The 576,716-nt window shown below is 43.3% G+C and overlaps 5 protein-coding genes and 3 long non-coding RNA genes across 21 annotated transcripts; 3 read left to right on the top strand and 5 right to left on the bottom strand.

Annotated features, from left to right (window-relative positions):
* Window positions 1-636: 636 nt before the first annotated feature.
* LOC140689142 (uncharacterized) lies at window positions 637-3,953 on the bottom strand. Its single transcript, XR_012064016.1, has 3 exons — window positions 3,872-3,953; window positions 1,744-1,829; window positions 637-811 (listed from the first exon to the last, which is right to left on the bottom strand). It is a non-coding gene; the product is annotated as an uncharacterized lncRNA (long non-coding RNA).
* Window positions 3,954-154,518: 150,565 nt separating this feature from the next.
* On the bottom strand, window positions 154,519-160,585 carry TRIB1 (tribbles pseudokinase 1). Its single transcript, XM_072949700.1, has 3 exons — window positions 159,952-160,585; window positions 157,583-157,875; window positions 154,519-155,131 (listed from the first exon to the last, which is right to left on the bottom strand). The coding sequence occupies exons 1-3, from the start codon at window positions 160,309-160,311 to the stop codon at window positions 154,666-154,668; spliced, it is 1,119 nt and encodes a 372-aa protein (XP_072805801.1). The 5' UTR covers window positions 160,312-160,585; the 3' UTR covers window positions 154,519-154,665.
* Window positions 160,586-209,368: 48,783 nt separating this feature from the next.
* On the bottom strand, window positions 209,369-415,945 carry NSMCE2 (NSE2 (MMS21) homolog, SMC5-SMC6 complex SUMO ligase). Of its 2 annotated transcripts, XM_015242428.3 has the most exons (8): window positions 415,815-415,945; window positions 409,933-410,103; window positions 372,134-372,240; window positions 343,105-343,258; window positions 303,724-303,807; window positions 217,802-217,902; window positions 217,295-217,401; window positions 209,369-209,713 (listed from the first exon to the last, which is right to left on the bottom strand). In XM_015242428.3, the coding sequence occupies exons 2-8, from the start codon at window positions 410,087-410,089 to the stop codon at window positions 209,596-209,598; spliced, it is 828 nt and encodes a 275-aa protein (XP_015097914.1). In that variant the 5' UTR covers window positions 410,090-410,103; window positions 415,815-415,945; the 3' UTR covers window positions 209,369-209,595. The 2 variants fall into 2 exon arrangements, with proteins under 2 accessions (XP_015097914.1, XP_006208074.1); XM_006208012.4 differs by lacking the exon at window positions 303,724-303,807.
* A 41-nt stretch (window positions 415,946-415,986) lies between these two features.
* Window positions 415,987-460,742, top strand: WASHC5 (WASH complex subunit 5). Of its 3 annotated transcripts, XM_072949698.1 has the most exons (30): window positions 416,020-416,158; window positions 420,327-420,636; window positions 421,101-421,246; window positions 421,926-422,010; window positions 422,613-422,713; window positions 424,809-425,001; window positions 427,509-427,661; window positions 429,294-429,407; window positions 430,957-431,128; window positions 434,551-434,678; window positions 435,641-435,770; window positions 437,327-437,439; window positions 438,799-438,965; window positions 439,043-439,118; window positions 440,348-440,458; window positions 441,418-441,558; window positions 442,443-442,523; window positions 445,983-446,084; window positions 447,099-447,278; window positions 448,414-448,538; window positions 449,493-449,655; window positions 450,071-450,173; window positions 450,261-450,340; window positions 450,882-450,985; window positions 451,771-451,900; window positions 452,600-452,651; window positions 453,302-453,398; window positions 456,904-457,057; window positions 457,577-457,664; window positions 460,330-460,474. In XM_072949698.1, exons 2-30 carry the CDS (start codon window positions 420,451-420,453, stop codon window positions 460,335-460,337), a joined length of 3,483 nt encoding a protein of 1,160 aa, XP_072805799.1. In that variant the 5' UTR covers window positions 416,020-416,158; window positions 420,327-420,450; the 3' UTR covers window positions 460,338-460,474. The 3 variants fall into 3 exon arrangements, with proteins under 3 accessions (XP_006208075.1, XP_072805799.1, XP_072805800.1); XM_006208013.4 differs by lacking the exon at window positions 452,600-452,651 and having other exon boundaries at window positions 415,987-416,158; window positions 460,330-460,742; XM_072949699.1 differs by lacking the exon at window positions 416,020-416,158 and having other exon boundaries at window positions 420,324-420,636.
* Window positions 460,743-462,626: 1,884 nt separating this feature from the next.
* SQLE (squalene epoxidase) lies at window positions 462,627-484,445 on the bottom strand. Of its 2 annotated transcripts, none has more exons than XM_072949697.1 (11): window positions 484,386-484,445; window positions 480,246-480,498; window positions 473,594-473,774; window positions 472,365-472,461; window positions 471,308-471,424; window positions 471,056-471,227; window positions 469,639-469,734; window positions 466,206-466,348; window positions 465,698-465,794; window positions 463,926-464,013; window positions 462,627-463,149 (listed from the first exon to the last, which is right to left on the bottom strand). In XM_072949697.1, the coding sequence occupies exons 1-11, from the start codon at window positions 484,389-484,391 to the stop codon at window positions 462,957-462,959; spliced, it is 1,443 nt and encodes a 480-aa protein (XP_072805798.1). In that variant the 5' UTR covers window positions 484,392-484,445; the 3' UTR covers window positions 462,627-462,956. The 2 variants fall into 2 exon arrangements, with proteins under 2 accessions (XP_072805798.1, XP_072805797.1); XM_072949696.1 differs by lacking the exon at window positions 484,386-484,445 and adding an exon at window positions 483,300-484,038.
* Window positions 484,446-489,284: 4,839 nt separating this feature from the next.
* Window positions 489,285-514,383, bottom strand: ZNF572 (zinc finger protein 572). 8 transcript variants are annotated; one of them, XM_072949693.1, is made up of 4 exons: window positions 514,015-514,383; window positions 511,099-511,201; window positions 493,348-493,461; window positions 489,285-492,726 (listed from the first exon to the last, which is right to left on the bottom strand). In XM_072949693.1, exons 3-4 carry the CDS (start codon window positions 493,424-493,426, stop codon window positions 491,207-491,209), a joined length of 1,599 nt encoding a protein of 532 aa, XP_072805794.1. In that variant the 5' UTR covers window positions 493,427-493,461; window positions 511,099-511,201; window positions 514,015-514,383; the 3' UTR covers window positions 489,285-491,206. The 8 variants fall into 8 exon arrangements, 4 of the variants coding, with proteins under 4 accessions (XP_072805794.1, XP_072805793.1, XP_072805795.1 ...); XM_072949692.1 differs by lacking the exon at window positions 514,015-514,383 and adding an exon at window positions 512,061-513,995; XR_012064212.1 differs by lacking the exons at window positions 489,285-492,726; window positions 493,348-493,461 and adding exons at window positions 509,569-510,019; window positions 510,615-510,695.
* LOC140689307 (uncharacterized) lies at window positions 495,610-499,070 on the top strand. 2 transcript variants are annotated; one of them, XR_012064216.1, is made up of 2 exons: window positions 495,610-496,200; window positions 498,030-499,070. It is a non-coding gene; the product is annotated as an uncharacterized lncRNA (long non-coding RNA). The 2 variants fall into 2 exon arrangements; XR_012064217.1 differs by lacking the exon at window positions 495,610-496,200 and adding an exon at window positions 497,653-497,722.
* Window positions 514,384-553,457: 39,074 nt separating the features above from the next.
* Window positions 553,458-567,128, top strand: LOC140689306 (uncharacterized). 2 transcript variants are annotated; one of them, XR_012064215.1, is made up of 7 exons: window positions 553,458-557,488; window positions 558,346-558,517; window positions 559,201-559,240; window positions 559,764-559,978; window positions 560,700-560,751; window positions 563,614-563,750; window positions 566,650-567,128. It is a non-coding gene; the product is annotated as an uncharacterized lncRNA (long non-coding RNA). The 2 variants fall into 2 exon arrangements; XR_012064214.1 differs by having other exon boundaries at window positions 559,764-560,751.
* The last annotated feature ends 9,588 nt before the right edge of the window (window positions 567,129-576,716 follow it).

Below are 576,716 nucleotides of genomic sequence, written 5' to 3'. Positions count from 1 at the left end.
TCTCTTTCAAACAACCTTCTTCAGGCTTTAGACCACCTGAGACTCAACCCCAGCCCTGCATGTCCCCCACTCCTTTCCCAGCTCACGCTGTGACTTGGGCAAGTCACCCGACTTCTCTGCACCGCGATTTCTCGCCAATCACAATTATGGAAGCTGTTCTACCTGCCTCACAGGGTTGCTGTAAGACTCAAGCTCTTACAAACGCAGCACAGGGACTTAGGAGGCTGCATGCAGACGGGGTCTATAGAGAACAGCATGGAGGGTGAGGAGGTGGGGATCTGCCCTGCCCCCCATCCAGGCAGTGATGAGGGGGAAGGGGAGGAGGCTGCTGCCGGTGACGGAAATGTCAAGACAGCCACAGCCATGACAATGACCCTTATCACCCTAGAGTACAGATTCTGTACACAGGCTGAGCAGTGCCCAGGAAGACAAGGGCAAAACTCATAGACAGACCACCGTATCTCCTCTCCCTGGGAGCCCACCTTGGTTTAGGGCATAATCCCAGACAAGGAGACTCACATGATTTAATTTGTTTTCACAACTCCTTTCCAGCATTTTCTTTTTATTTACACTAAGGACAAGTGTTCCATGGATGATGTCAAAAAAAAAAATCAGATTAGAGTGGGTGGCGTCGACGGCCACTGATAACCAAGACTCCACACAATGATGTTGATGTCCTGCCCTTCTGCACAGGTGCTCAGCAAACTGGTGCAGATGGGATCTCGCATGTGCACCCGATACTTCCTCTGGACCCACGGGAAAAGTGAGGCACGCCTCCCTCAGGGATGCTCTCCCAAGATGTTGCAGCAATCTTTATGAGCCAGAGAGCGGAGGAGGGAGGAGGGAGGAGGGCAACTAATGTTTATTGAGTGTTAACCAGGTACTTTACTTAATCCTCACAATTATCCTATGCCATAAAAATCATTATCCCCATTTTATAGATGAGACAACTCAAGGTCTTAGAGATAAAATGACTTGTCCAAGATCACGTTGCTAATAAGCAGAGGAATGGGAGCTTGAGAAAGTCCTGGCTCAAAGCATTGTAAGCTAAGTGCTGTGGGAAATGCAGGTGTGAATATTCTAGAGTTAACACGCTCTTTAAGGAACTCCCAGTCCAGTGCAGGAGATGAACATTTGCGACTGACATAAAATATAAAGTGGAATACAATAAAAGGTAGCATACAAGTAATGGACTCCAGGTGCTCAGAGGAAGGAACAGTGAATTCTGACCCCAGGTCCAGATAGCATTTGAAGGGAACATGACAGATGGATAGAACCCCAGCAGGAGGAAAATGGGCAGAGCAGGGGAAGGAGGCAGGGGCAGTGGGGGGTGGAAGGGGGTAGGTGGCCTGGGAGTCTGAGAGGACCTCCCAGGTTGCCCAGACAGGAGGGTGGAGACCACACGACCTTCCTGCTTCTGGTCCCTTTTCTTCCAGGATAAGGTCCAGGCATCTGAACAAGGCTCACCAGGGCCTTCAGAAACTGGGCTTCTTCCCAAACCATGAATTGCCATGTGAGTCTCCCCAATTTTCTGCACCCTCTTTCATGTCAAAATCATCTTGATGGGACACATTTTCCACTCCCCCCACTCACCCCGGCTCTTTGTCAGGCTGCATCCTATTCATCCTTGAGTGCCCCGGGCATCATACCCTCGCCCCAGGCAGACTCAGACCCCCTCCGTTGGGCTCTTGTCCACCCTCCATCCCCCATGTTATGGCACTTATAGAACTTCACAGCACTCACCAGTGTACGTGTCTGTATCTCCCATGAGGCTGTGAGCTTCGTGAGAACAGAGGTCTTATTTTGGTCCCTAGGGTGTAACACAGCACCTGTCACACAGGAGGTGATAAGCCAATAAAGTAGAATGGCTGACTGAGTCCATGAACCAACCATGGGAAGAGGTGAAGAATGAGGAAAGAGGGGAAAGGTGGGGCCAGATTTTGAGCTCGAGCAAGGCTTTAAATGCCAAGTTAATTTGTTCCATTTTCATGGTGTGGCCCATAGGGAAGCACTGATGGATTTTAAGGAGAAATGCAACCCGTCGTGTGTATCAGGTTACAGTGTGGCGGACAGAGACAGAGCTCGGGGCTGGGGGCACGGAGAGTCTTTAGATGTTTGTGACGGTCCAGACAAGAAATGAGAAGGTGGACATACTCCTCACTTGAAGGAGCCTTTTAAAAACTGGGACCAGAGGGCACAGAGCACATCCAAGCTCTGGCTAAAGTGTCCTGGAGCTGTCCTTGAGGGTTGGCAGCCTTCCACGATGCCAGAACTGACTGCTGCGGACAGGTCTGGGGAGGGGTGAGAAATTGCTGTGTGCGCTTCAGAGCTCTTAAGAAACACTACATGAATAAGTGGATGCATTGGCAAGAGTTTCCCTGGGAAACCGCCTATTACATGACTAAGGCTCTGAGAAATCTCTGCTGATGGCCTGGCAGGACGTCCGCCAGCCGAATCTCTGGTTGAGAACCTCAGAGGGCTTCTGGAAGCATGTGGATTATGGGCTGTGGGAATCTCGGGTCATAAAACTTTCGCCCAGCTGCTCGAGTGCCTGGCCAGGCAATTAAGGGGGATTCTTTCAAGCAGATCAAAAGGCTCTGGGGAGGTGATCTCAGGAAGCTTCCTGCCCTCCCTGCGAGGAAGGCAGGAGTCAGGTCTCATTATCCTCATTTTACAGATGAGAAAAGTAGGTTCCCTGGTGACTAAGTCCCTTGCCTGAAGTCAAACAGCCAGCCGAGGGTGGAACCCAAAGTAAGCATCTCAATCACCTGACTCCCAGGACACCATTGCTCCAGAGCCTCCCGCTCCTGGGAAGTCTGGACCCACATGTGGAACGTCAGGGCAGGAAGTGGTCCACAGAGCAGGCGCTGCTCCAACCACTTAGCACACGTGGCACTTCGAAACCCAGGACCCCAACCTCACAGTAACAACTCAATTACCCTTTGGCCCACCTATATGCAAACCACTTTAGAGGGCATACTTGAGCTTGGTGGTCCCCTTACAGAACTTCTCAAGTTCATGAAGTCGTACCTGACTGCAGATCCCAGGTCTGCCCTTGCTGTTCCCAGGACCGAGGCAGGTTACTTAACCTGAGTCTCGCTCCCTGCACATATGAACTGGGGGCATTCCGAATACCTCTCCGACTGGGTTACTCTGAGGGGTCGGTGCGGTCAGACACGTAAAGAGCACAACCCAGCCCAGCATGTAGTAACTGCTCAATAAATGCGAGCAATTAGTAATAGCATGGCTCATAGGAGTGCTCTGAGTTCGAAAAGTAACTCTCCATTCTCTGTCTGTCCACAGCCTGGCTGTGGAGGAATTAAGTGTGAATTTTAGTATTTGACCAACTCCCTTCCTTCCAGGACAAGGCAGTTTTTTTTTTTTAACTCTTAATAATCTCAACTACTCACCATGTTTTAAATAAGGGGTGATTCATTACTCTTAATGCAAAGAATACCTGTTATAGCAAGAATACGCTCAGAGTCACAGAGATGCCTCTGGCTTGTCATGGCCTTAAAACCCCCTCCGGGGTCCTTCCTTGTACCTCTCTAGTTTTTCCATCGCTACCTGGACATCACCAAGTCCTGGGTCCAACTAATTAAAGGCAGCTAGCAAAGAGAGGCTAGAGGCTGGTATTCTGATGCAAGGTGGCATGGGTACCTGTGGTCACTGACGCCAAGAGCAATTCTGTTTGGGTCAGTTTTATGGTGTCCCCTGTCCTGGATGGCTGTCTCTCCAAATGAGCCCTAGTTATTCAATCCGCCTTAGGAGGCATGTCCTGTTGTAGGCTGTTAGTCTTTTGGGGTATTATGGATGCACTTCATACCGGCCAATGTCCTACCCCACCCCATCAGCCCATCCCATAGGTCACCTGCTGTTTGGTGACAGTTCCCAGACACTCCTCTTTCTCTGCACTTGGCCCTCTCTTGGGGCAGGCCAGGGAGCTAACACTTCCACAGGTGATCTGTAAGTAATACAGGACAAGAATTAGTAGGCAAATACCGCGGTCACCTCATCCCCCAGGGGCAATTTTGAGATAAGCTGATCCTGCCTCTCATAGGGTCCCTAGTACACTGGACCCAGGCGCCGACAGTGACAACTGGCTCACTCACACACCTTCAGTGACCCGGGTTCGCCTTCCCCTGGCTCCCTTCCCTGCGCCCTGAATGAAGCTTCCGCTGATCTCACTGCTGGCATCCAAGTCTCTGCCTGGGGTCTGCTTTGGGGGGAACCCAAAGACGAATTCTTCGATGGAAAGCAGCTGTTATACTAAAAGATCACAAATCATTTAACTATTTCCATTACTTCAGGCAGACATTGGCACTGAAATATGATATGGAGAAAATCTAAAAACAATAAAACCCCTGGTTACGATGTCTTTCTCCACAGATTCCTCTAACACCAACGCCAACTAACTCAAGGACAGGGCCTCACTCACCGGCCATACTCATTCCAACCATGAATACGAGCCTGGGTCCTTCCAGAGCCTGTGGCCAGCCTTGCTGAGTGCCCAAAAATAAATTAATTAGACTCTCCAGATCCAAGAGACAGCTGCTGTTCGGCTCACTCAATGCCAACTTCCTGTCATTCTCTTTCATCTTTTTTTCCCCACATCACAGACTTAAAAGGAAAAAAAAAATCAAGGCACTCTCTCATCCTTTTCCTCTACGATTTTCAGAAATCTCCTTGTAGCTGAGGAAAGGCATCTTCTAAGGACTTAATTCAGTTAGCGTCCTCCTCCTGGTCACATCCCTTATCTGCATCAAATAGATGCCCTTTACTCAATTCAGCAAGTGCAGCTAAGTTGTCTCTGACCGACCAATTTTCCACCATGACTTGTTTAAATTGATCTTGAGGGTTTTGTCCTTCTGAGGCTTTCAAAAATATTTGGAACCTAACAATCACGGTTGAACAAAATTACATTGTCAGGTTTGCGGTGCCTTGAAATGATAGATAATTAACACATCCTTACCAGTGTTTGTGCCCAATACTTTAGTGAACATCATCCCAAAGGAACAGTGTTGGGGCACTGTTCTAATGGGACAGGAGGAATAATGTGGAAAATAAAGGGACAGCTTGAGTGCAATGGCTCAGAAGTTTCTCAATACTCTTCTTTATACCTTGGAGCTTGGGCCAGAACCTGTATGCATAGAAGCTGAAACAGAAGAAAACAAAACTTGAAATTATTCCATTAACATCATCTTCTGTATTGAGAGGCAAGGTGGTCTCGCCTTGCAAACAGGATGTAAAAAGAGACAGGCGTTCTCCTTGGGTCAGCGGGGAAGACAGCGTGACCCTGGATGGAGACAGTGGGCCTGACACAGACACCAGCCTTGGCAGGAGCTTTCAAAGCTTGTCTGTAGACATCAGAGCAGAAAGCTGGGGCTGTGGAAGGAAGAGCAAACATGGTGTGGGAGCCAGAAGGACCGAGCTTCCCTGGACACATGGGCCACCCGCTGGGACTTCCGGAAATAACTGAGGTGAGATCCTTGGCAGGGACTCCCTGACAGTGGAGTAAGAGACCAGCACAATGTGAGCACGGGTGAACACAAATATTTATTAATGACAAAGTGATGGATGTGATGGGTGGGATGACTCTGATCCTTCTCAAAACCTGTGATCCTTGGGAACTTAGGAATAGAAAATAATTTTCTTCTCAAAGGTCCTGTAAGTGCCTCTAATACAGAGATCTACCTTGCCTTCTAGTGTCATGTTAAACACTAGACTGGGTGAAGAATACGAACGGAGAGAAAGACACAGTGGTCTTTCCTATGTAATGAGTTTAATACGAATAAGTTTAGGCTTCATCCTCTTGCCCTTGCCCTTTTGTTAGAGGCAGAAGCCTGGGTTTTCCACGCTACCCAGAGCAAACATCAGCCAGCCCCTCATCACACCACAGCCAGACCCCATTTCAAATTATTGGAAAGTACAACCTCACAGCCCTCCCAGGCTGAACCCACTCGTCAAGTTCTGAGTGAACAATCAAGCCAGAAAACGTGGGATGGAGAAAGCCTCAATGCATGCATGGACCACCTCCATGATGCTCTCTTACACCACAAAGTGCAGGAGTAACTCACTATACAGCAATAGATAACTAACACACCGTCGACTGATGGCTTATGCCCCCCACTTAAGAAAACACCATCCTGAATGACCAGCATTAAGTCACCATTCCAGTGGGGTAAGTGGGATAATGATGAAAAGTAAAGGGACAGAAAGCTAGATGAGACATCAAAAGCCTTGGGTTCTGGTTTTAGCTCTATATCAGCTGTGTGAGCTCAGTGAGATCATTTCCTCTTCTGTGAAGTGGAATTAATGATAAATGCCTTTCTCACGTCACACTGTTATTATGAGACTCAGATTACAGAACCCTGAGTGAAAGCTTTGTACTGTGTGAGGTTATACACCAAGTAAGGGGTTATAATCATCCACATTAGTACCGTCACCATCTTTATTGCTGGCTGTTATAAGGTAAAGCCAACAAAAGTTTGAATGTCTCTGTCAAAGTCCAACCAAGTGAACAGAAATGAAGCATTTGGACCAGGTGAAAATTAACATGGAAAATGGGTGACATGAGTGACGAAAGGTGGAGAGCCCACCAGGAAATCATGGAGCGACCTGGAGATTAACAATAGCAGGAGATCCCTTAGCTAGAGGGACGGGGGCAGCAGGATCATAGGAACCCAAGGCCTGGCGTCACCCTCAAAGAAGCTGGGACCATGGTAGGAGCCAGAGCCAAGGAAGAAATACAACCTCTGCCAGACACGTCTGAAAGCAGAGGGGAGGAGAAACACCCCGGTTTCTCCCTTCCTGATGCCCTTCAGCAGTGGTCCAGGGCCTCCCTGGACACAGAGGAGAGACAGACGGATCTGGAGCCCACAAGTCCTGGGCCGAAGAAGCTGTCTGTTTAGTGAGAAATGCGGACGTATGCCAGAAATGAAAGTAGCACAACAAAGAGGCTCAGAAGTCCTGAAGTCTCAGACTCCAAAGGAGCGTGGCAATCCATCCAGCCCAGCTCCTCATCCTACAGGCGAGGTCGCAAAGGGGAAAATGACATGACTTGCCCAAAATCAGCTGGGGAGGGGCAGCCTGGAAGCCAGGCATCAGAATTCCCAGCCCATAGCTTTTTTCACAGGGGCACTTCAACTTAACAAAGGGACATGTTCCAATAGTCGATTTCTAAGACAGTTGTTTGGACCTGAGAACTCATTTTCCCATAGAAGCAAGGTTATCTTGGCCAATTGTGGTCCCAGACTGATCACTTAGCCCACAACACGGAAAGCAAGGAACCTTCTGACTCCAAATCAATGTGAAACCAAGAGGCTGATCTGCATCTTTCTCCCAGGGCAGAATGGAAGAGAGTCTCTCCCCCATCTCCTTGCTCTGCCATTAAAGGGGTGCTGGGGGGTGCCTCCCCGTCTTCCTCACTCATCCTTCATCACTACCATCCTTCCCCACAGTGGTCATTCCTGCGGCTGCAGGACCAGCAGCAGAGTAAGGGCTCCTTAGTTCAGGAGCAGGTCTTTTTGTCCTTTACATCTTTGCATCCTGGGCATCCTTCCAGTAACTGGCCCAACGCAGTCCTGCGATTGTCACCATGCCCTCCCTGGAGGGGTCTGAATTAGTATCTTCAAAGTATAATCATTATTAATGAAATAATTTTATATTTGGAAAATGAAAAAAGTGCTTCTTGTTTTTTTCTACTATAAGTTAAACAAAATGAAATTGCACATACACAGACAAAATGCTCTTAGAGGTGATGAGAGTGAGGGGAAGTGCGGAGAGATGGGGTGCTGTTGCCTATGGGATGAACGCTCCATTCTCTGGGACGGCAGTGAGTTCATTTTCCCATGGTTTTGGCAAAGAAGTCCTTAAACGGCTGCAAGGGTGCCCACACTTGATCTGGTTTTAGACGTGCTACTGCAATCGGGGAGGTCCAATTTCAGCAATCCACCACCCCAAGAGAGACAAACTATCCATCCACCCCAAAATGAGAATGAGGGTAAATTTCCTGGGAACTGAAAACAAAACGCAACTTGGGAGCTAATGCAGAAATGGAAACCAAAATATACTGTCTGCTCTGCAGGTCAAAACGCAGAGACGTATTCCCTCAAAATTTGACCCTACCTCCCAGGCGAAGAGAACAGGAAATCAAAGTCTGTACAGCTCTGGCAGCCTTCACACTCCAGTGCCCTCTGCCATGAAGCTGCCTACCCTGCAGAGGTGGAAATGATTGCTCCCCACACCTCACCCCCTTGTCCCTGTCCCTCCTTCCCATCCCACTGGCTCAGGGCCACCATATACGGTCCCACAGGCAGCACACTACTCAAATCAGGAGGTTCTGCTTCCATCAGCTGTGGTGTGAATGGCGCCCCCTGGAGTTGTGCAGCACTTCTTTGGGAACATCTTGCTGATTACTGTGTCTTAAGACTGCCATCTCTAAGGCCACAGGCTTCTAGCTGAGTTATAGTCACTTTAGTGTCCCTGGCACCTAGCATAGTGCCTGGGGCAGGGTGGAACTTCAGTATAAACTCCTAGAGATTTCAGAAGCAATGAATTTGAGAAGAGTCAGCACCACACTTACACAGGAAGTAAGTAATTGTTTTAAATGGGAGCAACGTCCTAATTAGAGTACAGCTTCTTCTTGTACTAACCGTAGATACTTTAAAGAGTAAATAAAACATAGTGATTAAGATCTCTGGCTCTGAGGTCAGAAGGATCCGGGTCTGAATCCCCGCTCCACGACTACTGAACCACACTGGGCGCGTTCCCAAACCTCTGTAAGCCTCCGTTTCCTCATCTATGAGGACCCGCTGAGATAATGCCTTCAGCCTAGTGCCTGATGCACACTAACGTGCAGTATGTCTTCGTTGTAATGATGAAGTATGTTGTTACTGGCAATTAATCAATAATTAAACAGTGACCCTAAAAGGCAAATTTTCACTGTCAATATTTATATTCCACAAGAAGGAATATGCCCAAGGCATACTGAGTGCTCAGTGAATGCCTACCAAATGAGAGAGAGACAGCAAGAAAGAAGAGAGACAAAGGGACAGACTAAGAACGAAAGGGGAGAGGGAAAGAAGGAGGGTGAGTGGGAGGGAAGAGGGTACTGAACTGGGAGTCAGAAGAAATACAGCTTCAAATCTGATATCACTAACATGTGACTTTGAGTAAGTTCCTGTTCTTGTCTCAATTTGCTTTTTTTTTTTTTTTTAAAGATCATAGATCATTAGATGATGTCTCAGGTCCCTTCTCAGAATCCCCTCCAGCAGAGACCTCTCGCCCCTGATCGTTTTTGCAGTGTTCCCTCATATCCTGCAGATGGTGCTGCTGAGTCAAGAAGAAAACCTATTTTTCTGCAGCCTTTTTCCGAACGACCACAACTCGCTATTAACAGCAGACTGGGAATTAGGGAAATCAATTACTTGTTGCTGAAAATGCCTGGGGCAGTGAATGAATCATTCCGTTCCTTTCTTGCCTACTTGGCCTCTCCTGGTACCATGAAAGCATCAAGGGTGTGGGGAGGCAGCCGGCCCTGATTTTCAAGTCCAGTTCCACCACTTCCTGGCCAGTGACCTTGGGCAAAGGCATTTGCCCTCTTGGAGCCTCTCTAGCAGTCTTCCATATGAGGAAAATAACACGGACACCTCTGGAGCATTGGGGAAATTAATTAAATAGCTTTCGTCAACTGAAGAGCCCAGTGCCTGGCATATAGCAGGTATTCAAGAAATGTTAGTTTCCCTTTTCCCTTCCTCATTTTATTCACTAAGGACCATGGCTGGTGCTTGAAAAGAAATGAACAAGGTGCAGTGATAGTGATGAGGATGCGGGCTTTCCGAGGGGGATTCACTGAGGAGCGGATGCATCATCTGAGGCAGGAAGGATAAGAAGGAAAGACGTCCCAGGCAAAAGGGCCAGCTTGCGCAAAGGCACAGCCCGTTTCATCCAGCCCCCTCCCCCGTCCTTTACAAACTTAACCCTCAATCCAGTGGCTCTGTCCCCTGAGCCTGGAGTCCACTTTGTCCATGCCTCTAGGACAGCAGTCATCTGCCTGTGTTTTAAGTTTTATGTACCCAGTCATGTCCCTTCGAGGACCAGGAGTACATTTTATTCACCTCTGTCTCCCCAGAGCCTGGCACAACAAATGCCTTAATGGACAGGTGAAAGTACCATATTGGCATCATCCTGTCTCTTATCGGCTATCTCTATACAAAGGCATCCTGATCTTTAGCTGCCACTCATCTTTGCATACCTAGCCCTTGGTGCCTGATGGGTCCTTGATAAATGCTCACTTCTTTGAAATTGAGTTGCATTTTTATTTATTGAGCATCTGCTTTGTGCCAGGCACTAGAGATGCAAAGACACAGGGTTCACTGTAGAAGAGTAAGAGTAGAGGAGCAGGTATGCAGCCCCTGCACTGTTCACATCACATGACTGAGCGCTCCATGCATGCTCTTCCACTTAATGGGCACAAAGCCCTGTGAAGTAGGTACCCTGATTGGCACCATTTCACAGATGGGGAAAGTGAGGCTCAGGCTGGGAGACTTGTACATGGTGGCAGAGCCAGACAGAAAGGGTCTGGCACGAAAGGCCTTGCCATTCACCACTTTGTCAGGATCACACAGACATGTGAATACAAATCATTTAGACGTGTGCTGAGTGTGGGAGCGCTAAGGAAGACCACAGCCAGTGGGAAAGCTTTCCCAGGCGAGAGTCTATGTGAATTGGACCTCAAGGAATAGGAAGAGTTTTCCAGATGGATCACGGTGTCAGTGGGGAAGGTGCAGGAAAGAGGAAAAGGAAGGAACATTCCAGGCAGAGGAAAGAGGTCTGCAACCTGCAGGGCGGGTGGCGGTGGGGCAGCAACACAGGCCTGTCTGGGAGACACAGTCTGCTCCTCTGCTCCGGAAGGTCACGTGCTGAGTCTAGAGCAGGCCAGCTCAGGAAGAACACACAGGATGGGAGACTCTAGAAAAACATTTTCTAGAGATAAGCTTAGCAAATAGAAACTTTCACCCTGTTTAATAGCTGATCTTTGTGGCTTGCTTGCCTTTAGTCCGGGCCATCAAACATACAAAGACTCCAAACACTTATTCAACATTCACTGAGCACCTACCCGGTGCCAGGCACTCACAGAGAACACCCAGTCTGGGCTGCTAATGTCACATTGTGAGAGGCAGTGGGACAACTGAGGTCTGAATCTGTTTGGATTTGAATCTCAGCTCTAGTACGTCACCTTGCATGGGTTATTTCTGCCCTCTGTGCCTTGGTTTCCTCATGTGTTCAATGAGAATACAGATAAACAGCAATCACATAGGACTATTGTATTAAATGAGTTAATTTATGTGAAGGCTTAGAACACAGCCTAGCAGATAGTAAGCACTCAGTAGATGTTGGCTATGATACACGTGTGCTATTATTGAATACATACTCTTTATTGAACACCTACTAAGTGCCCCCGGCACTGGGCCAGAAGCAAAAGGTTTAGAGATATTTAAAGAGAAAACAGCAGGTCCAGGTCGCTTGTGCTAAATCCAATGATACCAAATCTGGATTTAAAGCCTGATCTAATTGCTGTTTCGACCTTCTCCAGAAATGTAATCTTAATCGGCCAGTCTGGAATTTTCCGGGCAGCACCCATGAGCTAATCTATCCCATGGGTCCTCTCCGTGTTCCCTCCAAAAGAAGAAGAGGCAACGTGCGTGATAAAGACCCTCGCTGGTCCCTTTCTCCAAAAGAAGACATTGGGGTCTGAAGCAGTCTTTTCTTTTGCAAATTCCTCTGGCCTATAAAAGCCTTCCATTGCGCCCAACCCCTTGGAGCACCTGTCTATTCACCGGATGGGACGTGCCTAATTCATGAGTCGCTAAATAAGGCCAATTAGATCTTCACTTTGTTTTTTGACAGAGATGAGCAAGACTGTGGCCCGTGTACTCCAGTAGGACAGAGTCTAGTAAGAGCGAGGCTTATGATGGAAGTGATTACAACTGAGAGAAATAGCACTATATTAATAACAACAACAACAATAATAATAATAATGAGATGTCATTTGTCGTGTGAAGCACTGTGTCAAGCTGTGTATTTATCCCCACAGAGCTTTAGGGAGACCCTAAAGCATCACTGTCTTAGGTTTCACTTGAGGAAACACAAGATTTATCAGCAACGGATGCAGCTGGTGTCTGAGCTCAGACCGGAGGCCCCACTGCTAAGTAGGATGTGCAGAGCTCTGGGGCACAAGAAAGAAGCAAGTTCCACTTTCTAGTGGGTGAGGGGGGAGGCCATGCAGAGGAGGTGACAACTGAGTTGTCCCTTAAAGGATGCTGAGAAAGAGAAGGGATTCCAGGCAGGGGGGAGGGCACATGACGCAGAGGCCTGGAGGTGGGAGCCGCGCACAGAACAGTGAGACGTCTTCGTGCCTGAAGCCCAGGGCTGGTGTGGGAGCTGCGTCTGGAAGGAGGCCTTGCCCACTGGGCTACAGAGTTCAGGCTCTTCCTGGGGAGGAGGTGGGGCGGTACACACTGCAGGTTTCTAATCAGGGGATGCTGAGGGAAAGTGAACAGCCTCCCTCCCCTCCTCTCCACTGCGCCAAGGCTGGATCTTCGGGCTTCTAATTAACGCACCCGTCAAGGAGCCAGTCCAGCCTCCATATGGCGCGTAAATAATTTACAGTGATGGAGCGTGTTTATGTGGGCCGGCAGCCAGCCGCCTCACTCCTTCAGCCTCAGCGCTTCCTCTCGCTCCGCTGGCCCTCAAGGTCCCCGGGGACCCACGGGGAGGAGTCAGGGGCCCGGGAGCACCCAAGGACTACCTCCTGCGCGGCACGTCCCGTGGGAGGCAGGGATCTCACGGTCCTTGAAGGCCGCCGAGCCCCGGGGCCCTGGTTCCCAGGAAATCGCGTCCACTTCCAACTCCGTGAAGGCCTGAAGGGTCCTTTCCTGGTCTCAGCGCATTTCTCGGAAACGAGTTGGGAAGGGCTGACGTGGCCCAGGGGCCAGGGCGGAGGGCTAGGCCCGGACCGGTGGGGAAGGCACGGGAAGCAGACTTCCTGCCTTAGCCTGGAGGGATGGGGTGGGGGGGCTTGGGGGGTCACTGCTCCGCAGTTTCCCTGCCCACGAATCAGACCCCAAGGAAATCGCAAGCCCATGTGCCATCTGTCCCTCCATGGCAAAAACTGGCAGTCTACCAAGTGCAGGAACTAAGTCGTACAGATGCGACTGGGATTTATAAGAAGAAATGTAGTTTTGGTCTTCATCCTAGTTCCCCACATGGAGTTCCTAAAACTCTTGGAATTTCCTAAGTGAAGAGTGCGATCAAGGTGTCTTGTTATTTAAGTGAGGTAACTTTTGGGAAAGCCCCTACTGCACCAAAGGATGAGGCCTGGTTGCCAGGGGAACCAGCCCCTGGTGATTAGAGGGTGGGAAATTTCAGCCCCACCCTCCAGCGTCCGGGGAGGGGAGGAGGGCTGGAGATTGAGTTCAACGGCCTAAGGCAATGATTTAATCAATCCTGCTGATGTAAGGAAAGCTCCATAAACATCCAAAAGGATGGGCCTGATGAGAGTTTCCAGGTCGATGAACCAGGACACATCCCCGTGCCATGGTGCTGGCCTCCAAACTCCACAAGGACAGAACCTCCTGCACTGGGGACCTCACCCTGTGTGTCTCTCCATCTGACTGTTGATCCTTTAATATCCTTTGTAATAAACGGGTAATCTAGTGAGCAAACTGATTTCCTGGGTTCTGTGAGCCACGCTGGCAAATTAATCAGACCCAAGGAGAGAGTCATGGGAACGTCGGATTCATTGCCAGTCAGTCAGAAGCACAGGTAGCAACCTGGGCTTGCAATAAACATCTGAAGTGGGGGCAGTCCTGTGGGACTGAGCCCTTAGCCTGTGAGATCTGGTGCTACCTCCCATAGCAGTAGACCGTGTCAGAATTTAGTTAAATTTTAGTTAAATCTCCCAGCTGGCGTCTCGGAGAATTGCTTAGTGATGCAGGAAAAAACACACATCGGAACTGGTGTCAGAATCACAGGGATAAAACCAAAATCATAACCAATTTTAAATGGTCCGATGATCTACACTGAAGTCACATTCAGCTACATTGTGACACCAAGATCTGTTCGATGTAAACTTGTATCTAAACCAAGTTGGTGAGATGTTGTGAATTCAGCTGGGTATGAAAGCTGAGGTAGAGTTCGGGATGAATAAAAAGAAGCCTTTTGCTCTAACCCAGGCAGAAGAGGAGATGGCTAAACTGGGTAACGATTGCTTCCAGTTAGGGTTAGTAAGAATGCTTCCAAAATTTACCTGGATGTTTGGATTTTATTAAATTCTTGCTGCAAACCTGAATTATCTTGTTAAATACACTAATTTGTAATATTGAGCAAAAGAAATATTTAGCGGTGGCTTCATCACACACACACACACAAATTCTCATTATTCACGGTTGTTATGTTTTATAAAATTGCCATGAACACTGATTTAGTTATTGCTGCACCACTGTTCCCAGGAAAAATAGAAGGTTAGGGTCCTTGGAGCCTCTGGTCACAACATTTTCATCAACCCATCAATATATAACCTTACTTTATATGTGTTTCTGTTTAAAGACAGTTTAATATATATTGTTGGTTCGTTCACATTGAACTCATGACCACCAACACTATAACCCATGCCTGAAAGAAGCTTAGCCAATACACCTAATTCCCCCATAAGGCACCTCTTGGCCTCTGTGTTTGGGGACACTAGACAGCGCTAAGGCACCATGCTTGGGGGCAGTTTTAAACAGCAAAATCACCCACGAACAACACAAAAATGCTCAAAAGATGGCACTAAATAGACCTCAAAAAGACCCATGTTTACAGTAAAGGAGCTGAGACATGAGGGCAGAGCACCGTTCAGGTGGGAACATGAGAGTTGGGTAAGTCGGATGTTTTCATTGCCCTGTATGTGTCCCTGAATGACTGTGAAAGAGCCACGAGTGTAGGTTTGGGGGTTACAAGCAAATATTAGCAAGTAAGCAAATCAACAAACACAGAATTCACAAATAACGAGGATCAACTGTGAGTGTGTTATACACACACACACACACACACACACACACACACATACATACATACTTGACTGTGGTCCCCAGGGATGCTGACCCATCAGGAGCCCCCTCCTCTGGTTTCCCCAGACCCTCCGGGCAGATGGAGAACAGCTGAAGCTGTGCTTGGCAGCTCCTGAAGGGCAGAACTAACATGCAAAGACCATTTACCCAAAGCTTTCTCTGTGGACTATTTAAAAAAGCCGCACTGCTCTCTACCCAGGAGTCATCCCCTAACACGTCCTCCCAGTTAGTGACAACTTCAGCCCAAAGGCTCACCCAGCATGCTCCGCCTCGGAGCCCTACCTGCCTCCCACATGGGCCGCTGACCACGCCCATCTCTGCATGTGCCCCACGTGCCTTGCGTGATGTCCTTGCCTAGAGGGCTAGACCCAGAGGACAGAAACCATGCCTGGTTTGTGTCTTTATGCCCAGCACCTGGTACAGCTCTCCGTGACCAGAAGTTGTTGAGGGTTTTGAATCACTGAACAGCAGAAATGACAAGGACATTCAAGATCATCCAGCCCCAGGATGCTCCAAGTGGGGACCATGACCAATCAGCCGTCCCACCAGGGAGCTTGCTAGCAATGCAGATACCCTGGTCCCTCCCCAGACCTTCAGAATCAGAATCTCGGGAGAAGGATCCAGCAATCTGTATTGTAACAATGTTCCAGAACATTCTTTTGCCTACTAGATTTTAGAAGCTCTGAGTCTGTTCGATTCCCTCCCACCCACCAACCCCCATGCCTTTAAAGACAGGAAGTAGAGACTCGGTAAAGGGCCAGATTTCCCCAAAGTCACACATTTGATTAAGGGCAGAGGCAGGCAGGGGCCCATCTCCTGGCTTTTGTCCCTGTGCTCTCCTGAGCATCCTGCAGTCAGAGGACAGCAGGTGCCCTCGCTGAAACCAGCCCTTCACAGTGTTTCTCTACAAAACAAGCATGGTTCTCATTCTGGTTCTTATTCATGGGCCTTCTCCTCCTCCTCCTCTCTCAACCCCCCTTCCCCTATCCCTCATCTTGAGGAAAGAGCTTAAACTCTCTGGGCACCTACTTCGTTTGTATGTCAAATGGGAACAACCTCGCCTCCCCTGGTCAGCTCAGGTCAATCCAGAGAACACGAGTTACCTCCAAGGAGATGCTTTGGTGATGACTGGAATGACGCAATTTAGGGGAAAGGCCTTGGGAAATTAAAACAGTCCACTCAGAGGGCAGGAGTTATCTTGAAACTCTTCCTCCATCAAAATGTCACCCTGATTCCCACCTCCAACCCTCCCTGCCCCCCCCACCCCCCTTCAGCTGTGACAACAGGATTTGTTTTTCTCTGCAGTGGGCTCTGGGTTATACATACAGGCAACTAGGTGAATGTTCTGTGAGGCCATTAGGGTTTCTCAGAATGAGTCATTTTTTTCAAAAATAACAAAACCTCTCGACATCACTTGATTTCAGCATTCTGGCCAGGCTCTTGTAACCTCTTTTGCAATTGCATTCCAAGCATGCCTGGCTTTTTTTCTCAGGCCTGATGGCAAGTCCCCCCTCCCAGCAGACTGATGGACAAAGAAGCCAAGCCCAGGGTCTGCCGGTCCTGATTCAGAGTATGTTTAGGTCTCAGGTGATGGGAGGGAACCGTCTGGAGGCTCTAGAGGGCGGTGGATGAGAGGGGCGCAGGATCAGAGAGGCTGCCCTGGCTTCCAGCCCGTGGTTACTCACCGGACTCTGACAAACCACCCTGCTATATCGCCTTCTCCGTCCTAATTAGGACTTGCTAAGGATCCAAAGAGTGATAACTCACTGTTGCTTAACATGTCACAGTTTCACAAAGCAGATTTCACTCCCATCACCTCACATGCAGATGAGAACTCTCGAAGCTCCTGGAGACGTGGAGAAGTTGGGTGTCTTGGCCAAGTTCTGATAGCTGATGGTGACGCACTGAACCAGGCACTTCGCAGTCGTGTCTTACTGGTGTGCTTTTCATCCATCAATGCCCATAGGTAGGTTGTTACTCTCCCCATTTTCTAGAGAAACTGAGGCTCAGAGACGTTAAGTAACTTTCCCAAAGCCCCACAGTGAGTGGCAGAGCTAGAACTGAAATCCAGGTGTGCCTGACTTCAAAGCCTGTGTCTTTTCCAAACTTCACATGCAAGTACTGCTCTCAAAACACTTTGAACATTATTCCACTGATACTTACTCGTGGTTTGAATTGACACTCTCCGCATGTTTGCCCTAGGAGCTCCTTAAAGCAAGAGGAGTGGTTTATTCCTCTCTGTACCCTCAGCACACAGCCCAGAAATTGACACAGACACACGCACCCATCACTGAATGAAATCCATGACGAACTCAACCTCTGGCCCTCAGAGAGCAGACCTGGGCACGTCCCCTGCACGCACCGCCTTTCCCCAACCAGAGGCCTGGGAACCTGCAGTTTCAGAGGAAGCCCCAGACCTAAACCTGCCTCCTGTACTTGCTAGCCTTGGTAAAGACACCTCGCCTCCCCAGCTCCCAGCTTTCTCATCTGTGCAAACATGTTGTTGGACTTGAGACACTCAGAGGGCCCTCTGGGCTCCCACAGGAGATGCTTCTGAAAGTGTTGATTTTTCTCAAGGGGACCAGGCCTCCCACATTTGTTGGTTGAATTAATATTTGTTTGCAAAAAGGGTGCAGCAGACCTCATTAACAGAGTACATAACATTGACCCAACAGTACACTCTGCATTTACTTTTGTCTCTACAAGATCCTTGCACAAAAGGGGAAGTGGAACCTCAGAAGACTTAGCTCTGTGGGATTAAAATCCTGTGTGAATGAAATACATGTACCTAGTATCACTATTGCGTTCGCTTCCGCTTTAAGACTCAGGCTAGATGTCACTTTCCTACCGCCCCCACCTTCTCCTGCCACCCCGTCACCAGGCTGGGTGAGATGACCCTCCACCATGCTTACGTCAGCACACACATCACTTTTGCATTAAAACTCCTGCCTATTTATCTCTCTCCCAGGAGGCCGGACGCCCGAGTTTGTCTGTTTCTTACTGCACCTTGTGCTCGATGGCTCTTTGCGTCTCCACGACTTAGCTAGAGTGCAGCCCAGAGCTAGCGCTTAAGAAACGTGTGATGACTGCACGACTTCCCCAGTCCCATGCTCCTGCAGAATGCTTCGTGTAGTGAGCTGGAAATTAAGTGGTGGTTCTCTCCTTGTGCCCATTTTAGAGACAAAGGCGCTCAGACTCAGAAAGTTGACTGACTTATCCAACACCACACAGCCAGGAAGGGGTAGTGCCCGCCCACGCTCTAATTACAAAATCACAGAGGATGAGATCTGGGGGAGCCTGGAAGGCTGTGCAAAGCTGAGCTCTTCACACCTGGTTTTAGCAAAGGAATCCTTTTTTCTTCTCTCCCTAATGAAATCTTAATCAAAATCACAATATAAAAAGTTTATGGGGGAGGGCCTGCCCTTGATAAAGAAAAAGTAGAAAAACTGAATATCCATCATTTCAGCCCCTCAACTGGCCCTTGGGAGGGGGGAGAGGGTTCATGAACACCACTGGAAAGCCACTGATCCAAACGGAACCCCGACGTTCAAGTTCTAACCCTGTGTTCCTTCAACTGTGGGGCCCCATTTCCCTGAGGTTGCCTTCCTCATTCAAAAACTCCCTTGTGGCCACCGTCATGTCAACTCCTGTGCTAAATGCTATCAAAGATGCCAAGTCTGTTGGCCCTGGGGTCCAAGGGTCCTCGTTGGTCCCCAGTCCTACCATTTCCTGATTGAGAACCTTGGGAAAGTCACTTAATCTCTCCATGAACCTTGGCTGCGTCACCTGTAAAGTGGCCCCAAGGCTTGGATTGAATCCGAGTCCGTTGCCTTATGTGTGTAAACACACTGAGCACGGATTCTGACACCTGCATGTGGTCTCGAAGTGTTGACGGTAGTCACGGCTCTCCAAGCTGCAGAGCAGAAACCACAGGAAGGACCTGAGATCACTTTTGCTAGGATGCCCACATTTTTAACAATCATGCCTCATCTCATGAGGGAGTGGGGTTTACATTAATAGTCATGTTTCTGGTAGACATTGATTTAAGAATGCAAAAGTGGTGGGGAGGGTATAGCTCAGTAGTAGAGTACGTGCCTAGCATGCCTGAGGTCCTGGGTTCAATTCCCAGCACCTCCACTAAACAAAAAATAAACTTAATATCCTTTGCTTCCTCTGCCAAAAAAAGAGTAGGGAAAGGGTATAGTAGAGTGTATGCCTAGTAGGCATGAAGTCCTGGGTTCAATCCCCAGTACGTCCACTTAAAAATAAAAAAATAAATAAAATAAATGCCTCCCCCTCCCAAAAAAAGAATTAAAAAGTGGGTTGACTTCATCTCAAATACCAAGTTAGCAATATTACAGATTGGAAACAGGTGTGGACCAGAACTGGGGCTCAGAAGGAGAAGAGGAGACAAGGAGATTCTAAGAAAGACGCCTCCGGGAGCGGCCTTTCCTCTCTGCCCCCTGTATCTGCGTCTCAATCTGAAAGGCGGCAGCTGGCTGGCAGTGGCTGGGTTCTGCTGGAGCCTCCGGGTTCCAACTTCGAAGCTGTTTGTTATTTTTAACAGTAATAATAGTAATCCTCTAACATGTGTCTCGTGGACCTGGTCCTTTCACCGCATTGCGTCACTGCCCTTGGAATCCTCGTGTCTTGTGGCAGAAGCAGGCTGGACAGAGGCCATCAGCCCTCTTTTACAGCTGAGGCCACTGAGTTGCTGGGGGTCACGGAGCACCGAGGGGGCAGCACTTGGACTGCAACCTGAGGGTCTTCACTCCAACTCCAGTCCGCCTTCTAAAGCCCTTTCCTTCCACTAACATTCAGTGATCATAAGGGGGTGGGGGAGGGGAAGACCAGTGCCCCTGGCCTCGCAGCCTCCCCTGGTCAGCCAAGAGGCTCCATCAGGCGGACAGCTCCCTGCATGACAGCATTGCCCAGGGCATCAGAACAGCCAGGCCCAGCCAGCAGCAACCTTGTAAACTCCTGGCCCTGTACTCTGGGGCCCTCGCCAGCACAGCCAGGTCTCTTGCCTTCTTTCTGTGGTTGGGTCACAGAAGGCAGGTTTCCCTGGGGCATCCACTGCCTCGCCCTTTCTCTCAGTCCTGGAGCCCATGGACAGACGAGGTTCAGAGGTCTCGGGGCCAGAATGGGAGGGTCCCGGTGCAGGGGTTTCAGAGAGGTGGAGGCTGCGGTTCAGCGGGACCTGGGGAGCTTGTGAAAATGCACGTGCCCACCATGCTTTTCTGCAGGTATGTCACAGCTGCTGGGTGAGCCGGGCAGGTGTATTTTCAGCCAGCTCTCCAGCTGACTTGCACTTGCTTCATCGACAAACCCAGAGCCAAAGAAGATAGTCCATTTTACAGAGAGGGAAACTGAGTCCCAGAGAGAAGTTTCTAGTCAGGGATGCCTGTGTATATGTTTCAGAGGAAATTGGGGCTCTGTGACCCTGTGGCTCAGAGCCAAAGACTCTCTTTCTGAGCCACACACCCCCTCACCAGTACGATGCCACTGTTAAGTCCCTCCCCGCTGACGATCTGCTTTTTTGAGGTATAACTCCAGCCTCAGTCTCCTAGAGCCAAATAAAGTCTCAGATGGAGGAGGCAGGGCCCCCAAAGGAACAATTCTTCAGAGTCCTTCCTTAAGAGAACAAAGCCAAGCTTTCACACCTACACCCTAAAGCCCAACTTAAGATCCCTCATGATTAAAACAGGCATAGAAGATAGAGGAGATTAAAATAAATGATGAGGGAAGACATGACACCAGCAACTGTGATGCAACTGTGAGAACCCAATCCTGTTCTCCGTTCCCGCTGGTTTCCAACGATGGGGTTCTGGGAAAGCTGACACTACCTCCCACCCCAGGAGTGGGACCTTGGCTAAGCCTACCATTGAAGTCCACCTACCTGCACACAGTGATAGGTCCAAGGGTAGGCATTGATCTAAACTGACTTGATGAATTTCAGGATGTGTGCTGAAAACAAAGGAGAGAAATCACTTTCTGTCTCTACCTGGACGCGTTACATAGACAAAGAAGTACATAACCAAGTTAGTGCTGCAAGTCATCTTGCAACCAGAAAGGGGGCCAGCTTTAAGGGAAATTAATATCCTAGAAGGCAGAGTGAAGAAATAGAGAAAAACCGGGTCTTCAGAGGCATCTTTGAGCTGCTGGGTCAAGCGTTGCCTGAAGCACACATTCTAGACTTTCTAATTACATAAGACAATAAATTCTCTTCATTGCATAAGTTAGCTTGAACTAGGTTTTACTACTTTTATCCAAAAAATGCCTAATACTGCCCCTCTAGCTCAGAAAGATGATGTAACAGTTCACGGTATGAAGCACCTTTGTAGGCGGTGTCCCAGCTGTGATGTCAGATAGGTAAGTGTTGTTAACCTTATTAAATCAGTGCAAAGTAGGAAAGAGACTTCACCTTCCCTCCCCTACTGCTCATAGCCATCCGCACTTGGTCCATTGCCACATGATGACAATTTGCTACAAACGTGTGTTGGTTTTCAAACTTGTCTATAAATTCTTTGAACAGATGGAGTCTCAAGAATGAAATAATGCCATTTTCAGCAACGTGGATGGACTCAGAGATTATCGTACTGAGTGAAGGAAGTCAGACAGAGAAAGACAAATATCACTTACATGCAGAATCTAAAACAAATAGTACAAATAAACTAATTTACAAAACAGAAACAGACTCACAGACATAGAAAACAAACTTATGATTACTAAAGGGGAAAGGTGCTGGGGAGGGATAAATTGGAGCTTGGGATTAGTGGATACAAACTTCTATATATAAAATAGATAAACAAGGTCCAACCATGTAGCGCAGGAAACTATATTCAATATCTTGTCATAACCTATAATGGAAAAGAATCTGAAAAATACATACATATGTATCACTGAATCACTTTGCTGTATACCTGAAACTAACACAACATTGTAAATTAACTATAGTTCAGTTTTAAAAAATGGAGTTTAATTTCCCTCCTCTTGAATGTGGTCCAGCCTTACTGGCTCGTTTCTAGTTAGCAAAATGAAGTCTCGTGACACTGTGTGACTTCTGAGGCTACACCATAAAAGGTGATACTGCTTCTCCCTGATGCTCTCCAGGACTGGCCCTTCTGGGACAGGTCACCATGTTGTAAGGAAACCCGCACCACATGAAGAGGCCGTGGGAGGTGTTCCAGCTGAGGTCCAGCCTACAGGCAGCAGCAACTCTAGACCTGTGAGCAAACAAGCCTTCAAATGATTCCTTGTCTTTGAGCTTCCATAGATGAGACTCAGTGGAGCAAAAGTGAGTGGTTCCCTGGCAAGTCCTGCCAAAATCACACACTCAGAAGCACAGTAAATGCTGTGTTATGCCGCTAAGCACTGGGGTCATTTGTTAGGCAACAATAAATAACCGGAACAAAGGGTTAAGCGTTAAAGTTAACGGTGCATGTGTGTGCTTTTTATCTCATTGATTTATTCCCCTTTACAACTTTGTGATGAAGTTTTTGTCAATGCTTCCATTTTAGAGATGAGAAAACTGAGATTCAGAGAGTTAAAGAGACCAGCCCAAGCCTCCCCAAGATAACACATTGCAAAAGGAGGAGTTAAATACATTCTTCTGAGACCTCTATCCTTTACAAAGGAAGAACTCCAGCAGGCATTTCCTTACCCGCCTCTAGGACTCAGGGAAATGAGACAGTGTAGCCTGAAGGCCAGTCTGCTTGACAGAGAACAAACATTTTTCAGGTCGCCTCCTCCAGCCTCCACAATGGTCATAGTTACTGTGCCCATCTGACTCTCCTCAAGCCAATTTTCACACAAGCTAGCAGATCTCTCCTCCTGTCCTTCAGTGGTTCCTTCCTCCCCCAGATACAACGGGACCTCCTTGGTGTGGCACCTGTAGCCTGACCTGGTCCTGCTCACTGCTTGCCCTCTGGGAGCACCACATGGGAACCACGCTGAGCAACCAACAGGTTCTCCAGATCCACTGCACTCTCTCTCATCTGCCATGGTGTCCGTGCCCCTCCTCTGCCTGGAAGGCAATTCCTCCCCCTCTCTGTCTGGCAGACTCACACACTTCCTGGAGACTCAGCTTAGTCATCTCTGCAGGAAGTGCTCCCTGAAATCCAGAGTTCATCAGATAGTCTTCCTCCTCATCCTCAGATCTCCCAGAGTCTGTGTGTGTGTGAGTGTGTGTGTGAGATGGAGGAATAAAGCATGCAGTGTTTGCAAGCGAGGACATAAATCCAAGCTTGGCCACTTGCTGGCTGTATGATCTTCCTAAACCTCAATTTCCCATCTGCAAAATGGGACTATAAACATTCCACATAGGGTCACTGGTAACATTGAATGAGATTATCTAATAAAATATTTGACCTACACGTTGAATACTCATTAAACTGTCATCTTTATTGTTGCTACTTATGGCAGTAAGTATTTACTGCTGTCTCTTCCCAACCAGACTCTGAGCCCCAGGAGGGCAGGGACAATTTTCTCTTGACTCAAAATTCTCACTGCCTGGGTCCTGGTAAGCACCCCATAAATACACAATACATAAATGAATAGGGTAAAATGGAATCAGGCTTAATGTTCAGATTAAAACAGCGACAGTAATTGGAGATTTCCTGATTTCAAGCTGTGGTCAAGGTTTTGGCCACTGGGGTGACTTGAGGCTTAGAACAACCAGCATCAAGTACAGGGGAATAAACATCACACCTGTTATCCCCCAGGGACGCTCCTACCTCTCAGCCTAATGAGCTTCCTGCCATCCTACAGTAATTCTTTCCTGTTACAACAATATCCAGAGAAAGTACTTTGATGGGCATCTTGTTCTATGAGTTCCATGGCAGTGCCCTCCCAGAGCTCTAGCCTCTGTGCACACAGAGCCTGGGGTGTCCCCCATCTCAGCAGAGTGGTATCCGCGGACGAAGGGCCAAGGAGGGACCTGAATGGGAAATTCGGTTATGGGATTTCTTGGGAAGCTGGAGGGATGAGAGGGAAGAGGGGACCTGAGGGAGCCAAGAGGACTCGTCTGATTATGAAGATGGGATGAACAGAGGAAAGAACAATGAGTGGAGGACAGAGAGGGAATCACGGGCGGAAGAGGGAAGAATTGAGATGAATCAAGAGCACGTTCCAAGTATGAACGTGTCCCCACCACAGTACAGGCTGCAGCAGAAAGTGGTGAGCTCCCCAGCCCTGGAAGCAGAGGCTGCCCGGTCCTCTCCAAACACTTTCAGGAGAAATTGACAGCAGGTGCTAAGCCTGTCCTGCGCCCTCCAGAGGCAGGACCTCATTTACTTCTTGCCGCAATGCACGTGCAGTCCTTTATGTATTATCTTGATGTTCCTGCCTCCTGCCTCCGCAGGAGTTTCAGCCTTCTCCTGCAGCTTCACCATTCCTGTCCAGTGTCTTCTTTGGCTGACAGCAGCATCTTCACAACCAGTCACTCTACCCTCAGTCCATCCATACCTTCTATTCATGCTCAGCCCCACCTCGGAGCAACCTGTGCAAAAGGCAAATCCAGCCGCATCTCTCACTGTCCTGCTAACACCCTCAATGGCTCCCCAGTGCCTTAAAATAAACTCTCAGCCTTCGTATAATAGACCAAAGTGGGTCCAGTAAGTCCTAAGGTGGAAATGGTCCTGCCTTCACTAGAGAGACTACAGCCTCTTCTTCCAACCTATGGCTGGAAAGAGGCCAATCAAGTCTTGTGGACCAAATATTTGTGTCCCCCCAGAGATCATATGTGGAAATCCTAATCCCCAGTGTGATGGCACTTGGAGATGGGGCCTTTGCTCTCTTGCCCTCTCTGCCATGTGAGGACACAGCCAGAAAGTGGCTGGGAACCAGGCAGCCCTTGACCAGACACCGAACCTGCTGGCACCTCCATCTTGGACTTCCCAGCCTCCAGACTGTGGGAAATAAAAGCTTCCTGTCTGAGCAGCCCGGCCTCTGCTGTTTTTGTTGTAGCAGCACAAACCGACGAAGACCCCCGGCATGCGTGCTTCGCCAGGAGCCACGAGGGTGAGCAACCAAACCCATCCCAGCCTCATGTCAGGAGAGTTCATGCTTGTCAAGTACTCTCTGCTCCTTGCCTTTCCAGCGTCCCTTGTAGTTAAGTGGGGTCAGGTCACTACTTCTGATCAATGGATTGTGAAGATAAGAATCAAGGATGTTAAGAACTGGAGTCTCTCCTCTGTCACGAGACCGTGTGTCCAGGAGATTTTTGTGTAATTGCGTAAAGCCACAAGGGTCTGGGGATTCATCTGTTATCACAGCAGAGCCCTACTCCATCCTAACTAATCCACACTCAAGAATATGAATGGAAGATACACACTGAGAACTGGACACAGAATGGCTCCATGTTAATGTCAAAGCTCTAGAGTAGGGACCAGTGAGCTTTTGCTACTAAGTGGAAGATGAGATAACTCAGTTACAGGAAGTGGGTTCAGTCCTGAGCAATTTTATGTTTTCCAAACACCTTCCAGCCTCCATGAGAACTGGCTGTCCTGAGGATCCTGTTCATTCTGTGATGCTGATTGTGGTATATTCCTGGTTCTTCAAGAAGCTTGGCCTGAATTCTGGAAGCTCCTTTATTCCCATGTATATCCTCACAATTACCCCATTAGTTGAAGTCACTTGAATGCCTCTGCAACGCAAAGAGGCTGCCAACACACCAGGCCTTTATGATCTGGCCCCTGCTGACTTTTCCAACCCTACTTCCTCCATATGCTTCTCAAGTTCCCCAGACCCCAGCCCTGAGCACCAGACACATTTGCCAAACTCATCCAGCCTTCTCATGCTTCTAAGTTTTGTGCTTCTTGATTTAGCCAGGAATGTCTTCCTACCGCTTCCTCCATTTAGTTAAAGTCTGTTCATCCTTCAAACTCCAGCTCAAAGCCAGCCCTTTCCTGAGGCTGCCAGTTTCTCCAGCTAGAATTAATCACTTCCTTTTCTTCACTTCCATAGTACTCAAACACTGAGATTTTTTTTTTCTACTTGTAAGACAGGTATAATAATAATTTTTACTTTACAGGGTGGCTGAGAGAGTCCAAGGAAACAATGTGTGGGAAACTCTTAGAAAAATGTAGGGACTCTGTCAACATGAATTTGAACTGTGACAGTTCTTCCCTTCGAGAGAGCATATTTCGTTCTGGCTGGTGTTATGGTTCGCTTTGTACTTTTCTCCCTTCCCTGTATCAGTTAGGGTGTTTTTGGTTATGTTCTGCCTACTTCAAGCACCCTCCCTATTTAAAAAAGAAGGCAAAGGAAATATACAGATTCTGTATCAGTTAAGAGGCACATTTAACTGCAAGCAACAGAACTCCCAAGCATAGTGGTTTAAAACAGTAAGGCGTTCGCAGCAATAGGTCCAAAGGGAAGTCGTTGCCTGATGTCACTGAGCAGGGCTGTTGTCTGTGCAGTTAACCTTTTCCTCATGCTCATAAGGTATCTGCCACAGCTGCAACCATCGTGTCCTTCCAACAACCCAGAAGGAGGAAGGGGGAGGGGGAGAGACCTCCCCAGGAGATGTACACTTGCATCTCATTGGCTAAGCCACAGGGCCACCCCTAACTGCAAGGAAGTCTGGGAAAATAAACTTGGAGCTTTTCACCTTCTAGAATGGGGAAAGCATAGCTTGAAGGGAGTTGGGATATGTGCTGAGTGAACCAGCCTATGTTATCCGCTTCATGGAAGCTTTTGGAAAGAAAGAAAAGCTGAACAGCCAGATGGCAGGAGCTAACACGTAGTTATCTTCAGGGTGCTGCTAATCGGATCACTCAGTTTTAGCCAGTGGAGGTTCTTGAGTCACAAGTTACCTTCCCAGAGTGATTTTCCCGTTTGAGGCAAACACCCATCCCTTGGCCAGAGGAGTGCAGGACCCTTGCCGGTCAAGCCTCCCAGGGTGGCATGCATTGAGGGAAAGGGAGACGCCAAAGGACAGCTAGAGAGCTGGGCAGATGAGAAACAAGAAAGGCCTCACATCTCCCTTATTGGGATGTGAGCTCTGCAGAGACAGAGTCCCTGACTTTCTCTTCTGCCAATCTGCCGCTCTACCCGGCAAAATGATGCGCTCCACCGATCCACTGTGACTTGAATGATTTTGTTCTTCAGCCGGGAGCCCAAGTTTGTTTTCTCCCCTTCATTTTGATCTGTGTCACTGTCATTTTCATCCTCATGAAAAGCATGGGTCTTGACCCAAGGATGGAATCCAGCTTCACTGGCCCTCTCTCTGCGGTTTTGGCCAAGAGATTTTACTCTCTATGTTTCAGTTTTCCTCTCTGCAAAATAGGAAGATTGAAACCAATCTCATGAGATTGTTACACGAATTTAACAATATAGTCATGTGAAGCACTTAGCAAGTGCCCGGCACATGGTAGTCACTCCAACATCAGTGGTCTATTATTATTCTTCGGTGGAAATTTTAAGCAATAAGAGCACAAGGAATAACTCCCTACATACAATTCTCCAGTCACTCCTGTTTGGATTCCTACAGATTGCAGGTTTGATATCTGAGGAGTGAGCAAAGTTCTAATCTTCCGAGTTCATCCTAAAAATAGTTGGCTCTTCTCTGCCCATTCTGTCAGCTCAGCAAGTCCCATCTAGGGAACTGGGAGATTGTGTAAGGCAATCTTTCTACACCAGAGTCAAATGTTCTTCTTTACCCGAGAGTAACTCACGGAAGATGCACATGAAGATAAATTGGACCAGTAATGCAGCGGGGGAGGGGCAGTGGTCTTCCCACCCAGGCTGGACTCTGGTATCTGGAGCCTCAAGGGAAAAAGCCAACTGGCAAATCCCAGAGAAAAGGGATATTTTTCTCGTGTTTGCTCATTCAGCCACTCAAATCATCTGGAAGATATTTACTGAAAGCTACCTGTTCAGAAAGTGGTGAGTGCAGAAGTATTTAGGTGTACCTGTCCCTAGAGTTCTCACGGCCAAGATACTTACTGAAATCTTGAAGCATTTAATAATAACAACAACAACAATCATTAATATGTACTGAGCAGTTATTAGGTGCCACCCCCAGTTCTAAAGCTTTCCATGCATCGTTTACTCTGAATCCTTATCTTAACCTCACGTGATGAGGGCTTTAACCCCATCTGCTGATGAAAACATTGAGGAAACAAGGGGTTAAATAACTTATCTGGGCTCTTCAGCAACTCTCTATCAGGAAAGCTTGGAATTGTTGCCTCAACGTGGGGGGCTTCCAACATATGAGTGGTCACCGGCTGTCACAGAAACAGCAAAGGAACATAAATCTTGTGCACTTTGTGGCTGGCACATTAATAACACCCCCTGGACTTTCTTAAGTCCTTCTCTAGGCTCCAACTGTTCCCTCCCTGAGAAGGTCTTTCCCACCTCCTTCTCTATGTAGCTACACCCTACTCATCTTTCAAAGCTCAAGTCCATTGCCACCTCTATCAAGAAAATTGTCCAGAATCCCCACCACCACCACATTACCTCGGGATGATCTCTCAAACCTCTGTGTTTGTCCATCTCTGTTGGCCCTTACATTCCAACAAAATTTATGACAGGCTGTATATCTGCCTTATTTGTCTATTAAGTGAATTTTCCTCCAAAGCAGAGACCATGTTTATTCAACTGTCTTGTCTCCAGGGCCTGGCATGTATGTGTGGATTGATGGGCACCAAACCCATAAACCTGGCTCTCAGCAAGCCCATGCAGGTACTTGGCAACCATGTTCAGGATGGAACTGAATCTGGAAATTGACAAAATGGGAAAACACAAGGAGAAACTATTGCATCCCAGAGTTAAAGCGTGGGGATGTCAGCTGATGCCACGAGCAAGAAGGGCCAACAAGTTAGATAACCAAGATTTTCCAAGATGTACCAATTAAACTGCCTTCTAACTTAATCAACTCTCAAGCAAGCTGCTGGATTCCCCAGTTGCCACTCAGAGTAGATGAAAAGCAGAAGTCATATCATTATTTTGTGCAACTTTGGGGGAAAACCACAGCTTCTACTCCTTTGGCTTCCACACCCTGTTCTGCCATTCTCTCCCCATTCAGCTTTTTCCTCCCATCCACACAAGAAAGTCCAAAGGTGCCTCACTTTAAAAATCTATTCCACAGAAATCTAGATTTACCAAGAGTATAAATCATTTAGGAGTAATGATCTGCTCTACCAGAAATCATTTACTTGAAAAAAAATTCTGTAAATGGCAAAGTACCAATATGGTGCACTGAAAGTGAACTTGAATTTTCAGAGACTCAATACATACATTTGTTTTTCCCTAAGCACATGCCAGGTGCACTGCAGGGTTAGCAGAATTGGTTGGCAAAGTGATGGTGAGATATTTGGGGGAAACTAGAATGGGGGAGGGCTACTATGAATCTGGAACTTGACTCTCCCCCCAAAATCTTCCAACCTGCAATGCCTCTAGAGTTGATTTTCACAAAATATGTGTCTTAAGCTGATCCACCGGAAGTAAAGAGTCTCCACGGTCAAATGAGTTTAACAGATGTGGCTGCTGGGTCCTGACTGAAAGCGTCTGATCACCATTTGGTTTTGCAAGACTCAGGAATCCAGAGGTAAAGCAACTTGTTTCACTTTAGCTCACCCTACTTTTATAAATTTATTTGGTTACAGAAACTTTTTATTATATAATTTCTAAGTCATTCCAGAGAATTTGTTTCAAGAGGAGGCTATCTTGAGAAAGACGGTAAAGTGAAGTGGGTCAGAGACTGGCGTCTGCGGCCAGACAGCCTGGGTTTATATCCCAGCAATGCCGCTCACTCTCTGTGTGACAGAAGCACACTACTCTACCCATGTTCTGCGCTTTCGTTTCCTCATCTGCAAAATGTAGATGATGAGAGGACCCACCTCCTCAGGCAGGGCGGATGTGAGAATTAAAAGCATTAATACACATAAATTTCCTGGAATGGATCCCACATATACAAAGTGCTCAATAAATACCAGCTGTAATTACAATTATTTAGAATGTCGGAGTCATATACCATTTAACAACATGAAAACACAGTATTAAACAAGTCAATATTCTTCCAGCCCAGCCCCAGATTTCTGGGAAACAGTAAAGTGTAACTAACATGACAATACTATAAAGATAGAGTTAAAGGCCAAGAATTGATGGGGCATAAGAAAGAGATAACCATCTCTAGGTGGTGATTCACGTTGACTGCCAAACAATGGAGGAGAGGCTGGAAGTGGTCCGAGGTTCTGGGTTAATAGCATGGCTTGTGGGGGACAACAGCTGAGGAAAGAGCTCAGTCACAACACATGTATGCTGTGTGACCTGAGGCAAGAAACCTAACCTCTCTGTACCTGGGAATTAGAACAGCTCAGACCTTTCAGGATTCTTGCAAGGATTAAATGAGAAATTAAATGAACAGTGTCTGGCTTCCGCAAGGAAAAGGTAGCCCTGACTATTCTCTTCTTAAAGTGGTGATGTCAATGTTTTTGCTCTTAGTTTTGTTTCATTTTTTTTTTCTCTTGGAAACATATAAATTCACAGGCTCAGAACTAAGGGGTACCTGACAGGTCATCCAGCGCAACATCTTTATTTTGCTGACAAGAGGTCAAGGCTCAGAAAGAGAAAGTCGTTTCCTCCAGGTCACATCACCAGTGAGAGGTAAAGGGAAGGAGGAATCTTCCTTCAGTGACACAGAAAAACTGGGTAACCTTTGCTGGACTGTGCAGGCTTCTGGAGAGGAAGTGAGTCTTTAGAGAGACGTGAGAATGGCAGGAGAGCAGAGGACAGCCATTGGGGAAAATGGTCCCAAATCTAAGGGTGTTCTTTTGAACCATTTCAGCAGGGCAGTGCAAGGTGCCTGACCATGGTCAATGAAAGGAAAACTGCGATTGGCTTCTGTCCACAACTGCACAGCCTTTGAAGAAGGTTTACAATCCACCTCCCACTTAATTTTATCCCCCTCTCAAACTCAGTTGGCTGGTGCTGTCATCCTTGTTTTTAACGATATTCGGAGAAGCTAAGAGACGTCCCAGAGTCAGTGTTTTTTGGACTTCAAGCCCCTGCTGCAGGAACCACGTCTGACCCTGAGCCAGCGCCCCTCTAGCGTGGGCTGGTAACTCTAACACTTGGATTTCACAGGCTTTAATTTCTTAGAGCCACTCATGTCTCCAGTTCCGTCTTCTCTGAGGAAGATTCTCAGACCAGCCCAGTCCACCAAGCCCTATTGGCTCCTCTGAATACCTCCACCTTGCTAGCCACACCCGGATGGACACCCGTCAGTCACAACCTGGCCCCGGAGGAGAAAGGCTCACCATCTCATCATTCAAATGATAACAATCTCTACCAGGTGCCAGGCTCCATCTGGGGACTTCCACACCCATAGAGGCCGAAGGGGCAGGAGACAAGTTACAGCCTAGGTTATAGGTTATGGGAAGGACAGTTTTCTCATTCACTTTCTGTGAGAATTACATATGTGAGTGATACAAATCCTCAGGGCAACCCTAAAAGGTAGATATCATTAGCCCCACTTTACAGATGAGGAAAGTGAAGCTCAGATAGAACAAAAATAATCTGATAAGCTCACAGGGCAGGTGGGGTGATGACGATGCTGTGGACTGTGAGAACAATAGCAGTCAGCACCTTGCCCGGACCTGGGGCTGATGATGTAACCCAGACTGCATGCCGGTGGATACAGTGGGGTGATTTCATTGTCGTCATAATGGTCCCTTTCTGGTTTCCTTCTTCCACGCTTGCCTCCCGTGTTCTCCACACAACAGCCAGAGGGAAACTTCCCTCTCCATTCCTTCTCTTTTCCTCCTCAAGCTTCCCGCTTCACTCAGCACAAAAACCCCAAAATCCAAAGATCTACCTGTTGCGCTGCCTCCTGACCCCGCCTCCGCCTCTCCCCTCCTCCTGTACTCACTCCACTCCAGCCACTCTTCCTGGAATACACCCAGCAGCCCGCCCGCCCCTCCAGGCATCTGCCCCTGCGGTCCCCTCTGCCAGGCGCACTCTCCCTGGTCCTTTTAAAGGGATCCCTCCCTCACCAGTGACACTCTCCATGACCACCCTTTAGAAAACAGCTCCCATACCCCACCTGTCATTTTTAATCTCCTTGGTCTGCTTATTTTTCATCTAAACATTCACCTGGTGAATTAGGACCATGCATCTCTTTGTTTACTGTCAATCTCTTCCCACTAGAATATAAGCTCCATGAGGCCAGGGCATGGCTGTTGCTCATGCTGTCTCCTCATTGCTTAGACCAGGACCAGGCACATAGTAGGTGCTCTATGCAGATCTGTTGCCTAACAGAATGAACTCTTAGGCTTCTCTGAGCATCGTGGGCAGAGGGAGGAAGGAAGCAAGGAATGTGGGGAGGAGAGGAAACGGGAAAGGAGGGAAGGGGAGGGAGGCTGAGCAGTTCTAAAGAAGGAGCCGTGGGCTGCTGCCAGCTGCCCGCGCTGCCCCTAGCAGGGCACAGCTGGGTACAGCTGCCGGTCTTCTCCCTTCTCCTCCCCAAAGTGGAGAGCACCCTGAAACCACCCAGACCTGAGCCCCGCCCCAGAGCAGGCAAGAGAACTGAAAGCCAAACCTAGAATCTTCCGCGGTGAAGCAAACCACAGGGAGTCTCTGGTTTGCTGATTCGCTGCTTTGTTTGTGCCCAACAGATGAAATAAAGGTGGGGGCCGGGAGTTCATCCCCAAGGAAAGGGAACCCAAGCCTAATGGAGCGTTAAGAATAACAGGAGCGGCAGGGACACCCATAAGGGTCTCAGCGGAAGACGGAATTTCCCACACGTGGTGCAAATGGAGAGCATTTAACGGAGGGACATTCACAGATGTGGGCTGGAGCCGAGGCTCCAGGGCTGGCAGCACTGTGAAGCCATGACACGCCCCAGAGGAGCGGAGGGAGGAGATGGCGGTACTGGAGGCTTCAAAGAGGGTGATGGGAACTGCTGTGGTGGAGGAACACAGATGCCGCCAAAGATGCAAACCTCTCTTTCTGCCCTCTGGTCTCCTGCCAGGGTCCTCCAGGAGACAGGAGGCAAGGGAGCTGGGGGATGCAGTTGGTAGGGTCAACCCCAGGGCACAGAACAGGGCAGGGGATGGATCTGGCGAGGTGACTGTTTAATAACCATTCAGAGTTTTCCCGCCGCCTGGTACAGAGCCCGGCACAGGCTAGATGTGAATAAATGCTTACCAGGCATCCCACAGCCCCATCTCCCTCTACAAACTGCTTTGACCTCGATACTCGGCACGAGAACCAACCAAAGGTGCTTGTCTTACCAATGCGTGCGTGCACACACACACACACACACCCCCTTATTGAGCTCTTACTATGTCCCAAGCATATTTTAAACCCTTTTCATTCATGGTATCATTTACTCCCTTTGCGGTGAGTTTGAGGGTCCCTATTTTTTCAGCTGGGAAAACTGAGGTTCAAAAAATTCATCGCTTTCCCAAGGTTACTCACCTGGTAAGGGGCAGAACCAGGGCTCCACCCCAAATGAGCCTAACTCAAAGGTCCCTACCTTTCAACCACCATGTTCTCCATCCCCGAGCCTAGCATGGGCCTGTCGGATGATGGACATTAAGGAATAGTAGCCAAAGGATCTCTCCCTACAGTCTCCACATGGGTGGGAGATTATGAGCCCAGTTCTGCACACCAGTTGTCTCCAACCCAACGTTAATAGTCGCAGGTGGAATTGCTCTTGGCTGATTTGAGACGGTCACCACAAGCCTGCATGAGGGCAAGGGGATGGGGCTCAGACCTTCCAATGTCCTAGGTCCCTCCAGCTCTGAAACAACCAGGGCAGAGCTTGCCTCCCTCCTCACGGCCTATAGATCAATCATTGAGGACCCCATCAATGTCAGACCAAGCTGACCAGCTGAAAGTTCCAACTCCCATGGTTAGAATTTGGGGGAGTTGTGGATGGGGGAAAAAAATGCTGGAGTTGTAGAAACCAACCTACTCAAAACTGAGAAAATGACCCCAGAAGTACACTGCTTTGATGGTGCAACTCTTGTTTGCCTACCATTTGACTTCTAGCAGGAAGTATTTTTAAAGGGTATTTTTCCCCCTTGCTGGTCAGTTCCTCATTGAGAAATTCTCTTTTGTGACACTTGGACATCTCAGCTCCCAAAGTGATGATGGGACTTTTTTTTTTTTAATTTCCACTTCCAGGTTTGGATTCACTTCTTCATTCATCTGGAAGAACAGAAAGGATTTCCCAATGCTTACCAAAGATTGCCTCTGAAGCACTGAAGACTGGCCTTGTCCCTACACCATGACTGTCACCTCTGGGGACCACACAGTACAGGATGGGATATCTCTGCCTCCTCTTCCTCTCCCCCATCCCCACTTCATGCTCTCAGCACAGTTTTTCAGCCCCCTCCATGTCCTCTCATACATTATGAAGCAACATGATAAAATCTCCTGTTAGGTTTAGTAAGGAATAGAACGTAACCCAACCGTGAAACCCTAGTGGACTTCAGAACTGAATGGGCTCATCATGATGCTGGAAACTTTCTTACTCCCTTCCTGGGGTCCAAGAAAACAGAAGTCATCACTCATTATGTTGGCCCATGGACAGGGTCCCTCCGATCACTTGCACTGTGTATTTACCCTATCACCCATCTGCCAGGCCCCTCAGTGCCTCAGTCTTTTCAATGCTGCAGGATATAAGTCCTGCTTATTCTGCTAGCGTCACCTTATTTTCCTTTACTCAATCTCTGTGCCAGGCAACACCAGGCTCCCATCATGCCTTGCTCACACAGGCTGTGCTGCTCCATCACGCTACCTTTGCTCATGCTGTTTCCTCTGCCTGGGATGCCTTTCTCCCTCCATCTTTCTCCAGCAAGCTTCTACTGTAGCTGGAAGTCTCAGCTCAGGCTCACCTGAGTGTCATTGCCTGAGCCCCAGCTAAGCCCCTCTATTTTCCTCTATCTCAGCATTCACCACCTTGGAAACATGTGCTCTCTGGTCTACCTCTCACAGTAGACTCTGCATCCCTGACTCCTTCCTGATTCCCAGAGCCCAGAACGGGGCCTGACATACAGTGCATGCTCAGAGGAACACTTTTGGGAATTTGGCTCAACACTCTTTGTTTGCCTTCATCCTCTAAATGGGCATGTGAATTGGTTCCGCCCCAGCCCAGAGAAACGGGAACTTAAAGATAAATACAAAGTGAGCAAATCCCCTGAGCCCACAGGCTCTTCCACCATTTGCGGTGGGTTGTGAAACAGAGAGTGAGCAGCCCAGAGTGGGGGCTCCAAGAACCTGGTGGTGGTGGGAGTCCCCAGGGTGAGATGCCTCCAGCAGGCAAGCAGGTGGTCCCACGCGGTTTAGGTTTCATGGGTCCAAAACCATCCATCCCACCAGAAATTCCAGCCATAAAGCAACTTGCCTTTAGCTGAAATCTCTCAGCCTGGTTAAAAAGGATGCCAAGTTCTTCTAAGTTGTCTTTATCTCTACAGCTTTCTTTATCATCATGAAGCAATATACCAGAACCTGTGTCAATCATCTCATTTAATTTCACAACAACACTCTGAGAGAGGTATTATTTCCTCCTTTTTATGGATGAAGACAAGAAGGTACAGAGAAATTAAGGTGCCCGAGATCACACATTTCAGAAATGGAAGAGCTGGAGTTCAAACCCAGATCTGCCTGGCCCCTCAGTGCTTCCTCTTACCCAAAATGTTAAAATGCCGACTTGAAAGGGGAAAAGTCCCTGAACAGGAACCAGGAGAACTGCCACGTGACTTTGGCCTGGTCACAATCATTCTGACCCTTGATTTCCTCATCATTTCCCTCTAAGCCCAAGGTTACATTTGACTCAAGACACATTTAGCATCACTTCCCTCTACAGAGCCTCTCCTCACCACTCCAAGTCATAGGCAATGGAGAACTAATCAATTCTTCCTTTGTGCTCCCACAAACCCCTGTGTCCCAGCACCTATGTATCAATGAGTTATCGCTGCATAACAAAGCTCTCCCAAACTCAATGGCTTCAAAGCAGCAGCGGGAACATTTTCTTAAAGGGCCAGATAGCAAATATTTTAGGCTTTGTAGACCACACAGTCTCTGTTGCAGTTACTCACTTTGCCTTTGTAACTCAAAAGAAACTAAACAGTGGGAGAGGGTATAGCTCAGTGGTAGAGTGTATGCTTAGCATATATAAGGTCCTGGGTTCAATCCCCAGTATCTCCTCTAAAAATAAATAAATAAGTAAATCTAATTACTTCCCCCCCAAAAAAAATTTAAAACATTTTTTAAGTACAAAAATTTAAAAAAAAATTTTGTAAAGAAACTGATACACAAATAAATGGACATGAATATATTCTAATAAAGCTTTATTTGCAAAAACAGACAGCTGACTGGCCCACAAGCCATCCTTTGCCAATCCCTGCTTTGAGCAATAAGTATTTATCGTTGCTCATGAGTCTATGAGTTGTTGAACCCATCAGCTCAACTGGGTTGGGCTCTGTTGCTCTTGGCTAAGCTCATCTGCGGCTGGCTGGCCAGATGCCTAAAGGTTAGTTGCTCTAAGACGTTTATTTGCATCCTTGGTAGTTGGCCTGCTATCAGTGAAGATGACAGAAATGACTGGGCTGTGTGTCTCTCATCATCAAGGCTAACCTGGGTTTTTTCTCCTGGAAACTCAGCAAGGTTCCTACAGATGGTGGAAGGACCCATGTCCAACTGAGACTTAGGCTCAAAACCAGTGCACCATCATTTCCAACACATTTTACTGACAAAGCACATCACAAGACCAGCCCAGATCCAAGGGGTAGGGAAATAGCCTCAGTCTCTTGAGTGGAGGAGCTAGGAAGTCATATCTCAAAATGTGTGGATAGGGCACAGGCCAAAGAATTGTGGCCATGTCTACAGTCATGCTACCATAGCGAGTTGCACTTGTGTGTATGGATATAATACATGTACACCTCCTTCTTTTTAGACTGTAAGACCTTTAAAGATGGGTTTCATCTTTGTGTCTCCAGTGTCTATCACAGTGCCTGGTGCAGTCAGTTTGCACCTCCTGAAAATAGAAAGTCCTCAGAACCACCCATCTCCATCTCCATCACCACCATCTCCACCCTGGTCCAAGGTACTGTCAGCGCTCGCCTGGCCCACTGCCATAGCCTCCTGACTGCTGAGATGGTGCTCAATATTTACTGGCTTTGGGAACCAGTTCACATGTGTTGGTGCAGGGGAAAAGCCTAGGGCGGGAGAACACCAAGTAGCTGGGAAGGGAGGTTGGAGGCATAACTAACTTTAAGAATTGGGCAGAAAGGAAGTCTGAGGATGCTGATGCCCTGGCCATGATTCTGCTCAGTGCAGCTCCTCACAAGATGCCTGGGGTCAAAGGCAGGAAGGGTCAAAGGCAGGAAGGGTCAAAGGCAGGAATGGTCGAGAACTTTGGTGCAGGAAACCAATACGGCAAGCCAGGAGCAATGTGAGTTTAGCATTGAAATCAACCCCCAGCTCTGCTTCTTTACTTTACAATAACTTAACTTCCCTGTGCCTCATTTCATCACTTGTACAATAAAAATAAAGAACTCCTTCTCATCATAAAACCCAAAACAAAAGCGTTCCTGTTAAAGGATGTTGTAATAAAGCTAACACTTATGGTGCACTGGAGTGTCTCTAAACCTTTTACCTGCTTCAGCTTATTCAGTCCCCACCACAATCTCATAAGGCAGGTCTTACTCTCGTCTCCATTTCACAGATGAGGAAGCAGAGGCTCAGACATGTGTAGTAACTTGTCCAAGGTCACACTGCTGGAAGGACACGGATCTGGGATTTGAGTTCTCACTTTTTTGTTCCAGAGCCTGTGCCTGTGGTCACTGGACACACTCAACAAACTCCTGGTGACCTTATTGTTAAGACTCTCAGCTTTTCCCAAGGTCAGGTATACCCTCCTCTGTCCTTCTGAAACTCGGCATTACCTGTCCATAAAATAGGTCTAATAATTGATGCCACCCTGGCAGGAATCATGAGGAATAACTGAGACCCACATGACAGACAGCACAGTGTAAGTTACCCAGCAATGCCCAAAATGAAGGGGCTACAGGACGGGGCAGTGGACAATGAATGACCCAAATCTTGATCAGGAGGTAGCTCCTGGAAGTCACCTTGGCGATACAAAGGTCAACTCAAGCTGAAACCCAAGAGGTTGCCATCTGCCCTTGAAGCAGACCCAGCCACCACTTTCTTGCTTGCTTCATGGCTTAAGGTTGGTTTCTTTCTTTTAAAAAAAAAAAAAAATGTTTGGCAAGAGATGTTGTCCTGAAAATTTTAAGTGGTTTGGTTTTCTTTTTCTTTCTTTCTTTCCTGTTTTTTTTTTTTTTTCCTTTGATTGCCTGTAACTTCAAACAATTATGTCATTTACCGGCTCCAGGAGGCCTCCTGCTGCGGGTCCCACACTGAGCTCCACTTTCTAAATTGTTGGCTGCTGCCACTCTGACCCTGAAACCACAGCTCTCCTTTGAGGTCGGGTCACATGGCATCTGAGGGCTCTGTAGCCTTTGACTGGCAGTGTGGGCTACCCGGAATTCTGATTTTTTATTTTAAATTCACCACTGTTATTAAATGCCCAGCGATGTGTTTTCCTCTCTTCTCAGTGTGTCTCCAAGGGTCTCAACATTAAGCTTCATGGGTCTTGACTTATTCTGGGAAAGGTGACAAACAAGGCTGGTCAAGATCTGCTCCACTTAGACATGTGTAGCATGTATAATGTTTGTTTTCTGCCCTTCTAGATTCCGGGAATCAAGATATTTTGTGTTAAGACAGTAATTTTGTAGAGGAGGCACATTAAACTCCAGCAGTCAGTTACACTGGAGTATGAATTGGCCTTTTAGCAGACCCGAAAGCAGTTGTCAGATAGAGAAAGTGGAGAAAATGAGACTTCTGGGAGTTATAGGCAGGACAAGATACCACAGAGGGTGTGAAATGGGTAGAACAGAGGATTGTCATGCACTGAAAATGAACTTGACCTCTGGCATGAATTTTCTTGGTGCTGGGACCACGCCAAAGCTTTACTCTGAGATGAGATTATCATTTAAGAAACCTTCATATTGTTTATGAGATTTATTCTTTATTTACTTTATTTAACAAATTTTATATTGTACAACTATCATCTATGTGTTAAAGGCTGTTCTAAGCTCATTTAATCTTCACAACTCACTACATGGTATTATTAGTATTCCCATCTTACAGATGTGGAAACTGAGGTACGGGAAAATTAAGACATTTACTAGACATTACATAGCCTGTAAGGGGCAAAGCCGAAGTTCAAATCCAGGCTGTCTGGCTCTAAAGTCCATGTGATTAAGTTCTATGCTGTAAAAGCAAAAGAACACAAAGCCATTCTCATAATTTTATGTTTTTTGGACAAGTAAATGAATAAACTCTTGTGATGAGTAAGTGATTTCAACACCCAACTTTAAAAGTGTTATCAACATTGTCAGAACCAGTTGTGATCAAAGGCTGGTGTATGAACTTGATGATGGCATTCATAAATTCACCTTTTTGATTCATTCAACAAGTATTACCAAGAATTCTCTATGTCTCAGTCGCGACACTGAGTGGACAATAATTAATGAGACAGTCACGGCCCTGCCTGCCTAGCGCTTACAGTCTGGACAGTCGGCCAGGTGACAAGGCAGGGGCAGACTGAACCAGAAGGCAGAAACAGCCTGTGCAAAGTCCCCGTGGTGATGGGGAGAGCCGCATCGTCAGGGAAACAGAAAGCTGAGCGAGGCTGTTGTGAGGAGTGTGGGAAGGTGAGCTGTTGGGAGCTCAAGGCGAACAGACAGCAGGGCTGGACACCAAGGGCCACGTGGACCTGATGCGAAATTAGGGTGTTCCCTGAGGTTGAAGAGGAGTGAACAGGGGAAGGCACCGAAGCCAGAGGGAGCCAGGTACACATCTGAGCAGGAGCAAACCTGGAAGTAGTGGTAACTTCCAATAACCATAGGGAGCAAAAGATACGTCTCTTCCCCTAAATGTGCCTCCAGACCTGTGGGTTGATAAAAGAGACTGAGCCTGATGACCTCAAATTAAATACTACAGTTTACGTCTGGGGTCCAGATCCACATCCCCTTGAAACAAAGCAGACTTGGCAGAGAAAACACACCCAGAAAAGAAATAATCCCCAGGGATGAGAGAAAACAAATTAAAGAGGCTTTAAGGTTACAGACCAAAAGAGATTTAATTCTGTTTAACTTTCATTTCCCCAGGCCTATCAGTACAGGACATAAATGATGACCAATGGGTACAGACAAATGGGGACATTGAAACAGAAATGAGGTGATGCTGGTGGCTTGTCCCATCCCCACCAGAGGTGCGCTGAAACCTCAGTCCCTCCTTTCACATGCAAGGAGGCTTTGAGCGGCTCCCATGCATAGGACAGTTCTCGCCTTAATCCAGTGATGTCCACCCACCTTCCCTTGGCCTCTTGCCTGTGCTTCTGATCGCTTCCCTAGTGGCTATCATCGAAGCCGATCGAAGGCCGATCTTCCTGCAGGTACTTCCCGAGCTCACGCCTCCTGACCTGCTTCCAAGCTCTCTCCTCCACACAGTAAGTCACCTGGTGTGAATCCCTTTGATGCGGCCCCAAGGCTGAGCAAATGTGCTGTCTTAGATCCTTGGATCCTCTCAGCCCAGCTCCGCCTCTCTCCGACTGTTATTTTGAGTGTTTGCCAGATGCCAGGCACTGGGAACACAGGGATGAATAAAACCCAGTCCCGGCCCTGGAGGAGAGACTAGCCTCGCGGTGGAGAGGAGGGCTCTGACATTGGTTTCTTCCATTTGGAGGTGACTTAAAGCCTGAAGCCCGGGCACTGGCACCAGTGGAATGGCACCAGGTGAAGGGCAGCGGGAAGGCATTCCAGGAAGACGGCACATGCCAGGTATGGCCTCAGCCTGGCCTGCCTGAGGGCAGATCTCCCCCTGTAGTGCCGGAGAGAGCCTTGGTACCTTGCTCTACCTTGAGTTGAGAGAGAGAACAATAATAAGAATGTTCTAGACCAGCTCTGTCCAATAGAACTTTCTGTGATGATGGAAGAGCTCTGTATCTGTGCTATCCCATATAGTAGCCACTAGTCACGTGTGGCAATTGTGCACTTGACATGTGGCTAGGGGAAAACAAACCATGGTTCCCATAGGGGAAGCGGGTGGTGGGGAGGGATAAACTAGGAGTTTGGGATTAACATATACACACTACTGTATATAAAATAGATAAACTATGAGGAACACTCAGGCTGTGGTTTCCAGAGCTTTCCAAGGTCTGCATTTTCCAGAGCCGAACCCAGCACTCAATTCATAACAGGCCTGCAAAAAGGCTGTGGAGATTTAGGGTCAGGTAGGCCACAAGTTCAAGTCCCAGCTCCACCACTCAGTGGCCTGGTGACCTTAGACAAGCTTGTTTTAACCTTTCTGAGCCTCAGTTTCCTCATCTGGAAAATTGGGGTAATAATATTTACTTTCCAGGGTTCTTATGAGGGTTAAATGTATCTGAAGCCCCTGATATTTTGTAGACTTTTAAAAGATAGTGGCTCTTATCGTTAAAATTATTTTTGATTAAGGCTACGAGCAGACCATGGCTCCTCACTCCTCTGTCCTTCCCACCAGGGCACTGAATCAAAGGAAGAAAACCAGAGGTGTGGAATGTGTGGCTGAGTGTTAGGAGACCTGGGGTCCCCTCCCAGCTTGATTATTTTCATAAAATTGGGTGTCATGTCCCCATTCTGCGTCCCAGGGTCCCCATTTGTAAAATGAGACTATTGGCCTTAGACTCGGTAATCTTACATCCAAATGCCTACAGGGACAGGGCAGGGAGTGAAAATGAGCCAAGGAAAGCTAATGTGGGGACGTCTAGCGTTCAGTTCCCGCTGACAGTCCCCACGTGGGAACGCCCGCCTACTGTTGCCGGATATTCTGATTTTTCACCAGAGGCTGGATGTGCCGTTTACAACATGGATGGACCTTGAGGGCATTATGCTGAGTGAAATAATTCAGACACAGAAAGACAAATCTCACTTATACATGGAATCTGAAAACAAACAAACCAAACCAAAAAGCGAAGCTCATACATTCAGAGAACAGAATAGGGGTTGCCAGAGGCTGGGAGTGAGGTGGGAGAAATGGGTGAAAGGAGTCAAAATGGATTTCTTGTTAAAAAAAAAGAAAGAAAGAAAGAAAGAAAAGAAAAGAAAATCTTGAATTAAAAGAAGATGGTAACTATTTGCATCTTTTAATGAACAAAACAGGTCTTCAAATCAAGGCTGGTCCAGTGGCTGTCATCTTGGTGCCCACAGGCCAGATAAACTCCCAGGGACTCTCAGCCCTGACAGGCAGCAGATCCGCTCCTTGGAGCCTCTGAGACACGGCCCCTCCATTCTCTGCTGCTCCCTTTGCCTGTTTCTGAGAAAATAACATCTTTCAGGTCCCCTTTTCGGTTCCTTCCTCCACATGCGTCACAGACCTACAAGGCCGCGGAGGGTGTCCCACTGAGGGCGTCCCGCGGAGGGCCGGGCATCCTGGAACCCCACAGCGATGCGTCCTGGCAAGTTCTCCTTGCATTTCCAGTCTATGACAATTGATTTCCTACACTGGCCTCACTCCCCACTGTGTGGAGCAGAAAAGGTTGATGAAATAATCATTTCAGCGCCAGCGTGGGAGAGCAGGTGTGAAAACCCAGGCTTAGCTGATAAGCAGGAGGGTATTAAGAGCCGTCCACATGCCAGGCGTTGTTCAAAGGATGCTGTAGGGGTCTAGCCTCCTTCATCTTCGTAGCACCTCTGTAAGGGAGGGGCTACTGCTGTCGTCACTTTACAGAGGAGAACGCCGAGTTTCCAAGAGGTTGAGTAATCAGCCGGGGGGTCACCCAGCTCGCACTGCTCATTCCCAGGTGGTCCGGCTCCAGGGCCCCAAGCTTATGTTCCCTCTGATGTTGAAATGCAGAGTCAACCCCTCCTAGCCCTTCGCAGGCTTCCTGGCCCAGTCAGGATGAAGCCCAGCCTCTGTGGATGGGCCTGTCAGATCCAGCCCAGTCCTGCCCTCTAGCATCGTATCTCACTTCCGTTGTGGAATCGCGTGTGCCTCTGTGCCTTTGCGCATGCTGATCCCTCTCCCTGAAATGCACTTCCCTCCATTCTCTGATAGGTGGGCACCATGGCTGACCCTTTGAAGCATATCTTCCATGAAGCCATCCTGGACAGTGGATTAGTCCCTTTCCAGGCCTGTGTCTTCATGGTGCGTATGTCTCATCACTGCAAGACTCCTGCTGGATGAGCCGTATGTTTGTCTCCTCATAGGATTAGGAGCTCCTTGAGCGCAGGTCTAGCCTTATTCATTTAGCTCTGACAACACAGCAAGTTCAACACATGTTGTCCAAGGTGACCTCCACCAGTCCCTCCCCTTGTCCTGCCTGAACTCCTTTCATGTTTAGTTTTGCCTGACCCCACAGGGACCCCAATGCCATGGCTGGGAGACGTGGCTGTTGAATCAGCCAATGGTGTCGCTCTGTACCAGTTTGCTAGGGCTTTTGCAACAAAGGACTACAGACTGGGTGGGCTAAGTGAGAGAAATTTTTATTTTCTCATACTCTGGGAGCAGGAAGTCCAAGATCAAGGTGTGAGCGGCAGATGGATTCCTTCTGAGGCCTCTCTTCTTGGCTTATAGATAATTGTCTCCCTCCAGCATCTTCACAAGGTCACTCTGTGTGTGTGTGTGTTTGTCCCATTCTCCTCTTCTTAAAAGGACACTAGTCAGGTTGGGTTAGAGCCCGTCCCAATGACTAAGCACCTCTTTAAAGACCCTGTCCCCAAGTGCAGTCACACTCTGAGGTCCTGGGGGTTAAGACGTCAGCACAGGAATTTAGGGAAGATACAAGTCGATCCGTTACACCCCAGTTCCGCTCCTTCCTCCTGCTCTCCTAGGTGACCTGTATGCGGCTGGGAAAGACGTTCATGAGCCTCCAGCTCAACACTGGCATTTGACAGATGGGGAAACTGAGGCCCATAGAGAAGAAGTGGCTTGCCACCCAAATCACTCAGCAAATCAAATCAAAGCTTCTGACAGTTGGTCCAGGGGTCTTCCTGTGACTCCCACATCCATTTAAAACACCCTCTTTGCTGTTCTGAGTGCCCACCCCTCACCAAGGCAGTCACCCAGGCCCAGCCTCGGAGCTCCCAGGAGGGAAAACTGATTGGAATCCCAAGCATTTGGCCTTCTCTTTCCAGTCAGTGCAGAGTGGCTGTAAAAGAACGAGCCTCTCACCAACCCATCTGCTCTGCTTCGCTTGGTGAAAGGCTTTCTGGGAGTTGAGAGCCACCCCCACCGCCCTGGGGGTCTGAGGAGCCGCCCCTGCATCCCCTGTCCCGTAGCCTCTTCAGGCCCGCAGAGCCCAGGGCAGGGCAGCTCAGTCTGTTAGTCCCGGCCTCTCGGGAGCCACCCTTGGTCTGTCCACACCATGAGAACTCAAAGCGCTCCCACAGTTCTCCATGCCTCCAAAACCAGTTCATCCCCCTCAGCCATCAATTTGCCGAGGAGAATGCTGAGTTTCCAAGAGGCTGAGTAACCTGCCTGGGGTCCCCCAGGTAGCACTGCTGAGACCCAGGTGGTCCGGCTCCAGCACCCAAGTTTAGAGTGACTGTCAGAGTCTTTTGCCGTTTTCTCAGCCTTGGCCCCTAATCTGGAGCACAAACCTTGGAGCCAAATTGCTTGAGTTCAAGTCTTTTCTCTAGCACTGTCTAGCTGTGTAACCTTAGAAGGGTGATAGTCTTTCTGTGCCTCAGTTTTATCATCTATAAAATGGGGACAACAGCAAAGCCATCTTTGTAGAATTATGTGTATTAAGTGGGTGGATATGTGTATAGCACATGGAGTGCCACCTAGAATACATTAAGCCCTATGTAAATATTTGTTAAATGCACACACACTTACGTATATACCCCCATCCCACCCCACACAACAACAGCAGGCCTTCCTAAGAACCCACAACGTACAAGGCACAGTTCTGGGCAGCAAAGGGCTTAAGGATGCAGGTGTCCTTGACACGGCCTTGAAGGGCAGGGAGATATTCTCGGGTGGGTGGGGCGGGGCTGAGTGTTGTAATTCAGGTAAAAGGAGGAGCGTGACAGAGTCGGGGTGGCTTTAGAGCCCGGGGGTGTTGGGCAAACTGTGGGAGTAGCTAAAGCCCCGAGCAGGAGGAGAGCTTGTAAGAGCCAAGGAGGAAGACAGGAGATCAAATCTTGGAGAAAAGGGAGGTTGCAGTGAGGGACCTCAGGGCTGTCAGTCAGCAGACACTGAGTTTCAACCACGTTCCTGCTCAGCACTTGGCCCGGGGTATAAAACAGCATTGGGTTATGGAGTCTCTGCTCTAGAAAGAAGACAGAGTCGAAGAAACTAATTGGCCAGCTTGCACGTGATGTAAATGAGGAATAAGACTTTGGACGGGGGGCAGCTCCAGCTGAACATGGGGGATCAGGGAGGGCTTTCCAGAAGATCGGACACATGAGCAGAACGGTGGAGGTCGCCAGGGCCTCGGCAGCGGGGGCGGGGGTGGGTAAGGAATGTTCCAGTCTGCGAGAAGGCACCAGAGCGTGAAACTGCTTATGGCTTGGCACGGCTGGAGCAAAGGGCACACAGGGGCCGAGAGGCGAGGGACGGGGCTTCGGGGGGAGCAAGTGACCCGAGCCCATGGGTCAGTGTAGAACAGGCGGCGGGGGGCAGTCGCACCATCACCTGGGAGTCGACGGAATCGGGGGTGAACTTGGCAGAGGGAAGGGCATAACCAGGTCTACATTTTAGAGAGAACCCTGCCAGATCCCCCAGCCCCAGAGCCTGAGTCAAGAAAATGCATGGAGGTGGTTTATTTGCAAGGTGACCCCAGGAAGCAGCAGTGAGCGAGCAAGGAGAGAGAGGGGTTTGGGGGAAAGAAAATAAGGGGTGTATTACTGAGCTGGTTATCTCTGTGGGGAGCAAAGACCAGTCTTGCCAGGGACCCTCAAAGACAATATGAAGACTGACTTCATATTGTCACCAACTTTGAGTCCCCACTGTTCGAGGGTAGCCTCCAGGAGGCATTAACTGCCTCCTCTCCCAAATCACTCTTCAGACTGTGCCTGGGCAGAGGCTGACTGGCCCTCTGTGGTTTTGAACAAGCCCTGTATGTTTGAAATAGGACGCTCACAGCACACGTGGATCTGTCCTCATAGCTGTGCTGAAATCAGGTGGTTCAAGGGAGGTGTGGGCGTGGGGCACAAAAGCACCTGGAACGATGCCCCCAGGGCACAAGGTGCATCAGGGAGAATTATGTTTTGCTGCAAATAACAGAAAAACAAAAAATAACAGTGGCTTAATTAAGTTAGACATTTCTTTCATCCTTGCATTGAGAAAGTCCAGAAATTGCGGTTTAGGGCTGATAAACCTCAGAAGGGCATTTTTCCAGGTGTGGAAGGCTGTTGTCTAAATGGCTCAAGGTAGCTGTTAGAGTTTCAGCCACCAGATCCACGCTCCAGGCAGCAGCACAGAGCCAGAAGAAAGACGTGCTTCCTCTCCACTTTAAAGAGACTTCCCGGTCCTCCTCTGTGACACTTCTGCTCCTAGCATCTTGGTCAGAACTCAGGCACAGGAGCATTCCCAGCTGCAAGAGAGGCTGGCACGTGCCTTTGAGATCACTGGCTGTGTGTCTAACTAAAAGTTGGGCTTCTTTAACTAAGAAGGGGGAGGGAACAGACCTTAAGAGGCGACTAGCAGCCCCTGCCACGAGGAAGGCAGATGGGAGTCAGGGAGCTAACTAGGAAGCAAACGTCATGATCTAGGGAGTGATTGGAGGGGCCTAAGCAAGGGAGAGGGTGGAGGGACGAAGGAGCGGCTGCATGTGTCAAATGTCTGTGTGTGGATTTGACAGGACTAGGTGAGGGACATGGACAGGGAAGGAGGGCCAGGAGTCAGGAATGCCATAGGTGGAGACAGAGAATACACAAGAGAATGAGTTTGAGGGAAGGCCAGGAGTTCCACGATGGACGTGCTGAGTTTGAGATGCTCGAAGGACAGCCAGAGCGGTCCAGTAAGCAGACAGCTGGGAGTTCAAGTGGTCAGGAGAGAAGTCTCTGCCCAAGAAAGCCACTTGGGGGCATCAGCCATTCGGCACAGGACAGTCCTCAGGTTGGAAGGGGTAGGGGACCCAGACAGAGAAGTAGGCCAACATCAGTGTGTACGGGGCACTGGAGGCTGACCTTTGTGCCATCCAATGGTGGGAGGAGAGTCAAGAGCATTTACGCTCTTGGCTGGCTCTGTCTCTCTGTTGAAGCAGCTAACAGGAAGTCCCCTCTCATAGCTACACCCTTTGGGTTTTGAAAACCACTCGGCCTTCAAGTCCAGTGCTGGTAATGGCTCTTTGAGATTATTCATCCTTGTGTGTTGCACTATTTCCTCATGGGTTCCCTTAATCCTCCCTTACTTTTGTAAACAATACCTTCATTAAGCTCTCCTTAATTACGGAGATGATAGAGATAGAAAAATAGATAATGAATAGGTAGGTAAGTAAGTAGATGGTAGATAGATAGATACATAGATACATAGATACATAGATAGATAGAAGAGAGAATAAATAAATGGGTGGGAGGATCAATGGATGGATGGATGGGTAGATAAGGTTGGATGGATGGATGGATAGTAGATAGGTAGCAGGGAAAGATTAGTTCACAAGAGAAATTGAGAAGGGACAGTGGTGGAAGCAGGAGGAGAGCCAGGAATCAAGGAGGAACTGAAACATGACCCCCACATTAGTTAAGAAGAAGGCTGTGACACATCTACTGGATTTGCCACAAGAAGGTCGCTGATGCCCTGGATGAGAGCAGTTCCACGCTGTGGGCGAAGCCAGATTGTAGTGGGTGGAGGTGGAGAAATGAGTGGAAGATGAGGAAGTGGAGACAACTGCTTTCTCCCTCATCTCCACCTACAAGTCCTGGCTCAAATGTCACCTCCTCCACAAACTTTCTCTGAGCTTCTCTTCTTCCTCTGTGCTCCCTGGTCATCCAGTCAGCTGTCGGACAAACCAGTGGCTGAGCTCCCAGGGCAGGGGTCCATGACTCTGGATACACTCAATGTCACAGAAGGAGCACTGGACCTAGGGTCTAGAAACATGGGCTCAAACCCTGAAAAATTGTCCAGCCCGCCTTTCCAGATTCCTGGAAAGGAGACACAGCCTGTCTGTCCTGGCCAGGAGAAGGCTCTGGGGCCTTGCCACTTGCCCATTGGCCCACACCATGGAATGTGCCTCCCAGCTGGTGAGCGTCCAGTTAAGAACCACAGTCTGCCTTGCCACCCCCCTCACCTGATTCCTTGGCCATGGAAACATGTAGGAGCATCCCATGGTCATGGACATCCCCCTTTCCCAGCATCTCCAGGACTGGTCCAGGCCAGAGTCAGCTTCTGTTACAAGATAACGCCCAAAGTGCTCCTCGGGGCTCAGTCAGGAGCCCAGCTACTCCTGACAGTCATCCTGGACTGTCACTACCTAGACCTGTCACTCGGGGTCAACTGTGACCACTTGAGCCAAGGTTCCATCACCAGCAAAAAGGACTATATATAGCCAGCCACAAAGCTGACCTTTACAAGGTACTTCCTGCCTGTGTTGGACACTGTTCTAGCCCAGTATTTGTATCAAGTCAATTAACCTCAGAACAACTCTACAAGATACATACTATTCCTTTCTCAGTTTATGAACTAGGAAACTAGAGAAGACCAGTCCCCAGGTGATTTGACATTGTCAGATCCAAATCTCTTCTCTTGGCAAAATCATGAGAGACTAAGGATGGAAGCAGAAGGCAATGACACTTTTGTTGCGCACCTTACACATGCCAGGAACACTGTCTCATCTGATCCTTCCAACAGATGCACGAGGGGGTGCATTTTATGAATGAGGCTTGCAGAGGGTAAGGCTGGCCCGGCAGGTGACTGACAAGGCACAGAGCTATGACTGAAACCCCGGCCACCTCTTTTGTACAGTCTGCTTGGTAATTCTCCACTCAGACGGGTGGGTAATGTTATCCCTACTACACAGATGAGAAAACTAAGGCCCAGGCAGGTTGGAAGGCCTTGGCCAAGGTTGCTGTGAGATCTGAGGGCTGCAGAGTGGGCCGCAGAGGAGGGGACGCCAGTGGAGAGCTGGGGTTTTAACCCAGATCTCTCATTTCGAAGCCTGTTGACACCAGGCGAGGAAGATAGAACTGAGAAGTGGCAGGCTTTTCTCTGCCCCTGTAATTGTGCCGTGGCCTTTGTGGCTTTTACACACTCCCACCCAAATTCTGCACTTTAGGCACCGGGATCCTCCTCATGCCAGCCTCAGTACCCAGCCGTGACGACGCAGAATAACACGGAAAGGTCAAGGCTGGGAACGTTTGGCACATGTAATGGGGCCATTTCCAGTCTGATTCTCTGAACTCCTCGCTCCCCATCCAGAAAGGGAGGAAGGCTGCCGTCCTCCCCTCATCTTCCCTGCTCCGCTCTGCCCTGGCAAAGCTACCCTCTGAGCTTGGCGGGTGTAGAAGAAGACAGAGAATGGCGCGGGTTCTTAGAAAGGTGATTCATTCACCTTTCACAGAAAAGAAGAAGACTGTCTTGTTTTCTGGACCCAAGGGGAGTTCGCCCTTGCACAATCCTGCCCTTTGAATCTCCTGGGTGATATCCAATCTGGAAATCTGTGCCTTTTGAGACTTCAAACCTGTCCACCCTCCCTGACTGGTAGCAATAACAATCACCCATTCAGGCCTGTCACCCTCGGTCCTGCTTGTAGAGAGACACTTCCAGCTCCTGATCCAGCTTCTGTGAACCATTCCCATCTCCCATCTGTAAGGACAGGAAGCCGGCACCCCGATGGCTTTGACATCCCCCAAACACCTCCCCACCTTCCCAAATACTGAGAATGGCCTTTTCCTGGGAAAGGGGAAGTGTCTGCCTCCCCTGGGGAAAGTTTCTGGAAAACCACTCCAGAGTTAATCTAAATAAACACAGAATGCTTTAAGAGAGTCATCTTGGTTGTTAAGTATAGCGGGAGGGGGACAGACAAACAAATAAACAAACAGATACGCAAGTCAGACAGAGACAGAGGCAAATTCTGGCACCACCAAATTACTTTCTGGCTTTGGGGACCCTTACTTCTCTGAGCCTCAGTTTTCTCATCTGTAAAATGGGGTTGGTTATCACAAATGTTGAAGATGACACAGTAGCGTCCCTTAGGGTTGTGTGAAAACTAAAGGAAACAGCAGGTATGAAAATACACAGCACCGTGTTCAAGCCCCATCCCCGTCCTCTGCTGTCACTTTCAGTTACGTAACCTACAGCCTCCCATGAGCCTGGCCTCAGGCCCAGCATCCCCAGTGTCCCATGACACCCACCTGGTCTCTGACCTGGGTCGGGCTTTCCAGTCTTCTATTGTTGGCCATTTACTTCTCCTGCTCTCATTGCTGGGACAAATGTCTTTTCTCCACTACATCAGATTCTTTTCCAGGATGAGTCTTGGAGAAAGGATGTCTCACTGCCAGTTCATGTCTTAAAGTCAGCAGGACCCGGGGAGGCCCTTTGGCCCATACAATGTCACATACAATGTGGGCAGCAGAACCCAGCCTGGGCTCCTTTTGCAGTGCTGACCCTTGACCTCTCTAGGGTCATCCCCTCCAAGGGCTGGAGCATGCCAAGCCCCTATTCGGAAAGAAGTCTCAAGTGACACCCTAGGCTGCACAAAATTCCCTTAAGGGTCTCTCAGATGCCAGCTGGAGCCATAAACAGTTATGAACTTTTATTTCCACCTCTAATTCTTCATACATTTGGGAAACATTAACAAAGGCCAAACAACATGGCTGATGGTCATGGGGTCTACAGGGCTCTTCTGCCCACCAGTCCTGGCCCTCAAGTGTCAAAACATGAAAGATGCTTGCTAAAAAAATCAGTACTTAGGACTTCACTCCTACAAGAGCAGCAGGATGAAGTTTAGAGAAGGTGGATAGCTTGCTGGGGTCACAGAGCTGGTGGGAGGCAGAGTCAGGGAGAACTTCCTCTCTCCATTTTATCTGCCTCCAAGGGCCACCCACCTGTGGTTACATTTTACCCATGAGCTTTTACTGTCTCTTCACTGGACTCTAGAAACCAGAGGAGCTGATGACTTTTGTACCACTTTATCATCAATCATGTGTCCCATTTGACAAACATCAAGACCCTTGAAGAACCAGAGGAACTGTTTTAAAAATCACACACCTTGGCCCCATCCACAGGCTCAGGATTTCCCAGGGTGGGTTCCAAGAATGTCTGTTCCTGAGAAGGGCGGTTCTGATGTGGGACCGGGGCTGGGAACCACCAAATCTAAAATTAATCATAGGAAGTAAATCCTGAGCACCTGCTAGGTGCCAAGCAGTGTCATCGCGGTTGACCTCACCACAACCTGGCGAAGTGGGCTTTCTTAGCTTCAGTTCATGATGAGGAGCGAGAGGGCTCCGAGAGGTCGAGGGATTTCCCGAACCACAGCTGGTAAGACGCAGGAACAAGCTTTGAATCTGGGTCTCCTTTCTGATCTCAAAGCCCAGGCTTGCCAGGGTCCCTCCATGTGTAGCCCTACTGTGTGAGAGCCTGGAGGATATGGGTCAGACTGGCGCCTGGTCTACAAGCTGCTGTCTGAATGGGGGTGGCTGACATATAAACAGTTCTTTCTCACTCAAAGCTACTGAGACGAAGGATAAACAGAGACTCCAAGGACTGGGAGAGCCTACTAGTGACACTGGGAAGGAACCAAGGAAAACTGCCTGGAAGAGGTGGCGGTTTGAGTTGGATCTTGGCTGATACCTTGGTTATTTCCATCTGTCACACAACGTGCTAAGCACAGTACTCGGTCCAGGTGATAGAAAAATAAACAGGCCCCAGTCCCTGCTCTCATCAGGCTGGGAGCCTAGCGTTCAGCCTTCTCCCATTTCCCCTGCAAGCCCTCTCTCCCCTCCTCCGTCCCCTTCTTCACAGCCCCCATTCCTCTGCTTCCTCCAATGCCTCTGCTTTCCTCGCCCTGCACTTCAGAGCACCCTTCCCGGTGAGCCCAGCCTCACTGGTCTTCCAGGAAATGGGGTGTTTCCAGGCCCAGAACCAGGGAGGGGAGAGGCCCGAGGGCCCCACCCAGTCTGGGGGAGTAGGAGGTGAGCCCCAGAGCCATGGAGTGAGTCACAGCACCCAGACCCCTGAGAAATGGGGATAATAAGACCCACTTCCCTGGGGAACTCAGGAGAAAGATGAGATAGGAAGAGAAAGTGCTTTGAGCTCCTCAGAAGAAAGAAACCATCAACAGATCCAGGGTGTTATTCCCACGGTCCCGGTCCCGTCAGTAGGTCATCCTTACCTGCCTCAGTAAGGGGCTCGCATCTACCTACCTGGGGAGTCAATCCCGTGTAGTTCTGCCACCCACACGCGATTGGAGTTTTAATACAATTTCATTTTTTATTGTTAACAGATAAGCACACGAAGCGTCCCAGAGTCCTTCCCCTTCGGGGAGCGGGAGCCTCCCCTCCCCCACACGGCCAGGATAGAGGCGCTGAGCCTCCCGGGAAACCCCAGCTCCCCAGCCCGGGGCCTTGCCGCAGCCCCTCACTCCACTGTCTGCATCGCCCTTCCTCTTGGCTCTCCATACCGGCCCTCGCTTCACGTGGCCACCCACGCCTGCCTTCCCTACCCTCCCACAAGGGGCAAGGAGATTTAGTCAGCTCCTACCGGGTGCCTGGCATCAGGGAAACAAAGATTAGTTAGACACGATCCTTGCCTTCAAGCAGATCAGATCAGTGCGCCTTGTAAGTGTTTCCTTCATTCACCCAACTAGCTGTGATCGCTGTGCCGGGTACTGGGCTGGGCGCCCAGCACTCCGAGCGACAAGCTGGGTACACACGTCCCCGCCCGCGGGAAACACACCTGGGAGAGGAGACTGGCCCCCCAGACAACCGGGAGTCCGTGCCAGTGTGCGCTGCAATAAGGCAATGCCCCCAAGTGCTGGGGCGACAGGACGGAAGGAAGAATTCAACCTGCCTTAGAGCCGGGCTGGCAGGAGCGTGTGGTTTACGCCCGAGGATGGCTCTCCAGAGTAAACAAGCCCGGGATGGGCCTCGGGGTGCTTTGGGAAGGAAGGGCATGGCAGGCCGTGCGAGCCATGTGTTGGGAAGAAAGAAATCCCTGCGCTCAGGGCACGGGGAGGAGCCCGGGATGGCTTGGGGAGGTTGGGGAGCTGGGAGGAGGGAGACATGAGGCTGGATGCAGACGAAGGGGGTACTGAAGGGCCTCTTACTCCATGACTGTGATAACGGGCAGAGGTGCCGGACCATCAGTGAGCCAGGCCAGGCGACATGGTTCCTTAGCAGTAACAGGAAACCTCTACTGAAGACACTGAGCTAGAAGAGCACCCAGGCTGCTCAGTAAGGAAAGAAGCAGGCTCAGAGGGGCCCTGCCTCTTGTTGCGAAGAGAAGTGGTTTGGTTGAGGACAGGAGTAGGGGAATTTAGGCAGAGGGAAGGGGGCTGCAGTTTCCTTGGGGTAAAGTGATGGGGTGTCTGGTGGGGAGCCGGATAAGGGCACAGGCCACTTGAAATGGGCTGTGGGAGGAAGGAGGTACAGTTGGTGAGTGGGGGGTGGGGAGCTGCAGGGAGCAGGGGGTCTCCCGGGAGAGCTATGGTCTCCTCCACGAGCACTGGGGCCAGCACAGAGCACAGCCATAAAAGAGCAGAGCTGGAAGCAACCTTGCAGAAAAGCTTCTGGTGAGTAGGACAACCCCCTCCTAAACAGCCCACCGCGCTGCCCCACCTTTACTCTAAGCCACGTGCTCTCCAGTTCAAGTCAATAGCATCTCTCGCTTAGACTGCTTTAGATGAAGTCCAAATCCTCATCACAACCCCGAAGGTTCTGTGTGGCCTATGTTTTGGCCATCCCCACCCCCTCCTCCTCACCTTCCCACCTTGCCTGGTTCCTTCACTCCTCCCCCATCCCTGGACTTCCTGCACTCTGGCCACACAGGACTTCAAGTGTCTTGCAAGGCTCTCTTTGTCCCTGGAATTCATGCTTGGGACACTTCTTGCCATTCCTCCCAAACTCCTATGTCCCATTTCCAGGCTGAGCCCTCGCATCCTTCAGACTTCGGCCCTCGCTGACCCTCTTCCTGCCCCCTAGCTGTCCAGCGCTCCTGTGACACTGGTGACGCTGGTGACACTGTGTTCTTTTCCAGCGTATGCTTTCCTCACTTGTCGTATTTGCTCATTCTCTGGCGACCGCACAACTCCGCGAACCGGACTTGTTCCCTGCTCTGCTCCCCAAGGCTGGAACAGTACCTGGCACGGAGCAGGGCTCTGTGAAGTAATTTTTGGGTGAATGAATGAGTAAACAAAAGACAGAAGGAGCAAACGAACGTATGTGGGAGCCCCACACTGTACTTTGGCTCATTCCCTTCCTCTCACCTGGACCAGCCTCCTCTCTTCTTACCCGTGAGCCGCCCTTAGTCCCACGTGCTCCGAGAAGACCTCCCTGGGCATCTGTAGCCCAAGGGGACACTCCTCTTAACGGGGCTGTAGGATGTGTTGTCTGAACGCAGCGATGCTTCAGTAAGTTCACTTCAGTAAGTCCGTGGACTGCACTCTGCTCTGTGTGTGTAAATCTCGCCTCCCCGGCTAGGAGAGAGCTCACCAGGGCCTGCCACTGAGTTACACAAAGATGAGCACCAGGTAAGGGAGGTGAAAGGCTCATGTGCCTAAAAGTGAGCTCAGACTCCAGAAGGCTTGACTCACTGGAAAGGGTGGTGAACATGACATCAGATAAATGGAGCCTGGCCTCCTTTCCTTCCCTGCACTGACTGAATACTCTCTATCCATAAGGGTCCAAGTTAGGTGATACAGGAGAGGGAAATCGTGCTTCAGCCCTGATCCCTATGTGCCAAGGGTTTATGGTCTAGTTACAACAGAAGACCTAATGGTAAGTAATCACCATGTAAGACCATCAGCTGAAGTGCCCAAGAGAACCCCACCTCCAAACTCCGTGTCTTCATCACTGAACAATCCCAAAGTCTGGCCCCACGCCCGTGAGGCACCTGGGAGCCGGGCTCCCTCTCCCTGGGCGGTGTTCTCTCGAGCAGAACCATCCCCACTGGGTCTCCTACTGCCGCCTTCTGTTTTCTCTTCTCCAGGGGGTGCGTGTGTCTATGGTCGTGGAGGTGGACATGTGTGCTGCAGTGGGTTTGTCCCAGACAAAGCGCACGTGGCTAAAACCATGTCTGGCTGTCTACGGAATACACCTAGGAATTGTTTTTTTATGAATATTTGAACTCAACAGTCTGTCTCTAGCAAACTCATCCAATTGGGCAACCTGGCCAAACGGCCAGTAAGAGGGCAAACGCTAGAGCCCGAGTCCAAAGGTTTCGGTCGGTCCTTGGAGTCCCTAAGCACACTTGCAAGATCCTTTAATGGGAAAGGCAAAGGTATTTTAGACACAGAGAGAGACCCCTGATACCACAGGAAAACAGATGAGTTGTGCAAGGTGGTTCTCTTGGCACACTTCAGGGACCGAGACATGGGAGTTGCCAGAGTTTCTCAAATTCTGCCACCCTCACCTTGCGCTGCCTGGATGATGAAATAGTCTGAAGAGTTTGAATTGCTTCCTCTGATGAGCTGAGCTAAAACCCAGCACCCCAGCCTCCCCACCGCCCCCTGGGGGATCACTAGGGACGACAGGTCAGACTCGCTCGGCCCCCACCAACACTTTACAGCCAAAAGTGCAGCTCCCCTCCCTCAGTGCCTCCAGCATCCGAATGAATTACTTCATCTATTTGCTGGCAAAGAAAATGCCAGGTAGAAGCAAAATGTTGAAACAGAAATGGAGGCATCCCACCCCGAGGTGTGATGAAACACTTGGAGGAGGCCATCCCAGCCACTTGGCACACACATGAGAGAGTAGGGGAGGTGGCTGCTGGGGCTGGGGACACCCACTGCAAGGTTTCGACTTGAACGTGAGCATGCAGCGGGGGGCAGTGAGGCCGAGGATGGGAGGGGAAGGAGGCTTCGAGGGGTTTGGGCAGCTGCACAGGGAAAAGACTAACCAAGGCAGGAACTGGCAAATAGACTCAGCTTTGATGGCCTGAGAGAGAGCCTTTCCTTTCTGGGTGAATATTCTAATCTGAGCCTTGTAGTCCTAATGATTCCCTACGACTTCATGGCTAGAAAAAAGCAGGAAGCCAGGTCTGGTTATAGGATGCGGAAGAAGAGGAGAAAAAGTAGAGAAAGAAGGGTAGAAGGGAAAGATAGAAGGAGGGAGAGAGGAAGAAAAGAAGGGGCAGAAGTGGAGGGAGGGAGGGAAACAAAAAGAATGAAATCTCTGAGATTGTACTGTAATATTACTGATCTGAAATAATCACAGATTCCTGTGATTCTAAAAGGAAAAATCCCTCCCAATGAATGAAGTGGTGTGCGTGAATGTATGTGCAAATACATACGTATCTGTGTTTGTGTGCTGGAATGGGGTATGTGTGTGTGTATGTGTGCTTTGCGCATGTGCACGTGTGTGTGTGAGCATGAGTGCATGCGTGTGTGTGCATTGCATGGTGTGTGAGGGTGTGTATGCAAGTGTATGCATGTGAGGGCAGATTGTGTGTGTGTGTGTGTGTGTATGCACATGTGTGTGCATATGTGTTTGCTTGTGTTTGTGAAGCATCCTGGAATGAAAACACCCATGGAATAAGTCTCAAAAAAGATGAGATCTCATCCTGATGGGCCACATAAGAGCTGTGTGACCTTGAGCAAGTCATGTCACCACTCTGGGCCTCAGTTTCCTCACACATTCTAATTCCTAGAGCCATGCCTAGTACATGATAACACTCAACAAATATTGACTACATGGATGGTTATTTAGGGATAGTGCTGCCTTCTTAGGATTGAAGAGATGACAAAATGAGAGAGTATATGCAGAATTACTCTCTTACTCTCTCGGTGCTTGGCACAGAACAGAAGCCCACTCATTCTCAGCCCTTCCCCGCCCCAACTTCAGTTTTTCACCCCGTGGTAGATGGAGGTTAACGAAGGAAATGATGCGTAGGGTCACATGCCTCCTGCAGCCCCCTTCCTTGGACTAAATACCACTGAACATCTTTTTGAGCCAATTTCCAGGGGCTTCTGAGTTCCCATTACGTTATATATTAGCCAGACCTCTTCTTCCTGCTCTCAGGCAAAGATCGACAGTAATTCATTTGCAAGAATTAAACGCAAGATTGAATTTTAACGACTTAGAAATCTGAGGTCAACTTTGCTTTCAGGGACCTTTAGGGGCAGGAAGCCTGGCGAGGGAGCTGGTACCCTGAGCTTTCATCTGGTGGTATACTTCTGGGTCACAATCCTGCAAGATCCGAGTTACTACCCACTTCCTGCAGTCGAAGGGACGAAAACTCGGAGAGGTCAAGTGACTGCTCCAAGGTCACATGACTCATTCCAGGGCACCAGCGCTGCCTCCAAGCCCAACGAGTGACATTCAGAAGCTTCAGGAAGGTAAACTCTCCTCACTCAGGCAGACAGAAATGAGTTCTCTTCAGTTCTGAACCCACAAACATCTCAAAATCTCTGACCAGTCAGCCCTGGTTGAGTACTGGCAGATAGAGCCGGGGCCATGTGGCAATCAGAAAACTAGTCAGGTGGGACTGGAACGGTGCCTCTGAGGTATTTCACAAACACGGGGAACAAACACATTTGGTGTTGCAATCCTGGCCACCCGGAGCTGCCGCGTTGGCTGTTTTTTTGAGAACGGACGGTGGATAAGGAGTTTGAGGGCTGGCAGGGCTGGGAGGCCTGGGTGGGCGGCCAGCTTGGAGGCGGCGTCAGCCCTAAGACACATGGCTCTTTCAGCCCCAAACCCCCCACAGTTCTAGCCAGATAGATTCACTCCTCCCAAAGTGACAAGAGCTACCCTAGACCCCTTAGCAAGGCACCCAGTGTCTCCCATGACCCAGAAAGAACCTTTGCTTACAAGTTTCCCCACTACTGCCTCTGACAGACTCTAGGACTGGGACTAACCAGCTTTCTGACTGGATCCCAAACACACCTTTTCCTTCATTGCCTCCATTCCCAGGAAATAGACCACCCTCTGCCCTCAAAGAACTATTCATCCCATAATCCTAGAAACAAAAGGTAATTAAGACCAAATCTCTCTTAGCATTTCACAACGCCCTCTGGGATAATTAGTGTAACTGGGATGGACTGCTCTATAAACTCAGAGCACAAATACGGCCACACTCCGCTGATCTTTCCAATTAATCTCTTAAGCACACATGTACACTAAAAGCAGAGAGTCCAGCATCTCCCTCTGGAGATTTCAGTCCTTCCCAACAAATTGTCCCAAAGCCCTGGGGACAGACCAAGTGAAAACAGAAAGGAGTCCTCGCGTTCACCTATCTTAGAGGAACTGGAGTCTGTCCGGTTTACAGCTGCCACAGATTCTCCCTGCCACGAATTCTCACCACTGGGTGGTGTCACCGTTTAAACTCACACCTACCCAATTTCTTGGATGCATGCAAATGTCAAAAACAACCGGCAGACCAGAGCCCCATGGAGAGCCCTGAAAGTATGATGCTTCTTTCTCATACTCAGCTAATGCCCAGGGTATAAGAAGACCGCAGGAATGGCAAGTGAGCCAGCACCCCTGACTTTTCATCTACTGGTCACATCACTTCCGGGTCACAATCCTGCAAGATCCGAATTAGAATCCCCTCCCTGCAGTTGAAGGGATGAAAACTCGGCGAGGTCAAGCCAAATCAGGACTCATTCTACTTCCCACCCCTCACAAATCCTCTTCTCCATGCCCCATGAGCACCGCAGGGAACACTCTCCCTCTATCAAATTTCCAGAAAAGGGAACATCTTTGTTTTTCCCTTCTCTTGAGAGCAGGAGGGGTCCCTGCTGTGTCTCCTCCCAGCTCGGGGAAGCTGGCCTCGTAGCCTTCCTTCTCCAGCCTGGACTGCTGTCACTGATGACACTGACAACTTCCTCACTCAAGAAAAGAGTAAAATTTTGCCCAATTTAAATTTCCAGCAGGGCCCCTCCTGTTAGGACACCTGCCAGATTTGCAGTGAATTTCAGGATCACAAAACTGTCCCCAGGTATAGCCAGAGGAGAGTCATTATTTTGGGGAAGGGCCTGCTGTCTACCGGTTACTTTGACATAGAAGATCCTGATTAATCCTTCCAAACACCAAGGGGGAAGCATTATAAGCTCCATTTTCCAGGGGAGGAAAAAAAGGCCCAGGGCTACTCAGCTCTAAGGTGCATAAACTCTCTCTCCTGCCCTGGAGAAGGCGCAGCGTGCGCCCCCACCCCCAGCAGTTTACTACAAATGAAGTCAAAGTAAGGGAAACAGCCCGAGCAGCTTGAAAGAGATGAAGGGATCACAAAAGGGCAGCCAGAAAGGTGTGTGAGGTCGAGGAGGGACTGCTGCCTTGGTGGAAGACAGGGAAGGAATGGGTTCATGTTGGCCCCTAGAACTCGGCCTAGCACCTAGAAGACACTCCTGTAACATATACATACATATAGTTACAAATGATATAATGACTATGTGCCCTGAACACGGCTTAAGCACCCGCTCTGTGCCCAGACCTGAGGTAGACCAGGAAAGCCTAAGGGCTGATTCCGGCACAAAACCTCATCTCTGAACTTACCGTTAAGGAGAAGACTCACTGTTCGATTAGTCTCATTCAACGTTGGAAGAAAAGCATGACTTCAAAAAACTAGAGAAACTGTGAGAAGAATGATTAGGAGAAGAAAATGCTAATTTCTGTCTGGAGAAGCTCTGGAAGGCTTCCTGGAGGAGGGAGCTTTTTAGCTGGGCCTTGGAAAGCACATAACAATAATAGCAACTATCATTCCCTACTGTTGACTACTTGTCATGTGCCAGGCACTAGATAAACCCTTTGTAGATAAAAAGATAAATCTAATATATATATATATATAGCCCCATTTAATTCTTCCAGTATCGCGTCTTTAATTCTGGAAGGCAGGAACTGTTGTTATTCCCATTATACCGGTGAAAACACTGAGATACAGTACCTAATGAAGAACCAGCAATGGTCAAAGCAGGGATTGAATCTCAGGTGTCTCCAGAACTTAATCTGCCTGGTCAAAGGTGAGGCTGGGACCGAGAGGGAGACAGAGGCAAAGCTCCTCCAGTGAGGAGACTCCTCTGGTGTCAACGTCCTACGTGGAAGTAGGAAGTGAGCCCATGAAGGGAGAGGAGGTGGTAAAGCCTATTTCTGTTTGAAAGGCTCAGTTTCCCTGCCCACCAGTGAACAGGAACAGCAGTGAATAGCAAACTCTGACAAATCAGATGAGACACTCGTCACTTGCAGAAGAACAATTAAAGAAAGAGACTGGGATTATTTGCTCCAAGTTTCCCTCGTATGACCATAGTAAGAGGGGAAATGGGACTACGGATGCACACTGTGGGCAAGGCATATACTAAGCTTTTGCAAGCATTAGCCCGTTTTAATTTTTATAGAAACACTCCAATAATTACAGATGGTACCCATTGATTGTAAATCACGTGCTAGGTATTGTTCTAGATGCTTCTCTATGTTTAAACTCATTGGATCCTTACAACTCTATACAATAAGTAGTATTGTTATTCCCACTTTACAGAAGAGAAAACAGGCACGGGGCAAGTAAGCATTTATCCCAAGTTAATACAGGTGATAAATGGAAGTACCAGGACATGAACCCAGGCAATCTGGCTCCAGAACTCAGGCTATTCACCACTATCCGTTCAGCCCTCTAAAGAAGGCATTATTACCCACATCAAATAAACAAGGAGGTAGAGGTCCAACAAGATGACATGACTTGTCCAGGAATGTAGGTGGCGAAACCAAAATTTGGACCCAATACGCACACTCTTAACCACTTGGCAAGAGCAGCCCCCATCCTGCCCCTGACCTGTGGTGTGCTGTGCACACGTCACTTCTCTCCATGCCTCCATTTCATCACCTGGAAAAGAAGAAGAAAGAATTTCATATTTTTCAAGAGCCCAGTCGGCTCAGACCTCCCAGGACAGGACAGGAAGTTTGAACATCCCAGAGTATCTCCTGAGTATGAAACCAGCTGTCTTCTGGCAGGGGAAGCCCAGCCCAGCCCTGAACAGCCACTCATTTGCATGAGGGTAATTCAGTCTTCTGTCACTGCGCCACGTCCTCCCCTGTGGTAGAGGCTTCAATATGGCCGCCAAAAGTTTCTCCTTTGTCTGAACATACATTCTGCTCCTCGCAGAAAGAGGTGGTGTCCATTTTCCTTCCCCTTGAATCTGGCCTGGCCTCATGGTTTGCTTTGCTCAAGTGAGTGTGGTTGGTAGTGACCTCCTGGGACTTCTGAGCCTGGTCTTAAGAGTTTGGCGAGCTCCACCTCCCGCTTCTTAGAAGCCAGCTGCTAGACCCACGGACAAGAGCTCCGCATCAGAGAGCTGAGTCATAACAAGGTAAGCACACCGGAAAGTGTGCTTGGATAATCTATATGCACCTTAAAGAAAAGCACCCAGTTTACACCCAGTAGAATTCATCCTTCATGAACAATTCGAAGTAAAACTAAACCAGACTTTCTGCCCAATTCAACTACCGTAAGTAAATTAGAGATTCATTTAACATCGAATGTATAGAAGATAGAAACATAAATCGGGTAGTATAAAGCGCCATAAGGGAATGATGAAATAAGTTACATACCTTGAAACCAGACGAGGTACTTACGAATAGCTTACTGGAAAAAAATCATCTATGTGGGAAAATAGCGAGAAGATTTATGAGTAGAGGTGACAAGTCTAACAAGGCTGGTGATGGTTGTTCAGAAAAGAATTTTATTTCAATTTTAAACATTAGTTAAAAACATAAATGTTAATATATCTTTGTTGTTATTTTGAAAGGTACAGGTTTATAGATACAGGATATAAGCATAAACAATACCATAGTTGGCCTAAAAGCAGCCACCAATTAAGAAAGTGTTCAAGGACAAAAACACATTCATCTCAATACCAATAGTAAAAAACAAAACAAAACAAAAACAAAAACAACAAAAAACTCATAATTTAATCCTGGACTAATATATTAATTAGTAAAAAAGCAATACTGTTCATATGGGTCACAAGAAATATTTCTCCTTGCATAAGCTTATATTAAAATGAATCACTTACTGATAGTTAAATGATAAAATAAACACTAACCAGTACTTAATTATTTATACAAGCAATTGTTAATCCAACACTGGGTATGCACTTAAGGAAAGATTTAAAAAAGGAAAAGGAACTTGGTCATCACAAATCCTGCCTGTTCACCAAGATTACCTCTAGCACTCCTAGTCTTAGAGGCATTGCCTGACCAGGGACGTGTTTAATGGCCATGGTATCCTGACCCTGCAAAGGTAACATAGTCATCAATAGATAAACAAGATTATACTGTACAGCACAGGGAAATATATACAAGATCTTATGGTAGCTCACAGAGAAAGGAATGTGACAATGAATATATATATGTTCATGTATAATTGAAAAATTGTGCTCTACACTGCAATTTGACACAACATTGTAAAATGATTATAAATCAATAGAAAATGTTAAAAAAATAAAATAATATAAAATAAGGAATTGGGAGTGTGGCCACACAAGGTTTTCACTGTCTCTTTTCTTTTCTATCAGTAAAACTGACTTTCCCATGAAGAGGTGGGAACAATATAAAATAAGAAGACCCTATGGTGCTTTGTGTATTTAATCTATAAAATAAATAACTGAATCTTAAGGGATAACCTGGCTTTTAATGGATTAACAATTTTGTTTGGGGTGGCCTCAGCGAATAAAACAAACTCCAAGTAATTAAAACATGTACCAGCTCTTCAAAATGCTTCATCACTTATTGACCCAAAACATTCATTAACAGAGCAAGGTACTCTAGGGATAACAGCTCAATTCTAATTTAGAGTTCATTTCAACGATAGTTTATAGCCTTGGAACTGTATCAGAATATCCCAATGTTGTGATTGCCGTAAGTGGTTTGTTAGATGATTAAAATGTTGTGAGATCTGAGTTCAGACTGGAGCAATCCCGACTGGTTTCTATCTGTTCTACATCTGTCCCAATATGAAAGGACAAGAGAATTAAGGCTGGCTTTATAAATCACCTTCAAACTAATTGTTGATATAATTCCAATTTAATTAATTTCTACATATCCTACTGGAGAACATGGTTTGTTAGGGTGTCAGAACCCAGTAATTGCATCAAACCTAACCTTTATTTCCAGAAGTTCAAGTCCTCCTCCTAGGATAAGATTTATAATCAACATTCTTTTTCTAATTATTCCAGTTTTATTCGCCGTATCATTTCTCGCATTAATTGAAGGGAAGTCCTAGGGTCTGGAAATTTAGAAAAGGCCAAACATTTATCAGCTCCCAGGGATCATTACAACCCATTGCTGATGCAGTCAAATAATTTATTAAAGACTCACTATGACCATTGACCTCATCAATTTACACACAGACACACAGACACACACACACACACACACACACATATATATTTGTACCAATGCTAGCCTTAACCATAACTTTCACATTATAAATTTCTCTTCCCAGACCTTATCCACTATACACAAATGTAAACCTAGGTGCACTATTTATATTGGCTATGTGAAGGCTAGCCATTTACTCCATTCTCTGATCTGGGAGCTTCTGATTCAAAATACGCACTAATCAGGGCTCTACGGGCAGTAGCAGACAGTCTGATATGAAGTAAACTAGCAATTATTGCTCTATCATTCCTTCTGATAAGTGGATCATTTAGATTATCAGTTATTACACAAGAAGAACTAATTTTCCCCTCCCAACTCCCAGCCAGAATTTGATTTAGCTCTACTCTAACAGAAATCAGTGGAGCCCCATTTGATGGAACAGAAGGAGAAACAAAACCTGTATCCAGCTTCAATGTAGAACATGTAGCAGGTCATTTTCTCTGTTCTTTACAGCAGATGATGTCAATATCTTTATAATAGATGTTTTCAAGTCCATACTATTTTTAGGATCATTTCAAAATCCCTAGATAACAAAATTATTATATACAGCCAAATTGCATACAGCCAGTGTTATCATTCAAACTTTTTAGGATTAGAGTTAGAGTCAGGGTCAGGGTTAAGAGTTAGGGTCAGGATCAGGGTCAGGGTCCTTCATTCATTCAACAGCTGGTGAGTGCCTACTACATGTCAGGGACTCTGGTGATCCACAGACAAAGTGCAGAGCCAAGCCCTCATCCATCTTATATTTTAAGGGGATTTCATTCCAATAGTCACAGAGGTACAAGTGAGCTCTGGGGGAGCATGAAGGAACTAAATGCTGTGATGGGAAGGGTAACCAGTTTTATCCCCATTTTGCAGATGAGGAATCTGTGATCCAGGAGAGCTCAGACTTACTCCAGTCATTATTAGCTATGTGACCTTGGGCAAGTCACTTAACATTTCTGCCCTTCACTTGCCTCATCTATAAAATGAATTATACCTATGTCGTGGTTTTTTATAAGATTAAATGAGTTAATACTTGTAAAGCACAAAAATAGTTCATGACACATATTTAAATACTGTTAATTTTGTTAAATGAATTTTAGAAACAAAACAAAATAAAATGACATGATTAGCCCAAGTTCACAGAACTGGGTTAAAGCTGGAGTTGACCCCTGATCCAGGGCTCTTGCTACACCCCTCTATTCTGCTGCTCAACTAAATTTTTGCTTCCATTTTCAGTGAGAGATTTAAATCATCTGTACATATGCATATCACAGAGAGACCATTGTGCATCCCGGAGTCAAAAGATTCAGCAGAAAAGACTGCCAAGGTTCAAATCTCAGGCTTCCCATAGATCACGTGCAGGGTGGAGATTCTTGAGATGACTCAGGTCGAGGTGAATTTACAAATACATGTGCCAGAAATCACGCTCACACCCCAGGTGTGTTGAGAAGGACTTGAAGGGTTAAAATGCATGATTCTGCAGTTAAAGTCAGCTTAGGACTGTGCATTCTCCAACTTCTATTGTCTGGTCATCCTAAGGTATACATACCTCCACGACCCTTGGAAACTCTGTCCATCCAAGATATAAAAACCCCAGGTTCTCTGAGCTGACATTGTTCTTCCATCAGGATGGGAAGCAAGGGCCATGGGAAGACTGTAGTCTCATTTGCAGCTTGGCTTCCATCCACGTACCAACAATGACACAACTGCCTCCTCCAACGAGCACCTTCTCCAATCTCCACTGAGATCTGTTGGATGAGGAGCCAGTTTCCATCACAGCTGCTCACAGGTGGCTGTGGGTGGGGGCGTGGATGGAGCTCTCTTCCACTCCAAGAACTGGGGAGATGGAGCTCATCTCTCCAGCCAGAAGCCCAGCCAAGTATAATAGGGCTGCTGCTAGGGGCTGTGAGGAAACCAGTGGGAAATAACCCAACAGTCAGGACTTTGAAAGCCACAGTTGTCAAGAAGCATGCTCATCTGCCCTGCTAATGGAATTGTCCCAAAAGGAAAGATTTAACTTGTTTTAGGAACTAGTCAGAGCCTGGCTTGGGCATGCTGCCTGTGTGTTACGAGAACAGTCTCTGGGAAATGTGAAACGGAGTTACTGCCAAGAAGATCGTAGCTCAGGAGCCTGAGATTCAGTGGCCCCTGGTATTCGGCTGGCCCCTCATTCCTCAAGAGCCCCCGACCACTACAAGAGCCTGACAAGCTGACCCATGGTTCTCAGTCACTCGGTGTGTATCAGGAGCTGGGGCGAGAGACGCAATATCATAGCCTCGTGCCTCGAGGACATCTTCCTCTGGGGCCCATGGATAATTTCAATACAATATGACGGATGCCACAATGTATGCTGATTCCTGGCACCCAGAGGAAGGAGTGACTTGTCCTGTCTGGGCAATCCCAGGATTCAGAAGAAGTGTACAGCGAACCAGGCCTTGAAGGATGAGCTCTGTTCAAATAGTGTTTGGGAGTGTTTCCTGGGTACCGGGCGGAATGCCTGCTGGCCAGGAAGAGTGAGCCAGATGTAGGGGGATTCAGCAGAGATCCTTTCCTATCTTCCCCACCAACCCCCAGTCTGCCTCCCTTTCATACACCAGCTTAAAAGTACTTCCCTGCAGGCATCATTTTCTGGTTTCAACCAAACCCTAACTCAACATCTCTTCTCAGCCCATGAACTTAAGAGCAGCCTCTTTGTGAACCAACAAATAGACATTTACAGAGGCTCAGAGAGTGGCGTAGGCTAGCTAAGAGACTCCCCAGCTTGTGCTGGGCTCCAGGAAGAGAACCACTCTTCTTGTCCTCAATTAGGTACCAAATGGAATGGTCGGATTTAGAAGTCCATAGAACATTAGGGATAAAATTAGGCATGAAGACAGAATTTATCCTCCTTGGGAACTCCAGCTGAAAGTACTCTTGGAGAAGGGAGGGTATAGCTCAGTGGCAGAATGCATGCTTAGCACGTGTGAGGTCCTGGGTTCAACTCCCAGTATCTCCATTAAGAAAAATCAATAAGCCTAATTACCCCCCCATTCAAAAAAATATTTTTAAAAGATAATTTATTAAAAAAGAAAAAAGAAAATGTTCTTGGGCTGTTTCAAGTGCAAGCCTGTGTTTGGACCCAGGGAAGCTGCAAGACCCTTAAGAAGAAAAGTTTGTGTTTTCTGTGTCTGGGTAGCCATCTTCTCCACCTTCATACTTAGCTTTTTAGTAGGGACACCAATAGTTTAAGTGCAGAATGTACTTGCTGTGGTCTGAATGTCTGTATCCCCGCTACCCAACGCGTATGTTGAGATTCTGAATTCCAAAGATGATAGTATTAGGAGGTGGGCCTTTTGCAGGTGCTTAGGTCATGAGGGTGGAGGAGCCTCATGAATGGGACTGGTCCTTTTATTAAAGGAAGATCCCTCGCCCCTTCTGCCATGTGAGGACAGAGCAAGAAGTCACCATCCTTGAACCAGGAAGTGAGCCTTCAACAGCCATCTCACCAAATATGCCAACACTGTGATCTTGGACTTCCCAGCCTCCAGACTGTGAGAAATAACTTGCCATTGTTGATTAACCACCCAATCTGTGGTGGTGTTTTTTTTTTATAGCATCCTAAACAGACTAACACAGTACTCGAAGAAGACTTCCTGCACAGGAAATGCAGACACTTCGACACAGATGAATCTATCCATGCCAATCTAGAAGGTTCCTCCTAGCTGGGGCCTAGGGAGGCACTTAAGGGATTGGGAACCAGAGGCTAGATATGTCATCCATCTGCAGAAGGCAGAAAGGCAGGACAGCAGGAAAGAAGGAAGATGGAAGGAAGGAAGGCTGGCTATTTTTTGAACGTCTACTGTGTGCCTGGCACCAGGTGAAATACATTACACTTATGATTAAGTATTGTTGCATTTAATTTCTGCTTGCAAACAGCCTGTGAGAAAGTTTTCATTGACTCTGCTTTACAGATAAGAAACTGAGGCTCAGAGAATTTAAGTAACTCACTGAAGGTCAAAGCCCTAGTAAACAGGGATTCCATCCAAAATCTGAAGACTTAGAAGCCAGTGCTTTTTCTAGATGGCCTGGCTAAAAATAACTGCCATTTATCAAGAACTCAGCAGTTGCCAAGTCCTGGTAAGGCCCCTTATAAATAGTGACACACGAAGTCACTGAGAAGATTCTCCTGGCAAAGTAGCCTGTTTCCAGGTGCTTCTGCACTGGAGGCAACAGCCAAGGTGACCACACCACTTAGCACCCAAACTGGAGCAGTTCTGAGTAGCAAGTAGGAGGGCACTGTCTCGTGTGGTCACCCTAGTGGAAGCCCACCTTCCAACCATTCCTCCATCCCCCTGAGCAGATATGTTTGAAGAGGCTTAAATCCAACTCTCCTGTATGATCCTTGAGTCCGAGTTAATCCGCCACAACGAGGGGCCATCTGGTCATTCCAGGGCTTCAGAGACAAAGACCACACATCAAGGAATGTAACAGAAATTAGAGCAATGGATTTTATTATTTAGCTTTTTCATAAAACACTGCCCCTATTCAAAGCACTATCATGTGCCTTGAGAGCACATTTTTCTTGCTTTCTTAAGGTTTAAAAATATCTTTTCTTTGGAGGACATGTTGATTAGGACAAATTGTAGTTTGATTTTTAATGCCTCCAATGGACAAAACTGAAGTTGACAACTTTATGACATTGGTTTGCTTGGTGTGATTTTCTTTCTTTTTTTTTTTTTTTTTTTACCATTTTTAAATGTACAGTTCAGTGGTATTAAGTATGTTCTCATTGTTCTGCAACCATCACCACCATCCATCTTTAGAATTTTCATCTCCCAAACTGAAATTCTATACCCATTTACTGGTAATTCCCCATCCCCCATTCCCCACCCCCCCATTCCCCCAGCCCCTGGCAACCTCTGTTCTAAAATCTGTCACTGTAAATTTGACTGCTCCAAGTACCTGAAATGAAATCATACAGAATTTGTCCTTTTGTATCTGACTTATTTCACTTAGCATAATTCCCTCAAGATTCATTCGTGTTATAGCATGCTGGAACATTTCCTTCTTTTTTAAGGCTAAATAGTATTCCATTGTATGTGTATATCACATTTCATTTTTTATTCATCTATCCATGGTATTTGGTTTAATTTGCAAGTCAGCATAATCCAAAGGCCTGGGAACCACTGATGCAGTCTGTACACATACTTGAGTGATGGACTCCTTGCTTCCTACCCTACCCGGGACTGCTTTTTGTGATTTATATTTAAGCCTGGACAACAGGAGGAGACCAACCAAACTGAGTTAGAACAATGAAGGATGATTTTCAGGCCTTGGCAGCCTCTGCACTTCAAGATTTGATCCCCATTTCTGTGGGTCTAGAAGCTCATTGCTCAGCTTAGCTGAGAATCATCAGACCCTACAAAAAGGGCTCCAACCACCTACATCCACAGCCACCTTCTTTGTTCATTCCCTCATTCACTGAGATGTACCCTTTGATCAAAAACTCAGGCCAAAAACTTTGAATTCCCTTCAATTCCTCTCTTTATCTCAGGTCCCATATCCAAACTATCAGCAAGCCTTGTTGTCAGCAACTTTAAAATAAAACTCAAATCCAGCTCCTTTTCATGCACCACCACCTCCCTAGTCCAAGCCACCATATTTTGTGCCTGGAATATGGCAACAGTATCCTAACTGGTCTCCCAATGTGAGCTCTTTCTCCTTACAATCCCCTCTTCTCCTGACAGCCAGACTGTCCTAAAATGTAAATGTGGTGATGAGATTCCCCTAAAATACAGCAGAAACTCACCCAGTTTAGCACAATAAAAGTAATGGATAAGGTCTTTTCAAAAGAAGATTTCTTAATGAATGGCTAAGCTAGTAAAATGGAAAAGGAATCCTTTAAAGATCGGAAACAACAAGAAAGCTTGAATCCAAAGGGATGAGCAAACAGCAGAGCTGATGTGTGTCCAGGGTCCAAGTGATACCCAGAGGCAAAGAGATGAGGTCTTAAGGGATCTTGTGTATTGCTGGGGCGTGGGCGGGAAACAGGAGACAAGACCTGGGGCCCTGGAGGTCAGACTGCAGATTCCCATACAAAGTCAGAACCCTCAAGACTGACAACCTCAGTAGATGAACAAGGGATAAAAATTCACCCAACAGAATGAAACTTGCTGGTCTAGCTTTGGCTCTGGGTGAAGTAGAAACAAAAATGATTCCCTTGAGAATTCCTAACTACAGCCCAAATTCACAGGGTTTGGGGCCATTACTTAAACTGTTATGTGGCCCAACACAGTGTAAGTAGACTCAGGTACCTACCAGAAACATACCACAAATATTCCCCAGAGGTGTATACTTTAGAGCTAAGCCTCAAAGAATTACCACAGATATTGTTCCAAGGAACATAAACTCACAATCAAGAATCAAAAACACACAAAACAAATCCTGGTAAGTGACAGTCAGCAGAATCAACAAATGATCAAGCAAATAAAGACTCAAGATGTTGGAATTAATAGATACAACATATAAAGCGATCATAGATAATGAAATAAAAGAGACACTTGAAAGCATGATAAAGGAATAAGAAACCAACCACGCATGTTTAGAAAAGAACCAAATGAAATGGCTAGAAATGGGAAAGCATGATACTTAAAATTATAAACCCAGTGGGTTGCTGAAACACTCTATTAACACACTTGAAGGGAACATTAGTGAAAAAAATCTAAAGAATTATCTACACTGCACTGCAGAGAGGAGAAAAAAAACATGGTGGATAGATAGAACAAGAGGGACTAACATATGTCTAATTGGGTGGTCAGCAGAAGATAGGAGAGAGAATAGAGGAGCAGTTGAATGGGAACATACCAATTCCCTGCTCAATGTCTGCAATCAGTTCCCTAACTCTAAGGGGAAATTTCAAAGTTCCTGTCATGGCCTACAAAGTCAAACATGATCTGGCTCCTAATGACTTCTCCATGCTGGTCATTTGTTCTGGAACACACCAAGCGTATTCCCACACCAGGGCTTCTTCTGGGAGCATTCTTCCCCCAGAACTCTGCATGCCTTACTTCCTTGCTTCATTCCAATGAAAGGCCACTCTTGACCACCCAGTCTAACACTGTCCATCCCCCGCTGCTTTATTTTACTTCTTAGCATGTGTGATTACCTAATATATTATACTTTTGTTTAATTGTATTGTTTTTCTCCTCACTGTTCTATTCGCTCAGTGAACATATTTGGATAGAAATAATAGATGAATGAAATGTATACATCCTGCTGTGTGTTTGGTGCTACAGGGAAACAGATGGGTGAGGCGGGGGCTCTGATTGCCTGTCATTATCCACCCCCTCTTTCTCCCTTAATAACACAATCCTGATTTTGTCCAGGAGGCAACAGAACCAGCTGGAAAGCTCTATTTCCCAGGTACTTTTGTAGAGAGATGTGACCATTTGGCTGGTGTGATATAAGCATTCTTAGTTGGGTGGTGTTTCCAGGAAGATTCCTAAAAATAATGATTGGACTGCATTGGGGGACCGTATAGATCTTTCTCCTTTCTCGTTCTTGCTGCCTGGAATGTGGAAGTCAACCTTGAGGATGGGAGTCAAGGATGGTAATCCTCATGGAACCTCCATGATGTCACACAGCTGTCATTCCAGGCCTGTCTTCTTAACCCAGACACATTTTAGCAGAGAGAAAAATAAACTCCTATCTTTTTTCAAACACTACATACTAAGGGTGCCTTTCAGTGATACCTTGAGTATGATTCAGTCGCTGACTTCAGGTGCTTATAACCAACTATGAGACTCAGGCATACCCACTGACACCAGGGCAATGGGCTGGCCAGGAATGCAGCAGGATCAAGTGTCTTGCCCAGCAGGGGCCTTGGTGGGCAGAGGGAGAGAACTGGCATCTCCCCAAGGAAGGATTGGGTCATCAGCTTGGCCTTTCATCCTCTCAAATTGTTGGGTTAGGCAAGGACTGGCAATGTGAGGGGTCAAACCACAGCAATTTCTTCTCCTTCTGGAGTGACCTAGTGGGGGAAATGTCACATATGCTCATCTGGCAGCACTGGTTAGTCAGAAGCATTAGCTCAGCATCCTCTCTGTGCCTAGCATTGTGTTAGGTGCCAAGTGGGGGAGACACAAGGAGGAGATGTGGCTCCTGTCCTCAGGAAGCTTACACTTACAGGTACTCATAAGCTCATGTCTGGGAAGAACCTTGGTGGGAATCTTGGTTTCCTGGCCTCAAGTTTCAAGAGGGACATTATCCAGGGTAACACTTCCTGCCTCTTTTCCCTACTAGTCTCACTCCTCATGAGAAGGGGAGCCACTTATCGGATATAAATTTGAGAGAAGAAACAGATAAGCCCTTCTGGGTTCTCTCTCTTTAAGATCCTCCTTAGGATCTGCCTGTAGGATCATGTCCATGTGGGAGAAGCCTGGGGATGTCCAGAGTTTCCATTGACTGGGTGCAGGGTGGGCAAGTCTGTCTGACTCTAGGGAGCAGCATTATGAAGCCCTTCCATCGGGATCACACATTTGTACCACATCCTGCAACCCAACTTCTGTCAGTAAAAAAGTTGATCTTTTTATTGCCATCTCTTTTTTGGTTCTGAATTCAGGAAGAGAAGGAATGAGTTATTTTTGGTCCCTCAGTATAATTCATGTTGAGAGCTGTTATGAACAACCTCCAAATCTCCATATCTTAACGTTAGAAAAGTTTTAGTTCTCATCCTACAAAGTCCAATGATGATGTTTCTGGTCAAGAGGCTCTGCCGTGAAAGGCTGACTCAGGAACCCAGTTTGCTTTCATATTGTGTCTCCACCACTATGTGGCTTCCAAGTCAACCAGGAATCTTCCAACCTTAAGAGATGGAAGGGCATGCTGTGGGATGTTTTATAGTGTGAATAGCCAGGCCTGGAAATGTCAGAGATCACCTCCACCTACACTCTGTTGAGTAAAGTAAGTTATGTGGCATCTCCTAGATGCAAAGGGGGCTGGAAGATGAGTCTTTTTCATGTGCTCGGGGAGGAGATGAGAACTGGATGGTGGTGAACTTCGGCAGTCTCTACCACACCCAACGTGGTCTTATTCCGTCATCAGGAAGATGGCAATTTTGAGACTCAAAGCCTGTAACTAAGTTGCCCAACGCACACAGCCATTTAGCAACAGAGCTAGGAAGACACTGGGGCCCACAGAAACTAGATAGTGTGTGTGGAGGGAGGAGGGGTAAAACCAAGGGCCTTGAACCTCAGGGAGGAGTGAGTTCCCTGTCACTGGAAGAAGGCAAACAGAGGCTGATCATTGGTGGAGTTATAGAGAATCAAGTTTTCCATCAGACAACTGGATTACATCAGCGATTCCCACACTTTTCATTCTCAAGGGCCCCTTTCATAATTTTTCCCTTTGGACTTCATGTTTTGAAAGATTTTGTCAAACAAACAAACTGCACTTATTGAGTAATAACAAATACATTTCCCCACTTCTTCTTAATCAAGGGTGCGTGGGTGCGTGCGTGCATGCATGGTATCTACAATTGGACACACTCACTTTGGCACCATGACTACCATGGTTTTGATCTGCTCATTGTATTCCAGAAATGCCTAAGATGTCATCAACCGCCCATCTAAGCATTTGACATCCTGCACTCATGATTTAATTCTAGCCAAAGAAAAGAAACTAAGAGTTTAGTTACGCCTATGTGGGGTAAACCAAAAATTTTTTTAAAGATTCTTCAAAAGTACTTTCAGACCCATAGTACTATTTCAGACTCTAGACAACGCACTTCCTTCTTCACTCCCACATCTCCCCCAACAGGTAGTATTGTGGTACATTTTTTTGGCCCACTGAGTAGGAATCTTCTCAAGGACATGGACCCTGTCTCTGTACCCCTGTTGCCTAGCCCGGTGCCAAGTAGTTGCTCAATAATTATCCATGAAAAATAAAACCTATGAATGAATGTGAAGAACTCCATTCCTAGCTGGAAGGTAAGGCTGGCAGACTAGAAGAAAACAGAGCCCTCTGAACTTGGCAATTACCATGCTCAGAAAGACAAAGTCAAAAAGCAAAGGTAGGGAGTCTCCTACCCACCCTCCAGAAAGAAGTCCTCGCTGTGTGCACCACGGGAGTGGAACTCCCAGAGCACAGCAATGCTTTCATTCCTCTTTGAACAGACAGAGGCTCTCCAGGTGCCTGGTACAGAGTAGACCCTTGAGAAGAGACCATGGGGTTTCTCTCTTCTTAAACCCCACCCTTCTTTCTGTGCCTCCTCCCTTCCTCTGTTCCCACCAGTGCTGACACCCTCAACCCCTTGCTTATATCCAGGCTTGGCACAAATTCTCAGGACAACCCTGCATATGGAATAATTCATTAAGGGCATGCTTGAAGTCACACAGTTCCTCTAAATCTCAGAAAACTCCTAAATTGGACTTAAAAATAGCTTTCTGGCAATGTGTCCCTGAATCTGTGTGAGAGATTTATCCCATAAGTTTGTTTTTTTAATACCCCATCTTGTCCCACCAAGACCCTGAATGAAGACTGGCATCAGCTGGTGGCTTCTCCCCAGCCTGGTGCTCACGTTCTTGGTAGCAGTGAGTGGTCCCTGACCACCCTGACCCCAGCTTCACCCCAGAGTCATTGAGACACACAGCAGCTGCCACAATCAGGAAGACCAGGACGACACAGCCATGACAGATGTCCTCCTGCTACCTGTTTCTGTCCTTCAGAAGTCTTATCCTGGTCTATAAACACATATAAACACAAACACGTGTGAATGACTTTTTAGTTTCTGTCTCCCCACTAGTCAGCAAGCAAGGACCTTGTCTGTTGCCACCACTGTATCCCCAGCACCTAGCACAGGGCCTGGGGCGCAGGAGTTGTTCAACATTAGTCATGAGTGGATGCACAAAGGATCACATGACTCTGCTCAGTTCATTAACAGATAATGTAGACCCCTGTCCCCTCTCTGCTTTCCTCCAGGGAACCCCATGCTGCCCGGGAATGAATATTCCAATGGACGTGAGGAATCCCAGGTTGGACAGTATACACACAGAAAAAGAAACTGAAAGAATATATACCAAATTATTAATAGATGTTGTCTCTGGAATGACAGGGCTATGAAGGATTCACTCTTTTTTAAATCATACGTTTCTCTAACAAATACTTTACAAGGAATGTGGGAAAAAGCAGAGAACAGCGATAATTAAATGTAATGTAATCACAGTGTGAATCACAAGAAAAAAGTAAACATTTTAATTGTTTAGTGGCACTGTCATAGTCAATTCAAAGATGTTTCGAAGAGTTTGTCTCCAGCCTTCTGACAGAGAAAACACAGTCACTGACTGTATAACTTGATCTTTTCTTAATTTAAAATTATGTGGTAGGCTGACTTCAGGCACTGCCCCAATCCTTGTATATGTGCTCTTTAGTAGCATTCTCCCAATAGCGTCTCTGGACTTGGCCCAGTGGCTTGGTTTTGTCAGTGAAAAAGTAGCAAACATGACAAAAATGAAGCTTGAAAAGCGCTTGCACAGGGGGCTCTTGGAGCCCCGACACCATGTGAGGAAGCTCAGGCTGCCCTGCTGAATGACGAGACGGTCGGTTCACTCCCACCACCAGCCAACAGCCACTCGACCGCCAGACACCTGCGGGGCCATCTGAGACCAGTCCCAGCCGACTGCAGACACGTGAGCCCCTGCAGCCAAGATCATCCAAGCCCAACCTAGACCAGAGAACCACCTGACAGAAACACAAGCTAACGAGACAGCTGTTACTTCAGGCCCCTAAGTGTTAGGGTGGTTTGTGGCTTGTCACGCAACAACAGATAACCAGCATGAATTATTTTAGTCACATGGCTCCCAAACAAAGCACTCAGCTGTATGTGATTTTTCAAACGAAAAATACAAAGTGTGCTGTACACCAAAAATTGACACACTGTAACTGACTATACTTCAGTGAAGAATAAAAATAAGTTAAAAAAAGTAAAAAGTGAAGATCCTGCATCAAAATCACCACCAACTACTTGCCAAGAGCCTTTTTTAAATAAAAGGATACAAAATTGAGGGCTGCCTTTTCTGAAGGACAACAAACACAAGAATATTATATTTTATATATTATGCAATATTACATAATATTATATTATATTCTTGGATATACCATTTAATCTATTATATAATATTTAATATAATAAGGGCCCTAGCTTTCTGATCACAAACACAGCTGAAGCTCACCCTGGCATAATATATGTTTGACTTCCTTTTGAGATGATACACGGTATTGTATTAAATGATTCATTAAATGTTTTGAAGCATTTACATATCTTTGCAATGAATTCACTTCTTTAAAATCACCCTGAACCTTTGCTTTTGGACGTTCCTGAAGCATGAAGAGGCACATCACCCCCCCACCACAAGAACACACCTCTGCCAGGTGGGTCTCATGTTCACACACATCACTTCATTTGTTTCTCATAGCATCCCTGAACAGAGGTCTGATTATTCCAACTGAGCAGAGGCAACAAGGCACAGAGAAGTTAAGTGACTTGCCTAAGGTTACACAGCTCATAGGGGCAGAGCTGAACCTCAGAGTCAGGTCTTCTGCATCCAGAGCTCTCATTTTTACCACATCACTGCACGTCCTCTGAGATACTTTTGAACTTGGTGAAGTTAGATAGTTTGCGCTGAGCATCTAATCATCAGATGATAATAGCTGTCCTTTGTACAGCACTTGCTGAGTGCCAGGTACTGCTCTGAGTGCTTTATGTATATGAACTCATTTTATTCTCACAAGCCTATGGGGTATGTTCTCTTATTATCCCTATTTTACTCATGAAGGAACTAAGGCATATAGAGATTAAGTGATGTGACCAAGATCACACAGCAAGTGAGTGACAGCGCCAGGAGTCACCTGGGAAAGATAGCTCCAAAATCGATACTCCTAAACCAACCAGCTGCGCTGCACCGCGACCTACCACCCTGGTTGGCCTGGGACTGAGAGGCTGCCAAGGATGCCAAACTTTCAGCACTGAAGCCAGGGGAGTCCCATGTAAACCAGGACAGCTGGACAGAGGTTACAAAAGCACAGACCTCAGGCCACATCTAGCCCCTTCTATTTGGACCACACAGTATGTTGAAATAAAATTGAGCCAACATTTAAAAATCAGAAGGCACGTGAAGAGCTGTATCTGGGGGAGATCAGGGTATACATTCAGGCACAGTGACAATAGCTGCTGGGCCCTGTTCCCATGGCAACAGCCCGCCTCCATCTTCCGCAGTCCCCACCACGCACACCAGGTGTCATGTGCCCTGACCCCGGTCTGTTAGGCTCATTTCTGTGCCTGCCCGGACTCTGCGTGCATTAACTGGAGAGTGGACCCGGCTTTGCAGAATCATCCTGTTGCACCAGAGTGGGGCTCCTATACCTCTGAATCACCTGGGCAGTTTCAAAGGTGCCCAGGACACACCTCAGCCCAATAGGATCAAACTTCAGTGAGCACATGACTCATCAGGAGATGAGGCAGGTTCTGATTCAGTGGGTCAGGGTGGGGTCCGAGGTTCTGCATTTCTAACAAGCTCCAAGGTGATGTTGATGCTGCATTTCCAGGGACCACACATTGAGAGGCAAGGGGCCAGAAGACAGTGCCTCATTAGCATGTGAGCCAACTGAGCCGGCTCGTCTGGACAGCTCCTGTCTCCTCAGAGACTCATCAACGTTCAGCAGCGAGGCCCAGAGAGGGGCAGTGGGCAGCCCCAGGTCACACAGAACAGCCCCAGCACCCAGACCTCTGCTGTTTCCACCACACATGCTTCCTTCCCTGACAGGTGACTTCACCTGCCCTCCCAAATCAGAGCATCTCCTAGCTCACTTTGTGACCATGGAGAAGCCAGCTCTGGTAGAACCTGCTTCTGGACAGGGGTGGGTGGCAGTCCTCTGTGGAAAGGGTTTCCAGGGCAGGAAAAGCATCCGATATGCATGAAACAGAGAGAGCAGAGGCTGATAAAGGGAGGAGTTGGGGGGGGGGCAACTGAGGGATGGAAGCTCGGGGGAGGGAGAGGGGGAGGGGAGGAGCACAGAAGAGTCTCCTCCCCTGCCCCGGATGAGAACACCCCATGGTGCCTGAGTCAGAAGGCCCGTGAGCTCAGCCCGGGGCTGCTGGGCTGGGAGGGTGAGTCAGAGGGTGTGTGGTAAAGTGAACTTCTCCCTGGCCAAATATGGGGCTGTGCTCTGCTCCGTCTTGCCATTCACTCTGCCAGAGGCCGAAGGCTGCGTCTGCCCCACATGGCAGCAGGGTCCCTGATGGAGAGAGGAAACTATTCCACACTCGCTGACCCCCCGCCTCCCTCCACCAGAGGGTGGAACTTTGCTTTGTACTCTCTGAGCACCTTGTCAGCTCCCCCGCTGCACATCTGCCCTCCCTGCACCACTATCTGAAACAAAATAGGGAAGTAATAATAACACATTTTGAAACTGTTTTTGTCATAACAGGGTCCGGGTCTGCTATCATACACCCACAGGACTGTTAGGCTCGGGGTAGGGGTAGGAAAGAGACCACATCTCGCTTTTCCTTATAAACTCTACCCCACCCCACCCCACCCCCAGTGTCACACACAAAGCCTGGAACAGAGCAGATGTGATTAACTATCTGTTAAATTAATTACTCTGTGTATTGTGTGTGTGTGAGATTCTCTGCCACTAGACTTTTAATTCCTCTTGTAAATAACTTCCATAGCGTGCCCTATGTGCTGGGCACTGCTGTGAAAATCTTCTCATGTTAGCTCACTTAATATGAGGATTAACTCATTTAATCCTCACAACAATTCGACAAGGAAAGTACTATGATGATCCTCATTTTACAGAAAAGGACCCTGAGGACCGGAGAGGTTAGGTAATTCACCCAAAGTCATACAGCCCAAAAGTTCTAGAATCAGGATTCTAACCTCAACAATGTGGCCTCAGATTTTGTGCTCTTAATGATACTTAATTCATTTCTGTTTCTCTGATGCCCAGCAGAGTGCCTGGCACATTGTACGTTGTAATAACTGTGTGTTGGCCAGACGAATGGAATGATTAATTATTGTGTGTGTGTATGTGTTTGTGTCTGCCACCAGACATTGAATTTGAAAATATTGGTCTTGCCATGCATTTAATAAATGATTGAAGAGGAAATACACCCAACAATCAATGTTCCCCATCGCCCACATGTCTGATGTGTGATCCAGGGTGCCTGGACAGCTACAGAGGTTTTCAGAGTTTATTCAGGTGTCCAGGAAGAAGCAGGCATGGCCGAGAGTCAGGGCCAGCTTCATGGCTGTGTGACCTGTACCACTGCACAGGGTCCCGTGCTCAGAAAGTTCCCCCAACTTGATTCAATGTTCTACTGCCGCCATCTTGAAATTCTTAGTCATTTTGAACAAGGGGGCCTCCAGCTTCTATTTCACACTGGGCACCGCAAATGATGCAGCCCATCCTGCCAAGAGTGAATAAAGTCCACGAAGATGCTTGAGGAGAGGAGAAGGAAAGAAAGGGGCTCCAAGAGAGAAGACTTGGCCGTGGCAAACATTCAGACGGTGGGTCCTAGGCTTAGCAATTCCAGCCCAGGTGTGGCTTCTGAAGGGGCATTTGCTATCTCATCACTCCTTCCCAAGAGCTGCCCCTGAGACACCCCTGGTGTCCAGATTCCAACAGCTTCAAACTGTCACCCAGGCCAGTTTCTACAGCCTACACCCATTTCAACCATGATGCTAACGATGCCTTCATGTGGTGGAGCTCAGACACCAGCTGAGCACTGGGCTCAGCTCTTCTCTTTAATTTGATGCTCACCACCACTGCTTTGTGAGTTGGGCTTAACCAACCCCATTTTAGGCACCTGAGGTTCCAGGTTCATCAGAGACAAGATCAAGTGCAAATAAATGATTCCAAGACCCTTCTTCTTACTCAGGGGCCCCCACTGCCCCTCCCTGTTTGAGGCAGGTCCACTTTCTCTCTGCCCAGAAAGCCCCCTCTTCTCTTCCCCAGTCCTGGATTCTCTCCTATCTCTCCTCCAGCCATACAGCTGGGAAGTGGGAGAATCAGGCTTCCAACCCAGGCACTTAGCCTCTGATTACAGCTCTTAACCGAGTTTGATACAGTTGCCCTCTTTGTTCAGGCCTAGCTCAGGTATCTCAACTGGCAGAAATGTGGGTCTGGAAGGAACTCCGGCCTCAGTTTCTTCATCCATAACAAGGGAGCAACAAATAGACCCACATCGCAGACTTGCCTGGATTAAACTTAAGGACAGATGTCAAAGTGCTTTTTAACAATCCACAGGCCTCAGCAGTTACTTCTGTGAATTACCAGTAGTGAAACTAAGGCTCGTTAAACCTGGTGCTAAAGGAACAAAGGTCATTTGTTCCCATCCACTTCGCCTCACTCAACCCAAGGCTGGCCACACCCTGGCCAGTCACCGGTCAGTAAAGAACTGAACAGGCTGCACACCTGTGAATCAGCAGGATTCCTTCTGCATTGTCTTTTAATTCTGATACTGCCTCTTCTTAGCTGTGTGACCTTGGGCAAATCACTTGACCTCTCTCTCGGTGTTGAGTTTCTCACCTACAAAGTGGGGCTGATTGAAAGCATGGTACAGCAGTGTGGTTGTAGGGGGACCGGCAGTGTCATCACGAAGTGATGGTTGGTATTATTCTAAGAAAAACTCTTCCACACAAGATTCCCTCCAAAGCAGCAAGTGCCTGATCGGTATCTTGTTGACTTGTGATGGTTAATTTTATGCATCAAGTTGACTGGCTGAGGGATGCCCAGAGAGCTGGTAAAACATTACTCTGGGTATGTCTGGGAGGGTGTCTCTCAAATTAGCGTTTGATTTGGTAGACAAAGAAGATCACCCCCAGCAAGGCAGGTGGGCATCCTGCAATCTGTTGAGAACCTGAATAAAACAAAACAGTGGAGGAAGGGTGACTTTGTTCTCTGCTTGAGCTGGGACATCCATCTTCTCCTGACCTTAGACATCAGTGTTCCTGGTTCTCGAGCCTTCAGACTTGACCATGACTTACACCATTAACTTCTCTTGTTCTCAAGCCTTTGAGTTTGAGTTTGAACTGGAACCACCAGCTATCCTGGGCTTCCAGCTTTCAGATGGCAGATTGTGGGACTTCCTGGCCATCATATCATGTGACCCAATCCCTTATAATTAATCTCTTCTATGTATCAATATATAGCCTAATGATTCTGTTTCTCTGGAGAACCCTGATTAAAACACTCTTAGAGCATCTTCCCTGGGTTTTCTCTTCCCACTGAAGACACACTACATCCTGGGAACAGGGGTGAGTACTCTACTGATAGGGCCTGACTAAGGCAACTTTCTAAACCTCTCAGTTTGCCCAAATCTTGATGAACCTGCAATGTTCCCAACAGCTCTTCCAATGTATTCCTCTCCCTTTGGCTCCCTTTCCCTTTAGACTGGCTGGTCTGCCCAGGGTGTAAGTGATGGGCTGATGCCTCCACTCCCGCCCCCACGAATCCTTCACTCACACAACCAAGGTGGAACTTTCTCTTCTGGTTTTTTAATCTTTGCAAAAGAAGGGGCAGATTCAGGGCATAACACTACTCTCTCTTTCAAGGATATCTTTCAAGAAAAAGAAAATTGTGCCCATTAGAAACACACATATTAGCTTCACACATGCTAACTCTGTGGTCTTAGGAAAGGTACATAATCTCTAAAGCACAGCTAACTGACAACAGTCAAAGTGTCTATCTGGTAGGGCTTTTGTGGGGATCAAATGAGATAATCCCTGCAGAGTCCAGTACAGTTCCTGGCCCATAGCAAATACCCAATAAATGTAACTTTTTTGTTGTTGCTGTAATATGAAATCAGTTCCAAACTGTGAAATTGTACATCACAGTTTCATTTGATCCACAACAGTATTCACCTAATTTTTCATCACCTAATTTTTTGGCAAATAAAAACTAGGAGCATATTGACACAAGTCAACTGATGATGACATTTCAACAGGCCTGGGTGCTGTCCTGCCTTTTTCCCCATCATGCCTTTTTTTTTTTTTCCTTTTTTTAAATTTCTGCCAGTACTCTGCCTCTCTGAACAAAATTTTTTAAAAATTAAAAAACTTATTCTCTATAGAACTCTTATTTTAGGAGTGATAAATTGTGGTTTCTTCCCTAATGCCTGTAACTATTTGAAAGCCCATATAATCATTCTTCACAAAACTTTGAAAACTTCACAAAGCTAAGAGCTTACACAGCAAGTCAAATGGTTGGACAGATGCTGGTAATTGTCAAACGGTGGCAAGTTTCATCCCCACAAATAAAGCATCAGGGGACCTCTGAGACCAATATAAAAGCAGAATACAGGGCTACTTCAGGTTGAGGTCCGGAACATGATTTAAAATTCATAACCTAAGAAACAGCTGCACTGTTTCAACCAAAAATGAGCCTTCAAATTACAGAAAGTTCAGGGTGAATTACAAAGTGTCAAGATTCTGGAAAACAGATTTTTGAAGGCTGGAGTTCAATAAGATTCTATTCCTCAAATTGATTGTGCAGCCCAGAAAATTTAGCAGTGGGAAAGGGGTCTTTTTATCTCTACTAGGGGAAAAACACTGAAATTTTTCAGAAAATATGAGAGAAATAATATTGCAGTTAAAGGGTTACTATTGCTTTGTGTGAAAACTTTTGGAGAAAATTATCACCTGTGTAGCCAAAATGAGTTGAAGAAAAGAGAACAGGCTTTTTAAAATTAATAGATTAAAACAGAGGTCAACAGTTATGACCCAGTGGTCAAAACTGGCCCTCCACCTACTTCTGTAAATAAAGTTTTATTGTCACACAGCTACACTCATTCATTTACATATTATCTCTGGTTGCCTTTGTGCTACAGTGGCAGTGGTGAGTACTTGTGACAGAGACTTTATGGGCCACCAAACCTAAAAATATTAACTCTGTCCTACTTCATAGAAAAACTTTGCCAATACCTAGTTTAAAACATCAGTCGATGTTCTCTGAAAAGCAAAACAGTATTTGGGAGTATATTTGACATCAGAGTGAACCATGAGAGAAAAGAAAAACTTCATTTGTTCATTCCATAAATATTTCATAAGTACCTACTGTGTGCCTAACTGTGCAAAAATAAAAATTGAAAAAAAGAAAACAAAAGTCTTTGCCCACAAAGAAGTCACCTGGGCTGAGGAGTTTTCTAGCTGATCACTGTCAAAGTGCACATATTTTTTAAATGAAAATCTTTCAAAGGACACTGAAGAATAAAATGTTTTAGGGTATTAGGAATGAAATCCCCCCTCTTTCCTCCAGTAACCATAAGATTGTTTACTCTATATTGTTTACTATATATACAAATAGATTGAAAAAAAACCAAATTTCTTCTGTATAGCACAGGGAACTATATTCAGTATCTTGTAATAACCTTTAATGAAAAATATATGAAAGCGAATATATGTATATGGATGCATAACTGGGACAGTGTGTTGTACACCAGAAAACGACACATTGTAACTGACTATACTTCAATTTAAAAAAAAAAAAAAGAATGAGATCAGCATTTCCTCAGCTTAGTGAATAATATGCGGTGAGCCTCCCGAAAGGGACTTGCAGGAAGACTTGTGGGCTTGTGCGGAGACGCCCCAGGAAGACCTCAAGGCCTAGTGTAAACAAAGAAAGGCTGTTAGGACTCATCAAGGTGGAAGGGAAAACTGGAACCAATTTACAGATGGTTGCAAAAAGGGATTTGCAGCATGGAGGTGATCTGAATAAAATTCTTGGCCAGGCCTATCACAGTGTTGCTAACAGGAGCAGAAAACTGAATGGATTTGCAGCAACGCTGATGAAAAGAGAGCCAAGCATTTCATACCCAAAAGGTTACCGGGAGGTTTGAGATGCAGTAGTAATACGTTTTGATTTGTGAGCGAGAAACTCAGGAAAGAACTCGGAAAAACTTTCAATGCTATCAATTTGTGCATCTGAGAAAAAGCTGAAGATTTTTCAAAGCACTTCCAGGCAGAGTGAAGGCACAGCCAGCAGGAAGCTGGGTTATTCTGTGAAAATATCTTTGGGCTATCCAATACGTAATATGTGTTCATTTGGGCTTAGCATCCTTTCAGAGATCACAGAATACAGGAAGTTGTATAAAGTGATTCTTAAAAGATCAACTGTCTGATAAATTGAGCAAGGTACTGAGATTAATGTCCAACTCTGAGTTTATCTTTTGTCTGAAATTCATCACATAAGAAAAATTTCAGGAATTCTTTCAAAGGGCTGCAAAATAAAATTATCTAGCCATAATCACTTCTTTTTTTCTTTCTTCATTATTTATCATCTGAGTAAAGTGATAAACATTTCAAAACTATTTAGGACCGAGAAGAAGAATCATACCAAAAAAATAGTCATGGAAGGTTTCATGGTTTAAAAATCATCCTTTCAATGAATACCAAAAAAAAAAAAAAATTCTGGAAGAAAAAAGATCTCAGGAATTTAAATAGTCTTTTTTCTTCCAGAAAACAATAGAACAGTGTTATTTATTACTAATAATTGTATTCTTAGCTACTTAATTTAAATCTACACTTTAAGAACATGAGCACAGAAAAGGAATTTTTGAGATTTTTTTATGTGTATATACATGAATATGTACATATATGGAACAAGGCAGTAAGTGAAACACCAGGCAAAATTTTTCAAGAATATACATGTACGTATGATGTACATATGGTCCCACAAGTTCATTTTCCTAAGCCTGATACAAAGTTTAAGTTCCCTTATGGCTACATCAGTATGACCAACATGGGTCATTCCACACGAACTTCACAAGGCTGCTACGGCATCTCGAACCATTGAACTTTGTTTCGATACCAATTGCCACGGCAAGCAGGGATGCGTATTCCCGTCCCAAGCATCGTGAAACATACTGTGAGGTGCAATAGCCCTTGACGGTTATTAAGAATGACTCAGTGACCAAACGAGTGGACTTTGAAGGAAGGCACCAGGGGTGTTTGGAGAAACTGACTATGCAAGAGGAGAGGCAGATGGCAGTTTATAGGTCCAATCTCACCTATCAGAATTACTCACCCTACTTGGTAGATTGTCGTGGCTGACATCCAAATCTGAACTCTGAAGTTTGAAGGCACGCTACCCTGATAACAATTGGACACTGTTCCTGGGAGAGGATGGCGACATAATAGAAATCGTTGTGTTGCTGTTAGGAGCATATTCCTGCCTGCTCAATGAAGTTTGGAAACCCTATTTGAAAGTTGTTGTTCTAAAATCTCTCACAAAGGGCCTCACTTGTTTCGTGAGCTTCCCCTCATAAGGAAATCTGCTGAAAACAAGTGTTAAGGAATCTGGGTCCTTCACAAACGTCTTATCAGGCTCCACCTTGGCTGGGATTATTACAAAACCCCATTTTATAGATGATGAAACTGAAGTTCAGAAAGGTGAAGTCAGTGCGTCCCAGGTTTCCTAAGGGAATGGCCTCAGTGGGTGCCTTTGTCACTCGGTGCGCAGGGATTTGTGCAAGGGATTGTTTATTTGCACAAAGGCAATCGGCCCTCTGAGTGGGCCCGTGTACGATGCTTTGTTTACAGGCTCTGGAGTTCTTGGGAACCCAGGGTAGCGCCAGGCCAAAAGAAGCCACTTCCAGCTCCTCTCATACCATGACCCCTGTCTAGATCCTCCTCCACCCTGGACTCTCCCCCGACCTCTCCTGCAGCTGTAACGGGTTCCTCACAGTTCCTTTAACAGTCTGTGTGTGCTCCCCATTACCAGCAACTCTTTCTAGCTCCATTCCACTGCCTACAACATTCTTCCAAGCTCTCTGCAGCCTGGTGGCCGCCACTCATCCTTTAGAGTCTCATTTCTTCCAGGAAGTCCTCCCTGCTCCCTCCCCACCAACTGAGAACCCCTCCTTTGCCCTCTTATAGCATCCTGTGCTACCCCTAGTCGCCCTGCCCTGAATAAGCAACTGATTCGGTTGTAAGAACATGAGACAGTCTAGCATGGTGGTTAAAGGCCTGGGCTCTGGAGCCAGTCTGCCTGGATTTCAATCTTACTAGCTCTGTGACCTTGAGCAAGTTTCTTAATCACTCTGTGCCTCCATCTCTCCCTCTGTGAAATAAGAGTAATACCATAACCTGCCTGTTGTGAAGATCCCAAGAGTTAGTACATATGAGGCACTTAAAACAATGCCTGGCACATAGCAAGTGTTCATTATTATATCATGACAGTAATCTACTGTTTTCTGGTCCATCCCATCACTAGGCTGAATTCTTGATTTTAGAGATGGTATCTTTTTTTATATATAGGGTTTTTTATTTTTTAGTGAAGTATGGTTGATTTACAAAGTTGTGTCAGTTTCAGGTGTACGGCAAAGTGATTCAGTTTATATATATATATGTATGTATATACATTCTCTTTCAGATTCTTTTCCATTATAGGTTATTACAGGATATTGAATATAGTTCCTTGTGCTATGTGGTAGGTCCTTATGAGATGGTATCTCAATTATCTCTTAGCACAGCCTCTGACAGATAGTAGGTGCTCAGTAAATCTTTGCAGAACAAACGAAGAGGCAGTAGAGGCCACAGCCTCTGTTGAACCCTCTGCCTGCAGGAGGCTTTGTCTAGTGCCCACCTTCGTTTCCATGGGCTCGGGGCCCACGTGGCTGAGCTGATCGGCTCAGAGGAGGCAGCGGTGATGCAGAGGAGGCTTGCCCATGCTCTTCCCAGGGCAGAGCTACTCCTCCAAGCACAGCTGCTCACCTCGTTGGTGTTGTGCAACTGCCGGCAATGCAGCTTTGCAATGACGACTCCTTGTCTGACTGGGGTGTTGACCTGTTTTCATGGAACTGAAATTCCCCCACTGGAAGGAAGGTCCCGGGGGCTCAGACTTAGCCAGCAGCCTCACTGGCTGCTCTCTGAGCAGCTACACCTCCCCTCACCCCAGCCTGGGCTGTGCCCCAAGGCCTGGAGCTGGCTGCGCCCTGCTCTCTGCCTGCCATGGGCCAGCTCTGCCTTCATCTCAGTGCTCAAATGCCACCCCCTCCACAGCTTTTCCAGACTATTCCTGAATAGAAACCATTCCTCACCACTCGGAACTCCCATAGTCCCCTACCTACCCTTATTTCTTCACCTCTTGGAGTCTCCATTTCATAACTACGAAAGAGGTAACAATGCCTACTTCAAAGGGAGGTTATGAAGATCAAATGACTCAAGCAAATGTTTCACATCATAATCATTCGCTCATTTACTACCTTGGACATTGGAAGTTTCTTGAAGCCAGGAAACCTCTGTTTCATTACTCTATGCCCCTTATTCTTAGCACCTGATTCATCTTAGGCATTCAATAAATGTTAGTGCAATGAATCAGTCAAAAAAACCAAACCAGAAATATAAACTATGGCAATGCAGCAATATCCTACAGTTGTAACAGAAAAGAATTGTCTCTGTGAGATTTTTTTCTTTTGCTCCTTTTCCTTTCTTTTTTCATTTCTCTTTTCTTTCTTTCATGGTCTTCTTTTCTTTTTTTCTTCTTTGTTTTTTGTTTTCAAATTAGAAATAGCCAAACCAAATCAACTATCCTTTTCTGGGAGGTGAATTCACGGCACATGATGTATTTGAAATATCATTAACTAGCCCGAGAACTTGGACTTGGGAGTACAAACACATACATTTCACTCACACCCTGGCAATAACTTTCAGAAAGAAGTGGGTGCTCGTAATTTTGCCCCACACACAATATGCACATTGACTACAATCGGCCACCTCATTCAGCCTCTTACTCCATCCAGGGCCCTTCCCTCCCAGACAGCCACATGTCACCACCTGTACCCAGTGTCACCAAAACTAAATGATTCGCCTACTCTTCTTGACAAACAAAATTCCCATTCCCTTCAGAACTCTCTAGACACCACTGGGGAAAGCCTAGAGAACTTCGTGTTGGAAGGTGGGAAGCAAGGACACTGCCTCATTTCTTATAAGGCCTGGGCACATGAAAGCAGGAGGACATGCCTACTTTTGAGACTCTGTCCTGCTCTCTCTCACTGATATTCCAAAGGGCTCATCACTTTCACTGGGTACCAGGCCCTACCCTTCTTTCCCTTGCCCGTGCCCTGGGCCCTGGAGGGAAAGCCCAGATTCCCTAGAAGGTGGTGGCTCCAGAAATTGCCCCATCGTCCTTATCAGACCTACTTGCCTGCCCGACCCAGACCTGTCCCTTGTACAGTCATCAGAAAGGCTCAGCCCAGGTGGTTGCAACTTGCTGAGGTGAAGTGAACTGACTTGCCTGGAAGCTGCTGGCGAGCCAGGACCAGCCGCCCAAGAAAACCCAGAGCAGGTCAGTTTGGCAGCAGGATGCTAAGGAGGACAGGGGAGGCCTGGGCTACCCCAGCCCACAGGAAGAATCCATGGCCAGCTCCAGGCAGGGGCCTCAGCCTCTGTTTCCCCTCTGTCCACCTCTGATCCTCACCCTGAAGCAACTGCTACAGTGGGCTGGTGGCTCAGACTGCACTGATTGGCAGATGGACATGCGCAGTGCCATGATGCATCTGTCTAAGCTGCTGGCGATTATGAAAGGTACCAACAGTTTATGGATCTCTAAGAAAGGAAAAAATGCTACCTACTTAATTATGCCACCGTGGATGTTTATTACTCAGAATGTATATTTCATACTGATTAAAAGCCTTTTTAGGATTTACTTAGAATGGGGTTTCACTATATAGCAATCTCACTCATGCACGAAAAGGAAAATATCCATAAATTGCTTACAGTGATCCTAAAAGTTTGTCACATCCAGAATCCACGTCCTCTGCATCACTTTTCGACTCAGAGTTGTCTCCGTCCATGGTTATCCCCACAATGCCATCCCCCTGTGCCTTCAGGAGCACAGGGAAGATCACAGGATGGTGCAGGTCTTCTTCAGAGACTGGTCTCTGGGGTGTTCTTCCAAGCTGCTGACATCATCCTGCAAGCTTTGAAGTGCAGGCGATGAAAACCACATTATGAATGCCTCCATCCCGAAATGACTGGTGGATGCTGCATCCCATTTTCAGCGGCGATAGGAAAGGATGTGCATTTAAATTGATAGAACATGGAATAATGATAGCAGCTAACAGGTGTCAGATAGCTGGAACATCCCAGAAACAGTGTTAAGCACGCACCTTACACGTGTTATCTTATTGCGCCTTCTCTCTGAGGTAGGAAATAGCATAAGCTAACCTTATACAGTGCTTACTGCATGCTGGACACTGTTCAAATTTCTTTTATCTATTTACTCATTTAATCCTCCCAGCATCCCTATAAGGTAAATACTATAATTATGTCTATTTTAAAGATGAAAATGGTGAGAATAAGTTACTTGCACAAGATTACACTGCAAATGCAACCTTTCTTAGCAGCCAGATTGCTCTTGGCAAAGGGCAAAATCTGAACATACGTTTCTCCCGTTTAACATTTTTCAATGGCTGTTTTTTTCCTCCCAACCCTCTCCTGTCACTGGGCCAGAAGTGGATTAAGTGTCCTTCTGACATCATTGGTTCTTCCAGGTCATTCTTTCTTCTTCCTCCTGAACTTGCTCCCTACCCTACACCCAGCCCTAAATTTTTCCCAGATCTGTCTCACTCCAAAACCTCCTGGCTGATAACCAACATGAATGAACATTCTGTGCCTCCATACATTAAATCATGTTAATGATTTACTGGATCTGTTTTTACTGGACTACCATGGGGCATAGGACTTCCAGAACTCAGATGCCACAGATATTTCTCAACACATACGACATGCCAGGTATGGGCTGGACTAGTCGGTTTCATGTATTGTGGCATTTAATCCTCACCACAACCCTATAAGGCTGATAGACACAGGGTGAAATCTAGAGAAGACATGGCCCCCGTGGGAATGAACGGCAGAGAGAGGCTTTTGACCTGTCTCCAGACTCCTAGTCCTGGGTGATCAGTAAGCACGTACTGAACACCTGTCCGTGAGCATTGTACCACGGATACAGGACAAAAAGCAGTTACAGTGTCCCCTTTGGCCTTACAGCACCGATGCTGGGAGATTCTCCCAGGTACCTGCTCTAAATTCCTTCTGCTGCAGCTCAGTCCCCTTCCCTACCTCACCCCCATCCTCAGATAAGTAAACAACAAACAGTTGCTGATGAGGTGGACACCACGCTCCTCCTCTTCTTGTGGCTTCTGTCTTCGGTTGCCACACAAGCCTGAGATAAGCCTCACAGAACAGGCTTCGTATCTCCCTGGGTGTTGCCTCGACCCTGCCGGTCCCTCCTCAGCCCCTGCCCAGGGTCAGGGAAGCCCAGGGCTCTGGGGGAGTCTTCTCTGAGGGGAAGGGATGAAGAAAGATAGAAAGCTGAACGCTGGGGGCTTCTCCCAGCTCATCACTTCTTGGGAGGAAGCAACAGCCGACACTCCGTGTGAAGATTGTTGCCTCTCCGAAGAGGGCCCCCCAGATTAGGAAATGGTCCTGGGCCGGATGTAGTACATGCCCTTGCCCTCCACAGCTCCTTGGAGGTGCCCGCTAGGTAGATGCCACAGCAGACTCTTCCTCAGTGGCTGATCAAAGAGGACAAGGACAGTAACAGCCTTTCTACGGAGCTCAGAGGTGGCAGGGTCCCCTGGAACACAGAACAGACCTAAGAAATGGTTAACGAGTAAATGATAAAAATGAATGAAAGTGAGAGTGAGTGAATGAGTAGATGAGTTAGATATCATTAAGTGAATCAATGAAGGGAGCAAGAAAATAAAAGAATGAATCAGAGTGAATGAAAGAATAAATTTCAGTGCCTGAATGAATAAATAAGAGGAAAGAGTAACAAAATGATTCAGTGAGCACACAATTGAACACAAGAAAAAATTAATGCATAAATGTGCGAATCAATTGAATGAATATATGAACAATGGGTGGATGGATGGATGGAGGAATCAATTAATGCATGGTGAATAAATTCACAGCTTCCTAGAGAAATACTAGGGAGCTAAATGATGGACTCTCTGAGACCAATAACAAGGGCTGTTTTAGTCCTTGCACCATCCTCAACCCCTTACAGTGATTTATACATGGTAAGAATTCTTACAGGTTTTGTTAATAAGCAGATGCATAAGTAGAGAGCTTCCTGCTTGCAATACATGGTACTAAAATCTGCACTTGGTGGAGTCCTTCAAATATCAAAGTTTCTAATGTAAGGAGAAGTTTGACTCTTGAGTTCAATGAATCTGGTCTTAAGTCCAACTCTGCCATTTCATAAGCTATGTGGTCCATCAAAGGCCCTTATACTCTTGGAACTTCAGTTTCCTCTCCTGTAATGTGGAGACCATCAGACCTACTTCATAGCGCTACAGCAGAGATTGAAGAAGAATATGGTTAGAAGCACCCAGAAAGTACCTGATGCTTAGAAAGCACTTGGTAATTGAAAATTTCCTTTCTCTCTCCCCCAAGAGCCTCTTCTTTCCCCGAAGCCCACCAAGTGCCCTTTGAGGCCCTGCCCTCTGTGAGCTCACAGTCTTTTAGGGCACAGGTACAAGTGGAAGGAACTTTGCTAGGAAGTGGAGTGATGAAAGTGTTTGGCTCAACTGTATGAAATCATAACAGTTCAGCTTCTTAGGACCTAAAAAAGGCAGCACCTTCACATGTTTCAACTACAGTAGCTGGAAATACACGGGGAACATGAAGAAAGGAGCAGAGGATTCATTCCAGGGAAGATCAAGGAAGCCTGAAAAAAAAATTGATGGGATTCAGATGGGTTGCTCTGTTAACTGAGGAACGCGGTGAGAAACAGATGAAACTTAACTGTTTTAAATAGAAAATGTATTTCCTGGAAGTATCGATATTGGGAAGCTCAAAGGATTGTTTGGGAGGCTGAAGAACCCAGCTCAGAAAACAGAAGGAAATATGACTGGTCATGTAGCCAGAGTCAGAGCCAAAATTATGCCACAGAATTAGACCATTATCTAAACTCTTTGGTAGCGTAGAAGACACCACCAGCCTGGACCCCAGCCGCCACTCCAGGTACCACTTCACCTGTTGCCATGGAGGAAATGAATGTCGCAAACTCCGCCACCACCAAAGAGGATTCTTCATCTTTCTGCTTCTTTGTGTCACTAATTCCAAACTTACAGCCTCTGGCAGATTTATCTAATGGCCAAGGGCAAGTCAAGCATCAGCAAAGGAGTCTGGGTATCTGAGTCACTGGCCTTTTCAGCTTCTGTAGAGGGAGGGGACTCTGCTTTCTGCCAAGCTTCATGAGGTAGGAAAATTTCCCAAACATAGCAAGGGCATTGAGTGGCTGAGCAGCTCCAAAACTGTACACAGTGAGCCGAATTTTGCAGTAATGAGCAACAAGCAGCCCATCCCAGCTGAGAGGACGACAAGGCTTGAGAATACCAGGGACGCCAGATGAGCAGAGAGAAACTGACATGCACAACACCCAGGAGGATGTGGTGACAAAGGATACCAAAATGGGAGTTTGGGGCTGATGGGTAGATTCTCGCGTGTCTTCCAGTGCATCTGTGCTTAATCAGTGGGCCAAGGAGAGCCACTGGAGTGTTTGGGGGAAGTACCATTATCATATAGCATCTGCTGAGATCTGGGGCAGGTGGAAAGGTGGAGTGGAGAAGACTCTAGAAGGAGAGAGATGAGTCAAGGGGCTGTAGACTGGACTCAGACACTGACCATAGGGATGAGGAAGGGCAATCTCGTTCATCAAAGGCTTGGAGAGGAATTACCTAAACCATGAGACCCTGGACCCTGGATCTTGGACAAAGGTGATGGGTTGATATATGGTCAGTGATTGAGGGCTTTCTTCTGATCTGAGTATCAGGCTTGGGGTCAAGGATTCACCAACCAAGGCTAGAGGTGTGAAGAACCAGGGAGAGGAGGAAGAAAGGGAGCTATGACTTGGTAAGTGGGACAGGTTTCTCACGGAAAAGAATGGCCGCAAGGTTAGTAGGAAAGACTTTCAAAGGTGAATCCCGTCTGTTCTTATTATTTTCAAGAAAATCAAAAGGAAAAACAAGAAGAAAAAGAGGTACTTAATTCTGCTGCCGTAACAAATTACCACAAGTGAAATGGCTTGCAACAACATAAATGTATTATCTTGCTGCTCTGGAGGTCAGAAATCTAAAATCAAGGTACCTGCAGGGGTGTGTTTCTTCCAGAGGCTCCAGGGGGAAAGCTTTGCCTTTTCCACCTTCTAGAGACCACCTGCATTTCTTGGCTTAGGGACCGTATCTCAGTCTTCCATGCCAGCAGTCACATCATTCCACCCTCTGCCTCCATCATCACACCTCCTCTGAGCCTGATGCTCCTGCCTCTCTCTTACAAAGACCCATGTGATGACGTTGGGTTTGCCTGGATAATTCAGGATCGTCTCCCAGTCTCAAGACCCTTGACTTTTGCCATGGAAGATAACATATTCATAGCTTTCAGGAATGAACTGGAAAGGATGTCCACTTTGGGCAGCATCTAAAGGTCCAAAGATGGACTCATTCTCTTGGAGCCAACCAGAGGGTATCTCATCTCCCACCTCTATATTCCCTCCTTCCCAGGCTCCTCCCACCACCCATGGGCTGGGATGTCTATGCTCACAAGAAAGGAAGATGGGTGTGAGCTGCAGAGTGCCGGGCCATCTTCTAAGCGCTTTACAGGCTCCAGTCATTGGATCCTCAGCCAAGCTAGACCAGCGAGGGCAATGATACCTCTGCTGTAATTGAGAAGAACTGAGGTCACGGGGATTGAGGCACCTGATAGGACTCAAAAAGCTAGGCAGTTAAGCCACCACATCCACCCTGAGTCTCTAAGAAGACGAACGAAATTGGATTTAGGGTGTAACAGAACTGCCTTTGGATACCCACTGTATTCACGAGCCAAATGGTCTTGGGCACGTTTCTTCAATAAACTCAATTTCCTTACGTGTAAAAGTGACATCAGGAATTCGAGCCCTGCCTGGCCAGTGTACGAGTCCTCGTGGAATTCGCACGGGAGAGCACCTGGCGCCTGGTCGACCTGCCCAGGAAATGACCATTTCTCTTCCCTTCCCCGAGGGGTCACCCTGGCACTTCCCCACCTCCCAGCCAGCAGCCTCGCTCATGCCGTGTTTGTTGACACCACATCCGGGCCCATGTGATGTTGTCACCCTATGTTACACCACCACACCTCACCAGTGACATAACCCCCCTCCACCCCCCTCCCCGCCCACCCCACGCTGGCGTAACCCAGGCTCTGCTGACACATCCTCGCTGAAATTCAAAACCAGATGCTGTGCGTGTGTGTTTGCTGGTTCCTCAGAGGGCACGGCCAAGTCCAACCCCCCTTTTCTCTTTGCTCTCTCTCTCTCTCTCCTGGCCTTGGAGACCAGGCCAGGAGCTGGGAGGGGACCCCCACGGCAGCAGAGCCAGACCCAGCCCAGCCGGCACGTCCCGTCGGTTCCCGAGGCTGGACGGCAAGAGCCACGGGTGCAGGAACGGGCGGCGCGAGGAGCCGGCCTGCCTGTTGGGACCCATTGCTCAGCGGGGTGAGCCAAAGGGGGCTGGTCAAAAAGAGAGAGGGAGAAAAGAGAGGGAGCAGCAGGCTGAGTTCCCAGAAAAGTCTCCACTTCCTCACCCATTCAAAAATCTTTTTTGAGCCCTGACTCTGCTGGGGTCATTAGCTGGAGACACTGTTATGCATAAGGTCGGCTCAGAGGTTCCAGCCTCCCAGAGCTGCGCGCTCTAACGGACGGCACAGACAACTGCCAAGCAAATCACAGCAGCACAAAACTAGACAGCTTCAGGCTGTGAAAAGTGCTTTGAGGGAAACAGGTGGGCTGGTGGAACAGTAACTGAGGCAGGGCAGAGGGGACTGAGTTAGCGAGGGGTTGAGGGAAGGCTTCTCGGAGGAGGTGACCATGAGCGGAGACCCAGAAGATAAGAAGGGACCCGCCATGGGAGGAGCTGGGATGGAATGTTCCGGGAGAGGGAGTCAGAAATGTAAAGGCCGTAAAATGGGGGGAGTCTGGTTCACCCAAAGACGAGGAGGGCCAGGGAGGGTGAGCCCATAGGATGAGGAGGAGGGCTGGTGTCCAGACACCAGATCACAAAGGCCAGGCCTCCCAGACCAGGGCAGTGGTTAGGACTGTATTCGAAGGGAGATTTTAACCCCCCCTGGAGGAATCTTCCCTTCCAGGTCCAGGGGACCTGGTTTTCAGGAGTGACCAACAGGACTGCCCTCATAGGCACCCAAACAGAACGCAGAGAACCTAGGAACAGCGCCTTCCACTCTGTCGGCAGGGGGACAGCCCCGAGATGGGAAAGGATGTGCCAAGATCACACTGTGTGGCTACTGCAGAGCAGCAACTAGAACGTGGGGCAGTGGAAATGAAAGAGGAGCCCAGAGTTTCAGGAGTTACCATGTGTGATTTCCTCTTACTTGTCACATCGACCCCATTCTTTTACAGATAAGAAAGGGAACATGGCCTCTGAGAGTCAACCAGGCGCTAACCCAGCCCTCGTGGATCAGTCCATTGAGAAACACTTAGACACACTTTTAAAAGTAGGTCAAGGAAACCATTTATAAATAGACATCACTATGCATACGCTTCCCGTAGTCAAACGTGCCTCTGAACACCATGGGAGCTGACCCAGGGCAGAAGGATTTTCTTTCGTGGATGGCTCGCTAGGCCTTGCTCCCTGAAGTACTGCGGGACTCAAACTGCCGCTGCATCAAGCTAGCTCGGAGGCGTTGTGAAAACACAGGCGTCTGGATCCATTACGCCAAGTTTCTGAGTCAGCCAGTCTGGGGTGGGGCCAGAGATTCTGCATTTCTAGCAAGTTCCCAAGTGATGCTGACGCCGCCGGCTTGGGGACCCCACTTTGAGAAGCACTGCTGCAGGGGCCGCGATGGCCTCTGCCCAGATCACCCTGTAAGACTAAGGCCCCTTGTTCACCCAGGAATTGTCCTTCCCAGGAATTGTTCTTAATCGAAGGGCACTGCCTCACTCGGAGTTATCTCTGCTTCCTGTGAGCAGCCCACTGCCGCTCAGAGCAGAAGTTCCGAGGCCTCAGTTTGGGACAACTCTGCGGGACCAGCTCAGCTTCACAGCTCCCCGTGGGACTGGCTGAGGCCTCCATTGCTAATGCCTCTGCATTCAACTTCCCCTCCACTAGCCCTATATCTTCATTCCCTGCAGATGTTGTTGCCAAAAGCATTCCCCATTGAACACCCTGAATTCAAATTTATAACCCAGAGCCTGTTTCCCAGTGTCTGACTTTAGAGAGTTGTTACCAGAAGTGGGTGGTCTAAGGTAGCAGAACAAATGGGATGTTGGAGCTGAATCACCCACTGGCCAGCTGGCTGACAATGAGAACGCCAGCACTGGGGACGGGTTAGGATAAGCAGAGGATGCTCAGCCCTTGGGGTGATGGAACGATGGAAACATGAAGCCTTTCACTGATGACAACCTGGGATGGCTTACCTGTGGAAGGAAATGAACAAGCGGATGTGATATCTCAGGCTTTTGACAATAAAACTGGGTGGCTCTTCAATATGACAAAAGCAGCATCATCTCTAGCAACATCTAAAGAGGATCTCATCTCTTGCTTTCCAGAAGGTAGAAAAGGCCGAGAATCAGGCCCAGGTCTTCATTATAAGGGCGACAGAGCACCAGAAAATTCTCAACCCTGGGAATTCTGATATGCCAAGGTCAGAGCTCTAATAAGAATGAAGTGAAGCCCTGGGACTTGAGATAGAGACACCAGCGTGGATGCACTCAAGAACTTTGAGGCCCCCAGGCCCTCCAGAACTGTCTAAGCCTGCAGAAGTGGTCCAGGACTCCTACAAAATACAGACTCCCTCTTAGCTTTAAAATGATGCAGAGACATCTCCCCTTCTCTGTGCTACAGGAAAGCATATGCCCCCAGCCCCGACTCAGTTAGACCCACCCCCCCACCTCACCTCTTCACTGCCAAACCCATATCTTAGGCCAAGTTATAACCTTATTCAGCCAGAAAATGCCAGATCTGCTAGGCTCCCCTGATAGGGATGGGAATGACAGGATCCGGAAACAATAGAGGCTGGATGGCTCGTAGCCATCGGAAGCAAGTTGGGTGCAAATATTGTAAGGAACAGCAAAGTCATAGGCAGCCGGGGCCTGACCCACAGACGGCCATGGAGATGGTTAACAGAACACGGCATCCCTGAAGGCAAGGCAGACAAGCTGGCAGTAAGGGAATTGCTCAATCTATGCAATCGGAATAAATTAAGAATCAGGATCTCTTGCCAAGTTTCCAGACCTGAGCCCATTTTCAGACATGGAATCCACTGACTGTAGGAAAGACCAGCCCCCCAGGAAGACGGGCCCTGGACGGCCACGTCAAAGTGACCTCCCGGGTTTTACTCGGAAAAGGAAAGCAGCCAGGAGTTTTGAGGACTGTTGGATACAAGGTCTGAATTGATAGGAAATATTATCTAGGCCCCTGTTAGAGTGAGAATGTCCAGGGGTCAGGTAAGAAGTAGAGTCCAGGTTCAGGCCTGTCATCCAGTGGTCATTTCATCAGTCCTGAAATGTGCAAGGGGAATGAACGTACTTGAGAGCTGGCAGAACTTCCATGTTGTTTCCTCGGCCTGTGAGGTAAGAACGATCTTTGTGAAGAAAGGCAGGTAGAAACTTCTGGAATGGGCCTCCACCCTCCCCCCACTAGCTAAGACAGTAAATCAAAATCAGTATTGCATCAGCGAGACATGAGCACCGCCCTTACAGATCTAAAGGATAGAGAGGTGGTAGCTCCCACCAGAGCTCCATTTAATTTGCCAATCTGGCCACTGAAAAAGTCCTAGAAGGGTCTAGCTGTCCACACTGATGTCAATACAAGCTAGGGTAGCTCTGATTGTAACTGCTGTGCAGGACCTCCACTGAGCAGGGTCACAGGGTGGGATGGACTGTGGCCACTGAGCTGAGCTGATGGATGTGTTTCTTTATGTCGCTCCCAGGAAGGGGGACCAGAAGCAGCTCACATTCATGTGAAGTGGACCACACTCTACACGGACAGTCTTCCCGCAGAGCTGTGTTGACTCTTCTGCGCTCTGTTGTAGCCTGGTTTGGACCATCCGCACATTCCATAGAATGGCGCCTTGGTCAACTACATTGACGGCTGCCTGTTCATCTGTAAGTGATGAGTAAGGAGTGGCAAGAACCTTAGGGGTCTCGATAAGACACAAGCAATCCAGAGGTTGGCCGATGAACCCCATGAAGATGCAGGGTCCTGCCACATCAGTTTTAATGGCTTCTGAAAAAGGCCAGGCTGTCCCCTCTGAAAGGAAGGGCAAATCATTTTTTCTGGCACCCCACACCACTAAGTCAAAAATACAGCACCTGGAAAGCCCCTTGCAGTTCTAGAGTTAGCGTATTCAGCTAATCATTCATGAGGATTTACTGTCTCCTAGAAAATAATTTTTCTATTTTTGTAAACCATTGGGTACATGAGTTTTATTTTTCAGAAAAAATTTTTTTGAAAAACGATGAGGCATGCACTAAACATATTTTTTCTTTATTGCGAGAGAGAGAACACTTCAGGAACTTGATTGCTTCTTCCTGACTCTGACTAATAGCAGGATGAGAGAGAGGTGGCAGAAAACATATGTTAATATTCATGTCTGGATCTGGCCACAAAACGGAAAGTATTGTACATTCTGTAAACAGATCTGGTGTGACGTGACATTCTGTCTGAGAGGACCATCAATTTAAAATGTAAAATTCAGAAATTGCATTCTGCTTTAGGAACTCCTTCTATTCTGAACATGTTCTGGAAAATGGATGTGGAATTGGCGTAATTCTACGACTGCTTTTGGGGTCAGATTATATCTTGATGAAAAAACAATGACATACTCTTTTCCCTTATCTCAAATAAAAGATTTTCTTTTGCATTGTTTTTCCTCTGGGAAATTTTTCAGTGGTACATTGTATCTCCCCATGAGTTGTATTTTTCACAAGGAAAATGTTGTGGTTAGAATTATGTTTGATGTTTCTGGACTACCCTTTTTATTATTTTCAGTACATCTTATTTTATATAGTTACCAGTACTAAAACACACAGACACATACACACACACACACACGTACACACACACACGGGATGCTCCAAACCCATTTCCAAGGAACACAGAAGACCACCAGCTTTGAATGGAGCCCAGAGCAGAGAGATGCTATGCAGCAGATTCTGGTTATGGTACAAACGGCCCCAGCACTTGAGCGTTAGCTCCTGGCAGACTCCGTGGTATTAGGTCAAATCCAAGTAGGAAAAGATGCTGCGTGGAGTTGATGGCAAACCTTAGTAGGAGAATCGCAGTGTATATCCTTGCAGCAGACCTGCACCAGTTGAAGGGGTATGCGAACCCCTAAGGTGCCATGGAACACATTTTGGAAATCACTGGCTAAGATGTTCTCAAGGGTCCCTCCAGCTCAGATGTTCTGTGGATCCTTCTTGCCTTGTTGTTACTCAAGCCCAGTCGACATGCTCTCATTTATTTGGGGGCCAGTTCTGCCTGTAACTTGCCCACATACCTGGCCAAAGGCCACTACTGCACTCACCCTGAAGTTCTGGCTCCAAACAGGCTGAGATCGCCAGGCAGGGGCATAGCCAAATGTTTCTAGTCGGAGTAAAAAGAACCGTGGCTCTTTTCCGTGACTCTGCCCTCTGCTTTGGCTGCAGAAGCCTACCTTGCCTTGGTTTGGAAAGCCCAGTCTTGTTCCTTCTTGCATGAGGCTATGGTGTGTCTGTGTGTGTGACTCGCAGACTGCCACACAGTCGCCTTGCCCTGAACCTTGTTTCTTCTGGAGGTGCAGGGTAGGGTGGGGAGGCTGAGGGAGAGACTCTGTCTCGGTCAGCCCTGGTGCTCTGGAGAAAGATCTTGTGTGAAGGTACCTTTCTGAGAAACAGCCAATGTCCCTTCACTTGCCAACAGAACCCAGCTGCAAGAGAGGGACCAGTGTAGGTCCATCACAGCTTCATTGTCTGGGAAATCCTCTCCCCTCCCTGGACCTCAATTTTCTCTTCTATAAAATTAAGGGTCTGGATCAGGTGACACCTAAGGAGACTTTGCCGGCTTTGTCGTTCTGTGACCCACAACTTGAAAATGCAAAGGGAAAACTGTCCTCTCCTCTCCTCCCTCATTTTGCGGCTCCTGTTACAACCACATGCCCTGCATCCAATTTTGGAAACCTGTCAATGTGTTTGTACTGCAAGAATGGAAATAAATGAATCAACACGTCCTAAAATAATGAGAGGCCTGGCCAGCTGAGCAGCCTCTCCGCGGGGGCAGCTGTGGGGATGCGGCCCAGACCCCAAGCAGCTCCGAGATGCATCCCTGCCACGCCTCATCCTGCTGTGTTGCACAGAGACGGCCGTCTGTACAGAACACACTCCGCAGCGGGCACTTCTGAACTCAGCCCAGTAGTTCCTGCTCTAGCCCCACTGGGAGACTGCAGAGGTGACAGCCTCGTCACAGGCTGGGTGGGGGCAGCCCGGAATGCCGGCTCACCAGGGTGGGGTGGAGCAGAGGGATCAGCCAGAAGGGGCAGGGGCTTGTCTGTCAGTGAGTTTACTTCCTCTGGAGAAGGAACTAGTCACAGTTTCGAGAGTAATTCCCAGTACATAGTAGGTGCTCAGTAAAATGTTATTTATTATCGGTGTGTTTGAGAAGTACAGCCTAGAGCAGTAGCTTTCAGATATTTTTGATCAAGAAATGTATTTTACATCATGCTTCAGAACATGTGTACACACACACACACACACGTATCCAGTGTGTATGTATGTATCCAAAACAAAAAGAAATCAGTCCCTCAGTCTTAGTGTAAGCCATGTAGCCCTGTCTTCTATTATATTCCCTTTTTAATCTAATCGTGATTCACTAAGTTGATTTCATAACCCACTAATAGTTAACAATCTCCTGTTTGAAAAATACAATCATAGAAATCGAATCTGTTGTCTGAATTCCTTTGCTGCTACTTCAGAGCTGGGTGCCCTTGGGCAAAGCACTAATATTTCTCAGCCTCTGATTCCCAGTCTGTAGCCTAGAGGTTTTAGTACCACCTCCTGGATATGAGGATGAAATGTATATAGGCCCCAAAGCCCCACACCAGGGCACAGTGAGCGTTCAGTAAATGGCAGGTGTCATCATCATGCCACATGAGGAACCAGGACCCCTCAGTTGGAGGGCTGAGCCTCTCCTGTCTAATTCTCTGATACCCTAATCCTCCCACCCACAACCTGACAATGACAGAGACCTCACTACCTTACAGAGCAGCCAGGGCAGCTGAGTCAGGTGCCGAGCCACGTGCTTCAGAAGAGACATCCACGAGTCGGCACTAATCCTGCCCTGGAGGAGCTTAGATTCCAGAGCTGAGTCACAGGTCCAGTTATTACACAGAGGGGTGGCGTCCTACGCAGAGTGAAGACGACAGGCCTGGAGGTTCAGATGTGAGCTGTTCTTTCCAAATGGGGAGGTCAGAGTGGCTTCTCAGGGCACGGTCCACGTTTACCTTGCCCCACAAGGGAACCCCAGACCTCGATACAGCTCTTGGCATATAAGAAATGCCTTATAAATATTTCTATATTAAGTCATTGAATGCATCAAAAAGAAGATGGCCTGAGGAGGGTCCAGACACGCAGGGATGGATGGAGGGAGGACATTCCAGGCAAAGAATTCCCAGAGGGGTCACTTTCAGGGAGATCCAGGATGGTGTTTCATTTAGTGAAATCTGAACTCGTCCCAGGGAAGCCAGACTCAACCAACTTACCACCCCCTTTATCCCCACAGCCCTGTATTGACCCAAGAAATCTGAAGAAGCAAAATAGGAGTCTAGATGTGGAACTTGGTTCTCAGTCCTGAAATCTCTCACAAACGGCCCTGGTGACCTGGGGCAAGTCACTTCCCCTCAGCCTCTCAAGTGAAGAGTGTTGGACAAGATGATCTCTCAGATCATTTCCAAGGCTATAAGCTCTTTTCCCTTTAAGCTTCTTTTTATTCTCTCTCCCTTCCAACTAGCCGGGGCAGCCCATTGTATGCAGCTGTGGTCATTTTCCTAAATATTTGGTCCATCAACATGGGCCACAGAGGAGTAGAAGGTGTTCTGGTTACCCTTGCTATGAAATAAATTTCCCTGATGCTCAGTGGTGTAAAAGAACCACCATTTTATTTTGCTCATGGTTTTGTAGGTTGAGAATCCAGCAATGGCTTGACTGAGCCGTTCTTGCTTGGGGTTTCTTTTGCAGTTGGAGTCCATGCTGCCTAGGGTTGCACTCATCTGAAGGTTTGGTGGGGTTGGACATATGAGGTCGGCTCCATCACATCCAGTCTCAGTCCAAGACGGCTGGTGGTCGAGGCTGGTTTTTGGCTAGGTCCTGAGACATGACTCTCCATCATGGCAGTCTCAGGGTGGGCAGAGTTTTACCTGTCAGCTGGCTTCCTCCAGAGCAAGTGACCTAAGAGAACCAGGCAGAAGCTCCATGGGATGTTATGACCTACCTTTGGAAGTCATGCAGCAAAATCTCTACTGCATTCTATTGCTTATAAGAAAGTCACTAAGGCCAGCTAAGATTCAAGATGCAAGGGAGGGAGAAGCATAAAGCTCACCACTCAATGGGATATGGTGTTAATGAATTTGTAGACTTGTCTTAAAATTGCCACACAAGGCATCAGCCTGGCTTTCAGCAGAATGCTGACATGCCATGTGTGACTTGACCTTCCTATTGACAGAAGACTAGATAAAGAAGTTGTAGTATGTGTGTGAGTGTGTGTATGTGTGTGTATAGACACACAGTGGAATACTACTCCATAAAAATGAATAAAATGCCATTTGCAGCAACATGGATGGACCTGGAGATCGTCATATTAAGTGAAGTAGGCCAGAAAGAGAAAGAAAAATACCATATGGTATCACTTATACGTGGAATCTAAAAAAAAAAAATGACACAAATGCACCATACAGAAACAGACACACAGACATAGAAAACAAATTTATGGTTACCAGGGGGGTAAAGGTGTGGAAGGGATAAATTGGGAGATTGAGATTTGCAGATTTTAACTATATATAAAATAGATAAACAACAGCAAAAACACACACACACACAAAACAAATAGAATGGATCACAATAAAATAAAGTGGAGTGCTTCATTCCTGGGTTTCAGTAACAAAAAAATTTAAAAATACAAAAACCATAAAGTGGAATGGAGTAGAACATAAAAGGGAAAAAATGGAATGGAGTGGGATGGGGTGGGGCAGGTAGTTCAAGATGAAAGGAAGCAGGAGAAAAAGTCAATTCAGAGCAGCAGATGGACTGGAACAGCGGCTTTTCAACCCTCAGTGCACACTGGAACCACCTGGGGAGCTTTTAAATCACACAATGCCTGGATCTCCCCATGGCCATTCAGACACAATCAGTCTGGCAGGGATCCCAAGCACCATTATTTTGTAAAGCTTTTTATGTGATTCAAATTTGCAGGCAGGGGTGGGAACCATTCTATTAGGACATTCTAGTTACAGAAATCAGGTTAACCTCAAGCCCAGCTGTAAGGCTTAGGCACCCAAGAGCTGCAAGCCAGAGCTTCAAACGCTATGAACAGCATGTCCATAAAGGAACATGTTCACCACTAGCAGCCACAGAAAACTTCTCGAGTTTTCAGCTGTTGCCCAATATTGCACGTTGTTCTGACAAATGTGTGAGTGGAAACCCTCATCTCAACCTCGGTGGCCTGATGCTGCCGTGGGGCCAGGCAGACTGCTGAAGTATCTCTAGGGTCTTCTCTGCACAGTGTGGACTGGACAATTCGCAAAGTGGTTCCCTCTTTGCAGAGAGATAAATGGGGTCACCCCGGAACTGCAGTCTCCTCCAAGGCAGACTCCCCTTCTTTGTCTTTCTCCTACCGGCTAGCTAATCGCAAAGTCTCCCTCTGCTTTGGACCAAACCCAGCAGAACTATAAAGCAGGCCCAAAGTCTGACTTCCACAGTCTTCCTAACTTCAGGTTTTTAAAAAAATTTTATTCGATTTATTTAAACTAAAAAAAAAAGTTTACCCATTTCTCCCACCGTCCACCTCTTGCGACTACCAATCTGTTCTCTGTGTCTGTGATCTTGGTTTGTTTTTGGTTTTGTTTCTTTGTTTTTTAGACACCACACGTAAGAGAGATCATATAGTATTTGTCTTTCTTTGTCTGACTTATTTCAATTATAATGCCTTCAAAGTCCACCCATGTAGTACAAATGGCAAAAATTTTCATCTTTTTTATGGCTGAGTGATATTCCATTATGTATATATATGTTTGTGTATGTACATCACATATTCTCTCTCCATTCATCCATCAATGGACATTTAGGTTGTTTTCATATCCTGGCTATGTACATAATGCTGCAATGGACGTGGGGTTGCATATATCTTTTCAAATTAGTATTTTAATTTTCTTCAGATAAATACCCAGAAGTGAAATTCTTGGATCATATGGTAGTTTCTATTTTTAGTTTTTTGAGGAGCCTCTATACTGTTTTCCATAGTGGTTACACCAATTTAAATCCCCACCAGCAGTGTACTAGGGTTCATTTTCTCTACATCCTCACTAACACTTATTTCTTGTCTTCTTGATGATAGCGATTCTAACAAACGTGAGGTGATACCTCATTGTGTTTCCCTGGCGATTAGTGATGTTGATCATCTTTCCATGTATCTATTGGCCATCTGTATGTCTTCTTTGGGAAAATGTCCTCTATCCATTTTTTTTTTTTTTACAGCTCTGGCTGCAGTAAATCTATGGTAATGTGCTATGATAATCACTTTATGTGAAAATAGCTGGCACTTATTGAGAACACATTGTGTACCGAGCATCCTTCTTTCAATTTTATATGTATTAGCTTATTTATCAACTCTGCGAGGAAGGTGCTATTTTATCATCCCCATTTAAAGATGAGGAAACTGGGGCACAGAACAGTTAAGTCACCTGCCAAAGGACACAGCCAATGAGTAGCAGAGCAAGGACTTAAACCCCAGGCTGTAGAGCTTGGGCTCTTAGCGTCTGTAAACTGCTACCTCATGCAACCCTCATGGGTTCTTAATGACAGTCTTGCCAGGAAGATAGAATTTCCTGATTTTACATATGAGAAAGCTGAGGCCTGGCTCTGTCTGGGCACGTGTTCCAAGTCGCCATATTGGAATTGGACCTCAAATTCAGTCCTGTCTAATTCCAAAGTCCGAGGGTCCCAATCACCACACAGCTCTGCCCCTCAGCTCACACTCCTCTGAGCTTGGGGGACCAGGGAGGGCCTCCCCATCTCCCTAACAGGAATGCTTTGAGCCTTCTCCTCATGGGAAAGAATTTCTCAGCTGGGCCACCTTGTCAGGGGGCGGTCTCTGGGGTCCTGGATTCACAGCCTTTGTGTTGCCATCAAGCAACCACCCTAGTCGCCCCTCCCCAGATTTTCTCCAGTCTTCAACCCCTCGGCAAGGGCCAGGGACTCGGGTCCATGATGGAGTGCCTCTAGGTTCCAGGTGGTGGGCTCCGGAGGGCGAGGGAGGCCCTTGAGTCGCTGAGGAAACCCCTGCCGTGGGTCCCTGCAGCCCCCGCTTCCAGGCCCCAGAGGCCGCTCCCATAGGCTGGGAAAGTGTAATTTGCACCCTGGTCCTCCTCCCACGGACCTGGGGTTCTGCTGCTGCTGATTCATTTTGAGAAGCTCCGCTTTCCACAGCCTCATGAGGAAGGATCGTCCTCCCTCCCCGAGCCATGTGTGTTTGCTATGATTCATCAGATCGTCTGCAATCTCCTCAAAAATAGCCCTTACGCAATCCAGGAGCCGCTGGGAGCCTCGGGGCCGGGGCTTCCCCTCTTAGTCACCCTCTGGGCCTCCGTTCACTTCCACGCAGCCACGGGAACACGGAGGGACAGGCACATGCCCAAAAGAGGAACCTGGGGAACCGGCAGGCGGGGTGAAGGCCGCCCCTCGTCGTTGGCAACTGCGATGAGGCAAGACCGCAGCTGTGCGGCTCCGTGGAAGTGAAACGTGCACCGTAAACAAAACCCCCGAGGCCGAGGGCGGCCGCGCTCTGGGCCCTCTGCTCCCGGGGCCTGCGGGTGGGAAGGAGGCCCCGGCCGCGGCCGACCCGCTCTCCCTGCAGAGCTGGCCGTCTGACGGCGAGGCGGGCTCCTGGCCGAGGCTGAAGCTGCTCTGAGCCCAAGGACACCAAGATGGACAGAACGGAGGGAGGTGTCCCCCTTGAGAGCTCCTCCTGCTGGACCCAAAGACCTCCCAGGACAAGGCTGTCCAGTTCCAGCTGCCCACAGAGTCACCTGGGGTGAGGGGTGAGGGGTGAGGGGAGCTGTAATAAACAGGGATGCTCAGGCCCCGTCTCCAGAGATTCTGACTCAGTTGACTGGGTGGGGCCTGGGCATTGGTGCTTTTTAAAAGCAGACGTTTCAGAGTCGAAAACTACTTGCCTAGTCCGAACCCTCACTTTGCATATGAGGAGACACTGGACTTGAACTTTCCCTTGGCCTAAAAAGCCCTCCATGATCTGGCCTCCTCATCGTCTCATTGACTCTCGGAATTCTCTGACTTTACCTCCTCCCTCTTCATTCTCTCTCTCCTCTCCCAATCTCCTCCCCTTCTCTTCCTCCCCCTCCCTCCCTTTCTCTCTCTTTTCTCTTGCCTCTTTCTCCCACCTCAGGGCCTTTGCACTGCCTGTTACCCCTACCTTTACCCCGCATCCCTCAGGATTCTAAGACAGAATCTGGGCCCCAGTGCCCCTCCATTTTCTCACTCCATCTTGCTTCATGGCTCAACCTGACTTTGTGTCTGTATTTGTTTATTGCCTCATCCTCCATTAGAATGTGGTCCCACACACATTACTGTATATAAAATAGATAAACAGTGAAGACCTACTGTATAGCACAGGGAACTATATTCCGTTTCTTGTAATAATACATAATGGAAAAGAATCTGAAAAGAAAATGTTTATAGGTATATGTGTAACTGAATCACTTTGCTGTACACCTGAAACTAACATTGTAAATCAACTACACATCAATAAAAATATTTTTTAAAAAAAGAATATGGTCCCAGAAGAGTGGGGGCTTCCTGCTGTACCCCCAGTACCAGCACAGTAACTGGAACACAGCAATTGCTTAATAAATATATTTGCTGAATGGATGGACAACCCAGTGCGGTGTTCACACTGACACAAACGCCCCTACCCACACCCACCAGACCAGTGCATTGCCTGCCAAGCCCAGGGTCACATGTTTCTCTTCAGGGACTAGCTCATGAATGCATACAAAGCAAGCTCAGAATCCAAACCATTTCTCTGTGCAAACAGTGTCTCCAAGGCTCGCCCATGGAGGGCCAAGAGCTGCTTTGTAACCAGCATACCAAGGTGACCACAAGTCAGAAAATAGTTGTCCCGGTCCAGAAGCCTCTTGGGACGTCCTTCAAATGATGCCCTCACTGATCAAATGGGTTCAGACTCTCCTGGGAAACTGGCCTTCACAATGGACTGGCCCTCACAATGGACTGGCCCCAAACTCTTGACAGCACCTACCATCTTGTTTTCAAGCAATCATAACTTGTGCATGTACAGCTGTTTATCAGTCACAAAATGATTTCACAAATATACTCAGTCCTTACAGCAAACCTGGCAGCTGACTGCTACTGCCCTTCATTTTACAGGTGAAGCCCCTGGATCCCAGAGAAATCAAGTCACTGGCCCAAGATCACACAGCAAAGCACAGCCATGATCACACTTGAAGCCAAGTCTTGGCAAAGGGCAGTCCTCTACTCAGGCCTCCACCCAGCCGCCAGTCCAGTGTGATTTATCACCCACCGTGATACCAAGCTTCATTCTGGATTAATTTTGGTTGCTGGCAGAACTCGCCCCTTCCTGAAAGTTGAAAGGTTCACCATGTTCAAAGAGACACAAAAGATCAGGCCTCAGCTTCTGAAAGTCAGTCCAGAGGAGGGATTGATGATGCTGAGAACTACGCCACCTGTTTCAGCTTGTGTCCCCAGAGCAGAGCCTCAGACAAGAACAAGGGGAAACGCAGTTTATTTAGGAGGTGGCCCCAAGGAGCCACAGTGAGAGGTGGCGGGGGATGAATCAGAAAAGGAGGAAAAGTCGTTACAGGATCGTGATGTCAAAGTTGTCCTTGTAGGCGCGGGAGCTAGAGTCTTCCGGCATCTCTGACCTCTGGGCTGCCTGCACAAGGCAGCAGAAAGTCAGAGTCACATGTCCAGCACCCGAGGTGGAAGGCTGTGAGCAAGAGTCAGAACTCACATGGAACCATCCGCTCACCCCAGGAGCAGCTAAAACCAGAGACAGTCTGCAGGGATGTGCTCAGGGCACAAAAGCCTCCCCAGTGACGTCATTGGAATAAGTCCACAGTCTCCCCTGGTGATGACTTTGAAAGTAGTCCAAGTGTATTTATTTGAAAGAAAAAGCTGGTCACGCCTCCCATCCGGCTCTGACCATCAGAGTCACGATTATGTACGTCAACAGTTTCTTGGCAACTGCCTGGACTAGCGGCTGGAGCAGGGCCCTCCACCACCCACAGCATCTCAGAGGGCTCCTGTGTCCCCTTTCTTTGGTCACCAGCCCCTGTCAGTCACTCTAAAGCTCTTCCAGCTACTGAGTCTTCCCAGGCTGGACCCCAGCTTCCATCTTCATCTGAGTTCTTTCCACAAGAGGTCCTCACCAAGCCCGCATGGCCCAGACCCTGTAAAGGTGATGCTCATGAGGCTTGGCCATTTTCCCTATCCTCCTATGGTGCAGATGGGGACACTTAGAAAGGTGACCAGCCCAAAGCCCTCTGCAAGTCAGAGACATCTGGTCCTGAGCCTCCTGTGCATAGACCCAGGACTAGCCACGTAATTTGCAGGGCCTCTTGAGCAAACATTATTAAGAATTTCAAGGATAGTGACAGCAGAATCAATTAAACCAAGGTCAGGGTTCCAGGGGTGCAGCATTCTGTATAATCAAACAAGTCACACATGCATAAAGCCAAACTTGTGTAGACCCCACCTCTCCCAAAGAAATCCCAAAGAGGTAGGGTGGGCTGTTTCCAAAACAATGGCTTTCCAGCTAAATGACCATGGGTTTGGAATCCCAACTTTGCTTGTCACCTGTTATGCAACTCACATGAATTGCTTCACCCTTCTGGCCTCAGTGTCCCCATCTGTAGAATAGGGATGAGATGTAAAGTAAGTGGCACTTGCAAGGCGCTGAGCAAATGGGAGTTCTTTGCCCTCCCTCCCTTCCTCTCTCTTCCATATTAGTTTCGTCCCTATCAAGTTAGAACCAGGATACGTATACCATCATCACCACCATCACCGTCTTAGCCTCAAAGTAACAGATGGAGAAACTTGGGGGACAGTGTCCCAACACTGCCACTTGGAGCCTGCGTCCATTGAGGAAGAGGGCCCTGGACCCTGTCCCCACTCCCAATCTCATTTGTCTCCACCCCCACACTAAGCTGAGCTGGAGCCACCAAGTCTGGCTTACCCCTTCCCTCCCCAAAGAAGAGCCAGATGTTCCCAGGGACTGCAATTCTTCTTTCTGACCCTCCTTTTCTCCAGAGGGAAGGAGAACAAAGGGAGGTTGCAGGAAGCCTCCACTGACTCACCATGGGTAGGTTGCAAATGATGGCCTCAGCGTCCCCATCTCTAAAATGGGGCTAATGATGCTTGCCATTCTCCTCAGCGACAGGCTGTTTGGAGAGCACTCACTGTGCTTTAGCTAATAATACGCTGCCATGTGAGGCCCTGGAGGGCCCTAGAGCTTTGGAAAAACACACGCTGATCCATCTTCAAAGCATCCCTGAGAAGTAAGTGGGAGGCAGGTCTCAGATGATGGGGAGGGAGAAAACTGAGGCATCCCAAGAGGCAAGCACCTTGTGGCAGAAAGAGGGATGGAACGAAGGCCTGGGGAGCCCAGAGGGGGAAGGTGGTGGAGGGTATTCAGCCTTAGGGGATACACACGCCAGGGTTCAGGTCTCCCCAGAAGTCTGCTGAGAATAGTTTAGACGGTCTTGGGCAAGCAAGCTTGGCAGGCTTCATCCTGAAATGGGGGTGACAGCACCCACTTCCTGGTGGTGAGAGGGGATGGAATCACGTGAGTGCAAATGCTCACACCTAGGACGAGCTCAGGAAATGTGCACCCTGGGCTGTCCTGCTCCCTCCCTAAGGAGTCAGAGTGTGATGTGTGAGGCTAAAGCCAATTTCCTGTCCACATCGGACATTTTTGGTGACAGTGTTGTGTTGAATCTCCTCCTCTTGGTAAAATTTTACATCACTGTTAGCCGTGTGTCACACCACTCTGGACTCAAATAATGTATGGTGATGGGTGACCAGCTTCCCATTGTCCAGCTGGGGACACCTGGTCCTGCTCTCCCTGCCCAGGGGAGATGTCAGGAGGGGTGGCAGGTAGGGAGAGCTGCCTTCCGTCATGAGCAAAGCCTGGCAGGAGGGACAGATGTCTATTAAGTGCCTCCTTGGTCCCCAGCCCTGTGTGAACACCCACCACGGCCTCTCAACACAACAGTCTAAGTAAGATGTCCCCACGGTTCACTTGAGAAAACAGTGGCTCACTACAAAACGGGAGGTTATGCGACTTGCCCAAGGTCACCTCGTGACCGAGGGGCAGAGCCAGGGTCCAAACCAAGGTCTTGGTGTCCCGCAAGCCCATTAAGATGTGTGGCCCCCGAGGCCAGAAACCCAGCACGCTGTAGCAGCAGGCTGACACACCCTCTTGCCCAATCTCTCAGCTTGAGGCTGAGGAAGCAGGCGCTCAGAGAAGTCAGGGAACAGTTTGGAGCAGCTGGATTCAAGCCGGGGACTATGCCTCAGGCCTTCTCCTCTGCCCCGCCTGCGGTGGCTCGGGAGGTGGGGTGTCCTGGGGCACTGACCACAGGCACACACTGGTCCTGCCTGGGGGACTGGGAATCCCCATGACTCTGAGCAACTCAGCCATCCAGCCAGCTAAGCACCTACTGGCTGCCAGGCCTTGGGGGCACAGACCAGCACAGCACCTGGCCATGCCCTCCGGGTGGGTGGGTGACAGTAGCCACGCAGCTGGGGCTGCAGAAGCTCAGGGTGCGACTTGCCCGAGGCCATGCTGTGCTTGGTGGCTGAAATGGGACAAGAACCCAGAGCAAGCCTTGTGTCTTTCCTCAACACAGCATACCATTGGCCAAGGAAAGGGGGGACTCCAGCAACTAAGAGAGGGAACAGACCACGACAGTGTCATTTATTGTCCAAAATGGGACACTGTTGAGAGTGAAAGGGGCTTCTATTAAAAATGACACTAGGACCACAGGCCTAACCTGGGGCACGTGGTCACATGACCCATGAGCCTGTGACGTGCCAGCCGCAGTAAGAGGGGCTTTCCCGGCGGCTGGATCGTCGTGTCAGCCCTGAAAGGTGCACGTTAGCAGTGCTACATCTCCATTGGACAGGTTCAGAAACTGAGGCTCAGCGGGGTAATAAAACCTGCTCAGAATCCCCGAGCTAACAGAGGGTGAGCGGAGAGAAGCTGGGTCCTGAGGGAGGAAAGGGAAAAGCAGGCCCACAGGCCACTGGTCGGGTCCCCTCGGCAGGGTCTGTGGAGGTTCCTGTCCACTGCAAGTGGGCAGTGCTCCTGGCAAGCGGGGAAATAGGAAATACGTTCAGTCCTCCCCACAGAGAAGGAGCCGGCGGGCCGCCTCTGTGGGATGGGGACGGGGCAGAGAAGGCATCTTGCGTAGCCAGGGCGCCCCTCATTCCCGGCATTTCAGGGGAGACTGTGTGTGGCTTGGCCTGGCTGCGTGGTGGCCTCTCTGGGAGGGAAGCCCTCGGCTTCCTTTTTTTCCCTAAGTAGGTTTGAAAGCAACTAGTCCCGGTCTGAGGGCCAGGAGGGCCCTGAGGGCAGCAGCAAATGGAAGGGCCCCAAACTGGATGGGACCAGAATAGCGACAGGGACGGCGAGGAGGTCTGAGGCCATTCTGGGCAGACCCGGCCGGACCCGGTCAGATCCCACCACGAGAAGCTGCATCAGCCCCTCCACCTGTGGGGCTGGGAGGGGACCGGGGCTCCCTCTCCAGTCCGTCCCTCGATTCTGGGGCCCTGGTGCCCTGCTCCCCTCCCTTCACCTCCCAGCCCTCTGCTTTCTAACAGGAAGTGCCTTCCTCTTTCTATGTTTCCCCCTTGGCCCGTACCCAGCTATCCCCAGCCCGGAGTCAGGGTGACTTTCAGGAAACTGTCATTGTGAAAAACCCGAACCACTCCCAATCAGCTGTCCTAACCACCTGGGGTGAGGTGCCCGAGGTCTGGGCAGGCAGGGCGGCCGAGCTGTCAGGAGGGCCCTGACTAACCCAGGGGCCCTCCTCCCCAGACCGCCACCCCTCCCCTCCACACACACACACACACACACACACACACACAACTGAGAGTTAAGTACCAATAACAGCTTCCATTTTTTTACCTGCTGAGCACCTAGGACATGCCAGGCATTTTATACATATCATAATTAACTGAGTTGCTGCTCTATTAAATAGACCTCACTTTGTAGAGGAGGGGTTGTGTGTGCACCCATTTTACAGATAGTAAAAATAAGGCTCAGAGACATGAGGTACCCAAGGCCACACAGCTAATACAAAAGCTAACAGGCTTTCCCAACCAAGAGGAGTGGTCAGGAGTGGCCCTAACAGGGGGGCTGGATCCAAGGGGCCCCAGGAGAAGGAAGAGCAAAGACACAGAGGCTGGAAACTCGGCAGGGCCTGTGACATTCAAAACGTATGTGTCTTCCATCCCATGACTCCAAAGCCCTGCCATCTGTTATTAAATAAATAAGGCCACCATGACGCATTCGTGTTAATCATGCTTTGGTAGACGTTTTCTGATGAATAAGAACCATAGCCCAAAGAAGAAAGCTCATGTGGCAGAAATTCAGTACCACGACAGGTGGATGGAAGGGCCATTTTGCTGCTCCTGAGATGGCCTGTATGGGGTGAAGCCCTGGTCAGGACTAATGCCTGGACCCTCTTGGCAATCTTGGTCCTTTGGACTTCTCCAAAGCCACTTCCAGGGCTGTGTGTCCAGCAGACGCAGTGGCCATCTCCTCTGAGTGGACCCCAGCCAGAGACAACTCTGTATTCTGAGACGGTCTCTCTGTTCATTGAAAAGAGAGAGAGACCATAAGAAGAAGTTCTCAAAATTCAACTGTGGTTACAATCAAAATAATCAAAGGCAAAACACATTGCCTCCAACTCCCCTTTGAAGCTATTTCACCAACTGAATTGCTTTCCTTTGACCAACTTTCCCAATCCTTGCATATTTACCTTGCGGGGGAGGCTGGTATCCCCCGTTCGTGGCAATGTCCACTCCACACATCCCCCTTGAACACCTCTCTGCCACACCCGGCTCACCTCCAGGACCAACAGCACCTTCAACACAGGTCCCAGCACGTGAGCTGAAATTCTCACAGTCACCCTCTGAAGAGGCCACTAGGCTCCCATTTTATAGATGAGAAAACTGAGGCTCGAAAAAGTTAAGGGACTTGCTCAAAGTTCACAACTGGCTAATGAAGAATCGGGCTAGTATTGAAGTCCAGGCTAGGCGGCCTCTGAGTCCAGGGCTCAGCCACCACCTGAGCAGCCCCTAGACGTTCGGTCTCATTAACCGTCAAAAATTATGGAGGCCCGCAGCACACTTCCATTTGTTGTGGGTTATATCTACTGCCATTTGCTCTATTAGAAATTAATTTTTTTCCAATTTTTAATCTTTATTAATTCACTTAAAGTAGCGATAGACCCATTTCACATTAACGTAATTATCTTTTTATGAAAAAAAACCCTATTTTCCAGAATAAAACAAAAATTAGTGAGAAGGGTGGCACTGTTTTACATGAGGCAAACCTCCTTAATGGTGGGGTTGTGAGAAGACAGCTGGGTTTCTGCCTCTGTACACTCAGTCTTGTGTACTCTGCAGTTTGGATTAAAGTAGATGAAGAAAATCCTAAAATTGCACAGACCACCCCCTGCAAGGGTTCCTGAAACAGACTTTGAGAATCACTGTAGTACATCACACGACCTCATTTCTGATGCTCCAAACCCAAGTCTCTAAAGGTGTACTTGTGCAAAGTCGACGTTTAATGTGTTTGTTGAGTGAATAAAGGAGCAAGTCCGAGGCAAAGCTGGGGGAGGTAAAGGACGAGTCTTCGGTCAACAAGCAGATTTAGGCTTCATCTGTGAGCTTCCACCATCGGGTCCCTGCCTTCCTGGGGTGGAGACAGTGCTACCGGCATCTGGTGGGCTGAGCCCGGGGACTCTGTCCGACATCCTGCCAGACACGGGACAGCCCCACACAGCCAAGCTTATCCAGCCCATAATGTGAACAATGCTGTGCAGTGAATAGAAGACACGCTCCAAGCTCAGAGGTGCTACGTTCAAATCCCTTTCCGGCCACTTTCTAATTCTGTAACTTGGGACAGAGGATGGGCTTTCCTTTTCTGTAAAATGAAGGGAATAAAGCGATCCTGCGAGATTGTTGGGAGGGTCCAGTGAGGGAGGGGGTGGCCTAAACTCGCCAAGTGAAGGCAGTGGTCTCCATTTCTGACTCAACCAAGCTAGTAGTAGCTACAGTGAGAGTAACCGTAAGCCTGGGATCCAGGTCTGCCACCAGCTGGCACTCTGCTGGCTGCCGGCTGAGTGGCATGGGTCTCTGCTTCTTCAGGAAGCTCACAGCCCAGCAGTCAGGTAAAAGTTCCCTGGCTGCAGCTATTTAATGTGAACTGGAACTGGAATGTTCGAAAATAAGAGGGTTTATGAGTAGAAAGGGTTGGTGGTTTTTTTCCTCTTTCTTTCCCCCCAAAAAAAGAAACCTTTAGTGTTATTTTTTATGTCATTTTTTCCACCAAAAGGAGAAAGAGGGGAGGGGGGGTGAATTCAACTTGTTTAAAAAAAAATGTAAATGATTGAATACGAACTCAAGTGCTCTTCATCACAGGCCTTAAGGGTGTTCTGGGCATAAATCTAAATTTCCTACACATCAAATCATTGACACTTGAAAAAGGCAGGTGCTGGATCTTTTGTAAAGTGAAGAACAGTCCTCTTTATTTGTCTGCTCTGAACATCTGCACTTTTATGTTGCGTACAGCTGGACCCACCTGCAGGAGCCAAGTTCCCTCTAAGTGCTGATGGGTAGCAGGTGTGTGTGGTGGGTGGGGGCAATCAGAGAAGGCTTCCTGGAGGAGGTGAGATTTGTGGCCCACTTGTGAAAGCAGCCATCAGTGGGGGAGGAGGGAAGGCTATCTGAGAGCCAGAATGATGCATGCAAAGGCTCAAGGACAAAAGCCCCAAATTGACCAGCCCTGGGGAAGCCTTGGAAAGATACTCCAAGCACCCCCCAACCCTGCCCTAGGGCTGCTTGGCCTCCAGAGCGCTCAGGTAGAAAAGCCACTGGGCCAGGTAGAAATGAGTCACAAAGGCTTTATCACCGCAGTGCCCTTCAGTCTCTTCCTGGCCTGCTGCTGGGAAGCTGGGAGCCCTCCTTCTCACACAGTCCCCTACGCCCACCCACACACAGCAGGAGGCCCCGGCCCTGCCTGATTCTCCACCCACCCCCACCCCGGCATGCCCCAGTCCCCCTACCCACCCCCAACTGGGGCGTCCTGGACAATGAACTTCCCCTCTGTGAGCCTCAGCCTCCTAGTGTTGAGAATGGGGTTGATGACATTTACCCTCTAGGGTCGTTGGACAGAACCATGAGGACAGTTCTAGACACCCTGCCTCGCACCCACTCCTTCTTAAGGAAAAGTGAGTTCAGCTCCCTACTCCCACACCCCCACACCTTCCAGCTGCCTCCTCCATGGACCTCTGTCCTAAAGGGCCAAATGCCACCCCGTACCCCACAAGCCCTTCTGAGAAATCCTGCCTGAAACACAAACAGGGAGGGACTAGAGACTTAAAGCTTGTACTAGATCAAGTTTCTGATCAAAATGGGGATGGGGGAGCGGACTTTGAACATCCCTCCCCTTCTGGCTGAACCCACCACCCCCAACACACATTCCCACAGATAATAACAAAAATCCCCTTGGCTAGGCACCGACTAAGCTCGGGGCCCTGGGCTGGGCGTTAACACATGGCAATGCCTGTGCCCCTCCAGGAAGAAGCAGACACACATGGAAACCAGAGCTCAGAGGTCAGTAGCTTGCCAAGAACTTCATGGCTAGCAGAGTTGGACTGCACGATCTGCCATCCAACTCCCTTCTTAGCTACCCTGCAACCCACCACCACGTGCATCTCAGGCTCCCATCTGGGGCAGCACTAGAGTTTGGCCGACCTACACCTCTCCCCACCTCCTTCTGCCGTGTCCTCCTCTAGTGGAAAGCTGGGAAAACCAAATAACCAACTTCCCCATCTCCCATGCAGTTAGGGGTTACCATATGGCACAGCCCCGAAGGGTGAAATGTAAGCAGAAGTTTGCTGGGAAGTGGGGAGGCATCTGGGAAAGTTTATGACTTTCCCCATAAAAAGTAAACAGCCCCAGCTGGTGTGATCGCCTGCTCCTTCCTCCTGCCTGGCCGATGGGCATGATGCCTGGAGGCACAGCCGCCCTCTCGCCACCCGAAAGCTGCGAGTCAACACACCGAGATGGCAGAACAGACAGATGGGAAAGCCTGGGTCTGGGTGTCATTGCTGAGTTTCTGCACCAGCTCTTGGCTACCCACCTTCAGACCTCTTGTTTGGTGAGAAAAATAATCTCTTCATTATTTAAGCTGTTAGGGGTTGAGTTGTCTGATATGTGTTGCCCGGTGCATTCTTAATACACTATTCAAATTGGAATCCTACACTCCAACCAAAACACATACCTACCCCTAAGCACCACCCGAGCACCATCCCCGAACACGATTGCCCCATACAATCAGTCACCCACATCCCGCATTGCACCAAACAACACCCCAGCACCTACTATATATGCACACACTTAAACCTCATGCTTTTCTCCACAGGGAGCTGAAGGGCTCATACTACCATCCACCCCCCTGATGCATCTCCCATCTCCCATGCCTCTACCATCATGCAGTTCCTTTGGGAAGAAAGCCGATTTTTCCAAAAGGCCAATGAGAGTCTAGTTATGTTTCTATTTTCTGAGTTAGGACAGATTTCTTTATCTACTCAAGATCACGCACCCCTCCCACAATGCAGAGAAATTCTCCTCTGCAGGAAAAACAAAAACAAAAAACAAAACAAACCTTTTGCCTTCTCTTTAAGAACTTTATTTCAAAACCCTGGACCATGTCGATCATTTGACAAACATGGTGTTGGGCAATGTCTCCAGGGGCCAAAAAAGACTCAGGGAACATCCCGCCGTCAGGGTGAGCAACGGGAGTTACAAAGGACTTTGAAGTGGCTGGGTGGCTCACTCACTGGGCTGGGGAACGGAGGAATGGGAGAAGGAGGGAGAGTCCAGGCACTCAGACACAGCGCCCTTCTCTCTAGGGCCACCACCCTGAAGATGGCAGGATATGCTGCCGCCCCTGAGGTGTGAGGCAGGAGGTTGGTGCCAGCCCCACCTGACCAGAGCGTCTGACCACTAGACACCCCACCCCTCCAGATCCAGATCCTGAGCTTCTACCCATTGACAGTGCAATTGTGTCACACCACCCACAGCTCTGCCTGCTAACAGAGAACTGGCCTGTGGGCACAGACCCAGGCCAGAAAGCCCCCAAGAAGGGGCTGGAGACCAGGACAGAACCAGGGCAGAATCCCAGTACCATCGCTTCCGACTGGCACAATCTTGGGCAAGTGACTAAGTTCCCTGTCTCAGTAGGAGCAAGGTGTACCCCTGTCTGACAGATTGGGAGCTGGAGACTCCAGGTTAAAAGGTCTTACCCAGTTATAATCTCCATCTATGGATTAAAGGTAGAAAAGGTGTATAAATTAAAGCTGACACCAGGATTCCTCTGAAGGAGAGAGCTGCTTTGTGGGGAGGGGGAAATTGTAAGCACCTTAATAGGTACTTGCGAGGCAGGGTGAGACTGGGAGGGGCTCCGAAGAAATTATCGGTACAAGGAAGGTGTTTTGCCTTAGAAATGGATAAGACTTGGACGTAAGCAGGGGAGAAGGGGTGCGAGGGAGAAGACGGGCTCCTCCCTGTGAGCCCCAGAATGTCTTCGGGAGCATCTCCTGAAGTTTCAAGGGCTTGAGGACTTGGCGTGTGCAGAGCAAAGAGATGGTCTAAGACTCACACTGGGGATGATGTAGTGCAGGACGGGGGCTCCACCTGGAAGTAACAGAAGTCGGGGGAGAGCTTTGTATTTCCATGTGCAGAGGGAACGTAAGGTTTGTGACCTGGAAGACCAAAAAGCAAGGAGGGCATGGTTGACCCTAAGGAAAGAAAACAGCGTGTGAAAATTGGAGAAATGGAGGCAGAATCCGAAGAGGCTGGGGAGATGGAGCTGGAGGTGCCTGGGTCGGGGCCATGAGGACCTCCTGACGGGGGCTGTCAAACTTCGCTTAACCACAGCCTGTGGTTGGAAATACTTGTTACACAGTGACCCAGAATTTACATGTAGAGAGTGACCTGTGCACACACACACACGCATGCACACACACACACACATACAGAAAAAATAGAGGCGATGGATTGGGGTTTGAGTGTGTCCCTGGTAATTTCACCTGGATCTTAAGGGGCAGGATGGCCCCCAGTGACATCTGGGACTCGTGGCCATAGCACAAAGCCCACACTCAGAATCGTCTGTCCCCCTCCCCTCCCTCAAACTCCATCAGAGGCGAGGTCTCTATGTTTGCCTTTGTAACTGTGTGTCAGGCATCTGTATCTGGGGGCCTGGGGGACCTAAGTCCATACGTCTCCCTTTCCATGCCTGTGTATCTGTGTGTCCCTATGTCAGTCGGTCAAAGTGCACCCCTGCAGGCCACGGGGAAAGAAACATACCTGCCTGTGTGAAGCTTTCCAGGATTCTTTCTTCATGTTTCCTGGATCCTCTGTGTCGTGGGTCTAAGAGAAGCCTGGGCAGAATTCTGGCTTCATTCTGGAATCAGAAAACCTCAGAGCTGGAAAAGACCTTAGAAATACCTTGGCCCGAGCACCTCCTTCTAGAAATGGGGGAAATTGAATGCACATTACAGGTGGGCAGAGAAGCTGTGAGGAAGGAGAAAGGGCACAGAGTCAGAAGTTCTAGAGTCGTGCCATCCCATACAGCAGCCACTAGTCTTAAGTGCCTGCTAAGTCCTAGAAATGCGATGACAAGTCCGAACTGAGACGTGCGTGAGCGTAAAATACACCATGGATTTCAAAGACATGAAGAAAAAAAAAGAATATGAAAAAAAGAAAGTAAGATGGCTCAATAATGCTTATATTGATTGCATTTTAAATGATTATGGATATACTGGGTTAAAATATATGACTAAAATTAATTTTACCTATTTATTCTTCAAATCAAAAATTTTTTTAATTTATTTTTTTAATGTAACTACTGGAATCCAATTATATATGCAGCTCCACTTCTGAGTCATTTTCTATTTATATTTTGCTTTATATTTCTGTGGGACACATGGACTTAGAATCTTGCACCAGACATTTAACTTCTCTGAGCCTCGATTTTCCCCCCCATAAAATGGGTGTCATCATGCCTGTCTCTTGAGGTTGTTATGAGGATTATTTGAGAGAGCATTTGAAAGTACTTTCAAATCACGAGAGCTATTCAGATGAGAGGGCGGGCAGTAATAGTGGTGGCAGTGATGGTTGCTACTCAGATTCTAGCCAAGAGGAAAGAATGAAGGGCTGAATAATTTGACTTTCAGGCAAACACACATAAGGCCAACCCTGGAGGGTAGGCAAGGATATGGACCCCTGATCACCATGGTTTCAGTGCTGGAGAGTGACCGCCCCACCCCAACCCCATCCCAACTCCGTAGATTTATTACCAAAACCAACCTTTTCAAAAGCCCAAACCACCATGTTCTTGCTCAGCAAGTGGCTTAGGAGCCAGACCACGTCATCCTTACCAGCCACACGTCCCAGCCACTCCTTCAGCCTCTCTGATTCAGGGGCTGTCTCCTTCCAGCATAGCATGAAGCCTTCTTCCCCAGGCCAGCCATCCTTAGGTGGGTGGCACTCCACATCTGAGTAATATTTCCCAATGATGCTTTTCTCTGCCTTTTGCCAGAGATCCAGGGCCCCAAAGGTTCCAAAAACAGGGAGATGGCCCCAAATTTGGCCTGGAGGGGATCAGCCCCTTCCTGAGACCATCACCCAGGGCCATCCCTGTTGCAATGGTGGTCTCGTAACAGCTGCTTACAAACCCGGTTAGGCAAGTTGCTTTTGCGTGATGGGGCTATCTTGAGTAAATAGCATCCTACGTCCCCTGCCGGTCACTTGCTCAAGACATTGCTGGACATTGCATTAGAGTCACTGACACACGGAGTTTTGAAAATGAAAACAGGCCCTCTGGCTTACGATCAGATAGCATTTAACTCATTCGTGATTGCGCCAGGGTTTCCCAAGGCTCCGGGGCCACAGAATGGATCTTGCCACAGTGCAAGGTTAGTGGGGACAGCTGGAGCCTCAGGCCACCTACACGATGAGGCTTCCAGGAGTGAACAGGCCAGCTGAGGTCTGCATCCCCTGGGGCCCAGGAGCCCCCACGTGGGCCTCTGGGGCTATTCAGCCAAACCTGAGATCCAGGTTCAACCCCTAGGGGGCTGGCATGGTGGGGTAAGTGTTGTTCCAGTCCATCAGTTTTGCCCCTTATTCTGGGGACCTTTCCTGATGACAGAGGTCTTGAGTTGGAAGGGGTAGATAAGATGTATTTCAGGTCATCTATTTGTATGTAATAAATCAAGTCAAAACATAGCAGCTTAAAACAATCGTGACTTTTCACAGATCTGCCGGTTGGCTTGACAGTTACTCTGCTGGTTTTGTCTAGGTCCATTGGACGGTCAGCTGGAGTCAAGGTCCAAGATGGCCTCATTCAGTTCTCCTCCATGTGGCCTCCCATCCTCCAACTGGCTGCCTGACACGGGGGTCTCAGGAGAGCACCCCAAGGGGTGAAGGTGAAAGCCACGAAGCATCTGAGCCGTGGTCTCCAGAATTCACTTCCACCACGTACTGTGGTCAAAGCAACTCACAAAACACAGGTCTGGTTCAAGGAATCCCAAAACAGAATCTGCTTCTTGATAGGAGTTGCTGAAAATTTATTTTTCAATCTACCGCAAGGTGAAGAAATACAAATGGCTCCCTGGAACTTTCCCCACCATTAGAAAATAATTTGGCAAAGTTTTATCTCCTAAATCAAAAATCCAAACTCCCAGGCTGACAAAGATCTTTTCTCGGACCCTTAGGCACGCGTACAAAGGTGAGATGGGCTCCCCCCGGGTCACGTTGAGGGCAGTGCTTCTCGGCCCTGGCTGAATACTGAAGTCCCTTGAGAGGCATTTCCAAGTCCCAGCCTCCTGGGCCCCACCGGGACCTGCTGAATGAGAACCGTGGTCAGGAGTGGGGCAGTGGGAAGATTAGGCCTGGGGATCTGCATTTTCGAAAGTTCTCCCAGTGATTCCGATCTCCAGTCTGGGCTAAGAACAGCTAAATGAGCTAACAAGCTCTAAGGGAAATAAGAGCATGGCAGGAAGTCTAGAAATATGGGATATGGGCCGCTCTTTTATAGACAGGTTTCTCTTTAATCCAACCGAACAGGTCACTGCTGGGGCTACCAGAGTCTAACACTGGAATCTGGAGTGAGCAAGACTCAGTCCCTGCTCCCAAATTATAGCTGACATTCACTGCGTGAATTCCCCTGCTCTGTAGACTTTCCGTGCCTTAACTCATTCACTCTCCACAGCTCCGTGGGGACTGTCACAAGCCCCAGTTGACAAACAGGAAAACTGAGGCTCAGAGCAGTCATGTGGTTTGAACCCAGTCACACAGCTGATAAAAAGAGTTGGAATTCAAACCCAGGCCCCCGTAACGTCTAGAACACCTGTCTCGTTCAGAGCACTCCATCCAGGTCCACTACATCAGGCCACAAGCCCACCGGGCAGAGAAAGGAAGGGGCCTGGAGTTAGGGGTCGCTGGCCCTTTTTAAACTAGTGGTTCGCAACTCGGTTTGCATATTAGAATCACCTGGGGAGCTCTGTCCTACCCTCAAAGATCGTATTCACTTGCTCTGGGTGGGGCCCAATCATGGAAGTTTTTTAAAAACTCCCCCGAGTGAATTCTAGTGCGCAGCCAGCACTGAGAACTTAGGCTGGGCGAGAATCCCCCACTCTCAGTAAGGAGGATGGCGGCCCCAGTACCAGCAACACCAGTGACCACCATATCCCACGGACTTCCCAGAAATCAAACAAGCTTAAGCTGAAGGGGGCCTTCCCAACCGACCCGACAGATGTTCCCAACAGAGGCTGTGCACCAGCAACAAGTGAGTAGCTTGGAAAAGATCCTCACGCTCCACCCAGATATTCTGAGTGAGTTGGTCTGGGACAGGGCGGAGCATCTGTGTCTCATTCCCGCTCCCCAAGTTAATTCTAATATGTACCCGATTTGGGAACTCCTGATCCACCCCTAGACAGTCAGTTAACGGAGGAAGAAGACAGGGCTCAGAGAGAATTAACTTGCCCACGGTCACACAGTGTGCTTGCTCTAGAGAGCGGGCTGGAGCCCCAGCTCCGGGCCAGTGCCATTTCTATGCTGTAGCCCATAGCGTTTGCAGAAGTATTTCACATGTGTTACCTAGTTGGTCTGTACCTTGCCACACTGTGTTGCTTCCTGCCACCATCCTCTCATTTCACAGAAAACGAAACCAGAGCCCAGAGAAGAAAAGTGACCAGCCCAAAGCCACACGATGGCAGAAACCAGGTAAGAACTCAGGTGTCCTGACTGCAAACAGGGACATGGCCGCACCTCCAGCTGCCCGCGGCCAGTCTCCTGACTAAGTTCCACCAGCACGTAGGGTTCCCCTGAGCCTCGGCACTATGCGCTGAGTTTGGACACCCCGTCACCACCAGCAGCGCCAGGACAGGCTGAGCAGGAATCCCCTGATGAAAGTTGCCAGATGCGCTGGAAGTTCTACTCAGTGATCATCCCTCACCCGCTACCCTGGATACGCTGAGCTTTCCTGTCGACGACACACGTCTGCATCTATTGTCTCCAAGGTGTATTTGTGACAATCTCTATTTTACCAAAGGGCAGACTGAAGCTCAGAGAGCTTTTGAGACTTTGCCCCAGAACCAAAGCTAGACCCAGAGCCAGATCTGTGGGCTCTGAGTCCAGTGCTCGGTCCACCTGCGGCCAGTCCCTGCGGCCTGGGCGTGGGACCTCCTGCTTTGTGCTTTGTGGAAGTGTTTCACACCCACCTGGACAGAAGGCCAGCAGAGCTTATAAACAGAGGTCAGGAAGTAGGGGAGGAGTGAGCAGGGCAGGTACAACGGCTTGACCACTTCTGGTTTCTGTTGCCAAAGACAGATGTTCCCTCAAGCGATGGGAGCAGAAAGCAGACCGCACGTGTGAGTTTAGGTGGAGCCCAGAGCAGCCAGGTGATTTCCACCTTTCTCCTCGCCTAATCATCTGAGGATGAGGGAGATCAAAGCCTGCTTTCTCCCTGCCCACACCGCCTGACAGTGGCCAGACACACGAAGTCGGCTCTCCAGGATGGCTCCGGATGGGTGGTAATTCATTCTACTTATAAACACATGTGACTCTACTCTACGTGCTCTGGAATTAACTCATTTCAATCCTCCAAACAGCTCGAGAACAAGACTGTAATCATCCTTACTTTTGAGATTAGGAAAGAAGGCAGAGAGAGGTTCACTGACCTGCCCAACAACACATAACTAGGAAGAGGAGGAGCCAGGATTTGAACCCCAGCAGCCCGGCTCAGGATGCAGCTTATGACTAACGATGGTTTACTGTGGAAGCTTAGCCTGGGCTTCTGGGCTGAGACAGTCTCTCCAGGAAGGTTTGAAGCTCAGTGCAAAGCGAGACTTCACACCTTCCTGGCTCTTCAATCTGGATGAAGATGGTGTGGCGACTAGTCATTTCCCGGGGGTGTCACAGTGCACACAAGTCCACATGGATGCCCATTTCAGGCCCCGGCCACTGCCCTCACTCTCCTTCTCACATGCACGGCTGGGATTCATCTGCACACAGCCCACACCAACTCCAGTGGTTGGTATGGTAATTCCCATTGTACAGGAAGGAACACTGAGGCTTGGGGAGGGCATAAGTGACTTGCTGAAAGCCACAAAGCTAATAAATGGAAGAACTTAGAGGTCAACCCTCAGCTTCTGCCCCTCACGTTATATGATTATTTCCAAGACCCCTCAGAAGGATATGGCAGGAACCGTGGTCACCAGTACAGGCACATGGTTCTCAGTTATAACAACAGGTAACATGAGTTGAACAGTAAGTATGTGCCACGAGTCCTCTAAGTGTATTAAGGCTGGCATCACCCGGGCTGTGGGCTTTACAGAGCGCTTAGATGTTTGCTGCCCTTGGAGGCAGTGGGACCCAAGGATCACCTGTCACTGCAGCTGGCAGTGCACTTGGCTGTGGCTGGAGGGTCTGATGGGGTCCAATACAGCCTTGAGATCCTGGGCCCTGCCCCCCATGTACCCTTTCCCAATCTCCATTTTGCAATCTGTCAGCCTGACCCAGTAAACATCCATGGCCTGAAGAGAACCCATCTTCCTGACCCTTTTTTATGTGTTTCACAAAAGAGTCCAGGGGCGTGGGGGAGGAGGGGCCCCAGTCATCAATCAGAAGGCCACTGGGTCCTGGCTGCCTGCCTGAGCACTGCCCACACTGACAAAGCATCCCGGCCAGTCCCAAACCCAGTGAAGGAAAAGGAATGACTGGAGAGGAAACTGGGCAGCAGTCTTAGGCATGTCTCATCTGAGATGCCTTTGAGGGACCTTAAGTGAATAACAATAACCAAAAAGCAAATAATTTCATTAAGAAACTTAAATAGACATCTTCCAAAGAAGTCAAACGAATGGTCAACAGGTACATGAAAATGTGCTCAACCTTATCAGGGAAATGCAAATCAAAGCCACAATGATATATGACCTCACACCTGTTAGAATAGCTGTTATGAAAAAGACAAGAGATAAAAGACGCTGGTGAGATGCGGAGGAAAAAGAAGCCTCATGCACTGACTGCGGGAATGTAAATTGGTGCAGCCAGTATGGAGAACAGTATGGAGGTTCCACAAGAAATTAAAAACAGAACTACCATACGATCCAGCAATTTCACTGCTGAGTATATTTCCAAAGGAAATGAAATTGTTATCTCAAAGAGGTATCTGCACTCTCATATCATTGCAGCATTATTTACAATAGACAAGATACAGAAACAACCTAAGTGTCCATCAATGGATGAATGAATGAAGATGTGGTGTATGCATTCAATAGAACATTATGAGCCATAAAAAAGGAAATCCTGACATTTGCTACATGGCTGAAACTTGAGGGCATTATGCCAAGTGAACAAGTCAGAGAAAGACAAATGCTGAATGATTTCACTTACACATGGAATCTAGGAAAACTGAAGTCATAGAACAGAATGATGGCTGCTGGGGCAGGCAGGTGGCAAAAATAGGTGAAGGTGATCAAAAGGTACAAACTTCCAGTTAGAATATGAATAAGTTCTGGGGAGCGAATGCACAGCATGGTGACTATAGTTAACAATACTGTATTTTACACTTGACTGTTGCTATGAGAATAGATCTTAAAAGTTTTTACAGTTAAAAAACGATAATTAAGGAGGTGAAGGATGTATTTACTAGCCATATTTTGGAAATCATTTCACATTATATGCATGTATCAAATCATCACTTTGTACATCTTAAACTTACACAATGTTACATGTCAATAATATCTCAGTAACGCTGGGGAAATTTTCCTCTTGTATGTGTGAGAGAGAGAGAGTGTGTATGTCCTGGAAGCCAAGGAAAGAAAACATCTCCAGACAGTGGATACAATCAGCTTCATCAAATGCTGCCAAGTGCTTTGACCCTGTGCCTCTTTTTCTGAGCAGTGTTGCTCCTGGGTCCATTCAAATAAGCTACTGAATTCCCTCAGTTCTAAGATTTGCTTTTTGTTTCCAAATCTAACACTGAGAAAATCAGGGTACCCCTTGCAATCAATATTTATCCCTACCACACACACCAACCTCACCAGTCAATCAATCAATCAATCAATCAAGGCTATTACTAGATCAATACAGCATCTTGGGGAGAATATGTTGTCATGACAACCAGGAGAGAAAGGCACCCAAAGAGGAGTAGAAAGAGACTCAGTGTTTATTAGGCATCTGCTGTGGACCAAGAATTGTGCTTGAAGCATTACATTTTGTCTCATCAAATAGCATGAGAGGGCAAGTTGCTACAAGGGAGAGAGAAACATTTCTCCAATTTCGTGTGATCGGAGGATCGGAGTCTTATTCCTGAAAAGCAATAAGCTCTCCGGCTTAAAAAGAGGAAAAGTCGAGGTCATATTGGTTTGCACATCTCTTATCCTCACTCCCATCCACCCAAAACACCACCGAACAAATGACAGCCTCACCAAATTCAGGGTTTTCTCAGAATTTGTAAAAAGCTTTTAATATGTATAAACACAGCAAGTGTTTCCCAAAATCATAGGTGTTCACACAAACCAGGGGACAAAGTTTTCAGATAGGTAAGATATACACCACTTGGTTTTCTGAGAGCTTCGCTGAAGACACTCTCCAAAGTTTTGGCTCATTTCTGCTTGACTAAGTCACACTGACTTGTTCTTGGGCTGGGTTTGCTCAGATCTCCAAACTGCTGTCTTTGGTGTATGCATTCAATGGAACATTATGGTTCTCTGGTGTTGGAGCACCTACCATGGGGGCAGAGATACAGGGAAACGGACTGGCTTTGTTTGTTGCTTACTCACTGTAAAGTGATTAAGTAGCTTTATGAATGACACTGATCTTTGGTATTTCTCTATCTTTCTCTTTTTCTCTTTTTTAAAGCTGCAGCATAACCGAGTGTGTCACTAGTTCTCACAGGACTTTATAAGTGTGGCCAATTCCAGCCATAGGGAGTGGGAAATAGGGCCTAAACCTTGATCCCCTTCAGAGCCAGAAATAAGGTGAAGCCAAGTCCAGTAGTGAAATCCAACTTACCCTTCCTTGTAGGACTCATCCTGGGCAGTTTTGTTTTTGTTTTGTTTTTTTCTGTTTCCAGGGGGTAGCCTTTTCCTCCTGAACTAGGAAGGGCACCTTGATCATTATCAAGCCATCTGTCAGCACCACTCTACTTGGCCCCAGAGTTTCTCCTTCCCTGAGGGCCCATCTCTCCCCCTGCAGCCATGCCAAGATCATCCTGGAGATGCAGGCTGTCGTGGGGAGCAGCTGCGAGGGACCAGCCACCTCAAGAACTGGCTGGGGCACCCCAGTTTTCCCAGACAGCACATTGATGAGCACACCAAGGGCTGGGTCCAACAAGGGCTGCCTTCACGCCGAGACTCCCAGGGCCCTATGGTATCTCCCATCTCCCAGTGAAGCAATCTACACAATTAGCCACATTAATACCCAGGTCACCTGAGGCCATCTGTCTCAACCTGGGGTCTGGGTGCCTGTTGCAACGAGCACCCAAATGATTATTCAGCTCCCTTCCAACCAGCTGAGCAAAGATAAATGGGGTCTCACTCTGGGACGGCTGCCTAACACCCTATTCCCCTGGGCTGGGCTCTGTCCCCAGAACAGGTTTTTCCAGAAAGCCAACCCCTATTCTCTATAAGGGCACTGTTCTGACATGGCAGCTGAAATGCCAAAACAGCCCTGGGGACTCTGGACCTTGCTTTGGCTCTGGACATTTTTTGAAAGGCTGTTTTGTTAACCAACATCTTTTGAGCTTTTCTGTATGGGCAAGACACTAGAGGGGGTTACTGAAATGCTCTAAGGAAGAGCCTCTGACCTTCAATTTCCTACCATTTAATAAAAGAAACACATACATCTGAAAAGACAAATGGGATGGGTGGGGAGTAGGGCTAATATATACATTGATTATGCATGGGGGAAAATGCCGCCCCTCACGGTATCACTCTCCCCATTTTAAAGGCTCAGACTGGTAAAGCAGAACCAGGACAGGAAATCTCTAATATTCTCCATGTGGCCTATTTGCTCTGCCTCTCTGAACCTTCAGTCCTGGTCAACTCAGGACTAGCTAAGTCACTATCTTAATTATTCTACCAGTATCAGAGGAGGCTGATCTGCTTCCACGACCCAGGTATCACCCAGGCTCAGCGGGCCCTTCAAGAATGATGCCGATACCACACGGATGGACTTGGAGGGCGTCATGCTAAGTGAAATAAGCCAGATCAAGAGGGACAAATACTGTATGATATCACTTATCTGTGGAATCTAAAATACAACAAATGAAGGAATAAAACAAAAGAGAAGCAGACTCACAGATACAGAGAGCAAATGAATGATTACCAGTGAGGAGAGGGAAGGGGGGAGAGGCAATACGGGGGAGGGAATTAAAAGGGGTTATTATGAGATTATATGAAATCATGTGTGTGAAACTTTTGAAAATTGTAAAGCACTACAGAATTTAAAAATTAAAAAATACATTAAAAACTGAAAGACAAAGAATGATGCTGATAAAATTGCCCACAACTTACAAGGGAGGGGAAGGAGGCATCCTTCTGTCCCAGGCAATAAGGGACCTTCAAGGGCAGAGGCTGGAAGGGCAGGGGGTGGGGGGACTAGGTTTTATAGGTCTAGGCAACAGGAAAGGCTCAGAGGTGGAGAAACAGGCAGGGTACATTGAGGACAGAATGAGAGCATTGAACGGACTCTCAGACCCGTGACTCTCCAAACCCCCAGAACCTTCCTTTCCAGATTTTTCCATTCCCTGAGAGATGAAGCTGCACTGCTCCACTCTTGTGCTCAGTTTCTCACGGGTGTTCCAGGCCGGCTCCCAGAGATGCTATCAAATGAGAGTCGTGGATTCCCATATGAATTAACTTTGAGTTGGGAAGGGTTTGCTGGATACCCACTCCCTGGCACCCAGCTGCACACATCTCCCCTTGACCTTCTCTCTTTCAAAGCCCATTCCAAACGCTCCCTCCAGCCTGACTGCACCCTGCGAAGGCAGCACAGTGTAATGGCTCTGTGTTCAAAGCCAGGCTCCACTGTTTTGGAGCTATGTGCCCTTGTGTAAGCCATAAACCTCAGTTTCCTAATCTGTAAAATGGGGATAATCCTAGCACCTATCACAAAGGTCTCCTGTGAGAATTATATCAGTCTAACATGTGTACACTCTCTGGAACAGCACTTAACACTTAGTAAGTACTGCATTGATGCTGGCGCTGGCCAAGGACTGTGTAGCTTTCCTTCACTCCCTCCTCTGGGAACCACTGCATCACTGCATTAGCATAATGCCTTTGCCAGGAGGTGCGCGGCAGAGATGTGCTAAGTAATTGATGTGACTTGAACTGGAACGCCTGAGACAGCATGGCACGGAGATTCAGGTGAGGGCTTCAAGTCCCACAGCCTGTCCTTGAACTCCAGGCCTGCTACTTATGAAGAGTAACTTCAGCAAGTTACTTAACCTCAGTTTCCACTTCTGTAAAGTGGAGTTTAAAATAGCTCGCACCAAAAAGGATTTCTGGGCAGATAAATTAGAGAATGCTGTGGAGAGTACGTGAGAACACAGGTCACGCTGAGGGCTGGTGTTGCTCTTCTTGGCCCGTGAACTTGCTCTCTGTGGGTTCACTGTCTCAGACATGAGCTGCAGAGAACAGAAGAAAGAAAGGGGCAGGTCTGGTGCCTTCTTGGTCCCCTCTCCCTCCAGCACCAAAATGAAGGGTCAGGTGGCCATGGGGAGGTGGCTCCAATGACTCCAGTCTCAGACCCACAAGAGGCACACATCATTTCCACAGGCAAGAACTCAGTTAGCCCCCGGCCACGCCTACCTGCTGAGAACGCCGGGAAATGCAGGCTTGCTGCGCATCCACGTGCCCAGCTACAATTCCAACAACAGGACAAACGGAAGAATGGATTTTGATAGCGAACTCATACACAGAATCTGCCTCACTGGCTGACCATCAAGTATCTGCAGGACACGAGACTTGGCTGTAGGTCACCAGAGATGCTACACAGGTGCAGTTTGTTCCCCCAACACAAGGGTTTATAATTTGGAGGAATTAATGGGCCACTAGACAGGATATTGTCTCTCCAGTTCAGCTATAGACCTCACTACTCCCTATTTTTATAACTGTACTTTGGGAGTCACATAATATGTGGCCTTTCAAGTCTGGCTTCTCTCACTAAGCATCACAATTTTAACCCATGTCGTTGCATGTATCAGGAGTTTATTCCTCTGCTGAGTGGCGTTCCAATGCAGGGAGGTACCACTGTTGGTCCATTTACCAGCTGATGAACACCTGGATTGTTTCCAGGTTGGGGCTATTACAAATACGGCTGCTATGAATGTCCACATCCAGGTCTATGTGTGGACTTATATTTTCCTTTCTCTAGGGATTGATGGGTCAGACAGAAAGCGTTTGTTTACCTTCTTAAGAAGCCGCCAAAGTGTTTTCCAAAGAGGTTTCCCAGATTTTTATGACAATGGCACCAAAAGTGGAAAAGGAAGCCCTTGTTTCTACCAAACCCTAATCCAAAGCAAAGTCTTTAAAGACTAGGAAGACAGTGCTGAAATGTGTCCAAAGCTACCAAAACAATGAAGATCCACGTGTCACGTACCTTCCAGCACTTCCACAGTGTGGCCCCAGATGCAGCCCAATTAACTGAGGAGGGTCACCCCCTGGAGAAACGAGCTCTACCATTGTGCCATTGTCAGGTTCTCCTGATCATGAAGTTGGCCTTGAAGATCAAGGTCACACTGATCTTCACCATGGATATCAAGGTCAACAAGCAGGAGAGCAAACGTGTTGTAAAGAAGCCCTGCTACCCTGACTGGCCAAAGCCAACCCTCGAACCGTGTCTCATGGCGAGAAGATGTACATTTGATCCCTGCCTACAACACTTGGGACGTTGCAAAAAAAAAAACTAGGATCATCTAAGCTGAGCCCAGTTGGCTAATTCTAAATATAATAAGCTTTTTCTTATCATCTTAAAAATAAAAAGCAGTTATTCCATTTTGTATTTCCACCAGCAATGTGCAAGAATTTCAGTTGCTCCAAATCCTTACCAGCAGCTGGCATTGTCAGTCTTTTTAACTTTCATCATTGAAGGGGCTATGAATTGGTATTTCAGTTTGGTTTTAACTCACACTTGCCTGATGACTAACATGAACATCTTTTCATGGATCTATTGGCCTCTTGTACATACTCTTTGGTAAAGGGTTTATTTAAATAAAAAATTTTAAAAACTTAAGACCATTTCTTAATTACATTGTCTTGCAAATATTTTCTCCCAGATTATGGCTTATCTTATTTCCTTAATAGTGTCTTTCCAGGGGCACAAGTTTTCACTGTGACGAAGTAGAATTGATCATTTTTTTCTTTTATGTTTGTGCTTTCTGTGCATTGTTTTTCAATGACTCAAAATTGGGTTTATGTCTCACCCAGAGAATTTTCTTTGCAAGATGAAACGGGATGCTTTTAGAAAGTTAAATTTACACATCAAATGTATTTTGGGGGAGGTGAGGGAGTAGCTGGTTTTTCATTTGGTGTGTTGTGACTCTTTGAAAGATTTGTTTATAACAATGGCCACCAAATGGGAGAGAAAAAATTAGGGCAATTTGAAAAGGCAATTCAGAAGTTTTGTGAGCACAAGATTCTCTCAGCCCAAGCCTGATTCAGGAGATAACAGAGGAGGCAGTCTTGCTAAAGCAGCAGACCCATGGGCCTGGCACCGACCATCTTAAACCTGTGGGCAGGTCTCCAAGCCCCCACCTGTGTGCAACCAAGAGAAAACGATTTCTACTGCTTAACAAGGCTCCGGGAGGGCCCATTTATTCCCTCCCACGTTGGGCAGAGTTTAATAACCACAGCACACAGCTTCTTGCAAACAGCCCAGCCAGGAGGATTAACTCATTGCTTCCCCTACAGTTACAACCAGCCAGATAATTCCGGAACGATTTGAGTCCTCGCTTAGCAGGAAGGGCCAGCCACAGATAGCAGATTTCCCATGGCTCTTGCTGCGTCCTGCTGGCTGTGGAGCCCACTGGAGCCAGCCCAAGGAATCTCAGGGTTGACATGGCATGACACTACGTGGCTGCGGACACCGAAGCCTGTAACTGCTGAGCAGGTTGAATTCGAGACAGCGTCCGTGCCTGCGGCTGTGTTATGGGCCCACCCTGCAGCTATTCCCATCAGGGCCTCGTCCCAAAAGATGGCATAAACGGTTACGTGGTCTGGACTAAACGGAATTGAAAGGCCATCTGTCTAAATCTGGATTTTTAAAGAGAGAGAGATACATAGCATAATGAGAAAGAGAGTGTCCTAACTTTCGTGCTGGGAGGCCTGCGCTTAAAGCTGCACCCCTGACTAGCTGTGTGACCAAGGGCAACGTGTTCCACCTCCCTGGTCCTGTTTCCTCACCTGTAAAACAGGGATTGATGAAATAACAAAGGAGTACATCCGATGACACAAAAAACCCCAGCACAGTTAGTTCCTGGCACACGGTGAGCACGCAGTAAATGTGAGTCCCCTTTCTCAACCTTTTCTCTTCTTTCTCCTACAGACAGTTTGAGGGCAAGTCAGTAAAATAAACAGCTGAAGTTATTATTCAGTCCCTTTGAATGTAAATTTGTGCAGCCACTATGGAAAACAGTATGGTGATTCCTTAAAAACTAGAAATAGACCTGCCATATGATCCAGCAATCCCACTCCTGGGCACCCATCTGGGAGAGAAGAAAATTCTAATTCAAAAAAAATACATGCTCCCCATGGTCATAGCAGCTCTGTTTACAGTAGCCAAGACATGGAAGCAACCTAAGTGTCCATCAACACAAGATTGGTTTAAGATGTGGTACATATATATACATAAAAGCATTTATACACACACACACACACACACACACACACACACACACACACACACACACTGGAATATTATTCAGCCATTAAAAAGAATGAAATAATGCCATTGCAGCAACATGGATGGACCTAGAGATTATATACTAAGTGAAGTAAGCCAGACAGAGAAAGACAAATATTATATGATATCACTTATATGTGGAATCTAGAAAAATGATACAAATGAATCTATATACAAAACAGAAACAGACTCACAGACACAGAAAACAGAGTTATGGTTACCAAAGGGGAAAGGGAGGATAGGGACAAATTAGGAGTGTGAGATTAACAGATACAAACTACTGTAAGTAAAAATAGATAAACAACAAGGATTTACTATATAACACAGGGAACAGTATTCAATATCTTGTAATAACCTATAGTGGAAAATAATCTGAAAAAAAAATATATATATATAGCTGAATCGCATTGCTGTACCTGAAATTAACACAATATTGTAAATCAACTACATTTCAAGAAGCAGAAAAAAGAATCACTCCCTTCATAGTTGCAAACATGGACATATTACATAAGCTCTGCGTGTTTCAGCTCCTGTACTGATGAAGACTGTTCTGCAGGGAGAGACCTGAGCCGGGAATATAGATCCAGGCAATGTTAACAGTGGAGGTAGAAGCAACTGTTTGGGTGAAGTGTGTTTCAAGAAGAGAAATCGGGTGCGGTCAGAACAGGAAACATACCAGCACTCAAGGGTCAGCTGGAGGATGGAGAGAAAGTGGAAGAAGACGAGAAGAATGGCCACAGGGGAAATGTGGACGCCGCGAAGAGCACTGGGAAGAGAAGTTCTTACACAGACCAGGGCGCTTGGTCCTCGGTGGGTCCCTTATTTCAGGGGAATGATGGGGGGTGAAGGTAGGGGAACCTTGAGAGGGATGAACAGGTTGAGAACAAGGTGGAAGAAAAGGAACCACGGTTAGAAAGCTAAAGCCTGCTGGGCTGTCATACTGTCAAGACGGGGAAGATCCTGGCACATTTCAAAGTCACAGGAAGGAAACCAGAAATTAACACAACATTGTAAATTGACTATAGTTCAATTTTTTAAAAAGAGGGAAAAAAAATGTCACAGGAAGGAAAAAGTAGAAGATGAGGCCAGAGGGTAACAGGAAGACGCCAGGAGTTTTGCGGGGTCAGTGTGTAAACCCAATGTCCAGGCCACTGTGGTGTTTGATGAAACCCTTCACGGTAGGGGCGTCTTTGGATGAACTTGCACAACCTTGACTCATAAGTGATCGAGAGCAAAGTCAGGGGAGTAAACAGCCCTGGTGACCCTGTGACCTGGCGCTGCTCCAGGGTGTAGGAGTGAACACATGGAGATTCCACCTGGAGTTCCAGTCTCTAGAGGGGTTCTAGGTGCAGGGGGCATTAAGTTGGAGTATCACTGTATTTGTCCACAGGCTGCTCAGAAGGTAGTGAGGATGAAGTCCAGTCATGAGGATGGACACTCCCTCAATCCAGACATGTCAATCCCCTGACATCTGTGAAGCCTCATGGGCCATCAGGGACAGCAGAACAGGAGGAGGAGCAAAGAATTTGAGACTTGAGGAGAAAGCTCAATCTTTTGGGGGTCCCTCGGTAATAGTGGTTTTGACTAATCTCACTCTTATGCTTTGCAAAGTCCTTTCACTGGCATTATCTTAATTTTGGAAGAATCAGTCGCATTCTACCAACCTGGGAAACTGAGTTTTGGAAAAGATCAGTGGCTTGTTCAAGACCACAGAGCTGGGAGCAGCACAGCTGGGACTGAGACCCTTAACTCTGTGATTCACGGCCCAACTCTCTCTCCTCACCCAAGGAGCTTCTAAAATCAACCCCACCAAACACACATCTCATAGGCACCCCTGGTGCTAGGCACCAGACTAAGGCATTGACGATGCATCTCTTGAGTGGCAGATGTGTTCGCTGTCTCCCCAGCACCCACTCTCCTTTGTTGTTACAGAACTCTGACTTCACCTAGGGTAGCCACATGCCTTTGACCGGACTAAGCCACACATGACAGTCCTGCTCCCCAGTTTCCTACTAACAGGGGCCCTAATATGACCCATTTCTGGCCAATGAGGTAGAAGGTGAAATCCTCCAGGTGGAGTTTCTGGGGAGAGTCTGCTTTCTTGAGAAGAAGGGACAGACTCGGCTGTCTCTCCCAGTCCTTCTGCCTCCCAGGCTCCTTGCCCTGCCTCGCTTGTGACCTGAGGCCTGGGGGTGGAGACCTGGCGTTCTGCAATCATGAGACCACAGCACCAGGACGTAGAAAGCGAAGATGAAGAAGGAGTCAAGTCTCTGGTGGCATGTCCAACAGCTGCACCAGCGTTAACATGCACCCACTTCCAGACTGCTTGCCACGTAAGGAGGAAGACCATCCATCGGCTCCAGCCGCTGGTGTTGGACTTTCTATTACCTGCAGATGAAAGCATTTTAATCGCTAGGCCCACTCAGGGAGGCACGCCCTGGCGCCAAAATCAATAATCCAATGAGATTATATGTTAATTTTGCATTTACTGATAGCAGCTGTGTGTCTGCAAGGTTGTTTTTGGATACAATTAACATTTAAATCGATAGACTGAGTAACACAGATTGCCCTCCCTGATGCCCTTGGGCCTCATCTGATCATTTGAAGGCCTGAATAGAACGAAAACCTTGACCATTCCCCCAGTAAAAGGGAGTTCCACCTGCCTGGCTGCCTTTGACCTAGGACATCGGCTTTTTTGACTGCCTTCAGACTCAACGGAAACATCAGCTCCCCTGGGTCTCCTGTTTGCCAGCTGCAGATCTAGGAACTTGAGGGCCTGGATAATTATGTGAGCCAATTCCAACAGGTAGGTAGGTAGGTATGTAGATAGATAGATAGATAGATAGATAGATAGATAGATAGATAGATAGATCGATCGATCCTATTGGCTCTGTTTCTCTGGAAAACTGAGTAATTCATCAGCTGTCTTTTTTTTTCTACATACAAACTTACATATAAATGGTCAGAGCAATTACATTCCAAATAGCCCAGATATGGACATAGCTCATGTGTCTATCAACAGGAAGATGGAGAATCAAATTGTGATTGATCTGTACAATGGAATACTACTGAGCAATGAAAAGGAACCACTGCTGGTTTACACAAAATCATGGATGCCTCGCAGAAGCATTTCTTCCAAGTGAACAAAGCCAGACACAGAAGACCATATACTTTATGGTTCCATTTATATGAAACTCTAGAAAAAGATAAATCTAATATGTAGTGGATGTCAGCAGATCAGTGGCAGCTGGGACCAGGTACAAGGGAATTTGGGGTGACAGAAATGTGTTCCATATCATTATTATAATGTTGGTTACATTTGTCAAACTTATCAAACTATATACTTAAAATGGATGCATTTTATTTATGTAAATTATACCTCATTAAAGTTGATAATGCAAAACAAGATTTTTTCATTTGAAGGGGCCCATATGGATGTAGATAATCCAAATCTTTATTTCTATATAAATAAAGAAAAGGAGGAAAGAAAGGCTGAATGTAAGACAAAGCCAGGGAGAAAGTCAATTCACAAAGCACACATCAATCCCTTGACAGAACAGAACTGCAAATTGGGATTTGAGCTTCCCGGAAGCCAAAGCAAAAAAAAGAAAAAGAAATATTCACAAGCTTTCTTATGTCCATAGGAGAAAAATCACAGTGTTAATCAAATAAAATTGGATCACAGAAATATGGTGGCTTCTGAGGATTATGGGAACACAGAGAAGGAAGTGACTCATTCTGTTTGGGAAAACCAGGAAATGCTACAGAGATGAGGGTAGGGGGGAAAAAAACAGTTAATGCTGACTGTTTGGGAAGCGTGGATGTGGGAGGGATGGGACTGGGCCTCTGGATGGGAAACAATCAGCTTAACTCATTTCCTTGATGTCCTTCAACTCTAAAGAGGGGAGCTGGGAGGTTGCACTCTCAGGAAGCAGGAAGAAGGCTGGGGCCCAGCCTGTGTCCCTGCGGGGCCTGAGGAAGGAGCTGTGGCCCTACAGCCAGGAAGGGCATGTAACTTATTTACCCATCAGTTTGCCACAGATCCAGCCAAACGAGGCTCAGACCCCAGCTGGACCTTGTCTGGAAGGCCTTTGCCGGGTCAGCACTAACTCTTTTGCTGCTGGATTGCGGGGAGACGTGGGTCCCCGGGGAGGATCGGAGCTGTGGAGGAGGCGAAGGGATTCCCAGCCCACACAGAGCAGTTCAGTATTTTAGCAGGCGCTCTGGCGACATGGTGCTCAATCATCAGCCGTGGGTCAGCCCTGCCCACATGGATGACCTCTCCTCCCAGCTGCCTTCCGCAGCCAGAGTCATGCCTGATTATCACCAGCTAATGAGAATTCCTGGTCTCGGTCAACTGCCCACATTCAGGAATTTGCTATTCATGAGAAATGTCAACTTTACAAACACAAGCCCTGTGTGTCAGCTCTTTTTCCCACATTCAGGGTTTACAGCTGACAGGAGTTTGTTTCACATGATTTGCTGATGGGGGAAGAGGTCGTAATCCAGGAAACTGCTCCGGCAAATCATCCCTGAGCCAGCGGAGCATTCTGGAACATTCTTTTTATTTTTCCCCTTAGAAACCACTTGGAAAGAGAAGCGTTGGGATTTAGCCAAGGCGAGAGGGGAAGACTTGGTGCCTGAAGGGATCACGGAGCCGACCTATGAGGACACCGAAACCCAGATTCATTTTCCCCCGTGGAGGCACAGAATGGCTACAGGATTGAGAGGAATGCTGGAAGCTTCGCAGGAACCCCTGTGCCCGACAGAGATGAGAACTGTTGTTCAGGAGTCTGACGTTTCATGATATGATGTTACTTTATTCATTCATAGGACTGAAACTATGAAGTCCACCGTGTAGAAAATGATAATATACTAGCTTTCTGGCACTGGGCAAATAATGGGACTTATTTCAACAAATAACCATCCTGTCGGAGAGGACATCTGACCCACTTCTGCCACTTGACTTTTTTTTTTTTTTTTGCCCCAAATCTGACTTCTGGACCAATAGATAATTAACTTCATAAAGATGACAGTTCCGTCTTACAGAATTCCAGAGGATTACATATTCCAGGCCACGAGAAGGGATATTTCTAAAGGAAATGAAATGCAGAGACCCTGGATTTTAGTTGGTTGACATGATAACTCGGGATGGAGCCAAGCACAGGAAACACTAAAACTCTACAAACACTCAGAGAGAACAGGAAGGGCTGGGCTCCCCCCGGCCCCTGGCCCACCGCCCCACCCCCAGGCAGTGCAGGCTCTCCTCCATCACCCATCCAGCCCCTGCCAAGTTCCCAAAGAACCGCGACGTCGTGCAGCCAGCCAAGCCCTAATGACTGCGTGTGTATGGCACCCCCAGGTTTCCCAGGGCTCCCAGCCAAGCTTCCCACAGCCCAGCGAGGAAGCTTCAGAGACGTGACCGAGCTTGGGAAACTGAGGCCCAGAAAACGGCTCCATGTCACATAGCTCATCAACGGGAAAATCATCTCCTTGTCAAAAGCTTGGTCTTTTCGGTCAGAGGAACCTGGCTGAAGTCCCGACTGGCTGCCTCTAGCTTGTTACCTCACTCCCTGGGGCTGGTTTTCTACCCTGCAGTATGGCGCACGCTCCAGGAGCAGGCTTCCAGGGCCACACCGCCAGGGTCTCAGCTCCACCGTGTACCAGGTGAGAGATCGTGAGCAGGTGATGGAAGCTTTCTGCAATGCCTTAGTTTCCTCATCTATAAAATAGGGATGATATTGGTCCCCATGACACACACAACCCAGATGACTCTCACAAACATATGTGGGAGCAAGATGCCAAACCCGAAGTCCCACGATGCATGATTCATTATATATTTGGTATTCAAAAGCAGTCCAACTGCTTCATGAGTATGGGGTTTCCTTGCGGGATGCTAAAAACGTTTTGGGACTAGATGTTTGCACAACACTGTGAATGCCCTAAATGCCACGGGATTGTTCACTTTCAAGTGGTTAATGTTGTTATGTGAATTGCACCTTCATAGACTGAGGGGTTGTTTGGGAACTCCTCTGTCTCCCCCATGAGCATGGAAGAACCAGGCTGAGCACAGAGCAGTGATTAAGAACACAGACTCTGGTGCCAGACTTCAAGGCTTCAAATGCCAGCTATGTGTATGATATGGGACAAGTCACTTGGTTTCAGTTTCCTTATCTATAAAATGGTGTATAACACACCTGCTCATAGAGGTGATGCAAGGGTTAGCTAAGTTCATCCATGCATAGCTCTTAGAACATCAGCAGACACTTGCACTCGAGAAGTGCTGCATGTTAGCTATTATTAATGCAAAATAGAAAAAGAAAATCCAGGGTGTAGGCAGCAGGAAGACCTAAATTTGAATGCCATCTCCATGCATAGCAATCAATTTGTTGAATAGTCAGCACCACAGACAGGTAGGGAGCAGAGAAATGGGACATAATGGGCACTGAATGAACGAGGAATGATGGAAAAGAAGGATCTGACATGACTGCTGGTTTTGTATTGAGCAAGTAACTGTACTGACGCCTGCGTCTCACTGAGATAGGACAACGGGAGGTGGGAAAGTGTTCAGTTAACAATGATGCTTTCAGCTCCACGCTTGCTGAGTCTGAGATGGGATGGCGCCATCCAGGGCAGACATACACTCGGGCAGAGCTGGATTTCCAGATCAGGAGCTGGGGAGGAAGCTCTGGGTTGCAGGAAGACTTTGTCTCTGTGAACAGTAAGCTTTACCATTTGGGCCAAATTTCCTTTTCAACGTACGGAAGCAGTAGGGCCTCCACTATCATCCTGTCCCTGGGAAAACCCCAGAGAAGGCCCCCCACGCCAGGCCTGGCAGATTTTGCTTCCCAGCCTCTGGCCACACTTTCTCTCCTCCACACAGGCTCTGTGCACGGCTGCCTCCTTCCATCTGCCCAGACTCCAGAGAGACCCACCTCTGTTCTCTGCCCTGGAGCTGCCTTCAACCAGCGCAGCCTTCAGGGTTCTGATCTCCAGGCCCAGGATTCCGACAGCATTTGCATGGACACCACACGCCACAGCCTTTAATGTCATACTACTGTTCATGGTGATTGGAGCACACATCAAGGCTCACCCATCTTCGTCTGAGTGCCCACAGAGTAAGAGGCCAGTGCCCTGCAGGGTAAGTCTCTTCTCCCATGGCCAACCCCGGGGCAGGCTGCTGCCATCAGTCCTCCCCAGGGTGGGGACAGCAGCCTCCCAACCCACCTCCCACCTGCCATCTCGCCTCCTCTTGGCCATCCCTGCCCTTCTGCCAGCGTCATCTGCCTAAACCCAGGTCTGCTGGTATCACTCCCCGACCCCAAGCCTCCAGAGCTCACCAATGCCGCAGGACAAAGTCTTGACTCTCCAGCCTGGCATGTGAACCCTCATGGCACTAGCCCTGGCCCACCTTTGCAATCTGACCCTCTGCTCTGCTGTCCTTGCAGATGACACTCCTGGCTGACTTCACTTAACCCTCCAGAGCCTGGCTCTACTACCTGCTCTGTCATCTACCAGCTGTGTGACCACAGGCAAGTTATTTAACCCTTCCTACCCTCCACAAAATAAAGATAAGAATGGTATCTACCTCCTAGGACTGATGTAAGGATTAACTGAGTTCACATTTGCAAAGCATAGCAGGACTGGCCCAGAACAATGCTGGGCGTGCTGCTATTACTCCCACCGCTGTCCTCTCCCTCCGGGATCTGCTTCCCCAGCCCCACACCTGCAGAGTACCGTCCTCCATCCTTCAAGACCCTCTCTGACGTGCCGCTCCTTCCACAAATGCTACCCAGACTCCCTGGAGACCCAGGGCACTGTCTGCGTTATCTCAGTACCATAGTTATTTCTGTTCACCCTTCAGCAAACATCAAGAGCCTGTAGTTAAACACAGGGGCTTCTTTGCCTCTGTGTCGCCTACATCCCCCAGGGGAGTTCCTGGTACACAGTGTGACAACATGATTAGTGAAAAGTACACAGGCCCTGGCTCTCGCACTTACTAGCTGTGCAAACTTGGGTAAATTACTTAACCTCTCTGAGCCCCAATTTTCACATTAGGAATGAGGATGACCACTCCAGTCTTGCAGAGTTGCTGTGGGAATAAAGCTGATAATGTCTGGAGACCCCTGACTCAGTCTGGCACAGAAGTGGCCCTCAGCAAAGGTTAGTTTCCTTTTCAGCTTTAATCATGTGAAGTCACATCTTCCATGGTTTGAGTGTAAGTACCTAGAAGGCAGGGATCATGCCGAGATCCTAGAAATGGAAGAATTTATGAGCTCGGAGTAGATGCTCCCCGAATATTTGAGTGTCACACATCTGAGTGGTCTCCGGGGAGGGCAGCAACGTGGGGCCGGCGTGGGAGGCAGGAGACAGGACTGGAGTGAATTTTTATTTGTTGCTAACTTTCCTCTGGGCAAAGCCTCTGCGTCATGCCTCCTCCTCCTTTTTTCTTTTCTTTTTTTTTGTTTTTTGTTTTTTGTTTTTGTTTTTCTCAAATAGATAATTTTAATAAGTCTATGTCCATTTTGGAAATTGAGTCTCAATAATCAGAACCTTCCAGAAAAGACCAAGGCCTAGGTGATTTCACTAGTGAATTACACCAAACATTGAAGGAAGAAAGGATACAGCTTCTCCATAATCTATTCCAGCAAATAAAAGCAGAGGGACACTTCCTGATTCGTTGTATGAGGCTGCTATTACCCTGATATTAATTAGATCCTGTTGACTAATCGTGCTGTGCAGATCTCCTTATGATTCTCTACCTACTGGATCTATCAGTTAGTGACAAAGGGATAGTAATGTCTCCAACTGTACTGGTCAATTTGTCCATTGCTCTTAAATTTCTAAATGTTTTTCTCATCTCCTTTTAAAGTGAAATAAATTACGCGGCTCCCAGGGCCTTCCTGCCCCACTTCCACCTCCAGAGGCTGCGAGGCACGGAGGCTCCGGAGACCAGCCCGCCGCAGCAGAATCTCCCTTCTGGCTTCAGGAGGGAGGGGGAAGCCGTCCCGTCCAGGTTCCAGCTCTATTTGACTTGCTCGGCATGGCCATCCCTGCAGGCTGCATTCCGTGGCCCCATGCCAGGCTGATGTGTAATACGCTCCAGCCACCCTCTCCTTACCTAACGCTTTCCTAATCTGCAGTTTACGCAAGACGAGTACAAATCTCTGAGAAACACCGAGAGAAACACCCGACCTCCCGGGCCGGCCTGCAGCCTGCTTTGGGGCTGGCGTTTCCTCATGGAGATGCTTGCTGTTTGTTACCGGGGGGCCACCTGGTACATGATTTGCAGCCCCACTTTTCACCCGAGGCTCCCCTCAATCTGTACCTTCGCCCCTTCTCTGCCATCACTCACACTGGACTAAAAAGTCTTCTACATGGGACAAAGGGCAAAATCTTACTTCTTTCTGGAAAGCTGATCTTTCAACCAATGGTACTGGAATAATTGGCTGATCAATATAAAAAAAAAAAAAAACCCTTAACACTTAGTTTACATTTTTATAAAAGTTAACTTGAAGTCTCAAGATGGATCATTGACCTGAATATAAAACCTGAGACAATAAAACTTTTACAAGAAAATAAGCGTAGGATAAAATCTTTGTAACATTGGGTTAGGCAAAACTTTTCTTAGAAAGTACATGAACCATAAAAATGTGGTAGATTGGGCTTAAAAAAATGTAAAACTTCGCCTCCTCAAAGGGCATTCCTTAAGAACATGAAAAGGCAAGTTGTATTCAGAGAGGAACTATGTATTTGCAAAACATATACCGGATAAAGAACTTGCATCTGGAATATGAAAAGAATTCCTACAACTCAATAAAAAAACAAACATCCCAATTGAAAAATAGACAAAATACTTGAGCAGATACCTCACCAAAGAAGAGATGCAATAGCACATAAGCACAGAAAAGGTGCTGGACCTCACTAGACGTTAGGGAAGTGGAATTTAGAACCACAATGAGATACCACTACGTGTCTACCAGGATGGCTAAATGTTAATTAATTGACTAATTAACTAATTAATTGACCATACAAAGTCTTGGTGAATAAGTGGCACAGCTGGAACTCTCATACATTGCTGATAGGGATGCAAAATAGTACAGCCACTCCGGGAAATAAATCCAGTGATTTCTTATCAACTTAGACATATGATCCAGCAATCCCACTTCCAGGTATTTACTCAAGAGAAATGAACACATATGTTCACACAAAAACATGTACATAAATGTTTATGGCAGCTTTATTCATAATAACCCCAAATTCGAAATAACCGAGACGTCCTTCAACGAGCGAAGGAGCAATCATAGGTGGTACATCCACAATTACTCAGCAGTGGAAAAGAGCAACCTGGGATACATACAACAGCATAGAGAAATCTCAAAAGCATTCTGCTAAGTGAAAGAAGGAAGACACAAAAGATTAGATCTGGATGATTCCCAATCTCCAGAGACAGAAGTCAGATCAGTGATTGCTAGGGGCTGTGGGTAAACGAGGAAACTGACTACAAAAGGCAGAAGGGAACTTTTGCGGGGACAGGAATGTTTGAAATCCGGATGGTGGTGGGTCTTTGACAAGTGGAAGCACTTGTCAAATCTCATCCACCTGTACACTAGGTAAGGGTGAATTTTACTGTAAGGAAATTATACCTCAATGGATATGACTTTCAAATAATAGAAAGTAGGCTGAAGTAAAATAAAATGAAACAAAATAAAATGTAAATCTAATGGGGCCTGATCTTCTCATCATGAGGATAAAATAACACCAATAATAGTAACAGCCAACGAGTAGCAGGCACTATCCTAAGAAATTTACATGCATTGTCTCATTTAAGGCTCAAGCAATCCTTGCAGGTCCTCAAACACACCAAGCACTTTCCTGTCTCAGGGCCTTTGCACTTGCTGTTCCCTTTATCTGGAAAGTTCTTCCACTAGATGACTCCGTCTCCCACATTCCTGGGGTCTCTGTTCAAAGCCACCTTCTCAGAGGAGGCCTTCTGTTCCCATTCTATCTAAAGTAGTCCCTTCAACCTGTCACTCTTCATCCCTTACCTGGTTTGATTTTCTTTCTAGTGCTTAATACTACCTGCCAGTACATTGTCTGGTTTTTGCTTCTGTCTTTCCATACGAATGTCATTTTTTTTGTTCATTTCTTCTTCCATTCATACAACACCCACTGAGTGCCTATCCTTGGGCACGTGTGGGCAAAGCCAGAGCTCCAAGAGGCAGAACGTTCCCACAAGGCTGAGACACTGCCCTGTCTCCCTCCCAGCACCCTCTCTTATAACCTGGTTTGGGTCTCTGCAAGGGACTTGCCTGGTTAAGGGTCACAGAAGTTGCAGCATTGAGAGAGCCCTGGTCTAGGAGTTAAGACACCTTTACACCAGCCTGGGAGAACCTGAACCAGGCACTTCATCTAACAAAGTCTCAGGTCCCCACTTTAAAATGATTACACATGTGTGTTACAAATGTTAGCATGACTAGGAATCCCCTAAGAAATTGATTTAAAATGCACGCCCATTCCCAAGAAAATATGATCAGCAGATCATGGGTGGAGTCAGAAAATCAGCATTCTTAACCCTCACCCAGGGCAATCTAGTAGTCTAGGGACCAAATTTTGGATATTGATAACTTTCAAAGAATTTTTCAGCTGCAAAATTCTTCCTCCAAATAAAATTTTATGTGGAAAAGCACATCTCCTGCATATAAATCAGGGAGGCTTGGGCAAAGGAAAGGGAAGAATGCTGCTGATTCCTCCTCAAATGTTTCTCTCTCACACTCCTCCATCTCACTGTACAGTGGCCCTGGACACCCCAGGGTTCCCTGGAACACAGTTTGAAAAACCACAACTCTAGAGGCTCTCTGATTCGATCATTGCATAGTCATGAGCATCTACCATTCTAGGCACTCATCCAGGTACTGGGTATCCAACAAGAATAATAGGTAAGTCCCTGCTCTGACAGATTTCACATTTTATGGGGAGGACCTGCATGCTTGCCACCTGCCAGACATGGTTCTAAGGGCTGTTTATGTATTAACTCACTCAGTTCTCATCACATCCCTACCAGACACCTACTATCATTAGCCTCATTTTACAGGAGAGGAAATAGAGGCCCAGGGAGTTTAAATAACTTGCCCAAGGTCAACACTAGAAAGTGGCATAGCCAGGTTTTGAACAGGCTCTGGCAACATGTCCTTCTGAAATCCTGCCCAGTTCTCAGATCTCTGGTCTGTCTCCTGGTTCTGTCTGCCTCTCCACATGTGGATTCAAACAAATACCTCTAGCACTCAGGCCCTCTGGGGTTAAAACTCCAAGACCAGGCTCCAGGTGAAACTGGACCCTCACATGACTTCTAGTTGACGCAAGTGGCCTTCTCTACCTGCAGGGACGCTGAAAGGCTCCTCTCTAGGGTATGGAAGAATGTCCTCTCTGGCCCAGGTGCTGAGTTTATTCTGGTCACCGCTGTACCACTTGGTTGGCTGTCGGGAAGATGGCCGTGTCCAGCAGCACTGCTGGCGTTCCCAACTTGACAGGGTGACATTGATACGTCTGCAACCAGAACGGCAGCACCAAATTAGGAAGCGGAGTGGGGACGTAGCCAAGGGAATGCTGAGTAAGAGTAGAGCACACACGGACCCATAAACTCTTCCAACGGGAGGCTGGGGAGGGAGCTTAGAGGTCATTTACACCCAGGCCTCTCATTCTGCCAGCAGGGAAACCGAGGTCTTGTCTCAGCTGTGCGCTCAGGCTCCTGCCGTTGCCTCTGAGGCACAGAGAAAGGTGATGCGATTGGAGGCCCAAGTCCACATCCCAGTCCGTCCTTTACCAAGCTTTGTGACCTTGAGCACTTAACATCTGAGTCTCTGTTCCCCATCCATACAAGGGAGATGATAATATTCTTCAGAGATGCTGTGAGGATTCCAAGAGATAATTCATTCAACACACCCAATGCCAAGCAGCTACTCAATAATACTCACTCCCTTCTCCTGGATTTACCCAAAATCTACCTGTTTCCAGAAATCAGCTCATCTTTACTGAGGCTTAAAAGATTCTCTCTTTGGCAATGAATTCCAACTATATGCTGCTCTAATTGGTCAACAGCAACAACTTCACCCAGGAACTAGTTGAAAATGCAGGGTCCCAGGCCTCACTCAGCCCTGATGAACAGAATCTACATCTTTTTTTTTTCAATTGACTTATAGTTGATTTACAATGTTGTGTTGGTTTTGGGTGTACAGCAAAGTGATTCAATTATACATATACATATATATTCTTTTTCAGATTCTTTTCTAAGCTATTACAATATATTTAATACGGTTCCCTGTGTAGTAGATCCTTGTTGTTTATCTATTTTATATATAGTAATGTGTATCTGTTAATCTTGAACTCCTAATTTATCCACCCCCACCCTCTCCCCTTTGGTAACCATAGTTTTTTCTCTACTTGAAGAGAATCTACATCTTAACAAGATCCCCCACCCCCACTCGCGAGACGCACTGTTGAGCATATTTTTTAAGTGACTGGCTTAACTGGTTTTGACCACTGTTGACCCCAGTTATTGGTAGCCAACATTTGTTGAGACTTTAATACACATCAGACATGTGGAAAATGTTTTACAAGCATGATCTTATTTAAACCCATAATCTCAGGAGATGCAAATGCTCACTAACCCCATTTCACAGATAAGATGACTGAGGCTGAAGTGGGCTAATTCCCTCCACGCGTAAGTTCTAGAGCCACACTTCAAACCCTGGGCCTCTGTGACTCCAGGTTCCTCTTTGCCACTCTGCTGGCTGGAACTAAGCTCCCCTGCCTGCGCAGAAACTGGCCATGGGTTAATTTTTTGAAACCCCGTTCTCTTTGTGGGATCCCAGTGAGGCTTCTTGGGAATCTGTGAAATGGCAGTTTCAAGTACCACCCCCACTGCTTGCTGCCAAGGTGGGTCTCTGAGATCCTGGAGGAGCTGGCCAGCTGGACAAAGTCAGAGAAGCCAGACCACTCTCTGCTCACCTGAACTGACGAAGGCCAAGGTCAGCAGGTCCCCGGGCAGCAGGTGGCGGGAAGGCTGATGCTCCAGGAACCACCTGGCTCCCCAAGACCGGCCCTCCCCCACAAGCTGTCCTCTAGAAATGTCAACCCTGTGACCTGGCAAGCCTGCAAGCCAGAAGGAAAAGAACAGAGAAGACCAAGGAGACAGGAACGTGCATAATAACAACAGTAGGAACACTAACCTCTGCTGGAATCCCAGACCAGGCCCTTTGTCATATTTTGCCACCAATCCTGCCTGCAGCCCTGCAGGTCAGCAGAGTACTTGTTATGTACCCATTTTATGGATGAGAAAATGATGGGTCAGAGAGATTTTGCAACTTACTGAAGGTCACAGAGCAAGTAAGGAGCTAGGCTGGGATCCAAATCCAGGTCTGTCTGAATTCCCATCCTAGATTCATCCACTTCGAAGGGATTTCCCTGAATTTCTAGCCACCTACACAGCACCCTGGGCCAGGCACTTAACAAGCATTACTCCATGTAATCCTCACCACCGCAGCCTTGGGGTAGATCTTGTTTCTGCCATTTCAGTTACTATTGCAACTGAGGCATGGAGCCGTCACGTGTCTTGCCTGGGTCCTAAAAATAGTTAGCTACAGAGCTGGGATTTGCTACCAGGTCTCTCTAACCTTGAAGTTCAAGGTTTTTCCTCTTTCCTACCAGCTCTGGGTCAAACGTGAAGCGTTTTTCCCAAAGAGAGCTCAGGGTCTACTGATGTGATAGGACTTTAGTTGTGGGAATAAAACACAAAAGATAAACACCTGCCAAAACGGGGAGCAGGTCACTCCCATGTTAAGAGCATAGTCTTTAGAGTGAGACTCCCTGTGCTCAGATCCCATTTACTAGCTGTGTGACCCTGAGCAACTTACTTACCCTCTCTGGGCATCTTATACTCACCTGTAAGAGGGGACCAACAAGAATGCCTTCCTCACTGAGTTGTTATGAGAATGAAATGATGCTGGGCCTATAAAGCGCTAAGGCAGCGTTGGGCAGACTACCGAGTACCCACTACCGGTGGGTTTCTATCATCACTTATTCCAATTACTCTTTTCCTGTGTTCGCAACAGGCACAGGCCATCTAGCAGTGTGTCTGGGGGCCGTCCGTGAAGTGTCATCCACAAATCCACTTCCCCAGTGAAGAAGCAAGAAAGATGTTGATCAGCAGGAACTTGGACACAACTCCAACTCCAGCTACTGAGAAAGAGCATTTCAAATACAAAGCAAGCGTTGGCTGTGAATTGGCTGTTTTTCCCCTCTGTCAGCCTTGGCTTCCCCAACTATGAAGTGGGGGCAGTGTGCACGACCCTGCTCCTGGCCGCTGAGGGCTGCGCACCTGCCCTCCACAGGGAGCAGGTTTGGTGGCTCCTCACCTCCCAGAAGCAGACAACCTCTTGACTGGGAGTGTGGATGAGAAATCTATTTGGAGTGTGCTTGAGCCCTGATCCCCCACAGGCCTTCCTCTTCCAACTGAGGCCAAGCCGTCCCCTCACGGCTGTTTTCCCAGCTTGTCTCCGCTGCCTTCTAGCTAATGAGGCGCAGTGCTGAAGTCCTGACAGAGCGGCTTGGCCGGCGGCCTGGCTCACTGGGCTGTGCTGACCAAGAGCGATGGCCAGATGAGGAAACCTTTGGGGACACTCACGTAGTCATTCTCTGAAAGGTCAGACCTCAGAACTGAGTTTTCAAAATGCCGTATCCTGTGTCAAAAATGTTTCTGGCACATTCCACGGAAGTGCCCGACATTCACCTCATTCAGCTCCAGACACATTCTAGAAGGTCACGCACAGCACCCAGCACCCAGGTTGCTGAGCTACGGGGGAGCAGGCCTGGGGGCATTGGGTCAGGAGTGGCCTGGCTGCTGTTTGGCAGTGGACATCCCTGTCTCAGTTTTGGTGGTCCCTGGCCAAAAATAGGGGAAATATGGACTAAACTTTTTAAAATAAACTTTTAATTTTGAAATAGTTTTATATTTACAGAAAAATTGCAAAGATAGTACAGGTAATTGCTGACTGTCCCTCACTCGGTTCCCCCAGTGATTAGCATTTTATATTTCCATGTGTCCCACCTGAGAAACCAACAGTGGCACGTTATTATTAATTAAACTGCAGACTTTATTTGGATTTCACTCATTTTCTCACTAATCTCCTTTTTCGGTTCCAGGATACCACACTGAATTTAGGACTAAATCATTTATAAAATCCCCTCCCAGCTCCAAAGACAGAGGCAGTAAGCTTTCATGGTTAAAGGCCCTGGATGTGTGAATGGGCAAATGAACGCTGTGCGGTGTGACTTTGGGCAAACCCTTCACCCTCTCTGAACCTCGGTCTCTTCATCTATAAAAAGGGGATGATACCAGTACTGCCTTAAGGGGTGCTGTGAGGCCATCGTTTCCTAATTCCCGGGAAGCACTTAGCACTGCTGTTAGAACACCATGGGCACTCCGTTGATAAATCTCAGTGAGCAGAAATCACTGCTTGAAACTGGGACCAACTCAGCATACTGTACACTTCCTGGCTAAAAAAATCTCCCAGCCCAGCACAATGGCTGCTCTAAAGGAAGACATCATGATGCTGGTCTAGCACATCAGGTCCAAAGTGGAAAGCACAGGCCGGGGAAAAACAAAGATGTAGAGTCACACAGGTTGGGGTGGAGTCCTGTCCATTTCCTAGCTGCGTGACCTTGAGCAAACTGTTAAGCCTCTGGGTCTCAGCATTCACATCTATTTAATGGGAACAAACCATCCACCTTACAGTGCTGCTAAGAAGATAAAATGAAATACACACAGAAAAACATCTAGCAGGATGTTCGGCTGCATCTTTCTCTTTTCCTGTATTTTCTAGAAACCACTAAGTCATTGACTGCTATTAGGGTCTTTAAAGAATCCACCAAAATCAGATATGGGCCGTTCCCCAGAGGCTGGTGTGGAGATCCTGCTCCTTTTTCTTTTTTTCTTTTCTTTTTTTTTTTTTTTAAGGGGAGGGGATGATTAACCAAACCCTTGCCCTCCCTTTCGCAGTCAAAGTCAGGTTGAAGAGCCAGTTCCATAATCTTCATTGCTACAATGCCTTTTCTCATCCAGGATGAAATTTTCATTCTCATTTCACGCTGCCTGTGCCTAGTTTTAAAGGGAAGCAAAAAGCTATTCCCCTGGTCCCTCTGACAAAGATTATTATAGCACCTGTTTTCACAGAATCACAGAATTCAGTCTGTTCTCACAGAATAGCAGCTGAAGGAGCCAAAGAAATCAGGGTATCACTCCTGGTTAAAGATGAGCAAGTTATTTAATTAATTAATTAAAGATGAGCAAGTGAGAATCAGAGGGGCAGATCTGCTTGTTCAAGTTCATATAGCAAAAGGGCTTCAGAGCTAGGATGAGACCTCAATCACAAGATTTCCACTTCAGTGCTCTTGGCTAATTTGGAGGCCCATTCAGCTCTGAGCTGCTGGGGGACATCCCTCCAGTCATCTATCCACACACTCATCCACTCACTCATCCATCCATCCACCCACTCATCCATCCAGACATCCAGCCATCCAACCACCCATCCATTCACTCATCCACTCACCCACCTACTCATCCATCCAACCACCCACACATCCATCCATCCACTTACCCATCCACCCACCCACCCATTCATCCACTCACTCATCCATCCATCCACCCACTCATCCATCCAGACATCCAGCCATCCAACCACCCATCCATTCACTCATCCACTCACCCACCTACTCATCCATCCAACCACCCACACATCCATCCATCCACTTACCCATCCATCCATCCAACCAGCCATCCATCCACTCACCCACCTACCCCTCCACCCATGTTGGCATTGGACCCCTTCCTGTGGATAAGCACTGAGCTGAGTGCTGGGGAGCCAGGTGTGACGAAGACCATCACAGTCCCTGACTTCGTGGAGCCTTCTGTTCAGTGAGCTAGGACTGAGTTTTGGTCATCGGTTCCCCCAAGGATCTACCATGGTGCCTGACACATGGTAGGCGAACAGTAAATGCTTTTTGAATAATGGATCTCCTCACCTTTATAACTGATGTACTGTTATTTTGATTGTTTTGAAGATGTTAATGTGGCTGAAGTCTCAGTGTTTGTACTTCTCTTGAACCATCTTCTCCAGTCATCATTCTTAGCAGAAGACTTCATGCAGCCGTGTGCAGACACAGTGACAACTTTGGACAAGGAGTACAAAGACTCGAGTTCATGTCCCAGCTCTGAGCTGCTTACTTCTGTGTGGCTACTGAAAGACACTTGAGCCTCAGTTTTCTCATCTATAAAATGGAGCAAATAATATTTGACTGTATATTTCACTTGACTGCTAAATATATAAAAGAAGAAAGAGAGACTAGGAGAGTTGGAAGGAACAGGAGAGGAAAGGAGTGAAAACAGCTAGAAAGTACAATATGAGTAAACGGTTACTGAGATATTATTTGAATGATTTCTGCTGAAGACACAAGGGGAAATAAAAATTACCAAATGTTTAACCGGTGCTCGGTGCACTCTCTGCTTACAACCTTCTATAGTGTAACTGGCTGTGATTGCCCCAGCTTTCTTCCAACCTTTGAAGAGATTAAATTTATGGATTTGTGGCATCACGTGTCATCCCAGCCAATCCTGACCCATATTCCTCTCCGCTTGGCTCATGTAACAACAGCACAAAGAGGTGTTGTAACCTTAATTGCCTGCAAAGTGTTTTGAAATCCTTAGATTAAAAAGCTCAGTGAAGTCCAAAGTGTTAGCCTTCTGTGTGCCCAAGTAATCATGCTGAGCCTCGCCTGGGTTCATTGGAGCAGGGAGAAACTGCAAAGTATGTCCTGAAGTCCCAGGAACTCTGGGGTTTAAGGGTCTTATTCATGGAATGGCCCTAGATCAACCCCCAGCTTCTTAGTTTCTAAGCCGCCCAGGTATTTGAATGTTCCCCACGTTGCTTCATGCTATTTCCATTTTTTTTTCTGAAGTTCTCGAGTCACAAGGCCTGAGTTGCTCTTACTTGGTGTCATAGGTCTTCTTCCCTGGGTGATCTCAGCCTGAGTACTAGAGAAGGATAATTGTGTCATCTGTAACTTCTTTTCAGTTAAGCTCAGGGTAGATGACTTAATCCTCATTCTAACTTCTGCCACAAAAACAGAGTTAAAATCATGTCCCATGGTGTTGGCCCTTGGAAGGCGTGCCAGGCAGGGACCGAAAGGGGCAGGAGGCGCTTCCCTGGGGTCCTGGCAGTGTTTTGTTTGTCTTGCCCTGACTGCAGATTAGGCCCGTGCATTCAGTTTGTGAAAATTCAGAGCTGTGCACTTTTATGTGCATTTTTCTGTGTATTTGTTGCAAAGTGTTTTTTTTAATCACTCTGGATACTAAATGATTTCATTTAGAATAGATTCTGATAGTGAAGCTATACACCTAATCAGATTAAAATCCTTTTTCTTTCTCTGCCTTTGTGATTCAAAATAATGCCCCTTTCAGTTTTCCTTCATTTCCATTTTTACACTTACAGGAAAAAATAAAAAGGAAAGGCCTCAATTAGCCATTTTAATCAAGTCTAATGGGGACGGTGAGGGGGGAGGTTAGCTTCAACAGGGAGTCCTGGGATGCTTCTAGGGCTGTCTGTGGGCCTCTGAAATTATAAAAAAAAATTGTTGGATACACATGTACATTTTCCTGAGAAGTATCCCTCGCTTTCATTCAATTCTCAAGAATCCCTGAACTAAAAAAGACCAAATACCAGAGGGAGTCTTACAACTCAAGACTTACTTGTGTATGCTCCTCTCCAAATGTTTCTCGACTCTAAATTCAACCCGCAGCCCTCACCAACCTCATTTCTCCAAATTGGTTTCACCCATCAAAATGAATTTGCCAACTTCATTGGGAAGTTCATGGGCTAGGCTCTGTACAGGTCCTATATAGTAACCACCATCTGCTTACTTCTGCATCTCCCCCTGGAGATTCCAGGCCCCAAGGCCAGAGACCTTTGCATCCTCAGCATGAAACTACACCAGGCCAAGGTGGACTGGACTCCAAAGAAAGTCACTGCAACTATTTACGAAACCAGATTTATTAAAATTTCTCTACAAGTCAGAAACAGCCGTCTCACATATATATATATATATATATACACACATATATATATACACACACACATATGTACAGGAAGGATCTAGTGTTTCGAAGCCCCAGCCAGCCCAGAGTCCTCAGCCAGCTAATGTATCACAGATACAACGTTCAAGCAACCACGAGAGCATTAGTGCGGCAGAGGCCTCTGCCCTCCCTCTTCTCTGAGTCCCATGATTCTGTCAAGGTAATATTGCCAATGATCATTCACATTTCACGTGGTCTTAGACACGCAGGTTGTTCAGACAGACACAAACAACAAAACAAGCATCAGAGCCAAAACAACAAAAAATATCAGACATATGTATAAAAGGTACAATATATATACAAAGTACACGGTGCGTGAGGTATACACGGTATTCTCACAATGCATGTTAGTAGTTTGCCTAGGCGTAGCCCTTAAAGGTGACTGCCTGTTTTGTTTTTTTTTTTTGTGCCATTTCTCAAAATACAGTATGTTTGGTTTACCCGTTTAACCACCTGGTTTCAGGACTGTCCAAGACATTTACTGATATTTCATCTGTACTCGTATTTTTTAATGCAAGCTACAGTTTCTCTGTTAAGCTCTATCTTTTATAGGTAGTGAGTTCCCATCTCTGGAAGCATTCAAATAGAGGCTGGAGTTCCACCTGTGAAAGAAGCTGAAGGGGGCGGGGGGGGGGGATCTCTGAATTAGTAGGTGGCAGAAAAAGGAAAGAAGTTGGACTGGATGACTTTTAAAGTCCCTTCTGATTTTAAAGATTTGGGCTTGCTATTTCACTGCAGATGCTGGTGGTACAGATGTCTTCATAAACTACAGCGTGTCTGAAACATGGAAAACTGTAGACCATATCCACAGGGGTGGGGGTTAAAGTATAATTCTGGAAGTTAGTCTAAGACTATCCAAAATTCACTTTCTCTGAAGCACAAAGATGTTTAACATTTGCTCTTGGGCAGGGGAGTGGGGAGGCTCCTTATCTTTCTCCTCCTAGACAGAATGTTCCACCCTGAGATGGTCTTGGGGAAAAAAGTAAAGGATAAATCCTAGCATATTTGAGGGGAACCAAAAAAGCTAACAGTTTCCAAGTGTTCGAATTCTTTTTAAAAATCTCTAGTCTCTGTCTGAGCTCAGAGTTCTGAAGTAGCCAGGAGTCTGAATCTTTTGTGATACTTTTCCACAGTTAGCTGCTAAGTGCTTTTAAAGTGGTGGGAGGTGAGAGGGGGAGCGAGTTTCAAGGTCAGAAAGAAGGCATTAGTGCAAATGGGGTCTTGGCAGAAAATGGAGGAGAGATTCTGGGTTCACGGTTCAGGCAGGTTTCTATGCCCCTGGAACAGTCTGCTCCAAAAACATGAAGAAAGGGAGAGCATTAAACCAAACCAGGAAAAAAAAACTTTCCAAGCAGAGAAGCTGGGGTAGCAAGAGTCTGGCTATCAAAGACAAGTTCGAAGACAGCAGGTTTATTGGCCCAAATGATTTGTCACCCTGTTAAAAATATGGTTATTGCCCAAAACGCCATTGTGCGATTCATTTCCTCTCCCTTTAGAATGTTCAGGTTCATTTCACTTGATCACATGCTGCAGGATGTCCATCCTCGTTGCCACCTCTAAAAGATGCGGAACCCCTGAATCTGGCAAAGGGATAGTCGGCAAAGTTTCCTTAAGGGCAACAGCTCTGCAGGGCAGCCAGTCAGAGTGTGCACTGCTCACCTCCCCAGTTACTTGTCAGGACATATAAGAGGGGGGCACCATGTTGAGTTCAGCAGCTACAGTCTTTACGCCATCACAAGTCTGGTTGGCCCCACGCCAAAAGGCCTGTCCATCTTTAGAAATGGAAATAAATGCCATGTGTGAGAATTATGAGGTTTCTGAGGTTTGGGGATTAGCAGAAGAAGGAACTGATGTCACTGTCCTCCTGGCACTCTGGAACAATCTGGTCGGAGGTTCCTATTTCTGAGTCAACGTACCCAGGTTCCAAGACGGACTCAAACCAGGGATGGAGTAAGATCTCCGGAGCAGTGAGTCTCTCAGAAGGCTCCCGTCTCAGGAGGCTGCGAATGAGGCACCTGGCTTTGGGGGAAATGTGGTCAGGAATGCAGAACTGTCCACGTCGGATTTTGGTGAAAAGGGCACTGGGGTCTGAGTCATGGAAGGGGTAGCGTCCCACCAAAAGGGTGTAGAGCATCACTCCGAGGCTCCAAACGTCCGCTGCCTTCCCGGAGTAGGTCCCCGTGGTGTTCAGAATCTCGGGGCTCACGTAGGCTGGGCAGCCGTGTTTGTCTGACAAAGCATCATCTTCTCCCTTAATTATATGTGTATCTTCTAGGCTTTCCAGTCTGAGCTGGGTTCTGTAGGAGAGAGGAAACAAGCCATGACTTTCAGGTCAGCTGCTATAAGAAACAAGGCCCTTCCAATAACAGCGCCCACAGGCACTCATTGCAAAGACCCAAGGAATGCCAGTTACCCCTTCATCCAGTAAGCAGTGCCTTGCAACAACCCAGGAGGACTCAGGATTTCACAAACCAATATGAACTGCAATAAACGTTCACAAAGTATTGAGAGAGCGCCTGGGGCGGAGGGTGTGATGCAAAGCCCCAAATACTATTCGTTATGCTAGAGCTTATAAGAGATATTCTAACAGGGGTTACCCAATTGACAAAGTTCACGTTGCAGCAGTGGGAACCTGTCTCAGGGGAATGCTGACATTCCTCCAAAAGTTATCAGGGAAGAGCATTTAATCCTACTTCTTCAGGGAGAGCCTGTGCATCCGACAAGCTGATCTTATCTCTTATCATGCCACCGGCTGCCAGGGCTACTTGGACCCACGCTTTGCATCACAGGACACGCCAGAACACAGAGCCCAAGGTTACTGTTTTCACACACAGGTTGTCAGCACCCCTGTTCATAGTGAGATATACACACAGAGGGAACTGTCCACCTGAGTCCAAGCCACGATGACTGTGATGGGAAACATACAAGGATGTTAATTACGTTTATGGGGATGTTCAATTGCAAAGAATGCTTAGCCTGGACAGAGAAGACAAAGAGAAGCAGCCGATGGATCTGAAACATACAGGAGTCCTAAAACGCCCACATGCATGCATGCACACACACATGCCCTAGGATGGCACGTGAACATCTGAGCACATTTACTCAGGTAGGGGTTTATCTGTTCAGGTAGTATCTAAAGTTTGAAAAATCTTTAGCCAAGCCTCTCTGATGAAGCTGCAGGTACCTCCTTTTTCAGAACCAGCCACTCAATTCTCCTGGATCCCCCAAAGCCCAGAGCCATGTGGGGAACCTCCAATATCTGGTGGCCACTTGTGATCCTCCTAGGCTCTCTGCAATAGCCGTTTCAGTAAGTCACTTGTTGTGAAGTTAAACGCAAACATTTGGTACTGGCTACTGGGTCAATTCCTTTTCCTCTCAAAGGTCCAGTTTTGTTTTGTTTTTTTTCTTCCTGCCTTCCTGTTCCCTGGAGTGTAGTATACATGTGCTAACTTCGGTATGTCCTCAGCCTGACCTCCCGTCGTTATGTAAAATACCCATTGGTTCTGTAAACGGAAAATATGACTCAACCCACACTGTCCGCTGCTGATTGGCTCCTGTAGTACTAAAACCCTGCACCTGTGCTGGTTACACGAATAGCGTCAGCCTGCCATTGCTTAACCCTCGGGTTGCCAAATGCCACGCACATGACATTTGCCTGTGCAATGCGGATTTCAAAAGTAAGCGAGGAGGTGTGCAAGGCGTGTTTCAGAAAATACATCACCCTATCAAAAGAGCGTGTTCCAGGAATTGGAAACTTCTTCATTGCCAACACTTTGCTTTTCTTTGCTAATCAGTAATGTTCCAATAATGACTGCAAGGTCAGATGCAAAGAAAAGCCATGCTTTATAGCAACTCAGCCTTGAACTTTTTCATAGTATCTGGGGTTAAGGGTAAAAAAAGGCACAGGTGGGGTGAGCTCTGCATGAATGGCTGTAACAAAATAACACACATGCACCTCTGCATGTCTACAAGGGTATGGCTTTTAATCTTTCCACGAGGGATGTGGCCCACCTCTTAAAATCAGGTAAGGTTTATCTCCTGCAGCTTCCTGAATTCTCTTGCCTGAAACCTCAACTCTGAATCTTAATGTCTCATTATTGTCTTATCAAGCTTATCTTGTTCTTTCTGGGGTAAGCCATGACCTATACTTAGCAACCAATTCTAGCCAACCTCCATTTATCATTCAACGTGGCTGTTTTCTGAAGATGGATCCAAACAAGATGTCTAAAACGTTACCGGGGAATGTGGAGAATATATTGGGGTCAAGCCTGACATAGAACAGGAGTGTGATGTGAAGAAGCAGGTGGAACTGTGCAAATACGACAGTCTGACTAGCTCTGTGATACTTACTAGGTACAAAAAAAAAAAAAACCCACTCAGTACAAACAAAGATTTGATGACGTCCTCTGGGAATCGATATTGTGAAGGGCAAGCTGACATTTGTATCCCAGGACTGACCTTTCTGACAACAATGGAAATAAACCCGATCCCGGGGTGGAAGTGGCAAGAACATCCGGTCATCACGTGACATCCCCCAGATGCACCAAGGTGTCCCCAGACCACATCCACAAGGGTGCAGAATAACCAACCTTGGCTTTGGCTCCTCGGGAGAGGACTTCTAAATGCTAACTCTGGGACAACTGAGCCCTTGGTGTTGCTTGTAAACCAACACACTGCACCTAACTGCTCAATGTGCACATTTGTTTTGATTCCAAAAGTGCATAGTAGGAGCTGTAGAGGGCCCTCACCTCTCCTCCGTGGAGAAGACAAATTTCCTAAGCTTCAGGTCCCCCAGCACGATGGCCGACTGGTGGCAGTGGGCAACGGCGGAGACGATCTGCTTGAAGAGGCGGGCGGCCTCCTCTTCCCGCAGCCTCTTCCGGCTGCGCACATAGGAGTGCATGTCCCCAAAGTCCTTCTCAAAGAAGACATAGGCCTTGGTTTCCCCAAGGATCACTTCCACGATGCCAGTGATGTTCCTGTGTGATGGCAGCTGGATGTAAGGCCGGATTTTGTCCTGGTAGTGTTTAATGGGAAACACCTGCAGAGAGAAGGTGACCCACTTAGGAGGCTAGAAACGCAGAGGCTGCCTCCCAGATCCTGGGCTGGGATGCAGTTCTCAGTCTTTGGGCTTTGGGTGAAAATAAATTTCCATTCATTTACTCCCCTGCTTAGCTCTGCAGCCCCACCTTATGCACCCTGGCTACCCATAACACCCCAACCCAATAACATCTAGGGCTCTGGGCAAGCAAATATCCAAAGAGCTACCATATGGATGGTTTGAAAGAAGTCTTTTGTGTCTGGCCTTCCATGAGGCCACCAGCTTCAGAGCTAAGCTCCTAAGCCCCCACCCTCTGTGGGCCTTCCTTGTTGGCAGGTGATGCTGTGTACAGTGGCTGACAGAGGTTCCCTTGGGATCTCCAGGAGCTGCCCCTGGAAATGCATGACTCCCTGCAGATCAGAGAGCGCACAGAATGTGGTGACTGCAGCCTCCAAGTGCAAGCAGGAACTGGAGAACATGGAGACTCTGTCATTAGTCAGAAGGAACAGATGACTCCGCAAGAGAAATTGTGAACACAGCCCTAAGCAACCTGCCTAGGCTGACTCAGGTACGAGCAGTCTTGAGTTAAAATTCCCACAGGAGGGATATGGGATCCTCTCCCGGGTTTTATCATTTGTTTATTTATTTCCCCCCCCCCCCCAGCTAACTCCCACCCCCACCTTCATCCAGGAATTGAGTAGCATCTCCTCTAAGAAGCTGGCTGGGCTCTTTAAGGGCCCTTTGTTTAGTCCAGTTACTCATATCCTAGACTCAACTGGAAACGGTGACACACGGGCTGTCACCATCTGGATTCAGCTATTATCTGCTCAGAGGAACTGGAAGGGGTTGCACAATGGCCAGACCCACCCCACCTCTGAGGCCTGGCTGCCCTGGCACCAGCTCGGAAAAACCTCTCTGCAGCCCCCCTCTTCCCACCCCAGCCCACACTCATTCTCTTCCCAAAACAGCTTTTAGCACCAGCGACCCAGAAGAAAAGATTTTTCCCCCTCCCTTTAAACGGGGCTTGAACTTGCATTTGAAATTTCATTCAGGTAGGACAGTAGGTGGCAGCAGCGAGCCCAGGGAAGGGGAGGTTGGCCGGGGTTGGGGTGGGGGGGCCGTCAGGTGAGTCGCGGAAAACCCGAGAGCGACTTTAACTGAGAGGTGACCCTATCTTTCGGGTGAAAAGAAGCAGCCCAGAGGGTTCTCAGGAATGTCAGAGGCGGGGGTGTCCAGTTCGCAAAGGACGGATGGACTGTGAGAATGTTCTGCGTCTATGGGCGCTGGAAGAGCGCACGGAGGATTCTGTTTCCAGGAGTTGTATCTCCTCCTGGATGGAATCCCTTATGTTCAAAAGAAAATCACTGGCCTGAAAATCAAGACATGAATGGAAGTGAAGGTTCCTAGCCGGGGAGGGCTTTCCAACATTTCTACCCCGGACAAATCCCCCCCACCCCTCCCCATGCTGGAAGACCCCCTCAGACTGCTCTCTGAGGACAGGGTTCCCGTCCCAGAGCGAGTTCCAGCGGGAATCCCCAAGACCCGAGCCCGACAACGGACTTCTTGCCCTCTTACCACCCACGGCTGAGCCCGGGTGCCTCGCAGCCTCCGCAAGAGAGCTGCCAGCTGCTCCAAGCTCCAAGGAGGCACCCACTGCAGGGCGTCCTTCCAGAACAACGGGCGGGGGGAGCGAGGAGAATGAGAAAAGGGGAATGGCATGGCCCTGGAATCCATTTCAATTCCACAACTTATATGGAACGCCACGCGCTAATCTGGGCGCTAAGAAAATACTGTAGATATAAAGCAATTGAAAACCGCACTTCCTCTTGACCGCCGAGCCCCCATTATTAACCCCATTAACCACTCCATCCGAAACCCCTCAATCCCCAGCAGGGTGATCCTGGTCAAAAGCTGCCTCACCGGGCTCAAACCCACTTATTCACCTTGACCCCAGCCCAAGCGCTGGTGGCACCTTCGGCTCCTGGGCACCGGCGGGCGAGATCCCAAACGCCTTTGCCTGCCACCGTGTCCCCCTACCCTGCGACCCCTGCCGGGTCCCAGCTCCCAGGTGCCTACCTTGCAGCGCAGCTCGCGGCCGGTATGGATGCACAGCGCCCGGGACACATGCTCGCGCTCGGCTAGAGGCAGCAGCAGGTAGTCGGCGATGCGGCTGGGCCCTGGCGCGCTCCCGGAGCCGCCGCCTGTCCCCGGAGCGGCGGGCGGAGGCTGCGGACTGCAGGGAGAGCCAGGGGGGCTGAGGTAGTCTGGGGGGCTCGAGCACTCGGAGAGACGTGGGCACTTGGCCGCCACGGCCGCCGCGTCGTCCGCGTCCAGCAGGCGTTTGGCAGGGGCGCCGCGGCCGGCGGGGAGCAGCAAGGCCGGGGCGCGGGGCTGCGAGACGCCGCTCATGGCAGAGCGCACCGGACCGACCCGCATCCCGTCCCGGGCCAGACGGCCCTGGCTTTGTAAGTCCTCGGATCCGCGGGAAGGCGCGACGGGGTCGGCGCCGGCGCCGCGACTTATTCCAGCCCGCGGGATGGAGTTTGCAGACGGAGCTTGGTTCGGCCCCCACGGGGGCAAAGCTAGAGCCGCTCCCGGGCGCTCGCGGTGCACGCGGGGACCACGCTGGCCTGCGTCCGGGGGACGGAGGCCCCGCTCGGGTCCCGGGACCTTAGCGGGTACAGGCTCGGGACGCCTCGCAGAGGGCGGCCGCCGCTATTGTTGTCGAGGCCGCCGACAGTCCGGGAGGCAGAGACGGCGGCGGCCGGCGTTCCCGAGGTCCCGAGCCACGAGCACAGGATTCCGCAGGCTCGCTGGAGCCACAGAGCAAATGCACTTCCCAAAACAATAAGTCTCGGAGCGAAAGCCGCAGCAACTTTTCCGCGGCGCTCGGGATCCTGCGCGCTCCTTGGCTCCCGGCGTGAGTGTGCGCGAGCGAGACGCGCTCAGAGAGAGTGACTGAGTGTGAGTGAGTGAGTGAGTGTGTGTGTGCGCCGCACCGATCCCGGCCAGTGCACTCCTCCTTCTCCTTTTCCTCCACCTCCTCCGCCTCCCGGTGACTCACGCTGTATACACACACACACTCACAGGCCGGGCTGTGTAAACAGTTGGGAAGCCGGGTTGTGCAATGAGGTGGCTGCGACGACTCAGGCCCTGCCGCCAGGCGAGCAGTCACCGGAGCGGAGGGGGAAGGCCGGGGGGAGGGAAGGTAGAGCTGGGCCAGCGGGGGCGAAGGGGTGGCCCTAGGGCTGGGGATGCTCCCGGCCGCGCGCGCTCTGGCGCAGGTGGTGTGTCCCGAGCGGGCTGGGGCGCGCGCACACGCCCCCCAGGCTAGGCAAGGCAGGAGGCGGCGCGCGCCCTCCGGCAGCCCGCGGGCTCAGCGCGAGGAGCCGGAGGAGGGGGCGGAGGAAAAGTTCCCGTGACGTCAGGGTCCCGGGGAAGTGGGCGGGAGGGAAGGGCCCGATGGGGGCGAAGCGACCGCTGATTGGTGCGCGCTCCCCATTCACGCCGAGCACAATGGACTGCGGGCGCGCGCACCGCAGCTCTCTGCACCCGCCGCTCGCTGCAGGCGAGCGGTGACGCCTTTTGCCCGGGGGATTCCCCCCACCGCCCAGCGCCTTGGGACCTCCGGTTGGAGCCGTCGGCGTCGCGGAGGCCCGGTGGTAGCCGGAGGAAAGGAGGAGAAAGAAGGTGATGAATTCCAGAATCACTCATTCACCCCCACGCGGTAGTTCCGGGGAAGACCTATGCGTGGTAGTGGATGTGGCTTTTTTTTTTTTCCTTTTCCTGCCCCCTCCCAGTTCTAATCCCCAGCGTCTGTTCGCTTCCACAAATAGAACCTTCTGTTGGATGAAATAAAAGCAAACACTGGGCCTTCTGCGCTGCCTCCACCTCCACGCCCCTCCCGCGCCTGCCGCCCGCCCAGATTGCACGGAAATAGCTTCTCCAGGCTCCCGGGCCGCCCCTTCGCGGTGACTCGCAGAAAGAGCTTCCTGAGCCGGGGCCGGTGGGAAACAAAGGATGTGGGGAGAGGGCGGAAGGGGCCCACGTGGCTGCCGCCAGATTCCTGTCCCCTCCCCGGCCTCCACATGCGCATCAGGGTCAGGGGCCCCAGGGCCAGCCCGGTTCCTTGGTGGCCAAGTAGCGGAGTGGAAGTCATTCCGGCCACCGACAGTGATCCTGCCTGGACCTGAGCAACCCTGCCAGGGCGTGTGCGTTCACTCGTGCAACGTGATTTGGGTGAACTCGAAATGTGTGTCAGACCCCGTACAAAGCTCCCTGAAAAAACACCCTAGAATCTGCCTTTTTTCTTTCTTTCGAGAACCAGGTCAGTTTTGGAGTCCCTGGACACCCAACATAGATAACTATTATCAGAGAGACCCTTCTGCACGTCTGCTAAAAACTTCGTTTTCTAAAACCAGGTCGAGCCCCAAGGATAAATCCTCTTCTATGTAAAATCTCCATTCATTCAACAAAAACACTAATTAAGCACCTATTAAGAGCTGGACGCTTGGGATTAGAAGATGAAAATTAAAATAGTAATAATAGCTAACATTAACTGAGGTCTGTAGCGTGCCAGGCACTGTTAGCACTTTACCCGTATTCATGGCAGTTACATAGCCGCCCTGTGGGGTTATTTTTTGCCCCTTTTCACAGAAGAAGAAACTGCGAAGATTAAGTTACTTTCAGTGGTCAAACCGCTACTAAATAGTGGAGCATCCACGCTCTTAAACGCTTGTGGGGACTCAAAAGGAGAGATTACATCTTGCAGAGAGAAAAGAGTTTGGGAGGATTCCATCTGGAAGGCATTTGACCTGTGTGGAGTGGTGGAGTGGGAACGTGTGGGATGGTAAACTAGTTGCTGGGAGGAGACGGGTGGGGAGAGGCAGGGAAGGTGAGGCAGGGGTGTGGGAAAGGGTAGGGTTGGCTTAAAAAGGTTGGAGCTGAGGGCATTGGGGAAAATGCAAAGGGCCCTGTTGCCTGCTGAGGAGGTTGCACTTGGTCCTGTAATCAGGAGACAGCCCACCAGAGGTCTTCCTTCTTTCCAGTTTATTTTGTGCCAGTATTTAAGATCCACTGAGCTGCCAGCTGGGCACCAGCACTTGGGTGGCAAAGTCAGCTTGGGCCATCAACATCTTCCACCAAGGTGTGCACCTCCTTCACTGCCTCTTCTGAGAGAAAGGCACCCATCCCCGAGGCTAGAATCCCATTTCCCCTTGAATCTGCCTTTTTCCTATACCCCACAGCCAGTGGGTCACTGGGTCTGTCCTAGACCTGCTAGCTCTCAGAGCCATCCCCTGCCCTCCCCTCCTCGGCTGCTTGGGGACCCTAGCCCTAACCCTTGCAGACTGTTTTTCTGGCTCCCTTGCCCACAGGCTTCCAGCCCATTTTGTCCAGAGAGAGGCCCTGGAATGTGATAGGAAGGTGCTGCTTTGGCACTGACTGCACCTCCTCTGTGGCTCCAGCCCCTGCTGGCCAGTGCCTCTGTCTGGCTGTTGCCACATGTTACCAGATCCCCCTATAGGACTGAAGGATTTATCCACCAACCCACACCCACCACACCCACACCCACCCCACCCTCCACTCCTGGGCAGCTTGAGACTGCCTTTCGAGAGCCCGTTTTGGAAATGGCCTTGACTAGGAAGGACTGCCTCACCCAAGTTCCCCCTTCCTTCCCAGGAGGTCCCTGTCCATAACAGGTGGTTGTGGAGTACACAGATCTGGCCTCCTTGCCCTAATGTAGGCCAGCTCTGAAGGGCATCCTAGCTTCAGCCTGGCCCATTTAAGGGGCAGCTGAGTTCCTCATTGAGATGGCATTTGGCCCAGCTCTTCTCTCTGCCCAGCCCTGTTCCTTCCCTCCCCCACCTCCCCTCCCCGTTCCCTAATAAACCTCCTGCACACAAATCTCCATCTCTGAGTCTGCATCCTGGGGGACCCAGCTGTGGTGTCCCCACCCTCCTCATGGTTCTAACTCACTCTCAAGACTCCTGCTCCTGGGATCAAGTGATGTCATTTTTGTTCCTCCAGCCCTAAGGTGGCAACGGCTTCCTGGTGTTGCCAATCTCTGGGCTGCCCCCATCCCATATTGTTTTGTTCTATTTTTGTTTTTGCTCTTCTAATACCTTCGTAATTAGTTCCCCACTTTAATTCTTTCCACTGAACCTCCTGGTCTGGGTTCCGTTTTCCTGACTGCTACAAACCCTGTGCCTTTCCCATGTCCATCCATTCCTCTCCACGCTCATGACCTGGGTTCCGAACCTTCTTCTGGATTTCTGCAGTAAGCTCCTAATTGGATCACTCACTCATTCTTTCAACGTACACTGAGCATCTACTCTGCCAATGCATCTACTCAGTGCTGGAGATGAATGGTGCACAGAACAAAATGGATCCAGCTCCTCAATCCATTCACCACACAGCTATCAGGGTACTTTTCCTAAAATTTGAAATTGATCACATTAGGCCCTGGCCTAAAAACCTTGCAGGGACCCTCAGATTAAACCCAAATACCCTCTTTCCTGGCCCTACTTCCCTTTCCAGCCTCACCTTTCTTGTCCCCTCACAAGCACACGACCCATGACAGCTCCTGGTAGGGCCTGAAACATATCTTGCCACTTAACACCTCTGCATTTTTACCTGTGCTTTTCCTCCCACTGGAATTCTCTCCTCTCCCTCTGCCAATCTTATGAACTCCTCTTTATCCTTCAAAACACCACCCAGATTCCCCCTGCACTGCAGTCAGACCTAAATGTCCTGCCAAGTGCTGTTGAGTTCTGCATCTAGCTTTCTCTCATGGCACTGTCCACTCAGCTGTGTTCCAGATGTCAGGGGCCATGTCTTATTTAGCCGTGTGTCTCCAGTCCCCAGCCCAGTGTCTGTTATAAAAGAGGGGCTTAGTGATTGTCAACCAAATAAATATACTCAAGGGCAGAGGGTCACCCACGGGGAGAGCCTGAGATGAGAGGCAGGGAGGGAGCGCTGGCATTTGGGCAGAGACAGGGAACTGGAGAATAGGGCACAGATTTCAGAGTTGAATGTCTAGCCCTGGTAGGCAACAGGATATGAAGAAAGAAGGGGCTGAAGCTTTGGGGGCCTCCAGCCTAGATGTCTGGGAGGATGGACATGTCCCCTTGGCCTGAGAGCAGCTAAGCCAAAGGGATAAGTGAACTAAAATTGTCTTGGTTTCATGACTGGGGCTTTCCCTGCTGGCAAAGTCTGGACTGAACTTCCATTAGACTTTTCAGATACTGATTTGAGGAAGCCAGTTGCTCTTTATAGGCCTCAATTGTCTCACCTGTGAAATGGGCAAAATAAAGGCCCATTTTTCCTCCACCACAAGGTTCCTATGGAAATATATGAAAAGTCCTCAGTCATCTACCCATGCACAACTGTGATTATCAGATATAAGTATGCCTTGATGTTGAGCTATGTTCATTTAGTCAACAGATACTCATTATAGGCTTGCCATATGCCAGAGCTGAAAAAGGCCTTTACCGTGAAAATCCAAACTGACCAATACAAATACATAAGTAAATAGGATGTGAATTAGGAAGTAATGCTTCCTGTGTTAAAAGGGTTCTGTGCATTATAAAAGGATCCACCACGTGATGCCGTTAGCAAGCTTCTTTGGTGCATTTATGATGTGGCTTGGTAAAAATGTAGGAACCTTGAAAGCGAGAATCATGGTTGATTGTGTGTGTGTGTGTGTGTGTGTGTGTGTGTGTGTACTTTGTAGCCTCAGCCAATGCTGAGCTGACACCGGATGCTCAGTACATGTTGAACTGGGGAAAAGAAATGATTTACCTCCAAGTTCTCAGGAAATTACATATTACATAATGTGGGGAAACCTGTATTGATTTTTCTGGACAAGGTTGGGTTACTGATGAGCTCAGGCTTGATTCATTTTCATTCATGCCCAGGTAGGTGCCTGGCAGCACCATTAGAAAGGTTCTGAGCATCCTCCCCATCCTAAAACGCAGGAAAATTCTCAGTGCAGCCAGGGCTCCCGGGGCTCGCCTTCCTGCCTCATGGTGCACAAGGCTTCGCAGCCACACGTAGCATGCATTATGCTCCCTGACTCTAAATTCTAAACAAATAATCAAAAAAACAAAATACTGGGACACGGTTAAGGAAAACAATATTAGTGTTTACTGTAAGTTTCCAAAAAGTGGAAATGAACGTTTACTGAGTTCCTCCCCTGTGTGCTACAACCTTGTCTATTCTCTTCTTTAATGTTCAAACTACTCTTATTAAATAGTTATTACCCCCATTTTACAGATTCACAAGAAGGCTCAGAGCTTGTCTAAGATCATGCAGCTGGAAGTGGCGAGTCAGAATGGAAACCTTCATCTGGATGTCCTCAAGCCTGGCTCTTTCTGCCTTATACACCACCCAGCCTCCCAGTGAAGAGAAAATCTATTCAAGCATTTCTTTTCCTTTAAGAGAACAGGCAGCCTAAGATCCTCACAGGCCTTCCTCTGACATCTGTGGGGAGCCTGGACGAGGAGTACAAATGGGAGTCGGTGACCTGAGGTCCCTTCCCTTCCCGCCCCAGCTCCAGCCCTCCCCCTGCAGGGCCTCTAGTCAACACCCTGGCTGAGCAAGCTCCCTCCACATACGTAGTGCTGCCCTTGGCCCTTACTCAACCACCCACTGGCCTAGAAGTGCACACAGCAGGTCACCTTGGGAAAACAGACCCAGGAAAGAGACTCCTGGATCCTGGAAACAGATTCTGGGCATTGGGGCAGAGGATTCCCCAGTCCTGGGCACCTGGAATTTGGTCTAGCCCAGCAGGTACAGACTCTGTGTAAGCACACCCCAGGGCCACGTGGGGACAGATGCAGCGGGCAGAGGGTCCAGTGCCTGGAAAGGAGAGAATCCTTTGGCAGGGAGAGGAAGGAAGGAACGGAGTTGACTTCGCAGAAAAGATGGCCCTGGAAGACCATGGACAATCTCTCCTTGTCTCCACAGGTGGCCGTCCAGGGTTTACATGCACTTGTCAGGGTGACTAGACTGGAAGGGTCTCAGGGACTGAAGGTGGGGCATTTCCTGGATCCAGGGCCCAGCACAGCTCCACCCTTGCCTTGGACGAGATGGTGAAACACCCCTCACACTCTTCTGAGTTCCTTGTCGCATCTTTCATCCGTGAGTTGACCTGTCCACTCGCTCTTGGTTCACTTTTACCTTAATTCCTCTTCTGCACGTGGACAGTGGCCACTCTCTCTACCCACCGGCTGAGGAATCACCTCCCTCCCCCTGGCCCAGCCCTTAATCGCTGACCTGGCAAGTCACTTGCCCTCACCAAGATCACCTCTAGGCTGGGAAGGGACTAGGGGACAGACAGAAGGCAGCATGGAGTGGCTAATACTGGTGAAAACACTTTCTCCACAGTTAGGCTTTGTGCACAGGGAAGGGACTCATTGTATTGCCTGCAGAAAGGTCACAGGTCTTCATGTCAAAAAAGGACCTGGGTTCAAGGCCTGGCCTTGCCATTAGTTCACAGTATGAAGCTACTGGTCAGGTCACTACCCTAGTTTGGGCCTCACTTTTCTCCTTTTTTACATGAAGATATTAAACTGGTGGGTCCCCTGCTGGGTTCCCTGGAACCCCGAGGCTTCATGGCATTACCTTAGGAGGAGAGCAGGAAGCCAAAATGGGATTCTGGGCTACCCAATCCAGTTTCCCTCAGGCGTTCTACATCATGCTTCTTCTGTAAGATCTTGTTTGAGAAAAGGCTTCCACTGCTTTAAAGGAAAAGAGTTTAAAAACCTTTGGCCTTGGTGATCTCTGAGGCACCATCCATCTCTGACAATGATTCCTTCATTTAATATCAAGAGTTACAAACCAGGAGCCCCTAGGCCAGATTCGGCCTGCAGCCATTTGTAGATCATTGCAGTGATGATGAGTCCTTGGGGAGTGAGGCATGCACTGTCTCCTTTGCCATAGTCCTCACCGTTCCTTATTGTCTAACACTTGCCACCTCACATTGACGTTAGCAGCCTGGCTCTGAGAGGTCTTTGAGTTTGCTTCCTTGTAAGTGCTCCCCTAAGATACTCTTTTTCCATGAGACCCTCCAGATGGCAAAAAATTGAGGTGCCCAGAGCCTAGAAACAGATGTTCCCCAACCCAGAGGGAGCCAGTGGTCTAGGTATAAGGGCTGCCCTTCTTTCGTCCTGTCTGCCCAGCCCGGAAGACCATGGTGATAGTTCTAAAATCACAGCTGCAACTTCTTTGCCAGTCTTCCCACTGAGAGGCAGAGCCACTGAGAGGCAGAGTCTTGACTCCGGACAGGCTCGTGGCTGCTTTGCCCCATCAGGTACAGTGGAAGCACTGCTCTGAGGCTTCCAAGGTTGGGTCATCGAAGACCATGCAGCTTCTGCCTTGTTCAGCAGGACACTTGCAGTTGGAACCCTGCGTGGCCAGGTAAGAAGTGTGTCTACCTGAGAACTCTGTGCTGGAGAGGCCCCAGGTAGACCCTCCAGATGAAAGACGCAGCCAAGCCTGCCCAGGGGCCAGGCAGGTGAGAAAGGAAGCCATGTTGGGGGTGAACCCTCCACTGTGATGTCTGGGGCCTCAGCCACCTGCTTCTTCCCAGCTGAGGCCCCAGACATCACAGTGCAGACAGCAGCATCCTTATCTTGCCCTTTTCTGAATTCCTGACCCCCAGAATCGTTTACCTCCCAAGTTTTGGGGTGATTTGTTACACAGCAATGGATGACCAGAATAACATTCTGGAACTGTTCTGGACCAAGTAGCAGGTCTAACAGGCAGGGCCTCACCAGCGCATAGGACACCTTTAGGTGCGGACTAGAAAAGGGAGACCCAACCTCTGGATGTGAACCACCCCACACCCAACAGAAGGCTTGCCGAGCAGACAGGCTGGATTTCACACCCAGGTGGCCCTGCTGACCAGAGACACCTTTCTTCTCTTCTGCCTGGATCAGCATGAGCTGGGCTGATAGGAAAGAAGGCCTTTTCTCAAAACTCAGATAATTGCCCCATAATTTCCTCCAGAATCTCCCATGACTTGGAGAGGCCCTGTGCTCAGACCTTGCTAGCTCTGCCTCACAGTGAGTCATCTTGCCACATACAGCATTCATCACACACACACACACACACCCTATGGGCTGCTTTTTTCCTTTTCTTATTTAAAAAAAAAAAAGAAAAAAAACTCCACCCTGCTGTGATCTGTTCTGCAGGCTAGTTTGAAGTAATTCATCTTGCCTCTTCAAACACACCATTTTCCCTCACTCAGCTTGCACGAGGCCCTGGTGGCGGCCAGCCAAGCCATCTCCCTGCCTCCTCACCGGAAGCCTGGCCCCATGTACAGGACTATAGGACTGTTTGATTTCTGGGATTTCCATTAAAAAGAAAACCCTACCCCTGGGCCTGTGGCTCTTGGGCAGTGTCCCTGACGAAGACCTCAGGCAGTGAGCTGAAGGGTGAAGGGGGCTGAGGACAAATCACCCTGGGTCACGGGAATGGCAGGGGATGGGAAGGCCATCTCAGCAGCAGGGCGGAGAGGCCGCCGCTCCCCGGCACGGCTCTGGCCTCCCTGCTCTCCGCGTGGAGGTCCTTTCTCCTCTGAGCTAACTGGCAGCTGCTCATTCAGCACGGGCAGTTGTCTAGGGGGTGGTAGACTTTATAACCCACTTTATGCAAACCTGCTAGACAAAAGCCTGGTGTCCTATGAAAGGCTGCAGAGGGGTAGTCATGCACATAGCCTGTGGGTTCAGGCAGCCTCCTTCCCTGGGAGACCGTCTGGTCAAAGATGATTTGCCTTTGTTGGGGAAGGGGACCCCCCCCCGCCCCCTCCTCTGCTGAACACCCACTCAATGTGCTTTGCATATGTTGTCATTTATCCTCACAACAGCCTTACAGATTGATATTATCATCTCCATTTGTCAGCTGAAAAAAGAGGCTCAGAGAGGTTAGGTAACTTGCCCAAAGTCACACAGCTAGAAAGACTGGGAGCCGGGGTTCAAACCCAAGATTGGACCACCTTAAGGTACTTGTCCATTCCTCGTTCCTTCTGTCCACTCCTTCCCCAGGTGCTTGATCTCTCTCTGTCTCCCTCACTCTCATTCCCCCTCTCCACTTTTCTTTAGGAAACCATAGAGAAAGTGCCTCTTCTTAACTTGTGGGGTGAGACTATATATGACCTCACCTATGTATTTGAGGGAGGGCTTACCTAGCGCATGTAAAACATGATTCAGCTTATCAAAATTTATTTTAAGACCTTTGGAGAATATTCCTGTTTTGTATATTGGGGTGAATATGGATAGAAGGGATCTTTGTCCTTGGCCAGAGACATTCTTCATTCAGCCCATATTTATTGAGCTCCTACCATGTGCCAGGCATCATTAAGTTAGACGCCTTAGTGCAGAGCATCCCTGTCCTCGGTGAGCACCGGTGGAAGAGGGAGGAAGGTAGTGGCACAGGGCACTGTAGTATGAGCAGAATGAAGCAGACACTAGAGGAGGGGTGCCCAGGCAGGAGAGGACAGGTCTGCCAGACCGCCCTTTGTGGACCAGGCTCTGGAACCTGACGCTGTCCTTGTAGAGTTTGGATATACGTCAGAGGCATATTCACTTGAACCGGGTTCCGGGAACTTGAGATATAGTGAGAACTACATTGATAAAGGCAGGCGTCCGGCAGAGCGGATGTACGCATCAGCAGATCAATGAAGCATTCCCTCTGCCTGGACAAGCCGCCCACAGGAAGCCACATTATCGGAAAGTTACTTGTACAACTGGAATCCACAAAGGGAACTTGGCGGATATTAAGAAGTCTATTTCAGCCAGCATAGCGTGGAGCCATCTCTGACCCTAAAGGGAAAGTCTTCTTCAGGAGACATTTGCCATCACATTTGCTCTGGCAAAAGTCTCTCCCCCCCATGGAGTAAAAATGACGTATTAGGGAAGGCAGAGCTCTCTGCTGTAACAAAGACAGACAGAAGGAAGTAGCATGAAGAACAGAGACTTCTCTCCTCTGTAACTTTCTGAGGTGACCATTCCTGATTGACAGATGTTAGGGACCCAGGTTCCCTCCAAGTCGAGGGGTGGGGGGGTCTGTCTTGCACAACCACATGGTCAAGGCCAGGTCTCAGCCCCACCAGGTTGCCTCTGGCTGGAAGGGGAGGAGAGGGTGAAGGAGATACTTCAGCCTGGAGACGGATGTGTGCCCTCAGCTCAAATCCACATTCCACTGGTGAGAACTCGGTCACATGGTCACACCCAGCTCCAAGGGAAGCTGGGAAATGTGTCCTATCACGAGCCCAGGAAGATGGAGAGAGGAGGTGTGGGTGAACCCGACTACCTCTGCTTCAAGTGGCAGTTAGGATGTTTTCAGGTGTAACCAGAACCTCGACTTAAATCACCTGAAACCCAAAGGGCGACTTTGGGCTGACTCCAGGGTTGGCTGATTCACCGACTCAACCATGGGGAGTCCCAGGTACCCACCCTCCTGGTCAGCTCCAGCAGGCCTGGGAATCACATCCCAACGTGACAGTTTTCAAAGGCAGAAGAGAGCATCTCTCCCTGTGCCCTCCCTTAGGAGAGAAGAGGGTTTTCTCGAAGCCCCCACTCCATCCATTGCAGACATCATCTCTTAGACCATTGGCCTGGATTAGGGCATGTGTCCATTTCTGAACCAATCACTGCTGTTATGGGCTGAACTGTAGTCCCCTACCCCATCACCAATTCACTTGTTGAAGTCCTAAACCCCAGGGCCTAAGACTGTGACCATATTTGGAGATGGGGCCTTAAAAGAGGTAATTAAGTTAAAATGAGGTCATGTGGATAGGCCTTAATCCAATATGCCTGATGTCCTTATAAGAAGAGAAGATTAGGACACAGATAACACACATTCCAAGGGATGACCGTGGGAGAACATGGTGGCCATCTGCAGGCCAAGGAGACAGGTCTCAAAATAAACCAAACCTGCCAAAACCTTGACCTTGGGCTTTGAGCTCCAGAACAGTGAGAAAAATGAGATTCTGTCATTTAAGCCACCGATCAGTGGTGATGATCATGGTAGCCTGAGCTGCCTGGTACAACTGGCAGTCGGAGTGGGTCAATCCAGTCCACTCCTGGGGTGCAGTTGGCATGGGACACAGTTGCCTGGGAGACAGGAGTTCGGGTTCTGGAGAAGGATGCTGATAGAAGGGACGCTGGTCAATCAGGCGGCGATGACAGACCATAAGCCACCGTCCACCCAGCAGATGCTGCCTGACCCCCTCCTCTGCTCAGCTCCCTTTCCGTTCACACCGGCCCCCTGCTGTCATTCTCCAAACTGACATCAGGACAGCTGTGTCCTTAGATTTCTGCTTCCTGAATTACCATCACTCTCCAGTTCTCCTTCTAGAAGTTGCTCCAGTTGACCTTGCTAGGAGTTTGGGGGGCAGGCTGCCTATATGGTCTGCCCCCTGGTTTTCTCCCCTGAAGACCATTCCTACTTTAACTCTGACCACAACCTCATTTCTAAGTTACTGGGGGGACAACGGGGTGCTGGTGAATGTTTAACAACCGGTTCAACATTGTAGTATTTGCCGATTTCCATGGTATAAAAATTCCCACCGTGGCGCATTCTAAATGACCCACATCAGGCCACTGAGCACAGAATTGGGAAGAGATGCACACAGTGGCAGCCCCAGCCCATCGATGCTTAGCAAGCATCTTCAGAGATGACAGTGAGGAGTTCTCTTATCATCTGAGAGTCCAGTCCCTAATGATGTTTGTGGGAAATGGTTCCTGGGGCAGCAGAGGGTTAAAAATATTTCATGAGCTCCCGGGGTGGGACCTTGCAAACAAACAGAGGGCATGGGAAAATCCCGAGGGTGCCGGGCACTGCATCCTAGAAGGACCCCCTCCCTCGCTGTTCCCAGGCTGCAAGGATGAATGCCATCGCAGAGAATAAAGTGGAAGTAGGGCTCAGCCAGGCCCTGGCGGCTGAGGACTGTCACTGCCCGTCCCGGGGAGGCCCCTCCCCCACTCACCTCTGTACAATCGCTTCCTCTGTTCCCCAGCTCCGCTTCCCTCAGGGTCCCATCCAAGCCAGACTCGTGATAAAGGCCACCATTGATGGGCACTTCCTCTGCGCCAGGCGCTGGGCTGGGCCCTCTGGACCCATTTTCTCATTGAATTCATACCACTGCCCACCCCTCACCCCGAGAACTTGATGGGCATAGGCCTGTCCCAAAAATGAGGTTCACGGAGGTCAGAGGAACGGTCTCAAGGTCATGGTGGCAGGGCCCTGGTGACTGAAACTGTGGATTTTCCATGGTGGTTCTGGGGTCAAACAGGCCAGCCAGAATCATAGGGTAAGACTAACAATGATCATGAGGGATAAATTGGGAGTTCAGGATTTGCAGATACTAACTAACATACATAAAATAGGTAAGCAAGTTTATACTGTATAGCACAGGGAACTATATTCAATATCCTGTAGTAACTTAATGGTGAAAAGAATATGAAAACGAATATACGTATGTTCATGTATGACTGAAGCACTGTGCTGTACACCAGAAACTGACACATCATTGATTATAATCAATAAAAAAATACACACACGCACACACACACGCAAAACAATTATCATGGCTGGTGCTTACTGAGGACTTAATTTAAAAAGTGAAGGTGCATGCACACACTGACCTCCCTATGAAACTGGGGTGGCTTATGACTCCCATTCCGCAGATGAGGAACCCAAGGCTCAGACAGGGTGTGCAGCTTGCCTGGATCACAGCTGATCAGTGGCAGGGCAGGACCGCAGACTCTCAGAGTCGGGTCGGGTAGGGGGCTCCTGTCCAGTTCGCCCATGTCCACCACCGCACTCCCCAGTCTGACTTTAGCTTCCTAGTTCTCTTCACATCTCCAGAGAACCAGCACTCTCCCGGGGTGTTTGGGTCAGATCCAAGATCTGGCTGGTCCTGCCACAGGCACTGTCTGGGTGGTGGGAGAGGAAATATCTATCCTCCCCCTCCTGGTGCCCAACCTCCGGTTGGCTGAGCCAGCACCTGGGCGTGGAAGAGGGTAGAATGGCGCTATTCAGAGTTTTCCTGATGCAATAACTGATTGCAAAATCCTTGCATCCCTGAGCACTTTATGGAGGGTGGTAATTTTGAGCAGCAGCAGGAAACCCCAAACTCACCCAGCTGCCAGAACAAGGCACTGCAGGTCAAACGCTAGTCCAGAAATGCAATTACCCCGAGGCTGGGGCATTAGTAAAACAAGACCACCACCACCAACCCCACAGCTGATCCAGCTCTTCCACACCCCTCATCACAAAGTCCGCTCAAGTGGGAGGGGCAAACCCAAGTCTTAATTCACAGCGGATATCAATTTGCCCAAGGTCAGCAAATGAGTAAAGGGCAGAGGTAAGCCTCAAATCTGACTTCCACACTCCGGGTCTAGTGCTTCTTCATTTCAGATGCTGTCTGGAGGGCTGAGAGGCAAGCAGAGACGTCAGGGAGAGAACAAGGATGGGACCTTGTAGCCAGACCGACCCAAGCGCAGATCTTGGCTCTGCAACGTTAGAGACAGGGACAGAGAGGTCACTTAACCTCTCTGAGCCTTACTTTCCTCCTCCGCAGGAGAGGGAGGGTTGTGGTTAAGAGTTTGAGGCCTGGAGTCAGAATGACCCGGACCCAGATTTTCATCCTCGCTGTGCTACTTATAGCCTGTGTGACCTTGGACAAGTCACTTAACCTCTCTGTGTTCATTTCCTTGTCTGTCAAATGAGCATTTTTAAACCCAAACAGACCTACAGGCTTGCTGTGAGGATTTTTTTTAAGGAAGGCTCTTAGCACAGGCCTGGGTTATGGTAAACAGTCAATAACTATTAACCATTAATGTTATCTTCAAAATGGAGAAGAAAAGAGCTTTTGGAGATTAAAAGAAGTGGCACATTCTTGGTGTGTGTGTGTGTGTGTTTGGAAGGAAGAGCAGGGAGGTGCACCACAGACAGAATTGGAACCTTCTAGAAATGCCTGCTTTGTGATGTTTCCTTCTGAAACAACCACCTGGCCTTCACCTGTGTGCTCCGTCAACTCTTTCCTACGAGTCAAGCCCTTCCAGCCACTCCTCATTCCCAGCAACAATTCCTTTGGGAGGATAACCTCAAGCTGGAAATCTTCCTGGCCAGAGTAGAGAAAGGGCCAAAATGTAAACACACATGGGCCTCAGAGTTTCATAACTTCCCTGAGTCACTTCTCTCCACAGAGAACACGGCCAAGGGACAAGAGCACCGAGACTTATCACTGAGGCTGAGCCCAGGTGTCCTTCGGACATTCCTCATTCGGGTCCTTTCCAAGCTCTCTCCACTGGAAAGATCTTCTCTGGATGTTTATGCTGATGGTAGGTCAAGGTTCAAAAAGGGAACCAAAACAGGACTGGGACCCAGGTCTCAAATTTCCCCCATCAAACATAATTTCTGTCTCCTTAATTCTTGGCTAACCTTGACCCTTTCCCAGCTGCCTCAGAGGCCTGGCAACTTGCCATGTGTTCGTTAGATGTTCTTTAGTTTACAAGTAGCTGGAATTATAGTATTATATAAACAGGGGTTTATTTTCTCACACAAAAAGAAATCCAAAATCGAACAAGGATTGTTGTTATTTTGGCACACAGCGATGTTAAAGACATATGTATCCTGATTCTGTTGGTCTTTCCCTCAAGTTGCGAGATGGCTGCTGCAGCTACAGACATCACATCTACTCTCAAGGCTGAAAAAGGAGAGAAGGGCACAAAATAATGGCACTATTGGCATTGACTATTCCTGTATCAGTCATTTATTGTTGTATAAAATACCACTGTAAAACATAGTGGCCCCAAACAGTTATTTATTAGCTCATGATTCTGAGGGGCAGAGTTTGGGCTGGGATCAGCTGGCAGTTCTTCTACTGGTTGACTGGGCTCACTCATGTGACAACAGTCAGTTGGTGGCTCAGTGGGGGCTCTATTGACCAAGTTACCAATCTGGCATTTGATGCTGGCTATTAGAAATATGATGACAGAGGCAGAGGTCAGAATAGTGCCACTGCTCTAAGGTGACCACTACCCAAGGAATGTAGGTAGCCGTTTACAAGCTGAAAAAGGCAAGGAGTGGATTCTTTCTCAAAACTTCCAGAAACAACAAATTTGGCCAACACCTTGATTTTACCCCAGTAAGGCCCATTTTGGACTTTGGGCCTCTAGAGCTGTAAGGTAATAGATTTGTGTTAAGTTACTTGCATTTGCAGTAATTTATTAAAACAGCAATAAGAAACCATCTCCCTCCACTGTCCTCTCACCCTCTAAGGTAAGGGTTAGCCGACCACAGCCCCACGGCCTGATTTTGTAAATAACGTTGTGTTGGAATGTGCATTACTTTCCGTTTTATTTGTGTCTGATTTCAGGCTACAGCAGCAGAGTAGTCGTAACTGAGGCTGTACAGCCCTCAAAGCCTAAAATGTTTGCTATCTGGCTCTTTACGATGAAGGTTCGCCAGCCCCTGCCAGCTCCAGGAGGCTAGCTGAGGCTTCCCTGCATGGTGGTCTCAGGTTAGCAAGAGAACAAGAGTTTGCTTCAAAATTCTTGGAAATTCAAAGCCTTGGTAGTCCTACCGTGTGACCTCCACTGCATTTTGGTCAAACAAAGCAAACCACAAGGCCAATCACAGTGGTGAGAAATAAATTCCACCTCTTGATGGAGGAGCAGCAGAGTCGCATTGCACAGCAGTGTGACTGTAGGGGCAGGAGATGGTGTCCTGGCCACCTTTGCCAACAGTCTCAGAGCTCCCTTTCATCAAGAGAGCAGAGCCTTCCCACTGACTCCGGCTAGTCATCCCTTCAATCTCATTGGCCAGAACTGGGTCAAGTGGCCACTCTCAGCCACTAGGGGAACTGGGAAGGCGGGAACAAGATTATCGTGATTGGCTTAGGCCAGTGGTGACCCACCATTTGGCGGGCGTGCTCTGTTAGCCAGGAAAGGGGGAGGGATTTAGGTAGGCAGTTAGCAAAGTTTGTCCTGCCTGTGCTGTCTGCGTGGCCCTGAACTTCTTGAATTCACTCATTTAACAAATAAATATCCAAATATCAGGACCTGCTATGTGCCCATTTCTGGACAGGGCTGGGGCAGGAGAGGGCTATAATCCGTGTCCTCAAGAGGGCTGCAGGACCCTGGAGAAACTCTTCCCCACAGACAAGAGAAGGTGTGTACAAGGATTTTCACTGCAGCCCTGTTTTCAAAAGGGAGTAAGTAGAAGCAGCAATGCCTCCATCAGGGATCGATAAAAAAAACTAGTTATATGATGGGCGAGTTTATAGTGGCTGGAATAAATGAACCAAGTCCTCTCATATCAACCCAAATAACCCACAAACACGTCTTGTTAAAATGATAAAAGCAAAATGTAAAATAATGTGTGATATATAATGTCATGGATGTAAATTTTTAAACATAAAACCTTGGTATAAATCACGTATGTATAAACACTGTGTAGTGAAAGAAGAAAAACAGGCGAGGGAGAAGGGAGAGGGAACGGGAGTATAACTGAAGCTCTAATGTTTTATTTCCTTAAAAGAAAAGTAGAAAGACATACAGATGGCCTACAGGCAAATGAAAAGATGCTCAGCATCACTAATCATCAAGGAAATGCAAATCAAAACCTCACACCTGTCAGAATGTCGATTATCGCACTATTTACAATAGCCAAGACATGGAAACAGCCTAGATGTCCATCAACAGATGACTGGATAAAGAAGATGTGGTATATTTATACAATGGAATACTATTCAGCCATAAAAACCAACAACATAACGCCATTTGCAGCAACATGGATGCTCCTGGAGAATGTCATTCTAAGTGAAGCAAGCCAGAAAGAGAAAGAAAAATACCATATGAGATCGTTCATATGTGTAATCTAAAAAAAAAAATGTCGATTATCAAAAAGACAACAAATACCAAGTATTGGTGAGGATGTGAAGAAACAGAAACCCTAATAACGTAATGTGGGGATAGAAATTGGTGAAGGCACTATGCAAAACAGTGTGGAGAGTCCTCAGAAAATTAAAAATAGAACTACCATATGATCCAGCAGTTCCTCTCCTGGGTATTTTTCTGAAGAAAATGAAAATACTAATCCAAAAAGATACATGCACTCCTATGTTCATTGCAGCATTATTTACAATAGCCAAGATATGGAAGCAACCCACATACCTATCAATAGATAAATGGGTAAAGAAGATGTGGTGTATACTTACAGTGAAATATTAACCATAAAAAAGAATAAAATCTTGACATTTATGACAGCATATGTGGACCTAGAGGATATTATGCTAAATGAAGTAAGTCAGACAGAGAAAGACAAATACTGTATGATTTCACTTATATGTGGAATCTGGAAAACAAAACAAATGAGCAAACATAACTAAACAGAAACAGTCATAGCTGCAGAGAACAAACAAGTCATTGCGAGAGGGGAGTGGGGTGGGGGAAACTGAGAAATAGGTGAGGGAGATTAAGAGGTACAAAGTTTCAGTTACAAAATAAATGAGTCACAGGTATGAAATGTACAGTGTGGGGAATAGAGTCAATAATAATGTAATATCTTTGTATGGTGACAGATGTTAACAGACTTATCACAGTGATCATTTTGAAATTTATAGAACTATCAAATCTCTCTGCTGCGTACCAGGAACTAACATAGTGTTTAGGTCAATTTTACCTCAAGAACAAACAGAAAACAAATAAACTCATAGAAAAAGAGGTCAGATTTGTCGCTACCAGACTCAGGAGGTAGGGGAGAGGGGATTGGATGAAGGCAGTCAAAAGGTACAAACTTCCAGTTATAAGATAGGTAAATATTAGAGGTGTAATGTACAATATGATAAAGGTAATTAACACTGCTGCACATTATATGTGAAAGTTGTTAATAGAGTAAATCCTAAGAGTTCTCATCACGAGGAAAAAAATATTTTTCTATTTATTTAATGTTCCTATATAAGATGAGGGATGTTTGCTAAACTTATTGCGGTAATCATTTCATGGTGTATGCAAGTTAAATCATTATGTTATAGACCCCAAACTTATACAGTGCTGTATGTCAATTATGTCTCAACAAAACTGGAAGAAAAAAAAATAAATTTTTTTAATTTAAAGAGAAATTTAAAAATAAAAATAATAAAAATTTTAAATTATTTAGTAAAAAAAAAAAATTACCAGAATTTGAAAGGGACAGCTCCAATGAATATAAGGGTTTTTTTGTTTTTGTTTTTTGGATTTTTTTTTTGTCATTTCATTGAGATTTAAGCTAGAGTTCAATTTTGCCCTCAACATTAGAGTAGGAAGAGCCAGAAATCAGCCCAAGTTCTGTCACTGACGCAAATCCTTAATTGTAAGCCTCGGTTTTCTCTTCTGTAAAATGGGCTTGTGGCATTTGTGCAAATAACCAAATGAGAAATGGACGTAATAAACATTTTTGACTGAGCTGCTCAATAATGTGCCTTGTCCACCTTGCCAATTTCTCTTTCCTTCTCCAGGCCTCCTTCTCCAGAGGCTAGGGACGGTCAGGGGTAGGGAACTCTGAGATGCACTAGGGCATCTCCCATCTTCATCCAAAATACACCCTCTGAGGTGAGATTCAATTGTCCTTCCCCCCGGAAGGGTGTCCCCAGAATAAGTAACACCACTAGGACCAGTGGTTGGTGGGAACTGGGGGAGACTGTGGACCACTTGGGTAGGTGGCAGAGGGGGCACCCCTGTACCTTCTCTTTGGGGTCTATAGGAGGAATTTCCATCGAGAAAAGCCTTTTTCCTCTTTGCCTTCCCACCAGCCCATGGAGTCCATTTATTTGCCTGATGTTTCACGTCCCCTGGGCAGGTTCCATCCCTGACAGGGGCAGTGCCCAGGGGACCTAAGTCACCCACACCAGAGCAGCCATCGTTTCCACCATGTCCCCTGAACCTGGGCAGAAGCCAGCTTCAGGGGGAGGCATTGAGAACCTTCCCAGAAATCCCTGGGCCATTCGGGGGCCTCCCTCACCTGCAGAGCATGGCTGCAAACACCGTCATCATTGGTATTATTCATGATCATCCTTGCCAACATTTGCATAGCCTTCCTGTCATGAGCCCCCCGATGGGGCGTGCCCTTCACAGGCCCAAGGACACTCAGACCTCACCAAGCCCTGTAAGATGGACTCAGTGGTCTCTCCCTCCTGAGCCACCTCACAGTGGTTAAGCTAAAAGGCCAAGGTCACACAGCTGGTGACAGTGTTAGAACTTGCCCTAGGGCATTAGTATCCATCTGACTGCTTTACCTCTTACAGTCCCCACATCCCATTGCCTCTCTCCCTGCCCCAGAGAAGCAGGATGCAGAGTCTGAAAGCACGCCCTGGGCAGGCGGGGCGGGGCGGCAGCGGAGGCCAAGCCTTCTCTGGAACTACCCAGAGAGTGACTCAGAGCCCTCAGCCATCTCCTCTCAGGAAACACTAGGTTGATTGTGGTCCATTGTTGCTTCCCCACCATCCTCCCGCACAAGAATAAGTGTGAGTAACTGCGGAACAGAAAGGAGGCAGTTCCTGGGTAGGGGGCACAGATAGAGGAGGGGGGATTCTTGGGAACATGAGGTGTCCTCTTCCGGAGCTGGAAGGGCTGAGCTCCACCTTGTCTGGGGCAAAGAGAAGAGAGACAGGGAGGCCTCTGCCTGGCACTCAGGGATGTATATTCTGGACACCCTCCACGGGCCAGGCATTGGGAGATGGTGCAAGAGTGGGGGATTGGGATGGAGGTGATTCCAAAGCCCAGGGGCCAAGAGAGAGGTTTGAAATGGCTTCTGTGGGCAGAAGAGAGGGGACTTGGGAAACCAAGGAGGTTGCCAGGCAGGGTTGAGAAACAGGTGCAATGGAGACCACAGATCTGTGGCACAATGGAGAGTCTGTAGGGACAGACGATGGGATCACACTGGGGAGGGAAGGAATGATTCCAGATTTACAGATGCTCTCGACACTCTGCCAGCCTGCTCCCACAAGGTGGGACATGTCTGTGAGTGGCCACCAGGATTAAATGAGGTGGCCTGGGTTCCAGGGCAGGTGCTGCCACTTTCTAGGAGTAGGGGAACTTGAGTGAGTCAGTGCATCCTATGTGGGCACAGAAAACACAGACACCAAGGGCAGCATGCCTGGCTGGACCCCAATGTTCAATGGCTCAGAGTGAAGCCAGAGGGAGGGAAAGTGGATGGCTTAATGCAATGGCCTAATGCTACTTCCCAGAGCATTTACCAAAATGTGTAAAATCTTTGTCAAGTATAATAAACCAAACCCCTCCAAGGCAGGTGGGTCCTGCCCTGACTACTATAACTTCATCTCCTTGTCATATTCCAGCCACACCTTCTGTATATAATCATGGCAGACACTTTCTGCCTCAGGGCCTTTGCACATGCTCAGTCCGCTACTGAAAGCCTTTTCCTCACCACCCACCCGTTTCTTCTCTCCACCAACTCCCACTCATCCTTTAGGTTTTAGCTGAATTGTCACTTTCCAAGAGGAACCCCCAAACTGCATTAGCTGGGTCACTCACTCCTGCTGCTGGCATCCAGTGATCACAGTTCCTTTATAGTACCAAACACCATAGGAAAATTATTTGTGCAATTACTTGTTTAGTGTCTGTCCCCACCCCCTACCCTACCAGACTACAAGTGCCAGCAGGACAGCCACCACATCTACTTCATCTATGAGTGTATCCTCAGTTATCTTTCTTGATAGAGTGGAAGGGAGGAAGGAGGGAAGGAAGGGAGGAAGGAACGAGGGGAGAAAGGAAGAAGGAAGGAAGGAAGAAGGAAGAAAGGCAGGCAGGCTAACTGGAATGGTGGCGGGAAGGAAGGAGGCAGGGAGAGAGGAGGGAGGGCTCCCTGGCCCACGGCAGTAGAATGGGCCCAGTCCTTGGAGGGGAAGGCGCAGGCCATCCAGGGCGCATATAGCCCTTCTGCGCTCTGCCCTCCCCAGAAGGGTTCAGCCACAGCTGGGTGCCTCTGATGGGAAGAAGGAGGCAGAGAGGGGCAGGACGGAGTCCACCTCCCCGCTGAGCCCCACAGAGAGCCCCAGGCCTGTGTAGCCCCTTCAGCGGTAGCCTCTGAGCTCTGCCCGATAGCAGCTCTCTATCTCAGGCAAGTCCCCTAACTTTGCAGAACCTCACTTGGCTCTTCTGTAAAGTGAGATAAAGCACCACCCTCCCACTGACTCTTCACACTGGGAGATGGAATGAGCAGCCAGCCCTAAGGCACTGTGCTCTAGTTAATATCACATAAAAAGAAAAAAATATATGAATGAATTTGCCCTTTAAGCTTTGGTACTCAGTTTTATTGTCTACATTTGGGATAGATTACTTACTCCGATTGCCATTACCCAATTAAGTTTTTAAGTACTGATTAGAATCACTTTTTAAAAAATAAAATATAATTTGGTTGTAAAAAAAATAAAATTACACACATGCTCACATCTGTGGCTTGCATTACACTTCTTTGGGCAACACTGGTCGAATTGAGGCCTTGGCCCACTTGAATTACAAAATGAGATGACAGCCCATCCCTCCTCATTCAGAAGTCCTTCCTCAGGGCCAAAGGCAGCTGCATTCATAAGGCTTTTGCACATAACAAACTCCCCCTCAAAGTAGTGACTTAAAACAACAAGTACTGGGGGTGGGGAATAGCTCAGTGATAGAGCACATCCCTAGCATGCATGAGGTCCTGGGTTCAATCCTCCAGTACCCCTGTTAAAATTTTTTTTTAAAAAAACCACAAGTATTTATTAAGTGAACAATCCTGTGAATCTGCAGTTTGGATCAGGCTCAGCTGGGCCATTCTTCTGTCAATCTCAACTGGTCATACTCAGTGTCCACGGTCAGCTGGGCAGCTCTGATTCTGGGGATAGGCTGGCAGCAGTGGCCAAGGTGACAGAGAAACTGAACTCAGGTCGCTCATCATCCATCAGGATAGCCCAGGATTATTCACACGGTGGTCCCAAATTTCAAAAAGCAAGAGGATGGAAGCTGCGGGAACTCTAGAGGCCAAAACTCATAACTCAGCCCAGGACACTTCCATCATGGCTGTTAAAACAGAGCGCCTCCTTAGTGAGAAGTACTGCCAAGAAGTGGGGCCATTTCTGCAATCCCCTTTCACCAGCTGAATGGCCCCCAAAAAGGAAAGGATACGCCTTGTTCCCTGGACCCTGCTCTGTCAGGACCTCCCTGGGACTTCCATGGGCAGTTTTGCCTCCATGGACCTTTCCTCCACAATAAATTAATAATTGCATACAAATGATATTTTATGACTCCATTGGTATAATGATAAACATGCTCTGGGCTGCATTCTTACATATTCATGACTATTCTATTCATTTTGTTCTTCTGCTTTTAAAAGAAGTGAAAATGGAATCATTTCTGTGGGCCCCTAGAAGAATCCGGGGCCCTAGGAACTGTGCATCGGTTATCAGAGAAGTCGGACCTTCTCTGATAGTGGGCACAGGGCACCCTAGGCTCAGGTAGCTCAGAGGCCCAGCAACTGCTCAGCCACCTGGCAGTTGTTCAGGGTGACAGAGGGCGGGGTAGATGTCCTCTGAATGAGTTACTTATTTCCCCAATTAACTGCGTTTCTAATACCCTGCGAGAGCATCAGTACTTTGTCCTTCCTTAATTTAAGGGATGAGCCCTTGTTAGACTCCCAGGGAACCTCCTGGAAGCCAAGTGCAACCAGGAAGTGTGTTCAGGGCCGCAAATGGTGATAATGACATCAGTGACCCTCCCCTTTTGTCCATCACTTTCCAGTTGGTGAAGGGCTTTCCCACGGTTCCCTGCCTTTGAACCTCACGCCCACTGTCTGAGGTGGATGGTTCTAGCCATCTTTTCAGAGCTGCAGAAACTGAGGTTCGGTGAGGTAACATGACTTACCCATAGAGAGGTAGTCTCAGCAGGGCCCAGGTTCCCAGACAGAGCACCCTGGGCTGGTCTCTTGACACCACGTGATCCCAAAAGATGTGACCCGTTGGTCACTAGACAGCCCTAGTAACCAGAGCTTCCTGTGCCGCCTGAAAGCAGGCCGGCCACAGAGCACAGGCCTGGACCAAGTGACCGTGAGGAGGCTCCCTGACAGGCCAGGAGTGCGGGCCAGGTGAATTTGGGGTGGGGGTGCTGGGTGGTTCTTTTAGCTTCTGGAGGGAGTCATATACTGCCGCTCTTCGAAATCAGAGCTGGCTTTGTGCTTCTTCCCAGATTTGTACCCTGGTTGCTTGTTTTCAACAAGGTTGTATGATCACTACTCCTATTTACGTAAAAAGCATATTAAAAACAACACAGCTTGAAAGCCAAATGGGCTTGCCTCTTGTGCCATCTTCTAACCAGGCAGCTGGTTTAACCTCTCTGACCCAGTTTCCTGAATCTGAAATGAGCCTAGGATCAGCCACCGCCTAGGGTTCCTTTGTGAAGAGTAAGCAGGAAAGATGTGGAACGTTCCGAGCCCAGAGCTCAGAGGCCCGCTCCGGGCCTGGAGGCTCTCACGGTCAGGCCTTCTTTTCTGTTCAGTCTGCGCAGGGCCTCGCGTCGGGCATCCTCATGGGGGCTGAGCGGACCCCACAGCAGCGCAGTCTCAAATCCCCTCCCCACAGCCCTGTTCCCGGCCACCCCCACATGGCCTCTGCGGATGGAACATGCAGTTCATTACCTCAGACCAAGGCAGAAGAGATATTCTAAGCATCGTGGACATTTTTCTGTGACAACATGAAAAATCAGGATTCTTACCCCTCAGATCACCTGTCGGGGGAGTGTGGGGTCCACCCTGCCCCCCGGAGCCAGACCTGTGTAAGCTGAGATGCAGGGTGGGGGGAGCAGCTTGGAGCCTGCATACCAGTCATATTTCCCACATGAGCCCAAAGCCATTCCGACTGGCTGCTAAGGATGTGAGGTCCCCCTCCCCTTCACTCCCCCCAAGGCCTCTCTTCCCGGCTGGCCCCAGTGTCCCCGGGGCTGTGGTGACAACCTGCTTCCTGCCACCGTGGCCTTGGATCCTTGGACAGGAGGAGAGGGCGTCAGCTCAGTTCCGTGTCTCTGACGTGCCAGACTCTGGGCTACAGAGACCAACTGGACAGCCAGACCCCCTGGTGTCATTTGCCGATGAGCTCAGCAGCGCATGGAGAGGAGCAGGGGGCCCCAGCAGCACGGAGCGGGGCCACCTAATAAACCCAGTTGAGACTGGTGCAGGCAGGGGGAGATCAGAGAAGGCTTCCTGGAGAAGGTGATAGCTGAGCTGCGTTCTGAACATCGCACAGAGACTGGGAAGGGCATTCCAGGCAAAGGGCTGAGCCCGAATGGAGGCTTGGAGGCACCTTGGTAGTTTGGGGGTGGGGGGCATAGGAGGAAATGAGAAGGGGGCAGGGCTACACTTGGAGAGGCCTGAGTGCCAGAAAATATTGTAGACTTTTCCCAGGCCGTGGGGGACAGGCAGGGAGGGGTGGATGGCCAACTCTGTGATTCTAGGACTAACCCTAGGCCACCTTGTGGGAATGGACAGAAAGGGGAGGACTCTTGGAAGCAGGGAAGTTCCTTAGGAGCTGCTGCCAAAAGCCAGCCAGTCCAGGAGGCGAGGGTCCCATGAAGACAGTGGCTCTGGCCAGGGGTACATAGAGTGGAGGAGCCCCCTTAAAAAGTTCATAAGAATCTGGGTGCGTCAGATGGGGAAAGTAGAAAAGGAGCAGGAGGTCAGGGAGGACCGCTCTCGGCTTGCTGGGCTGAGAGCCTGGCCCCCTACCCAGAGAGCAGGCACATTCTCCAGACTGCATCCAGAGGCGGGGCTTGAGATGAAAATCCCCTCGAGGTACCGGCAGAGCTCATTTTATTGCACTTTGTTTTATCGTCCTTCGCAGATAGTGTGTTTCTTCACAAACTGAAATTTTGTGACAACCCTTTTAGGAGCAAGCTCATCTGTGCCATTTTCCCAAAAGAATTTGCTCATTTCATGTCTCTGTGTTGCATGTTGGTAATTCTTGTAATTTATTTCATCTTTTTCCTTGTTATTGTATTTGTTATGGTCATCTGTGACCAGTGATCTTTGACGTTACTACTGTAATTATTTTTTTGTTTTGTATTTTTTAAAGTATGTACATTGGGTTTTTTTTAAGACATAATGATATTGCACACTTCATAGACCACAGTATAGTGTAAGCATGACTTTTATATGCACTAGAGAACCAAAAAGTTTGTGTGACGGGCTTTATTGGGATATTCATTTTATTGCAGTGGTCTGGACCCGAACCCACGATGTCTCCGATGTCTGCCTGTACTTGTGAAGGGTGGTACCAGCAGCTCCTGGGAGTCTGCTGTGAGGGCCAGAGCTCAGGAAAGCCTGAGCCAAGAACAGGGCTGGCGGGTGTGCAGAGCTCCAAGGGTGCCTCGCACATAGTAGTGCTCATTGCAGCCTAGGAGTGGATGAGACTCAGGGGGAACACTGAAGATGGAGAGGGGAAGGGACAGCCTGGGAGGGGCAGGTCCTCAAAGGGGACGTTTATGTCTCCTCAGAGCTGCCCAACCCGATTCGAGGTGGTGTTTGAATGGATCCTTTCCATTTTAATATTTATGTGTTCATATTCATCAGTATTAGACAAATAGAAGAGAGAACATCACACCTTTTAAAAGTTGCCTTTTACATTCAATTTCTTGTAATAACATATAATGGAAAAGAATCTGAAAAGAAAAAAGTATATATATGTAGGTAATGTATAACTGAATCACTTTGCTGTACACCTGAAACTGACATTATAAATCAACTATACTTCAATAAAAAATTTTTTTTAAGTTGCCTTTTATAGAAGACCAAAACAAGCAATTCTCCAATGAAGACATACAAATGGCCAATAGGCACATGCAAAAATGCTCAAATCACTGATTATCAGAGAAATGCAAATCAAAACTACAATGAGGTATCACCTCACATCAGTCAGAATGGCCATCATTAAAAAGTCCACAAATGATAAATGCTGGAGAAGATGTACAGGAAAGGGAACCCTCCTACACTGTTGGTAGGAATGTAGTTTGGTGTAGCTGTTATGGAAAACAGTATGGAGATTCCTCAAAAAATTAAAAATAGACTTACCCTATGATCCAGCAATCCCCCTCCTGGGCATATCCAGAGGGAATGCTAATTTGAAAAGACCCACGCAACCCCAATATTCATAGTAGCACTATTTACAATAGCCAATACATGGAAACAACCTAAATGTCCATCAACAGATGACTGGATAAAGAAGTTGTGGTATGCATATATGAATATTACTTAGCCATGAAAAAGAATAAAATAATGCCATTTGCAGCAGCATGGATGGACCTGGAGATCGTCATTCTAAGTGAGCCAGAAGAAGAAAGAAAAATACCATATGATACCATTTATATGTGGAATGTAAAAAAATACATAAATGAATTTATTTACAAAACAGAAACAGACTCACAGACATAGAAAACAAATGGTTACTGGGGGGAAGGCGGTGGAAAGGGATAAATTGGGAGTTAGAGATTTGCAGATAAACAACAAGTTTCTACTGTATAGCAAAGGGAACTATATTCAATATCTTGTAGTAATCTATAATGAAAAAGCACATGAAAAGGAACATATGTATGCATATGGACGACTGAAACATACTGTACACCAGAAGTTGATACAACATTGTACACTGCCTATACTTCAATAAAAACGGGGGGAAATTTTTAAATAAAAAAATAAAAATAAAAAATAAAAGTTGCCTTTTAGAATTGTTTCAGTAAAGTGAAAGGGAGAATTAAGACCATCAAATGCTGGTGAAGATGTGGGGCAGTGAGGGTACTCATCCACTGGAGAAGCGGGGCAACCACTTTGGATAACCACTGGTAGCATCCACTGACAGCAAGCCCAGCTCAGCACGTGGCGGGCACTCAAGGAAGAGCTGGTGAATGAATGAAGAAGGCGAGAGGCCCTGGCATTCATGGGACAGGCCCACTCATCAGAGAGGTGGGTGGAGAGCAGGCATGCTCTGATAGGAGGAGAGAAGACGCTGGAACCTGGGGGCCACACGCAGCAGGGGGCTCAGTGGGACATAGGTTAGACACCCTTTGGACATGTTCAATGATTTGCATTTCTTTTTTGCTCCTCTTTTCCATAGCCATTCATTCTTTCTTTTATTCACAAGTATTTCTGCGGTGCCTCCTGTGCCCCAGGCACTGTGCCAGGCATTGAGTATCTGTTAATGACCAAGAAAGGCCCAGTGCTCGCTCTCATGGGGCCTGCAGACTGGACGTGGAGATGGAGAAACAAGCAGACAAGTACCGGGAGCTGTCACGTTCCCGCTCGGATGTCTTCCTGGGTACTTCCCTGGGAAGTGGAGTCCTACCAACGATGGTAATTTCGGCCTCTAAAGCCCTTTCACTCTGAGATTTTATCCACTTGTCTTGCTCTTATTTTCAAATGCGGAAGTGGACGGCCAGAGAGGGAGGTGACCAGCCCAAGGTCGCATGGACTCTCCGTTACAGCCACCATAGCCCAGCCCTGGGCCCCTTGTGCAGGTTGATTAAAACCTTAGGGGGGAAGTCTGCCAGGAAGCCACAGCGGAGCAAGGCCTTAGCTCCACAGATTTGGCTACTCTGGGCATTTCAAATAAATGGAATCATACAATATGAAGCATTTTGTAGCTGGTTTCTTTTACTTAGCATGATGTTTGCAAGGTTCATCTGTGTTGTAGCACATATCCGTGCCTCATTTCTTCTCAGTGCTAAGTAATACTGTGTTATACGGCTAGACTGCATTTCGTTTATCCATCCATCCACTTACGGACATTTGGGCTGTTTCCACCTTTTGTCTAGTGTGAGAGACGCTGCTATGAACATTCGCGTACAAGTTTTTGTGTGGACGCATTTCCCTTGGGTAAACACCGAGGGTGAAATTTCTGGGTCGGGTGGGAAATCTGTGTTTACATGTCCACTGTTTGTCCACTGTTTTAAGGGAGGTAAAAATCAGTCCCAGTTTTCAGATGAGGACATAAGATACTCCAAACAATCCAGTGGCCTGCCCAGTTTGTACAGAGAATAAGTGACCAAGGAAGGCTTTCCCTAGAGTTATGCGTGATTTCAAAAGCAAGCTCTTTCAACTTACTCCACTGTGCATTGTAAGAACTCAGTTATTACAATTTTTAAGATGTGGTGGCAGGGGGGGAAACAAGACAAAGAAGATGCTGTCAGAATTAAACCAATGAGTTAAGCAGGGTCTCTGCCTCTGGGTGACCTACTATTACCATGTCACTCACACAATGAACCCTAACCAGCACCTGCCATGTGCAAAGCTTTGTCCTGGGCATGGTGGTGGCCACAAAGATAAAGGACGTGCCCTTCTAGCTCCCATGGAGCTCTCCCTCTATCGAGGAAGGCCCTGGGTGTGTCAGTGGGTAATGCTGATGGGTGACAAGTGCTGTGGCCAAAGAAAGGGCCATGGGCAGGGCTGGAGAAGACCTCCCCGAGGTTCTGGCCGGCCAGCTAAGTGCTGACCCACGAGCATAAGCCAAAGACACTTTAAGGCGAGAGGTTAATTTGTTTAAAGGCCTTACAGTGTTGGTGGATCACAGGGCAAGGTGTGGACAGAGGCCTGGACAAGAAGCTGAGCAGCTGGTCAGGGCCCTGAACACCACAGCAAGAAGACTAGACTTGTTCTATTTTTTTGTTAATTGAAGTATAGTTGATTTACCATGTTGTGTTAGTTTCTGGCGTACAGCATAGTGATTCAGTTATACACATTCTTCTGAAGTGTTTGAAGCATGAACAAGACAGGGTAGTTTCAGGGTTAGAACAATCCCCCAGGGGTAGTGAAGAGAAGGAGAACAGGGCAGGTGAGAAGTCTACTGCAACAGTCCCAGCAACCGAAGAGCGAGCCTCAACAGGACAGCGGCCATTGGAATGGAGAGAAAAGGACCCATGAGAGAAGCATCTAGCAAGGAGGGACGTGTCTGTGCCGTGAACTGGCTCGAACAGAGGCAGCTTGTAGGATAAAGTGGGTTGAATGGGGGCCTCCTGAAAAGAACTGTCCACTGGGAACCCATGAATGTGGCCTTATTTGGAAAAAGGGTCTTTGCAGATGTTCTTAAATTAAGCATCTTGAGATGAGATTATCTTGGATGATCCCAATAGGCCCTAAATCCAATGATCAGAGTCCTTATGGGAGACAGAGAAGAGAGGCCATGTGAAGACGGAGGTACAGATAGGAGCGATGCAGCCTAAGTTAGAAACACCTGGAGCCGCCAAAGCTGGAAGAGCCAAGGAGGGAGTCTTTCTCAGAGCCCTGCTGGAACCTTGAATTTGGACTTCAGGCCTCCAGAATAGTGAGAGCATCCATTTCTGTTGTGTTAACGCCACCACGTTTGTAGTAGTTTGTTACAGCGGCCCCAGGAAACGAACACACAGTGGGGCCGTTTCCCAGGGTTTAGGAGGAAGGAGGCGCCCCGCTCCAAGCCTGCAGACCCAGACTGGGCAAGGCTGCCGGCAGAGAGGCTCCCTCGGGCCCTGCCTCATGCTAAAAAAACAACCGCCAGTGTGTTGCCACATGAGGATTAGTCAAATAATGATGAGCTCTGACTTCCCCTGAGTAATTCGGTCGGTCTGGAGGCTGAGGCTTCCTGAGGGGTGAGCGGAGTCGTCACCCGGTCAGCCAGCGAGGAGCAGTGGCATTAGGTGCCTCCCAGAAGAAGCCAAGCTCCGTGGGAACCTGCGAGAAACCCAACCAGGCTCGCAGGTGGCACACCCCAAACACGAACCAGTCCAGCGAACTCCAGGCCACCAGCCAGCCACCAGCCCTACACACCCCACTCCACACAATGAGCTCACCCCCTCGTAGGCCACAACAATCTCTCAGGGGCAACCCTGCTGGGGGTGAGGTAAGCCTTGCCGAGCATAGGCTCTGTCTCATGGGGTCCAGCCAGTGGCAGGGAAAGGGCAGGCAAGGTCATTCCGTCACTGGGGGCTGGGGGAACCCGGTGAGGCAGCCAGCTCGGGAGCTTTGGAATCTAATGAGTCAGGGTTCAAATTCGGCACCACCTCTTAATAGCCTTGTGTCTCTGGGTAACTTCAGTCATTTCACTCAGCCTCAGTTTCCTCATCTCTAAAATGGGAATGGTGAGACTCCTCCACCGCAGGGTTGTTTAGAAAAGTAAACGAGCTGTCACATACCAAGTGCCTAGCACTGAGTGGCTCTTTCGATCAATGGGCAAACACTAAGTGAACACCTACTGTGTACCACCTGCTGAGGACACTGGTGAACAAGCAGGTCGCTGCCCTCACGGAGCATCCAGATAACAAGGCAGACACAGCCCTGGGTGGGAAGGCTTGGATAGGGGGGTCAGGGGGTCAAGGGGAATCCCAGAGGAAGTTGAGCTGGAATCACATTTCTGCTGAGCCAGAAGTATTCAGGGTTCAGCTCAAGGTCATAGGGCAAGTAGTAGCCAGGTCAGCACTCAGACCCACGCTTCAGACCTGCACCAGCCACCACCTCTGCTGCAGGGCCCCGGCAGCTTCTGCGGTCCAGCTGTGCCAGACTGGACCAGCTCTAGGGCAGAGATTCAGCCCACCTGGAACATCATTGGCCAGAGTCTCCCAGGCCTCTACCCTGGACACTGGGCATCTGACCCACTGCCTAGGAGGGCCCCGGTTTTGGTCAGGACCTGGTACCCCATGTGACAGAGGCACCAGAGGTTGTTTATCCACTCACCTGTGGATGGATAGTTGGGTTATTTCCATTTTGCAGTGATTACTAATAAAGTTGCTGGGAATATTTGTGAACAAGTCTTTGCATGGGCATATGTTTTTATTTCTCTCTGGCAAATTCCTAGGAGGATGGCTGGATGGTGGTAGGTATGATTGAACACTGTAAGAAATGACTAAACTGTTTTCCAAAGTGGTTGCACCATTTCTATTCTCACAGCGTGTGAAAGGGCTGGCTGTGCCACGTCCCTGATGACACTTGGTCAGTCTTGTTAACTTCAGCCATTGCTTAGTCTGCTCAGGCAGCCATCACAAAATGTCACAGACTGGGTGGCTTAAACAACAAAAATGTATTTTCTTACACTTCTTAAGGCTGGAAGTCTGAGATCGAGGTGCCAGCCTGGACCGATTCTGGTAAAAATGCTCTTCTTGGCTTGCAGATGGCCAGCTTCTCACTGTGTCCTCACGTGGCAGAGAAAGAGGGAGAGAGAGAGAGAGAAGGAGAGAGGATGTGCCCTTGTCCCTTCATTCGTTTATAAGGGTATCAATACCATCATGGGGGCTCCACCCTCAAGACTTCATCTAACCTTAATTACTTCCCCAAGGTCCCTCCTCCAAATACCATCACAGTAGGAGGTTAAATCTTCAACATACGAATTTGCAGGGAACCCAAACATTCAGTCCATAACAGCCATTCTAATATGCCTGTCATGGTATCTCCCTATAGTTTTAATTTGCATTTCTCTAATGATTAATGACATTGCACATCTTTCTTTTTTGATTTAAAAAAAATTTTATTGAAGTTTGCCATGTGTCAGTTTCTGGCATACAGCAAAATCTTTCAGTCGTACCTACACATACATATATTCATTTTCATATTCTTTGCACATCTTTCAATGTGTCCATTTGGCATCTGTTTATCTTATCTGGTGAAGTGTCATTCAAATCATTTGCAAATATTTTCTCCAAGTCTGTGACTTAGCTTAGCACTCTCTTCATAGTATCTTAAAAAGCAGAAGTTTTTTTAAAATTTTGATAAAGTGCAATTTATCCATTTATTTGATGGGCTGTACTTTTGAAGTCCCATCAAAGAAATCTTTGCCTTAACACAAGGATACAAAGGTTTCCTCCCATTTTTTTATTCTATACATTTTACAGTTTTAGGTTTTGTATTTAGATTTATGCTCCATTTTGAGTTAAATTTTATATATGGCACAAGGTATGGTCCAAAGTTTTTTTTTAGTGTGTGGAAACCCAATTGTCTCTGCATCTTTTATTGAAAAATTATCCTTACTCCACAGAACTTCCTTTGCACCCTTGTTTTTTTTTTTTAAATCAGTTATCCATCTAGGTGTAGATCTGTTTCTAGATTCTGTTTCTGTTCCATTGATATATGTGTCTGTCATTCAGTGAATACTGTAGCTTTATAATAGTACTTGAAATTAGATAGTGTTAGTCTTCCAACTTAGCCTTTTTTCAAAGTTGTTTGACTCTTCTAGGTCCCTTGCATTTCTGCATGAATTTTTACTATCAGTTTGTCAATTTCTCAAAAAGAAAGGAAATGTATGTGGTGGGACTTTGTACCAAGTAGTTGCTCAGGAAATCGTCCTGGACTTCAGTCTTGACTGTTCACACTACAATAGTGCTTCCAGGTTCACTGGGTTCTTTCATGGCTTCAACTTAACTCTCTCAACAAGCTTGTGACCACGGCAGGCATAGCTGGTGTACAATAAGGGAAACTGAGGCTCAGAGGCCAAGAGCCTTTCCCACCGTCACACTGCTAGGAGGTGGCAGGTAGGTTCTTAATGCTTGATGTCAGACTCCAAACCCAGGGCTCTCTGTACCACACAACACTGAGTGGGGTCCCCAGTGTATTCTTAATACTCCAGAGTTGAATCAACTGGACAAAAAGGAGCACTCACTATTTTGGTTACCTTTTGAAAAACTCTGTTTCAGAAGTTGGTGCCATGCAAATGTATTCCGTTGCCTGTTTTGAACTCTTTCCTCTGACTCTCCCTTAACGGTGGGCGTTCATCTTAATAGGAAAACCATATGTCTTTGTTCCCTTTTAACTTTCTTTCTTGGCAGCAGCACAGCTCCATAGAGGAAAAGGGAGAGGAAATGGGGATACATCACAGAAGGAAGGATTCCGGTTTAAAGTAAGGGAGAACCTCCAGACGGTGAAGGTTGCCAAGCACTGGATAGAAACGCCAGAATGAGAATTTTTCCAGCCTGAAAATCCTGGGATCCACATCTTCCCAGGGAGTAGTGATGGCCTCCACCCTCTCTGTCCTCAAAGGCCATTAGAAGTCAGCTGTGTGGCCCTCTGAAGGTCTTCTCCCAGATAGACAATGACAGTCACACGGGTTCCCAAGCTAGCCCGCACTGCCCGGGGCACCCATCTTGGAGCTGACCGTAGGGTGTACGTAATAATCTGAAATGCAGCTTTTGTTTTGCATTGGGTCTTCTGCAAACGGTTTCTGAGCTGGAGATTTGCAGGTTTTGTCAGGCATTGGTTCTTCCGCAAACAGCTTCTGAGCTGCAGATTTGCATGTAGGTTATGGGGAGTGCTCTTGGGAACCGCACCTGCGGGGGTGAAGGAAGCAGGCCGGGCAGAGGGGGCCATTGTGGCGTAACGTAACGCAGCAGCAACAGGGGCCTTACCCCATTCCAGCTCTGGAGCTGGGGCAGCCCTGAAGGGCTGGTCCCTTGGTAATCCCCTCTCAACCAGACCTGAGATGCCAGGCGTTCCTGGGGAAGGCTGGGGGACGCGGCTCTGCAGCTTGAGTTCCTGACAGCTGGGGAAACAAAGGTCTTGGTCCTAGAGGGGCCTGTGTCTGGTGTACTGCACCCCCAGTGGCTGTGGGGTCTAAGATTGTTCTGGACCCTTCCTTGGTTCTTCACCTTTCTGCGGAATAAGACCTCTGATGTTCCAACTTAGAACACCAGGAAACTTCTCCGGGAGCCCCTTCTGAGGCCACAAGTCCACATACCCCACCCTCCCCCAGGAAAGGCAGAGTGAAAATTACTTCAGTGCCCAAGTACCAGCACCTGGCAGCTCTCCTTCCGGGCACGTCACTGGGCGGGTCTGCACCCACTGGCACCCGTGCCTCAGCCCCCGCGCTCGGCGGGGGGGGGGGGGTCCCTGGCGCGGGTCTGCTGGGGGTGAAGAAAGCCACAGCCCGCCCCTCAGAGTTACTCCCTGAGGTGATTTGTTTTTCTCGCTCATTGTTTCTCATTAGACTTTTCCCTTGAGTTTTACTTTCATTTTCACTAATCTCAGGGCTCCTCTTGACACCAGTGAAAGACGAAATAATTCTAGAACTCTGTAATTTCCTTCATGTCACCCACAGTGATTGAGGAAACCCCTTGACTGATTGGTGGTCCAGATAACAGTCCCCACGGGTTCTGCCTCTGTGGATTCAACCAACCAAGGGGCTGGAAATTTTCCAGAGGGAAAAAATTCCAGAAAGTTCTGAAAAGCACAACTTGAATTTGTCATGCTGGCAACTAGCTATATAGCATTTACATCGTATTTACAACTATTTACATAGTATTTACATTGTATGAGGTGTTAGAAGTCATCTAGAGATGATTTAAAGTTTACGGGAGGATGCGCTTAGGTTATATGCAAACAGTACGCCATTTTATACAAGGTGCTTGAGCATCCTTGGATTTTGGTATCCCTGAGGGTCCTGGAACCAATCCTCCGCGGATACTGAGGGGCTGTATTTGATTAACCAACCCAGGAAGGACCCTGCGCTCCCCTAGTGAGGAAGGTTGTAGTTCTTCCTCCATCCACGCTATCAGGAAGCTCCTGGAGGAAAAAGGAAATGGCCGCACAGGATGCTACCCAAAGGGCTGGGTTCTACCTGAGACCTAGAGGGGGTTGGTCCTGATACAGCTTTCATGGGGCTGGAGGGGGAATGCCATTTTCTGGCTTTCCTGTGTTCCTTTCACAAACTCTCTCCTCGGGGGCAGCGTTAGACCCAGCTCTGAAGGAACTCAGTGTCTCGCATCCCCGTGCTCTGCGCTGGGATGGGGACGGCACAGGCGGCAGCAGGAGCCCAAAGACACGTCACCCAACGCAGACTGCAAGGCGGGGGTTGCAGGGCCAGAGAAGCTTCGTGGAGGAGAGGAAGGCTGGGCTGGGACCTGCAGGAGGAGGAGCTGGCAGGCGAAAAGGAGAGGAGGTGGGGGCGGGAAGGGACAGACTGGGATTTCAAAATTTGTAGATACTGACAGGCATAAGCAGAATAGATAAACAAGATTATACTGTATAGCACAGGGAACTATATACAAGATCTTGTGGTAGCTCACAGCAAAAAAACAACGTGACAATGTATATATATATATGTTCATATATAACTGAAAAATTGTGCTCTACACTAGAATTTGACACAACATTGTAAAATGACTATAACTCAATAAAAAATGTTTTAAAAAATTGAACATACTCCCCCGCCTCCCCAAAAAAAGAAAAAGAGAGGAGGTGAGGGTACATGGAAAAGTCCAGACCAAGAGAACAGCACCTGCAAAGTCCACAGGCAGGCAAGGGCCTGGGAGCTTCGGGGAAAGCAGAGTGATGGGGAAGCAAGAGACTGATGAGGCAGAAAAGACGGAATGGGCAGGGCCTCAGGTGAGAGCTGCTGCTGAGACAAAGCCCTTTGGGAAGATTCCAGAGGCGCCCAGCCTCCCCTACCCGCAGTGGGGATGGAGACCCAGGGCTGCAGCAGCAGCACTGCTGTGGGGAGAGAGTGGGGGGAGGATCATCTCCCTCCCTGGAACATGCTCTCCGCATCTCCACGTGGCTAGGGCTTCCTCACCTCTTCCCAGGCTTTGCCTAAACAGCCCTCCTAACCACCTTATTTGCAATTTCCACACTTTCCTCCGGCCCTGCTCTGTTTCTCTCCTTGGCCTTGCCACCATCCACACGCTATGCATTTTACTCATTTGCCTTCTTATTGTCCATCTTCCCCTCACTTTTGTCTCTTTTGTTCAAAGCCTAGATGCTGGGCACATGGTAGGTACTCAGTAAAGATGTATGGGATGAACGCTGCTCCTATTTATTGAGCACTTACAATGTGCCAGCCTCTGCCTTCACACTTTACATATGTTCTCTCGTTCATCCTCACAATCTACCCCCGACCCTGCCATTTTACAGATGCACAAACATCCTGAGAGACATCAAGAAATTTACTCTGAGTACCCATCTAGTCAAGGGCAGAGCTGGGATTCAGACCCTTAGATCTGGGATCTATCTGCCTTGGCTGCTGCTGGCTTCCCTGGGGAGATGGCTTTCGCATTTCCAAGAATAGACAATACCTAAGACCGGTGTGTGTTTTTACATCCATCCTCACCACGTGCACATGCACATATTTCAGAATACAAATCCCAGCAACTGCATGTTCAAATGCAGAGGGCAGATTTGCAAACCCAAAGCAATGGTGTTGCCTAGCTAATTAGTTGGTAAGAACCTTCAACTAGCAGATGTGGGTCAAGAGGTTTTTGGTAACTTTGTTGGGTGGAACTCCTGGAAACAGGGGTGCACTTTCCCACAGCCTGCAATGAGTGGCTCCCAAGCTACCCTGGGAAGCTTGTTAACACCTGCATCCATCCCTGAAGTTTCATGCTTCCCCTCAACACCAAGAATCCAGACAAGAGGCTGCCTGTGAGAGAACTGACAGAAAAAATGTTCTTTCTTCCTAGAAACCACTCTCACAGCCATCGCTGTGCCCAAGTGTCTTACCTGCGCAGTGAATAAACAAGGAGAGAGAGCAGGACCCTGACTCATTTCACCCTTTCAGCCTCCACGCAAGAGCGTGAGGGGTTCTCTTCCTTTTATCTCAGAGATGGAAGCTGAAGCTCAGAGAGGTCAGGGACTCACACTAAATCCCGTGGTCAGTCTTGGGGCCCCCGGGGTGCGGGAACTCCAGCCCAGGACGTCTGCCCTCAACCTGTCCCCTGGAAGGTGTTAGCCAAGTTGGCATCTATCTGAGCTCCAAGCACATCTCCCGCAAATCTCCTGGGTCTGAGAGGGGAGAGGACAGATTTTATCACACTCTGGACGTGCTGCTCCTCTGCCGTGCCCTCCGTCAGCCAAAGCCCAAGTTTTGAGTAGCTCTTGGTTGGTTTCCTGGGGAGAGAAAAGGATGACACCAATGACTCTTTCACTTCCCAGACCCCACCCTTTGCACTTTAAAGATGTGGAAATTTTATTAAATCCCTCAGCACAGCCTCTTTCTACATTTTCTGTGGTTTAACTCTCCCTGGGTCTTTTTGCTTATGGTTTTAGCTTTTCTTCCTGCCCTCTTTAAACCTGAGAGTTTTCTTTCTCCACTGTCTCTCACCAGGTACTAACATTTTGAGTATTTTCTACAGGCTGTGCATGCTAGGACAGAAAGTACCTATTGACCCCATCCAGCAGCTCCCTCGGAGTGCTTGGGTCCCCAGTGTGAGCTGGGGTTCTTATCTGCCCGACCTCCCCTCTCCCTCATTTCTGCCCCTCTGGGCTCAGTCATGGGGCACTTGCTCCTGCCGGTGCCCATGACCTTTGCTCCCTCTTGTCCATCCAAACTGGTCCCTTCCTCATGGCCCAAGGTGAGTCTCCCTGGTCCACAAAGTCTTTTCTGACCACTGATGCCCGCAGGACTTCTTCGCTTCTCCTGCCTCCTGAAGGGCTCTGTCCACCTCACCGAGCCAGTGGCACAATTCAACTCTCTGTAATTATCCTTGAAAAAGACCAAGTGAATTACCAAGATATGAATATATGAATACGTATTTTAGAAAACAGAACTACCCCACCCTCAAACCTGGTCCCTCCCCGTCCCCAGGCCCTCCGGATAACCCACTACGAATTTGGTTGGCATTTTGCATTATTTAATTTTCATGCATGCACATGCATTCAAATAAACTGGAAGTATCTTGAAAGCAGGAACGGGGCGGAGGCAAGCATCCCGGGCACCCCAAGCATCCAGCCAGGCTTGGACCATCAGTGCGTAATTCCTTCTACATGTGCTGTCCCCCCGGCTCTGGACAGCCAGCCCCAAGAGTAGGCGGGAAGGCCCCCTTTGCACAGGTGAAGTCACCGAGGCGCAGGGGACTCAATGGAGTCACCTCAGGTCGCAGAGCTAGTAAGAAAGAGGGTGAAATTGGAACTGGCGTCTTCTGACAAGCCCAGCTGTTCTGGGAAAAACGCTGAAGGAAGGACGCTTGACTTCCCTAAACCCCACTCCCCGAGTGCCTGGCTCCGCAGAGCTGAGGTTAGCGAAAAACATGTCGCAATCCCTCTGCTCCGGGGGCAGCCAAGCCCGGGTTCCCATCTGCGACCTGATATGGGCCTGGGGTGGCAGTCCCTTTCACGCCGGCGGTTCAGTGTCCACCCGGGTGAATCATCAACTATCAGCCAGCTGTCGCCTCACCTTCAGCTCCGTGCGGCGTGAAATCTGTTTCCTTTTGTCGGCGTTAAACAGTCACCTCTGACACGTGGTGAGATGCGGGACGTTGCCTCCCAGGCAAACACAGACCTGCGGGAAGACAGACTGGTAGCCTACAAGGGCTCTGACTGCCAGGGGCTGGCTCCTCCCTACGAAGCTCCCCCAGCTGGCAGGGATGTCATCTGCCTCAAGGAAACAGATGCGACGTCCCGGTAAGCCCTCGGTTACTGATTGAGGGGAGAAGCAGGACTCTGGGGCTCCGTGCCTGGCTGAGTGCTGTGGGTGTGAACCAGCCAGGCGGCCCCAGAGGCCCAGAAAGCCCTGTCCCCCGGGCTCACACTTCTCCTGTGAAACTCAGATCCGTTGGTCAGCACAACCCTGTCCCAGGCCGGTCCAGTCAAACCCTGCTGAAATCCTAACCACAGTGGGCAGGCGGGTATGCCTTGATGATTAATTGCCAAAGCTCATGTTGGTGTCAACGTCCCCTCAAGGGACTTGATTTCAACCCTGGCAGCTTGTGGAAAGACGTTCTTAGGAGAACCCGGGTGAGCGGGGGAAGGCTCTGGGCTCTGATCTGGACCCCTAGCCCTGCTCTTTGCAAGAGTTTCCCAAAGGGCCACTTAGGGTGATTGTAGATGCTTCAAGACATCTATTTCTTTTCTTTTTTCTTTTTTTTTTTAATTGAAGTGTAGTCAATTTACAATGCTGTGTTAGTTTCTGGCATATAGCAAAGCGATTCAGTTATACATATGCATATTCCTTTCCACATCCTTTTTCATTATAGGTTCTTACAAGATACTGAATATAGTTCCCTGTGCTATACAGTAGGACCTTGTTTATCAAGACACCTATTTATTTCAAGAATTATGTATTTATTTTAATACTTTTAAAATATACTTTGCACATCACACCTGCAATTTCATATTACTTAGGAGAAGGCGAGACGTGTTTTTAAAGTGACTTGATTAAAGTAAACAATTAAGCAAATGATAATATAGGTTATAAATGGATATGGCTAAACTCTAACGGAGGAGCTTGAAAAGCTGGAGTTGGTGAAACACTACTTTCTTGATGAAGCCAGTTGTCACACCAAAAATCTGGACGGAGCCTAGATCCAGCTGAGGGAATAGATGGTTAGAGATTTCTCTCTCTGGAACTACACTAGTCTGTTTCCAAGCTTTCAGTGTGTATGAAACTTAGATCGGTAGGGGACAGCGAGTGAGAGGGGTTTTGTTTGTTTGGGTTTGTTTTAATCACAACTTTACCATACGTGGGGCCTGGGGCACAGAGATGAGGGGATGCCACCAAGTGGGGCAATTAAAAATAATCTGGGCAGTAAAATCTAACATGGCAGGGAGGGTGTGAAGGGTGGACCCGGGCTGAAGTGGGTCATCAGGCTTTCCACTCAGCAGATTTTTTTTAATAAGAAGAAAAAGATGTACAACCCTTTGTGTTTACCGATGGTCCTTTCTGAGCTTTTGACAGAGAATGTGGTGTTTAGATGGTGTACATGTGTCGTTCAGTTCAGCTTTCTTAACCCAACATTAATTCATTTGGGTTTTTCCTTACATGCCAGGTGCCTACAGTCCTTACGTGGCGTGTGAATCTCAATCAGCTGGAGAATGTGCTCAAAGCAGGTGCCTGGGCCTGCCTCCCAGGTTTCTGACTCAGTCAGTCAGAGTGGGGCCCAGGTACCTGCATTTAACAAGCTCTTCAGATGCTCTGATAAAGGTGTTCCTGGACCTCACTTTGAGAAATCTTGAAGCTTGGGGAATACATGTGAGTCAGATGTGGATTCCACCCTCAGAACCCAGTCAAAGGAAGGTCATGTGACGCCAGGATAAGTCACAAGGTAGAAGGTACCTGGTACAGGAGGAGAGCAGGAGATAAAGTGCAAGGGAGCACTCAACATCCTCCCTGACGCCCAGCGGTGCTGAAGCTTGACTCTGTTCTGAAGGTTGCACACTTTCGCTGTATTGTGTCCTAACCAACCTTGAATATGTATTCATCATATTATTTCTATAGCTAGCAAAAGAGTCGTTTCAATGATGTAGACTCTTGTCTTTTATTTTGGTGAAGGGCAGTAGGGAGGAAAGCCCTCACTGGTCTTGGAGAGAAGTCAGATACAGGTAGCAAGAACTGATGCTCTTCTGAACCTGTGTGGCTGTGAGGTGCTGCCTAAAACAAGTACAGCTTCCCAAGACCCTGCCCTCTACTGCGCGCATACCAACAGAATCAAGAAAGAAGCCCTGAGGGAAGGAAGCTAGATGTCCTGTAAGAATTTGAGGCAGGTCTAAGAGCTGGGACCCCCTCTGGCAGCATCTTTGATTCCCCATCACCCACCACTCCTCCTGGAGGGCCCACGGTGTGAGTTCATCTTAATGAAAGGGCATTAGAGCCAAGTGTTAGAAGAATCCAGGGACTGCATTTGAGAGAATCCCAGCTAATAAGGTGGGGCTTCTTCAAGGTCTTGCTTCATGGTTTGGCCCAGGACTTGATCTGCCATCACCCAGCAGTTCTTTTCTGTTGAGCCACAGCCCTGACCCAGGGAAATATGCTTTCAGGAGTCTAGTTCCAATCCTGGCCCCAACACTCACAAGCTCAAAGACCTGGGAAAAGAGTTTGTCTTTGGTCATCAATTTCCTTATCTGAACCCAGGGAGGTTGGGAGAATTAGTGGGATAATGTACGTGAAAAGTGTTGGATGAACTCTGACAGTTGCTAACTACCATTGGTCTGGGAGGAACTCCACTTGCATTAATTTATGCATATTTCTTCTTGTTTAATCTTCCAAGGACATAGAGAACATTCATTTTTTTCCCTAGGCCCTCTTCACTAACTGGTGAACGTCTGTGAGGTACGAGGCTCTGTGATAGGGGTTGGAGGTGTGTGAATAGAGCAGACCCTGCCAGTGGATGCCCCAGAACCATGGGAGAGGACAGGCCCACAAAAGAGGAGGGTACAAGTACCAATAGGGCTGTCAACCTTCATTGTGTCCTGGACGCCTGGGCAGTGGTGTGAAGTGTTCCACCCCTTTTCAGAACAATGCTTTCAGAAGTGTCAGATTCCAAAGGAAACCAGTTTTACTGAAAACATAGTTATAAAACCATTTCAAAAAGCGAATTTGTGATCTAGTAGACATGCTTCTCTTTTAACACAGCAAATGAGATCTAGCAGCAGATTTAATATGTATCGTATTTTATTTCTTCAAACACCTTTTCTGTTTCCTTCCTGTCTTCCTTTGGGGACTCCAAATACATGTGCTAGGCTGTCTAATGCTGTCCCACAATTTGCTGATCTCTGTTTACTGTTTTCTGTGATCTTTTTCTCCCTGTGTTTCCATTGGATACTTTCTATTATTTTATCTTCAACTCCACTAATCTTTTCTACTATAGTGTCTAATCTGCTGTTAATCACACTGAGTGTAATTTTTATTGCAGATGTATTTATTTCCAGGAATTTGATTTAGTCATTTTTTTGTGTCTCCACAACATGCTGTACTTTCTTCTACATTTCTGAACATGTGGAGTATATATTCAATAGCTGTTTTAATGACCTTGTCTATTAATTCTACCATCTGTGTCATTTTGGGGTTTATTTCTATTGAACAATTTCTCTACTCATTGTGAAACATATTTTCTTTCTTCTTTGTATGCCTGGAACTTTTTGATTGGGTACCAGATGTCGTAAATTTGACATTATTAGGTGCTGGATTTTTTATTTTTTGGTATTCTCTTAAATATTTTTGAGCCTTGTTCTGGGATGCAGTTAATTAGGGACAGTTCAATCTTTTTGATCAGAGCTCAGCAAACTACAGCCCAAATCTGACCTCACTTTCTGTTTTTATATGGCTCATGAGCTAAGAATGGTTTTTATGTTTTTAAATGGTTGAAAAAAAATCAAAAACATAAGAAAAGAAAAATTAAGAATTTGTGGCATGTGAAAATTGCATTAACTTCTCAGTGTCTGTAAATAAAGTTTTATTGGCACAGCGCCACTAGCATTCATTTCCATATTGTCCACGTCCACTTTCATGCAGAGTAATTGTGACAGAGAACAAATGATCTGCAAAGCTGAGAATGTTTATTGTCTTCATACAAATGCTTACTCTTGCTCCTGAGGCTTGCTTTTAAGCACTGTTAAGCAGGAGGCATACATCATTTTAGTCCATAGCTAACTTTGCCCCACTCTGGCTGGTGGGAGAAAGAACATTCTTGGGCCTGGGAACAAACCCCAGTTTTTGTTCCCTCTGATCCTCTGGGAGGTTTTTTCCCAGCCTCAGGTAGTTTCCTCACAGGCACGAGCTGAATATGACTCAGCTGAAGACTCCAGGGGGACCCTCTGTGTGTCTCTGGAACTCAGTCTCTGAGCCACTCTCCTGCCTCCCGTCCTCGGCTCTGCAAAGTCTAGCTCCTTGGCCTCCCTGAATCTTCAACTCTGTTTTCTCAACTCAGACAGATCACCAGGCTCCAGCTAGGTCCCTTTCCCACTACTTGGGAACAATTCAGGAAGGAAGCAAAGGCAACAGCTAATGTCCAAAAACCACCATTTCATACTACGTATATTGTCCAGATTTCTAGTTATTAAAGGTGAGAGGTAAATCCAATTTCTGTTAGCTCATCATTGCCAGAAGGAAACTAAGAACTGTATTTTAAAAGATGCAGTGAGTGTAAATTTATCTTTATATCAACAGGAATGCCACATGAAAACATTTATCATTTTTATTGGTGATGACGTTCAGATACTACTAATTTTACTGGAGTTCATTGCCTACATTCATACTTGTAGGAAATCGTCGATTCCAATTAGAGATTAGTAAAAGGAAAGATGTCATTTTTCTCCCCACACTAATTCATAAGCCTTCTGAATTTTATTTACAGTCCCCTGTGGGTTCCTGGTTTCCTGGATAGGAGCTCTTATGCTGAGATGCTAATGGTAATTTTTGATTCTGACTACCAAAGAACCTTTAATTGGTCCTCTCATGGTTTTTATTGTCAATCACCTTGTGATTCCTCAAAAAGCCGCATGTTTTATATGAAACAGAAGCCTCAGTTTTTTTTCTCTGTGGGCAAAAACATCCCAGTGTCTTCCAGCATAGTATCCATGTTTCATCATCCTTAGCCTTGTCTGTGCTGTTCTCAGGGCTAATCAGGGTCTCCAAATTCTCTGTAAACTGTAGTGACCATGATGGCCAGAGTCCTCCCTGACTCTGAAAGACAACTTTTCCCGAACATGCCAGCAGCATCCTGACCTCTTCCTTGACAGCACTGCACTTGGTTTGCATTCTGGTTATGACGGAAGATGATCCCTGGGTGGCTTCCTTTCATAATTGTATCTTGCTTTTTCTTTTCGTTTTAAAACCAACTTTGTATTTGTTCATAAAAAAAAAATCCCCACTGAATGTTCCTTTTTGTGGTCATAAATGTTTATGATCTTATTATAAGTTTCGGTCATCTTGTCATCCACTGAATGATCACGAGGTCGTCCTTAGGGACTGAATTTCATCCTTGCCAATGGCAGGATGAACAGAGAAAAGAACTAGGCAGGGCCTTCACTCCATTATATTAAAAAAAAAGTAGCTAATTGGAACTATTGATTACTATCAGTGATCACTGCATACAAAAATGAATATACAATTGGGAGATGAAGAAATAGAAATAGGCAAAACCAAGTTCCTTATTGTTGTAAATCACTATTTAATCTTATCTTCTCTTTAACGCTTAAAAAAAATTTTTTTTATTGAAGTACAGTCGGTTACCGTGTGTCAGTTTCAGGTGTACAGCACAATTGCCTAGACATGCGTATACATACATATATTCATTTTCATATTCCCTCTCATTAACTCTTAATAATTTTTTTAAAGTAATTGATTCTTTTAATCTTGGATTCCCTGAGGCTTGAATAGAACTTTTTATTTCACGCTAATCTTTAAGATTAAGATTCAGTGTAAACTGATTATACTTCAATTTAAAAATTCCAAAAAAAAAAAATCAAGATTCAAAACCGTTTCCTAGAATACTGATAGAGATGTGGTTCCTGGCTGAGTTGCGGGCACCAACAGCTGCCAGTCTTTCCAAATGACCAGCAGGAAAGCTCTCCCTCTCTCTCCTGTAAAGCAATCCCCTCTTCAGCTTATTTGTGTCATTTATATACCATAAAATTCACCTGCTTTACATATTGGAGTCAATGACTTTTAATACACCTTGAGTTGTGTCACCCTCACCACAGTCTGGTTTTAGAACATTTCCTTCACCCCAAAGCAATTCCCTGTGCAAGTTACTCCTCATTCTCACCAGTCTCAGGCCACCAATAATCTTCTTTCTGTCCCTATAGAACTGTCTTTTCTGGGCATTTCATGTAAATGGACTCATGATGGACACTTTTTGATCTTTGTGACTGGTTCCTTTCATCCAGCATAACGTTCAACCACGCTACAAGCATTGAGACTTGGTTCCTTTCTGTTGCCAAGAAGAATTCCGTTGGATGGGTTCACTGCTTCTGTTTATTTGTTCACCAGCAGGACGTTTAGATTGTTTCCACTTCTTTGCTATGATAAAGCATGTTACCTATGAACATTCATACACAAATCTTTGCGTGAACCTAGTTTTTACTTCTCTTGGGTAGATACCAAGGAGTGAAACTGATGGGTTGTATGGTAAATTTACATTTGACATAAAAAAAAGTGACAATGAATATATGTATGTTTATGTATAACTGAAAAATTGCGCTCTACACTGGAATTTGACACAGCATTGTAAAATGACTATAACTCAATAAAAAATGTTAAAAAAAAAAGCTTAACTTTTCAGCAACTGCACCAATTTGCACATCCGCAAGCGATGTATGAGAGTTCCTGATTCAGCTCGGTTTTAATTGCTTTCTTTTCAGAATAGTTAACCACTTCCATGAAGTTTGATACAAGCCGGAAGGCAGATTTCCAAAGCATAACAGGTTTCCAATACCGCTGGGTAATCTACTCTCATGATTTACCCACCCTCCCATCTTCCAGTCAGAAGGTTTCACAGACATTTTATTAACATGCTTTGAATCTTGTTACCTGATTTACTAAAACACAATTTTCACTTAATTTTCCTGTATTTCCTTTCTTTTTGCTACTGTCTGCTACGCATGGTACTCATATAACATTTTATGGAATTTATTTTTTCACATACCTGTCTATCCCAACTAGACAAGAAACATTTTGGAAGCAAGATTTTTGTATCCAAAGAGACTAACACAAAACACAGCACAAAAAGTGCTGAATAAATAGTTGAAGTGTATATTTGAACCAAATAATGTACCCATTTGATTCAAATATACACTAATTTCCAAGTCAGCCTGTTTTCCTTCAAAAGGGCCATCCATATAGGGCCATAGGACATAGTCTTTGAATAGGAATCTTAGGGTTTAAAGAAATCTCGAGAAGTCCAAAGCTTTAGTTTATGCGACAAATCTGAGGCCTGGAGCAGTAAAGTGACCGGCTCAAGGTCACCTGTAATGTGCTGGTCAGGAATATGTCATTACTTCTGCAAGGAACCCTGCCATAAAGAAAGCAGGTGAATGAAGTGTTGGGGAGGGTTGGGGGGTTTTAGGGGGACAGGAGTGGGGCTGGTCGGTGGTAGGATCCTGACTGCCAGGCCTAAACTTCATTTGGAAGGTTTTGAGTAGGAGGTAGAATCACCCGGTGTTCTAGTAGATTAACATGGGGTGGGGGTGGTGATGAGAGGTTGGAGACCAGCTGGAAGGCCGGTGAGAGGTCTCAAGTGCAAGGCCAGGAGGGAGGGCCTGGACTTGGTAGGGTGTTTACAGAGGCAACGAAGGAACACTGGCTTATGAAAATGCACCAATGACTGGAAAATGTTGCAAGCCTGGGAAATGGTGGTCTTAGTAACAGAAATAAGGAAGATGGGATGAAAGTGCATGTCTGCTGACCATTGATGTGTCTTCTATGGCCCTGGAACAAACAGCCTAGTGGGTCAGAGCTCCCTCCGCACACACTATTCTGTCCCAGCATAGGCTCTACCACTAACCTGCACAAGTCAGTGACCTCAGGCCAATGACTTAATGACTCCAAGCCTCAGTTTCCTCATCTGTAAAATGGAGCAATAAGACTTCCTTCTAGGGATGTGGGGATTCACTTAAGTGATACATTTAAGGCACTTAGACCTGAGCCTGGTACGTAGTCAGCCATCAGTTCCCAGTGGCCTCCATTCCCCCTGGTCCTGTAATATCTCTCTCACTGCACAGAAAACTTCAGCTGGGGCGTGCTCAGCTGGGAGCAGCCTCACTGCGGGAGTTGCTTCAAACTGGACACTCCATGTTTGAAGTTCTATATAAGGTGAGAAATTATCTTACCATTTGGAGTTTGTGGTAATGTTTTAAACTTACTCAACTGGAAATTTCTTAAAGGAACTAGCCATGTTTTAAAATGCCATGTTCACACAATTGTCCAAGTCCTAAATCAGTCATATCTAAAAAAAAAGATTTAGTTACAATATCTGGTGCAGTTTTTAAATGCCACTCATGGGGTCCTGAGTAATCTCAGACAAGACTCTGGGGCTGCCCTGGGAAGAAGGGGATGGTACCCCCCACCTCCTCTTTGACTAGAACTGCTCCCCTTTTAGCCAGCGTGTATTACTGGATTTCTCAGTAAGGAAAAAACAAGTTCCTTTGAAGAAAAGACTTCACTTTTTTGGAAAACTCCTGTAAGAGAAATTTAACAAATATGCCAGATTGATAATGACAAGCAAATGATAAATCTTCAAAGATCAAAAATGTAAAACTGCAAATTCTCTAATTGGCTGGACAAATATATGTTCCTGAAGTCAAAGGAAGGAAAAAGAAAAATTGCAGGATACAAATACTACCTTTTCCACAGTAGAATGGTGTTTGCATTTTTCTAACTATTATCAGTGTCCACACCAATATTCTGGAATTCTCTCTAGAAAGAGTTGGGGAAAATGCAAATCAAACCTTGAGCAAGCATTTCATTCTTGTCCCTATCTGTTGAGGAAACAAATCATTTCAAAAAAGAGCTACATTCCATGAAAAGTATGTTTGTTCTGGCTCAAACATAATCATTTCCTCAGGAAGCCTGATTCAGATAAAGCATCTTAAGAAATTCAAAATTACTTAGTTTGCAGACAACTGAATGTCATACTACTTTCTGAATTCCATGAAAATGTTTTCAAAATTAATTCTTCCATTTTAGACCATGCTTTTAAACTCCAATATATGTTATTATTTCATGGCCTTTACTATATGATGTCAAATCCAGTTATTTCCTGGATTTCAGTGAATTTTTTTGGCACACTACACACATATATGCTCGTTTATTTAACAAAAGGTTCAGTTTTTTAAACGTAGACTTTAAATATATTATTAGATTCTAAATAAATAAATAGGGAAGATGTGGTTGGGAATCCAGACTCTGGGACCAGGTGACCTAAGTTTCCATCAGAGCTCAGCCACTTACTGGCTGTGTGATTTTTCCACTTCACGTCTCTGTGCCTCATTTTACTTATCAGTAAAGTGGGAATAATAACTGTACTTCTCTCATCAGACTGTGAAAATTATAGGAGTTCGTATATATGTAAAGTGCTTGGAATAGCACCTGGTACACAGTAAGTGCTCAATAAACATTAGCCATTATTAGCTATTCTTGGTTTCCTAGTATAGTCAAGGTATGCTGCATTTGCTTTAATTGAATATTCTAGTCGATAAAAGGTGGCAATGAAGATGATTAAGAGATGAGCACTTTTCATACAAATAGAATATAATAAATGATACTCAACGTAAAGGGCTTGCTGGTCATAGATCATAAATCTACAGAATTTCGGGGCTGAAGAGACAGCAGAGAACATCTTATTCTTTATTTCATGGCTGAAGACCCCCAGGCCCAGGGGGCTGAAGCCACTTGCTGAGAGCCACAGAGCAGGGCAGAGAACAGCCAGGATGTGGTTGCTTCTTGAGGCCCTCGGAAGGCTGCAGCGAAGTTTCCATTCTAGCATCAATTACCATCGTGCTGATAAGGCTGCAACTGGAGCATTCTGTGCCCGTCAGAATGACAAATAAAAGTATTCACATATTTGTAACTGTCAATATGCAAAGTAAATATGGGTTAAGAAACTGACTTTGCTATTCTGATAGAAAATGCTTGCAATTGGGGTGTTTCTATTCCCAATATCCCTTGCAAGACATTTTTTGTTGTTATTGTTAAAACTATAATAATAATAATAAAAAAAACAGTCTGAAGGATTAGAAATAGGGAGCCTCAGATCACCCAGCCTGCACCACTGGAACAATTTACACCCCGGGAGGCACAGAGATAGGACACACGGCAGATAATCAAAGTTTTATTTAAAATTACAGAACACTTAAAAATAAACAATATGATATACTTGAATTTTTATTGTAACATAGAAAAATGCTTTCAAATACACTAAAACCTTCAATTTTACCCCAAAGTATGCTATGCAGCCAGTCGAAGTGCTTGGACAAGCATCACTCTCTACAGATGTCTGGGGTAGGAGGTAGGCTGCGGAGTTCCTTGCAGGCTGGTGGCTTTTCCTAGTCGGACTGCCGGTGTTTTTTCTTGTTGTGGCTCTCAATCGCCCTTCTCAGTGCCTCGTCCTGGATGAGATCCGACATTCGCACGTCTGTGTGGCTACAGCCAATTTTCGGGCAACTGTGAGGGATAAGAAAATCAACTCATGCCGCTTCACCTTAATGCCTTCAGTGTAAACTCTCACGTGCAAGAATTTAAGTGAGGGCTCTTTTTTTAAGTGAATGAACGATTCATTAAATTCTATAGTGTTTTGCAATTTCCAAAACTTTCACACAGAAGACTTCATATAATCCTACAACAACCCCCCCCTTTTCTTCTCCTACTCCATCCCTCCCATCTCTCTTCCCGCTCCCACTGGGAACCACGAGTTTGTTCTCTGGATCTGTGAGTCTGCTTTTTCTGTTTGTTTGTTTCATTCACTAGTTTGTTGTGTTTTTTAGATTCCACATATAAATGGTATTGTACAGTATTTGTCTTTCTCTCACTTATTTCACTTAGCATGACGCCCTCCAAGTCCATCCACGTGGCTGCAAATGGCAAAATTTTGTTCTTTTTTATGGCTGTGTAATATTTAAGTGAGACCATTTTACCAAAAAAGGTGCACATTTTAAAAATCACGATTGATGTGCGCTCATTCACTTGTCCATCAAGTGCCCCTCTGAGCCAGGGCCTGTCCAGTGCTGGGGGCACAGGCAACGCCCACTTCACGGGGCTCACTTTCCAGTGGGGGAGACAGGTGACCGGTAAGTCACCAAACAGATGCTTGCTGTGAGTTCAGGTGGCATTAAGGGCTACGAGGGCTAAAAAGCCGGGTTACGGGGGAGAGTGTGGGCCGAGGCTTATCTAGCAGGGGTCAGGGCGAGGCTCGCTGGGGAGGTCTTATCTGGAACAAGGGCTGTACGTGGCCCGGGCAGAGGCAGAGGCAGAGGCAGCGGCATGTGGAGAAGCCGAGGAGGCCAATGCTTGGTGCCCAGGAGGAAGATCACGGTCAGTGTGGCTGGAATGCCCAGGGCAAGACAGAGGGCATTTGGAGAAGAGGTTGGAGGGGGAGCGGGGCTTTGGATTTTATTTTAAATATGAAACATGAGATAGGGGAGGGATGGCATTTGGTTTACATTTAGAAAACGTGACTCTGGCCGCTCAATGCAGACCACAGGCGGAGGGGAAGCTGGGAAGGGAGGGGATCATTCAGCAGTCAGGAAAGAGAGGACAGCTTGGATGAGGGCATGGCAGTGATCAGCTTCTGATACAGCCAGAAGCAGAACCCATGAGACTTGCTGATGGACCCAATGTAGAGTGTGAAGGAAAGAGCTGAAGGGAGACTGGTGGTACCCTTCGTCTCCATGGTTAGAACTGGAAAACTAGGTTGGGATGGAGTCAGGCATCCCGGTTGCTATATGCGCCCTCTGAAATGCCCACTAGTCCTCTCCATGGAGAGATTGAGTGGGCTGCTGGGGACTTGGAGGAAAAGCTGTGGCTGAAGAAATCAGTGGGTGAGTCATGGTTCTGTTTAGATGTGGTCTCCTCTGAAGGCAGTGGGTTGGGTGAAGTCACCTGATTTCTGCTCAACATGAACCAGACTTTGGTAGAGCAGAGGGCCCAGTGCTCGGAGTCAAGCTGACCTAGGTCTGAATTCTAACTTCACTGCCTACATGCTAGTTAGGAGACCACAGGCAACTCACTTTACCTTTCACACCTCTGAGTCCTCAGATTTAAAACAGGGGCAGAATCCCAGTTTCACAGGCAACACAGCACGCAGTAACATTCATTCTCTCATGACCTCCAGTGACTGTCATTTGTTCCCTACTCATCAGTCTTCTGGTTAAAGCTGCTGATCTGTCTGCAGCTCGCACACCTCCAGCACAGACACGCTCACATTCACGCATTCAGCTGACCCTGTTCTGTGATTGGCCCCGTGCTGGCTCCTAAGCACCCAACTGTGAAATACAAATGTAGGTTTCCGCCCAACACAGAGCTCCGGCCCAGTGATCTGAGACAACGCTTCAAAAAAGCACAGGTATATTAACATAAAAAATAACAAATATAAGACAAAAGCTATAAACCAGAAGGGGAAGAAAGCTGATTACGGGAGCTCTAATTTGTAGTAGGAAGCACTACAGTTCAACACGGAAGAGAAACTTTTTCTTGGTCTCGATTTCTGGACCAAGGCATCTTTATTTTAGAGAGGCATTAATCAACGTAATGAATAATATGCTTGCTAACAATATTTATTTTTAAAATACTGAAATATGCCTTATATGGTCGGATACACGTGCTAAAACGTGATTATATGAAAGAGGATCTCGGTGACTTGGCCCCCGTGGGCACCACTCTGACGATCTGGCTTTGTGTCAGGGGAAGGATTGCAAGGTGCCTGAGAAACGTTTTACACTAGTTTAAAACACCCTGATGTCTCACAGTGAATTTTCTTCAGGCATGAAAGTAAATAAGCTGAGATTATGAAAAGGAAATGGACACATTCATGACTTCAGAAAAGGCATTTTTCATCATTTCAACTTCCGTGACGTGGACATGCAACTCTAAGTAAGTTGCTGGGAAGACTCTCAGCTAATGCTTACCAACCCACCAAACATGCACTCTGACTGCTGGGCCTTGGCCTCCCCCCGACTCCACAGAACAAAGTCTTTAACACCAATAGCCAGACAGTGAATAAGCTGTTTTAGGGAAGTGGAGAGTGAGGTGGGGAGGACTTCCTGATGACATCAGTGGTTTTAGTCAGTAAATGAGAGCATTCTGAGAATGTGTGATGGCATTAACCGCATCGCGCCGCTGCAGAGCCAGCGCGTCTCGGTGGGACGGAGCCCAGGGTGACCCGTGTCAGACAAAGAGGACTGAGCTCACTTTGGGGATCAACTCTGTGGACAGGGGCATTAACCAAAAAGCCCTCCCAAGGGGAGCCAGACAGCCTAAAGACACAAATACCGGCTCAAGAGTGAAAAAGCCCTGGGCACAAAGCTGGCTGTGGCACTCTGGGCAAGTGACTTAATTAATGGGCTTCAGTTTCTTCTTCTATGAAGGTGCAGTGTAGGTTTGTCATGAGAAATAAGTAAGGTGATGTGTGACGAGGGTCCAGGAATTCACTCAGGTGCTGCAATGCGCGGTTCCTGCTCTAGGACACAACTTCTGTCCTCAAGGGCCATGCGGAGAAGAGCCAGCCCCACCGAGGATGCTGGCGGGAACGGACAGGGCGCTGGGGGAGCCGGGGGGCGGGGCATTTTGTCCAGCATGAGTGAGGGTTTTGGGAAGGCTTTCTGGAGGAAAGGATGATGCAGGAGCTGGGAGAGAGCCTTGTTTCTCACCCCATCTCAAATAAACAAACACAAGTTTCTAAACTAAAGAGGAAAACACAAGGTCAGAATGACATGATACTGAATCAGGGCACTCCTCCTCGGGAGACAGAACACCCTACATAAGCATTAGTGCATTAAATCCCACGACATCCTGGTGAGCAAGATAGGTGTGGCAATACCCAGTCTTAAACTCTCGCGTCACTGCAGTGCAGGCCTCAGACCTACAGGCCTGGAAGGAGAGGCTGAGGCCTGAACTCGGGTCACTGACAGGGCAGAACATTCCACCACAGCAGCCAGCAAGCATCTGCTGAACAAAGGGACCGGGATCTTAGGGGTCTCACAGACTGTAGGGAACCTTGGCCTCGGCATCAGCTCAAAAGTACAGGAGTCTGAGTCTGATGAGCTCCTGGGTCTGGGCTCCAAGAATTCCAAGGTCCAATCCAGCTCTAGAAAGTTCTAGAAAGCAAGTCTATAGACACCTCTGGAAATCTGAGTGGGATGGATTCCCTTCATACCTGAACACAGAAAGTAACTCTATCCTTCATTCTCTGAGTCTAAAATAATGTGTCACTAAGCAATGAGGTAAGTAATAAAAACATGAATGGTCTTGACCTCAGTAGCCTGATTGCTATTTGTTCAGTGCTCTAGAGTCCAAAAAGAGCTTTCCTCTAAGTGGTTTGCTTCTCCACTGCCAAGAAATTTGCTGGTCCAGACCGAGACTGGAATTCCCCACTGTTTTTTTTTTTTTTTGATCCTGAAATTCTGTGAGATGTTGTTGCTGTTCCCGTTTTACAGATGAAGAAACTGAGGCTCTGAAGGGTTAACTGACTTGTTGGTAAATGTGTAAAATAGGGACTGCAAGCGTAATGCTGGAGGTTCTGCTGTACAAGGACACATTCCTGTTCAACTTAATTTTCTCTCTATGCTCTTAAATGTGACTGTTTGTTAATATAGTTTCTGTTCTTAAAAAAGGGAAGAAATGACTGTAGATAACTGGAAATACCTTATTAACATGAAAATCACAAAGCAGTTTTATTAGTAAGATAATAAACAGCCTGATTGTTAAGAGATGTGTTTTAGGAAATTATTCTAACTACTGTATTTAGTTAGGGCTAGAGTCTCAACAATTTCATTCTGACTTAAGCCAGTGGAAAGAGGTTCCAGGAGACCTCATGGATAGTAACATTTAGTCAGCGCCCAGTGACACGGTGCACCTGGAACTCCCATCTAACAAAACACAATTAGAATCATCCAGAAGGAAGAATTGAGATTTCTCAAACTGGATGTGTCATGGACGTTTTTAAACAAAGAGAACCCAGAATTGCTCATCGCCCTAACATGCATCCTGTTAAATGACACTAATTCGCGCTCCGTCAGGAACCTCTGGAGAAGGTTTTGAAGGGCCCTGGATTCTAAAATATTGCCAAATGCAGTGTACCTCATCTCCAAGACCCTGCCCACTCCCCTAGTGGCCCCCACGATACTCAAGTCTCTCATCTCTCGTCCCCTCTCTCCCGGCTCCACCTTAGACTGCTTTGCTGGGGTCTTCTTCCTCTGACTGCCTTGCCATTAATGAGCAATATTCTTTTCGGTGGGTCTACATCAAATGCTGAGGGTAGCATGCTGAGCAGAGCCAAGCTGGACCCTGGCCTCACGTTGCTCAGAGCGAGGCCAAGGTCGCGTCCTTGGGGGCTCTCGGCTGGCAGTTCCATCCAGCCCAGAGCGGCACCTGTGCTGGCACACGAGTGGGTCTGACTCCTCTGTACCAAATAACCTCACAGTCAACATCTCACGCCCAGAGCTCTTTCCTGAGTGCAAACACCCACATTTTCTGCACCTCCTGGATACTTCCAAACGGCTCTATTGCTAGGACCTCAGACTTTGCATGACCCAGACTGTGCTTCTTATAATCCTTCCTAAATATGTTTCTCTCTTATGCCCTCTCTGTTGGCTAATGACATCGCCCAGTTTAGACACGTCAGTCATCCTTCAACTTTCAGTTATCAAATTCTGTTGATGGTAGCTCCACGATCACTCTCCTAACTCATTCCCTTCCATCTGTGATTCCTGCCTCAGTCCAAGGTCTCATTACCTGTACCTTCGTCTCCTTCAAAAGCATCCTCATTGACATCTTCACCTCCTGCCTTTATTAATCCTTCCCCTGAATTGCTACTAGAATCACTTCCTAAAATCCAAGTTGACTTGCCTCGTTCCCTGAAAACTCCACAATGTATTCTCTTGCCTATAGAATAATGGTGGCAAGAATGACGAGGAGGAGGAGGAGGAGGGGTAAGGTTTACTGAGTCTGACCATGTGACAGGTAGTTTAAGTGCTTTACATATACATCTTATTCGAATTTCAAACATACCCTTGAGGCACTTACAACTATCACCATCAATTTATAGATGAGGAAATTCATGAAATCATGACATCTGACGCCCTCTCCAATGAGTAGAGAGTAGAGAGAGAATTTACACCACTCCCCTGTTGCTACCGTCCATAGCATCCTTCCAATCCCCCGCTAATATACTGTAACTGCAACCGTACCTACTATCCACCAAGTAGAACAGACTCTGAATGGGGCGAGCCTCTTGGCTAGAAAGACTCTTCATCATTCTTCTCTGAAATCCTTCTCATTTTTCAAGTCCCAACAAAAATACAACCTTCTCTCTAAACCTCCCAGACGTCTTCTACTTGGACTGAACTGTTATTATTAAGCCATAAGAATCTTCAGAGTCTGCAGAATCTGCACCTAAGTTATAAAAGTATGACAAAAACACCCAACTTTTCCAAACGACAGGTGTTTCTCAAGTGCTTCCAAACATCATTTCCAATTCAAAAAAGGCAAAGGACATTAGAAAGTCAAAGTATGCCATTAAAAAGATGCATTTAAATGTGAGCCTGTTCTGGGAGTTGCTCCCACCCACCCTGGGACTTGTGAGAAATGAGCTTTGTATCAGTGCCTGCCCTTTTCAAATCTGACTCCAGGAGAATATCATAAACTTTGAGAAAGAAGAGCTGAGAAACAGAACTAGCTGAGAATACCTATTCTTAGCAATTATGTTAACAAAATTAAAATTTTGTTTTTCAGAGAATAAGCAGAAAAAAATGCTAGCAGGAAGGGAAGGCTTAGAAGCCCAGAAACAAAGAAAATTAAATTCAGAGGGAAAATGGAAGGTTCCTTAGGGAAATATCACATCTCAATGGTAAGCTGAAAACTCAAAACAATTAAAATGTACTCAATCTCGATTTTGCAACCGTGAGGCAGTTCTTCTAGAATAAATAGGGCAAATTACTTGACTGAATGACCATCAAGTTATCTACAGTCTCAAATACCCTATCTCTCAGTCCACACCCAGATCAGGAGTGGTGGGGAATTCCAATTCTAGGTCTGGACCAGCAAATTTCTGGGCGATGGAGAAGCTGGCCACACATCAAAAGGACTGTTATCAGAAGTCCATTGAGAACTGGTCACACCTGCAATTCCATTCCTTCGACAAATCTCTGATAAGAGCACAAGAAATGCCAACCAAGTCAAAACCAGTCTAGCCAACTCAGGATTCCATGTTCTTACAGGAACAGAGCCATGGTCCTCCAGGTCGTGGGCAGAGTATGTACGTGTGTGTGTATGTGTGTGTGTGTGTGTGTGCGTGTGTGTGAAGGAGGTAGAAATATATGTACACAAGAAAAGAAAGAGTCTCCAATCACTCCAATTAAAAAAACAAATTTCTCATGGAAGTCATCCATGAATTGACTTAAACCATTTGGGAAGTTATTTAAGTAACTAAAGATATGAAAGCTTTTCCTAGACAATTAAATCTTGAGCATCAAGACAGATGGATAAGAATTCTTACCTTAGAATGCTGACTTAATGTTTTTTAAATAAATTACCTGTATTTCAGGCTGCAAAAATTTATTTATTTATTTATTTAATTTATTTATTTAACTTACTTATCTATCTATCTATCTATCTATCTATCTATCTATCTATCTATCTATCTATTTATTTATTTACCATTCCTTCTTGTTTGGGTAAGTGTAGTTAGAAAAGGGAAAAGAAATCTTAGTATCACAGTTCTTCACTTCTTTCAGGCTACAGCACAAATTCATAAAAATCCCTGTTATCTAATAATTAAAATTACGTCCAATTCCTCCCTCTCCTGTTTTGAAGGTGTGATGGAAGCTCCTTCAGCTTTTCCTGAACAGATTACTAATTTTTCCCCTCGCATATTGTTTATCCTGAAAGCCGGCTTCCATGTTTACACTATTTCTCCGGGAGGTGAATGGACTTCAGGAGAGGCGTTTAAGTGTCTTCTCCTCCAGTGTGAACACGCCGCCTCTGACTGACCACCCCTGGGAAGGCGCCACTTCCCTTCCGGCATCAACTCACCAGGCCTTTTTCCTCCGCTTGTGCTTGGACTCAATCATGCGAACAATGGCTTCCTCTTCGTAGGTGTGGCCACACACTTTATTTTTCACTGGCTTTTTCATTTCCAGCTGCAATCAAGGAGACATTCCGCTTTCAGGAACCATGATGATCAGCTTCCAGTAACTCCTCCAAGCTCACCAATTACCTGGTAGAGTTTTTGCCTTCCTCGGTTTAACCGCCCAATCTCATGGCTTTAGATAACTCTTGGGGCAGATGACCACAGAAGAAAATGCAGGGAGACCAGTGGTACCCATGTCACTTGCCCTGTGGGCCAGGAATTTATTCCTAGATCCCTAAGGGCATGACTGACTGAAAACTCTTTCCCACGCATTCTCTCCGACCCTCATCCCTTTTCTTTCCTTCCTCCTCAATTCTAGATGTGAAACAAAGTCAGAAAGCAAACAGGAACCCTTTGCCTCCATCAGGTGATTTGCTTGTACTCTCAGGGGAATTAGGGGAAAACAGTACCTGTGTAATGGGGCAGATGAAGTTGGTCTGACTTTGGGTCACAATCATATCTTCATCAACTCCTTCTGTGCCATCAGCCTCTCTGTCTGTTGGAAGACCATCTAGAGGGAAAAAGGGAAGTTGTTGAGTCTCCCCGCTCTGACATGCCAAGGACAGGAAGGGACGGAAGGAAGGAGGTTAACAGTTTCTCAGGGTCTATTTGGTGGCAGCCCCTGTGCTAAGCATTCTGCTGCATTTTAACTCTTCTGCTCTTAAAAGAATCCTACAGGGGAGGTAGGACTCTGCCCATGTTTGGTAAAAAACCAGACGTCGAGCAGTAAAATAACTTTTTCAAAGTTACAGAGAATGACTTTGTGAAAGAGTACTGTGCCGTGATCAAGAATGTGGCTTTGCAGTCAGAAGGACCTGATTATCTTTGTCATTTCCAGCTGTGAGACCTCGGGCTAGCAAGGTCTTTTTTTTTTTTAAGCCTCTACTTTATAGCTTTGTTGCAAAAATTCAGAGGTGAAGAATTTAGCATGCTTTGCACCGCTCCTAGCACAAAGACACATTTAATAAATGTTAATTACGGTTGGGTACTGCAGGGGTTCTCAAACTTTTTGGCCTTAGAACCCTTTTATATTTTTAGATATTACTGAGGATGCCAATAAACTTTCCAAATGTGGGTTATATTTATCAAAGTTTGCCATGTGAGACATTAAGACTGAGGAATTAAAAAAATATGAATTTATTAATTCATTTAAAAAATAACAACCCCACTACATGCTAACATAAATGTCATTTAAAAAATTAAAAGTAATTATATTTTCCAGAACAACAAAAAAAGTTAAGAGATATGAATGGCATTTTGGAAAATATCTTTATTGTTTGGCTTAAAAGAAGACAGTTGGATTTTGATTATCTGTGTATGTACCCAGTCTGTTGTGGTATCACATCATGTAACCTCTGGAAAAATTCACTTATGAAAAGAAAGAGAGTGAAAAGGGTAAATGACATCTTAGTATTATTATGAAGATAGTTTTGATCGGGTGGGTACCCTGAAAGGCTCTCAGAGATCCCTAGCCCACACTTTGAGAACCGCTGAGCAGTAAATGATAGGGCTGGCTTTGAATCTAACTTATTTGATTCTGAAATCCACGTTCTTTTCATTGCCCTTGCCCCTCACTGAGGGAAACTAGCTAATAGATGACTTTTGAATGGGATACTGAGAGAAACTCATGAAAGCCTTTCTTTCTGGAGAAGGGAGACGTCATTTTGCACAGAAATCAAAGATCAAAAGCATTTTAAATACAAGTGTTGACGGTGTACTCCTTCCTCCTTCTTTCTCACCTTCCTTTCTCTCTTTTCCCTTCCCTTCCTTCTTTCATTTTGGCAAAATAACATAGACACTAAAATGTGCGTTGCTTTTTTTTTTTTAATTATTTTATTTTGACTAGGGTTGTGGGGGCAGGTAACTAGGGTTATTTCTTTTTAGAGGAGGTACTGGGGATTGAACCCAGGACCTCATGCATGCTAAGCATGCACTCTACCGCTTGAGCTATTCCTTCCCCACAAATAAGTGTCTCGCTTTTAATGCGTGAGGGAAACTCTGTTCTTAAGTTCAGACAGTTCTGCCCATCTTTTAGTTCCTAGCACTGCTAGTCCTGGCCTTGCATCTTGGCCGGATGATGCATCTGCTAGAAATGTACTCCTGGGGCAGGAAAAGGGCCACAGAGCACTTGTTTAAGGTCACCCAGTGAACTAATGGCTGCAGCCCAGGGATTCAGCCCCCAGTTACTCTGTTTTCTTTGTCTTGTTTTGTTTTTTGTTTTGGTAGGGGTTTCCTTTGTTTTAGCCACTAATGCTATTTATATGCCAACATGCTTGTTGTCTTTTCTTAGAGTAAATGTCCTGCGAATCAGCTCTCATTCCTTGAAGGAAAGAGTGAAGTCCTCAGAGCTTAGAACTTCTCAGACAGAGCATTTTTAACCACTGGTCATTAAGGTACGGTGCCTGGGGCCTTCCAGCCTTTCAAGGGCTTATAAAAATGTCTGAGACCTTGAAGATCATTGATTGGCTTCAAAACAGGATAATGACAAAAAACTGAAATTAACAAATATTAAAGAGCTACAAAATGTAATGTTAGCTTAACTTCATTAATTGTTGATTTGGTAATCAAAAATATTTCCTTTAGAAGCAATAGGTAGGCTAGATTTAGATTTTAATTTAATAATTCACAAATATGCTAAGATAATGCTGAGAAATTCATAGCCAAGTCATTTACTTGTAATCAACCTTATTCCAAAGTAAAACTGAAAGAAATCTTCAAAAAATTCTGTTAGCAAGAAAATTATATTTAATGTGGAGGTTGCCATATTTTGGCTCTGACGTGAGTTGGGGCCTCTGCAATCACTCTTCTCAGACCTGTGAAAGCTTTTTGTGCTTCCCCAGACCTAGCTTCGGTATTAATAGCACAAGAGTCAGACTTCTCAAAGGGTCTCTTATGAACCCAACGATTCCTCATGATGGCTCAGGAAAGCTGGACAGTAAGGAGAAGAGTCAAGGAGCAGGCTGGGAGCTGTTCTGATTCCCTGATTCACTTTCCAAAGCCTCCTCCCATGGGCTGCTGCCCACTTCTGATTGTGTGTTTGACAGTCAAAATAAAAGCATATCTCTTTGTCTGTTTCTTAACTGGGCTTATTCTGAACTGATGGCAGAGTCCTGATCGTATACGTTATTCTGTGGAATTCACCAGAAAATCTGTTGGATAAAAACAGAGTCCAGCAAATATGAAAGACTGTGGGTTTTTTTTTTCTTAATTGTCTACTTTTAAACTTCAAAAGGTAGAGGAAGCAAGAAAGCACAACTCAAATGCAATGCCAACCGCTGGGGAAGGCTGAGCAGGGAACTTAGAAGCTGTAGGTGGCTATCAACAGCAGTGATCGCTAAAGAGGGAGGTGACAGAAGTGAGACCAGGGGAGAATGCCAACAGTGAGCAACAGCCCACGGACTGAGAGTCTAAAATGAGAGCGTCTCAAGCTAAAACTTCTCTCGGGGTAGAACATTTCCTCACCCGAAACCTATATTTATAGAAAGTGATATTAACCTTGGGATTCTACAGTGTGCTAAAACAAAAGGTCACATCTGGCAACAAATATCACTTCCACTTATTTACACAAAATGACAAAGCTTTTTGATAAGCCTGGTAAAAGGAAGGTTGGAGAGACCTTCCAAAAAACATCGCCTACTAGGATCATAAAAATTTTTTAATTGAGGTGATATATCCTAAGTCTCTCATTTACTTGAAAACACTGAGACTCAAAGACATTATAGGTTTTGTCCAAAGTCATGCAGAGAGTTAGTAAATCAGTGCATGGCTGTATTTCTGGGCCTGGCTAATCTGAATACTAAAGCCAGTGCACTGGTTCTGGGAGCCACCCCTCCTTCCCTGCCTTTTTATTTTATTAATAGTAATACCTCAAGTTTACTGAGTGCTACATAGAAGCTACTGTGTTAAGCACTTTCTATACATTATTCCATGTAATCCTCACAAAATACCCATGAAGAAAAACTCTACTGTTAATCCCATTGCATAGGAAGAAAATTTAAGCCGCTCACAATATTTTTAAGGCAAAAGTGGAAAATATCAGCATTATAGTAAAGAAATAAGTGGATTATTTCAGTTTAAATGTTATTAAATAGATCTCAAAAAAAAAGTTTGATTCCAAAGAGAAAGACAAGCAAATGAGTCATCCTGTTTTCCATATACATACACAAGGTAAGCTGTTAGAAATAGACACGCCAGCTGCCAACTTCCGGCCAGATGGGCGGATCTCAGATCCACCCCTCACATCCATGCCTGGGCCCAGGGCACCCAAGCCAAGTGCTGAGGAGGGAAGTCTTGGCAGGAACTAACATTCACAGAGGACCCACGAGGGACGTATCAGGGGATGAGTTAGTAACTGAGATGGGGGATTTTTTTGATGTCATAAAATAAAAACCAAAAGGAGAAAACATGAAAATGCTTGTAGTAGTAAGTAAGGAAACAATCGAGGATTTCCAAAGGTCTCCGAATATTCCCCAGTGATGTAAAGTCCGGGGGTTAGTGAGGGCATTTATTGGACCCCAAGGTGCGGGTGCATGGCTGTTCCCTCGTCTCAGCCACCCTCCTCCTACTCGCTCAAGCCCAAACCTTGGGAGTCACTCTTCATTCTTCCTTTCCCTTCATCCCTCACATCCGCACCATTGGCAAGTTCTGTTGACTGGTTCCAAACAATATCCCCTACATCTAAATCTGGCCTCCTCTCTCAGTTTCTACTACATCTTAGTCCAAACCACTATGGCCTCCTGCCCAGACTTCTTCAGTAGCCTCCTAACTAGAATCCCTGCTTCAACACGGGCCGCCACCCTCCCCTGCCTGCTTCCTGCAGTGGCTGTCTACACAGCCAGCTCCTTTGACTGTGTAGACAGCCATCTCACCCGCTGTGCTTGACTCACACCGGTCTTTGCTTCTAGAACATGCCATGGTCTGTCCCATCTTTCAGCCTCTATATTAACCTGCCTGGAATGTTCTTCCGCCTGATCTTTGCTTCCCCTACCCCTTCGTGTCGTTTTTAAAGGGTGGTTTCCGTGCTATCACTTTGGAGAGGCCTCCTCTGATGTCCCGAGCTAAAGGCAGCATGCGGGCATCCTCCCCTATGTCACTCGGCTGTGACTGCACAACCGGCGTCTCTGAATGCTATTTTCTCGTCTGCCTCCCTTGCTTCCCCCTTCCCCCTCCCTTTTTCTCTTCCAGGAAAGCAGGGACTTCACTGTCTTGTTCACTGATGCTTCCTGGATTCTAGAATGTCCCTGGCATGTAGTGGTGGCTGATCAATAAACATCTCATTAGTAAAGTGCTTCATCCAACAAGGCACGAGTGGGCGGGTGTTTCACAGGGATATACTTAACACACTTAGCAGACGTGGCGACACACACACGCACACACACACTCTCACATGATGATGACTTTGCAGATTTTAGGCAAATAACAGGGAGGACCTCACTCTAGTCGGGGTACAGCTGAGGACCCTGAATTCCACGTCAAAGGGAGGAAGTAAATGTAAGCGTTACAATTATAGTAGGCTGTGCGGTAATTACAGAGGAGAATCCAGACATGGTCTTGTGGTCAGAAAACACACTTGGGCCTGGCCACACACAGCCCTAGTATTAGTCACTTGTCTGTCTTCAGGCATCCCAAATTTGGCTGACAGTTAGACAGTTTTATGCCAGCTGGGAATAAAAGTTGATTGCTGTGTGCTTTTTCAATTAAGCCTGAACATTTTTTCTAAAAGCACTTTTCTCTTGAAAGTTAGTAGCAAATATTTCACAAAAATTTGTTGCCCGCTTGAAATGCTTCTTGGACTGGCCAGATTATTTTACTTGCACTATTCTGGGACAGTGTATTTGGAGAGGCTGAGCTGGTACACAGAAGATCCGAGGTCCTCCCCAGCGTGCAAAAGAACATTGATTCCAAGTCTGAAACTGTAGTCATAGTGTCTGTGCCAACTCCTGACTTGTTTCTTCTACCCAGCAACCCACAGCCGGGGCTACGAGCAGCCCATCTGTAAACTCAGACATATCTTAGATTCCAAATGGAAAAAGAAGTGTGTCAGCAGCCCAGTCCCTCCGGCTTGGAATTAAGAGGAGTGTGTACGTGTGAGTGTGCATGCACGTGCATGCGCATGTTGGGTCCACTCTGTGGTACCAACGGGTGTCCAGCTTTGTCCTTTAGGTTCTTCCTGTGACTAGTGGCCTGTCCTGAATGCTGGCTCTCTGCTTGGGCCAAGCTGTCACAGAGGGAACTGAATCCTAGTTTTGATACTCTCTGGCACTGGCTGAGACTCTGCTGTGTGTAAACAGCTTTTGCAGAATTAAAATGCAGATCATGTCCAGAGAGGGCCTACAGAACTAAAAATTTCCTGGATCTGTCACCTTCATAGGATGACAAAATTCAGTAAGAACATTTTCAACCAAAAATGTTCAACTCACATATTGAGTTAATGATCAGAACAATGGATAGAGCAGAATAAGGCTCCAATAAGTGTTATTTATCATACATATGTACATACATAGTTCATTATAACCAATGTTATATAATCGTAAATTGTTGTTGCTATTACTATTTTTACCACTACTTTGTGCCAGGCACTGTGCCTGGTGTTGGCAAAAAGTAACCCTTGCCCTCAGGGGCCTCTGTCACATTGGACAGTCACAGACAATGCAAAGCAGACTTGTGAGGGCTACGCATATACAGGATATTGTGGAGAGAAATTCCCAGGAGACAACAGGGTCAGCCTCTCTGAGGACTTAGGACTGATCTGTAACCATGAGGAGGATCTTTCAGTTCACATTTTCTGATACAATTCTGCTGCCCCCTTAAATGTGACCATTTCATTCACTGCTGTCTCAAGTCAACATTCTGATCAATATTCTTTCTTCTTCAGTTAACTATAATTTGTACTCATGTCAGGGTCTACATGCTTAGAAGAAGCTATATGTATCCAACACAATTCATTCCCACCCAGTCCAACCCAATTCAACCCAACCCAATCCCTACAGCTAATCCCCCTTCTCTGAAATCTCGTAACACCTACTGTATATACCATACCCTGTTAGCTTAAACTTCTTCATTATTCACTTATTTTATGTGGATGGAACTTCTTTTCCAGGCAGATCGAAAGCTCTTTGAGAACAAGCATTGTGTTCAAGTCAAGCCAACTCAGCTCAAGGTGCATTTACTGAACACTCGCTCTGTGCCAAATACTACACAAATGTCAGTAGGTACAAAGAGGATTAAAATAGGGTCTGGTAGGAGAGACAGAAACAAATACATTCTGTACAGTGAGTGAAATAACAAAGGTGTTTTGTACAAAGGATAAAAGTAACCGAGAGGATCTAGGAAGGTGGGCTGAGGAATCAGGGCGAACCTCCCGGAGAAAGTGATGACTAAGCCAGGCTCTCCCGAGAGGCGTGGTAAGAAGAGGGAAGGACAGGCAGTGAGGACTACAGTGTTTAGGAATGTGAGCTCTGGAAACAGCTTCCCTGGGTTTGAATCCTGGTCCCAGCGCTTTATCAGCTGGGGGGCTCTTCGGCGAGTTACTTTACCTTTCTTTGTTTCCATCTTCTCAGCTGTAAAATGGAGCTTGTAATTACACCTACTTCATAGAGCTGTATGAGGATTACGTGAGCTACTGTATGAAAAGTTTTTCAGAGGGTGCCTGGCAAATAGCAGGTGATCAATAAATATTGTTATGATTATTAATATCATTACTTGGAAATCCCATGGAGCTAGCATAGAGTGGGTGCCCGCAACATATACGCTCAAGTCAGTTAAAATGATGTGCCATGGAATCACCCAGAGAGAAACTGCAAGATGGTCTGACCCAGGATTCTGAGTGGAATGAGCCCTTCCATGCCCAGAGCAGAGTGAGGTTTAAACTAGCCCAGCTGTAGTTAGCTGACACAGCACTATCAAGATCTTCAATTTGCTGTCCGCTTTCACTTCCATGGCTCTTTCGACATACTCCTCTGAAGATCTTGAAAGTAAACTGAATGAAGGGTTTCAGCTTACTTCCTCCAAATGAGCTGACATTTTCCTAACATGGACCCTCTTACATTATCGTGCACCTGTTAATTTATCTACTGTTGTTTTAGCCGTGTTCTTTGTCCTCAGCCGACATCATGCATTAATTTACCTCCATTTCTTTAAATGCTGTCAAAATATGTCATAGGTTAAAATATGAGGGGCTTAAAATAATCAGAAGCCAGTATATTCTACTGGTGAGACAAAAATCAATCCACTGAGATCTGGTCATACAATATCCACTTCAAGTCAATACATACTGAAAATATCCCCCAACTCAGGACATGCATTTAGTACTTTCATGCAAGTACAGAGAAGGTTTGGTGTCCATTTCCAGAGTACCACGCAAAAGCAGGAAATCGAAGGCACACATTCTGTTTCTTCGCTCTGGGCAGTTAATCAGAAAACCACATGATAGGAAAGCTGATTAGCCAGCATTAAAAAAGTCTACAACTCTCAATTATTTAGATCCATGGTGGAGTATGAGGCAAGCAGAGATCAGATGAGAAGTCCCATTCAGGCTCATCTTACATTTTCTTATTTTAGAGGGTTGTAAATACCACCCATCCAGGTACCCAAGACAGCACAGGCAACTTGTTCCCATACTCTTTCCAATCTCTATTTTAAACTAGCTTGACAGTGTCTCCTTCTTTTCATGCTCACAGCTGCTGTCCTAGTTCAAGTCCCCAGCATTTCCTATTTAGAATCTTGCAAAAAGTTCTTTATTTACCTCTCTGCCTCAGTCTCCCCCCAAGTCTAGTCTTTCTACTCCAGCTAATCACCTTTCTAAAACCATGGCCTCATAAGCACAACACTTTTCATTAGTTGGCCCAGAGCATCCTCATCTCTTGCTACTCTCCTTAGTCCCATTCCGCATATCCATTCCAAACTAATTACACTTCACCCACACTTGCCATGCTGTTCTGCACTTCTGCAGCCCTTCACCCAGCAACCTGTGACTACACTTCATGACTCAGTATTTCCCCTGTGAATCCCCAAGCTGAGGTGACTCCTCTTTCTGCCTCCAGAACATCTCTGTACCAGCTGTAATCATTTGTTTACTTCTCTATCTTCCCAACTAGACCATGAATTCCTTGACAGAAGGAACCCTGCCTTATTTATCTTCATGTTCTTAGGGAGTCAGGCAAGGTGCAGGAATTTAATAAGTGTCCACTGAATGACTGGTTGCCAAAACAGAGGAGTGCTTTGAATATTGTTATATATAAACTGACTGTGGTAATAAGATGAAAACAGGGAAGAAGGCTGTTTTGAAGGCAAATATTTTAGAATAAGACAAACTAGTCTTTGATCTAATTACTACTTTTCCAGAAAGGGAGCCATTCTACACTGCCTGGGTAATTTTCCATCCTCTATTCTACTTCTGTGCAAAAGCAGATTAGCAGAAAGCAAGATGATAAAGGTCATATTCCAAGAAATAAACTATTGCACATTATGTCTTTAGATAATCTCTGATTCTATTCCATTGCCCCAAGCCCACCATGTCCAGAGGAAAGTACAATAATCATCAGTTATGAAAAATGTGTACATTATCTTAAGCGTGTTGAGTTCAGCCAGAGTGTACACATAGTGATATTCAAGTACAGCAGTTTTTATAATAGAAAAATGATGGGGAAATCTAGGTATTTGACAGACTAAGAATTTAAGTGAACTGGGACATCACCACTCCTCAAATCTGATAGACATTAAAAACAATCTTTATCATCAGAAAATGCTTATGTTATAATACAAGGTGGAAAAAATAAATTAAAACTATATATGCAGTATGATTAAGTAATCTTAAAAATGGTATATAGAAAAAAGACTAAGAGAAAATATGACAAAATATTGTGGTCCATTGTGTCCCAGGGACATAACTACTGCATATGTGAACAGGTCGTGGAGGAATCAAGGAACATTTTTTATTTTTGAAGAAGAATTGTTTGGCTTGCGCTTTCTATAGTTAGTTCTCTCTATGAAACCAAGTGATATTTAAGGGCTAAGTAGGACCCACAGCGATGGGGATGGATGAATTGGTTTATTCAACTTGTCAAACTGAAACAAATTATGAAATCAAGTTTAGAGATCATAATATTTTAAAAAGGAACTTTAAAATTTATTATTGCTCAACTTTAAAACTGCAGCATTTCAATTTCGGGTAAGATGGGGCCATGACACCATTTCACCCTCTGATACTTCTCTAGATTTACTATCCTAATGACAGTTGTAATATTTCAAACTTATCTGCCCCCCGACAAGGTAATGCATCACAACTTAATTTATATAGTATCTTCTCTTGCATCTCCTCTAATTTTGGAGCTCTAGACAAAGCAGTCATGAGATACCTGGACAGAAGGCAGGACTTTGATAATAGAGTACAGCTAGCACCGATGTCATACTTTGTTTTGTAAAGCCTCTCAAAATAAACGATAAACTTTAATCCTCAGAGGCTAAAAGGTAAAGGGCCACTGAAGATGTCCATTTTGGGGTAAAGCTCAGTGAAGGGGGAAGTACTTGTCTTACTAAGCGATGGCAGTAACAATCATGTATGTCACTCTGTAGGACTTACCCAGCACGCTCATTACAAAATGCCACAGAACCTGGTATTAATTACATATGCTTAGTTTTGCTTTTTTACATGCATTTGATAAAAAGTATCAAGGTTTATTCTGGCTCCATTTAAAAATTCTTTATGGTGGCACCAGGTAGTCATGCAAAAAATAAAGAAAAAAGAAACGAGAGTGGCTCCCCACAGTACATTCAATCTGGAAGACACTGAAAAAGGTCGGAGTCGGAGGGACCAAATCCAGTGAGGCTTCACAGTCCTGTCAGCAGCACAGTTAGTGAAGCCATCCAAAATGTAGCTCGGCTCCCCGGCTCGCCGAGCGCTCAGACCCAATCAGGGCTTCCGAGAGTGAGGACCACAGACGCCCTGGTCAGCCTCGACATCTGTTTTCAGTTTTCAGGGTCTAGTCTGAAGTTAGCCTAACAGAAAACATACCCAAAAAAACCCCAAAGCCCACTGCCAACTGGAAGGAAGAAGATCAATGAGAGGGGGGAAGAGAGAGAGAGAAGAGGAAAAGAAGAAGGAGGAGGAGGAGGAAGAGGAAGGATGGGAGAAGGAGGAGAAGGAGGAGGAGCAGGAAGGATGGGAGGAGGAGGAAAATGGGGAGGAGGGGGGTAGGGAGGAGGAGAGGGAGGGAGAGAGAGAAAGAAAGAAGGAAGGGAGAAGAGGCGGAGGGGTAAGGACGTCTTCAACAGCACGGAGCCCGAGGAAAGGCACCACCACTCACACACCTAGAACCAAGTCCTTGTCGCTAAGCCTTCCTTCTTCTCCCCCACCCCCCCTCCACTTTCCACATACAAAGGAAGACACATGACTTCAAAATCGGGATCAGCTTAGGACACAGCTCTTGTGAATGTGTACAATAGATCTGAGTCATTCGTTCATTTTGTAAACATGAAGAAATCACACTTTTAAAACTTCCTCCTCCATGACATTCACAGCACTGGACAATTTGCCTAGCATGGTACATTTGCCCTTTTCCTTATCCACACCCAAAGCTGTCAGGAGGGGCAGGTTTTCTTTCTCATTGAAAGCTCACATATTCCAGGGCAGGTGACAGAGGGAGCATGGATGGGAGGCAGAAGCAGGGCTGACAGTGGCTGTGGCGACTACGAGCCTGGGCTGGGCCACATGGAAACGCAGAGGACCGAGGAGCAGCCCTTCCCCTGGAAGACCCTCTCACTTAGGACCCCCTCTACGCCCCCTCCCCGCACTTAACAGATCATCACTAATTATCTGTTTCTGTCACAGTCTCCTTGACTCATCTGTAAGCAACTCAAGGACCACCTTTGTTCATCTCTGTATCCTTAATGCAAGGCGCATGGTAGGGGCTCAGTGTTGATACATGGAATTCAAACTTGAGGAGTCCTTGGCAGCTTAAAAATTGCTCTATTCACTCCCTAACTCTTTTGCAGGAAAGAGGTTCTGTGCAAGACCCAGAGAAGAGTTCTAGAAGGCATAGACTTCGGGGGAGTCGGTCAAATCTAGACCTAGGTACCACGTGGCTCTACCATAAATTAGGGGATAGGTATTAAATTTCCTGCAGGCTGTCACTCTCTTTTTCATTTCATTAGGATACAGTGAAGATGAGATAAAAATGATTCGCCCTCATTAGAGAAAAAGACCGAATAAACACATCAAGGCACTAACCAAAACATCACGAGTAAGAACCCTGGAGAGTTTTGGAAAGGGCAAAGCGGGGTGACTGACTGATCTTGTTGTTCATTTTCAAAGCCTGTGGGGGTCCAAGTCCCAGCGCCCCAGTGTACAGTCAACAGTCATTCATGAGCCCTAATGGAAGGGAAAGAGCAGATGGTAAGGATGGGCAAATCAAAGGATGTAAGAGAGGAGAAAAAGAAGAAAAACGGCTCTGGGAACTTGTTTACAAACTCTCTAGAGAAAGAGAAAGATGTCAAGTAACTACCTTCCTGAGCTGTGAGGATGCTGTGGTGTCAGAGCCACGACCTCTAGCCCAGCGTGTGGGTCTCAGGTGGCCTGTGCAGCGAGTGGTGGGAGGGCACCGAACAGTGAGCACATCCCCCAACACCACGGAGGGCCAAGGCTAGCCCACAGCTCTCCCGTGTCTCTGAGCACAATTCTCTTCCTTATCTAAAAATTCCCTTGGGACAAAAGCAAACCATGGTGAGGCAACTGGTGAGGTGACGGAGGAAGACTCACTTTGAGGCCCTCGACCCCCCGCCCAGTGCGGGGGAATTCAGAAGCCAACGGGCTACAAATACATAAAGGGTGAATAGAGAAATTGTGCAGGGGAAGTAATTAGCACACTCATTACAGGGGTCAGAATTAGGAGCAGTGGAATGAAATTAAGAAAAAGGAAAATTTCAATTGTCAGGGAAAACTTGGTTGGGCCCATTGTGAGGGGGAGACGAGTTTCCCATAATCTTCACATAGCCTGAAGGCCCTTCATCGATACAGAGTTGGCCCAGAATGAGCTGGAAATTATTTAAAGGGAATTTTATTTTTGTTACCAAAAGGAGACTAGGTTACTTGATGACACACACAGAGAGCCTCTCATATCTAATTTTATCATTCTGTTCTCTCTTCGAAATTAAATTGTAAAATAGCTAATGACAAAAAAGCCTATGAGTATTTCATTCCAAAAATATGATTCAACATCCAAGGAGATCAAAACCGGCAGAGCGAGAACAAGTGAGGAGAATGGAATACAGTCAAATGTGCTTCAATTGACAACAGATTTACAGACAACAGCCAACTAAAAAGGAATCAGCACTAAAAACAGGACTGGTTTCTCTTATTTTTCAGAATGACTTCAGTTACTCTGTCTTTCAGAATTAATACTAAGATGGCAATTAAACTTAATTAATCATTGTCGGGAAAAGGTAGAGCATTAGCTTTCAAATTTGAACCCAGTTTCAGGATGACGGTAGCAGTCTTGCAGCTGTTGGAAAACTGAAACTTGCAGCCCTAAGCAGGGTTTAAACTTCAGGTTGTAATAAGAGACTACAGTGTTGGAGGCCTATGGTTTCCTAGGATTGGGAGTAAAATGTCAAGAAAATCTATTTTCTCTTCCTCATTTAGGAGCCCAAAGAATGATTCATATAACTTTCATTGAGTAAATGTCTGCTGACCACCACTGCTTCCTAGGTGCGGAGGATGCACAGACCAGGCGTTGAAATGGACCAGGAAACCCATGACTACATCCTGGCAGGCTGAGCACTGGGACACATGTGAGCTTAGGGGGCCGTGGGAGCTCACAGGGAGGCTTTGAAGCATGACTACAGTTGTGGTGGTGGGCAGTGACGCTGGGAAGAACCTTGAAGGAAAAGGAGGCAAGAAACGTGAGAGAAAGCAACACCTGCCGTTCCACCAACCTCAGTGGACGGGTTTAGGAGCAGCAACTCCAATGATAGGTACAAACACCCTATTACGTACATTACGGTAAATGAAGCAACGCAGGCATCTGAAAGTCAGGCTTTCTGATATTACTTGGTGTTTCCCCTGTATTGTTACCATTATTTAAATGCCTTCCAAAATCTAAGCTACCCAGGAGCTTGTCTGCTTGCTGCTGCTGCTTCTTCCCACCCACCCACCACTGTGTACTGAGGGCTGTCATGCTTGGTGGCTCCTGTGTTCACCAAGATCAGTCAGGCAAGCAGAGCGCCTGATCTGAAGGACTCACTGTCTAGTGTCAGGGGAGAAAGTGCCATTCAAATACAGTAGGATAAGTTCTACGAGCTCAGCAATGGGGTCCAGAGGAGAAAGGGGATGCTGGGTAGGACGGGGAGCTCCTGCGAGCCCCGCAGGCAAGAGAGATCCAGGTACATTTGGAGAGCTCTAAGTGGCTCAGGGAGGCTGGGAGAGAGGAAGCTGGGAATGGATGGGACACAAGGCAGACCTGGATGACATCAGATACTGCTGAGCAGTGACCCTTCCACAGCAGCAAGGTGTCAGGGCACATGCTAAAAGTTTTCCTCTCGTATGTGAATTATCAACATGTAACGTTCTGGACAAGATTTCTCAGGATGAGTTATGCCTTGTGATGAGGTACTCTGTATTCTCTCCAGCTTGTCTGCTCATCCTTGCCCTTCGTGTCAATTGTTAATTCAGGGCTAAAGCTATAAATACATTTTTAGAGACTCTGAAAAACCTTTGGTCTGATTTCAGATCCAAAGATGTCTTAAGCATTGTGATGGCCTGATTCAGGCCTTATCAGAAAACCTTTCCCATAAACTTTCAGTGTCACCATACACACTGTATTTATTATTTCTGTAATAAATTTCATCTCAAATCCTCCTTCTGACAACAGGCACTGTGTTTTGAAAGGATAGATACGGCCCGCAGGCAGATTAAAAAGCAGAGTTTACAACACTCAGGATTTTAAAATGCAGGCTTTCATCTTGTACAGTGTTAACTATATAATTGCTAACTTGATTTTTCTTTTCTTCTCTGTATTGCTTCGGAGGTTCTAATGAAATGCTTGCTGTCATTGCTGATGAAATTCAGAAAAGGACCACTGGTTCTTTACCCCACTTGGGAATTTTGATGCAATAGATGTTTGCACACTGCTGTCAGGACAAATAAGATTCGTTATTTCTAAGTGCAAAAGGAGCATGGCTTTTCAAAAGAAAATTGAGAAGAAAATTCAGGGAGGGGGGACCTCGGGAAACCTGGCAGAAGAAGCTTTTGTGTCCTACTGATCTGATTGTATGAAAAATATTTTCAAGAGCTTTTACGTAAAAGCCAGGTTTTTGTTGTTGTTGGTGTTGGTTTTTTTCTTTTTCCCAACCAACATCTAGGGTAGAAAAGCACAGTGCCTTCAAGTCAGCTGTTTGCCAATTAGTACAGTACTTTGGTGCACAGTGAACGGGAGTGACTGAAAGTTCTGGGCTCTGCCTCCTGGGAGGTCATTGCTACTTAAGCTATTGTTCTTGACCTTGTTCTTTCCCCAACCAGAAAAATAAAGGAATGAGAATAGGAAGGAAGGCAGACTCTGAAATCTCAAAAACCCATTCCAGTTTTAAGTCTTTTATCCTTATAATCACTATCAAAGTTTACCACTGTCTTAAACACAAACCAACCAACCAACAAACTAAGGTTTTCATGAATATTTAGGTAGTCGACTCAAATGACTCCTCATGCGGATCTCAAGACAAACTTGTTGACTTCAAGAGTCAACCAATTTGCAAACCAAATTACACAACATCCTTTTATGTTACAGAAATACGTGGCCATTAGTAACCTCACAAATAAAATTTGGATTTCAAGTGATGAAAACATGTTTCACTATGACCAATATTAAGTATAAATTGAGCAACAGAAATGGTTACCCAAGTATTGCAGGTAGGTGCAATGTGGTTATTACTAACATTTTGAAAATTGTATTCAGGAAACTTTATAATCACAGCATTATTTTACAAGAGTCAATGGACTACAAAGAAGAATTATGTTCAGACCTGTTATATACTAAGATGGGGCGTAGGGCTGTAAGTCAGCAACAATAACAGAAATTAAATCAGTGGCTGATTTAATGTGTTTTCCCAGCGAGATTGAACAGACTTCTCACTGAGCCATGGACACTGAGGTACTTTTAAGGCAAAACATTGGCCCATTCCTTTTTTTTCACACTTCGAGATTATAAAAGCCTCATCTAGACTAACCCCATTTTCCAAAATTATAATTATTTTTCCAAAGTCTTCTACCAATGAGTTGCAATTCACATAAACCCATAATCACACAAACTTTAAACAGCCCATCACTCATTGACAAGGGCAAGGAGGTCAGACCCGGGGACGCTAGGTGGCCAGATCACTGTATTAGCTGGGGGAGAGGATCCCCGTAACTTCCAGATCTCTTGCTGGTGTGAATGTCTAGGCTGCCAACAGGACCATCAGTTTAAAAATATGAAAAACCACACATGGGAGCCAATATTTTTCTTGGAACAATGATCTGAAGAGGCACCAATCTGGAAGCTCAACCTATCCCCGTGTAGACTCAAATGTGGCTTGCAAAGAATTTTCAAACAAGGAACTCACAGTTTCCAAAAAGAGCAAGTTGAATGCAGCTAATATTTAATCTTCCACGTTCCAGACGGTAAAAACGCCACACATGGCAAATGAACTGTGAACCCAACCATGTAAATTTCCCTGTGGTCAACTTCTCCCATTTCTTCTCTGCAGCAGTTTCACTCACCAGGACCACCGGTGGCATCCTTGTCCCGTCTCTTGAATCCATTCTGATCCTCATCACCCTTTCATAGCTTCTGACTCTGCACATAATCAGTCCCCCACACCCCCCACCCAGCTTCTGACTGAGGCAGTGTGGCAGGAGTAAGGGGGTCAGAGTCAGATCGAGATGAATCCTGCCTCCCCTAGCCGTCTGATCTCAGGAAAGGCACCACCTCAGTTTCCTCACCTGTAAAATGGGACGACACTCAACTGGCAGGACTGTTGCAAGAACTGAGTATTTAACTGAACACTTTGTTAAATTTGAGTAAGCTGTGACTTAATGTTCTCAGCCCATAATAAAGCACTCATCAGGGCTTCTCTCCCTTTCTTTTCTTTTGGATTCCAGGAGACCAGATTTGTTTGCGTTTGCTTGCTGTTTTTACTCTGTCTTTCAGATCTTCTTCAAAACCATTTCAATGATCCCTTCTAACTGGTACTGGAGTCCTACCAGGGCTTAACTTTCCCTATTCTTCTTCTTCTTCTATTTCAAGATGCTGTGCGATAACATCTGGCTTCTCCTAGCTTGTCAGTTTCCTAGTCTCGACTATTCACTTCCTTGCTGGAGTGTCTTAGTACAGTGCCACATGCACACAGGGCCATAAATGATTTTTTCTGAGGATCAGTCTCACCCAAGGCCACTATATCATTTATTTAGATGCTACATCAACCTGCCTATCCACTTTGAACTTTCCCCTTTGTTTGAGCAATGCCTAGTTCTCAATCCTAAACACTCTCAATCATCAATAACTCTTATTTTATATGACATTTATATGACATATGCTTATCTTTCTTTTGGGAACCTTCCTCTCTTCTGTCTCATTGGATCACATCCCATGTCAATGATCTGCCAAATAAATAACCTCTACTCATGTTCCACTTGTCCTTTCTTGAGCGTAACTCAGATGACAGCAAGAGCCTGAATCTTACCCCTGCTCAGCCTGTGCAAGATCCCCCCATGCTGCTCCTTAATTTGTTTATAGACTGAAATGGAAAATTTTAGTTACTTCCCGGTTGGCTAGCTACAACTTTCCTCCCAATATTCTCAGAGAGGCCTCATGGAAAGACACAACATGAGCTTAAATCCCGCCTCCCTCAGTACTTTTGTGCTTTTCAGCAAGTTACCCAATCTTCCTGAGTGTGTTTCCTCATCTGCAAATGGGAAAACAACACCTGTGTGAGAGAGGGCTGCTCTGAGGATAAAAACATTTGGGGTAAAATGCTAAAGGTGGGGGTTTGGCACATGACAGCTGTCAAGAAATGGGGGGAAAGATTCTTGCACCTCCAGAGCTGCTTCCCACAACCCGACCACCCCCTCTCGCCACATCCCAGGCCTTTTATTGGCAGTAGTTTTGAGTGTTTGACTTCCCCTTCAGGGTCCCACTGTGACTTCCCTCTGTGGTACAGAACATGCCCAAGAACCTCATCCACTGCTTCAAGACTTCTTTCTAGGCTGTTTCAAGATATTTCATAATCCTCTTTGGCCCAGTCCTTCTCAAATAAACACACTCTGCCCACCATCCCCTATGCCATATCCTGAGCTCTAAAGGCCTCATCTCAAGATGTCCTTGAAATGCCGACTCCCAATGAGAGCCTTTCGTGTTTAAGTAGAACGGACACCATTACCTTCCAACCCTGGAGAAAACCAATTCTGCTCCAGCAGCAGGAGGTGGGAAGAATTCTGGTCAGATCAGGCAACCTGCTCCCCACCTGCTGTGTGACCTGGGCTAAGGCACTTCGCTTGTCTAAGTGAGGGAGGCAGACTGGTTGTCTCCAGGCTCTTTCTAGGCTGGAAGATTAGATTCCCTGAATTCAGTATACTCGGATGCCCTGTCTTGTCTGCCTATCAGTGCTGTTCTGTGGCTGTGTGAATAATCTGTAGGTTCCCCAGCCTCAGGGCTGTTCTCGAGGGCAGAGACCATTACCCGGGTAACTCACTTAGCACAGCCTGGAGCCCCGTGCCACCGACAGCGCTTGACGCAGGCACTTAGATGACAATGATCAAAGCACCTCCAGTGAAGCACAGACAGCTGCCACCAGATGACTCAGACCTCTCTGCAAAATGGCTTAATTTAGCATCCTTTCAGTCGTCTGCAGAACAGACTCCGAGTGAAGAAAGAAGTGAACTGAATACCCTTTCACTAATTTAACCTCACAGTGGCCCTGTACGGGCAGGAGTTTTTATCGCCATAACACAGATGAGAAAGTACAGACATAGACAGCTTCGTCCGCTTCCCCTGAGTCAACAGTGGACCCAGGGCCCCAAGGGAGCAGTGGCAAAACCCTGGACTGACTGGGAGGGAGACCAGAGTTCCAGGCAGGCCTCTGCCATTCCCCAAGTGTGTGATCTTGGAGGTGGCACTTTTGGGGCCTGCTTTCCTTCCCTCATCTGGAAAATGGTCTCGACCTGTGGGTCTCAAGCCTGGCAGGGTATTGCGACCATAAGGAAACAATATTGGAGCCAAATCTAGATTCCCAGGTCCACTCTCGTAGAGCCTTATTCCATGGGTCAGGCCTGAGGCTCAGTCTACTGTATTTTCTGTAGGTGCCCCCCGTGTGGGAACAAAGGTCCCTGGCAGCGATACACGCCCATAACACTGGACTCAGCTCATTGTTCCATTCAGACAGCCCTGTCTCTTCCAAGTCAAAACCCATTAGATCATCTAATCCCTCTCTCTCTCTGGAGGAGAACCCACACTGGACTATTTCCAGGCGTATTGCATGAGAGCTTACCACATGCATGAGAACCCGAAGAATTTTGAAATCCAAGGTTGGTTTATGAGACTCACAGGGTCAAGTCAAGAGGTAACCTTGTTTTGACAGAAATCCAAGCTGAAGTGCAGTAACTCCGCCCTGAGCTAGCTTCTTGTAACCAGCGTGGAGGGCTGGGAAGGAAAGGGAAAAGGCAGCAGGCTTGCTACAGCAGGGTAAGAAGCATCCTTTAAAATGAAAACCTCTAATACATCTGGATTTGCTTGACTGAAGCCTAAAGATTCAGTGAAGACCTTACTAACAAGGGAGGAAGGAACCTAAGAGTTGGCTTTGGAGACTGAGCGCTCTTATCTCTTGAAGGCTGTGCGTGCCAGGCCCTGTGCTAAGCGTTTTACACACACCGCTCCATGTCACTGAACCAACTCTGATGCAAGTATTTTATTCCCATGTTATCGAAAACTGAAGTTCGCAGAGCTAGCCAAACCCAGGTCTATCTGACTCTGTAAACCACGCAACAGTGTAAGCATGACCTTAATATCTAATGCGTCTTAGGTCAAAATTTCTAGAATATGTAACACTGAATAGGATGGCTCAGCAAACCTGCCAGGTTTCTCGGAATCTAGAATTGGAGACAAAAGGATGTCTTTTATGAAATTTTCAAATGTGCTCTACTTAGAGGAATTTGGGCAGACGGAAAGAGGGTAATAAATACAATTTAGAAAATTTGACTCCAACCCCATTCTTGATGTTGGTTTGATTGTGTGCATGCCCTTGACAAGGCAGTTTCCATATCTGGCTGTGGCTTCCGTATCAGCAGAGTGAGGGTGACAGGAGCTATTTACATGGAACGGATGTTGTGAGAATTAAAGAGATTAAGTCCACAGGGCGGATTTGATCTCCTTAGAGAGAGGTGTCAAAGAAACGAAATATGGAACTATTATTTGTCCTTGCAAAGGCTGTGGCTGACTGAAGCTTCTAAGAAGCACCCTGGAGACTAGGCTTCCTCCATCATTCCCTAAACTTTCCAAATTGTACGCCTGCAAAGAAATGTGTGATTGCAAGAGGTCAACCAGGCTGTATTCAGCAACTTCACTGTTGATTGGAATTTGAAATACAGTCACAAACTAGTGGTGACCACTGGGGTGAGGGAAGGCGGAGGGGTAATATAGAGGTAGAGGACTAAGAGGTACAAACTATGATGCATAAAATAAACCACAAAGACATATCATACAACACAGAGAATATAGCCAATGTTTTATAATAACTATGGATGGAGTACAGCCTTTAAAAATTGTGAATCACTATGTCATACATCTGTAACTTAATAATACCGTATGTCAAGTATACTTCAGTTAAAAACAAAAAAGAAATACAGTAAGCTTGTCTTAAATTCTTTCCAAGGGGATTTGGGTTCTGAAACCCAGTCTGGGTTCTGTTGAATTAAGTTCTTCCAATACAGTCTGATTTTGAAAGTAGTTCCCCAAACTGTGCTGTTATAAAGCATTAATAGAAAAGTGCACCAAAATTACTCACTTGTTTCCTGTTAAAAAGCCAAGAAGAAAATACATATGTTTAAACTTCAGGAAGAAGAAAAGTTAAGAGTTTTCCTTTTGTGCACGCTGTTTTCCTCACCTATTCGAGGCGACTCTTTCCCATTACACAGGTCTTGACATTTACACAGTGTTTTACAATCTTTTTATTATCTCATGTTCACCGGCACCCTGTGAGGCAGGGCCCTGGGTACTGATAACCGTTTCACAGGTGAGGAAATGGTCATAGAAGCCTAATGACTCGTTCAAAATGCTGAGAAACCTCTCTTCCTTAATATACGGCATTTTACCACCTTTTTCAGAGCATCTGCACAAACTCAAAACCTTAACACATAAGGGGAACAAGGGTTGGGTTTCTCTTTTAGTGGATTCAGTGTTACATTAAAACTGAAAGGAGCCTGTGGTCATCGTGTTCAGGCCCTGCACTGGAGAGAGGTGAGCGCTCGAGGCCTCGGGCTCTTCGGAGCCCGGGGTCAGGATACCCAGCATGCATTCAAATTCGAGATCCGCAGCTCTTCCGCGCAGACTGTCCCTTCTTGGAATGAGAAACTCTAACGGGTTAGATCTAAGTTCTGTTTTCTTTAGCACCTAGTGTACATTCAAGGCATAAGAAATGAATGTCATTCGACGTGGAATTAAACCTAGAGTCCTCCAGGAGCAGGCTTATCACTGGCCCATGAATTCCTCAAACCTCTGCAGTAGATCTGCTTCTCTGAGTCTAGCCTTCCTCCCCGAAGTTCGAGATTATCAAGACGGTGGAATAGACCGCCATATTTCTCATGGCGGGTCAGAGAGTGAGCTCTGTTTTCCTCTAGTAAGAGAGCAGCTTTATTTCCACCCCGCTGAAAGCTACATGCTCCAAATCCTTCGAGCTATCCACTTCCTCCTGTTCCTACATCATCACTCCTTCCTGTTCAGCCTCCCCACTTTTGGGTCTAACTCCCAACCTCACTGGCCTTAGGTAGCGGTGGTTCTTTTGGAGGGGTCTGGAGGGAAGCAGTAATAACAACTACTTTGACTACCACTAGCACCACCTTCACTACTTCTGCCACCATCCTATCCAGCATTTTATTCAGTCTCACTGTGTCCCAGGTCCTGTGCTAAGTGAACACTGTGTGAACTAACCCAGTTTACTATGTGTCTCACTACAACTCTATGAGGCAGGTTACACATATACCCATTTTACAGACAAGGAAACTGAGGCACAGAGAGGTAAATCTGCCCAATGTCCCATCGCTAAGTCTGGTCCCAGAGGCCATGCTCATTACCACTCTCTAAACTGTGATGGGGTCACAAGACAAAGATGAACCTCCAGGCTCTGAATGTTGTCCAGGGGTACTGGAACAAGCTGGACAGGTGTGCTGCTGGAGAATAAGATCATCTGGCAATGAAGCTGTCTTATAATCAAAGGCAGCTGTGGATTCCAAGTAGAAATCCACATAAACACCAAACTCCGAATGTAAACATGGCACAATATTTGTTCAAAAGGAAATGTTCTTGTTAACTAAAAAGAAAGGAAACAGGATATCACAAAAACAATGGCAATTCAAAGGTTTTGTGGCAGCTTTGAAGGAAGAGCCAAGCTGACATCGCCCTGCTCACAGCTGAGGGATCCTGCAGTGATGAGCTTCCCCCATTCCCCTGGCTGAACGAACCCGGGGTGCAACAGCAAGGCTGTGCTAGGTTTGCAAACCCGGGGTGCAACAGCAAGGCTGTGCTAGGTTTATTGTCTCATCAAGATAACCTATTAAGAAAGGATGCCCTGCTGTGGACTGAGGTCAGGCTGGACTTGCTACACTTCAAACTTGGTTTCCCAGATGGGGATATTACTGGGAATATCCCTGTTGTTGCAACATGATTCAAGAGTGGTTTTCTCTGGATCTGAACTCAGTTTCTCACTTTTCTTTGGTCTGCAGACTGAGGGGACAGGTGCAAAGTCAGCAGTAGAGAAGGCACCGAGCTGGGGTCAGAAGACCCAACTTTGGGTCCCAGGGATGCAGTAACCAGACATTTCCTCATCTATGAGAGACTTGGGACTAGATGACTTGGGATTTTATTTCTAACTATAACATTTTAAGATTACAACTCCCCTGCCACTAAAACGAAGAAAAGAAAACCACCAGAAAACAGAAACCCAGCTGACTGGAATGAATGGAAAGGCTGACACAATTTCTGATGAAACCCTGAGGATGGATATCCAATTACTGATTCACGCCAGAAAACAAACAAGAAGGTTGAGATCTGTGCACCAGCCTCTGAATCGGAGGATCCTCAAGACCACATTTTGAAAATCCCTGAGTTGGGCTCTCACGAGAGGACAACTCATCGCCCACTTCTGGCTTGGCAGCTAATCAAGTTCCCAAACCAACAGGGCTCACAGCCCAATTTTCTCCACTGAAAACGTGCATCAAGATACTCCTTGTGCTGGGTGCAAAACCCAGACCCGGCCCCCCAGGTGCTCAGTCATCCACATGTTCATTGTTCTCCACGTGCTTTCATGCACATTTCTTTTCTTTTCTTTTCACCAGAAGCTGATGGGACAGGCATGGAAACTGATCTTTAAATGCGGAATATAGTTACTACACTTAGCTTCACTTCACCTTATGCTAATGCATGCTCTTGTAAATGACTTAGGAATCTCTTGCAAAGAGAGATGCATCATTGAAGGGCCCTACCATCAGGTTTAGAACATGCTACTTACAGACATGATTCTGACAGTCAATTTCAATGTAAGAACTTAAAAAAAAAAAAAAAGCAAAAGAATCTGTAGAAAAGGGCCAGCAAAGGGTCTGTGGGTGATGTCTGCCTCTTAAAAGTGACTATTAAATCTGGAGAAATGGCCAGTGCTATTTCCTTGCAAGTCAGATTCACTACACCACACAGTCTTTAAAAAATGTATTTCCTTGTGCTAGAAAACCTCACCCACAATTATAACTGTTCTCAAATATGGCAATCTTTTATTGAGGAGGAGCTCTTTAATACATACTAATCTCAAAAGATTCAAAGGGAGTTCCCAGATTACCTATTTATCATCCATTCTGACCAATTCGGAGGGGAGCCTTTGTTAAATCCTTTAGTAATAATCCCTCTGATAATCAGTTACCTAATACAGTTCTGCCTTTAAACCCTTCAGTTACATACATACATGTTACGGTTACTTATACTATATTGGAGAACTGAGTCCTTCAGGTCAAACATTCAAATCTACACAATTCCTAACGAAATACTACTTTCAACAACTTGTATTTCCTTACATTCTGTGCCCAATACTTGTATAAAAAATTACTTCCAACCTCCTTAGTCCTGTACCTGCTTTCTGGTAAGACAGCTGTCCCTTGCACATAATACTAAAAAGGTGGTTTTTTGTTTGTGTTTTTGTTTTTTAGCTCAGTTTAAAGGGTCCTTTAAAAAACAATACTCTTTTACTTTAACCTGACCAAGAAATGAGGCATAAAATATTTTAGTTATTTTGGATAAACCCATAAAGTCAGTTTCTTAACCCAGAATAATATTTGAAGTCTCCTTTAAAGGTGACATTCTATAATGATTCAAAGGAATAAAAAACAAGTATTTTTCAATTGGTAATTATATTCATTTGGTGATTATATTTCCATTGATAATTCCTATGTTTTGTTTTTTCTTTTCTTCTCTTTTGAGACCAGAATTTTCTTTTCAAACTTGTAAACAAAACAAAACAAAACTATGCACATATATGGTTCAAAAAACTCAACAGAAGTGAATAAAATGAGAAGTAAAATCCTCCCTCCCGTGTCCACAACCCACAATCTCAGTCCTCAGAAATAGCTGCTCACAGGCTTTTGTGTGTGCGTCAAGAAATCCCTTATACACACACACAGACACACAAGGTTTGCATTTGTATCCACATGCGATGTATACAGACACACGCACACATACACGTATACATCATGTCTATTTTTCCCTCAAAAGAGATCAGATGTTAATACATACTGTTTTGCACCTTACTTTTTACATCTAATAATACATTTGGGGGATCTTTTTATGTTGGCAAATACAAGTTGACTTCAGTTTTAAAAATAGCTGCTTGGTATTGTGTTATATAGGTAGACAGAATTCACTTAATTAATCCTCTATAATGAACATTTAAGTAGCTTCCTGTCCCCCTCTTTTACTGAGGTATAGCTAACATACAATGAACTAATATTTAAAGTATATAACCTGTTAAGTTTGATGTATGTATGCATCAGTGAAGCCATCACCACAATCAAGATGGTGAGTCAGTCATCCCCCAGATTTCCTTGTGTCCTGGGTAATCCCTTCCTTCCACACCTTCCCACTTCCACTCCCCACCTCCAGGCCACTACTGGTTCATTTTCTGCCAATTTAGGTCAGTTTGCATTGTAAGCAATTTTATATAAGTAATTATATAGTATGTGCTCTTTTTCTGTCTGGCTCCTTGATGCATGTTTCAAAAGTTTGTTCCTGCTTTTTCTGCTGAGTAGTCTTACCCACTATGGATGTACTGTAGAATGCTTATCCATTATTCACTCATCGGTTGACGGACATTTGGATTGCTTTCAGCTTTGAATGACTATAAATAAAGCTGTCATGAACATCTGTGTAATAGAAGTCTTTATATGAACATATGTTTCCAATGCTTGTGTGTAAAACCTAGGAACACGATGTCTGGATCATATGGTAGGTATATGTTTAACATTGAAAGAGACCGTTGGACTGTTTTCTGAAGTAGTTGTATCATTTTACATTCCCAGCAGCTGTGTAGGAGAATGAGCTACTCCATATCCCTGCTACCATTTGGTATGGTCAGTTTTGTTTTGTTTTTAAATTTTAGCCATTCTAAAGGATGTGCAGTGGTATCCCATGATTTTAATCTGCATTTCCCTAATGGCTTAAGAGTCTTTACATATACTTGTCACTTGTATATTTTAAGTGTCTGTTCACTTCAATATTTTCTGTCTATTTCAATATCTTTCCAAAGTTTATTTTTAAAATATACAGATAGTCAAAGTTACTACAGGACCATTTGTTGAAAAAGGCATGGTGACCATGTCATCTTCAAATACAGTTTTACTGCTTTCTTTCCAGTCTAGATGCTTTTTATGTTTTCTACGCTTTTTCTCACCCTGTTGCACCTGTTAGAATCCCCAAACAATGCTGAATAGAAGTGGTGAGGGTAGACACCCTTGCTTGTTTCCTTAGAGGACAAATTTTCAGTTTTTCACCAAGAACTATGATGTCAGCTACAGATTTTTCATAAACGCCATTCTTCAGTTTCTTAAAGGTCCCTTCTATTTGTAGTTTGCTGAGAGCTTTTATCAAGAATCTATATTGGATTTTGTCAAATGCTTTTTCAGCATCTATTGAGATGATCATATGATCTTTCTTCTTTTTTTTTGATCCATTAATATGGTGAATTACACTGATCAATTTTCAAACGTTAAACTGACTTTGCATTCCTGAAATAGATCCTACTTGATCATGATGCATTATCTTTTAAATATATATTTGGATTCCATTTGCTAAAAAGTTGTTTCGAATTTTTACATCTATGTTTACGAGGGATATTGGATTGCAGCTTTCTTGCGGTGACTCTGGTTTTGGTATCAGGGTAACGCTGGCCTCATAGAATGTGTTGGGTTGTATTTTCTTTTTTGATTTTCTGTAAGAGTTTGTGTAGAACTGGTATTACTTCTTCCTTAAATATTTGGTAGAATTCATCAAGCCATCTGGGCCTGGAATCTTCTTTGTGGAAATGTTTTCTAAACTACAATTAAATTTCTTTAATAGGTATAGCACTATTTAGGTTAACTATTGCTTCCTAAGTGAGCTTTGGGAGTTTGGAGCTTTAAAGGAATTTGTCCATTTCATCTATGTTGTTGGATTAATTGGCACAAAGTTGTTCGTAATATTAACTTACCCTTCTGCATGTGTAGCACCTGTGCTGCTGTCCAGCTCTCATTCCAGATACTTGTAACTTGCACAGTTGTTCTGCTTCGCTTTGTTTTTCCCTCCTCGGTCTGACGAGAGGTTTATCAATGGTATTGATCTTCTCAAACACACTGCTTTTCGTTTCACTGAGGTTTTCTACTGATCTTCTGATTTCTATCTGACTAATTCCCACTCTGGTCTTTATATTTTTCTTTCATCTGCTGACTTTGGATTTCATTTGCTTTTCTTTTTCCAGGTTTTAACCTGGAAACTGAGGTGACTGATTTGAGAACCTTCTTTTCTAACATGGGCGAGTGTTTAATGCTACAAAATCCTCTCTAGCTATTGATTGAGCTGTACACCATGTATTTTGGTATGTTTTGTTTTCATTTGGTTTAGTTCAAAATACGTTTTAATTTCCCCTTTGATCTCTCTTTGACTACAGGTTATTTAGACGCATTTACTTTCCAAGTACTTAGAGAATTTCCAGATATCTTTCTGTTATTGATTTCTAACTCAATGCCACCATGGTGGAACACACTCATATTAAGAACATACTCACATTACTTGCCTCTTTTAAATTTATTGAGACATGCTCTCTTTTAGTAAATACTGCACATGCATTTGAAAATCATGTCTATTCTGCTGCTGTTAGGTGGAAAGTTCCGTAAATGTCAATTAGTTGAAGTTTGGTGATAGTTTTCTCTACCTTTACTGATTTCTAGAGTCTCACTTCTAGGGCACTATCAATTGTTGAAATCTCTGACTATGATTGTGAGTGTGTATTTTCCCTTGCAGTTCTATCTGTTTTTGTTTCACTAATTTTGAGGCTTTGTTATTAGATGCACCATTGTATGTCCTCTTGATGAACTACCTCTTTCTCATTATAAAATGACCCTCTTTATCCCTGGTAATATTCTTTGCTGTGAAATCTACTTAGTCTGATTAATATAGTCACATCAGTTTTCTTTGGACTAGTGCCAGCATGTGCATTCTTTTACTTCAGTCTATTTGGGTCTTTATATTTAAAGTGGGTTTCTTATAGGTAGTATACAGATGGAGTTTGCTTCTATATCCAGTTTGATAATCCCTGTCTATTAACTGCTATGCTTAGATCATTTATATTTAATGAATATTGATGTGACTGAGTCCAAACCTACCATCTTGCTGTTTTCTATTTGTCCCATCTGTTCTTTCTTCTTTCTTCTCTTTTTTTCTGGGAGGGGGAGGGGGCTTGCTGGTAACTTTTGGATTAATTATTTCTTATGATTCCACTCTATCTTCTTTGTCGGTTTATTAGCTATAATCCTTTGTTGTGGTATTTTAGTGGTTGCTTTGGATTACAGTACATATCACAGTCTACCTTCAAGTAATACTATGACACTATTATACTACCCCATGTATATTATAAGAGAATTAAACCAGTATACTTCCATTTCTCCCCTCCTGGCTTCTGGGCTATTGTTACGTCTTTTACTTCTACATCTGATATAAGCACCGTTATTATTTCTGCTTTAGAAAGTCAATGATTAAAGAAATTAAAATAACGAGGAAAAAATACTGATATATATATATATATACCTATATAGTTATCATTTATGGTGCTCTTTGTTCTTTTGTGTAGAATCAGCTTTACATTTCGTATCATCTTCTTTCCTCTTGAAGGATTTCCTTTAACATCTCCTGTAATGCAGGTCAGCTGGTGCTGGTAATGAATTCTTTCAGTTTGTATGTCTGAAAAAGTCTTTATCTCATTGTTTTTAAAGATATTTTAAGAATTTTAGACTGACAGTCTTTTTCCTTGCAGTACTTTAAATATTTCGCTCCACTGGTTCCTAGCTTGCTTTGTTTTTTATGCAAAATGTGCTGTCATCTTTATATTTGTTATTTTGTATGTAACGTGTGTCCTCTCCCTCTGGTTGCTCGTAAGGTTTTTCTCTTAATGACTTGTTTTAAGCAATTTGATTACAATAAGCCTGGTGTAGTGTCTTTCATTCTTCTTGTGCTTGGGGGTTTGTTGAATTTGCATCTATGGGTTCACAGTTTTCACCAAATTTGGAAATTTTTCAGCCATTATTTTTTAAAATATTTTTTCAGTCTTCCCCTCTTTCTCCTCTCCTTTGGGAACCTCAGTAACATATGTACTTGACTTCTTAAAATTGTCCCAGAGTTCGCTGGTGCCCTTTTCATTTTTAAAAATTCTTCTGTATGTGTTCGTGTGTTTGATTTTGGATAGTTTTCATTGCTATGTCATCCAGTTCATTAGTCCTTTCTTTTGCAATGTCTGTGTTGTTGTTAATCCCATGCAGTGTTTTTCTTTTTTCTTTTCTTTCTTTCTTTCTAAAAAATCTCCACCATTTTTGAGTCCACCTCTAGGAGTTTAATCTGGGTCTTTAAAAAGATATAAAAGGATATATCTCCTCACTTAATATGGGAAATTTTTCTTCTAGGTGTCTGAACAAATTGAATGCAGTCATAACAATTATTTTAATACTCCTGCCTACCTGTTTTTTTAATATCTGTGTCATTTTTGAGCCAGTTTCAATGAATGGACTTTTTCCCCCTTATTATGGGTTGTACTTTCTTGTTACTATGCTCGCTGGTTAATTTTTGATCAGATGCCAGGCATTGTGGAGTCTATTTTTGTCTTATTATAAACATTCTCGAGTTTTGTTCTGCAATGCGGTTAAACTAAGTGGAAACAGTTTGGTCTTTTTTGGGTCTTGCTTTAAAGATTTGTTCAGGGTGACCAGGACTGTGTTTAATCTATGGTTAGTTCTGCTCCACTACTGAGGCAAGACTTTAACTAACACTCCCGAATTATGAAATATTTTTTCCTTTCTGGCTGTTGAGAATAGACACTATTCCCATCCCAGCCACTGTCCTCTCTAATCCTTTAGATTGTTCTCTCTCTGGCCGTGGGTTTTTCCTTCATATGCACACACTCATCTGTACTCAACTCAACACTTAAGGGAGACCTCCTCAGCTCTCCAGGTTCGTCTTTGTGCAGCTTTCTACTCTCGACTAGCTGTCTCCGCTTCCTTGGACTTTCAGGTACCTCTCCTCCAGTCAGGGAGGCCACAGGGATCTATGTTCTGTTTCCCTATGCTGTGGCCTGGAGACTCTCCTCAAGCAGTAAGCTAGAGCAATTAGGGACTCTTTTTTTTTTCCTTCTTGACTTCAAAGATCATTGCCTTCTGATGGGTGATGTCCAGTGTATTAGGAGCTATTGTTTGTCCATGTTTTCTTTTTTTTTTAAGTTTCAGGTGGAGGTAAATGTGGTGTGTATTACCTCATCTTGATTACAAGCTGAGGTCTTGCTTCTAGTTTTTGGTTGACATAATAGATGTGGCAATAAACCTCATTGCATACATACCTTTGGTTTTATGTGTGGATCTATTTATTGAATAAATTATCTAAGGTGTCATTATTAAACAGTAGGTGCATTTTAAATGCAAATGATTTTGCCAAATTGTCCTCCGAAAAGGTTTTACAATCAGTACTCCTACTAACCATTTTTGAGAATGTATACTCCACAACACTAATATTATCAAATGTGTACATCTTTAACACTCTGACAGGTAAACAAGTTATTTTATTTCCATTTCCTTATAAGGTTAAACATCTTCTTATATTGCTTTTTCTGGAACTGCCTATTTATGTCCTTTGAATTTTTAGAAAATTGATTTTTCATTTTCCTATTGGTTTGTAAGAATTTGTACAGGAAATTAACCCTCTATCATATAAATTACAGTTTTCCCCCTTAATTGATGGTTTCTCTTCAACTTTCCTTACATTGTTTTTTCGCCGTGAGTAATTTTCAAATTTTTCATGTAGTCCAAGTTATCAATCCTTCCTGTATGGTTTCTTGATTTTTCAGTTTCTGGATACATACACATACATGATAGTAACAGGAGTTTATATCCTAAATTCAGAATTAAGAAGTGAGACAGTTTAGTTTCTTCTTTTTTTTTTCCTATAAACTGAAACTTGATAACAGTGTTGCTATACTTGAGTTCATGTAACTTATGCTGATCAAGATCTTTGCTGGGCAACTGTCTTTGATGAATAAAACATGAGCGATATAAATTATTACTTGTAAATGCAATTTGGTAAAGAAGAATTTCAAAGCACGGAGGAGAGCAGAGCTATACAAAAGGGATCTTCCGGGGGAATCACTGGCTTTAAATCAGTCTTATTTTTCCCGGGATAGACTCAGCTTTAGGGTTTGCTGGGAAGGTAGATGGATGATATGAAACCAGAAGTGATGGTTATTTTAAGACATGTTGGTTGGTTATAAGATAGTTACTAAAGCCTGGAGCCTCCCCTAAAAAACTCCAACAATTTCCCCCCACCCCCATCATGACCAATGTACTTACTGCCAGTGTCATAAACATGCTCAGAATAGACTTTGTACCTTGTCAGACTTTCTTCATCAAGTTGCCTAATTGTTTTCTGTAAGCTCTATTTTCCCAACCAGGCAGTTAAGTCACTTGAAAGTAGGGCCTTAGGCCATATGCTTCCCACAGTGTTGAGCTTAGATATACATACACAGCTGAGTTGAGTTGTACTGAGCTTAAGCATGTGCTGTTGAAGGTAGTAAAACTGTCTAGAAACTACCAAACTAGGCGAACAGAATCCAAGAAGAAGGTAGCTCTTTATCTGCCTGGGGATGACAAAAAGGAGGCAACTGCCCAACAAAGGAAAATGAATGCAGTCAGGGCAGAACAAAAGATCTCTCCATGGAAATATAATTGCTAAAGAGGCCAAGAGTTCTCTGAGCACACTTAGAGTGGATGAACTACCAAGGAACTGAAGATTGAAAACCATCATAGTTCCTTAGGGGAAAGGAACCACACTGTGGTGAGGGTCTGCGACATGCGGCGGTGGAGGGGGAGGAGAGCTAGCATTCAGTGCTCATCATGGACCAGCACTGTCCTAATCAACACTTTTCGTGAACTAGCTAATTGAATCCTCCTAAGTCCATTTTATAGATGAGAAAACTGAGCTTCTGGGACATGCATGATTACTTAGGTAACACAAGAAGGTAGCGTGATTTGAACACAGGTCTATTTGACTTTAAGCCCAGCCCTCGACTGTGGCATAGACTATCCACTCATTCAACCTCAGAGTAACCCAAATAGAAACCTTTCCACACTGTTGATGTGGAAACTGGAGCTCTGAGGTAAGGGAACCGCCCACGACCCATCAAGGTCTTTCTGACTCTAAAGCTCATATATTTCTTGTTTGCTACGTGGAGCTCCCATTCCTACTCCTCCACTCTGCTTGTCCTGGTCCCCTATCCCCGTAACCCTCCTTCCATCTGCTCCCAATGCACACACAAAAAGGAAAAAGAAAAAAAGGTCTAGTCACACGAGAAAAGTCAATGATGAAGAAACATGCTATGCATGGTCATTCTCCTCCCTCTGTCCTGGTGCAAGTGATTCTCTGTGCCTAATTATATCTTCTTCCTTTAAACCCGTCATTGTGGGTTGACCTGCTCCCTTGATCCACCCTTCTTGACTCACTCGCTCTCACTCGGCCCTTACATACCACTTTGCTTACAGCTCTGCTACTAGAGTGCTTCTCACACTCTGCCCCTCTCCCCAGCTAGACCCCACCGAGCATTCTGTTTAACTGCGGCATCACCAACAGCTGGGGCATCACCAACAGCTGGCATGGTGCTCGCACGGTGCACAATAAAGGAACTCAGTAGCTTAAATGAGAGCCTATAGGTCCTTATAGAGCACTTGCCATTGAGAAAGAAAGCGACTGCCAGGATCACAGCCCTGCTTCCAAGGTGTAAAAAACGGGCAGACAAGCAACCCCTGGGCTTGGTTATTTTCAGGGAGGGACTGAGTGTCTAAAGACGTAAGATTCCTTGAAAGGAAACTGCAAGCCTCGAAAAGCACATCCCTGATCTATGGGGTCTGTACAGGCTTTTAACTGGCATGGAAGGGTTGCCTGCTGCTTCACTGTCTGCTCAGGCATTAAAGACTGCTTCTCATTGCTAAATATTTTGAACACATCATCTCCCATATCCATCCAACTCAAAGCTCTGCGGGTTTGCTACCTTATTCAACGACCAGTCTTTGAATGTCTCATGCCTTTGAACATCACGTGCCAATCTTTTATACTTTCCACTATTCCACTATATAACTGGAAATGCTGTATCACACAGCGCTGCCCAGGACATCTTCGTGGGTTGGAAGATAAGAGCAAGAGTGCTTCAGTAGCTTTCTGCCCCTGTTTGGTGGTAACAGCTGGGAGACTGAATCTCGGGTCTATAATTTTGGTTCCCCTGGAGTTTTCATTTTGTCCTGCAAAACCGATTATCTCTTACCTGTTGAAAGAAGGAAAGTAAAGTTGTGGGTTTTTTTTTTCTTTTCCTTCTTTGTCACTGGGCTAAGTGGTGCCACATTCTGTCCAGGAAGGAATAGGGGCATTAGGGAACTACTGGGGCACATGCAGCACAAATGCTGGAGCTGAGGGCGGATGGAGAACAGCAGTCACAAAGCAAAGCTGATTCTGAGGATTGGCTTCATCTCCTTGGTCTACGTGGAAGTTGACAATAAGAGAGGTGTGGCTGGCAAGTCCTGAGGTCCTGCTCTTCACAGCTAAGAGGACAGCCTATCTGTCATTGAACACAAATTTGGAGGTCACAGCTGGTTCAGATTTGGTGTACAGGCTCGATTTCCTCAATGTGTTTTTCACATGCCATTTTTAGAGTTGGGATAATTCTGACACATAGTAGTAAGTTTTCATAAAGTGAACCAACTGCTGATTCTTTTCTGCCAGACTTTTATCAGGGCTGCCCCTTCCTACCTTTCAGGTCTTATTCCACCACTCCTGCCTTATATTCCAGCTACATCTGACATCTCATTGTTTCTTGAACACCAATTCAAGGCCTCAGGGCCTTTGTATGTGCTGTTTCCTGTCCTTTGCACTTGGTGAGTTCTTCCTTGTGCTCTATCTATCCCTGATGGTTCTTTCTGTTTCAGCTCAAGAGTCACTTCCTCTGAGAGGCTTTCCCTGACCACTCTTCTCCAAAAGGCCCCCCGCCCCCATCTTTATCACACCAACCAGCTGCCTCCAACTCACCCCAGTCCATCCTGTCACTGGGCAGAAAGCTCATTACATAACCCCTGTACCTAAAATAGATCTCTTCCTTTTTCCCCTGTCCAGTATACTTTCTACTGCCCCAGTCGCCATCCTTATTCTGGTACCATTGACCCAACGGGGAGTGATAAATAGGTTTTCTAACAATGCCTTAAAACAAAAGAGGTTTCTCTTAACTTTGAGTAAATCAAAAAATTAAGAAACCACTTTTCAAGCATCTGAAATTTTATTTTAATGTTTCTATTTTAGTTTAGCTCCTAAAACATAACAAGCATACCGTCTGAAAAGCACAGGACAGATATTGAAGTTTATTAAATGTTTGAAAGATCTTAAAATTTCTAAAGTTTTTCTAATTCCTTATTTACCTTATTTGCAAGAAAAACAATCATCTCTTGATTCTGTTTCACCATTGAGAGTCACACAAATTATTCCAAATTTCTTAATTTCCAAGCAACACATTAAATTCTTCAGATTTCTTTCACAACAGCTAAGGGGAAATCCCTGATGATTTCAGTGGACAATTCTTTAATCAGAAAAAGACTTTAAGTGTCAATCACTAGAAAAGTTACAATTTACAGGAAAGAAAGGGGAAATACTGACATATTGCACAAGATACCACGAATAAAGCATGGTTTATTAATTGAATGGCATACTCATGCTGACAATTTTATCAAGAATTTCTGATGACATCATAAACTATGTTAGTGCAAATGAACTGTTCCTATTGTCCATGTTACTGAAAGTCCAAGGTGAAAATAAGATTTCCTTCTTTGGAGATTTTTGTGGGAAAAATGAAATATCAGACAATCTGGGTGCTCCGCCCCCCCCACTCCGACTTCTACCAAGATTCTGGTTTTAAATGAAGCAAAGAACTGAGCTAAAGGGAATTCTTATTTGATGTCTAATTTCATCCAGATTTGAGGAGAGTGCTTTTTATTCAAGGTTTCTATTATTTGGCAGAGGAAAGGAATGATCTCTTGCTGCCTCTAGCTGTGGGTGCACAGAGCAAAGTTCTCTGCAAAGGCAAATGCCACAGTCAGGTCCCCAGAACAAAATCCTCCCCCAAGTTACAGAAAGAAGAGAGTCTGAAGGTAGAACTACCACGATGTTACTCGGACACCCAATTAATCTGGTAAAATCAATTAGGTTTCAGACACAGTAATTATTTAACATACTAAAGATGAGATCACCATGACCAACGGGTTTTCCCGCTTGTAGTCTACATAAACTGATCCATAAACTATATTCTTTATTAATGCTTTATTACAAGTGATTACAGACACAAGGCATTTCATAAACATACTTTGTTATTTGTTACATGGTAATTCAGCAGTGGGTATGATGCAAAAATCATTATCTTCAGTAAATGAACAGGAAACAAAGAACAGTTCCAAATAGATCTCAGTGACTCAGTCCCACAGTTAGCCTAAACCTCCATTCAGATTGGGACTTCAGTATTTACTCATAAAAATGGTATTGGAGAGTGAAAAATTGCTGCAGAATGAACGAGATACTGGTAGATCAACAGAAGACTAAGGAAAGGGGCTTAAAGCGACTGGGGATTTAACATAATTATGGAAAACTTAGAAATAAACTATGACATCAGCCTTTATTTCAACAACCATATTGAATATCCAAAACAAAAAGTGATTGCGAATTTCCACTTAACCCAATAGCAATCGCTCGCATTCACTGGGCACTCAGCATATGCTAGGTACTGCTCCAAGAATTCTCCACACATTATCTCTTTTAATCCCCAGGACAATTCTATAATGTTCCAATTTCCATTTTAGGGATAAAAAAAACTGAGGGGCAAAAAGGTTAAATAACTTGCCTCAAATCTCACAGCAGAGAGCTGGGAATGAAACTCACTTCTGACTCCAATCTGAGTTATTCACCAATGATGTATCTTCTCTATTTGGGCATTCTGGAGCTAGTCACTCTGAGCGCCCTTTGGGGCTCTAGCAAAATGTTTCAAGTACTTTCGATGCTTCACCCTACTGATTACACAAACAATTAGAGTTTCCCAATAGAAAGATACCATCTATTGTTTCTGTTTAATCATAGTTCATTCCACCATAGTCATCTTTGCTTAAATAAGGGTCTGCCTCACCTATCACAGTTGAAATGAAAAAGAAACCGACTTCCAACCTGTTTCATTATCTTTCTGAGGTTCTCACAGCAGAGCTTTAACATTTTCTTCTTAAAAACCTTGTAATCACAGACTGGCGCTTCTTGTTTTGACAGTCCAATCTTATTAGATCATGTTCTAGCTCAGCGGAGGCCTTGCTCAATACTCTGAAATTTCAGACCTACCAAAGCTACTAAAAACTTTTCAGCCGAGGAGTCCACGACCTTATGTGAAATTGGAGTCCTGGGAATTTGAACAAACTAGGAAGACATCTCTATGGTAAATGATGACAGTGGGTCGAATGACTAATATTTGCATATGACTTTTGATCTGAAGCCCCCAGTGTTCCATGCATTTTTGCAAACAGATCAAACTTCTACACAGTAATAACTCCACTTTGTACTTTCAGGACACTGTTCTGTCATGGACTGCTGTGTGCTGGCCTCACGTGATCATGCTCTAATTGCCCTTAGGTGGCTGGCAGGTGGTATGAGAAATGCCCTCTTCCTTCCCTCTTCAGAATAAAGAAATGTTACAGAGGAAGATTTGAACTAGGGCAGTTTTCAGCAACTGAGGTGTGCTCGCCTGAATGGGGGACCTGCAGAAGCTTGCGGAAGGGGGCCGGCCACGCAGCTCAGAAAGAGAGGGGTGGGCCGATGGCTTCTCAATACGAGCAACTGACGAACACTTCTGCACCCACTACCTTTGTGTGAGGTGGCCCCACGACTCAGTTTTCAGCTCTGTGGAAGTGGAGCACGTATCTTATTTCCCCTCTCCATCTCCACACTCCCCTCCCCAGAGCCAACCTATAACCTTAAATTTCTCAGCAGCCAAAAGTAGATGACTAAGGACAAGGCCAGAGGGTTCAACTCCGGGTTGTTGTTTGGCCTGTATTACTGGTAGTAACCAGAATAAAATGCTACCACGAAAATGGTCAGAGGACAAAAAGGCTGTTCTTTGACTCAGGGAAAACATCAGGTAAGGATAATTTTCAATGGTGTGATTTTTAAATAAATGACGCAAAGAACCTTTTCCTTGGGATTCTTCCCCTTAAATTAGAGAGCAGAGGCCCAGCATCTCGTTGCTTGGGTCACGGGGTGTGATGGGAATGTTCACTTTTCACTCGGGATTATATTGCAAAGAAAACGGCCACAGGCTCTAAGAGGTTTTATCAGGTCCAGTGCCTCTGGGGCTAAGAAATGAGCACGAGTGAAGGGCGTGGGCCGGGGGGGGGGGGGAACTCCGGCAAAGTGGGGGCCAACCAGGTGCTGCTCCCCGACTCACGCAGACTGTTCCACCTGGGAGGGAGAAAGACCCAGAGTTGTCAGACTTGGTATATTTAAAATAAAAAGCTGGAAATGCGGATTGTTCTCTGAAATCTCCCAATTTTTGTACGTTGCAACTAACTGATAAATGTATATACAGCCATGTGGGCCAAAACAAACACGTCTGTGGGCTGGATCCAGCTCACAGACTCTGGTGTCTGACCTCTGTGACCACAGTAATGGTTTTAACCCTTAAGCAGTTGAAAGGAAACAAGACCTGACACATCCAACAGTGAGTAAATGACACACCGTTTGGTCAAAAGGCCTTTTATCACTCCACCGTGTAGGGTTTTGGAAATAAGTCCAAGAAGTTGATGAGTTTATTTTACTGATGATATCAAGTCTATGGCTTTGCAGCTTCCTGCCATGAGGAGGTCGGTATCAGGAGATCTTAGGACAAGTTAGGGAAGGGGTTTAGTGAGAGCGATCTTCTGTGGCATCACATTAGAGGTCCGACCAGCTGACCCCAAGCTGGAGCCCATGCCACCTATTTAAAAATCTACGGTTTGCTCTTTGCTGCTGCTAGAGACAAGGAGCCCAAGAAAAGGGCCCTCCAGCTGGCAGCTCAACAGGGTGACAGAAAAGTTCAGCAGGAGAGAAAAGCGCCCTAACCCCCTTCTGATCTGATGATACGTAGCAGAACAGAGACAGCACGATGGCTGGCTGGCTCCCCATAGTCCTTATCACACACAAGGCATTACGCCACCCCCCATGCTTTCCGCCATCCTCCCCTACTGCTCCTGACAGATTTCTAAACATAGCCATCGCACATGTGTTCGGAAGGGAGACGGTTTCTGTCTTGAGGAATGGAAAGTTCCTTGTCTCTGGCTATGGGGCTTGAAACTGACTACCCGCTCAGCTCTTCCATGGACCCGTGGTCCTCAGTGTTAAGAGAGTAAGAGGAGACAAATGCTGGCCTCTTCCCTCCACTCTTAGTGAAAGGAGAGCAAACCTGCGACTGATTGACAGGGAGGGGTGGGGAAATCCATCCTTGCTGGCCTGGCTACCATCTTCACCTGCTCGTTTTATCCACCAGCATAAGACAGTAGTAACACTAACATCTGCCCTTCATAGATTGCTCACCACACATGCCAAGTATATATGCTTACTATGTGTATGCCAGGCACGGTTCTAAGTGCTTTATATATATTAACTTATATTATTCACAGAACCCTAAAGATGTAGGTACTATTACTATCCTCATCTTACTCATGTGGAAACTGACGCACAGAGAGGTTGAGTATTTTGCCCAAGGTCACACAGTTAGTGACTGGTGGAAGAGGAATTCAAACCTAGACAGTCTGGCTCCAGGGCCATGCTCTTAACTATTATGCTAGATAACCTCTCCAAATGAGGAACAGATATCAAGGTAAAGGCCATAATTTCAGACCAGGCTACTCATTGTACAATATGAAGGCTTGGCAGTTTTCTGTTCTGATGGAAAAGAAATTTTCCCCTTCCACATTTTATGTAGGTGTCAGAGCAATTGTACATTCAGGAAAGAAAAAAAACGGAAGAAATTTCAGTGTGCACATTTGACTCTCAATACCTGTTACAGTGGAGTGCATCGTATCATTTTCTATGTAGAGGTTCAAGCATTGTGGGGAGGAGAGAGACAGAGAGACAGGATTTAGATTGGGCCACGGTGTCCCAGAAGGGGCCTGGGGTGGTTGGCAGGAAATAGCTCTCTCTCAGTGGTCCCAGTTCCCTGTGTGCCTCTCTTACTGGGCAGGTCTTGTGTGGAGTGCACGTCTGCGATGAAAAGCTAAGTGTTTTTTAGTATTACATGGCTCCTCACGGCAAGCCAACTACTTCATCTGGCACTCAACTGAAAAAAAAAATTGCAACACTCGAGCAAAAACTGTCTGGGTGAGACTGACTTAAGAGGCGGTAACCTAGCCACCAGCAAGGACTTGCACAAGTAATCTTAAGTAGATTTACTTTTTGCCTTACACACTTAAAAAGACCCAGCTTCCTGCATAACCTGTAAGCAACTTAATTTCAGTATGTATTACTTCAATTTTCCTTGGAGTCATTCTCAAGCATTTCTCCAAAGACATAATCTACAGTTCCTCTTAAGCCCAGTCATTTTTTTAATTATAAACTTACTCCATACTATGACCTGTGATCCTAATTCCCTGGCTAATTCCCAAGTCTAGCTTGGGAGCTGACCTTCTGCAGAACATCCTGTAACAGCACTGATGCCTATGCTGTAACTGATAATGACTAGTTATTGTTTAATGGCTTTTTAATTTATGGTGCTCCCCTAGACTATAAGCTCTGTGAAGGCAGGGACCAACCTCGAATGAAGACTGGTATGTAGTGAACACTCAATGCCTAACTGATGAAAAAGAATGTCATTCAAATTTATATACCGAAGCACAATGCTATAGTTGGCCAGAAAAGGTTACACTGCATAAAAAGTAAATGAGTGTTTCTAAACTCCTAAACTGAGTGAGCGTTCATCTTCTAACCTTCATTTTCTCAGGGTCTGTTTCTCTTTAATTATATACATCCCTTGCTGGGTGATCTCATCTGCTCCTCCACATCAGCCATATGCCAGCAACGCCCAAAGTCTTGTATCTACCCCAACCCTGCCCTTGAGCTACAGGTCTGATTTTCCAACTGCCCTCAAGATATCTCTGCCTGACAGGAGTGACTCAAGGTTAACGTTTCCAGCACTAATTTTTATCTTCACCCTCCCAACGCCACTCCATTTCCCCTTCTCTAGGCTGTCAGTTCTTTGCTGCAATATAAAGTGAGGCTTTGGTGTCAGAAAAATTCATGTGCAGATCCTAGGGTAACACTGACTAGCCGTGTGGCACTGGGCTTCTCTGAGTCTACACTTTTACAACAGTAAGATGGCCCAGTACTACCTACTCCATGGAGTTGTCCTGAGGACTGAATCAAATGAGATTAAATTCCTTAGCTCAGTGCCAGGTACACAGATTCAGTTTGCAATTAAACAGTGCTTTTTATTATTCTTTATACTAGTGAAGTCAATATCACCACCTACCCAACTTCCTAAGCTGGGAAACTTCAAAGCCAGCCTTTACTTCTGATCAACCTTCCACTTCCTCTTAATTCAAATAGTCCCCAAGTTCTGTCAATTCTACTTTTAAAAACTCCCCGACCTGGGTTCCTCCTGCATCTTCATTGCCACTGCCATCATTCGTTGTCTAAACCACTGTCACCATTTATTTGCTCGTTCATTTCCTTGCTTCAGGTCTCTCTACATTTAACCCACATGTCACAGTGAGGCCAAAGTCATCTTTCTTCAGACCTACATGGATCACATCACTCTCCCGCCTAAAAACCTTCATTGGCTCCCATGGGTACAATCCACCTCTACACTTATTATACTAGATGACTTGTCAGGATCTTTACATATATTTTTCGCTTACTCATCACAACAATGCCAATGATGGAAATTTCAAAATGAGGCTATTCATTAGCCACTAACGGGAGTCAAATAATTTGCCTCTGTCTAAATCAGTCAGAGACTGGAGTTCACAGTCAGGTTTGATTCCAGCCTATAGATCTGTCAGTATGATGAATTTGCAACTTACCTACAGAATAATCTCTAAGTCAAATATAAAATAAAAATTCACAGGAATTGAAGCCAACTTGACTATCTCTTACAAAGGTTGGACGATAATTCTTTCCGTGTTGGAAAGAATGCTGTTTCTTTGGCTGATACACAAAGAAGTAGTTAATGGGCATCACCTGTACTAATTAATTGTCATCTTTTTCTCTCTCCATTTTTGCCAAGTATGAACAGTTGAATTTATGTACAGCAATTGGAATAATATACGGCTAACCGAGCACTTAGCATGCACCATAACTGAAAATTACCTGTTCTTCCCAAACAGCTGGAAGGGGCAGAGATCACTTAATTTGCACCTATTAGGCTACTAATTTATACACTTGTTGAAAAAAGTTAATACCTACTCTTTATCTTACAGTTCAGCTCCTTCAACAATCACCATAATTTTCACAATAGTGGAGTGAGTATGAATTAAGCAGCTCATTGGGGAGGTCCTTATTTGGTCCCACAAACTGCAAAGCAAATGACCTTATTGCCAACAAGACTTCTGCTGTCCTTCATTTTCTGCGCTACAGTTGGTCTTGAACACTCAGCCTGACTTTGGGGGTGTCCACTCAGCTGAGAACAACTCCTTTCAGAGTCAGGAGTCTGAGTTCCCACAGGCTCCTGTGAGTCAGAGCTGAACTGCAGGTTCACGGGTGGGGACAGCTGCTCTGAAGGCAGCCTCATTTTCTGGTCTAGTATGGTTAGGAACAGGAAGTTGAACCTTTGATATTTTGGGTTTGACTCTACCCTGCCCTTAACAAGCATTCACCAACACTGGGGTCTTTAGATGTGGAGTGACCACATTTCAAGCATCCGTTGGAAAAACAGAAGACGCTGGGAAGAGTGAGGCTGGAGCATTGACACTGTCCTACGGCTTAGAGTCCCAGGAAAACGCATACGTGCGGTCAGCTGTGCGCGCAGATACTCTGTCCCTCATTTCCAGAGTCCTTCAGAAGCACAGGCACCGAGTTTCTACCCAGTTCCCAAGCATTGGTCTTGTGGAGTGGTCAAGTAGATTCCCAAATTAGTCTTGTGACAAACCGGTGGCAAACACACCCCGAAGCTCATTCAATTACAGTATAACATCAAGTCACACAGATCTGGGTTCTAATACTGCCCAAGGCAACCTCCCCAAGCCTTCTTATCTCAGTTTCCTCCCTGGGGACGGTATCATTTGCCTTAGATCATCTAATTTGCTCTCTCTTTCTCTCTGATTCAATCAGATAACAGGTGAAGCGCTTCTGTAAGCTCCATAATCACTAGCTGTTAGAATTGCCCGTAGTTCTCACTCCAAATTGACCTCAAAGTAAAACCCGAAGTCTTCGCAAAGGCCTACGAGGCCCTTCAAGATCTGTCCCTCGTTGCCACTCCGATCTCATTTCCTATGTTTCCTTCCCTGGCTCATTCCACATGGACCTCCTTGCCATTCCTGGGACATTCCAGGCCTATTCCTTTATCAGGACCTTTGCACGGACTGATTCCCCTAATTGTTTCCCAGGTGCTCAGAACAGTACCCGGCGCACAGGAAACATCCAATAGACACGTGTGTTGAATGAATGATCAACGGATACATTGCCTTGTATGGTCAACTAATATCTGGCAGAGAAAAATCAAGCTTGGTACTAAACACCTCACTAAATTGCACAGGTCTTCATATGTTTAGGTCCCCTTCTGAAAGAACTGGACTCTGTCCGCCAACAGCCAACAAGGAGCTATTCCAAGTGCTTTCTATGAATTAATTCATTTAATCCTCACCCCAGTGTAGTGAGTTACCTTTATTAATCCTTATCTTAGAGAAGACAAAACACTGGGAGGTGAAGTAATTTGCTGAAGGTCACCAAGCTAGTAAGTGATGTAGGCTGGGTGTCGGGAGCCATTGCCCACTATTACTTTTGGCCAAAGGACCAATCTTCAGGGCCGATGACTACTTTGGATGCTTACTGCACGCATCTCATGAATTTTACAATCCCCTTGGGCTCCCGGCCATACAAGTGGGCAGTTTTCCTCAAAGCCCCCTTCCTCACCACCCCTGGGGTTCTAGCAGACTCCCTAGCCAATCCTGCTCAAGTTACCATGGAGATCAGGCCAAATGGTTAAGGCAGACAGTTCATTTCAGGGACAAAAAAGCCACAACTTTTTGTTTGTTCATTTTTAGAATTTATACTTCACAATATTAGCCACTCACCGAGACACAGAGATGAATTTTTTCTTTACCAACCGATGATAGGATTTGAAGTCAGTGAGTCAGATAGGACATTACTTGGAGCTGATGCTGCGATTAGGTAGGATGATTAAGAACTGCCCAAGAGGATACAGAGGCCAGCTGGAATGTCCTTCCATTCCTCTTCACCTTGCTAGTGCTAATCCATCCTTAAGACTCATCTCAGCACTCCATGCCCCAGGAAGCCTTCTCAGATGAGCCCCATTCTCACCCTCACACCTCCCTCCCCCAGGCTAGATTAGGCGACCCTCCTCTCGACTCTTAAAGCTTCCTGCATCATAAGGCTTGCTGAACTGTACTGAAGCCATCTGCTCCTGCCTTCCCCTTAGACTGTACACGTGCGTGGGGGGGACAATGTCAGTTGCCTAACTGTATCCTCAGTGCCTAATGAATGTTTAATAAATGACTGTTGAGGGGAACAGTATCACTCTACTGAGATACCACAACCTCTTAGATCTCTGAATCTGCCCTGTTATCTTTGATCTGGCCTGGACTGAGATCTGAATGACAAAGCCCTTGAAGTGACCCAGTTACAGATCAAGAAAGGCAAAATTATAGGGTCAGAGTAACAGTCTTCAAACTATACAGCATTCTCTTGCCATATGCTTGAAAGTTCTCCAGCTATTCTCAATGAAATAAAGTCCTCCCCAATTTTCATTAAGTAAATGTATAATAGGAGTTGTGCCATTTTTTTCTAGCGGCCTTCGTTTCTCTTTCAAAAGGCAATACGAGGATAAGCCATCTTCTCTTAATCCAGCCAACACACTTAGGATGAGAAGCCACATCAACCAAAATATTTATAACTGCTCAAGTCTCACCATGTACGTATTAAAAAATGCAGAATGTTTGTAGGTGATGCTATCCGTATTTTTAACGGTTTACTTTCAGAATAGCTCATTGGGTCACAGTAAAGGAGCTACCAAACAAGAGGGAAAAATAACTGCACATTCCTTTTTACTAGCATCAGCTATTCATGAAATGTGTTGCCTCGAGTATCCACGCAGATAAATATTTCAGCATTAAATGGGGCAAGGAAGTGCATTTTAAGTGTCTGAGGACCAACCCCCCTGGAATTATGAAGTCAGACTCTTTAATATCACCCCAAACTTAATCCTACCCATGCTGACTAATGCTGTCATGAATTTTGTAGTTATCAAGCAGATTGATTAAAAAAAAAAACCCACCCTGCTTATTCTGAAGCAATGTTGACGAGTCTCAAATCGGTAACAGCAAACCACATACCACAAAGTATTTAAATGAATCAGAAGTTCTGGGTGGGGCCTAAACTTAAAAAACAAAACCAACACCACCACCCTCCCACCGCCAAAACTCACAGATGTTAAGAACCACTGGTCCTGTTTAACGGTATTCCATCTAATTCTTATAATGACCTTGCCCATTTTTACAGATGAGGAAACCAAAATGAAGGCAGTTTAAGGAAACTCCCTCCATCGCCTGTCTAATGAGGTACAGTCGCAGGATATGATGCTCTGACTGAGTCAGCAGGGCCAAGGGGCTGAGAATGGGGTCTCTGCAGCCAGAATGCCTGGTTTTAAACACTTACTGGCCTGGTGACTTTAAGTAAAGTTTCTGACTTCTGTGTCTCCATCTTCTCGTCTGCAGAAATGGAGGTATCAGCAGGATATATTTCAGAAGGCTGTGGTCAGGATTAATGAGTTAACTTCTACGAAGTGCTTACAACTGTGCCTGGAACACAGTCAGTGTTACTGTTGCTCTTACCTGACTTCAAAGCCCATGCTCTTTCTTCCCCATCAAGGGTTAATGTTACCAAGCACACATATTAATATTTTGAAATCTTTCATAATGGCTTTGCCTAGCATAAGTAATACGTAATAGATACATGTTTGTTAATTAAGATATTCCACCCTGGTTTTCACCGTGTTTCATTCCAGGAGAGTTAGTGCTGAGAAACGCAAGCATTAGAGAACACAAAATTTGACTCCGCAAAGGAAATCATTTTCACCACGCAGAACTTCCTGGAAATGGAGTGAGCAGCCTGTCCCAGGAGGTGACTTAATCAAAGATGCCGACTTACTGGAGACTTTATAGTGCAGATTAAAGAAGGCTACCTTAGCAGGGAAGGGGAAGGACTGGGTGAGATAGACTCCAGGGTGTCTGTTTTACACTGGAGAAGATTACTCGCTTCTAGAGCTGTCTTTTGGCAAGGCATTTTTATAGGAATGTTAACTTTAGTTACGTTACACTCAGACACTTACCTTGACTAAAAAGCATGAATGGTATGAAATTAGGGGGCTGTTAAAAACGGGCATGTAGGAAGCATGCGTGTGTGTGAGTAACTGCGAGAAAAACCCTAATTAATTCACTGATTTTAGGATATCTCATAGTAAAATGACCCAGTGAAGTGACTACAGTAATTTAATTGAATAAATGAGTATGAATAACTTCATGCTTGCAATCAGAAAGAAAACACTTCCTTAATTTCTAAATAGACTGTGTATTTACTATGCAAAATAGATTATCAGGGGTGCTTGGCTTTCTGAAGGAAAACCGGTATATGTCGTTCTTTTTCATTCTAATTTCTTAACAGAAGAGAACAAGTGAAATCTCTGATCCCTTTTTGTTCCATGAAAGATACAGGTTGGCCATTTTCCTACAGGAAGAACCGGCCCTGAGTTCCCGTCTCCCGAGCAGTTACTGCCTTATGTTTGTGTGCAAGAACGGAAGAATGGGAAAGGAAGTCTTTAAAGTTGGAATAAAACTACCAAATACAACAAAATACTACAAAATAAAAACAAACAAACAAAAAAACAAACTCAACTCCCACAAAACTCATCAATTTGCTTCCCTATTGGAGGGATGCTATCCCCATTCATTCACTCATACGCTCACACCCCGATTCCTCCCGCTCTTTCTGGTAGGTGATGGGGCAGAGGAAAGGGGAGGCTCTCGTACTCATCAATCCACCACGTACAGTGGAAGCTGCTTGTTGGAGAGCTCAGCCTGCAAGCTCTGGATAAGGCAAGCACTAAATTTCATTAAATCTCAGTTTGTAAAATGGAGCCATCAGAACGGTACCAATTTCAGAGAGCAGTGGAAGGAATTAAACAAGATCATCTATGCAAAGCTATTAGTATAGCAGCACATATTCAATGCTCAATATGTGCTAACCAGTATTATTTTTCATTATTACTCAAGGGCTAATCATTTGCAAAAATAAGACTCTAAACTATAATTTCTACTAATACCTTAGTAAACACTCTTCAGCTCTTCTTTCCAGTCTAAAGGCACATGGAGGGGCAGGGTTATGGGGTAGTTTAGGGTCTTCATGAGAGGCAACAATTATCATTGGCTCATGACATGCTTAAGTTGTAGCCAAAATAATATTTTAATTAACAGAATGCTTGAAAAAGAATTTACTAAAGCTCAAACAAACCGACCAACCAGCTCTGTAAAAGTATAAAGTTACTGCTTCCCTTTACTTTGGGGGAGACAAAATTTAAGCTCTGCCTACAAGCCAGGCTGATGCTTCCAATGCCCCTCCCCCAATTGAGCTACAAAAATGCATATTAAGAGTTAAGGAAGAAGTAAGGCAGAATGTATGATGATCTGTCATGAAGGGATTAATTACGCACTCTTAGCTCTTTCTCTTGCCCTCCTCCATTCCTCCCCGCCTTGTCCGAACTGTGCTAACCATAAACAGGCATGTGGAGCCTTACAGGGGAATCGAGGCCTATGTGGCCTCATTCTCCCTGTGGGTCAGGGAGGGTGATCAGGCTGCCATTAGGATCTCTTTTTAAGAGGGTGCCTTCTGAGAGATCCTGAGACCTACTCTAAAGAAAGCATCCTCTGAATTTTGATCAACTTTTTATTTATTTTTTCTTTTCAAATACAATGGCCTTTGTGGATGCTCTTTTTATATAACTGCTAACTGGTAAAATCTAGATAGTGAAACTTTGACACCTGCTAGGTCTCACATTTTGTTTCTCCTCGACAGAAACATGAAGATAACCACAGTAAGAGCCTCAGTAGGTAAAGAGATGAGAGGTACAACTGGTACAGAATAAAGCGTCGGTACGTAAGCAAAGGCTAAAACCACAGTGCTTTTACTGGAAACTAGGGACACGGAGGCAGCCAAAAGTCATACAACAGTGCTTTCCCTTCTTCTGCAGCCAAAACCCGATGTCATCACAGCAACGCGACATTCAAGAAAGTCCAATCTATTTTAAGTAGTTTCAGGTGACAGATTATTGGCCCACAGTGAGACACAGACTGATGGATCACAGAGGAGAAAAGTTCACTGTGCTGTGAACCACTGCTAATCTAGACTGATAAAACCAGAAGAGACATGCATCTCCACTTTCAAGTGTTTACTGGATGACATCATACTATGGATTTAACTAAAGCGCTGTCTAGATTATCCTGCAAATGTCACATAATAGTACTTGAGTTGCTTAGATAAAGGTCTCGGAACACTGTGAATGAATTCATACTGCAAAACAAATTTCCCAGATGAGTGGACAATCTTAACTCATGTCATTTCACTTTGTATTCTTTCAGGTATAATGCTCACCCCATAAATGACATTTATCTCATATAGAACATTGGTTTTGTTTGAGAAAGTCAATCCAGTAACATAAGGCAGTTTCCATAATGTGCATAAGAAAGCATAAGATTGAAACTTTTGTCTTAGGTTAGTAAAATAAATATTACAATATTAATCCATCAAGGGAATGCACATTAAAACAATGAGATACCAATTTGCACCCACTAGGATGGCTACAATCAAACAGACAGAGAGTAACAAGTGTCGACGAGAACGTGGAGCAATTGGAACCCTCACACACTGCTGGTGGGAATGTAAAATGGCGCAGTCGCTTTGGAAAACAGTCTGGAAGTTCCTAAAAAGGATAAACATAGAGTTACCATATGACCCAGTAATTACACTCCAAGACAAATATCACGAGAAATGAAAATGAAAACACATGTTCACTTGTACACAAATGTTCATAGCAGCATTATTTGTAACAGCCAAAAAAACAGAAACAACCCAAATGATCATCAGTTGATGAATGGATAAATAAAATGTGGTCTATCCATACAATGGAATGTTATTCAGTACTAAAAAGAATGAAGTACCGATTCATGCTACAGCATGGATGAACCTTGAAAACATTATGCTAAGTGAAAGAAGCCAGTCATAACAGATCACATATGCATGTTTGTATGAAATGTCCAGAATAGGTAAATCTATAGAGACAGAAAGTAGATTAGTGGTTGCCTAGAGCTGGGGGCCTTGGAGGAAAATGGGAAGTAAGTGCTAATGGGTATAGGATTTCTTTTTGAAAATGTTCTAAAATTGCGGTGCTTGGTTTCACAACTCTATGAATGCACCAGAAGCCACTGCATTGTGTACTCTAAGTGGGTAAACTGTATGATACATGAATTATATCCAGTAAAGCTGTTATGAAAAGGAACATTAACAGATCAGATGGAAGGAAATATGGTCATCTAACTACAGCAAGGATCACTTCTTTAGGGGTCCTAGCACCATCCTCTCTCACAACGATCAGTGTGTAGCCTACCAGGAAGAGGCTCGAGACCTAAACACTGGCCTTCCAAAGTTCCAGCGACCTCACTGATGTTGAAGGTAATCCTGCTACTTTTAGTAATCAGTATCCTTGATGGTGAAGCATACCTCCTGTTAGTATTCCCTGTGATCACTAGCATAAAGCTTTCCACAGAGTAGATGCTCAACTATGATTCATTGAACTGAATTCAAATACATTTAAAAAAATAGCCAACTGGAGCCAGTAAATAAAAATCAAACCAAGAATACTTGGCCCTGTGGGGAAAGTGGATCAGCCCCACTAGAGCTATTTGCCAAATTAAATCTGGGGCATCTAAAACGCAATCTTGTCTCTCAAATTTGGGTCAGTCATCTCTGGTTACAAAAAGATGCATGCTCTTCAGTTGCTCAGTTTGCAGCTCCCTGGATAAAACCTGAAAACTTCCCGGGCAGGGGTTACTTCCAATATGGATTAACAGACAAGATCTCTGAGAGTACAAGGTGGGACAGTACTCATTTCCTTATTTATTGTCAGGAAACCCTTATTTTGGGGTTCCCCCCCTAAACTATAGCCTGATGTTTCAGAAGATGAGCTCTGGAGCTAGTCTGCCTGGGTTTAAATTCGACCTCTGCCTCCTTGTTGACATCTCTATCTCAGTTCCACCATTTACAAAATGAGAATAATAATAGTGCATGCCACAGGGATTTCTGGGAAGATGTAAAGCACTTTGAAGGGTGCCTGGGATATAGTAAGTCTCAACAGTGTAAGCTGTTATTGTACCAGAGTTTAGATTTGTCGAATCCTTGAAACAGAACTTGGGCGAAGCTACTGTTATCACAGAGAGGAGCATATGGGGTCAGATACAAGCCAGCTCCACTGGGGCAGGTCAAAGTACAACTATGGAATCTCATTCTTTCCCAAATTCCTGTTTGGGAAATGCTATCCATACTAAAGGAGGTGTTCAGCACGTATGACCCTCCAACAATTAAATTTCATTTTTCATATTGTGGAAACTTCCTGGAGAAGATATTTTTGGATGGGTTTTTCACTATCATAGTTGTGGATGGAAAGACGAGAACTACCACTATTGTGATCAGATACAGTACTTTTCAGAATCTGTATGCTCTTATTTTCTTCTGGATTTTCCATCACTGATGGAATCACACAAGTGGCCTCCAGAAGCTGACAATACTACCAGTGGTAAGAGGCTTCTGAGTGACATTTCCTAAATTCCTATTTTTTAAAAAAGATAACTTGTTTGAAACAATTTCAAGTTTTATCAACAAAATTCTTTTGGAGACATAAAAGGCTTTCTAATGATATTTTCCTTTCCACATGTTTTGCACAGCTTCTTGAACCTATATACTGCCAGTGTGGTAGACACTGAGAATTTTCACCTATATCTATATATTTCTTCTTCCTCCTAGGTCCCTAACTGTATGCTTTTCCAGCCATTCCACAGGTAGGTGTGGTACATACGACTCAGTCCTAGTCAATGAAATGTGAGTGGAAGTGATGTGTGCTTCCTTGCCTAGACCTGGCCCAACCTCACTCTTTCACCATGGACCACCTTGAATGGAGGGGACTTAGGAGGAGGGAGCCACAAGGTGGAAGGAGCCTGGGTCTTTGAATAACTTTATGGACCAGACTCTCCCCTCCTTATCCAATATGCACTGAACTTTTCATAGGGGAAAAACACACAATAATAAGCCACTGGGGTTCTGTAGTTATTTATACAGAAGCACCTGTTAGTTACTCTAATTAATATAGCTAGGTAAAGGCTTTGTTAATTATTGTTTAGGGGAGCCGGTTTGCTTCCAGAATAGATCTTTCTGTTAGACACTGGCAACAAGTATACTAATAAAACAGATTCCTTAGATCTCTTCTCCTTTAGTCTCTTTTACTGTCACTAAGATCACTGGATATAATCTTTCAGTCATATTCACAAAACACATCCTGGTGTATCATCTGATCCTGCTCAATTCCTCTTTAGAAAACATGTCTTTTGCATTGTGTTGTTTGTAATCTTAATCCAGATCTCTCTGCAGAGCTGGCCAAAGTATATCTCTAATTGTGCACTTGATTAATCATTCACCATCTCAGACAACTGTTTTATAATTACATTAAGTGCTGAGTTAGGAGTTGAGCAATTTTAAACTTAGATAAAAATTAAAAGCTATCAGCAAACACTAATTTCATTTATTTATAATTTTCATGTAGCTCTTTATAGCAATCTTTTAGTAGCCCGTGTATTTAATGGAAACCACGATTTTTTGTATTAAAGTTATAAATGGAATGAAATGTAAATGGAATCTTTTATGATTACTGTTTCCAGTCTCTTGGGATGAACATACAAAGTCAGTATAGCTACCTTGGGTTTTAACATCGTCAATAACCTTCTGAAACTTCCTATTCTTATTTGGTAACTCCTCCTTTCTCTCTCTCCTTTTGTAAATATTCTTAGTGCTCACTACAATTATAGCTTTTTATTCACTTGTTTGTTTATTGCCTACTTTCTTGATCAGACTGTAATTCCCATGAAGGCAGAGTTTATATCTGTTTCTGTTCGTGCAATAAATATTTACTGAATGCCTACTGTCAGGCATTGCTCCAGGTACTAGGATTAAACATAATTGAAGATTTAAGATTAAACGTAATTAAGATATGGTACTTGGTCTCACGGTGCATACAATTTGGTGGAAGAAACAGGCAACAAGCCTGTACGTGACATATACTAGGATGAGTGCTACCATGTGGTACTTCTCACGTCATGCTCCCTGGGGTTTTGGTGGTAGTCGGGGTTGTCTGTCTAGCTCATGCTGGCCCATCCTGTCTGAGAACTGCCTCTTTTGCATTCATCTGGGTGCCCAGGTAACCATAGTTGTATCATGTGGCTCTGTCCCCTCGACCACAGTGGACTTCTGGCCTGTGCTATACAGAACAACTTCTCTCTTCTGAGACGTTGGAGTCGGAACTGAGAGATTCTAATTCAGTCTGAGCTCTTCAGTTGAAATGAAAGAGGATATATAACCTAGAAGGTGATGCAGTGGCCATCTTCGGCCAGATGGCCACAGAGACTGAGAAGGCTAGTCTAGAGACAGAGGAAAAAGAGGCAAGTCATAGAAAGAAGTAGAGGTGGGAGATTTTATGGTCTAGAAAGACCTAAAGAGCTCACTGCATCTGGTTCTAGTCCTTCCTCCCATGAGACATCCTTACTTCTTTATAGCTTTTTATTTCTCGGTAAAGGTATCTTGTTAGGGTCTTTTGCTTTCAATCGGGTCTTAACTGAGACCTTTCTATTTAATATGAAATGTTAATAGATTCTATTTAATCTCACTCATTTTCATACTCTAAGACATAGGAGCTACTATCCAAAAAGCAGCTTTCCCCCTATGTTATAAATAATGCATCTACTGCATTTTAATACTTAGAAATACTAACAATGCTTCTAAAGGTGTTTGCCTCGAAGTTTCCCATTTTCCTCTCCGGTGATTTTAAAAAGCAGGCTCATTTCCATTCAAGGGCAGAACTTCAAAGGCCAACATTCTTTAAACTCTGTGAAAAACACAATCACATGTGTATACCAGCTTCTGTGGCTAGTTAACATTCAAGGGAGAAAATAATTCTTCTTATAAACATCAATGCTGTATTTGTACTCATAAACAAAAAGGCTTTGATAATGAAAGCTTTGATTTAAGCTCAGCAGTTGATCAGCTAGTCTGATTAACAACTGTTAACTGGAGACACCAGAATTTGAACACACCTAATACAAGGCTTTAAGGTCCTACTCAAGAAAAGAAACTTAAGCTTTATATTTGTGGGGCAGGGGGCAGGAGGGGGATGGCTATACTTGAGAGATTTCAATAGCAGCACACCCACACACATCTGTTACTTTTAAAGTGTATTCTTTCATTATTCCTTGGAGAGATGTCAGGCACTGTGAACGAAGGGGAGTAAGACTTGGTCCCTGTCCTAAATGAGCTCACAGTTTACTGGGAAAGACAGACAAGGAAACAGGAAACCGTAATGCCCTTTGCTAAGTGCCATGCGAGAGGTACTGGCTGGTGTGAGAGGCATCTAACCCATCCTGGAGTTGGTCTTTGAGCCGTGTCCAAGAGAAGCAGCAGGAGTCAGGCAGACTAGGAGGAGAGACAGAGAGAGATGTGCTAAGAGTAAGGAATATATGAAGCTCAGGTACATGGGAAAGAGGGGAGAGAGAGAAGAGGTCTACACGTCAGCATCCAGGAATCCTACAAGAGCTCTGCACCAACAAGGTGGTGTTTTCCTCCAAAGCTCTTGTTCCCAGTGCTTTTCATGTGTTCTGATAACTCAAGAAAGAAAGTTTGATTCAGTTCAACAAATAGTTATTGAGGCCTCAGTAAGTCTTAGGTTGTAGGCTCTAGGAGCACAAAGATGAGTAAAACTAGGGAACAATTATCTGTACTAAAGCAGCTCAGCCTAGTGAGGAGAGTGGTATCTGGAGAGTGTTAAGAAAGGCACGTGCAGATAGTAAAGGGGCCATAAAGCCTGGCATGAGTCTTTAAGAATGAGTGAGAAGACACTGGCCACGTTAACAATTATGACAAGAGTGAGCGAACCACTTCAGACACAGGGAAGAACGTTACTAAAGACAATGGCCAAGGAAAAGGGCCAGGGCAAAGGGAGAGAACAGATTTGAGGAATATCTAGGTGGCAAAATAACTGAAATGTGATTCCTGAGAGTGAAAGAGGGGAGTTAGTCTATTCAGACTGTAGGTTTTCAAGGGAGAGTATAGCTCAGCATGCATGAGGTTCTGGGTTCAATCCCCAGTACCTCCATGTTTAAAAAAAAAAAAAAAGACCGTAGGTTTTTGGCTTGAGCGGATGACCCATGAATCGAGGCAGAGACTGCAGGAGGAACAGCTGATTTTAGAAGGAAAAAGGCCACATTAAAGCTGCAGTGCTGCCTCATCTGAGTGGAGAGAAGAGTCAGGGGGACAGGACAGTGGCTGGGGATGTCACTCAGCAGCATAAAGGTGGGGTGAGAGCTGAAGCCACGACAAGACCTGAAATGACACAAGGCAAGTCAGTAGAAAGAAGGACACATGGCCAGAAGCACTATCCTAAAAAGTATTCTTTGAGGTGTGGGTGGAGAGGTCAGGAACTCAACAAAGGAGGTGAAGTGAGCAGCAATGCACTTCTAGTAGGGTCAGGTCATCAGAGGTTTGAAATTAAGTAAAGAAAGTCAGAAAGATGCAGACTAAAAGTCGTGCTATCTGCAGGTTACTGGAGATTTGTTCCAGAGAGGTTTCTCTGGAGCAGCGGAAGAGACCAGGTTGCTGTGAGGGAGGAGTTAATGGAAGGGAGGAAGTGGTCCCTGGGTATTCAGACCACTCTTCTGAGCAGCCCACTGGAGAAGAGGAAGCGAGAGAAGAGGCATTAGCGAGGTGCAGGACAGTCTCAGTCTCTCTCTCTCTTTATGATCTATCAATCATTTTAAAGGGAAAGATGGAAAGACGCCAGTGCGTTTCCAGGCTGAGAGGAAAGCCGATAGAGACGGAGAGGCTAATGGTACCGGGGAGAGGACGTAACTGCAGGAAACGGTACCAGAGGAGAAAGCTGTCCTAGTTACGTAATCAATTTTGACAAATTTTAGCTTCTAATGGTCTCTAGCCAGGGGAGTTGCCAAGCAATATATGTCGCAGGGTCAGGCATCCGAGGGACACAGCAGCAGTAGGCACGAAACAGTGACATCCGTGGGCTTGGAGCAACACCAGCGAGCAGGAGACAAACTGTATCTAATCAGTCTGAAGGTTTCTTACATGCTTGGTACAACCCTACAGAGGCGGCGCACAGATAGTGAGATTGGAGAAAGTCTCCCCCCTCACTGGTGTCTCCTGAAGTTTTGGGAGAAGCAATGGAAAACAGACCTCAATCCAGGGGATTACAATCACTACATCAATGTGATTCTTGTTAGGATGCAAAAGAGTCAGATCCGAGTTTGTCTCAGCTTTGCTAGAAACTGTTGACTTTGGGCAATTTCTTTGCCCTGGGCCCCCACAATGCAGTAGCCTAGATTGTGAGGCTTAAGCAAGTTCTTAGGTATGAAAGTTCTTTGTAAAATATAATGCTCTGTACAAACATATAGAGCATGAGGCACATACAGTGACGTTATTTGGAGTCTCTGAAAATTGGGCAAATCATTGAATAGTTCTTGTCGTTATCACTGTAAGGTCAAATCAATACAAAGGGAAGTCACTGTTAAGGCCAAGACCTTTAACTTTCGCTGATGATTAATTCCTTTTGATTTGCTGGTGGCCTTGTGATTCTGAGAAGCAGCCAGAAGGTTAGGTATTGAGAGTACAAATTAGTTACCCCAGGTGCTGGTGGGTGGGGAAATGAGTGCTGCCAGTGGCACTGTGCCTGGGGTGGGCGGGGACAGCAACAGGCAATGGAGACTGCACAAAATAAGACTCCAGGCTGTGTCCTCGTGGTTAAGAGCTCAAGTTTTACTCAAGAGAAACCTGGGTTTGAATCCTGGGTCAGTCACTTATTAGCCATGTAATCTTGGACAATCCAGACTCATTAAGCTTCAGTTTCCTCATCTGTACACTGTGATCATAACATCTAGGCTTAGAATGTTGTAATGATTAAATACAACAGCTGCGGAAGTATCCATGGAAGTGTGTGTGTGCATGTGTGTGTGTACCTATATGGAATTCCTGGCACATTGTAAGTGCCTAATGAATGGTAGCTATTATACTGGTCCTGATGTTACAGACTTTACAGAATCTTGTATTCTTTTCACATATAGCTGTTATTTATTGATACTTACTAAGAGCTTGACAGGTACAACATTATCTAAGTTTGCATGTTTAAAGTATAAAATCTACTGTCTCTTAAACACTCTGTGAGAGTAAAAACTCTCTCTCTTCTATTTTTCTCTGGATTCTCCAGGTGTAACGAAGTGCTCCGCACAGAGTGGGTAGTTAAGAAATATTTGTTGAAGGAAGGAAGGCAAGAGGGAAGGAAGGCAGAAAGGGAGAGAGGGGAAAAAGAGACGGAAGGAAGTACGGGTGAGCTGCTAAGTCAGGCACTATGAAATCCAAGGGCTGAGGAAAAAAAAAAGGCATTCCTGAGCTATTGAGTGTGGTGAAGACGTCTTGTAAAAAGCTACTTTCTTGTGCCAATATGATCAGTTTTACTCCTCTAAGCTCTTTCTCTCCATCTGGCAAGTGGAATGGCTCAGTTATATTTCAAGTTTGCTAACAAAGATCATTTAAGGTAAATATTTGTTGCTTTCCAGAGCAAATCATACCATTTTAGTTTTAGGTTATTTTAATGACAAGCTCCTTCAGCTCTAGTTCCATTGATACTTTGTCGTACAGCACAGATGGACATTTGACTCCAATTCCAACTATATTTAGAAGACTTTTCACATGGCATCACTCAAGCAGATGTGGGGCCAGCTGTTGCAATTCTTTCCTAGAACTTATTGAGACCCAGATTTCAGTAAGGATTTAAAAATAAATCACACAGGTGTTATCTCTGAGCCAATTAGCACATTAGCTATAAAAAGACTATGTTCAAAATAGGCTCTCTTTCCGCAAGCTCCAAGGTGGGAACAGGGTTTTCACTGCTTTGATCAAGCTATTTCCATTTGGTTGCATTAAGCCATTTTTCCCACAAAACAAAAAGAAACTGCTCCCTGGACTGTGGTACTATATTTTTTGTTGCTGTTGTTGTTAGCAGTTATGGTAATATTATCAGAGAATAAAGTGATAACATTGGTTGATAACATTGGTTGATCAAGACACAGCAGCTCTGTAAGTGCTCCCATATCCACTATGTCATTTTCCCCCAAGACATTTAAAGATACCAAAACATAGCAGGGGAGGAGGGTAGAGCGCAAGTGGTAGAGAGCATGCTTAGCATGCCCGAGGTCCTGGGTTCAATCCCCAGTACCCAGTACCTCCTCCAAGAATAAATAAATAAATAAACCTAATTACCCCCCCAAAAAAAACGTTAAAAAAAATGATAGCAAACCTTGAATGCTGTATTCAAAAATGTGGGAAGTCAGAGAGACAGCTGAAAATCCTGAAAACAACTGAATCTAAGTATCTTGGGGTGGTACCGGATTACAGGTTCAACAGTCCCGGATAAGGGTGGGATCTCTCTAGCCCTCTTTCCTCATTTCTGAAACAAAGACTAATGCATTGGTTGGTCTCAAGATCCCAGGATACTCTGCTCCATCTCTCCCGCTACAAAGTGAAGTATAGCCTTAGCTCTGCATCTGCATGTCACCCTAAGTCTTAGTCATGGTTTGGAACTCTTCTAAAACACGCTGATTAAAGGAGTTGTGAGAGTCGAAGAAAATATTCTCTCCTTAGGGGGGACGTTTTAACAAAGTGACAGTACCCCAAGGTATAATTTTTTTACTCTCTAAATTTTTATTATAGTCCTTCTAAAGCCAATAATATTCCGATACTGTGCTGTGGATCAGGATACCTGAGTGGAAACTAGAAAATAAGCAAAATTGGTCTTGGGTTCCCCTACGGTCTGCACATGGATTGTGCTGTGTCTCAAGGGCTGTGTCCCCTCCCCCTACTGTGATGTTGACAGCCACCCCCCCAACTATCAAACAGTACTTTTCATCTGTGCCTCTCTTTATGTGTTATGATACATAATTACATTTAATCTTCACATTGTCCTAATCTTACTGATACTCACAGAGGTTAATTAAGTGACTTCTGGTTGTCACAGCAACTGAGAGAGGCAGAATGGGTGCCTAAACCCAGTTCTCTTTGATTCTAGGTTCAGTGCTTCTTAATTAAATATAACAATAGCAGGAGCAGTCAGTAATTTACTATGTGTCAGATACTGTGCTAAGAACTTTACATATAAGGTTATCCTATTTCATCATCATAATAACTCTATGGTGTAGATATTATTACCATCCCCACTTACAGATGTGTAAAGTGAGACCACAGAGAGTTTACATAACATGCCCAAAGTCACACACCCATCAGATGCACAATCAAGATTCTAATTCAGGCCATTTGCTTGCTGACCTGTTCTTTCAACAACTGCGCTAGATGGCCTTCCCATAGCAGCATAGCTGCCCTCATCAGAACTCCTCTCACAGCTCCCATCCATAATGTAGGTGAAAATTCTGCAAGAAGAAGAGTCCAGGGCTGCCTTACATGGCTCCACACTGGAGCTCCAAGTCCTGTGTACAGAGACCATCCTACTCTTGCACAGCAGACAGATCCTTTGAAGGCGGAGGCTGTGGGCCATCAGTCAGTGCCGAGCACAATGTATTATCCGTTCATAATGCATGATGTGTGCTGAACGGAGCTCAGTGGAAATTACCAAGTCTTCACTGACACAGACTAAAGTGCTGACTTTCTCAGGGTTCTATCTGTGTTTTAAAAATATGAGGCAAAAGCCCGAAATCAAAAGGGTAAGTTCTGATTCTCAAATCAAGAGAATTGGTGGAGCAGAGGTAAATACGCACCAATCATATGCAGCCTGCAGACAAGTTTTGTTCAGCTACCCACTGCTTTTAAATTTCTAATCGATAGCCAGTATTTAAAAATTAAGAGATTTCATTAAAAAAAATCCCAATTTTCAAATTCTCTAGAAAAACTGTAAGATATGCCACTAGACAGGGCACCTGCTCTCTAGCTTGCCAATTTCAACGGGACCAGCTTTATCCATTTACTTTCCTCTTTGGCTGCTATAGGATTGTGAGATTGCAAACTATGAGCTAGACACAGTGTGAAAGAGCCTTCTACGATTCTCAAATCACCATTTCGTTACATCCAATAGACGACTATGCCAACCTTGCTGGAAAGTAGGTTGAAATTGTTGTCATTCAGTGATTGAGCTTTCATCTTTGCCACGGATAACAAAACAAACTGACAGCCCGCTCTCAACTCGGTTTAGTTGTCTCCAAAACTAGAAGGTCTCCAGCATTAAAGCACCGCCACAAAAAGGACAAATCGGGCCAGCATCCTTTCAATGGCTCTAGGTCAAATGGCCCACGCAGTCGTTTTGCAGGGCTTGGCACTGTTTGGGCAAATAGCTAACTATATCTCATCCGCGTGGTTTAAGGAAGAAAGGCTGTCACTGGCAAAAACTCTGATTCTTTTTCAAAGCCATCTTAATCTGCTTACAATTGTCACATGGGTCGTAGGCAAAAAGTTGACATTTGCATTCACTGACCCGTTCTGGGGAGGTGGGTTTTCTTCCTGAAAAATTCTGTGGTCTCTGTGGTCCTGCTACTATTTAGGAAGACCAGAGGTCTGCAGAGGGAGGCCAGGGAGGCAAATACACATTTGAGAAAGTCTTAAATTACTAAATTAAACATGTATATTCAATTCAAATACAGTTACAGATAAATTATTCCAGTATAAAATGAGATTTCCCTTACCAAATTCTTGATTTTATAATGTAATAAGAATATTCCCTCAGTCAGTGAATTGTTATTGAATCCTGTGCCTTAAATAAAGAATCTACAGACATTAAAGGACTTTCTCCTATCTGGGTCCTAAACAAAAACCTAAAAAACATATAGGGGGCCACAAGCATTGTTAGAATTGCACATTCAGTATCATTTTATATTATTATCAGCTAGACTTCAAACAGAGACCTTCTCTTTCTTAAGGGGGTTAATGGAATTCTTTCTGAATAGGATTTTTTCTTCTAATATTGTGTACAATGATAGAGTATATAGTTTCTTTCACTGTTAAAAAAAAAATTCCTGCTTGTTAGAAAGTCTGCAGTCAACTCAGCTTTACTGCTTTGCATAAGCAGTCTGCATAAAGAACAATAAAACGGTTTAATAAAAGAATGTAACAGGCTTAGCAGATGTTGCAATCATAGAACATTTTAGGTAAATGGTTTTAAAAGGACTTTTCATCTGTTTAGAAATACTCTTTGGAAAATCAAATTCAGTTGCTGACATTTCTGCAGTCTCTCTCTGAGGGAACGTCTGGACCTATTTTTCCTTCAGTAGAAACACAAGACTAAGCTTACAATGAACCAACTTCTAGCAAATGTGGACCAGAGGAAGCGTAACTCCTTTAACTTTTAGCCACCTGATCCACGTTCCTATTAAAGACACCTTGGTCTTTCCCGATTTCTTCAAAAAATCATCCTTACCATTTATTTCCTGACAGCTTTTGAGGTGTTCAAGAAAACTGTCATTTTCTTAGCAATGAGCCCTTCAGCATTAATTCAACCACCCCTAGATGAGGACGTAAAGATGGTTCCTGCCCTCAAGGAACTTACACTCCAGCAAGAGAACAAAAAATGACAAATGAAATGCATGCCCATTGGTATAGAGTTCCAACCATTTCTTGCTAATTTATGACAAGGGTAGAGACTGTGCTGGGTTTTCTACGTCATTTCTCTGCAAACAGACAATGCCACCCTCATAAGGGCAATTTTTTTTAGGCTGATGAAAGACAAGACTTTAGCTCAAAGGGAAAAAAAAGTGCTACAATTTTTAAATGTCACTTAATGCAACCAATCTACCGAGAAGATAGGCAAGCAGCCAACGTTTCAAATGTGCATGTTTATTTCCTAACAACAAAACTGGATGATGCACTTGATTATTTTAGTTAAGTATAAATTATGATTCAGCTCTGCTTACTGTTTCCAGTCTAAGCTTTGGAAAAAGAGAAAAATCAGAGTGGTAATTTTCCCATCTTAATACATCTTTTCTGCCTTATGACGGGTAAACGTTTCAACCCTAAACACGTATGCCGTGTCTGGCACAAGTTCAGCAGATTTGGCCCACCCCAGTCTACTAACCCGATTCTAAATAGGCCTCCCGCTTAACAAAACACTTGCACTGTGGCATACTCCGTGGTAAATTTATTTGTGAGAGAAGTCTCAGCATGGTTATTATCATGCTTAAGTGACAAGACCATTTTTCACGAGGAAGCTACTCTTCTGACAGTGGCAAAGAAAATGTTAACGTTCATGCCGCTGCGATCAACCATTTGTAATACACACGGGCAGCAAAAAACAACCCTTGGTTTATCTCCGCGCTCCATCTGTGCTAACCGCCTCGGGCTCAGCCATGGTTCCCTCAGCACCCAGGTGCGCTGAACCACATCTATCAAAATATTTACCCCGAAAATAGCTTTGTAATATGAGTGGAATGTCCTTTTTGATGATTTCCTTTGAAAAATACACATGTATTTCACTGGCAACTGTAAACTTCTGGAGATGCTAGATCACATGAATCCACTTATTTTAAAAAAAAAGAAACAACAAACTCCCTTGATGGTGGTTCTGAGGTGCTGTATTCTAGTAACTATACAAACACACAATGTATTTAATTGGCTTCACATTCTCACCTCTGACTATGGCTCTGACCTCCAGCTGACTGTGCCTCAATTCCAACCCCACCCTGGTTCTGGGAGCGGAGTCCCTGCTAGAGAGTTAGCAGGGACGACGTAATATTAGGGATGAACCTTTAGCAGCAGTAACATACGAACATGATGCATAGTTAGTGAAAGCTATGAAGAATCTTTAGCAGTTTTTGAACAAGTTATCAGCTTCTGGGGCGGTGATTTATATTACAGGATGAAAAACAAAAGATCATTGGAAATAAAAAAAAAGAAAGCAAAAAAAAAAAAACCCTCCTGATGGAAGCAAAAGCATGCCAAAAATCTACCTAGCTTTTTAAAATATTTGATATTCATTGCTGAGGAAATACCTCTACCATATTGTCCACCTGGTTGCTGCAGAGTCAGTATCTAAAACAACGGTTCAGTCCAGCACCTTGAGTCAGCTCGACAGTGAAGGGCGAGGGGAGGGGTCAGTTCCGGCATGTGTGAACATGGCATGTGCCTCTGTACCTGCACTGCTCCCAGGTCCTGGCCTCAGCATCCCTCTGCTTCATCGGCTCCAGCACTCTGCCCTCAGGGCTTCAGTGCCGCCCTCAACTTCCTATCCTCAGAAGAAACCAGACAGGATGGCAAGTAAACCTGAGAGCAGGGCCGGGACAGAGCATTCAGGAAGCTCTTACTGGTACCACCCGAGGGCCCCAAAGATTGCTCAATATCTCCCAGCAATGTGGCACTCATTCTGCGTAAGCAGGGAGCATTCCCGTCACATTTTTCTTCTTTTTATCAGCAGGATAAAATAAAATAAAACAGAATGAAAGTAAAATAACACATATTCATGCTTCCTTCCCTCAATAACAATAAAACCACCATCGTTTAACTACATCAGTGAAAATCCAGCAAATGTTTCTAGAGTTATGCACATAGCATTGAATACCAAGACAACCTTTTAAGACCTCAAGTATGTTTAATTTTTGGAGCCGCCTGTCACAATATCATATCCAACATATTAAAAGGTATATTCATAACCCACAATAAAAATAATTGCATGGCCAAAACATCTTTGGAAGAATTTTTGTAGTTTTGTTTTTAAATTATTTGGCCATCAGTTACTCATTTAATTTAGAGTCTCCTATGGTTTCCCAGCCATCACTGCTAAATTTAACATTTTATGAAGACGACAAAATATTTGGTTTTATATTTGTTTGCTTAAACACTTATTTTTGAGCCTGTACTTTTTTGTGTTTCAGAGCCAAAAATTTTTCTTTAAAGATCTCCAACATTTTTGAGGGTCTTGCAAAGTACAATACCATTTAGCCACTGTGTCCCCAGTGCCCTGCGATGGCCTTGACTGTAAAAGCTAGAGACAGGCCATCTGAGGAGGAGAGGCCTTCCTCGGGAACTGGCAGAGTAACTTCTGTGAGCTTCCATTTGCTCATCTGGAACAGAGATGACATACTGACTTCACTGTTTTTTTAGGAGGAAACGAAAAGATACATGCGCAGTACACAACCCCATCCTTCCTTCCATTTTTCTTTCTTTATTCAGAGCTTGCTGAGTTTCTACTGTGTGTCAGACACCCTACCAGGCACCAGATACACAACGAGGGACAATATGCGTGAGTTTGCCTTCATGAAATTTATGATAAAATGAGACTACTCCATTACTAATTATTCTACAGACAGGGATAGGAGGAAGGGGGGCTACAGAGAAGAATCAGTGAGGGCAAAAGCAAAAAATGAACAAAAACAAAAACAAAAGGTGTGTCCAGAAATCAGGAGTAAGGAAGAGAGTTTTAGGGTGCTAAATTACTTCATTAGTGGTAAGACTAACAGAAAAAAGTGGGGAAACGACTCTTTTAGGGAGTAGATCAGAGTAGCAAATAGTTTTTTCTACTACTGGAATTGTCATGAAGTGGTAATGGCTTTCCGGAAAGCTGTATTGAGAATGTATTCATGACTGTCGATGTCCACCGTGGGCGCTGCAATGGTGGGAGTGGTATGTGAGTGGTGGATTGGCCATTCTTCGTCTAAATGAAACTGGGCAGCCTGTCTTTGTAAAAAGCCATGTCTGGAAGAATCTGTGTCATTTCTTTAGCAGAGATCTAGAGTACCAGAGCAGGACAGAAGGCCCAGAGAGGGCGGTAGACCTCTGGCTGACAGAGAGCACAGCAGAAGGCCAAGATATCAAAGGAGTCTGGGCTGGTGGTGAGCGCTTGAATGAATTGGCTTAGTGTGGAATTCATGTTGGGCTGAGTCACCAAAACAGAGCCAATGGACTGGAAAAAGTGAAAGAGGCTGGGTTTTGGAGACAGAGAGTCCTGCGTTCAAATACTAGCTCTTCCAATAAAATTAGCTTCTTACGCCACTTAACCTTTCTGAACTTTAGTTTCTCAGGAGAAAAAATGTGGGTATTAATACTTACCTCACAGGGTTGTGGGAATGACTAAAACACACTGTACAAAACGCGCTCAATGCTCAGTAAATAGTACATCCCTCCCTCTTCCTGAAGTGACTGGAGATCCGCACATAGAAAACCTTGTAGGTCTAGAGAAAGGGAATTCAAAATTTGAGAAGCTGGAGGGTAAATATCCAGTGTGGGTAGACTTGGCAGCAAAAGGGAAAATACAAATGACGAGAGTTTAGGAAGTCAAGGGTGAGATGAGGGTAATTCACTGGGTTGGTTGGCTGTCCATGGGCATGTCATAGATGCTGGATACCATGGGAAGATGCAGGGAGGGGTAGGGAGTGGTTTGCCTCTAGGGAAGTTCACAGCCCACTGGGGAAGAGCTTTTTAAACCCAAAGTTATAACATATGATGTTAAGTATGCCCAAGAATTAGGTACAAGTGACACGGGGAAGTCAGGAACAGGTGACAGGGTAGGAGAGAAACTGGGGAAAGTTTCACAGAAGCTGCAATGTGAGCTGCATCAAAGGTCATCAATTTTTTCTAAACGGAGTGAAAGATTTTATTCTGTGAAGAAGGAACCGTATGTGAAAGGGAAGAGTTGTGAAGAGTCCTTTCCAGCTTAGATGTCAAAATCATATAGGATAAAAGCAAAAGTGGGGAAGGGGGGAAAAGGGAAATGAGTTCAGGTGCTGAAGACACCTAGGGTAACTCATCAGTCTACTGTCATCTTTACTGTCTTCAGATTAGCCCTCAACTTTCAAGACCAACCAACCAAGCACAAATGGATTCTTATCACTAGAATTCTAACCCTAGTCAGTGGCACTGAAGATGCATTTTTTTTCTACATAGAAATCAACCTAATAAAGCAACTAAATATGCACAGAACTCGAAATGTTATGACCCCCCAAACATTTGCCCAGGGGAGAACTGGTAGGTGATATCCAGTTAATTGGGAGAGGAGCTTGACTCCCAACTCAGAAAGCAACTCATTTTAAAGCTAGTATTGTCTTTAAAAAATTAAGTGAACTAAAAATAAAATCACTAAGTTGACAGGAATTAAAAATGAAATTAATGCAAGGAAATTTCACTGAATTTTTTAAAACTCTGTTTGGCAGTTTTAGCAAGTAAGTTAAAACATTTCTTGGTTTCATTTGCATTATTTTTCTGTTTTGAAACCTTGAATGCTTGAAGCTTTCCTTTGTGCTCAGAATGTCCCACCCGCCAAGCAGTGTGCGTTGCACGTCACCTGTGAGCAGGGGTATAAGACTTTCTTGAACACAGTTTGAGAGGCCCTTGTCTCGGAGCTCTGAAAGTACTTTGAGAATGACATCATCATTTAGGTGAATCATCTGTAGTATAATCCACCTTGCAAAAGGAGAAGTACCTGAACACAGCACAAGTTATACTGAACAGAGCAGAAGAGGAACCTGGTGGGGGGTGCTTGAGAAAACCTGGGCACCTACGAGCTCCCGGTCCCCTCAGAGGATAAGCAAGTTATCAAGACATGACCACATTCATGAGATCTCAGCATTCTCACACTTAAAATACAGAAACCCAATTTAACCGATTTATAAACTAAGTCATGGGAAGGATACCAGCTGACCCGAGTTCACAATCTGAGCCAGAAACAGGGCCAGAATTAAGAAACTGGTCTCCAATTTTACCACCCACCTTCCAGCCCACTCTACTAAACTGAAAGACACACTTCAGAGGCTCATCTGATGAATCACGATCATTCTGTGGTATAAATAAAGAATTAAATAAAAACCAGTTGCAACCTCCAATCTGTCCACAAACCGTAAGTTAGAAAGGTAGTTTTAAAATACACTTTCCAACTCTTTTGAAATAACATCAAATTTAAGACACTGTAGAAAGGCAGTTCAAACAAAAGCTAATTTTGTTTAATGAACTAACCAGGAAGGCATTGTGAAAGTATTGTGCAACTCAATGCTTAGCTAATTACTGTGAGATCAAATAACTGTTACCATAGTTACCGCACACTGTTTTCCATAATAAGTTTTATCACTTCAATAAATCTTTGTGACGCAACAAATATAAAAAGTTTACTGTAATATGACTATAATGTTTTGGAAGGCACACACTGATGACTGACCTACCGAAATTACCTTCCCATATTTGTCAGCAAACAAGGGCTGATAGATTCTGTGCCTAGTTGACTCAGTATCAAAATGTTTCACTGGTTTCTTTAAGAGGCTGTTAATTCCTCAAAAGTTGGGTTTACCTGGTCCAGTCTTTCGAAAGAAAAATCAAAATGCCCTTAGACCATCACACCTTGACTCTGAATGAGAATAAAAATAACAGCAACCGTTTATGAAGCCATAATTGTCAGGTTCTGTGCCAGGCAGTTGACATACATCATTATCAAATCCTTCCGACACCGCACTTGGATAAGGATCCAGCCCGGTGTCATCCGGCTCCCTCCTGGGAGAGGTTTCAACCCAGGTCTGCCCAGCTCCAAAGTCAGGTTTCTTTCTACCATACCACACAGTCTTATATTGATATAAAAGAGACAATTTCCAGAATAGCTGCTTTCTTGCTGCTGTGTGTAGTGTTAACGTTACACCAAAGTGCGCCAGGAGACTCCCTGACATGATGCCTGGCTGGTCTGTTAACTGAAATGATGTCATCTCACTGGATGTCACTGGAAAATGGAAATTCTTTCCCTGGATATGCTGGAGTTGAGACTTGGCTATATTACTATTCCCAGTACTCTTCCCAGGACCCCACCCACCCGCCCCCCACCCACAGGGCTTATTCATTCTGTCACTTTCACTCTTTTCTGTAACCTGCCCTTTTCTGGTTCCAAATGCTGAGATTTTTGTGTAAGTGATGTGACAACCATGTCTAGTCAGTTAAGACTGACAATAAACTTGTATGAGTATGATAAGATAAAGGAAATTGATATATATGTGTATGTGTAACTGAATTGCTTTGCTATACACCTGAAACTAACATTGTAAATCAACTACACTTCAAAAAAAAAAAAAGATATAGGAAACTGAAGATTCGAATTTCAGATCCGTCAATGGGCGGCTGAATAGCCTTGGGCAACTCACTGAGTATCTCTCTGGGTTTTCCCATCTGGAAAATGGAGCAATGAACCCCACCTACTAACTCACAGGGATACTATGCAGATTAATTATTTAACGTGGCTGAATTCTTTGAGGATACAAAGTGCTAAGTATAATAATCATTATCAAGGTGAAACGTAAAACATACATAGATTACAGAGTATGAAAAAGCAGGACTGAAAGCCACTATCAGAAGGGTATCCCACTGCAGCAAAAGCAAGCATGCATTCTCCAGACCCCTGATGCAGGAACTCTAGGGTTCCCACCTATGGAACCTGACTCATACTTATTCAGCACTGTTCCAAAGGTCTCAGTTTTAAGAGGCCAAAGCCATTTCATCGTTGGTTTCAAAGATGAACAGGAAGGATTCATGTCAGGGACTGAATCAACCTTGGATGACTCAGCTGCTGTAATCTCTCTCCTATTGGAGATAGCCAAAGGCTGACACCTCTGTCTTTTGTCCCTTCATTGCCTGGGGAATTTAAGTTGGAAACTTGTCCTTGACCTACCCAATCTCTTTACTCCCTCTTATCTCTTCCATTCAACCTGTTACTGCTATCTCCCAAAGAGCTCTCAAGTTCAATTCCTTCTCTCTTTGCCCACCTTGGTAGTGCCTCAAATGAGACCCTCCTCACTTACCACAATGACTACAATAGTCTTCTTTAAAATTGAAATGTAATTGATTTACAATGTTACTTTCAGGTATACAGCAAAGTGATTCAGTTATACACATACATACATATATTTTTTTTTCTTTTCAGATTCTTTTCCATTACATGTTATTATAAGAAATTGAATATAGTTCCCTGTGCTATACAGTAGGTCCTTGTTATTCATCTAAATTTTATGTTTAGTAATGTGTATCTGTTAATCCCCAAGCCCTAATTTATCCCTCCCTGCTCTTTTCCCTTTGGTAACCACTGTTTGTTTTCTATGTCCATGAGTCTGTTTTCGATTTGTAAACAGAATTTGTATTTTTTTCTTAAGATTCCACATATAAGTGATATCATATGATATTTGTCTTTCTCTGTAAGTCACACTACAACAGTCTTATAACTGTCTTCCTGCCTCCAGTTTTCCCTCCCCATTAAGTCGACTGGTCATCCTACCCAGCGTGGAGCATCACACTGATCAGGACTTGCTTCTGTTTGAAACAATGCAGTGCACACCACTGCTCCCAGGATAAAATTCAGATTCTTTAAAAATGATAAAAGAATCTGTATACACCATCTTCAAACCCATTTTTTTTTTTTTAACTTCTCTCCTTATCACCCTCTGGTCACTCTCTCTCTTCTAATTGCTGCTACAATATCTACTACAGTGTATTGAAATTCTTGTTACTTGTAAAGATACTGGTCCTGAAGAACCCTAAGGGCAGTGACCAGCCTTTACCTCAGCCTGCCATAAACTACACATGCATCCAATAAATGTTAAATGAATGACCGAATGAATGAACAAAGGCTTCCAGAGGACGTATTAACCAGTTATGCCAACTTTTTTGTTACTTTTTCAGCTTGGTAAAAGGCTCTTGAGCAATTAATTTGACTGATGTTTTGAACTATAGATGATGACGATAACTGATTCAAGCTGTCTTGTTATTAAGACTCAAGTGAACTAAGTTATCCTTTGCAATACATCCCTCCACGACTCAAGTTTTTAGATTTGGTCAGATTCCATGAACTATTGCCAAGAAGCAAACACTTGAAGCATCATACAAGAGTCTTAATGATTTTGTAGAAAGCTATGATCATAGGATGTTCACACCTATCAGAAACACAGCTGTAAAAAAAAAATTCTCTTCATCAGTGTATGATGGGAACAGGAAATAAATTAATCGAGCAGTGAGTGGTATACGGAGGAATGTTATTTTACAGCAGTATGGTTTTTTGCTCCCCAGGTATAGGAGAAAAGGCGAAAGAAAAACAGAATTTTACTTCCCTGCTCTGGAACGCTACTGGGCACATAAAACCAAATCAGTCACATATAAACCAGCTTCTCTTATGCAAAGTAAGAGTGCCAAATCTATCTTAATCCATTTTGTGGAATGAGCAAAGACAGATGTGCACAGGAAGCTCATATTTTGTGGAAATAGAAAAGAGAATTATGAAACTTAAAAATACATAAAAGAATAGGACATGATCTCTGCCCCACCCCCATACCTATCAATTTAAAAAGTCTTTGAAATTGATAAAATATGAGCAATTTAAATGTCCATTAGTCACCCAGGAACAGTATCATTTATTAAGTCAACTTCAATTAAAGTTCACTCGATGGTCATCCAATTGAATCACCTCTTATTTTAGCTTCCTACTTTTTGACACTCTTCCTCCTCCTGGATCTCAATTTTCATCTTCTCAGCTCAAGACAGCTCCTGTGATTACTCATTAGTTTTGATCTGCAAGCTCTGGCACTGCTGGCCACATCATTCTTCCTGAAATCACTTCCTCCCTTGGCTCCTGCACTACTACAAGGCCTTGCACCTCCTCCATCACAGACCATTCCTCCTAGGACATTTCTTCCTCTTTCTAGTCATTGGACGTGTGTCCATCTCAGCGCTCTGTGTTGTTCCTGCTAAAACACCAATATTATATCTGGATATGCAACTTCAAAATAATTCATTTTTAGCCCTGATCTTTTTTTTCCCTCCCAGGTCCAAGTCTACACCTTCAACGATGTAAGGGACATTTCAAATTGCTCATCATACCACTGCTTCAAAGAAAACATGTTTGAAATTGCATACAACATCTTTTCCTTTCACACCCCAAACAGTTTGCATTTTTTGTAATGGAGTGACTATTCTTTATGGCACTCATGCTAAAACCCTCGGGTCTTTCTTTTTTTTAACCTCTTCCTCCTTCTATAAGTCCCAGTGTCTAATGCCATGTATCTTATAGCTGTTCTTTACTTGCATTTCTAATCTCACCAATCAAAACCACTGCTCAAAAATACTTAATGTTTTGACACACAAGTCAGCATCCTTCCTGTCTCCAGTTTCTTCTCATTTCCCCATAATGCCACCAAGTTAAACTTCTAAAGACATTAATTTGATTAGGCACTCCCCCACTCAAAAGTTCTTCGTTAGTTCAACATTACCTTGATAAAATAAAGTATTGATCTCTGAGCCCAGCTTTCAACTCCCTTAGCGGTTTAGTCCTGAACTTCTGGTCTCACTTCTCACAATCCTCCATAAAAACATCATATGAATGAAAGCCTCTAAACAGATCTATCCTCACTAAAGTAAAGCAATAAAAAAGAACATATGCTTAGAAAAGGGACCCTTTTCTGCTTCTGTGTCTGGTCTTCAAAGCAAATGTTCAATGTCTTTATTTATGAATCAGAATTTTTATCCTGTGATGTTCCCAGAGACACAGTGACTCCTAATATCTCTCTTCATCCTTCTTAATAAACACTGGAGTATAATTGCAAGGTCTGTTTTCTTGCTCTCAACTGCCTTGACCTCTGCTAAGACTTTTTGCTTTTTTCTGTTTTTAGTTTTATATAAAATGTTTGACTTTCAGGAAGTATTACAAGGAATACAATGCTAAGACTTAACTGGAAAGAAAGGCAAAAATCCACTGCTGCTCTTTGATTTTTCCTTCTATTTCTAATCCTAAACTCCCAGTACTTTCTTTCTTTGTGTATCCCCCACAGGTATACCGAACCTGAAATTCTCAGGGATGCCTGCAAATTTTTCAGAGGTAAGTTCAAGTGTAAGGAAAATGATCAGTTGGAGAGAATTTTCTTTTTCTGTGCTCCCCAACTACATAGAAGGATCCACTGATACACACTGTAGAAAAACAAAATCTTAAGAGAGAAAGATAATTTACACCTGCATATGGTCCTGTGCCGTTTCCTCCCATAGATGGTGAACATGGATGGGCCTGCGTGTCCTCGTGACCACGGATTATTTTCAGTATTTAAGAAACTTCACTAAAGAGCAAAGTCTGTACAGATTTTGACTTTATAAGCCACACCACTGTATTCCTAGACGTTGTTCTAATCACCATTTCATTCTACAAATTTGATGGTGTTTAAAATGTAGACACTTTTCCCCCTGTTCATGCAGAGATGGCTATATTCATACAGTTGTAATTTGAGTCACGGAATTTAGTTCTAGGCAAGGCAACTATTTTGTACTGTGCCCTTGAGATGAGATTCATCCAGAAATACTTAGAAATCAAATAATTTAAAACAACAGAGGGTGCATAATCTGCATTTACAGGAAAAAAAAATGCATGAAAAGGTTATCAGGGAGTAATGAAGACATTCTCAAGTAATGGGGCTTAAAAGCCTAAGAAAGCTTAAAGAACAACAACAAAAGGCCAGGAAATATTTAGACACAAACAAAATTAGGTGTTTTAAGTGGCTATGTGGGATAATGGAAAGAGCTTATGATGGGCACTCAGAAAGCATTGGTTCAAATGTAAGGGCTTTGGTCCTTACAAACCATGTGACCTGGGGCACCTCATCTCCAAGCATCTTTAAAGCAGGGTTAGGACTAAGGTGAGGGGAGAGAGGCACTGGCTTCAGGGACAAAAAATTTTTCTATAACTTTTTTGTTTTTTGTAATTTTTAATTTATCTTTTAAATGTATTTTGGGGTGGAGGTAATTAGGTCTGTTTGCTTGCTTTTCTGTCTGTCTGTCTATCTATCTATCTATCCTTTTATTTATTTATAATGGAGGTACTGGAGAATTGAACCCAGGACTTCATGCATGCTAAGTACACACTCTACCAGAGTTATACCCTCCCCTTTCAGAGCCAAAATTTAAGAGGGTGCAAAAAACCAAAAACCATAAGCAAAAACTACAAAAAAACTCCCCAAAAAGCCCCCAAACCCTTTCACTAATGAAGTATTATTTTAATATAGCATTCTAAAAATCAAAATTAACATCAAAAATAATCCAAAAATCTCTCTGTCCTCTACAGTTAATATTTGAGAGGAATTCTTGAGTTAATCCAGGATTGAGTTTGCTCCAGGAAAGATCAGATCTCTTATCTCATTCCAGAACATCAGCATGGTAGACCTAAAACCTAACAGGACATCAAACATTAAGCTAGATGTAATTTTTTAATGTCCTCATATGATGCTCTGTCCATGATCCAACAGGGATAAACGGGCATTTGAATGTCTAAGAGAGAAGGCCCCCAGAAATACTGCAGGACCAAGTGGGCATTTCTGTACAAATCCTTGGGAAACTGCAATTAAGGTAATAATTTATACTTGGTCACTCTGAATTTTCAAATCCAAGTCTAGGCTTTTTGAAGACAGATGCCATTTCATACCTTATCCCTCACTCTGCCCACTTAGTCTGGGCACTTAGGCAACAATAATTGATTTAATACAGTCTATGGATTGAATAGTATTTTCAAATAAGTTTTACTAGCTACAGATATCTTTTCCCCAGCTACATCATTATGAAATCTCCACCCCATGGACAGGAAGTAGGGCGGTTATATGTGCAAAGGAAATCACTAGAAGTACTCAACCTCAGCCCTTTTCAAAGAGGCAGCGAAATGGTCATAACCACTACCATAGTCTCAAAATTACTAGCTGGCTTTGTATGATATGTGATGCTTTTCAAAGCTCTTTAAAAATCACTATTTTGTTTGACTCTTACATCAAAGCTATAAAGTAAATAGGGTGAGTGTTACCATCTCAGAGACGAGAAAACAGACACAGAACAGGTCTCACCTAAAGTCATCCAGCTTACCAGTGAGTCTAGAAAAATTACTGAACTTCCAGTGTAAGCCTCGCCCTACTGTACCAGACTGTGGAGCCATATGCATTAGGTTCCCAAGCTTCAGAGTGCCTGGCACCGACCTGCCCACAGGAAACCCTGGCTGTCTTATTTGTCTCTGGCACCCCAGTATCTAGAGCAATATTTGGTGAACGAAGGAATGAACAGTGGATGGATGAATAATAATGAATGGTTGGAGGAGGAGTGGCCAGACTAAAAGGCAGTCTGACTCATACTTGAGCTATATGGACTATAAAGCTCTCATACAATTGATTTCACAAATGCTTTTCAAAAGCTTCACAGCTTTTTTTTTTTCACTTCTTTACCCGATTAGCATTAAACCAAAGTAGATGGTTTTCCCTGACCTATTTTCAAAGCTAATCTTTAAATCCCTTGGTTACAAAATCATAAGGATTAAATATTTGTTCTGTGAAAATGTATAATGGCTCAGGCAAGAAAAAATTTTAAAGTGTAAGTATACTGATTAAATTTCCAGGATTCAAGATAATAATAAAAGAGTTATATTCAAAGCCCTTCAGTGTGATGAATCTCCAATGAGTTTAGTCGCCAGTATTTCAAAAGCTACTCAAGTCATAAAACCCAATTACATGAAAATAGTTAGTGGAACACAGAAGCCAAATTGAAAAAGTGAAAAACAGATGCTTCCATAAACAACGAAGGCTTTATGATGTTGGATCTAGACTAAATTTGAACACCTAATGCAGTTTTCTGATAGAAAACCAGAAATGCAGCATTTCCAACTTTCTGAACCGGATCTCCTTCCCCTGCTCTCCCCAGATGAACAAAGCTGGGGTTCAGCTCACATACACTTGCTCTGCACAGTGCCCAGCACAATGATGACTGTCAATAATGTTAATGAACTTGGATAATTCGACCAAAAATTGCAGGTAAGAACATAATTCTGTGATGACCTGGGTTGACCCACAAAACTGATTTTTTTTTTTTTTTACCCCCTTTTCACTCAAATGTGAGTATCAGGCTTTGCCAGAGCTGCTGACTTTCGTCTGTCGGCTTCCTTTGGCACCTTGCGCTCCCTCGTACACATGGAGTGAGTAAGACCATCCAACCATGGGCTAACACAGCCATGCTTTCACTTAAAGTATCTGTGCTGTATATTTGCATATATATTGTGTATAGATTTGGAAGTAAAGAATTAAACCATGAGAGAAGTGGAAGGGGCTCTCCTAAATCCAAATCCTCATTTTATACAGGAAACTCAAGGCTGGAGAGGAAGAGTGAATTATCCTTGGTTCAGCATCCAATAAACGAAGAAGCCAGCAGGACTGGAATTCAGATCTGTTAGGGACGCACAAAAATGCAGCCTCATATTTGCATGCTGGGCTAACACCAATGACTTCGCTGAACGAATGACTCTCCCAGGTAAAGTCACATTCAAGGGCCCCCTCCCTGCCACCACACTCTGACTCACCATAGAAATATCTCCTCTCACTATCCTTGCTTTGAAGCCTAAACTCAAGAGCAGGGTAGTAGGACGCATTCTAGCTGTGGCTCTGATACTGACTTCGGCCTCTAGGAAATCACTGACTCTTTCTGGAACATTTTAAAATAAAATAATTACGGAGCAACTTTCACAGCAAGTATTCTGTATCTGTCACTGGACTATAGTGTGATAATAACAACTAATTTTCTAAAAATGACAAGTACGCTGGTAACTTTATGATCTCACCGGATCCTCTTAACTTTCCCCAAAGGACGGTCCAATTATTCTTCCTATTTCACAAATAAGGAAACCAAAGCTTAGTAAGTTCTCACGTTATTTTTTCTATTTTACAGTAGAAGATCCTGAGGCTTAAAGCAGCTTACCCAGAATCTGCCCAACATTAACTAGCTCACTGAGTGATGAGGAAGTGGCAGAGGCAGGATTCAAACCACGTGTGGCTAATTCTAAAGTCCACAGTGGTCCTTAGGAATGCAGCAGCCGGGAGTGCTGCTGGCGGAAAGCCCTCTGCTCTTAGCTCCCTTTGGGGACCGTGGTGGCTGAAGGGTCGCCTTGATCATGCCCCCTTCCTGCGGTGACCGGCATTCAACGGCTGGTCGATCGGGTATAAAGGCCTGGCCCTGTTTTCCCCACTTGTGACAGCTCTGAAGGGCCATCCATCTTCAGAACTCGCCCCTGGGTTGCACAAGCTTCTGTTGAGATGAAGCTGCATCCTCACAGCGTGACTGCTCCCTCTGCCTAGTCCTGTTTTCCCTTTCCCTCCCACCATGCTGACCCCGAGTGCACTCCCTGACAAACCTACACGCTCATCTCCACCCGAGTCAGCCTCCCAAAACACCTGACCTGCAGTATCTACACTCTTTGCACTTTACCAGGCCACTGCCTCAGTTGTTTCATCTCTAAAAGGGAAGGTTGGATTCGATGAGCCCAACCTAGTTTCAGCTTCAATACTGCAGTGCGGCGTAGGTGAAAAGGGTTAGGGGCCAGAAGATCTGATTTCTATTATCATCTCGGGCACTTACTAGTTACCTAACCCCCTCAACCCCCGAGAGTCACACTTTCCACTCTGTAAACTGGAATGACATTATCTACCCCGTCTTTCTCTCAGAGTTGTTGAGAGCATCAATTTAGAAAGTACAAAGCCCTCATTAACATAAGCTATTATTTTTATGATAATTATTACTGTTACATCTGTGGGAGCTGCCCTAACAGGAGCAGACCGGCAAGGACTAAGAGGTTGCTGTTCTACAATTCTCCGGGGCGGCCCAACCAAGGCCCTCGGCATCCCACGGCAAAGCTTGTGGCCACCCTCATCTCAACCAGGGTCCGACTGTTACTCTAAACATCTGAGTCCACTCCTGACTCGTATAGGTTTTCAATGGCTCTTCATAAAGCTCCAAGAGCAGGCCAGAAACTGCATGGGACCACTGGTTGGCTGCACTCACACCACGCCTTATACCAAGGGTCTGTCAGGCAGTCTCTCCCAACCAAGTCTCTCCCACGTGTAACCACTGGCCACTGAATGAAAGGCAAGTCACGCCACCGCCTCACACCCTCTTATGTGAGAGCCCCCAACCTCTCCTTTACCCCCATCCTCTTACTCCTGGGAATTTTCTCATCTGTAGCTTTTCTCTTTCTTGATTCCCTTCCAGATCTGTTCTATTTTTGACCTATGGAACCCTCATGTCATTATATATATATAAAAAAAAAACCCAGAACAAGTCATTGCACAGTTTTACACAGAATGCCCTAGCTCGTTAAACAGAGCTTTATTCTTCCTGGTGGCCGTGCCTCCTTTTCTGTGAGGCTACCCATTTTCCCACTTCTTAGGCCAGTGGGGACAGGTAAGAGGGATGGGCAGGGTGGGTGGGGGCACTTCCTGGGATAAAATCACAGAACCATGTAGATGGTTACTAGTACAAAAATCAGGCTTCAGGGTCACCTATCCCTCCCTCGTGCCTACTGTGAGCCAGCCCTGGTGTCCATTTCCCTAGTGATTATTCTAAAACTCACCAGTGTCTTCATTACAGCTATTAATTCCTGCTTAACTCTCTTCTTTCAGTGGACAAACCTGTCTCCTATTTCAAAGAAAAAAATTAAGTCTATCAACTATGAGCTTCAAGTTCCTGCCCAACTCCTGTAACGCTAGGTACGTCTACGCTTATTGTATTCCTCCAGTCTCAAAGGACTGCCTTTGACCCTATGCCCTTTTATGTCCATCTTGATGTTACCGCATGACTCTCACCTCCTTCTTCTCTCTTCAACCCCTTCCCACTTACTGGCATAAGCTCCTCGGGAACTGACATATTTTCTTACCCCCTAAAACCACCACCACCACCACCACACCTTCCCATGTCCCTGTGTTCTCCTCCAGCTACTCTTCACCCCTTGGCTGTACCATCTGTGTCTATTTTCTTACTTCCCATTCACTTACCCATTGATATCTGGCTTTGCCCCACCTGGGCAAAGTCATCAGTGACTTCTCACCAGTCCTCATCTTTCTGGCTGGTTGATTACATTTGACACATAAGATTACTCCTTCCTTGAAATTCTGCTCATTTGGTTTCTGAGACAACTACATCGTGGTTCAAAACCTCCTTTCCCTTTGACCATCATTTAAACGTCAGGGTACTCCCAGGGCTTTATTCTCAGTCCTCTTCACTTTATCACTGAACATTCCCCCACTGGGTGAGCTCATCCATTAGTCATTTAAACTAGCAGCTTTGTGACAGTGACTGCCAAATCTATTTGTGGCTTAAATCTCCTTCAATTTTTGGCTTGCACACTCTTCCTTATTCTCTCCTTTGCTCCCTTCTGCGTCTAGCCAGGCACCTAACTTAGATATCTAAGAGTCTTCTTTTAATCTGCCCTTTCTTCCCACAATGAGTTACTAAGTATTATCCTGCTTCCTAAATACTTTTCTTTAACCCCCTAAATATTTCTTGAATCTATTTTCTCTTCCCCACCCCCACCACTGAAGTGTTCATTCAGGCTCCCATTGTCCTTGCCTGCACTTCTGCAACGGCCACCTAACTGATCTTCCTGTGTCTAGTTTTAATACCCTCAAGTCTGTTTTCTCCACAGTTGATAGAAGAATCTGTCTAACATATAAATCTGATCAGATTGTTCCAATGCTACCCAGGACAATAACAAAAACACAAAATCGTCTGTATCCCATATGCCTTCATTGGCGGCCCTCTATGATTTCAACGTTGCCAATCTCTCTGGCTACATCAATCAGTACTTCCTAACCCCAGCTTTATGCTCCAGCAACAACTAAGTGCTCATAATTCCTCATGCACACCTCGCTACTTCATGCCTCTACTTCTGAACACACTGTTGTCCCTTCTGCCCAGGACACCCCACCCTTTCTCCCCTGGCCTGGCTAACCCTTACTCATTCAAGACTCAATTGACTTGTCGTCTCACTGAGGAAGTCTTCCTTGACGGTGAAGGACTAGCTGTCTCTCCTGTGTTCCCATGAGACCCGGTGCATACTGCCATCATTGTAATTCTACGTTGCTTCAAAATTGCTTATACATCTACCTCCTTGTTCTGACAAAAAAACTTGGTGGCTTAATACAGTAGTCATGTACGGTGCTCACAAATATTCAGTTCTGGCAGGGCTCAGTGAGAATGGCTTGTCTTTGCTGCATACAGTGTCAGCCAGGGCAGCTGTCCTGAGGCTGGAGAATCTAATTCCAAGATGGTTCATCCACAGAGCTGACAAGCCAGTGAAGGCTGTTAGCTCCTCTCCACGTGGGTCTTTCCATAGGGCCATTTAGGCTTCTTCACAGCATAGTAGCTGGGTTCCATGAATGAGTGTTCCAAGAGACAGGAAGAGAAAGCTGCTAGTTTCTCATGTCCTGGGCCCAGAAACTGATAGTTTCTGAGTGGGAATGGAATTGACCTCCACTATAATCTATTGTCAGGCAGTTACAGAGCCCAGATTCAAGGGGAGAGAGCACAGTCCTACCTTTGGATGGGAAGAAGTATCATAGAATTTGGAGGGGGCCATATTTTAAAACCACCATACTCAAAACAAACAAACAAACAAAAAACCCAATCATACTCTTCTATCGGACCATAAGCTCTTTTAGGACTCACAGTTATGCCACATGTCTGCTGAATGAATATATTCATTCCTGGACCAAAATGCCTTTGCAGAACTTTACAGTAACTTGCACCAAGGACGCTGATTCCAGACAGCTCAGCCACATCAGTTAGCAAGAGGATTAAGCTCAAAGGAAATTAGGCTGAAAGTCTTACAGCATTTTAGAAGCTGGAAGGATTTAAAAGCTAATCAAATTAGTCTTTGATTTTACCAAACCAAATGAAACCAAACAAAAATCCTGAGGCATGTAGAGAAAAGAAAACAGGAAAGAATCTACATGGGTCAGTTATATAAAAAATAGCCATGATTCAGAATCTGCTATATATGGGAAGTAAATGCTATTTATTTGCTTATTTTCTTTCCTTTATCAAGTCAGAGCTAATTCAACCTCAGAGTCTAAATAATGAGCATCGTTAATTTTCATTCTTTTAAAGGGGGACGCTATTTACTTTTGCAGATTGGGTCCCATTTATAGCTATTATTGTAAGTCGATCATCTGATGACGCACTACATGTCTTGGTAAAATGCTTTGTGGCACACTGATGACTCAAATACTATGCACTGACATGCATCTAGCCATTAAATAGAATATGCCAGAATGCATAAGACCTTAGTTATTGGACATCTTTAAACATGACTGATTCAAACATGAATGTGAACAACAGAAGTATTTGAATTTGAATTATTAAATGTAATTATTAAAGTCAAAAGAAATAAGATAATTTGACATTAATAAGGATCAAATTACAAACTTAATTCTAAAAATTGAATTTTGACCACATTTTGAAAAATTAGTTTGCTGAATACAGAGTGATAACTAGTTAGTTTCAGAAACACACATTTAAATCTGAAAATATTCAATTTCTTCTAGGCTTTCTGAAGAGCTTCCAAAACACTAGCTGATCTTATAGGAGAAGTTATATATGACTACTAAGAAAAAGAAAAATTCATGGGAACTATCAATTTACTGAACATGCAGAAACATTTTATCAAGAAAATAAAACCAGTTTTCCCCAAAGGAATGAACTTTTTTGTTCAGAATTCTTTCCTGTGTGATGGAATTATCTTGTAAATCAGACTGCCTATATGACTTCATTTTAAGCAATCCGGAGGAAGGGCACCATCCTAATTTAACAATTCTATAATAAAAACAAGTCACATGGGATGCTGGTTTTACTAGACAAACTAAGAGGTATATTAATAACATTATCTGCACTCCCTACCCAATGTTTATGCAGTGACTCTGGCTTGCCCCGTACAACATCTGAGAAACAACAAAATCCCCTGGAACAGAACAGAGATAAAGTAAAAAGTTACACAACAACAACAAAACCAAAACTCATGCAATCCATCTGAGACATATTGCAGGAATTCCCCCAACATCCACCCACAAAGACTGCATCTTTTTTGTTCACAGCAAAAAGGAAAGCCTGCTCCTCAGGATTAATCATTATCAATTGATAATTTATGCATCAACTATAAGCAAGGCCGTGGGCTGGGCACAAAAAGGATCAGAATCTGTGTACACCTGCTAATTCAAATTCTCTAGCAGATAACAGTTCAACATCCTTCAAGATAAGGCAACGTGGCGCTCCTTACGCTTAAATAAGCTCCCAGCATATTTGCGTATTTCAGACGGAACCTAGCTTTACTTGAAGAGACTCGGCAGTACCCTGGGGTGGGAGGGGAAGGACAGTTATTTCTTTGTAATCTGAAATAACAACACATAAAACAGTAATAGGTATCCTTTGTGAATCTTGGTTTACAGGTAAGAAAAGCTAAGATTAAGGCAAGAAAGAGATTTGCCCAAGGGACAGGTGAGGATGGTCTGAATGGCCCTGCTCTGCTCCTGAACTTCTGAACTGTCCACTTCACATGTAACTCTCCATTTAATCTAATTTATGTACTGTTGAAATAAACTATAGATTAAATGTATGATTTCATTATAAAACAACTCACAAATGGAGAAATACAATTGATTTTTAAACCATTAAGTACTAAATTATAATACAGTTTGACCCTTGAACAACATGGGGGTTAGGGGTACCAACCCTCCCCACAGGTGAAAATCTGAGTAAAGCAGACCTCCCCAGTTCAAACCTGTGTTGTTCAGGCGTCAAACTGTATTCCTTCAGTTATAAAATGCCAAAATGCCCCCATTATTTTACACACTAAGCAAAACAAAAAAATAAAGTAAAATAAAAAATAAAAATAAAAAGCTGCCAATGATAAGATCTCACTGATAACAAAATGTATGCCAACTTTAGAGATATTAAAATATGAAAACACTTGTCTTAAAACTGATGAAATACAGCGTATTTATTTTACCAGCTTGTTCCTCTTTCTTCCATTGACCATCCCTTTCCAGTTTCATACATTAGCTTCTCTTTACTTGCTTCTTAAAGGTAGTGTTCCCAGAATTCGTTCCATTCTCTTTTTTGCTGACTACTCCCCAGGCCCCCACCTCCACCGTCCCCAGCATTCCCATCTGTTTGCAAGGCTTCAACCACCTCCAGGTATGGGCATCTTTAGCTGACTCTTTCCCCAGACTCCAGATCATATTTCCAATGGTTTACCTCTAAATTGATACTGCATAAATCTCTTAAACTCATTGTGTTAAAAAGCTAAACTCACTGTCCTAACTCAAAGCCTGCTGCTCCCGCTGTCTTATGGTGAAAGTACAGTGGAGTATACAGTAGGAAAAAAAGATTTGACATTACAGGTCCAAGTTCAAATCTGAACTCTGTCACCTAGCCCCTGTTAGACCTTGGGCAACATTTATCGTTGCTTAAAAAGCCTGCTTCTTTATCTAAAAAGTAGGGTTAATAACTTGCAGGTGGTGGTAAAGATTAAATCAGCTAATTTATGAAAATTGCTATCACACTGTCTTATACACAATAGACCCTCAATAAAAGGCTGCTATTAGGTTATCATTAGTTAATGAGATCCTCTTCTGCTCAGGAACCTAGGTTGGAAGTTTGGAAATATCACCATCTCCTAGTTCTTACTCAAGGTCCATATCTACTCAGGTGCCAAATGCTACTGATTCTACTTGAAGAAATATCATTCCTTTCGCTGTGTGAAAATTTTAACTTTCCTTTTTTGCATTAGAATTTAAACATATTCCATGTCTCCCCAATTTAAAAAACACTGCGTCTTTCTATTGAGGCCTGTGATATAATTTTCCATTGTTACAAGTACCTCAGAAAAATTTAAGTTTACTTTTTGAAAAGATCTACCTATTTCTTAAGTTTATTTCTGGGCAATTTTTATGTATTATATTATTATTGAGGACTGGATTACCTGCTTTTTATTTTATCCCTCTCTCCTATTATACTTTCCAATAGGTATGGTTGGTACGTGAGATAGCTATTGACATTGGTCTACTTTGTCCTTTAGTTGACTGACTTACATACTCCCTTATTAATTAAACTTTTTTATTAAGAAAAATATATTTTTATTATGAAAACTTTGAATATACATATAAATAAAAATCAAATCATTTGCAGTTCCAACACCAAAGATAACCACTTTTAATAGCTACATATTTATCTTTTTAGATTCTTTTCCATATGGCATATCAGAGATTTAAATCTATTTTATAAAAATGGGATCATACTGTACATACTCTTTTATTATAATAGACATGAACACTTAGTATGTGTAGGTTAATACTAGTGTTACAAACAACGTTGTCATCAAGTGTCAACATAAACTTTACTATTTAGAGATTGAGATTCAGACTGATTTAAAATTTAAAAGCTAATAAATGGTTGGAAGAGATACGACAAAATAAGTGAGAATCAGAAGAAATTATAGCTATAATAATGTCAGACAAACCTGAATTCATGAGACTAAAAGCGACACAAGTATATAAGTGGGTTATTTTTAATTAATAAATGTTCACTTACAATAAGGAAATGGACTTTTTTGTAAACATTTCAACAATTACCTGTCAACAGAGATATACTACACTTATTTTTAAAAAGAGAAGGATAAACAGAAATTCAATAGTATCATGAGATTCCAACAGCATCTCAGATTAGTTAACATAAAAGTAAGAGGGCCAGAAAAATCTGGGAGGATGTAGAAGTGACGCTGTTTTTGAAAACTACGTGGTGAGCGTCTTTACATTTCCTTATCAATAAGCATACATATAAAGTAGGGTTTCTCAGTGTTTTAGTCCATGCCACCTTTAAGTAAACTTAAAAATCTCAATCCTGCCTTTAATGTTTAAAATTTTTTTAAAATCCCAAACATAAAATATTAAAACAATGGCATATTTTGGGAAAAAAATTTTAATTGAAGTAAAACTGCCCTACAATACTATGTTAGTTCCAGATGCATAACACAGTGATTCAATATTTCTACACATTACAAAAGGATCACCATGGTGAGTCTAGTTACCATCTGTCACCATACAAAGTTATTACAATATTATTGACTCTATTTCCTATGCCGTACATTTCATCCCCGTGACTCATTTCTTTGGTAACTGGAAGTTTGTATCTTTTAATCTCCTTCACCTACTTCACTCATCCCCCCACATCCCAACCCTCCAGCAACCACCTGTTTGTTCTCTGTGTCTAATGAGTCTGTTTCTGTTTTGTTATGTTTGTTCATTTGTTTTCTTTTTTAGATTCTACATATTAGTGAAATCATATGATATTTATCTTTCTCTGATTTATTTCACTTGGTCCATCCATGTTGTTGCAAATGGCAAAATTTCATTCTTTTTATGGCTGATTACCACTCCATTATATATATTATATGTACATAGTGTGTGTAGTGTGTGTGTGTGTGTATATATATTATATATATATAATTTCTTTATGCATTCATCTACCAATGGACACTCAGGTTGCTTCCATACTTGGCTATTATAAATAATGCTGCAATGAACATGGGGCTATATATATTTTTTTGAATTACTGTCTTTGTTTTCTTCAGAAAAACACCCAGAAATGAAATTGCTGGACTTTGCAGTAGATTTATTTTTAATTTTATGAGGACTCTCTACACTGTTTTCCATAGTAGTTGCACCAGTTTACATTCCCACCAAGAATGCACAGGCTTCCCTTTCCTGAACAGCCTCACCAACATTTGGTGTTTGTTGCCTTTTTGGTAACAGCCATTCTGACAGGTGTGAGGTGATGTCTCATTGTGGCTTTGATTTGTATTTGCATTTCTCTGATGGTTAGTGATGAGCATCTTTTCATGTGCCTGCTGGCCATCTGTATGTCTTCTTTGGAAAAATGTCTATTCAGGTTCTCTGCCCATTTTTTAACTGAGTTTTGTTGATGTTGAGGAAAAAAATTTTTGCTTAAAATCTTTGATCAACATAAACACTAAGTATTCTTGCTCGCTGAAAACGTTTGCCTTCTAATCTAAGTGGTGTGGGAAATAGACTTCGACGTGGGCAATGCTGATCAAACTGCTCCGCTTTCATAGTCACAAATGCAGAATAACCATCCTTGCAAATACATATTGAGGAAATGAGTGACATTCAAAGTCCACTAATTTGTTTTGGAGTAAACATGAAAATATTTTACCCAAAAATTCTTCAAAGTGACTTTTCTGGAAGTCATTTTGGCAAATGAATAAAACTTCAGTTCTAAACACTCCTCACAAAGACATTTCAGCAAGACTGGATGTAGGTTAGAAAAGTATTTCTCACAAACTCCCAATGGGTTTTCAGCTGTGAGTTGGGAAGCTATTATCCAAATTTATTCTTCAGACAGATTAAGTTAAATTCATTCCCCTCCCTGAACCTGTTATTTTGGGAGAACTTTTAGAAGCCCAAAAATTAAGAGACATGTTTGGTACGACATAATGTTAGGAAAGTGGACTCTGGCTAGACTGGGTTGGAGAGCTGGTTCTGCCAATTATCAGCTGGGTGCCTTAGGGCAAGCGACTAAGACTTTCCTGTGCCTTTGCATCCTTACCTGCAAAATAAGCAAAACACTATCTGCACCGACTTCAGATGACTATTGTGAGAACTACATGAGATCATGCGTGTAAAGCGTCAGCGCACTCTTCAGCTTGCAAGAAGCACCTGAAAAACGTTCGTGAGTCCTATTAGTACAGCTGGACTTTGGCTGCAAGAACTTAATGTAATGAGGCAGGGATTCTGACACCAGCTGGGATCCAGAAACTGGTACTAAGAGTACATGAACACCATGAAATTATACCAACATTTTATGTGTATATTCATTTTTTGCTTGTAATTTTCACACTGCCTAAAGAGTCAATATGCCAAAAAACTTCAATATTGTGGTTGGAGTTTATTTGGTTAGAAAAGAATATTCTAAAGCGTATTATTACAAACAAAGGAAAACAAAATGTAGATACATACACATAGCACACAGACACACAAATATACAGAGACTGACTTTAGGAAATTAAGCCTTAGGGTAAACTTTTACTGCAAAGGGACAAGAATCAGAGAAGTTAGAGAGCTGCAGGAGGAATGCAGGAAATCAGAAGATGCTAGAAAAAGAATTTAGAAAGGTAGAACAGAGAGAGAAAAGCCACTTTACACAGGGGCCTTATGCCTCACGCAGTCAGCGTGTGAGAGGTTAGGGCTTCGTTACAAACGATGTCCCAGACTGAAGACATCTGTGTAATTCTGAAAACTGCGATCTTCAGCTTGCCATAATGCTGCCCAGCTTCAGGGTAGTTCTTCCCCCACCCAATCTAGTTGTCTTTTCAGTTCTGTCCAATAAATCCCTGTCTAGACATTGACCTTCAACAGAAGGAAAGGAGAAAGAAAAAAGAAGGCAGCAGCCTGGGCTTATGAGAAAGGAGGGGCAGGGAGAAGAGTGGGCCAAATGCTCATTACTTTTCAGGTGACCATCTTTCTCTGGCTTACTCTAGTCCTGCGTCTGCATTTAGGGGATAGTCTATATACCTCCCTATTTATAAGAATCTTGACAAGATAGCATGTACTTTGGTAAAAAACAAGGAAATACACGTAAGTTCTGAAAAATATAGGCAGTTTTGAGAGTTGTAGATTTTTTCTTAATAAATGTTGACCATGTTCATCCTCTCCCCATTAATTAAACATTTAATGACGCTAGGGAATATGATCTTTCTTTTTGGGGGGGTATTTCCTTATATCAGCACATAACATACTATACTGACTGGTTTGCTTTAGAAAATGCTAACTTTTGTATCCTAAGATGCTGTTACTAACCCACTAAAGCGGGACAAGTACTTCAGAGGTGGTGATAGGCTTGACCTTGAGTGTTTTGATGCCACTGAGCCTAACTTCCACTACTGCAGAGCCCACAGTGTAGCTGCTGATCTCACATGTGAGAAGTCTCTGGCTGTGAAACTAACCTTGCTCACGTGGGGATGAAAAATGGAACTTTTCCTCACTGACAACATCTTTCATCCAAAGAAAATGAAAGTCAGAGGATGGTGAATTTGGTCAAAAGGCCTGAAGAATTCATTGGCTAGTTAATCAGCATCTAAATAATCAGGAATGGCCCCCAAACCTATACAGCAATCCGTCCCCATACCATTTAACCTCATCAGTGTACAAGAAGATCTCTGAGTGATATACAGGGATGGTGGGAGTCTCATGGATTTGTCATAAATACCAACAATCAACAGTGTCTTATTTTGCGGCAGAACTCCAACTGTACAAAAATGAACAAAACTGTGACTGTCAAAACAGTAGTTTTTAAGAACCAAGTTTGTAAAAAGTAAGTCTTTCCAAGATTCTATATTTACCTACCCTATCTGAAAACTTTGTGAGGTCCTAATCTACTGAAAAAAGATAAATTATTTTAAAGCAAATTGATAACTAAGGGTTGCTCTAGGTATGTTTCTGATAAATTTATGGTAAAATTTAGTGATCAGTTATTCTGGCTAGAAGTTGGAATGAAAGGGGAGGAATGGTAGAGAAAGGAGGAAAGTTGATGTTTAATAAAGTCCCATCTAATAATGTACTTATTTGATGAAAGAATCAACTTAAAAAAAAAAATCCAGGATTCACTTCAGAGTTGTAATGAGTTTTGCCCTGTTATCTACTGTGATATCCTTTTGGGCAAGAAATTGTTGTTAATGATTTATCAAAATCAGGTTTACATTCTGTTATATTCGCAGATAAGTGGAACATGTCACTGAGGTGAGAACCTGTGCTTTATTTTTGCCATAGCAGCGTGTGGGATTTTGAAACCCTCTCAAATGCTACTGTTTTGAGGAAAGAGAGAAAGATGAGAATGGAAGAAAAAAATTCTATAACCTCGTTCATTGCCTGCTCTACTTGCATCCTTATCCTTAAGTTTGTCGACCTCATTGTGTCCTCCATCTTCTTTAGGTTTCACTGCTGCAAGAGAGACCCAGGTTAGGAAGTGACTTGAGCATGACGCCAGCATCAATGTTGACAATGAGATGAGCGCCAGAAGTGAAGCCAGAAGAGGCTGAAGCCAGAACTGGAAATGAGCTGTTGGAGGTCCTCATGATGGGGTGTCTACAATATACATTCCATTCATCCATACAGGTGTGAAATTTACAAAACCAAACAAATTAATACTCACCCACAGGACAAGGGTCTACTATCACTGACATAATATTATTTGGTACTCTCTAACTGAAATATGCACATTATTAAGACGTTCTTAACATACTACTTCTGGGAAGAATTTGTCTGGTGAGGTATGGAATGGAAAGGAAACATGGAGCAAGACGACACGGATGGGCATCACCTGGGAAATCCAGCAGTCCGCTCCAACAGATGCCCACAAGGTAGTATTTACCTTGATGAGCTTTGCAGACTCTGATACCCGATCTCATTGACTGGACCCAGGAATGCGGACTCATGCTAACAAAACTCACAAGACACTGATGTATAAAAAAACAAGAAGGTGACTTTATTATTTACAGTGAACAACAGAAGAATCAGGCATACTGAATCTCTGCATCAGTCTGTACCAGCCTGATAGTGAATTATCTCCTCGGGAAGGCGAATTACCAGAGGGGAAGTTTGGTGCGCACAGAAGTAGAGCAAGTGGAGTTAATTACGCAGGATTCCAGTGCAAAATGGCGTGAGGCTCTGCAGCTCTCTTACCACTGGGCTATCCACCTGCCAGGCAGGCTGCCTGCTTGCCTCAACCTGGCAGGTGCTACTGGTCAGACAGTGCTTTGTTAGGTATCATGACAATTACATTCATAGCTTTTCTTTTTCTCTGTTTTGGAGACAGAGAAAATGCTCTTCTGACAGAGATTTTCTACGTTTGTGTGTTTTTAAGATGTCAGTAACCTCCCAATTAAGTTACAGGCAAATCTTTCTGCCCAAGGGGTCTTGATGTCTCATAAGATCACATTGTCTCTCTTGGCTTTAATTCTATTAGGTGTTCGTTTTTTAGTTTTAATTTTCAGACAGTGTTTCATTTTCCTGCTTTCTGGGATCAAGAGGGGCACCACGTGGTGGACTCCACATTGCCTACAGGTTCCACAAAGTGTCAGTTAAATTCAAATCAACCTGTATTCACTGTGCCAACTTTACGCCCACTGCTGTGCCAGATACAAAAGAATATTCAAAAAGTATAACAAGAGCCTGTAAGGAAATGTTACACCCACTGGATGTCTGCAATCCTAGGTTCTTCTTAAGGTACGTTTATTCATGCATTTTCCACTAGTATTTAGAGATCCACTCCTATGTGCCAGGATTAACCAGGTACAAGAAATATAAAGACAAAAATTGTCTTGTCCCCTTGAAGAGCTTACAGTCTAGCAAAGGAAAAAGACATTTAAAAAAAAAAAAAAAGGTACTATGCCAAGTGATATGGAGCCTGGCAGAGGGAGTACTTTCATATCTAAGGGCAGAGACAAAAGCCTTTTTTTCTATTTTTAAAATTTTTTTCATTTTTAAAAATCTATTTTTAAATACTAAGTAATAATGATAATTATTTTTAAAAATTAACAACAGTGGTTTGAAGCACAAAGTGTAATAAGCTCCTTTCTTGCTCCTTCCCCATCTCTGTTCTACCTCTCAGGGTTGTCCTCAGCACTTGGTGAACACTCTTTCCACATCTTTTTCTACGTATATGAAACACACACACACACTTCTCCATCACCAAAACACATATATTCTTATAAATAAACATAAATTTCTATTTATTATATCAATGTGAGATTTATACTATTACACATTCCATTTATGTAATACACACATGCACGTATACATTTATGTAGGATGCACACATGTGTGAGACCATATATATTGTTTTATAACTTTTTTTAAAATTCTTTGTTATGAATTTTATGACATGTATATGGAAAAGCATATAAAATAAACATGCTCAGGTTAGAAAATAAATTACCATATACAGCTCCCATCAAGTCAATAAAAAGAGAATTCTGAGTACTCCAGAAACTCCCTTCCCCTCAAAAAATCATTATGCTAAATTTTGTGTTAGTTATTTCCTAGCTTTCTGTGTAGTCTTACCACCCATGAGGCAGGCAAAGTCTGAATTCGCCTGGATCAGCAAACGTCCTCTGGGCAAAAGCAGCTTCAGTTCTCTAACCTTCCCTAAACTCTCGCTTTTCCTTAGATTTCCTTAGATTTTCAGGCCTTTGCTGCTTTGAGGATGTTTTCTCATACATATTCAACAGTTTTGATCATTTTCAGTAGGAGAATTGTTCGAATAACTTAATTAGCTATATTTCCATTAACAAATATTTGTGTCACTTCTCAATTTCTTCCTGTGTTGCAGTTATATGTATAAATGGAGATTCTTACCTACTAGATCCTAACTTCTTCGGGGTTATGAGAAATAAATAGCTTCGATTTCCCACAGCACAAATACTGAAATTTTTCTTTGTGCAGTAAATGCGCAAAGTGAGGAGTAAAGGAATGGAAAAGAGAATGAATATGTGATGACTCTTGCCTTGAGGAGTTTTCCTTGCCTTTTTGTGAAGGAGGATAAGAAGCATATGCAGAAAACAATCTGACATGAAACAATTTGAGGCAATAAAGAGATACGTTTAAATGAAATCACTTACATTTACTAACAGGGAAAGATTTTTAAGATACATCGTCCAGGGGAAAAAGAAAACTGCAGGACAGTGTATGTGTGTAAAATATATCTATAGCTATCTCTATGTGTGTAAATAGGTGTGTGTGTGTATACATGTGTCTGTGCATATTCTTGTTTATATGCAGAAATACAACCATAAAGACAAACAACAGTGGTTACTTCTCCAGACTGGGAAGCCAGGAGTTATCTCTTGACTTTCTAATATCCTATATAATATTTTCACACAAAGCATATATTACTTTTATTGCTGAGGGGAATTTTTTAAATTGTATTTAAAGGCAAACATATCTGACAATGGAATCCAAGAACCAAAAATAGCTAGGAAGACAGAAATTATTGGGAGAGGCTTCTTTGAAAAGGTAGGATTTGAAATGAGCCCTGAAAGACTGGTAGAGTTTAAGCTGGAGGACAGAAGTGTGGGGATGTGGGTTTGGTGAACAAGAGCTGGCTGTGAGCAGACATTAGGGAAGAAATGAGAATGGTACCCAGAGAGGACCATAAGGAAGTTCATTCCCATGGCTAAAGTGAACTCCAGTTTACACTGAGAGAGAGGAGTAACCGGACATAAAGCCAGAGCATAAAACGTGGAATGTCATCAATATTAGAAGTTTATAATTGGCTTGATGGGAAATAGAAGTCATCACAGGTTACTTTATGAAGTAATAACATGAGATATTAACCTCATGAAGCAGTTTGTGCAGAATAAGATCAAATGTGAAAAATCTCTGGTAATTTTGTAAAGTGCTGGATCAGAGTTTTATTGAGTAGTTATTGTATTACATACAGTTACATTTTAGGGAGATTATCTTGGTATGCTTTTATAGAATGCATTACAGAGGAAGAAGGACTCAGAGTAAGGAGATTCCTTAGCAATCCAACCTACTTGAAAGAGCTTGCCCACTTTACATAATCTGAAAAATGAAAAGACTGTCCTAATGCTCAGGACTGTTTTAAGAATTAACTGTACATACAATGGCATGATCAAAATGCCTTAGTTCATTTCTTCTCAACTGCTATTACTGTCCAGATGTATATGTTGATAAAGATCAGAACTGATGCCCTGGTCATGGGAACGAAAAAGATAAAGCCAAGAGATTTTTCTAAACAAATAATCAAAAAAGATCTATTTGTTGGGTGTAGAGAATGAGAGAGGAAAAGATAAAGATTTCTTCTAGGTTTTCAGCAGGGAAGACTGGTGGCATGGTGATGTCCCTGACAGAAACTGACCTAGATCTGCAATCTGCAACATTTCTGGAGTCATGACGTTCTTACCATGTGAGTTTCACTCCCTCCATTTCTCTGTCATCCCCAGCCCACAATCCTCTGCACTTGCATACAGGGCAACCTCCTTACTTTGGTACAAATATGGCTTGAAATATTTTAAAATAAAAGTACATTTATATTCTTTTTATTTTGGAAAAAAATTTTCAACAACACATAAAAGCCTCAAAACAACTGAGACATGCACAGTTACTGACTATTCAATTATTGCAGTGGGCAAAACTTAGCAATGCCTCGTTAAAAATCAAAACAAACTCTCCATTTGACCTAAGGAAGAAAAATTCTACATAAATAACATTTAAAAGAATTAAATATCTTTAGGGTTTTAAATTATTTGTATTTTTATCTTATTAAGGCCCAAATCAAAAAATGATGAAAATCAAAAAAGATCAATATAAATTAATAAGATAGGTGATCCTTATTTATTGTGCTTTTGAAATCCTTTTAAGTGGATTCTGACTTCTGAGTGGCATGTTACAACCCTGAGCTACACTCTTAAAGCAGAGTTTATTATAGTTTTACAATATTTCTGAAGTTTCAGTTGGATGCTTTTTGTTGCCTAGCTAGAGGTCAAAAGCTTGAGGACTATTACATGACAGAAAAAAAATTCAAAAAGCATCTTAAAAAGTGATCTGTCATGCATCAGACTCTTCACTTTTTCTGTAAGATCACATTTCTGTAGAAGATGACAGAGTTGGCAGTTGTGTAACAAATCCTCCAGAAGTACTTACAACTCTGGAATGTGATCATTGTTTTGCAATGGAGTTGGTCACCATCATATGAAAATCTTGGGAAATAAAATATTTTGTTTACCTGCTAGTTTCTTTTGGGAGAATAGCTCCTTCACACACAGAACAACAATACTTTGGTCTAAACTACTAACCTACATTGTTTGGTACATAATGATTATATTTTAAAAGAATGTTAAGAATATTTCTACATACTTGAAAAAGTAAACAAAAGAGAGAGGTGGGTGGAAGCAGAGAGAGGAGATGGGAGAGGAGAAAAACGCATCTTTGCTTCCCAGTAATATGTGAAGGGAGAGGTCACAGAGGATGGAGATGAAACAAAATTAGCTATGAGTTGCTGACTGTTTCTTGAAGGTAGAGCTGAGTACACAGAAGTCCATCTTCTACTGTGCCTACTTTGTATGTTGAAATGTTCCATAATAAAAAGGTTTTTAAAAAAGCACATACCTAACTTTTCAACATTGTCTTCTAACTTGATACCTAGAAAGGGATAATGCAGTACTATTAATAGTACTGCAATAAATGTCTTAGAACACTGATTTAAGATTTCAAGAGTTCCTGAGGCTTTTTTGTCCAACAACAATCACAAAATTTATGCCAGACAATAATCCTTATTCTGTACACAGTACTTAGATAAAGCACTTTCCTATCCATTATTATCTCGACTGCTCTTCACAATAACACTGTGAGATCTGGCAGGTAATGTTCTAATTTATGAAAACTATGAGGCTTAGACAAGTTAAGAGAAGTTCATTCCATTCCATTCATTCATTCAACAAACATTTACTAAACACCTAGTGTGTGTCAGGTAGATCTGTCCCAGGTATTAGGAATTAAGAGACAAAGAAAACATGACTCCATCTTTCAAGAGGTGCCTAGTCTAGTAGAAGGGACAAATTTATGAACTGGTAATTATATGATGACATGATTCATACTACAATGAAGTGTTCTTCAAAAAAAATTTTAACCATGACCTACAGTAAGAAATGTATTTTACGTTATAACCCAGGATATACAAACATATGTTTAAGTGAAACAAAAGCTTTATGAAATCATACTCTTCCTATATGTAATTCACACTATGTTACTTTCTAATCTACTCAGTATCTTCTCTTTTTCAATAAAATGCTGGTCATAACCTTTTACTACTGACTTCTGTTGACATTTCATTATTCACCAGTGGGTGTGACCTACAGGGTGCAAAAGTTTTAGGATGAGCATGATCGGAGTTCTATGGCAACACAAAAGGAAACAAAAATTGTTCCAGTGAATGAGAAAGACCTTAAAGAGGCCAGTCTCTGAGTCCTTATCAACATTAAAATGACAGAACCAGAACAAAGGGCTTAAGAGGCTTTAATCACTTTGCTCTTGCAGTACTTGCGCTGTTTTATGCTGGCCGAATACAAGGCAGCAGTAGACTGTGAACTCACTGAAAAGCCAAGGAAACAAGCTGATTTCTTGAAGGGATGTCAGCAATCCTTCATTCACGTTTACTGACTCTTCCTTATGTGTCACAGCACTTCCTGTCTACTGGCTCCTCTTGCTACTACCTGTAAAACAACTACAAACATCCTGAGACTATAAGGTTTCCTCGATGACTAACAGTCCTAAATATTTGTTTTCTCAAAAATTCCCTGGAATAAAGACTTAAAAACAAGAGACCAGCATAATATGTGTTAGATGTAAAATCAGACACTATAATTTTTATCAACCACAAATCTATATTGTGATTTTGTTTAAGGCCACAATCTTCTCTCTCACAGTCTCAAACATTTGCTGTCCATCCAGGCAGTTGTAGCTGCTGTGGACAGAGCTCAGCGAAGAGCCAGCAAAAGGCTTGGTGGGCACTAACATCTCAGGCCGCTGCCCCCTGCTGTCTAAGGGAGACAGGGTGCGATCAGGGAGACCCACTGATTCGATTTTGCTTTGTCACTTCCTTCAAGAGAAAGGTTTCCAATTTTAGGTACTTGTTCTGAGAATCGATTTTGCCCGAATGCACCAAAGACTCATTTTGTGATCCTGAACTAGTCTGGTAAGTCCTTTGTGCCTTTTATCCATTAAGCAAAAAAAGAGAAAAGGTGCTTTTCCAAGCCAGCCTGTGATCAGCTTACAACAGTACCACTATTCATTGGGCATTCAATAAACATTCATCCAGGATACTGATAATGACACAACAAACAATGGACAAAAGGAAGAAAATTAACTGGACTTCGTGAGATCCAGAGGAACTACAGCTGTTTCTCATTCCTGCTTCCCCAAAGGGAAACATGATTTGAGTATCAATGATATAAGATTTTGTTGGCTGAAGTATTCTTAATTAAAATCAAACCAAACTGAACCAAACCAAAAACATCAACCAGCATTTGTGTCTTTAATCACATAATTGTAGGGTCTCAGTAAATGGAAAGTATTCTGAGTTAGGCTTTATAGGTATTAACTCAGTAACAGAGGGCTGGCCAGAAAGAACGAAAATTACAGTTTTCAGAAAGTTACTGAAAAGCATAAGCCATTTGTAAAGATGTTCTGATCTTTGGATGAATCTCTTTGGAAGACACGTTTAGGGTTGACACCTTTAAATATTCTAAGTCTAAACAGGTGAATGAACTACAGTGTACAAGAACTTCATGTTTTAGACTTCACAAAAGATTCATTTTAAGAATCTTCGCTCTTTAATTTAGACTACCAAGGATAACATTTTCAAAACTCTAAATATTTAGTAGAGAATCGTATGATAACACACTGTAACAATCAACCACTGGGAACATCAGCCTGGCATCGTTTCCCTCCTATTATCCTTGGGACTCACTTCCAACCTTGTATGAAACATCTTCAAATGACTGCACTGCTCTAGGCATCTCAAACCCATTAGGTCCAAAACCAAACTCTTAATTTGCTTCTACTCTTTCTTCCTGCCAACCCTCCCAGAACACCTCTTCTTCTTAATTCCAGTGATTTCTAAAATGCGTATGCACAAAAAAAAAAAAAAATTGGAGAGGGGTTTAAAATATTAAAACTTTCATACTGGATACATGCTCAAAAGTATTTACCTATTGTAACAGTATGTAGTTTTTAAAAAGTTCAGACAACTATTCTAATCTTGGCTTCCTCACTGCCTTCAACCCATCAGTCTACAAAGGGCTTAAATCCTCTGTCGGAGTCTCTTCCACTTCTTTCCTTGCATTTCCACCACCTCTGCAGTAGCTCAGCTTCTCTGTGTCTTGCTTCGACTTCTGCAGGAGTCTTCCATTTTGTCTCACTTCTTGTACTATCTTTTTCCAACTCATTCTTCACTCTGCCACTAGATACATCTTCAGTAGTCAGATAATACCACTCATCCAAAAGAAAAAAAGGGCTATCTACAAAATATAACAACTGAACGTGACTTTCATCACTGTCTATGCTCTTAGCTCAACCTAAGTAAGTAGTGGGGAAAAAAACATGACCTCCAGGTGAGGTTTGAGTTTTAGTCCTGCTTCTTCTGAGGCTCTGTGATTTGAAGGGAAATTACTTAGGTTTTCTGAGCTTTTATTTCCGTCTTCAAGTGGTGATATTAATAGCTCACAAAACTATTATGTAAATCAAATGAGATTACCTACATATGAGAAGGAACTCAGCTCAGAGCACACTCATCCATCAACAATTGTTTAATCCCTTCTTGCTCTAAATTTGTTGCTGCTACTGCCCTCTGCCTTGTTTCCATTACACCTGCCCCCACAACCCTGGCACATTACACACCACGCCATCTGAAACATATGTTGTCCTCAAGTGTGACATTCATCCTCAGGCCCCTGTGGTTCTGATTATACCATACACCCTCACCCTCACATGTCCTTTACTGCCTTCTCAAGTGAAATTTGACCTATGCCTCAAGGCCCAGCTCAAATGTCAACTCTTCCAGGAAGTCTTCCCTTTATTCCACTGGTCAGAATTAACCATTTTTCCTTGCACACTGCTTACAACTTACTTTAGTACTTATTTCTTTCTGTTATAATATTACTATTATATTTGTATTAAGTATAAAATTATGTTTATATATGTTACCTGCATGAATTACAAGCTTCTTGAAGGCAGAAAGCATGCTTTTCTTCTTTTTATTCTCAGCAGTTAACACCCTGTACTGGAAGGGATTTAATAAAGGTCTGCTGATTGAATAAATAAATGCATCAAAACATTTGCAAAAGGAGTAAATTTTTACCAGAACAAAACACCAATCACTTGTTTAGACTTTTGAAGTAATTTTTAGAAAACAACTTCGACCTGAAAAACATATTATTATTTAATCTTTACAATAAATAAAAACAAAAAATGACCTACAAATGGTAATTTTTTGATACTTCAGACTAAGTACAAAGAATAAGATATAATTTTTAAATTTTTAAACTGATAGTATCAATTGTCAGCAACTGACAGATCTTCAGTGAGTGAATATTAGTAGAAGGTAATAGTTCAAAGAGGAAAATCATGATAAGTACATAAATGGAATATTAGATATCAATTTAAAATCGTGTCTTCAAGTACTTAATGTGCTCACACTATCATAAGTGAAATAATCAAGATGTAAAACTGATCCCAATTTTGCAAGTATGTACTTTATAAGAAAAAAGAATATGGAAATACAGAGGACACTAATATGTGGTTATCTCTGAGTGGTGGAACTACAGGTGATTTTTATCTTTTGTCTTTTATATTATCTGAATAATTTTTTACAATGTACACATTTGTATAGTTAGAAAAGTAATTTTAAAAAGGCTTGAATACCCAGAAGTTCTAATTAAAGCTCAACCAGATTTGCAAATACTAAAACATTTTATTAGTCCAGTAAAAGGCTTCCTGACTTTTACTATTAATCACAATATATTTGTGTAGACATCATTAAACATTGAAGGTTAATGCAATAGTTTTAAAAAAGATATCAATAGAAAATGAAGTCCTGCGTTGTGACTCAATGACCAACTAGGTTCCTTTATTTAAAATATCAAATTAAATAATAAAGTCTGAAATTTAAAAAAAATTAAGAAAAGTCTGCCTTAATTCTAAATAGAAAGCAGAGTAAATAAACATCTGACTCGTTAGTAGGCAGCAAAGCACCAGGTCTGCAGGGGAAAGACGTGGTCGGCATTCCAGCTCAGCCACTTGTCAGCTGTGTAACTTGCTCTCTTTGAGCTGCAGTCACCCTTTCCACGGATCAGGGACAATCCCCACACTTTCTGACTATTATCTGCAGAACCCATGCGGACACCATTAAGGAGATCTCTACCCCCAGTGTCGAGGACATGGCAAGTCCTCTCCTGTCTCGTGTCTCACAGATTTGGAGACTGTCCAACCCAATTGGAAGACAGACAGGAATGAGTACAGCAGTTCATTCTGACTTGAATGGAGCCTGGAAGGTTGATTAAGCTTGTTGGGTAGTAAAGGCTGATTCTGAAACAGACCCCGAGTGACCATAGAATATCAGCTGCACCAACGATGGCTGTGAATGTGGCACTCCCTGGAGGACCCCTCTACAAAGTGGGATGGAGCCACTAAAAGCACAGTGATGGAGGTGGATCAGTGGGTGAAGACAGGGGGTTGGGAAGGACACACAGATGAGAGAGAGGGAGGAGAGTTCTGGAGGGTGGTGCCATCGAAGGGGCAGGGAAAAGCAGCAGCTAAGGGAGAAAGCGAAAATAACCAGATTGTCAAACAGGGAGGGGTAAGGGGGAGAGAGAAAGTTGTTTCTCCATTGTTTTCCTCCCTAAATTTTCTCCTCTATTCTTGTTTATTCCTCTGCTTCTCCATCTTTTCTACCCACACCCGACTTCCTCATTTCCTAAACCACACTTTTATTCTTAAGTCATCCCACTCCCTCTCCGACAAGTGGTATTCCTTCTTCCAGGAGTCAGGAAGTGAAAACCTACAAAAACACTAATCTAGAGTGGTCTGCAATACCCAAACTGGCTTCCCAAAGCATCTCAAGGTCCCCAAGCATCAAGGCTGAGATTAGAACTGATCCCAGCTGCAGGTATAAGGTAGCATGAAGCAGAAGAGCAGCTGTTCACCTCTACTCTCTATTCCTGGCCATCCCACGTCCTCACTGCACTATCTTCAATTACAAAGGATGCACTGTCTTCAGTTGCAAAAGACCCACGCGAATGTCCCATGATTAAAAGTTACCATCTGATAACTGCATAGTCACCTTCCTTTCCTGGAAAATTTATAAAATGTTATTACAAAACCTCAGGATTGGGCATGTTTGAAAGAAAGTCCACACAAAGATGAGACCATGAGAATATTTAATCAAAAATCCTAATCCCTTCAGGGTAGGAATGCATTTCTTTCCAAAGTGCATCATCTGGACTCCCAATATGTGCAGGGGGGAAAAGCTCAAGACAAAATGCTTGATTCTGTTTTTCTTGAAGAAAATTTTAAGCATTCTTTTTTTTAAACAAATAAATATAAAGGTTGCACTGACTCAAAAGTGTAAAGAATTGTTAAGTGTCGCACATGTGGGTGCTAAGAGGGTGGTAACTTCAGAGATGGGAGGATACACTTTGATGAAAGCAGAATAATTAAAAATCATCTTTTGGAAATCATTACTTGAAAAATAAGAAAATGCTACTATTGTACTGGGAAAGGCATTCACTCTCTAGTTAAACTGTGCTGTTTCCTTCTTCACCAAAAAGTCTGATAATTTTGTCTGTAGCTGCCAAAAGCTGTCCTGCCCGAAGTGAAAAAACTCAAGTGTCCTTGCAAACAACTTTGTTCAGCAAATAAGTGTAATTCGCTCCCATGTTAAGAGGCCACTTCCCTATAAAATGTACTGAGAAATAAAAAGGGAGTATCTTACTAAATAAAAACAAATGTACCCCAAAGCACAGTATGAAACAAATGAATTAGCGGGGACCTTCCTGGAAAAGCTTGTTCACTGGCTGTACCCTCAGACCCTGCATCGCAGGGGGATGCTGGCCGCCCACTGCTCATGGGAACAGGGTGAGCTGATGGTTTGACTCCTACGTCTCTTGCAGCTCTCAGGAACTTGGACAAGGCCAAGAAAGAAACAAGAGCTGCAGGGCTCTGAAGAACCATCTGGGAGTGTTGCCTCTAAAAAAGAATTGTTGGGTTTGAGGGTAATGGCGTTGCAAGGACAGAAAGAGGTTGTCACAGAGCTTAAAGGAGCCATGAGATGAGAAGAAGCACTGCCTTCCATTGAAGGAGAAGGCTTCCCTGTCGGCCGTGTTGTTTCCAGGCACTGGCCCACAGAGCCTCTCCGCGTGGCAGAACCCAGCCCTGGTTTCAGAGCTGATTTTAGTCTCTGAGGTAATGTGAAAGAACACCAGGTTCCCAGACTCAGCTCATTTTAGGGATTAGCACATATAGCCTAAGAGATATGCTGGCTATGTGGTAAATCACCCTCAGGTGGAGCCCACTTACGAAGCTGCTTCATTTGAGCAACAGATTTTAGCTAAAGTACTCCCAAATCACCACCGATTTAAAACAAAACAAAACAAAACAAAACACTAACATCTCACCAAAGAGGGCACATTATCATGGTGGGCTGACTTCCCGTTTTCTCCTACTTCTTAGAGTTCTTTCTTTTTCCTCCCCAAAGCCAGTCAACAAGAGGCAGTTTACGTAATGGTTAAGGGCATGGACTCTGCAGCCAGATTTCCTGGGTCTGAATCATGAATATGAAGTTGGGCAAATTGCTCAACCTCTATGAGCCTCAATATCCTCCTCTGTAAGATGGAGATGATACCACCACCTAACTCACAGCACCTTAAACAGAGCTGGGTAAACAGGAAGTGCTCAGAGAAGTCAGTAATTGTCTTTGTTTTTTGTTTTTTAAGTTACTCCTGCAAGGTAATGACATCTTTGTATCTAGACTTAAAAAAAAAAGCATATGACTAATGTATTCAATAACTTGCACATCTGCCTTTCCAAATTAAGAATGTACTTCTTGAAGGCTTACTAATTTTTTGTCTCAAATATCTCAGTTTCTGGCATATAATAAGAGCTCATAAATGAGTATAGGGATGAATGAAAGGGAAGGAACAAAGCTTTGTAGATCAAATAAGGTTTAATATTTGCTGTATAAATAAATTCAGATTTAATGAGCTTTTATTAAGTGCCTACTTTATGCTAGACCCTGAGTGAAGTCTTTACGTTGTTTTAATTAATGTATTTCTATGGACAAAACACATCTATGTCACTGCATAAGAAGAGAGTGGCTTCTGGGTTAAGCTGAGACTTATTTAGATTAGGCCCCCTGTGTTTACAACCCAACAAGGGCTGGTTAACTAAATCTTGTTAATTTTCAAAACATGCAAATAACTCATTTATATGCGGCCAAAATATAGCAGCAAAGAGACCACATGACCAAGACGCAAGGGAAGGCTATAGCAGGACTGGCATTCTCTCCTCTAGATTTCAGACAGGGGGATGGTACCCCCCTTGGGGTACAAAAAGCACCTTGGGGATATTTTTAGCACCCATGCCGGAAAGCCCTGCTTTAAAGGATCTCTTTAACCACAGAATAAGGAACTACATGTTACATTCAAGGCTTGGCTGCAACTCAATTTCCAAATGCTACTTTTTCATGAAATCATCATATATCTTGGGGAAATTTCATATAAACCTCAGCTCTTTTACTTTTTATGTTACTGGGAAGAAAATTCTAAGCCAGCATAAATGAATACATGGATTTCAGTCTTCTGAAAGGGCTTTTTGGGTGTGGTTGAGATAGCTAACTTTGAAAACTTAGCAACACAGGATACATTATGAGTAAGTTCTTTCCTTTCCTTTTTTTTTTTCAATAATGATGCTAACTCACCAGATCCTCCTGAAAGAGTCCTTTTATTAATTTCAATGAAGTCAAGTAGAGAACAAGTTATAATATGAAACACAATTTATGCAACTATGTTGAAACTCCCTGCCAGGGTTACATCTCCTTATGTAAGAATTTTATGGTAAAACAATTTCAAAATAATATCAAGCATTAGCTTAGGCTCATTTTGGTTTTAGGCTGCCTTTCTATACAAATCATTGAAAGCCTAAGGCAAAAATGGTAGTGCCTTTAAATAGGAGGAAAAAAAAAGATCCTGTTCCCCACAGTTTATAATAAAAGAGCTGAAACTGAGGCTCAATTGAAATTATACTGTTAGGCAACTCCATCAACTAAACACAAAAACATGTTAAAGTAAAGATTGCAACATCAAGGGAAAACCATTCTCATATACATAGTTTTCGATTTCCAGCCATTCCTGCCCCCAGCCCAGATGAGATCAACTGAACCTTCAGAGGCTTTCCTGCAGTCAGCCAACAAGCTATTCACTCCTTCCTCAACCACACGGGTTACCCAGGGAAAGGCACGCAACACATTTAAAGGGCCAATAGAAATCCCGGGGGTGGGTTTGGTCTGCCTTTCAAAACCAATGAACTTCCCATTATATAATCTTTAATAACAAGAGAGAAGTTTACAGTCATACACCCAACTAAACTACAATGCAGGCTACGCTGCACGCCTCACCATATTTTTTTTTTTAAAGGAAGAAGCTTCCCCCGCCAAAAAAAAAAGAAAGAAAAAGAAAAGAAAAACCTTTCTGAATGGTACAATCCATCTTGTCAGGTAATGTCAGAAAAATTAATGACTCCTACTTGGCAGTATGACTTAGGTTTGTTTTTTGCAATGATTTTCAGAGCAGTCTGATGTTTTCAATCAGAAAAGCCCAAGCATCTGAAACAAAACCTCTGTGACATTTTATTAATTCTTTATAAAATAAAGTAAGTCCTTAACCACAGGAGAATTCTGAGAATCTGGCTTTTCCAGAAAGCCCAAGAAAAATACTTTAGTTGCACCATTCTCAAATTCATTTGACTTTGAAACAAAATAAACATATTACTCTATTTAATATCTTGCACAAGCAAATTCACAAGAATGAAATGTGTTCAGAGTTCCTAGAAAAAATGTAGCAATACAGGCTGCCAACTTGTTCAATGTCAAGCTCTAGGCAGTATAGCCACACTAGCAATAAATGACTCAGAGTGAGTCACGCTTAAGCTATTTTTGCTTTTAAAGTACTGCCAGGCACTGTGTTAATATTCAACCCAGAGTAAATTTAGCCCAACAAGAAAACAAGTGTTTCCATGGTTGCTTCTTCACAGTGTTTATGGTATATATGCAGCCATTAGGCACAGGAATCTAGCCAGATAAATTAAGTAGAAATGCTCATCTTTCATTTATATCCAGGCTTTGGAACACTGGAAACTCTAAATGCAATTTAGGCTATTTTTTCATCTCCTTCTATCTGCCCCTCCAGACCCCAAATAGCAACTACATAGAGAGTATACTATTAATGATTCACTTAAAAGTATGTACCAGTAAAGTACCTTTAGTGGATTGTTGTTTAAAGATTTTATTTGGCTCTGTATTAAGAGTCATAACCACTCACATTTCTCTGATAGTGTAGCCACAGGGGACTAAAGTGCTTAAAAAACACCCAGCAAAAACAGCAGGAAATATGGACTATAGACATCAAATGGAATCATTATACAGTATCATGTACAGTGAATGGTCAGAGTCTGGTAAGAGTCTCAAAAGTTGTTTAAAAAAATACTGGTTGTTACAATTCGAAAAGATACATGCACCCCAATGTTCACAGCAGCACTATTTACAGTAGCCAAGACATGGAAGCAAACTAAGTGTCCACTGACAGGTGACTGGATAAAGATGTCGTATTTATATTATACAATGGAACATTACTCAGCCATAAAAAAGAATGATGTAATGCCATTTGTAGTAATATGGATGGACATAGAGATTATCATACTAAGTGAAGTAAGTCAAATATCATATGATATCACTTATATGTGGAATCTAAAAAATGATACAAATGAATTTATTTACAAAACAGAAACAGGCTCAAAGACACAGAAAACAAACTTATGGTTACCAAATGGAAAGAGAGAAGTAGAGATAAATTAGGACTTTGGGATAAGATAAACAACAAGGTCCTACTGTACAGCACAGGGAACTATATTCAATATCTTGTAACAAGCTACAATGGAAAAGAATATGAAAAAGAATATATACATATAAAGTAAATGTGTAACTGAATCACTTTGCTGTATACCTGCAACTAACACAACACTATAAATCAACTATACTTGAAAAAAAATATTGGTTGTGAGAGATGAATGGCTAATATCTGACTGATCTAAAAAAACTCAGTTTTTTAGAATGTGCCAAATGCACGTGGAGTTCTTATACTTGAGTAGTACACTGGATTTGCAATAGATGCCAGGACTTTCCCCTAATTAAATCCACCTGTCTGTGTAGAGCTGCTAGGCCCCTCAGCATCACCTACAGAATCCATGCTGCAGTTGTACACAGTGGTTAGCTCTTCTGCTCAGTGAAAAACTACTAACGCTAGCTATCCGAGCCCAGGTTTTCAAAGTAGGATGCAAAATCTTAGAATTTTCATTTAAAATTAACTTTCACCTAAAAAAATGAGAAAAAAGTAGGTTTCACCAATAATGTACACACTGACATTATGCAGAACGTGTACAAATATGAGTAAACGGAGTGTCAGGAGGCGTGTACTTCTCCTGATGGGGGAAAATTTACTCATCAATCAAAGACACGTGGAGACCACTGCTTTAAGAAACACAGCCTCCTGAAGGATGGAGCCTTCTTCTCTTCATGTTCTAGCCGAGTACACGTTTTTCTTTGTTTGTTTTTAAACATGTAAATGGTCACTGGCACAAAGGAAGTATAGTAGAAAAGCCTAGGTCAGCAAGCAACTGGAGAAGACAGAGAAATGGTAATACGGGGACGCGAGTCTGGAAAGCAGCCACATGAAGTACCTCGGCACAGCTGTAATGACAGCACGGGGCGCAGTGACAGCCGCTCTGAGTCAAAAAACTGACTAGTTAGTTCTCTCATCAAGATGCCTACACCACTCGGGCTCCCTGACAATTGTAATGGAGGGCTCAAAAGCCATTTTCAATGAACTGAAAAAAAATCGAGCACAAGTGTAGTTATGTAATAGGCCTCTTTGGAAACACGGTTCCTGGGGAACAAGTGTGAATGGGTTCCTTGGTGGCACAAAAGGTGGAAACTCCTAAAACCGTCTCTAATTTGCTTGAACGGAATCTTTAACTCCCATGGAAAGCATCCAGCAAAGGCCTGACATATAGGAGATGCTTCATAAATCTGCATGGAATAAACAGATAAAATATAAAACTGTATCCCCACAAAACAATTTATTTGAAGTGCATGATTCGAAAGCTTTGTATTTGTTACATCTGTGCTTACTGTGTAAGTAACTTTCAGAGTCTGAAAGACTAAGGGACTGAAAATAACTTCCCAGAATTTCTTGCTTTCTGACTCTCTTGATCACTGATTTCACTATCTCTACCAATACCAGGGATCCTACTCATCTTCACCTGCAAGTTCCATATTAGAGGAATGTAAGCGGTAGTTAAATCTGCACAGAAGGAACATACCAGAATTGAAGCAGAGGCAAAGATGTGGAGGGATGAATAATTGAAGCATGAGATTTCTAAGGCAGTGAAACTATTCTTTCTGATATGTTATTGGTGAATATGTGACATTATGCATTTGTCAAAAACCCACAGACCATCTGATCCAGTGATTCAGCTTTGAGTATAAAGAATTGAAAGCAGAGATTTGAATAGATATTGGTATATCAATGTTCATTAGTAGTATTACAGGCACAAGGTGGAAACAACCCCAGTGTTTACTAACAGATGAATGGATAAACAAAATGTGATATATACGTGCAATGGAGTATTATTCAGTCTTAAAAAGGGATGACATTCTGATACCTGCCACAACATGGATAAACCTTGAAGACATTGTGCTAAGTGAGATAAGCCAGTTAAAAAAGGACAAGTATTGTATAATTCTACTCATATGAGGTACCTAGAATAGTCAAATACATAGAAAGTAGAACGCCGGTTACCAGGGGTTAGGGGTGGGGATGGGGATATTTAACAAGTACATTTAATGGGTATAGTTTCAGAATGGGATGATGAAAAAGCGCTAGAGATGGATAGTTGTCATGGCTGCACAACAAGGCGAATGTACTTAACGCCACCAAACTGGAGAAAGGTTGGAATGACAGAGTTCATGTTAAATATATTTTACCACCAAAAAACCCCCACTGAACAGTGTAATACAAAGAGTGAATTCTGATGTAAATTATGGACTTTAGTTAATAGTAATGCATTACTATTTGTTCAGCAACTGTCACTGATACATCATACAAATATGCAAGATGTTAAAAATAGTAACTGCCAGGGGTGGAGCATACCCAGAATCTCTGTACTATGTGCTCAATTTTTCTGTAATCCTAAAACTGCTCTAAAAAGAAGTCTACTAATTAAAAAGAAAAACTTAAACAAATGAGGGTGCTCTGCGGCAAACTCCTTCCTCTCATGTTGTGCCCTGTACTAACTCCCCAGTGGCCTGTTTCCTTATCTGGGACCTTTCAGTCCCTTTGTCAGGACCCGGGGCCCGGAACACTCAGCCTCCTTGCTTGGCTCCAGCCTCCTTTCCTGCCAATTCTGATCTCACCTCTTTAATGTTCATGTACTTCCTGGTGTCCTAGAGGCCCAGATTCTGGGTTCTCCTGCTCCCATGGGCCCTGGATGCTACTACCATTTCCCAGTCTGCCTACCTCGCTCTGACCTATGACTTGTCTTGACCTCACTGTTTGTGTGTATTCTGGCTGGAAGTGACTGGGAGACTACTGACCCTTGGTGCTCTAAACCCTGATACAGTTCCCTAATTCTGTCTCCCAACCTTCTATTTATCTTGCTGCAAGGCCCAGCCCAGCCCAATAGTAATTAAATATGAAGAGTGCTTAGAGTATGATACTGCAACGAAGTGATAATATTCAAAAGCATTTCTTAAAACTGGAAATAAAAGTGTTCTTTATTCAATGTGAAATGCTTCTCCATAAAACTCTGAGGGGCAGGTTTTTATTCTACCTTCTAATTTCCTACTTTAATTCTATGATCACAGGGTATCCCAAACGTAAAGCGAGAACTGCAGACTTAACTGCCTACCAAGACGACAGGGAATGGTCAGGACAGTGACTGATGGAGAAGCACAGCTCCTGTCTAACTGCCTGAGAAACAACACCGTGTGTCAAATCCCAACACTGTGTGAGCCACACAAAATTCACATTTCAGGCTACTGTGGCCTGCAGACCTCCAGACCTCTGTGTGATTTGGAACATTTTAAACAGAGAAAGGACAGAGAGACAGAGAGAAGGGAGCGCATGAGCGGCTGATGTCAACTCCACTATTTAGGACACTAAAGTTGAGCTAAATCACTCCATAAAAATGTTTATTTATCTAAATACCAGAGAGCAGCTTAGGCCTGGGAGGGATATGGGCTTTCAGATCACATCTCAGAATGGCTAACCCTCTGGCCAAGTGAGAAGGGTCACAAACAGGACCAGATTCACTACACTGTTGGGATGCAGATGACCCTATGAAGGCTAAAGAGACATTCTTCTAAGGCCTGATGCATACCGCTTCTCAACTTAAGAAGAAAAAAAGAGCACCAAAGTCCAAGATTTTTCTTTTCCACCAAAGGATCTATGCTTTCCAGCCAATACTTGAGTTTTCTTCTTTCCTATTCTCGTTTTATAAAAGGGAACTGAACTACGACCAGTTGTGACCATTTACTGCTAAATGCAATTTTTGGATAGAAAATGTTATTACACTTTGATCCTAAGGTTTGTTTGGTTTTTTTTTAAATGGATTAGAGAATGTTCTTCACATTAAGTCCACAACATAAGATAAATGGACCAGTCTCCGTGTGCCCACTCCAAGCATCGGAATGAGCAGACGAATCAGAAAAAAGCACACTTTCCTCTGGGCACCCTGCGTGCATGCTCCAGAGATTTAGAACACAGACTGACACTTAGTCACTCCCTGCCACCTCTGCCAGGTGCTTCTGTGTAGCACATAATAAACAGCACCTGTATACAGCAGACCTAAACTGTACCTGTATACAGCAGACCTATCCTACCCCACGGTTAGAAACGTCATTTTAGTAAAGGAATTGATTCTGTGAGTCAGTACTTTCTAGCTTGCTGTGTCTCTTACCTAATCAATCACCCCAAATTTCCAAACTATCAAAGACGTCAAAGTAAGTCATACCCTGGCAATGACTTTCAATGGTTTGGTATTAAGCTACCTGCCTGATTCCTCCCCGACCTCAAACTTCAGCCTGGCTAACAACTTCACTGTCCACTCAGCTCTTCTTCGCTTTGCTGTCTGGAAGCTGCACATGACGGCTGGTTCAGAACTAGGCCTTCAGCCTAGTTCCTGCATTCCTTCATTACCCAAAAATGGCATCTTGTATGAGATTCTTCCCACCTTACTCACCCAGCTCTGCAGAACAGACCCAGAAAGGCTGTATCTCAGGCTATAAGGAAATAAGTCATAAAATCTTACTGGTATCTTTAAGCAACTTGATGTTAGCATCTCTAACAAGGCAAAATCCAGTTGGAAATAGGCTGGGTTTGAGCACAACGGACACTGATAACGTTAATTAAAATATTTAACACCAAGGCAGGAGCTAGTATAAAACATCTAGAAAGCAATAGCCTTCTCTTCTTCAAAATTACCTATATAGATTCTGCCCACTTAGCATAACCGATCCATAAACATTCACAGAGCACTATGACACGTTAAGTAACTGAGGGGGGAACAATGCAAAGATGCATGAAAGAATGACTGTATATTTCATGCCAAAATTTGGGATACATGGTCTGACAAGTGGGATAGAACGTCAGAAAGCAGAACCCTCCTAAAAGGTAAGGAACATAGTCAATGAAAAGACGAGATCATCTGCAACTGCCAAGCTTTGATACCGTATGGGAGACAGACAGAAGAATAAAAACAAACAATATGAAGCAGAATAAGAGCAGTTTCCCTGGGTTATTACATAGCAAAGACCAAAAGGTTTAGTAACACTGGAGCTGGCCAGTACGTAGGAAACAGGCTCTCTCATCTCTTTTTGATGGGAATTTAACATAATCTTTATGAAGGGCAGTTTGTCTTTCAAGGCAACAATTTTAAGTTCACATACCCTTTGATTCAGCAATTTCCCAACATTTATCTTACAGATACAGGTCCACTTGGGTGGAATTTTGTGTAGGTAAGAATATTCATTACGGCAATGTGGGTGACAAAGAACAATTAACCCCATCATGGAGGGGGGGGCAGTGGTTAAAAACTGTGCCATTAGCCATTAAAAAGAATGAGGAAGCCCCAGTGTACTGATATAGAGGAATATGCAAAATATATTCAGTGAAAAAAAGCAAAGGAGAATAGTGCGTCTAATATGCTACCATCAACACACACACACACACACACACACACACACACATTCTACAGGGCTACAAAAGAAATTGTCAACAGTAACGCCTCTTATGAAGGCAAAGACCCTCTTTTTACCACCTAGTGTATTGTACTTGGTGAATTTTATACTATGTGCATATATCATCTTATCAAAAGATAAAAACTTTAGAGGGATAGGGGCTATATGTATTTTATATACATTTTATATTATATATATATAAAATGCATAGCAAGGAAGAGATGATCTTGGGCAGGAGTGGTTAACAAAGCTCTCCCACAGAAGGCGCTGGGAGTGAAACCAGCCTGGTGAGGAGTGACTGTGAGGCTGGGGGCGTGCCTGGGAGGACAGAACGGAGTGGCAGAAAGGAACAAGAGGAAACCATTTTATCTCTGCAAAGAGAAGGTGGATCAGAAAGAGGCCCTATGCAGACACTGAATGCTACCCTTTCCCACCCTTCTCCTCTAGTGCTTCTCTCTCAATAGGTCACGTGTGAGTATATAATAAAATTCATTCAGTGACTGAATGTCTATTATGAGTCAGGAACTACGCTAGATGCAGAGGACAGGAAAATTGCTTAGATTCAGTCCTTGACCTCAATAAGCTATCTGACGAAATCAAAAGTCAGAGTAGAAAAGGAATTCTACAGAGAAAACACTGATTAGTACACATCTAAGAGCAATCAGTGTCCATGCTACGTGACGCGGTGATGGAAATAACAGCTAACCCATAACATTTACTGTGTGCAAGACACTGTTCTAAGTGACTTTCACAGATTAATTCATTTAATCTTCACAACAACCCTGTGGAGTGGGTATACTGTTATTACACCATTTTAATAAATGGAGAAACTGAGGCACAGAGAAGTTTTGTTTGTTTGTTTGTTGATTTAACTTATCCATAGTTACCCAGCTAGTGAGGGCTAAACCTAGATTTTAACTTCAAAGTGTGCCTCTAGAACTCAGCTATGAACCACTAGTGACCCTGAAAGAGTAAGTGCCGATTTCAGAATAATAATAGCACCTCACATTTATTTGTGCAGGACTTTGCAGTTTACAAAATACTTTTTCGTATTATCTCATTTTCAATATATAATAGCCCTGTGATACATTCTCTCTGAAATAAACACACATTCTAGCTGGTAAAATAAAAGAAGTAACAGAAGCTATTATGAATTCTCAGAGTTCTAGTCACTGAAAACAAGTGAGGTAGCAAGAAAGTTTCAAAGAATTCTATATGAATTCATTACATGGAAACATTCACGTATTAACCCAGCATCACCACTTTCACAGGGCAAGGCAATGACACACTAGATCATGCCATTTATGTATTTTAAATGCCACTTAAACAGTGAAACACTGGCTTTGACTTACTAAAATAAAAATTATGATTCTTAGATTCTATTGTTAATTACATGGCTATGTTGACCACTTTGGCAACTGGTATATGTTTAGATATTGTACTATTTAATTACCATTAAAAGCATTTTTTTTTAATGGCAGGATTCTGGCTTAGAGGTGTTTAGTCATAATCCCAACAAAATGGGTTTTAATCAATCCTTCTCCTCAAAATAGTTAAACTTGCTTAAAGAGAACAAACTAGAAGAGGAAGCCTGAAAAGTAAATTTACTTGTCAAATTTAGGGAAGGAAATTCCCCAATTAATTTCTACCAACTTAGCTCTTAAATAGATCCAGATATGCTCGTAGAAAGCACCATTGACGTTACTCAGTGGGGGTTTCCTTACTTTTGATAATTTTGGATTTCCTTGTCAGCAGGGACACACAGTATTTGTTTCTATTTCCCAAATGAATATATAATTAAAGTGTGCACGCAGTGGAAATGGAGTGTGCACAGCCCTTATAAAGTAAAATAAATATTCTCTACTCAATTTTCCAACAGAAGAACACAAATATCTAATGAAAGAAAATTAAGCCTTGGCACCACTGGAGGAGAAAAAAACTGACAGCCATCTTCCAGCTTGATGTTTTTCACAGAGTCTTTCTACAGTATTATCTTATGCTCTTTAATATTTGCCACTTTAAAAGGCTGTCTTTAATTAAATAATTACCTTCTTGGGAAACATTACTCGATCCTAAATTGAATAGGATTCTCACCTCTCCACTTATTCAAATTCTGCCTCTTCTTTAAAGTCTTGTTCAAAACTCATTTTCTCTATGGAAGCCATCACCCTCTGGTTTCAAAGATCACTCCCTTCTCAGGTGTTAATTATATGAACCACAGATCCTGGCAGTTAATCAGTTGCCTCCTCCTATTCTTTTTCTTTTTAATTTTTTATTTATTATTATTATTTTTTGTTGTCCTGGGGATTGGCCCCAGGGCCTCACGCATGCTAAGCATGCACCCTACCACTGAGCTAACCCCTCACTCCCCTCCTATTCTTTTTCTAATTCAACAGCACTCAGTTTATATTTCTCTCATGGTACTTCTAATTATTTTGCTTTGAATTACTTTGCTTTGAATTTAAGTATCTGTTTCTCTGCTCCACAAAAAGGACTAAGTCATAGCCGTCTGTGCACTATCTTTGACGAAAGTCCTGTCCTTGACACATCAATAATAAATGCTTGTTCGATTAAATGGATGTAAATTTTGCCTGTCCTGTAATACAAACTTCTTGAAAGAAAAGAATATGCTTTGCAAATGCTGATATATGGGACAATGCTTAGAGGTTTCAGGACTTGGGGGGGAAAAAAAGAATATGCCACATTTCTTCTTCTTTATTCCTAAATATCTAGCCTAGTGCCAGGCACTAAGTAGACATTTTCAAATACACATTTGTTGAATGTATGCTCAACATATACCATATAAGTAAACCGGTTATAATTCAGTTTTACTCATGCTAAATTATCTTTTCGGTTGCTTTGATACCTGAATAAACATGTCCCCGATCAAAGGGATGACTCAAAAAAGTGAGGATACTTCAATTACCCCTTGTTTTGAGGGTTGCATATTGGGAAGAGAGGTTGGTCTCTCTCTCTCTCTCACTCACACACACACACACACACACACACACACACACACACACTCACTGCCAGTGCTATTTCACTAGTTAAACACTGATATTCAAGTGTTCAAAATGAACCAACACGAGCTGGGGTGCTAAGACTGAAAACCCGGCCACGGGACTTTCTATGTTCTCCCATCAAGAAGCAGAATGCACTCTTCCAGGCCTGGAATCTCAGCGGCCTGGTGATTGCTTTCACCAAACAGTTATACTGTGCAATTTTCAAGCTGAGGCCTCAAGATACCTGCTTCTCCTCTTGAGGCGCTTACCTCCCTCCTGCCACTGTGTGGACAAACCTGAACTAGTCTGCAGGAGGATGAGACCACGTGGAGCAGGGACGAGCTGTTCTAATTCAGGTGCCCTAGACCAAGAAGCCCCAAGCCACCCAGGCCACTGACCACAGCCATGTGAGTGAGCCCAGCCGGACCAGCGGCACAACCACTCAGCTAAGCCCAGTCTGAATGGCCAATCCGCAGAATCACAAACTAAATAAATGGCAGTTAAGTCGCTAAGTTCTGGGGTAGCTCATTCCACAACAAAAGCTGACTGAGAGAGCTGGAAACTCAACACCATTTAAATTTAAAGCTGAACACTTACATGGTATCACAATACCAGTTGCTCTTCCACAGCAGTTTTGAACTTGATAGCCAATTCAAATCATTTCTAGATGTGTAATGCTTATTCGTAAACAATCTTAAAACTCTAATTGAATAAAATAGTCTAATTATGATTAAAGCACAGCTTCTAAATAAAAAGTAATTGCTAACTTTTTGACTCATTAAAAAAAATCTATTAACTAATAAATGAGTATACCTCATCTCCATCCCCTTATGCACCATGAGAATTTTTTTTTAAAACTACACAATGTGCTCCTTGCTTCCAAATTGGATAGGGGAAGTCAGGTGTGACTTCAAACCTTTATTGTTTTAAACACCCATATCTGGGAGGGGCAAAAGACGCAGTGAAGCAAAGCCTTGATCAATACTACTAGCAAGAAGGAGAAACATGGAAAATTAAAAGCAATGGCTAATTCTGCACCCCACCCCAACATCTTACTAGATTATGGTGTTTAGTTTAGGAATTTTGAAATGAAAAATATGAATAATTTTCAGTGTAGGACTGAGAAGTCTGTGCATCCTTAGTAAAGGGAAATTCAACCAGAATAAGAAAATGATACTAAGAAGAAAAACTCTGCTTTTAATGTTTTTGGCCCATAAGCCCATCGGTCCTCCTTCCAGCCACCTGCGCATTCCTTGCGGGCCCCTCCTCTTCTTCCTCTCCTTGACTCTCTTAGACTCTTCCCTTTGCATGGGTCACCTACCCCCACAGCTCCAGCTATCACATGAGACCACGTGAAGAGCCTTTCTTCCCTCTCTTTAGCCATGGTCTTACACCACTGCTTTGCTCACTCCCATCTGTTGAAGATCTATGCCTTATATTCAATATACTTGACATTTAAGTCTTCCTCCCCACCTGAAGACCAGCTCTTCCATGAGTAATCTTACTACTTTTAATGGTATCATCTTTTTCCCAGTTACTCAAACTAGAAACCTCAGCACCATCTTCAACTCCTTATTCGCCCATGTCTATTATTGTTTTGAACGAGTTGACAAGTCCTACAGATTTTACTTTCACAACAGCTCCTGCATTCATCCTGTTTTCCAACTATCCCCATCGTAATTCAGGATATCATCAGCACTGAGACACTGTAAGAAGACCTCTTCCCACCCCAATACAGCCTATATAGCACAACCAGATTTATCTTCTTAAAGCTTGAATCTAATCAGATGGCTCACCTAGTGAAAAACTTAATGTTCCCCATGACTTACTAATTAAACTGTCTTATTTAAGGCAACAAGTAACTCCATAAATCAGCCCCAACTTACCCTTGTAATCTTATGTCCCACGTACTTAAGATCTAACTAGATTACTTGGTAATCATGTCCTGTGCTGCTCTCTACTTCTGTTCATGGCATACAGAATTTTCTTACCCAGTAATGGTGATCAGAATATATATACTATATTTATACTGCTTTTAAACTTCATATTATATAATAAAGCATTTTCTAAACATTTCATTTTTTAGATAATTTCCCCAAATCTCTTGATTGTTTCCAAATTTTCCAAATGAGTATCACTGAGAAACATCTTTGCACACAAAGCATTTGCTTTTGGGATTATTTTATCAGAACTGATTCCCCAAAGTATAACTACCAGAAAAGCAGTTTAAAGTCTCATTATATATCCTATACGTTTAATATTCAGTTGATTATTGCTATCTTAAATTATCATATTATCCAAAGCTTGAGCTTGATTCTCAGATACAGTTGGTATATTTTATTAACTACAATGTCAGTATTTATAACCTGTACTTTTAACACACTTCTCCCAACCCTCTGCTCCAGCAGGGCCCCCTCCTCTCCTCCAACTTCAACCTCCAGCCTGCAGCTCGTGCAATTACCAGAATTCAGCTGCAGGCCAACAGCCATCAGAGCAAAAACAGAACAGCTTACTGCTTCTCAAAGCTTGGAATTCTGAAAACACCATAATATACTTTCTATTTTTAGAGGCAGGGTCATGGGGAAACTTGCTATTCAAGTCAAATGAGTCAGTCAAGATGAGAAAGTTAATATATTTCTGTCAGTATGTCTGAGCTGGCATGTACCATCACCTAAAGCAGTGGATACAGAATATTTTGAAGGACAGTACGCATACGTGTTCAAATAGCAGTTTATCAGCAGGATACTGCAGTGTTGGTTTCCATGATGCACACTATTTTAACAAAATAATCAGCGTATTTCAAAGCCACTATAACCTTTACTTCAAATTTACTACTCTTCTTCCCAATCACACACTAATCTTCCTAATCTTTGCTATTAGGTATCCCTCTCCAGATTAAAACTTCTTTGCAGGTCCCACATTACAGAGGTATACTGAGTCGACCTTCGGGAAGACTCCATGAGGTCACTGATATCTGCATTAAGGCAAAAGGACAGACTGTACTGTAACCAAGTAAGGAGAGAGAGGGGGTAAGCAGGATATTCCATGAAGAGATGAGTATGTGTAAAAGAGAACACAATACTTTCTGGGAACTGCAAGTGCCTGGATCAAAGAGCTAGAGAGGAGAATGGTGAGAGAGAGAGAGGAAGGAAGGAACGAGGGAAGGAAGGAAGGAAGGAAGGAAGGAAGGAAGGAAGGAAGGAAGGAAGGAAAGGGGGAGGGAGCCTGGTTGCCAGAAATGCCTTTATTCCAGAAGGGTGGAGGGACCTCTGGAAGACCACATGGTGGACAACATGACCAGACGTATATTTTAGAAGGATCAGTCACTCTAGCAGAAACTGACAGGAGGCAAGTCTGGAGCAGGGAGCCCCTAGAAGGCTTAGGGTAAAATTGGAAATAGAGCCGTAGTAGCAATGGAAGCAGAAAGAAATGGAGAAGGGACTGGTAGAGGTTTTTAGGAATGGGACTAGAGAGCACATTTTGTTCACTGGCTGAAAATTCTTACTCATCTCTTTGTAGGAGTAATTTTTTACTTTTGGTTTGGGAAAGGTAAAGAAAAACCACTGTATGAAAAATTGTGCTCTACTCTGGAATTTGACACAGCATTATAAAATGATTATAAATCAATAAAAAATGTTAAAAAAGAAAAAAGAAAAAAGAAAAACCACTGTGCTCTGAAGCAGAAGGAAGATATACCTAAATAAGCAACTACGGTATTTTCCTGACTCTATAATATAATACTACCAAACGTAAGACATAGTGTCAACTTAATGCTTCGTGCGTGGGTAGAAAAATCAATGCTATCGCATAATGGGAGAGACAGCGGTTACTAAGGCCGATGGTTGGGGAGAGGAATTAAAAATTCTTGAGTCTAACCTGTAAGTTTCCTGCTTTATGCAGCTGACATGAAATTAAAGCAGTGTCCCCCTAAGGAAAGAGAAAGGGAGTCCTTTCTATCAGTAAGCAGCCAATGGTCAAACTGGGGAAGGAAGATTGCCAGAAAGTCTGGGAACACCTCCAGCCAACTGGCAGCCACATTTTACTTACAGCACGGCTGCTGCCCACGTCTGCCAAAGTGACCTTGAGGAAAAGGGACACGATGCCTTACCCTAGCCTCTCATTCCCAGGACTAATGTGCATCAAAGGATCTGCCATGAGATATTTGTCCCATGGGGAGAAAAAAGGGTTCCATAAAGTTTAATCCCCCTTTGTAGTCCTTCAGTAACTCCCCAAATAACACAGGAAGCACCAGTTCCATGCCAGGTGCTGTCCTAGGTACTGCAGGCATCACCAATCATGGCAGACAAGCACCTGATCTGGCTCGGCAGACATTCCAACCAAATGCAAACTGTATCATGAAAACTAAGTATCCCATATAAAGAAAACCGATGAATTTATCTGACCCCGAAAATTTTGGAAAACTTTTATTTTACTTAAAAAAATACACTGGCTACATTTATTTTGTAAAACTCAACTCAATACCTTCCATCAACCCCCGCCCCATTCTTATTTCCTCTCCACATTTTGCAAGTCAAGTTTGAGGACCTTGTGATCTCAAGGGACCCGTTTCCTTTTTCTCTCACTCTCAGACATTAATTTCTTGCCTCTGGTCCTAGTGCCTAGCACAGTGCTCTGCATTTCAGAGGCTCTAGTTCACTAAAAAATACAATTTGAAATAAGTCACCAGGTGATTTTTTTTTAAAAGCTAAAACAAAACAAAACAAAATAAAACAAAACAAAAACCTAAATAGCCAGGCCCAAACACAAAGCAGATTCTCTGCAGTTAAATCTAATGTATAAGAGAATCCCTAACACAGGAGAGGCCCATACAGGACACAGTGATGACAGCTGCAGCTCCACCACATCTGCTCATAATAAGTACACTTCACCATCACAGCACGGTTCATTATGCGACCAGGGCTGTTCCTGACACTTCACCCTCTGTGCCCTATCAAGAAAAGGCTGCCAAAACCAATACTCTACTGAAAAATGATTTGTTACCTTATCGCCATGTTTTGTTCACACCCTTGTCAATGACAGAACGTTCCTTCACTACTTGATAGTCTATTTTATCCATCGTTACAATCTCTTCACACTCTTACAAAATGACTAAAACACTCTGAGCTTGTCTCCTTGCACTTGAGGATTTGTGCCAACTGCTAATAATATATAAAATGTATAACCTTTAAAAATTATTAAGGTTAATGCCTTTAAGAAAGCTAAAAGAATTAGGAAACTTAATATTTGGGGGTGTATATTACTTTATAAAACACTTTTACTTTCCATTTAAAAATAACTGATTAACTCCTTATACAACTCTGTGGGCTAGGAAGTATTATTATTCTTATGTTACCTATACTTCACAGAAATGTAGCAAAATTCTATTGATCTGATCAAAAATACTAACTGTTCCTTGGTTGAGCCAGAATCTGACTGTTTATTTTCTGATTTCAAATTCCAGGATCTTTTCACGGGTTGGACTGTCTCTGCCCTTAACACTGTTACCAATGTAGCTGATTAAATACATGAGTTTAAAAAGTTATCAAGAAAAAGATTCGTGACTAATATAATTATTAACAAATAGAAGGCAAATAACTCTGAAGGACAATATTTGAGTATAACAAATACACAAGTACGATCATTATTAAGGCTGTGAATTATGCACTGAGTAGACAACTTTATTTTACAGCTATTAAGATGTGTACTGTATTCCCCCTAAATGCTGTAAACTGAGTAGATGCTAACTAGGTGCCAAAGGCCGGAGTGAAAGCTCCAAGAGCACCGGGACTTGCCCATTTTGTTCACAGCTACATTCCCAGCATACTCAGCAAACACTTGTGGGATGAATGCATGTGAAGTACAATATGGAATATAAAAATGGGGCTCTCAGACATAGAAGAATAAAGTTGGTTTATATTCAACCTAGGACCCCAAGCACAATTTAATTCATTAGGTAATTACTGAGAAACTGGTATGTACCTACAACTATGCTGTGTATTTCTGGATCTTCCCTTTAGATAATAAACTCCATGAGATCTGGAATTAGAAGTCAGATGTGTGTCCTCTGGATGCCTAGCCAAACAACCTTTGGTAGATCAGTTATGTTCAGCCTTGACTGTACCTCAGCATTACCTGGAGAACTTAAAAATATAAATGCCTACGGCTCCATTAGACACCAACTAAATCTGAATCTCTAGGGGTGGGGATTGGGTTCTAATTTTATTTTTAAGGTTCATGATTGATACTGATCTGCAGTGATGGATAAGTGCCACTACTGCAAAACAATGGTCCTCAAGACTCTGGCTTAGAGGAGAATCACCTGGAGGGCTTGTTAAGATTCCGCCCCAGCCTAGGGTTTCAGATTCAGTAGATGCCGAGTGGCATCTGAAAATCTGTGTTTTTAGTAAGTTTCCAGGTGATGCCGATGCTGCTGGTATGGGAACAAACTTTGAGAACCACTGTCATAAACCATCTATGATGAGTCTTGAATGAATTAAAGAATAAATGTAGAAGGTACACAAATAGAAAAACATGAACATTATATGAAAAATTTAAACATAAAAAAGGAACTTCATGCTCACCATCATTGGTCATTAGAAAAACACAAATTAAATCCACAATGAGATAACACCGCCTACTTAACAGAATGGCTAAAATTAAAAACAAAACCAAAATAACCCAAGTGCTGGTGAGGTGGTGAGGTGCACAGCAACTACATCTCTCACATACTGTGATGGGAGTACAGGATGGTACACCATATTGGAAAACAGTCTGCCAGTTTCTTATAAGTTAAACAGATACTCACCATACAAGCCAGCAATCCCATGCCTGGATATTTACCCAAGAGAAATGAAAACTTACAAACATATAAAAGCCTGTACAGGAATGCTTTATAACAGCTTTATCCATAATGGCCCCAAGCTAGAAACAACGGAAATGCTCTTGGACTGGTAACTGGATAGATGAATAGATGAACTCTGATATATCTATGTGATGGAATGCTACTTAGCAGCACACTGCAACAAACTGCAACCCTAGCAACAATGTGGAGGAAACGCAAAGGCATTCTGCTCAGTGAGAGAAGCCGCTTAAAAGGCTACACACTGTATGAGTCCAGGTATGCAAAATTCTGGAAAAGTTAAAACGATATGGAGAGGAAAAAAAAACAGTGGTTGTCAGGGGCTGGAATGAGGGGGAAGTGTCAGTTACAAAGGGGTACCCCTTATATAGATCTAACAATCATAAAACGTAAATCCTTCCAACCTCAGGAATTAGTAACTTGACAAGGTAACTCTTTTCTTAAGCATGATGTGCATCATCCCCAGGAGACCTGTTCCTATTCTAGGTTCAGGCTGCTTTCTGGGCACGGATGGCATCATACTGTCTCAAAATAAGCCACCAGGAGAGAAACACCCATAGTTCACAGTTCGTTTAAACTTGCTGCTGACTCATTTCTCCCTTGATAACTGAACCTTTCTTTCCTAATAACTTTAATTATAGCCATCTCTCATTCTACAGCTTCCCCTTTCCTCAGAAATGTATTTGTTATCCTTGTGACCTCCTGACTGTGAGACACTGGGTAAATATGTCACCTGCAGGATTCAGTCTGCTAAAAACAGAACTTGCATTTTTCATGCATTCCTTTCCCACACGTGGATCTTGCGAAGATGAAAAAGGATGATGTGTGTGCATGGGATTATTGTTGTTATGCTTGAAATACACTCATGGAATTTGTTCTAAAGTTGTGGTGCAATAAATATCCTACTCCTCTCTGCCATAGTATGGCAACTATTTTACACCAGAAACGGCACTCTTAGGCACTATTTACTGAATGTATCACCAAAACCATGGGATCTGGAAAAGGAGGTCTCAGTTTTAAGTCTCACTCTGTAACTTAACTTTGTGACCTTGACCAAAGTAAGTTACAGACAGTTTAATACCCTGACTAAAATTCCAACATGACAGAATCAATCTAATTTGAATTAATCATTTTCCCTTTCTTTTTTCACTAATTCAGTTATTTATGTGGTACCCCAAATCTGCTTTAAAATGTAAAAATCCCTAGGAAATAACAGCTTTATGAAACAGAAGAGAGGATAGTTACATCTCTTCCTAATGCTTTCTTTCTACCCTTGGCATCTCCCGTCTTCTGGTTCCACTGTTACTAGCTTTGTAACCTTGGGCATATCACTCAGCCTCTCTGAGGCTGCTTCATCATTAAGATGGGAATGGTAGCATTTAGCTACCAATGATGTAAGTAAAGACCTATGGGAAAGAGAAACTGCATGGGGTGGGAAACAAAGAAAGCAGAAGGGAAGAATGAGACAAAAAAAAGTCAGACAGACTGACTCAGAGAAGAGGAAGGGGGAGACAGGCAAATACACAAAGATTAAAAAAAAATGCATAGGGCATAAATTTCACTCAATGAGCAAGAGTCCTCAGGCCAGGGATGCAATCCAGCCTGAAAGAGTCAATCTCTGTTGTGAAACTTACGACTTTTAGCATTTCCCAACAATTAACGGTCATCCAGCAAATGAATGGTGATGGCTTTGTCAAAATCAAGGGAAAAAATGACGCTCAACTGAGGGCCACAGAGATCATAAAACTGTCTACAGAAGAGCCAGCAAACTTACATTTTTATAAATTTGCTTAACTGTTCTCAGTAGCCACATTTAAAGTGAGCCAACTCAATTCCTGAGCACGATGCTACTATGGTATTAAAAACTGCATGACTACAGATAAAACTATACATTTACACCAACGTATAACTATAAAGGGTTGTAAGTACAAAGTCAGGTATGTTATCTTTTTTGAGTAATTTAAAGGATTTTCAAAGACAATATAAGTTGTTAACCTTTGCTGCTGATTTTAGATCTCAACCCTATAAATGTAACTTTCCTTCTCTTCTTCTTCTCTTCCTTACTGATGAAACAGTATTGGAGGGAAAAGGAGTTTTATCATCAAACTGACTTAACTAGGTTCTGACCCTCTTTTTCCAGCTGAATAATTCTGTTCCATAAATATTAGCTGAGCTCTGACTCGGTGAGGAACAAAAGGAACAGAGGGATGAATAAGAAATTACTCCTGCCTTGAAGGGTCTTGGGCTTTGGTTAATCACAGAACAGCAATACACGTTGTTTGGATAGACAGTTATACCTTCTGACAAAGAGATTTACAGGCTGAACGGTATCAGGATTAAGTCAGATTGGTCAACACTGTGTGTACTTTAAATGCAGTCAACACATTTCTAGGGACAACCATTTGCCCTCTTGGCACCACCTTTGTTTCTTCCTCATCTCTTTTCTCCCAGGCTTCAAAACTCACACACACCTTCCGCATCTTCAAAGGTGCTAATCTTCTCTATAATTCCACTTAATTTACTTGCACCTGGGCAAGGGACTCCCATACCTGGGTCCTCACCATAAACTCTCCACCTGCTTTCCAACAGAACCCACTGGGTTTCTACTGTACATTCCCAAATGACATCAAATGCACATTCTGGCCTTACTCTGAAGTATCTGGAAGTAAACCCACCCCTCTCTCTGAAGAAATCATCATCTGCTGTTAATTGGCTAAATTAATGCTGACGTCCCTTGCTAAGTACATAACAAGGCACCGGAAAATGGTATTATGAGAAGGTAAAATTGAAGGTCATAAACTGACAGTTTTGTTTGCATAGTGTTTTTAACTTAGACACTGAAAAATAATCAGCTAAGCTTCTGTGTTCCAAAAGAGCCCAAGGATCTGGCAACACTGGGTCCACTCTCACCCACATGAACAACAGACTGGCACTGGTGGTGGGAGGTCTCCTTCAGGTAAGGCATAAGCTCTCAACATATGACAGTTCTCCTGAGGATTCTTGTAACTAGCAATGACCTGTGCTATAGATACCATGCGCCTCGACCTCAAGGAAAACTGTAGGCCAAACATAGAAGCTCCTACCCTCGTGGAACTAGTGTGGCTTTGAATACATGCTTAAGGAAGGGGTAAGCAACCCACAAGGAATAGGAAAGTCAAGGTACTCCGATGTTCCTAAGGAACTCCCTGTTTAATGGGATCCTGGAGTGAATCCTTTCGTGAAATGAATGACTACTCCCTATTTTATCAGTTTTGAGATATATAATGAGCACGCTTCAAGTGAAGGTACCCAGTTAATTTGTGAATCCATATAATTACAATATTATAGTGTAAATTCCTGTGTGTGTGTGTGTGTGTGTGTATACATATCTGGATACAAATATTATTGCCACTGAAATTGATTTCTGGGTTTCACTCATGGATTCCAATATCTCCATATCTTATATTCTGCACATCTCATATATGATCTAAATATACTGATACATTAGTGGTGACCATCTTCAGATGAGCAAATTTGCGTTAAAAAAAGACAGGTTCTCTTCCCTTAACATCTAAAGGTACCATCAAAATTAATTTCATATTAGATTATTTTAATACTAAAGATCTCAGATTCACAGTAAATTCTATTTTTGACCACAAAGCAAAACCCTTAAATTGTAAAGGTATCCAAGTATGAATTACTGCCAAATGCCCTCAATTTTTGCCTTGCTCACCTACACAAAAACTTCTGATGCCTGCTAATCATATAACAGGTATATTAAAAAGGACATCAAAAAGATCACTTGATGAATAGAGAAAGTCTTTATACAGAGGTGTCTGCACATTCTAATTACGTTCTCCTGATGTGGAAATTGGAGGAAACCCTGAGTTGTAATAGTGTAGACAGTTTAAGCAAAGGAGGCAAGGAAGAGAAAACATTACATGAACATATTGTTCAGATACATTAAAATAATTTCATCCAACAAAGTCTGGTTCTGTCCACCCTAAACCAAGTCATATTGTTTATTTCACAACTTGGGTTAGTAAGAACATGATTACTATTCAGGGAAACAGAATTATTTTCTGTGAAATTGTTCCCTAACATTTATCATTACCACCACCAACTATAAAAATTATGTTTATTCAACCATGATTTGTACGACTCCAAGAGACAGAACTGAGAAAATTGGGTGGCATCAGTAGGGAGACCAGGCTGTTTATTAACTGACTCAAACCAGGTCTCCTGGCTGCTAAAACCGTATTCTTTCCACTATGCTGTACTAGTTCCTTCTCAGTAATAAATCTAAATAAGCTCTGAGTTTGCAAAGATCTACTATCTCATTTAACCTTGGTAATAATCCTGGGAGGTTGGGGCAGACATAATATCCCTAATACACAGGATCCCATGTACCCAGGGACAAAGTAATTTGTCCAGAAAAGCTGGATCTAATGCCTGGCAATATCCACAAGACATAAGTAACAACCAAAGATAACTTACTGTGTACAACTGAAGTCTGTTACCTTTAGAATAATCATATCCTTAAATGAGTATACTGTATCTGGTACCTCTGCATTCTAGGGATGGTCAGTACCAGGTACCTGTGCTGCCCCTCTTCTTTCCCACTGTACACCTTCAGCACAGTCTTTCCTGCTGGGCCTGAACTCAGCTTCAAAATCTTTTTGAACACACAGCTCCAGGCAGCCCCTGTCAACTGACACAGACAAAACCTGCATTCCTACTGTGACTCCCTCCTTTAGGGCCCACATTGTATAATTGTTGACATTTTGTCTTTGCTTTTGATTGGATATTTGTTTTCATGGTTCTCGCATTATTTCATATTTGTATATATTGTCTTCTCCAAGTACTGGGACTCTGCCTTATTTTGATCTCAGACTCAGAGCATCAGCTGCAATGACTCGCATACAGTAGGCACACAAGGTGTTCTCAACATACCCGAGACACATGGATGGTATTTATGAAAAAAATCTAAAGTAAACAACAACAAACGTTTCCCTTGTTTCTGATTATAGTTTAGATCAGGAGTCAGTAAACTTTTTCTGTAAGGTCCAGATAGTAAAAATATACGTTTTGTGGGCCAAATGGTCTTTGATGTAACCACTCAACTCTGCCATTAGGGTGCAAAGCTCCCACAGACAACAGGTAAATGAACGAGGGTCTCTATATTCTAATAAAAATTTATTTATGAACACTGAAATCTGAATTTTATATATAATTTTCACATGTCATATATTCTTCTTCTACCCCCCCCAACAATTGAAAAATGTAACAAAAAGACATTCTTAGCTTGCAGGCCATAGAAAAACAGGAGGTGGGTTGGATTTGGCCCATAGGCCAAAATTTACTGACCCTTGACCTAGATCTGTGGTTTTCAGGTGAGAACTTCAGGTGGTCTGCAAGATCCTCTCAGCAAGTCCAAGTACCTATGTGTGAGGCCAGATGTTCTTGGTATGTTTCAACCAGAACAACGTACCGCAGCAGACTGCAGGCAGGAACAAACGTCAGGATCCAGCTGCCTTCTATTAAGCCAGCAATTGAAGAGACTTGCAAAAATGTAAAACACTGCTGCTCTTCTAACTTTTCTTTATTTGGAAAACACAGTTACATTTCATAATGCCCTTTGTATTAACACGTATGGGCTTATGACTGATTTTTTAAAGGGGTTAGTATTTTTTAAATTTCTCAGTTTTGATTTCTCATAAGAGAGACACCAACAGCTATAACTCATGGAAACAAAAGCTTTCTGGGGGCCCTCAGTAAATTTTAAGAATGTAAGGGGATCTTGAGACCAGACAGTTTGAGAACCAGCCGCTGAGCTACAACGGGGTTGGCTGACTTCTGCCGGCAGAGCACGCCTGGGCAGCGTAGGGTACTTCCTCAGGTCGACCCACCAGGCAGTCCACCTGATTTCAGTCTCCCTTGACCTCCCCCCACCTAAGAGCTTCCTGGCATTTGCTTGATTAGATCCTGGTTTGGTAAAATTTAATCCCATGCAATTTATGTTCTTGTATAATAAAGCTGGTGAAAATATGGGGTGATTTTCATGAAAGAACTCTTCTGATACGTGCAGACCACAAAAATGCTTCAGCCTTTACTTTGTCAAATAGATTAACTCAAAGCAAGTATCTCTCTCTGGCTTGTATTTTCTAATCTTTAAAAAAAATTACTATTATAATTCCTTGCCTTCAGAACATATCCCCAAATAAACAGAGCCATTGACTTCTTTTTTGTTTTTTTACCCTAATCCTAACCCTAACCCTCCATTGACTTCTTTATAAATAATCGTCCCTTTGACTTGGCTGCACAAAAACTGTAGGAGTCTGGTGCTAATCAGTATCCTCACTAGCATTCAATCTAAAGAAATACAATACAGTAGGCATGACGCAAATTTCACTGATAGTGCTAATAATAACGCACTAAGTATTACACTTCTCAGGTAATGTACACACATCTTATAGAGCATCTTAAGAGAGCATTAATATTTTGCTTGTTCTGTCATTTGAGATTTTAAAACATTTTAAAAGAAAATTTTAGGAGAAATAAAAGGGAAAGATGTCTTAATTCAAGTGTCACCATATGTAAGGAAATGTTATACAAGGAAGCATTTCTTCAACAGAAATTTACTTTGTCATAAGGTTTAACTATCCAGCCAAATAATGTGTACTGCTGGCCTGGGGACACCTTTCCCCACCCCCTATTTTAGAGAGAGTTAAAGAAACAATAACTATGATTCCCACAATTATCATTTTGTTGAATTATATATTCTTAATTAGAAAGTGTTTCCCCATAAGTATATCATTCTAAAAAACTTTACAGTTTTCTTAGTGGAATAATAATCTTGTAAACAATAACAAAGTAGGAAGAAATTTTTATTTTGGGGTATTTGTCCTTCAATCTGTATTATAAAACATCTAAAATAATCAAGAATTACGAACAGATGCTAAATTTGCCATAATTTGGGATTACTGGCTTCAAGTACAAAAATAGAACACATTTGGCTCTTTTGACCAACACCAAAATTGCAATTCACTAGCATTGTAAGACCAGAAAGGCACTAGCAAATCATTATCTGTTTGGGGGATTATCACCCATTTAGGGGAACAGTGCAAATTATATTAGAGAGATTTTGGTAGCTGTTTTGTTCAGTGAAGAACAAAAAAATAGACTTAAAATGTGGGGAAAAAATGCTTACTGTTTAAATCTACAGTAAAAGCAAAAGTCTCATCATGATTGCAAAACATTCCAAATTGTGAAACTTAAGTTATTTGTAAAATAGACAAAAGTAAAGCAGCTTCCTCAGTCATTTTTTGAGATCTCAGCATCAATTTAAAGAAAATGCTTATATTTAAAAGAAAGCCTATTTCAAAATATGAATCCCTACATTATGCACAAATGAGAATATAAAGTAAATTTATGTCTTACACCACACATTCCTGTTCCTTGTGTATGCAGATGAAGGTGATCTGAAACTAAAGTTAAAAAAAAAAAGTAACTGCTTCAACTCTTTAAGGAATAAAAGAGCCTCAGACCTGAGAGAAAAAACAACTGATGGTAATGTAAAAACAATAAAATTACATCAAATTGTTATGTGGATTATATGGGAAAAGAGGGGGGAAAAGAAAACAAATGTACTTCTCTGTATGGAAAACATACATTTCTGCCAAATACTGTCTACAAACTCGTTTTGGTACAACTGATAATTTTTTCCACTCTTATTTTTGAATCAAAATTATGTTCATTAAAAACTTGAGTATAATAAAGTTTACTAGGAGGGCGACAAACCTAAAAATCACATGGAATTTACACTATCACAAAGATAGGCAGGAGCAAGAGGATTTTGGTTCATGTTTGAGAAGAAAAAAATAGAATATTCTGAGAAAACACTGCTCCTACCACTCCGAAGCAGCAAAGCTAGAATCAAGGTATGGTTATTTTACAGCCTGGCACAGCAGCTTCAAATTTGAAAAACACCATTGTTATTTTAATAAAATCGTTCCCAGTTTTATTTTGCCAATTCCCCTCCCCAGCAGTGGGACAAGAACAATGAAACTTTCTCTACCTCCTGGAGAATTTTCTTAGCACTTTGTGGAAACTGTTGGCTTTCAGAAATGGACAGGCTGATTTGAACCAAAAGTTAGACAAGATACAGCACCGCAACACCAATAAGAAAGCAGTTTTAGAAAGAGGATCAAGCCGAGCAGATAAGCGAACTCTGTAAAATCAGTTTTCTGGGACTATTCATCAAGTCAGTTCCCTAATTTCAAAAAGCCAAACCAAAGCAAAGCATGCTGACTTACATTGCTTCTTTAGTTCTTTCAGCTGTTGTTTAAATTGGACAAATTTTTCATTATTTTGAAAGTCTGCATCAGAATTCTTATTCTGTAAAGCCAAAAACTTCTTCTCCACTAATAATTTTAGATCGGGTATTTTTTCTGGACGTTCTTCTTTTACCTGAGGAAGACAGTAATATTACCATAAAAGTTAAATGTTCACAATGACACAGTTTTTGGAGTATTATTTTTATCTCATTTCACTTAAATAAAAATATAATGAGGTAGAAAACAGAATCCCCCCAACAGAGAACCAGAGAGGCTGGGACTTGTTCTAGAACAGATTGCTGGTCACAGCAGAGGGAATCATTCATCCCCTCAGCCTTTGCTCTCTTAACTACCCCCTCAATGCCCTGCTAACTTGCTGTCTCCTGGCGACAACTGGGAAAATCTCCTCCACCTGCACCAAGCATGATGGTGTCTTCCTTTTGCCTGGGTCTGCTCAGTCCCCTCTCCTACTTCCCGAGAGGTTACTCCATCCTTCGTCCTCCTAAACACTCCTCTTCTTTGGCCCTCGGCCCCAGCAGGGGAGAGCAGCTCCTGCGCCACAAAAACAAATTGAGACCTTCAACCTTGAGCTGCCACCATCTGCTGCCACAAGGAATAAGTGCCCCCTATTCTGTTCAAGGCTAAACTTTCCATCTCCATTCTTTTGTTTCCCCTCCCAATATTTTATTATAAAATTTTCATACATGCAAAAAAGTTGAAAGAATTGTATTTGACCATTCATCTACCTCCTAGACATCACGATGATTTTGCTGTTTGTTTTATCACATATCTGTCTGTCCCTCTTTCCATCTCCAACCTTGTTTTTTTCCATTGTAACCAGTATCTTTAACACACAGATACAAGCCGTAAGGGCAGATACACAATAACATATAATGACAAGTATTTTTTTCCCCCATTTTCATTCTGTGACATAATTTCTTTTACTCTATTACACAATTCCTTGGAGCCAAAAATAAGAATGGTACATTGCCTTTGTAGCCACTTTTCAATGTGAAACTTTAGATGCTCTATTTTATTTTAATTTTTTATACTTTTAAAAATACTTTTAAAAACTGAGATACAGTTGATGCACAGTATTGTAAGTTACAGGTGTACAACACAGTGAGTCTCATTTTGTGAAGGTTATACTCACAGTTATTATAAAATGTTGGTTATATTCCCCAGGTTGTTCAATACATCCTTGAAGCTTACTTATTTTATATATAACAGTTTGTACCTCTTGATGAACTTTATTTTTTAAATTTGTTCTTAATTTTGTTTTTTCATCTCCTTTGGAAAAAACTCTCCCTTTCTAAATACATTCTTTCCCCCTGAGATTTCCCATAATTTAAAGCAAACAACCTCTTATAATCCCTGTCCTCTCCCTTCAGTTATTTTCTCTTTATAGTCCAGCTTCTTGAAAAAGAGTCATCTGTGCCCACTGTTTCTATTTCCTCATCCTCAACCTTCAGCCACTACACTAATGCTCAGGCCCCACCACTTCACTGACACTGCTCTTCTTCAGGCCTTCATAATTGGTCTCTTGACTCAATGGCCTTTTCCTGATGCTCCAGCCACCAAGCAAAAGTCACCAAACTCTCCCGTTTCCCAGTAACACAGTCCCAGGAATATTCAATTGCACTTATTTTTATGTTTCTTTTCCCCCTAATAAAACGTAAACTCGTTGAAAGATGTCTAATTTATCACTGTGTTGCCAGCACCTGGCACATACACAGTAGGCAGCATTCAGTGTATTGCCAGTGAATAAATCTTATTAGCTCTAAATACTAAAACTCACAATTTATCGATCATTATTACCCTTAGTAAAGTATACAGTACAATTTCTGAGCTGGAGGGCAACTTAGAGGTCATATAATCTTGACCTCCACCTTCTTCAGTTTCACAGATAAATAAAATGATAAAGAAGTTGAAAGAGTTGTCTACTATCATTCAGTTAGAGGCAATGCTGAGATTGCAAGACAGTTATAGAAAATTCTTGGTAGGGTTCTAGTTAGTGGGAGATATTTTTGATCTTCTGAATCTGAGTTATCAGTGCATATGAAATCAAAAGATTGTCTGCAAGTTATTTGTTTCAATTATCTTTTGTCATAGAAGAAAAAATTGTATAATCTTTTGTTTAACTGCTATGCATTTTAATTAGCCAAATCAAAAATGAAAATTAGGCTTGAAACTAAAATGCCTAAGCCTACATTTATAGTACAGAGTGCTGGAACTGACTGTCTTCTCACTGTACCCATGAAACTCAACCAGCGCTGGATCCGCCATCAAAGAGAGTTGTGAAAAAGACGGAGAGGCTTTAATGACAAGTTATGTGTAATTAAAAATTTTAAATAAATCCTGTAAGGCTAAAGAAACAATAAAGCTCAGTTTGGAAAAGAGAAGGTAGAAAGGCAATTTAATAACGCCTTACAACTCAAGAATAAAAGCTATTATACATGGTGACTAGCTATTCTCTACCTTTACACTGGATAGAACAAGATGAAACAAGTTCAAGATGGCAGCATGAAGAGGTCAGAGTAGATACAGAAATTAAATTATGACTTCTTAGAGAATTATAGGTTCTCTTTCTGGATTTATGAAACAAAATCGACTCACATCCACCTGAGATGTTAACAATATTACAGGCAGTCATACAGGTGAATCTTCTCAAGGTCTTTGATCAGTATGAAATTATTATTTAATCTGCAATAAGAAAAAAATCTGATCTGAGCAGATATCAGTAAATGCAGATGTTCTTTTCCAACAAAGTCTCTAACCCACTAAACATAACTTAATTTCCCTAGTTCAACTACAACCACTGCTGAGGAGTTGGGTAGAAAAGTGTGGGGGCAGGGGATGGAGGGGATAGGCATTGTGAGGTTGACAACACAGCAAACCTGAAATATGACTAGGAAAACCTGAATATGCCAAATTTAGCGATTCAGATTCCTTCCCCCACGGCCAGAACCTCAAGGGAACTACTATAGAGCACATAAATTCACTGCGGCAACTATCTTCTCCAGAAATTTGATGCTGCAGTTGGCATGCTATGCATTGCCAAGAGAACTTACTGCACTCGAGCTATCAAAATGAGAGCCTGGAAAATATTAAAATGCATTATCTGTTTAAATCAATACAATAAGTGGGGATTAACTATATTCTTAATGGTCTCTTGCTTTGTTTGTATCTTCAAGATAAATAGATAATAATCCCAAAAAGGGAAAGAATAAAGGCTTTCCTTGAGTAGTTGATCGTAAGTGTTAGTCTGAAAAGGGTAAGGCTGGCTCCTGTTTTCCTAGGACAAATGTGAAACACCTCAAAGAAACTGGAGATGGGAGGAGAGGATCTACTAGATGTTAGTCCATCCCTTTCCTAAGGATAAAGTCCCTGGACACAAGATTCAAAAACCTGTTTTAAGTCACTGAGTGTGTTAGTTTGCTAGGGCTGTCATAACAAAGTACCACAGACTGGTGGCTTAACGGAAATTTATTTTCTCATAGTTCTGGAGGTTAGAAACCTGAGACCAAAGTGACAGCAGGATTCTTTTCTTCCAAGGTATCTCTCTTTGGCTTGTAGGTAGCCATCATCTCTCTGCATTGTCACATGGTCTTCCCCGTATATCTGTGCCCAAATATTATCTTCTTAAAAGGACACCAGTCCTTGGATTAGAGCATACTCGAGTGATCTCATTTTAACTTAATCACCTCTTTAAAGATTCTATGTCCTTTGCAAATACTAACAACTATACATAAAATAGATAAAAAACAAATTTCTTCTATACAGCACAGGGAACTATAGTCAGTATCTTGTAGTAACTTATAATGAAAAAGAATATGAAAATGAATATATATGCATATGTATGACTGAAACAGTATGCTGTATGCCAAAGATTGACACATTGTAACTGACTACCCTGTAATTAAAAAAAAAAAAAAGATCCTCATGTCCAAACACATTCTGAGATACTAGGGGTTAGGACTTCAAGATATGAATGTTGGGGGACACAATTCAGTTCATATACTGGGTTAATGAATTTTTTAAACAGAATTTTTAAAATAGCTTATAGATTGTTAATCTTTATTATGATTTTTAAATGACAGAAACAACCGAGAAGGAAACTCAGCAGATGCCATACTTACAGAATGGGAACTTAATACTGCTCTCGGGAGAGAAGCCAGGTTTTTAAGCACCACTCACTTACCCAGTGAGTGCCTACTACATGCTAAATAAGCATTGTAGCTAAGCAGGGAAGAAGAGCAGGAAAGTTGATCGGGAGTAGGTGGTTTGAATAGCTTTGGGAGGAAGGCTCTGAAAGTGAGACCTGACCTGTCAGGCAGCAGGCAAAGACACTAAAACATTTTAAGGAGTAAAGTAATAATACCATGAGAACATTAAAAAAAAATTACTCTTGTTAAAGCATAGAGGATGCACTAAGACAGGTAGGGAGAAAGAAACTTTTGGAATATGTTAAGTAATGCCAGCAGGACTGGCAACTTGATCAAATTATAATTCTATTTTTGAAGCAGAATTGCAGAGTCTTTCTGTGAGAGAAATCATTATCAAAGAATCGAAAATAACTCCAAGATTTTCAATATTTAATATCGGCAACTAGTTAAACAACATTTTCTTGAGGAAAGAGAAGACAGTCCTGAAGGTCTGGACAAGATCTAAGAGGAAAGATCTAGTAAGTAGCTAGAAAGACATTTAAAATGAGAGTATGAAGAGAAATGCAAAAGGAACTCTAAAAAAAAAAAAAAAGCAAAGAAAACCAGGAGTAAGGAATGTCGAAGAAGAAAGAAAAAGAAAATTTCCTTAAGAGATGATTGTCCTTTGGGGAAAAAATGATGCAAGAGAGCTGAAGTAAGATAAGAAACCCCTGGATTTAATTGCCAGGCCCGGAGTACACGCTACTGGGACTATTTATCTGTCCCAATCCACTAGCCTGTGACGCTTCTCTCAGGCAAGGGTTATTTCACTGGTGCCCAGCGAACTATCTGTTGCATGGGAGGTGCTAAAGTGATGTTGAAGAACTAGCGAATTACAGGGAGGCCAAATTCTACTGTATTGACATGAGAAGAAGGACAAATGGAGTTCTGTTGTGAGCAAGCGAATATAGTTTGGCAGCAAGGGAAGGAGAAAGTGTTGGGAGGCAGATCACGAGAAAGACAGCGAAAAAGACTTGTTCATTTGTGCAGAGGTTAACAGTAGCTTGAAGCGAAGTTGACATAATGGAGGAGAAAGAACATGGACCTTGGGATCAGGAGGTCCTGGGTGCCCTCTAAGTTGTAGATTTAAGGACAGTCCTTTTAGGCCCTGGATTGCTCTCACTTCTTAATGAGGAATCAGAAACACCACGTCAGTGCCGTGAAGACTTAATTACATCGAGTTTGTGTTTAACTTTGGTACACAGTAGAGGTTACAAATTTTTACTCTTTCCTTCCAAATTCAGCATAGAACCTTCAGAAAGTTTGTGGACTGAGAAGAAGGAACCAATGGGGAAACATAAATCAGAAACACTAAGAGAAAGCAAGTAACAGACTTCATTGGAGAAAACCCTTCAAGTACTCGGGCAAAAACTAGAGAGGGAAGAGGACCAGCTGGGAAAGCACAGCAGTAGTCTTTACCAGGCGTCATAAATGCCCACAGGGCTGGACAAACAAGGATCTGAGGAAACCCCCAAGAAGTGGAGGACAACAGGAAGTGGTGAGGACCGTGCCGAGGTAGACGGTAGCAGCCCCAGGTGGGAGGAAGCTGCTGCACAGCCCCGGATGACTGCTGCCACGTGAGAGAGCAAGTCCAGGTTTCTAAAGAAAAGTTAAAAATTGAGATTTTGGTGAGATCTTTTTTTGTTTCTGTTTTTTTTTTTAAACAATGTATAGACCAAACAATGTATCTGCCTGAAGACATGAGTTTGAAACCTGCTTAAAACAACAAAGATATTTTGGACACAGAAAGAAAAGTACTATTGTGATCCACAATATTTGGGGGTCTGGTGCAATTCCCAGACTTCTACTTTAGGGATGAAATATGGTCCTTTCAAACAGAACAGAGAGTAATGGAGAAAGATGGGTGTAGGGGAGAGAGAGGAAGGTAAAGGATCCATTCTGACACGCTAATCCCAAGTATTTACGATGAAAAACTTGGGCACTTCTTGGGATTAAAAATGAGGCTCTTTTTTAATAAAGAGGGATAAATTAGGAATTTGGGATTAACAGATATACACTACCACATATAAGACAGATAAACAATAAGGACCTACTGTACAGCACAGGGTACTATATTCAATATCTTGTAATAACCTATAATGGAAAAGAATCTGAAAATACACACACACACACACACACACATACACGTATTTATGTATGTATATAACTGAATCACTTTGCTGTACACCTGAAACATTGTAAATCAACTATACTTCAATAAAAAAATGAGACTCTTCTACTTACTGAATGACCTTAGAAAAGTTACTAAATGCATCGAATCTTAGTTTCCTCACATGTAAATAGAAAATAATAACCGTATTTCCCTCAACAGTGTTGCGGAGAGGAATAGATGGGATGAGGCAATGAGGCACTGATGAGCTGTCACAGAGAACACTCAATAATGAGTAGGTGTTATTGTTGTTATTATCATTAGCTATATCTCCAGGGTGGCTGGAGATACAGGCCTGCAGCTCAGCAACTGACATGCACACCCACGTGGAGGAATTAGGGTACGGATTTTAATGGAAACCATGCAAATGAATGGGCTTACCAAGAGATGAAATAAACAGAAACAAACAAAGAAAGGCACAAGGAGACAACTCTGGAGAACACCGCATTTATGGGACAGCTAGAAGAGTCTAAAAAGGACAAAAGTACAAGAGTTAAGAAGACAACCGAAAGAAAGTGTCCACAAAGTCTAGGAAGTTTCAAGATCTGTCAAGTGCTGCCGAGAAGTCAAGCTAAATAAGGACTGAGAAGAGTCTGTTGGACTCGGACTGGGTCACTGGGGACTAATAGCAAGAGTGCAGATATGTACAAAGTGCTGACTCCAAAATATGCAGATTTTTGTTGAACGAATTGTTTCCAAAAGATGGAGCAGGGAAAAAACACACAAAGCCCCCAAAGTTCCAGAGGGTCTCCAACTAACTGCTCAGTTTGAACCTGAAATCACTTGTCAATGTTTCGCTACATTTAATTGGAACCCAGCACTCCTCTGACTGCAGTGTTTCTCCTGCCAGCAAGGGGAAGGCAATCAGTGAGTTGACTGCCAACAACTAAGTCAGGCTTCTCTCTGGTGGCTCTGTCCCTAAGAACAGAGGCTAGCTGTTTAGGAAAAGAGAATGGTAGGAACAAAAGGTAAACTCGGTCCTTACTCACACTGAAAACTTTATTTTCAATATGTTTTAACATAAAATTTTAAGTTTTTAATATTTATATGATGATAATATACCTCATTTCTTTCAAGCAATATTATATACTATGCAATCAAAGTGTGTCATTTTATTGCCACAGGGCAAAGTCAAGGTCTCCTCCTCCAATTATCATTATAGCCTTATAGCTATTATTTCACTGGGAGGGGAGATCACAGGAGCTAAGGATATTAATGGGCTGAGTCATTCACACACTTTTGAAATCATGTGAGAATCTAGTATAAATTAGTCATTCTTGTAACTCAACCAGAAGTCAGATTTACTCTCTCCACTACAGCCGTTGTTAGATGTTTGGCTCCCAAAATAACATACACCTAATTATTTACATTTTAGAAATCACACAGCCTCTAAAAGTTTTTTATGGTTACACAGTAGTAATAAGCATTATGCTGTGTGTTCTGCTCAGGACACTAAGTATCCCAAGTTCTAATTCATAGCTTGATCTAAGGCTATGGGATCTACTTTCATGCTGGGAATCCAGGGGGGAATTGCCTCAGTTGGTCCTTGAACATTCATTCAATAAATATTTATAGAGTCCCAACTGGGTACCAGGCATTATGCTAAGTGCTGAGACATTTATGGAAGTTGGCCCACACTTATATCAGACACACCACCAACCCAACTGGTCGTGCATAGGGTAAATTTATATAGACCAACACTGTCTCCACCCTTTATACAGCAAAAAAGCTTGATAAAGTTTTTATTGAAAGGCATGTCCAGGCTAAGAATCATTAGGCTTTCACTGCCTGTAACCTAATTGTAGGTACATATGGAGACACAATATATTTTCTACAGAGTTTACTATGCTGCCTTTGCCCTGTTAAAAAAAATACATAAATATCACACATGCTAATGAAGACCAGCATGGATTACCCCCTTCATGTCATGCCAGTTTCTGTTGTCAGTTGCACAATTTGCACTGAACTCTGTTGGACCCAGTTATTTGCAGTTGAGTGAGTTCCCTAGTGCCATTATTTAGTTTGACTTCTGACAAAAACACTTAAGAGGGAACACTTCCTTGTTGAACGTTATGACACATCGAATGGACTTCTTAGTTTGCCAAGGTGTTGTAATACACCATTACTGGGCAGTGGCCAACCAGACATGGAAACATCTTTCCTCCTTCAAGCCTTTCAGAACAAATCTTGAAAACGAATAAACTTAAGCATGTGTAAGAGCGCCGTCGGTCTGGTTCTAATGGACCAGTTCTAACAGATGGCAGTTGAATGAGGCAACCTGTCATCTATATGCCTCTGTTACTAAACAATAATGCTGTTGAAAATGACTACAATAAATTTCTCATGGCACCCATCTCACTGTAAGATTATGACCAACAGAAATCACTTATTTATACAGAACAGTATTAGGATTCCCATACTGGGGGGTGGGTGTGGGGTGAAGGAACTAAATTGCTGATTTGCCTCTCTGGGCTTCGTTGTCGTTTGTTTTGTAGTGGCAGAATTCATAGAAATCTGCATTATCTATTCATTTATTCATCCCTTCAATAAATATTTACCAAATGCCTATCACATGCAGGCACTGTGCTAGGCATTGGAGATTCAAGAGTAAACAGACTAACCTGGTCCCTGTTGATCTCATGGGGCTTAAGGTCTAGCGGAGGAAAACAGACTATTCAAATAGTCAAACAAATACACCATCAACAGCTGTGAAAAGTGCTGTAAAGGAAACATATTAGATGCTAGAGGAGGATGTAACATAAATATTGAGAACATCACTTCATAGGCAATCTTTTAAAGCACTGCTCAATTTAAACACAGGTCATGCTGAGGGGAGGGTGAGATGAGGATTATTACTGTTGTTATTAACAAACACTTTGCAGTTGCACAAAATCTTTCATCTGAGTGGTTCAAAGCCTTATACACAAGTATCATTATCCCAATTTTACAGATGTGAGGAATGGACAGCTCACAGTAGTTGAGCGTCTTGCCCAAGGTCATCCTGAGTCAGTGACAGATGGTTGCAACTCATTTAAACCCCCTTTCAACTTAATTTTGCTTTGTATGTGCCTCCAAGTAACAACTCAGAATGAACTTTCATACCTCATCTTAATTTTAAGAAACCACACTTGATTTCAGGCAGATATCCTCAACCTTCAGCAGTCATTTGTTAGTTCTCTTATGAAGACACTTACTCTGAATCTGAAATTGCCTTTCCTGTCCACCAAGCCTCTGTCATCTACAGAATTACCCAGTGCCTTATTTATCATTGCGGTACCTCACTCAAGATTTTACAGTGAAAAAAGTACAGCAATGGGTTGATACTAATGGGATACAGAAGACTTACTAAGTATCCCATTATCCAGAAAGATGACCTTCTAAAATGCTAAATCATCTCCTGAGCACTCAGTTCCAGTGCTACCCAGGAGACAACAGCTCATGAGGTTAGAATAATGTTCCACAGGACGCTTGTAAGCAGTGAATAATATATGACATTGTTTCTCCGACAGCCAGAACACGTGGGCCGAGGTACCAAGAGACAAAAGTAGAATTAGGTGCAAATCTCCTCCTCCTCATCACACCTAATGACCAACTTGCAGTCTTTCTCCCACAGCTGCAGCTCGAGTTCTGCTGGTCTAGCAGTCTCAGTGCCCAGAAGAAGAATGATTTCACCAAGGGATTCAACGACGTCTTCACTGAGTTGGAAGCTGAAACGGCAACCTCACAGTTTTGGGCTTCTCATGACACTAACCAGACAGACAAAAAGCGAGGTTACAGAACTGGTTGGGGCAATGAGTCTTAATTATCAAAGCTGAATAGGATTGCTGCTACAGAGTGAGAAAAGGGAGGTGTGCGTGTGTGTCTGGAACCAGGACTACCTCCTGGTTTTGCCACGTCTAGTGGTACAAGGTAATGGATGTCAGAAAAAAACTCCATAGAGGCAGGACCATCAAGAACACAGACATCCCAGGAATGAAAGCCTAGGGGTTGTAGTCAGATTCAAAACCTACATCAGTTGAGAGTCGGCTGAGGGCAAAGAGAACACGAAATGCATATTAGAGAAAGGAGATAAAAATACCAACTCTGGGTTCAGGACCAATAGCAAAAGCTAGGAATCCAGTCATATTTCCTCCTTGGTCTGATGTATACATATTTATGTTTTTAACTAATCTGTTCCTTTGCTTTCCTCCTAATATTTTATAAAAAGTAAGCTGATGGCTCACTGGTTACCATGGAATACCGTAACGGAACAGTAACAAAAGAAATAAGCCTGGCCCAATTATCCTAGACTTAGAAACAGTAACTTAAGATGTTCTGTCTTCCCCTCTTTTAGGGAAAGAGAGAGCTGCAGTACATTAGTAGGGAGCATTTTGTTGCTGTTGCACTGTTTGCAAAGTTAAGCCTGGAAGAAAAGTGTACACAGAGGCTGAGCAGCCAAGCTGACTGGTCTAGAATCTTTTGAGCCTTTCCTGTGTTTGGGGAATTTCCCACCTTATGCGTGATGCCTCACTGGGGTAGGAAGCAGAAATTCACTTTCTCAGCTTCTCTGCAACAGGCACAGACATGTCACCTTGGCCTTTGGCCTGTGGGACTCCAGTTCTTGAGAATGGCCTGAAGGAGAGGCCAGCACAGTCCCCAGTTCCAGATGACCTAAGGATTTAACCTTTAAATCCTAGCTCTACCTCATACAAGTTGTGAAATCTTGGGCAACCTCAGAAACTTGACTACCTTATCTATAATGCTACAAAAAAGTCACTGGATTGCCATAAATATTAAATGAACGAATGCATTTGAAGAATTTAGAGCTTTGAAATCCAAATACAGTAGCCACAAACCACACGTGGTTATTCAAATCTAAATTAATTAAAATTAAATTAAATAAAAAATTTAGTCCCTCCGTCACATTCAAGGGCTCAATAGCCATGCAAAGCTAGTGGCTACCTCTCTATAGCACAAACAGAGAACATTTCCATGACTGCAGAATGTGCTCCTGGAAATGCTGACTTACAGAATATTTTCTGGTACTCAGGAAGCACTCGAATGGTAACTGCTGTCAGCATTATCAACTAAGTACTGTTATCATTATTATTATTTTACATTACATCCCATGAACTTATTTATCTTACATCTGGGGGTTTGCACCTTTTGGCTACTTTCACCCAGTTTCCCTTCCTCAGCCCCGCCCCTCGCCTCTGGCAACCACCTTATCATTATCACAATAGCAAGTTTAAGATACAACCAAATATAAAATCTGGTGGAGGAGATGGACAAGTAAAAAGCAATTAAATGTGGTCGTCTGATAAGAATTAGCAGCAACAGCAGCAGCAACAACTACTCTCAATTTATAGTTTATTATGGGCAAGGTACTGAGCTAAGCACTTCACATGGATTATTTTATTTAATCTTACACAAACAAACAACCTAAGAAGTAAGAACATTCCTATATTACAGATTAGGAAATTGAGGCTAAGGAGTCATGTAGCTAAAAGCAGCCAAAATGCTCATTAGTGTGGGATCCGGGACTCACTGCACTGGCAGGTCTGTTAAACTACTAAATCTATGACTTAACTGCTACTTAGACTTCACAGATTTACTGAGTGCCCACTAGGGGTCATGCACTGCCACAGATGCTGGGAGTACTTAGTAAACAAAAGAGACCAAGTCTCTGACCTCATGGACTCTATATTCTAGTTGAGAAGAACAGTCAGAAGGTATATCAATAGCCAGATGGCAGTAAGCGCTGTGCAGAACAACTGAACAGGGTGGGGGCAGGTGATGTATGGTCAGGGAAGGCTTCACTGAAAAGATGACATTTGAACAGAGACCTGAAGGAAATTAAAAAGGACAGGGGGGAGTGGTAGAAGATGAGGTCAGAAGTGAAGATGGAGTCATGGGGAGAGAAGGGGAGACCATGGAGGCCAATGTGTGGCTTCCAGCCCTACTCTAAGAGAGATGGGAAGGTTTTGAGCTGGGCAGTGAGAAGAACTGGTTTTCTTTTTTAAAGGATCACTCTGGCTACTATGATGAGAATAGATTTTAGGGGAGGAAGGGCAGGAGCAGGAGACCAGTTAGTGGGCTACTGCAATCATGAGGCAAAAGGAGACGGTGGCACAAACTGGGGTGACAGCAGAAGTAGCAAGAGGCGGTCAGACTCTAAATATATTTTGAAGGTAGAAACAATAGGGTTTACTGATGAACTAGATGTGGGCTGTGAAACAGTTGAGGGACTCGGGACCACTTTGGGTTTGGCTTGACAAAATGTAATGGTACAGTTGCCACTTTCTGAGACGGGGAAACCTGGAAGAACATCTGGTTTGGGAGAAACAAACAAACAAACAAACAAAAACCAAGAGATTAGTTTCAGAAAGTTAAATGTGAAATGACTATGGCAATGAAAAGAAGATAGCCATCTATCTGAGACATGGTTTTGGAAAGAAGATTGGGTGATAGCGACAAACACTATGAAAAATGGCTACGTATACGGTGTTACGAGAGCGCATTAGAGTAATGCATTTGGCAGCTGGAAACCAGGCGATGTCAGGGAGGGCTGTCAAGGAGCTACACTGTTTATGAAGGGCAGGAAACAGCTTTTTGAAAGTGAGAGAACACTTCCAGTAAAAAGAATAACACGTATGAAGCCCAGAAGCAAGAGAACATTCCAAGAACTAGCATAAAAGAACGGTAAAAAATGAGACTGCAGAGTTAAGCAGGGGTATACCAGGTAAAAGATGTTTGAATTCAATCCTGAGAGTGATAAGGAATAACTCACTGAAGAGGGTACAGTTGTGAAAAATGCAGGTGAAATCATTAAGTTTCCAAATTTGGAAAGAGTTCTTGGGCTGCTAGAGAGAAAATGTATTAGAAGAGAGCAAAACTTTACACAGCAAACTCTCCCACGGGAGACTGGAGATTGTGCAAATAGGGATGAGGTAGGCGAACTAATGCAAGAATCAGTAAAATTTGGTGATGAAATGTGAGATACAAGGAATCAGGACCAGTAAGGATGACAACCAGGTTTCTAACGTGGGAACCTGGGTGGGGGGTGTTGCCATTTCCTAGGTTACAGAAGCTCAGAAGAAAATCAAAGGGAAAACTCTCTGGGCCACGCTGAATTTAATTAAGGAGCATGCTGAAGTGGAGATCTCAAACAAATGATTGAAAACACTTGTTTTTTCATCTATCTGATTCTCAGACGAGTGCTCTGGAATGGAAATGAGGATCTGGGACTCCAAAATAAAGACAGCAACTCCAGTTACAAGCGTAAATGTTATCTCTCAGGAAGACAGTGCACAGTGAGAAGAGAAAAGAGTCAAAGAACAGGTAGGAAAACCAAAATTTCATGGGTGGAGAGATGAAGTCTGGTCCACCAAGGAGACCATGGAGAAGAGGCCAGAAGCTAGAAGGAAAAACAGACGTGTGTTGTCATGAAAGTCAAGGGAACAAAATGATTCAGGAAGGAGGGAGTTCTTCATGGTAGCAAAGTCAAATATAAAAGAATGATTGAACAATGTCCTCTGGGTTTTTCACTGAGTGTGTAACCTCAGGCCATTCCCTCAACTCTTTCAGACTCAGCTTCCTCATCTACACAAGAACGTTCTGGTACCCACCATGCCCAGTTGTTGTGAGGACACATGGTGATGCATACAAAGGACCTGGTACAGTGTTAGACACACTAGGCACTAAAACACATGCTCTATTCTTATTGTCCCACGTCTTATGTCAGACAAGCAGGTTAGGTAATAAGGAAAAAGGGGGGTAAAAGTATGAAGCCACATGGGACCAATGGCCTTGGAGCACACTATGCATTTTAAAAAACAGCAAGGGGAAGAGGAAAAAAATCTAGTCTTTTTCCTTTTTTTCTACCTCTCTCCTAATATTTCCTTTCCACTAAATGCAGATTGTAATGCAGAAATTCCCTAGAGCCTGTCAAAGGGACCTTTTAAGTATATTTAGTATTCACACAAAGAACTGTGCTGGTGCAGGTATTTACCATAACCGTCATGAGCTTGTGATCTATGTGTTACATTCTTAAGAAGCGCAGCTTAAACTCATGAGCAGTTCACAGATAAATGAATGAATGTTCTGTAGAAACTCGATCTATCGATCAGTGATTTCAAAATTTCTTCCAACAGGTTTTGACATGATAAGCCAGGTAATGTTTATCAAATGAAATATTCTAACTACATGATTAAGAAGACCTTTGGACAACCAAACTGACTTTCAGGTTAGTTTCGACACTGACGAAATGATAGTCACCGAGAAGTTTCCCAGAGGCATATACTTTCCCATCAAGGATTGAGGTTCTACCCTTTCTTGCTCTCATCTCCTCAGGCACGAGGGCAGGTGGAACTGGGAAAACTGTCTCCAACACTTGCTTTTCTACTGTGAAAAACATCGTGCTTCACATAGAAGAATTCCACTGATTGTTTTTTGTATCTAAACTATTCCCGTCTTTCCAGTGTAATTTCTAAAGCTTTTTTGCTTTAGGATTGACTTAGCAATTCTTTCAATGCAGCTCTCAATGTACAAGCCTGCACTCTAATCCCTTCCCTATCTGCTTATTTTGTGATACATCCATCAAAATCAAGCCTCCCAGGAAAGTCCTAACTAACGGGGATCTCGATCTTCTTATACTCATTTAGACACATTTCTCTTTTCCATTCAACTCAGCGGTGGTTAGTGATACTGAAGCTTATCTGGTGGCATCTTGCTCTAGAATTGAAACCATGAAAGAAGTATTTCTTGTTCCAGTCTTTGTGTGTGTGAGTACACGTGGAAGGGAGACAATAGACGAGGGATACACACACTTGGTGCTCTCTGTCCCAAAGAAAGCAAAAGACCTGGGAGGAGAATGGGGCAGCCCTTTCTTTCTGAGCATTTGGGACCAGTGAGAGCAGCCTTCCACACCTGGGCCACCAGGGAGTAACTCGGCCACTACACAGGATGTTAAGAACTTCTCCTTCATGTTCCATGTCTTCTCTGGGTCCTCCAGTCACACCCTCCATGAACTGGAGGATCCTAATAACCGAGGGAACGAATTCACTATTTCTGCTGTAATCAAACAGAAAGAGAACTGGTAATCATTTTCTTCCTTCTGTTCTTGCCAAGTATCCAACAGAAAACCTATTTAAGATGACTACCAGGGCTGAAAAAGAAATAAGCAAAATATCTATTTTGGGAATACTTACATTTTTCTTTAATTCCATAAGTTAGCTTCTAACATTCATAAGTGCCATGAGGATTCTGATAAAACAGTAAGTCTGATTTCAAATCCCTTGTTTTTATACCATACCACATATCTACAGCACAGAATGAAGGCAATCCAAGGATATGAGACTAGAACTTTCCATCCATTATCACACCTCATTCAACACAAAGTCTATGGGATTACTAATAATCCAGCAGTTTATTAATGCTTTTTATACTTTACTTGCTCTATTCATTCCCATCCTATAGCCTATCAGATTCTCTGATGGTGCCTTCTCTACTGTTCACATGGCTTCCTGATGTTTGAAATTACTTCCCACTACAAAAGCTATCAAACTGACTTATGTCTTCCATTTTGTCGTCTATGAGAAAAGTTTCCTAACTAAATAAAAATGAATTTCTCCATCATTAATCTAATCAAAAAGCTGCTGTGCCACAAGAAAGAACAATAAACAAAATAAAAACAGGTGCTTTACAGTATAGAGAGCATTTTTTAGAATAATTTATATAATTTGACTCTCATTGCCCAGAGAGATTAAATAACTAACGTCCTTGAACCAAACACCAAATAGGTGACAGAGCTGAAACTATAAGGTGACCACCAAGTCTGAAAGCACAGACAATACAATTTGATAACATACTGTAATATTATATCATTAAGCCATTTATTGTGTATTCACCTAGGTTTCCAGACTTGGTGGCCACCCTGTAAAATCTAGATCTTCTGGCCATACCTGTTTGCCTTGATTCCCCGCAAGTTTTACTCCCAAGTGCTAAAGAAGGCAGCAGTCAATGGAAAATACCATCTTAAACTGGATGCTATTTAAAAATTTACAAATCGGCTTTCATATTCTGTACTCCAACTTATTTTCACAACCATCCTGTGTGTGTAGATTAAAAGAAGCAATTAATACTTTCTCAGGTGCCTGCCACATGAAGTCTCACTTTCTGTGAGGGCATGAAGTACAGTACTTTATCTACATTAACTCACTTAATCCGGGCACCAGCCCCATGAGGTATTCTAATCCTTTTCTTACAAATAAGGAAACTGAAGATTTTAAGAGGACAAGTGACCAGCCCAGTGTCACACAGTTAGGCGGTGGAGGAGCAAGGATAAGGCAAGGTCTTCTGACTCCAGCTGCAGTACTCTTTCCACCGCCTGTGCAAAGCATTCTTTACATGTTTCATAAAGTGCCACATACTGACCATATCACTGCCTTCTTCCACGGAGAGACTTCTCCCTCACTGCTTCCAAAAACTGGTCATAAACAAATCTGCAGTCTAAGCTGACAAGAAGAAAAAAGCTCCTCAACCTGAGTTAACAAATACAGCTTAGGATATTGCCCGGCAAGCACTAGAGGAATGTCAGCTAGGCTTACTATTATATTGGAAAGACTGAGTCTTTTAATAAATATAAGCATAAAACATCTCATCAAAGCTAGAAAAAAGATTTACTTCATTTTTATTTTATTTCAAATTCATAAAGTTCCTCATCGTCACACCACTGCCACTTTTAAAATATACTACAAACAAAAAGCTTTTGAAGAGTTAATAATACTGGCTCCCTTGAAGTATTCCTTCTTTCTAATGTAATAGTTCCATATGACAATATTCTTTTTTTCAAGTAGTTCTTTAATACTAACAGAATCCCTCCCTATGCATGTCAAGTCAGTGTGAAGCGTCACTTTTCGTTTAGACTAAAACTTTAACTTTGGGAAATTTACAATAAGAGTTGTGTAAGATCATAAGCATATTTCATAATCAAGACTAGACAAAAGCACTCTTACTCCCAACTGAAAACAACTCAAAATGAATTCAACAAACTACATCTGTCTTGAGGCATGGAGATGTCATGAAAAGAGCCTTGAATTACATGCCAAAAAAACAAGGTTCAAGTCCCACCTCTTGAGACTAACTAAGCTTGTGACCTGAGCATGTCCTTAAACCTTTCTGGGGCTCAGAGTCCATCATATCTACTTTACCTAACTTGGAAGGTGTTTTGTGATCTTAAAAGATGTCAGGATCCAAAAGGGCTCCTCACCCCTTACCTGGGACAAAGAAAGTTGGTTTCAGACTCTTCTGATCAAAGGGCCAGGGGATTGAAGTAGAAACTGACAACATTTTCCAATCTGGTTTAAGTAAACCATCACCAGCCCAGAGGTAAATGTGAAATAACTGGAGAAGCCAGGAGAGAAGTGAATTCCCTATCGTCCACTAGGTAAGTTATCCAGAGCACTTAAACAGCAAATCTATACCACAAATGGGCTTTGTAACAGTTTTACAGAAATTGGATCACAATGAACTGGTTATGATTAAATCATTTTTAAAAATTAGCCTGGCCTGGAAATCCAGCCCCTGAATGTCATTCTATAGGAAACTGTATCCCATAATTCAATTCAGAAATTCAAACTCTGGGAATGGATCTTTTCTCTTTCCAGCTCCAAGAGCTAACAGAGACTCCCTTCTCATCGTCTTTCACTCTTTGGTCTTGTGGCCACTCAGATGTGAGATATCAGATGAGGACAGTCAGGCTGTATCAAGTATAAACCACCTTTCACTTTTTTTTGGTGGGGAGGTCACAACACATTCCTATTTGTAATCTCACTTTATCTACAATTGCCCACTGTATATACAAATAGTATTTGTAGGACAAATACTATTATTACTCCCATTTTAGGAACAAGGAAGCTGAAGTACAGAAATGTACGTGACTTGTCCAAGGTCACAGCCTGGCAGAACGAGGATTAGAAGACCTTTATTTCCCAGCCCAACACTCTTATCAATGAAATACTAACTGCTGAGAAAAGGGAAGAAGGAAATGAAGGTGACTGTGATTTACTGAGACTTAACTTTTAGACTAATTTTGTCTGGCTTCGTGAGTTTTCGTTAATTCCTTCTTCATTGTTGCCTGATGAGTTAGTCACTAAAACCATCAGATCAGACAGTATAAATTATTTTATATTATTTCCTCATTGTTACAGATAGATGTTCAACTTTAAGTGTTTCATAATAAAATGACTCAGAGACTAAGCCAGCCCAATCTACATTAGTCACTTGCTGAACTGTTTGAGTTTTGTGCAAAACTCTTAGGAGGTGGTGGCAGAAATAAACATTTACCAAGAAGATGACTGAATTAAAGACAAAAAGTGAATGTAAAACTTACACATTTTCCCTTCTAGCTTAAGCTGTGGCATAAGAGAATAAACATGAGGAAACACAATACAAGTCACCTATCACCGTTTATTCCGAGTTCAGGTGGTTTAAAAGAATTCATCAGTTTTAATCAGCATGTGGTGGACATTTTCATGACAAGAGAAAGAAGTTAAAAGTTAACAGGACAGAACACTTAAGACCTTGCCTTTATACAGCACTTTTACCTCTCAAGTGCTTTCACATACGTTATCTCATTTTTTAATCAAGAAATCTCTCTGCAATAGGTAGGGACAGATATTGCTAAGGTCATTTTGCCAACCGGCTTGAGGTCACACAGCTTCTCAGTAGAAAGCTGTGAAAGAAAACTCAACAGTTAAATTGAACATCAACACCAAACAACTTACTGTTGTAAGGAGATCTCACAGACTTTATATTACAAAGGCAAAGCACTTTAATTCCATGTTCTGGCACAGGAATACCATTACTATTATGGAAAATGTGGCATGACATATTCTAATTTCATCTATATTATTTATAGGTGCTTTAAATAATATATTATGAATTTCTTCTAAGAAAAAAAGCAAACATAAGATGTTCTTGCTGTGGCTTTTTAAAACAGTGTAACCATATCTGATACATCAAATTTAATTTCTGATTTTGCAAGAGGGATGCTCTGAGCACATTCAGGATTTAGTCCGTTTAGAGTTCTGATTCACTACTTCACGCGGCCTTATTGGCTTCTGTTTCATGGTGGGGGCTAAAATAAACCTGAGGGTGACAGAGAGTAACCAGATGGGTGGAATGGGTTTGCTCCTTGGTACCAGTAACATTCCAAGAACCACAAACAGATGAGGAAATTGGAAGGCAGGCACTGAAGCATGTGAGACCCTGGGTGTCAGTTAAGGGGAGGGTAAAAAGCAAGAAAAGTCAGGATGTCTAAAAATCAATCGTGTGATGTAATCATATTAAACTTTGTGGTTATTGTTTCCAATTTTAAGTAACATTGACTTGGTCTTTCTAAATACCATTTTCTATTAGAAAATAATTAAATGATTATTTTAAGATGAAATAAAGAAGAGAAAAATAATTAAACTGACTTGGTGTATTACTCAAGTCCATGAGAAATACACATAAGGCTTTTCACTATTTTAAAGAATGCTCTATGATGTGACATAAATTTCCCTTTAAGAAAAGGAAGAAGAGGAAGCCCAGAAAGAAATGAAATTCAAAAGCTCAAATGGTTAAAATATCAGGTTGGTCATGACACAAAAGAATGAAAGCTCAAGTGTCATGACTGCTAGAAGCTTGATGCGTCAAGAGAGAAACAGAATAAAAAGAAACCCTCACCATCCCCTCAGCGGCAGTTCACTGGGCTCTGGCTCCACTTCAAAATAAAGTGCTTTTCCTTACCAATACAACTGCAGATTCACCCAGGGCTGGAAAAAATACTGCTTTCTCTCTGTGCACAAGGGTATATAATTATGCTATTTATTGAACTATCTTGCTTACATCATTAAGTAATTTTTGTTTACTTTAGACAACATCAAAAGTTAATCCTGAATTACCAAAGTTTTTACTTAGTTGTCTGGTCTTTATCTCTAGTATAACCCCTTCCATTGCCATTAACTAGCATATGTTGCAGGGCACAATCTCTTTCTCGTTCCTACAGATTTACTGATCCAGGATTTCACATCCAACTGGCCAAATGCCATGCTTCTTGTGGCCTCAGGACTGGCCTGGTCTTCCAGATTCTGCCCAATCCTTTCTGCTTACAACACTATGAGCACCAAGTTCCCCCAAAATCCCTTCTGCTCTCATTACCAGAAGACTCCTGCTAAGGAAAGAGGCCCTTCCTTCAAACTCTCAAGGACATACAATCTCTGGCCTTTCCCAATGGTTTCCAGCTGCCTACACTGTTCTCTATATTTAACTCAAAATTCTTCTTCAGATATAATTTAAATTTTTTAAATTTATTTTTATGTTATTTTATTTTGGGGTGAGGGAGGTAATTAAGTTTACTTACTTATTCATTATTTATTTTTAGAGGAGGTACTGGAGACTGAACCCAGGACCTCATGCATGCTAAGCGTGTGCTCTACCATTGGAGCTACATCCTACCCTCTAGATACTGTTTAAATCTGATCACAGGCAATGACTTCTCCCATAGAGAATTCTCTGGACAACTTGATAAATGTGTTTGACAGAACCGTTTCAGGGGCTTTCACGCAATCACTTTTCAGTGTTTCCAAAACTCTGATCTATACTCTGTCACCCTCACTTTAAGAAGAAACTGAGTCTCAGGGTTAGAGGGTAGAAAAGTGAGAGTTTAAGCAAAGGCTCTTTTCCCTTATCCTGAATATCTTAAGCAAGCTATTCACTATTAATATTATTCTGTAGCTATTTTATATACACATGTCAAGAGGCTTTCATATGTTCACTAGGCTAAGCATACTACTGGCACTAACTGAACAGCATAAATATGAGATTAATAAATAAGCAACTGCTTCCAACTCCACACTTTGCAAGTGCATTCATTTTACAGGGAACATTAACATCTGGTGATCGATTCCCCAGTTCAATCTATTTCTCCAACTCTCTTCTGCAGTTACCCCATGTCCTTTCGCTGCCCAGTAGCACCACTGCCAGACATGGGGAAAGGCTGACATCTTAAGATCTTAAATACTTACCAATTATGGTGAAAAGTTTGACATGGAAGGAGGCTAAGGTGATTATTTAAAGTAAGCTTTGGTGGGGGGGGAGGGCTAAATTAGGGGTTTGGGATTAACAGATACATACTACTATGTATAAAATAAACAATAAGGACCTACTGTATAGCACAGGGAACTGTATTAGGTATCTTGTAATAACTTATAATGGAAAAGAATCTGAGAAAGAATACATATATATGTGTATGTTAGATGTGTGTGTATATGTATGTGTATATATATATGTTAGTTTCAGGTGTACAGGTATCACTTTGTTGTATACCTGAAACTAACATAACATTGTAAATCAACTATACTACAATTTTTATGAAAAGTAAAAAAAAAACCCTTATATATGTATGTATGTATGTGTGTATGTGTATATATATGTGTATATATATTTGTATTTATATATATATATATATTTGTATTTATATATATATATATATAAAATGAGGGTTTGCTGCTACATAAGGACTATGCCCAATGTCAGAAATAAGCAGGAGTGTGCTGTACTAAAGAACATTCACATCATTTAAAGTAATTCAAGTAATTAGCTGTCAGGACTGCCCGGTGCCATTGAGGCCAAGGTGCTCCACACTCACTGAGTGTTACATGAATCAGGCCTTTCAAGGTCTGCACACACTCCTGTCCACACTGCTGCTGTGTCCTTTCTGCCTCTTCTGTCCCCTCCTCTCTGCGTTTCCTTCTGTCTGCTCTCCTGAGTCTACTCTCCACACAGGGGTCTTGTTTGCTTTAGAGGTTCTGACAGCCAACAAACACCCCTTGTTTTTAAAAAGTTTTCCTTCGTCTTTTTCACTGCTGGAATAATGCAGAGTCTTTTCAGAGGCCTGGCCCCTTCCTGGTCTTCTGCACAGAAATCTCTTGTAGGCCCATTTCAGGTAGGGAGTTTGATGTACTGCCCAGTAGCCTGGATGCCACAAAATCCCTTCCGCACACCTCTGGGCCCATCTCTTAGCTTCCTCTGTAAGATAAAGGGGTTGAGACCATAGGAGCATTTTTCTAAAGTGGGTTCTGTAGAGTAGCAGTCCTTCCTCCAAAGAGGTTTTCAAATAAGTTTAGGAAATTACTAAATATCCCTCCTTTAGAGAATCACAATGCATAAAAGCATATTAAAGGCTTTACAGTCTTTAAGGAAATTCTTTTAATCAAGCATTCCCCAAATTTATTTGACCACAAAATCCTTTTTTTCCTATTATACTTACTCACATCCTGATTAATTGGTATTATGGAGCAAACTTTTGGAAATGCTGCATTCGAGGCACGTTAAGGCCCAGTAGAGTGTAAACATTTTCTCATTCTAAATAAAATCCAACACTTAACACCCTCGAAACACGAAGATGGATTTCTATAAACTATCCATGTAAATCAGTCTCAACATAGCACAGACCAGAATGTTCACCTATTAGCAGCCACATGACTGGGTAACCTAAGAGATATATCTGGATTCTTTCCTATAGAGGGAACTCACTTAGTGAAACACTATATCCAGACCTAACTCTCTCCGTGTATTAGACAAAATGCTACCACACACAACCTTACTTTGGGAATAACTGCAGTGGGAGCTCTAAAGCAATGGAACAGAAATGAATTACCAGTAATCACAGACAGAGTCACATTCCGGGGCCAAGAGGCTGAAGAGTAAATACCTGCAATAACCTTTTTTTCCCATGGTCAGTTTCCACGCCTGGGCAATATTCCCATAGACGAAAAGGCTCGTATCTTTGACAAGAAAGATGTTAAGAGACCACACACCATTCTGGAGCACCAAGTGCTGGGGGCAGGGCGTGGAGAAGAAGGTGTTCTGCAGTACTTTCCCATCTGGCGCCAAGAGCTCTTCCCTAAGTCCACTTTTATCCCTCGTATTCTTGCTGTTCTGCTGACAACAGTTATTTCTCTCACGCTCAGGAATCTTCTGTCCTCAAATGTCATCATCCCAAATGAATTTCCCCTCCTTCCTCTTTTGTCAGTGACTCACAATGTGGGGTGCATCCTTGCATTCAGGCAGCAGATGATCATATCCAATAACGCTGCCCTGGAACTTTCTTCAGATGTTATAAATTATTAGCTTTCCCAGTGAGAAATACTCCCCAAATCTGGTTTAACTAAAATAGTGACTCCCCGCTTGAAAGATACGCCATATGATTTCATGTTAAAGTAGTAGATGTTAAGTTAACTCTAAAACAGGATTTACAAAAGGCAAAGCTCACCAGCTGATAAAGGGTGAAGAGTGAGGAAACACAGGGAAATATGTCAAAAACATTTTAAACTAGTTGCATGATGTCAAGGCTGAAGTTAAGCTATACCTTTGACCCATCTCATTCTTTTATTATATTTAAGATTGTGCTGGTTTCAACAGCTTAAGTGACGTATATTTCCACTCTTCTAACTCTCAACACACTAGTTTAAAAAGGCAGATTAAATGTTCAGGTTAGTTTCTCAAGTAAAATCACAGTACACAGGGCATATCCACGAACAAATTTTTAAGAAAAAACGCAAGTAAAATGATCCCACAACTAATTGCTCCTGCTAGGTTAAGAAGAAAAATGTTCACCCTCCTAGGCTTTTGATAGGAATTGTTATAAAACACTGACTTAAAGAAACACAAAAAAAAAAATGTGGCAGAAATCTGATTTAAATACTTTAAAATCTTAGGTAATCTATAAGATGCACATAGAAGAAAAGAAAGTAGGAGGAAAAGTGAAAAAGTACAAATGCTCCAGATTTTCCAATAAATTAATATGCTAAAGTAGCAAATACGAAAAGAACAATAAACAGGTAAAATCTAACAATTCTTTTAATATTTAAAGTTTGTTACAATAAAATTGCACAATTAAGTATCATGATAAAATAAATGTCAAAGTATAACGTGAATCTCAGGCTTTAGTAGTTACTTTTGTTTAACTCATCAAAAAGCACAGAAAATGTATATTTGACCGCCGACTGCTAATAATATCTGTAACTGATCTGAACCTGTTGGGCCATTTGTCATTTAGCTTTGCAGGGCCGGGGTGGGGGGAGGGGAGGGCATCCTTTTTCACTGTGAGAAGTAAGGTTATAGAACAGTTGCAAGGACCACACCCATGATAGTGGTTGGACCCTCTATTGTCTCCTGTTTGAAAAAACACGTATCTGAGAATAAGATCTGAGGACTCCTTGAACTAAGCAGATGCCCGCCCTCTGGAATCAGGAGTTCCACAAGATGAGACTCCAGGTTTAGTTTAAAATCATCACATAAACCCAGAACCAGAAATACACAGTACACAGTATTAGCACTGTTTATTCAAGACATGATAAAGAGTCTCACTTCAAGAGGGATAAGTCATTTGATGAGTGGTATGGCTTCAGAAGCAGAGTATCAATAATGAAATTATTTGCAGAATATCAGTAATGAAATTATTCTTAAATCAACTTCTGTCTTAACTTGCTTTACTAAACATAGTTCCTGGCACATGGTAGACATTCATATCTGTGAATGAATGAATCTGAGACCAGTCTGAGGCAGGTTACTCAACTACTTTACATGCTTTAAACTTTTTAAAAATAAAAGTTTGCTTTCTCTGGCTTAATTTCTCAAATGAAGTCTCTGAATTGATCAAGGCACTCTGAAACTCTGCCACAGAGAAAATTTTTAAAAAGATGTTTCCTTTTCATGCAAAAGTCGCACAGAGAACTTATATATCACGACCCTCACATTGAGGCTCACTTGACTTTCATCTTAGATTAAGTATCACTTCATCAGGAAGGACTCCCCAGCACCCCCAAGCAGACATTATGCCCCTGAGTTATTCACTCTCCTTGAATATTTTATTTTCCCTTTGTAGTACACAGCACAACAGTCACTCAGTAACATCTGTATTGCTGTATGTTAAATGTCTGTCTCCCTTTCTAGACTTCAGACATTCTGACAGTGGGGTCATGTGGGCTTTGCTGACTGATCTCCTATTTCTTGCACCTAGAAGTACCTGGCACATAGGTGTTTAGAAAATACGTATTCAGTGAAGGTTTGAGAAAAAAAAAAAGCCAGCCAACGGAGCTCCTTCAAAGTACTCAAATAATAAAAGCTTAGAAATCAAGGAAGGGAACATTAGGTCATCAAAAGCTGACGTTCAGAACATCACTCTGTTCTCAACATGAAACTGAGAAAAGTTTTTCCCTAGCAGTAATGGCGATAAAAGAAGTAAGTGTATCATAGCAGATCTATGTGCCATTTTACAGCTTTCAAAACACTTTCATCATATGCGTGGTCTCATGACTGAAAGTCTTGGAAGAGCTCATACAGAACTCTTTGTGGTTCAACATGTTTTAAAGAGTTGTGACAGATATATAACCTATTTATCTTGTTTTCATAAATGACTTACAGACTGTCCGGGAATTTTTCCTTTTTTTTTTTTTAAGTGCTCACTGCATAATATTCCCTCTACCAAATAGCTGGGGCAAAGTCTTATTTTTTTTTTTTAAGCTTCAGAGCACTGAAATAAATACTGATTCCAAATAAAATCTTCAGACACTGTAGAATATAGCAGCTCTATTTTCTCAAAGAACAAAGACAGGCAATCTGAAACCATCTGTTGAATGCCAAAGGGACTTCCCAGGCACTGCTGGTAAACTGAGCCACCCCTCTAAGGTTCCAAGGTAAAATTCTAAAACCTTTTCAGAAGTGTATTGCCTTCAGAATTCTGTGCAGGTGAAAGCAGGAGAGAAACATTTATTTAAATAATAAATCTGAATGCTTTTTGATGATGAAAATAAAAGTGTATCTTTCTATGACGATATGAAAGTTTATAAGCAAAAAGACCACAGGGTAGATCAGAATCTTGGCAAATGATACAGTAATAGAGAAACTGCAGCTCTTAAAAGTCTGTAACAGAGGAGAAGTTAAATAGAACTCATATGGATTCCTCTCACCCATATTCTTTCTTAATAATCTGACTTAAAACAATGTGTTTGTTTTAGAGGTCATTAATACCATATTGTAACTTAACTAGCTTATATCTAACCCTATATGATTCTTGAATTCCAGAGTAGGATGGGTCAAAGCCAATAAAAGTTTTATTTCAAAGTCCTGAAATAAAGTAAGCAAAGCAAAGTACTTGTTTTTTAAAAAGATCCTGTTCCACCTTCCTAAGGAGTATGTTGGGAAATCTGGGTTTGCAATAACATAGTATCTTTATCTCCATCAAATTTTATGAATGTCAAAAGTATTTGATACACAGTATCTAATCTGATTCACATAATAATCTTGTGAAATAAGCAGGCCAGGAATTTTATAGATGAAGAACATGAGGTTCCAAGAGGTTAAGTTTCTTGACCCAGGATCATAACTTAGAAAAGGGAAACAGCAGGGTTCGAAGAGTTTCTGATCCCTAGACCATTGCTATTTCTAAAGAACCGCACCATTCCAGCCCGTCTCAAGCTACCGTTCTTTCTTGACCCCTCACTGAAACAAGCAATCAGATAGCAACGTCCGTAACTCCAAGTATACAAAGAGGACATGGTATATAAAGAGGGTAAAATATTTTCCTCAAAATAATGGCCATATCCCCACTATGCCCCCATGTGGTTTCAAGTCTTAGAAAACTTATGTAATTATGATTTGCTATTCTTGGTCTCTTATCAAGCTTAAATAGAGAGCACAATTTTGCCTACCAAAAAAAAAATAATAATAATAACAATAAACATGTTGTCTCCTCTCATAAAAGACCAGGGACCTCCCTGCTCAGCATTAGAATCACTATGTTGCTCCATAATCTAGTGTAAAGTTAGGGCTGAAAAGTTGGGGAAAAAAAAAAACAAAACTCCAAGTATAATCTTTCCAGTTTAGTAGGGTGAGGGTAATGGATGAGGCCTCAAGATGAAAGAAATGCTGTTTACTACTGAATGTGGGTGAGGGTTGCTTTGTCTTTTTCTTTTTTCTTTTCTTTTTCTTTCTTTTTTTTTTTTTTTAATGAGTGACTCAGTTTTTTGAAGGGGGAGCAAAGTCCAATTCCTTATGTAAAAATACCTTAAGTATCTGTGAATCCTAGAGTTTAACAGAAAAATTTTTAAAAAGTCCAATCAAGTTCTTCAACTTCCAAAATCTGTTTTCGTATCTATAATGTACACAGGGCTGTTACATTTGCAAAACACCAAGGTTAAAGATAGAAAGGTCTATCAAATAACCTCCATAGAATGTAAGGGTCACAGCAGGACTGATTGACACAATAGGCCTGGCTCTGATCTTTGGTAGCAAACACACTTTATAAAGTCAGCCTTGTTCTTTCAAGTCAGTGGTTTTCAACCTTGGATACATATTAGATTGAGGCTTTAAAAAAATCCCTGGTACCCCAATCCTGCTCCAAACCAATGAAATCTGAATCTCTTCAGAGTGGGGACTGGCTGATTCTAGGGGTCAGCTGGAGTTGAAAACCTCTAGTCTGAGGGCTCTGCTATCCAGTTTCAAAGACTCCAACATGATGTCATTTTCATATTTTCCTATGGAAGAAACAGTCACAGTACCAAGACTGACAGTCACAATGGTTAGAAATACCAGAATTTTACAAGCTGAATGAGTTTATTACTTGGATACAAGCAGACATTCTTAAGTGGGCTACAAATGCTACACTTAATAAATACTAACCATTAAAAAAACAAACAAACAAAAAAATGTTTCAAGAAGAAAAAAAACCAGAAAAACTGTATGTAACCATGAATCTATAACTATGTAATAATACTCACTTAAATATGGCTTAAGTATTAAACTACATTTAAAAAGGTATCTTCTACTGAATAGTAGCCAATTTTGTAAAATATTTCATGTTTGGAATTTTCCCATAGATATAAGCAAGAAAAGACAAATAAAGAAACCAGAAGTACAAGACATCCTATTACACAGGTATATGAAATCAGTTCAAAGGGGAGTTTCCACTGCTCAGAGGACAAAGGACTTCTCAGAAACATGACTGCAATCGTGTTGCTCATTTCTTACTCAACACGGTACTGCTCAAAAGGATGTTGCTATGTTCCCACCTTAACTGCCTTACGTGTTGTTCCTGTGATAGCTGGAGCCAACAAAGATAAGTTTGGCTTCTGGAAAAACCAAAGTGTCAGGCTTCTTTATTTTTAAACTTGCTCTAAAACGCTTCCCTATTATCTGATTCTATGAATTTTGCAATAGCTGCATATTAGTTCAAGCTGGAGAATGAGTAACTAAACCTGGTCTAAATTGTATGCTTAAGCAAATGTAACAATAAAAACAAGTTCTATGCAATACTTAGCATTTTATAAAAAACTACTTGCATTCGAAGGAGGCTTGGCCTAAAAAACTCGAGACCAAAAATTGCAAGGAAATCTAAAATGCATGTAATATCCGAATTAACCCTAGGTGGCCTATCTGGGAAAATATTTAAGATTCCTCTTCTATGAACTTCCTGATTAAGACGAGATTAACAGCTGCTACAGTAAGGATAAGGAGATTTTAAAGGTTAGAGAAGAATTTCGATTTTATGTTTCTATTTCTAGCCAGGGAGTTGTAACCAAATATAACCAGGTGAGTGGTGTAAACTTACATGGTTTATTGCAGACTGAACAGCCTTTACATAATGGTTTAGTTCCCGATCCATCATTGCAAATTCAACCATTGCCTTGTCCATGCTGTATTCACTACTCACTTCCGCTGGGGAAAAAAAAAAAGAAAGCAATTATTATTTTCCATTTAAAATGCCACAGCTGGAAAAAGCTGTAGCAACACAATTTATTAGTCAATGGTCTATCTGAGTGATTTCGTAAAGGTATTACATATTTTTTAAAATGTCTTCAACATATGCCTGCTTCATTCAAAATTCAAAGACACCCAGTAGAAAAAGGCTCAAAGGTAGAAAGGTTGACTCAGACTAAGACATTGAAGGCTTAGTTGAACACTTACCTGTATGATCTTAAATCAACCACCACACTCTTCTCAGCCTCCGTTCCCTCATCCACTAAAGCAGCTCAGTTAGATATCCACACACGAACCCCACAGGATTGTTAAAAATCAAATAAGGAAGATTTCCACTTCTAGTAATGGTAGGTTGGGTTATGTGGACCAATACCCCATTGAAGACAACTAAAACGACTGGAAAAAATGGGGAAAAAAGAAATCTTAAAAACAAAAGAGTCACAAGATAGTAAGAAATAATCAGGGCAAAATCTAAGGAAAACTGAAAAAGAGAAGCAGAGCACAGGACACCAAAGCCACACACCCTCCTGCAGTAAGCTGGGTCCCCACTCCTCAGAATAAAGATGAACCGGAAGTAATCCCACCCTGCTCCTCCAGGCTGCAGGGAAGTTGCCCTTGGCCACTGAACAGAACAGAGGGAAGAGGGAGAGAAAACAAACCTGTTTCTGAAAAACTGTGGTAACAAGCCAGCCCTCTTGGATTTGTCGGCTGGGTTGCCCTCACCTGAGTGGTTCTGGGAACCTAAGCTCTGATCTTGGTGGGAGGTGGTCTCACACTGAAAGTACCCACAGGTACTCCCCTCTGGAGAAGACACTTTCATTCAAGGCCTCAAATAACCCTACACATAACTGTTAAAGATAACAAGTGGACTAAGGGGGAGAACATACAGCAAAAATAAAACAAATAAACAAAACCTTATAAACCCTAAAGAACACAAGAAAACAAGTCATCAAGAGCAAGAATCAGCAGAAAGAGATCCACAAATGTTTCAGATAGTAGAATTACACATCAGAGTATGAAACAGCTATGCTTGCTATGTTCAAAAAATTAAAAGACCGCCAGGGAACAAGAGACTATAAAAAGTAACTAGTGATTGGAAAAGTGAGACGATATTCTTAAAAGTGTTTTTAAACTGTTTTCTTTTTTTTCAAGCTCTAAACAGAATATAATAGATCAGGAAAAGATAGAGAACACAGGAGAGTAAAAATTTTAATGCTAAAAAAGCTGAAAGAAATGAAAATAAAGCTGACGTCCCTAAATCACATTTGGGAACGCACACCAAAGACTGCATTCAATTACCTTAGCTCAAACAAATGTCAGTATTTCTTGTCTACTCTAAAGAACAATACGACAGATTATCTCAAAGCCATGAAATAATGTAAAATTCACTTACATTTGGCTTTTCAAAAATGATTTTCCTAAACTTTCAAATTATGCTTCAGCTGTATGATAGTCATTTTTAGAAGCACATTCCACAGCTGTATGATAGTCATTTTTAGAAGCACATTCCATAAACTATCTCCTGGGTTACCCTGCTTCTGGTAGAATACCTCTTAGCTTGTAACATCTAGACTTCAGGGAATACACATATACCTCAATATAAGTTTTGTTTGTTTGTTTCTTTTTGAGGAGTGGGAAAGGGCAGTGTTTACATAAGAAAAAACTGTATTTACATTCCCAAAATTAAATACATAACATTTTAAACAAAATGGTATATGAAGAAAGTCTCAAGTCATATTCCAAATAAAGTTCTTAGACCATCAATTACAGGTTACTGTTTTGAAAATGTCAAAACATCAATGAAGGAGACAGGCTGCAGAGCTGTTGCTGCTACCAATGCGTACCTATTGCCATATATGCTGCAACTGTTTGTTAAAAATCATATTAATTGCTTGATGATCAGGAAGAGAATTTTAAATAATTTATATCCTAATAATGGAAGGTTGTGACTTATATAGGCATTTTACTGTATACAGTTACATTTCAGTAAATTGGTTAGGGGTTTAGGGTTGACCTGTAATTTGCATTAATTTTTTCCCATTTAAAATAATGAAAAATAGACCCCTGGTTTCACACAAGCCTTATCTAGGTAAAGGAAATGATGGTGTGGGTTTTTTTCTTTTTTTATTTAGTGGAATCAGTATGTTTTATAGATATTGGATTCTGATACTGGGTAAAGTTGGTAACCTGAGCAAAGACTAATAGTATAAAGTGCTTTTTCAAAAATCCAATAATTAGAGGCAACTTCAAACTAAATAGAAACCCACTAAAGGATGTATCAGGGGCAAAAGTCCTTGAAGAATAAGAAATAAAAGTTTGTCAGGAGTTTAAATCAGTGGGAATTGACATACTGTTGGCAACCCCCCTCTGGAATTAAATGAGCTAATTTTTGAAAGCACTTAGAAATGTGCCTTCGACATTAAAAATGCTATGAGAAGGCCTGCAAAGTAAGCAGGATGATGGTTCTCATCATCAAGGTCCCATGGGTAATAGCAAGACCTGAATCAGATAGCCATTTCAAATACAAGGCCAAGGAGACTTTTCCCGCGGAGGAGAAAAAGTGAGCCATGGCTGGGCCAATATTTGATGGCAGGAAGCCCAAGGGAAGCATCTGCGGAGGCCAACGGTAGCTTACACTAAGGCTTACATTGAGGCTCCAGGGCCCGGGAATGTTGGGACAAGCTAAAGAACCAAAGTGGTGAGCAGTGCAGCCTGAGGCAACAGAGGGAAAACACCGGAAGAGAGCAGGAAGCGACTCCTGAAAAGAGCTGAGAATCACAGCACACCTGGAAGTGATGCTCAGTCAGACAGCTGCAGGCAGTTGTCTCTGCGTCTTGCTGGGGCAAAGGGCTCAGAGACCGGAGACGAAGAACCAGAAGAGACTCCCATAATGGTGTCTGGAAGAGAGGTCACGAGAACCCACTACAGCGATTTTAAGATTCGTTTTGTGATTCTTTTCGTTCTTCTTGCTAACCCTCGTTCCCCTTATTATTACAATAGCAATCTCTTTTTAAGGATGTTATTTGTGCTCATGTTTCAGAAACACCAGGCAAAGGAAGGTACAGGGAATGTGTCCTGTTCTAAAGAACTGAGGTGGGGAAAGAGCATGAAAAAGGCAAACAGGCTAAATAAATCCCTGAAGAACTCAGGAGAAAAAAAGCGATAAACACACAAACAGGGAGTTGTTAACTAAAAAGTGTCCAGGGTTGGGGGACAGGTGCAGAGGAACCGCCCAGCCAGAGGTTCCTTGCTACTTTATTCACACAGGATACCTTCCCACTATCAAAATGCTCCCGCTCTTGCAGGGAAAGCCTTTCTTTAAAAATCCGTACCAACCAAATTCTACACATCCTTCAAGGGTTGAGCGCAAGCCCTACCTGCTTTTAAATTATACCAGCCTAGAAGGACCTCACTTAATTTATCTTAACAACTATACTTGAAACTTTGGCATTTTGAACCATAAACAATCTTGTCTTCTTATACGAACCTGTCTCATTTCTCCAAACAGATTTCAATCCATTTGAGGGCAAGAATGATGCCTTGGTGTTCTTGGGATCCAACAAAGAATGACAGCAACTCTTCCTTCAATAGTCTTACATGGCCATCATACAATAAATTTGAAAAATAAACTTTCACCAGACTATAAACTGTCCTGCCTCTGATGTTCAATTGAAGTAAAATGTAAAGAAGACATGTAATATAAACTCATTTGCCTATTCTATTTTCATTGTGATTTTTCCATAGGAAAAAGGTTAGCAACAGCACAGGGCGGTTACAAAAATGATGTTAAAATTCACAGAATGACAATCTCAGAGAGGAAAATATTACTGTACCACACCTCTGCAAGCTTGGAAAATAATCTCAATGACAAAAAATATATATAATTAATAATAGCTGTAGCTAACAATTAGTAAGCACTTATTATGAGCCAAGACTATACTCAGTGCACCATATTTACATTAAACTTCACAGCCACATTAATAGATAGGTAGTTTTATTTCCACTACACGTATGAGAAAGCTGAAGCACTAAGAGTTGAAATAATTTGCTCAAAAACACAAAGGTAGGGAGTAGCCAAGCTAAGCCTCCAACTCCGGCCCCCTGGCTGCAAGGTTTGTACACCGGCCCGCCTGTGCTAAAAGGTGCTTGAGTACGAGAAAAACAAGCACCTCCAACTCCTCCAAGAATATGGAGGGAACAAACCCCTGGGGCGGGAGGAAGTCACAGCTCTGTGCTTCATCTCAGATCCAGGTCGTCTGTTCCAAGCAGGACCCTGGCCAACACCACTCAACTGCTCCCTCAGGAAAGCTTTTCCAAATTCCTTAGTAGAGGAGACTGATAACTAAAAGAAAATAATTTTACCCTTTTAGAAGATTACTACGTTTTAATGCTGATGAAGAGTGACCCTTCCCATCATCACAGCTAACTGGAGAGGCTATAAAAGCAACCAGTCACCCACTGAACATCAGGAGAGTCAGTCAGCTCGAGCAGTTGAGAAGTCAACGTGTGTGTGGTCAAGAGCACTGGCAGCCAGAGAGGGCAGCTGCAGCCACGCAAGGGCAGCAGTACAGGACTGCTCCAGGGCAAGGCAAGAGCCCTGGAAGGCTCCACATGGCAGCAGAGGCCTCCACGTGGAGCCCAGTGTCAAAACCATTTCTGTTATCCACGCCCTTGACTGCCCTCCCCTGGCCAAGTACAGTCTGGGGAATCCAGGAAAATTCTCATTTCTTCCATGTGCCATCCGATGAGCATTAATTTATTAAAATCAACCCTTGCTTGTGTTAATCAAATGAACCTAAGTGATGCACTTGAACGTTCATTTACAAGCCAAGAAATATGTGGGGAAGTCTCTGGGAGGAGCTCATGTAATATATCTGGCATAGTAATTAAGAAACTTCCAAGATGTTTGTCCAATAACTTGCTGACATACTACCCCTGCCCCAGCAAATTAAGTCCAGAGGGCACAGATAATCTTTGATTTATATTATAAAATTACTAACTTTCTGTAAGTATGCCAGTAATGTGGCTGCCCCCTGCAAATCTGCCTTGTCTGTACCTAGTGATCCTGGTCAGAACCATCCCACACACTATATGGGCTGCTGTTGGTACCCAAAGAACTTATAAAGTGTTATGTAGACCAGGAGGGGCCGTAGAATTAAATCCAGTCTTTAAAGATGGGTTCTGTTCCATTCTGGTTTTCCATGTTCAATGGCAAACCCTCTAGAAAAATAAAGAATGATAATCACTGAAGGAGACTTCTTTTTAGACTGAAGTGATCTGATATTTATACTAAGCATCTGAATGGACGCAGCTGGCCTGCATATGATTCTCCTAAAGTCAAACAGACCTATAATTATGCAATCTAGGCAGTCATGCTAATCATTAGACTCGTCACCTGTTACTCAATACCAACACGCACTTATAGTGATATTAAAAGTATTACTATTCTCTTTTTGAAGTGTTGAGTAAGGCATTATAGTTACATGATCAGAAGAACATTAAGCAGAAATGGGTGATTTAGTGCTGCGATCAAATTCAACTTAAAACAAAATTCATGAGACTTCAGTGAGAGGAATATGAGGGCCGAGGCAGGAACAAGTTTGAAAGCAAAATAACTGTTTACATGGAAACTAACAATCAGTGCGGGTTGTTGTGAATGTGAAAGATGGGCGAAACGAGGGAAGAGAGACAGGCCTGAGAAGGAAAAGGGAGGGAGGAGACTAAGTAGCTATTTTTACAGATGTAGGTAGGCTCAGGAGGTCCCCTGTGGCTAAGCAAGTAGGCAGTAAGCCTGTAATAGCAAAATAATCCTTACATAGCACAGCACAGACTCATGAGTTTATCCAGGGTGAGTTCCAAGATTGTCTAGGGTCAATTTCCAACTCATTTGCTCAAAATAATGCCATTTTCTAGGCTACCAGTTAAAAAAAAAAAAATGAAGATAAAGAAGATTCTTTATCGAGGCTTCCTCCGTGCGCCCCCACCAGGTAGTATAGTCAACAGACCAATCAAGTTTTCGTTCCACACCAACAATCAGCTCTGCAAGAATGGAAGGTAAACGATGCAGTGAAGAGATGCAGCTTCTTGACCAACTGTTCTAAATAAGGCCTCTTCCAAGCCACAGCTGTCCTAAGCAGCAGCCTAAGGTATGCACTAGACAGAAATAAACTCTCCTCCCCAAGGCCCAGCCCTAAGGTTCAGGAAGCACAGCTGAAATAGGTCCAGGAGGACACAGGACCCAGAGCCAAATACATTCCCTCACTATCCCTCAAGTCTTCAGTAGACCTGTCTTCTGTGAAACAGACAGGAAAACTGAAACACCTTCTTCCCTCCTCCTTCTCCTTTCCTGTCCATCACAGGCCCATCTCTCAACACTACCAGATGTCTTTCCTTTGCTCTGCTGTTGCCTGTGATTTTAGCCACAAGGTTCTCTTCCAGAATCCTCCTTGACCTTTTATTGTGGACCAAATGCTTCATGCCTTCTAGGTTCGTAAGACTTTACCTTTACAACTAGGACGCATGTATGGGTGTGTGTGGCAGGGAGGCACATCCTCAAGACAAATTTCACCTACTTATCCCTTCCAACTTTCTGTCCCCAAGTCAACTGCAGTTTTGCCCACGGCCAAGTTGTTACCTGAAATTTTGTCCTAAACAAATAAAAATGGCAGAATCAGGTGTTTTTTATTTTACAAAGTCATGTACAGGCATGTCTGAACAGGAATAATACCAATTATGTATAGTCGATTAAATTCAACTCCATGTATTTCACTAGTAAAGCAGACATTTAGTGCTCTTAAGGGGTTGCTGACTCCAGTTCAACATTAATCATACACTCAGAAGGATCTGGTAAGTTTTCAGTGCATGACTCTGTTTTGGGAAGGTGGAAGGAAGGGAAGAGGGCAGGGAATCACCTGATTGTATTTTAACTTTTCTAGAACAGATCTCATCGATAGTGGGGAGATTTTACTTTCTGAAACAGAGAATAAGTACTTCCTAAACTCTTTAAATTAAAACTTGATTCCTCTATATTTTGTAAACATGAAATTTCTCCTTTTTGGATAAACTGAAATAAATGACAGTATAAACCATACTGCCTTTCCCTACCTCTACAAAAAACAAACAGACAAAACAAAAAACCCTCCCTCTTTTAAAATATAGCTCCAACTATCTCTAGCCACATATATTACACACACACCTACTTCTATGAGTTGATGAGTGTGTATATTCTTCCTGGCAGCCTCGTATTAAGCAATCATTATATAGTCATCAGGAGTCGAATTTAATGACTTACTCACTGCTTGAGCAATATTTAATAGAAACTTGGTTACATCTCACTACACTGTGCTTTAGTCATTTTTCCTCCACGCAGGTACTAGTATGGTAAAATTAAAACTGAATCCACATTACATAACTGCCTCCCACCAGAAATAACAGTGAAGAATGTAAGTTCACGACACAAACTAGTAAGTAACTGGTTCTTCTGTAAATACAATGAATATGGGGGAAATCTTTATGCAATATTGACCTTTATAATCATTTTTACCCAACTATACAATTTTCTTATAATAATAGAGAAGAAGGAAATTGTATAATATAGTAACTCAAAAAGCCAACTCTGGAGTCAGTTTACATTCAAATCTAGGCTATTTTACTTTAGAGCTGTGTAGCCTTTAGCAGGTAACTTTCAGTCTCAGTTTCCTCTTCTGGATAATGGGTACAATGACAGTGTCTAACTTATAAAGCTAATATGTGGACTAAATGAGAAAATGTAGGTAAAATGATCAGCACAGGGCCTGGCCTACAGTATCTTAAACACAGTAGACCCTAAATAAATGGATGCTATTTTACTGCAAACTACATGTACTTTGCAATGTTCCCCAAGTCAAACCTTCTATTTCACTTAAGCTAGTCTCTACTGAATTATGGGGGAATCAAACCATCTCATTCCCTTTTTCAAATAAATAAAGCATGTGGATAAGAAATTAATTAAGCATGTGGTTGAAAAATTCAAACAGTACAATAATGTGGTGTCTCCAATCCCCACATTCCTTCCCCAGAGATAACCATTGTTATGAGGTTCTTAGGAATGCCATCCCATGGAAATCCTCTGTGTATGAGGCATCCTCTCTTAAAAAGGTCTAGAGAAATTAAGATACTTGTAGAAGCAGAGAAATAAGGAATTAAAAATGACCCTACTTGGAGAAAAACAACTCTCAGAATGCATGACACTGAAAATCATACCAATATTCTCTCATGCCCTAGTCTTCAGGAAATGTATGTGAAGAGAAAGAATCAGCAGTGGCTGCTTCAGTTTAGGGTCAAAATATCCATTCTAACATAACACAAAGGCAAACGAAAACATCTGGGAAAACAACATGGGTATATTAAATACAAGAAAAGAGTGATGCTGAACAAAGAATACAAACGAGTGTTAGTGGGGAACTTCCATTCGCTCACTGGACACACACCTACCAAACACAGTCCATGTGTCTGGCACTGTGTTGAGTGCCCTGGAGAGAGCAACGAACAAGGTAAACACTGTGCCGTCTCACAAAGAACTCTCACAGACTTCCACTCTACACAAAAATTTCTAAAAAGCCCCAATAAGACTATCTGGCCTTTGTCTGGCTCTCACTATTATGGGAAAGTGCTTAACAGCTCTAATTATTAGGGTTGTTCCAAAGAGGGAGCTGACTCAGCACCTTCCTAGAACAATTCTAGGCAATGACAACAATAAATGTGAACTGCTCTTTCACACACATTAACTTACTTGCATCTCATAACCTCCATATAAGGTGATTTTATTCTCTGTTTTATATGGTTGAGGAAACTGAGGGTCAGAGAGGTTAAGTGATGCCACTGAAGTCACGCCTCAGTATCAGAAGTAGAACTTGAACCCTGGTCCTCAACTCCAGAGCTCAGAGGAGCTACCTGCTGGGCCACAGAGTCAGCTCTTCCAGATCACAGTCCCACAGAGATCTGAAGGACTACTGAAGGTTACTGTTAAACATCTCCTACACTGCTTCTCCAGGATAAACAATGATCGTCAAGTTCCTTCAAGTTCCTGCCTCCATTTAAACATGCTTCATTTACCAGTGTCCCTTTCAACAGGTGGACTCCAGAATAAAAAACAATAATAACAGCCATGGGTTAACCAATTAAGACTATGATAATCCTATTATTACATGTGTACTACTGTAATCATGGGTTGACCTTGTCAATTTAAAAAAAAAAATCAACAGCAACTGTTATTAAGCCAGATCTCTCCCTTCCTATATTAGTACCACTGAATTTTTCAACCTAAGATCCAAAACTTAAGATTGTCAGATTTCATGTCTGAAACCTGGCATTCCATTTCACTCAGGAGGCAGAGGTCTTTCTGAATTTCAAAATGTCATCTAAATATCAGGTAGCCTCCCCTATTTTCTGTCATCCATAAATTTGACATCCTTACCTCTATTAGTTTTCTTTCAAGAAGTTAAACAAAATAATAGCTAACATTTATTGAGTATTTACTATGTGTCCGACACTATGCTAAGCAATTTACAAGTTTCATTTCATTCAGTTCTTACAGTAACTGTGAAAAAGACACCATCATTCCTCTTTTGACGGAAGAAAAAAAAATGATCTCAGAGAGGTTTAAGTACCTTGAACCACCATCATACAGATAACAAGCTGTAGAGAGAAGATTCAAATCAGGGTCTGTTAAATAACAGTCCATGCTTCTAACACCTCAATAATCATTACCCTTTGGGCATAACCCATTTTCATGTCAGAAGACTTTGCAAATACCTTCCTAAGATCTATGCATATTAGATCAGAAAGCATCCCTCTTACACAAGAGCAGTCACTCTAGTCAAAAAGGGGGGGGGGGGGTGTCAAGGAGAAACTAGAATGATCAAGAACAAAAGCATCAAATAAGTTCATAAAAGAAGGTGGCTACTCAAAAAAAAAAGTTTATAAATAGCAACACCTTAGGACAGCATATCACCATATTCATTTCAAATAAATTTAAACCAGGAAAATGATTACAAATGAGGTCAGCCTACTTTCAAATAGAAAGTTAATTAAGGAACACTTTAATTAAACAGAAATGAAGTCCTCGCTAACTATAAATGTAAGGTCAAGGAGATATACGAAGTTTATTAGATCATAAGACCTACGGTGACAGGGTCTGTGATCTCTGCTGTTTACCGAACTCTCAAGCGTTGGTCTAAATGAGAAGTGTTTTGTTTTAAGAAACATCTCTTTAAGGAAAGAATGGAAGGGCCACAACCACAAAAGGAGGGAACAACTGTATTTCATATTCCTTTCTGTTGGAGGATAATTTCTATGCTAATTATTTTTGGAAATTAAAATATATTTGTTTTATGAAAACTATGGCAAATCAATCCATTAAAACTTAAATCACTGACAGCTCCAGAAAATAAGTCTATCATAATGTACTCTAAGTGTTACAATATCTGTCCCATTGAATCAGCATTTTTCCTTGTGTTTGGACCTCCACATAGCGCAAGATCCTTAAAAAGATGTCTTAGAGATTTTACAAGGCAATTCTTAATTTTCTCATTACCTGTCTCATCTTTCCTAAGATGTTTTATTTTCATTTAACTGACTTAAATCAGTAGTAACTCCCAATACTATTTCTGTCTTGACTTCTTTAAAGGCTTCTTGATGAAAGAAATAATCATCCACAAACCCTTAATTCTATTAGAAATGTCTCAGAGAACTCTTTGATGGATGAAGTAAACTATTTCTGTAATGGGAATTATCACCCACTAATGTATCTGTTTCTGGAGGACAATTACAATGAACTGCTAAGTAAGAAATAAAGAACTATTAATATTAAATGAGTAACTAGCTGGTTCTGTACTATCGCAGCAGTATTTATAAAATGGGAGGGTCCAATCAATCACATCCCACATACAGGCACCCAGTCTCCAATTCCAAATAGAAATAAACCACTTACCCTGAAGTCATCTCTTTGCATCCTCCACATTTAACTAGTTACCAACGTCTATCAATTCTGCCTGCTCAAGTCAACTGTTATTTCCATTCCAACTACAGCTGCCTTCAGTCTTTGTTTCTATCTCATATTATTGGTTTGCTTCCTTAATGATTTTCTTTTCCAATCTCTTTTCCCCTCTAATTCTTCTTCCATGTTGCTACCAACTCTCTCCCTCAAGTACAAGTGGTGTTACTCTTATCTATCAAAAGCCTCCCATAGCACTTCCACTTCTGGCCAAGACGGAGTAACAGCAACTGAGTTTATTCTCCTGCCTAAAACAACAAAAAATTCAAAATAAAAATAAATGACAAGTGGTTTGCAAGACAACAGACATCAAACAAGGAAGAAGGAAGGTGAGTGATTGGAAACGTATGAGGTGAGACCTATAATTGCCCCACCTTACTATCCTGAGGGCGTTTCCAGGCTGCAGGGCACACAACAGCAATCAAAATTTCAGTAGACATTTTGTAGAAACTGACAAACTGATTCTAAAATTCATATAGAAATGCAAAAGACCTAGAATAGCAAAAAGAACCTTGAAAATGAAAAGTTGAGGGACTAATACTCAATTTTCAAGACTTATTGTAAAGCTTTAGTAATCCAGATAGTATGGTAATGGGATAAAGACAGACAGACCAATAAAACAAAACAGAGAGTGCAGAAGTACAAACATAAAACACATATGGACAACTGATTTCAAAATAAGCAAAGACAATTCAGTGGGAAAAGGGCAGTCTTCTCAAAAAATGATGCTGGGACAATTGGCTATCATGTGCACAAAACAAAAGAAACAAAAAACAAAAACTTTGATCTATACCTCATACCTTGCACCATATACAAAAATTTAGTCAGAATGGATCACAGACTTAAATGCAAAACTTAAAGCTATAAAGCTTCTAGAAAACACTACAAAGAAAATCCCTGGGAGCTTGGCTTAGGCAAAGATTTCTTAGATACAACACAAACCCCACAATCCATACTAGAGCAAACTGATAAATTGGATGTCATCAAAATTTAAAACTTCCACTCTTCAAAATAATCTGTTAAGAGCGCAGATTTGGGAGAAGATACTCACAAAGCATGTATCTGATAAAGAACTGTATTCAGAATACAAAAAGAACTCTCAAACCTCAAGTGAAAACAAGAGTCCAATAACAAATGGAAACAAGATCTGAGTAGACCCTTCGTCGGAGTGGAATGCCAAATGAACACACGAAGATACTCAACAGTACTGGTCTTCAGGGAATGCAACTTAAAACACTATCAGACACCACTGCACATCTAAAAGAATGGCTAAAGCTAAGAACAGTGCCCACAGCAAGTGCTGGTGAGGATATGGAGTGACTACGAACAGTATTCCCTTAATAAACTCCGCCCACAGATTCCTAATTCTCAGATAACTACATTACTAAAAAAAAAGTACAGTTAACCATATAATTGAAACCACATTTAACATAATTGAATCTTATCTTAATGACTCAGAAGGGACTTCATAATATTATAATGCCTCAGTGTCATCATTATGGTTTTACTAGTAAAGTACGAAAACATGAGTCAACAGAAATGTTTTATGTAACAGATACCAAAGAAACCAGCTTTTAGTCTGTAATTACCTCACCAGAGTGATTGCTTTTTATTATAATTTGTTTTCTTGAACTCCTTATTCTCAAAGTATGGTTGCCAGACCAGCAGCATCAGCACTGCCAGGGAACTTGTTAGAAAGGCAGACTCTCAGGCCCTACACAAGGCAACTGAATCTGAAACTCAGAGAATGGGACCAGCAATCTGTATTTTAACAAGTCTTCCAGGTAATTCTGAAGCCTGATAAAATTTGAGATGTACTATTCTAATGTATGTTTTAAAGTTAAAATCACTAATTGTCTTTTCCTCTGAGATTCTTTCTGAATTCAAAGAATTCTAAGACAAAAAGGAACTGTTACTTCAAATCCATGTTTTCAACAAACCTAGAATCCAACCAGCTGTTCTCCTATTTTTATATTCCTGAATTCTTTTAGGCTTTTTATCAAGCTAGAAAACCGGAACTGAACGTAAGATCCCATAAATAATGCATTCTACAAAAGCCTTTGTTTTTAAACAAACTTTTGTACTTAAATATCCCAGTCATTTACTCACATCTATTTTTGTAACTGCACCCAACATTCCTTCCAAATGTACTAGATTAGCTTCTAATTTCGGCACAAATTGTCATCTCCTAGTGAACATCTGCACAACTTTCAATTAGCTTCATCTAAATGGAATGATTTTGAAAAATAATTCATTATAATTTTTTAATTGTTTCATAAAGATAGTTAAAATAAGAAACAGAATGAAAATGGAGATGGTATTGAACTGAATCAGGACAACTGGGGCGGTTGATAATTTGCTCAGAGACTTTGAGTTAATAATTTCATCTGTCTGGGTCTCAGTTCCCTCACTGTAAGAGAGAGTTGGAGCAGATAACCTGTAAAGTCCATTTCAGGTCTAAGAGTATATAAACCTGTGATCTTACTCTTATGCTCTACACACTGTACTTTTACATTAATGTGACATTGTCAAATTATTTTAGGTATTGAATCTATTTTTAGCCGTATAAAAGTTATTTTAGGATATATGCCTCTTCTTAGGATTCAAGAACAGCACTATAACACCGCTTCCTAGAGAGCTGAAGTTAGTAAAATATGAACACATGCAAACTCTTAGTTGCTGAAGCACCAAAATGGCAGTGAGAGTTTAACAGTCTCTCTTTCTCAAATGAGTTAATTTATCCCTGAAACTATGGGGATGCATTGCATGAACCCCCCAAAGCAGAGATTTCACAATGTCATTGACAAGATGATCTCTGAAGGCAGAATGCCCAGGTCTGAATTCTGGATCTGCCACTTTAGACTTGTCATCTTGGGCAAGTTATTTAAACTTTCTAATCTTTAATTTTATCAATCTTCTGTTAAGTGGATAATGATAGCATTTTCATCATACAAATTAAATGAGCTAATCTACAAAGAGCACTTAGCACAGAGCCTAGAATAAAATGAACACTCAATAAACATTGGGTATTTTTATTAATATAACTTGCAAAGTTGGCTCTCTGATTAGAGGTAACAGAACAGATCTGCAGCTCAACTGAGTGAACACACAGGATACAGCTACCCTGTGCAATGCATCTCACCCTTCACAACAGGGGCAGAGCTTCTGAAACTTCAGGATATATCAGGCCTACTTGGGATGCTTTTTTTAAAAAAAATGCAGATTCGTGGGCTCTGCTTCCAGAAGCTCCAATTCTGCAATTTTAAATATGTTATTTTGAAGACAGGCTGTTGAGGACTGCAGCTTGAGAAACATTTCTGTAGGGGTTTCAAAGAGAAAGAATCTCTCCCTTCAAGTACTTACCATCACCAAGCATTTTTTCCATTTCAGAACTCACTGCAGCTGCCGCAGCGTTGCTTCTGTTGGCCGTGTACCACATACACCTAATACAGTCCTTCCATGTAGATTCCTTCCATTTGCCATTACTTTAAGTTCCAATATCTATGTCTTGATTCAGTGATATAACTTAACCCTTTATCTTGTATTTGGGACCTGCCTAATCCTCTAAACCCCAAGACCTCCAAAAACGTGACTACTGAAGGCTTCTGATATGTGAGCTCTTCCTGACCTCTCAACACAGAAGATTCATTAACCCAGACTGCTGACCTACAAACCTGACCATGGCCTGAATCCTGGTCTCAGAATACCACTTCCAACACTGCTGCCAGCAAGCATGTCTTCAAGATAGTATGCATTTTCAGACAGAGATTGCAATATGTCAAAACGTATAGAAATTTAATTCACGAAACTTTAATGTATACAAAACAAGTTAAACAACAAGAAAGCAACAATCAGGGATCAGGAGGGCTATGACAAAGGAATTTAACTGTATTACAAACGTTTGACATAAGCTCACCAAATGAAAGGGGGTGGGTGGGGAGAGCTGACCTAAATAACCTTGAAGGGTGTTTTGACTGAAAACTGTTAACACTAAAGACAAAAAGAACTGTACATAAACACTGTATGTTCGCTAATAAAGCTGTCCATCATGGAGGTATGGGTTAATCATTCTGAAACTGTTTTATGTTCACACTGGGGCAAACCAATAAGTAAACAGACGGTGGATAGTGGGAGTGGATTTCCTAATGTTGGATAAGGAAGCTACAGATAAGCAAGGGAAGAAGACTACAATGGTGGCACTAGGTTAGAGCTGAAGATATCAGCCTGAACACATGGTTACCTTAATACAGATGCAGATGGACATATACAGAAACAATGACAGTTATGCGTATACATGTGTTCGTATACATACATATACTTCCTGGCTCTGACTGCTGAAAGGGCCTAGAAGCAGTGACACTCTGGTAGCAACAAACCAACCCAGAGCCCAGATCTTAGTTTCTAAATACCATTTTCCGATAAAAGGAACCAGAAACCCTTGGAGAAATAGCTGACTGGGGGGGCTGGGGCAGGGAAAATACAGTTCTTTACAAAAGAATTTAAAATAATTCAGGTAGATATTTGTCCCTCTAGGAGGTAGAGCTTAATTCTCCCCACTTAAGTGTGGCCAGAGTAGTGACTTGCTTCCATAAAACAGTATGCAGAGGGAGGGAAAAAAAAGACAGGTACTTTTACAGTAAAGAAACCTGACATAAATATACCACATCTTTATCCAGTCATCTGTTGATGGACATTTAGGCTGTTTCCATGTCTTGGCTATTGTAAATAGTGCTGCTATGAACATTGGGGTGCAGGTGTCATTTTGAAGTAGGGTTCCTTCTGGATATATGCCCAGGAGCAGGATTCCTGGGTCATATGGTAAGTCTATTCCTAGTCTTTTGAGGAATCTCCATACTGTTTTCCACAGTGGCTGCACCAAACTGCATTCCCACCAGCAGTGTAGGAGGGTTCCCTTTTCTCCACATCCTCTCCAGCATTTGTCATTTGTGGATTTTTGAATGATGGCCATTCTGACTGGTGTGAGGTGATACCTTATTATAGTTTTGATTTGCATTTCTCTGATAATTAGTGATATTGAGCATTTTTTCATGTGTCTATTGATCATTTGTATGTCTTCCTTGGAGAATTACTATTCAGCCATAAAAACCAACAACATAATGCCATTTGCAGCAACATGGATACTCCTGCAGAATGTCATTCTAAGTGAAGTAAGCCAGAAAGAGACAGAAAAATACCATATGAGATCACTCATATGTGGAATCTAAAACAAACAAACAAAACAAACAAATCATAAATACAAAACAGAAACAGACTCATAGACATAGAATACAAACTTGTGGTTGTCAAGGGGGCAGGGGGTGGGAAGGGACAGACTGGGATTTCAAAATGTAGAACAGATAAACAAGATTATACTGTATAGCACAGGGAAATATATACAAGATCTTACGGTAGCTCACAGAGAAAAAAATGTGGCAATGAATATATATACGTTCATGTATAACAAAAAAATTGGGCTCTACACTGGAATTTGACACAACATTGTAAAGTTATAAATCAATAAAAATGTTAAAAAAAAAAAAAGAAACCTGACATATACCGCTGGGGCCAGGTGACAAAGGTCAACATCACCAGTAAATCATGTTAAAAAACAAAACAGTGGATCATGTTGATGACATGTACCCCCCGATGTGATGTGATGAGAAGGACACTCAACTTCGATGGTTCTCCTGCCTAAAATCCCAATCTCATCAATACAAACCCAAACTGAGGGACATTCTATGGAATATCTTACCAGGATTTCCCAAAGTTGTCAGAGTTATAAAAAATAAAATAAAATAAAATAAAATAAAATAAAATAAAATAAAATAAAATAAAATAAAATAAAATAAAATAAAATAAAGAAAGAGAGAAAGAAAGAAAGGAAGGAAGGAAGGAAGGAAGAAGGGAGGAAGGGAGGGAGAGAGGGGAAAGGAAAGGAGGAAGGAAAGGAAGGAAGGATGAAAGGAAGGAAGGAAGGAAGGAAAAGAAAAAGAGACTAAGAGGCGACTAAGGAGATGGTGACGAAATGCAATGTGGTATCTGGGACTGGATCCTGGACAATGTCTTGAAAAAGGACATTAGCGAAACCCGAATAGTCTGGAGTTTACTATTTGGTTTAGACAACAGCAATGTACAAATGTTATTTCTTAGTTTTGACAAATGTACCGGGGTAATGTACGATCTTAACAACTAGGGGGACTGGGTTTTACGAGAACTCTCTGCACTACCTGCAACTTGTTGTAAACCTAATATTATTCCAAAATAAAAAGTTTATTTAAAGAGAGAGAGGGCATAAACACAAAATGAGGTAAAAGAGACTGCAAAAAGAGGTGAACTATGCTTAGAAAAGTCTGTGATTAAAAAAGTAATTTTTTTTTTGCTTTTTTGTTTTTTTGTGGGGGGAGGAGGTAGTTAGATCTAATTATTTATTTTTAGAGGAGGTACTGGGGATTGAACCCAGGACCTTGTGCATGCTAGGCATGTGCTCTACCACTTGAGCTGTACCCTCCCCAAGAAAGTAATTCTTAACTGTTGTTATTTGGCATAAAGAATTTTATTTGCAGGTAACGAGGGCATTAGTCAGGTAATATTATTAGAGCAAGGGCCTCAGTATTCAGAATACCAATGAAGCGGGCACACACAGACACACACACACACAGCTGAAATCTTTTCTCAACACCATCTTCAAAATGAAAAGATTAAACAAACTCAGGTTGCAGTGTTTGGGCAAATAAACGGAAGCAGGAATCAAGAAGCACATCTATTAACTAGTTCAACTGTCTATTTCATCTCTCTGGGTCTCTGTTTCCTGATCTATAATAGAAGCAGGTTTAAAAAAGATGTTTAAAGATCCTTTCAGGGCAAAGATACAACCACCTCCTTGAAACCAAATCCTTCTATATGTCCTCCCACCCTCCAGTAGCTCCTTCTCAATCTCATCTGCCTGCAACGCCACCCAACGCCCCAGGATGTTGTCCCCAGGCCCTCTTTTCATTTCATAGATTCTACCTAAGAAACAAATATATGTTTCATGGCTTCAGTTTCCATGTGTAGGCTATTTACAAATCCTACCTTTATCCTGAGCTAACTGCTTACTGGTCATCTCCACTTGGGGTCATGTCTAAAACTGAATTCATTTCCCCAAATAGAACTTGTCCTTGAGTTCCCATCTGTGATAGACTAATAGCCCCCACAAAGATGTCCATTTCCCAATTCCCAGGACCTATAGGCTATGTTATATGGAAAGAGAGAATTAAGGTTTGCTAATCAACTGACCCTGAAATGGGGAGACAATTTATCCTGGATTATCTGGGTGCACCTAATATAATAACAAGGGTCTCTATTAGTGACAGAAAGAAACAGGAGAGTCAATGTCATGATGATGCAGGATGAGAAAGACCTGACCTGACCCGCCATTGGCAGATTTGAAGATGGAAGGAATGTGAGCAGCCTCTAGACGCTGGAAAAGGCAAGAAAATGACTCTCCCCTAAAGCCTCCAGAACGGAACACAGTCCTTCTCACATCTTGATGTTAGCCCAGTGGGACTCATTTCAGATTCTGACCTTCAGCTCTGTAAGAGAATATATCTGTGTTACTTGTTCCAATAGCAATAGCAAAGTAATATACCAGATTAGAAAACGAGGCCTCTCTTTTCACGGATGCTTCAGTTAGAAATTTGAGTTTTCACTGCTGACCTCTTCTTTTCCCTTAATTTCTATATTCAGTAGATCACCGAGTTTCATCAGTTATTCCTCCTGTGTCTCTTTTGAATCTGTCTGCTTCTCAATGACCCCATACTACCTTCCTAGTCCAAGTCACTACTATCTAATGCCTGGGACCACAGCAGCTCCCGACTGGTTAGTCTACCTTTGGGCTCATTCGTAGGAAGCCATTTTCCACATGACAGCCAGAAAATGAATGTAAAATACAAATTATCTTATTCTTTAAAAAAAAAAAGCCTTCTTATTAGCTTCTCACTGCCCTAAAAATAAAGTGCAAACACTTTTGTTCGACTTATGAGAGCCTACTGCCTCTATTCTGACCCTTTCCTATTTTCTCCAGCCTCTGCTCAGTACACAAATGCCATGTCTATCTTAGTCATTGCTGTATTTCCAATACCCAGTACAGGTAGTATTAATCCTTTTGGTCCCCATTTGAAGGCTACCCCCTCATTGAGAGGTAGAGTTTATTTTCTCTCTCCATGAATGGAGGCTGGTCCAGTGACCAGTATATTGGATACAGTAGAAGTGATGTCTGGAACTTCTGAGCCCATATCTTAACAAGTCTGGCAGCTTCTGTTTCCTTGAATGCCTACCATGCTGGGATAAACTCAAACCATGTGGAGAGGCCACATGAAGGAGAATCCTAAGGCCCTGGTCAATGGGTGCCCTGTTGAGCACCCAGTCAACAGTCAGTACCAACTGCCAGCCATGTAAGGGAGCCACCTTGTAAGTTCCAACCCAGGAGAACCCCTAAACGGCTGCCATCTTAATTGATATCATACCACTGAATAATGAGACGTTAAGTTTTACAGCAACATGGGCATATAGCAACGTGGGTTTAAACTCTACTCCTGGTTCCAATTTCATCTATCGCTCCTTAGCAAATCACCCCAATAAGCTCTGTCTCTTGATATGAGGAACAGCCTGCAAGCACAAAGATGGGAAGACTTGCCAGGGGCCGTCACTGGAGAGTAGTTACTATGGCACATGATAAACACTCAATAGCACTAATAAATGTGTGAGTGCCTATCTTATCTCTTAAACCTCATTTCTTTTCCAGATTCAGAGTTAAAGTGAATTCTTAATGAAAAAGAGAAGTTAAATTAGTCACCTGTTAAACTCTAACAGTTAAAATCGAATTTTGGCAAATGTATTTCCTGTGAGTTTTTTTGAGAAATCTATTCCCACAGTACTCAACTGGGACCCACAAAAACCATTAAATATATATAGAACAAAAGAATGTTAAAATCCCTGTTTGCATGGCAGTCATTTGCTCCACTTGTGCCATAACTATACGATAATGCCAGGCACAGATTATGTGAAGGATTTTGCTTGTTTTGAGAGGGTTCTCCATTGGATATAGCCAAGAATGGTAAAGGATAAGAAACAAAAACAATGTCGTTGGGGTGAAAAATGCAAATATTCATTAAATACCTAAATGAAAAGTGAATTACTAGAAGACAATGAGTTAACTAAAAAATAAAAGAACAAAGGAAAGAGAGTGCTTCACAGTGGAGCATGTGAAACATCTCTTAGAATTGCATGGTCCAACTCTTATGACATCCATCTGGATCTAAGAGGAGGTTTCTGGGTGTTACAGGGATTTGATACATGAATCTGGTAGGGTTCACTATAGGAACTATCATTCGTATTTTGCTTTCCAATTATTAAGCATCTAAACACAGGTGCATAGTGTACTTTGGAAAAATAAAGTAGGTACAGGGAAATTCTTTCAAGCTCAACAAATTCCAAAACTACTAGGATGGAACGCACCATTCTAAGAAAATAAGAGACGACTAACAAAATGCATTTTCTATGTAACAGATTATATAATCTTTTTTTGTTAACTGGTTTAAATATCTATTTTAGTCTGTCCCAAAGGAGCTCTGATCCTTTTTTTGCTTGAAATTAAATTCCTTACTAATTTTTCTGAAACTAGAACACATTTCTGGTTCTGAAATCGTGTCATAGGTATAATTTTTTTCCTACTAAGAAGATAATATGCCCATGCTCCCCGCCACCTCCAACACAAACACACTTGGTCCTCACTCAGTACACATCCTCAGTGCCATTCTCCACCCCAACTGGAAGGTATACATTTTAAAGTTATTTTTCTACTAATTCCCTTTATATTCTCATTAAATGCTTACAGGATGGCCAGCCAGGGTGAGAAGTAAATCTGGCACGACAAAGCATATAAACTGTTTCTAACCAGGAACAACCATGAAAAGGAGGTACTCGCCATATTTTACACACAAAGAAAGGAAGCTCAGAGAAGTGAAGTAACTGATTCAAACTTACACAGCTAGTAGATAGCAGAACTTGCATTTTAACTCAGGGCTATTTGTACAGTATTAAATTTGTACAATACTAATTCTCAACCAAGAGCTCCAAAGATTTCATCTTTCTCCTCTGCAAAGTGCACAAATAACTATTAACAAAAACATTCTTTTGTTATTTTTATTGGTCAAAAACTAATTGACCAATAAAATCTGAGTCCTATGTGCCAAACACTGTGGAGAGCACTTTATACACATTATTTAGTTCTCACGTTGACCCTAAATATGGTGGGAATGGGGAGAAGTGCATGGGCACACAGTGAAATACTCAATAGATATTAGTTGCTATTTTATAATGTTATCCCCTAAATTACAAATGAGGAAACCAAAACCTAAAGTCACTATACTGTTAACTAGCAGAGCTGAGTCTGAACTCAGGTTACTTGATTCCAGAACTGATTCTTAAAGTCCTAAAATTACTCTGCCTAGCCAACCGAAGTATTCTGCAGCCCTATTGGGCAAAAATGGAAAGAAGAAAGGAACCCGGCAGTCAGCAAGGCCTTACTATATTATGAGATGTACTACATCTTCTTGATGTAATAGTACTAAAGCTATAACACATGGTGGTAAAAATCTTAGAAAGCCAAGCTGAAGTCCATCTTCAACCAGAACTATTTGCATCTCCCTGAATCTGCCAGGTATCCACAAACAGTTCTTCATGGGTCTCACATCTCTCTGCACATCTTGTGGAAGCACTAACTGCCTTTCTGTCCCAGACTAGCTTTTCAGGGATGTTTGTATAATGAACAAAGCTTTGGAAGATTAAGATCGTGGCTCCCACCAGAGCAGAGGGCAGTATAATAAAGATAATAATAAAGATAATGTCTTCCTTGAGGGCAAAGGTCAGGCAGGTTTACTGCCCATTATAAAAATCTGGGTTCCCCAAGCTCAAGGTTCCCCAGCTCTGACACAAACCCACTGTGGTATCCCCCTGGGCTCTTCCATATCACCACTGTAAGGACTAGGTTTGGGGAGTGAGGGAGACAACAAGGCGAACCCACAGGTACGTGATACTCAAACAGTTTGTGATGTGCAGGAAGAAAGCCCTCTGCCTCTGACCCCGGAGTTTCCTGTCTTCTGCCAGCATCCATGAAATTGTGGCAGGCTAACTTGACAGCTTTCAGCAGGGTAAAACCCCAGATCCTTCACAGAGCTTGACACCAAACTCTCTGGACCACTTCTCACCTTGTTTTCCTCGGAAATACCCTCTCCCACTCTACAGGAAACGCTACTCATCTTTTGGTCATCATCTCCTGTCTGAAATTTCTCCTCAAGGTCCTCAGCTAGAATTTACTACTAACTTCACGATGTCCCCACTGTTTCCTGAGCAGGAAATAGGTTTGCTTCACAGCACTTTCGAAGCTTTATTCCACTTGCTTATTTGTGTGCTGTGCCAGTTAATTTATTGCCTCTTAGCTCAAAATTTATCTTTTTATACATGCTTTGTAATAATGAGTGAAATTGCTTTAAGCATTTCTCCTTACAGTGAGCAAAATGTTAAGCTCTCTCAACAGAAGGTGTTGGAAGGACACTGCAGGAGGGAGTTCTCCAGCAAACATTATACTTAATGATGAAAGAACAAATGATTTTGCCCTAAGATTAGGAACAAGATAAGGATGTCTGGCAGGGGGGAGGATATAGTTCAAACAATAGAGCGCATGCTTAGCGTGCACAAGGTCCTAGGTTCAATCTCCAGTACCTCCTCTAAAAGTAAGTAAATAAATAAGCCTAATTATCTCTCCTCGCACCCCCCCAAAAAAGAAAAAAGATAAGGATGTCTGTTTCTGCCACTCCTATCCAACACTGTACTCACTGCTGGTTCTAGCCAGGTAAGAAAAAGGAACAAAAGCAACCAGATTGGGAAGGAAGAAATAAAACTATTTCTATTCACAGATGACATGGTCTTGTTGAAAACAAGAAAATCCTAAGGAATTCACCAAAAAAAAAAGAAAAAAAGAAAAAAATATACATGCCAGAACTAAATAAATGAGTTCAGCAAAGCTGCAGGATACAAGGTCAACACATAAAAATCAATTTTATTTTTATTTATTTGCAATGAACAATCTGAAAATGAAATTTTCTAAATTTCCATTTATAATAGCATCAAAAATGTTTTAGGATAAATTGACAAAAGAAATGTAAAATTAATACTCTGAAAACATTACTGAAAGAAATTAAAGATCTAAATAAATGTAAAAAAAAAGTCCTATGGTCAGTGGATTGGAAGACTTAATATTGTTGAGATGGTAATATTTCCAAAATGGGCCACAAGCTTCATGCAATCCCATCAGAATCCCACCTGGCTTCTTTGTCAAAACTGAAAGGCTGATCCTAAAATTCATATAGAATTGCAAGAGACCCCAAAGACCCAAAAGAATTTTGAAAAAGGAGAGCAAAGTTGGAGGACTACTCTTCCCAAATTCAAAACTTACCACAAAGCAACAGCTACAAGGCAGTGTGGTACAAGCATAAGGATAGGCACACAGAATTCTATCAGTAGAATAGAACTGAGAGTCCAAAAATATACTGTGTGCCAAAGGTCAACTGATTTTCAACAAGGAGGTACCAAGACTATTCAATGGGGAAAGAATGGTGCTGGGACAACTGGACAGCCACATCCAAAAGAATGAAAGTGGACCACTAACTCAAACCATATACCAAAATTAATTCAAAATGGATCTAAATATTACAGCTAGAGCTATTAAACTCCGAGGGAAAAAATAGGAATTTGCGTGGCCCTAGATTTGGCAATGGATTCTTATGTATGACACCAAAAACACAAGCAACAAAAGAAAGTAGATAACTGGACTTCATCAAATAAAAAACTTCTATGCTTCAAAGAACACTATCAAGAAAGCAAAAAGACAATTCACAGAATGGAAAAAAATTACAAATCACATATTTGATAATGGACTTGTATCTAGAAATTCACAACGAATTCTTACAACTCAAAAACAGAAACAGAAATAACTCAATTCAAAAATGGGCAAAGGACCTGAATAAACGTTTCTCCAAAGAATATACACAAATGTCCAGTAAGCACATGAAAAAATACTTCATATCATTAGTCATCGGGAGATGCAAATCAAAACCACAATGAAATACCAATTTGTACACAAGTGCTCAGTGTGGTGTTGCTTAATAACATACAAATTATAATTTACTTATAATAACAATCCAATGTCCACCAAAGGATGAACGCACATACAAAATGTCATACAGCCAAAAAATGGAATATTACTTAGCCATGAAACATGGAGCAATTAACTGGGAGGGATTAAAAAGACAGCTAGATTCGTTATAAGTAAAATCTCATCAAGGGATACAATGAAAAAGTAATGAAATCATTTTTAATCGACTATCATTAACGGCAGATGGTGCTTGAATGCAGGGGAAGGGTGGATCTAAATGTCAAGGGAGCTTCCTCTCGACTTCAATCAAGGCATAAGTACCATAAGTGCCTGACTCTAAAAGGCCTTCAAAGATATTCATGCAAGGAATGCCTCCTGCAACTTGGTCACATGTAAAACTGAAGCAGGAAGCACATCTGTTTGGAGCTTGCCCCCAGGGCCTCAGGTTCTTCTCCAAACTGGGTTCATAACTCCCACCCACAGAGAGAAAGCCAGAGCCTGAAGCAGCACCCACAGCCAAGCAAATCAGCATTTCCAAGGTCAACTGCTGACAGGCCTGATTGTTTACAGCAACTCCAGTGTTCCGGCAGCTGAAGTTAAGAGGCTTACCCTCTCTGGCTTGCCCAATACCATAAGAAACTAATTTACCACATCTGCTACAAAATATGAACAAACTGTAGGTGTAGAGTCAAATTAGCACATGACATTTCAAACAGAAGCAAGTATTAATAGGATCTGCAGAAGTAAGTAATTTTAAGCTGGTTAAACAATTTCGGGAAAAACGTAAAATACCAATGACACCAGTGGCAGAGGACTGACAAGTATAAGAAAAACAAAAGAAGAAGAAAGAAAAAGAAAAAAGAAAGCAATAGAAAGTATTATCTTGTTTTACCAACTGGTTCAATGTGAATACTCACCAAATACTCAGCTAAAAAGCTGCAAAACTACTTGATTTAACCACCCTTACAATTTCTTGTCATCCTCTAATGGGGTCACTGAGAAGTGGAAAACCCTCTGTACTTGCTGCACCTACAGCTGCCATTTGCCACACGTAGCTATTAAGCACATGAAATGTGGCCAGTCCAGATTCAGATCTACTCTAAGATTCTGAACTTGGAACCTGGTACCAAAAAAAAAAAAAAAAGTAAGTGTAAAAATAACTCTATTTTTATATTGATTACCTGTTAAAATAACATTTTAGACACATTAAATTAAATTAAACATTACTAAAATTAATTCCTCTTCTTTCTTTTTTACCTTTCGTAATGAGAAAAGCAGAAAATTTTAGATTCCACATGTGGCTCACAGTGTATTTTTATTGGACAGTGCTGCTACATATAAATAACACTTTACATTTATATAGAACATATGTATTTAATTTCAGTTGTAAAGTACAGAAGATGAGGGAGAAATCAGTCTGGGAAATAAAATAATCTTCTCTACAATAATCAAATTGGTTTCACCCGTTAATCACCAACCTAACAAAAGCTTTTCTGTTTACCGAAAGATAAACTTCTGTCTTAAGAAGGACCTGATGTTGGGGTAGGTTAGAGCTCAGTGGTACAGTGCGTGCTTAGCATGCATGAGGTCCTAGGTTCAATACCCAGCACTGTTAAAAATAAATAAATATAAACCTACTTGCCTCCCCACCAAAAAAAAAACTAAAATAAAAAAATAAATAAAAAGGACCTAATGTTTCAAAAACGATCCTAAAGTTCTGCTTCTGCTATGAATTGTCATCTTTGTCTAGAATTAAACTAGTCCTAATGCTTTTCAATGATCAAAGATACATGATAAACTGCTCGTCTAATTTTAAAATCTGATCAAGTGACTCCATTTCAGTTTCTTTTGCGGTCATCATTTTCATATTCTGTTAGATCACTGAAACCTAACCCATGCCTCTGCTCCAGAGATTAAAAAAAAAAAAAGTAGAATCAACACAAAGATTATTCTCAAGCATCCAGAAAAACCCAGGCAGTATTCAGATACTCCACACATTCTGTTTTAAAAACTAAAATATGACTCATTTACTATTTCAAAAAGAGACACCCCAATGTGGATGGGAGAACTTAGCAAGCAGGAGAGCACAGCAAGCAATTATTCCACACATTCCATCATGTGGAGGAACCACGCCCACTTTTAGGTTTCAGCCAGTGGAAGAAAATCCGGAGGTGTTGGAATGGCTGGAAATTTATGGAGTGAGTGCATGGTAACTAGAGGTGAGGTGAGGCCAACAGCAGCCCAAACTTTCCTCTCCGCAGCTCTTAAAAAGGAAACTACTCAACTTTCTGACTAAGGAAGCCAATAGGAAGGGAAAACACACTTCATACTTTTAATATCCCCAAACTGGCCCCCACACAACTGGCCACTGATAGAAATGTACCTACTGTTCATATTATGTGAACAGAAGGTAGAAGTGTTTTTAAAGCGGCTTTGAAACGTTATCAACAAGAAAAGTTAGAATCTACAAACTTAGAATAATAAATAATACACATGAGCTGTATCTTTCTATTTTGTAACAGGACCTGAGTCTATTGCTGGTAAATAAGCTGCGTAACCTGAATAACTAGAAATGAAGCCAGTGGAAATGAGAGTATAGTCCCCATTTCTGGAAGAGCTGATCTTAAAATGTTGTGATCTTAATAGTTCTACAGTTTTTTGGGGGCGGAGGGGGTGTCCGACAGAAACAACAATTTTTTTGTATTTTTAGATATATGGAATAATTCAGGCTCCAAACTAATAAATTTCACTAATTTAGTAATTGTACCTTTTACACAATCCTGAACCCTGCAATCAACAAATACTGGTCAGTAAGGCCCCGATGGCTACCTCATAAGAAGTGTTTTGGTGCCACCTAGTGGTGTATGTTTCCTGTCAAAGGGGAAATAATTAGACCAGGGTTCTCAAAGTGTGGTCCCTTGACCTCCAGAATCAGCACCACCTGGGAACTTACCAGAAATGCAAATTCTTGGGCTCACCCTAGATCTACTGGAACTTTAGCGGCGAGGGCTAGCAATCCATTTTTTGACAAGCCCTCTAAGTGATTGCTCCCACGTTTGAGAACCATTGGATTAATCAGTCCTTACACAAAAATTAAGTGCAAAGTCTTAAAAACTTAGGTTCATCAGTGAACAAAAATGCTCAATTTCTAATTTTGGAAAGCAACTTATTTTTCTACATTTTGAAATCAAATATCTATATTTAAGGAACGATGTTAAAAGCCATTTACTAACACATTAATACACATTCAGCATCTGATCAGCATCAAATGAGTCCCAGCCTCTGAAAATATCAGATGAGCCCTCAGAGATCTGTGCCTTGAGGAAACTCAGGTCAAAGCTGAGACACATTAACAAAATAAAAACAGGAAATAAATGCAAAAAGCCCCATGAAACAAAGAAAAAGCATTAATTGGTAACAGGATATCAGGCTATGGCACCTTAAGAGGGCTCATCTGAAAAGGGGGAACACATGAAAAGCCAAGGAGGTAGAACACTGGGGGTTTTAAAATTAAGTTACCTACCCTAATGATAACAGACACCCTGAAAAAAGTCCACTGTTTACATCTGCTCCTGAGCAACTACATTATTAAGTAACAAGAGAAAAGTAGGTCTGATGAAGCCTTGCTAAACTGTTTTATTTTCTTAGAGGAGAACTTGGTTATTTTAAAAAACTTGAAATACCTGGGTTTCAGTAAGAGCTGTCTCACAATGGATCTAGATGTCTGCACGTTTTTAAATGCAGCTTGATTTTATGCTTTTCTGTGAGGGGAAAAAAAACACTCAATTTTTAATTAGTACCTATACCTATTTATTCATAATTAAAGACATACACTTGAAGTTAAAAAAAAAAAAAACCTGGATCAAGAGATACATGCCCAGTACGGCTACTGGTCCACACAGTCACAATTAAGTATATATTGCCTCTTACTCCCTGGCTTAAACTGCAAACCTATAATTTAGGAGGGAAAAAAATCAACTCTGAAAGGCTACTCTTGCAAAACCAAGCCTTAAATATGACAGATAACATCATAGACATAATAAAGGTAGCATAAAATATAAAGGAATTCCAAAGACTTGCTCTATTGATTAATTTTGATTTCGTCCTCTTAAGATATAAATTTAGATAGCCCCAGAGACCAACTATGTAATTCTAGCATTTTAAGAGTCACTGCTCATAATAGGATGGGTTTCTGACAAAACTCTTCCTTCCTTTATCTCTTTTCAAATTTTCCCTCTACTTACAAGTGAGTGTGTAAAAGTATGTCACAGAAGAATGGGTCAAAAGTAAAATAGAAATAATAATTTTTAAACACAAGAAAAAAAACTTTGAACTGATTTTTTACAAAGAACTTTCCTCACTGTCACTGTCTTTGCAAAGAAGAGTCTGTTAGGCCAGTGTATGGGGCTGACGCCAGACCACTTTGCCAGTTCAAATGCTCTGCTGTTCACTAACTTTTTTTAATTTAAAATGTTCTCATTTGTTAAAAAAAAAAAAGGAAGAAGAAGGAGGAAGGAGGAGGAAGGAGGAGAAGAAGAGGGAGAAGGGGAGGAAGGGGAAAGGGAAGAAGAAGAGGAAGAGGAAAAAGAGGAAGAGGAAGAAGAAATAAAACCTCATATAACTGCAATAAGAAGTAGACAAAATATATCCCAAAATGCTGTTCACATCACTAACGGCTGGTAAGGGTTACAGCCACCCACTGAGATCTATCAGAAAGAGAAAGGGGCCCCAGATCAGTCTAGGTCAAGGGGCTGAAATCAGGCCAAATTGGGCTCAAATTCAAATTCCCTGGCTGCCCCTTGGGTGTGTGTCGTATGGTAAGTTATTTCAACTCAATGAGCCTCATTTGCCATCTGTAGACGGAGGATAAGACTATCTCCTTCTGTGATTTTCACCAATGCACATTTATTCCATAGTACCTGCCTACGGTCAGCTCCCCGGCTCCCTCTTCCTCACCCACTTCAGCACTTTCACGAATGGTTACATCAGGAGGTGAGGCACTTCCCAGGTCAAGGCTAAACAATATAATAATGGCAGTGATACATTTAATAGCAATCTCTCACACCTATTTCCAAGACACAAGTCAATGTATAAGGAGTCTCACCAGCTGAGGAAGAGGCTGACCCTGAAGCTCCCCCATAACCAGGCTTTGTAACCTTTAGAGTCTTTTACCAAATGCAAACATGCTCCAATGTGAGAAATGCCCAGTGGTGTGCTGGTAACCCCAACAACCAGCTCTCCAGTTGGTAAAAAGGGCTGATTTGTGGCATTTGCCCATTTCTGTTGGTGGGGTTAATTCTCCTATCACAGCTGCTACAACCCAAGACCCAAATTCCTTAATTATTCAATTTATTGACTGATTTACTCAATAAGCATTTGCAGACAACCTGAAGTGTACAAAGCCTTCTGCCAGGCTTTGAGGGCAGGGGGTGAGGAAGACTATACATGAATCCTACCCTCAAGGACCTTACAGACCAGACAGGGAAACACAATAAATACAAAAAAGAATGATAAAACACAAGGAGAACATGAGGAATGCTATAACCTCTGAAAACGGAAAATTCCTAATTGCCAGCAGGCAGTGTGTACAATAAACGTCCAGGTATTATTTACCTAACGAACCCTTAGCATTGCCCATGTTTTCTTCTAGGCAAACTTCAAAAATTCTCTGGGTGAAAAACAGTATTCTTCTTCCACCAGAGTTAACACCTATGCACATGTATGTATTTATGTATGCAGACATGTGTGCATTTGTGCACATCACAGTTTCTCAGCCTCGGTACTGCTGACATTTTAGGCTGGAGAGATCGGCTGTGCAGGGACTGTCTACGCATTGCAGGATATTCAGCAACATCTAAACACCTAGAGGCTAGTAGAGACCAGTAGCACACACACCACCTACCTTCAAGTTGGGACAACTAGAGATGTCTCTGGACATTGCCAAAGGGCCCCTGAGGGCAAAATCACCTCTGCTGATATCCATGTTTGTATGTATGCATCTACGGAAACAGATGGGGTATATATATGGAAGGACTGGATATGTGGATCCATGGACATGGACCTGTGTGCATATATGAATGAATGCGTTAGACATTCGGTGAGAGGAAATTTTTATAGTAATCTCCCTACTAGGTTTTAAACATACTCATTCAGTTATGGAGGGCTTACTATGTACCGAGTGCTAACAGAGGCAAGAACAGGGCGAGGGGCAGCTAACAAAACCCCTGCAGTCCTGGTGCTTACGTACAGAGCAGACAGACAATAAACCAAATAACTACAGCAAAGAGACAGCATGCGGGAAGCTGAGGCAGTGTAAGCAGAAGGGAGAAAAATCAAGCAAGGCAGAGGGTTAGAGATTCTGAAAAAAGAGGATAAAGGATATGTTGCAATTCTAAATTCAGACTTAAACACGCCAGGCAAAACACTTATGCTCAGATTTTCAGAAGATCATGTGCCTACAGGTAATTTCTTGAGCATAGAATTTGAAGGCACATCTAGATGTTATTAGTGTTAACGTTAACAACAGAGGGAATGCACTCATTTTGGTTCATAATCTGTAAGGGAGCAGAAACCCATCAAATTCACGGGAGAGCGGTGACTTGACCCACCCTGTGCCCTATTTCCTAACTCCTATTCTCTGCCCAACCTCAGAGCTTGTAAACCCCACTCAATATGAAAAGCTCCCATCCCCTCAATAAGAACCAGTGAGCAAAAGCATCAGAGATCACCTGACCGCAAAGGTTCCTTTCAGTCTCAAAACGGCATTCATGGATGACCAATATGAATGCTGCTGATGACAAAGGACAGGGAATGAGGAAAAGGAACATGATATTTTATCCTGATAAATCTTTTTGTGGGACTCAATTGATGCTAAAAGGCTGTTTTACATTTTATTGCGCTGTCCTAATCTATCATCATTGTGAAATTTTTCCCTGATTCTTTTTATTAACACATTTCAATCTCCCCTCAACATGTATTTCATCAGAAGTTCTTCTCGCTTGATTAACTGCAGTCTATAAATACGCCACTACAATGAACAAACACACATAGACCTGGTGTGACATAATAAATATATATTTGTCTCTGCCCCTACAACCCTTGGAATCATCAAAGTGATGTGTCTTTTTGTACGCTAATACGATGACTGGTGGCTAGGGGTACCTGGATAGCTTCAAGATAGGGGTTAGTTGCCAGGGGAACCAACCACATGACTGGACGGCTGGAGACTGAACCAATCACCAATGGCCAATAATTTAATCACTCGTGTGTGGGCACGTAATAAAGTCCCCATAAGAACTCAAAAGGCAGGGTTCAGAGAGCTTCCAGGCTCAGGAACACACGGAGGTGCTAGGAGGGTGGCGTGCTTGGAGATGGCATGGAAGCTCTGTGCCCCTCCTACTCACCTTACCCTTGCATCTGGCTGTTCCTAAGTAGTATCCTTTTATAGTAAACCAGTAGTCTAGTAGGTAAACCATTTCCCTGAGTTCTGTGAGCTGCTTTAGCAAATTATAGACCCCAAGGGAAGCAGGGGCAATCTCATAGCACTGAGCCCTTACACTGTGAGATCTGACCCTAACTCCAGGCAGACAGTATCAGAACTGAATTGAACTGAATTGTAGACACCCACTTGGTGTCTGCAAAACTGGAGAATTGCTTGGTGTGGGAAAACCCCCCACAAATCTGTTAGCTAGAAGTGTCAGAAACGTTGTGAAGAGTTGAGGACAAACAGTGCAGTTCTTCCTTATACCTGGGAAATATGAAGATATAGGCAAGATAATAGAGTTTTTCTAAAGAGCTAGGTTTTTAATATTCTGTAGGCAATGCCTTTATAATTCTAACACTACAGACACCATAATTTTCAATAGTTTTCATTCATTTAAGCTATAATATTTTGCTTTTGTAATTGGCTCCAATTATTAAAGCTATATAAGAAATACAAACATTGGCTTCTTATGGGTTATTGCTATTTTTATTGTCTTTGTGGCCACCACCACCTTATTACCTTCTAATTATTGCTTCTGTTCAATAATATAATTATGGAACAAAGTACTGGAGCAAGGCCCAGAAGAGACCTTCCCAATTAACTGGAATCCTGGCTACAAGAAGCAGTTCTCTAGATGGAGAAATTTATTACAACGTGATAAAAATCCAGAATGTGGATCTTCCTAAAAAAATAAGTCTTGAGAATGTGAGGTCCGTATGTGCCGGTTTATCAAAACATTAAGTAATTTTCCAAACAATTTTAATATAAAAGATTTAAGTAAAACGATTACTCCTTTTTCACAAAATAAGATGAGGGGTGGTAGGGTTATGGGTGATTATAATTTTTTCTATTAAATTTTTAGATTTAGGAATGCCTTAGGTCACGAGGGAAACTAGAATATTACCCCCCGGAGCATCCAGATTCATTAACTATTCACTCGACTAAATGCTTAATATTTGCCAATTTGTAAGTTCAGTTATTTAAAATGACTACAAATTTGCACAGCCATGTAATCTTGAACCCTGAGGGCTGTTCTTTATTCATCATTAACTCTGTCACAAAGTGAAAACTCTGTTTCTTTAGTAATAAACCTAATTACTACCCCCCACCACCCAAAGGTGATGAGTCTTAAGCAGAACACAAATTCTGGGTATATGAAAGAGCAGACTAGCATTCAATCAATTCACTGTACCACTTCTATCGGTCAGGAATGCAACTGGCTGCCATCGCTTAACCAAAAAGGAATGGATTTTCCTGCCATTACAAGTCCAGATGTGGACAGACTAGGTTCAATACAATGACCCCCAAAGGTACCAGCTTCTTCCCTCCACGACCAGATTCAACTCTGCCTTTACAAATAGACCTAAAGCCAAGGAAGTGCAATTCTCTGAACACAAGAAGGGAAGAACTTCACTAGCAAAACAGGACAAAAGCTGATGGGCTGTTTCAGAAAACAACGCAACCTCATTTTGGAATTCAAAAGGGAGAGGGAGAGAGGAAAAAAAAAGAAAAATCAGATAATACAACTCTCAACAAAGTACACAAAATTTTTGGACTTAAATATCATTAAATGATATTTCAATATCATCCAACTGCTGCAAATTCTATTAGATGGACACAATCAATTTTCAATAAAGTAAAATGGTTAAGGGCAGAAACTCTGCAGTCAAGTCGCTTATGCTCAAATCTCAACTCCCACCACCCACTAACTGTGTGACCTCAGGAAAGCACTTAACTTCACTGAGCCTCAGTAGCTCATGTGTACAGTGGGGTTAACAATAGTCCCTACTTCGCAGGATGACAGTCAGGACCAAGTGAGACATCACATGTAAAAACGGCACAGTGCATGCACATGTTGGAAGCATGTAACAAATCCAGCTATCATTATCTTCATCAGTTGGACCACCTTCATCATCACCGTATCCTGGCATAGTTCAACAAACATGCAGTTTTTTACCTGCCTGACCATAACAACTGAGGTCTTTCTGCTGTGTGTCTTTCACCAAGTCACAGAAAGAAAAGCAATATAGAAAGAAAAAGCAAGAAGCCCTCCGACCAGGATTTTCTCATTTCCTGGACCCTCGGACAATTTAAATATATATCCTTTTATTCTTTTCTTCCAAACGTTCCTCACAAATATTTAGCAAGAATCTGATAAAAGCTTTCAATCCTCAGGCACATACATTTTCCATGGAATCGCGGAACATTAACCAAATCTCTGAAGGCCATCTGCGGACATGCCCTGGCACAGAAGACAGAGGACACCAGCCTGCAGTACAGTAACTTTTTAGAGAAAGGCTATTCCTCAAATCGACTTAACTAAATTTAAACAGCTTATGAAAATTCAATTCCTTCAAGACGATGTTAATAGCAATGCTGGTAAATTATGAGTACATTCTGCTTAGGAAAGCAGAAAAGTACAAAATAAACTTTGAAATCTGAAAAATAAGCTCCAATTATCTGAAAAACCTCCTAATGCAATAAATTTCATTCCCCAAATAATTCAAAGAAAGTATTACTAGAATACCAATAAATTTAGAGAAAAAACAAATACACAGGGCAGCAGTACGCGTCTAACTGCCCAGACACCACATGTTGTATCATAACAGGGAAAGGTGCTAATTTCAAATAAGCTAGGAAGTTGAACAGGAGTGATCATCCACATAGGAATATGCAACTGACAGGAAACAAAACAAAACACATTATCACCCAAGTTCTTGGGAGCAAGAATTCCCTTTACCAATGATTTAATAATATCGCGACAAGAAAATGGCAGTACAAAGTGAGAAAATGGTATCTAAGTGATCATCACCACCTATTTTATCAAAACTCATGCTAATTTGTGATGAAACTGAGCCACTCAAAAAATCAGCAGAAAGACTATGTAATCTCATAAGGCTAAAAGGGAAAGGGGATATTTCTGCTGTGCAGATAGTTCATGGACTTTTCCACTTGCCCTTCTGCACTTTAGTTTCTCCCAATCCACTGAGCGCTGTGCAACAAAATAGTCAACTCAGATGCAAACCAAATGACTAAATAATTGTTAACATTTCCTGAGCACTTATTAAGTATCAATGACGGCTCTACGTAATCTGTACTATCTCATTTCATCCCCACAACAATGCCATCTACAAACGAGAACTCTAAGAGGTTACAGAACTTGCCCAAGGTCACAAAAATAGTAAGTGATGGCCCTGGGATAAGCACCCAGGCATTCCGCATGCACCATTCTGCACTCTTACATTACATATCCCGCTTATACCGTAGTGTGGGTGTAAGATTAGATGCCAAGAACACAAATCAAATCCTCATAATCTCAACTGTAATGTCTTAGCTGAACTTACTTTTTCACCTGAGCTACTGAAATATCTCATTAGCCAATTGAGGCATCTCCTTCCTCCATGGTGTTCTCAGTATTGCCAGGAGGTTATCTTTCTAAAATTGGATTTTACCATGTTCTTTCTCTATTTTAAACCTCCGAGATAAGTCCTGACTCCCCGCAAAGCATCACCTTTTAGGCCCTCAATGTTCACATCACGATCAAATAACATAAACATGTCTTTCTTTCCAGCCAAACCGTAAACAACTTGAAGGGAGAAACCTTTATTAACCTTTGTAGTGTTTAGCTAACGTGGTCAATGAATTACTGACTTAGCTGGACTCAAACCTAAAATGCCTTAAACAGACTTCCAGACTCATTCATCTTTGTTCCCCTCTTCACATCACAGGCCCTTCGAAGCTCTGACCCTCAAATTTCTAACTGCCGGCTATTGTTTATGATAGCTATTGAATAAACACTATGCTAAGAGGGCTTTGCAAATATTATCTTATTTAACTCCAACAATCTTATCAAGTGGGCATTTTTATCCTGATTTCACAGATAAAAAATTACAAGTTCAAAGAAATTACCTATCTTTGAGCAAGTTACAGAACTAAGGCTGGAACTGCGACTGGAGCCCATTATCAGGCTGATTCTAAGCCTTGCAATTAAGTGGTGATATTGACTCTGTCTCCTAACAGTCTTTCGTCTATTGTTATAGGCGAGTCACCTTCAAACTTCCTTAAATACCAGGTGTTTGTCTACTCTCGGGGTCCTTAGACAGCACCTCAGTCTAGCATCCCATGAAAACTGCCCCCCTAACAAGCGCCTGCTGAATGCCTCCAGCGGGGGTAATCCTAGGCATTCTCTCTGAAGGGAGTTTCCCACATCACCTAAGTCCTGCTCACAAGCACTCCAGTTCAGTCTCATAACCAGCAGTTTTCAGGGTGTAGTCCCTGAGACCCTTTCATGAGCTCCATAGGGTCAAAATTATTTTCATAATAATCATTAGAGCTACAACAGAATAGTCACTACAGAGACTGCATGTCCCACAAAGCAGAAAATATTTGCTATCTGACCCCTTATGGAAAAACTTTGCCAATCCCTGCTTTACAGCATGAACCTTTCAAAAAACAATGCTTACACATTTCTTTTCAAATGATACAGAGGATGTTGTATTTTGCATCAAAATATATTTCTTATTAAAAAAAAACAGGCAAACAAAAAACAAACCACATACCAAAAATACTCAGAAGCCGTCAAAGAAAATCCTGAAAAAAACTGATACAATCATCCAGAAGACTTATGTACCAGCTCTTCTGGCTTATGGTGTAAGATCTTATTATGAGTTTCCCAAAAACTCAACAACATAATATACACAAGCAGCAACAGACAAAGGTAACAGAATTAGCAGAGAAGGATATTAAAACAGCTATTATAAATATGCTCCATATACTCACGAATATAGAAGAAAACATGAGAGAAATCGAAGAGACAAATAAGAGTCCATTTAATTCTTTTTTATGTCTCTTAATGCTGAAGAATACAGTCTCTGAAGTTAAAAATTCCCTGGACAGACTTAGCAGATTAGACATTTCAGAAGATAGGACTAAAGAATCTGAAGACAGCAAAAGAAACTATTCAAACTGAAGCCAGAAAGAAAAAAAGACTGGAAAAAAATCACCCAAGCTTCAGTGACTTAAGGAATATTACCAAGCCATCTAACATACATATAATTGGAGCCCCAGAGGGAGGAGAGGGGAGAGACAGAAAAAGTATTTGAAGAAATACTAGCAGAAATATTTTCCAAATTTGATCAAAACTGTAAGCCTACAAATCCATAAAGCTCAAAGAACACCAGACAGAATAAACCAAGAAAATCATACCAAGGCACATTACAATCAAATTGCTGAAAAACAGTGATATTAAAAAGAAAACAAGAGATTATGTTGCTCCCCTGCCTCTATATGTAATATAAAATAAAAACAACTCTGTTTTAAAAAGTTTTTTATTTTTGTTTTCTTTTTCTTTCGGGGTTTTTTTTCTTAGAAACTATTTTGTTTTGTTTTTATTTGTTCGCTTTCTAAAAATGTAAGCAACCTTAATCCAAAAAAAGCAAATAACATCTTTTAGATCTTCTGATCAAAAATTTTGGTCAAGTTCAACAAAACCGAACTTCTCATTTTTTCTAGAGGCCTTCCTTTACCGGTACCACTAGCATCAGCTTAGTCTGTCTACCAAGTAATTAAGCGTGAACAAAATACAGTTAAACTACTGGAAAATATCATATTGCTCTATACTGTACAGTTCACAAATGTCACATATTTTTGATTGTATGCTCCTTGGGGTCAGAAACCTTCATGGTTCAGCTCACAGATTTCTAGTGCAGTTTCTAGTGGCACATAAGTGTTTGAACACACGTGGATGAGCCAATCTTATTTCATCCTCAGTACATCCCTCTGTGGTATGTAGAACAAGGTGAGAAAACAGATGCCCAGAAGGATTAAATGATTGTCCCAAGGTTACCCAAAAGGTGAGCAGTAACTCAGATCACTAGAGCAATGCAACCACACAAGCTGACCCCAAAGTAGACACAAAACAAATAAGTTTTAATTATTACTTACTCTGAGTTTCCACAAGATCCAAAGCAACACTAGAAGCTGTGTCCATTCCAGAACTGATGCAGGACTGGAAGTTTTTCAAGGAGGAGAGAGCAGATTCTATACCGCTGAAGGATATAAAACCAGTTGAACCAGAACTTGAACTGGAACGCCCTGGCATCTTGAAATTATTACCTAAGTTTTCAAACACAATGAAACAAGATTTATGAATAAGAATAGTAACTGCATAGGAAAACAGAACCACTGCAAGCATCCATGTGAATGTATTCAATATACCACAAGTGCTACACGATTATCTACATGCTATATGCCTTGAAAGGATATCAAAGCATTGTGCAACCATCTGGGCCACCAAACCCAACAGATGGACCGCAATATATAGAGAAGGTAAGTGTCCTCATTTTTTAAAGGAGGGAGAATACCCTCTTGCAAAAGATTCCTTGATTCTACGAAGAACAGAGCAACAGCACAGTTCCTAAAAACCTAAAATATTAATGGGTCAGAAAAAGTAGAAAATGCTCATATGATGCATTTTTTTCTAAAAAATGAAAACAGCAGCAATAAAATAGTTCAATTAAGGAGGATTTTGAAAATTCGTAATTTTTAACTTAATCTGACATACATGCATATTAAATTCTGAAAACTATAAAAAAATATACATTTACTCCTGACAGTTCCTCTGGGTTCTAACAGACTTATAGACTTGGTGAGATCCCAGATTCTGTGCCAGAGGAAAAAAAAAGAAAGTGTCTATATCTTCCGGTAGCTCATCCACTGTAATAGCTTCACTTATTACCTTCATATTAAAACACTCCCTAATCTGTATCTTCAATCACCAACTCTTAAAGCTTTGGACTACTTCTGTAAAGCTGCCTTCAAAAAGATATCTTTGCTTAATTCAAAAACCACCTGAAATTCAATCCACTGAAACCAACTAGTAAAGTGGAGAGAATGACACAGGCTTAGAGGGAAGTCTGTATGGTAGCAGGAAAAATGGGATTTTCTTAGAATCATACAGCCATAGCACGAATTCAGGCTCTTCCACTTTATACTGAGTGACCATGGACAGATGGCTTCAACGTCTCTGAACTGTCCAGTGTCCCTGCCACTTCCATCCTCTCCACTGTCACCACCTTCACCTCACATCTGCATTACTACAGCAGTTTCTAAATTATTGGCCCCCTTTAATTAAATTCATTCATTCAACAAATAGGCCTGACAAACATTAGACTCATTAAAAAAAAAGACACGGTATAAAAAAAGAGAAGGTCACAGAGAAGACGCTTAAGATGCTGATTTCTATTTCTGAGGTATCAGTCTACCACAAACAGCCACAATACAACTCATCATCAACTCAAACCATTCAATTAGCAAATATTCAGTAAGTACGTGTTGGCGCACAGTGTAGAGGGTCTTAACGCAGGATAAAGGTCCAGTTGGACCTGAGGTCTTAAGCTTTATATATTTTTTCAAATTTATCTTAAAAATCAAGACCTGAAGCAAATATGGCAAAATGTTACAGGTGTTAAAATCCAGATGATGTAACAAGGATTCTCATTATATCATCTTCTGGGGACTTCCTGTGGTGTTAAAATTTCACACCAAGGGAGAAAGAAGATATGACTATGTATCTGAATGAAAAGCCAATCACGTTGTTTTCAATGTGTGTGTTTTGGTGAAAGAGAATGTTTGGTGAAAGAGAGTGTTCATTTACAATCTCACTTTCTTACACCAAACAAATTAGTACGGTTAACACAATATGAACACGAACATATGCAATAAGATGGTAAATATATAAAATCATAAAAACCAGGATCAAAAAACAGATTAAAGGGAAAACCAAACACAGGAGAAAATTAGAATGTTATCATACAAGCTTTAGGATTACACACAGTACCATATCTGTAACTACAAATTTGGCTGTGAGACGTCCTCAAGCAAAAACAAAAAGTGAAAATTACAGTATTCTCTTTCTGCATAAAGTACACCAACAACTTAGGAAAAAATAAGGATTTCCATGGCAATCAAGGCAGCCTGGGTCATCACATATCAGCTAGAGCCACAATGCAAAATATCCTCAATAATATCCTTGCAATATAGCAATAGTAAGCTTCCGAGCACCGTTTCTTAGATTATGTCTCAGGGTAAGCGAACAACAGGATACAAGTGGCAGATTCCAGCTCACTGCCCACCAAACCCATCTCCTCTTCAGCATGGTTGCACAGCTGGACCACAGTTTGCAGCCTTCCTTGCAGTTAGGTATAGTTGTGAAACAGGGGCCATTTCCAGGCCCAGCCCAGAAAAACCACACTCTCTCGCCACACTTTTCCATTTGACTGCTTGAAACAGGCAAGCAATGCCTAAGAAGCCACATGCTGAAGATGGAGAATCACCAAATGGAAGGAGCCTAGGTTCCTACATCACTGCTTAGAGGAACGCTGCTCATCAGGCTCCAAGCATGAAAGACACAAAAACTTCAATTGTGCAAAGCCATTTAGATTTGGGGGTACACCTATTACAAACCCACCATTACTCAAAAAACACAATCCTGCAAGGATCAAATGATGGTCCAAGTATTCAGTTTCCTAGTCAACCCTGATTCTAATGTAAGTCTAAACTGTCTAGAGCAGCATTGTCTACTAGAACTTTCCGCCATGACAAAAATATTCTGTAATCTGCATTGTCCAATATAAAAGCCACTAGACCCGTGTGACTACTGATTAGCAGTGATTACTGACAGTCACCATAGCATGACTACCAATGTGGTTAGCATGACTGAGGAACTGAGTTTTAAATTTTATTTAATCTAAAATTTTTTTTATTTAATTTTAATCAATTTAAATTGAAATAGCCGCATGTGCCTAGTGGCTACTACACTGGACAGCACAGTTCTAGAAACACAATTTCCAAAGTGTACTCTCTCTCTCTGTATATGTATGTGGAGATATATATATATATATATATATATATATATATATATATATATATATATATATCAACTGGGCGGTAAGCAAGAGGGCGCAAAGCCACAGTATAAACAGGACATATCTTCCTGGAATATTCGTTTTACTTAAAGATAACATGAAACATGTTTATACTAAAATAAACATCAGCCATGTTACAGAGTAGAATATGGAGGCAATACTAGTGGGGTTTACACTAAAAAGTCTAGCAAGGGTTAAACACGCAGCCTCTGGAGCCAGACTACATGAGTTCAAAGCCTGATTCTGCCATGTAAGTAGCTGAATGACTTGAGGCAAATTATTTGACCTCTCACTTTTCCATTCTGTAAAATGGGAATGATCCAGTGCCTGCTTCAAGGATACTTAGGAGGACTGAATGAGTTCATACACATAATAAAACACTCAGAATAATGCCTGGCACATACTTTTCTTAAATGAGAGCAGATATTACTATCAACTTCATGATTATAATACTGGGAGCAGCAACACAGAATGGTGCTTCAGTGAATGGACCCTGGACTTGAATGCCTGGAAATTCCGTCTTGTCTACATCACTTAAAATTGCATGGCTCTGGTTAAGTTGCTTAATGTCTCTATCTTCAGTTAGCTCCTGCATAAAAAGGAGATAATCATATCTACTCACAGCATCACTGTAACGATAAATTAAACTGTGTAGTTTTCTCAAACTCATCTGATCTTAAGAATCACTTGAAATACTTACTAAAAATACAGATTAGTGGATACTACCTCATACCTATTGAATTGGAGTCTCTAGTGGATACTTTGAGGAAACTGTACTTTTCTGAAGCACCCCCAAATAATTCTCAGTATTAAACAAGTATGGAGAACACTGAGATAATTGTGTCCCCTGCCAAAATCATATGTTTACCCTAACTCCCAATGTGATGACATTCAGAGATGGGGCCTTTGGGAGAGGATTACGTTTAGTGGAGCCCTCATGATGGGACCAGTGTCATTAGAAGCAGAAGAGACACCAGGGCTTGCTCTCTCTCCATCTTGTGAAGATTCAGCAAGGTGGCTGTCTGCAGACCAGGACGAGAGTCCTCACCAGTATCCAACCGTCCCAGCACTGTGATTTCTAGTCTCCAAAACTGGGAGAAATAAATTTCTGTTGTTTAAGCCACCAGTCTGTGGTGCTTCTCAGTAGCAGCCGGAGTTGACTAAGATGTAATGTATACAAGGATGAATACAGTCCAGGATAAATGAAGACCTACCACATGGTAGCCATCCTTCCTATCTGAATGCAAAATTCACATTACTCCAGGGAAACTTTCCACTTGCAGAGAGGTAGGAAAACTCCCTCCTGTAATTTTTAAGTATCAAGGGGAAAGATCCAGATAGGGCAGCAGAGAGAATGAATGGAGAGGAAAGATGGAATAAATGCACCTCTCCCTGTTTCCCCCACTAAGTGCAGCTAAGCACATAATTCACAGGACAACCCTCCACAATAACAAATCATCTGCCCTGAAATGTCAAAATGTAGTGGTTAAGAAACCCTGCTTTAAATGAACCCCCTCTTGGAGGTTTCCCCAGGTAACAGTGATTGTTTTGTTCTCTGTACCTAGGGTCTCAAAGAAAGTTTAAAACAAGGCTATGCACTTCCTGAGTTTTTCCCTAGCATGTTGTTGCCTCCCCTAACAGGTCCTGTCTTAGTCCTTTGGATCTGCTGTAACAAAATACCACAGACACAGTAATTTACAAACAACAGAAACATTTCTCACAGTTCTGGAAGCTGGGAAGTTCAAGATCAAGGCACTACCACAGTCGCATTCTGGTGAAGGCCTTCTTCCTGTGGTTCACAGCCACGGCCTTCTACCTCTGTGTCTTCACACGGCAAGGGGGCTCTAAAGGTACTAATCCGACTATGAGGTTCCATCCTCATGACCTAAGCACCTCCCAAAGGTCCTACCTCCTAAGACCATCATCACACTGGCACTAGGAATTCAACATATGAATTGAGGGGGGTGTGGGGTTAAAATATTTAGACCATAGCAGATCTATAAGATTCTCAGTAGGTGGGGCCAGTTACTAGCTAAAAATAAAATAAATAAAATAAAATACTTTTCTACTCTTCCCTCCACTCATCTTTCTGTACAGCAAGTGGTGAACACAGAGCAAACAATTTAGATACTGTGCTGGCCTCCTTTAAATCCGTAAGGGCCTATACAACTTCAGCCAGAGCTGTATCTCCTTCTTCAACATGCAAGGTTACATCTTTCTTTATGAAGCTTTCTCTTGTCCAAGGAGCAACTGCTTGTTCTCTCTTTCATGCTTTCTTGCTCTTTCTCGCGCGCGCGCTCTCTCCCCCTCTCCCTCCCTCTCTTGCACTCGTACAACTTCCATTATAAAGCTCATCACAACCATTTGCTCACATGCCTGCCACTCCTTCACCCCGGCAACAACTTACACTAGAATTCTGACATGTTCTACACAACATAAAACAGCTCATCACACAAAACGGGCGATCAGTAAAGATTTGGGAGAGGTATATCAATAACAGAAACCACCATTTCCAGGTTCCCTACAGTGTGCCATATACTGGGCCTCTGCGCTTCATTCCCATTATCGTTAATCCTCAAACTATTTACAGGAGAAAAAAGGAAATGACGCCCAGATAGCTTTTTTAAACGAACTGTCCAAGGCCCCGCTGTGAAAGCCCGCCCAAACCAGATTTACTTAGGTCAAGAATTCGTGATCTTTGCCCCCACACACTGCTGAAGGATGGAGATGGCGTCTCGGAGAGGCAGGTAAACCGCTCCAGCCTCATTGCTGTGGCGTGAAAAAGAACCAGAATCATAACCCAGGTCCACCTACCGCAGCTCGGGACACCCGCGGAGCGCCCGAGAGAAAGGCGACACCCTCCGTCACCCTCCCCATCGCCATCCCCTGCTCCTGCCTTACCTGGCTGCCGGATCCAGCTCCGTCTGACTGCGCCCTGATTTCCCACACCCGGACCCCAACTCCTTCCTTAACTCCCTCCCCTCGGTGCAGAAGCGGCGAGCGCGGGCTCAGACGTCATCAGTCGTCGCCGGCTAGTGGTCACGTGACGCCCCGCCCTGCTCGCCGCCCCTTTGTCATGTGACTGCCGAGGGAGCCAGGGGCGGAAGTCGGGGTCTGGCCGGCTTTCTTTAAGGGCCAGCGATAGAAGGGGAGCCCCGCGGAGACGGAGGGGTGGAGGCTGGGGTGCTGACTCCGCGCGCGACCGCCGGCCCTGCGTGTGCGCCCTGGCGCGGCCGGGGTGACAGGTGAGTCGGGGCGGTGTGCGCGCGCCGCCTCCTTTCACGTCCCCTGTCCCCTCCCCCTCCCCAGGGCTGGGCCGCGCTGACCTGGGGGGCATCTGGGGTTTGGGGTGGGGGACCTGGCCGGGAGGACTGAGGGTTTTCCTGGGGCTGCAGCTCCGGTCCAGGCTCTGGATCTCCACTCATGCAGAAACAATTTTCCACGCCGATTTGGCGCTTTAGGAGGTGACGTTCAGCTGCTCAGCCCGCGTCTGATCCTTCCAAGTTTCTGGGAGCAGTGGTGTGTGGACGTCGTTAGTCCTCCATTTACTCTCGAGAAAACTGAGTAGTTGATGGTGGCTTTACAATCTGACGGGCCTGGGTTTGAATTACGGTTCTGCCAGGAGCTGTGACTTCGAGCAAGACGTTGCTCCTCTCTGCACCTTTATCCCCCTACCTATGACATGCCAAAGTCCTTTGCATTTCGAAAAATAGTTCTGAGGGTCCTGATTTATCAAGGGAGGGGAAGGCTTTACTGCCTCTGCCCACAACAAGGAACACCTTCCGGTTTTAATTCTTTTTCAGGATTCATGAATCAGACTAGAGTGATTAGGCTCTTTTCAGAGCTTTTCTAGGAGAAATAATGCCAATCACTTTCATCTTGACCAACAACCACTTAATTTTGTTCCTGATAATGGATTGGTGGAGACCAGTGCTTCCTTTATAGAACTTTTATGAAAGGATAAAAATAGAACTACTTCTTTCCTCCTCTGAGTAGGGTAAAAGAATGGCTTGTCCCAGGGCAATTTAATTTCCTTGAGACTTCAGTTCTGTTCTCACTGACTAATTGATATGGTGCCATACTTCATTCTTGAAAGCATCTCTTGTCTAGGATTACTTTGCAAAGTAAAAAATCACAATTCCAGGCCAAATTCTTGAGAATGAAATTATGACTACTTTTCTGGGCGTCTTGTAGAAAGAAAATTAGGAAATTGAGTGGGATCTCTGGTTTCATTTCATGCCAAATGGTTAAGACAACCTATATTGAGAAAAGTGGACTTTGTGAGTTTTCTTCATCCCTAACACAAGAACCTCTAAATGGAAGATTTAACATAGTCGCTACTACTGTTTATTTGCATCTCATCCTAGAGTGATTTTTTTTTCATCCCAACTAATTTAACATCTATAAAACCACCTGCCTCTGAGATTGCTGCAACATGATTAGGCATCTTTAATTATGCTTCGTAGATTGTGTTCTTTAGGACCAGTTTTTCAGCCAACAGTGAGGATATTTATCAAATATGCTAGCCAAATAAAAGTTTTTTAACATTTTTTATTGATTTATAATCATTTTACAATGTTGTGTCAAATTCCAGTGTAGAGCACAAATTTTCAATTATACATGAGCATATGTATATATTCATTGTCACAGCCAAATAATATTTTGAACGTTGCCTACAGTGTAACTCTTGGTAAGGATTTAAGGATTAAAATAAGAGACACATAAAAGTTTTGACTTATGTCATTATCCCAGGCCTAAGCATTGTTGATCATGTGCTTGCTCGGTGCTGAGTATGTTCATCTGTTTTTGGGAAAGAAAGCAGGTCTTGTTGCTTTGCTTTAAGCTATTTTCTCCATGGCCACATTGTCCTTTCTTAGTATCCAAAATTTGGTAGCAGTTAGACCTGTTAATCGCAGCCGCCCCTCCTCTGAATTGAGTCTAGAATTTCATCCTGCTGAGAGCTGGGTTAGTTTGATGGTCTTCATCAGACATCAGGTGACTTTTGTTCCCATTTTCTTTTATTTTCTCCCTTTTCTCGTTTCGTTTTCCAAGCCAGACCATTTCAGTGGAAAAAGTGGAATGAAATTATCTGAAATTCAGCCTATTAGAGATCAGTGTTGCTTAACAAGGTTCGCAGAGAGAGCTGAAAAGACTTGTTAATAATTTACACCTTAACGTGTAGTGTAGAATACCATCATGAGAAAGAATTCTGGACAATTGTGGCTTCTCAGGAATCCCTGCTATGGGACCCGACCCCCTCTCCCCTCTCTCTGCTTCTTTCCGTCCTGTGCTCATTCCCCACCAGCCAAATTCACGACTTTGCTCTTCCTTTGCACATTCCTGTCCTGGGGCCTTAGTACTTACTTATAACTCCTTCCTGGAATGCCCCTCTCCTAGATCATTATCTATTATTAAATAACAAATTACCCTCAGAACCTAGTGGCTTAAGATAATAAATATTTATTGTCTCATTAATGTCTGTGGTCAGGAATCAGCTCTGTGGCTTAGCAGGTGCCTTTGGCTTTGGCTGTTCCAGCCTGTTTGCCCTGGGAGAAGCCAGTTGGGAGGTTGTGAGAGTGTGTTTCGAGGAGCCCATGGGACAAAGGAGTGAGAAACCTGCCAACCACCCCTTGAATGAGATGGAAAATGGATTCCCCCTACCCTAGTTTGTGTTCACAGCTTGACTGCATCCTCCCCAGAGCCCATGAAAGCCAAGAAGGAGGATAGCCAGAAAAAAGAGAGAAATCTCTTCTCTTCACATGCCTCTCTCCTTGTCGCAGGAGGAAAAAATATTTCCTGAAAGGACTGCCATAGATTTCTTCTATTTCATTGGTCAAAACTGAGTCACATGTCTCTAGCTTCATGAGAGGTGGGAAAATGAGGCTCTGACTGTTTCATCCTCCACAGTAAGAAAGGAGAAGGGTGGGGATTACTGTTGAGGAGCCAACAGTTGCTGCCTCAACATCCTAGTAAGTTAGGACATTTCTAAATATTGAATCAATAGAAGAAACTTCCGAAAGAAAAAAGAAAACCTTTAAGGGTTACACAAAGCTTCCAGGTCATAGATAACTGTACCAGGTAGCTCATCACATGAGTGAACTTTGAAAATGTGCGACAAGCATTAAGGAGTATTTCACTCTGGCTGCAGAAGAAGTCAGAAATCTTCCCACATTCTGGTTTTAAGTACAGTGAGTCGTCATTATTAAAATACTAGTAAACTGACCACGCTTGTAAAGTTAGTCCTCACTCAGATTCTCCTGTCCAGAACTGTCTATTTGGTCTTAATTCTTGCTGTCATTGGTCAGCCTTAATTGTAGTATCGTGTTGATAGAGCACAATGCCTGTGCAAAGTGAAAGTGCAAATGCTGGGAAGTGACAGGCCTTCAGGAAGTTGGTAAGTAATTCTGGCTTCCACGAAGTTGACAAATGATGCCCTTGCTAAGCAACAAAGATGGTGATATAATCAGCGCTTCAAAAGATAATGATGTGAAAAAGAATTGGGAGAGCCCTGGGGGAAAATGAATGATGCCTTGGAAATTTTTTGAAAAACTTACCATTTTAAAGATCAGGCTATGAAAGACAACTCTGAAGTACAAAATACTGTATTACCAAAATCACAATTTGGCAAAATCAACTTTTGACGTGTTCTTGGTTTGTCTGTTGAATTAGTACAGAGTTGTTGCAATTTTACACTAAATTTTGTTCAGGATAAAACTTGTTTTTAGAAGTTTCAGTGCTGTCATTTGAAGATACATTCCTAATCAAAACTTTCCCACTCTGTAGTATGAAATATTTGTCCCCACGTTAAAGTCACTCTGTCACATTTCTCAGGCACATATTAGTCTCGGTAACAAGGACCTCCCGTACGTGACATATGAAAAACACATTTTTAAAGTTTGTTCCCTCATCTAATTCTAGTGGATTTTAGGACATAGTTATCTTTTCCCAAAGGTACAACAAGGGACACAATTCCTATAAGGAAAATTTAGTAATCTGTGCTCAATTTAGGGTACCTTGGAACTACGCATGCCCAGTGGTTTCTTCTCCCAAGCTCACAGATCAGCTCCATCAGGTCTTTTCTCATGGGGAGAAGTGAATAAAGAGTTAAGAAAGAGGCCAAGAGTGTTAATATAGCAAAGTCCCTCCACCAGGAAAACATGAAGAGTGGAAAATAACTCCCCTCCCTCCATATCAGAACTCTTTATGTGTTATAATTTTTTAGTGTGTTTGGGAGAAAAGTATTATGTATAAAAGACAGAAAAAAATTTTAAATGAAGAAGAAAGAAAAAACAAATATAAAAAACAAAGAAAGAACGAAATATAATTTAAAAATTAATAATAATATTATGTGTGTTTCACATGCTTCCTTAAAAAATGGAGATTTTCATGCTTTTTTTTTTTTTCCAGTTACAGGTTCTTTAATGGAGCAGCCAGTGTATCAGCAGACCTGGTTTCCTCTAATGATGTACAGACCCCAGTTCTGAAGCCAGTTCCACATTCCCACTGGCCGGGCACGGAGTAGTTGATCATCCTCACAATGTTGGACTTTCTAGCTGAGAACAACCTCTGTGGCCAGGCCATCCTAAGGATCGTTTCCTGTGGCAATGCCATCATTGCTGAACTTTTGAGGCTCTCTGAGTTCATTCCTGCTGTATTCAGATTAAAAGACCGAGCAGATCAGCAGAAATATGGAGATATCATATTTGATTTCAGCTATTTTAAGGTAATGTTCCTCCATGGTATCTTTACCACTGCCTTTTCTAGAAAAGCATGCTTTCTCTGAGAACTGTGAGACTCTGAGAGGTTAAGTAATTATGGAGAAAGAATTAAAAAGAAAAGCTTTTCAACCAAATTTAATATCAACTAACTTGAAAAATAAGTATATTGTGTGGAAGCTCTAACACAGTATGATCAAATTTTAAAAAGATAACTTTGGTATAAGAGATTTCACACTGAAGTACCCCACACTTAAAAGCATGCTCATTGTGGTTACAATTCATATTTATTTCTTTTTTATACCTAGGCTTCTGGTATCTTCATTACTTTCTGTTGCTCTTTCCATTTTTGATATCCTTTTTAAGGCATGAGAACAAATTGTTAAAAGACCATGTAGAAATTGTTAGCAGCCATTCTGTTGGTTTTTGACTCTCTTACTGATGTTTCACATAAATGTGTTTTTCTTCATAGGGTCCAGAATTATGGGAAAGTAAACTGGAAGCTAAGCCAGAGCTACAGGATTTAGATGAAGAATTTCGGGAAAACAACATAGAAATTGTGACCAGATTCTATCTAGCATTTCAGAGTGTGCATAAATATATTGTAGACTTAAACAGGTACTGACCGGCTTAGTAATAGCTTATTGTGATAGTAAGTAGTGGGGAGTGGAAAGGGACATAACAGAACGTGTACATCTTTCTGAGTCACTAAAGAATTTACTAGCTTATATCATGAATAATTGTCTTTTCCTTCCATTGGTACTAGTTATCTTAAGTATTTTAGAGTTTTATTATAATTTCCTGCTCCTGTGAAGTATTATAATAACCATGGTTTATACAAAGTCATATGGCTTTCAGTCTTGACCATAATCTAGTATATATGAGAAATGAAAAAAAAAGGGGAGCTTATTTTGGTAGCGTTGGTAACCATGGCCTTCCTTCTTATCCCTAACCATACAATATTCTCTTTTTCTCGCCCTTAAGAATTCATTACTCATTAGCTTTTAAATTAACTGTTCCATGTTCTTATGCCATTGGTCCCAAGATATTTGTAACTCGTAAATCAAGACTAGGAAACATTCCTTTTACTTGGGGTAGCTGTAAGTTATCTGTGGCCCTAGTCACCATGAGTTCCAGCTCACAAACCTATTCTTAAGAGCACAAATGGCCACGAACTATTTGACGACCAGAATGCCTGATACCTTGCCTAATTTTCTACAAGTCTTCACTTTCCTTCTTCAAAGATGTTAACATTTTCATTATCAACGAATAACTTGCTCTGGGGTTTCATTTCTAGGTACCTGGATGATCTCAACGAAGGTGTGTATATTCAGCAAACCTTAGAAACTGTGCTTCTCAATGAAGATGGAAAACAACTTCTAGTAAGTAGTAGTGATCACTGAAAATACAAATTCAAGAATGTCAAATTCAGCATCATTTTTTCCCGTTAAGTAACAAATACATACAGCATGTCCTTCTTTTAAGAGAAGCAAAATAAACTGGTAATTATTGTCTGAATTTAGAATCAGTAGACTTTGAACAGAACTACAAGTAAGTAAAGATTATGTGGAGGTTAGGAGCTTCCCCAGTGTAACAATTCTATCTTCTTTATCTTTTTACATCAGAGGTATCGATATCTAGCCTGGTACCTAGTCCACTGTGATCACTTAAGAAATGTTTGTCAAATAAGTGAATGACTTAGAGGTAATCATAATATTGGGATTCCATTTTGATATCCCAAGCAAAATATGAAAAATAGGCCAACTGGAAGACAGTCATTGTAAATTAAAATTCATTTTGCATCAAATTCTCAAAGCTCATTTTTACAAAAGATAAGGACCCTTCCAGGAAAACCTGCATTCTCCTCATAATATAAAGCTTTTAGGAGGAATGGGAGCAAAATAGTCCTTTTAACTGTTATCAGCTTCACTCTGTAAGAATGTGTATGCCTGGGAGTTTGACCATTGTCTTTTTCTCTTCATAGTGTGAAGCACTGTACTTGTATGGAGTGATGCTGCTGGTCATCGACCAAAAGATTGAAGGAGAAATCCGAGAGAGAATGCTGGTTTCTTACTATCGATACAGGTATCCCTGGACTATAAGACTACACCCTCCAAAAGCACTGCTTTAGTAAAATGTAGTGTGGGTTTCCATACTATTATTGTGAGCAGCTGCAGTATGATGTAGAATGTAAAAGTGTAAGATTCTTACCTCTCCTGAACAGAATACATAATATAGAAGTGTAACAGTTAATTCTATTTCGTATCATTGTAATAAATTATGTACCATGTAATCTATATTGTATATAAAGTAATTTATATATTATAGATTATTAGAGATATATAGTTGTAGATGGTACCTCAGTTTTTTAAAAAAGTAATCTGAATTTTCTTTACCTTAAAGATAAATTTGGGTATTTTGAAAGTCTAATGACTTTTTAAAATTTTCAACTATTACTCCTTGGCAGATGTAAGGAAATGAATGAGTTTTCTGTTGTCATTTTCAAGTTGATAAATTTTGAAAAGTTATCACTCAGGGCCAGGTTGAAAGTGAATCCTTATCTATATGTATGTAGGAACAAAAAAACCCCGAGCAACAATAGCACGTATCCCAGTGATGTGTTACATACGTCTGTGCAGAGCTGTGACAAAAATGGGACCCACCTTAACCAAATGTAATTTCAGTCCCTAGCACACAGTTTTTAATTTGTTCAATTAATGAGTCAAAAATCTGGATACAGAGTCCATGTCAGAAATAGCCAAGACTCAGGCAAGAAACAGTTACTAAGCAGGAGTCAGTTAGGAACTTGGGCTGATGACGTGCAGGCTAGAAAGAACCTTTCAAATTTATAAACTAGGACAAAATAAATAGGGCAAAGAGGCAAATCCTCAACAGAGAGGGGCTTCTTTGGGGACGTATGTTTTCAGCGACACTTGGTACTGCTGCCCCCTCAGCAGTAAATTAATCTCCAGCAACTCAGCTGTCTGTTTCCTGTCAGCTTTATCAGTACACGAGGAGGCTCTCCACCAGCACGCGTAATTCATTCACATCAGTTTGCCCAAGCGGTTTTAACACCCATATCTTTGAAAATGAACTTTGAATGGTCTTGCCTGTGTTTCTGGAAGTACCCAGAAAAACAAAAACGATAAATAACATGAAGAAAAAGAAGAAAAGTTTGCTTATCAAGCCCCACGTTGACAATGCAGCTTTGTCCCTTTAGGTACAGCAGCTAATTCATTAGAATCTGAGGGTCCGTTACTGAAGAGACACTGAACAATTACCACACAGAGTTGTAGTAAAGGAGATTCTACATCAGATGGGAGGTCATCTTCAAGTCTAAGATTCTTTAAGTCTCTCTGGGGGATTACTACTCCGAACCACCAGAAAATCACAGATGTTTTGATAAAATCTCTGTGAAAGATGCAGCTTACCAAGAAAAAGCCATTGGTCTTTCCCACTTGAAATTGACATAATTTTTAAACAGATTTTTTTAAATTTATGAAATTTTGGTGCAGGTTCACATTCTTTATTCACAATTCTGAAATCTAAAGAGCTCTGACAAAAAGAATGTACATATGTACACACGCCCACATGGACACAGAGTCACTACTTAGACAGCAAAATCTGACCTAACATGAAGTCATTTGGAGTCAGAACCTGACTAGAGCAGATATGAGGCTATACATAGTCTCTATTTATCTCACTTTTGTGAATATTCATTAATTTCACTGCAGAAATATTGATGTGTCTTTATCACAGAATGTCAACTAAGACCCGACTGGAGTATTACATCATAACCAATGTGTGCTCCGTATTACTTATATCTGAAAAATGCTGTATTCTGAAACAAACCCAGCCCCAAGGATTTTGAGAAAGGAATCGTGTACCTTTATATAAAACTGCATACGTATAAGAACTCATAAGTTTACTGTATCACAGCAGGCTTTTTGAAAATACAATTTTGAATTTTCTTTCATTTTATTTTTCACTGAAGTGTAATTTATTTACAGTGTTAGTTTCAGGTGATAATTTTGAATCTTGAGGATACAAATTGACCCAGGTCATAGCTAAAACTATATAACGTCAAGAACGATGAAATTCTTCTGCCTTGCTGGATTTGTGCATTTCTAATATGTACGGATTGTTTGGCCCTTTGTTTCCCATTGTGAACCTGGCCCAGTGCTGCTCGATCTTCTGCTGATTCGAATATGGATGATATCTGTAAGCTGCTTCGAAGTACAGGTTATTCCAGCCAACCAGGGGCCAAAAGACCACCCAACTATCCTGAGAGTTACTTCCAGAGAGTGCCTATCAACGAGACCTTCATCAGCATGGTCATTGGTCGGCTAAGATCCGATGACATTTACAACCAGGTGGGCATTAAATCTACTATGAGATCTACCTTAATAGTTTAAAAGACTGAGTTTGCCTTCCTCCTCAATGACTCCTTCCTTTCCTTGTTTAAAAGAATAAAAGCAGCTGGAAATTGTGTAAAACCTTTTGAGCTGGGCTTTGGAATTATAGAGGAAAGAGGGATATTAATTTGGCCAGAATTCGAGATTTCAAAGAAGAGAGATTTGAGCTATCTTTGGAGAGAAGGTGCATTCTTTTAGGCATTCATTTAAGAAGTAATTGTTGAGTGTGCATTACTTCACTCTCCACGTGCTCAGTGCTGGGGCTCCTTGCTGATGAAAGCAGGCCAGGTCCCCACTCCTAATGGGCTTGTAGCTGAGGAAAGAAGGCAAACAACTAAAGGAATGAGAGGAAAGCAAGATAAGCGTTATCTTAGGGGAAGTGCAGGATGCTGTGAAGCAGAATATGGGGGCAGCCAGGATTACAGTGAGTGACAAAGGGAATATGCAGACAGCCCAGGCGAAGGAGGCAGCGTGAGCAGGGCTGCAGTGATCTGCAGTGTCTGCAAGCCGTCTCACTTTCCTCTCCAGTACGTGTATCATTCACTTGCTTAAAAGGGCACCAAATCCTTTTGCAAAAATACAAATTGTTATTTGTATATTACAAATCCTTTTGACATCCTTTAAGTAGTAAGGATTATTTGACTTCATTTTCCTGAAGAAAAAAATAATTTTATGCACTGTAGATATTTTTCTTACCAGAAGAAAATGAAGACTTGGACCTGTGATAAGTGGGTATCTTATTACAGAGCACACCTACTCTGTACATTTCTTTAGGTAGCCTGCTAGTTTTTTGTATGAATATCTTAAATGTAAATAAAGAGTTTATTTTGTTGATATTTGTTGGGGTTTTTTTTTTACTTTTTTAATTGAGTGATAGTCATTTTACAATGTTGTGTCAAATTCCAGTGTAGAACACAATTTTTCAGTTATACATGAACATACATATATTCATTGTCACATTCTTTTTCGCTGTGAGCTACCACAAGATCTTGTATATATTTCCTTATGCTATACAGTATAATCTTGTTTATCTATTCTACATTTTAATGTTGGTTTTTTTAAAGCAGCTCAGAATCAGGAGCTGCCTGCAGATACCAGGTCTCCACAGTATTTGCTGCCATTTATTGAGAATTCAATATGAACCAGAATCATAGGAGATTTTCTTCATATACTGTTTTCTCATTTTTTTTAAATTAGTCTTACAGAATGAACAACATTATCCTCATGTTGCTGTTGAGAAACGTAAGGCTTAGAGAGTTTAAGTAAAATTTTCACAAGGTCACAAAAGTAGGTAGCAGAACAATGATTTAAATTTAAGCCTGTATCACTTCCAAGCCCACGCTGTTTCTTCTCTCATTAATCCTTCTATTAACCCTTCTGCCTCTTAGAAGGTTCATTTTGTCCGTGGCTCAAAGCAGTGTGTTTCAATTTTCTCCTTGCCCTGCAACTTTGATTAACACAGAGCTTGGGCTGTGGTGATGGTGTGTGTCCACCCCTCTCTCTGCCATGCACCTCCCCCATCCCTGGCTGATTGGACCAGGACCCAAGATGGGTCAGATTCCCTACCTCCAGATAATTTGGAACTGGGCCTGAGAAACAGTTTCTGGACATGGGTTTACCCCCAACATGCAGATTTGGAGTTTGGGGCAGTCTCATTCTGCCATGTTATGAAGAATGGTCTGGAGAGAAAAAAAAAAGTTGGCCAAACACATCAAGAAGAAAAACAATGAAAGCTTCCTGGTTTACAGCTCCAAGCCCTTCCCGAGACCTGGCCACATTCCTGTGACATTGCTGTGCTTATCCTTGCAATCGTCTTCTCCCTATCTGCTCATGGTCCTTGAAGTGATATGTACTGTGTGCAACTGAAGATTCCTGGTACGAGAGGCGATGGCGCCCTGGGACACAGTAACTTTTAGAAGTCAGGCGGGAGAACAGCCTGCAAAGCAGATTGAGAAGAGAACAGCTTCTGGGAAACCAGACGAGGAGACATTTTCATTCCTCGGAGAACTGAAGTGAGAGTGCTAAAAAGAGGCCATTGACTTGGGTGACTGCAGTTATGAGGGACCTTAGGAAATTCCACTGAGGTGATGGTGGAGGTCAAATGTCAGGGAGTTGAAGAATAAACAGGAAGTGAGAAATAGCAGCAGTGAGTGTGGGATCTGTCAGTTCTAAGTGACGGTCTGGGATGGGAAAGACACAGAAATGGACAACGAGGGGGAGACATGGGATTACTTTTTTTTTTCTTTTTTCAAGAAAGAGAATGGCAGCCAAGAGAATGTGTTAGAGATAAGAAAGAAAAGGCCCTGGTTATGCCACAGTCTAGGAATTGCTCCCGGTGCCCAGGATTCTCAAAGGAGACGGACTTTTGAGAGACTGCTGTGTCCTAGAACTAGGTCATTTATTTGGCCCGTGTAAACTCAGCTGCTACCAACACCTGCCTCCCCTGGATCTTGTTTCTCTTGCAGGTCTCAGCGTATCCGTTGCCCGAACATCGCAGCACGGCCCTGGCGAATCAGGCTGCCATGCTGTATGTCATTCTCTACTTCGAACCTTCCATTCTTCATACCCATCAAGCAAAAATGAGAGAGATAGTGGATAAATACTTTCCAGATAATTGGGCAAGTATCACCATTAGTCTTTTCCTCTGTGTAATCTTGTCAGAGAACTGATTTTTCCATTCTTTTGGTCTGTAACCCGGAGGTCATAATATTGAAATAAATGAGACATAAATGCACCTAAATAAAATGACTTGAAGTGTGTTGAGAATTTTAGAAATCCTAACATGAAGAAATAATCAGTAAAATTTCCTGAAGAACCTATTTGTTTTTCTTAAATGGATACTCTCAAGGTAAAAGCTTGCGTTAAAATGTGTCTTGCTTTGGCTACTGTGACTGCAACTAAGTTACATAGCATTTCTTTGTTCTCTATTTTATGAATCTAAGCTGGCAGAATTTATCTAATTTGTCATTTTGTGAATAGGAATCTCAGTTTTGTAATAAGCTTAATCTAAGCTAATGTTGATGGGGCCGCCAAGGTTTGCATTACTACAAGGATGCGCTTGTAGCTTTTTAAACACTTTCGCTTAAAAATATTAGTTCTTAACAGTTTAAAACTGACTTAATGTACTGATATGAATGGAGTGGTTTCATTACACGTGGAGGTTTTAACGAAGTACAGTGAATTGCATCACGTTCTCGGGTAGCAGGTTTTATTTCACACCTTACTTACCAGCTATGGAAACACAGACTGTGATGAGGGGCCCGGGTGAGGAGCTTTACTGGTGAGAAGAACAGTTTACAATTAGGAAGTGACGCTTCCTGTCCATGAATGAGTCAAACTCATGAGCTAGGAGTTGAACAATCAAGAGGAAAACTCTGAGAGTCTGGTTTCATTTACCTAAGCTTAACAGAGAAGTTTTGACCACAATCCTGTACTCAGGAACACTTTTAATATTAAGGAAGGTCAGAGTCCAGTTACATGATACTTATACGCCTTAAAAAAAAAATTAAAAAATACCCAGGCACACTGAAAATAGAGTAATAATAATTTTTTTAAAATGCCAGGCAAATGCCTACCAATAAAAAGCTAGTGAGAAAATAGGAATATTATACCATAAAGAATTTTAAAGAAAAACATTAATGGGATAAAGAAGGATCATAGATAATATTAAAAAGAATAAATGTGGAACAATGCCGCTCTTACAGATTTGAGGGGGCAATGTTAATTTGATTTCTTTTTAATTTATATTAGCATGTAATGGGTTTAGCATTGTTATTTTAAATGAATTAATAATTTTTTAAAATTTTTGAGTTTCAGTGTGTAATATGATAAATATCAATAGATATAACTCACTTTTTTAAAAAAAGTTCTTTGGGGGGTCCTCAGTAAAGTTGCACTCTTAACTTTTGAGAATGTAAAAGTGAGATGAAAATGTTTGGGAAAACCACAATTCTATTCAAAATCTCTGCTTTTTCCCCCTTTCATTTTTCTTCATTTAGAAATCTAACACACAGCAATTTGAAAGAAAAACCTTATTTTAGTTATTTTTCCATGAATAGCAACATTTAATAGTCACTCTTGTTCCCAATTGCTGATAAAGAAAACCACCTACCTGTATATTTGGAAAATCTTGGTTTTTCATTGGAATAGCATTTAAACTTGAAGGAGGTCTTCTATAACTTTGTGTTTTCCCTGCTCCTTGGCTTGAAGTGAGCAGGTATTTAACAAATACTGAATGTCTCCTCTTTCAGGTAATTAGTATTTACATGGGGATCACAGTTAATCTAGCAGATGCTTGGGAACCTTACAAAGCTGCAAAAACGGCTTTGAACAATACGCTGGACCTTTCCAACGTCAGAGAACAGGTAGGTTCTGGCTAACTGGGAGAATTCTCAGAAAACTGCAAGCCTGCTTTCATGGGGTAGGAAGTGCACCAAGTGGATTTCCCAAGGAATTTGGAAGGTGTCCACCTAGACATTTTAGTGCAATGATTAATGAAAGGTGAATTTTGCATGTCAGAATAAGACAGATAATTATAGGTTTTTAACTTACATGGGCCATGTAAATGGGAGACTCGGATCCTAAAGAAGAGTCAACACCCTAAGATGAACCAGTGTGACTTTTGGCCCCAACTGACTTTGTGCTTGTTTAAAGGCTGCGTCTTTATGGACAGAGCTGCCGTCATCAGTAGCGAGAATTTTAATGTTTTCATCACTAGGATGAGTGCTGAAGCTGGTAACTGAATGCAGACAACATACCCTTTCACTGTAATTTAAATTCATCATTTCTGGTGTGGGAAGTTAGCAAAAGTCAGCTCCTTAAAGTTTAAATGGCTACGTTCTGTCTCTCTGATGAGAAACCAAGAAGGAAATACCTGAGTAAAGAGAAGAATCAAAATAAAATCTGTTTATTGGGGAGCATACTTGATACTTCTAAGCAGTAGTTATCTCCCTCAGCCTGGCTGGCTGAGTTTTTGAGTTTCCAAGTATGGATAGAATAACATTGACTCAAGGAACTCCAGCATGTTTTATGCAAATAAATTGAATTCCATAAATAATGCACAAAATAATTTCAGTTTTGGCCCGTCTCCTAGAAATATGTTAGGGAAAGTGGCGCGTGCGTACTTACTGGTCTCAGAGCATTAATTTTTTATTACTAAAATTCCCTTCCAAAAATGCATTTTCTCATTTGTGACATTGCGAGTTCTTCAGAGGCTTCTGATGAAACATCCTGTGATCATTTTAAACTAACCTCACTAGGTTAATGGTGTTTACCCTTTAACTCTTGCTTTAGGTAAAGCAAAAGGACCAAATTTCCAAAAGGCTGATGAATTCTGATACAATGAGGTGTATTTTTTGTTAAGCTTGTATGTGTAGAAACTCATCTTTTGAGCATCTCTGCTCTGCGTCTTTTGTCGATAATAGCAGGAAGAATGGGAATTTAGCTTCTGCCTTTGTTTCTTTCCATCCAAGTGAAGAATATAAGGGACCCCAGAACCACCTGCTGCAGTTCTCAGTGTATGTTTGAAGAAACCCAGTACCAGAGGTTAAATCCAAAGTCACACCAGTATTTAATCACAGCAGAACTAGACTTTAGTCTCTTAATTCTAAATCCAGTGCTTTTTTCAAAAATGTCCAATAAACCTCTTGCCCTTGAACCTTATCAGCTAGAGTCCATATGTTATTTTTCTCATAGAAATGTTATTATTTGTCAAGGGATTCATTTCAGTTCTCTTTTTCATTTGTTTTTTGGGGGGATGGGGGGGATAATTAGGTTTGTTTATTTATTTTTAGAGGAGATATTGGGGATTGAACCCAGGACCTCGTGCATGCTAAGCATGCGCTCTACCACTTGAGCTATACCCTCCCCCAATTCTCTTTTTTTAAATGTAATTCAAGTTTTTTCTTTTCCAAGGCAAGCAGGTACGCTACTGTCAGCGAAAGAGTGCACACACAGGTGCAGCAGTTCCTGAAAGAAGGTTACTTGAGGGAGGAAATGGTTCTGGACAACATCCCGAGGCTGCTGAACTGCCTGCGAGACTGCAACGTCGCCATCCGATGGCTGATGCTTCACACGGCGGACTCAGGTACTGCACAGAAGGCGTTCCAACTTGAGATCTACTGCGTGATGCATGGTTCAGCGCTCAGATGAGAATCAAGTTGCTTTTCTAAGTTAAGCATCTTTGTGTCAATTTTCACAAGGCAGTGGCCCACCTGAACAGCCCCTGTGTCAGCTACTGTCAGGTGCTAGGGAATGTGAGGAAACTGACCTCCCACATTCGAGGAGCTTGTCACTGGTCAGACTGGGGAAGTTAGATGTGTACCTGTGAAAAGGTAGCTGCAGATCTGTGGTGCGCTGAGCAGTGTCACCCCACCCCATCCTCCCAAAGACGTCCGTGCCTAGTCCCTAGAACCTGGGGGCATGTTATATTGTGGAATTAATGTTGCTAATCAGCTGACCCTGAGTAAAGAGGTCAGCCCAGTGGGCCCAGCATAATTACAAGTGTCTGTAAAGCAGGAAGAGGGGAGCAGGAGAGTCAGAACTAGAGAGATGGCATCATGAAAAAGACTCACTAAGTCATTGCTGGCTTTAAAGGTGGAAAGGCCACAGCCAAGGAGTACAGGCAGCCTCTCGATGCTGAAGAGACAAGAAAACGCTTTTCCTCTGGAGCCTCCAGAGCAAGCACAGCCCTGCTGATACTTGATTTTAGCCCAGTGAGACCCATTTTAGACTTCTTACCTCTGGAACTGTGAGAGAATATACATCTGTATCATTTGAAGCCACTAAATTTGTAGTAATTTGTTAGAGTAGCGATAGGAAACTTAAGACAAGGGCCAAGCCAGTACCTAAGAGCCAGATGTGTAGAACAGACAGACGGTGAGGGGGATCTGAGTCCAGAGACCAGAGCAGGAAAGAAACATTGCCTGGGGTGGAGAAGCAGAGGTGGTCCGGGAAGGCTCCACACAGGAGACAGGAGCTGACTGGGCCTTGATAGGATTTTGAAGTAAAAAGCAGAAAAAATTCTAGACTGGAGAAATGATGGAAGAAAAGTTCTGATTTGGGAAGTACAGAAAAACATGGGCCCGCTGAGTTGAAGAACTGGTCAGACCAGAGTGCTTAATTAAGGTAGATGGAGTCTTAATCTTTTGGGGTGATGGTCCTCTCTGAGAGCCTACTGGCCGTCAAGTTCAGGTGCTTCACAGATGGTGTGACACACCTCCATGGGGCCCATAAGCCCATGACTTTAAAACCCCTGGTTTAATGGTAGAAAAATAAGTGAATTGGACTCACCCCTGAGCTTATTCACAGCTGACAAAGATCCTTATACTTAGTAAATGCTTGGTCAGCATTAATTACTCAGGAGTGTACTCATCCAGAGCTGCACACTCCACCCCCAAGAGATGAGCCATTCAGCAGCCCTGTAAAGCCAAACCTCCACTTTTTCTTTTTCACTCAACGAACTTCTCTTAAGTATCTACCCTGGTACCACTTTCAGCATCACCTTGTTCTTTCAGGTAAGGCTGTGTTTCTCAAAAGTACTGTCCACGCCAGGTAGTTCTGCAGCCTCTCTTGGTGGCATAGTAGCCCCGCCTCCCAATCCTTCCAGGCAAGATGTTAACATTTCCGCCAGCCGCCACCGGTTTCTGCTGCCTGTGAGTGGTCAGCAGTGAGAAAAGCAGTTGGACTTCCTCGTCCTTCATCTATTTGAAAGTGTGTGGAATTTCTCCTCAGCCGCCTTTTTTACTCTAGAAATCTCCACCTTCTTAAATCTTTCAGACAAATGCTACTTTCCGGGTTTTTTTTTTTTCCTTCCCATCATTTTGCTTCTTGGCCTGAATCTCTCTCCAATTTACAGTTTACTCCGCACAAATACCATGGCTGAAGTTTTTAATCATTGAATGGATCTGTTTTTAACTAGTTGAGTTTATGTCTGACATAAACTCCAGTTCTAACCTGAGGATTTCACTACACCGACGCAGCTTGTAATCTTTACCAAAAGCCTTACATTCTGTAGCATATAAACAACTCAGACCCTTGCTTTATCCTGTCATAAAGCAACTGTGGTTGTCCAGTGACTCAGCCTCCTCTTCACCTTCCGGACGACTGTGCCTGACAATTGAGCCTACATTCTGGAAGCCAGCAGTGTCCTGGATGTGTGCCCCTGCTGGGGACAACTTCACCTTGTCAGAGTTCTGTGCTTTTATCTTCAGGCACATCTGTTTTCCATTTCTGTGCCTGGCAATTGTCTGACCTGATTGCACGAGGTCTGGATTTACCAGAAATCATTTGATTTGCCTCTCTGGTTGTGAGTCATACGTGGAAAAAGTAACTGCTCCTTTAGCTTTTATGGTGCATCAGGTATGATGTGCAGAAAGGAAGGCAGATTTGTCAAAGTCCCATCTGTTAACCCGCTGAAAGCATTTCACTCCTGCTCAGGATGCTTCTGCTGCAGTGCCTTGTAGCTGTTGAAGAAACAGACCCTGAGGCAACATGGGGTGGGCGGGGCCGGCTGGCTACCTGAGCCTGACCCTGAGGTTCCAGGGTTCTAGGATCTGTCCCTCAGTTCTCTGGGTCTGAATTCTTGAGAGTCAGATCTTAGAGGATCAAGCCCTGAGAAAACTGGAACCCAGTCTGGTTTATACTAAGGAACTAACTGTTCATGCACAGTGATGTCTTCTATCCAAAAATGAAAGCAGGTTAATAGCAGAAGATTTCTTGTTGAATTAGAATTAATACAAAGACAAGTGGAACTCCTTCCAAGTTTTGTTTTGTCTTTGTTTTTTAGTTAGGCAAATATGAAGGTATAACTATCTTAACTACTTCTGAAGGATACATAGTAAGTCAGAATTTTGCAGTTTCCCATGAAAACCGAGCCCTTCTCCAGGTCGTCAGGAGACTCCTCCTGACAGAACAATTTGGAAATCAGTATATGAAACAGCCTTGCTCAGGCTTCACCATAACTAAAGTACCAAAAACACCCCTGCGAGGTGCTCATAAAGCATGATCGTTCTATCCATGCTGGACATCCTGAGATGCTGATGGGAGGCCCGGGAAAGCAGGATTTAGAACATGTGACACTCGAACGACCATCAGGGCCCTTGCACCTTATCACTGTGGACTTTTTAACAATATTCATTGTCTTGAAGTTTTTATTTTGACTTTATTTGCAGTCAGAGTAGCTTTTACTTGTAAATATTTTGCCTTATCCTGTTTTCTTATTCTTTCTTACATAAATGATTGACCCTGTAAACCAATTTCAGCAAATAGCAAGTATTTTTTTGTTCTATGTATAAATCAGATTCAGTGTCATATTTAACAGTTCAGTTGTACTTCCTCCAGCGTAGATGTACTGTAATATATTTTACCATCTGTTATTGATACACGTTTTGTTTATTATCTTTAAAAGGTTTAGAAGGGGAAATAAAAATGTTTAAGAATTCATCTTAGGTATTGCAGATATTTTCTACACATTTAATAAATTGGAAAATCTTTTCTTCCTCTATCTAGCCTGTGACCCAAACAACAAACGCCTTCGTCAAATCAAGGACCAGATTCTAACAGACTCTCGGTACAATCCGAAGATCCTGTTTCAGTTGCTGTTGGATACTGCACAATTTGAGTTTATACTCAAAGAGGTAAAAATATTGAATGAATAATCTCCAAAATCTTCATTTTTTTATGCTGAAAATTTTTTTTTAAGATTAGGATTTAGTAGCTGTGTCTCTAATTCAAACTACAGTTTCCAGCTGTCTGAGATAATTCTCATAGGAAAAGGACAGGATTAAATAACAAGCATTTAATGCCTACAGTCGTTAGGGTTACAGTGATGGGGAAAACTGCACACAATTGTGGCAGTTACAGCCTAATGAGGAGTGTGAACAGTAATCAGAGAATTATATGGATGAAAATGTAAATAAAAACTGAGATACATGCTATAAAGGAAAGGAACATAGCATTCTGGGTACCTGAAATAAAGAGTCCTGTCCTAGTTTTGACGACTTCCCTGAGAAGAGAAGCAAGAGCTTCTGTAGGGAACTAAGGAAAGACCTGTCAAAGTTACAAGACAAAGATGGGGAGCATGATGGAGAACAGAGGATGGAATATGTCAGAGTCCTCTTGGACGGGGAGGAGCCTGGCCAGTTCAGTTACCTGAAACACCAGTTGGCTGCAAGGAAGAGAATGCAAGAAAAAGGTGGTACCGACTGAGGTTGACAGGTGGGCGGGAGACGGCCTGTGCTGGCCTTGCAGAATGGCAGTCTTCATCCTAAAAGCCACAAGAACCTATTGGAAAGGACTTAAGATAGTGGTTTGCATTCGAACAAGGTTGTCTTAAGGACCTTGAGGAATTTGAATTCACTGAAGGAAATTCTGGGCTTGCAGAGGCACGGAAAGACAATGTCCGCTTGGTTTTAGAGACATGATCTAGCTTCGCCCCTCCGCTTGTACAAATTAGTAATGCTTAAGAGATGGTATCAGGCTGATGTTGATTTTAGGCACATATTTTGTTAATAAATTGGATTTTGCTTGCGCTTTCTCGGTCACCTGCCTAAGCTGGATTTTCTCTTAAATCAGTAAATCTCTTCTGTCTCTTCAACAGATGTTCAAGCAAATGCTTTCAGAAAAGCAAGCCAAATGGGAGCATTACAAGAAGGAGGGCTCCGAGCGGATGACGGAGCTTGCTGATGTCTTTTCCGGAGTCAAACCCCTAACCAGAGTGGAGAAAAATGGTAATTGCTGAAGAGGAAATATTGGTGTGTTTGAAGTGTATCCACAGATTGTTGGAAACTGGCAGAGTGCAAAGTCGTTCCCGTGTCATTGTATGCTGGGATGTTGTTAATAAAGGTCTGAAGTTTAGTTTCGGCTGCTCTAGCCTTGTACTCCCTTGAGCAATCTTCATATCCTCTCCAAGCTTCAGGTTTCTTATCTTTGAAATATGAGGTTAGGCTATCACCGGTTCTTACACTCTGGTTCATAGTCTTCAGAGTCATAATCCCCCTGCCCCATCCTAGTTTTGCACTAGTATGAGAAACTAGTGTGTCGTTTTTTGTACATTTGAGGGGAGGTACCTATATCTATCATGATCTGTTCAGAAGGATACTTCGCCCAAGAATGTCAGTAACTACTAACATAGGTGATACCTAAGAGTCTGGTTTTCTCATCTTGTTTGGTTCTTTTTCCCTGATGCACCTGCCATCTAGTGGCCGAAGAGGGGACCTGCAGGCTGTTTTGAAACTAACTACAGTTCAAGTTTTGCTTTAATGATTTTAATCCTGCTTCTTTTAGGAAATTTCACCTATAGGAAAATTGTGGTATCACTTCAAATTTTTATATAGATAGGAACCTTTCAAGCCCCTGAAAGATCATTTAAAGTGACAGATTAATTTTTAATGCGTAATGTTTCTTTTAACTATCAAATTTATTTCTGATAGTTAGTTATAAAGAAGAATTGACCTGGACAGACAGCTGCGAATATCCTGGCTCTGTCATTTAGCAACTGCGCCACCCAGTGGAGGGGTCTTAATGTCTCTGGGCATCAGCTTCCTTATTTGAGAAGTGGCTTTTAATTCCTACCTCATAGAGTTTTGTGAAGATTAAATGAGACGAAGCTTATAACTATCTGATACACTAAGGGGCCTCAGAGCATGTTAATGCCCTTCCCTGTCTCTACCTGGGAAATGCCAGCTGGTGTGTGTGCAAATGGTGCCTCCTGATCCACGCAGACTTCCTCACGACTCACCACCCGGACCTCACTCTACCCACGTGTTGGTCCCCTCTTCGCCCTCCCAGATGTGCCATTGTCATTTGCCTCAAAGCCTGTGCTCATGTCTGTCTCTCCATCTAGGGACTGATTATCCTTCTTCCTCCCTCTGCCCATCTAGACCTTTACCCATCCTCGCTTCTCCAGAAAACTCTACCTGTAACTGTGACACATCCTTCAGGTCCTTCCTGGCTCCTCCCACCCCTACTACCATCTTTGCACACATCAGTTTATGCCATGTACTTGGGCCTTTAAACCTTTTCTGCCAAGTATCTTAAACAAAACTATGTAGACAGTTTCATCTCTCCTATCAAGTCACATGCCCCAGGCATTTTTTGTTATTAGTGTTTGGAGAATTCCTGGAAACAATGTTAGGTACCTAGTAAGAGCTAGACTTGTAAAGGATTGTTTAATTACATTAAAAGCTACAACTACATGAATGCTGGGATGTCAGTGGTCTTGTCTTGTGTTCTCTATTATAGAAATAAATTTTCAGTGGTCTTTTCTTGTTTTTTCTATTAATAGAAAATCTTCAAGCTTGGTTCAGAGAGATCTCAAAACAAATATTGTCTTTAAATTATGATGATTCTACTGCTGCCGGCAGAAAAACTGTGCAACTAATACAGGCTTTGGAAGAGGTAAGGGAAGCCTTTTTCAATGATAGTTCTTGGATCACGAGTCTTACTTTTTAACCTACCCAGAAGTCTGCTCCTAGAGATATACTTAAGAGAATATTTCATCAGAAACAAAAGCAGTATGAATTAATATGTTCACTGTAATACTATATACAGTGCCCTAAAATTGGGAAAATAAATGACAATAGTGAAGAGAATGATAGTAAAAATTATGATACTTCAACATGTAGTCTTGGAAAAATAATTGTGAAGACAGTATAGAAACATTGGGGAAACTATGGTGAGGAGGTAAAAGCAAACACAAAACTGCATTGTGTGCACCATTTTTAGATTTATAAAAAGTGTGTGCCCTGAAGGAAAAACCTAGAAAGGAAAACACAAAAAAATGAAAATAGATGTATAATGATCTTATGCTTAAAAGTGATATATTTTCTTTCCTGAAAGAAAAATAGTTAATTTTTTATCTACTCAAAAATGATTGTACCAGAAAAAAATTGTTATACCTTCACACTGTTAAAATTTTAATTGTATGTTTAACCAGGAAAATAAACAAAAGCATTAGAATTGCATATCCTCTATTATATAAAACATCATCCCTCTTCACGTGGAACCCAGTTCAATAGTATAAATGGACGTTAATGCTTTTTTCATTTGGCAGACTTTCTTACAGGCTTTTTCTTATTTTTACAAGGTTTTTAGGAGGCCACTCTTACGGCAACACAGTATAATGCTCCATTGTTAGCATGCCAGTTTCCCTAACCATTCCAGAACAATTGCTCACTTATTCTATTTCCATTTTGGTGGGTTTCTTTCTTTCTTTTCAAATTTTCCAGCATATTATAGTACCACTGCAAACGATTTTGTAAATCTTAGGTACTCTTTATCTTTTGCATTATTTATTTGGGCATATTGAAGCCCCCTTGAATCATATACTTTAAAATGCCAGAACCACTGTGGAGCCATTATTTTGTTTTAAAGAGCACATCGAAAGAACTTCAGAATGTGTAAGTGCGAGCACCTTGGTTGTGATGTGACTTACTTTGCTTTTTAGCAATCCTGCAAGTCTTGAGAATTAAGAGGATTTTCCAAAACGTGTTTATTGATACTGAAATGGAAAACGGGTGTCTGCTTATCATATCGTATTTGTACAGGATAAGAAATAGTGGAACATTTTCTAATCTTGGAAATGTACGCATTGTTTTCTGACTTGGCTTACGGATTTCTGAAGATGCAATTTGAAATACGAATTTTGCCAAGAAAGTCTTGGCATGTAGTATGCTCTATTTGGAGTATCTTCAAGGAGAAATGAACACCATGCAGGCCATTGAGAATTTTAAAATTCAATGTGTTTATGTAACTCAGGTTCAAGAGTTTCACCAGTTGGAATCAAATCTGCAAGTGTGTCAGTTTCTTGCTGATACTCGCAAGTTTCTCCACCAGATGATCCGAACCATTAACATCAAAGAGGAGGTCCTGATCACAATGCAGATCGTTGGGGACCTTTCTTTTGCTTGGCAGTTAATTGACAGGTAATGTGGACAGCCTGACATTTGTCCTCAGTGAAGGCCACTGTGACTGTCCTCTTACCATTGATCTCTTTTTACAGTTTCACCTCTATCATGCAAGAGAGCATAAGGGTAAACCCGTCCATGGTTACCAAACTCAGAGCTACGTTCCTAAAGGTAAGCAAATAACAGAAAGATCTCACTCTCAGTGACCAGGGAAGAGTTGGCCTTTTCATGGACTGAAAATTGTTAGCAAGTTTTTCAGGAGAGCATAGTTGCAAAAGATGCCAGAAATACTTAAAGTATTTGAATTAAAGCATTATTGAATTAATAATAGAAGTTGGAGTGTCTTACAGAAAATTGTTTTTAAATGAAGAAAAAGATTTTTTTTAAGTTTTACCAGTGTACTAAAAATGTGCATCCTAGACATAAATTAAACCCTTTTACTTATTCATTAAAAAATTCTTGTTGCAGGAGCAGGGTATAGCTCAAGTGGTGGAGTGCGTGCTTAGCATGCACAAGGTCCTGGGTTCAGTCACCAGTACCTCCATTAAAAAAAAAACTTGTAATAAATAAATAGATAGACCTAATGACCTCCCCCCCCCCAAAAAAAATACCAAATTAAATTTTAAAAAATTCTTGTTGAGCCTCTGCAGCAATGTAGGATCTCCTCTAAAGGCTAGGTAATCATGGTGAACAACAAAAGCATAGATTGGCTCTTCTTGCAAGGTGATTTCATTTGGTGATAAATGAACAGATAGTTTTCTCAGCATCTTCTGGTAGGATTACCATATATATCAGTTCTGAGGTGCACTTTGATATGTTAACATCTCTGTAACTGTGTTGGGTTGTATAATTGACGACGTGTCTTAGTTTAGTTGTCAGCATGTTTTTTTCTTTTTGAGGAATACATAAAATAATGGCACTTTTTACACGCCATGACATCTTAGATTAGACTCAATACAGTAGCCCATCAATCAGAGTGTCTGATTTCCATAGAGGAGTAGCTAGCTGCCTTCTGTAGTGCAGTTGCTCAAACTTGAGCCAGAAGGAGATTACGCGAAGGGCTCATCACAACAGAGATTGCTGGGCCCCACCCCCAAGGTCTCTGGTTAAGCAAGTCTGGGTGGGGCTGGAGAATCAGCATCCCTAACAAGATCCTAGGTGATGCTGATGCTGCTGTCCAAGGACCCCAGTTTGTGAATCACTGCTGTAGCAGATGGATGGCTGTCATCAAAAAAAAAATTGTTGTTGACAGAAACTATTAATGACATTGATGAAGTTCAGTGGTGGTTGCCCTCTTTTGGGCAAAGCCCAAGAGCTTTGTTGTATGTTACTATTTCTGAAAAGAGAAATTGCCAGGGCTTTTTGAAACAGAGAAACAGGTATGTCTTACTTCCTTCCAGCTTGCCTCTGCCCTTGACCTGCCTCTTCTTCGTATTAATCAAGCAAACAGCCCTGACCTTCTCAGTGTATCCCAATATTATTCTGGCGAGTTGGTGTCCTATGTGAGAAAGGTAAGAAATGCATCAAGGTGATATTTATTTTAATGGCGAACTAACTGCTATTTTAAATACAAATGATGTGCTTGGGGCCCTATGAAAGATACACCTGTGTTTCTTTCCCTTTTTCTTAATTTGATTCCAGAAATTTACAATACCTGAAAATAAACTTATTGGTACTGTGGGTGTGCAAATGTGTTGTTACTTTCAAAGAACTTTTATACCTAATTTTTAAATGCTGATGGTATTAACCCCCATTTTATGGGTGTAGAAACTGAGAAATAGGAGATTTTGGTGGCATCTTCAAAGTCATATTTGGTAAAAAGAACTGTACCTAGATCCGGCATATCCTGATTGAAACTTAACCAAAGTTTTCAGGAGAATTTTGGTCCTTGTTTTAATAACTTATGGTGTAGCCTAGAGCCAAACAGGCCTGGATTCAAAATGTTCTCATGTCACAGACTAGCTGATGTCCTACAGCCGTGTTGCTTAACATCTCTGAACCTCGGTCTTCTAAAAATTTGTAAAGTGGAAGTGATACATCTTTTACAGCATTTCTATGAGAACTAGCTTTAATGTCCTGTGAACAATTAATGGTTGAAGGACTGTGGCTCTGTGCCTGAGAGTGATTATTAAAATAGCTCATACACACTATATACATATAAAATAAACAAGAACCTACTGTATAACACAGGGGACTATATTCAATAGCTTATAATCACCTATAATGAAAGAATATATATATGTATCACTAAGTCACTATGCTGTCCACCTGAAACTAACACAACATTGTAAATCAACTATACTTCATTTTAAAAAAGTAATAGCTCTTGTGCGTCCCTCCACATCCCTTCCTGCAGACAGATGGCTGTTTGCACACACGGGCACCCTTTTTGCTGTCGTCCCAGCAATAATCAGCTCAGAGAAATGAAACAGATGTTCATTTGTTTTCCCTCTTCTCCCTTTCATTAAAGGTTCTGCAGATCATTCCAGAAAGCATGTTTACTTCTCTTCTAAAGATCATCAAGCTTCAGACGCACGATATCATCGAAGTGCCGACCCGCCTGGACAAAGACAAGCTGAGGGACTATGCTCAGCTCAGCCCGCGATACGAGGTGGCGTGTCCCTTTGACTTCTGCCTTTTGATGGTTAAACCCCAAAACCATGAATGAACTATCACTTTTGAGTCTGGGTTGCCTGCCGTATCCCCAGGACCACCAGATCAATCCTGATTCATTTTTCTATGCTCTCAGTGATAACCAGGTTTTGCCACTTTAGTGTAGTCATACCTTCCTTCATTACATCGTCCTGATGTCCTTTAAGGCCTTGACTGCCTTCCTGTCCTCAGAGGGAGTGGAGCTCAGCTGGGCATGTTTCTTCAGAACAGTATTGATATATCAGCCCTTCTTCTCTTTGGGCACATTACCTCCCCATTCAAGTTCCCACTTTGAACACTGAACCAGTGGTTCAAAATAATCTGTATCCCATGAGGCCACTTCCTACAGCCAGACTTTGAAGCCCGCTTCGTGGTTATGCAGCTTCAGAAGCTGCTTTTCCCAAACACCTGCTTGTCTTTCCCTCTGAACTTAAAGATGTGAAAAATACAATCAAATGAAATTTGAAAATGTGCTCTCCCTCCGGCATCAATTTCACCACCTTGCCATGAGCCTTTTCTTTTTGGAAGGGATCCTCTGTATCACTGAGCCCTGCCTTCATCTTAAGCATGAGCTACTGAGGCCCAAAGAAGGGGAAATCATTGGTCAAAGGTTTAAGAGCAATTGAATGTCTTCTGGCTCAGTCACTCAGTATGACTAACAATGGTCAACAACAGAGAGCCTCATTTCTGCCCAGGGCGTGAGCACACAGGTGTCCTAAAACTGCACACCTGTTCTGATGTCTTAGCTCATTCCAGAGCTATCAGCCCATTATTTTATCTTCCCGTAGAAGCATTGGGTCTTTTATGAGAAATATTTCATTAACCTCTTTTTCTTTGTTAAAGGTTGCCAAGCTTACTCATGCTATTTCCATTTTTACTGAAGGCATCTTAATGATGAAAACAACTTTGGTCGGCATCATCAAGGTAATGGTTTTAATGCTGGTCTGCGTGGCCTTGTAGTAAGACTGTCGTTTGGATGATTGCGGAATTTGTCCCGTGGGATAGTGTTCTCTTATGTCCCTTTCTGTCTCACGTGCATTGACAGAGGAGGAGAGAGTATTGTAATCCTTATTTTTCATAGCACCGAAGGGTTTCTCAACTCTGACATAAATCCATTTTATTAACTCTTTATAATAAGAAAGAAAATAAAATAGTTCAGTTCCCTTAGGCAAAGCAGCTTGTTTGCTTACTTCCTTCCCACTCTTTCCCCACCCTTCTTGCTTTTTAGTATTTTTATGCTGCACCCCAGGTGCAGAAAGCTGAGATTGCGTACTGCTCTGACCACAGGCCATTGCCATCACTGCATGCTCCGCTCTTATTTTTTTCTGTCTTTTCTGGATACAACACCAATTCCCATGTCCCATCGCAGCCACTCTGTATATTTGAGTTCTCCCTGTAAATATGCAACATCCTTATTTTTAGCAAGCGGTGTTATTTTACGTGTGCACGTGCTTTTGATTTATCCAAATCCATATTGTGCTCTAAATCTCGTTTTTCCAACTCTTCCTACTAGTTAGTGGTTTTGAAATTTATTGATGTTGCTGTGGGTCAGGTAGTTGGTTACTTCTTACTGCTGCAGAGAATTCCATGTTGTACTTAACCGTTATATCCATGCTGCTCATTTTCACACCTGTGCTTCCATTATCGTAAACAACGTGAAGGTGAGCATCTCTGAACGTGTCCTCACCACAGACCTATGCAAGAATCGCTCCAAAATCCGCCTGCCCGGGAGTGGGCAGCTGAGTCTTAGGGCAAACTGGTACTTAATTTGTCTCAGTACTGCCAGCTTGCCTTCTGACATGACTTGTTTCCTGGGTATCTCCCCCATTTTTGCCAATACTTGCCATTATCCACTTTCTAATTTTTGTTCTCCACAGGCATGTAAAGTGATATCTCATTGCTGTATTCATTTGTCATCCTTTGATGACTAGCAATGTACCCACACACAGTTCATGGCGTTTTTGTTTAATTTTTCATTTATCTGACATCAGTAGAATCTTAACGTTTCTCCTTTTTACAAAAAATTGTCACTGCATTGCCAGATACAACATTTGTGTTAATGAAATCCTAGAAAATATAGGAAATGAGCCTAAATAGAAGCAGAACTTTACTGTGTGGTGTCTGGAAGTGTGTTAAAGAAATACCATTGTAGCCCTGGCATCATAACCGAATCTATTAAACATGGTTTAGGCCTGGTGCCAGTTTCATTCAGTTGATTTGCAGAGCGTATACACACAGGTTATCCTCCTGCCTCACCTATAAAGTGATGGTAAATCCTAGGACCAGATTAGTCTTACATGCAAAATGTAAGACATATAGGAAGGATGTCATAAAACCTAGTAATTAGCAATAATTATCAAAGGAAGAACTGCTTAAGAAAAAAATGTATATCTTTTGCCAGAACCCTTCAGATCGTAAGAGAAGAGAGAGTATCATCCTGACCTCATTCAGCCTCAGTGGGCTGTCTCTGCCAGTCTAACTCAGGGGTTTTTGTGGGTACTTCTGGCCTTCACCAACCTTTAACCTTTGAATGTTAAGGATCTATTTCAAACACTTAAAAGCGTTTCAGTTCACCCTGGTTAATGTGACTTAGAACAAGTGGGAAATACACAGAGATAGACATATAATGTTCATAGTTAGATGTCACCAAAAAAATAGAAATAGTTTAAACATTAGTGAGTAAGAGAATGGCTAAATAAATTATGAGGCATTCATACCATGGATTGCTTTGCTGCCTTTCAAAAATAATTTGGCCCTAGGAGATTTCCAAAACATCAAGTGAGGAAAGCAAGTTGCAGAACGATGCTTATGTATATGTATTATGATCTCATTTAGATTTTTAAATTGAATATATTTAAGGACAAACACTTATGTAAATAATAGAGAAAGGTCTGAAGGAGCCATGGGAAAACAGTTAACTGTCGTTAACTTCGGGAGAGTGAACAGAACTTCCTCCTTTATGTGAGGAAGGGGCTGTGTGAAGGGGCCTTTCCCTGAGCTGTGAGCACTCCACGGGTTGGTCAGCCTGATGGGAAAGACCATTTAAGACCATGACATTCACAAAAACATTTAACTCTTTTTCAGTTAATCTGTTCTTATAAGGGATAGTTCTTTGCAAACATCACCTTACTTCTTTGATTTTGTTCTCATTGTCTACATTTATGTATAATTTATCTTTTTATTGTAAAATAGAGCACCAAGGCTGAAAGCTACAGAAGCAATTATGTAGCTCACTGGGTTATTATAAGGCAAATGCCCCTCATTCTCACCACCACTCAAGCCCAAAGAGATCATTCAGCCAGTTCCCACCTCAGCATTTTCCTCATGTGCCCTGACCTGACCCCATTCTCTTTAGTTTGTAATTTTATTATCCAAAAGTCAATGTCTAGACACTGTAGTTTAGATTTGCCTATTTAAAACATACGTCTTTTAAGGCTTATTTACTCCTCAAGGTTCTCCTTCGTTCCCTTCGTTCCTTACAGTTTGTCTGTTGAAGACCCCAAGGCATTCCGCCTGCTTTTCCTCCACGTTCTGGCTTTTGCTGATTGCACAGTCACTGCGTCATTGAACATTTGCCCCTGGATTTTATATTTTCAGCAACTTCTGTTGCAGTTACCTTCCTTGAAGTTTAAATATAATCAAACCCAGATGGAACCCATCAGTTGTCTTTATGACTTTTTAAAATAATGGCTGTTGACAAACTAAAAGTAAAACATGTCTCAGGGAATTCAAAGGAGTATGCTAAAACTGTTGTATGTTTTATGGATTTGATAGGAGACTGTCTTTTAGGGCATAGCAAAAGCTTTCTCATAATAGAAAAAAAAGAATTAACAAAATAAGCTTGTAGGGTTAGATAGGAGATTAGCTTTTCTGTTTTATCGATAGCATTCCGAGAATGCTGAAAGAGACTTGTTAAATCTGCAGAGTGGTCCAACCCCAAACTTGATTTTGCTCATGTGAATATAGATATCCTTAGATAATTTCCAGAGGAGAGACATGCACTGAATTCAAATCCAGACCCTTTAATCCACCACCTCCTCCTGGTGATAAGAAAAGGCACTTTTAACTTTTAATGAAATGATTAAAATGTGAGGCAGTTTAAAACTTTCCTTACCCACCATCTTTGAAATGTCATGTTGTAAAATTAGCATCATGAATTTTCCTGAGACAAACCAAGTCTGGCAGAGGTGACAGGTTTAATAATTCTGTCCAAGCTGCACAAGATCAAAGAGGGGCAGGAATGATTTAAAAAAATAATTCCAATCATTTAGGAATGAGATAGGAAAGTGCTCTCCTATGGATTCTGGAAACCATCTTCCCTCTGGATTTCTTCAGGGCTGAACTTTTCCTCACTGCTGTTACTCCTTTTCGGTTTGCACTTAGGTGGATCCGAAACAGTTGCTGGAGGATGGAATAAGGAAGGAGCTGGTTAAACGTGTTGCTTTTGCTCTTCATCGGGGATTGATCTTTAACCCTCGAGCCAAGGTACCAGATGACCAAAACGGGCCTGTCCTTTCTCTTGACTTTCAGAATTTCTAACTAGAACACCATTTTTAACTGTTATGAACAAGACCTTTCCTCCTATCTAACCTGTATCTTCTGTATGATGTTCAGTACGGTCAACTGATGTGCTTTTTGATCCTACATTGTAATCCATTCATATATAAGAAAATTCTTTTTAAAACCAGTCCTTACCTTCACCTGTTGATCCTCAAGTTTAAGAATTGAACTGATGTGGAGGGGAGGGTATAGCTCAGTGGTAGAGCACATGCTTAGCATGCACAAGGTCCTGGGTTCAATTCCCAGTACCTCCACTAAAGAAATTTTTTTAATAAGTTAAGAAAAAAGTCAAACTGTGTTCATGATTCAGGGTTACTGCTTATAGTGAAAAGATTGATTAACCATAGAGCAGATCAGAACTATGAAGGCTGTAATTTCTTATTTTGCTCACCTGTTAGGGAATATGGTCCTTTTTCTCAGGAGAGGGAAAATAGGCCAGCGGCAGTGGGAGGATAAATTAGGAGTTTGGGATTAGCAGATACAAACTACCATATATAAAACAGTTAAATAAGAACCTACTGTGTAACATAGGAACTGCATTTAATATCTCATAATACACTATAATGGAAAGGAAAAATAGGCTTGAAATTTATATCTAGTATATTTATACTTTTCACATCAGTAAATTCAGTTTAAAATATTTGAAATGTTTTAAGATTAGATATATTCATAAATGACATGAGGGAAATCATTGACATTCATTTTTTAATACTCTTTTTTATGTGAGGCTTTTTCCCAAATAAGTAAAATCTGTTCTCTGCTGATTGTCTGAAATATTTTGTCACAGATCCTAGGTGAGGTAGGAAGTAAGTATTTCCAGAGCTGTCTTCAGCTGTCTCTCTGGTCTCTCCTTTGGGGCATCGTTTAAAGTCTAAGGTAGATATTAATGGTTGACCATCTATGCCAGTGTAATAGCTTTATGTTTCTTCTACTGCACAGCCAAGTGAATTGATGCCCAAGCTGAAAGAGCTGGGAGCCACCATGGATGGGTTCCATCGTTCTTTTGAATACATACAGGACTATGTCAACATTTATGGTCTGAAGATTTGGCAGGAAGAAGTATCTCGTATTATAAATTACAATGTGGAACAAGAGTGTAATAACTTCTTAAGAACAAAGGTATCTAAATAAATTTAAAATTTTTGGCCATATTTGTTATTTCTGACATTTAAAATACACGTCTCAAACCCCAGAATTACCAGTAAGAAGGTTTACTTAAATAGTGACTAAAAATCAGTAAGTACTACATAGTCGCAAATACCTTTGGAATAGCTTCAGGAGCTGTCAGGGTTGCATAAAAGTTTGAATGACACCTGACCTCTGGGCGTTTCCAGTCTGAAGAAGCAAGCAGACATAATTAAATGGCTACAGAATGAACCTGTTATGATTGTTATAACTTAAGTGATCAAAAATTCCAAAAACTTAAGAGTTCAGCTGGATTTAATTGGAATATATACCTAAGAGCAGGATTGCTGGGCCGTACAGTAATTCTACATTTAACTTATTGGTGAACCATCAAACTGTTCTCCACAGTGACTGTACCATTTTTCATTCCTGCCAGCAGTGTCTGAGGGTTCTGTTTTTTCCACATCCTTGCCAACACTTCAGCTAATTTTTTTTTAAATTAGAGCCATCTTGGTGTGAAGTGGTATCTCACCGTGGTTTTGATTTGCATTTCCCTTGTAACTAATGATGTTGAGCATCTTTTCATGTGTTTACTGACCGTTTGTATATCTTCTTTGGAGAAACGTCTACCCAAGTCTTTTGCCTACTTTTTAATTGGGTCGTTTGAGCACCAAATTCTGAAGTGTCACAGCTGAAAAGATTGATTTTACCCTCTAGTTAAAAGAAGCCACTCTGCAAATTTTTTAACTAAGGAACTGATATGATTAATATGATTCAGGTGACATTTTCAGAAGTTCCAGCCTTATGACATTTTGGACTTTTATTATTACATTGATACATATTAACTTACAAGACAGAAAGCTGGAAATTCCTGTCTCTTTCCACTTCTCAATCACTTCACTTTTTCACAGGTACTTTTTTTTAATAAATAAATATTACATGTGGCATTTCTGGGAGGCTATTACCTCAGTTTTTAAGATTTCCTTTTCAAAACCAAGAAGCATTTATTGTCACTGTTCATGAAACATTATCTTTGTAGAACATATGGGAAAAGGATAACTGGGTTACCTTATCAAAAATGTCCTAAATATCTATGGTTTGGGTTTTGGTTTGTTTTTTTTTTCCCTAGATTCAAGACTGGCAAAGTATGTACCAGTCCACTCATATTCCAATACCAAAGTTTACCCCTGTGGACGAGTCCGTAACATTTATCGGTCGACTCTGCAGAGAAATCTTGCGGATCACGGACCCAAAGTAGGTGTATCTGTATTCTACTGGGCATTGAATGCCGTGGACAGCAGAAGTCTCTAAATATGTACCACATCTACTTAGATCAGACCCTTGTTCCTGCCACAGTTGGGGCCTTTCTCTTGGGTTTGTTAAATTCAGTTTTTCTGAGACTGCCTATTCTCCTCAGTGTGACCGAGGAGAGCCCAGTCCAAAGACCTGTAGATGAAAACAATTAGAAGTTCTTTTCGGCTGCCTTTATTTTCGTCTGTGTTTCTCTCGCTTTTCAAAGAACAGTCTACCCACCTGGGCCTGTGGACCCCGTGGTTTATTACAGCTTTGTAAATCATGGGTTGCTCCTGTGTACCTGTGGTGCCCTCCCCAATCCTGGTCTCCAGCTCTTGCACTTGCTCATTCCCTGACCTTTGAAGGTGACCTTGTTTCTTAGCTCTCCCGTCATCACACTCCTGAATCTAAAAGTAATCATTGGCCGATGACCAGGACAAGGAGGAAAGAGGAGAATGGCTTTGTCTTCATGGTCTCGGGTGTTAGGGCACAAGGATTCAAAGTTCTTTTCCTACCAAAGTGCAAATGACAAAAGACTCTCTTGTCCCCAGTCTCTGGATATATAAAGAAAAGCCCTGCAGAGAGACAGCTGGGCTCTCAAGTCTTCCAGTCTAATGACCGAATCTAGCCTTGTCCTCGAGACGTGACTCCAAACAACAGCCCAAACCAGTGGAAATGAATTAGTCAAACTGACATAGCAAAGGGCAGAAAAAGGTGATGAATTTTGCCTTTCTGGCCATTGGGATTTCACAGTGAGATAGACTGGGTGCCTGGAAGCAGAGGTTATTAAACAGAAATCATGAAACCCTTGTTCTTCCTGCCTGATGCCCTAGGTCCCGTTACGTCCCACATCACTTTGGGGTGAATTCTGAGCTGCTTTGAGGTTTTTTTGAGTTTGTTTTGTTTTTGTTTTAGAATGACATGTCATATTGACCAGCTGAATACTTGGTATGATATGAAAACCCATCAAGAAGTGACCAGCAGTCGCCTCTTCTCAGAAATCCAGACCACCCTGGGGACTTTCGGTCTGAACGGGTTAGACAGGCTTCTGTGCTTTATGATCGTCAAAGAGTTACAGGTGAGCCTTGTGGCTTTTGTGCGTGTTTTCTGCTAGCCAGGGAGAGATGAGAGTAGATCACTTAACCTTTCTTTCATCCTTTGTTATACTGGCATCACGCATATAGATGGGATTTCTGTTAGGTAGACAAGAACTGTGAATAAACTAGAATTTCTTTGGCTAGCATAGTATTTTTCTGGGTATCCTGTTTTTTGTGCGTTGCATCTTAGGAAGATAAGAGTCACTTTGAAACCAGCAGCTCCTCTCAGCAGGGGATGTTCTGAAGGGAACCGGAAGGGGCTGCTTCCCCATCATCCTCTTTGTAGCGTTGGGCCAAGTAGGCTAGCCTGTGGTCTGCGTGGCATTTTAGGGTACTAGAATATTTATTCATTTTATTCATTATGTTTGCTTCTTTGTTCATGCCTTTTTGTTCTAGAATTTCCTCAGCATGTTTCAGAAAATTATCCTGAGAGACAGAACTGTGCAGGATACTTTAAAAACCCTCATGAATGCTGTCAGCCCCCTAAAAAGTATTGTAGGTAAGTGTTCTAAAACGAGCCTGAGGGAGGAGAACACTGTAGCCTTTCCAAATTCACTAAACAGAAAATCATATGTTAACCTTTCAGCCAATTCGAATAAAATTTATTTTTCTGCTGTTGCCAAAACCCAGAAGATTTGGACCACTTATCTCGAGGCTATCATGAAGGTATGTTGTGGGAGGGAGGGGATGAGTGGTACGAGGTTTTTTTTTAATTATCATCTTTTTGTAACTTTGTCGCCCAATTTACTTTCAGATAATAAAGTTACATTACCTAGATTATTTCATGATCTGTAATCCTAAGTGATGTAGACAGGCTTATATTGACTGAATGTGAAGAGTATTAGAGTGAAATGACATCCTTAGCACTTGAGAAAGTTCAGTTCAGGACAAATAAAAGAAGTAGAGCTTTGCATTATTGGCTATGAACCTGGAGAACTTATCCCAAAAGATCAAAAATGTAGCTTCAAAACACACGCCTCCAGTACGTGGATGGCTGGCCATGAGTGGATCACTGCATGAACCATTAGACTTGCTCCACCAGGGGTGATGCCGTCTTGGCCGTGCAGCCAGTCCAGGAAATCCTTGTGCTCTTCTGTGGGATGTTGTGGTCCTTCCCATAAAACCTTGTCCCCTTTGTGTCTGCCTCCTTCCAGTCACTTGGAAATGCTTGTGTGCTTCACCTGTTCTTCCTCTTGCTTGTTCACAGGTTGGGCAGATGCAGATTCTGAGACAACAGATTGCCAATGAACTAAATTATTCATGTCGGTTTGACTCCAAACATCTGGCCGCTGCTCTTGAGAATCTCAATAAGTAAGTGGTGGCATTTGAAACCACCGTCTGTGGGCCTGGATTCCTCACCATCGGTTAGCACCCCAGTTTCTTCAGTACCTCCCCTTTTAAGTTCTTTCTGGGTGAGAAGGCTCTCTGATTTTATAGGCTTTCTTCCTGTAGGTAGTCAAATCTGTCTTCAGATCCTCTTCCTCAGTATTGTCCCACGGTCTCTGTCTCTCTTTCTCTTTCTCACTCTTGTTTTTCCAACATATATCAGTCACTTAATACATGCCAGACACTGTACTAGGTGTGTGCACAGATTGAGAAAGCACTTATTGCCAAAAGCCACACCTGGCTTTCCCCAGAACTGAGTCACTAAGCCCCCTGAGGGCAGTTAGAAGCGTGTTAAGGAGCAGGCGTGGCGGTGGGCAGACATCCCAGAGGATGGTCATAGCCTCCATCTCACCAGCACCTTGCTCTCATTTTGAGCCTTCCACTTAAAGACAAATAACCCGTGCATCTCAGTCACACAGCCTGTGCTTTTGACAAAGTGGGTATTGAAAATAGTTCAGACTATTCATAAAAACTTGAATGGTGAAAGCATTTGATTTGGGTTAACGCGAAATGATAAAGTAATTCTAGGTCACGCTTTCCATTTATAACCAGTCACCAGTTTGGAAACAGATTTTGAAGGCTCAAGCCCTTGTTTTGAAGATGAGGAAACTGGATCCCTGAAAGTTGTATCGTAGCTTGTATGAACTGTTGTCTAAATTCAGTTTGTCTCTAACATTTGTCACTGTTGTTTGGTTTTTCCCTCCGCGCAGGGCTCTCCTAGCAGACATTGAAGCCCACTATCAGGACCCTTCACTCCCTTACCCCAAAGAGGATAACACGCTCTTGTATGAAATCACAGCCTACCTGGAGGCAGCTGGCATCCACAACCCATTGAACAAGGTTAGTGACTAAAACGTACACTGGTGTGGTGGGAGGCAGTGTGGTGCCAAAGGTGATCTGGCCCAGGTAGCAGATCGCTGTGCTCAGATACTGAGAACACTTGGTTCCAGTCCCAGAACCCCCAGTCCCCACCCTTCCTGGATGATCACGCCTGCCCTGCCGGACTTGGTGCTGATACAGTATTTTGTCAGAGCTTAGCTGAAAACTGAAAAATGCTGAGATTGTTGTCTGACGTTTGGTCTTTGAACTGGCAACTAAATGGTGGCCTTCATCCTTCTTGTCCAAAGATGCTACCCTCACAGCTGACTGTCATCACAACCAGAATCTGGGGCAACACTTCTTTTTTCCTACAATACTGGTCTCCATAACCTCTGAGAACTGAAAGTTGTTTTCACAAATTGGTGCCAAGTCTCACTTGCTGCCGAAACCTGTCCCAGACTGACTTGAGGCTGATTATGCTCCTGTGAATATTCAAGTTTTGATGCAGAAATACTAATGACTTTGCTAACAGGCTGTTATCCTAGACTGTATATATTACCTTTCTAAAGTCTTTATGATGATTTGAAAGTCTGATATCTGTATGCCCTTGGGTCTTGGGTAAAAGATCATGAACCTAAAGAGCGTCTAACATTTTGTGAATAATTACGTGCCAAGCACAGTGTTCACTCCAGCTGTGGCTGCTCTCACTTAATCTCACAGCAGCCCCGTGACACGTGCTCTAACTGTTGGAGGAGGAACCTGAGGCTCAGAGGTTGGTAACTTCCCCAGGGATCCCCACAGCCAGCGATGGAGCCAGACAGTCTGACCAGAGCTGGTGCTCCTGGCCAGGATGATACCCAGGGAACTGGGGCCCCCTGGGGGGAGGGAGATGGCTGCGTGTGTCCTGACTGTACTTTCTGTCCTGTGAACTGGGAGGGAGGCTGCTGTGTGACATTACCCAGGAGAGAGCCGATGACAGATGAGACATCTTGCTTTTTACTTCTGTGCTACCATGCCCAGCTCTGTGGGTCTTCCCTTCTTTCTTTCTCCCTCTTTCTCTTTCCCTCGCTCCCTCCCTCTGGCTTTGCCTTAACTGCTGTCTTTTGCTTACCCCCCCTCCACTCTTGCTCATCACTTTTTCCCCCCTCCTTTTGTTAATGACATTAAGAGGATTCAGGGGGGAAGTGACTGTTAATCTCTAGGCAAAATTGTTCCCTTCCAAAAAGGGCTAATTGTTAAACAGATATTTTGTGGGGAAGGGGGATCAGTGGTGTTAAATAAAACTCCAAAGGCAGCAAATTAATGGAATCATCCTAGCGTTCAGTGGTCTGAAGCGCAAATTGAAAAGAAATGGAAGTTTACCATTTGAAAATAGTATCGTGCGACATGAAGAAACCGTCGACCTTTTCTTTCTCTTTCCAGATATACATAACAACAAAGCGCTTGCCCTACTTCCCAATTGTCAACTTTCTGTTTTTGATCGCCCAGCTGCCAAAACTTCAGTACAGCAAAAACCTAGGTACTGTATGATGTTTATTCTTTGCAGGAAGGAGCAGTAACAGATTAACATCTAACCGAAGAGCTCTCGGCATAGAATCCTATGTCACTCATGAGATCTTTCTTAGTTAATTGAATGTTTATAAAATCCTTGACTCTGGACCTCAGAAATAACGATGCCCCTTCATGAACTGCAGACAGTGAATTTAATTATCAATCAAGTATAGTCCATTTTTAACTTCCAGTGGCTAATTATCCAACTTGTAAAATGTGTGGGACCTTTGCTTCTTTTCCTTAAGGAGCTGATTACGGTGGGAAAGAGACTTCTTTTGGTTCATGTCCTCTTCTTTCAACTAGTGTCACGTGCCTACTATGTATCTGGAACTTCAGCATGAAAAGTAACAATATAGTAACAGAGAGAAGACTAATACAGGAATGTCTAGTGTTGTAAGATATGTATTACATGTGAAAATATTCCATACAAACAGTAGACACCAGCGGCTGTCAGTGTATTTGTCCTGTCCAGGAATATAATCCAATTTTTTTTTGTCATTGACTATCTTGAACATTTTTATAATCACTTTTCCTAGCAAATCCCCTGGTGCTTCCTCTGTATTCAGACTTTGTATCTGAGAAGAGTTTTTTGAAGTCCACTATAGAGTTCAATTTACTTTAAAAGTTTTGTAAGAGCTTTTCTGTAAATGTACCGTATCCTTTTTTTAACCAGTGATTCCAAACTATATTTTTCCTTGAAGTATTTCCCTTCCTATTTCTAAAGCTGTTTTCAGATAAAGATGTGGAGTCTCTATACGGTTGTTTTTCCCTCATTCAGAAAGATTTCTTGATTCCAGACCAGGTGTGTGTGCCTGTGGATTCTGGCTTCATAGACTTATCACTTGTGTGATTTTGGCCAAATTTTAAAAATACTTATTTAACAAATACAAATTAAAAAAATGCTTACTAAATCCTTTCCTGTATGTTCGTCAAATCAGTGTACCCCAAGATGTATTTAAGGACTCACCCCAAGATTCAGAGATTCATCATCTCCCTTTCTTGTCTCACTAAATAAGACTGTTGACATACCGACCTTTATAATGGTGAACTGTCAGTGCATAAAGATACCCTGTTTTCATTAAGGTAGCATTCTTAGGTGATATTTCTTACATTGCACCTGTGGTTAAGGCCGGGTGCCTTGGTTATCCAGCTACTTAGGGGAAGTGTGTCACTGTTCCCCAGAATTCCCAGATCTTTAAACAAAACAAAGCCTTTAAGTGTCCTAGAAATGTATCTATGCCTGACTACAGTTCTTTTCATGAGTTAGACTGATGTGTTAATTCGGGAATCAAACTAAGGAGAAATGGGACTGAGGAAGGAACATCAACGGGTTTGTGTACCCTGAAGACATTTATTTAACCTTGTGAGTTTTGTTCTCAAGACTGATCTAAAAACGCACACCTGCCTTGGTCTGTCTTTTAAGAAAGAATCTCTGTGCTGCTCCATTCAGAGAAAATTTTTGTCATGAACGTCACTTTTGCTCTCCACCTGGAAAGGATTAGTTCTCCATGTTCTGAGGGCTGGTGTCTTACCCAGTGGGCACTGAGTTATTTGGAATCTCCAAGGCCTAGATTAGGTAAATGAGGATAACTTGTTTTGGCATCACTTGTTTAAGTAAGAAGTTTCCCAGCCTCCACAAGAACCCAAAAATGGGGCCTAGGGGGTCTCTCTGACCAATTTAACTTTATAAGCAACTGCCGATCCTTTTCCCAAAGTGGTTGTGTCATTTTACAACCTACCAGCACTTGGCCATCTCAGTCTTTTTTTTTCTTGTTTTTTTAATGGAGGTACTGGGGATTGAACTCAGGACCTCGTGCATGCTAAGCATCTGCTCTACCACTAAGGTACACCCTCACCCCCCACTCCAATCTCAGTCTTTTAGTTTGAACCATTCTAATGAATGTGTATGGTATCTCATTGTAGTTTGTTTGTTTTGGTTTTTTTTAATTGAAGTGTAGTCAATTTACAATGTTGTGTCAATTTCTGGTGTACAGCACAGTGCTTCAGCCATATAGGAACATACATATATTCGTTTTCATATTCTTTTTCACCATAGGTTACTATAAGATATTGAATATAGTTCCCTGTGCTATATACAGTATAAATTTGTTGTTTTCATTGTAGTTTTAATTTGCCTTTCTCTGATCATTAATGATGTTGAGCACTTTCTCATGTGCTTTTTGGCCATTCTTTATATCTTTGTTTGTTAAGTGTCTATTCAAGTCTTTCCTATTTTTAAATTGGGTTGATTGCTTTTTTAATCATGAGTTACTTATATACTATGGGTACAAGTCCTCGGTTTGATACACATGCTGTGAATTCTTTCCTCACAAACTGGCGCAGGTATTCATTCTCTTACCTATTCTTTGTCACCTTCATGAGCAGAAGTGTTTAATGCTATGATGTCCTCTTTATCCACTTTTTTTCTATATAATTAGTCCTTTCTCTAGTCTGTCTAAGGAATCTTTGCCTGCCCCAAGGGAACAAAGATTTTGTCTTACGGTTTTTTCTAGAAACCTCGTAGTTGTAGCTTTTACATTGAGTCCTGTGGTCTGTTTCAACTTAATTTTTATATATAGTGTGAATAGGGGTCAAGGTTCATTTTTTTTCCCCGTGAGAATATTCAGTTTCAGCACCATTTATTGAAAAGATTTCTCTTTCTCCATTAAGTTGTTTGGAAATTCATGGAAATTCAATGGACTGTTTAAGGGTAGGACTATTTCTGGATTTTCTAGTCTGTTCCATTGACCCATTTATCTCTCCTTATGCCGATACTTTCCTGATTACTGTGACTGCATAATAAGTCTTGAAATCTGTCAGTGTAAGTCTCCAAGCTTTGTTCGTTTTCGACACTGTGATCTGTTTCCTGTTCCCCATGCAGCCACCCAGGCAGAAGGTCAAGGTCTCCAGATTTGAGCAGAAATCCTTAGTGAAAAAGCCAGCTTTGGCCCTCACTCCTCACTTCACATATTCCCTCTTCTACTGTCTTGACTTATGCAGGTTCTTTTCTTGTGTTACATTCAACATTGTGTTTAAAGATACTTTAAAATTTTTATCCAGCATTTTAAGTGTTTAATTTCGAGAGAGTAGTTCAGGGTATTTAGTAAGCCTTGCTGCCATTAACAGAAGCCGATTATAGGTAATTTTTATTTCCTCCTTTACATTTATCTATATCTTTAAAATTTCTTACAGTTGTCTATACTCATCGTTTAATCCAAAAGAAACAGTGATGATAATTATAAAAATTCGTAACCATTTTATGGTTTTGAATCCATCAGACCACTAGAAGCCTCCACCAATCCTGGGCCTAACTCAAAATGTAGTCCTGAACTGTCATTCCTTCCAAATAATCATCTGCCAGTGATGTGACAGGCCACAGACATTTTGACATTCACGAAAATTCCTACGGAATGAACGTTGCCAAAGGGGAGCCCGTCACTTGGTGGTGTAACCTGTGGTGGTCGTCCTTGCAGGAATGGTCTGCCGGAAACCCGCCGACCCGGTGGACTGGCCCCCACTCGTGCTGGGGCTGCTCACCCTGCTGAAGCAGTTTCATTCCCGGTACACAGAACAGTTCCTGGCGCTGATCGGCCAGTTCATCCGCTCCACAGTGGAGCAGTGCACAAGGTACAAGAGGCCAACCGCGGAAAACGGGGCCCACGCTACAGAATGGGCGGGAGACCTTGCGTGCCAGATTCCTCATGTCACCTCCCTAGGAGAAACGCAATTGGCTGCTCACCCTGTTCTGTACAGCAGGTCGGGGCACATCTCCCTGTTTGGAGCAAAGAAAGGTGTGCCCATCCTCAGTCACTCTGCGGGGGAGCCCGCGGGAGTATACACGGTGATTTTCCAGGAGTGAGTCATGACCACCAGTAGCGACGCCCATTAGCAGGGAGGAAAGCACAGGCCTGTTCCCTGCCAGCGTGGATCTATGCTCTGAACTCGGGGGGCCCGTGTCCTCCCGCTGGGCCACTGCCAAGGGAGGGCTGCACCCTTCAGTGGGAGTCAGGGAGCACCTCAGTGTCGAGAGATTTCTCCTCCTTGACTTCGCTTAGTCATCTGTCGTTTATTTCGTCTTTTGATATATTAACTGAGGGTCTGCTGTGTGCGAAGTAGTTAATTGAGCCAGACTGTTCTCTGTTTCAGCCAGAAGATGCCCGAAATGCCTGCAGATGTTGTGGGTGCGCTTCTGTTTCTGGAGGATTATGTTCGGTACACAAAGCTACCCAGGAGGGTAAGCAGTAGATAAAGAACAGCACTTAATGCCCTTTTTGTAGAAAGATGGTGTGAAGAGTGGCCCTGGCCTCGTGAGGAGTGAAGTCTGGAAGCTCATTCGCGGTGGCCGGCTCTGGGCCTGTCGCCCCTGCTCTGCCCCCCGGCTGGGCTCGGAGATGTTCCTCCCTTCTCCCCATGTTAAGTGCTTTGCAAGAAGACAGGGTCGAATACAACTTCCCTCCTCTTCTCACTCTCTACCACACCCTCCTCCTGTCAGCAGCTCACCTGTTCAGGAGTTAGGATGGGCAGTCCAGGGGAGAAGTCCTTGAGGGGCCAGGGCAGAGAAACACTTGCGTACTTTGTCTTTTCATCTCCGCAGGAACCTGGTTCCCACAGCAAGTCTGGTTAAGTTCACAGCACGGCCCAAATGCTATACAACCACGGTTTCCAAAAATGACAGACTACTTTTATCTCCTAAGATGCTCTTTCCTTTTCTCACTAGTTACTCCACTTGGATAAGCTGTGGCTCAAAGTGGACAGCTTGACACTGAAATAGGAAAGGCTCTCAGTAGATGCTGCAGATCCATTCTGATTTTTAAAAATTAGGTTAGCAAAGATAATTTTTTATAACAAAAGCCAAAAATGATGTTTTTAAAATTAGCTTGCCATGTCATACTTAATTGTAAACGCTAATGGTGCTCTCATCAAGGTCAGGGCTGTCAGAGTTCCATGAGGATACTGACTTTCCTTTCTGCTTTTTGTTGTACAGGTTCCAGACGAGGAGATAGGAAATGAAAGATGTAAAACACATAATGAAAAGAAGACAAATCTGTTTTACTGAGAATGTATTTGTCTTCCTTGATCACCCAATAGAAGCATGTAGAAAACTATTAAAATATTAAGAATTCAGAAAATAAGCTGATTACATAATGTACAAAGTAAAGACGCTCATAAGCAATTCAAAAGTATAATGTGAAAAAGCTCCTATTGACAGAATTAACAAGGAAATAACATAGCCAGGAGTAGTAACCTCTGTAAGAAATAGGAAAGAAGAATGTAGGAAGAAACTATAAAATTTTGAAGTCCATGTTTCTGAATAAGGAAACTCAAATATTCTTTCTAGTTGATAGTTTTAGTGCAGTTATGATCAAAATCCCAGATAAATTTTTTAACTTGGGGGGGATTTTTTAAAATTTCATAGAACTTAGGCTAAAGTAGTTTTTTTTAAAATAAGATATGAAAACATACCATTCCAGATATTAAAATACTTATTTTTACAAAACTACAGAAGTCAAAATAGTGTGATGCTGGTGTGAAACACAAGAGGTGGGTCAGTTGACCAGAACGTGTAGCCTAGCAGCAGATCCTGGCACGTCCAGCTAACTGTGTGTAATTGTGTGCAGCATCTCAAGTGAGGGGGGACAGGAAACATTAGTCAGTAATGTTGGGACAGTTAGTTCACTATGTTGTTGAAAAATAGGAAGTTAGTCTCTTTACATCTTCCATGTATCAAAATTAATTACAAATAATTACTGTGAAAAATGAAACCAATAAATTAGTAGAAATTTTAGACAAGTATGTATTGACTCTCAGAACTCCCTATATGTAATACCAAAGGAGGAAACCATAAAGGAAAGATTTAGAGAGTTGATCTCCTATAATAGTGCTGAATGTAATGAAACAATTCTGATGTCTCAATTTTTTTTAAAAATTGGGGGAAAGTTTTTTTCCCCAAGCAATGGCCTAACAAAAAGCCATTTCAAAAAAAAATACTTTATAGTGTGCTCCTCTACATCAGTAAGAAAAAGATGACCAATGTACTAGAGAAAAATTGGGCGAAGGATATTAACAGACAGTTTTCAAGAAAAGAAATACAAATGGGCAATAAACGTTTGTAAAGATGTTTAACCTCAAATTCAAGGGACAGAAATCAAAAACAGTAAAATTACTGTTTCTACTCATCAGAATGGTTAAAAAGTAAAATGTTGGGCCCCCAAGGCTTTAAAGGGTTTGAAGCAGTGAGACTTCTCAGTATTGTCAGTGGGGAGAATTCCCCAGTGGGGAATATTCCCCACTGTCTTCTGAGGAGAGCAATTTGACTATCTGTGTTTAAAAAAACTTTTGTAGTATCTTACCTGATCCCAGCAATTCCACTTCTAGAATTTACCTGCTGGGTGTATGTGCATAAGTTCACCAGGATACACATGTTAAGGATGTCCATAACATAAAATTTAGCCGAGGTAAAGGACACGAGATTATGTTAACCTAATTTTGAGTGTGTGTGTGTGTGTGTGTGTGTGTGTAAATTGGAGAAATGCAATACAAAATAATTATCAGTTTTAGTTTTCTCTAAGGAATGGATATTAGAGACTATTCCTTTTTTATACTCCTCTGCATTTGCTAAATTTCCTCTGATCAGCAGGTGATACCTTTATAAGGAGAAAAAAATTAATGTTTTTTAAAAACCTCAATTTCCTGCACTTGGAGATACCTAGTTCTACATTCCACCCCAGCTCACCCCTCTGAGGGCTTCCCGCAGAACAGTTAGAGAATGCTTGCCTTTGAGGGCCTCCCTCCTCTCCCCGCTCTGGCCTCTTTCTTTAATTTTTTCATGGAAAATTTCTGAATTGGTTCTGACTTATAACACTATGAATAAGTTAACTCTTTTGTTTTAATTTTTGTAGGTTGCTGAAGCACACGTGCCTAATTTCATTTTTGATGAGTTCAGAACAGTGCTGTAACTTTTTTGACTTCTGCCTCGTCAATGAAAGGATTATATCCTTGTATCTTCCCACCATCACTAAAATGAACTTAGAAATGAAAAACTCAGCTGCTCATAGAACTGCATTCTTTCCCTTTATTGTGGGAAACATCAGACGTTCTGAGTAAGACTAGCATCCCACGGAACTAGTTAATATAATTAACATTGTTTAAATCATGGTATTATATGCAATTTATATCCATGTAGAAGCAGAACACATTTTTGTACTGCCTCTTCTAAATGCTGAATGTAATTGTTATGTATAAATCCATTTAGTTTTATGTTCTAAAGAACTATTTGTGTAACTCCAGATTTTCAGTAAAAGTATTGCCAGTACCCAAAGTTGTTCTTCTGCTTATGATTCAAAAATTGTATCTTCACCCTGCAAAAAGCTTCGTCTGGAAGGTAAGAGAGGAATCTGGTAGGTCCGATGTTGTGTCCATGGTCACACCCACAGCAGGCCAGCAGACACATGGTGACAGGGAAACTGGTAGCAGATGTAGAGCCCACGCAATCCATGGACCACGTACCACGGAAGTTTATTCATGTCCAAGGCTCAGTGTCCTCTTAATCAGATACCCTGGGGGTTCCCAGCATCCCTTCGGTGGGACTCCCTGACATCAGCTGCTCCCTCCCCTCTTCCTTCCTCAGCAGCCCCTGAGCTCCACCCCAAATCCCCACAGCCCTAATGCCAACCTAAGCCCCCCCTTTTTTTTTTTTTTTAATAACAGCTTAGCCATTAGTTTTTAACTCTTCCAAAATCCTAAATCACTTCTACATGAAGATTACCCTGAAAGAGGAGCTGCCCTCCTCTTGTGGCAACTACGGTAGGAGCGAGAAGGACATTTTTAATCCAGACCACATGGGCTCCTGTGGAGAGGAGGGGAACAAGAGAAAACAAAGGGAAACCGGAATCTGAAATGTACTTGACAGTTGTACTTGACAGTCAAGTGGCAAGTAGCAGAAGCAGCACCGATGTGTAGTTGGGAGGCAAAGTTTGAGTCCTGATTCCACCACTAGTTAACTTTGTCCCAAGGCCACCAGTTGGCATCATCTGTAAAGTCAGGGTTTAATGATTTCACAGGGTCCCTTCAGTTTTATGATTTTATAAGTCCTTTCTTTTGTCAGAAGTTCTCAAATCCTAAGATACTGAAAGAAAAAAATGACTTTACGTGCTTTATTTCACCATCATAGCAGAAATGGTTTTAAAAGGCATCTAGTCAGCAGAGGGAAGCAGAAGCCTCAACATCCCAGCCTGGTCGAGGCCAGGGCAGAACCTGAACCGTGAACTGCCACCTAGCCGTGTGAAGACTTGCCCAGAGGGGCTGAGGGAGGGGACCTCCGCAGGTAAGGCCACTCCTCGGAACTCTTTTGTAGTCCGGTACACAGCGGTAACTGCATGAAGTGAGAGCTTTAGCTCTCTATGAAAGTCCCCCCTCAAAGAAAGCCAGCTGCTTCAAAAGATCAGAACGAAGAAAGTCAACTTTTACCAGAAAATGGAAGTGTAGGATTAGTTAGAGGGGAATTTCATGAAACCAAGCAGGCGAGCCCACGTACGCTGTGCTGAAACAAAGTGATGGGTGCAACTGATTCCACTAGTGAGCTGCTGGTGAAAAATGTCCTCAAATGAGAACATTTCAACTTAAAAGGTGAAAAAGAGAAATGTTTATTATAAAAGCTTTATAAGTCATGTTAGCCCAAATCATTAGAATCTGAAGTAGTTACTAATAGTCCAGGTTATATTTTACTGCTCTTTCTGGGGGAACAGTTTAGTGATATCTGGGATTTACTTAAGACTCACGGTACCCTTCTGAATGTCCATCATCTCTTCAAATATACTGTCAACTCAGTACAGTCTGACTGACTTTAAGGCCTTATGCCAGGTATTCAAAGGCTTATTTGTTCCATCAGCTGTTTCTTCAAATAATCCTAGCGCAGCTTATTGTTACACAGTAGAACTTACATAAAGCCCTCAATTGCTTTTCTGTATGAATGTGATGTTTTCCAAGAACTCAGAAAAGAACCTTATCCAGCTGAATAACTGATGAAAGACAGACGGACAGATGAGGAAAATAAGGTCCAGAGATACTAAGGCAACTTCCCCAACATCGAGCTATTTACCAGAATAGGTTTCCCTCTGCATTTTCCATCCCACTTTGGTTTTCTTTTTCATGATCATGAAGGTATGTAAAGATGTCCACAGCAAGAGACAAAAAGACATGAGTTCATTCTTCATTTTATTTGCATGTCCCACAATGACATCCCAAATACTGAATTCAAATGACAAACTGCAGTTCCTCGGTGTTAGTGCTAATTTATGGTAACAATCATTTCTTTTAAGTATCTGTCTTATTTTACCTTTCATTTTAAATTGCAAACTGAAGTATATATTTACATGTTTATACACAAATAGCCCCAAAAACAAATTAATCTCGAGCCTGGTCCAAGAGTGTCCACTTTAGAAGTGGTGGCATACTATATACATCCTCTTCCAAGTCTTCAGACTTGGTGAGTTCCCAACATTTGTTCACAAATGGTTCCCCTTGGAGCTTAATAAACCAAGTGCTTCATTTCTGAGTAAATCAGAGGAACTATTACAGTACATGCTCTGTACAATACAGCACCACTACTGAAAATGGCTCGGGGTTTTGTAATCCAAGGTTCCGATTTAAAGCAAAAATAGGTGGCATAGGCTGCAACGGCAAAGAAGTGTCCAATTAAAACTAGAGGATTAGGAGACAATCTGTAATAGGAAAAAATACAGACATATATTAGTGAGGCCCAGAAGTTAAACCCGACTCATAAAGAGGTTCCAGTTGTATCATCTATAAAGGTAAATGCACACTCTGCATCCTAGAGGACTTTACAAGCGTGTGTCTGCCTGCTAAGAGGCAAATAATTTTTTTCTTACAAGAAATTAGACTTTATCCTTGTCAGAGAAGCCAGTAACTTCTCACTTATATAAACTGTATATTGTGAGCTGTTTTCTTTTACTAAATCTTGAGATCCCAGTCTGAAGCAGCCTGGCCTGTTGAGTCTAGATTTGTCAAAAGATACCAGTGTTGACATTCAGACTGCAGATGAGGAGAAAAATCTTAAAGAATTTCATTCGCAGACTTTGCAAGAATAACGTTTCATCTGCCTGCACCGTCAGATTCTTGTCACTGAGTCTCATATCAGTCGAATTAAATTTTAAATATAAACTTCTCTATTATTCATGGGTCCCACAGATCAGATGATGTGGATAAACCTACAGGCAAAAAACAAGCTTCCATGCTGATTGAGGATTTTTAGCCTCACCTATTGCCAACTTAGAATTAACACTGTTTCCTGGTAGTAAAATGCAGGACTAAAAATATTGCCTTCTTCCTTTCTCTGGACCAGGTTTTCATTGGGGTACTAATGGATAATAAAATGACAAAATGCATAAGGAGGAGAGATTTGCAGTAACTCATAAACTGTACAGTCCTAAGAAAACGTGGAATGTTTGTTTCCGCTGTGTCATCAAAAACAACTTACACAGAAAGCAGCCCAACTGGACCAGCAACACATTTTCCACCAAGTTTGAAATAAAAAAAACAGGCTCTCCTTAGTTGCTGTAGGGAATCTAAAATGAAATTTAAAAATTACTCTCAATCAAAATAGTCACACATTTATGTTGGGTGCTAATGACATGTCAGAAAAAATGAAGATGCAACACATATCACACCTTACAGATAATTTCTAAAACATCCTGGCATTTCAACAACCCAAGATTTCTTTTAAATTTCATAATTAACATTACACATAGTAATTTAAGTATGAATAAATTTTTTCCTGCTAGGAAATAATTACTAAACACATAGGTCTCAGAAGTTAGAGTTGTTTAAAAGCTATTTCCTTGATTATGCTGTGAAGTCATTAAATGATGTAAAATATTTTGTAAACTGTATCTTATAAAAACAATTCTAGAAACCAAATTCCTAGTCTCTAAGATGCCAAACCCATATCTCTGAGCAGTAAAATATCAAATAAAAAGAATAGCTATGACAGTAAATACTACTAATGCCTGTATCTGTACAGTGTTTTTATTTTTCAATAACTCGTTAAACCCTCACAACATATATAATCAATCAATCAATTTTTTAATAGTATAATTAATCAATATGTCTTCTCAGGTATGCCTAGATTTTTCTTTACAAAAGATAAAAAAGGATACAAATAGGTAAACTTTTATTCCAATTAAAGCTCATTCTTCCTCCAGTGTTTCACAACTTTTTTTATGTTGTTTTGTCAGCAGATTCAAATTCATAATGTAAGAAACTCAAGAGCATGGAAAGAAGAGCTTAAAAAAAAAATCCAAACTTAGTTCTTTTCTTTTTATTTGCCCAACCAGCCATTGTAGCTTTCATGCCAGCGAGCGAGAGACTTGATTGGCAAATCACAACCAGTGAGTTGTTTTTTCCTTTTAGCAACAATGCTGGTTAGAGAGGCTGCAGAAACACTGGAACTAGATCATCTTTTGTCATCAGATGACCAGTGCATGGATCACTAGGGCCTCGGCCAGGTCACAGAAATAGCTTTGTTGTAAATATCTGAAGTAAGGGGATTCGAGTTACATTTATTCTTGAAAACCTAAAGGCGTGGTTTCACTGACCTACTATTAGCTAATTTGTACATGGCCGTGGTGGGGAGATGGCACAGGTGCCTTTTCCTCCATTTCTAACACTGCTTCTGCTCAGCCCTTTTTCTTTAACATACAGGCTTACCAACCCTTCCACCATAGGGCAACAAAAACAAAAGTGTGGGGATATCTCATCTGAGTGAAAGGTGGATGCCTTCAGCTGCTGTGTGTTTTCATAGGAGGTAAAATCTAAGCTTGCTATAAAACTCATATTCATTTTACAAAATACTACTTTGAAAAGAAATTGAAACTAGTGTTGAAGAAGAAAGAGCATAACAACTATATTGCCTTTTAATTCATGGCCAGAAAGACTTCCCATCACAGTCTTACACATGTGGGGATCTGCATGATCTGATCTGGCCCAGAGGAGTTAATTACTGAGGGACTGCTCTTGAGGTTGTCCAAGGGAAGACAGCAGCCTTCCACACAAAGTGGTGGATACATGATGATTAGAAGCTAAAAATTTTGCTGAGGGAGGGAGTTAAAAAGGACTACCAACTTGGAAGTTAGCAAACTCAGGAAACGTTTCTGTTTCTGGCCTAATCGCTAACTTTTTTGTAGATAAGTTCACTTCCTGTACTAAAAGTCTGCAATTCAGTAATGTTCAACTAGAAATAGCTACACTTACCATCTGTGGCAGAAAATAATTCATGAAGAGCCTGAGCAAGGATATTCACAACAAAGGAATGAGACATTTTTCTTGTCCAATAGAATGATTTTTTGGCCTAAAAAAGGAAAAGATCACTTATTATATGGGAAGAGGGAGGGAGGGAGGAAAGACTGATGTTTATAATCCCCTAAACTGATACTTACCCTAAGGACTATCTACAAGTAGTTATGCCTTGTTTATCATTTACATACCAAAAAAAAAAAAAAAAATCTCCAGAGCAATGAGTTACATCTCTAAAGCTAAGTGGCCCATGTAATCCAATGTCCCATAATATCCAGATACAGAAATTCTATAAGGGTCATAGGTTACAAGTCAGGTTCTTAAGCCTGAACAAGACTGCCTAAGAATCATTACTAAGGATCCAGCTCCTAGGTACAGATCGCCCCTTCAAAGCCCCATTCCACTTAAGCCCCAGAAATAAATCTATTTTGAGACATTTTTGTGAAAGAATAACTTAGTATCTTACCTGGAAAATGGCTGCATCATCGTAAAGGTCTGGGATGCCCTTTAGCAATTTTCTCCATATTTTTATATCTTTTAAAACAACAGTCATTCCTCCTCCAGTAAGAGGATGCCTCATATTATGTGCATCTCCCAAAAGAAGAACACCTATAAAAAGAGGATTTAGATCATGACATCATCCTGGAGCATCCCTTAAGACCAAAAAAAACGACTCTGTTCATTCATAAACACTGTAAATGTGAGCTAGTATATTAGAACGTGAAAATACAAGGGACTAAATCATGACTAAAATTTGTTCAGATACAAATTCAAGAGTTAATTTAATATTTATTGGGTACCTAATATGTGCCAGACACTGGAGTTACAGTGAGAACTTGGTCAATAAACTTTCATGTGAATCTCAAGTTAAGTCAAGCAATGTCAAAGTATTCATAAGACCTCTTCCATGAATAAACAAAAGGACCTATGTATAGGCAGCCAGGCATAAAAAGCAAGTCTTCTACAAGGGAAAAAAAAATCGAGAGGTCTTTGACATTTCATAGCAATATTCGCTTCCCTGTAATTCACAATATTACAGGGAAATGTCTGTACAGTTCTGAGGGAAAGAAAGCAGACCCCAGGAAGATCAGACCCAGCCACACTGTAGTTCAAGTTAAAAGGCAACAATAAAAGAGAATGAAATATTGTCATTTGCAGCAACACAGATGACCCTAGAGATTATCATCTTAAATGAAGTAAGTCAGACAGAGAAAGACAAATGTCCTATTATCACTTACATGTGGTATCTAAGAAAAGACACAAATTTTATTTATAAACCAGAAATAGACTCACGGACATAGAAAACAAACTACGGTTACCAAAGGGAAGAGGTGGGGTATGGTAAAGTATTAGTTTGGGATTAACAGATACACACTACTATATATAAAACAGATAACAACAAGGACCTACTGTACAGCACAGGGAACTATATATATTCAATTTCTTGTAATAAGCTACAATGGAAAAGAATCTGAAAATATATGTGTATGTATAACTGAATTGCTTTGCTGTACACCTGCAACTAACAATGTAAATCAACTACACTTCAACAAAAAATTAAATTAAAAAATTGAAAAGCAATAGGCAGATATTGCAAACCCATCAGAAGTTAATTTAGGAGAATAAGCCTTGATTGAATCCTATCTGAAAATAAGGCCCTGAATCAAGCCTGCAGAAGCAGCTCTGCAGTTTGACTCCTCACCTCCTGCCCGGGCTGCTCACTCTTAACATTCCCAGTCCGTTGTCAGCCTGACTAGTGACCTATGACTTAGAGGGACATTTATTTACACAAAGCATTTATTTCGTCTGTGAGAAAAATAGACAACCGTAGTAACTGTGGTAAGGTGGCAGAATTATGGATACTTTTTTCTATAATGTCACAATATATTACATTTCCAACTAATTATAGAATATAAATTTATAAAAAGGCAGCTTCTAAATATTAATCCAAATTTTTTATGTATCACTCTAACATCTTTCCTACAGACTCTAACCAGCTTTTACTCCTTCTCCATGGACCATTCCCAGTCCCACCAGTTAGCATACGCTCCCACAGCACGCTGTTTGTATCAGCTTGGCATTGGCTCCATTCTGCTGTGCAGTATAGTTTATTCATATGACTGGTAGTTTATGATGCATGTGTTTCTGTAGCAAACTACAGCTGTTTATGTTCAGGAACCATAGTACATCGACAGCTCCTGTTCAGACCTCTTCTCTGGGTTCCACACTCATGTTTTAAATGCGGCTCCGCACAGCTCCACTCAAATGCCCTCCCAGAACTTCACACCCACTAGGTCCAAAAGTGAACTTATCATCTACCCACACTTCCCTAAACCTATACTTTTTCCTACATTTCCAATGTCAGCAAAAAGCTGGCAAAATTATCTAAGCCTGAAACCTAGGCTCCATCAAGAGATCTCTCTCTCTCTTACTACACTCCATCACTGTTTTGTGCATTCTACATCCTAGCTATCACCCAAATCCATTCCCTCTCTTCCATTTTTACTGCCACACCCCAGTTCAGGACTTTCATCACCATCACCTTTCATCCACCAGAGAAACACAAATCAAAATCACAGTGAGGTAACATGTCACACCTACTAGGACGGCTATGAGCAAAAAGACAGGTAACAGATGTTGTAAAGAATGTGAGGAAATCGGAATCCTCGTACGTTGTTAATGGAAATTTAAGAAAGGTCGGCCCCTTTTAAAACAGTTTGGCAGTTACTCAAAGCATTAAACTGAGAGGAACCATAGGATCCTGCAATTCTATTCTTAGGTATATGCTCAAGAAAAACGAAAATAAATGTCCACAAAACAACTCATACACAGGTACGAACCAAAAGTGGGAACAACCCAAATGTCTATCGTCTGATGAATAGTCAAAATGCAGTCTATCCACACATGGGCCATCATTTGGCCATAACAGCAAATGAGGGACTGATACATGTTACAGCATGGATGAACCTCGAGGAAGCCAGTTACAAAGCATCCCACACTGCATGATTCCACTTATAGGAAATATCCAGAATAGGCAAATCTACAGAGACTTTCTAGGCTCATGGTTGCCTGGGGGTTGGGAGGAAATGAGGAGTGACTGCCAATGGGTACAGGATTTCTTTCTGGCCTGATAAAAATGTTCTAAAATTGACTGTGGTGATGGTTGCATAGACTTACGAATATACTCAGAACTAATACACTTTAATTGGGTGAACCATGATTTGTGAATTATAACTCAATAAAGCTATTATAAAAGAACTTTTCAATGACTTTCCATTGTCTATAGGATTAAAACTACCCTTTAAATAAATATCTTACCTTTCTGCCACTCTGACACCTATCCTATGCTCCAGCCATAGGACACTTCTTGAGTTCACTTAAGTGCCATGGCTTCCCAGTCCTCCTGGCTTCTGTAGATGTTCCACCTACTTGGAAGCCCCTAATCACACTGTCCTGTTGAACTCCCACTCATCCTTCATGCCCCAAGTATCCCCAGCTTATTCCCAGAGCAATGTCTTCCCTAATAGCCCTTCCCAGTTCACAAGCTCCCCTCTGCCCTGCACCCCACTTCTCAGTGAATTTGGGACACCACAAGTGGGATTATTACAGCATTTATCAGCAGGGTTCTGAAATCACCTGTCTCTAGCTCTCACTAGAACAGTGCCTTCTCTAAATTAAGAACTGTATTTAATTAACTGTTGTATCTCCAATAACTAGAACAGTGACTTACATAAGCTTAATATTAAATGAGAGATACCACAAAACTACTGTTGGTACTAGTAACGAGTCAGCCCACAACCATCAGTTCTCGGCACCACGTGTTATCCCCTAGGAGTGTCAGCTGAACCACACGCGTCATCTGGCATTTCCCTCACCAGATCAATCCAATAAAACAATACCTCGTTTGTTTGCTGGTGAAGAAGGGAGGAAGCTTGCTGGCATAGATCTCAAACGAGAATTCTGTGCGGCTTCTAGGAACGGTTCTTTCAGGTGGTCTGTAATAAAGCCCGCCCCAACAAATAAATGGTTTTTAACACTCCAGTTTCAAATGATCACATTTTCTTATCAAGCAGAAACAAATACTATAAATCTGTTAATGGTTGTTACATATATTCCTTGTGATAAAATAATTATTTTATTAATAAATTTTTCACTAAGTACCTACTTACTCATGCTAAGGGATGACTAAGGAATCTAGGAGAAAATTAATGTAAGTAGATGCACATTAGAGCTGGATGACCAAAAAAACTAAAGGAAGAGCGAAACAAACCCCGATGAGACAAGACAGGGAGAAAAACCACCCACCTCGCGTCCGAACGTTAACAGGTGCCATAAATTTAACATCTAATTTACTGTCACCACCATATTCTATAATAACAGATGAAATAAACCCCCAGTTCACAAACAGCGGGAGGGCATGCACAGTGGGAAGAGGGTAAGATGTGGAGAGCACTGCCTTTCTGAGCTTCAGTTTCTTCATCTAGAAATGAAATGGTTGGATTAGCTCATCCCTGAGATACTTCCCTGTTTTAAAGTTTTGTGCTTCCACGTGTATAGAAAATGAACTTCCTTTTCATACAATTCCCACTGTAATCCGAGGATACAGGGGCACAGTGCCTATGTGGAAAGTCCTCCCTCCCTACGGTGAGCAGAACTTCTATAACCTGACTAAGAAGAACATAAACCTACAAATGGTCTTCCTCCTGATCACAGGGCAGTCTGCTCCAACTAAGCTCTAGGTTAGGAAAAAAACTACAGTGAAAGGAAACATGCCAAAAATAGTTTCCCTTTGGAGAAGCTAAGTAACCTCTCTGAATCTTTGTTCCCTCATCTGTAAAATGGGGATAATGATAATGCCCACCTCACAGGGTGGTTTTGTAGACTAAATTATGTGTGTAAAGCACCTCTTATATAGTAGACATTCAATAAACAGTAGCTGTCATTTCTACAAGAACCAAGCACAAAAAGTAATTAAGAGAGATTTCAAGAATTCATAGAACTCAGACTGCTATCCAGCCTACCTTAAAAAACACCATATATGCCAACATTAGTAATTATTCAGAAAACTATGCTTCAATTACTACTCTGAAAAAATATAATGAAACTATTTTTTTTACTTGGAGCTTTTTTTATGTACTAGTTTAAATAGTTTATTCAGCTCTAGCGAATCTGATCAGCTAGATGCATTTTTCCCCTGCCATCCTTATCTTCGGCCTAATTTAGACAAAGCTTTAGTGAGAACTGGAGATAAAGAGCCTTCTGTGAGTCTTGCTTGCAGACTGTAGATTACAATGGGAGTGCAATCCTATTTCTTACCAGGTAATTGTGGGTAAATGTTTTCAGTCATGTATTCTCTTAAATTCCTTGGCACATCTCCTTGAATGTCAACAAGCACTCGCGTTTTATTAGGTGAAATCTGGTAGAGGAGAACTGGATTCGAATTCACTAAAATAAGCTCGGCATGATTGGCTTTAAACTGTGGTACATTCTAGAAAAATAAGTAAAATATTTTAATCACTTTCAAATTTCAAGTTGCTTTTATTGTTCTGCAATTGCATTCCTACCTACCTCCATAAGAAAGCCAACAAAATGAGAGGACACAGAAACTTTATTGGGGATCATCAGGTTTTTCCTGAACTTGGAAAAAAGCCCGTCTGCAACAACAGTCAGCGGAGCGTGGAGCTCCTACAACAGAAGCAAAGGCTCACGTCAGCTCAATGTTCAGAAACACAGTGAAAAGGCCATTCCTTTAAAATGTACATGAACAAACTGACATATGATGGGCATTACAGAGGGTACGTGGAGATACTGGTACTGACGGGGCTCTTATGGGGGTGGAAGTTACTGCAGGGCCAGTCTTCAGAGACGTTTCAGAGACGCTTCCTCCTGAGTCCGGGAGGATCACCATCCTTCAAGGCTCTGCCACCCAAACCATCTGGGATTAAGCTACTTTGAGAGACAATGGGGGGAACTACTACAAAAGCAGCACAAGCCATAGAAGACTGAATCTCATTACAAATTCCAAGGACTAACCACATCCTTTTATTCTAGAATTTTCTAACTTCTCATAGTGCTTTCAGTCCTTGGCTAGGGCTCAGAAGAATTTTTGTACACGTGAACGTATGTATTTATATTATCTTGCAATCGCCCCCACTAGAGTGTAATTTCTAGGGGGCAGTGACCCTATGGAGCAGCCCCGAAGAGTCAACAGACAAGCCTTTGACTCTTTCTCCTTTTGCTCAACATGAGCAAATACTGGAAACTGTTTTATTCTGTTACCTCCCTAGAAATTCTCTTTCTTATTTAAACAATAGTTCATTTTATCCTAATCATTTCTTTTATGCTGAATCCTTCCTTTTTGCATCTTCCAGTTCCCCTCTGCATCTCTGTTAGGATACACTTCTCATTTCAGTTTTTAATAGCTAACATCACGGTGTTTGTTTCCAAAGTTACTTATACAGCATTCTGAGGTGCTCCAAAGAACAATGTGCTGCAATCTGTCACAGAAGGCTTACAGAGATCTCAGCCCATTTGATTAATAATAAATCAGTAAGCCTAGTTTTTTAAAGGAATAGTAGAAAAAGAAAAAAAATCTTAGGAAAAACTGGTATTTGATATATCTCACCTTAGTATCTCCAGTTTCTTTATCTCTGTACTGAACTCCTATCACAGCATCATCTTCTTCTATTAACTGTAGCACAACGCCTTCAATAAACTTTGTACTGAAAGATAAATAGAGATAAATTCTCTAGTAGCGCAACTGAACAATTTAAATAAGGAATGAAAAATTTCCTTTTTTCCTCATCTCCAGTTTACCCGCATAAACTGGACACACATGTACATAGAAAAAGGTCTGAATGACAAAAAGCAAAAACATTATTAATGGGTTTTAGAATTATGTGTGGTTTTTATTTTCTAATTTCTTAAAACTGAATACATAATACTAAATGTAATGATTTTTAACAGCATTTTAAAAAGTAACATGGGATTTTTATCTGAATTCATTAAAAAAAAAAATACACACAGAAAAACATTACATAACCACACAAATCAGATACAGATTTGGAGGTTAGCCACCAAATTATTCAGAGTAGTTAGTTCTAGTCAGAAGGATCGTGGCTAATTTTTACAATTTTCTTTATATTTCTGAATATCTTTCCATTTTCTATAATGAACATATTCTACTTCCACAGATATCAAGTCCTTTCAGTTCTAGCAACAATCCACTTACTTCACTTGCTTTATCAACACTTAAGCCTTTGCCAGTGACATGACGGTTCTCATGTTTAAAACTTCCTTAACTATAGTATATAAGGCTAGAGGCAAATATAAGTTAGTAATTGAGAGAAGAAGCCCTTTAAAAATTGTGAATCACTATATTGTACACCTGTAACTTATAAAATACTATACATCAACTACAACTGAAAAAAAAAAAAAGCCAGTCCTATCAGCTAGGTCCTTAGTATGAATGGAAGAGGGATATTCTCTTAAAGTCCTCTGTCCTGACTTTTAATAGAAAGCGCCATGACAACAAACCCCAGCTCCCAAATGGGCACACGTGTACTTAAATCTTAATCATAACAACTACACCCTCTAAATTCTAACCACATAAAAAAATCACACCACTGATTTAGTCAAAGGAAAATTCTCAATTGTTCTGTCATTCAAAGGAAAATTATCTATATGATATTCTTAAAGGCACTGAAAATCTACCATTCTTTGAACTTAGGTATTAGTGTAATAGCTAGGTTCTGGCCCATACCCAAACACTTACGAAAATTTGTAAAACAGTATTTGTACAAAGGCCAAGTTTAAATGTGCTTCTTCGACATACATGAGAAGCTGTAGTCTTACTTGGGTTCTGCCATAGCTGCTTTCCGGAGATTCATGATGAATCTTCCATGATGGAAAGCTCTTCCACTCTGCACGTGATTGTCTTCTGCCAAAGGGAAAGGAATCTGAACCTCTGATTTGTTTTCCAGATCATGAATTATGTAGCCACTTACAACCTGGGCGTCAATACCTTCCACTGTATCTGCAAAACAATTCAGTTCAAAAAAAAAATCAATCCTGTAATACGCCCAGACTTATAGCAGGTACCAAGAGGACACGGAAGCACTGCATGTGAGCTTCTATCTTCATCCAGCTAGACTGGACAATAATACTGTTTCAGAAATCCTAATGCTTCTGGGAGACAACAGCCTCAGCAAATCTGTAATACCACAAAAGATTAATATTTATATATAAACTTTACTCATTAAAATCCATAGGAAAAATATTAAGATCCTAAAAATAATGGGCAAAAAAGTATATGGATGATTCATATTAAGCAACAGAAACATTGAACATATCAGGGAAACTGTTCAAACTTGATAAAAAAAAAATAAATGCAGTAAAACTGAAACAGTAAGACACCAAATCTATCAAAACTGCTGGTGAGGTGATAAAATGCATCAATTTATGTATTACTGGTCATATTGTAAACTAGTATTTTAGAAAGTAAATACAGCAATAATTATCAAGAACCATAAAGAAGGCAGCATCTTTTGATGTGATAATCATTGTCTTGGAATCCATCTAAGATATTCATCCTAAAGATGTAATTCTCATTTTTAATAATAAAAGCTATATGCAAAAATAAGTTCACTACTGTGTCACCTCTAATAAAGAATAACTGTAAATAACCTAAATGTTCATCTAAGTTAGAAAAGTGAAGTATATTATTATCAATTGAGAAAATGCTATGCATGGGTTTAAAATTACAATGATGAAGAATGGTTAAGAGTACTGGAAATATGTTTATGTTAAGTGAAAAAGTGGACTTTAACATATCAAAATAGTCATATAATACATACTTAGATACATTAAAATAAGATATATTAAGATGAAGGACATTAAAATAATTTCATTTCTGGGGGGCTGGGTATAGCTCAGTGGTAGAGCACAATACTTAGTGCGCGTGAGGTCCTGGGTTCAATCCCCAGTACCTCCATTAAAAAATAATAAAAATAATTTCATTTCTGATGAAAGGAAAACTTTATAATAGTTTTATCACATGTCTATGCTACAATCAAAATAAATTAGGTTTCTGATATGCTTTTTAATTACACTTAGAATACAGTCAGAGACCAGCTGAATGAATATTTAATCACACATCTAACGTAAGATCAAAGTAAGTCAGTTTTTTGGTATGGTTTCTTCATTATCCTAGTTAAAATTCAGTCAAAGAAAAGTACACTGACATCCTAAAAGCTGCCAATTAGCAGTGCATTCAGTTTGGAACTCGGCAAACTGCCAATCTTTACTGGCCTAAATGTTTGAAGCCCATCTAGTATTTCTACTTTTGTATTTGTATTTTCTATTTGTCTAGCTACTGAGACAAGCTTGTTTTTCTTAATCCACAATTGTATCATGGAAGAACTTTAAATGCTAAAATCGGCCAATTTAGAACACACCAGAAAATGTAAAAAGTATACAATGGTAGCAGAGTAAAATTTTCCCTTGGGTAAATTATCTTCAGACAAGTATACAAATAAGGTCTAATTTAAGATTCCTTGAAACAATCCTCTCTCTCTCTCCCTCCCTTCCTCCCTCCCTCGCAACTGTATTGATGAAATCATCTATGACAGACTTTGGCTCTTACTTTCTTAAGCAGACAGGAAGATGATGCCCTAAACCTCAATGAAATTCATGCTTCACAAATACTAGACAGTTAATAACTCTGAAGACAGTGACATGACTTAGGGGTGTCACTATCAATCATGAAATTCCAATATTAGACTACTGGTCAACATATCAGATTTAACTGACATGGAAAACACTCTTCCACATTAAAAATTGAAAAGGTGCTTTTATAAAAAGGTAAGCTAAAAAAAATTAAAATTAAAAAAATTTTTAAAAAAACAATCCCAATACCTCCATTTTAAAAAAAGGCAAGTTAAAAACAAAAACAACAAAGAAACAAAAACCAAAAACCTGTATAAGCTAAAAAAAAAAAAGCAATTTCAAAGTCAAACCAGTGAGCAAGCTTTAAAAGAAATAGCATAAGGATACCAGACTCACAAGCCTGAAGGCTAGAGTTTTAAGCCACTCCTGGATAGGAGGTAAGGGGGCCCTGACATGTGAGGGATGCTGGAACTGAGAACCATACGTACCTTTCTTGTCAATATACTAGAAACCAGAAAAACCTCAATTCAACGCCCTGAGGCATGGCATGGAAGTAAGCCATCTACCTCTGGGTGGAGCCACCCTTAAGAAATCCAAACATAACTTTGTGCCGTGACCTGGTATGAAGTCTGAACCTCATAATGTGTTTACAGTACATTATGAAATGGGTACATTTATGAAAGTCCAAATAGAAACCAGAGTCAAGGAATAAATAAAACAAAAGACAGACAAGATTTATGACACTTAATTCAATTACATTTAAGGCTTAACTGAATGGAGAACACACTTCATGCACAGACAGGAAGTTCAAGTCAATTTTTCTAAAACTGAGCTATACATTTAGCACTATTTCAGTTACAATCTTGATAGGGTTTGTTTTCACGGAAATCAAAATCTAATTCTAAATTATATACAGAAAAGCAAAATGGCCAAGAAAAGCCAAGATAATCCTAAAGAAAATGAGGTGGGGAAGAAGTTCCCCACTAGGTATCGACACCACAAAGACACAGCATTTAAATTATAATATGTTAATTTTAAGAGTTCTAGATATTAAGCTTAAGCCAAAAGGCAATCAATTCACGTATTAAAAACCCACACTCCAGGACAGGTCAGTTGGTATTATATTAAAAGTGTACACTCCAAAAAGTCACTATTTCAAGGGCTTCTGTTCTCCATCTCACCACACCCGAGGGGGAGCAGACAGCATAATGAACGTTCAAAAGGACTCCTAATTATGATAATAAAGGTATGCATGCCATTTTAGCCAAGTGGACTGGCTACAATGCCTCAGCTGCTCTCCTCACATCTTGCATGAACTACATCTAAGACTTGTTGCCACAGCCTTGGAGATGTCCCCTAAGCCTAGATTTCTAAACGCTTCTACATCCAGTCATTAGTCCATTAGTTGGAGGGCATTTCCAGTTGCCTGATGTTCAACGACAAAGGGAACAAAGGCCTGTCTCCTGATACCCTCACACCTGCTGCCAGGAACCTCTGATGGGAAGTGGTGGCTGGGAACTTAGAAGGACAGAGATGGGACCTCCCTTCTTCTAAAGCACCGCTTCACTTGGAGCAGGGTGCTGCAGTCTTTGCTTTTCTTCCTCACATGCTCCTTCTCAGTCCTTTTTTGGCTCCTGCTCACCTCACTGGTCTCCGTACATCAGAGCGCCCCAGAGGCTGTCCTGGGCCTCTTCTTGGCAATGTCTTGTCTCATTTAGATAGTAGGACTCCGCTCTTTCTCTCACACCCGATCCATCAGCAAGTCCTGCCTTCCAAATATGTTCCCAGAATGTGACCGCTTCCCCCACCTTTACTGATGTCAACCCTGTTTCAAGCCATCACCTCTCACTGCTTCTGCAGTAACCTCCTAGCAGGTCTCCCTGTTTCTGACTTGCTGCTTGATGATCTCTTCTTTTCTCTTCACAATAACAAGGACATTTTAAAATGGTATTTCTATATATCTATGTATGTATATACATGACTGGGACATTGTACACCAGAAATTGACATATTGTAATTGACTGTACTTCAATTAAAAAATTAAAATAATATTTCTAATCATATTTCTAAAATGTGAAATTTAATGAGTCCTCTTCTGACGATTCTTCAGTGGCTTCCCTTTGGAGTAAAAGCCAAATCCGTATGATGGGCTACCATGGAATCCAGCCCCCATTATCCATCTGACCTTTTCGCTAACTTGCACCGCTCCAGTCAACACGATTCTTCCCGCTTACTCTCCAAAGAGGCCAGGCTCACTTCTTCCACCAGGCTTTTCCCCTTGATACACTCTCTGCCCGGAGAGATACACTTTTCACCCAGATACCCCTGGAGCTGCTTCCTCACCTCCCTCAAATGTCATCTTCTCAGTCAGACTTTCCCTTCCCCCAAGAGTAGTTTTCTAGTCTCAAATTTTATCTCCTACTCACTTTAGTCTCTGTTTTGACTCCACTGAAACATGTTGTCAATGTCACACAACCTCCAAATGGCCAAATGCAATGGCCCTTTCTCTAGACTCATCCTACCTGACCCTTCATTACTTCATTAGCAAACCATCACAGCACTCCTCTCCTTTCTTGACATGGACCCATTCCCTCCTACTAGAAACATTTTCCTCTCTTGGATCAAGTGCCACCCAACTCTTCCGGCTCTCTTCTGCCATTCTGCCAGCTCCATCTCAGTCTCTTTTGCAGGCTTCTCTTCTACCCAATCTTTAAATGTCAGTTTCCCAGGACGGTTTATTCTGTCTTCTCTTTTTGCTCCCTGCAAACTCTGCTTAGATGGTCTCAAATCATTGCTGTGGCTTTTAAGTACTACAAATATGCTAACATTTCTGAAACATCTAACTCCAGCCAGCTCAAACCACTCCTCTGCACTCTGGATCAGCACTCTGGATCAACTTAACATCTTCACTTGGCTATCTCAGTAGGTCCCCCAAGTTCCCCCCAAATGCCTCTTCATCCTCTTATCAGCAAATGGTACCACCATCTACCAGCTGTTCAAATCAAAACCTAGGAATCTTTTTTAAGATCGCCTCTTCCTCATATCTCACGCTGATCCTTTAGTAAGTCATGCCATTCCTGCCTCTTAATTTTCTCAAGACTCTGTCCGCTTCTCTTTAACCCTCCGCTACCATGCTGGTCAAAAACACCATCAACTGTCAGTTGGACTTAGCAATGAGATCCCACTAGACTCCCTGCATCAACTCTTGCTACCCACCCCCAACCCCACCACAACCTTATAGTTTATTCACCACACAATATCCACATATTCTCTTAAGACAGCATTCATAAACTGCAGGGTGACTCAATGGTAAATTGTGAAATGAATTTTGAGTATGAATTGTATACTTGGGTAAAAGCATAATCAGTATTTAAAAAGTAAAATAAATTTCAGTCAGATTTATGTATGTATATAGGTCCTGATCAGGATATAAGATGCGTCTGTCATTGTAAATATCTGTAAAAGGTTTGAGGCCTTTACAGAGGCGTCAAGAGGACAGGCTCCACCGCCTACAAGGTCCTGCATTACCTGGCAGCTGCCTACCTCCCCAGCCTGAATTTCAAGTTTCTCCTTTCCCCATTACCCAACACTTTCTTGCTACATTGGCCTCCTTTTCAGTTTGCTGAATAAAAAGGATTATTATCTATGAGACAAGGACTCTTAAGTGTTTGTCCATTTTACAGATGAGGAAACTAATACACAGGAGATTAAGTAACTTAGCCAAGGCTTTTTAAATGCCTCAGGTGGTACTTAAATCCTAAACTGCTTCAAATCCAAGCAACCTAGTGCCAGAATCAACACTGGTAATTACTACACCATACTGCCTTACCCCATATACCAAGCAAGCTCTTTCTCAATTCACAGCCTGGGTCTATTTTGTACTCTGATCCTCAAGAACAGACAGTTGATCAGTCTTGTTCACCAGTATATTCTTGGTACCCAGTAGAGCACAACATACTGAGATCAGCTGTGACCTGGGAACTTTTGCTGCAGTGCTTGCAACTGGACAAATATCTCCTTGAGCAACAGAACACAAGGAAACTATAAGGGACTAAAAATAACTGCATTCAGGCACAGATTATGAACAATAAGACAAAAAAAAGACCAAAAACCCAAATGTCACTTCCGAGGTGTCAGGAGCAAAAGCAGGGTAATGTGCGAGATCCCTGCACACAGCCTCACAGGGCAGGGGGTGGGGGGGACCACCTAAGCCACCCCTCTGGCCCCACCCCATTTAAGGGACCAGCTCACCCCCACTCAGAGAAGTCTTCCCCCTCAGAGAGTGAGCAAGGGAAACTGTTACTTGTTCTCGCTCCCTCGTGCTACAGCATGGGTCCCAATAAAGCCTTGATTGAATTTCTTGTCTGGCCTCTTATCAATTTCTATTGATTTAGGAGTCCAGGAACTCTGGTTAGTAAAAATATAAAGCATACAGTGAATAAATATTTCCTAAGTGAAGAGTATTTAAAAAGCATTGGTTTAATGGATAAATGATGATTAAATATAAGCGTATTTTCTACTGGTACATAATATTCACCTGTAGTTCCCTTCACCTTTTGCTAAATTTCATGCCCTCCTTCTAGTTTTCCAGTCCTTAATTTTGACCATTACAATTTTTCAGCCACTTCATTGTATCTCACTAAGGCTACTTCTGTCAACTCATACTAAGTGCTTTATTTTCTCCTTCGCTCTCATCTGCAGGCAAATTTGCTGGTAAATGAGTATAGTAACTTTTACACATGAAAATAAAATGAAATACCTTTTTACCAGCCACAGGATAGTCTAATGTGAAGAGTGTTTGCTTATACCACATAACTGGTAAAAATCAGTATGAACTTACCTTCAAGACCAAGGTCTTTAAGGACATTATAACCACCTGGCTGCAGAAATTCTCCAACTATCCTGTCGGGCTCCTTTAAATCTCTCTCAATTACTGTCACCTTTCTTCCATCTCTGGAAAGCACTGCTGCTAAGGCAGAGCCAAGGACTCCAGATCCCACAATGATAACTTCTGGATCATTTTGAGAAGATACCAACGTAGATGCAGCTGCTCCTATTAAGGTTGTTTCTGAAATACTGGTTCCTTTTTTGCACTGTTAAAAAAAAAAAGTGAATTATGTAGCCACATTTGTTATCCTTAAATCATGCTACTACTATAGACACACTGGACTTTTGCACCTTAGGTAAAAACTACACCAGAAACGTTATCAAACCAAATGAACCATTACATTTTAAAACCCAATCAAATATAAAAAGCAATGATACCAAAATATTGCTAAGCAAAAATGTATAATAATATCCTAATAAAATTAAATATATATTCCATCTTCCAAATATACTCTAGAAAATGCTTCACACATTTAGAAATCCATACCAGGCCAAACAGAAAAAATGTTTACAAGGGGCTTCAAAGGCTTATAGGGAAAATTTTATCATTGATTAGTCAATCCTTGAAATATACACTGACCATCTATTGTATGCAAATCATGTACAACTTCTGATATGATTTCATGTTGCAAACTATTTAGCACCTTTTAGATATTTCCACTATTCATCTTTATTTTCTCCCTCTGAATCTTCATCTGAAAAATCTATTTTAATCTAAAATCACTTTTACACAACAAAAAGACTATCAAATCCTGGCTACTGACCTATTAATTGAGAATTATTCAACTTAAAAATTCCAAAAGAACAACTAACTCATTCTGTCCCTTGTGATTCGACCTCTTCACAATTTATTCCTTAACATAGAAGAACATATTTAATTTATCCCTTTTCTCCCCCCATCCTGATACTCTTCAGAGAGCCTGGACAAACTACTGGCCTTCCAGTTTAGGAATAAGGACAAACATTAAACTTATCATAGTTAGGCTGACAGTAAACACCTTAACTTTGATTATAAGATGAAAAGTGCTGTTTTGAGAGATTTCTGCTCATCAAGAGTAACAGTGCCTGTTGGCTTTTTTTTAAATGAATTAATTCAATGTTGTAATAAGTATTTTTTCTTGGCATGTGGATTCACAAATATGAACACATCTCAGATACAGAACTTCAAGGAACCATCTTCACTGAGTTCTCTGACCTTAGCATTAGGGCAAGACTAAATGCCACTGTGAAGGGGTTTTAATAAAAGACCTCAGGCAAAAAACGAAGGAGATAAAACCCAAAATCCTTTAGAATTTTAATTCTCTGTGATTCTAATATTCATTCAGTCTCTAGAATGGACCAGGGCCTTGTCCATTCTACTTTTTATAATTTCTCTTAGAGAAATTAGCTTTTCACAATTTCCTAATGGCCAGCACAACTGACTATATTTCAATTACTGTTCTGAGAGCAAGAGAATCCCCTTTTGTCATCTTAGCCAATTTTTATTAGATTTTCTCCCTAAGCTTCCCCTGCCGAGTACACACACACACAATCACACACACACAATCCTGGAAGGGGAACTCTGGAGGAAGTTATATCTTTCAGAGCCTTGTCAGTAGATGAAGCACTAATGGGAATTTAGTACTCAATCTACCAACTATCTACTCAGTCTACCAACTCCCTGGTATTTAGGAAACAAGCCGAAAGCCTGAGGCATTCCCAAAGTGGAACCAATATTGACTGCTGGTAATTCAATTTCCTACCCTCAAATTTCCCTACTCCACATGGTGTAATGGCCACCTAGACTAACGACCTCGAGGGACATTCTCAGACACCACCACCAAGGATTTCAAATTGAGAATTAAAGACTTCCTCTCCCTCCTTTCCCATCGCGCCATCCCACACCCACCCAATCACTGAATTCAGCACTCCTGCGACGGTTCCTAACAGATGGAGACTGCCTGTAGACTAATGTGAACAGCTGCTACTTACCAGTTATGAATTAGGCATTTTGCAAACATTAAATTAAGCATTCAATTTCCTAACTACCAGCAAGGCTTGTGCCCTCCTCATCTAACAGAAGAGATACCAGATTTTTTCAGAAACTTAAGCAATTTGCCAAAGCTCCGACAGTCAGAAGGGGTGGAGCAATACTTCTAAACCAAGTTCTCTTCTGTACTCCTTGCAAATCTGTCCTGCAGATACAGTAAAAATGATGTGAATCTAGAACCCCCGAAGAGTGTATTACCTTGTAGGCCACACATCTGAACTTCACGTCACCATCACCCCTTACCTGGCCCACTGCTGTAGTCTCTGCCCCAATCCCCCTGCTCCCACTCTTGTGCTCTTGCAATCCAGTCTCCACACAGTAACTTGAATTCTTTTTACAAAGGAAATATCCAACATCATTACTTCCCTATTTAGAATCCTCCAGTGCTCTTGGGAAAAAGTATAAACACCCATTGCCAAGAGACCCTAAATATTCTGGCCTCAACATAAATTAACTGTAAACATTAATTTTTCATTTGACTACGACACTGATTTACTCAAGGCTCTAAAACACTGAGCATTTTTACTCTACCAGCTTTTTAAATTGTTCTGCTATTTCCCCCAGGCAGTCATCACTTCTTATAAGCAGTGGACTTACCTGAAGCCAGTTTCTTTCTTCGCAGGTTCAAATACAATCCTTACCCAAGGATTTAAATAAAACTTATTTTCATCACAGAAAGTGATTCTGTACTACTGATTCTACCATTTCATCTTTCATAATCAAATCAACATTCATAATCAACTCAATTTCATTTAGCAGTGGCTCCACCAACATTAAATGAAACAAAGGTTTTCAATCATTCCTAAGAGTGTCAAGGATGTAGCCAGTCAAGAACTTTAAAAAAAATACGAAGCATGAGGTGTACTCGAGTATCTAAACGGCTGCCCTTCATCTTTTAAAGAAGAAAATTTACATTTGAGTGACCCCAATGCTAATTTTAATATAAGACATTCATTTGCTTGTTTGAATTCAACCTACCCTCCTAGACCCGAGCTGCTCTTTATTTTCTGATCCAGTGGGGGATTTGGCCCAGAAGAAGCCAATGAAAGGTAAGGCTGACAGAATGTCCGAGAAGACGGCAAACTGGGAACCGCTCTGCCGCCGCCCGGGGAGGGCCCAGCTCCGGGAGCGGCAGCGGTAGGAGAGCACCAGCCCCAGAGAAAAGAACACCAGCATGCACAGCAGGAGCTCCTTGTTGGCCAGAGAGACGAAGTCTCCGCATTTCTTATAAAAATAGGTGAAAGTGGCAATGCCCAGAAAAGTCCACATGGTTTAAAGGCTTCTTCGGTGACTCCGGGTCAATGTTGAGATCCTTCTTTTGGCTGTTGTTCTTGTAGGGTTTTGGTTCTTAGATATTCTCCCCAAAATGTGTTGCCAAACAGCACGAGGAACCAGCCAGAGTCCAGTAAATACCGTCAAAGGATTGCGATACAATCAGACTAATTTACTAAATCATATAAAGTTAGTAGTATAAAAGTATCTGAACAGCGGAAAGTTGTCCAGGATTTAAAAAGCAGTATTTAAAAATCGCCTGCTCCAACAGTTCCCAATCAGACTCTCCTCTCTCAAGCAATCCATCTATCTCCCTTTCTTTGTTTGGGGAGGGGGGTGTCCTGGGGGTTATTGCAGGTGATGTTTTACAATTTTAATGTTGGCTCGTCGTGCTGTGAAAATTGTTCTGTCTCACCCGCTGCAGGTGCCCCTTCAGAAGAACAGGAGGACAAAAAACAAAGAAATATCTTACGCTGGGAAAAATATCTTATATAAAAAAATATCTTAACGCCTCCGACAGTGATAGCGGGCCGGATCGGAAAGCACGAGGGCTGCGGGCGGCGCCGAGTGAGAGTCCCCTCCAGCCCGGGACCTCCGCGCTCAGGGAGTAACCCAGGGGCTGCCTTCTCCCACCAAAGACGGCCTCGGATTCGAGACGGCAGCTCCGGGGCAGGGAAGCGCAGGCCGCACCCCGAGACTTCCTCCTCACCGCGCCTCCCGAAGCACCAGCCCCCGAACCTTCCAGCCGGCGAACGGCAGTTTCCAGAGAGCTCACCCCGACGGCCTCCTCACCAGCATCCCTCGCTGGTAGCGGCTGCCGTCCCAGCGCGGTACTTCCGCAGTAACCAGAGTAACCGCCTGGCGCCCTCGCTGTTCGCGGGCCCCGAGCACCTCAGCCGCCCGTGGGTTGGCCCAGGCGATGGACCAGAGGGCGGGGCCCCGCCACCGTCACCGCCCACCCGCGCCGCCAGCCAATGAGCGCGCGCACCGCGCGGTAGGCCGAGATGGCGCTATGCCGCGCTTGGCCAATCGCAGGCGGCGCGGCCTGGGCGGTGACGCCCGGAGAGGCGCTGGGACGAGGTTGCGTGGTGTGGGGTGGGGGCGTGGGGAAGGAGGGGTGTGGGGATGGGGGCCCGACGGCCAGGTGAGCGGGTGGGAAAGGGTGGCTGGCTCCCGACCGAGAGGGGCTGAAAAAGATCGTGCCCTAAGTGTCGCGGTCCCAGCCGCTGGGAACCTACCCGCGCCGAGGTGGAACCAGTTCGGAGGAAACCCCTGCGGGGATATCCTCCTGCTAATGCCGGAATGTTTCCATTCATTCCGCTAGCGTTTACTGAACGCTTACTAACTGCCCGGCCCTGGAGTCAGAGATGAATCAGACAGCCATCTGTCCTGTGCCTACTGTATGTAGGGGGCGCTAGAAAGAGCTACAGGTGCATAGAGAATGTGACTTTCAAGCTGAATGGGTAGGAAGACGTTTACCAGAAGGAAGAGGAGGGCTGTGCCAAGCGTTCCCATCCTTCACCCCACCAAACTGCAGTTGTTACTGTGCCCAGGCTAAAGATAACACGGATGGGCGTAGCCCCTATTCTCACAAGATAAGAAATAGGGAGGGTACGGTACGGTGCAAAGAAGAAAAATAGAGATGTGTCATAAGTGCCCTGAGAGAGTGGGTGGGCCAGGAACCATGGAAACAGGAGGCAATCCTTCACTGGCTCTGGGGTGAATTAGGCAAGACCTCCAGGCAAGTTACATGAATTCTGTCCAAGACAAGCATTCCAAGGGTAACAATAAAAGTGTCCAAGACTCAAGGTGAGAGCCAGTATTTGTTATGAGAATATAAAACTTACTTGTATTTACTGAGGCTTAAGGCCAAGGTCTTTGATCACTTTATTGCTTAATCCTGGATTGCCTATTTTAAACCCTAGGACTATGTACAAATCCTTTCTGCCATTTGGAGCACGGCTGAAGTGTCACCTCTTCCACCAAGTGTCCACTGGTCCTCACCAAGTGACATAATTTCATACTTTATTGTCCTAATCTCTGAAGTGGTTACTACCCTACTAGTTCCTATGTTCCTTGAGAGAAGTATTGGTCGGTGTCTGAAAAATCAGGATCACCCACGGCATGTAGCACAATATTTTGCATTTAATTTAGCCTACATAAAAATGTATTTAGTGAAGGAAGGAAGGATGAATGAATGACAATGGTGCAGTAGGAAAACCAGGTGACTCGAATCAGGAGACCTAGATTCTGGCTGCCACTAACCAGCTTTGTGACCTTGGGTAAGTCAAAAGTCAGTCAACTTCTGGAGGGAGAGGGCAATGCCTTCATGAAATCTTAAGTTCCTTGCAATTCAGTACCAGACAGTTCACTGAGTTTAGGTAAGCATGGCACTTGTCATCATTTTCCACCCGAAATATTATGTTTTATCTGCTAGTGAAATAATTACGTATCAAAACACTTTCACAGGCATCATTTGACCCAAAACCATCTTAATTTTAAAAATAACAAATATGTAACTTAAGGAGTCTTGGCCAAATCACAGCTTAGAAGTGATAAAACCAAAAGTTAAAATCCTGATCTCCAAATCTTGTGTTTCCTCAATATCCTTCATTATCAATAACTCCTTTAACTTTTCTCCATTATAAAACCAAAACTTTTGAGTCTTTCCCTGACAACATTCCTCACTGGTCTCCACAAATTCAGCTGTTTGAAATATATACCAAATTAAAAAGAACTCAAGCAAATCAATTTGATGTGTGGGAAATCATTTTCCTGATGATGATTCTTCAATCAGCTACTTGTTGGTACCTATGAGTTCCTAAATTGCCCAAATGACAGAAGGCTTGGGCAGCTGACTCCTATAGAAGAGTATACGATACCACCTGGATGATATGTTACTTGATTATCCTGTACTAGAGATTACCACAAGAGGATTTTTTTTTTCTTTTTCAGTAGAGTAACTTTAATCTTTTGAAAGCCATGTTCTTCATGTGTGTACAGTCCAAGATCCACTTCCCAATTTGGGGCAAAAAGAGCATCTGTGATACCCAGCACAGGGCACATTCGGAACGCCTGTACTTTCTGAATTAAATGCTATCTAACCATCACTGGAGTGTTTGAATCTTGGCCTGGCTGCACTTCTGCATAGACAAAAATCTGTCACTCAAGCCTGAAGTGAAGATAGTGAAATATGACACAAAATCACCCACTTGCTGGCAGAAAGTAATAATACTTTCATAATTATGACAAGAGCTGACACTTTTATGGTATGGGCAGCATTCAAAATGTTTTTTCATTTATTAGCTAATTTTGTCCTTACAACCACATTATCAGGCAGGTACTATTTTTAGCCCCATTTTACAGACAAGGAAACTGAGGTACAGGGAAGTGGTCACACAGCTGGTAAGTCAGTAGGAAATCTCTCTCAGGAATCTAGGAATGTTTGACTAGATTGCATTTTTTTTTCTCCTTTAAGGGAAAGGTCTGGTTTACTTTTAAAACAAACAAAAAAGCATGTCTGGTCTTTTCATCCCATTGCTTAATCGCTTCTGTAGTCTGCTGGCTTCATTTGGCCTGACAGGCTTAAACTTGTGCCTTTTCACTTGCCATTGCTCAAAGCCTTTCCCTCCTTTCTTCAATTATTACATTCTTTAAGACACAGATTAATCATCTTATTTTTCTCTTCAAGTTTTCGTAACTCCACCTCTTTGTCATAACAGTCACCAATTTGTATTATAATTATCAATTTCCATACACCTTTTCCAACAGATTCAACTTCTAAGGCAGGACCCATGTCTTACTCACAGTTGTATACTCAGCACTTGGTATATAGTAAGCATTTTTCAATGTATTGAATACAACCTTTCCTTTCTTCATTTTATCCTTTTTTGGAGGGGTGGGTACCAAACTGAGTAATTCCCTTTCCACTAATGTTTTGATTTGCAACACATTAGAAACACATTAGATCAAAACTTTCTTGCTCACCATTCACACCATCCAAAAAGACTTAATGCCACTCATTTATTTGTTCTACATCCCCTTAGTACTAAACTGAATCTTTTGCAAATTCTGGTTGCAAGAGATGGAGCCAATTCTATTAATTTGGAATTTTGTTTTCTTTTTCTTTTTCTCCTTGAATATTGCTCACAAAGCCATAACTAGAGTGTATGCCAATCCAATTCAATGTAATATAAATATGTATCAATGGGCAACTTTGTGTCAGGCACTGTGCTTGGTGTGGGGAGTGAAGTAGTGAACAGAACAGACAGAACCAGCCATTTCAGAGTTTAGAATTTAATGGATAAGAGAGCAGCAAACAGGTAATTAAAGATGGCATTTGTGTCCCCAAAAAGGAAAGTATGTATTGCTCTGGAGGGTAAGAAGATACAAATTAGGCTAGGGGTCAAGGAAAGTCAAACAGAGGGAGTTAGTTACTTTTAAGCTGAGGTTTGAGGAGTTAGTGGGAGTAACCAGATATAACTTCTAACCGTCAATGGCAGTGGCCACACCTTAGATTTCTTTTCTCCTTTTCCCACACCTGGGTTTGTTTGTTTGTTTTTGTTTTTGTTTTCCTCTCTCTCTTAGTAAAACACTAATGACTGCAGCTGTCAATAGAAGTGTTTCACTGAATTGTTTTTTTTCAATTGGGATATTCACTTTATTTTTTTTTTTTTTTTTATTGAAGTGTAGTCAATTTACAAAGTGTCAATTTCTGGTGCACAGCAGAATACTTCAGTCATACATATACATACAAATATTCCTTTTCCTATTCTTTTTTATTATAGGTTACTACAAGATATTGAATACAATTCCCCATGGTATATTGTTTCACTTTATTGTTGATGGCAGGAGGATGGGAAAGATAAGGATTCTATTTTTCTGGACAACCTAACTTGGTATCCTTCATCTACACTCAAGGAGTTGACAGTCTAGTAGAAACACATATCCTGGAAGGACACACTCTTGGACATGAGCATAAAACATATAAGCACAACACCCACTCAGTAACTACTGAGCACCACTCTGTGCAGAGAAGGCACTGCATCAAACTGCACCAAGCTTGCATTTTCAGAGCAAACCTAACCCACTTCAATCTGTAATTATCTCGAGCTCCTCAGATTATCAAACTATTAAGTCAGAAGATGGAGGGTTCAGCATAATAAAAGTTGGCAAGAATAAAGGAGTCGTCTGAAAAGCTGCACATTTTCCTACCATTATTAGTTTATCCTCACATCTGTCCCTCCCACTGTCATTTGACCTCTGCTAAACACGTTATCAGGCATGAGGTACATTTTTGTTGAATGAATGATTATGTTGCTTGAAAAGAATTACATAAACTCAAATATAGAATTAAAGGCAATGAGTTTTGTCATTTCCATGATTTCAGAAACAGACTGGCAACGGTGAATATGTTGGACTAATGTATAAGGGGGCAACAGTCACAGACCATACTCCCCTACTTCTCGCCATCAGTAAGGGAATTTCTACAGCACTAAGGAGAAGGCCCATTTAGGAGATCAAATTTGGATGACTTGGAGTGTTGGAAGCAAACCCTTACTTCAGGCTCCATAATAGATACTTATGTCTGCATACCTTCTGACTGGCTATCAAGCAGCTAAGGCGTGAGTTCCCTCCCACATTTGTGAATACATGCATTAACATGAATTTCTCCATTCCACTGTGGGGAAATAAAACATAAGCCTCTAAATATAGGACAGAAATAGACTCACAGACAGAGAATACAGACTTGTGGTTACCGGGGGGTGGAGTGTGGGAAGGGATAGACTGCGATTTCAAAATTGTAGAATAGATAAACAAGATTACACTGTACAGCACAGGGAAATATACACAAAATGTTATGATAACTCACAGAGAAAAAAATGTGACAATGAGTGTGTATATGTCCATGAATGACTGAAAAATTGTGCTGAACACTGGAATTTGACACGACATTGTAAAATGATTATAAATCAATAAAAAATGTTAAATAAATAAATAAATAAATAAATAAACAAAACATAAGCCCCTACTTTGAGTAGGAAAAAAAAATGAATACAGGAAAAAGTCTTTTCTTAATTAAAAAGAAGCCTATCAAGCCAATCAGCTGTAAATAAGAACATTTGACTTATTCAGGTGCTGAATCTTTTGTGCTGCCAAGAAAAACAGAACATTTACTTCTTCTGGAGCTAAACAAAGAAACTATTTGCTGATTAACCAAAGTGAGGCAAAGGCTTCAAATAGGATTAAATTTGACTATGTTAAATTCTCCACTGTTAAGTGACAAATCTCTCTTGTTTTCCTAATTTTCAATCCAAGGAGACTGATTCTTGCCAATTTTTTAGTAATGGAGTCCATCCTAACCCACCTAGTCTGAACATCTGTGCTCCTGTAGACATCAAGGTCTGCGGGACAGGTTTCATGTCACTGTGGGCAGTCATGAAACACAGCATAGGGCTGGTGACAGGACATCAACTGTGCCAGTTGTTAATCTCTTCAGATGCAAATTAACTACAACTGAACTTCTATTTTGTTCTTTCCTGACTTAAACTAAATCCCTTATTTCATGAACAACAACAAAAAATTCAGAAGGCTGAACCAAATAAAAGTGTTTTCAATAGTCTACAAACTTGAAACACAATATAGTCTTGTGTTTTTATAATACCTTATTCCTCAGGGTCCCTGAGGCTGGTCATAAAGAATCCACAAGGTGGAAAGTTTGGGGCTGTATTGCTACTGAAAATGTGTGGAGGACACTAAATAATGGAGATGGCTGAACATAAAACATGCCATCACTAGACTAGCCAATCTTTAGACTCTGCCTTCAAAACTCTATCCCATTTCCACTCTATACTGAAATTCCTCTTGGAGAAGAGAAACGCCAAAGCACGTTTCCTATACTCTTACAGGAAATACACCTGTCAAGAATGATGATCTTGAAAGAACTTTTTGTGATATTTAATACCAGACGTGTGTGCCTACTGAGCACTCAGCAAGCGGTTCGTGTGACCAAGGAACTCAATTTTAAACTTCACCTCCTCTTAGTTAATATAAATTTAAACTTAAAATACCCACATGTGGCTAGTGGCTATTATACTTGACAGTGCAGTTCTGGATACTACAAAACTTAATTTTCAACAAACAAAAAAGCATTTGGAAAAAATTAGTCTTTTCTTCCTTAAGACCTAACCAAATAGCCAGGGAATGACACTATCTGTTCAAAAAGAATCTTTCTCCGGGTAAGTCCCGGAGGCCAGTAAGCATCTATTGCCACTCCATCAGGCAAGGAAGTAAGGAAACTTAATGGCAATCCAGCTTCAGTCCCCCAGGACTTCTCTTCATGTGTTCCTTTGAAGTCTTTCCTAGCTTACCTTAAATTAAAAATCATTCCTCTTCTTCTCCAGCACTGGCAGTATCTCTCACTGGGCAGATCCAATGACCTCGTGATCGGGGTCTTCCCATCCTCTAAGCTGGGGGGTTGATTTTTCCCCAAATGTTCTGGCAAACAAACCAAAGAAACTTTGTAATACCATCATCAGTGAACACCTTAATTATAATGGTCCAGTAAGAAAAGATAAGAAAAGAAAAGAAAAAAACAAAACAGACTTTGGGACTCAGGAAGGAGATGAACTGGGGACTGAAAATGAAGAGATGAGGGCCATCTCCCCAGAACAGTTTTTCCAAGTCCATTCATGAGGAAAATTGTCAACTTCAGGAGACTCAGAAGATTTTTCTATGTGAATTTTCTGATGCTGACTGAGGTAGGCACTTCTGCTGAAGCATTTCTCACAGTCGGCACATTTGTAAGGTTTTTCTCCTATATGGGTCCGCCGGTGCCTGATGAGGTTAAAGCTCTGGCTGAAGCACTCCCCACAATCAGGACACTTATACGGTTTCTCTCCTGTGTGCGTCCTTTGGTGAATCACCAGGGTGGAACTCTGACTGAAAGTTTTCCAACACTCAGAACATCTGTAAGGTTTTTCTCCTGTGTGTGTTCTCTGATGTCTAATGAGATGGGAGCTGAGGCCAAAACTCTTTCCACATTCGCAACATTTATATGGCTTCTCTCCTGGCTGGGGTCTGCATTCTTCTATCACATTGCAGTTTGGACTCAAACTTTCTTCATATTCAGAACTTTCATAGGATTTCTCTCCTGTGTGTGTTTTCCGGTGTGCAATGAGGTTGGAACTTCGACTGAAATTCTTCCCGCACTCTGTGCACTGATAGGGTTTTTCTCCTGTATGTATTCTCTGATGCTTCATTAGAGTAGAATTACAACCAAAGCTTCTTCCACACTCAGGGCATTTGTAGGGCTTCTCGCCTGTGTGTGTCCGCTGATGGCGGATCAGACTAGAACTCTGACTAAAACTCTTCCCACAATCGGGACACTTGTAAGGTTTTTCTCCAGTGTGGGTCCTCTGATGTTCTACTAGGACATAACTGTGGCGGAAGCATTTCCCACAAACTGGACATTCATACGGTTTTTCACCTGTATGTGACCTGTGATGCTGAATAAGGTGAGAGCTGCTGCTGAAACTCTTCCCACACTCAGGACATTTATAGGGTTTCTCTCCCGTGTGAGTTCTTTCGTGGATAATAAGATGGGAGGTGTTGCTGAAGCTTTTCCCACATCCGCCGCACTGGTAGGGCTTCTCCCCTGTGTGTGTTCTCAGATGCTGAATCAGGTGAGAGCTGCTACTGAAGCACTTCCCACACTCAGAACATTTATAAGGCTTTTCTCCTGAGTGGGTCCTCTGATGAGTACGCAAATGAGAACTATTACTGAAGCTTTTCCAACACTCAGAACATTTGTAGGGTTTGTCCCGGAAGGATGCATTCTGCTGGACAGAGGCCCTGGTGTGTTCTCCTGAGTCCCATCCCCGGTGATTAGGTTCTTCCTCCTCTTTTCCTGTAGAATTTTCCTGATTCTCTGAGTTGCCAAGATGATTCTCACAGGAATCATCACACTCAATCTCACCTTCTTGGGACCATGTCAATGGCATTTCTTTTGTGTCTTTATGCTTACAATATTGTGGGCAGTCACTTTTAGACCACTTTGAGGCTCTCTCTTTAAGTTTATCTGCCTTAGAGTTATTATGTTGAACAGTTTCCAAATTATTCTTACTTTCACCTCCTGCAAGAATAAACAAACACTCTAAACACATTCCCCAGTCTCTGCCAGGGGAAAGAAATTCTGAATTTCAGTTGAAGAGAAAATAACAAACTCAAATCTCATAAGCTATTTTATATTTTTAAAGTTTTAAAAGCTAGTTTTACTTCTTTTTCTCTCTGTGTTCATCAGAAGCAGGTGAATTTTTCTGTACTTATAACAACACTAATGAAGTATCTGAGTAATTGTCAGCAATTGCCAAGGGAGGTATCAGTCTAAAAATAAGTTCATCAAATTTTATTCTAGTTTTTTTTTAAGTAGGGAAGAAAGTGAATAGAGGTGAAAACTAGACAAAACCTTAGATAAAACCTGAGCAAACACAGAAATAACAATGATACCCACTACTTGAGAACAGTAGCTTTGCATATAGTGTATTAATAATCCTAAAAACATGTGAGACAGATATTATCATTCACATTTCTTAAAGATAAGACAACTGAAGCTGTAAGTTAACATAGCTTGTAAATGACACAGCAGGGAATCAAGTTAAAGTTTGTCTCATTCTAATTCCTTGTTCTTTCCACACATTCTATAGCACATCTTGTGATGAATTTTCAAAGGATTTGGATCTTCTTGATCCCTCACCTGTAAAAATGCTTTTCATACTCTCCCTCTCCGTGAAGCCATCAGAATCTGAGACCAACAATTTTTGCTCTTGCTCCATCACAATGGTCACAGCCAGGTTAGGGATCAGAAATCCTGCAGAAGGAAAACAGGTTATGTTTGGAGGCATTTGTTAAAATTTGGTTTTCTTCCTTCCTTCCCAACCATTGCAACATAACAATTCTAAGCACATAATATTCTGGGGAGCATACTGAAATAAGAAACACAGACTTTAAAAGTCCTGTTAGAAAAAAAAAAAATCTTATCTCAGACACAAGTGTTTAGAATTAAGGGTTAAGCCAATTTACCTTTCCTAAGGAAATGATTAAAAAACTAAATGCTCACATTAAAGTCTGAAGATCAAGCTTCAGAAATAGAATGAATACTAATACTCACTGTCCACCTGGAACTTAGAAACACTTTTAATTGAAAAAAAGGCACCAATACTAAGACTTTAAGGAATCAATATGCAAGTATAAGAAGCAGCTAAAAAGAACTCCGTTTAGTGTAGAAAGAATAACTGGGTCCTTGACAGAAGGATGAAACCTCTGAAGTCAATTTCAAAAGAAAGTCAGGATTTATATAACTCTTAACAAGAAACTAGGACAAAGCAGGGCTAGAGTAATTATGGCCAATTATCTCTAAATATAAAAAGGAGGCTAACAAGGGAACTCCTTCCTAAACTTTTATTCTCTACCATAATCCCAATATCCCTTTCAGTCTGAACTTTATTTTCTGGACCCAACTACAATCCCTGACCTACTTTATGGGACTGGAAATGTTATCTTTCACTGAAAGGTGGTTATATATGGACTTGGCATCCATTTGGGGATATAAAGAATAGCATAGTTCAGGAAAAAATGAGAGCTTAAAAGAAGGATATACAAAGGCACACACAGAAAACAAAAGATGGCGTACTTATAATTTTCATCCTGTTACTGTCTATAATGTGCCCACGCAGTAAACTAAACACATAACATTTCTCATTTAATTCTCACAATAGCCCTCAGAAGTGTATAAACAATAACCAGCATGTTATAGATTAACGAAACAGGCAATAAGGAACTTTCCCAAAGTTCACAAGCAGAATGTGGTAGATCAGGATTCAGTCCCAAGCCTGTTTGGACACGACTTTCACACCCTTATTTAACAGTGAACTAGAGCAGGAAGCAGAGCTGGGGGTAACTCCAACCTGCAAATGATCAGGTCCTTTCTTCTGGAGTGTATTGACTGGAGTTTTAGAAAATCAATTAATATCCCTAGACCTTATATAAAGGGAGCTGGCATTCCCTAAGAATTCTCAGGCTAAATGAAACTCGTCTAAATTACAAAAATTCCCAGTGTTTGAGGGGGAAGGGAATATACCTGAAAGCAAAAAGAGAAAAAAGAAAAGAGTAAAGCTGTTCAAATGGAGTAATACGCTTTGCTCTCTGAGTTACACATTTCTATCAAAGTCTTTACAAAAGAAGCAAGAGTCTAGGTAACAGATACCTGTGATACCATTTTCCCTGCTAAGAAACTATTAACTTTGGTAACAAAGGAATCCTCAGGAACACTGGCTAAGCAACATGGTAGCAAACTCAAGGCCATAAATGGTATTAAAAGACTGTCCTTAAGCTGTTCCTCCACAGAGAAGGGCTGTTTTCACTGTCCTACAGCAAAAAGGTGATTAGGATGGGACGGTGCTTGGATTAAAAAGACTTCCTAAGAAAATGCACTGCCTGAAGTTTAGCTCTAAGAAGTGCTAGCAGGGAGCGCAGGCTGGGTGCACTGCGGGGTGAAGTTCCAGGAGAGCAGACCGTCTCCAGTCGACACGGTCCTTCCGGGGACCCCACAGGAGAGGGTGGCGCGGCGGCCGGTGCGGCGAGATGCTGGGCCTTCGCACCTGCCGGCAGCGGCACCCCTCTCCTGAACGTACTCTGCAGGCTGGGAGGTGCAGCTTCCGTTCCTCCGGCCCGCAGCCCTCAGCTCCCTTCCCCCCGAGAAGGAACTCACTGTTCTGGGGGCTACACACAAGGCGCCCCGCACCCCCAGCAGGCCCAGCTGTCCCGGAATTAGGAGACCCCTCTCCTGTTGACCCTACCAACCCCCGATCCTCAACTCCCAAACCCGGGAGACAGAAACAGGAAGTCACCCTATCGTCCCCAGCGGGCTTTGCGGGAGCCTCTCTAGGAAACAGCGACGGCCAGCTCTCGTTGGTTTTAACCCTTAGGATCGCGGACAAGAAGGAGCGCGCTGGTGGATTTCCTTTCCGTGTGCCATCTGTCGTTTGCCGACTCTGATACTCATTCCTCACATTTGTCAGGCCGCTTATAATAGAGGGCTAATTGGAGCTTATACTTTTCCTTGCCATCAAGGCATCAACTTCTCTTGTGATGCCTGCTCTTCGAACCCAGACTCCATGCTGCGAGGAAGCCCAGATCACTAGGAGAAGCCACTTGAAGCTATTCTGGCTTGAGGGAGAAAGCCTTTAAATGACTTCAGCTCCAACCAACAACACACCGCAACCACATGAGACCCCATGTGAGAACCCCCTAGAGGACTCCAGTTACCCCACACACACACCCCGAACCATGAAAGAAAATCATAAAATAACTATGTTTACTTGAAGCTCCTAGGTTTTGGAATGAATTTGTTACGCAGCCATGGACAATCAACGGTGGCTCGCACTTGAATTCTTTTCTGCGCGAAGCCAAGGACCCACACTTGGCAGGGCACGTTGTCCCAGGGGCTCAGCGGAGACCTGGGACTCAGCCCTCCTCAAGCCCCACATCGTTTTCCTGCATGATAAGGACCTTGAGGAGATTGTCAGTGAGGGATTAAAGGAAAGTGAGGGTAAGTGGAAGAAGGAGGAAAGAGGTCCTTGTCACACAGTGGCAGAGATTTGGCAACACTGTGTTGTCTTCTGTGCCAACGTGGAAAATAAGAAGTATACCTACTGAACTCAATAATCTTGGCCAGGAGTCAACAAACACGTTCTGTAAAGGGACAGAGAGTAATTATTTCATGCTTGTGGGGCATATCATCTCTGTTACAGCTACTCAGCTCTGCCATAATTGCACAAAGGCAGCTATCTGCCAAATTAGCAAATAGGCATGTTCCAGTAATATTTTACTTACAACATATGGACAGCCTACTCATCAGTAGTATTTTGCTGATACCTTTTCCAACCTAAGAGATTTCAAGATAGTTATTAAAAGTGCCACATGGCTTCTTTTCACTGCCTATGATAAAATGCAGGAGAAGAGTGAGAAGATAGAGAACCAGCCCTTGAATATATAGGAGCTAGAAACTGCTGCATTTGAAAAAAAAATTTTTTTTTCTCATCCTACCTCTCCAGATGGCAAACATGCTAAAATTAAGAAATAGCTTCTGGGAAAAGTTCAAATATCCGGGGCTTCTAGGGAAACATGGTCTAAATAAGGGTCAGCAAATCACAAAAGGCCTTTTACAGATCTTAAGGGTTTGTCTTGAAGAGCTTCTCTGTTGAACAATCAAATACCAAAGAGTCTTAAGGGCCTTGACCCTAAGCAATCACACAGAGGCCAAGGCAGAAACGGGTTTAGCTCATGAAGATTGCTGAGTGTCACTTTTGTTTAACAGAATGAGTTATATATTGACCTAACAAAGGCCTCAAGATTTCTGAAATGTCTTGCTGGGACTGAGAGGCACAGAGACAGCACAACTTGATAAGAGGGCTTGGGAATCCCCAAATTTTACTGGCAGGAAACAGGCTATTAAAACTACTAAGCCACAAACATGGGCTACTGTTGACAGGAACCAGAATATGACACCCCAAAATGTGCCCCTTTGACATAAAAATTATTTTGAGCTGAAGGCAGTTAAGAAGCAGAGAACAGGAGGAAGGGTATAGCTTAGTGGTAGAGTGCATGCATAGCATGCATGAGGTCCTGGGTCAATCCCCAGTACTTCCTCTGAAAATAAATAAATAAATCCCTCCCCCCCATTTTTAAAAAAATAATAATATGAATAAATAAAGTAAATTTTTAAAAAATAAAATTATACCATGATCTGATGTGAAGAAAAAAATAAAGCAGCAGAGAACACAGAAAAAGCTCTCTCACTGCCCTCTTCCTTTTCTACCTAAAGGCAGAATATCAATGCTCCTTTGCTGGAGATGACTCAGCACCAGATGAATCTACAAACAAACATTACTCCATTAGGTCCCTGCCATATATTTACTTTCCCAAGGTTTGCTGCCCTTGGAAGCCTAAACCATCTTCCTTTGTCTTATCATTTCTCTACTGATTCATTGTTCTTTGTTGAAGATGCTATATAAGCCAGAGAGCTAAGCTACCTTTTTGAGTTACTCTTTGCCTGAGTCTCTCCCATGCATGTATGAGATTATGCATTAATAACTCTTCTTTGTTTTTCTTTTCTTAATCTGTTTTTTGTTGCTGTTTTTGTTGTTCTGGAGACCCCAACTGAGAACTTAGAAGGGGAGAAGAAAAATTATTTTTTCCCTCTCTTACATTAGCAAAAAGATAATATCTAAATTTTAGGACATTTCTGGCCTTAAGGAAGAATTAGGCTTAGATGAGGTCATGAGAATGGGGCCGTCATGATGGGATTAGTGCCCTTACGAGAAGAGACACCAAAGACCAATCTGCTTCTTTCTCTTTCTCTTTCTCTCTCCACGCCAGCTGAGGACACAATCAGAAGGCAGCCATCTGCAACCAGAGAAGACAGCTCTCACCAGAACCCGACCACGCTGGCCCCCAATCTCAGGCTTTCAGCCTCCAGAACCGTAACGAAATAGATTTCTATTGTTAAAGCCACTCAGTATATGATATTTGATTATGGTATTTTGTTTCTTGAGCTGACTAATACAGTTCTGATCTGATCATATGATCAGAATGGCTCACATTGAATTGACCATTGTCAGGTTCTTGCCTTTGTAGGGATATTTGCATTTTAAAAGAGAAGGGGGTCAAATGATCACTGATTGGCAGTTGGTGCAAAGCTCTGTGGTGAGAAGCAGTGTAATGTTCTAATCAGCAAATTCATGGCCTTACATACAAGATTTGTAACTCTTAACTAAGAAATTGAACTTCTCTAAGCCTCAATAACTCGGGGGCAGTGATACCCATCTTCCAGAGTTCTGCGGGTCATTTTTATTCCTTTTAGTGGTGGGCTTTCTGGTGCTTTCAGCAGATCTTTGGCTCCTTTTCTTCTCTTCATCATCCTCCCCCACCCTTCTCCCTGCGTTGTTTGGCCTTGGGATAGGTACAGAAAATGGCGACTGAAACAGTCACTGCTCCCAATACCTGTGCCCCTGACTCAGCACCTCCAAGGTGGAGCCAGGTAGACTGTGAAGGAAAAGCTGGGCTGGGCCTACTCGTAACTCTAAGTTTAACAAGTGTTGGTTTACTGATCTGAGTTCTGCTGGGCTAATGTGTAAATCTAAGTTAATAAGTGTTGATTTGCTGATTCCGTTCTCATGATTTTTTTGCTAGCCAGCTGGATTTTCAGAGATACATATCTGGCCTTGGAATGTCGGTTTGCTGCCTCCCCGCCTCTACTTTTGTGATGATGCTGCTAAAGCTGTTCCATGCCCGTTGGCCAAATACCCCAAGTTTGTAATTAACCCTATAAAACCTCATGCACACTTCTTTGAGGTGCTTAGAGCTTCGGAGCAGAAGCCCCTCTGAGCCCGCCGGCATAATAAATCTTGAGTACTCCAACCCTCCGAGTGGTGCTTGTTTCTTGGCTGGCCTGTCGTTTCCATAACAAGAGTAGAGACTTCGCTTAGGGAAAGAGTATGAGCTGGCACAGAGCACCAAAGATATCAGAAACCCAAAAACCATAGATCCCCAATACAGAGGATTGCTTTATTGAAATAGATACCAAGGAAATTGCAACGTCTTTTCTGAAGGTGGGTGGGAGGGCTGAGTATATGGGCTGTGGGGGGAAAGAAATGTCTGTATGGATTTGATTCTGGTGTTACAGCAAGTCAAAGCGCTCAACAGAGCAGAGCCTAGATTGTGCCTCTGCTATTAGCTCCGATGGCTCTTTCCCTAGTCACATTAGTTGCTCAAGATTCTAAACCGTGACAGCAGGTGGCACCAGAGGCAGCTGTTTGGTGAAACTGCCACAAAATAGAAATTACGCTGCAGAGTAATCCATCCGTGTATAATCGCAAAGAGTCTTGATGCAAACATAAAAGTAATACTTGTATCAATTAGATTTAACAAAAATAAACCTGAGTGTAATCAAGGATTATGGAATTAATTACTGGAGAGAGAGGAGGAGAGACTATTGTTCTGGGTGCAGAACAGCCAGTCTTCAGAATATTAAGGGTCATGTCTCCTCTTTGGCCAAAGGTTTTCTCTAAGGTGAGTTGTGTCCAATGTTATCTTGGCACCCACCCTACTGCAAGCCCATTTCCCCTAGAAGACAAAAGATCAAGATTAAGCAGGCCACATTCCTGGCGATGGAAGAGAATTCCAGTTGGTAGGGCCAGATCTATTTCTTGGAGCCACAAAGCTGTATAAAGCAGAAATTTGCAAAATTGGTCTCAAATTATGCAGGAACCCAGAAGAGGAGGACACCATTTGGAAATGTGAGGTGTGAGTACACATTGTAAAGCCTGGTCTATGGCTGTGAGCCCTGAGTTCATTTCTAAATACACCAAATGCTGGAAAGCAGAGTGGTTACCAGTCAGGACTGGGAAAGCAGCAAAATTTCTTCAGGACATCGTTCCACTTGCTCTTTCCAACACCAGCGCCCTACCTCCAACTCTGCACCTGCCCTCCAATTTCAGACTGACCTACTATTAGTGAGCTCCTACCGGGTGTTACCTCACTCGGCCTCTGTATTTTACCTTTTGTCCCTTCCCCCATCCCTGTAGGGGCTGAGATACTCAAGGATCAGGTTGAAGAGCATCTGGGGATCACAGACCCCGAGTTGGCTGGAGGAAAGAAGGTGAAGAGGAGGTATATTCAATCAGTGCCTTCCATGGCCCAGGCTCTCTCACCTCAGCCTCACAGCCATCCTGTATGATGTAGGAATTAGTATTCCAGTTTTTTGCATGTTGAGGAAACTGACACAAAGAGCTTCAGAAACGTACAAAGCCTCTAGAAGGTAGAGGGAGTGAAGACCCTCAACAAAATCAAATTCATGAACCCATTACTTTTCCTGTATTTTCTTCTGCAGTGAATGCCATCCCCAGGTAACAAGTTGCCCCGGGCACCGTATTTGACTATTCATTTTCCCTTAACCCATAACCAACCAGTGACTAAATTCTGCTGATCCCACCTTCTAAATAACTCTCAAATGTGTCCCCTCCCCAGCTCTCCCGCTGTCACTTTCCTAGGCCAGTGCACCATTTCTCATTGGCCTGTAGCTCTGTCTCCAGGTTGGATCAAGAGTTGTGTGGACAGGGGGAGGAGGCTGACGAAGAGTGAAGAGCAGCAGAATGAGCCTTATGTTTTAATTGCCTTTTAACAATATTAAACCAAATGGTAGCATATATGGAGTGTTCATATTCCTATGCTTGGCACTGTAACTACTCAACACGTGGGGCTAGTGTTAAAACGGAAATCACAAATCAAAGACATCCTGATTAACACATTTAATATCTTACCTGCAGCTCCATTGGAGGGGTCATGCCTTGTCTCCTTCTATCTAGAATTTCTCTTTTAATTCCCCTGAGACTCTTCCTTCCCCTAAACTCCTCATTAAATCCTTTTTACTTTAGATCTCAGAACAGAATGCTGTTCGTTTTTATGATACTGTTTGTCCAAAAAATGTACTCAATGTAGGGATACAATATATAAATAACACTGTAAGTCTATCTACCTGTGTTTTATAGTAGATTAATTTAGGGCTGGCAAACTCTGAAAGAGGGTTGATATTATCAGCTTTACCTAGTTATATAAGTCATGCATTGCATTTCTATTGGAGTTGGTTAAGAAAACGCTTTTCTCAGAAAACTATCTCACCTGTCATCAGAAAGTGTCACCCAAGATTGGCAGACAAACAGACATTTGTAACTATGTAAAGTAGATGTGGAAATATTTTGAATATTGTAGAGCATTGGAACTCCTCTAAGGAGTCTAGAAAACATTTGAGAATATGTGGAGTATACTTGGTTATCTTTCGTTGGGCAAGTGCTGTGAACTGAAATGTGTCCCCTCAAATTTCATATGTTGAAATCCTAATCCTTCAAAGTGACTGTATTTGGAAACAGGGCTGTAAGGAAGTAATCTGGGTTAAATGAGGTCATAAAGGTGGGGCCTTAATCCAATAGGACTGATGTCCTGATAAGAGGAAGGAACAACCACAAGGGATGCAAGTGCATAATGAAAAGGCCACGTACAAGCCAAGGAGAGGAGCCTCGCAGATATCAAACCTGTTAACACCTTTGTCCTGGATTTACAGACTCCAGAATGATGAGAAACACATTTCTGATATTTAAGCCATCCAGCTGGTGTTATTTCATTACGGCAGCCCTAGCAAACTAAGACAGCAAGGAACAGGAATATTAAGTGCCCTACCAAATGCAGGATGGCATATTCTACACCCCTCCAAAACTGTCCTGCCCCAAACGCCAACAGCATCCCCTTCAGAAACACCAATCTGATCCCAGCTTTTCATCTTATAGAGGACTCCATTAGATGCAACTTGGAGGCAAGGTGACAAGTCTTCTTTACCACTGTCCCGTCAGGAGCTGGCATAGTGCAGCGTCTGGCACTCAACAGCAACTTCGCAATTGTGAGGGTGTGATAGCTTTAAAATTATTCACGTGGTTGTGCATTTCACTTTTTTTTCTCAGTTCACCTGAGCCGTTCATCTGCTTGGAGGGGTAGCACAGCTCATTACTGAGGGGCTGCAAAGAGACAGACTGGGGTGATATTTAGCTTTTGACATTCAAAAATAAGATTTTGCTGCAAGACAATAATTAGATTCTTTGCCAAGCTCTCCTCTTGAGGGAGGATTATTTAAAGTCTTTTAGCATTATCCAGGGCCTGCTCTGGGGCTCAAAGAGTTCTTCCTATGGGAGTTCCAGATAGAAGATGCAGCCCTTTGGCTGAAGTGGACGAGTTTTAGTTTGAAAAGAGTAACACTGGAAGGGGGGAACCCTTACCCTCTCCTCCCTTCCCTGGCCACCCTGTCTAAAAATTGCACCCCTATCCTTTATGGTTTCCTGACATTCGGTTTTGTACTTGTTTCCTTGTTTATGGTCTTCCTCTTTGACTAGAATGTCAACTGCATGAAGCAGTTCTTTGTCTGTTTAATTACTGCTATATTTCCAGCGTCGGAATCAGTACCTGGCAGCTCAATAAATATTTATTGAATGAATGAGGTTTTCTTTTCTCTTCATCTCTCTTTCACATCTAAAGGAGGAGGAAATGAAGAAATAATTCAATTTGAGAGGATATCTTTAAAGCTTTTGAATTCATTCACTGGATTTGTCTACTTGTAGAGGAAATCCTAAGAACTGACTTCATAAAATCACATCCTGAAAGATGTAAGGACAGGAGCATCTCCGACTTATTGCTCATTGTTCCGCTCTCCACGTTTGCTTCCTTTGTGTTCCTTTGCAAAGTTCATAGTGTGACAAATGACATCTCTAATGGCACTGGGCCACTAATTGTTCAGAAAGTGCACAAATAAAATAAAACTGATGCACTGGGTGCTTGCTCGTTTCTGGCAAGCAAACCTGGGGATATTTTCCAAGAACAATGACCCTTTCTCAGTAGTGGAAACTAATGGGTCCTGAGTGTTAGTGGAGCTGCTCAGACAAGCATGTCAGATCCCTGAAGGAAGTCATACCTCCTCATCCATCATCTCCGTAGGAAGCGCATATGAGTGAAAAGAAGGCAGAATATTCTGTGCTGGAAAACACTTCTTTCGGGAAATCCTGTGTATTCAGAGCACCAGCTTTTTGCAGTGTTGGGACTTTTCTTTGCCACAAAAGAATAAATGTCCTAGGAAACATCAAGCCAAGTGACCAGGAAGGTGCATTTTCACAAAGGGTTGTGGCCATGAAGTTCTTTGTTAGTGTCCAGAAAGATCAATCTTATTCCTTTGGGATGAATTACATGGAGACTCTTTATCAGGGTGGGAGAGGGAAGGAGGGAGGGGAAATCCACAAAGGGCGTGGCACTTTACAGTGTGACATCTGCATAATGTTAAGTTCATGTGCCAACCAGGTCATTTATCACCTCTGACAGTCCCTATTCTAAACTGGATTCTCTCATCTGCATAAAGGAGAAATCTCCTAGGAAGCTATTGAATAAGAGGATTATCTGTATTGTCATCATAAAAAGAACTTTTGTCTGTCTAATGGTGCAAAACTGATCAAGTGCTTTCAGACCAATACGCCACTTATTCCTCACCACCAGACTGTGAAGAGAACAGATCAGGAACCATGTCCATAGTGCAGACAGGAAAACTGAGGTTCTGAGAGGGGAAGTGAGTTGCCTAAGCCCATGGTCTTGACCCTCCAGCCCCCACTCTTTGTGTGTCTTGCACTATATTCAGATGCAGCACCCCACAGTGGTTCATAAATAGAGTAACCTTATGATTAATCACCCAAACCAGTACACTTTGGAAAGTGAAAGAGGCTCTATGAATAATTATTCTGAGACAATAACTGGAAACCAGGACTGTCTCGGGAATACTCGGGTGAACGGAGACCTTAATCACAGGGAAACAGCAGAGGGGACAGGTGCTCTGCACACTGCCCTGCTCATCTTTTTTCCTTTGGCAGGAGACATACATCTTCGTCTCGTTCTTTGAAAGTAAGGGCCTTTTCAGTTCTGAGCAACACAGTTCAATAAACAGACCAGGTTGGGTCAAGGAATCAGGATCCAGTTCTCTTTTTGTTTTGTGCAACTGTGTCTGATCAGTTTGTACCCCAAAGCTCAAGGAAGATGACCAGTCCTTGGAATATGTAATCAATAAGAGAGGAAGGAAAAATGATGTGGCTTCTGCAGAACAGAAATTAAGAGGCTGTGAGAATGGTCAGAAAAAACAGCCTGGACAATGTACGGTCTGACAGCTGGCCAGCAAGCAGCTTGGGTACCATCAGTGTCTGTGTCCTTCTGCTGGGAAAGGCGGCTTCTATCATGTGGATAAGGCCATGAGGCTTCTGGCTGGCTAGATCATTTGTTTACTGGTCACCATTAATATCGCAGTGGTCACTGCAATATCAGTTATGGCAAAACTTGCTTCTGGATACAGTTACTGATGCAAAAGTGCACGGTAACAATGATTACTAATTATAGTCCTAACAACACATTACCTTTGCAGAATGCTTTTATAATTTTTAATGTTTTTTTTTAACCACTGGAATAAGTTCATATCTGTAAAGTGCTTAAAACAGTGCCTGGCACATAATAAGTACCCTGTAAGTATTTTCTATTATTATTGTTGCTATTATTTTGCTTGATTCTCACAAATACTCTACCAAATAGGTTGGCCAGATATGACAGAGAAGAAAATTTAAGCATGGATTGGCTAAGTTTATTTTCCATTGTTACCTAGCCTGTTTCAATAGCATGACCCTGGTCAGAGTTCTCTGGGTTCTGCTGAGAACAATGTCTTCAGTCCTATGATCTCATAATTTCAGCTTATTAAGTGTAGACTCTGAAATCATACCCCATTGGGTTAACGGAAGCAGGTGCCTTAACTGAAGTCCTTGAGTGTGTCTTACAGAACAGCAGAAAGGAAACAGCTTGTTAAAAACCTCTCTGCTTGTAACCTGCCTTTACCAACTAAGCCTGCTTTAGTTGTTTTTTCCTTTCTTAAATTGCATACCCCTCAAGCTTCATGCAGCCTAGGTAATACATCACCAGACTTCTTAACTACCCTTTTAGATAAGGCCTCTGACGTATGGGCCACTATAGTAACGGGGCAGGGGGAGGCTCAAGCTATTTTCCAGGAAACTGGAGTCAGCTTCTGCACAATTCAAGCCATCCAAGACTGATTGGGACCACCGACCCCAGAACTGGGTCTGTGCAGTTGTCCAATGAATGACTTTTTGATGTCAAAGGGCCCAAAACTCCACCCTTAGATCAGGCAGAGTGCCTCCATTTTTGAACATGTATGCCACAAAGAAGCATGTAACCCAGGTATGTCTGCACAGAACACCAGTTACCTTTTTTTCTCTACCTCCAAACCCCTTTCCCCATGCCTAAGACCACCCTGCTTCTTTGTCCCATAAATACCTCAAGCCCCTCATCTTCGGGGAGGCAGATATGAGACTTGTTCCTCTGTCTCCTTGCCTGGCTGCCTTGCGAATAAACTCTTTCTCTGCTGTAAACCTCAATGTCTCAGTATTTGGCTGGCTGCCAGACAAGACAGGGCAAAGGAGCCTGGTTTGTTAACAACTCCCTCCTGTGTCACAAGGTAACATACTCTGGAAACACTTAGATATTTGGAAAAATGAAGTAAGTTTGCCTGCCCCTGAAAGCTCATGGGCACCCTAAGGCTACAATGTGACAGGGTGATGGGTGGTGTCACTGTGTGCTGGGCCTGTCTAACTTGTTCTCCACCACCAGTGCAGCTAAAGCAATGCCCCATCACCTTTTTGAGACCACTCTATATAGCTGTGTTTGCAAAGGAAGCCAAAGGCATCTGTCAGAGTACATTTTTGCTGCATTTCCAAAAAAAGAAAAAAGAAAAAAAAGCTCAATGGGCTAGGAAAGAATTGTCCTCTCTCAGTCACACAGCAGGGCATTGCTTTGTCTTGCTGATTGCTGACTTCTATCAGGGTCCAACGCTGAAAGTGGAGAAATGAAATCAATACAAAAGCAAGTTGAAGTTGTTTCTGGGGTATATGTAGACAGTTTGCCAAAATCATGTCTTTAAAGTAAAAGAAAAATCAAAGGGAAAGGCCACCTTTCATTAAGCATAAAGGCTCACTGTTAGTTCACCCACTGAGGAAGGTCAGATCTGAGTAGGGATAAGCAACATAGTGGGCCAGCCCAAGGTCAAAGCTATTTTAGAATTAGACATGGAAACCAGACTGGTGGGTGCTTGTGTTTGATTCTGATGAATTTACAGGACTGGTGATATATTGCTGTGGACTTCTCTAGAAAGGCCCAGTCCTTGGACCTAGAGGTGAATCTTTGCTGGTGTATTAGTCAGGGTTCTCCAGAGAAACAGAACCAATAATATATATATTAAAATATGTATATATGTATATATATATATATATATGTATATATATATGTATTCCTTATAATAAATCCCCCCCCCCAATCTATCTACCTACCTACCTACCTACCTATCTCCTATTCATTCTGGAGGCTGACAAGACCCAAGATCTGCAGACTGATCCAGCAAGCTGAAGACCCAGAAGAGCCAATGGTTTAATCCCAGTCTCAGTCCAAAGGCCTAAAACCTAGGAAGAGCCAATGTTTCAGTTTGGGTCCAAGACAGGGAAACCATCAATTTCCTAGTTCAAGGCTGTCAGGTAGGAGAATTCTCTCTTACTCAGGTGAGGGTCAGCCTTTTTGTTCTAGTCAGGCCTTCAACTGATTGGATGAGGCCCACCCACATTCTAGAGGACAATCTGCTTCACTCTGTCTACTGACTTAAATGTGAACCTCATCCAAAATTACTCTCATGGAAACATCCAGAATAATCTTGACCAAATATCTAGGCATCCCATGGCCCAGCCGACACATAAAATTAACTATCACAGCTTGTATCAAAGGTGCACCAGAAATTACAAAGAGAGTCATCTGGGAACTGCTGTAAACAGAAATTGATGATATTGATATACACACACAGTGAGACATGCAGGTACCCAAGGCCTCTCTGTGGAGTGCTGGAACTCAGGAGCTACGTAAGGGAAAGAAAGCCCGCACGTCAGCCCACCAAGGGGAGCTGGCCCTGCCGGGGAACTGCTGGTGTTCCTGGTATGAGAGCTCTTCCTCAATCTGGTTGTTCAGAAATCACAACTTTAAAATGGGGTATGGTTACTGCTCAAATAATCAGAAAATCTGAGAAAAGAAATTACAACCAGAATTCCGTCAATAAATAGGTATTATTTCCTCATTGTTTCTTCCATTTTTTTTATTCACTTGTATATGAGTTGTAGTCACATTACTTATGGAAAATTGTGTCATATGTTGAGTATGTATTATACTTGGCCAAAGGCAGATTTTTCCCCCGGTAACGTTTGGCAAAGTGTGGAGACATTTTTAGTTGTCAAAACTAAGCAGTGGGGGTACGCAGCTGGCCCCCTGGTAGAGGCTAGGGAAGCTGGTAAACATCCTGCAACGCACGGGACAAATCCGTGTCCCCCAAAAAGAACTATCTGATCCAAAATGTTGACAAACTGTTACACTTTTTAGAACTAATTTTACTGCATATACAGTGTTCAATATTACTACATTGTCTTTGAACGAATTTAGTCTATGTGCTAGGTTGTTAGCACATTGTGAGTACTGAATGAAACTCATTAGTGAATGCATAATATCCCATTGAGTTAATATGAAGAAATCTCCTTAACTATCCCCCTAGAATTGGACACTAAGAGATTTTGCTACCAAAAATTACACTGCAATGAACATTATGAAAATATCTTAATTTGAAACATTTCTTTCAGATTAATTCCCAGTTGTGAAGTCAAAGGTCTACTTGCAGAAAAGGAGACTGGTAATGTTTTGTGATTAATAGCGCATATTTTGGGTACGTAGTACATGAGAGCAGGAACTTGTCTTATTTAATGTTTTAATCTCTAAAACTTAATGCAGTGCTTTGCATACACTATAGCTCAGTAAGTGTTCATTTAATATTAATATTTATCATGTTAAGGAAGCATTCCTCAAGATCCAGTTTTTAAGAAAACTAAATTAAAAAAAATTAGGATGATCATATTTTTCTCCTTCGACCTATGAAACATACTTATTAACCAATTTTCTAGTGTTATATTATCCTTGTATTCTTGAAATTAATCCTACTTGATCATAAGTATTATTCTTTATATATATTGATTGATTTGAGCTGTTAATATTTCACCTAAGTTTTATTCCCTAAAGAGATCAGTTTATAATTTTATCTTTTTTGCAGCCTTCTCTTAGACATGTACAAAGGGAGAGGTATGGGGGCAAAATGTCTACGTAGTTAGAGTGGGGAAGTCAGAGAAGGAGGCAGAAGAGAAAAATCACAAGCAGAGATAAATCAATCCGGGGGGGAAAGGCAATAAACCACAGCTTCAACACATGGCCTCACTTTTTTGGTGTCTTTAAGCTCCTTTAAGGGGATTATTTAAAAAGAGCATAGAGTTAGTTGTTTAAAAAAAAGCATGATGCCAGACTAACACAAAACTCTCTAAGTAATCCAGAAGGAACCCTACTTCACGATGACACCTGCACCCCAGTGTTCACAGCAGCACTATTTACGATAGCCAAGACATGGAAACAGCCTAAATGTCCATCAACAGATGACTGGATAAAGAAGAAGTGGTATATTTATACAATGGAATACTACTCAGCCATAAAAACGACAACATAACGCCATTTGCAGCAACATGGATGCTCCTGGAGAATGTCATTCTAAGTGAAGTAAGCCAGAAAGAGAAAGAAAAATACCATATGAGATCGCTCATAAGTGGAATCTAAAAACAAACAAACAAAAAACATAAATACAAACCAGAAACAGACTCATAGACATAGAATACAAACTTGTGGTTGCCAAGGGGGCAGGGGGTGGGAAGGGACAGACTGGGATTTCAAAATGTAGAATAGATAAACAAGATTATACTGTATAGCACAGAGAAATAAATACAAGATCTTGTGGTAGCTCACAGAGAAAAAATGTGACAATGAATATATGTATGTTCATGTATGGCTGAAGTGCTCTACACTGGAATTTGACACAGCATTGTGAAATGACTATAACTCAATAAAAAAAAGTTAAAAAAAACTCTCTGAAAATGGATAAACAAATAAATAACCTTTCTTCCTGGGAGAATTTATTCAATGTGCCCCCATACATCAATTATTCAATAAATAGTAAGCATCTGCTGTATCCAACCATTGTGTTAGATGCTATGGATATCATGGTGTGTCGTGTATTCTGTCTAGCTGATACAGCCATATCTTGGGAGGTACACAAGGTAATGAGTGCCAGGGGAAAAGTAAATGGTTTCTTTAATTACAACTTCAATATATGCTTAATGCGAAAAAAAAAAAAGAGAGAGAGAGAGAAACATCAAGAAGCTTACATACATATATCCATACTTTAATTACTGTTCAAATATAACTGCTGTTCTTGTATATAAACGTGTAACAAACCCAAAACATAGTGGTTAAAACAATTGATTATTATTTTTCAGAGTTCTGGGCCCGATGGGCTCAGCAGGGCAGTGGTTACTTGGTGCCCCTCAGAGGGTGGCAGTCAGAGGACATCTTTGTCTACACAATCCTTCCATGTGACTAGCCTGGGCTTCCTCACAGCATGGAGGGTTCAGGGTTCTCACTTTTTTCATAGCACTTGGCTTCCCCCAGAGCAAGCATTCTGAGAGACACGGGCAGAAGTTGCCAGATTCCTTAGGACCCAGCCTCAGAAGTCACACCGCCTGACTTCCGCACTATTCCATTGATCAAAGCAGCCACAAGTCAGGACACATTCAAGGGAGCAGAGGAAGAGGCTGCAACTCTGGCTCGTGTGTCTAGGGGAGAAGGAATCCAGGGAGGTCAGCCATGTTGGAGGCAAGCTACCTCAATGCTTGTCTTTGTCAGTTTGACTTTTCAACAATTTTTCTACATAGTCAAAAATTAAGCATGAAAATCAGGAAGTTAACATCACTAGTTACTAGTATCCTATCCTCAGAACTCTACTCAGGTTGTATCAGTGATGCCAACAAAAGAATCCGGTTCAGAATCACACACTGCGTCTGGCTGTCTCAGCTGAGACCCGCAAGATGAGAAGGCGTCACCCCTGTAGACAGGGGCAGTGTGCTAGGGAAAAGGACTAACCAGTACAAAGCTTCTGAGGTGGGCGGACTTGGAGGTGTTCCAAGCACAGCAAGAGGGCCAGGCTAGGCTGGGGCTCAGGCTGAAGAGGAGAGAGGTAAAGAGGAGGCTAGGAGAGCAGAGCCCAGATTGCAGGGGACCTGGAGGCCCAGGTAAAGGAGCCCAGAGCTTGCTCTAAACTCAGGGAAGCCAGGGGAGAGTCTTCGGCAGAGGGAGTGAGACATTCTGATTTGTATGCTGAAATCGCAGGGTGGGAGTCAGGCCAGGAGAGTGACTGTGGGTGAGCCCCACCTTCAGAGCTGAGTGCTGGTCCAAGGCAGCTTCCAATCAGCATTTGCAAGGGAGCCAGGGGCTAATGACCAGGGGCCATGTCTGTAAGAGAAGTGCGGAATTTTTCACTTCCCTATGTTTGCTGTGTTTGTAACCTCCTGTTCTATAAAATCCTTAAGCTGGGGGTCAGGATCCTTGAGGGATGGAGGAGGAGGCAGCTCGCCAAGGAGAAGAAAAGCAGCCAGGGTCCCAGGGCCAGCAGCAAAAAAAAAAAAAAAAAAAAGGCGTGGGAGTGGGGAGGATCACCGCCAGGGGGAGGGGGGTGGAAACACCAGAATCAGCAGGTTTGAGCTTGAGAATCTGAAAGGAGAGGAAAAGGGAGCTTTTACATCTAATTATACCTATTTAGTTGTAGGAGCAGCCCCTTTTATCATAGCGTTTTATAGCTCAGCTCTCCCAACAGTACCAAATTGCACTGCCGCATTAACACCTCTACATCACTTACCAATGTCTGACTCACTCTTTGCTTCTTTTGGGCAGTGGGACCCGACACGGACAGCGGGTTTTATGGCAACCGGGAGCCAGCTCGAGGAACTGAAGATGCCACGCTGCAAAACAGGGGGGAGAAAGATTTTATCCTAAGAGACTGCAAAAACTTTTGGATGCAGAGGGACCAGCTGACAAGCAGGTCAAGCAATCCAGGCCCCCAACTGCCGATGATTTGGGTCAGTTGTTGTAAAAAGGAAACCAGTCTGAATGCAGGAGAAAGGGCAGGTCCGAGACATTTCTTAATTTCCCTCCTGGCCTTTCTACCTGGACTGTGGCTATTGCTCTGCATCATTTGAAGGGACTTTTTTTTTTCGCCCCCCATCTCCATGTTCATGAGTGTTGTGCTCAGTGTGGGATAGTTACTCAGCGAAGATTATGAAATAATTCTTCAGGAAAGAAATAGGTCAGAGAGCTAACTGGGTGAACAAAAATAGGTCATGGGCGTGAAAATAGGCTGCTGGCCAAGCTCCGGAGCCCGCAGGCAGCCGCCTGCTAGGACCCTGGGCAGCACCCAGCCTCCCTGTCCAGGTTCACATCCACTCCTGCCCTGAGCCTGTCCTGGAGCAACTGTGCAGAAAATTGCTGCTTCTCATCTCCTTGGGAAAGTAATATCTTTCTATTGTTCAGCCACCTGAAAAGGTGGGATTCCACTTCAGCATTCAAATCCTGGCTTGCTAGCTCTGTGACATTGGTGGTCACTGATTTTTTTTTTTTTTTGGAATCTCAGTTTTCTCATCTGTAGAACAGAAGTTGATAATACCTACCTAGGATTTTTGAGCATTCAATTAGAGAATTAGGGGACTGAGTACCTAGGTACTCAACTGATGCTACTTTGCACATAAAAGATGATGATAACACGTGACAGCCAGCTTTGCCACTCTGCAACTTTGCCACTTGGGCAAGCTATTTAATACTTACGTGCCTTAGTTTCTTCCTCAGTGATGTGGGAATGATCATAATAGAACCTATCTCATAGGCTTTTAGGAGGTTTAAATGAATTAATAAATGGAAAAGTGCTGAGAACAGGGTCCAGCACACAGTCAGTGTACTAAGTTTTCTTCTTCCTGTGCCCAGAGTGTGCTGGATCCTTAGCATCCACGTTGGAATTTCCCCATGTTTCTAAGAGCAGAATCACTTGAAAAATGTTCGGGTAGAAACAAGTCATGGAATTTCCTTTCTTAGAATTATCTTTTGCATTTGTATTTCTGTTTCCTCGGAAAAACACTGTTGTAATCAGAATGAAGTCACTGGATATTTAAGTTGAATAAGCTTTATTAGAACAGATGTGTATTAGGCCACCAGCCATACTGTCCACACTGTCTTACGGTTCACCATCCCATCCCCCCCGCCACTTCCCAGTCTGTAGCCTGACTCCTACAGCTTCTAAGGGAGGGTGGTGTTCACTGGTGAGGCACTGACCCCCTACCCAGCTGCCAGTCAGGGGAGAAGGTCCAACCACAGTGGACGTAGCCTGTGAGAGGGGTCAAGACTGAACCAGAGAGAGACAGGTTTCAGTAGGGGGCAGTCTATGAGCGGCTTTGTAGGAAGGGCTTCCTAATCCATTGGCAACTTGGTGGAGCTGTCCTAGAAAAGAGGCAAAGTCTGAGGATCTTAATGCAAAGTTTAGGTGAAGGTGTCAAACCATGGAGAACACCTCGGCATTTCACTGCTAGGGTACATTGTCTTGTATATGTTCTGTCAACAGCATTCCTCAGAGGAAGGGAGTGGTTGAACCCACAGGTGCTGGCTGTGAACTAGAACAAAGCTCCAGAGAAGAAAAAAGTGCTGAAAGTTGATCATTTGGGGCAGGAAGGAAAAAAAATGGGATGAATGGCTACTTCTCCTTCCCCTGGAAACAGCCAACAGTGTTGTATGGGTCATGGCTTGGAAGGCAGGTGCCAGGGAAGAAAAGTTCCTGACAACTCTGAAGGACTTTCATGACACAGAAGGTGACGGCTGACATGCCCTGACAGCTTCAGGTCAGGTTCTTCATGGCAGATTCTGGAGAAATGCTACTGTCAGAGCTGGAGGAGGAGCAAGAAGAAAAGTCTCCTAAAAAAACCCTTTCAATTTGCATATTTTGACTCCCAGACTATGGTCCAGCCATGTTGATGAGCTCAGGGTCACAGCAAACAGGCTAAATGTGACCATGGGTTTGGAGATGGAAAAGGGGATTCAAGAAATGGATCTCTCTGCACTAGCCTGCATCCAATCAGGAGTGTGAAGGTCTGCTCATCTTGGCCAAACTTGGGAAGGGCCATTCTAGTTCCAGAGTTCCAAATGGCATCAATGCCATGTGAATAGTGTAGTCAAGGTTTGATCAAGATCTTTCTCATTCTATCGAGACTGTTCTCTGAACAATGATGCTCTACTGTTCCCATGGAACCATGCAGAAAACTGCAAGGAGCGAAAGAAGGAGGAACCATCGTGGTATCTTCTTGGAGAATACTTGGGCCAAGAGCTGTTGCCTGAACCTGCCTTTCTCCCACACACAGGGGCACAGTGGGTGAGAGGGTCAGCTGTATTTAAGAGATCAGGGACAGGGCAGACAGCTATTGGGTCATGTCTCCTGTTGAGTCTTAGTGGTTAGTCAACAGACATTGCTAACTGATGGAGTCACAAATAGAACTAGAGATGATGTTTTAAGAAGTGCAGAGTTGGGTAGTGGGAGCTAGAATATTATATAAGATAATCCTACATGATTATTTGGATAGCAGTGGAATTGATGAAATCAGAACCCACAGTGGTGTCCATGTGGGATTTATTAGTGCATGGTTCTGTCCTGAGGAATCTGTGCTCCATTTTGAACTTACAGTATCCATTCCTCCTTTCATCCATCCAGCCAGTCATCAAAGATTCATTTGTTACTTACGATGTGCCAGGCACTCTGGATTCTGGAGTTGAAAGATAGTTCAAAAATAGTACTTGCTCAAGGAACTTAGTGTCCCCAAGAATTGATAGATATTTCCAAGACAGTGGCATAATTGCTTAAATCCGTTGGCTTTGGGTAAGTTATGCTCCAATAACAAATGGGCCTCCAAATTTTGGTGATTGACAACAGTGAGGGTTTATCACATTGCTTGATCTTTATAGGTTGTCTGAAACTCTGCTCCGATCTTCACTAGGGGACCCAGCTAGTAGAAGCAGCCTATATCTAGCATATGCTGATCTCATGACAGAGGGGAAAAAAAGAGTGGAAATAAGAGAGGGGCTCTTCAAAGCTTCTGCTGGTAGCTGGCATATTAACTCTATTCAAATTTCATTGGCTGAAGCAAGTCACGTGACCAGGTGTGACATCAGCAAGGCAACCTTGGGCAGTTGACAGTTAACAGTTGACAGTTAACAGTTGGAAGAGAAAAATACACTCCTCCATAGTGCTATACCAGAGTTAAACAGCAGGTTCAGACAGCAAACAAGCATCAACATTTGGGAGCTCCTCCTGGTTCTCTTATTGATACATTTAAATTGAAACCACGGGTTTTTGTTTTCTTTTTCCTGTCCAGCCTTTAAAGACAACGTTGGCCAGAACTAATATAGTGGAGAGGAGGTATTGGAATTCATGTTATTTATTCAGTGTTCCTGTTTTAGCAAATGGGGAAGCAGCTTTCATGACCACCCTAGGTGGTACCCAGATGTTGCTATCAGTTGGGGCTATTTTTAAAGAAAAGCCATTAGGCTTAAAAGTTAGATACACCTGGGTTAGAGTGCTACCCTGCTACTTACTAGCTGTGAGATTTGGAGAAGTCATTTTGCCTCTCCAAGTTTCACTTCATCTATCTGTAAAATGAGCATAGTTGTGAGAAAGGGGAATCAGCTGTAAACAGTGAAGCACTATTCAAATGTTTGGCCTTTGTAAAAACGTGATGGAAAATTTCATCAGGAGTGGGCAGTTCTGTTCTTTTCCATTGCTGTGGGAAGCTGGCGCACAGAATAAGAAAGTTTACTGACAGCAGCCAAGATGTGCTAAAGCTGATAATTATCTGCGTGATGGGCTGAGTTTTGATTGTAAGTGTGCCTGACAAACCTATCAATGAGACATGTGCCTTGATGAGATGCTGACAGCCTATTTACACAGAGGCAGCTGTGATATTATAAAGGAATGAAAAGCAGGCCAGAGGCCTAAGTTGTTTTTGAAGATTTGACTTCCATTTATCTGTGTGGTTGATTGTTCCGGGATGGTAGAAACCTGGTATAAACACGAGCAAAGGAATTCCTGAATTTGAATAATCATCCAGTATCTTAGAGATGGAGGAAACCTTAGCAATGATGGAGTCTAACCCCTGTCTGTATAAATAAGGAAACTGAAACCCATAGAAGTTAGTAGCCTAGCTTTTGTATCAAAAAAATAGCATTGAGTGGCTATGAATACAGAGAGAAAAATTCACCTGTCTTTTATTTGGTGAATGTACTAACTCAATCTCTAAAACAACATGGCTTTTAATATTTAGCATTCACATTTCTAAATATTGATTTGCTATTTACATATAATCAACCAAAGCATAAAAACTTAACATCAAATTCCCCCAGACATTTAGACATTGATTACAAATTTGCAATCAAGCTGTTACATAAACAAATAAAGCTAGGAACCTCATAAATCAGATTCTTCTACGTGCTCCAAACACCTTCCAAAGGAGACAGCATATGCACAGAACGTCACTATGATTACATAAATGATTAAACAACAGGGAAATATCTTCTGAGGCACTGGAAAGCCAGAGGGGAGATGTTGCTCAGAGATGTGAAGAAACTATTCTTTTCTCCTCCTCTAGGATGAGGTGGGGGCTTGCTGCTGCTGCGTGAGTCAAAAACTAGGAGGTGGTCTGTGAGCATGGATTATTGGCATAAATTCTTCCTGAACTCATGATATAATCCCTTAGCAAAACACTCCCACAGCACGGGCTGTGGTGCACTGGAAATGAGCTCCTTAACTCTGTCTACAACCTTGAGGACAGTACTTCCAGACACGCACACTCCTGAAGTTCTGGGGACCAAGGGCTGCACTACAGATGTGTTTAGCTATGTATCCAGCCATTTATTGCCCAGGACTTCTAATAATATTCTGTATCCTTGCCTAATTCTATGAGGGACTTTACAGCGAGAAAGCAAGAATGAGGCTGATAAAATCTTACTAATTTGTAACCTACATGAAAAGCTGAATGCATGCACCTCTCAAATCTGTAAGAAAAGTGTTCATATCATGAATTTAAATTTGTTTCTTTATTTTCTTCGTTCTGATCTTTACTCTTAATTTTATAGCTTCCCAGGGTGAATACTTGTATACTTCCAGTATTACAGTAATTTTTATAGGATATGATTTCTATATTTCCCAGAGTTGATGAATTTATAAAAGCCTCAAAAAGGAAAAGAATGTGACTTCCCGTTGGATGGGTTTTTAAAGGTCTTGAGTTTTGACACAGAACCAGCCGTTCCTAGGATCACTCTTAAACTGCGTGGTCCAAAATGATTCTCACGCACATCCGAATTCCAGCAGCTGGGTGGGCAAAGGGAAGATACGCTCCTTCTTTTTAAGGGCATGACCCAGAAGTCGTTCATATTACTTCCACTTATTTTCATTGGGAGCTTGACCACACCAGCAGCAAGGGAGGCTGGAAATATGCTGGCCAGGAGCCCAGACAAGAATCAAGTGTCATATGAGTCTAAAAGAAGGGAAGAAGTAGCGCTGGGTGGTGCCGAACATTGTCGCCGTCCACACTTTTGGCCACCAGGTGGTTGCAGGTACTTCTCACAGACACATCTACCCCATGTCCAAGGGAGACGAGTCCCAAATCCCAAGTGTTCTGATTCATCTCAAAGACCAGAATCCTGAGTCGTAAGCAATTAGGACCAGGTGGTATGGCAACTTGAAGAGACAAGTGATGGCCCCCCAGCTCTCCCACTCCCAATATGCAATGGCCAAGTAGGAACAGGAAAATATACCTGAGTGGTGCAGGTATATTCAGCTTTTCATGTAGGAATAGGGTAGTAAAAAAGTTCCATTCAGAAGGGGGATGAAAAGAAAACACACAAGTCACTATACCATAGCAATGATCAAATCCTACCAGGCAGGAACTGAAAGACTTTCTTCTCTGCCAGCGAGTGAGTTGCTTGGTGGATGCATCTGGCAACCCTGGTTCTGCTCTCCAGGGGAACCTCCCTTGGCTGACACGCTATGCGGCCTTTGACTTTTCCCTTTGGAAGGGTCTGTCTTGTCCATCTGAAACAGCATTCAAGATCATGTCCCTCTTGGGGACACAGTCCCTTCCTACAGGTGTGGGGTTGGATCCTAGACCTGCTTCTGGGTCAAGGGCTTTTTAAGGGCAGAATAGTACTTTCCCAGGCAATAAAATTCCCCAAGGGACCCCAAGTAGGCTTTAGTCTATTGGTTTCCAATCTGTTTCATGTGCAAGTAACTACAGTCAAGATCTGGTTTGTCACAGGTTTAGCCTAAAAACTGTACTCACTGACCCCCATGCTCTGCCTAGTCCCCATGTCTCAATCTAAGTGCAACTGGCTGAGTCCATCAGAATAAACAGGCTTAAATGGGAAGGCAACATCCTTAGTTCTGGCAGAGAACTCTGGATAGTGGTACTTGAGAAAGGCTTGGGGACAGTCTTAGTTTTTTGCTAAACCTCCTTTGAGTCCCCACACGTGTCATCAGATCCCTCCCCTCCTCTCTCATTCTCCATCTCTTGATTATGCAGTCCTCTGGGTTTATTCTTACTCAGGCAAGCTCCACCAACATTCCTAAATCCTGACAGCTTTTAGAGGAGGACACATGTGATCTCTTCCCAGCATCCACATATGAAATCTGAGGGTAGTTCCTGATTGGCCAAGTTTATGTCATATGCCCACCCTGAAGAAACAGCCATTATGTCCAGGAGACGGAGTTCTTCGGTTAATCTGAGTCATTTGTACACTGTAGCATGGAGCATTATGAGAGCGGACCTGCCCAAGACTATATAAAGGGTGAAAGAGTCATCTTCCCAAAAGAAATTAAGGGAGGTGCTATCAGATCAAAGAGGATGGTATGGTTGGCAAGCAAAAATGATAGCTACCCAGGACATCTGACCACAAGGTGGGGCAACAGTGCTCTTCAGGATCTGAATGGGTGGAACTACTAAGCAACTCTTAGTTTTATTTAATAAGATTTGTTAAAACCCAGGCCATATTTCTTCATCTGCCCTTTACCAAGAGTTCACTGTTACTACAGAGAACCAGAGCAAGCCAGGGTGGAAACCACATAGAGACAAAGGAGCATCACTTATCCTCAAAACTGATGCTAATCTAATCGAGTGTGCTGTGTTCCTGTCCTGGTCCTGCCCCTGAGCTTGATGAGCTCAGAAAGATGCTCCTCTCTCCTCCCTGTCCGTTTGCTTTTTGCTTTTGTCTCCAAGAGTCTCTCATGTTCTTATCCTTTCCCTGATCTGGGGCAGTGGTGCACCTCTAAGTGTGGGGCTGAAAAAGAGGTGCTGGGCTTGGCAAAAAACAAGCAGGGTTAAAGCTAAATCTTTTACCCCTGGAGGGAGGTGGGAGAGGGCAGAAGCCAGGCACCTTCCACACCAGCCCAGCTGGGGAGTGTTCAGCCTGCACCCCACTCCTCCTGGTCCATAGTTCCTCCACTCCCCCATACAATACCACTTTTTACACCTGGCTCTTCCCTCCACCCACATACTCATCCTAGAACTTTCTGATCATGAGCACTGCACTGGCTAAGCTGCTGGTCTCCACACGTTTGAGTGGCTGCCGGGATGATACAGCACTTGGACAACATTCGTCCCTTTGAAGTTGTACCCCTCCTTCCTGTGCCCCACCTTCTCCAAGTTCCCTGGGTCCCCATCTTGCTCCAGTTTTCCAGTGCTTTGTTCCATCTCCCCACTGCCACCAGCAGGATGATTGAGAAGCAGATGTGGGCCAGGATGCAGGGCACAGGGGAGCAGTACTGTCCCTGAGTGGTTTTGAGAGACGGTTACCTGGCCCTGCTTCTTCCCCTTCATCAGCAGCCTGCAGGCTAGCATCACCGTTAGGACTCAGATCAGGAAGAAATAAATTAGGTACTCTCTGGCCTGCGACTTCCAAGCTTGGCATCCTCCAATGCACAGGTTGCTGTGGATTTCCTCTCTCAGGTCCCTGGTACTGCCCACTCGAGCATGTAGCCCTTAGGGGAAATGAAGTTGTGCCTGGAAGTCGGGGGTAACTCAGAGTTCTGGGAGACTCTTGATTAATCTGAAAGGGCTGGTAAGCTGATGTCAGGTAGATCAGAAATTGGTCAAATTGGTTGGGAATTTGCTATTCCTTGAGGTGCCTGGAGCCAGAAGCCCTGTTTGTAGCCCACAGTGGGGAGGCTGGGCTCTTTTGCGTCATCATCCACCAACTTACTGTGATTGATCGTGTTTTTCAAAGATGACCACACAATATCCCCTACCCTGCATGCTCCTACTGAGCTGTGACCTAGCCACCCCTCCATCAAGAGGTGGAGCAGGTTTCACCCACTCCTTGAAGCCAGGAGTCTTGAGGCTGCTTTGACTAATAGAACATAATGAAAGTGACGCTATGTCACACCCAGGCATGATCGTTAACTGGCCTGGGAGCTTTGCTTTCTGCCTCTTGCATGCCAGGCACTTTGTAAGAAGTTCATGTGCACACTGAGAGCATTCTGCTGTGAGCAGTCCAGAACTCACTCGGAGGGGCCCTAGAGGATGAGCTTAAATTTGTCCAAATATCTATGGGTAAAAATTACATATGAATAAATTTGTTCCTTTTTCTTGTAAAAATTTACAAACATACACAAAAAATAGAGACTATAATATACCTCGCAGCCATCACGCAGTTCAACAACCATCAACCCTTGGCCACGCTTGTTTCATCTTGCCCAACCTATTTTTTTCTGAAGTATTTTAAAGCCAACTCCACGTAATACGGCATTTCACTCTTAAATACATCTTAAAAAGTAGGTGGTGGGGGTCGGACAGAGCATTTTCTTGCATAACTGCAATGTCAATACCACACCTATTAAAAATAACATGAATTTGCTGATATCACCCAATATCATGTCCAAATTTATATTTCTTTTGTTATCTAAAACAAAACAAAACAAAAAAGCCCCCGATGACTATCTTAACCATTAGATCAAAATCAGGGTCTAAACAAAATCTACTCATTGTATTTATAGGGAGCCTGCTATGGGACACGGACTGATAAAGTATGACCCAAAGCATTCTGGGTGGCTGAGAATGAACCATTAAGCGTCAGGAGATCCTGACTCCTGGTTGGTTTGATGCCTGATTCTTGGAGTTGTTGAAAGCATCCAAGTTCTCCTTCAGATTTCTCCAAGCTGAACATTATTGATTCTTCCCATTGTTTCTCTGTGACCTGGGCGCTCTTCTTGGCATGCTCCCGTTGGTTAACATCTCTGGTAGGCATATTACAAGGAGATGCTGTCTGCAATTACCAAGCCACAGATACGCATCAATGTCTCTATTGCAGAGATACAGAAAGCTAATGAGTTCGTGGGTGGGTGCCTTGATCTCCGGCTCAGTATCAGTTGTAAACTCCAGAGCTAGGCCAACAACTCAAAGCTTTGTCTGATTCTTCTCTTTGGAATATGATCAAGCCATTTTGGTTCTAACTACCCTTTGGTTCCTACTAAAATCCTGTTTTAGCACTCAATAATTTGTAAATATCCAGGTGCCCACCCAGCCGAGTACAATTAAGAGCTTGGGTCCTGGAGTTTCAGAAGCACCGTTTCGTGGTTGGATGCACAAATTTTGCAGCCAGGCTTTCGAAGTTCAGATTCCAAGTCTGCCAGCAATGAGTGGGGAGACTTGGGTAAAATATTTAATTATTAAACTCTGTTTTTCCATTTCTCTGTAAAATGGGAATGGTGATAATACCTACCTCCTTTAGGCTGTCGTAAAGATCAAATAAATCAACACAAGTAAAGCCCCTGATACGGTGCCCAGCACAATAAGTGTTACGTATGTTTGCTGTTGTTATTTTATATTCTGTTTCACCGCTTAGATGCTGCTAGACCTTGGGCAAGTCATCCAGTTAGAGTATGTCTCTAATTCCTCATCCCTACCTTAGTGATTACAGTGGAACCTAATAATTGAAATATTGTGAAAATTATTAAAAGGGACAATTCACCAAAACTTGAAAGAATAGTGTCTGGTACGTAATAAACACTCAATAAATACTAGCTATTATTCCGTTGGCACTTCGTACTTAACCATGATATGAATCCCCCAAAAAAAGAAAGCTCAGTGTACTAGAAATCCTGACATCTCTTTGTTTTCAATAAATCCACTTGACTTTGTCTCTAACTTCATACTGCCTCAGTCATTCTTGGAGTTTCTCTTCCCCAAGTCCTCCAGGCTTTGTGCCAGGGATCTGAGATCTTATGTAGTGCCCAACATTCCAGAGAGTCCTGCTGGTCACAAGTCCCCCATCCCCACTTGGATGTCCATGATCTCAGGCCAGGTGGTCTCTGCCTCTCTGTGCCACACTTGGGACCCAAGGTCTTGGCCAAAGCTATGGCCTCTGACCAGAACCACATCTCCTGGGACATCATTTCCAGCCACAGCCTCAGGACATACTGACTTTTCTCTTACCTCTTGTTCAAGTCTCTGGAAATCTCTTCTTCATCCAGAGGAAAATTAGTTTGTTCTCGAGCCCTGTTCACCTTAATGGATTTTTGGAAACCCGAGTTTGGACACAAGTCTTTCCAGAGACAAAGAAGCACAGAGCCTGCTCCATACTTGCGTGGGAGGAGGAAGCAGACGACAGAGGGAAGTGTCGCACATCACCGCCCCATGAAGCTCTCTGTCCCCCACACCTCCAAACACAAGGCATGACACAGAAAGGAGTTCATCTCACAGTCACTGAGTGAACACCGACCAAGCGTCAGGCGCTGTGCAAAGCACTGGAAGAAGGAGCTGAACTAGATGTGAACCCCACCCTCAAAGTGTTCTTCCCCTAGAGCCGTGGGTCACAAGCAGGGGAGATTCTGGCTGCCGGGGGGACATTTGGCAATGACAGGAAATATTTTTGGTTGTCACAACTGGAGGGGGTGGTACTATTGGCATCTAGTGGGTAGAGACCAGGGGTGCTGCCAAACAGCCTACAATGCACAGGATGGTCCCCACGCGAAGAATGATCTGGCCCCAGATGTCAGTAGTGAGGAGGGTGGAAAGCGAAAACAGCAAAGCAGAAGGAAGCGCCAAGGCTCATCCGACAAAGACCAGTGGAGGGAAACTCTAGCCAGAAGAAAGATTCCTGGGAGTTTTTCATCGCAGCAGGATATAATCTGGGATGAGGAGGAGCTGAAACTGGAGCTCACAGCCTTTCCATGCAATTTCAGTGGTCTAGGAAAGGTGCGGAGAGCTCCCAGGAGCCAGCCCCTTCAGAAGGCCTGGCCCGCTAAGCTATGCAGGCTACTGTCACTGAGGGCCTGTCGCATAGAGGAGGGACTTCTCCATGGGGCCCGGGGACCGGGGGATGCAGTGAGGGCTGCCCTTCTCCACCCAGGTCTGTGGTGCTGTCATCTCCCCAGTGGTCAGTGACCAGGCTAGTCAGACAAGGAAAAAGGGTCCGCAGCAGTTCTCCGTCCTGGCCTCACAGCAAGTCTCCCAAGGGACGCTGACAGCTCCAGGGGAGGGCCCAGAGAGGGGCATTTCTTTCTTTTGTTTTTCATTCCATAGGTAATTCTAATGTGCAGGCAGAGCTGAGAGATTTGTTTTTTACCAAAAATCACATCTCATTGCTTTGTTGTGGGACATAATTCGGAACTATCCCCATGCTGGCTGCCTTGGGTGGGAGAGGAAGGAGTGGCATTTGTGTTGGGTCCAGAAAGACAGGTGGGCTTTGGCTGAGAAGATGACCTTGACTGCAGAGGGCATGGGGTTAAAACCACGGGGTGTTGTAATGCCCTGTTTCAAATTTCAAAGTTTAAAGGGGTTGTTTCCCAAAATATGAAGCTCTGTAGGTAGAAAATAGATCCTATTAAAAGTTCGTTAGTCACTTTTGTTTTCAGCCACTCCTCAATCCTGGAAAATCAATTTACAGAACACCTAGCATTCTTAATGGCCGATACAGCCAAGGACTTCAAGGGTCTCTTTATTTCCTGCTCTGTTGCGGGTGAGAGGAGGCGGCAGCCCACCTCCTCAAATATTCCGGCAAGGTTCTCTCCAAGGCTCCACCGGCCCCTGGGCCGTCCCGACTTCTCTGATGGCTGCACCTGCCTGCTTCGTGCTGCCCACTCTCAGTTCTGTTCTCTGGGTGACCTTACTCCAGCTGAGGTCCACGGTGGACACTCACTGCTTCCTCCTGGGCAGCTGGCATCCTGGAACTCAACATGTCAGCAACCACTGACATGTACTCCATCCCCATCCTGGTCTCCCGAGCTGCATTTCCTATCTCAGTGACTAGCAGGCAAACCACACCTCTCTCTCCCTCAGCACCCTCACTTCCCAAGAGCCACCCATTCCAGAAGGTTCTCTGTTCTCAACATCTCCCATTCCAGACCTGTGCAGTCCTTCCCCAACGGCTCCGTGTTAGTTCAGGTCATCATCACTTCACAACTTGACCATAGGGATAGTCGTCCCCCTGGTCCATTCTTGCTCTTTTCTGCTTCATTCTCCACTTGGAAACTAGAGTGATCTTTCAAAGATGTACCAATTGTAAGAGTTTATGACTTGTGGAGTGTTTATTGTATGGTAATCACCATGCTGAGCTCTTTACATGGATAATCTCTTTAAAAATCTCCTTTGAAATCTTATGAAAAAGATTCTTTCATCATCCCCATTTCACAGATACAGAAACTGAGGCACAGAGAGGTTAAGTATCTTGTCTGGGGTCACATAGCCATTAAAAGGAAAAGCCTGCACCAATGTTACTGTCTGGTTTAGAACCCTTCAATGTCTCCCCAAATCTTGACATTCAGGGCAAAGTGCACACTCTCAACTTGGTCCCAGTGTCCTTTGTGACTCCGGCTCTGCCTCACTCCAGATTTATCATTCACTGTGCCCGATCCTGATTCCTGATTCTCGAGCCTTATGGAGCCACCTACAGCGCTCAAGGGTGCCAGTGGGTCTTGGTGCTCTTTGTTCAAGCTGTTTCTTTGCCCAAGATCCTTCCCCATCCAATCTGTCTGGCAGACACATCTCCCACGGTTCAACTTAAAGGATGCTTCCTCCATGAAGTCTCTCCAGACTGCATCCCATTCCCATGCTTTTGGAAATTGTCCTCTTCCTGTCACCATGGGTAGGGGCAGGGACAGAATGTGTGTGTGCTCTGTGCAGACTGTTACTATGGGGGCTGTGGCTTACCTGGTTCATGCCGCCTGGAGAAGGGGTTTCACACTGTCTCGGTGCTGTGGGCAATAGTGATTGGGGTGGAGTTAACGTCCCTCAAGGTAAAGAAGAGCATGTGGGTGGTCAACTGATGCCCTTGGGCTGTGCTATGGCAAATGATGGTGCACTCTGACATCCAGAACCACTGGAGAGCTCAGGAAAGGTGGGAGGAGCTGGCCACTGTCCTTAAGGGGTTCTAAATTCCTCGAATCCTCAGTCTTGTGAGACTGGAGCCCATCCATGATGGGGTGGGACACACCAGATGGGGCTCGGCCCGACTCTGTGAGGCTCTTCTCTAATGCCCCATGGCCTCAGCCAGTCCCTTCCTTGTTAGACAGGAGCCCACCCTCCAGGCCCTTCTCGGGCTCCTCCTTTGGGACTCTGTTGCCAGGCTGTGTCCACAGGCTTTCCCTGGCCCTGGCTTCAGTAGTTGGAAGCCCTGCCTCACTCCCCAGCCTGCAGCTTGGACAAGTCTGCTCTGGCCTCCTGGTTTCCACACCCTTCATTGTCACCCAACTACTTGCTCCTCCACTTGGTGTATGTGGCCGTGGGGGCCAGGGGAGAAATGTGAGAAGGACTTTCATCTCTTTAGGACTAAGGACGTGGAGGAAGCCCCAGAGAGAACTAACACAAAGTCATGATTTTAGCCCAAGATTTCAGGAGTGGGAGCTCGGGCAGCCTGGCTGCCTCTGTTGCTGTTTTCTTTCTCATATTTCTCCACCCCTTGGGTGACGTCTGACGTTGCTGAAGAAGACCAGCGAACTAGAGGGATGTCCAGACCCCAACGTAACTCCCTGCCACACCCACACCCCCTCCCGAGCCTCTCGGGGATGAAGAAGGCATGCAGAAAGGTATTGCAAAAGACTGAATCAGTCTGGACAAAAAACTGTATCTTTGTTGACGAGGCTCAGGTTGGTCCCTCAGATTTTCTTAGCTGGCTCTTCTTCCAAATGGCTGAGTAGCGCCCTCCTTTGGCCGTCTGAGTCCTTGTGCCTCTCTCCAGGAACTTACATCACTCTGATTTCTATAATGATTTGTGTACATGCCTTTGCCCCATTCTCTCATATTCTTAGCTGCTTGCACACAGAGGCCATCCACGTTATTAATCTCTGCGCTCCCAGCACTTAGCGTAGAGCCCGGACCCTGGTAGGTGCTCCACACGTGTTGACTGGAAACAGCTGTGAGATAATGAAACTCAACATCACCCCACCAATTGCTTTCAATTCTTCCTTCACTATTTTTATTACCATCATACTATTTATCATTATTATATTACTATTACTCTCTCTGTAACGCTCTGTATTATTATTATAGGCAAAGGCACTAATGAAAGTCGGCTGGATATAAAAGGAGAATAATGACTCTGAGGAGACATCTCTCTCCTCTTCACCCTCCCCCATCTCCCTGTCTTTCTCTGGACCTTTGCATATGCTGGTCCACCTTCTTTGGAACTTCCTTTCATCCCTTCCCTGGATACTTCAACTCATCCTTTGGAACTCCACCCACATCACCCACCTCACGATCCATTTCTTCCCTCATCTCGTCCGCCAGCAGACTGAACACATCTCCCTGGAATTTTCAGACCATCCTCTGCTGTGGGACACAGAATTACAAATGTGTCTCTATGCATCTGTCTCTTCCACTAGAATGCCAGCTCCTTGAAGACAGGACCCGAGTTGCTTGTGATGCCTTGCATGGTAACACGCGTGTCCATGCACAGATTCAACAAACTCTTTTTGAGCACCAGCTAGGTACCACATACAGGTGTCACTCTGGCAGACAAACTGTCTTGTAGTTGCCAGTCTCCAAGATGGCTCCCAATGGTCCTTGCCTTCTGGTATTCATGCCCTCATATGGTTTCCCCCCAGCTGAATGGAGATTGGGCTGTGTGACCGATAGAATATGGTGGGAGTGATGACATGTGACTCTAATGCCCTGTAGCATAGGATTCGATCATAAAATCATCTTCCTTCATGGTCTCTTGGATGGCTTGCTCCGGTGGGGAGCCAGCTGCCATGTCAGGAAGACAGTCAATGCAGCCCCGAGAAATGTCCACGGGGAGAGGGACCAGCTTGGCAGCAACTGTCAGCCACGGGAATGAGCCGCCTTGGAAATGGCTCCTCCAGCCTCTGCCAAGCCTTCAGATGATTATTACCCTGCTGGCATCTGAGGCTCAACCTACGAGAGACCCTGAGCAGAACTGCCCTACTGAGCTCTTCCCAAATTCTGATCCACAGATACCATGATTCTCGTTGTTTTAAATCACGAAGTTTTGGGGTAACTTGTTATACAGCGATCAATAACTGATATAATTCCTGTAGTCATGGAGTTTACATTCTAGTGGAAGAGAGTAAATGAATAGAGTTTATTGTTCATGTATTCAATACCACCAGATACAGCTGGGGTGTTGGCAAGCAAGACACTGGACAAATTCTCTGCGCTCCTGAGGTTCATGTTCTACTGGGGACAGACGTGAACATAAACCAAGTGAATTCTATAAAATATTAGATCATACGTGCTAAGAATAGAAGAAAATCAAGCAAGTTGGATGAAGTTGCAATTTAGATCGTCCATTTTGTGCTAAACAATTTCCATCTTTATCTCAATACCCTCAAATTTTTTGAAGTAGGTAGTTTATCTTCATTTTACAGATGAGAAAATTGAAGGCCAGAAAGGTTACGTGATGAAGCCAGTACAGCTGGTATCTGGCTCACCCAGAGTGTGACCCAGGCCACTCAGACTCCACAGCCGGTCTCCCTGCAGCACTCCAGGCTGACCAGTATGGACTTCCCTTCCGCACTCACCCTTCAGCACAGCAGGGCCTCGCATCAGCTAGGTGCTGTAATGTCTTGGTGGAATGAAGGCGGGGAAATGATCTTTAGGGAGGACTACCCCCAAGCCGGAGGTGGGCCTGAGCCTCCACTTTCTCTCACTCCGGGAAAATACCCCAGTTTGTACAGATCCACCTGCAGGCTGGGACTATCCCCCCGGCCCCCTCAGCCCCAGCTGCTCCAGTTGTCGATGACAGGGGACACCCACTCCCACCAGCTACTTTCTGCTCTTCACTGAAAGAGCTACAGTTCTTCTGACCAAGCTCTCCCTGTTCATGGTGCTCATCCGTCCTCACTCTCCCTCGTCCATCCTCACTCCCCTGGTACCTCTTGATCCTCTCTCTCTCTCTCTCTCAATCTCTCTCTGTCTCTCCTGTACCAAGACCACTAGGTGGAGGCATATTAATACATACTGGATGCTTACTACGGGCCAAGCTCCATATTCTCTGTGCTTTTCCTGCATGATTCCATTGAACGCCCATAACAACGCTTTGTGGAAATCCCATTATTTTCCTCGTTGGGGTTAAGGCTCAAAGTCATTTGGCTACTAGGCTCCTAAGTGGCAGAGTTGGGATTCAACCCCACATCCATCTCTTTGAACCTGAACTTCATTCTTTGGCCAAGCTCGCACACTGAGCTGGGAGAGCTCTGAAGATTTGTGATTTCAGAAGTCATCTTGTTCATTCTTTTGCTCCTGGGTAGAGCTGAAGCCAGATTACCTCCGGAAGATCATGAATAACTATCTTAAATTAGCGCCAAAGAAGAGAAAAATAAGAAATCCCTGAACAGCTCATTATAGTTTGAACAGGATTTTCAGGTTTTTAACATCCTTCTTAATGTCTAACACAAATGATTCATTTGATAAACATTTATTAAGTGCCTACTATGTGTTAAGGCCTTTGCTGTGATGGAGTTAGCCATGGCTTCTCATGGAAGTACAGACAGGGATGCTGAGCAGACTGGCAAGTAAGGGCTGCCACCAGGTGATGCTCAGCAGGGCCCTGACAATCACAGGGGTGCCAGGCAGCAGAGAGAGCCATCCAGACAGATGGAATAACATGTGCAAAGTCAGGGAGAGGGGACTGAGAACGGCTCGATTCAGCATATGTCTGGAGCTTATGGGAAGTGTTGGGGTGGGGGTGGGGCTGAGCAACAGGATTTAAGAGATGAGCAGGGGCCAGATCGGTGCCAAGGTAAGGAATTTGCTCTTTATCTGAAAGCTATGAGGAATGATATAAGGGTTTGAGGTAAAGTACTGATATAATCAGATTTGCACCGTAGAAACATGATTTCGTTAGCAGTATGGATGATGAATGGGAAAGAACAGTTAGGAAGGATATTGCACTGGTTTAGGCAAGAGACAATGACTGGAGAAGAGACAGACAGAGGTGGAAGAGATGTGGGAGACATTTACGAGTAGGCAAGTTAAGACCTGGCAACTGCTTGAGTGTGGGGGCTGTGGAGAAGGCAGGCGTGGAAACTGAGTCACCCAGGTTCCTGGTTTAAGCGCGTGGGTGGACGGTGGTACCATGTGCTGAGATGGGAATCCAGAGGAGGAGCAGGTTCGAGAAAGAGACACTGATAGCTTATTATCCCCAGGCTCCTTAGGGCAATCCTTATTTCAGATGAGGAAAGGAGACTCAAAAGCTGATGTGATTTGTTCAAATTCACATGGCTACTGCAGTGTCAGAGGTGAGACTCAAACCTAGGTCTTTCTATTTATGGAAAATTTGTTCCCCATGCCTAAGCAGCTTTGCTTTTCAAGGAACATAAGGAGAGTTTGGTACAGAGTAGTGTGTGGCAAAGGAAGCATTCACCTGCGTCAGCTCACCATCATGTCACTCATTTGACAGATTTATTGAGCACCTACCATGTGCCATGCCTATAGGGGTGCAGTGGGGCTATGACAGGCAAGGACCCTAGTAACATCGAGTCTATAGTCTAGTTAGGGAGACAAGCAATACACAAATAAGTAAAGACATATATAATAAACTGTCAGCACAACGTAAAAGAGAGAATGGGGGTGCTAGTTTGAATAGAATAGTTGAGAAAGAATTTTCTAAGGCATCACTATTGGGTATCCAATCAAGATTGGAGTGATGAGGGAAAACCATGCAAAGATCTGGGGAAGGAGGATTCCCAGTGGAGGAAACTTCAAATGCAAAGTCTCTAAGTTAGCAATGGACTTGGAAATTCAAGGAATCTCAAGAAAGCCAGTGTTCCAAGAAAAGAGTGCATGAGGAGATCAAACTGGAGGCAGGGGCAGACCCTGTAGGACTTACAAAATATAATCAGTAGTTTGGATTTATTGTAAGTGTTACAGGAAACTCTTTGAGGTTTGGAGCAGGTCTGTGACATCATCTATCTATTTTTTAATTATACTTTTTATTTGGGGATACTTGCAGATTCACATACAGTTGTAAGAAGTAATACACAGAGATCCTGTGCATACTTTTCCCATTTCTCCCCAATTATAACATCTTGCCAAACTATAGCACAACATCGCAACCAGAATATCTCATTGTGGTTTTAACTTGTGCCTTCCTACTGGTAACGGTGTTAAACATCTTTTCATCTTATTTGCCATTTCTGTATCCTCTTCAGTGAAATGTTTGTTTAGCGTCTTTTGCTCATTTACTGTTTTATTCTCTAATTTTTGTTTGCTTGTTTTAGAGAGTCTTTATATATTCTAGACACAAGTCCTTTGTCAGATAAGTGACTTGCAAATATTTTCTCCCAAGATACAGCTTGTCTTTTCATCCCAACAGGGTCTTTCACAGAGCAAGCTCTTTTAATTTTGATGAGGTCCAATGTATCAATTTTTCCCTTTAATGGATCATGCTCTTGGTGTCGAGTCTAAGAACTCTTTGCTTAGCCCCAGAGCCCACAGTTTTTTTCTTGTGATTGGCTTAAAAAGTGGAAGAGTAACTGACTAAGTAAGTGTAGGGTTGCTGGGTGGAACTTAGGGCCCACTTGAGGGTCAATGGAAGGGGCAAAGGAGTGGGAGAGGGAAGAGGCTTCAAGGTGACTTCTACTGCCTGGAGGGGGCACTCTGGGGTAGAAGCCGCTTCCCCTTCCAGCCTGACCTGCGCGGGCACAGGAGAGGCCACCCAGGCAACGTGGCCCGAGGCCTGGGCTTCTCCCCTCGCTAAGAATCCTCATAGACTCTGAAAGGAGCTAATTCTTTTTATTCACCCAGAGTTTTATACACAACCCACTTCCACTGCATCGTTATGACTGACTTCTCATAACGACTCTGTAAGGAGGATATTGTATTATTATCCCCTTTTACAGAAGATACAACTGAGGCCCAGAGAAGGGCTGGGACTCAACACAAATCTGTCAAGAGGAATGATTATTCTCCTCTACCAGCTGACTGAATTTTCACCACTAGTTATTGCCTGAGGTCAGTGGTTCTCAAACGACGGCCCATGGACCCCCAGGATTCCCCAAGACCTTTATCCAGAGGATCTCAAAGGTCAAAGCTATTTCCCTAATAAAACTAGGGCATTATTTGCCTTTTTGCTCTATTGACATTTTAACTGGTGGTGCAAAAGCAAATGGGGGTCTGCTGGTACCTTAGCATGAATCAAGGCAGTGGCACCAACCTATATGGTTGTCATTGAGTCCTTCACCCCCACGCACTCAGAGGGGGAAAAACAGCCAACACCCCAATGTGTGATGAAATGAGAGCTACACAAAAAGCATTTCTGTCGCATACCAAAATAAGATGGTTGTCTTAAGGAAAAGACAATCTTCTGCAATTATCTGAGTTGCAGTCTCATAGTTTTTCTCTTCCCCCACCCCCCATGGAATATAATTTTTCACTTGAGAGAATGACTGATAGACTATGGTCATTCAGACTTGGGTATCTGGCAGACATTTTCTTAACAAATGAACAAAGTCACACAAAGGAAAGCAAATGACAACATTTGTTGCTAATGATAAAATTGGAGCTTTTGAGTGAAAATTAGAATTTTGGGGGAAAAATTCACTTGCCACTATAAGTATGACAGCTTTCCAATACTTACTTTCCTGATGATATCAGTGGTAATAATAATAAATGTGATTTTTTTAACATGCATAATGTGCTTCCACTTAGAGGACCTGTGTGACTCAGTATGCTGATGGTTTCCAAGTGACCAATGCTTGATGGTACAAACCAGCATGGGTCAAAGATCCATTCAAAGTGTGAGATCAGTCAATGGGTTTTAATGTGACAAATTATGAACATTTCATTGATACAATTTCAGAATCCACATTGCAACTTATCTTCAGAAAACTTCTACTTGTCGAGTTTTGCGGAGTATCAAAGAGGAATAACCACAATTATCTGAAGAGGCTATTAAGATACTTCTCCCTTTCCGCAGTACTTAGCTGTGAGAGGTGGGACATTCTATTTATACTTCAACTTAAAAAACATGTTGGAAGAGACCAAATGCAGGGGCGGATTGGAGAATCCAGCCATCTTCCGTTAAAGCCAGGCCACTCCATAGACAGCTGAGCCCCAAGCAGCCCTCACCTCCTCTGACTTGTAGCTCTTGCTTGGGGATCTCAGGTGATTTCCTCAATCTCTTAACCACTCCTTCCCCAAACTTGGGTGCCAGCCCCCTTACCCTGGCAAACCTCTAACACTTCCTAGAGGTGAGGATAAACCTCCTCTAAGCTCTGCCTCCTCCCGGGGGGTCACGGGTGCCTCCAAACTTGTCTCAGGACAGGAGCCCTTCCCCAGTCCCCACACTCGCAACTGCTCCCAGGGGCCTGAGGCCCCAGTAGATGAAATCTAACCCCCCCTGGGTAGGCTTAGGGTCCCTCCAAATAGACCTCACACCCAGTTTCGGGGAGGTTCTGAGCTTGAAGACTTTCCAAATCTCTTCGCCTCCAAATCCCAAAGTGGGTGCTGGGCCCCCTTCACTTGGGACCCACTTCCCATCAGGGATGTGTTCATTTGGACACAAATGAAAAACAAAACCCAGCTAACAACAACAGCTACAAAAGCATCTTTTATGTTAAAGATGTAAAAATGTAAAATGATCTTTACACTAAATTTTAATTTTTAAGTTAATAAACATTTTAAAAAACTCATTTTCAGTTTCTATTATTGCAAATACCGATAGGCACAACCTATATAAACAAAAGCTATTTTAGGTCTTCAATAACTTTTAAGAATGTAAAGGGGACCAAACATTTGGAGAAGTTCTGTTTTATGCCTAATTGGTGAAGGCTCCTATGAGTCACTGTGACCAAGTGATGCGTTATTCAGCATGAGCATCCTTCCCAGATTATTCGCTGACCCTAGCCTTCCACTTGACCCTGAAATAAGGGACTTTACTTCAAATGACAGCTGAGTACGCTAGCGGGGAACCCAGCGTTCTGATAATGACCCATACCGTTTCTGTCTCTCTTTCTTGCTCTCCCTCCTCCTGGAAAGAACATGGGCCTGAAAGTAAGCAGAACTTGGTCTCAGTCTCAGCCCCGCTTTTAGCCAGCAAGGCGACCCTAGGCAAGTCTCTTGATTCTCTGGTCTCCCTAAAGTAAGAAGTCCCCTTACTGAGACTGAGGATTAAACAAAGTGATGGAGACAAGTCTGGAAAGTATTTACAAACATAAGTGATGATCACTTTCCAAGAAAGAATTATCGTATACCTTTATGGCCATTTATTTAATATTCACCAAAAATGTGGCCTAATGCAGGCCTCGAATGCAAAAACAATAGTGCCCAGTTCCGGCCTGCATCCTCTCAGTTTAGAGAGGAAGATGAGCATATGCACTAGTGAGACAGCGGGATGAGGCGGAAGGTCTTTGACATCTTACCCCAGATTTCCCCCCAAGCACTTCTTGCTGCCTATGGCTCCCTCTCCTTCAGAAAACTGGACGGTACTACATTTGTGTCTCAGCACAGGGGTGACACAGAAGAACTAGAGAAAAAGTTCTGAGTGTTTTGTCAAAAACCTTACTTAAAGAGACTGGAGGTTTACAGATCCAAAGGGAGACAGGGCAAAGCTTCCCCCTCCTCCTCCAAGACTAGAAACGAGTCTTGAGGGGCACCCAGAACAGGGGATGTCAGCGGGGCTCGGGGCCCAAGATGAAAGCTCTCAGCCAAGAAAGAAACACGCCGAGGGGCCGGGGCCCTAGGACCAGCTGGTCTCCATTCCCGCACACCGCGTCTGGCATCAGGACCGGGGACCCCGGATGCCCACAAAGGGCATCTGCAGCTGGCACCCTTTCCTTCCTCTGGGCATCGCAGGTGGCCTGTGCTGGGGAGTGGCAGTATTTGTCCTGCTCCTTGGCCTCTGCACTTCTCACTGGCAACCAGCACATTGTCCTCTGCTCATCAGTGGAAGTGGTGCCCGTGTGTGCCCTGAGACTCGGCTCAATCTCATTCGGCTAATCTTGTAGAGACAACCTTCTTCTAATGGCCGTAGGCCCCCAGGAGTTGAGGGGTAGAGGCCAAGCCTCTCGGGCTTGTGCCTGGGTGACACCGAATGGAACCAGGCAAGCTCTCCCCCTGTTACCAGTGGGACAAAAATGGGCAGGGAGCAGCAGAGTACAGAGGAAGTGACTCATTCTTCCAGGCCTTCCTGGGCAGGAAGCGGGTGGGAGCAAGAGGGTCAGGGAAGGCTTCACAGAAGAGGTGACATTTGAACTGGGTGTGTGTGCTGGGCTTTGAAAATCAGCCACCCATCGTCTGATGGACCTCAGCCTGTCCCATCCAGGAAGGAGAGGCTGTTTCCTAAAAGGAGGAGCCTGTGGAGAAGGCACCACTAGGAACCAGAAGTCACAAGGAGACCCTGCAGACACCGGTCCTCCTTTAGAAAAGGTTGTGTGTGTGTTTTTTTAAGAGCACGGATGTCGCCCTATTTATGTAGCTATCCACTAACAAATAATGAAACAGTGACTGACACTCCCTGCGCTCAGTTCTAGGACGGGTAAGGGGCTACATGGCAGTACGAGGGCCACAGCGGATTTGTTGGATCCACAATATACATCAGGCACAGCGCCCCAGCCCTTAAAGGGAAAGGACGTCACTGCCCCTTCCCCTTCCGTCCCTTCCACTGGCAGGAATGAGGATATAGCTCTGGGCTATTTCAGGCCCATGTACATGAGGTGATGCCCTAAGGTTGGCAAAACAGGTGACTCTGTGGAGCAGAGCCACGAGACCAATTCCCAAATTTTACCTGAGAGAAAAATAAACCTCTGCTATGTCATCTGGTGTGTCTCATATATAATCCATATCTATATTCTGATACGGCACAGCCTGACAAATAGAGGGGAAGAAAACATTGAACAAATCCTCACTCAAGTGTGCAATTTGTATAAACACAAATTATATTAAATGCAATGAAAAAAACACACAGAATATTTCCTGAGAGAATATAAGTTGGAAGGTGGGCTAATTTATAACTGTCACTCACAGAAAGCTTTTGCCTTAGCTCGGGCTTCTATAACGAAATGCCATAGACTGGGTGGCTTAACCGACAGACATTTATTTCTCATAGTTCTGGAGGCTGGGAAGGCCACAATCGAGGTGCTGGCCAATCGTCGTCTGGTGAGGGCCCCCTTCTTGGCTCGCAGGCAGCTGCCTTCTTCTTGTGTCCTCACACGAAAGAAGGAAAGAGGGCTCTGGTCTCTTCCTCTTCTTCTAAGGGTGCCAGTCCCCCCATGAGGGCCCCACCCTCATGGCCTCATCTAAATCTAATTACCTCCCAAAAGCCCCACCTCCAAATAATGCCACATTGCGGGTTAGGGCTTCCAGATATGAATTTGGGGGAGACACAAACATTCATTTACAGCAGCTTCTCTGAGAAAAGGATTTGAGCTGAGACTGATGGCATGGGTAGGACTTGGTCAGGGAGAAATAGAAGAGAAAGGAAAAAGCCTCTTCAAGGAAGATTCAGAGCCACAGAGAATTTGGCCGCTGCTGGGACCCCCAAGAAGGGCCAGGTGTGCAGAACCCCTCTGTGCCAAATCCTCAGTCTGCCCTCTCACAATCCTGTCCCCCACTGACGGATGAGGTAGCCTGGCCACCTCAGAACCTAGACGGGAGGCAGCACAGCTAGTCCTCGTCCAGATACCCCTTGAAGGGATGGCCCAGATCCCTCTGAAGACTCTGGAGGACAAACACAGACCCTCTTCCAGGAGGGAGCCCCCAGAGTCCGTCCAAGAAGCTGAATCTGCAGTCGAGGGCAAGTGTGGGCCCAAGGGAGAGGAAGCTGGGGGTCACAGAGGGGGAGACCCAGGAATGGGTCAGGAGGTAAGGAGTCAGACAGAGTGCAAGTGAAGGCTCCGAGGCTGAACTCAGACATGACCTGGCTGGACGCCATGGCTGCTTTGTACCGGGGGCTCCACGTGTGAGCGTGGCTTGTGTGTTCGCTGCTGTTTCTAAGTGTGTGCCAGATGCAGTGGCAAACGCTCTCAGGACACGCTCCCACCTCATCCTCACACGCCAGGTTTACGAGGTATGCATTGTCCCCATTTTACAAATGAAGAGACTGAGGCTCAGGGAGGAGATGGTAACTTTCCAAAGTCACTGAATAAGTAGGGCTGACCTAGGGTGGGGGTGGATCGAGGACCTGTCCGACCGCTACCCCAATCAAGGCCATATGGGGGAACACACCTCCAAACTGTTTGGAAGAGCACGTGGGCAGCATACGGCAAACTCTTGGTCTAGTAACCAAAGATGGGCTGCAGCTGTGTTTGACTTTGCTGGCCAATGATTTAAACAAACAGATCTGAATCTGAAGCCTGTTGGCCGGGAACAGACTGTCATTTGTCATAATCTCCCCCATTTATTCTCTCGTATATTCGCTGCCTGGCCCCGAAGGCATTTGAGTGTTAATGTGTCCTCCGTTCCAGATAAACCTTTCTTTAGCACCAGAAGCCAGTTGGGGAAGCTTTCCTAAGCCCTGCTCCTGCCGGTCTGGAATGCATCAGAGCCTGGGAGCCTGAGTATTGATCGAGGATATTAGAGGTCTTCCATCTAATACGCATAGGCCTTTCTCTTACCCATGAGCGTAATGCCTGTAGGCAAGAATCCTGCTTTGTGAGCCAGCCATGACGTGCACCCCGCAAGCAAGTTAAGAAAGGCTGAACTGTCTGGCTTCTTTCCTGGAGTTCAGGAACAGGAGCCAATCGCATTTTCCCGAACTAGAACACAGCAGGCTGACAGTGGGGACATGTTGAGGTAGAAGGTTCAAGACAGCCAGCTAAGAATTCCTCTCTGTCTTTTTCCTGCACTTTGCTGAACTTGCTAGCTCCATGGTGGCTGAGCACTTGGGTTTCCATTGTGGACCCTATCTGTCTGGTCTGGGGTCTAACCAGACACCACCATCAGGCCCACAGTTTTCTCTGTAAAGCATTTGCCTCTGAATCGCACGAGTTTCTGGAGGCACAATTTGCAGATCCCATCTTGTCCTCTAGGGTAGCAACTACCTAGCTCACAGGTAGTTAAAGAACTTTGAGTTCTCTGAGCTGTAAGATGCCATAGGCAATAGAAGTCATTTTCTTAACCTCAAAATAGCTATGTGTTAACTATTTTTTTTAGATGAAAGCAACTACTTATAAAATAAAAACCAAAATAAATTTAAGTTGTCCGTGGTATGTCTACTGAAAAGCTATAATTGAGGGTTTTATGTCCCATGAATGCCTTGAAAATTAAAGTTTAACAAAAAGAGATGGGATGGGGGGTGGTCACTGAGAAGAAAGACAACACTTGCCTCAGTTAATTTGGGTTTACCATAAAGGGAAAATGCTCATCCTTAACCCAAGCCTCACCCCTTGAAAAATAATTTATGCTCCAGTGAAACTGGCAGGAAGGGGTGGGGCTCCCGGGCTTATGAAATTTCATCTTATTCAAACAATAACAGCAAAGTGAAGCCTGATCTGCCCTGGGTCACAGTCTAATTGCCTCTAAGTAAGCAGGTCCTGAGCATGCTATTTTTCAAAATCTCCAAACTGCTTCCCTGTGTCTCTTTTGAATTTCCTCTTCTATAACGTGTATTTATATCCTGCCTGTTACAAGCCGACGAAAACAATCACCAGCATCATCTGTTTCCTCTCAGATCCTGTATAATTCACTTACCTTCTTCCCATGTTTTTTATTTTTTCCTTGCCATCAAACCAGACTGTCTTCTAATGACATAGGGAGGACAGAGGTAGCACTTTTGGACTTTACTAAGCAAACAAGCAAACAAAAACCCAAAGCTATTTGGTCCTGAGTACATGGAAGGAGGTTAGCAAATTCATTCATTCATTTGTTCATCCCATCAAGAATTTACTTAGAGGCTACTGTGTATCGGCCATATACCAGGAAGTAGGAATGAACTGGAAAACAAGATATTGTCCCTTTCCCTCAAGAAACTCACAGTCCAGTGGAACCGGTAGACAAAAGACAAAAGAAGTACCCCAGGCATTTACAAAAGTGGGCAGTATGAATAAGCTCAACTGTTATTGTTCGTTTGGGGCTAAAGAAAGAGAAGGGATGATTTCTGTTGATTTGATTTGATTTAATTGAAGTTGTCAAGGCACTCTCATTACTAACAATAATCTATTAAGGACCCTGTAAAGACAAAGCAAGGCTTTGATGGACAGTCACAATTTGCCTGCAGTTTTAGCTCGAGGGATGTGATCCTTGTTTGACTGCTTCCTCTAACATTGGAAGGAAGGGAGAGGAATAAAAAGCTCAATAGAGTTAGGAAGTGAGTGCAAGGAAGGGGGCACTTCTTAGCTCATCTGTCATTTGAAGGACCTTCCCTCTTCTTTGTTCTGCGTGCACTGCAGTGGAAATCTTAGAATCTCCTACCTGGGAGATATTGAAAGAGAAGGGCTGGTCTGCAATTATGAGGCACCAAATCCTGAAGGCAGCAAAGCAGGGATGGCAAGTTCACGGCACCCAGGCTGCTGCTCCCCTCACCAGCACCTGTGGGAAACACCAGCAACTGATCAGACCACCTGATGTCAACCAGCGCGCCTCATCAGAACCAGCTCTTCTCTGTTTCTGGTGAGGATTCTCATCAGAGTCTCCGCAGTGTGTTGCACAACTTGTCCTACAACAGACGCACAAGAAAGAAGTTAATCTGTTACCATCAGTGCCTTGGGGCACTGGGGCTTAATTCTCTGAGGAACCGCAGATGCAACTGGACAATCCTTCTCAAAGGGCAACACTAGGCAGCGACTGTCTACCTCAGCAGGTCTGGCAAGCAGGCTGAAGTCTATTCGCCACCTTGGACACCTGGCTACCTGACGGAAATGTGGGAAAGGCTACAAAAAGAGTGAAAAATAAAGTTTCCACTATCAGCATCTGACAGTCACTTTGGATACAGTGCTCAGGTGGAGGAGAAAGACACAAAAGGGGACTGGGAATCACAATAAATTGTCCCCATCACCCCACTGTATTTCCTAGATTTCTGGTCGCGATGGAAGACAGAATTCTAAGATAGCCTACAAGATTCCCACCCCCAGGGGTACAAACTCCGTATGACCCCCGCTCTGCTTGAGGGGGTGGGACTTGAGAGCATGCTGGGATGTCACTCACGTGATTAGGTTACGTGGCTGCATGGCAAAGGTGAAGGCACTTTGCCGATGTCCCTGATGAGTTGACTTTGAGCTAATCGAAATGGAGATCATCCTGGTGGGTTGATCTGATCAGGCAAACCCTCTAAGTGAGGGTTTAGAGACAGAAGAGGCCAGAGAGGTTTAAAGCAGCAGACACCCTCTCCTTTGGTCCTCGAAGAAGCAAATGACCATGTCTGAAGAGGGTTGCGGGGCAGGGGACTGGGCATGGCCTTTAGACGCTGAGGGTCTCAGCCCTACAGCTGAGACAGAACTGAGTTCTGCCAACAACTTGGAGAAGGATTTCCGCCCTCAGATGAGAGAGCAGTCCTGGCTGCCAAGAGCTGAATTTCAGCTTTGTGAGACCCTGAGCTAAGAAACCCAGATGAGCCCACAGGAACTGAGAGACAATAAATAAATGAGCACTGATTGAAACTGCTTAATTGTGGTACACAGAGAGAGAAAACGAATGCAGAGTTTATTTACCGTAAGACTGGCCACTGATGCTAAGACATACCGTTGACTTCATAATATTTGAGGAAACAATAAAATGACAAATGACAAAAACGACAGCATGAAAAGTTCACACCCATTTTAAGGCATAAATTGAAAGCCATCTGAGTTAAAAAAAAAACAATAAAATGAAAAAAACGTGCATCTTGCTATTAAAGGAACATATCAGTAGTAGTCGTATTATTTGTGGAGCAACAAGAAATTTTCCAGTCCTTTTCGCATATGATTTTACTCAGTTCTCCTAACAACTCTGCGATTGTTGACAGGGCTGAGTGCGAGTTCCTGCTGGTCTTGGGAGGCTCAGCCAGGAGCAGCCTGTAGACAGCGCAAAAGGGCGTTCAGAGAATCAAGTGAGGAGGCAGGAGAGAGAGAGACTTCGGAAGGGTAGGATGCAGCAGACAGACATGAAATCATGTGCCTAGCATGGGAGCCCGCTCTCTCTCCAGCTGGTCCCACTGATGGTGGGATTCTGCAGGGAAGTTCAGAAGCAGAGAAGGGAGCCTGAAAGGGCTCTTTTACTTCACCCAACTCCAGAGAATCTTCCAAATAACTAGAGCCAAAGGACACTGCAGAGGATGACAGGCCTAGAGTTGGGGTCATTCCATGCCAGCAACCGCTTCCCGGGCTGGATGGCAGGGACTCTCCTCAACAAAGAGGCCCTTTTTCGAGGGAGGGCCTCTTGGCAACAGTGCTGGAGGAGCTGCCCCATGCTTAGCAGAGCCCCAGCTAACAAAACAGAGTCACAGCTAAGTAAGCCAAGGTTCCCTAGTCCAGCAAACTCATCTACACTGAGTACAGCTCGGAATCAGGAAACATTCCAAATCACAGCAGAGTTGCCAAAGCAGATTTCACATGGTCTACCCATGAATGCTCCCAAAAATCGGTACTCAGGGTGGTAGGGTAGCTACCGTTATGGTACAAGTCCACGTCAGGCACTTTGCCTACACTTCCCCTCATTTCTTCTTTACCTCGGCCCTGTGAAGTAGGTATTATGATGCCCATTTTACAGATGAGAAAACTGAACCACAGGGAAAATTAAATGACTTGCCCAAACTCACCCAGCAATTAACTCACAGAGCAAGGATTTGAACCCAGGCCCCTCTGACTCTCAACTTGCACCTCTTATAAATATTGGTGGTTGGGTTCAGAGTTCTCTGCCTTCAAGATCTGACCACTGGGCAAAGGCCCCACTATAGTAAGTCTTATCCATGTTCAAGTCTTGTGACCAGCCCTGCCACCTCGACCCTACATTTTCAGAAAGCTGGATACCCACCTTCCATCTCCCTGTGTCCAATGGCTGATGTGGGCACACTGTGAACTTCTGCTCCGTTGACCACAATCCCTCCAAATCTTTGATTCTCTACCCCCACCTCCATGCATCCAATCCATGCCAGATCTCCTATTCTTTGATTTTTTTAACCCCATTTTCAGCCCTACCCCTCTTTTGGAATATGCTAGCAGATCTGTTTTCCCAACTCACCATTGAGCAAACACAAGGCTTCAAACACACCCCACTGGCTGACTTGGGAAGAGGCCCCTGATCCAGCTCTGACCCCTGTACAATAAGCCCTGGTGTTGCCCATCGCCTTGCATCCCCTGCACCCAACCGTACCTCCTCAACGAGCACAGTCAGAACGTGCTACACGGTGCTTTGGAGGCCTGGTCTCCTCTTCCTGCCCACCTCTGACCTTGGGCTCAAACCCTACAACTCTGGTTTGAACAGACGCTTCCTGCTGTTGACTAGGCTCCTGCTTCCAGCCCCCTTTCCCACCCACACCAACTCCTATTCTTGCACAGGTTTAACTGTGGCCACCATACCCTCCTGTTGGGTACCTGGCCTTGATTATTCCAAGTTCTCAGTTTCAAAGGTAACATGAGGTGCTATAAAAAGAGAAATCCTCAGGCTCTCACTCAGAGTCTGTTTTCCCTTTATTCTTTAAACTCTTGTTTTTTTATTGAAATATAACCTGGAGACATAAAGTATATAAGTCATAAGTGCTCAATGAATCATCACAAAGTGAACACTCCTCTGCATGTACCTCTCAGGTGAAGAGATAGAGCATCAGTGGTACCCCAGAAGCTTCCTCATGTTTCTTCCCCTTCCCCGTTAGCTCTGTCCTCCCCAAAGGCAGCCCCTATCCTGATTTATAACACCTTAGGTGAGTTTTGGCCTATTTTTTAATTGATAGAAATACACAATACATGTCCTTTTGTGTCTGTTTTCTTTTTTTCAGGTTGTGTTCATGAGATTCATGAGTGTAGCTTCATGTAGCTATGGTGGTTCATTATCACTGCTGTTGTATTCCAGCATATGAATATGCTTTAATTTCTTTACCCATCCTATTGTTGATAGATATTTGGGTTATTTCTACTCTGGGGCCATTAAAAATAATGCTGAGAAAAAAAATAATGCTGAGATATGTATATATGTATATTTTGTATATGTATGTATACTTTGTGTGTGTGGATATATATATATGTATATGTATACATATATATATATATATGTATATATATATATCCACACACACACACAAAAACCTCTGTGTGACATAACTTTTTATTGTGAGCATCTTAAATTATATATAAAAATGAAATAATTGTTGGAGCTGGTTGGTAAGCACATAAGTCTCATTGTATTATCAGTATGTGATCAATCTTATTTTATCTCTACCATTATTGTCTTCCCTGCTTCAATTATTTTAAGTCATGTAATTTTATCTCTAAGTATTTCCTTATATGATAGATCTACAAAAGATAAGAAGTCTAAAAAAAACCCCAGAAAATCATAATCTCATCTAAAACAATTAATGTAGTATCTTAATATCATCAAATGTCTAGTCTGTATTTACATTTTCTGATTGTCATATAGTCTTTTGTTTTGCACTTAAAAAAATGGAGCAATGTAAATTTCAAGTTGCAGTTGATTGATAAATCTCTTAGGTCTCTTTTAATCTATAGTTTTACCCTCCATCTCTCTCTATTTGTTCTATGTGGAAGAGACCGAATTGTTTATCATGTGGTGTTTCCCACATTCTAGATTTTTCTGATTGCAGTCCCTGTATTACATGTAAATTGGTGGTTGATTTAGAGGCTTGATCAGATTCAAGTTTGGTTTTCAATACTACTTTATAGGTGGTATTGTGTATTTCTACTGGGGGCATCTGATTGGTAACCTCTCTTTTTGTGATGTTATAGGCCATTACTGATGGTTTGTTTTTTTTTTTAATACAGCTATAACCTAAACTTTACTTTCAATTCAAATTGAGGATTATAGGGTTTTTACTTAACCTCGTTGATCTTAAAACTCTCTTTTTTCAACTCTGTCTGAAGTCTCAGTTCTCAATGATACCACATTCTTCATTCTGTTTGCCCTATAATAGAGAACAGTCTCAAAATATCAATTCAAATGCCACCACCAACAATACGGTCACTGGAAGCAGCTAAAATATTTTTTGTAATTATTTTTGTCCTTAGAGTATACCTCACTAGTGATGTATAGTCAAATCAGTGAGTTTTAAGAAATAGTTCCTCCAACCAGATGCCCAGTTAGGTTCATTTATTTCATTTCACTTTTGATATTTATGAATTGCTTTTTAGATTTAGTTTACATAAAATGAAATTTCAAAATTTAATTTTATAATAATATAAAATATTTACATGTTTCCAAAGTTAAATGTGCAAAACTCGTTTTTCATTTAACTTATAGTCAGTTTCCTGTGACCACCTTGGTGCTTTTAACAGCTTCCTTCAAGCCAGCGATGTGGTCACAGGTGCCTTGTTAAAGGCATCTTTAGCTACTCATACTTCAGTGCTTCTGTTATGCTCGCCAGCCAATACTACCCGCGACCCTCCACCCCACCTCCCACCCCCGACATCTGGTTCAAACACTCTTCTTGTAGAGGGAGGAGTGGGAGAAGGAGGGGGAGGAGGAGGACTGATAATGAGAGTAATAGTAATAATAATAGCAAACTCTTTAGGAAGTGCTTCCTGTTTTTTGGCTACTATGCCAAGTTTTCCCCTGGATTAATCTATTTTATTTTCCTATTTATTTTATGAACCAGATAATATTATTATCCCTATTTTACAAAAGAGAACACTGAGGCTTGGAAAGGTTAAAGAAGTTGCCCAAGAAAATAGAGTGGCAGTATCAGGATGAAGCCCAGGTCTCCAAGGCTTCTGTTTTTCAGAAAAGACCTGATTTGTTATGTCTTAAATTAGAAAAGCAATATCTTAAAGTTTGCATGCTTCTTGTAACCAGTAAAACAAAACAGCTGTAGCGATTCTGACAGGTGTGAGGTGATATTGTGGTTTTGATTTCCATTTCCCTGATGATTAAGGATGTTGAGCATCTTTTCATGTGCCTGTTGGCCATCGGCATTTCCTCTTTAGGAAACTATTCAGTTCTGCTCATTTTTTTTTTAATAGACTTTATTTTTTTTAGAGCAGTTTCAGGTTTACAGCAGAATTGAGGAGAGAATTGAGCAGAAAATACAGAGTTTCCACATAGCGCTCCCTACCCGCACATACATACTCCCCTACCCTCAGCATCTCTCATCAGTGTGGTTCTGCCCATTTTTAATAGGGTTTTTTTTTTTGATGTTGAGTTGTATGAGCTGTTTATATATGTTGGATATTAATCCCTTATGGATCATATCGTTTGCAAATATTTTCTCCCATTCAGTAGGTTGTCTTTTCATTTTGTCGATGGTTTCCTTTGCTGTGCAAAAACTTTTATTTTGGTTGGTTCCCATTTGTTTATTTTTGCTTTTATTTCTTTTGCTTTAGGAGACAGATAAAAAAATACTGCTGTGATTTATGTCAAAGAGTGTTCTCCCTGTGTTTTCCTCCAGCAGTTTTGTAGTATCTGGTCTTATATTTAGGTCTTTAATCCATTTTGAGTTTATTTTTGTATATGGTGTTAGAGAAAGTTCTAATTTCATTCTTTTACATGTAGCTGTCTAGTTTTCCCAGCACTGTGTATTGAAGACACTGTGTTTTCTCCATTGTATATTTTTGCCTTCTTTGTTACAGATTGACTGTAAGTGTGTGGCTTTATTTCTGAGCTATCCTCTTCCATTGATCAAATAACAAATGTTGGTGAGGGTGTGAAGAAAAGGGAACCCTCATACACTGTTGGTGGGAGTGTAAATTGATGCAGTCACTATGGAAAACAGTATGGAGGTTTCTCAAAAAACTAAAAATAGAACTACCATATGACCCAGGAATTCTACTCTTAAGCATATCTCCAAAAAAAAAAAACAAAACACTAATTTGAAAAGCTATATGTATCCCATCGTTCATAGCAGCATTATTTACCATTGCCAAGATATGGAAGCAAACTTAAATGTTCATCAACAGGTGAACGGATAAAGAAGAAGTGACATATATATATATATGTGTGTGTATATATATATATACACGTATATGTATATATATATATGTATATATATGTATATATACATATATATATATATAATGAAATACTACTCAACCATTAAAAAAGAATGAAATTTTGCCATTATGCAGCAACATGGATGGACTTGGAGGGCGTCATGCTAAGTGAAATAAGTCAGACAGAGAAAGACAAATACTATGCTATTACTTATATGTGGAATCTAAAAAATACAACAAACTAGTGAATATAACAAAAAAGAAGCAGACTCATAGATACAGCTAACAAACTAGTGGTTCCCAGTGGGGAGAGGGAAGAGGGAGGAGCAATAGAGGGGTAGAGGAGTAAGAGGTACAAACCAGTAGGCATAAAATAAGCTACAAGCATATATCGTATGACACAGGGAATATAGCCAATATTTTATAATAGCACTAAATGGAGTATAACCTTAAAAATTGTGAAGCACTATATTGTACTCCTATAACTTACACAATATCGTACAGCAACTATACTTCAGTAAAACAAACAAACAAAAAACAGATGTATAAAGAAAAAAATTATATTTCTCCTGCTCTATCCTTTATTCCAGTCCCTGGTAAATGTACCATGTCCTGGTACATGTCTTTGCACGTCTCTCTCCTTGCTCAACCATCTAGAAGCATGGACACATATAGACAGGGTTTTTACTTTATTTGCTGTGAATGAACTAGAAATCACAGTATTTTTCTGGACAATTATGTATCTATTATACCTACATATCAGCAAATAAGGATGTAAAATTCTCCCCCCTCCATTGTCCTATCTTCTGTACAAACACATACAGAATATTGAATAATTGAGATCAAATCAAGCATGGAGTGTTCTTTTTAGCCAGATTTTACTTTTTCTTTTCATATCTGCATCTCTTCTGCACCTGTATCACCTCCTCCTCCCACATGTACATACAGAAGATCCAGATTAACAATTCAGGTGATTCCTTCTACAATCATCTCCATTTTCAACTAAATGTATGTAAGTACGTAAAAGTACGTAACTTACAAAAGTACGTACTTACAAAGTACGTACTTACGTATGTAAGTACGTAAAAAAATACACATACACATAGGGTTTTGTCATTTATAGAAAGCAGATGAATTACACACATCTCTTTACATATGGTTTTCCTTAGGAATATCTCAGGGAAATCCCTCCAAGTCAACTGATATGACTCATTTATTTCTTGAAGCGTCTGCATAGTATGCTCAGCTATGCCAAAATGTATTCAACCATCCCCATAGTGATGGGCCCATTTGTTTCTATTTCTGTCACTGTAAACCGCTAGCTGCAATAAACTGCCACATGTAATCTTCTCGTACATACGAGTTCATATATTTGTGCTTCTCTAAGTTGCAATTAATTTCTATGTAAAAGGGTCTTAAAAAGTGCAATCTGCCATTATTGCCAGAACATAAATTATGTTAAAGACTTGATTGTGACAAAAACACCCAGTGCTTTTGTTGAAATGAAGGCAAGAAAAACAAATGGTATAGACTAGATATATAAGAATGTGTGAATTGTGTATATGTCTTTATTATTTATCTCAACACCATCAGCCCCTCAACAAAATATCTAAACATCTGCAATATTACACATAGACATCTTTGATATTTTGCCTACTTTTAGTCATACAAAATGCATAATTTTTCATGTATCTTTTGACTTTTCATTTTAAAGATATATTTGCCGAGGTAGGAGGAGAGAACATTTTATTTAACAGTTGGCTAGTTAGCTGGTTTTGTGACTTCAGTTATTTAGACATATGCTAAGTGGGTCTCAACTGTCCTCCTGCCCAGGCCTTGCAAATGCTTGTGAGGGATGGATCTGCTCTGAGCCCAGACTATGTTCATTCATTAATTTGTTCCTTCTTCATTCATGCTTAACATTTTCTGAGTCAGGCATTGTACTAATTTCATTCATTCCACAAACATTTACTGAGTGTCATCAGGGTGCTGAGGACTTAGTACTCAGTTGGTACTAAGGATACTCTGATTGATATGATCCAGTTGCAATTGGCAAAAGTTCAGTCCAGTGATTAAAAAGGTAGAAAAATAAGAAAATAATTCAAAGACACTGGCAAGTGTTCACAGAGGTGCATACAATGTGCCTTGAGCACACAGAGGAGAAGACACCTCAGTCTGGGGAAGTTGGGGGAAATCTTCACAGAGGAAGTGACACTTTGGGTGGGAATTAATGGGTGAGTTCTGCTGAGCATTGCCACTGGGTCCCAAATAAATATATTATATATAATACAAATTGATATTTATTTAAAACATATTATTTATATGTACTACATTTTTATACTATAATTTATAATAAAATAGAATTTATTAGAATGTATTTGAAATTATGATCTATTCTCATACAAATGTGTTTAATATATAAGACAGTACATAAATACATACTAAATGTGTGTAATACATATTATATATAAATTTGGGGCTGTAGAAAAAGTGTAAGTAGAAAATTAAGCCTAACATGGAGAAGTATTTCCTCTTAGAGTCTTACCACTCTATTAAATGTCACTGAGCCCTGTGGAGAAGGGCAGGGAATTGTGAAGGTGAAGGAAGGCTAGGGCTAAAGAAACCAACAGCTTGAGGAGAGCGACAATCACTTGTGAGAGTTCAGGCCCACTGATTAAATGTGGTAGGAGCTCAAATCTCTTGGGTGAGAAGCAATGCGCTGTCCACGCTGGCAAAAGGGAGATGAGGAGCAATTAGCTGGTGAACTTGGCTTTACCTGCTTGTTCCAGGCACTGAGATGATTCACCCCAAAGCCAGCCTTAGGGGCAGGTTGGTGAGACCATCGCGTCATGTTACTTGCATCAGCCTCCTGCTGCACCGCGGAGGCCTTCCAAGCTCCGTCCGACCACCCGGACTGTCCAAGACGTTGCCAGCACACGCATGGCAGGGCATTCGCCCACAGGTGTTTTTCTGACCCCCGTCACCTCAATCCAGAATATTCTCCAGAGCTGTTATTGCCCAGAGCACCTAACTCTCACACGCCCACTGGTCAATGATCTCACCTCTCCGAGATGGCAGCCAAGATTACCAGGAAACCCCTGCTCTGGCAATGCTCGCTAAACAAAGGGGGAAGCAGAGAAGCTTCCGACCAATCCTCCCAACCAGAGGTGGGATGCCAGCTCCCCTCCTGGCAAGAATTACACTTCGCCTCCCGAGGAGTCAGAATGAAACAAACGGAAAATTTAACAGACTGAATCCCCTTCCTCCATCAGGCCAGCAGAGTTTTTCAGCTTTGAGGAAAATGATAGAAAAAACTTTTAAATGGATTGAGCAGAATCCAAATTGGGTGTCCAGTTTATCAACTGAAGGAAAACAAGAGCATCCTTCTCCTAGTCCTTCTCCTCATGTCCTTCACCCCTTTCCCAGTGTGTTAAGAAGCACATTGGACATTTCTATCTCCCTCTCTTTCTATCCGGTGCTGCCAGCCAGGCCATGGAGGTAATGATGACCACAGTCACGTTTATGCCGCTTTCACTGTCAGCCAAGCCCTGGGCCAGTGGCTTCACGTGCACTATCAGGCCACTAAGTATTAAATATGACCAAACTAAGACTCAGGAAGCTTAAGCGACTTTCCCAAAGTCATAGAATTGGCAAGAGATGGAGCTGATATGACTCAGTGTGTTCTCATCACTCTCTGTCTCCTTATGGGTGATTCTCTCAAGACATGAAATATCTAAAAGGTTGGGAGAAGTGGAAAGAAAAGCAGGAGACTGAATATTCCTCAAAAGAAAATAATCAGCTCTTGGATGGATGAGAATTATCTGCATTTGTGTGTGTGTGTGTGTGTGTGCTTAAGTTAAACTTTTTATGGAAGCATCTCATCCAGATTGTCTTCGATGGTTTATTCATTATGGGACCTTATAGTTCATTACTGTTCAGACCATTTTAGCCCAGTTGTGTTTCACATCACACCTGGAAAAGATCTGGAGGGGAGAACGCCCTGGATACAAAGGTGGGCACACCAAATTCCAGTCCTTACAAAACTCCCTGTTGGTAGCGGACGAAGGCTAATAAGAACCCTGCCCTAAGACAAGAGAATCCTCAATACACCGGCAAAGTGCTCTGGAAGCATGGATCAGGATGAGGGTAATTCTTAAAATATGTATCAGCCGGACTTCCCAGGAGACTTAAAAGCATCTATAGGAGAGCAGCAAAGTAGGGTGGTTAAGAGTGTGGACTCTTGAGCCAGCTGCCTGGATTCAAATCCTGCCTCCAGCAGCTGCTAGCTCGGGGATCTGAGCAACTTTCTGTGTGTTTGTTTCATTTTGAAAAATGGAATAATAATAGTGGTATCTGCATCATTAAGCTCCTATGAGGAGTTAACATTTGTAAAGTCTTAGAACAGCACCTGACACCGAAGTAAGCACTCTGTAAATGACTGAGAAGCTAACGTAGAGGATGAACAGGTAGAGAAGAGCCCAGGATGCTGTTCCAGCCATGGCACCACCCCCTTAACATCAGGAGGTGTGCACAGCAAGTGGGGACCATGCAGGATCCAGGGGGCTGGAGCATCTCATGCACAGAGGAGGGATGAGCGGCAACAGTGGGCTGAGGTAGGACTGAGGAGGACACCTAGGATGAAGAGGAGCTAAACCACTGGAGGAGGGCTCAACACATCCCCAGATGCGAACCCTCCCCTGTGTACGAAGTGTAGTGACTTTCCCGAGCAGTAACCCCAATTTGGAGTTAGAGATGTTTATGGGCACAGTATGAATCTAGCTTCCTGAGTTAGGGCATCAATAGTAATAGACTGTAGGAGAGAATTTGAGTGTTTCTAAAAGGAAAAACCCAGAGAAAATTATTTTGACATGAATTTTTAACATACGCTCACAGAAGGAGAGGAAGGGAGGCTTGTCCTGTTTGAGGCAGTCTGCACATGCCTGAAGCAGCCCTTAAAGAAAAAAATTGGCGCCCAGACAAGGCAAGGAGTCAAGAATCCCAAATCACAACTTAGTGCTTTGCACACCCCTCAGTGAGTCACGTAAGAGTTCTATACCCCTAACGTCTCCACCCTCAAAGTGTGAGCAAAACCATCTTTCTCTGCTAGGAAATTGATGGCACACAACCCTCAGCAGTGAAGAGGCTGCTGTGTGCACCCTGGAGTGTAAGACCGCATGTAAATATTCCCGTAGCCCCTCCCACTACCACACACAATTGCCAAAGCCGTGATTATCCCTTTTGAAAGTTCTGTACTTATATCACTCTGCCCCTTTCCCAAGAGGGCACAGTTGACGAACTCTGAATTTCTCAACTGCCCTAGGACCATTTAAACTTGTAAATGGCAGTTCTGTGATTCTAATCGGTTCAGGGTTATAAGGCCTGGCACACCTAGGAGCCACAAACCCACAGAACAGGTTCACCTAGTCCCAGACACCCTGAAGGATGCTGAGAGCGGCCACTAGGACAGGCAGAATTTAATGCTCTGATTATAGGTGTGGCAAGGAAGGGCTGTTTTTTTGTTTTGTTTTTCTCATTTGGGAAACTTCCTTTTAAGAAGTTGAACAAATAGTCTACGCACATTATTAAAACAATATATAACACAGGCAAAAAAGAAGAGAAAATATAAATTACCTACAGTCCCACCACCCACAGGAATCCAGAGTTAAGCTCTGTAGCATATGCACCTGTTAACATAGACATCTTCTGCTAACCAATTGTCATAGAGCCTTCCAGACTTCTTTCTGTAGAGTTATATATTTTTTATAAAATGGAATCTTACTGTTTCTCATTCTTATTGATATCCTATTATTCTCTGTTTTTTTAACTAAAAAGATTTAATAAGCATCTCTCTGTGTCCCAATGTTGCTTTATATCATCATTTTTTATGTTAGACCAGTATTTCACTACAAAGTCTAATAGTCAGAACGCTGAGGGCAATTGAAGCCCCACTCAGACTGGCTTAAGCACCGTGGAGGAAATCCATTGCCCTGCATAACTGAAAGTCCAGAGGCAGGTTTTAAACGTGGCTGGATACGAGGATCTAAGCCTCCCTCCATCCCTGTCTTCCACGTTCCTCTCTGTTGGCTGTTCTTCAGGTGGGCTTGGCTGTGTGCTTAGGTGCTACCAGCCCCACATCCAGTGGAGAACCTCCCTGTCCCAACTGTTCCCACATAAAGTCCCTGAATAGACTCTCCTTGACCCAGCTTAGTTTTGTGCCCATTCCTGAATCAGTCACTATTTGCCATTGTCCAGGGTTGTAAAGTGCCTTCTGGCCAGGATTGGGTTCATGTGGCTTCCCAAGGAGTTGGGTTAGGGATTAGATCCTTCCAGTGCCAGGAAAAGAGCTGATTCGCAAGTAAAGTTGGGGTGCTATTTCTACAAGAAGAAGAACACTTGCTAGACTGATCAAAACACGTAATATTCATTAAATAATCACTCTCCTTTACTGAGTGTTCCGTATAGGTCTGGCACTATGCTAGTCACATTACAGTATCACATATAATCCTTGAATCTGGGGCCATTGTTATCATCACTGTTTTATAGGAATCTGAAGCTTGGAAAGGTTAAATAATTTGCCCAAGTTCACAGAACTAGTAGGGTAAGAGCCCAGGTTGCCCGATGCCAGAGTCAAGCTTTGCAAGTGCTGTACTTTTCAGCATACCATGGTTTATTTTACCATTTCCTATCTTGACAGTGCTGAAGAGTTGTTGACACTGGATACCAGAGTGAGCTGGAAAGATCAGAGGTAGTGATCACGGAGAGGGATGGATAAAATTAAGATTATGGTCGGGTTGTGATACTGATGATGACAAGGTCTAGGGTGTGACTATGGCAGTGGGCAGCTGAGATATAAGGTCCTTGGAGGAAAGGAGATCAAGGAACTGGGAGGCAGGGCATTGGAAGCATTATCTACATGGACATTGAAATCACACAAATTAGGTTAGGAGTAGTGATGGAGAGAATGACAGTGATGGACAGAGTGGCCAAGAACTAGAATCCTCAGGAAATTGTGGGAAGTCACTTGGGTCTGGTGAAGACTGCAGCCAGGAGAGGTAGTGCATGGTATCATCTCTTCACTTGAACTTCAGAGCTTTTGGTCCTCAAGGGGAATGCCAGGACGTGGTTAGAGCAAGAGGATAACAAAAAAGGGTTTGATGTTATAAAAGATCATGCTGATTATGATCAATTAATTTCAGAAGATACACTGGGAAGTGGGAAGGCAGGCGATAGGGCAAAACCAAGGAATGTACAGAGTCCTGGTGATGAGCTGGCGATTTGGACCTTGGTGTAGGGGCTCTAGGAGATAGGGCTAAAGGTGATGGGTGAGTCCTGATGATCCTCAGATAGTGGGGCTGAGGCTATGAGTGTGGCTAGGGAGGAGATGATGACAGCTCTGGGTCCCCTTTTCACTCCTTCCAATGAAGATGTCTTATTTTTCTTCTTTATGAACTGCCAAACAGACTCTCATTCCAGTTTTCTTCCCCAAATTTCTGTAGGTTTAACATATTCTCATTTTTGCAAGGCCGTATTAGCGAGTCTTGACCAAAAGTCAAAATCATAGCATCAAGCTCCAGTCAAAATAGGAAATGATATGACAGTCTATATAGAATATAAAAAGTAAAAAGTGTCAGACTTTTTATTCTTCAGAATTTTTTATCACAGGGAATTTTAAAAAAAAAGAATTTTTAAAAATTGAGGCCTAATTCACATATAATAAAATTCAGCCTTTAAAGCATATGATTAAGTGGGTTTTAGTTGCAAGGTTATGCAACCATCACCACTATCTAATTCCAGAACATTTTTATCACCCCAAAGAGAAACCCCACACTCATTAACAGTCACTCCTCATCTTGGCTCCTCTTAGCCCCTGGAAACCACTAATCTACTTTCTGTTTCTATGGATTTGTCTATTCTGGACATTTTATAAAAATGGAATCATATAACACATGGTCCTTTATGACTGACTTCTTTCACTTCGCATCATGTTTTCAAGGTCCATCCATGTCATAGCATGTGTCAGTATTTTACTCCTTTCATGGGTGAATAATGTTACATGATGTAGATATTCTTCATTTTGTTTATCCACTCATCAGCTGATGGACATTTGGGCTGTCTCTACTTTGGGACTGTTATGAGTAAAGGTGCTACGAACATTCATGTGCAAGTTTTAATGTGTGCATTTTTTTTTCAGTTCTCTTGGGTTTATGCCTATCCTTAAGAACTTAGTGTCCAGCTGACAAGGCTTCTGAGGAACTAAACTTAGGTCTCATAAATAACGTGAGATTCTTTTTTATGGATGGAAGTGCAAAGTTCCAGTCCATTTCTAGAAAGGAAATCTTACCTTGAGTGGATCACTTGTCTACACAGGGTATGGAGGAGGATGAGGCAGTTCTTTCTTTTACCAATGAATCTTGGGTCTGTCCATGCAAAGTCCTCCTTGGATGGGCCTCTGGGAGACCATCTGGCAGGTCATAATATCCCTCTGCCCTCCCTCCACAGACCTGTCCTTCAGTTAATAAGTAAATATTAATCTAGGTGCTGGAGATACTGTGGAGAATGAAATAAATACAGTTCCTGCACTCATGGAGCTTACAGTCTAGTTGAGAAGAGAAAGATTAACCAACACTTACATGTTAAAATGGAGGTTCGTGGGGTGGCTCATGGACTAGAAAGGAGAATTGAACAAACATGCCTGGAATCAGCCTGGAAACCAGAGCCAGGATGCCCAGGGCCGTGTGGAGGGCTTGCTCCAAGTATCTTGTTTATGCTTGTCTCTCTGAGTTGATTTCCTTTATTTTTCACAGGACGTAACATGGGCAGTTCTGAGCTTGAAACCACTCACTCAGCTCCTCTTTGAAAAAATCTCAAGAAAGACTCTCATTGGACTGTGTCCTGGAGAAGGGAGTGATGTCCTCTAACTAGTCAGCATAGGTCAAATGACACCTATGTTCTTAAAAGGGAAGGATATGTTACCCAAAGAAGGAGAGAAGGAATGAGCAGACAAAAACAATAAATACCCACCACATGGCTGGCCTTATTCTTCTAAGTAGGGATGGGAAGGAATGCATGACCAGAAAAAGTATAGATTCTGAGAGGCATCAAGACAGGAGAAATGGGCAGCGCTAGAGTATGTAGAACGCTTTATGCCACAAAAGAAACTTTGACTTGGTCTCATTGCCCTTGGGAATGAGGGAAGAAAAGTTTTAAGCCAAGGGAAGGATATGTATTTTAGAGTTACCAGCCTTGAAGACTGGAAGAGGTGATGGGGGCTTTTGTAATTGTCCATGTGAGAGATGTTGGGCTCTGAAGCAAGGGAGTAGAAATTGTGAAGTGAGAATAGCTGGGAGAGGTGCTTGAAGTACTTGTAGATATAATGGGTGAAGGAGAGGGAGGAGCCAGACATACTCTTGCTCCCATTTGATAGGTAGGCAAGTTCACCTATGATGAACTTCAGGCTCAAGGCAATTCAACACTACACCAGAAAGAACTGGGTGCTGCAAATAATAAAGCAGAGTAAGGCATGGTCTTTGCCCCCAAGAGCTCCCTAAGTATTAGGAAGGTAAAGTAAGTGGATGAGAAATGCACAGTGTAAGGTCAATTAAGTCAAATATAATCAGTGATATTGGGAGGAAAGATTGCTCTCATTTGGTTGGCTGATGGAGCCAGGCATTCTAAAAGAAAGATAGCTGAGATGAGTTTTAAAGCATGGGAAGCTTTCCTACCGGTGGGGAGCTGGTGGTGGTCATTTTCAACATAGGAAATAGTATGAGTAAAGACATGGTAATGGAAAGACACATGGCATATCTGGATGGAACAGAATGACTCATTTGACTGGATATTAAGAAGTTGTGAAACAAACAAAAAAAGAAGTTGTGAAACATAAACCAATAGGATGAGGATACAGGGTTGGGTGAAAGATTTAGGGTTTTTTGGGGTTTTTTTTTTGTGTGTGTGTGTGGTAATCAGCCACATGTGGTTAAGCTATTCGTGAAAAAAGGAATTTAAATAAAGGAGACCATTTAGGGGAAAGATAATAAGTTTTGTTTGGAAAATATTGTATTTGAGGTAATTGTAGGACATTCCAGTGGCGATAACCAGTGATAAATTACTACAGTCTTTCTTACGAGAGATAGGGCTGCAATAGTGTGTGGATGTATGGTAGGTGGATATGCATGCATTTGTTTTTACCCCGATTATTCAAATAATGATTTGAGTGGCATATACAAATTTGCACAAGAGAATTTTTAAAAATAGAGAAGTCAGACAAAGGAAACCACAAGGAAATGAAATAAAATTATATTTAAGCCATAAGTTTAACATATCACCTTCATGTCATAGTTTCTGTAAAATTGCTATAGGCAGACAGCAAATTTGGCTTTTTCTAGCAGCCAAAGTAAAGAGGGAAGCATGATTAGTTGTAAATTTCTAAAGGATGAAAAATACGTATGTACATCTTCTGGACAGAGGGAGAGTTGAGGACTCTGATGTGTTTATAAAACAGCTCTAAAAGAGGTACCAGATGCTCTTCTCACCTGGGGCTCCTCTCATCAAGAGCACATCCATCTTGAAGTTAGATATGGACCTGTGATTTGCTCGGCCCAGTGAATTGTGAGCATAAGTTGTGTGTCACATTTCCAAGTGGAAGATTAAAAGCCAGCATGCAATTCTCCCTTCACTCTTCCCCATGAGATTGCCAAGGAGAAGGGGATATAGAGCAAAAGGGAAGAAAAGAGGAAGGAGAATGGACTGTTCGGCAACATCCAATGTATGCGACATGAGAAGCCAACAAAAAGGAAGAGAAAGAACCATGAAATATCCAGAAGGGAGAACATGAGATCCATAGTATCCCCAGAACTTTGACAAAGATTTTTTCCAAAAGGAAAATCTTAGAGAGCTTAAATGCTTGCCCACAGCCACATGATCAAAAAGTGATGGAACTAGAATTTGAGTCCAGTTCTTACTGGCATGAAGAGCTGTGCTCTTAATGGCTACATTCAGCTTCCTTGTGAGGAGAAGGGAACTGTAGGCTCTACCACCTTCCAGCCGTATAACCTGGGGCACAGTTAACCTGCAGTTTATTCACCTGTAGGTACCCCTCATGCAATATCGTGAGGAAAGCATCAGATATTGAGCACAATGTACAGGGTTTATGGTTCCATGCTTTGAAGACCTGGGATTTGCAAGTGTGACTTGAATATTCATTTTTACTTTCTGAACCCCAGAAAAGGGAAATGGAGGTTCAGGCATCCCTTCCTAGAAACCACAGATATCCAGACTCTGCAATCCACAGAAGGCCTGGGACCTGGGCCTCTGGCAACGCTCACTTAACCTGGCAAGTAAGATGGGATGAAATCACAGTGCTTGCCAAGATCCACTCTTGCAGGAGCCAAAGGACAATCCTTTGGCAGGAGAGGAAAATAATTTTTATTCCTCTATCCCTTGGATACCAGTTTGACCCAAAGTCCTGTTTTATAAAATAAAAGCAATGGTCTGGCGAAAACAATTTTAAAAAATTGAGTACCTGATAAGAAAAAACACTACCACCTACTGAATGCTGTATCTAGGCACTGCCTAGGGGCTCACATCCACCTCTTCTGTCTCAGGCTGTAGTTTCAGAGTCATCTGATATTCAGACGATGGCTCCATCTTTCCTAATATCTGTCACACTGTCTGGCTTCCTTCAGCAGCTGCCAGCTCACCTTTCCACCCTCATTTAGCTTAGGTTTCCACTTAGGTAAGAGATTTTGGGAACTGGTGAATCTGGAGTGATTGTTTGCAAGAACACTTTATATTAGATCAGCCCCAGTACGGAAATAAGTATGAAAGATAATTTAGACTTACTGCCTTTTCAGAGACAGGCAAAGTGTTCATCCCATCTGCATTTGAATACTTCTAATGACCAAAGGGCTCACTACCTATCAAACAAGAAAATTCTTTCAAGGAGCATCCTCACTCAGGCCCTGTATATTGACCCCTGCAGCCTTTGCCATTGAAATTCCTTCTTCCTGAGACCCTTCCCTCTCTACCCTCTGCCAATATATAGTCTAGTCATGATTCTCCCCTATACATGGGAGTCTTTCTTCCCCCTCAGTCCAACTTTATTCAGTTTAGCTCATACAACTCAATAGAAAAAAAAACAAAAACCAATCAAAAAGTAGGCAGACAACTTAAATAGATATTTCTCCAAAGAAGACATACTGATGGCCAATAGGCACATGAAAAGATCCTCAACATTGCTAATTATTAGAGAAATGCCAATTAGAACTACAATGAGGTATCATCTCACACCAGTGAGAATGGCCATCATTCAAAAGGCTACAAATAACAAATGCTGGAGACGGTGTGGAGAACAGAGAACCTTCCTACACTGTTGGTGGAAACGTAAATTGATGCAGCCCCTATGGAAAACAGTATGAGAGTTTCTTTAAAAAACTAAAAATAAAGTTACCATATGATCCAGCAACCATGCTTCTGGGCATATTATCTGAAGAAACCTCTAATTCATAAAGACACATGCTCCCTAATGTTCATAGCAGCACTATTTACAAAAGCCAAGACATGGAACAATCTAAATGTCCATCAACAGATGAATGGATAAAGAAGATATGGTATACATGTACAATGGAATACTACTCAGCCATAAAAAAAGAATGAAATAATACCATTTGCAGCAACATGGATGGACCTAGAGATTATCATACTAAGTGAAGTAAGTCAGACAAAGATCAATATATATCACTTATATGTGGAATCTCAAAAAATGATAGAAATGAACTTATTTACGAAATAGAAACAGACTCACAGACATAGAAAACAAACTTATGGTTACCAAAGGGAAATAGGGGTGGAGGAGGGATCAATTAGGAGTTTGGGATTAGCAGATATAAACTACTATATGTAAAATAGATAAACAACAAGTGTCTACTGTATAGCACAGGGAATTATATTCAATGTACTGTAATACACCTTAATGGAAAAGAATACGAAAAAGAACACATATATGTATAACTGAATCACTTTGCTGTACACCAGAAACTAGCACAACATTGTAAATCAACTATACTTCAATTAAAAAATAAAACAAAAATTTTTATTCAGTTTAACATTTGTATGACAGCATTTATTGGCATCTACCACATGCCAGGCACAGTTCTAGGCTTTAGATACAAAGACAGTTCTGCCCACAGGGTTAAAAACCCAGGCACTGGTGTTAAAGCTGAATTTAAATCCTGCTTATAAGATGTGTGATCTTTCATCAGTTGCTGAACCCCTCTGAGTCCTACTTCCCAAACCTGTACAATGGGCCAAACAATAATTTCTATTTCAAAAGGTTGATGTGACATTTAGATGAAATAATAAATGGAAAGTTATTACTAGAGTGCCTGACACAAAGTCTGTACTTTGTAAATGATACCTAATGGGTGTTAGGACATTGCTTGGAAGTCTCCTAACTTTCTCGTTAACATGCATGCATTTGTGACCTGGCTCAAGCATCGCGGAGCTCCACCCCAGACCAGGGTGTTGCCTAACTTCACAGGCTCACAGCGCTGTATCTTTTCTTGATAGGACCACCACAGCTGTGACTTCACTGCATCCATCTGATTATTATGACTTATGTCTGTCCCACACCTGCTCCCACCACCCCATCCCAATCAGACAATCAGACAAGGATCTGACCTATTTTTACTGACCATTCTGTCCCTCGGACATCAATTCCTAAGGACCAAGTAGGCGCCTGGTAGGTGTTTGAATGAATGAAGAAATCAATGAACAAATAAATTATATGTAATAGTAAACATATTCTAATGACTTTGAGGTATTACACTGGAAAAAAAATAAAAAAAACTTTTATCCCCCAAGAAATCAATGAACAGCTATTAAGGAGCTGGAATGGGATATGGATGGGACAAATAACTTCATCCTGACCTCCTGGAAGAGACAGTTCACAGGAAGGCATAGAGCAGAAGAAACTCATTAGTGTAGGCCTTGTAAGAAAAGATAATAATAGCAACTATCTATGCAGCACTGTTGCTAATGGCTTGATACATACTAATTTATCTAGTGTTTATAATCCAATAAGATGGGAACTACGCAGAGGTGTAAGCAATCTGCTCCAGGTTAGTGTGACAGGATCATGCTCCCTTTGGGGTCTCGTTGCTATACTTGTGTCTTCTTCTCTGTGACCTTCTGGATTCTGACCATTAGTAACCACAGACCTAATCTCCTACCTTCCAGACCCTCAGAGTGCTTTGATTTCTAATGCTCTTGAGGGCAGTTGTGCTCAGATGACCCTGGAATATTTCTGTCTTATTGCTATTCACATCCTCATGGGGAAGACCCCCAAATAGCCTCCTTTCACTGAAAGACCCTTTTCTAAATTGAACAGATTTGTTTCAATCACTCCATTGTCTTTCCTTCCAGATCCTCATGGAGTTGGATGGTGTCTTCAAGGTCATTTAAGGTAACCCCCACCCCTAGTGAATTCAGTAGCCCACTGAACAGTATCCCAGTGGTTTTTAGCCTCTATTTGTATACTGCCAGTGATAGATAATGCACCGAACCCAAGATAGTACATTCCATCATTGCCTGTTGGAAAGATCTTTCTTTGCCAAAGTTGAAACTTAACTCCCTATAATTTCTCCTCATTGGCAGCAGTGAATTGAGCAGTAGAGAGGCAGTGGGAGCTATCTGTCCTGGGAAAAGAATATGTTATCACTAAAGTTGCTTAGAATTTTACTATGTGGTGATAATAAAAGCATATCAACTTTTCCTGAGTTTTACATCATTTTTAAATTCTCCACACACAGTCCCCACCCCACTGCCTGTGCTAGGAGACCCTATCCCATCAGGGCCTACTGGTCCCAGTCCCTCCTCCTGGGGGCACATGATAAGTCTACTCCCCCCTCCCCCATAACAGCTCTTTACAAGTTGAAGGTCGCCTGTGTGGTCCCTAAGTCTTTCTTTTACCTGGTTCTTCCTGGTAGGTGGTAACCGGGCTCCATTGCTTAGGAGCTGGGCGAACTCATCATGTTGCTTCATCTTTCCGGGCCTCGGTTTCCTCATTTAAAAAGGAGGCACAGATCAGATCAGCTACGTGCTGCATGGAGAACGGGAAAGTGCTGTGCACATGCTTGTGACTGTCCTCATGCTGGCCATCTGGGGCTCTAACAGGAAGTGACCTTGGAGCATCAGGGTCAAGGTTGGGAGCCCACCCCAGAGCCGGGGGGTGAAAATAGCAGGGGCTGATCAGAAAATTATAAACCCAGGAATTGAGGCAGTAAACAGAGGTGGGATCTGACCCACAAGGACTTTAATTTATACCGATGGTCACCCTAGCCAACATGCACTCAGCACTATGCTCTGAGAACTTTGCATGCGCTAGTTCCCTAATGCCTCACAACAGCTAAGAGGGAGGGTGACTGTATCCCATTAGACAGATGGGGAAATTGAGGCAGAGAGACTAAGTACTTTGCCAAAGTCACACCCATTAGGGTAAGGACTGGAAACGAGGCCGTCTGGCTCCAGCACCTGGGCTCTTAAGCACTCTGCTCTGATGCTCCCAGGACACAAGGCCAAGGTGAGGCAGCAACTGGGTGGTGAGTGGGGTCAGCTGAGAGGTCCTGAGACTTCACCTGACCAAGCTTTGGGGAGGCTGTGGGGCCAGTGGGGTTGGGTTTGCTAATAGGGAAAGGAAGATATTCCCAAGAGGGGGAGGGGAGTTCCAAGAGCAGAGGCAAAGGCACCAGAGCTCAGGCTGACTGGCATCAGAATCCCCTCAGTAAAATACCCCCAGAAGAGCACCTGCTGTGTTGAAACATTTTCCTAACACGCAGACCCTGTGCTAAACACTTTGTTCACATTATCCTGTTTACCCTGCATGACATTTCTGTGAAAGAGGTATGAGTGTCCCTACCTTACAGTCAAGAAGACTGTCAACTGGATGAAGTAATCTGCCCTTGGTCACAGAGGCACGTAAGTATAATTTAGCCCAACGCTACCTGTCCCAGACCCCTGTGACTGAGTCCCTTTTACAGTTTCTGAGCACTGATCCCCCGTGTCTAGTGTCTTTGCTGCTGATTGAACCTGAAGCTCTCGTCCCAAACTTGCCCTTGGGATTTGCCCACAGGAAGTGCTTGGGAGCTTATGTCCTGAGGCAGCCCTTAGCCAAATGCCTAAGGGTGGGAGTGTGAGGGCCCTGCTTCTCCTGATGGCACAAACTCTGAAGGCAAAATTATACTCCAGCAGTTCCCTTGGGGGTTAGGACAAGGCTGGGGCTTTGCAGGAAATCACTCCATCCTTCCAAAGGATGAAGATTCTCTAAGTTTAAGGTCAATCTCTTGTTTAGCATCTTCCTCTTCCTTGTCCCATGTCTCTCTTTCCCACTCGGGTTTTTCCTGGGAGTGCTTCCTCAGTGAGTCACCTGCACTTGAACCTTCTTTTCAGGGTCTGCTTTGGAGAGCCCCTCCCAACCCAGGACACCGCTTAGCCTCTTAACCACCACCCTGGGCACCATGTTTTTGCTCAACACCCTCACTTTCTAGGAGTTGCTCACACGCCCCCGGGAAACAGAGACCACCTTTCCTTTCCCACCCCGCCCGCTGCCTGCATGCTCCAAAAGCCTTCCCCTCTGGAAATTCTGGGAGCCACCTCCCAGCCGGAGCCCAATGTCTGAGGTTTGTGCCCAACCCTGAGCAGGGTTTGGGCTGAGTGGGCTCCACCCAGATGTTGCAGTTCCCAGACTTGAGCAAGCCCAGACGCAGCCCACCTCCCACGGCGTGGGACTGTGGGCTGTGAAGTCAGAGGTGGTTTGCAAGGCCCTGTTCAGACTTGTGGGTGGTTTTGAGCCAGATCAACCCTGGTGCGTCTGGGGCGAGAGAACCAGACAGACCACTCCCCAGGGAAGGAAGCCAAGCCAGTAAATAAAGGCCATGCACCAAAGAATAGGTCTTGGGCTGACAAGTTTCCCAAGGAATGTGCAACATGAAGTTAGGCATAGCCACCTAAGACTGAGTCAAACTTCTCCCATCATTTGGCTGCAGGTCATAGGAAAAAGATGCTAGGAACCCAGTGATGCCTTTAAGATGGCTGATTCAACAGTTCCCATAACTTGGTCCATGTGGAATCAGGATTCAGGACTTTACATCACCAAGCCATTGTTTGCAACCGCTACATTTGACTTTCTAACTGGTCTACTTTCTTTTCTTTTTCTTTTCTTTTAAAAATATTTTTGCATTATTTATTTATTTTTCTTTTTTTTCTTTCAGTGTTACTGAGATATAATTGACATACAGCACTGTAAAAGTTTAAAGTGTACAGCAGAATGATTTGACTTACATACATCATGTGATGATGACCACAAGTTTAGTGAACATCCATTGTCTCATACAGACACAAAATTAAAGAAATAGAAAAGAGATCTTTTTTCCTTGTGATGAGAGCTCTCAGGATTTACTCACATAAAAACTTTCATATATAACATACAACAATGCTAATTATATTTATCGTATTGTACTTTACATCCCTAGTACTTATTTATCTTATAAACGGAAGTTTGTACCATTTGACCACCTCCATCCAATATCCCCTCCACCCTCTGCCTCTGTTAACCACAAATTGGATCTCTTTTCCTATGAGTTTGTTTGCTCCTGAAGTATAACTGACCTACAATGCTATGTTAGTTCCTGTTACACAACATAATGATTTGATATTTCTGTACATTTCACCACATTAACTCTAGTTACCATCTAATTGGTCCTCTCTCAACTCAAAGGGAAAGGGTGGGGTAAAAGTAGCTTGACCTGGGAAATGAAGGGTGGCCAGGATCCATCTCTGCTGAACCTCAGTTTTCTCATCTATAAAATGGGTTTCTCTCTCTCTCCCCACTCTATGTTTTTACCCATTTTTTCTCCTTCACTCCCTTGCTCTCTCCGCATGCCCTTCTCCCAGAATGTGAAGATTCATTTTTACTGTACACAGTCAGCTGGCTCCCTGATTTTGTCTGATTATGTCCTGTTCACCTTTTAAGGATCAACTCAGGCCACATCTTGCCCAGAAATCTTTTCTCATCTTCCCACTTGGTTGGGTTGGGTGTCCCTCTTCAGCGCTCCCACATCATCTTGCACATATGTTTGTAATTGCATATTACAGTGTGTTGGACTAGACTAGGCCTTATATATACCATAGCCGTGTCATTTTATCTCTGAACACCAGGACCTAGCATAGCACCTTGGACATGATGGATGCTCAGTAAATGTTTGTCAAATAGATATCCACCTTATAGGGGTGTTTGAGGCTCAAGTGAGATAAAGGATGTGAAAACAAACTGTAAATTCCTACTATATTTGTTATTATTTTCCATGGGTATGGAGAACTTATGAATTTTATACAAACTGACACATTATGTGTATTAATGACATTATTATAATAGTAACATGTGCCAAAGCCTAGGCAAAAAGATTTGTATAAAGTCAAAAGTTGAGAAAACGATCAGAAATATACATCTATATATACAACTGCATTCATCTCCAAATTCGTACCATCAATGACAAGAAATTATTATAACTCCCAGACAGAAGATAGATCTCTAAATTATTTGTTCAAGAAGGCAGAGGGTTGCTAGCCTGGGGAATGAATACCGCCATCTCTGCCTTTCGTGTGTTTAAGACCTTCTGGTTTCCAGAAAATGCTATATATACCATTGGCTCTTATATTTGCCATGAAATCAGACAATGGAAGGGAAAAAAGGGCAATAGGACCCTCCTTTTCTGTCTGTGCTCCTTTCTCAGGAGAGAGGGAGTGCCAACAAGCTAAACCTGTGTCCCCCTTTCTGGGCAGGGACCCCAGAAGCGGCCTGGGAGTGTGGGAGCAGCTGCTGAAAACAAGGGCAGAGCCGAGGCTCTTGCTGTCACACCCCTGTCGAAAGAACCTGCTCGTAGGGCTGCCAGGCCTCTCCTGGTGCCAGGTTCTATCTGGTAAGTCAGCGTTCCTTTCCTTAACCTAATTGGCACCCGAGCTCAGCCAGACCCGGGGAGCCGTGATGCTCAGCACGTCCGCCCCCTCCTGGGCTGGGATAAGCCGGCTCTTCTTCAGTCCTTCTGGTGGCTTGTACTCTGCCCACAAGAGCTAGGAACAGATTCCTCTCCCTCTTTCCCTCCACCCCTCCCTTCCTCCTTGCCTTCTTTTCTCTCCTCCATAAAAGTTCACTCTACTTAATTTTTTGACTAGGTAATACATTCTCAAGGGTACAAAAAATAATTACAAAAAGATATAGTGAAAACTCTCCCTCCCTGAACAATCTCCCAGGAGCTCAGTGCCTGCTCTGTAGCCTTCCACAGATTTTTTTTTTTTTTGGGTAGGTGGGCTAACTTTATTCTTTCTTTCTTTTTTTTTTTTTTACATTTTTTATTGATTCATAATCATTTTACAGTGCACAGATTTTTTTAATGCATATAAAAGCACTTATGTGCTTATGTGATTATATACATCCCCCTCACTCCTTTTCATCCAAGTGGGAAGCCTTCTATGGTGATGCATAGTGTTCTGCTCTTTAATTTTCTCAACTAATAAATCTTAGAGATCTTTTCATATTAGATCATGAAGAGTTTCATCTATCATTTTTCATAGTTGTATAGTTTTCCACACCATAACTTATTTTAATCAGCCCTAAACCAGTGGACATTTACAATCAGTGCCGCATTGGACATAGATCATTTCCTGACTATTTTATGCAATTAGAAGTGGCATTGCTGGGTCAAGGGGCAGATGGACTTGCAGTTTGGGTTTTTTAAAGATTTATGATTATTCTTTTTTTTATATATATAGTGAACTGTACTTTTTAAACTTTTTTTTAGTTTTTGGGGGGGATGGGAGGTAATTAGGTTTATTTATTTATTTATTTTAATAGAAGTACTGGGGTTTGAACCAGGACCTTGTGCATGCTAGGCAGGTACTCTACCACTGAGCTATATCCTCCCTTCAATGGGCTTGTAGCTTTGAAAGCTATCGCCAAATCATCCTTCACAGGTATTACATCAATTTACACTCTTCCTAACAATATATGAAAAGAAACAGTTTCCAAAACTTTAAAGTAATTCTCCCATCAATATCCCTTGATTAAGCCCTCACTATGTGCCAGGCACTGTGCTGGGCACACTACAGTTACGATCTCATTTAACCCCCACCACGACTTTTGATGTAGGCTATAGTCATTCCTGCTATCAGAGGGGGAGCCCGAGGTTCACAGGCGAGTGACCTTGGGCTTCACTATACCCCTTCTCACTCCCGTGGCCTCTCACCTAGAAGTCAAGAAGCCAACACACATTCCTTCCCATAATCGCAAGAAGAAACGAACAGCCAGCAGTTAGTGAGAACTTGATTATGCCAGGCATGTGATCTCACCTAATCCTCACAGCAGCCCCATGATGCAAGCTCCGTTATGCCCCATTTTCAGTCAGGAGAAAACCAAAGTCTGGAGATGTCACAAGCCCCGAGTTCAAGGTCACACAGTAAGCAGACAGAAGTCCCAGGGTTTGAGTCCAGACCATCTGACCATGCAACCCAAACCCTCCACAACACCACACTGAGGTCACAATTTAGATGTTTCCAGAACACACAGACCATGGCAATCGTCACCTGCAAAACGTTTGATCTACAGGTGAGGAAACAGAGGTCCAGAGGAGAGGGGAAGGGGTCTGTCTAGTGGCCCCACTGAGTTGGGACCCCCTTCTCCTGATTCTTTTTTACACCTTGCTGTCACACAGTACTGTGACATCCTCTGCCCTGGGCTGGTACAGAGTGTGGGTGGCAGATCCAGGCTGCAGACCTGGCCTGTCCCAGGTGTGAGGTAACAAAGGTGGCCTAGGCACAACTCACCACTGGGCTGGCAAAGAGCCAGCATCTGGCCAGGAGCCCCGCAGCCCACCAAACAGCTTCCAGCCAAAGAATCACAGGGCGTGGGTTCTTAGGTTAGCTCTCCTGCATCTCTGCTACAAGCTGTTACGGTGATAACAAAAGCCAATATTTATTCAGTACCTACTATGTGATAGGCACTATAATTAGCAAACCACTTCACATCATCCTTACAACAACGTCCTTATAACTTAGATCAGAGAAGCTAAGCGAGTTGCTCAATGTCAGTCAGTTCATGGCAGAGCTGGGAATTTGAACTCAGATACTTTGAGAGATCCTCTAATCAATGGTTAAGAACTCTGTCTCTGGAGTCACACGGATTGATTGGTTCTCCCACTTATTATTTGACAAAAAAGGAGAAATTACTTAACATCTCTGGGCATCTGTTTCCCTCCCTGAAGAAAAAGGATTTATAACGTCTTTTCTCAAAGAGATATTTGCACAAACCCATGTTCGTAGCAGCATTATTCACAATAGCCAAAAAGTGGAAGCAACCGAAGTGTCCATTAATGGGTGAATGGACAACAAAATGTGATATACGTATATACGGTAGAATACTATTCAGCCTTAAAAAGGAAAGTAATTTTGACACCTGTTACAACAGAGATGAACCTTGAGCACATTATGCTAAGTGAAATAAGCCAGTCACAAAAAGATACATATGGTATTATTCCACTGATGTGAGGTACCTAAAATTGTCAAACAGATGAAAATAGAACAATGGTTGCCAGGGGCTAGGGGAAGGGAGGGATGAGGATCGTTGAACGGATACAGAATTTCGGTTTTGCCAGATAAAAAGAGTTCTGTGGAGCAATGTGGTGAGGGTAGCACCACGGTGTGAATCTACCTAATGCCACTGATCTGTACACTTGATTAAACACTGATTAAAATGGTGACTTTCCCACTAGGTGTACTTTACTTCAATTTTTTTTTAAGGAAAAAATATCAATACCTGCCTTGCAGATTTGCGAGAATTAGAAGAGATCATGTTGATCGAGGGCTCGGCACGGGCCTGGCACAAAGGAAGTACTTCATCGATGGAAGCGATGCTTATTATCTGACTGTTAGTAACCGCTGTGCATCTGCCCATGGAACCGTCCCCAGTGAGACTTCCGCCTCGGCGTGTATCAAGGGGAGAGAGTCGCTGCTGTGGCATCTGCTTCCCCGAGTGCTTGTGGGGAACAAATGAGCTCTTGTGTGTGAAAACGCTTCATAAACTGTGAAAAGGAAAGGAAAGGAAAGGATAGAGAAAAGAAAAGAAAAGAAAAGAAAAGAAAAGAAAAGAAAAGAAAAGAAAAGAAAAGAGAAAAGAAAAGAAAAGAAAAGAAAAGAAAAGAAAAGAAAAGAAAAGAAAAGAAAAGAAAAGAAAAAAGAAAAGAAAAGAAAAGAAAAGAAAAGAAAAGAAAAGAAAAGAAAAGAAAAGAAAAGGAAAGGAAAGGAAAGGAAAGAAAAGAAAAGAAAAAGAAAAAGGTGGAAATGATTGATAAAGGCGTTATGGGCACATTTCTCAGCTGAGCTTTTGGTCTGCCTTCTCTCCGCACTTTGTGTTTCTCTCATCACACCACTTGTCTCCTTCCACCGGGCAATTTCTTCAGAGGCCTCCCTCGGGACAATCACCCTCCCAACTGGAGCCCTCCGGCAGGAGCTCCTTTCTCTGCATTTCGCATCCCAGCACCCAGCCCAGCCAGCGCTCCCACCCAGAGGTCGTTTTGTTAATTTTTCCTGACCTCAACTGAGTTTGGGAGGCTTGAAGCAACCCTTCAGAGAATTTTAGCCAGGAAACCGCCTTCTAAGGTCAGAGGCCGGAGGTTCAGGCCTGCTTTATAAAGTGGGGCCATCTCCTGGGTGCAGAGTCACACAAGTGTCTGACACCTGTGCCAGCGCGGGCTCTGCAGACCAGGGGGCATCGCCCTGTGGGGAGGGGAAGGAAAGTAGAACCAGGGAGAGCAAAGGGGGTGCTCCTGGACCTCCCAGGAAGAGGTGACTTCAGGACACGGGCTGCCTCATTGTTTTCCATGGTTTTCATTACTTGGTTTGCGCTCCCGTGGAGTAAATGTTTCTCAGGCATATTTGGGGGGCCTAATTCTGGAGTCCTTAAGCGCAAAAGAATGCAATAAAATATCTGCTCTGCGGAAGTGGAGACGGCTGCCCAGCAGGCTGCCTGGTTGTCTGTGAACACCCTGCGCAGACGGGAGGCCCCAAGAGGGTAAGTGACTGGCCCAAGGTCTCACGGGAAGATGTCAGAACAGGGGGAACAGCTCACAGTTCCTGGCCAGGATGAATCCTACAACCTCTGCTGACTGAAGAGGCTGAGATTTGAGGTAAATTAAGGAACAAAGGCAGTTTTTCTGGGGCAGGCAGGCAGTTTTTGTGTTAAAAGACCAAGTGTGTTCACCTGAGAGCCTCTTCACCTTTCAAGATTGGAATACTCACTTCTGAGCTGAATTTGGCCTCCAAATAGCAGACCAGAAAAATCACTTGTCATTCTTCCTCTTGACTCATAATCATCCCTCAGCATGTCCCCCAGAAGGGAGTGTTGGTAAGCCACGGAGAAGAGGGAGGAAACATGATGAGATAGCACGAGGGGCTTTCTTAGTCATCAAATGCCAAGGAACAAGCTTACTCAGACTGTCTCAATGATTAACAGGGGACTTTCTCCACAAGGAAGGAAAGAAAATGGCAGCCATGGGGTTTCCCACTTACAGAGCAGAATCTGCCAACAAGTCCCAAGTGTCTCCGTAGAAACGTCATCCCGTTTCTTCTGGTTGGGTTTGCTGGTGGTCAAGGGGGGAGGGTAACTCATGGTAGATGGACATACGGAGGTGAGGCGTGGAGAAGTCAGGTGGGTTGTTTCAGCACACATGGCAAATCCGTGAGCTCAGACTCAAGCAGCTTCACCCAGAGCTCAGGCTGCTTCCTGCTTCTAGAAGATTTCACAAGGCCAGGAAGCCAGCAGTTCTGGGGTCAAGGGAAGGGGAGGCAGCTCGCGGACACACCCGAGAGCAGTTTCTGGTCAGGCATTCCTGGCAACATGGGGTACCTCGGCCTGCCCACGCCTCACTCCTGATGAAAGCTGATAGTCCAGGCCTGCTGAATGCTGGGGCAGGGCAGTGCCTCCAGCGTGGTTTAGGGGCACTGAGAGGTCTCCCTTCTAAAAATATCTCCCTTCCCTTTCCTGCGGTGGAAGCTGAAATGGTCACATGGAGTCTTACCCCCTTGGTTTGAGGCATCACATTCCTTGTAGATCTGATTTAAAAATTAAATACCACTATGTGCAGAACAAACTGAGGTCTGACCACGCCGTGACACTTTACTTGGCATTTATTTATATCCCTGCATAAATTCAGAGGCGGACTTGAGAGCATCGCAGATTTACTTCTCAGATTAGCCAGAGGAGGGAACCGGATCTTGTTCCGGTGACTCTGTGGAGCAGCTAGAGAGAACTTTAATTCTGCCTTGGACATACTGTGTTTCTGCTCAGAACACTTCAAGAGCCTCCCTTTGCACTTGAAGAAGAACCCTCGCCCCATGCCATTCACCGTCTTGCTCACTGCATCCCACCTCACTCAAATGCATTCATGCCCCAGACTTCCTACAAGCTGCCCCTTCTGCTGGTCCATCTTCCCCTCCTCTCCCGGCTACCCTCTCCCCTGCAGGCCTTGGCTTAAACTGCCACCACTTATCTGACTATGCCAGCTAAGTGTTTCGTCTTGTCTTTCAAACACACTACTCTTTTCCTTCCCAGTGGTTTTTTACAATTTGAGTGTGTGTGTGAGTGTGTGTGTGTGTGTGTGTGTGTGTATCTATGGTCCATACTTATTATTGCAGATTCTGTATTTGTATTTTTTTCACCCCCAAATCAACACTCCCAGTGTTTTTGAGATCATTTGTGGACATGCACAGAGCAGCAAAAACTGAGTCACCCAATATACACCTCCCCAGCTAAGATCCTGCAAGTCAACACTTGCTTCTTGTTCCAGCTCTCACACTCTAAGCAAGGGTCCTTTCTGCAGTCAGTTTGTGCCATGTTTTTTCACTTTGGGGCTTTCGGTTGGTGGTCCCCCTGTTTAACATGGCCCCCAAGCTTTGTGCCAAAGTGCCATCTGGGGTCCCTAAGCTCCAGAAGGCTGTGAGGTGCCTTATGGAGAAAAGATGCATGCTGGATAAGCTTCATTCAGGTAAGAGTTGTATTTTTATTAGCGTGAGTTCAATGTCAATGACTCAACAATAATTATTAAGTAAGATTTCTTTGGATATAAACTACTATATACAAAATAGATAAACAACAAGGTCCTACCGTATAATACAGGGAACTATATTCAATAGCTTGTAATAACCTATAACGAAAAAGAATATATGTATAATGGAATCACTATGCTGTATACCAGAAACAAATAAAACATTGTAAATCAACTATATTTCAATTAAAAAATTAAAGTTAAACATAAATAAAAAATAAATGAGGTGTTTTCGAACAGAAACACAAATAAGACAAGGTACGTATTGATGGTCTGATGAAGATGTTGCAACTGGAGGCTCCCAGGAACCTAATCCTGTATTGCCCCTAGAAGCCTTGGACCAACATTCACTAGTTCAGCACTTGTGATGACTTTATAAAACATAACCACCACGAATAGTAAGAATCAACTGCATTTTTATTAGTTTCTTAAGGCGGCCGTAACACATTCCACAAACTGTGTGGCTTAAAAAAAAATAGAATTTCATTCTCTCATAGTTCCAGAGGCTAGAAGTCCAAAATTGAGGTGTCAGTAAGCCACGCTTCCTCCAAGGCTGTAGGGAAGGGTCCTTCTTGTCTTGCCCCTTCCTAGTTTCTTGGTTGCCAGCAATCCTTGGCTCTCCTTGGCATGCAGCTACATCTCTGCCTTGGTCATCACAGGGCACTCTCTTGTGTGTCTCTGTCTCTGTGTCTCCTCTCCTTTCCTCATAAGGACACTAGTCGCACTGGATTTGGGGCTCAGCCTACTTCAGTATGACCTCCTCTTAACTGATTCCGTCTGCAAAGACTATTTCCAAATAAGATCACATTCTGAGGTTCTGGGAAGGATATCAGTTTGGGAGAGATGCCAGCACTCAGTCCAGATGTATATTTATTTTTTATATTACATACATATTTACATTATATATAAAACTTAAATATATTTATTTAATTAATATCAATATTGAGTAAATTATTTATTTAATCAGTAGCCAACCTCCCTAACTGGATTGCAAGCTTCATGAGGAAGGACAGTGACTTTCTTCTGCACCTTTTTATCCCCAACACCATGACCAGCCTGTTATGTGGTAGGAGCTCAGTAAATACTTGTGGAGGATGAATGGAACAATGAATGAAAGAATTTCAAAGCTTAGAATATTAGAGACCATCGAGTTAGCAATGATCAAACTCTTATGGAGCCCTAGGCTCTTTGACATTCTTCATGCATCAAGTCAGACTGAGAAAGAGGCCAAGAAAGTGGTGGGCTTCTAGTCTCAACCCTCCTCCCCACTCCACTTCAACCAGCTGCCCTGCTTGTGTCTGTTTTACATACTCCATTTCTATGCAATACTGTTTCATAAATGAGCTTTAATTAAAGTGTGAAAAACACTCAGCCTAGGCCCTAATTTTATAGATGCAGAAACTAAGGTCCAGAGACATGGAGGGCTTCAGCCCAGGTCACCAGGCAGTCATAGTAGAGGAAGGACTAGGAGTCAGGTCTTTTGAGCCCCACTGCAGAAGTTTTGCCTCCACACTGGCTCTCCCGCCAAGACATACAATGGAAGTGCTTTGGAACTTGCTCTCCCTGGGACCCTGTTTTTCTATCTGGAGCAAATTCTAGGAGAAGGAAGTGGAGCCCGTGGCATGTGCCCCTTCCCCAAAGCTCTGAAAAGCCCTTTGTGCCAAGTTCCATGAACATTCCACAGGCCTGTTCTAGGGAAATCCATCTGCCAGTGGGTCACAAACCTTTCCTTCATCTCTGAGCCGAGGTATTTTGGCCTTTCTGCTTTTAAATGCACCCCTTGCTTTCTTGGAAACTGAAGCCGAGAAAGGGAGGCCGGGCTGGGGAGGCCCAGGGCAGATGGGGTGGGTGGGCTACCGTAGGAGATGGGTCTGTTTTGAAGGCCTGGCTTGAGAAGAAAACTGTGCTGATTATCTCCCAGGCCCAGCTGCAAAAACGCCTTAGCTCGGCAGCAGATTATAAATAGCCCAGAATGCCCTCCCAGGCGCTTGAAAACAAGGATATTTTTTTCCTGTGTTGGAAGAACAGCTCTTCACAGCTATCCTGGGCCCCCTCCTCAACCCCACCCACAGAGAACTGTGATTTATGTCTTAGCACCATTACTGGGACCAAGGATCACACAGCCCGGATAAACAATGATTAATTCATTGCCAAGTTCTGTGAAAAAAGGAGGCATTTCTTTGGAAGTCCTCTCTTTCATTTGGGCAGAAACATGCCGACCCAGGAGAGCAGAGGGGCAGTTCTGCTGCGACTTCATTTCCCTGGGCTTCATCTGGCTCTCTTTGCCCTTGCATGCACTGGGGGCCAGGGAAAGGCTGGTGGGTCACTGACCTGAAGGCAGAAGGAGGCAGAGGAGAGCTGCTTTGAACTTGATTGTTGGCTAAAATGCTCTGGAATAAAAAAAATCTGTGGACGTTTGACCAGTCCATTTACATTCTAGTAGGAAACCTTGAGGAAATTGGGTCTCAGTGCAAATCTCCTAGGTATCTTTGCACCCATCAGCACATGCGTCAAGATCTTAAGATTGAGCAGCAACTCCCCAAATACAAAGTACTTTTCAGGTTCTGCTGTAATCTGACCTTTACGACAACTGTTTTATTTGCTTGTTTGTTTTTCTGGAATCAAAGATAATGCTGTCTTGTTGTAGAAAAGTTAAAAACTTCAGAAGAGCAGGAAGAAGAAAAAAAAATCCCACCCAAATCTCATCACACTGAGACAATAGCATTTTCATGGACCTCCTTCCAGACCTCCCTTTTTGGATTATAGATGGATATGATTTTATATACACGGGATCATATTATTGTGTTAGTTGCGCTCTTGGAAGAAATACATGGAACATCCAAGTGAGTAATTGAAGAGAGTTTAACATAGGGACTATTTACATCTGCCTGGACAGAGGTTAGGAACACCAGCAAGGAAAAGTGCAGCACACCAGGGCTAGCAACAGGGTAGAGCCATTGTCACCCCTAGGTCAAAAGGCCAAGGGGAAGGGAGTGGTTACTACAAACCAGAGCTGTACTGAGGGGGTTTCCTGTTAGGACCCATCCTTCAGTAGGGACACAGTCAGCCCCAGAAAACCAACAGTGATGGAGCGAGTGGAATAAATACCCTGACCTCACTCCTCCCTACCCTCCAACTGTGGGGGTGCCTCCCATGGCCAACCCAGCCAGAATCAGAAGGCATGGGAACCCACTAACAGCAGTCCATAGAGGCCAACACCCCAGGGCACAGTGTGCAGCAGAGTAGGAGAAGTAAGCAGAAAAAATCCATTACAACCACTGTAAGGCTGCTTTTATTTACTGCATTCTAAGCCAAGAGGTTTCTAACTCAATGAACATATATTGACATCATACTTTTTAGTGGACCTCGTATGGATGTAACAAATTTATTTAACCGATCCCCTACTGATAGACAAAGCAGTTAGTTTCTAAACTCTTAAGAGCATAAATAATGTTGCAGTAAGATCTTTATATACAAACTGGATACATATTTTTGATTCTCCATTGACACTTTCTAGAAACTGGGGCTTACTGCCGATGAGGCTTGCCCCAGTCACATAGTGGTAATGTGGCTTTTCTGAATGGTCTATTTCAACAATTAAATAGAGTGGTCTGTAATAGAAAAAGGAAAAATAAATTTTTAGTTTAAAAAAAAGCTTATTCCCTTAAAAGTCCTATCACCCACATGACTCTGAAATGAAGGGGACTGTTATGTCCCAGGAGACCAGGGTTTTGGTGGGTCATGGGGGACAAGGAGAGGGGGGGAGAGGAAGTGATGCCACAGGACACCCCTGCGTTGGCTTCACAGCTGTCATCTCAAGAGGTGGAAGCAGCTCCTCAGATCTAAAAGTAGAAATGTTGGGGGAAAATGTGTTACAGCTCAGTTGTGACAGCAAGCTGGATCTGGGCGAGAGACCAAGCAGCACTTGGAGAGTTGGAGAACTCAGGTTTATTACGCCACCAGGTCCACAAAAGTTAACACTTCAAGCTCTGGACCCCGGCTGTAGGTTGAAACAGGCCTTCTATAGGCTGCCAGTTTTACACTTTGCAACATCATATGCAAATAAAGTACAACAGAAGTTGACCAACCAGGAACAAGCTTCATAGAAATAGACCAATCAGGAATGAGCTCCATGCAAATGAAGTACTACAAATGGACCAATCAGAAGTTAGGGAAGTGGACCAATCAGAAGTGAGAGTAATAACCAATCAGAAGTGAGAGTAATAACCAATCAGCAGTAAAGGAAAGTGAGCTCAGGGAACCAATATAATTCTAGGTGTAAGTTAGCCGCTTTAGAGGCAAAAAGTGAGATAAAGCCTCTGGGCCAGGGAACCGGACGGTGCTGGGAGGAGAGCAACGGCCCTGACTAGGGGTCCTGCCTGTCTTTTTATGGGGCTTCCCGCCTCAGTAAGTGCGGAAGAAATGAGTTTGGAAGCTGGACAGAAGTGAGAGCGAGGCGCAGTGCTGCACTTCCTGTTTGCGCCACAGTCTCGCGTCTGAACAGTGACGTCAGTGCTCACCGCGCACGCGCGTCCCCAGGGTTGATTGACGTGCTCCCGTGGTCTGGCGTGGCGCATAGCAGGCGCTCGACGTCGTGCTCTTCTTTTCTTGCTCAAAAACTAGGAGCCAAGTCAGAGGAAATACTTAATTTTTAAAGAATTCAACAAATATTTGTTGCGAAACAAAGGTAAACTCTGTTCTTACCTTATAGGCGTTTAGAAGCCATCGCGTGTATGAAGCTAATTGGTACTTTAAGGCCTCTGCGCTTTTGTCCGGACTTTTGTCACTGTCTTGAATGTCCTTGTCTCTTCTACCCGGTGAAATCCATGCCGTTCTTCACTGTCTACTCACGTGTCCCCTCCACTAAATGTGATACTCCCTCCGTTGCACCCCCACAGCCCTGCGTTCGAGCCTCTGTTTCTCTCTTGGACCTTATTGTGTGGTATGGACCAGTGATGGAGAGTTTAGGAGACAGCTGATTATGGTTTCTATCCCAGCGCTGCCACTCACTAACCTGGTGTATCTCAGGCTTCTCATCTGAAAAATGGAAGCAACAGCATTTCCCACCATAGAGGGTCGCTGTGAGAACTGAAAGGGTCTATACATGCAGAGCACATAGAACAGAGCCTGGCACGGAAGAAACGCTTCTCAGCAAGCATTGGGGTTGTTATTATTCATCACTGCCCACCTGGCACAGAGCAGGGGCTCCGGAGACGTTCGTCAAAAGAATTAATGATGTGTATTCATTACCAAAATAGCAACCAAAATAGGATTCCAAAATGGCCCAGAATCAACAGCACACAAAGGACAGGACATGCAGTGGAACACTGCAAGGGAAAAAACGGTTTGTCCGATAAGCAGCCTAAGGAGAGGAGGCAGGTGGAGCCCCTTGCCTGATTACCCCACAGGGATTCGTGTACTGGGCACAAAAGAGGAACTGGAGGAGAAGGGGCATTCATTGAATCCCAGTTCCAGCACTTCTGGACTGTGGCTTTGGTTAAGCCCCTTCACCTCTCTGGCCTTCAGTTCCCATTTTTAAAATGAGGATTAATAGCCCCTTCCTTGCAGGGTTGCTGTGACGATTAGGTGTGGTAAGCTAAGTGATGTTCCTGGCACGCAGTGAGAGGCTGGCCGGCTGCTCTGATTTGACTGTTCTTGTTTCTACTCTAAGCAGCATGATTATTGTATCCACACTGACAGCCTGGCTGCAGGGCTGCCCTCTACCTGCTGCTTTCCTTTGAGCTTTACTGTCCAGGATTCCATGGTTCTGGGTGCCTGTGTTGGCTGCAGAGCAGAAGCCCGGGCAGTTGTCCTGCATGAGCAGAGTCTGTGCCCGCTGAGATGGCAGTCCCTGCTGCGAGCCCATCTGCTGGGTCTGCTAAGGCCAGAGCGACGAGGTGGAAGGGGAATGAGTCCCATTGTCTGAGCTGGATGCCAGCCTGGGCACAGACTTTCTGCTTCCCCTGGGGTAACCCCAGACTCCATCAGCTCTCCTGCCTCCTCTGGCCTTCCCCCAAGAGCAGCCTTGGGGCCTCCTGCCTCTGTTGCCATGGACACAGCCTCTCTCAGAGGCCTTGCCTCCGTCTCTGACTCCTGCTTATTTCTGACAGGGAAACTTCCCCACCCAGGCTGACTTACTCCTCCCCAAGGGAAGTCTCCATTTTCATTCATTCAGTCGTTCATTCATTCATTCATATAATGAACATATATTGGGTGCTTACTACAAGCCAGGTTCTGTTTTAAGTGCACAGGTACAGAACTGAACAAGAGAATGGAGCGCCTACCTTCATGGAGATTATATTCTAGTGGGGAAGAGAGATAGTAAACAAATAAATACATGTGCTACAAAGAAGTTAATGCAGGAAAGTCCTCTCAGAGGAGCTAATGTTTGAGTGGAGGCCTGAATGCAATGAGGGAGTAGCCACATGGATATCTGCGAGAAGAGCTTTCCAATCAAAGGAACAGCCATGTAAACACTTTGCATCAACAATGCATATGATGGTGTGCAAAGAGGTTGGGGTGCAGAAAATGAGGGGGCCATGGGCTTGAGAAGAGATTGGGCTGATGTCAGGGCTCAGGTATCATACAGACTAGGAGAAGATGCCAGATACGTTGCATTTTATTCAAAGGAATGGGAAGCTGTTGCCACCAGAGGGCTCAAGCAAGGGAAAGAGATGCTGTGATTCCATTTTAAAGGTTTTACCCTGGACTCTGTGTGGGGAATCAGTGTTGGGGGTGGGGGGGTGGGCACGTAGGTAGAAGCAGGGCTTTTAGTTAGAACGTTGTTGCAGT

The sequence above is a fragment of the Vicugna pacos genome, chromosome 25, assembly GCF_048564905.1.
Source record: "Vicugna pacos chromosome 25, VicPac4, whole genome shotgun sequence".
NCBI lineage: Eukaryota > Metazoa > Chordata > Mammalia > Artiodactyla > Camelidae > Vicugna > Vicugna pacos.
This window is presented reverse-complemented; position numbering and strand designations above follow the sequence as displayed.

Coding starts and splice junctions, on each gene's coding strand:
- TRIB1 (XM_072949700.1), bottom strand. CDS start 160,311: ATGCGGGTCGGTCCGGTGCGCTCTGCCATGAGCGGCGTCTCGCAGCCC. Junction 157,876..159,951: donor GCCGCGAGCTGCGCTGCAAG/GTAGGCACCTGG, acceptor TTCTCTCTGCAG/GTGTTTCCCATTAAACACTA. Junction 155,132..157,582: donor GTCTTCTCCACGGAGGAGAG/GTGAGGGCCCTC, acceptor TCTCTCCTACAG/AACCCAGCTCAGACTGGAAA.
- NSMCE2 (XM_015242428.3), bottom strand. CDS start 410,089: ATGCCAGGGCGTTCCAGTTCAAGTTCTGGTTCAACTGGTTTTATATCC. Junction 372,241..409,932: donor GGATCTTGTGGAAACTCAGA/GTAAGTAATAAT, acceptor TTTTTTCCCCAG/CGGAAGTGAGTAGTGAATAC. Junction 209,714..217,294: donor AAGCGGAGGAAAAAGGCCTG/GTGAGTTGATGC, acceptor TATCCCTCACAG/TTGCCCGAAAATTGGCTGTA.
- WASHC5 (XM_072949698.1), top strand. CDS start 420,451: ATGTTGGACTTTCTAGCTGAGAACAACCTCTGTGGCCAGGCCATCCTA. Junction 435,771..437,326: donor AACCAGAGTGGAGAAAAATG/GTAATTGCTGAA, acceptor TTCTATTAATAG/AAAATCTTCAAGCTTGGTTC. Junction 447,279..448,413: donor ATAACTTCTTAAGAACAAAG/GTATCTAAATAA, acceptor TTTTTTCCCTAG/ATTCAAGACTGGCAAAGTAT.
- SQLE (XM_072949696.1), bottom strand. CDS start 483,590: ATGTGGACTTTTCTGGGCATTGCCACTTTCACCTATTTTTATAAGAAA. Junction 464,014..465,697: donor ATTATTTTCTGCCACAGATG/GTAAGTGTAGCT, acceptor ATTTCATTTTAG/ATTCCCTACAGCAACTAAGG. Junction 463,150..463,925: donor CCAGTTGGGCTGCTTTCTGT/GTAAGTTGTTTT, acceptor TTCCTATTACAG/ATTGTCTCCTAATCCTCTAG.
- ZNF572 (XM_072949692.1), bottom strand. CDS start 512,237: ATGCTAAGGATCCAGCACACTCTGGGCACAGGAAGAAGAAAACTTAGT. Junction 493,462..511,098: donor AAAGAGTGAGTCAGACATTG/GTAAGTGATGTA, acceptor TTCCTTCTGCAG/GATTTCTGATCCCTAACCTG. Junction 492,727..493,347: donor TATGAAAAGCATTTTTACAG/GTGAGGGATCAA, acceptor TTATTCTTGCAG/GAGGTGAAAGTAAGAATAAT.